Here is a 426,248-nt window from a genome sequence, read left to right as displayed (position 1 = left end):
GTTTAATAAAAAGAAGGACTAGGGGAGACATGATAGCAGCCTTCCGATATCTCAGGGGCTGCCACAAAGAAGAGGGAGTCGGGCTGTTCTCCAAAGCACCTGAGGGTAGAACAAGAAGCAATAGGTGGAAACTTTATTTTTTTTATTATTTTTTTTTATTTATTTATTTATTTTGTAACAACAATATATGTAACTATCATACAGAAAGGTTATATAGTATATAAAAGTATAAGCATATATATATATATAGGAAGAAGAAAAGAAAAACAATAGGACAGGAACGGTAGGCACGTTTGTGCGCTTATGCACGCCCCTTATGGTCCTCTTAGGAATGGGGTGAGGTCAATAGTAGAAAGTTTTTGGTTAAAGCTTTTAGGATTATGAGAAGAGACCACAGAGTCAGGTAAAGTATTCCAAGCACTGATGATTCCGTTACAGAAGTCATATTTTCTGCAATCTAGATTAAAGCGGTTGACATTAAGTTTAAATCTATTGGTTGCCCTTTGTATTATTGCAATTAAAGCTGAAGTAGTCTTTGACAGGAAGGACATTACAATAGATGATTCTATGAGTTAAACTTAGGTCTTGTCGAAGGCGACGGAGTTCCAAGTTTTCCAAGCCCAGGATTTCAAGTCTAGTGGGATAAGGTATTTTGTTGTTTACAGAGGAATGGAGAACTCTTCTTGTAAAATATTTCTGGACACATTCAATTGTATTGATGTCAGAGATATGGTGAGGGTTCCAAACAGGTGAGCTGTATTCTAGAATTAGTCTAGCAAATGTTTTATATGCTCTGGTTAGTAGTGTAGTGTTTTTGGAAAAGAAGCTACGCAAGATTAGGTTTACAACTCTTAGAGACTTTTTTGCTATGTATTTGCAGTGGGCTTTGGCACTGAGATCATTTGACATGAAAACTCCAAGGTCTTTAACGGGATGGGGGTCATCTGTGAGGTAATGTCCATCAAGCGAGTACTTAGTGTTTGGGTTCTTTTTAACTGATCAAGGAAAGAAGCAACTTAGAACTAAGGAGAAATTTCCTGACAGTTAGAAGAATTAATAAGTGGAATGACTTGCCTGCAGAAGTTGTGAATGCTCCAACACTGGAAATTTTTAAGAAAATGTTGGATAACCATCTGACTGAGATGGGGTAGGGTTTCCTGCCTGGGCAGGGGGTTGGACTAGAAGGCCTCCAAGGTCCCTTCCAACTCTGTTGTTGTTATTATTATTATTAGTTGAAGTCCACAAGTCTTAAAGTTGCCAAGGTTGGAGACCCCTGATCTAGAGTAGGGGTCTCCAACCTTGGCAACTTTAGGCCTGGCAGACTTTAAGTGCAAGAATTCCACAGCCAGCTTTGCTGGCTGTGGAATTCTGGGAGTTGAAGTCCGCCAGGCTTCAAGTTGCCAAGGTTGGAGACCCCTGATCTAAAGCGCTGGCAGCATGGTTGGATCGATTTAGATTAGGGAAGACCAGCAGAAACCCACCCAGTCCCTGGGCAGTAGTGGATCTCGACAAGATCCGGAAAGAGGTCATTCCCAGGCGAAGGATGCGTCCAACGGTAGAATTCTGCTTGGGAGGGGCCTTCAATGCGCCCCTTAGAGCAGGGGTCTCCAACCTTGGCAACTTTAAGCCTGGCAGACTTTAAGTGCTAGAATTCCACAGCCAGCTTTGGCTTTGCTGGCTGTGGAATTCTGGGAGTTGAAGTCCGCCAGGCTTCAAGTTGCCAAGGTTGGAGACCCCTGATCTAAAGCGCTGGCAGCATGGTTGGATCGATTTAGATTAGGGAAGACCAGCAGAAACCCACCCAGTCCCTGGGCAGTAGTGGATCTCGACAAGATCCGGAAAGAGGTCATTCCCAGGCGAAGGATGCGTCCAACGGTAGAATTCTGCTTGGGAGGGGCCTTCAATGCGCCCCTTAGAGCAGGGGTCTCCAACCTTGGCAACTTTAAGCCTGGTGGACTTCAACTCCCAGAATTTCCCCAGCCAGCTTTGCTGGCTGTGGAATTCTGGGAGTTGAAGTCCTCCAGGCTTAAAGTTGCCAAGGTTGGAGACCCCTGCCTTAGAGTACTTCCCCTTGTCCCACTCATCCTCTGCCGAGAATGGTAGCAGATGGGTTGACAGATCTGAGGAGCTCTTGGATTACCTTGAAAATCCTCTGCCCTGAAGGGAATTCAGGGTTGATCTTTTGCGGTGTTGGAACTTAAGATTGAGTCGGTACAGGTAGCCCTCGACTTACAATGGTTCACTTAGTGACCAAAGTTACGTCCTCACTGAAAAAAAGTGACTTATGATCATTGTTCACACTTGTTTCAGCATCCCCCTATGATCACGTGGTTTACCGTACATTTGGATACTTGACAACTTAACAGGTTTATGATTAGTTGCAGTGTCCTGGGGTCATGTGATCCCCTTTTATGACCCTCTGACAGACAAAGTCAATGGGGGAACCACATTCACTTAACGTTTGTGTTACCCATTTAACAACGGCAGAGATTCACGTAAACAAATGTGGCAAGAAGAGTCCTAAAATGGGGCAAAACTCACTTAAGAAATTTCTCACTTAGCAACAGAAATTTTGGGCTCAATTGTGGTCGTAAGTTGAGGACTACCTGTATTGTTTATGACAGCGGTCACCAACTGATGATCCGTGGACCACTGGTGGTCCATGAGAAAATTTTGGAGGTCCCCAGAAAAATTATTTGCATTTTTTATATTGCACTAAATCAAGGGTCCTCAAATTATGGCCCCTGGGTTGGATACATGCAATAGATGTTTGTGTTGCTGCAAAGAATCTACCTCTTCGGGGTCTTTTTGTGTGGGTCAGAGGGGGGCAGAAATTCTGACTTGGGGTCTGCTTCAGCCTCCTGGTGTGGGGCTTTGGGCAAAGGCTGGGGAGAAAAGGCGCTGATGGCGAAGAGCCTCATAGCCTGGAACTGGCTGACCATCTCAGCCCGCTGAGCCTCCAGGCGCCAGTACCTGGCCTTGCACTCCCGCAGGTCTTCCCTCTGCTTTTAGAAACTGGTTCTAAACTATGTTTTAATTACTGCTCTCCTGAACAGAAGTCAAATCATGGAATGATAAAATGAACAATTATCAATTATTATTATAATAATAATATCAAAATATCAAAATATCAAACAATTATTATGCTCTCTACATGGGGCTCCCCTTGAAGGGCATCCGGAGACTGCAGTTAGTTCAGAATGCGGCTGCGCGGGTTATAGAGGGAGCCCCTCGTGGCTCCCGTATGACACCTATCCTGCGCAGGCTGCACTGGCTACCTGTGGCCTTCCTGGTGCGCTTCAAGGTTTTGGTAACCACCTTTAAAGCGCTCCATGGCATAGGGCCGGGTTACTTACGGGACCGCCTACTGCTACCGAATGCCTCTCACCGACCCGTGCGCTCTCACAGAGAGGGACTCCTCAGGGTGCCGTCAGCTAGGCAGTGCCGTCTAGCGACGCCCAGGGGAAGGGCCTTCTCTGTGGGGGCTCCCACCCTCTGGAAACGAACTCCCCCCAGGACTTCGTCAACTTCCGGACCTCCGAACCTTCCATCGCGAGCTTAAAACACATTTATTCATCTGTGCAGGACTGGACTAGATTTTAAATTTATAGGGGTTTTAAACTGGTTTTAATATTTATATTATTTTTAATAATTTGGCTTTTAGAATAAGTTTTTTAATGGTTATTTTAATTTGTACATAAATGTTTTTTATTTGCCTGTGAACCGCCCTGAGTCCTTCGGGAGATAGGGCGGTATACAAATACGAATAAATAAATAAATAAATAAATATCATCTTGGGTTGTCAACAAACATGCATTATTTACTTGTTTGTTTTTATTTTAGAGACTGCCAATCTCCTTCATAGAATGACTTTCTATCCCATCTTTTATTATTTTTATGCATAGCTCAAAGCTTTTCTTTTGCCAGTGAGTTGTAGAGGAAATGAATATACTTTTTTTAACTTTAAAGTAAATAAACAAATGCAAGCTTGAGTTATGCCCTGCTCTTCATCATCTGCAAGAAACCACTAGGGAAGTTTATCCACAGGCATAGAATGAACTATCATCAGTGCGCTAATAATATCTAGATTTACATTTTCATGCCAATCCAATCTAGTGACATTGGGAAAACCTTGATTTAGTATCTGGAAGTTATGAGGAAGTGGATGGGAAGTAAAAGCCCAATTTAAATCCTGGAATGTTGAAGGTGCCATTTTTCCAGAAACAATCTGGTTTTTTTACCGATTCCAGCTATGATGCTGTCTGGAAAGAACAGAGTCATGACTTGGGAGATGTTTGTGGTTTCTCCTTGAGAATCAGTTGGAGCTGTAGTGGGGCAAATGTTACCTAGCTTTGGTTGGTAGACCAGGAATTCCTGCATACTATAACTCTTTATGTGTGTCACTTCTAGAATAAACTAATAGTAGAACAATGCTACTTGATGTGGGTGAAGGAGGAGAGTGCAAAAGTTGCTTGAAACTCAACATTAAGAAAACTAAAATCATGGCATCCGGCCCTTTCAATTCCTGGCAGATAGATGGTGAAGAAATGGAGGTAGTGACAGATTTTATTTTCCTGGGCTCCAAGATCACCACAGATGGGGACTGCAGCCAAGAAATTAAAAGATGCTTGCTCCTGGGGAGGAAAGCTATGGCAAATCTAGACAGCGTACTAAAAAGCAGAGACATCACCCTGCCAACAAAAGTCCGCATAGTCAAGGCTATGGTTTTCCCAGTTGCAATGTATGGCTGCGGAAGTTGGACCATGAGAAAGGCCAAGCGCCAAAGAATTGAGGCCTTTGAACTCTGGTGCTGGAGAAGACTCCTGCGAGACCCTTGAACTGCAAGGCAAACAAACAAGTCAGTCCTAGAGGAGATCAACCCTGACTGCTCTTTAGAAGGCCAGATCCTGAAGATGAAACTGAAATACTTTGGCCACCTAATGAGAAAGAAGGACTCACTGGAGAAGAGCCTAATACTGGGAAAGACTGAGGGCAAAAGAAGAAGGGGACGACAGAGAACGAGGTGGCTGGACGGAGTCACTGAAGCAGTAGGCATGAGCTTAAATGGACTCCAGAGGATGGTAGAGGACAGGAAGGCCTGGAGGAATGTTGTCCATGGGGTTGCGATGGGTCGGATATGACTTCGCAACTAACAACAACAAGAACAATGCTACACATTAGCAGTACCCCATATATGTTCTAAGGCAGGGGTATCAAACTCAATTTCATTGAGGGCCGCATCAGGGCTGTGGTTGACCTCGGAGGGCCAGGCAGAGGTGGCCAACTGGATGGGTGTGCCCAGCTTGATGCCACTCACTGGGTGTAGCTGACTGGATGGGTGTGGTCGACTGGATGGGCGTGGCCAGCTTGATGCCATTCCCCAAACTGCTGGCATGTTTCCTCTTCGCATTGGGTAGGCCGGGCTGAAGGCACGCTGGCCCAGTGTTTCGTCTTTGCATTGGGTAAACCAGGCCAAAGCAATGGGGGCCAGTCCCTTATGTTTTCCAAGATGGCCCTGCGCAGGGGTGAAATCCAGCAGGTTCTGGCAGGTTCTGGAGAACTGGTAGCGGAAATTTTGAGTAGTTTGAAGAACCGGCAAATGCTATCTCTGGCTGGCCCCAGAATGGGGTGGGAATGGAGATTTTGCAGTATCCTTCCCCTACCAAGCCACACTCACAGAACCTGCGGGCCGGATCTGATCCCATCACATGTCGGATTCGGCCTGTGGGTCTTGTGTTTGACACCCCTGTTCTAAGGGAATCTGTATTTAAGTGAAGGTACCTTTTCTTTTCCCACATTAGCTGTTGTGTTTGGTGCTTACTCAGACTAGTCATTATGCATCCACTACCTTGAATAAATAGGGTTAATTTCTCTCAGGATATAATCTACAGAATATACAAATACAGTGCTTATAGTTAAAATAATATAGACCTTATGTGGTACTAAATTTTTGTTCAATTTTTTATTTTTAAAATACTGTACTGTCAAAAATATTGTGGACTAATTCTTGACCATTTATTCAAAATTTCCATTTCTGAACAATTATGCGGGAATACCAACACGACAGAGATTGAATACCCACTTAATATAATTAATCTTCAATAGTAATAAATATGTAAATTTCCACAGACAAATGGAATAGTCAGGAAGCACTTACAGTATTTTCAGTTTCAACTATCATTTCAATTACAGTGTGATTCCCTAAAACATCATTTCTACTGATAAGTTCTAAATTTTCTATAAAGCAACGTTTTAAACAAGTTCACAATTTTGCTGTTTGAATTGCCTGCAAATCTATAGAGTCTGACACTTCTACAGCTGATCCACAAACCAACCAAGTTTTTACAGTGTTTTGCTACAATAATCTACATTGGATTAATGTTAACTTTGGAATCACGTCTTAATTAACAGTTACAGGTCTTGAGAATAAAACCCCAATATTATCATCGAAGGACTTGGATCACAGTATACTTTTGTGTTACTTTAGTGTGCTTTGGATGCATTTCCTGTCAAAAGAGTCCAAAGGTACACAATTAACTCAAATCCCTCTGGTCCCAGTCCGAATTGTAACAACGGGAGGACAAACTCACATTCTTGCAAGAGTGGATGTGAGAGAGTTCATGCAGACACTTGTGGGTAGGCACAGATGGAATGATAACTACAGGGGAAACTGAGTTGTTATATCTTAAGAGGAACGCTACATTCACAGTAGACAGGATGGGGCACAGCTAAGTCTTCTATCTTATGCCTAAATGTGTATGTATGAAACATAGCAAATTTAAATACAGTATGCCTGCATTTTAAGTTGCTTTGCTTACTTTAAAAGCTGCTGCTAACTTTCCACTGAAGTTAATAAAACATTGATATTCTGGTGTCAGATACAATCCGAAATCTAAGGCATATACAATAGATTTTCTAATTAACACATGCTCCTTAATTTTAATATCAAATTATATATACATATAGACAACTTAAAGAGCATATCAGTAAAAAGGCAGTACATTTTAGTCTCTGGCTTGAAAAAATAAACCTCACGTTTAACTTTCCAAATTACATAAAATCATTAACTTACAGAATGCAAGTTTTATAATTGTATATTGTTTTTATAATGACATTCTTGAAATACGGGGAAATCTTTAAAATGTACATGATGTTGTCCTACATGAAATTGAGATTTCAAGTGTCAAAATAATATTCACCAAGAAAAACGAATCCTTAATAGTTGCAGATAATTCTACTGGAATTTTTGCAATAGATACTGTAGTATATATGGCATTTTACACTATTAAACCATGCTGACAGCATGAAAAAAAATAAGAGTACAGGGTTGAGAGGACAATACTTCTGAGTCATTATTTATGTAACAGCTAATGAAGTAGTAGACCATGCATGAAAAAGGAAATGCTACATAACTTTTAAGTTTAAAAATGCATTTTTCACAGATTACTAAATGCAGCATTGCAATTAAAAAAACTTAATTTCAAATTACGAAGATCAAGTCATTACTGATTGAACAAAACTGGTCTTAAGGTAATATCCAAAAGAAAGGAAATGAGGCACTGGATTTAACAAATTTTGGAGCAAAATAAAAACAGTCATCATAAAATACGATAAAAATGAATGCTGTCATTTTCTTGCTGACTTTCTGCTGCTATCTTTTAAGATGCCAACCTTTCCCTAGGTTTCAACCTGAAGCATTGGAGATGGCTGAAGGAACATAGGAACCAATCAATTTAATTGCATTAAAAGATGATAGATAGATCAATAGATATATTTCAGTTCCTCTTATAATGAACCACAGGCATCATGTTGATCGATTGTTGTTGTATCTCGTTCAGAATTATTTGTCACTGGATTGGTTCCACATAATTTGCAGGATACAGCCCAATTTGACCATTGTCCAGACGACCTTTGCACCATCCTTGTTCGTCTTCATCTTCTATTTTAGTTAGTTCTTCTCCTATGGGAGAGAAAAAAGTACTCTGATAACCCATCTATACCAGAACGTCAATAAATGTTCCCTTTCTAAAGCAGTTATGGTCTTCATTATTTCTACTAGTAAATTATAAGAACATTACACTGATTCCTTACTTTCCCCAAACTCTATTCAAGAACCGGATTAACAAGTTGAAAAAACAAACAAACAAACACAAATTATAATTGTCTTATTAACCACAATGGTTTAATGGCAGAAAGCAAAGAGGAACTAAAAAGCCTCTTAATGCAGGTGAAGGAGGAGAATGCAAAAGTTGGCTTGAAACTCAACATTAAGAAAACTAAAATCATGGCATCTGGCCCTCTCAATTCCTGACAGATAGATGGAGAAGAAATGGAGGTAGTGACAGATTTTATTTTCCTAGGCTCCAAGATCACTGCAGATGGGGACTGCAGCCAAGAAATTAAAAGATGCCTGCTCCTGGGGAGGAAAGCTATGGCAAATCTAGACAGCGTACTAAAAAGCAGAGACATCACCCTGCCAACAAAAGTCCGCATAGTCAAGGCTATGGTTTTCCCAGTTGCAATGTATGGCTGCGGAAGTTGGACCATGAGAAAGGCCAAGCGCCAAAGAATTGAGACCTTTGAACTCTGGTGCTGGAGAAGACTCCTGCGAGTCCCTTGAACTGCAAGGTGATCAAATCGGTCAGTCCTAGAAGAGATCAACCCTGACTGCTCTTTAGAAGGCCAGATCCTGAAGATGAAACTGAAATACAATGATTTACAATAGAGTCATTCATGAGCTGATATTTAAAACCTCATCCTCTACTTTTTTAATCGGCTTTTTAAATCTAAATCTTCCTTATTAGAAGGAATCAAGATGGATTTTGGGTAGGGTTAGGGGGTTGTGCCTTTGAGCCATTATTGACCCCTGGCAATTGCCTCGATAAATCTCTACAGTTTTCTTGACAAGATTTTCAGTGGTGGTTTGCCCTGGCCTTTTTCATACGATAAGAGTGACTGGCCCAAAGTCACCCAGCTGGCTTCATGCCTAAGACAGGACTAGAACTCACGATCTCCTGGTTTCTTGTCTGGTGTCTTAAACCAGCGGTCCCCAAGCTTTCCAGCTTGGCGGCCCAGGGAGGGGGGTCGTATGAGTGGTAGGTGCACATGTGTGTGCACAGCTCCATTTGTGTGAACGGCGAGCGCTTGCCCATCTCTTCCGCAGCCTGATTTCGAATAAGTCGTGGCCCAGAGGTTGGAGATCCCTGTCTTAAACTACTATACCAAACTGGTTCTACCAGCCAATATTAACACTATTTTTATAATATTCTCTTATTATTGAATATGGATTGGAAGTGCTTTATGCTCATCAAAGTAAGTACAAGCAGGAAACCTTTTTGATTACTTAAAAAAACATACTCCCCCAAAAAAAGTTTTTTCCCACATGTCACCACTCTGCTAAACAACTAATTCCCACAACACTGCTAAATTATTTACTAAGACTGTATTATTCTTATTCTTCTCATCCTTCCTATTACCTATCTCCTCCCACTTATGACTCTAACCTTGTTGCTTGTATCACTACAATTTATATTGTTTTATTTCTTTCCTAGTATGATTTGATTGGTTATTTAGTAACCTATGACTATCAGTAAGTATTGTATCTTATGATTCTTGATGAATGTATTTTTTTTATGTACACTGAGAGCATATGCACCAAAGACAAATTCCTTGTGTGTCCAATCACACTTGGCCAATAAAGAATTCTATTCTATTCTAAACAGAACTATATTGTTCCTCTACTGTTGTTTTTTCAAGAGGCAACTGGACTTTCTGGTTCTTCTTTGAAGACATTTTGCTTCTCGTCTAAGAAGCTTCTTCAATTCTGACTGGATGATGGGGAAATGGAAGAATGCAAATGAGCAGCTGTCTTCAAGGAATATAAATCCTTCCACTTCCCATCATCCAGTCAGAGGGAATTAAATTGGGAATTACCTCTACAGCTATTATTTAAAAACGGTAACTGAAATTTTTATATTGAAAAGTGAGACTAAGCTGAAGTGCCCTTGGAGGCAATGCTGTGGCATTTGCAGACCGAGATTGAGATGTTTATGTGATTTAGACTAAGTTTGGTTTAAGAGGAAGCTGTTAATAGCATACTGGGTCATAAGAGAGATCTAACATCTTCATTATTCTGTTTTTGCTCCACCTGGAAAAAAAGTTAGTCGAGTGCCATCTTTTTCCAAAACAAAACTATGAGAACAGTGAGCTATCACCATATTATGTCTTATAGCACATTTCCAGAATGTGCAGAATCTGTCTGTGAACAAGCATTTAACTCTTTTTAATTATCAAAGAGAACAAATAAATGGGCTCTTCGATTTTTGAAATATCCTTTCTTTCCCCCCCTCCCAAAAAAAAGAAATTGGATTTCCTATCCCACTTTCGTTGGAAAGAGAAAAATTCAGTGAAGAAAAATGGACAGGTGCCTGACAAAGCAAATAGTAGATATTTTACCTTCCCATGTAATAAACAAATGCCTGATTTGAAAGAGAATTAATCAGTAGGTAGTCTTAATTTTAAAGTAATTAGTTCATTATTTTATGTTAGTAAGACAATCAAAAGCTTTTAAAAAGACAAGGGCAAATTACTCCTGAAATTCTTGCCAAGAAAATTTCAGGATCTAGTCCAGGAAGCCCCCAGGAGTCAGGGCTGGCTCAAAGCCAATAGTAATAGTGGTAATAGTAATTATTCATATTTATTTTTTTACAAACGGTATTGCCATATTACTTTTTACAGCCACAATAATTATTACATGACAAATGTATACATTGCTATTTTGCGCATGTAAACTTCTTACAAATGCGTACATTTTAATCGGAAGAGGGGTTAATTTCTCTTTCAATTTTTAAAAGAACTTCAAAAATTCCAAAATGCAAACAGAGAAGCACCTGCCACACAACACCCCCAAACTTAACAACTGTCGATAAGAAAGACATAGAAAAATTCTGGATAGCGGACCTTGCAGTACCTGAAGAAAGCAGAGTAGGAGAGAAAGTATTGGAAAAGATAACAAAATACAAATGACCTGGAAATAGATCTACTGTGGCAAAAGAAAGCAAAGATAGTACCAATTGATACCTTGGGCACGATTTTAAAACATCTAGAGATGCATTTGAACGTCATCAATATTGACAAAAAAATCCCCATCAGTCTCTTGCAAAAGTCGGCTTTACCTGGAGCAATTTACACCCTGCAACGATACTTTTAACACCATCAAACAACACTGCCTATTCCAGGTTATTGAGAAGGATTCTATAGGTGAATAAAAATGCCAAATTTAGTTTAAATATTTGGCTTACTGTGCAACCAGCCTTCATAACAATGCTACTACCGTATATACTCGAGTATAAGCCGATCCGAATATAAGCCGAGGCACCTAATTTTACCACAAAAAACTGGGAAAAACTATTGACTCGAGTATAAGCCGAGGGTGGGAAATGAGGCAGCTACTGGTCAATGTAAAAAATAAAGATAGAGCCAAGTAAAATAACATGAATATTTATTTGAACGAAAAACAATAAAAGTGCAAAAGGGGGAAGGAGGATTCCCAGCTTTAGAAAATTTAGAACTACGCCGCCTTTGGTATGACCTGAGCATAGCTCATAAAATTATCTGCTACAATGTACTTCCTATCAATGACTACTTCAGCTTCAACCACAACAATACACGAGAACACAATAGATTCAAACTTAAAGTGAACCTCTCAATCTAGATTGCAGAAAATGTGACTTCAGTAACAGAGTTGTTAATGCCTGGAATGTGCTACCTGACTCTGGTCTCTTCCCAAAATCCCCAAAGCCTTAACCAAAGACTATCTAGTATTGACCTCACCCCATTCCTAAGAGGTCTGTAAGGCGTGCATAAGAGCACCAGCGTGCCTACCGTCCCTGTCCTAATGTTCCCTTTAGTTGTATTCCTTTTATGTATTCAATTCATGCTTATATTTATATAATTATTTAATATGTATTTGACAAAATAAAATGAATGAATGAATGAATAGAATAGAATAGAATAGAATTTTTATTGGCTAAGTGTGATTGGACACACAAGGAATGAATGAATGAATGAATGAGTGAGTGAGTTACTTCAACAACATTGTCTCACAGAAATTGACAATACAACTGCAAGCATGAAAATGAGTCCTCCTTTAGCTTCCAAGGGACCAGGGTGCCTCTGAAGGTCAGTGCTCTAAGCACTAAGAACCCAGCACAAATCTAAGCCTGTATGCACACCAATAGTGAAAATACCCTGCACAGTGTCTCTTGGCAGAGAAGGTTAATTTTCATAGACGTTGGGGTGGCTCTTTTTTTTTTTTTTGGCAGGGCAATAAGGGTCTCTAATATCATTAAACCCAAGTGTGAGGAAAAAGACAGCAGCTAAAATGTTAAGGCCAGTTGTGTGACCTTCTCCAATACAGTTGGCCTGGCTGTTTGCCAAAACTTAAAACACCCTTCCATCCCCCTCCTGCTAAAGCTTCTTTCTTAAAACAATTGTGGTCTTTGCCTTCATGTCGCTCACCCTTTCACCTGCCAGGTTCCTAGCCCTCCACCCTTGACCCACTGCTGTGTTTGCTTAGCATTGTGCCAATCGACTTTAGAAGTCTGTGTGTGTGTGTGTGTGTGTGTGAGAGAGAGAGAGAGAGAGAGAGAGGGAGGGAGGGAGTGCAAAAGGGGGAAGGAGGATTCCCAGCTCTAAACAAAGGGAAATCCCGGAATGCCAGCGCGAAAGGCGGTGCTCGCGTTCCTCCTCCCTTGCTCAAAAGCCCCAATAACCTTCACCAGCAAGGCAGACCCCCACGGGAAGGAAGGGGACGGGCTGACTCACCGAGCATCTGGCTGAAGAGCAGCTGCTCCAGGTCGCCCAGCACGGTGACTACTAGCTCGGGATCGACCTTCAGGAAAGCCTTCTCCTCCGTCGGGGCCCCCTTCCCGGCCGCTTGAGTGGCCGTTTGGGGCGGCCGTTTGGGGCAGCGCCGCCGAAGAGAAGGAAGGGGACTAGGGCACACAGGCGCGCACACACACGCCCAGCTTCTGAAGCACGGAGGGAGAAGAATGAAAGAAGGGGAGGAACGGCCCCTCCTTTCTCTCTCTCTCTCTCTTCCAGCGCCGCCGAAGAGAAGGGGACTAGGGCACACAGGCGCGCACACACACGCCCAGCTTCTGAAGCACGGAGGAAGAAGAAAGAATGAAAGAAGGGGAGGAACGGCCCCTCCTTTCTCTCTCTCTCTCTCTTCCAACGGGAAAACGCTCTTTCGCTTGCGGGGGAGAGGAGGGAGGGAGGGAGGGAGGTTGGCTTATTCAACCCTTCCCGGCTAGCCATCCAGCCCTTCCCAGGAGAAGGCGAGGAGTTTTGGGCGAGCGACCTTTTTGCTAGAAAGCGGCAGCGGCTGCCCGACACCACCAGTTGGGGCGGGAGCCGGGTGAGCCGCAGTAACTCCCGCCAGGCTATGCATTGGCGGGAAGCCCTGGCGGTGCAGTCCTTCTCGGCTGAGGAGGAGGGTTTCCCCGACAGCGAGCTCGCCGCGCCACCCCAAAGGCCAGAAGAAAGGTCATTCCATCGAGTAATGGGCGGGCTCCTTCCTCTCCGCCTTACCCATGCTGTGCGAGCCGGCTGGGCTGCAATCCCGCCGCCGCTCCTTCCTCAGCCTCCCGGGCTCGCTCTAGCAGCCGCCAAGCTCAGGCCGGACTCGGCAGCTCCCCATCAGCACTCGCACGGCGCGATTCGGGCAGGAGGTCGGGCTCGCTCCGTGGCGGTGGCGGTGGCGGCGGCGCCACCGCCACAGAGCGAGCCCGACTCCTCCTGCCCGAATCGCGCCGTGCGAGTGCTGATGGGGAGCTGCCGAGTCCGGCCTGAGCTTGGCGGCTGCTAGAGCGCGAGGCCCGGGAGGCTGAGGAAGGAGCGGCGGCGGTGTTGCAGCCCAGCCGGGCTCGCACAGGATGGGTAAGGCGGAGAGGAAGGAGCCTTCGCCCATTACTCGATGGAATGACCTTTCTTCTGGCCTTTGGGTGGCTCGCGCGGCGAGCTCGCGGTTGGGGAAACCTCCTCTGAGTCCTTTGAGAGAAGGGCGGTATAGAAATTTGAACAATAAATAAATAAATAAATAAATAATAAAGAAATGCCTGATTTGAAAGAGAATTAATCAGTAGGTAGTTTTAATTTTAAAGTAATTAGTTCATTATTTTATGTTAGTAAGACAATCAAAAGCCTTTAAAAAGACAAGGGCAAATTACTCCTGAAATTCTTGCCAAGAAAATTTCAGGATCTAGTCCAGGCAGCCCCCAGGAGTCAGGACTGGCTCAAAGCCAATAGTAATAGTGGTAATAGTAATTATTCATATTTATTTTTTTACAAACGGTATTGCCATATTACTTTTTACAGCCACAATAATTATTACATGACAAATGTATACATTGCTATTTTGCGCATGTAAACTTCTTACAAATGCGTACATTTTAATCGGAAGAGGGGTTAATTTCTCTCTCAATTTTTAAAAGAACTTCAAAAATTCCAAAATGCTAACAGACAAGCACCTGCCACGTAACACTCCCAAACTTAGCAACTGTTGATAAGAAAGACAGAAAAATTCTGGATAGCAGACCTTGCAGTACCTGAAGAAAGCAGAGTAGGAGAGAAAATATTGGAAAAGATAACAAAATACAAATGACCTGGAAATAGATCTACTGTGGCAAAAGAAAGCAAAGATAGTACCAATTGATACCTTGGGCACGATTTTAAAACATGTAGAGATGCATTTGAATGTCATCAATATTGACAAAAAAAATCCCCATCAGTCTCTTGCAAAAGTCGGCTTTACCTGGAGCAATTTACACCCTGCAATGATACTTTTAACACCATCAAACAACACTGCCTATTCCAGGTTGTTGAGAAGGATTCTATAGGTGAATAAAAATGCCAAATTTAGTTTAAATATTTGGCTTACTGTGCAACCAGCCATCATAACAATGCTACTATATTTATTTTTACAGATACAGGAATTCCCATATGGCATCCGCACATTCGTACTTTGTACCTGCGAACTTGCTACAAATTTGAGTGGGAAGGCTAATTTCTCTCTACCAGCTGGTTTCTAAAAAGCTGTTGTGGTCCACCAACAGCCTGAGGACCTGGCAGCGGAGTTGGACAGTGAGGAGGCTGGGGAGGACAATGGGCCAGTCCTGGAGTCAGGGGAAGGCCCGGACGAGGGCTCTGCATCGGAGGCAGAGCTGGGGTCAGGGCCATCTGGGAGCAATGCGCGGATTCCGGAGCCTCCAGAGGCGGACAGCAGAGAGGCAGGGAAACAGGAGATGCCTGTTCCTAGTGCACGCATGCAAAGAGCTGCCAGAAGGCAAGAGCAGCTGAAGCAAAAAGGACAAATCAGGAGTACGGCTAGAAGATGCTTGGCCACTCCCATAAGGCTTAAAAGAGCAGCAATGAGCCGTTGGGTTCTTTGTAGAAAAGCAACGTTGATTCCAGTGCTTCTTGTCAGCATCTCTTGAACTTTGTGGAGTTTTTGCCAAGAAAAGCCTTTGGCAGGTTTCCAAAGACATCAAAGTTTGGTGATAAGGCCGAAGAATTTGTTTTGGACTAAGCTGAGAATTAATTTATTAAAATCTCTGTTTTAATAAAATAAGTTTGTTCCGGACTGAATTGTGTTTGATAATCACTACTTGGGCCTCAGTCACAACAAATGCACCACAAACATTCTGAAATGCTGACATATCATAGACCTGAAGTTTCTTGCATTTCCTATGGTAGAAAAATATGTACTATGACCAGACAGGACCTACCAGTCTTAAAGCTCAATTCATCATGCTCTTGGCCTTCATAATCGTAGAGGGCTCGTACTCTCACTTCCACTATAGGGGAAACATCTTCATCAAATGGATTAGATTCTCCTTGGGCATCACTGGATGAAAACGGATTGTTGGTTTCGTCATCAGACCATTCAGTCCCCAAACTCTGGTTTTTCTCGTAGCTGCTAACACTAAACACAAAGAATACATTATTGTAGCTTGATTTAGCTGAACTATTGGGCAAGAGCTGTAAATATGCCACTATTGCAGCCAACAAGGGCTCCTATTTAATCATGAGATGTTTTGTTATGTCGAACAACCAGAGAAAAGTCAGTATTAACAGTGCACTGAGAAGCATATAGAGTATGTGTATAAGCTATTAACCAGCAGTTCAACATCAACACTAGAAAGATAATTTGTTTAAGGAAAAAGGTTATGTGATAAAGAGAGATTCCTAAAGGAACACATCCGAATGAATACAGCCAGTGGTAAAATTCCAGCAATGGTTTCAAAGCACACTACCAAAGATACCATGTCTGTGGAATCAGTGAAGAAAAACCAATCCGAAAATAAAACAGGAATAGAGTGTTGGTAGGTTAGTCAAGTCTGGAGAAGCATGGAACCTCTGAGCAAGGACTTCATGCACACAATGGCTTTGAAGAAACCCAGAGTTGGAAACCCTGGATAGAGAAGTGTAAGCAAGAAAAAAACGAGAACAGTTCTTTCACCAACTTTTTGATTTTATTGTCCTCCTTTTCACTGACAGTACTTCCAGAATCTTCTTCGTCTTCAAAGGGATTGTAACTTGACTGTACTGACTGCACTGTGTTACTCGGGACACTAAGGTTGCTATTTGGGAGAAAAAAAGGGTTAAGGTGACCCTATCATTTCAGGGAGCCAACATATATAAAACAGGTAATAGAAGAAATATAAGCTCGTTTATTTCTTGTATTTTATTTTTTTTAAAAAAACCTTTAAAGAGAAAAGCTAAAACTTCCAAGTTAGCACGTCTCCATCTTCCTTCTAAGATGGACGTTTTTAATTCATTTCTCCTCAGAAACAGTTTTTCTCAGTTACAATAGTTTATCGAATCCAACTGGAAGACAGTGAACAATGAACTGTAGTATCTAATATAAAAATAAATCTGGTAAGCAATAAAAATGGAGAGATGCTTCGGAGTTTGTGGGTGTATCAGCAACCCAAAAAGGCCCATTCCTCGGGCCTTATCATTTATAATGTAAATGGAGCCAACTGCTTGGCGAATTTCATGCCAAGAAGGACTGTTACTAAACTTAGCATTACGATAATACCTTTTGGCTCTTTTGAAAAGAAGTATTTGGAAGCATTTAAAAGTGGCCTCATAATGCAGTACTGATTTTGCAAAGCTCCTATTGATTTAACAGATCTTAACTCCCCAAGGAAGCAGCAGTGAATCTCCAAGGAAGCATGAAGTGAAGAGAGAAAAGCACTTGGCAGTTCAACACCTATCATAATATAATTAGAATCATAAGGCTGGAAGGAACCTTGGATGTCTTCGAGTCCAGTCCTTGGATGTCTTAGCCAACCTTGGCAACTTTTAAACCTGGAGGACTTCAACTCCCAAAATTGCTCAGCCAGCTTCGCTGGAACTCTGGGAGTTGAAGTCCACAAGTCTTAAAGTTGCCAAGTTTGGAGACCACTGGAATAGTCTGTTCTGCCTAAGGCAAAAGACCTTATACCAATGGTGAAATCCCCCCGGTTATATCCGGTTCACCGAAGCGGTAGCACCGGTGGCGGGAGGCTCCGCCTACCTGCTGGGACATCGTTACATCCCGGCTTTTTACCATCTGCGCATGCGCAGAAGGTTCTGCGCATGTGCAGAAGAGGCCCGTGCGCTCCCGTTCCTGAACTGGTAGTGAAGGTAAGTGGATTTCACTGCTGCCTTATACCATTCTGGACAAACAGCTGTCCAATCTTTTCTTGAAAACCTCCAGCGATGGAGCAGCCACAACTCCAGGAGGCAATGCCATTGGTTAATTGCTGTCCCTCCTTAGTTGCAGGTAGGAGCTCTCTTTAACGAGCTTCCAACCTTTGATTCTTATCATAAGAGAATAAAATGAAATTGAAGAAACCAGACTTAAATAAGACTTTTATACGAAAGGAACACTGCTTGTTACTGTAAATACGTTGTTCATATATCAGGATATTTTTCAACGCACTTGAATCTATGCTGATGTACTGAAGGACAGCACAAAATCGCAAGTCATTCGAGAGCACGAACAAAACTTTGAGGCCCTGTATTGTACAAGGCATTTATATCGGAAGCACATTGTAATGAAAGTTACGCAATCACTTAAACCATGAGCCACAAATTAATTGGAAAAAAACATATTCACCAGACATGTTGGTAAATTGTGCTTAGCCAGCCCCCTAAACCCTAACATGTTAAGTGGGGATACTCCTGGCGCCATTTCTATATATTGGCAATATCTGGAATAATATCAGGAGTTACAGAAATTTCTGTGGTTGCACATGGCTTAGGACCCGGGTACTTACGGGACCGCCTGCTGTTACCTTGTGCCTCCCACCGACCCGTACGCTCACACAGAGAGGGCCTTCTCAGGGTGCCGTCCGCCAAGCAATGTCGGCTGGCGGCCCCCAGGGGAAGGGCCTTCTCTGTTGGAGCTCCTACGCTCTGGAATGAACTTCCCCCCGGTTTACGTCAATTGCCTGATCTTCGGACCTTTCGGCGTGAGCTGAAAACGCACCTATTTATTCAAGCAGGACTGGATTGAAATTTTATTGGGGTATTTATGTTTTAAGATTTTAAATGGTTTTAAAATTTCGGCCACATTATAATATTTCTTTTTAACTTCTTTTAATGTTTATATATTGAATTTTTACTTGGCTGTACACCGCCCTGAGTCCTCCGGGAGAAGGGCGGTATAAAAATCGAAATAAATAAATAAATAAATAAATATGACAGCAGGACAGCCTCTCATAGAAAAGCGATTTAGGACACATGGTCCCATTCCCAAGCACAAGAGATGGCAATTGTTTCTTAATATTAATGCAGTACAGGTAGTCCTCCACTTACGACCACAACCGAGCCCCAAATTTCTGTTGTTAAGCGAGACAATTTGTTGAGTTTTGCCCCATTTTTATGACCTTTCTTGCCATAGTTGTTAAGTGAATCACTGCACTTGTGAAGTTAGGAACATGGTTGTTAAGTGAATGTGGCTTCCCCAAACAACCACTTCCCCTTCGCTTGTCAGAAGGCGATCACATGACCCTGGGACACTGCAACCGTCATAAATATGAACCAGCTGCCAAACATCTGAATTTTGATCACGTGACATGGAGAGGCTGCAATGGTTGTAGGTGTGAAAAACAGTGATAAGTCATTTTTTTCCCCCATGCCATTGTAACTTTCAACAGTCACTAAACGAATTGTTGTAAGTCAAGGACTACTTGCATTAATTACTCAGTTGTATTTATTAATATACATCAGCATCAGTGGTGAAATCTGAACCGGTTTACTACTTACGCTGGCTGTGCATGCGTGCTGTGCACCAAACACGCGCTTCGCGCACACATGCATACCACGCACCACGGGGGGGGGGGAAGTGATCAGCTGTGGCACGCAATCTTTTTTTTTACTTTTAAAAGCATTTTTTTACAACCTATTCTGCCAAATAGGTTATAAAAATGCTTTTAAAAGTAAAAAAAAAAGGCTCTGACAATCATGCGGCTCAGCTGTGATCGTCAGGGCCTTTTTTTTACCTTTTAAAAGCATTTTTTACAACCTATTCTGCCAAATAGGTTATAAAAAATGCTTTTAAAAGTAAAAAAAAAGGCTCTGACAATCATGCGGCTCAGCTGTGATCGTCAGGGCCTTTTTTTTACCTTTTAAAAGCATTTTTTACAACCTATTCCTACCATTCGGGCAGAAAAAGCGAGCGAGCCAGAACGAAGAGGCAAGCAGGCAACCAGGTGATTGGGTGGGCATGGGTGGGGGGGGGCAGGGATTTTTGCTACCGGTTCTCCGAACCCCCCCACCGCCATCGCTATCATTGGCCGATCCGGTCTGTACCGGGAGCATTTCAACCTTGCTATGCATTGACTAATAGTCCTTTCGAATTCATGAAGCTAGATAATTGAAAGTGACTCTATTACTTGTTTATGAAATGTTAATAAAAGAAAACCAAAAACACCTTGAAAAAGGACACACACAGACACCCAATTAGGAGCTGGGAAAGAATTCTTGCAAAGGTCTTTCTTGGCAGCATAGCTTTCTACACACTAAACCCCCTTTCAGGGAAAGTAAAACTAGTGTAGTGCTCTAGTACAACAGTTCGTTTTGTGACTGTTCAAAGTTACAATGGCACTAAAAATGTGACTTATGACTGTTCTTCATACTTAGGCTTGCAGCATCCTCATGATCACGTAAGCAAAATTCAGATTCTTGGCTCATGTTTATGACGGCTGTAGTATCTCGGGGTGATACAATCAAGTTTTGTGACCGTCTGACAAGCAAAGCCAATGGGGAAGCCGGATTCACTTAACAACCAAGTTACTACCTTATCAACTGCAGTGATTCACTCAACAACTGTGGCAAGAAAAGTCATAAAACGGGGCAAAGCTCACTTAACAAATGTCTCACTTAACAGAAATGTTGGACGTCGTTGTAAGTCAAGGATTAGCTGAATGGTCAGTGCTGCTGAGCAGTATTTTTTGTCTAGGGCAGGGGGGTCAAACTCAATTTCATTGAGGGCTGCATCAGGGTTGTGTTTGACCTCAGGGGGCTGGGGTGGGCGTGGTCGGGGTAGGCGTGGCCAGCTTGATGTCACTCATGTCAGGGGCGCCTGTGCTGGCCCGAGTGCTCTGCCAGCGAAAACGGGCTCCCAATCTCCGTTTTCAGCTAGGACGGCCTCCTGCAACACTCTGCCAGTGAAAATGGAGCTCGGGAGAGCCGCCTGCGAGCGCCAAGCTCCGTTTTCACTGGCAGAGAGTTGCAGGAGGCCATCCCAGCCAAAAATGGAGATTGGGAGCCCGTTTTCGCTGGCAGAGGCACCACAGGCTGATCCTTCACTCTTTCCAGGACAACCCCGCAGACTGGATCTAAGCACCACACAGGCCGGATCTGGCCCCCTGGGCCTTGAGTTTGACACCCCTGGTCTAGGGGCTTGCAGTTTGTATATGCATTGCCCAGGGGCCACAGGCAGGTTAATGATAGAGCACCATAAAGGAGGGGGAATGTTATAATTTGGGGGCGAAGGTGAAATTTTAAAATGTTATGATGTCCACAACATTTGGGACTACATTTCACTTTTTAAAAACCCTTATTCTTCCAGGGTCATCAGAGTTATGTTAATCTGGTAACTCTGTTGTTACCCCCTCCCAACCACCATTGTAATTTTAAAAGTGTTTAAATTGGGACTTAAATTGGGAATTCCCAAAATTCCCAAACTGGCTTTACAGTACTGTAAAGGGACTTTACACCCTCTTTCATTATTTATTATTTTATTTTATATTATATTTTATTTTATATTATTTTATATTATTATTTTATTTTATATTCTTTTATTTTATTTATTTGTTTTGCTTGGGCATAGTGGTACTATGATGGCCCTTGAATTTCCCTTACAGAAGTCTATCATTTTACACAAATGAACATAATGTTAGAAGAAATAATAATGACTTAATTTAGAAGACTCAAGCAAGCCAAAAAAAATTGAATCTGGGGCTACAAAGCTTGGGATAAAAGCTCTGTTGGGCAAGATATAGAAACCATTTTCCTTTGTTACAGTTAGACCCAATTACAGCTGTTGTCTCTTTTGTGCATTCTTGGCTACACATCTTGCTTTGACTATTACCATCAAGTTTAACACAAGGATGTCCATGTAATCTTAATTGAGATTATTTCTCTTTTTTCCTTGAGATAGTGGAACTTAAAACCCACCTTCTTCCAACTGTTCTAGTTTTGAAATATTCCAAATATTTGCACACACCCCGATTTGAAACTTGAGTAAATAAAATTTTAAAAATTATCTTACCTGCTATTTTTTTGCGGCGACTGCTGATCCCCTGTTTGGTTAATACTGGTCAAAGTCACACCATCTGTTGCCTTTTTTTTCTCCCTTCTACTTAGAGAACGGTTCAAATCAGCAGACCAGTCCTATTGCAAAGAACCACAAAAATGTTTGAAGAAATTTGCTATCACAGAACATCAGCCACCATGGCTTGGAGGTCAACATTATATCTAAACACAACATGGTAAAATCTACAAAGCTGGGACAAAATCCCTTCTTAGTTCTAGTCCTGCTTTTAACTAAAGATGAATGTCCTCTATTGCAAGAGAGATCCTAAAGAGAAGCAACTTATTAACATTACAATGCAACAAAACAACTTTGAAATATTTCGCTTGGGTCAAAATTACATCCACCCAGTAGGAAAGATCCTGTTTGCTAGGATTATCACAGACGAAAGATGTAACTCTTTAAGCCAGGAGTCAGCAACCTGTGGCTCTGGAGCCGCATGTGGCTCTTTCACCCCTCTGCTGTGGCTCCATATCACTCAAAATATATGACACAACCGCCAATGTGTGACACCCGCTGGCACGTGATTTACTGAGCTTTTCAACCCTTGGTAGGCCAACCATGGATAAATCCAAGAAAAGAAAAGTTTCAGAAGAAAACAGAATGTTTAATGCAACAACATATGCTAATTTTGTGGCCACTCAAGAAATAGTCGGGCAAGGGAAGGGTTTTGTGGCTCCCGGTGTTTTCTTTTCTGTGGGAAAGGGTCCAAACGGCTCTTTGAGTGTTTAAGGTTGCAGAGCCCTGCTTTAAGCAGTAGTTCAATTTAAGTATGCATCTGAATTGTACCTATTTTCAGTTTCCAAATTTCTAGCCTACTGAAATTCATGGTTTGTCAATTGAGACACATTATATTAAGGATCCATGTCTATGGTTTAGAACAGGGGTGTCAAACTCAAGGTCTACGGGCCGGATCTGGCCCATGGGGTGCTTAAATCTGGCCTGCGGAACCAGCCTGGAAATAGCAATGGACCCCATAGTGTCTTTGGCAGCCAAAACGGGTTGTGGGGGGGCACACACCGCCCCTCTGTGCCCCATTTTCAGCCTGGATGGCCTCCTGTAGCACTTTGCCAGCCAAAACGGAGCATGAGCAGCAATGCCACGCCCTGTTTTGGCCAGCAGAGTTCTGCAGGAGGCTATCCAGGCCAAAAATGGGGCATGGCACGGTTGTACACGACCCCACCCCAAAAAACCCTGTTTTGGCTAGCAAAATGCTGCTGGAGGCTATCCAGGCTGAAAATGGGGCATGGTGCGGTTGCGGATACCTCCCCCCCTGTGCCGTTTTGGCCAGCAAAGTGCTGCAGGAGGCCGGCCGTCCTATCTCTCCCCCCGGCCAGCCCGCAGAGGGGAACTACAATGCTGTTTCGGGCCTCGAAGTAATCGAGTTTGACACCCCTAGTTTAAAATAACAAATGAAAGCACTAGTATGACCCAATGCTGTTCTACATTTCTTTCATATTACCTTAACCTCCGTCCTGTAGTTCAAATTTTCTCATACAAATCATGAAAGAAATAGTATTCCCTTAACACACCTGGTATGCACTGAATCATATAAGCAGAACCAAGGACTCAAGGTTCAAAATGATCTCTGGCATTTAGTATAATTTAATTTAGGCATATGCAATGTTTTATCTATACATTCTTTGACATGTCTGTATCACAGCTTCTTCTTCAAAGAGCTTTTTCAAAGGATACTGGCAGAAGAATAAGTTCCCATCTGTTTCCTTTAGGGGGCACATGGCTGATTTTGGTCCTTAATATCTTAATCATAATCCAATCTTATGACTTGGAAAGCCTGCGTCTAAACTTAAGTAAGTAACTGTATGTGAAACAAACCATAACAGAAGGAAGTTGGAAAAGTATACCTAGAATGCAATATGATGCAATGGGTTTTGATGATGATTTATGAAGTTTAAATAAGAAAATTAAAATATTGTTCTACATAAAGTTAACACTTACTTCATCCTTGTTGCATGAAAAGCAAATAAAATGATCGTTAGGAAAAATGATGTTTTATTGTAACTCATTTTAAGACTTTTATATGTTTGTTTTTACAAAAGCGTGCTGTTTATGTCATTTGAAATAAAAGGCAAAATGCAAAGATTAAAAAGTACAACGCATGAGATTAAACACTTGTAACAAATGCAATAGTACATTAATACTTCACAATTAGATGAAACACCAAACACATTTATTTGTTTACAATGTACAGTATCATATGTCTACTAATTAGAATTAAAAATTAGCGCTATATGCTGGATTTTACCATTAATGAACAATGAACAATTATACCCAATTTCTTTTGCATATTATTTTACCAATATCCTCTGCTCAGGTGTGTCTCCTCAATCAAATTCTAGATCATTTCATAGCTTTGCTATAACATCCATATAATTTAAGGCTGCAGTCTAATTTTATTGATGTCACTAGGAAAAACGCTATATTTATCTGTCAAAATGCTCCAGAATTTAAGATAATCTTCTCACCTCCAAAAGCAGCATTAGACAAACAAACCTTCAAATATACACAAATATCTTGTTCTGTATACCCTGGGTGATTTTTTCTGCTCCCCAAAATAAACACGTGCCTATAGTATATACTGTAACCGTGATGGTGAACCGATGGCATGCGTGCCAGAGGTGGCACGCAGAGCCCTCTGTATGGGCATGTGTGCCATCGCCAGATGCTCTTCTGGTTTCCAGCACGTGCATGCGCGCTGGCCAACTGGTCTTTGCGGGCGCTGGAGCGCCAGAAACCCAAAGACCAGCTGGCTGATGTGCATGTGCACGCTGGCCAACTGTCTTCGGGTTTCCGGTGCTCCGGCACTCATGAAGACCAACTGGCCAGCATGCATGCATTCACCGGAAACCCAAAGACCAGGTGGCTGGCACGCACATGCACATCAGCCAGCTGGTCTTGCGGGCGCTGGGCGCCAGAAACCCAAAGACCAGCTGGCTGATGTGCATGTGCACGCTGGCCAACTGTCTTCGGGTTTCCGGTGCTCCGGCACTCATGAAGACCAACTGGCCAGCATGCATGCATTCACCGGAAACCCAAAGACCAGGTGGCTGGCACGCACATGCACATCAGCCAGCTGGTCTTTGGGTTTCTGGCGCTCCAGCATGCGCGAAGACCAGCCGGCCAGTGTGCATGCACGTGCTGGAAACCAGAAGAGCAGCTGGCGATGACACGCATTCCAGTTTGGGCACTCAGTGCCGAAAAGATTCGCCATCACTGCTATATAAAATAGTACCAGTGGTGGGATGCTGCCGGTTTAACAACCGGTTCAGTGATCATGTGTGCACACTTGACGTACGCTGTGCGCATGTTTTTTTTTTGTTTTTTTTTTTTGTTTACATTTATACCCCGCCCTTCTCCGAAGACTCAGGGCGGCTTACAGTGTATAAGGCAATAGTCTCATTCTATTTGTATATTTTTACAAAGTCAACTTATTGCCCCCCCAACAATCTGGGTCCTCATTTTACCTACCTTATAAAGGATGGAAGGCTGAGTCAACCTTGGGCCGGGCTCGAACCTGCAGTAATTGCAGGCTACTGTGTTCTTAATAACAGGCTTTACCAGCGTGAGCTAAACCGGCCCCAGTTTTACAAATACAAACCTTTTGTGTTACCACTTGGGAGTAACACAGCTGAGCACAGCAATCCGCTCTGCCGCACCAATCAGCTGAGAAGGTAAAGGTAAGTAAAGTGCAGGGGTGGGTTAACCTGATAGTCGGAACTACTGGTTCACCCGAACCGGTTGAATCCCACCCCTGAATAGTACGTATAAAGTATCATTCATATCAACTTTAAATCCCGGGAACTTCAAGGCTAAATTTTGTTTTAAGTATTTATGTATTTTAGATTTGTTGAGGCCACTCAATTCCAAAAAGAATCTGGGCCCGTTACTGTACATTGTATCTACTATAGATGTGTAATCCTCTGCTTATGATGCCAATAGGAACAGGAATCGCTGTCACTAAGCAACAATGTCATAAAATGCAACACCACGTGATTGAGTTGCTCACAGCGATGATCTTTTCCAATTCTATGATTCTGTCTCCACTGCCGCCTGCTGTGGTATTTTCTTGATTTCCAAACCCATATACCATGAAGTTTCATAAAAGTCTCCCATCCTAGAATTGATCAGGACCAATCCTGTTTATATTTTCAAGATCAATCAAAGTACATTAACCAACACTTTAATTAAAAGCCGCCTCCCTATTTTGCTTCCTGGATTTGTGGTACGGGGAAGAATATGTATTCACCCTTCATGTCTATGGAAATTCTCAGTCATGGTTGTCCCAAAGGTGCTTTTTCAAGAGGAGACTGGACTTTCTGTTTTTTCTTTGAAGATGTTTTTCTTCTCATCCAAGAAGCTTCTCAGAGCTGAAGCAATTTCTTGGAGTAGAAGCGAAACGTCTTCAAAGAAAACCCAGAAAGTCCAGTTGCCTGTTGAAAAAACACCTTTGGGATATTCTCCCTTCAGCTAGGCCACTGATGGTTAACCTTTTTGGTGCCGAGTGCCCAAAGCGTGGGCGTAAGCACGTGCATGTGAACCCCCAAAATGCAATGCGCCCCACCCCCACTCCCCCCGTGCCGTTTTGGGCATGGAAAGTGTCCTGCATCAACCTGCACCCCGGGCCTGCTATGCAAGTGTGTGCATGTCCCCTGCATGCACCTCGCCCCCACGCATGCGCGGCAGAGACCCAAAGAGCAGCTGGCCGGCAGGAGGTGCTCACATGCGTGATGGAGCTAGGTTGGGGCGACAGCTACCGTGTCCGTAGAGAGGGAGCTCACAGAGCTAGGCACACCTATGCTATTCTTCTAAGAACCAAAGAAAGACATTTCTTCTCTTATAAGCTTTACAAGAGAAGCTTCAAGCAACGGCAAGAAGGACCACAAGCCTTTACCTCAAACTGGGGCCAGTTCATAGACATGCCAGGTCCATGATTAGCTCTGAACCATCGTAGATCTTCAACAGCATCCGCGGCTTTAACGCTTTGCTCCATCTCACGATAAATATTTTTATAGCTGCAAGAAGAGCATTTTCACAAATCATTACAGATCCAATTGGAAGAACAGGGCAATCCTTAGTTTGCCTAAGGGTCATTTTAGAATATTTCCTATCTACGAATAAGGAAATCTCCCTATTTTTTTCTAATACCAAATAAATTCAATTTATATGAGAAGAAAAATTGAACAAACATGCCAAGCCAAAAATAAAATACATCCAATTAAAATGTTGTTGGACACATCAGAAAAAAAGTACATTATTGGTTCAATTTATGTAGCAAATTTACAATTTTAAAGTTTACCAAAGCACACAGGTTATTCATAAGTATCGACAATATGATTATGCAAATTTATACAGCCACTGACAAGAGAGGTACCCAAAGGAATCTGGTTCAGCAGCCCTTTTTCAATTGTTGTCTTTCAGTTACTTTGTGACCTCAGCTGAGCTGTCACATTCAAAACAGAAAGCTACACAGAACTTCTCTTTCAAGTAGACCTCACAATGACATTCACGGAAATTAGATATATAGAATACACTACTCCTGATTCTCAAAACTCAATTGTCTATGTCAGTGTCGGCGAACCTGTGGCACGCGGAACCATGCTGTGAAGAATGTGCGGCCTCGCTGGCTCCTATTCCGCGTTCCTGTGATCACACTGGCACCGGTCAGCTGGCCATCGCGCACGCGGGAGTGGCGGAACCCGGAAGAGTGGCGTTCCGTCACACATGCGCAGACCGGCACCCAACCTTCCAGGTTGACATTGCGCACATATGTGATGGTCAGCCATTCGTTGGGCGTGCTTCCATGCCGGTATCCGGGTGTTTGGGTGACGGCTCGTGCATGCATGATGGACTGCCACTCTTCCAGGTATTGGCACGAGCGAAGGCCAGCTGGGCCGCGCATTCCTCGCAGCATGGTTTCGCGTGCCACTTCCGGCATGCAGGCCGGCGCGCGGGGACGTCAAAGGTTCGCCATCACTGGTCTATGTGTTGCTAAAGGGTATCCGATGTTATATATGCCTTACAAGGTATGAACGTAAAGAAATCCATTTTGTGACAGGCTGGACTAATCCATGTTTTACATGATTAGAGTATTGCTCTCTCCTATGTGAAAGTTAGAGTAATTGATCATCTCCAGGTTCTTGTTACTGGGACCAAGGAAAAGCCTTTTCAGTTTTTGTTTCGCATATTTTTTTTAACCTTTTACCCAGGGGTGAAATGTAAAATTTGTTACTACCAGTTCTGTGGGTGTGGCTTGGTGGGGGGTAATGTGACTGGGTGGGCGTGGCCAGCTTTTTTTTTTTTACTTTTAAAAGCATTTTTTCTACAACCTCTTCGGCCAAAGAGGTTGTAGAAAAAATGCTTTTAAAGAGTTCTGACGATCCCAGCTGAGTTGCCTGATTGCCAGAACCCTTTAAAAGCATTTTAAACCCTTTAAAAGCAGGGGTGGGCTGCTGGGGATTCGCAGGGGTTCAGGAGAACCTCTAGCTAAGATTCTGTGCAGTTAGGAGAACCTCCAAATCCCACTCCTGCTTGGTCCCGCCCACCCCACCCAGGAGTCCCCACACAGCCTGTTTTGGATGCAGGCAAGTGCAGGGCACACACCGAGGCTCTGGGAGGGGGAAAAACGGGCCTACCGGAAGTTTGGGAAGGCCAGAAATGGGCCTCTGGAGCCTGGGGAAGCTGTTTTCATCCTCCCGGAGGCTCGAGGAAAACATCCGGAGCCTGGGGAGGGCAAAAACGCCACCTCCCTGTGGTGCAGGAGGCCAACTAGGCCACACCCATCCGGCAACAGGGCAGAGAACCCCTTGCTAAAATTTTTGAAGCCCACCCCGGCTAAGCAGGGCCCTTGATCTCATTTTAGAAGCCAGGCAGTTTGGTAGAACAGCATAAGGTGGTCCAGCAAAACTACACTTTGGGGCTTTAAAAACAAAAGTACCGCCCAGAAGCACAGCAGGTACCAAATATACAGTGTGTTCTTGACAAGTACTGTAAATGTGCAGCTGGATTTTGGTGGGGGAAACTGATGCTTCAAAACCATTTTTTTAAAAAAAGAATGCTACTTCTATCGTGCAGCGCCCTGCACTTTTAATTCTTACCTTGAAACAGTAGACAAGTCAAGATGTTTCTGAACTTCTAGCAACACTTCTCGGAAGAAACGCAGACGTTTTTCCTCAAACTGCTGACACTGTTCAAAAACCTGCTCCATGTTTTCCATATACTGAGGGGTAGCGCTGTCCAGCTCTTTAAGAGACTTTTCATACTTTTCTTTTGTCTTTAAAAGTTAAGGGTATCAAGTTATCAATAGGAATATATAATTTCCCAGTGGCTATATAATTTGGACAACGGTATTTTCCTTATTCAAATCATGCTGCTCTCTCTCTCTCCTTTAGAGAGGGACCACTTGAAGTCATTCGGAAATAAAGAATAATTTGTGGCTGTTAGAAAATTAGTCCTCGCTTAACAGCAGCAGCAGTTTATTTTATTTATTATTTTTTATTTTGATTTATATACCGCCCTTCTCCCGAAGGACTCAGGTAAGTAAAAAACAAAAATACAAACATTAAAAACATTTTTAAAAACTAAATTCAATTTTGGCTAAGAGAGACTAAAACTCTAATAAAAAACCCCATTAAAACTATTAGGCCAGCCCTGCACGATGAAACAAAAATGTCTTCAGCTCGCGGCGAAAGGTCCGGAGGTCAGGGAGTTGACGTAACCCTGGAGGCAACTCGTTCCAGAGGGCAGGAGCCCCCACCGAGAAGGCCCTCCCCCTGGGGATCGCCAGTCGACATTGTCTGACTGACGGCACCCTGAGGAGACCCTCCCTTTGGGAGCGCATTGGTCATTGGGAGGTAATTGGTAGCAGCAGGCAGTCTCGTAAATAACCCGGTCCTATGCCATGGAGTGCTTTAAAGGTGGTAACCAACACCTTGAATTGCACCCGGAAGACCACCGGCAGCCAGTGCAGCTTGCGCAGGAGAGGTGTTACATGAGAGCCTCGAGTTGCTCCCTCTACCACCCGCGCAGCCGTATTCTGGACCAGTTGGAGCCTCCGGGTGCTCTTCAAGGGGAGCCCCATGTAAAGAGCGTTGCAGTAGTCCAGGCAGACTGGACTGGAATTTCCATCACTTAAGCTACACGGTCATAAAGGGCAGCATCACATAACTGCATCACTCAGCAACGGCAATCCTGGCCGTTCCTATTGCTGTTATTAAATGAGGATTGCACGTCGTTAAGTTAGGACGTCATATGACCATGACTGGTGATTGGCTTCCAACAAGGAAAGTCAATGGGGAAGTCAACGGGAAGTTGCTAGTCCTGTGTGGCTCACAAGCAGGACAAGTTAGGCGAGTGCTATGGAAAGCAGGCAGGAGAGTGGGTGCCGGGGCACCATGCAAATGGGTGAGGGGGGGCAATGTGGTGTAAGCGGGCAGGGGGGAATTACTGCGAAGCGCAAGAGGCTGCACAAGTGGCTGCTTTGGTGTGAGAATAGCTGGCAGGTGGCTGCAGTGGAGTTTGGGAGGACGTTGTCATGGTTCTATCGGAGCCTGGTTCGGAGGAGGAGGAGTTGGAACTGGGACCATCCAACAGGGACGGCATGTCTCTCTTGACATGTTTGGAGAGGCCAGGGGCTGAGGATGATGCTGTCCCAGGCCCCTCAGGCACCTGGGATGCTACAATCATGTGTGAGCCAGTTGCTAAGTAGCTATATCACAATCAGATGACCGTGGTCGTATTGGGATCACCAGAACAAGGTTGTAAGTACCCCTTGTTCAGCGCTGCTTGTTCAGGGCTGTCACAACTTTGAATGGTTGCTGACAAATCAGTCATTAACTGAGGACTACCCGTAAGTTAAACAGTGCTCTAACTAGAGTAGAGGAAATACTAAGGTTGGCTTTTGATCTTGTTCAGCTGCAGTGATTCACTTAACAAATGTGGCAAGAAAGTTCGTGAAATGGGGCAAAATTCACTTAACAAATATTTCACTTAGCAACAAAAAAATTTGGGCTAAATTGTGGTCGTAAATCAAGGACTACCTGTATATAACACTTCACTGCATCTCCAAGTTGTGACAAGTTTGCAATCTGTTTGCAACAATTCATGCTTCATACTGTTCAGTTTAAATCATCTACTGTTCTCTCTCTTCTCACATGTCCGTGCAAACACCCATCAAGTATATGGTAACCGAACATCCAACAGCATTAAGATAAATAAAATACGGTCCTTTTTCTTTCCCTGGGATTCATTCCTCTTTATTGATTAGGCACGTTTACTATAAAAGGCTTACAAATTCAGCGTGACAGAAGTAACATATAGAAGTTTTCATTACAAGCAAAGATTGTGATGCTTTCAAGAATTCATACGATTTACCTTAAGCACATCCTGTTTACTTTTATCAATTTTGTCTTGCAATTTTTTTAGTTGTTCGGGATTCAGCGCTGGGTCCGCTTTGCTATTGGCCTCTCTGGATATGGCAATTTTTTCTTCCTTGCATGCTGTATGATGTGCTTTCTTAGAAGCTTCCACCTATGGAGGATGTGTTTTAACAAATGTAAAATCACAACACCCCCACCCATAGCAAGTTTCAAGATTAATACCGTTTACAATTAGAGGAAATGTATCTTGAAAAAGATTACAGTGTTTTAGAATTTGTTGATCATAAAGTCATAACCTTGAGAAAATGATGCTTATAATGAAGCTAGCTGGATACCCATGCTTTGCTACGAAACTATGTGATGGGGCTTGATAAGTTGACACTTAAAGCTTGAAAATTAATGAGTAGTTACGATCGGCTTCTCCTGTCCCCTTCTCTCCCTCAGCCTTGCCCCACAGAAGCCTCTCCTATCCTATCAACTTCTCTCCCTCAGCCTTGCCCCACAGAAGCCTCCCCATCCTATCCCCTGCTTGCTGCTGTGAAAGTAAAACTGAAACTGAAACTCCTCTCCTCTGCTTGTGTTTTGCATTTGGAACAGATTTCTTTTCAGGCGGGGAAGGGGAGTAGAACTCCTTAGCATCAGAGCCTGTTAATCATAATATAGGAAATACTAATGCTCTGATGGTCATTTCGAAAAATCCTTTCTTAGTGAGCACTTAGAAGCCAAGAGTGGCAAATTTCAAGTTTGTTGGCCTTTATGGTTCTGGAGATTTTCTGATGATGCGTGAGTGGTATTTCGCTTTTATATATATAGATTTAGAAGTAACGAAATCTCTGCCCGACTCAGATCACTTCTTCTCACTCGGAAGCAATGCTTTTCAGGCAATCTGTGCAAGACCCTCTCTATACACACACACACAAACACACACAGAGATTTACTATACTGGTATCTTAAAGAAGACACTGTACAGCAGGGATGTCAAACTCGATTTCATTGAGGGTCGCATCAGGGCTGTGTTGGACCTCAGGGGACTGGGGTGAGTGTGACCAGGGTGGGCGTGGCCACCTTGACATCACTTGTGTTGGGGACGCCTGTGGTGACCTGAATGTTCTGCCAGAGAAAACAGGCTCCCAAGCTCTGTTTTCGGCTGGGATGGCCTCCTGCAACCCCTCTGCCAGCGAAAACGGAATTCAGGAGGGCCCTACTGAGCTCTGTTTTCGCTGGCAGAGGTACCGCCGTCTGGTCCTTCACTGTTTCCAGGGCGGCCCTGTGGGCCAGATCTAAGCACCCCGTGGGCCATTTGACATCCCTGCTGTAGAGGAAAAATTTCTATGGAATAAGTAGCATTACTGACTTTATGTTGACATATACATTCAAAGCTTCCTTGGTTTATTAATCCTGATTTTATTAGTACGTTGTATGGTAAGATGCCACGTTTTATCTATGGAGATTCTCAGTCGTCCAGGTCTCAAAGGTACTTTTTGTTTTTCTTTCAAAAGGCAACTGGACTGGTTTTTTTGAGGAAGAAGATGTTTCGCTATTTCTTTAAATAAATAGTTCCTGTCCAAAAGCAGACCAACGGCTTCTACGCTGGAATGAATTCAGTCCCGCTTGTTTGAGTAGAAAGCAAACAAACCATACTGGGAGGCCACCCAGGCAGCCCAAAAGCAGAAAAACAAGGACACCGTTGATTAAGGTGACTGGGAAACACAGTTTTAGATTACTCACCTCTTTTAGCTTTTTAGCCCATGGTTTCTGAGCCTTCCTAAACCCGTCTTCCGCTTCCTTCGTTTCCTTAAATCCACCTATCATTTGCTTGTGAAAGGAGTCCTTCTGCCAGTTCTTTATCTTTTCGAAATCCTCGTTCATTAGAGCACTTTTTACTTCTAGATGTAATTCGCTGACTTTTTCCGCTTCAGACATAAACGCATGCCAAGCCCTTTCAACGGTCCCATACTGTGGCCCTGAATGCAATGGAAAAAATGATATCTCTGCAAAATGTACACACACACACACACACATTAGAAAAACATGTTACTGTTCTTACTATCCCCAAATTACCTTAAGTTGGGCAGGACAGGGAATGGCCAAATGATTAAGGGTTTTGTTCTTTCGGCAGAAAAAGGGTGGGGAAGTAGTGGCACAAAGGATCTAAGTCCCACTGTAACATCATTGCAAAAAAGGCATTAAGAGTTGTAAATCTTATTTTACGAAGTTTTCTCTCTGGTAACACTATACTCCAAACTAGGGCATATAAAACCTTTGCAAGACCTATACTTGAATACTGCTCACCTGCCTGGAACCCTCACTGTATTTCAGACATCAATACATTAGGGAGGGTCCAGAGATATTTTACTAGAAGAGTACTCAAATCGTCTGCTCGAAATAAAATTCCCTATACCACCGGGCTTGAAATTTTAGGTCTAGAGAGCCTCAAACTACTTTGTCCTATGCTTAGTTCATAAGATTATTTATCAAAATGTTCTACCTGTAAATGAGTACTTTAATTTCAACCATAATAACACAAGGGCTATTAATAGATTTAAACTCAATGTAATTCGCTCTAATCTTAATTGTAGGAAATATGACTTCTGCAATAGAGTGGTAAATTTCTGGAACAATCTACCTGATCCTGTTGTTAGTCTCTCTAATCCCCATACCTTTTAACGTAAACTGTCTATCATGGGCCTTTCATGTTTCTTAAGAAGTCCCTAAGGGGGCGTGCGTAAGCGCACCACCATGCCTGTCCTACTGTTCCCAATTATATGTAATCATTCTGTATGTTTATGGCTATGTTTTGCCTATTTATACCCTTTAATTTTTTTTTCATGTGTCCATGTCTATGTTTATACTGTTACTTGTTTCCTTGTAGTTTTTGACAAATAATAAATAAATAAACAATGTACCAAATTATATAATGATTATATAATCACATTGACCAATTGTAAATATCCTAATCTCAAAGGGAGATATTGCTGTGCAGTTTTAGGTATCTTAGATGTATCCGAATCCATTTCCTTCTGGCTTCCATATGTAACTTGTTTTGTTTGCATTGATTGGTGAACCCAGAAAGATTAGGACCATATGCAGGATTCAGAAGACTAGTTTGTCTTCTCAATGTACTGGGCTGATGACATATTGCAACCGTACTATGTTTATCATAAAATTCTGGGCTAGATCGGACAGCAAAATATGGAAGTCTCAATATGCTCAAGATAACTCTCTCTCTCAGAGAATTTACTAGACAGAAAGTGGCCAAACACCAAACAGTAGTTCAGTTCACAGAACACGTTAACTATGTTTCGTGGAACAAATAATAAATTAGAAGCAAAGCACTAGACTAGAGAGTCAGCCACACTCCGCCAGGAATTATCCAAAACCAAAGACAAGATACAGAAGAGGAAAGAAACAATATAATCCTCAAAATCAACTGTAACCATTGCAACCAATTCTACACAGGACAAATATCACGTCAACTAAAACCCAGGACCCATGAAAACCGGCTAGCAGTCAAACGCCAAAGCAATCCCAAATCCTCAATCTCTACCCACACTGACATCGAACAACAGCAGTTTGATTGGAGCAACACAAAAATCATCGGCCACACTACCCCCCGCCACGCTCTTGAGTTCATCGAAGCCTGGCATGCCACAAGCAATTCCATCAATAGACACATCGACCTACAACCAGCCTACTAACCCCTCAGAATCCAAATAACCGCACAGCCAATCAGAGATAGCACCAACCCTCAACCATACCATACAATTCCCCACAAACCAGGGGTGAAATGCTCCCAGTTCGGACCAGATCAGGTGATCCGGTAGCGATGGCAGCGGGTGGTTCGGAGAACCAGTAGGAAACCCCCCCCACCCATGCCCACCCAATCGCCCGGTCGCCTGCTTCCCCGCTTGCCACTTCTTTTTAAAAATGCTTTTAAAAGGTAAAAAAAAAGGCTCTGACAATCACAGCTAAGACGCGCGATCATCAGAGCCTTTTTTTTTTACTTTTAAAAGCATTTTTTACAACCTATTTGGCCGACTAGGTTGTTAAAAAAATGCTTTTAAAAGGTGAAAAAAAAAGGCTCTGACGATCCCAGCTGAGCCACGCAATCATTAGAGCCTTTTTCTTACTTTTATTTTTATTTTTATTTTTTTTATTCAAAAAGTTTTACCAAAAAAAAAATCCCCCCCCTTTCCCCCCAACCCCCTCCCTTCACTAATACCCCCCCCCTGACTTCCCGGAACAAGCACAAGGTATAGTTAAAAATAAAACAAACATATGCTAAGAAAATTTTTCCCCAAAACTATTATACCAATTTTCCCCTCTAGCTCTGACTTCCTCCTAACATAACCAAAATCCTTCAGAAAATTAAAAAAAAATAAAAATTAACAATTATTATTATTATTATTATTATTATTATTATTATTATTATTATTATTATTATTATTTATCATATTTATCATAATTAACAGTAATAAAATATATAAATCAATAGAACAAATTAATCCTAAAGTATTTAAAACCAACTAAAGCATAAAAATCCAATCCAATTCAAAAAATATCTCCCTTATAGCTTCTATAACCATATAATTTCCCCCCCGGGTCTTTCTTACATAAGATCTTTTGAGAATATTCTATTTAAAATTCAGTGCAACACATTATAAAATTTCAATACATAAAATTATAATATCTATTCAACTTTAGTCCTTCCTCATCAAAATCCAGTATAGATCCAAATATCTAGTCTTTTATGATAGATATAAAACATATAATCAACCCATTTCTTCCAGATCTTCTTCACAAATTGTCTTTCCGGGACACTAATATTTTTGTCTGTTAATATTTCAAAAAAACCTTGTTTCAAGGATAATACTTTTGTCTCTTGCCATTTTTTTTTGATGCATTAATCTCTGTCTTTCCTTCATTACTCCTTTTGAAAAGTCAGTCACAATATTTCCTAGTAGTTCCTTATGTCCAGGAATCCACAAATTACTGCCGTATATTCCATCAGTCCAAAAAGAGAACTCTTGGAAAACATTAACCCTGTGAGTTTTTTCGGTTCGGGAGCCAGCCTCCTGTAGCACAAATTCAGGCATTTCATCCAAACTATTTAAAGAAAACTTCTTTACATCAACTTGTTTATTCACAATCATATCTTCATATTTATCCACTTTTGTTTGTATCTCCTCCATTCCATTTTCCAAGTGATTGCACTGGTTAATTTCCTCCAAGCTCTCATCCATTTTTTTACTTTTAAAAGCATTCTTTTTAGAACCTATTTGGCCGAATAGGTTGTAAAAAAAATGCTTTTAAAAGGTGAAAAAAAAAGGCCCTGACGATCCCAGCTGAGCCACGCAATCATTAGAGCCTTTTTCTTACTTTTATTTTTATTTTTATTTTTTTTATTCAAAAAGTTTTACCAAAAAAAATCCCCCTTTCCCCCAACCCCTCCCTTCACTAATACCTCCCTCCCCTGACTTCCCGGAACAAGCACAAGGTATAGTTAAAAATAAAACAAACATATGCTAAGAAAATTTTTCCCCAAAACTATTATACCAATTTTCCCCTCTAGCTCTGACTTCCTCCTAACATAACCAAAATCCTTCAGAAAATAAAAATAAAAAATAAAAAAATTAACAATTATTATTATTATTATTATTATTATTATTATTATTATTATTATTATTATTATTATTATTATTTATCATATTTATCATAATTAACAGTAATAAAATATATAAATCAATAGAACAAATTAATCCTAAAGTATTTAAAACCAACTAAAGCATAAAAATCCAATCCAATTCAAAAAATATCTCCCTTATAGCTTCTATAACCATATAATTTCCCCCCCGGGTCTTTCTTACATAAGATCTTTTGAGAATATTCTATTTAAAATTCAGTGCAACACATTATAAAATTTCAATACAGAAAATTACAATATCTATTCAACTTTAGTCCTTCCTCATCAAAATCCAGTATAGATCCAAATATCTAGTCTTTTATGATAGATATAAAACATATAATCAACCCATTTCTTCCAGATCTTCCTCACAAATTGTCTTTCCGGGACACTAATATTTTTGTCTGTTAATATTTCAAAAAAACCTTGTTTCAAGGATAATACTTTTGTCTCTTGCCATTTTTTTTGATGCATTAATCTCTGTCTTTCCTTCATTACTCCTTTTGAAAAGTCAGTCACAATATTTCCTAGTAGTTCCTTATGTCCAGGAATCCACAAATTACTGCCGTATATTCCATCAGTCCAAAAAGAGAACTCTTGGAAAACATTAACCCTGTGAGTTTTTTCGGTTCGGGAGACAGCCTCCTGTAGCACAAATTCAGGCATTTCATCCAAACTATTTAAAGAAAACTTCTTTACATCAACTTGTTTATTCACGATCATATCTTCATATTTATCCACTTTTGTTTGTATCTCCTCCATTCCATTTTCCAAGTGATTGCACTGGTTAATTTCCTCCAAGCTCTCATCCATTTTTTTACTTTTAAAAGCATTCTTTTTAGAACCTATTTGGCCGAATAGGTTGTAAAAAAAATGCTTTTAAAAGTAAAAAAAAAAAAGATCGTGTACCACAGCTGATCACATATCCCCACGCACTGTTCTACTGACCTCATGCCTCCATGCATTTGGTGCATGGATGCGCACTGCGCATGCACACGTGCAGCATGCATGCGCAGCCAGTGAACCGGTAGTAAACCGGTTCAGATTTCACCACTGCCGCCAACCAGTAGTTCACCTTCCAATGACCCTGACCTGATGTTACCTCCCTATCACAAGACTCTCACTGATGACTCACAGCTGACCCATCACAAGACTCTCACTTGACACACCCACACCTGAAGCCCTTATAAACAGAAGAACACTGACACTGACACCCCCTAAACTCCGCTGAAGATGTTACATAGCCTGGTAATGAAACGTTCAGAAACCAACCCACAAGCTCGGAGAATGAACCTTCACCCTCATCCTACACCCGAGCTATTGCAAATCTTGAACTGTTTTTCCTTTTTAGGATTCCCAACCAAGAAATCCTTTCTAGTCTTGCTCTTAATTTGTTGAAAACAGCACTCTTAAGGTTTGAAATACTAGCCTGGTTGATTCAGTTACCTGTAGTTGCATTATGGTGAATTCAAGTATGACATGAGCGCTCTTCCCCAATGTCCTGTAACTTCTACTCCATTAACAGAATTTGTGTGTGTGTGTGTGTGTGTGTGTGTGTGTGTGTGTGTGAGTGAGTGGTGGGTTTTAAATTTTTTTACTACCGGTTCTGTGGGTGTGGCTTGGTGGGCGTTGTATGGCTTGGTGGGCGTGGCTGGGGAAGGATAGTATAAAATCTCCATTCCCTCCCGACTCCAGGAGAAGATTACTACAAAATTCCCATTTCCTCCAGATCAGCTGGGACTCGGGAGGCAGAGAATAGATGGGGTGGGGCCAGCCAGAGGTGGTATTTACTGGTTCTCCAAATGACTCAAAATTTCTGCTACCGGTTCTCCAGAACTAGTCAGGACCTGCTGAAACCCACCTCTGTTGTGTGTGTGTGTAAGCTATTAAACAGTGGAACATTTTGGCTCCCACAATTGTAGGTGCTTGCATAGCTAGAAGTCTTCAAGAAAAGACTGGACAACCATTTGTTCAAGGTTTCCTGTCTTGGGCAAGGGGTTGGACTAAAAGACCTCTAAGGTCCCTTCCAATGTCCTTCCCAACACTATGATTCTACGTGATAGAAATGGAAATAATAAGAGTGAAAAACTAGGCTATTTGAAGAATCAGTGATGAATGGCAAGGGTGGGTGAAAACTTGGGTGAAAACTGGCAGGAAAGGAATTATTGTGTTGTTAACAAATTAGACTGAAAGGGGACCAGTTGAAAAAAGTAAGAGATCTTGTTAGGAGGTACAGTAGTAAAAAAAAATACTAAATAAAGAAACTGCTAAATATTCACCCAAAAGAATTGAATCAAGGTATCTTCTGTGCAATCCCAAATATGAGAACCGTCCAGGCACATACCTGGCTCAATACAGCAAACTGAAATCAATGCAAAAGTAAATGCTCTACAATATGTAAAGTCTGTTGTGTCTGTTTTCTGTTATACAGAAAAAAACTGTATTTCTTAACATAATTAAAAAGACAGTTATTTGGCATAAATATATATTCCAATGATGGTTTTTCCAAAGTATTATCAAGATATTATTTGTATTCCTTTGTCATTTATTACCTCCACAAATGGAATACAAAGTTCTAAAATGATCCATGCAGGATTAAGGATTAAAATGATTAAGCAGCCCTTCGCAAAACTTTACACTTTTATTCAATTTTTTTAAAGCCTTCATACAAATCAGCTTCGAGATCATTTGATAAAAATTATAACTATATTTCTTGAAGCTTGACTCCTGCAAAGGTCACTGATGTATCCAGGAAGATTTTTTTTGGAAATGGAAATGGTTTGCCTACACCTTCTTTTGGGATGGGTTTTCCACTTCTGAGTCAACTCTAAGTCCTAGTATTTCTTTTTATATCTTTCTTTTTATATATCAGATGACCTCTCCACCTCCTGCCTTGAATGCGGCTGAACCTTATCTAGTCTGGCCCAGGTGTAAACTGCAAGTCTGAGAAGATTCCTGTAAAATATAAATAAGCAATAAAATAGCTACTTGAACTCTTCCCATTTGATCTAGTTGTTCACACCTGACAAATATCAACAACATAACTACAGTCTACATAATTAGGTAGAGCAGGTTGCCCTGACAAAAAAATATTTCCCCCGGTATAGCCAACAAAGGGAGGAGACCCTGTGGCTTAGAGGTTAATACATCTACCTAATATGCAAGTAGCCCAGGTTCGAATCCCAGAAGGGTATGGCTAGCTGATGAGAGCTAAATAGCTTGAAATAGATCTATACTAGTCTCCCTTTATTTCTTTGTCTGTAAAACATAAATTTAGCCATTTTGATCTAAGAGGAAAGTGTTCTTGTGGTCTTTCAACCTTACTAGAAATGTTCCAAAGCAGAAACAAACTGTTTAAAATTTAAAATACCCCCAGTTTGATAAAACAGTGTTGGAACACTTATTTCTGTAGTCAAAACAGGTCCAAAACATATGGATAAGTATGATCATGTTTACCTTTTTCTACAAGTTGTCGCCATCGTTTTGCCCATTCGGTTAACTGTTGAGCATAAACCTTCTCTATTCTTGCACGCTCATGAATACAGTTCATAAGATCACCACAAAGTCTATATCCATCATCGATGCGCCTCACTGTCCGCTTGTAATTTCCAACCTATCAAAAGGAGAAAACATTTACAAATACATCTTGCAATGTCAAAACTACTTCCCAATTTGGTGAAGACCGACTGAACATATTAAGCTGGAATCAAATTGTCTACATTTCCTTTAATATACATTATTGAACTTCCAGTAACAAAACAAAATTTGTAGGCTTGATTAGCAGTTTCTGATTATCTGAATACCTGCTTTGAATGCAGTCAAATAAAGCCCATTTCTGATCTAAAATGCTATCCAATGTTAGTCAGTTTGGTCTAGTGGGTTAAGGCATCAGGCTAGAAACCCAGGAGACTTGTGAAGTCAAATAGCAATAGACTTATATACCAAATCACAGTGCTTTACAGCCCTGTCTAAGTGGTTTAGAGAGTCAGCCTATTGCCCTCAACAATCTGGGTCCTCATATTACCCACTTTGGAAGGATGGAAAGCTGAGTCAACCTTGAGCCTGGTGAGATTTGAACTGCCAAATGCAGGCAGCCGGTAGGCAGCAGAAGTAGCCTGCAGTACTGCACTCTAACCACTGCGCCACTGTGGCTCATCCTGCCTTAGGCATGAAAGTCGGTGAGGAAAAGCTGGCAGGGTGACTTTGGGCCATTCACTTGCAGCCCAACTCTACTTGAGCTGTAAAACACTCTTTTTGAAGTAGTTGTAATTTCAATTGATCATTAAATGATTGGTCATAAGTCAGGGACTATCTGCAGCAGCAGTTAATTTTTTTATCGCATTTCTGATAAGACTCACACACCCATCATGGAATTTGTCTTATAGACTCCTGTGAGTCCCTTGATCGCAGGGCGATCAGTCCCTTGATCGTAAGGCGATCAAACCGGTCAGTCCTAGAGGAGATCAACCCTGACTGCTCTTTAGAAGGCCAGATCCTGAAGATGAAGCTCAGATGCTTTGGCCACCTAATGAGAAGGAAGGACTCACTGGAGAAGAGCCTAATGCTGGGAACGATTGAGGGCAAAAGAAGAAAGGGACGACAGAGAATGAGGTGGCTGGATGGAGTCACTGAAGTAGTTGGCGTGAGCTTAAATGGTCTCCAGGGGATGGTAGAGGACAGGAAGGCCTGGAGGAACATTGTCCATGGGGTAGTGACAGGTCAGACACGACTTCAGGACTAACAACAACAAGAGCTGTGTTCCTGTTTCAAGTTCAAAACCCTGAAAACATTTTGAGCTCATAATGTTTTACACAACCCACCAGTCAACATTCTGTTTCAAACACATTTAAACAAAATTATAATTACCTCCCAAAAGCTATCACTAAAAACCTCAACAGAATCCTCATAGGAGCCAGACATCTCAAGCCACCTTGTCTCAATCCAGTGTCCGGAAATCCTGGTTCTTCAAATTCTGCAAATTAAATAACAAAACGTGGTTTAAAACGAAACACATTTTCTCTCTCTTAAAAAGAAATACAATTTGCTGTCTCTTTTATTCTGCCAAACATGGCCTTATAAAATCCTGGTGATGGCTAACACCAGTAAAATATTAAAGGCAACTGTACATTTAACGCTAAACCTGAAAATCAAATGTCAAAGTCATGTTGTATCAGTATAGTAGAGCTCTTGATGAGATCTTACAGTCCAGCAGCTCAATTTGGCTAGTCAGAAAACTACGGTAAAAGTGATTTTTTTTCAGCTAGAGCCCTTTTGATCTCTCTGAATGGCATCAGCTATGGCAAACTCTGGGCACAACTGCCATTTTCCTGAATATTTTTTCAATGGACATGAACTGTAACACTCTGTCTGCCCCAAGAATCCACTCCATCAGTTTCATTCTTGAGAAATGGTGAGAGACTAATTGAAACAACAATTATGTCTCAGAAAACTGCAGAGGAATCAGAGCCGCAATGTGTACGTGTTTCTTCCACTACATAAAATTGCACTCTTGAGATCTGCTGATACATACAAATGTCTACTTAGCTTCCAAATTAACATAAAGCTGACTAATCACTCCAGAGCTTCAGCAGGATAAAAAAAAAAAAAGCTAAATCTCGAAGTTTAACTTGCAAAATAAACAATCAAAGAGTCACTTTTTTGACTCTTCGTACTTATTTCTCCCTTGAAATACAGCTTTTGTTGATCCCAATAGCCAAGATTCATCAGAAATTTCTGGCCCATTCCAACCTTCATACTATGAAGCAGCGGCTGCTGATAAAAATAGGATCGCCAGCATGATGCGTCCGATGTCAGATATGGCACAAGAAGAAGTCCCTGTATGATTCCAGACAAATTGGCAAGGGGTTGAACTAAATGATCTCCCAAGTCCCATCCAACTCTGTTATCTTGCAGAGGGAGACCTCGACTTACAACATTTGTTGTACATTTAGTGACCGCTTAAAGTTACTAAAAAAAGGGGGGGGAGATGAAGGATCAATGTAAAGGAATGATTGAAGATATGTAATTAAGAAATAGAAATAATCTGAAATGAAATCGGGGCTGCTCAGCTGCCATTTCAGAAGGGAATGGAAAGGGAGAGGAGAGAGTGAAGGAAGAAAGTAGGTAGGAAAGAGAGAGGTAGAAAAGGGGGAAAGGAGAGGAAGAAGAAAGGGGAAAGAGAGAGGGTTAGAAAGGGTGGAAGAGAAGAGTAGGGAAGGAGGAGAGGATGTAGAAAAGCGAAGGAGAGGAAGGGTGAAGAAAGTAGAAGAAAGTAGAGAAGGGAGGAGGAAAGGTTTGTTAAGGAAGGAAGTGGTAGCTGGGCAGGTCCGAATAAGTAACAAATGAAAGTTAATGACTAACTTTGAATAAGAGACTGTATATTGAATAGGTTGTTGGAAAATGGAAATAAAACTTTTTTACTAAAAAAAAAGTCTTATGACCATTTTTTAAAGTTATGACTGTTGCAGCATCCCCATGATCGCATGATCAAAATTTGGACGCTTGGAGGTGGAAGGTTGTATTAATTGATTGTAAGATACAAATGGAATAAGATGAAGACAACGTTAATAGCTAAAATATATGAGGGGAGGTTTGAGAAATATGCTCAATAAATGAGAAAATCGGGGTTGTCTGGACACCAGAAATATTGAAATGAGAATAAATAGAGCAATGGAGAGCGATAAGAAGGAGAGAGATGGAAAGGGAGAAGGAGGGAGAGAGAAAGAAAAAAGGGAAGAGAGAGGAGGAAAGGTTTGTTAAGGAAGGAAGTGGTAGCTGGGCAGGTCCGAATAAGTAACAAATGAAAGTTAATGACTAACTTTGAATAAGAGACTGTATATTGAATAGGTTGTTGGAAAATGGAAATAAAACTTTTTTACTAAAAAAAAAAAAGTCTTATGACCATTTTTTAAAATTATGACTGTTGCAGCATCCCCATGATCGCGTGATCAAAATTTGGATGCTTGGAGGTGGAAGGTTGTATTAATTGATTGTAAGATACAAATGGAATAAGATGAAGACAACGTTAATAGCTAAAATATATGAGGGGAGGTTTGAGAAATATGCTCAATAAATGAGAAAATCGGGGTTGTCTGGACACCAGAAATATTGAAATGAGAATAAATAGAGCAATGGAGAGCGATAAGAAGGAGAGAGATGGAAAGGGAGAAGGAGGGAGAGAGAAAGAAAAAAGGGAAGAGAGGAGGAAAGGTAGAGGAAGTAAGAGTAGGAGAGAAGGTTAGATAGGGAGGAAGGAGGGGGAAGGGGAGAAAGGAAGGGAAGTAGAGAAGGAGTAGGAGAGGAGAGAAGAAAGTAGGTAGGAAAGAGAGAGGTAGAAAGGGGAAAGGAGAGGAAGAAGAAAGGGGAAAGAGAGGGTTAGAAAGGGTGGAAGAGAAGAGTAGGGAAGGAGGAGAGGATGTAGAAAAGCGAAGGAGAGGAAGGGTGAAGAAAGTAGAAGAAAGTAGAGAAGGGAGGAGGAAAGGTTTGTTAAGGAAGGAAGTGGTAGCTGGGCAGGTCCGAATAAGTAACAAATGAAAGTTAATGACTAACTTTGAATAAGAGACTGTATATTGAATAGGTTGTTGGAAAATGGAAATAAAACTTTTTTACTAAAAAAAAAAAAGTCTTATGACCATTTTTTAAAATTATGACTGTTGCAGCATCCCCATGATCGCGTGATCAAAATTTGGATGCTTGGAGGTGGAAGGTTGTATTAATTGATTGTAAGATACAAATGGAATAAGATGAAGACAACGTTAATAGCTAAAATATATGAGGGGAGGTTTGAGAAATATGCTTAATAAATGAGAAAATCGCGGTTGTCTGGACACCAGAAATATTGAAATGAAAATAAATACAGCAATGGAGAGCGATAAGGAGAGAGATGGAAAGGGAGAAGGAGGGAGAGAGAAAGAAAAAAGGGAAGAGAGGAGGAAAGGTAGAGGAAATAAGAGTAGGAGAGAAGGTTAGATAGGGAGGAAGTAGGGAGAAGGAAGAGAAAGGAAGGGGAAGGAGAGAAGGAGTAGGAGAGGAGAGAAGAAAGGAGGGAGGATGAAAGGAGGGAGGAAGAGGAGTGAGAAGGAGAAGAAAGGATTGCTGTGAAAAGGAAAAGATGAAATGGAAGAAAGGCAACTCCGAATATATTAGGATAAAAATTGAAACAGTTAAAAAAAAAGAATGAAAGAGAATGAATACTAATCAAAATGGAGAAATTAGAACTTGAGGGCGAAAGAAGATATGACTTAAGTGAAATGAGCAAGGAAATATTAGGATATGAATCAAAATTATGAAAAAAGAATATTCTGCCAAAAATTGTAACTAAGTAAAATATATTTGAATGTATTGAATTGTATAAGATATGATATGGCCAATATTCTGTTCATAAATCATGTATGTGTGTAGGGGAGGAAATTAAAAAAATCAATAAAAAACTTGTGTTTTTTTTTAAAAAAAATGGCTGCTTGGCAACGGACTCACATTTATGACCGTTGCAGTGTCTCAGGGGTCATGTGATCACCTTTTCCAACCTTCTGACAAGCAAAGTCAATGGGGAAGCCAAATTCACTTAACAACTATGTTGTTAACTGAACTGCAGGGATTCACTTAACAAGTATGACACGAAAGGTTGTAAAATGAGGCAAAATTCACTTAACAACTGTCTCACTTAGCAACAGAAATTTTGGGTTCCATTGTGGTTATAAGTTGAGGACTACCTGGATTCTGTATCTTTGGTTATAGAACAAGACCTGGGCCTCTGGTGGCTCAACAGACTAAGCAGTCTGTTATTAACACAGCTGTTTGCAATTACTGCAAGTTCAAGTCCCACCAGGCCCAAAGTTGACTCAGCCTTCCATCCTTTATAAGGTAGGTAAAATGAGGACCCAGATTGTTGGGGGCAATAAAAGTTGACTTTGTATATAATATACAAATGGATGAAGACTATTGCTTAACACAATGTAGCCGCCCTGAGTCTTTGGAGAAGGGAGGGATATAAATTCAAAAATAAAATTCAAAATAAGACAGCCTGGTAGATATTAATTGCAAAGTCATTGGGTAATGAAATACTGTACTGAAGCTGTTCAGTAGGATAGGTCCACCCAATGATATGCTAACAGATCAGGCTTCAAATTTCTACTCTGCATTGCTGAAGCACTTTGATATCGTACAGGAAAGGTAGACCAAGAACGATGCAGATCCAGAGAATTTCACTTCATTTTCATGCCAAGGAAAAATATGCAAGATCTGAAGTCATATACAAAAGAAGATGAAGGTGATATGAGACAAATAAAATCAGCAATATGATATTAAGGCCCAGAATAAATCAATCCATTATTTAAATAAGATGGAAGTGGCAAAGATAAAATTGAAAATTGCAAACAAAATGGCTGACAACAATAAATGGAAGAATCCAAAAGATTGTGAGAGTTTTTATCCTGTATGTATTTAAACATATCTTAAAATCCATCATCTTGTATTGAAAATTATCTTTGTACAAATCATTTAAAGCTTTTCGATTCACTTGTACATCAATGATAAAAACATACATATTTTTCAAACCGAGAAGTCAAAGCATTTCTATTAATAAACCACTTTCTCATGGAGTAAGAATAAATTAATACTAAAACCTGTTCCTAGCACTAATGCTATGCAATGACAAAATAAAAATAAGCATATTTAGGAAAATATTATGAAGTCATGGCAACACTATTCCACAACAATTTCTGCTTGTGGAAGGCAGATTTTTAACAAGCAGATAATGAAGCATCAACATTAAACTAGTAATGAGTCACTTCAGTTTGTTCAAACATGGTAACTGATTAAAAGAAAAATTGTATTTTAACCAGGATTTAATTTCAGGATTTCACTTCATGTTTTCTCACAGCAAAATACAATGTATTTCATTTGTGAGACAATAAAAAAGGTGATATTAAAGAGTACAAACAATGCCAAGATTTTAAAAGTACCATTTCTACAAAGTAAAATGGACAAGACTGAGATCCAGCTTTTAAGCTAAACTATTTTATTTTTTAAAATGTGCATCATTGCAAATACAAATCAGATTACTTTTACGAATTACTCATTTAGTAACTGCTCTGAATATTAAAGAATAGTTCTGAAGAAATGAATCAAGTAACAATTACAATAGGTGGAGCAGTTCATGTAGTTTTGTTAACTATGCAGAAATAGTTTGCTATAGTTTCTGAAATGTCTTTGCAACTTCCCAATTCATCCTTTACAGTTGGGATTTTCTGCTCACAGGTTTTCTGATCTGTGGAAACACAGTTCAGGTTCCAAAGATCCAAGATCTATTACCACAGCCAACCAAATACTGGTAGTTCAGTGATGGCGAACCTTTTTGGCACAGAATGCCGAAAAGGTTTTGCGGAAACGTTGCACATACGCACAAGCTCTTCAGGGCCGTGCTCTGGAAAAGCCGAACCTCTGGGTTCTAGCGCGAATGGGAGTCCAACAATCATCTGGCCGGCGTACATGTGTTGTTTTCGGCACTGCCGCACGCATGAAGGAATTGCGTTCTGGAAAAGCCAAACTTCTGGGTTCTGGCGCGCATGCGCACCCGACAATCAGTTGGCTGGTGCGCACGTGCACACTGGTTTTTAGAACTGCCACGCGCGCAAAGGACAGGTGATCGTCATGCGCGCAGAAACCTGGAAGACAAATAGGCAAGGCCGTGCATCCCAGGCGACGTGGTTTTGCATGCCACTTTGTGCATGCGTGCCATAGGTTCGCCATCACGGCGGTAGTTCCTTTCCATGACTTGAGGAGAGCAAAGTCCTCCCGCAAGATGCAGAATATGGATCTGAGATCCCAGAGTTCTCTATTCCTGCACCCCGCTGTCACCCAACACAATGGAGCTGAACTTCTCCATCGGAATGCAGGAGTAGAATTCAGATCTCAAAGATCTGTTTGTCTCGAGAAATAGTGGATGCTCCATCACTGGAGACTTTTAAGAAGAGATCGGACAGCCACTTGTCTGGAACGGTATAGGCCTCCTGCTTGAGCCGGGGATTGGACTTTGAAGACCTCCAAGGTCCCTTCCAATTCTGTTATTTCTACCAATGCCAGATACATTATTGTGATGATTCTAATAAGTTTTATCCATGCCTCACTGTTTCAACAGTGGAAATTGAGGACCTGTATACTGCACGAATCAAGAAGAGGGCCATGAAAATATTTACAGATCCCTCATATCCAGGACATAAACTGTTTCAACTCCTACCCTCAAAACGATGCTATAGAGCACTGCACACCAGAACAACTAGACACAAGAACAGTTTTTTCCCCGAAGGCCATCACTCTGCTAAACAAATAATTCCCTCAACACTGTCAAACTGTTTACTAAATCTGCACTACTATTAATCTTCTCATCGTTCCCATCACCAATCTCTTTCCACTTATGACTGTATGACTGTAACTTTGTTGCTGGTAACCCTTATGATTTATATTGATATACTGACCATCATTTGTGTTGTAAATGTTGTACCTTGATGAAGGTATCTTTTCTTTTATGTACACTGAGAGCATATGCACCAAGACAAATTCCTTGTGTGTCCAATCACACTTGGCCAATAAAAAATTCTATTCTATTCTATTCTATTCTATTCACATTCTCCCCCAACTCTCATCCAACTGGGGTCAAAGGAGACAAGCCCAATTCCCCAATGCCATAGATCAAGGGTGTCTAAACTTGGCAACTGGCGGAGGAATTCTGGGAGTTGAAGTCCGCAAGTCTTAAAGTTGCCAAGTGTGGACACGCCTGCCATAGATGAACAAAACATGAGCTTTTAAAATAGCTACATATTTTGGTTACTTGAATAATCAAAAGTACTTTAAGATGATTACTGGCCAAATGAGCCTCAGATATCTGTTGGCCTGCTGTCTCTCATGGCTAGCAACTTACCCCAGGGGTCTCCAATCTTGGCAACTTTAAGGCTGGAGGACTTCAACTCCCAGAATCCCCCAGCCAGCAAAACTGGGAGTTGAAGTCCGCCAGGCTTAAAGTTGCCGAGATTGGAGACCCTTGACTTACCCGATTTGTGTCCTGCATTCAATTTGTACATAAGGCCCCCTCCTCCTATTTTCTCCACAACAACTCTGTGAGTTGGGGTGGTTAAGGGAGTGGGTTCTAAAAAGGGCAGATACCATAAAGAAACCATTTGAAATGTATAACAAATTATTAATACTCCCATTGAAAACCAAGCATCCACATCCTGGGAAATAGTATTGTTGTTTTTAATTGGAAGTAATTCAGAGGTTGTCCTTGACTTACAACCAACATTTCTGTTGCTAAGTGAGGCAGCCGTGAAGTGAGTTTTGTCCCATTTTACGGCTAGTTTTGCCACAGTCATTAAGTGAATCACTGCGCTTGTGAAGTGAATTCATGCAGTCATTAAGAAAATGCCTTCCGTCATTGACTTTGCTTGTCAGAAACTGGCTGAGGTGGTTACAAATGGTGATCACATGACCCTAGGACGACCCCAGCTATCCTAAATACTTACCAGGCGCCAAGCGCCTGAATCTTGATCATATGATTGTGGAAATGTTGCAAGTGTCATAAGTGAAAAAACTGGTTATATCAGTTTTTTCAGTGATGTTGAAAATTTGAATAGCAATAGCACTTAAACTTATATATCATTCACAGTGCTTTTACAGCCCTCTCTAAGCGGTTTACAGAGTCAGCAAATTGCCCCCCAACAATCTGGATCCTCATTTTTACCCATCTCGGAAGGATGGAAGGCTGAGTCAACTTTGAGCCTGGTGGGATTTGAACTGCCAAATCGCAGGCAGCCAGCAGAAATAGCCTGCAGTACTGCATTCTAACCACTGCACCACCACGGCTCTTGTCACTAAATGAATGGTTATGTTATAAATCAAGGACTACCTCTATTGCCTCCAATTTAAAAAAAATCTATTGTCCAAGATGTGGATGCTTGGTTTTCAATGGGAGTATTAATAATTGGTTATACATTTCAAATGGTTTCTTTTTGGTACAATATTTCACTTATGCAAATGATTCGAAACTATTCTCTTTGCATATTTGGTAATATCTTGTTGACGCCTTAAAATCCCAGTGGCTCAGATGAAGTCATTCTTTCTGCAGCACACATTTTTTTCCTCCCCTTTAACTATTTTTAGTGCTTATGTACTTTACTGGGTATCTTAACCTCCCTTTTCTAAATATTTTTAGTGAAATATTTCTAGAAATAGTATCCTTAGTCTTTGATCAAAGGTTATTGCATTTGCTTGTTTCCTCTTTCTTTCAAAAAATAAAATATAACCACTTTGGAAAGATGGTTCAAATCTCGGGCCACTGTTTTTCGTAGAGATTTGATTTTTTTTTAAAAATGAACATTAAAAATATCATTTATCTGGCTTATAGTCTATTGGGAACTCCAAGAAATTAGAGCAGATTGTTTCCACTCATTAACAATTGATTAGATTTAAAATTATGTGAGCAAATAATTTTAGGTAATTAAAAGAAATATTTCACTAAAACAAATATCCTACAGCAATGCCTAGAGAAAACAAAGTAAGCACTATCTCAAGGTTATGCAAACATTCCAAAAACTTTTTTGTAGATCCAAAGGCTTTAATCCATTGGAATTAAGAGAAATGACTCACTGATCAAATATATCTTACATATGCCAAGGACATTTCTCCTCCTCAGGTATGAAATATTCATAACTGTGTGGTTACAAGCTTCTCCACTGCTTGTTAGAAGCCAGTTGCGAAAATGGCAATCAGGTCACCACAGGACGCGGCAACAGTCATAAACACTCATTGATTGGAAGAGCCGGAGTGTTGTGTCTTGCCCGCTCTCACAGCAGCCGGGGCCTTCTTATCTGCTCCCGAACACGGAGGAATGTATGCCTCCCGGCCCCAGTCCTGGCTCCATGCCCAGACAAGCTGAAGAGGAGGGGGCACCTCCCGGTCCCAGCCCTGGCTCCATGCCGAAGCAGGCTGCAGAGGAGGGAGCACCCCCCGCCCCCAGCCCTGGCTCCATGCCCAGGCAAACGGAGCAGCTAGACCCCGACCCCTCCTCCACAGCATGTGAGCCTGAGGAAAGTTTATTTCCAACAGCTGCTGATTGGAGTGACCCTCGCATCAGAAGACTGGATAGGCGGAGGCAACAGAAGGAAGGGAGGGGCAGGCCTTAATGAGTGCTGAGTCATGGAGCCACACCCCATGGCCTATATAAAGGATCTGCTTTCTGGCAGTCTCTGAGTCAGGCAAAGTCGAACTTATCTTGCTGAAGTCACTTTCTGGTCTCCTGCCTGCTCTGAGGACTTTGCTAGGACTTTGGGCAGAGCTGCAGAGGCAAGCCTGATTCGGATTTCCCTGACCCGGCTGTCAGCGGAGGAGTGGGACACGACACGGAGAGTCACCGATATGACCACGGGAACGCTGCCGTTGTAAATGTGAGGACTGGTCACAAATTTACACCTAAATAAGCACACACGTAACGGACACAGCAGAAATATATAAACTGGTAATCCCCAACTTACAATCATTCGTTTAGTGACCAGTCAAATTTACAACAGCACTGAAAAAAGTGACTTACAAGCTTACTTACAATGGCACTTATGATCACTGCAGCATCTCTACAAGTCACAGGATAAAAATTTGGGCACTTGGCAACTGGCATGCGTGTGCGTGTGTGTGTGTGTGTGTGTGTGTGTGTATTTATATATTTATATTTGTGGGACGCGATGGCTCAGGGGCTAAGACGCTGAGCTTGTTGATCGAAAGGTCGGCAGCTCAGCGGTTCGAATCCCTAGTGCTGCCGTGTAACGGGGTGAGTTCCTGTTCCTTGTCCCAGATTCTGCCAACCTAGCAGTTTGAAAGCACGTAAAAAATGCAAGTAGAAAAAATAGGGACCACCTTTGGTGGGAAGGGAACATCGTTCCGTGAGCCTTTGGCGTTGAGTCATGCCAGCCACATGAACACGGAGACGTCTTTGGACAGTGCTGGCTCTTTGGCTTTCAAACGGAGCTGAGCACTGCCCCCTAGAGTCAGGAACAACTAGCACATATGTGTGAGGGGAACCTTTACCTTTACCTTTTTATATTTGTGGACTTACGACCAAAATATATTAATGAATTTTGCCTCATTTTTACAATCTTTCTTGCCAGTGTTGCTAAGTGAACCCCTGCAGCTAGTAAGTTAGTCATCGGGCTGTTAAGTGAACCTGGTTTCCTCATTGACTTTGTTTGTCAGAAGGTCGCAAAAGTGGATCCCATGACTGTGGGACACAACAACAGTCATAAATATGAATTGATTGCCAAGCATTTGAATTTTGGTCATGTGACCATGGGGATGCTGCAAAAGTTGTATCTGTTGAAAAACGGTCATAAGTCACTTTTTTCAGTGCTGTTGTAACTTTGAACGGTCACTAAATGAACTGTTGTAAGTCAAGGAGTACCTGTACTCTCTTGAACCCCTTTTTGTAGACTGGAACCACATTAGCTGTTTTCCAGTTCATTGCTACTTCCTGAATGCTACAAAACATTCAGTGGCTCCAAAATTACAACTGCCAGCACCTTCAGAATCCTAGGACAGGGGTCTGCAAACTTGGCTCTTTTAAGACTTGTGGACTTTAATTCCCACTTTGGGAGTTGAAGTCCACAAGTCTTAAAAGAGCCAAGTTTGCAGACCCCTGCCCTAGGAAGTAAACCATCTGGGTCAGGTGATTTGTACTCATCCATGTTGGATACGTATTCGCTTACTAATTCCTTGCCTACTTTGACTTGCCTATTTTTTTCTATCCCTCTCGGTGCTTCTTAGGTTGGGTTGTTGTTTTTTTCCCCCCTTTTCAATAAAAACAGGTGCAAAGGAGGAATTAAGCAGTTCTGCTTCCTCCCTGCTGCCTGTCACCTTCTGGCCATCTGCTCCCGTTAGCAAATTGACTACTTCCTTGACTTATTGAAAGAAGCTTGTATTATATTTTTGCCACTACTTGCTAGTTTTAGCTCATTCTGAGCCTTAGCTTTCCTGACTCCCTCCTTGCAGATTTGGGCTATTTGTGGATATTCTGTTTTCGTTCGGGACCCCTCTTATATCTATATAGCTACATAGCTATATCTCTATGAGGGCCCCAGAAATAAATAAACACACACACATTTGACCCTTTTATCACTTAATTTGCCAGATAACTCTTTGTGTAAGCATGCCAGTCTCATGTGGTCTTTTGTTTTTTCTTTCTTTGTGTGGTATTGCTTTTGCTTTGACCTTCATTATCTCATTTTTTTAGAGGGTTTTCAACTGTTTTTTTTCTTTTAGGATATCCATCCATGACTCCTTCCTAGACTCTTTCTCAGCTTGTTCAAGTCAGCTCCCTTAAAGTCTAAAACACTACTCTAACTTGGTTTAGTTACCTGTGGTTGCGTTACGATGAATTCAAGTATGACAGGCTGCTCTTCCCCAGAACAAATTCTCCCTCAACCACTTCGGCCCTGTCAGTAGGATTAAACTCAGGATGGCAGTCCTTCTTGTTCCCTCCTCTCCTTTTTGTATGACAAAGTTGTCAGTTAGGCATGTCAGGAACCTGTCTGGTCTCCCACTCCATGGGAGTTTGATGTCATGGTAATTAAAGTCCACCATTATTACACTGGTGTCTTCCCTGCACAGCTTAGCTGATTAACCAAGAGTTCATCCATTTCCTCTGATTAGTTGGGTAGTCTATAGTACACACCAAGGGTGGACTGCTAGGGGTTCGCAGGGGTTCAGGAGACCCTCTAGCTAAGATTCTGTGCAGTTCAAAGAAGCCCCAAATCCCACTCCTGGGTGGCCCCACCCACCCCACCCTGCCCCTCCCAGGAGTCCCCACACGGCTCATTTTGGATGCAGGTAAGTGCAGGGCACACACAGAGGCTTGGGGAGGGTGAAAAACGGGCCTATCGGAAGTTCGGGAAGGCTGGAAATGGGCCCGTTTCTGGCCTCCAGAGGACCTCTGGAGCTTGGGAAGGGCGTTTTCGCCCTTCTGGAGCCTTGAGGGAAGCCCGGGGAGAGCAAACCCCCTCCGCTGTGGTGCAGGAGTCCAACTAGGCCACAGCCACCATGGCCATGCCTACCCAGCAACTGGGCAGAGATCCCCTTGCTAAAAATGTTGAAGCCCATCCCTGGTGCAGCCCTATAGAAAAGTCATTTCTTTTTCCTCTAGTCTTTACCCAAACATTGTCAAGGAGGCTTTCATCCCTAGTACAGGTAAGCCTTTCACTCACGACTACAATTGAGAGCCCAACATTTCTGTTGCTGAGTGAGGTATTTGTTAAGTGAATTTTCCCTCATTTTATGACCTTTCTTGCCACAGTTGCTAAATGAATCACTGCAGTTGACACGGTTGTTCAGTGAAAGGTGGCTTCTCCATTGACTTGGCTTGTCAGAAGAGCGCAAAAGATGATCACATGACCCCAGGACACTGCAACCGTCATAAATACGAACCAGTTTTGCCAACCGTCTGAATTTTGTTCATGTGACCAGGGGGAGGCTGCCACGGTGGTGTGAAAAACAATCATAAGTCACTTTTTTCAGTGCCATTGTAACTTTGAACGGTCACTAAACAAACTGTTTTAAATCGAGGACTACCTGTATTGTGTATTTCTTGTAGTAATTCTTTTTTTTTTTTCATGTTTTATTTATTTTATTTATAACATTCAACTTCCATCAAACAGTGTGTGGTCTGGGTACAGTTATTTTTAAACAATCATAATCCACATATTTGTCGTAGTATTCATCACAATATTATTAATAATAGAATAATAGAATAACAATAATACTTAACATCATCTTCTTTAACAACTCTCAAACAACTAAAAAAAGGAAATTAACTTTTCCTCTTTTTATATCTCCTCCTTTCTAACTTCTGTTTTGCTTGTCTAGCCATTGATAAAATACATCCCATATCAAAAAATACTCAGTTTCAGTAGAAATTCTTTACATACAACACAATCTGGCCCTCTTTCGTTGGATCTGTTTCTTTATATCCTTTTAATTATCTGTTCCAGCCATGGGTCCCATCCCAGCAAGTTTCAGTAATAGCTACTATATCATATCTGCTCTCATATACTGTAAGATATAGAGACTTACCTTAGTTGCTTTGTCCAAAACAGCTGCATAATTCAGAACTCATGTACTAAAACCACTAATGCAATGGGCCATTGATCAAGAAACATAGCCAAAGCAAGAGACTAACTATGTCTACCTTCCGAATATGCTAATTTAATGTGGATGAGGGACAATGAATTTCAATTGAACCCTGGCATGACGGAGTGATTTTGGGTGCACGGAGCCTCAGAATCTGAGTGTCTGTCATTCTTAGTTCTGGATGGGGTTGTACTACCCAATTCGCAACCGAGGGGTTCTCTGGACTCGCATCTCCTGCTTAAAGAGCAGGTGGTGGACAAGAATAGGAGAGCTTTTACACACGCTCCGGTTTGTGCACCAGCTGTGACCTTTCCTGGATTGGTAGTCCCAGAGCTCAGTTACTCAAGCCTAGATATCTCTAGTTCTCCCTACTGCAATGCACTCTACATGGGACTACCTTTGAGATCCATTTGGAAGCTTCAGGTGGTGCAGTTGGTTCTGTCCTGTTTATGCTCTTTTCGTTTCTTCCTTTTTATTCTTGCAAGCTGCCTAGAGTAGCCTTGCAGCGAGATAGACGGCAAATACATTTAATAAACAAACAAACACATACATACATACACAAACCAACAAGCAAACGTGTTGTAATTTGGCTCACTGAATTATGAGCAAGGCAATTTTCTATATTCTGTCTCCGGTAAATACTCATATTTATGAAAAGTAAACAAAAATAACAGTAATTTAGTGATAATTTATATTCTCCAAAGTCTGAGCATTTAAAAATCAGCAGTTTTTATTAGCCCAACATCCCGCTAAGTAACCAGCCAGCCAGCATTCTATTTCAGTGGTTAGATCCCTCAGTGGGGAGATACAAATATAAAAGTATGTCAGCGGCACTAAATTTGGAAAACACAGCCTGATCACCATCTCAAAGATATAATCTCAAGTGATGCTGTGAAAAAAACTTACTGAAATACACAGGGGATTAGTCAAAACTAAATTAGAAAATACAAACAGAGTCAATTCACTTTATTATATTTTGTTGCAAGCTCCACTTATTTATATGTGTGTATGTGTGTGCGCGTACGTGCAATCTTGATTTACAACATTCTTACAATCAATATTTTTCCATCCTGCCTTCATTTTATTCATATTCTGTGTCTGGAAGTTTGGCTTAGGTTGAGTGACTGGTAAATCCATACTGGCTACCAGCCCATTTTATTTCTAGGAAGTCCAATTAAGTTAATTTGAATGCTAATCATTATGTTAATGTAATTTAAGGCTATGAATTATTAGTTTATTAGTGATATAGTTAAGGCACACTTAATATTTAGATGGTACAGATTTTTATTTCACTGTTTTAATTTCATGTTATTGATACATTCTTAGGTTGCATAATTTTTCAGATTAAACAAAACTCTGCTACACATTGTTTCCATACAACTTTGTCTCCTTACAACAGTTCTCCTGCTTGAGCAGGGGGCTGGACTGGAGGACCTCCAAGGTCCCTTCCAGCTCATTCATTCTAGTCTATTCTAACATTTTAACTATCATTGTTTTCACAAAGACTATGGCAGAATTATTGCGGGAAGTACAAGAATAGTTGGAGATATGTTTTAACGTAACTAAACATTAAGGTCATAGGCTCTAAATCTCAAAGATACAGGAAATGCTAACCTGCCTTTCCAGTTGGACTGCAAACTGTTCTTACACAAGCTTAAGGTATTTTCCTAGACATTCTCTAGTTCATAGAGTGGCACTAATGTCAGTCTTTCTGAGGAACATAATAAACTTGCTTGATTTTCTTCTGAGAATGGAATAAACCTTTTTAATAATATTGATCTTAAAGCAAGATTTTATAACTGCCAACGGTAACTGCTTATATCCAAGTAGAGCAGAATATCATGCAAAACACTTGGTAAATTAGTTACCCATGCTTAAAAATTCCACAGTCTGTCAAACCATTGAACTGTAATGTATCCCTGGACTTTCAACCCAATTATGAAATGGCATTGCATCACACATTAAGATACTACTGTTATGACCCAGGTCGCCTCCAAGGCAGAGGCAGGAATCAATAGAGTCCTTTATTGCTTTGATTAACGGCCACAACAAAAAATCCTACAATCGGGGTGAAATGCTTCTGGTTCAGACCGGATCGTCCGATCCAGTAGCGATGACAGCGGGGGGTTCGGAGAACCGGTAGCAAAAATCCCTGCCTCCCCCCATGCCCAGCTGACCCGCGCGATCATCAGAGGTTTTTTTTTTTACTTTTAAAAGCATTTTTTCTTTGGCCAAAAAAATGCTTTTAAAAGTAAAAAAAAAGCCTCTGATGATCGTGCGGCTCAGCTGGGATCATCAGAGGAGCCTTTTAAAAGCATTTTTTCCTTTTAAAAGCATTTTTTGGCTGAAGAGGTTGTAGAAAAAATGCTTTTAAAGGTTTTAAAAAAAAAGTTGGACATGCCCACCAAGCCACGCCCACAGAACCGGTAGTAACAAATTTTACATTTCACCACTGCCTACAACAGCTGGTAAGGCTCCACCCCACACTAACCTGAAGGCAGCCACCCTCAGTCCCCAAAACAAAAGCCAGTAAACAATAAAGAAAGTCCAAAGAGAAGGTGCAAGCTCACGGGGCAAGGTCCAGAGTCAAGGTGCAAAGGGCAAGGAAGGTCCACAAGGCCAAAGGCAAGCCATAGGCAGGAGCCACAAGTCAAAGGCGGGGAAGTGTTCCTAACAAAGACAACTCCCCCCAGCTGATCCTTAAGTCAACCCACACCAGCTGTTCCTTATGAAGAGGTGCAGGGTGACCTCCCAGAAGGACTAGCCTTGCAGTCCTTCTCTGGGCTTGCCTAAGCTCCGCTCTTCGTGCCCTTGGATCACGTGGAGGAGGCAGCTGTTCCTCATCAGAGGGGATCTGCTGACTATCAGCACCACTGCCTGTCAGCAGCCGATCCTCCTCTGTGTGAGGGCAGGCAGCTCTCTGTCCAGTTGACCACCTCCCCCAATGCCTGAGGGGGCCTGGGCAATGGTGGGATTCAGCCAGTTCGCACCACTTCGGGAGACCCGGTTGTTAACTTTCTGAGCAGTTTGGCAAACTGGCTATTGGAAGAAATCATTAGGGCAGAGAACCGGTTGTTAAATTACTTGAATCCACCACTGGGCCTGGGACAGTATTGTCCTCAGATGCCTGGCCTCTCCAAGCATTCCAAGGGAGACATGCCATCCCCATCGGATAGTCCCAGTCCCGGTTCCAACTCCCAACTCCGATGATGTCATGGCAACTACAGTGTTTTAAAGCAGGGGTCTTCAACCTTGGCAACTTGAAGACTTGTGGACTCCAACTCCCAGAATTCTGGGAGTTGAAATCCACAAGTCTTCAAGTTGCCAAGGTTAGAGACCCCTGTTTTAAAGAATGTTACCAAAAGCTAATCGGTACATAATTTCTAAATATGCTAATACTCGGATGTATGGAAGTCTGTCATTCTGTTAACCCCAGGAAACACCAAGTCACAAAATGAAGAACCAACTTGAGCCTTTCTGCCAAGTTTGACACTTTGGATGAAACTGGTAGGAAGTTGGCAGATATCAGTAACTCAGTAAGAACCATCAGAAATTCCCTCGGGATATGGGAATCCTTTACTTTTACACACACACACACACAAATCCCCCAAACTTGGACACATCACCCAAGGTCAACACCAAGGTACATAAAGAGGATGAAACTGGACAAATGCGACTGCCATTCAAGTAAAAATGTCTTTCAGGGTATCAGAGATCACACCAATTAATAAATTAAAGATCCCTTCCTTTGAAAGCCACTTCCAGCCTCAAAGTTTAACAGGAAGCCACTTGATATCGTAAAACCCACAAGCTCAGCATGGAGATCCTTGACTGTCAACACCTCTTTTTGGCCATCCAGTTAATTACAGTTTTCAATGATTTCTAACTGGCAACCTCTGTTGCTCGGAGGAACAAAAAAAGACATAAAGGTTAGCACCTGAGAAATGTAACTTGGGTAGCCAGTTTTCGATCCCTATTGTGTCCATTATGCTGTTGAAATAAACTTTGCTCCAAATAATCTATGGAGGACTTTGGTCTAGATTCGAACTCAGGATTTTCTTCTAACACTGGCCTATCTTTCCAGAGGTCCTTATCAATGCACTGTTTGAAATCCTACCATTTTGTGCAATGTCTTTAGAAAGAACATGGTGTGTGCAATAATAATACATAACATGCCTGGCCTTCCTCCTGAGCATAGTTTCCCAATACATTCATGACTGGGATTTCCTGTAAAAAAATTCAGTGTTCTGATTACACAAGAGGAGGATAAGAAATGTGGTGCAAATATGGTGATATATATATATATTTCCAGTGCAAAATGAAAATGTAAAGGCAGCATCACTAAATTTAGACTATGCAATGTCATTCACTATACGTCTCCTTGTCTTTCCGTCCTTGCAAATACTGTAGCTCCAATCATATCTATATATTAATAAAACTACCATCTATCTCTTCCTCTCATCAGTTGGATCATGTCTTTCTAGATCTATCATCTTTCAACATACTGCTTTGTATGTATCTATGTACGTATCTATGTACCTTATTTTTCAGACTATAAGACGCTACGGACTATAAGACGCACAGTAACTTTAGAGGAGAAAGTTAGACAAGAAAAAAAAATCTGCCTGTGCCTCCACTGCCTGTTCGCTGCTGCCGTGGCCCGTTCACCACCGCCTGTTTGCTGCCGCCGTAGCCCGTTCGCCACCGCCGTGGCCCATTCACTGCCACCCATTCACCACCGCCACCTACAACAGCTGATGGCCAATTCGCCACCTACAACAGCAGATCGGCACCACACCAACCCCCCTCCCCCACACCACAATATTCACTGTATAAGATGCACAGACATTTCCACTCACTTTTGAGGGGGGGGGGTGTTGTATTGTCCGAAAAATATGGTACGTATGTACGTACTGTATGTATGTAATTTGCTCACTGATGCTCTTCATTTAATCAATCTATCAACCTACTTTCTCCTCAAAATGAAAATTATTGGATACTTGTGACATTTTGCTTGTGTTACCTTGTTCATGAAATTCGTTTCCCAGAGATAGTTTAGATTGGGTTTTTTGTAAATTTTAAGGCTCGATCAAAAGCTTATAATAATCAATAATGTTCGAAGACATTATTATTGTCCTTTGCTTTTGCTGTACATTTATTCATAGGTCATACAGTTTTCTTTTCGGGCTAAACATAAATATTATGAAAAGCACAGAAAAGGAGCAAAAACCGTAAGCTAAAGAAATTAAAGACATGAGATAAGAAAAAGTAAAGGAAATACAACTAAATCTAAATCTCTCCATCCAAAGTTTGCATGCAAAAGCAAACACAAGAAAAAGTTCAATAGTACAATAAATATAATTTAAAAACTGCAAGAAAATTTTGCTACAATTAATAATTAATAGCATAAGGGAGGAATCAGACTTCTAAGAGCTACAGTTAGCAATATTTTTTGTGTGACTTTCTTAGACGTTTCTGAAGAATGGTCATCCAAAAAGAAGGGTCACCATGGCCATTAAAGTCACTAACAATTACACCTCTTTATACATCGTAAAACTGTTCTCTTTTCCACCAAGTTGCTTCATAGATCAACTTTTTTTCTTTTAAACTTCTCATCAATTCCATCCAATTGCTACTTCTCATTTCTCCACCTATTCACTCATGTCATCCTCATCCAGTTCTCTTTATTCATTTGACAATTAATTGTCAAACTGTCAGTTGTGATTTGACAGGGAAGATATCAAAAGTGATGGATAACACTTGCCTTTTAGGCTCAACCTTCAACCATAAGCGAAAAAGCAATCAAGAAATATGCCCAAGCCAGCACTGGATAGAACACCCATAAAAAGCCCTTGGAAAAGTTATTCAAATGCTGTGGTCATGACTGCACCAAAATCATGCGAGCTGCAGATATTATGGAAGCGAAAGTTGGACTTTGGCCAGCCAAGGAAACAAACCGATGGCTTATCGAACAAATCTACCCAGAGTTTTCACTCAAGGGACAAATCATCACGGTCAAATTATCCTACTTTGGACACACATCCTGCAAAGCCCAACTCTCTGGAAAAGATCAAAGGAAAGAAGAGGATAACCAGTAGCAAGGTGGGTAGACTCTGGGAGGCCTGAAAGAACAGGTTAGGGAAGCTACCTCATCAAGAAGATCTATTTATGGAGTTGCCAGGAGTCGAAAATGACTTCATGGCATCTACAAAAATCTCTTTATATGAAAGAAGAAGAAAAAACTCCACAGCATATTTCCTTGACACTGGTTGACTCACCAGTATTTGTATTTAATCCTCAACCATTCAGGGAATTTTTGCGCAGATTCATCTTGTACAACAACTGTGTCTTTTCGGGGATCAGCAGACCATTCTCTCAATAATTCATGCCTTAGCTATCTCTTATTTGGACTAACGCAATGGCCTTTAAATAGACTGCCCTTAAATACAGCATTAACTAGGCCAGAATGAAGCCATGCAAATGTTACACTGGCAGTCTTCAATATATTTATTAGATGGCTCTACTTCGTTAACTACTTACCAGCTGGTTTTTGGAGCAACTCAAAGTACTACTGATCATCTATATAAGCCATTCAAGACCCAGCCCTAGATATTTAGGGATTGCTCATCTCCAATCGTTTCTGTCTACCCTATAAGATCAGGTAGTGTTGGTGTGCTGTGGGTTCTATAAACAAAAGTGTCATTCTTTTTTTTTTTAAATTGGCTGCATAATCTCGTTTGTTTTTATTCATTCATTCAACTCAGCACGCAAGACTAAAATTTGCTGCAAAGGGAATAAAAATTCATAACAGTCAATGGGATATTGGAATCCTTGCCAGTCTCAGCCCATTGAAAGCACTCATGTCTGCTGTGGACTTTGCCTTCAGGATGAGCAGGAAGTGAAAACATCTGAGGAAAGAGTTAAAACAGACCCAGTTTGCCTCCAAGAATGAAGCATGCCTCTTCCCGACGTTCATCTGGGTCAGAAATACACTAATCTTCCATATCTCTCTTGGCGATGTTGAAATATTAAATTAAACAAAACTGTCCTTATGAGAGCTTAGGGACATGTCTTATCTATTGCTGAACCTGTTCTCTGGTATTCCCTCCAGTCTGTTTCTCTTTGACCCAGCTGACCTTCAAGAAAACTGTAAAAGCCTGGTTATTCCAAGAGGTCTATGATGATTTGTAATATCATTATGATTTTTTCAGTGTCTGCATTCCTTACTGTAATGCTATTATATTACAGTACTTATTCCTCTATGGTTTGTTACCTTTGCTTCAGATTAGACCGCTTCTACACAAAAGTCAAATTTTGTTTCTCTAGCTCACACACCGAAAAGGGGCAATATATTGGATATTCTGATCAAAAGTAATTTAGGAAAAAGCTGGTACACCGAACTGTGGTCAAAACAGCACAGAAGCCCATGCAAGATTCTATGCAAGAGAGATCCAAACAGTATGAGGCGATGTAAGGTTCACAAGTTACACTTAAATAGAACATAATGTAAATCAATGTTGTTTTAGCCGAATTTGAGAAGAGATCCAACTGCCATAAACAACAGTAGGTAAATAAACAATGCCTTAAACCAGATCATTGTGCTCAATTCAGAAATGACTGCAGGCAGAAGCATCATTATCTGGGAGGGAGGGAACAGAAACTGGATTTAATAGAATCTCAAAACAGCGTAACTGATTATTTCATAAGAGTTACATTTCTATTTCCAATTTGATCCATTTGCTGCTGTTCAAGCAGGATCTTCAACTTATCAAGATTAAGCCTCCGTTTATTCATTCATATTTAGTCCTTCACTGAGTTCATTTAACACTTCGTAATAATATATGCTAGAATTACAACTTGGTTTAGATATAAAAAGCATGAAGGACCACAGAACTTTCAGGATCCCAAATAACACTCCCTATAGATAGCACTGCAAGAAGTTGTCTCCACACTCCACGTTAGTCAAATCTCCCAGATGGATCCCATGGTTGATGGCATGAAATATAGAGCGTTTAATAGGAACTCACTCCCTTTACCATTCTTAGTAACCATAACAAGAATTGGAAGACAGATAGTCCCTGTGTTAATATAAAATGAACGATTACGGTCAGCAAAATCAAGATAGCTTACTGCTGCTCTGTTTCTTCATATGTCTATTCTTTTACTATGAATAATATCATACATTTTTTTTCTTTTCCATGGTTTGGCTCTCATCAAAACAAGGGTGTTTTTCCACCAAATATCTAAACATTACTTCATATCCTGAACCTGTAGGATTTATTTTGGATCTAGGAGGTGTTTCTTTTCAGATTGTCAATGTGTCTCATTCCACATATATAATTACTACTTTATTTATCTCCACATCTACAACTTTGGCTGGATTTTTTTTTTCCTATTCAAGCATTCTCAGACTACCTGGAACAAGTCTCTGCAGTTTTCTTGGAAAGGCTCTTCAGAAGCGGTTTGCCATTTCCTCCTTCCTAGGGTTGAGACAAAGTGACTGGCTCAAAGACACCCAGGTGGGTTTGTGCCTAAGGCAAGACTACAACTCACAATCTCCTGGTTTCTAGCATGGTGCATTCATAATTAAAAGCCAAATAAGGTTTAGAAGGAAAAAATTAAGATAGGCCAACTAAAGAATCTCTTCGTTAACTAAATGCCAATCCAGATTGATAGATTCAGTGTAAGCACATTATTCTAATGTTGAAACTATTAAATTATATTCTAACTTACAAGTTGCATGCATGCAGCGTCTGGTTTGTTAACATTTGGTGTGTCATGAGAACCTAGATAATTTTATAATTCAATGAACCATGGTTAAGGTAACCAGAAATGTGAGTAAAGAACAAGCAGTGAGCAAGTGCTTCAATTCCAGAGCAACAATCATACAACAAAGTAGGGCATTTGTCCAATATATTCCAGGTAAGAAGGAAAATGTTATGAAATCAATGAATACTAATTTGTAATCCTTTCTAACCAAGCCAGACTACAGGTAGCCCTCAACGTACAATAATGTATACAACGTACATAATTGAGCCCAAAATTTATGTTGCCAAGTGAGAAATTTGTTAAGTCAGTTTTGCCCTATTTTATAACTTTGCCTGCCACATTTGTTAAGTGAATCTTAAATCAGTAACACGGTTGTTAAATGAATCTGGTTTCCCCATTGATTTTGCTTGCCAGAAGATCACTAAAGGGGATCATATCATCCTGGGACACTGCAACTGTTATGTGATGGTCAGCTGTCAGGCATCCAAATGTAAATCACATGACCATGGGGATGCTGCAACGGTCATAGGTGTGAAAAATGGTCATCGGTCACTTTTTGTCAGTGCTGTTTGTAACTTTGACCGGTCCACCAAATGGTCTGCTGTAAGTTAAGGACTACCTATCCTGTCAATCTTTATTATTACGGTTCTCATTAGTTTTTAAAGGAGACTTGTCCATTTGTCTCTTAGATGCCAGGAAACTCCTGGTGTTTAGCTTTCTCATTTTCATCCTTTATTACCACTGATCTTCTCCCGAAGGAATTTTCTCCCTCATTTTAAACCGCTCGGTGACTCAAAGTCATTCAGGCAATTTTGCATGGCTGAAGGTGCAGCCCTATACATACACACAGCCCTACATATACAGCCCTATACACACACACACACACACACATGCATACCCAAGTTCGACCCGTTCCCACAAAAGGAAGGATGGGTCAGCCACCAACCCCACTCCTCCTGGCGGAGGGTGGGCTTTTGAACTCCACCCGCCAGGCAAGCTGGATCCTCGATCCGCCTTCCCCAGCCCTTGGGCGAGGCTCATTGGCCGATGACCTTGAACCAATCGACTTCTTCTTCGACCTACTCAGAGGGCACTAATTCCTTCACCGGAGGAGGAAGAGGGGGGGGAAAGGAGACCAAAAGGTGATCACAGAAGGCTTGCGAGTAGGAAGAGTCCACTTCCCACCCCTTTCGGAGGACTGGCAGCCTCCACCACCACCCCAGATCCCACCCACCCCCACAACCCCCGGGATCCATCCCACTAGCCTGCGACCCATCTTTCCCTATAGGCTGAATGGGGGGGAAAAAACTCTCAAGAGGAAACCGATCTCCCTTTTTCGCTTACTTGCTGGTGTCCTCCAGGATCTCGAACTTCTTCCTCGGTGCCCGGCTCCCAGCGGCGAAGAGGAAGCTCCGTCCGCCTCAGCCCTTTCGCCTCCAAGGCGGCTTCCCCGGGGCAGCTCGAATGGCCAAGTGACTCCGATCCCAACCCCCGCCCCCCCCCTCCCTCCCTCCTCCCCGTCACTTGCCTCAGTTGGGAGAGGCGAAGAACTCCTTTCACGGCCTCCGCCATTCGCGTCCGGGCTCTCATTGGCCGCCTCAAAGAAGCGCCCGCTCCCGATTGGATAGCCGCAAAAACTGCAGGATATCCGCATCCGCCCCGCTTTTCTTCGCTTCTGTTTTTTTTTTTTTTTAAACGAAGGGACCCGTCCCGTTGCTTTTCCTCGCCACCAATCGGCTTCAACTTCCTACTTCTACGGAGGAGAGCTAGGGCGCGTGCGCGTAGCGAATCTAAGGAAACCCGAGGCTGATCACCTTCGGCTAGGCTTGCGCGTCGCGTTGATCTTGGTTGGGAATGGAAGAGCCTTCAAAGGAGGTTCTCGGTGCTCTCTGAACTTGGTGGTTGCACGCTATACACCCTCTCTTCCTTCTTTTGCTGAGGCGTCATGCAAGTAGAAAAAATAATATTGTTACATGCAAAGTCTGCAATAGGAAGAAATCTCGCCATTTGTCTTATTGCTCTAGACGGGGGTCTCCAACCTTGACAACTTTAAGCCTGGAGGACGGCTGGGGCATTCTGGGAGTTGAAGTCCTCCAGGCTTAAAGTTGCCAAGGTTGGAGACCCCTGATCTACAGCGATTTTCATCTAATTGGATCCCTTTTCTAATCTTGTAACGATCCCGCCTCCTCTGTTTAGCCAATGAGAGTCGTGATTTTTTTTTACCAGCTGCTAATCGATGTTAAATTTCTAGATTATTTTTTTCCTTTTTCAAGAGATCGCGCAATTTTGCAGCATCGAGCATGGCTGTGACTTGATTTTTTTTTTATTCTCCTCCACCCTTAACTTTCATTCAAGTAGGAAAAACGACGAAAATTTATAATCGGCTCACAAGAAATTGGACTAGTCTCAATAACAACAGCCGGCCAATCAAACTCTCTGAAATCAATCCATGACTCAGAAGTATCCGTTCATACAGATCCGCCGGGAACTGAAAACTTATTTATTTATACAAGCGGGACTGGCCTGATTTTTAAATTTTAAATTTAAATTTTAAACTTTTAATGGTAATTTTATTGGGTATTTTTATGGTCAATCGACGGTTTTAATTTGGCCTTTTATTGAATAAGTTTTTTAATTGTTATTTTAATATGTATATTAATTGTTTTAAATGGAGGCTGTACACCGCCCTGAGTCCTTCGGGAGAAGGGCGGTATAAAGTTTGATAAATAAATAAAAATAAATAAATAAATAAATACTAAATTCCATCACATAAAAAGGTATTTAAAGGCAAGTGTTCTGACAGACGAGCACAATTCAAAGCGCACGGACGATGTCTGCTTGAATGGTGACGAAATGTTTGCAACCAAATAGAATAGAAGAATAGAACTTTTTATTGGCCAAGTGTGATTGGACACACAAGGAATTTGTCTTGGTGCATATGCTCTCAGTGTACATAAAATGGCTCGGAACTCGAACCAACAGCCCACCAATGCATAGATTTGAACCTCGGCCGTTGGGACTAGCAGACTTAACCGGGACTTGGTCAAGCAGCAGGACCAGTTCTAATTAGATGAGAGGCTTCCGGGAATTTCAGGACTATAATCTTGGCTGAGAAAATGAAAAGAAAAATCCAGAAAGAAGGCAAACGTAAACCAGTCTCATCTTGTTGCTGAATTACCAGGAGTCACATTTTAAAGCTTGTAGGCTCTAGCATCTCCACATCTGGATCATCAAAACCATTCCAGAAAGCTACAGAAAAGCCAAGTGAGCACATTTCACCATAAAATGAAACATTCTACCCAGGCTTACATTTCAGGAGGCACGCCTATCCAGAAAGCAAGAAAAAGAAGCTAGAATGATACTGATAATTCCCTAACCAATTGCACACTTTCCTAAATTTTATTCACAGTCAAACAAGGTTTGGTTACCTTCTGAGTGGATTACTGGAATACACTGTATAGGGGGGCCCTTAAAGAACATCCAGACTCTCTTGTTAATTAGCTATTTGTTAAAGTCAGCTCTCTTAAAAGTCTAAAACACTAGTCTGACTAGTTATCTGTGGTTGCATTATGGTGAATTCAAGTATGACATGGTCACTTTTCCCCAAAGTTCCTGTAACTTCTCCCTCAACCATTTCATCCCTATCAATAAGTCCAGTATAACTGTCTGTCTTGTTCCCTCCTCTATCTTATATATAACAAAGTTGTCAGCCATGTCAGGAACTTGCAGGATCCAGTCTGGGTCAGCCCATCCTCAGGGAATTCAAGTACCCTGATGATGGGTTCCAGCAGAAGTCCTAAAACCTGGAAGTCCTGTGGTGAGTGACCCAGATTGGATCCTGAAACATTATCCTGGGCCATGTATATGTGCCTTCATTCATATCAGGAACTTTTTTGATCTCACTTTCCCTGCAGAGTTAAAGTCAGAGTAGTTTAAGTCCCCCATAACAACAATGGTGTGTTTCCTGCACACCTCAGCTAACTGATTAGCAAAGAGCTCATCTATTTCCTCTGACTGGATTCCAGTAAGAGGTCAGTTCCTGAGAGACAAATATGATACTTCTAAGTAAAAGTAATAGTGTGGCTAAAATTCATGTTTTAAGAGGCACAATATTTATTTGTCAAATCTACTGCAATATGTCAGCATTTCAGTGTACCTGCCAGATTAGCCATTGAAGAATTATTTTTAAAATTCAACTCTAGTCTTTAGCCCAGAGGTCTTCAAACTTGGCAGCTTTAAGACTTGTGGACTTCAACTCCCAGAATTCTCCAGCCAGCATAGTCCACAAGTCTTAAAGCTGCCAAGTTTGAAGACTTCTGCAGTTTAGCCAGTAGAAGCAGTGCAACAAATTTTGGAAAAAGAGGTGTGTGTTTGAGGCCTATACACAGATCTGTATGTGATATATACTATCACAATTAACTTCTCAGCATTCCTAGTAGAAAGTTTAAGATACCTTTTCACCCAAGCTTGTTATTTTTTTTATATTTAATTTTGAAGAGAACAACAGCATGCCTTATAAAGAAATAGAATTTCTAATATATTAATATTAGTTTGGAATAAATACTTAGGCGTTGAACAGTTTGTTTAGAATTCTAGAACAATTCAGAAAAAAAAATACTAAACTTTGAATATTTCTGTTGCAGTGCTTGAGATAGCAGTTATTACTTCAAAGAAAGTAGTTTGAGTTGGAAATGAGTTGTTTTATTAAAATGCTATTTTGTTTGCATTAATTCATTGCTTTTTCTACTATAATATGCATCATAATAATCTTGCATAATACTAAGTATGGAGTAAAATTACAGTAGATCTAATGATCAACTTGAAATGTTAGCACATGCCTCTATCCTCTCATCTTTGAGCAACGTTCTTTTCTCTGGACTAGTATCAAACAAATAAAATAAAAAAAAAACAAAATAAATTAAAATAAAAGATATCCACACAGAATTTCCCCAAAAAATAAATAAGTCAATTTATTCTACTACTTCCAAGTAAGGATCCCTGTTTTTCCAGGATCTCTGGCTCGGTTTCCCTTAAATCCAACAGACTGTCCAGAGCGACTTCGCAAATCACGATCTGACATTTCACTTTGTGCCATCTCTTCATCATATCTAAGAGAAGAGAGATAAACATCAGAGACTGATTTGTACTGAAAGGGTGGATTTTTTTTTCTCGAGTTGAATTGCAACAGCGGTTGGATGAAGAAATTGTAGGCATGAGTGTTCCACCATTTAAAAGGCAGGAGAAAACCCCTCAGTACAGAACACCGGATGAGGAAAAACAGCTTGTTCTTTTATTTTCTTTATGTAAAGTACGTAAAGTTTAAATGTATCCACTTGAGGATATTTCAAAAATAATTCATATAATATAATCAATAAACTCTAAATTTTGGGGAAAACACCGGCTCCTATTCACAATATTAAGTGATAATCTATGTACATGCCTGCAACTCTTTAGTTAGGTAGACCTTGACCTACAACCATTTGTTTAGTGACTATTCGGAGTTATAACAGCACTGAAAAAAGTGACTTATGACCATTTTTCATACTTATAATCATTGCAGCATCCCATGGCCACGTGATCAACATTGGGGTGATTGACAACTGGCATATATTTATGACAGTTGAACTCTTCTGGGATCATGTGATCACCATTTGTAATCTTCCCAGCTGGCTTCCAACAAGCAAAGTCAATGAAGGAAGCCAAAATTGACTGACCAACTGCAGTGATTCCTTAACAATTGGGAAAAGGTTTAAGTGAGACACTACCACCTTGCTTAGCAATAAAAAATTTGGTTGCTGTCATAAGTGGAGGACTAGCTATGCACTCAAATACACACAAACACACACATCCAAGCAAAATTATTTCCTTTCTTAAAAGTGCCTTGGCCTTGGTGCACAAAATACTATTCTCTGCAGTTATGCCCTTATGCACTTCCATCATTAAAAACGAAGAATATCATGGTACTTCCCATAACTATTTTTCCTCCAGCAAAATGGATTCAGTATGCATTCTAATAGCAAGGCAGCAATGGTTAAGAGCTCATGAATTATACTTTTCTTCACTTACAATTAATGTGGATTCATTGTGAAACCTTCACAGAGTAAGATCTTGGCTCAACGGAACTCTAGCCAGTCCATTTGTATCTCTATTCTTAAATACTTACAAAATTTCATAATTCCCAAGAGCTTCTTTGGGGGGCGGTTTATTCCATTTACAATCAGGAATTTCTCCATTGGGCACAGCAATATTAAGCGTGTCATTTATCAGATTGTACTTGAGTATGCGGTCATTTGCAGTACTGGAAGTAAGAGATGGAGAAGCATTAACCTATGGAGAATGCAGGAAAGAAAACAGATAATTCATGGTCACCATTTGGTAAATAAATAACAGCTTATGAAACAAACTCGCACCAAAATTTATATGTTAGATAAAATAGGGAGTAATCTGGTGGCACTTTTTTTCTGATCAACTGATCTGCAGCTTATCAAATCTTCTACCTTCTAATAAAACCTGTTAGTTGGGGAAAGTGCTACCAGGCTCCTTCTGATTTTTTTGTTACCGTGCACTAATATGCCTCTCTTCCTATTAAGTTTACAGTAATTTGGATTTCTATACTGAACTTGGAATTTGGAATAAATAGCCTCTTCCAACCTTTGGATTCTAAGTGTGCAAAGTTCTATCAGTTGTAATTCAGTAATTTAACACCTTCCATACGGATTCAGTAAGGCCAATTACATGAAGCACATAGAAAAGATTCTGAATTAATTAAGAAAACATTAAATTGCAAGAGTAGAAATTGCTTGGGAAGTTATTTTTTATGATTTATGTTTCTCAAATAAGTACAAAAGTGTTGGAATTTTCTTTACAGTTTTTGGGTTTGGTTTGTTTTGATTTTGCTTTCTATGCCTTTCTAAATTGTCTTTCAACAATAAAAAAAATTCCTTTTTCTACAGTTGTAAAAAACAGCACTTTAAAGACACTGTAAGTTTATTTACCTCAATAAGCCATGGCTTTAGCTTGTCATCAATAATGATGTCATATCCGTAGCATTCAAAGCAATGTTTATCATTGTTCATCACAGGCTGTAAGTAAATGAATGATGAAAGTAAACATGAGAAGAAGGATGTGCGATCAGATCATCTTCATACTGTATTGAAGACTACATAATGTATTCAAGACATTTCAAATATAATCTGAATATTTACAAAGAAGTTGTGCAAGTTTATCACTCATACTATAGGTAACAGTATAAATCCTTAACTATAAAAAGGAAGAATATGAAGTCAAACAAAAGATTCACAATTTGTTTGTGAATAAATAAATAAAATGAAGGCCTACAATTCCAGAAGGCAGGCTTAATATTTTTGCAGTTGTGAAATTCCTCCGTTTTTGCTCTTAGTAGAATACTCTTGATTGAATGTCTTTATCTTTTCCTTATTTAAATATTCTCAGGAAGGCTATCAAGTTTTATGTAACATTTTATTTTGAAGGCTAATATACTTGTCACTCCTAAGTATATTGGTAGCTTTCTCCCATAATCTAATGATACGATGGTCTAGATTCAATAAAGCATTCACCTTGAGCTATTTTTCTTAGAATTTGTATTTGCAGCTGTACATCCTTTTGTACATATTTTTCTAGATTTTATTTTTGTTTATAAAGATCAGTGGAATGCATACCATACAAAAATTATCTTGTATGTATTTATCTGAGTATATTTGTGCATATATAAATATATACAATATTTCTATCATCTAGACCAGTGATGGCTAACATTCACGTGCCAAGAGGGGGGGTGGGGAAGGTCACGCGCGTGTATGTCCACAGCCGTAATTCTATGTGCCCCACCCCACGCATGCAAACCCCTCCTGCTCCTCCCCTCGGCTCCTAGCACACAATGGCCCGATAGGCCCCTTTTTCTCTCTCACCTGGCTCCAGAGCCTCTCTATAGTCTGGGGAGGGCAAAAATGGCCTCCCCCCCCCAAAGCCCTTCGGAGGCCAGAAACGGCCACATCCCAGTTGGACAGAAAAGGACTTTTTTGCTGTCCTAAGCCTTCAGAGACTCCTAGAGAGGCTCTGGAGCCAGGTGAGACAGAAAAATGGGCCTTCCCCACCCACCCCCAGGCCCTCCAGAGGCAGAAAACAGCCTATTTCCCTACTTCTGGTGGGCCAAGAAGGCCCGAAAAGCAGCTGGTGTGCGCCAGAGTTGAACTCGCATGCCCACTGATATGGCTATGTGTGCCACCTGTGGCACGCGTGCCATAGGTTCACCATCACAGATCTAGACTATGAATTTTACATTCTATTTTTAAATTTTACATTCTATTTTTAAAGACCAGTACATGTAAGGGAGGAGGAGGAAATATTTTTGGGTTTTTTTACTGGTTTTAAGTATGTATAGTGCTTTTATATCACACAGCTCCTCTTATGTTTGACATTCCACATGCCAGAATAGCAGAAAATGTAAAATGGTGGATCACAAAATATAAGGAATAAAAAATATGTCAAACGTTTACTATGAAACTTCTTCAACTTTCAGTAACAAAGATACCTTGTATAAGTAACTATTGGAAAGAATCTGAAGGGTCTTTTGTATTACTTAACTTTCCTTCATCATAAACTTGTGCTTTACTCACCGCAACTGCTTTCAATGATTGTACAATTATCCAATGTATTTCATCAAACAGCTTGTTTGTGACATCTTTCCCTCGAGTGCTTTCTAGATACAAACGCAAATTATTGACAGTCCATTTGCCACCATGGATGTGGTTGTAATCATCCTATAAAGGTACATCAAATTACCATTTTTACTTTCAAAAGACTTTTCAAAACCAGGCATCTTCATTAATCTGATAATTTGGATTTTGCGCAAAAAACAATCAACAAAAAAAGTATAGGCTGTACGTAGACTTTAATACATTTTTATCCTGTCAGGACACATCCTAAAGCCTTTTAATATTAATTTAAGGACAAAATTGAGAAATTCCATGCCTCATAAACAGAATAATTAAAAGATGATTTCAATCTAGGTGGGTTAAAAAAATTATGTTGTAGGAGGGCAAAGGTCTATGTCAACTGTACATTGGCTAGTTGTTTCAAAAAAAGAGCCTTATAGTTGGAAAATGGATTGTGAGTTAAAATGTACAATAAAAAGCTAAAATAGAATATATTTCAAATAAAAGGAAGACAAAGGAATAGCCAGTAATAAAATAATAATGAGAATACAAAAATGTTTCATCTTTATGATGATAATTTTGGCATTTAGAAATCTGTTTTCTATGTGTGTTCAGGCTGCAGTTGGAAGCAGCTGACTAAGGGATGAAGCATTTTGTAGTTTAGGGTTCATATGATAGATTTAATCCTTCATATTCTAGAACAGGGGTCTCCAACCTTGGTCACTTTAAGACTTGTGGACTTCAACTCCCAGAATTCTGGAAGTTGAAGTCCACAAGTCTTAAAGTGACCAAGGTTGGAGACCCCTGTTCTAGAATATCGCTTTATGGTTTTTGTATTCTTGTGAGTGGCCTAAAGTCCCAGGAGGCAGCTGCATATAAATTATTACAAATAGATAAATATAAATAGAATATTTTTTTATTGTCCAAATGTAATTGGACACACAATGAATTTGTCTCCAGTGCCTCAAGATTTTACTGCCGACAGCAGTCTCGGTGAAATGCTCTTTAGTAGTTTTGATGCTTTTTAATATTTTCTGTAACTCATTGCAAATTACATACACAAAGGATGAGATTCTGAATAAATAAATATATTTAGAACTATAAGTAAGCAACTTTATTTTTGTTACACATTTTAATTAATTCCAAATAATTTAGATCTACATTATAAAAGGATCTTACCCCATGTTTCTGAATGGCAACGTTTGTAAGATGGACAAACATGTTATCCAATTCGCTTGTACTTGGGGTATATTTTACTGTGCAAAATCGGCAAAACCCAAGTTTATACCTTAAATGTAAAGAAAAGATACTATCTTATAATTTTAATATTCTTAAAGAGACAGCTTCTTTGACAGCAGTTACTATGATCTTTCTTTTTTATTCTATTTAATACAATTCTGTAACACGTTTAGCTTCATGTAACTGATTTTCTATCCAAAGGAGAGGTTACTTTTGTCCTGACCAATCAACTTTTTTACTTTGATCTCTTTCTGAGTACCTTGTTAATATTTTAATCTTTACTCTATTGTTTCCTATTGTGTTGTTGTTGTTTTGATTTATCAATTGCCTGACAGATGTTATTATTTTAGAGTCCAATTCCAATTCAATAAGTAGTGAACCAAATATGGTTCAACACATGAAATGGAAATTTGGTGAGATTTGTTAGAATTTAAATAGAAAATGAACATAGAAAAGAACAATGGAAATTAAAAGCCTTTGATTTGCCCCACCATACTATTCCCCTTTCAGCAACCTCCATCTCCTGAATAAACATACGATCCTAACACTTATCCTAGCACCTCACTGGCTCCATCAAAAATCCTCAAGATAAAGAAAGACACCAAACCCCCTCATAATAATCGACATCTAGGAAGGATCTTCCTTTCCTGGACTTCACACATCCTCAGGTCAATATCACATCTAAACATACACCTCACAATCAAAGCCTAGGGAAACCTCAATCCGCATAGCCAAATATCAAAGCCCACTTGTCATAATATGTACCTCTAATAGGCTATCTTCAACCATTGTAAATGGTTGGATTAATAAACTATACTACTTCTAGCAGCTGCCACTTGTGCTCATTCGTAACCCAGCTCAGGAAAAGGAAAAGCTTCTCTAACATGTTCAGCAAGAAAACAATAGAAAGAGAAGACTTGTACTGTATTTTATGCACCCACTCCTGCCCCAAAATTCAGATGTTGATGTGGTAGACAGGACCTTGGTTAAAATAACTGGAGGAACAAGTAAACCAATGCTGCTGTTTCTATCTAATATTATATGGAATATTATATAGAATATCTAATATTATATCTAATATCTAATATTATATATAAAACATATGAAGAACGGTTGCAGGAACTCGGTATGTCTAGTTTAATGAAAAGGACTAGGGGAGACATGATAGCAGTGTTCCAATATCTCAGGGGTTGCCACAAAGAAGAGGGAGTCGGGCTGTTCTCCAAAGCACCTGAGAGAAGAACAAGAAGCAATGGGTGGAAACTGATCAAGGAAAGAAGCAACTTAGAACTAAGGAGAAATTTCCTGACAGAACAATTAATCAGTGGAACAACTTGCCTGCAGAAGTTATGAATGTTCCAACACTGGAAATTTTTAAGAAAATGTTGGATAACCATTTGTCTGAAATGGTGTAGGGTCTCCTGCCTGGGCAGGGGGTTGGACTAGAAGGCCTCCAAGGTCCCTTCCAACTCTGTTATTATTATTATATCAGCCAGGGAGAAGAGGTGGGTGGGATCACACTTGATCTTTCTAAGAGGTATGAAAATGCAACAGAGGATGGTGTTGGACCCGAGGAGATACAGGAAAGAATGGGTCTTATAATGATCGTTCCATGGGATAAGAGAACTGACAAAATAACTTCTCTCCTTATTCCTTGACAAGAAAAGTCATAATAAGGAAAGACAAATCTCTCTTCTCTTTATTTCTTCTCAGAGGCAGAAGCAACACTGGAGAGAAGCAGCGGAGAACGACTCCTTTGGTATCATTTTTCCCAAGAGGACCCAATACTGGCATTGAAGGAATTGTCTTCCATCCTGCCTCTCTCCTCCCCATGATTCAGGGGTGGGGATTCAGCCGGCTTGGGCAAACCGGTTGTTATGATTTTCGGCAGTTCAGAGAACCGGTAAAATTGACCACCGCCTACCCCACCCTGCCCTATATATTATCTTCCCTTTGCCACGTGGTCCAGCATTCAACATGGCTGGTGCTTCTCTGTGCTGCACGCTTTCTAGGTGGGACTTAGAGGAAAGCGGCAGCTTACAGCTGCTAAACTGAACAAGAGACACTCTCTCCCAGCAAGAGCAGCAGCGGAGAGAAACAGCCGCTACCCCGGAGAGCAGAGGCGGAGCGGAGCAGGCCCTGAAAGGCTGCTCAGTTGACCCTCGCCGCATATGCACACCCTCACATTTTCGGCGAACTGGTGGTTAAGTGGATTGAATCCCACCGCTGCCATGATTCCTGCGCAAATAAAACTTCTACTTTGTTGCCAGGGCAGATTAAATGTTGGAAGTGTGATTTCCGAATTGAATAATGGTATTGAGCACTGCCATGTGAAAGAATCCTGAACCGGTGGTTTCCTGTGGCTGCATTTTTTTGTAAATGTAATTTTAAACTATAGTTTCAAAATAAAAGAAATTAATAATTTCACTTTATTGTGCATTGGTCAAACCCCATCTGCCATATCTTTGAGATACTACATTGCTGGAGATGATTAGATTAGGAGACTATAAAAAGAAATCGAAGCAGGGTTTAGAGGAAAAGGTTAAAGGGGATAAGATAGAACTTTTCAAATAGCGAAAAGAATGCTGCCCAGAAAGTCAAGATTATTCCCCATTGCTCCAGAGTGCTGAACATGGGAGTATCAGACTTTAATCACAATATAGGAAGTCACGTTACAGTTGAATCTTGGGGTGTCTGAGCTGAAGCAGCAGTTGATCAGGCAAAAGGTGATGGATCTCTTTATTAGCGTGTTTAAGCATAAGCTAAACAGACATCTATCCTGAATGGCTGGATTCTTTCAATACTGGTCTTGCTGGCTTAAATGTCTACTTTCATCTCTATAGTTCTGTAATTCCCCCCCACCTCCTTTCCCAGCAGCAAACAGAACAAAATAGAGGAAAAAAATGAACTTACATATAGCACCTCAAAGGACGATATGTAGATACTAATACATACAAACGTAGATCAAATTTCTTCCCACCAATCAGAAGTGGATTACTGATATACAGGGAAATCACGTATGCTTCTTTCGTGGACTGAGATACAAACCTAAAGATATTTATATTTCATTATTTCAATTTATTAAATTAGTTTTCTTCTTTTAAAAGTCATCAAGGCAAAGCCATGTACACCAGGATGGAAAGTTTTCTTTTTCTGCCAGAGCCATGATGTTTTTCAGCCTCAGGCAAAATCGTACGTAAGCATCCATATGTACGTTTTACTGCTAGCTTGCTGCCTTTACTGCATTGTAAAGTGCTTCCTTCTTTCTCAAGATAGCATGGAAATGCAGCACACAGGCAACATGGGGAATGAACCATCTGTTGTGGTCCGCCAGCAGCCCACAGAGATAGCAATGGAGTTGGACAGTGAGGAGGCTGGGGAGGACCATGGGCTAGACCTGGACTCTGGGGAAGACCCAGACGAGGGCTCTGTGTCAGAGGCAGAGATGGGGTCAAGGCCATCTGGGAGCGATGCGACGACTCCAGGGCCTCCAGAGGCAGATAGCGGAGAGACAGAGAAACAGGAGGAGCCTGTTTCTACTGCACACATGCAAAGGACTACCAGAAGGCAAGAGCAGCTAAAGCAAAAAGGACGACAAGGGAGTATGGCCAGGAGATGATTGGCCCCTCCCATAAGGCTTAAAAGAGCAACAACGGCTCTTGGACCTTTTGTAGGAAAGCAACGTTGCTACATTTGTTTCTAGCCGGCCTCACTTGTGGAGTTTTGCCAAGAAAAGCCTTTGGCAGGCTGCCAAAGAGGACAAAGGTTTGTAATAAGGCCGAAGGACTTTTTCTGAAGGATTTGTTTTGGAATTAATTTGGACTAAGCTGAGAATGAAGTAATTCTCAGCTGTTCTAATAAAATATGTTTGTTTAGGACTGATTGCGTCTGGTAATAACTACTTGGGCCTAGGTCCCAACGCCATCATTTCAACCATCACCATCTCCCTTCCAATCTCACTAAAAAGGAAATTTTCTTTTCCTTTCAGGAAAGGAAAGGATGCTGCAAAAAATAATTGATTTCTTTCATTACTGAATCTTTGGATATTTAATGATAGTTTTGTTATATTTTCTCTTTTTTTATTATAAAAATTAGATTTGTTTAATCTGTTGTGAGATTGGACTGCCTCCCGTGAAAAGACTGGAATTCTGTAGCCATCTGTCCCTAAACTATATTGCCAGGAGATTGCATTACAGAAAGAATGACTTCCCTCTCTTCATTTTCACCTTTTAATTAACAGAAAGGCAAAACAAGATATGCACACCCTATTTCTTTCATATACTGGGATATGAGGTAGAAAGCCAGGTACGGTGCCCCTGGGACTAACAGGCTCCTGATCGAAAACAGGAGGCAGGGCCATGGTGTGAAAACTCAGAAGGTTTTGGGAAACTAGGTTTTGAGATCTCCAGTATTCTACACTAAATCTTTCCGCTATGATTGTGTATTACAAATTTCATATCAATACGTTTCTCAATCAATGTATTTGTTGTGGCCACAAAACTTCCTAAATATGTCCTAAATAGCAAGCAGTTTCAAGTGCCATGACTACAAAGAACTGCCCTTCAAGCATGAGAGTATTTATTTGCATCTGGCAAAAGGAGATACATTTAATATTCTTCCCATTTGTATTAATTTAATGTTTACTAAACAAATTTCCTATTTCCTTTGCAGAAAGTCTTTCTTTTTTTATAACCAAGTCTTTACTACAAACTAATTAAATTAAGACAAACTCAATGCCACAATGTAAGTGTAAAGTGTAAATTTATTTTAGGCTTAACGTATAAAAGGCTTAATGTTTCTGATGAAGGCTAAATCAGGAATAGCACTTGATTAAATCCAAATAATATCGTATTTGAATCAAATATTTGATATTTGATATGATATCAAATATGATATCAAATATCAAACGAGACACAATGTCAAATAAAAAGATTTTTTTCCCTAAGAAACTTACGTAGATGTTTTGCTGTCTCGAGACCATTTTTTAATTTGGGAAAGCTTATTGATGAGAAAAATTCCTTTCCCTTGAGCTTTTCCACAAGGTTTCATAATCCATGTACTGGAAGGGTTTTTTCGGAATTCTTCAACAAATAAATTATAATCAGCCGGAAGCATAAAGGTGACAGGTACAAAGTCTAAAAGGGATACAAGACAGTTTAAAATAGCATATTAAATCAAATAGACAAACAGACAGATGGTAGCGGATGAGCCCTCTCTTCAATTATTTACCCATTTCATTCTTTCTAATTTAAGATAGGATCAAAATGAGCATTGGAGCTCTCTCTAACTTTCCATTTTAAAATAAAAAGAAGTGGAGGTCACTCAGTTTAATTCCGTTAACAAATTAGATGAAATGTTATACGAGAATCACTTTTTTAAATCTTAAAGGCCTCATGTGAATCTAAGAATATGCCTAAAATTTTCCATGTTTTGTCTTTTAATTCTATCTGAGAAATTGTAATGAACAGTTATTACCGTTTTTGCCTTTCTTAATTTATAGAATTCAAAGCACGAAAATATTATTCAGTCAGATTCTACGACCCTGTGCGATAAACAGAACAATCCTAGGAATATGTGGTACTAAATTAATTGATTAATTAATTGGTTGTCACTGAGTTGGGTGTGATTGACGGAATTTATATACTATAGTTACTCATCTCACTTGCATGTCACTCTTGGTGGGAGACAGTTAAACTAAAAGTTAAGCAAATTGTAATTTATCTTGTTAAAACAATTTAAAAACCATGATAACAAAAAGACAGAGAAGAAAGAGCACAATCAGTTTATACCAACCATTTAATGGGATCCACCCTTCCATGAGATCCCAGGGCCTGATGGCAAGACCAAGTGCTTACCCTCTCAAATACTGCAAAAAAAAAATTCTTTTTCTTTCTTTCTTTCTTTCTTTTTCTTTCTTTTTTTCTTTCTTTCTTTCTTTCTTTCTTTTCTTTTTTTCTTTCTTTCTCTTTTTTTCTTTCTTTCCTTTCCTTTCCTTCCTTCCTTTCTTTCTTTCCCTTTCTTTCTATCCATCCATCCATCCATCCTTTACATATGGAACTTGAAATTCCACTCAGTTCAGAGAAGGTTTATTGGAGCAATCTTAATGGAATTTAAAGAATTTAGAACGACTTGGGAACATTATAAGAAATCTGCTAAGGGAGAAAGGGAAAAAGCTGCTTGGAGGGGTCTTGGAAAGGAGATTGCATAGATGCAGATACATGAGATGTATTTTTTGCAATACTGTAATGGTATAGCACAGTGAAGGGACGCGATGGCTTAGTGACTAAGACCCTGAGCTTGTTGATCAAAAGGTCGGCAGTTCAGCGGTTCGAATCCCTAGTGCCGTGTAACGGGGTAAGCTCCCTTTACTTGTCCCAGCTTCTGCCAACCTAGCAGTTTGAAAGCACGTAAAAAATGCAAGTAGAAAAATAGGGACCACCTTTGGTGGGAAAGTAACAGCGTTCCGTGCGCCTTTGGCGTTGAGTCATGCCGGCCACATGACCACGGAGACGTCTTCAGACAGCGCTGGCTCTTCAGCTTTGAAACGGAGATGAGCACCGCCCCCTAGAGTCGGGAACGACTACCACATATGTGCGAGGGGAACCTTTACCTTTACCTTTTATAGCACAGTGATGGTCAACCTTTTCGACACCAAGTGCCAAAACTTGAGCACACGTGCACGCGCCAGAGTGCCCGAATATGTGCACATGCGTGCAGCAACCAGCTGCACTTCCGGGTTCCAGCACGCGCCTCGGACAGGTGCTGTCTTCTGGGTTTCAGCCTCCGGCGCACATTCCAGTTTCAGCACTCAGTTGTTTTCGGAACCTGGAAGAGCAGCTGGCAACGGTGCATGGCCAGGAGATGATTGGCCCTCCCATAAGGCTTAAAAGAGCAACAACGGCTCTTGGACCTTTGTAGGAAAGCAACGTTGCTACATTTGTTTCTAGCCGGCCTCACTTGTGGAGTTTTGCCAAGAAAAGCCTTTGGCAGGGTGCCAAAGAAGACAAAGGTTTGTGATAAGGTCGAAGGACTTTTTCTGAAGGACTTTGTTTTGGAATTAATTTGGACTAAGCTGGGAATGAAGTAATTCTCAGCTGTTCTAATAAAATATTGTTTGTTTAGGACTGATTGCGTCTGGTAATAACTACTTGGGCCTAGGTCCCAACGCCATCATTTCAACCATCACCATCTCCCTTCCAATCTCACTAAAAAGGAAATTTTCTTTTCCTTTCAGGAAAGGAAAGGATGCTGCAAAAAATAATTGATTTCTTTCATTACTGAATCTTTGGCTATTTAATGATAGTTTTGTTATATTTTCTCTTTTTTTATTATAAAAATTAGATTTGTTTAATCTGTTGTGAGATTGGACTGCCTCCCGTGAAAAGACTGGAATTCTGTAGCCATCTGTCCCTAAACTATATTGCCAGGAGATTGCATTACAGAAAGAATGACTTCCCTCTCTTCATTTTCACCTTTTAATTAACAGAAAGGCAAACAAGATATGCACACCCTATTTCTTTCATATCCTGGGATATGAGGTAGAAAGCCAGGTACGGTGCCCCTGGGACTAACAGGCTCCTGATCGAAAACAGGAGGCAGGGCCATGGTGTGAAAACTCAGAAGGTTTTGAGAAACTAGGTTTTGAGATCTCCAGTATTCTACACTAAATATTTCCGCTATGATTGTATATTACAAATTTCATATCAATACGTTTCTCAATCAATGTATTTGTTGTGGCCACAAAACTTCCTAAATATGTCCTAAATAGCAAGCAGTTTCAAGTGCCATGACTACAAAGAACTGCCCTTCAAGCATGAGAGTATTTATTTGCATCTGGCAAAAGGAGATACATTTAATATTCTTCCCATTTGTATTAATTTAATGTTTACTAAACAAATTTCCTATTTCCTTTGCAGAAAGTCTTCCTTTTTTTATAACCAAGTCTTTACTACAAACTAATTAAATTAAGACAAACTCAATGCCACAATGTAAGTGTAAAGTGTAAATTTATTTTAGGCTTAACGTATAAAAGGCTTAATGTTTCTGATGAAGGCTAAATCAGGAATAGCACTTGATTAAATCCAAATAATATCGTATTTGAATCAAATATTTGATATTTTATATGATATCAAATATGATATCAAATATCAAACGAGATATAATGTCAAACAAAAAGATTTTTTTCCCTAAGAAACTTACGTAGATGTTTTGCTGTCTCGAGACCATTTTTTAATTTGGGAAAGCTTATTGATGAGAAAAATTCCTTTCCCTTGAGCTTTTCCACAAGGTTTCATAATCCATGTACTGGAAGGGTTTTTTCGGAATTCTTCAACAAATAAATTATAATCAGCCGGAAGCATAAAGGTGACAGGTACAAAGTCTAAAAGGGATACAAGACAGTTTAAAATAGCATATTAAATCAAATAAACAGACAGACAGATGGTAGCGGATGAGCCCTCTCTTCAATTATTTACCCATTTCATTCTTTCTAATTTAAGATAGGATCAAAATGAGCATTAGAGCTCTCTCTAACTTTCCATTTTAAAATAAAAGAAGACAATAGCAAGCCATTGTAGCATATCCAGTGTCAGCAGAAGCTGGGCACAAAACTGAAGATACTTGACTTTTTTAATTTATATGAAAAAAGATTATAGACAAGCATAAAAAGTTTCAAGGATATTGCTATACTCCGTACTTTCATCTTATTATGCTATTGCTTAGATAATCATTAGTTTGAAGCAGAGAGAAATACAGGGGTGCTATTCACCAGGTTCTGACAGATTCTGGAGAACCGGTAGCGGAAATTTTGAATAGTTCGGTGAACCGGCAAATACCACCTCTGGCTGGCCCCAGAGTGGGGTTGGAATGGAGATTTTGCAATATCCTTCCCCCAAGAGTGGGGAGGAAATGGAGATTTTGCAGTATCCTTCCCCTGCCACGCCCATGAAGCCATACCACACCACACCCATCAAGCCACACCCACAAAACCAATAGTAAAAATGTTTTGACTTCCATCACTGGAGAAATGAGTACTGTAAACCAGGGGTCCACATCCCCTGGTCCATGGATCGGCACCGGTCCATGGCATGTCAGAAACCAGTCCATGCAAACTAGCGAAGCCCCATCCACAGGATACAGGCAACCATGTTCCCTCCACTGCTGAAAAAACTATTTACTGAACTGGTCCCTGGTCCCCAAAAAGTTGGGGGCCACTGCTATAAACCACATAAAGCAATGATACTGACCTTCCTGCTCTATATCTTGGTTATAGAGCCATGTCACTCTCCCCACTTTTTCTATGGCCTTAAGCTACCCGCCAGTTTCTGCCAATTCCCAGCACCCTATACCCTGGGCACCAGTGAAATCCAGCAGACGCAATGCCATCCCTGAAGTAAAGATGCAGCCTTTGCATACCTGGTACTCAAAGTTATACACAAATAACTCTAATTACCTAAATCAACTCACCTAAATAAAGGTATTTTCCATTTTCATCCTTCTCTGCAAGAGGACTACCTTCTTTTTCCAGTTCTTTTCTGTACCTTTTAATATTTTTCACCATTAAGTCCTTCCGGGTTAGTTCGTAATGGTTAGGAAAATGATTGACAATCTGGTCATCAGAGAGACGATAACCAGTTTCTACACTGAAAATATTCCGAATAGTTTGTACGCTCATCCTGTAAAGACAAGGTTATTATTCAGGATGCTTCCAAACACTGATTCAGATTAGTTATGACCACAGGGGAGCCCTGGCTATTGGAACTTTGAATCGGACTCGTAAGTAGTCCTGGGGAGGTCCGTCATAACTTCAAACAGTTGCTAAGCGACTAGTCATAAGTCAAGGACTCTCTGCATTAATCAATCACCTTTAAGAGTTGTGTACTTAATACTCCATATTATATGTAAAAAAATGTTGCTTACCAGTAGAAGTTCCAGTCTTCATTTTCAGACACTGGGATCCACCCTCGCTTTTCAAAATTGTTTATTAATACAGATTTCTCTATGTCAGTCACCCACTTTACTTTTCCTGCCATTATCCTAAAAAAAGCCATCAATACACCCCGATCAATATCTAAAAACCACATACAACAGGCACTCTAAATACCACAGAGAGAACAGCACACACTCTGCTAGAGGGAAATTCCCTGAAGATGGGCTCCAGCATGAGTCCGAAAGCTCAAAAGACAAAACCTCTGGTCCTGGTGAGCAACGCAGATTGGATCCTGCAACATTTTCCTGGGACACGGATATTCGCTTTCATTCGTAGAAATCTCTCCATTGAACAGAGACTAAAGGCTTTTTGAAACTAATAGCACTTCACTATTTATTTATTTATTTTATTTTATTTTTCAAATTTATATACCGCCCTATCTCCCTAAGGACTCAGGGCGGTTCACAGGCAGTTAAAATACATATAAATACAGATTAAAAAACAATTAAAAAACTTATTCTATTGCCCCAAATTTAAAATAGTATAAATAATAAAAACCCCTTAAAACCCATAACTTTAAAATCTAATCCAGTCCCGCGCAGATAAATAAGTGTGTTTTAAGCTCGCGACGAAAGGTTCGGAGGTCCGGAAGTTGGCGAAGTCCTGGAGGGAGTTCGTTCCAGAGGGTGGGAGCCCCCACAGAGAAGGCCCTTCCCCTGGGTGTCGCCAGACGGCACTGCCTAGCTGACGGCACCCTGAGGAGTCCCTCTCTGTGAGAGCGCACGGGTCGGTGAGAGGTATTTGGTAGCAGTAGCCGGTCCCGTAAATAGCCCGGCCCTATGCCATGGAGCGCTTTAAAGATTGTCACCAGCACCTTGAAGCGCACCCGCACTCACTTTCTACATAATTGGAGATAATTAACTTTCTCTGGGTATATCCCTATTGTAGTACAGCCAAGCTAATAGATATAAAGCATAAACCTGTAGGCATGGAAGGTATTATTCACTTCAGTAATTATCAGGTTACAAAAAATATTCTGCATAATCTATCTATATTAAAAAGGATGTATGTATGTATGTATATTTGTTCCAGCATAACTCTGGAACGGCTCAAGCAATTTCAACCATACTTGGTACAGAAATGACTCAGTCTCTGGAAACAAATACTGGGGGAGGGACGGACAGACCCTTGGTGTGTGTGTGTGTGTGACTGTGTGTGTGTGTTGTAGCATAACTCTGGAATGCCTGGGCCGTTAAAAAGAGCAAGTGCAGTGTCCTACAGCAGCAGTTGTTTGTGATATCAGTTCTTTCGCAGCTTCCTCTGGAAAGCCAGCCATGACGTTCACCCTCCAGTAGACCAATGGGGAAGTGCCTGGACCAAAGGGGAAGCATGCGCTCCCATTTGCAAACCGGTAGCAAAGGTAAGTGAATACCACCCCTGATGTGAACCCCTCTTGTTACACACACACACACTGATTAACCATAATGCTCACCTGGATAAGCCACACTTGGAAAAAGTGAATTAGGCAAAAAAACTTTCAAAATCTTTCAGAGCTCCTGGAGTATGGGGAAATTACCGGAGGACTGGAAAAGAGCTGATGTGGTTCCACTCTTCAGAAAGGGGGGGGAAATGGATCAAGAAACTATATACCAATCAGGCTAACATCATTATCTGGGAATATCCTGGAAAAGATAATCAAGCAACAGATCTGCTTACAAACTAGTAAAGCCATTACTAGAAGCCAGTATGGGTTTGTGAAAAACAGATCATGCCAGACAAACCTTATAGCCTTCTGTGACAAAGTGACTAAATTAGTGAGTCAGGGAAATGCAGTGGACACAGTTTACTTAGACTTAGTAAGGCATTTGACAAAGTAGACTACAGCATACTTCTTGGTAAGATAGAACAATGTGGGTTAGACACTGATGGATTTGCAGTTGGCTGATCAGCCACACTTACTGTGTAGACTTCAATGGAACTACATCTATATGGAGGGAAGTATGCAGTGAGGTACCTCAAGGTTGTCTGGGGCCCAGTATTCTTCATGATCTAGATGAGGAGAAAGAAGGGAAGTCATCGGTTTTGCAGATGGCACCAAGCTGGGGAGATTGTTAACACTTTGGAAGATAGACTCAAGATTCAGAAGGATCTTGACAGACTTGAACACTGGGCCCTATCCAACACAATGCAATTCAGTGGTGAGGAAAGCAAGGTCTTGCACTTAGGCAAAAGAAAAACAAATGCACAGAATTCAATTACTAAGAATAGTAATTGTGAGAGGAATCTAGAGCGCCACTTAAGTGGTGCTGAAGGAGCCAAAAAGTCAATGCAGTCTGCATCAACAGAAGGATAATAGCAAGATCATGAGAAATGATAGCGCTCTTTTATAATACTTTAGTGAGACTACACTTTGAATACTGCATCAAGTTACAAAAAAGATGCTGAGACGCTACAAAGAGTGCAGAGAAGAACAACAAAGACGATGAAGAGTCTAGAAGCTAAACCATACAATGAATGGTTGCAGAAACTAGGTACGTCTAGTCTAACGAAGAGAAGATCTACAGGTGACATAGCTGTCTTCTAATCCTTGAGGGTCTCCCAGAGGGAAGAGGGAGTCAATGTATTCTACAAAGCACCTGAGAGCAGGACAAGCAGTAACAGGTTGAAGATTGCTAAAGAGAGAGTCAATTTCTTATCAGTGAGAATAATTAATCAGTGGGACTGCTGTCCATCAGAAGTTGTGATACTCCAATGCTGCCTGATTTTAAGAAGATACTGGGCAGCCATTTGTCTGGAATGGAATAGGATCTCCTGTCTGAGCAGAGGATTGGACTAGGAGACCTGCAAAGTCCCTTCCCACCTAGTGCAGAGAAGAGCAACAAAGATGATTAGGGGACTGGAGGCTAAAACATATCAAGAACTGTTCATGCAAAAGTATGTCTAGTTTAATGCAAACAAGGACTATGGGAGACACGATAGCAGTGTTCCAATATCTCAGGGGCTGCCACAAAGAAAGAGGGAGTCAAGCTATTCTCCAAAGCACCTCAGGATAGGACAAGAAGCAATGGGTGGAAAGCGATCAAGGAGAGACCTGGAACTAAGGAGAAATTTCCTGACAGAACAATTAACCAATGGGACAACTTGCCTCCAGAAGTTGTGAATATTCCAACTATGGACGTTTTCAAGAAGAGACTGGAGAACCATTTGTCTGAAATGGTATTCTATTTCTATTCTATTTATTATCCCATTCTATTTCAAATGGCAAAGGGTTTTCCCGCCTGAGCAGGGGGTTGGACTAGAAAACCTCCAAGGTCCCTTCCAACTCTGTTATTCTGTATTGTCATTCTGTATCTGTAAGAAGCCAGAACTGGAAGAGAAGGAGACCTAAGTGATGGGACCTCTTTTAAATCACCCCATGGCTTTCAGCAGACAGCAGAGCACCCCTTCCTCAGTAAGAACTCCAAGAAAGGCTCATAGATATTTATTACATTACATTAATTATATTATATATGTATACGTATATATATATATATATATATAAAATTATGTATAGATGTAGATGTATATATATAATTTTGTGTGTGTGTGTGTGTGTGTGTGTGTGTGTGTGTGTGTGTGTGTGTAGATGTATATATATGTCTTGGCATATTCGGGTCTTTTCCCATGTAAGGTTGAGAGTATCTTGGCGACGTTTCGATAAGGTCTCACTTGTCATCTTCAGGCTGGTGCTTTCGGCTTCGTGAGCAAAGCGTGGTCGGAGCTGTCGTCTCTCTATAAATACTGGTGGGGAAGTGTCCTTCCTCTCTATTTATAGAGAGACGGAAGCTCCGACCATGCTTTGCTCGCACAAGCACAAAGCCGTAAGCATGATGATGATGAGTGAGGTCTTGTCGAAACGTCGTCAAGATACTCTCAACCTTACATGGGAAAAGACCCGAATACGCCAAGACCTACATACCTATACCCGTGAAAACCCACAAAAACAGATGTATATATGCAGATAGATATAGATAGATATAAAATATATATCTTATATATGCGTATATGCATTACATATACTAATGCATTATATATATACTGCTCAAAAAAATAAAGGGAACACCTACACAACACAATGCACTGTATTTAATAAGAATATTTCATTCCTTCAGATCTAGGATGTCTTACAGTATACAGTAAAGGGAACACAAAAATACTGTAAGACATCCTAGATCTGAAGGAATGAAATATTCGTATTAAATACAGTACATTGTATTGTGTAGGTGTTCCCTTTATTTTTTTGAGCAGTGTGTGTGTGTGTGTGTGTGTGTGTGTGTGTGTATGCAGGTTTTGGTATGTTCGGGTCTTTTCCCGTGTAAGATTGGAAGTATTTAGGCAACGTTTCGATGAGATCTCACTCATCATCTTCAGGCTTTGGCTTTGTTCTTATGTGAGCAAATATATATATATATATTTGGCTTTGTTCTTATGTGAGCAAATATATATATATATATATATATATATATATATATGTCTTTGGTTATTCGGGTTTTCTCCCGCATAAAATTGGAAGTGTCTTGGTGACATTTCAACGAAGTCTCATTCGTCATCTTCAGGCTTCAGCTTCGTGCTTCTGGGAACCCCCACTAGCAGTTAAAAGGAAGAAACCCCCACTAGCAGTTAAAAGGAAGAAACAGCTGCGATCACACATTGCTCCCAGAAGCACGAAGCTGAAGCCTGAAGATGACGAATGAGACTTCGTCGAAACGTCGCCAAAACACTTCCAATTTTACACGGGAGAAAACCCGAACAACCAAAGACCTATATATATATATATATATATATATATATATATATATATATATATATGTATGCGCATTAGTATATATAATGCATTAGTATATATAATGCATATACGCCCCTTTCTTGGGATTCCCACTGAGGAAGGGGTGCTCTGCTGTCTGCAAAAAGCCATGTGGTAAATATATATATATATATACATACACACATATATTTTACAAAGGATTTGCTTTTATTGGATAACCTAAGTCCTGTTACGCCTTCTATCGTTTTGAGATAAAACTAGGGCAGGGGGTCTCCAACCTTGGTCCCTTTAAGACTTGTGGACTTCAACTCCCAGAGTTCCTCAGCCAGCTTTGCTGGCTGAGGGACTCTGGGAGTTGAAGTCCACAAGTCTTAAAGGAACCAAGGTTGGAGACCCCTGAACTAGGGAAATCCTCCGCATCCGCGCTCCGAGTCGGCCTCCTGCCCTCCCACCCACCCCAAAAAAAACCGACTTCGGGAAACGGGCTGGTGCTCACCGTCCCTAACGGAGACGCGACGCCGCGGTCTTTATCTTGGCGGTCTCGCCTCCTGCCGGCTTGGGCAGCGCTTCCGCAACGTTACCGGACAACCTGGACGCCGCGCGCCTTCCGGCTTCTGGGGGCGCCCCCTGCCGGTCCGAGCGGGAGGATGCAAGAAACGGCCCTCTATTGGAGGCTCTGCGAGTCGCCCGTTTCTCCTTCGATGCAAAATAAGGCAAAGTTTAAGCCTCCTCGTACAAATTGTATGGGAGATCCGACCAAATACATGATCCATCCGATCCAATACAAGTAATACTTTTTATTATCATAATTTGTATTAAGCTTTTTAAATTTTTTTACCAAAACTATAAAATACAAGCGAAAATATGATAGTAGTGGAAGAGTGAAGAAGAGTGAAAAGGGGAAGAGAAATCTAAGGTAAAAGGGAGAAAGGTCAGGGGGACATTAACTTCTTCACTGCAATAGAATAAAAATATAACATTATAGCCTCCACATTTACTTTTGCATATTTAAAATTTATTACCTATTTCTATAACAACAAACTAGTCAGCAAATCAATATTTCATTTTTTTTTAAGCTCAAGTGCAAAATCTAGAATAGTGTCCAAATAGAAACAAAGTTTGATGTATTCTTTTCTTCGATGTCAAGCGATTAATTTAGCCAGCTCTGCTAGTTCCATCAGTTTTTTAGCCATTTTTCCATGATGGGAAATAATGTATCTTTCCAGTTTTGTCCATAGAGCACTCTGGTTACTGGTTACTGTCAACATGTAATAACAAGAAAATTCCCATTCCCCCCGCCCCCAAGTTCCTTGTCCATTAAATCTGAAAGAAAAGTATCTTGTTTGATGTTTATATTCACTTTGAGAATCTTTTGTATTAAAATATGAATCTTACCCCAGTAGTTGTTTGCTTTGTCTTAAGTCTACCAAAGATGGTTAAAAAAAAAAGTTTATAGTAAGATTTCCAACACACATTTCCAACACCTTTACACATCTTTGACAATTTGTTGTTGTTAGTTGCGAAGTCGTGCCCGACCCATCGTGACCACATAGACCATGTTCCTCCAGGCATTCCTGTCCTCTACCATCCTCTGGAGTCCATTTGAACTCATGTTTACTGCTTCAGTGACTCCATCCAGCCACCTCATTCTCTGTCATCCCCTTCTTCTTTTGCCCTCCATCTTTCCCAGCATTAGGTTCTTCTCCAGTGAGTTTTATTTTATTTATTATTTATTTGATTTTTATACCGCCCTTCTCCCGAAGGACTCAGGGCGGTGTACAGGCAGAATAAAACCAACAGAGAACAATATACAATATACAAAGTTAAAATATCTATTAAAAACTTATTAAATGAGCCTGAAAAATTTAAGAAATTTACCATAAAACCAAAAACCCCATTAAAATTGCTAAAAATTTGAGTTTAAAATTCCATTCAAGCCAGCCCCGCGCGAATAAAGAGATATGTTTTCAGTTCGCGACGGAATGTCCGAAGGAATGACAATTTATCAGGTGTTAAATATCAATGGTAAATCATTTCATAAAATGTTTCTTTTGGATTATAATTAACTGTAAATCTCAAACCTTCCATCCACATGTTTCCCATTGTTCAAGCATTATATTATACCCAAAGTTCTCTGCTTGTTGAATCATGCATTTGCACATGTTCATTTTCCAAATTCAATTTCAGTAGCAATTTATAAATCTTTGTACAATGTATCCATCGTTACCACACAAATATGGTTTCAAATTCATTTTTTACAAAATCAAACCCATTTTTGTCTAGTTTAAATCTTTCTTTTAATTGTAAATATGAAAGTACCTAAAGTAATATACTTAAGAGAAAACCTCTTCTTTGTTCCTTAGAGGCCTTAGGCTTGCTTCCAACCCTGTTGGGTCCCATCCAGAGGTGGGCTTCAGCAGGTTCTGGCCAGTTCTGAAGAACTGGTAGCGGAAATTCTGAGTAGTTTGGAGAACCGGCAGTAAAAATTCTGACTGGTCCCGCTCCCATCTATTCTCTGCCTCCCAAGTACCAGCTGATCGGGAGGGAATGAAGATTTTATGTATCCTTCCCCTGCCACGCCCACCAAGCCATGCCACACCCACCAAGCCACACCCACCAAGCCATGCCACACCCACAGAACCAGTAGTAAAAAAAATTGAAACCCACCACTGGCCCCACCCTCTCTTCCCGCATCACCAATCGGTCACTTAACTTTTAAGTGTAGATATCATTCTGGAAGCTACAGGGATCCCTTTGGGGAAGGAGAGCAGGCTGCTCCATTTCTGGATCTCCTTGCAGGCCATGTGGCTCAGTCCTGGAAGCACGTGCTATTTGGGGAGTGGCTGCCCCGGTATTATCTTCGCTTTGCAAATTGAACTTTGCACATGTAATAAAATATTTAAAATGAAAATCAGAAAATGGGGAAATGTAAAGTTATCACGGCTGGAAAGAATTACAGCCATTGAAACTGTACTCCTCCCTCAGTTATTATTTTTATTTCACGCTTTGCCAGTTCATTTAATTTCATTAATCTTTTGATGACAACAAAAATATTTACTGATTTTATACTTTCTGGGGAAAGATTGAGGCTTTGTAAAAATAGTGTTCTATTTAAAAATAAAAGGGGTTAGAATTCCAAACTTATCTTTTTATTATGAGGCTTTCCAGTTACAGAATGCCATCTGGTTATTAGCAGAGGTGGAAACCAGCATCCAAATTGAAATGGAAGCCACAGAAAACGTTACTGAGATAATAATGTCAACTTATTTTGCAGGTTAATGGTATTATTTAAAATTAAAGCAACTCCCCAGCCTTGGAAAAATCCTCTGTAAAAAATTATCTTTTTTATTTGATGCCCCAGACAGGTGGTTTTTTTAAAGAAATAACAGTGGGGTTTACTCTTTATTATTTATTTAGTTTTCACTTTATATACAGGATGGAACAAGCTACAATTGCTTGTAAATTATGAATTACTGTATGGGTGAACCATCTGTTGTTTAGGGTTAGAGTCACTTTTTAGGGTGCTTTTTGTATGTCACATATCAAAAGGGATGCGGTGGCTAAGACGCTGAGCTTATTGATCGAAAGGTCGGCAGTTCAGCGGTTCGAATTCCTAGTGCCATATAATGGGGTGAGCTCCTGTTACTTGTCCCAGCTTCTGCCAACCTAGTAGTTCGAAAGCACTTTAAAAATGCAAGTAGAAAAACAGGAAACACCTTTGGTGGGAAGGTAACAGCATTTCCTGTGCCTTTGGCATTTAATTATGCCGGCCACATGACCACGGAGACGTCTTTGGACAGCACTGGCTCTTCAGCTTTGAAACAGAGATGAGAACTGCCCCCTAGAGTCAGGAACGACTAGCACATATGTGCAAGGGGAACCTTTACCTTTACCTATGTCACACTTTCCCTGTTTGTAATCTGGAGAAGAAACAGTTGATCCCAAACACAAACTTAGACTTCTGATTAACAGCCTTTATTAGAAAGAAGGTTAAGATTACAGTACAAGAACTCCAGTGAATGATCTGAAATGAAAAAACAACAGCAACAATATATCGTTGGAAGTTAAGAAGTTCATTTCCAAACTAGGCTACAATAAACAGCAGTGACATTTGTGGAAGGATCAGGAACCTGTTTATAGCAGAACCCAAATCAGTAGGCTGACGTGATGACATTGGAACATTCCTTGCCACTCCCATAGATTTCGATTTCGAAAGTTTGAGCCAATCATTAACCACGAGGGTGTGAGGCATTAGCCTACATAGCATACACTACTCCCCTCACCTGTTATATGTTTTATGAGCATACCTCATGTGCCATTGCCCTCCCCTCTTACCTGTAGCTAACCACAGTTGCTGCAGACCCAGCACCTGCACTAGACCACAATGCCTAGGTCTCTAATCTTTCTTTTCACACACGTTTTGTGACATGCTCATTTATCCATGACAACTTGCTCTTCCCAGCAAAATACCCACACTGCTTGTTACAACTTGCTAACATCTTACCACTTCTTGCTGTTGTTGTTAGTTGCGAAGTCGTGTCCGACCCATCGCGACCCCATGGACAACATTCCTCCAGGCCTTCCTGTCCCCTACCATCCTCTGGAGTCCATTTAAGCTCACGCCTACTGCTTCAGTGACTCCATCCAGCCACCTCGTTCTCTGTCGTCCCCTTCTTCTTTTGCCCTCAATCTTTCCCAGCATTAGGCTCTTCTCCAGTGAGTCCTTCTTTCTCATTCTTACCACTTCTTAGGCTATTTTATTTTATAATGTTATATTGTAACAAGCTAATAGTTTTATTTGTTTACAATAAACTGTTTTGGCCAAACCTGTCTGCTTCCATGTGCTTTTGGAGGACAAAGGATAGATCCGTGTGTGTGTGTGTGAGAGAGAGAGAGAGAGACAGAGACAGAGACGGAAGCTGGAACACTATTTTTTTCAATTTATCTTGTCAATCATGTATAAGATAACAGGTAAAAGTATAAACATCATTTGGATACATGAAAAGAGTAAGTAAAAAAGGAATATTAGGACAGGGACGGTAGGCACGCAGGTGCACTTATGCACACTATATACACCATCTCTTCCTTCTGTCGCTGAGGCGTCACACAAGTAGAAAAATGAATATTGTTTACATGCAAAGTCTGCAATTTGAAGAAATCTCGCCATTTGTCTTGCTGGCACTAAGAGAACAATGAAGTTATATTTTACAAGAAGAGTTCTGCACTCCTCTGAATACAACAAAATACCTTATGCCACCAGACTTGAAATCCTGGGTTTAGAAAATTTAGAACTATGCCGCCTTCGACATGACCTGAGTTTAACTCATAGAATCATCTATTACAAAGTCCTTCCTGTCGAAGACTACTTCAGCTTCAATTGCAACAATACACGAGCACACAATAGATTTAAGCTTAATGTTAACCGCTCCAATCTTGACTGCAGAAAGTATGACTTCAGTAATAGAATTGTTAATGCTTGGAATACACTACCTGACTCTTTGGTCTCTTCCCAAAATCCCCAAAGCTTCAACCAAAAACTATCTACCATTGACCTCACCCTATTCCTAAGAGGTCTGTAAGGGGCATGCCTTCCATTGAGGACCTGTATACTGCACGAATCAAGAAGAGGGCCGTGAAAATATTTACAAACTCCTCGCAACCTGGACATAAACTGTTTCAACTCCTACCCTCAAAACGACGCTATAGAGCACTGCACACCAGAACAACTAGACACAAGAACAGTTTTTTCCCGAAGGCCATCACTCTGCTAAACAAATAATTCCATCAACACTGTCAAACTATTTACTGAATCTGCACTACTATTAATCTTCTCATCGTTCCCATCACCAATCTCTTTCCATTTATGACTGTATGACTATAACTTATTGCTGGCAATCCTTATGATTTATATTGATATATTGACCATCAATTGTGTTGTAAATGTTGTACCTTGATGAAGGTATCTTTTCTTTTATGTACACTGAGAGCATATGCACCAAGACAAATTCCTTGTGTGTCCAATCACACTTGGCCAATAAAAATTCTATTCTATTCTATTCATAAGAGCACCAGCGTGCCTACCGTTCCTGTCCTATTGTTTCCTTTTGTTATATCCAATTAATATAGTTATTACATACTCATACTCATATATGCTTATATATTGTATAGTGATTTCATACTTATACTGTGTGACAAAATAAATAAATAAAATAAATAAATAAATAAATAAATAAATAAATAAAAGTTATTGCTCTAGGACAGGGGTCTCCAACCTTGGCCACTTTAAGCCTGGCGGACTTCAACTCCCAGAAAGCCCCAGCCAGCAAAGCTGGCTGGGGCATTCTGGGAGTTGAAGTCCTCCAGGCTTAAAGTGGCCAAGGTTGCTCTAGGAAGCATTTTCTTTTATCCAACGCTAGATGATCTGCCAAAGAAACATGGAGGTTTCATAGCCAGCAAGCGAAGAAGAGCCTGGGTTCAGGCGGGCGTGGAGGAGGGGACACCTAGCTTTGTTTTGGGGCCGCCGCTTTCCGGAGCGGAGCCCGGGCGGGGTAGGAGGAGGGCAGGGCCAACGGGGGCGAGGCGGGGGCCTGGCTAAGCGACGTTGGCGGTCAATCCCTCCTCGCTTTTCTATCGGCGAAAATGCGATTTAAGCGATGTTTGTCGCCTGCTTCCGTCCCCGGCCTCTCCCAGTCCCCGTTGACTTCTGGCGCGGCTGCAGGACAGCTGGCGCTCGGCGGCCTGGAGGGGAAGGGAGGGGAGCGGAGGCCGAGGTGAGGCGCGCGGCTGCCGGTTGGGTGGGGTGGGGGTGGCGGGGGCGGGCAGTCTCGGCGGGGCGCAGAGAGGGTCGTAGGGGGGCTGAAAACGGAGCACCGGAGTACTTGCCCAGCTCTTGAGGATTCTTTTCAAAGTTTTCCTTCATTCCTTCTTTCTCTCTCCTTCCTTCTTTCCTTCCTTCCCTCTCTCTCTCTCTCCTTCCTTCTTTCTTTCTTTCCTTCCTTTCTTCTTTCTTTCTCTATCTCTCTCTCCTTCCTTCTTTCTTTCTCTCTCCTTCTTTCTTCCTTTCCTTCCTTCCTTCCCTCTCTCTCTTTCCTTCCTTCCTTCCTTCTTTCTTTTCTTTCTCTCTCTCTCCTTCCTTCCTTCTTTCTCTCTCTCCTTCCTTCTTTCTTCCTTTCTTTCCTTTTCTTTCTTTCCCCCTCTCCTTCCTTCTTTCCTTCCTACTTTCTTTCTCTCTCCTTCCTTCTTTCTTCTTTTCCTTTCCTTCCTTCTTTCTCTCTCTCTCTCTCCTTCCTTCTTTCTTTCTTTTCTTCCTTCCTTTCTTCCTCTTTCTCTCTCTCCTTCCTTCTTTCTTTCTCCTTCTTTCTTCCTTTCCTTCCTTCCTTCCCTCTCTCTCTTTCCTTCCTTCCTTCCTTCTTTCTTTTCTTTCTCTCTCTCTCCTTCCTTCCTTCTTTATCTCTCTCCTTCCTTTTTTCTTCCTTTCATTCCTTTTCTTTCTTTCCCCCTCTCCTTTCTTCTTTCCTTCCTCCTTACTTTCTCTCTCTCCTTCCTTCTTTCTTCTTTCCTTCTTTCCTTCCTTCTTTCTCTCTCTCTCTCTCCTTCCTTCCTTCCTTCTTTCTTTTCTTTCTCTCTCTCTCCTTCCTTCCTTCTTTCTCTCTCTCCTTCCTTCTTCCTACTTTCCTTCTCTCTCTCCTTCCTTCTTTTTTCTTTTCCTTCTTTCCTTCCTTCCTTCTTTCTTTCTCTCACTCTCTCTCCTTCCTTCCTTTTCTTTCTTTCTTTCTTTCTTCCTCTTTCTCTCTCTCCTTCCTTCCTTCCTTCCTTCCTCACGTCTGAAGAATTGCAACCCTTGCAATTTCATGCAGGTCGTGAAGAGCCTCCGTCCTAACGATGGGCGAGAACTCTCTGGGTTCTGAAAACTTTGCGCGTATAAGATGACCAAGTGCAGGAGTATAAATATTGTAAAATATTAACCTAGGGATCTTTGGCATCGACTTGACTCATTCTTTTGAGGGAAGAAAACCTTTAGTTAGGAAAAGCTGACCCTTTTTAAAAAAAAAAAAATTAAAAAGACCTTTTTTTTTAATGCAATTGCTGGGCGAACCAAAGTGTTTCAGGCTGTTTGACAGGTGCCATCTTAAAACATCGCATTCCTCTTTTCCTCCAGCAAAGAAGGGAATGCTTTTTATAGGATGTCTGCTGTGACAGGTGCGTGCTTGCGTCCCGCAAAAGCAGAGGAAGGAAAACAACCTTCTTCCAACAGAGATTTCTTGTAGAGTTAAATAGATTAATACTGAGACAGTTCTTTGCTGAGGTTGCTGCCAGTGAAAGGGAAAAGGCAGAGGGACTCCATTTTGAGATCATTTGACCCGTCAGGTGCCAAACAGTGCAATCTGCCCTGGGAATCATTGAGGAGGGCTGCCCTGTTTATATTGCACCTGTTGATGGAAAACAGGAAGAAAAATAGCTGCGGTCATGTGAAAAACACCTATGAATTATACCTCCAACACTAAGGCTCATCTAATTTCACTTGACTTTGCAGTATGTTTTCCAGTCAAAGGGGGTAAATCATGCCCTCTCTTTTACTGCTATCTTTTTTGTTTGTTTGTCTGTTACCTGAGAGATTGGCAACGTGACTTTTAAATATAAATCCTGCTAGCTTAAATGTATTTTTTTTCCCACTGAAAACTGAATTGCAAAGCATTGCACAATTTTCAAAAGCAAATTTTGTATGCTTTTGCATTCCTTTTTTAAAAATGTTTGGAAATTTAGAAATCAGTATAATCAGAACTGCTCAGTTTGCATCCTCTCTGCCTCATAAACTAAAGACCTTAAAGTAAGTTATATGTTCTAAAGTTCCAGTCAGACCAACCACCTCAAAGAATATCCTTTGGAGAGATTAAAGGACACAAATTGCCAGTTTGTTTGTTTGTTTTTTGGCTTGGCATTGTTTGTATTCCCATTTGAATTTTCTTCCTTGGGTTGCTTGTGTTCGCTTTTCAGTCTGAAATGCAACTATCTAATATTAAATATTCAATATTATATTAAACTAATTTAATATTAATATTGAGGGGAGGTTTATTTTCAATCGTGGATTGTAGATCAAGGAAAAGTGGACCTTTCAGATCTTTTTCAGCATGAGAAATAGAGAGCCATTATCTGTTCTTTGTCTTTTAGAAGAACTTCTTAAAGGTTTTGAAAGGTGAGTGAATGCCAAAGGAGACTCCTTTGTTGGGCAGTGTGTGTGGTATGAATGCAAAATGAGACTCGCTTGCTGGGGAGGGGTGGAAATAAAATACTCCTTGAGGGTTGGCTTCTCTGGCCGGCTCTGACACACACACACACACACACACACACACACACACACACACACACACACACACACACTAGCCCTTGTTTGCTAGGGCACAGTCAGGGGTGAAATGCTCCTGGTTCAGACCAGATCAGCCGATCCGGTAGCAACGGCGGCGGGTGGTTTGGAGAACCGGTAGTAAAAATCCCTGCCCCCACCCCCTGCCCATGCCCACCCAATGCCCGGTTTGCTGCTGCTTTTAAAAACCAGCAAATGCTCAGTCTTACATATTGGAAAAAAGAACCCTAACATCAAGTACAAACTTGATGGACATTATCTAACTGATGACCCCCACCCTGTCAAAGATCTTGGAGTTCTCATATCAAATGACCTTAATGCCAAAGCCCACTGCAACTACATAGCGAAAAAGGCCCTAAGAGTTGTAAACCTAATTTTACGCAGCTTCTTTTCCAAAACCTCTACACTACTAACTAGAGCATACAAAACATTTGCCAGACCTATTCTTGAATACAGCTCATCCGTCTGGAACCCATACCACATCTCTGACATAAATACAATAGAAAGAGTCCAGAAATATTTTACTAGAAGAGTTCTTCACTCCTCCGAAAACAACAAAATACCTTATACCAACAGACTTGAAATCCTGGGATTAGAAAACTTACAACTCCGTCGACTTTGACATGACCTGTGTTTAACACACAAAATCATCTATTGCAATATCCTTCCTATAAATATCCTTCCTACTTCAGCTTCAATCGCAATATTACAAGAGCAAAAAATAGATTCAAGCTAAATGTCAACCGCTTCAAACTTGATTGCAGAAAATATGACTTCTGTAACAGAGTTGTTAATGCTTGGAACTCATTACCTGACTCCATAGTCTCTACTCAAAATCCCAAAAACTTCAACCAAAAACTGTCTACTATTGACCTCACCCCATTCCTAAAAGGACTATAAGGGGCGTGCATAAGAGCACAAAAGTGCCTACCGTTCCTGTCCTATTGTTCCCTTCATCTTATCAAATTGATATAGTTGATGCATATATTTTTTTTACATATATGTATATATTTTCTTCAAAATATGTTGTTTTATCTATGACAATTGTTTGTGTATACTGTTGTGACAAAAAGAAATAAAAAATGCATTTAAAAGGTAAAAAAAGGCTCTGACGATCACAGCTCATCATCAGAGCCTTTTTTTTACTTTTAAAAGCATTTTTTTACAACCTATTCGGCCAAATAGGTTGTAAAAAAATGCTTTTAAAAGTAAAAAAAAAAAGATAGTGTGCCACAGCTGATCACCCCCCTGCGCGCTGTTCTACCTGCCCCATGCCTCCTTTTGGTGTGCACTGAGCGCGCGCGCACACCTTGCATTTGGTGCGTGGTGCGTACTGTGCATGCATGCGCACAGAATGCATGCGCATGTCGTGTCCCACTCCTCCGCTGACGGCCGGGTCAGGGAAATCCGAATCAGACGTGCCTCTGCAGCTCTGCCAAAGTCCTAGCAAAGTCCTCAGGGCAGGCAGGAGACCAGAAAGTGACTTCAGCAAGATATGTTTAGACTTTGCCTGACTCAGAGAATGCCAGAAAGCAGATCCTTTATATAGGCCATGGGGTGTGGCTCCATGACTCAGCACTTATCCAGGCCTTCCCCTCCCTTCCTTCTGTTGCCTCCGCCTATCAAGTCTTCTGACGCGAGGGTCACTCCAGTCGGCAGCTGTTGGTAATAGACCTCCCTCAGGCTCACATGCTGTGGAGGAGGGGGAGAGGTCTAGTTGCTCCGTTTGCCTGGGCATGGAGCCAGAGCTGGGGGCTGGAGGTATTTCTTCCTCTTCAGCCTGTCTGGGCATGGAGCCAGGGCTGGGGCCGGGAGGCATACTAGAACATTCCTCTGTGTTCGGAAGCAGATAAGACCCCGGCTGAGGTGAGATTGGACGAGACACAACAGCGCAGCCAGCGAACCAGTAGTAAACCGGTTCAGATTTCACCACTGCGCACAGTCCAAACAGTCCCTCCCCACTGCCAGCCAGCCTCACCACCGACCCCTGGAAACTCCCCCCTCTAAAATCCCAGGTAAACCCTGGAGCAAAGCAAACCTTCCAGCCTGCCTTCTCTGCCTGCCAGCTTGGGAGGGTCTTCCCAAGCTGGCCACTGGAGAAGCAACCAAAGCAGCAGCAGCCACCGGGATGATGTGTAAAGGATACAACAGGGCCAGGTGCAATTAAGGCAGCCAGCCAGGACCCTTGCAAGCTCAAGCAGGCAGGCAGGCAGGCAGAGATCTGTCTGGCTCAGCTGGCAGGCCCCACCTGCCTGGCGACCCCACCTGCCACCGAGTCAAGCCTTGGGACCCCGAAGACTGCAGCTGGAGCCATATCTAGGTCGCTGCATGCCTCGCCATCCTCCACCATTGCTGCCAGCCAGGTGAGTTGGGGGGCTGCTGGCTTCCATCTCCCCTCCTGCCTTTGTTCACCTGCCCGCAACCTTGCTGGCTCGCCCAGGCTTGTTGAAGCTGGGTGAGAGCAACCAGGCACTGAAAACTGGGGGTGGGGGGATGTGGCAGAGGACTAGCCAGGATTTGGGGGTCCTAGAGAGAGGGATCTCTTAATGATCCGAAGCCAAGCACTTTCTAAACTCTTCCACCCTTCAGAACTCCAGTTGCAGCAACCGGCAGAGGCAGCCTCAGAAAGCCGTCACCCCATCTGCCCTTCTGCTGTCCCAAGTCTTTCACTTGCTTCAGGTACTCCCCCTCTTTCCAGACACCCCCACTGCTGCAACCGGAGTTCCAAAGGGTGAAAGAGCTTCAGTGGGGACAATTACACCGACTGCTGTGCGTCTTCTCACTCCCGGCCCGCCCATGCCTGCCTGCCACAGATGCCCGCAGCCCCCTGCCTGAGACCCGTTTCTTGGTGAAGAGCACAGAGTCCTCCCATCCCAATTCTGCACAACTTTTTCCCCCTCCCCATGCCCCCACCCCATCCCCACACTGGATGAGGGGCCTGAGAAATTTTCCAGCAAGGTGAAGAAAGTCCCTCATTCACCCCCATTTGTTTTTCTGTTCTTAGTTGCGAAGTCATGTCCGACCCATCGCGACCCCATGGACAATGTTCCTCCAGCTCTTCCTGTCCTCTGCCAACCTCTGGAGTCCATTTAAGCTCACACCTACTGCTTCAGTGACTCCAGCCACCTCATTCTCTGTCGTCCAGTTTCTTCTTTTGCCCTCAATCTTTTCCAGCATTAGGCTCTTCTCCAGTGACTCCTTCCTTCTCATTAGGTGGCCAAAGTATTTGAGTTTCCTCTTCAGAATCTAGTTCTTCTAAAGAGCAGTCCTGGTTGATCTCCTCTAGGACTGACTTGTTTGTTCACCTTGCAGTCCAAGGGACTCGCAGGAGTCTTCTCCAGCATCAGAGTTCAAAGGCCTCAATTCTTTGCGCTCAGCCTTCCTTATGGTCCAGCTTTCACAGCCATACATTGCAACTGGGAAGGCCATAGCACTTTTGTTGGCAGGGTGATGTCTCTGCTTTTTAGTAAGCTATCTAGATTTGCCATAGATTTCCTCACCAGGAGCAACCTCTACTGTATATTCATCAGGGATATGATTTAGTTCATACCTGAGTGGCCTAGTGCTTTTCCCTACTTTCTTCAATTTAAGTCTAAATTTTGCAACGAGAAGCTCATGATCTGAACCACAGTCAGCTCCTGTCTTTTGTCATCCCAAATGCCGGAGAAGGAATTCAAGCACTTCAGGAAGCCGAGCGGGTGGGACTGCCTCTCATGGGAAGGCAGAGGCCAATGTCCAGATTGGCTAATTGTCCTGCACTGCGAAATGGCTGGGGACAAGCGTCCCTCCGCAAATCACCCGGGGGACAAGGGGGCAGGGGAGGAATGTGGGGAAACTGGTGCCAGGGGAGGGACAGCCAAGGATGGGGTGGCAGGTTGAAGTGGGTACAACCATGTGGCTGTGACCGATTGTTCCATTCCCTCTATCAGAGGGGTCACCAACCTTGACAAGTTTAAGACTTGTGGACTTCAACTCCCAGAATTCCTCAGCCAGCTTTGCTGGCTGAGGTATTCTGGGAGTTGAAGTCCACAAGTCTTAAAGTTGCCAAGGTTGGAGACCCCCGCTCTATCAGGAGGTTTCACAAGTATTAAAAGGGGAAATGAGTCTCCCAAGTGGTTTTTGAGGCTCATGTTCCATTTTAATACTTTCCACACACAAATATTTTTTTTGCCCCATTCAGTTGGCAAAGGTAGTCTGAAGACTATCAAAAAAGATTTGAATGGCGCACATGGCCAGGCTCCACATTTTAATGCCTCTTCTTTATCCGATAGCCAGGACGATTTGCATTGCAAAAATTAGGAGTAGGAGAAAAAAAAAAACCTAGGAGAATGGGCTAAGTTGGAAAGGCATAAATGTTCATTGCAGGGGGAAAATGTGTTTTAAGGTTAAATTCAATCTTTGTTAGGAATTGTTTGAAATATAAACAATGACTCAAGGTCACTGACTTTGGCGTTGTCACAGGAAATAACACACGGAGGGATGAGAAGAGAAGCTGGGAAACATTCTGGGAAATAAGCAACAGAAAGTAGTTTTTTTTATTGTTACGATTGAGAAAATAATGGATTTCTTCCAATATGGAGCAAGTTTAGTATTTTCAAAGGTACGACAATATCATTTTAAAATATTGTTTACACCTCAGGGGACTATATACATATTTCTTCAGTAGCATGTTTTCTTATTTAAATTCTGGTCTCTGCTAGTAAAAACTTGCAGAGTGCAAAAAAATTAGGCCCAGTACCTAATACTGTATGTATCCTGCAGAATAAGTAGACAAAATCCTGAACCTTAAAAAAAAAACTTGGCTGGGGAAAGCAATAGTAATAACACTTAAGGCTTATATACCGCTTCATAGTGCTTTTACAGCCCTCTCTAAGCGGTTTACAGAGTCAGCATATTGCCCCCAACAATCTGGCTCCTCATTTTACTCACCTCGGAAGGATGGAAGGCTGAGTCAGCCTTGAGCCTAGTGGGATTTGAACTGCCAAATTGCAGGCAGCCAGCAGTCAACAGAAATAGCCTGCAGTACTGCACTCTAACCTCTGTGCCACCGAGGCTCCACCGATGCTTGATTTTAAGGGGCAAAATGGGTGCTGGTATCTTACAAAACTCCGGAAACTTACAAAATGATCTTGTCCTTCCTTGATTTGGATTGCAACATTTCATGGGCCACGTAATCCTTGGGGTGGCCAAGAACATTGTACATCTCTGAAAAAAAACTTTCTAATTTTATTTTACAGATATACACTGACTCATGTCCTCGTGTATGAAATTTTACAAGACATCTCTTTGGTGCACTATTTTTATGTAGTGTATATTCTATCTGGGTATATTTCTTTCAAATATATTAATACTAGAATGAACTGCATTACTGATTACATAATTATTAGGAATCAGATATATGTAGAACAATATGTGGATATTATTCTTCAAAACCCTCTACAGAACACTGAATTATTGGATCACTGCACTTTATATAACTATTTATACAGTAAAGTATGAATGAGACATGTATGGTACAATTGTATTTTGGCTACATCTAGACTCTTTTCAGGGAACACGGTGGCTCAGTGGTTAAGACGCTGAGCTTGTCGATCAGAAGGTTGGCAGTTCAGCGGTTTGAATCCTTAGCGCCGCATAACAGAGTGAGCTCCCTGTTGCTTCTGCCAACCTAGCAGTTCGAAAGCACATAAAGAATGCAAGTAGAAAAATAGGGACCACCTTTGGTGGGAAGGTAAAAGAGCTCCTTGCACCTTCCTCATTGAGTCATGCTGGCCACATGACCACGGAGACATCTTCGGACAGCGCTGGCTCTTCGGTTTAGAAACGGAGATGAGCATCGCCCAGGGATGGGTTCTACTTACCTTTCCTACCGGTTCGCAACGGGACTGTGCATGCGCAGACGCTTCCTGTTCTTGCAAACCGATCCAAACTGGGGACAACCCACCACTGGCACTGCCCCCTAGAGTCGGGAACGACTAGCATGCACGTGTGGGGGAAACTTTACCTTAGACTCTTTTCAGTAGGGCAACTTTAACCATAGACTCAAATCTTTTTAAAGACAACAATAAGTTTTTTTATAATTTGTTTCTCATATTAACAAGAATAAAATTATGTTACATTTTGATATTGGCCTGATGGTTTTGTCACAACTATGTATAATAATTATTAAATAGTAATAGGTCCAGATCCCCTCATGAACAAAACATACTGAACTTTAGGCCAAGGCTGGTTATTATTGGCCTCAAGCCTTGCTAGTTCTGTTGACATGATGTCCAAATCAGAGAATGAAGCCATTAAAAACCAACCACAAAACCTGCCTTGTTTTTTTGGCTCCCTTGACTGGGGGAAGCCAGGATCATGTGTCCAGACAGTATGCCAAGCTTGGTTACCTGTGGCAGATTCAGTAGTTTGCTTTACCTGTGAGATAGCTTTTTGGCTTTTAATATGTGTGAATGTAGTGATTACATGACTATACCCTTTTGGTATTTTATTTATTGCTGCTTGAAATGCGATAAAATTGTAGAAGATTTTTGCTCTTGAACCTTACTGTTTTCACCCCACATTATGAAATATTCCATCATCTTGGGCCACCAACCTAACTCGTCACAAAAGCAAGAGGAAAAGAATATTTAAGTGAAGCCAGTCCCTCACTGTGTTGTCGCTATATTTTATTATTTTACTTTATGAACTAGCTTTACTTTACTTTATATTTGTTTAATTACTTACATTTGTTTCACAAGAAACTTTATATTTGTTTCATAAGAAATAAGGGGAGGTATTTATAACATGAAAGATGAGGTGTAATTTCTTCTGGAATTTTGTTCTGTTATTACATGTTTACATGCTTCATTCCTGAACAGTGTGCATGTGTTATTCTTTCCTGTTTATAGAACTGTTTTACAGTTCTATAGTTAGTGTATATCCTTTTACTATGATAGGTTTATTATTCTTTTGAAATAGTTAAATACATTTATGTAAAAGGGTTTCATGCCAAATTCGTGTTCCTCTGGAATTATCGTGCAAAGCAGACTTTTTAATGAGAGTGGTATCTTTATTTTTTTAATCTAAAAAACTTGAATGTGAACACTACCTATGTTTTGTAAAGTACTCTTGTCTATTTTTGTGTGTGTTATACACAGACACGGCACACACACACACAACACAAACACAAACTTTATGGAATTAATTGCCTGTTTGTCATCTTCAGTGATGCTTCTCAATCTAATTGGAGCCCTGGATACTTTGAATGAGTGGATACTCATTCAAATACTATTATTAATAATAAGTATAAATTAATATTTATATCTAAATATTTCTTTGCATAATTCTCAGTATATTATGTATATTATGCAAGAGGGAAGAGGCCTAAGGTCATGATTTATATTGGTGATGTAAACATATGCCAACTTTTTGTTATTAAACTATGGCTATGACAAAACAGTAGTTGCATTGGACAAAATTTTGCTTTACTTTTAAATACTGAATAAAAACATAATGATTATATCCACTTTCCTTGGATCACAGATGTATACAGGTAGTCCTCAACTTACGACCACAACTGAGCCCAAAATTTATGTTGCTAAGTGAGAAATTTGTTCAGTGAGTTTTGCCTCACCACATTTGTTAAGTGAATCACTGCAGTTCTTACATTAGTAACACAGTTATTAAGTGAATCTGGTATCCCTATTGAACCTTCCTTGTCAGAAGGTCGCAAAATGGGATCACATGACCCTGGAACACTGCAGTTGTCATAAATGTGAGTCAGCTGTCAAGCATCTGAATGTAAATCACATGACCATGGGAATGCTTTAAACCAGGGGTGTCCAAACTTGGTCCCTTTAAGACTTGTGGACTTCAACTCCCAGAGTTCCTCAGCCAGCTTTGCTGGCTGAGGGACTCTGGGAGTTGAAGTCCACAAGTCTTAAAGGGACCAAGTTTGGACACCCCTGTTTTAAACTGTCCCAAGTGTGAAAAATGGTCATAAATCACTTTTTTTCTGTGCCATTGTAACATTGAACGTTCACTAAGCGAACTGTTGTAAGTCAAAGACCACCTGTAATTAGAAAGAGAAATTAGTCCAATAGAAAGAGAGGCTTGAGCATGCTTAAAAGTTCATCTACTTTTATTTTCCTGTGTAAGCACGCTGTATTTGGCATTGTGTAGTGTAGATCAAACCAGGAGGAAAATATTGTACGTGTTTTGCACCATTGTTTTACACTCCCCACACTAGGGTTCTTGTGAAATTTCTCCCATTATTCATTCCCCAGCTTAAAAAGATAAAGCCCTCCTTGCGTGAAACTTGGTATTTTTCAACTATTCAGCAACACCATAGGATTTTTAGTAGTTTCCGATCCAAATTTTAATAAAGCCCAGACTTGCTTTATTTTTTAAAGAACAACCCAGATCAGTCTAGGAGTGCCACCTTCCCATCCTCCCCACCCCACACACCCCTAGCCTTTGTTTTGCTTGGTATTTAGGGTTCAGCCATGGCAAATGTTATTTGTGATAATTGAAAGAGAGAAACAAATTTTGTTTTTAATTTACATTTATATCCCGCCCTTCTCCGAAGACTCAGGGCGGCTTACAGTGTGTAAGGCAATAGTCTCATTCTATTTGTATATTTACAAAGTCAACTTATTGCCCCCCCAACAATCTGGGTCCTCATTTTACCTACCTTATAAAGGATGGAAGGCTGAGTCAACCTTGGGCCTGGTGGGGCTTGAACCTGCAGTAATTGCAGGCTGCTGTGTTTTAATAACAGGCTTCTTACAGCCTGAGCCACCACGGCCCTTTAATGAAGAACATTTAATGAAGAACATGTTCTGGTGTTACTGAGATCATTGTCTAAGTCTGTGATGGCGGACCTATGGCACACGTGCCACAGGTGGCACACAGAGCCATCTCTACGGGCACACCAGCCATCACCCAGCCCAGCTCCACAGGTGCCTCTCTGTGACAGAAATGGAGGAAAAAGCCTAGGCGCGTTGGGAGAAACTCCGGAGATTAGGGAAGGCAGGAATGGAGGAGAAAGCCTGGGCACGTGGGGTGGGTGGGTGAAGAAACTGTGGAGATTGCAAGTGTCATCATCCCCCCGCACCCCATTTTGGGCCTGAAAAGCCTCCTGCACCAATCTGGAAGCCAAAACGGGGGCTGGGGTGCATGCGCGGGCGGGCCCATGCATAGGGAACATGCGTACATGCGCGGTGGCAGGGGCGGGGCACATGCACAGGGGGAACTTGCATTGCATTTTGGGGATTGGGGCACGCGCGTGTGTATTCGCGCTCACTTGCACTTTGGGCACTCGGCACCAAAAATCACTGGTCTAAGTCAAGTTTAGGGGATCCTCTTCAATCAAAAACTAATTTCTCAAAATAAGGTGGCCAATCTAGGATATGCAGAACATTTGGATAGTGTTGTAATTTTAAAAACAGATTTCCATTCAACTAGATAAGTAATCTATTAGTTTTGCCAACAATATGGAATGCATCTCAAATAAGTATTTGTATAACCTGTTATTCACGGTTAGCCATTGTGTTAACAAACTACATTAGTAACCAAAAGAAAATGGATTAAGGAGGGGCTGTATTGAACAGAAAGATGCTAAAGCAAAGAGGAAAAGATGCTTGCCTTAAATCTGTAGAATACCTACTTAGTAAATATTTCCCACTGTGAATCTTAGCAACGAAAATTAATGAGCACTTGTTGTTTTCTTCCCTATTTCTACTACAGAGGGTTTACTCTGTAGTAGAAACAAGAATATAGTTGGAATAGGAATAGGAATAGGAATAGGAATAGGAATAGAATAGAATAGAATAGAATAGAATAGAATAGAATAGAATAGAATAGAATAGAATAGAATAGAATAGAATAGAAGGAAGAAGAAGGATAGGATAGGATAGGATAGGATAGGATAGGATAGGATAGGATAGGATAGGATAGGATAGGATAGGAACTTTGGAGTCTTCTAGTCCAGGGGTCTCCAACCTTGGTCCCTTTAAGACTTGTGGACTTCAACTCCCAGAGTTCCTCAGCCAGTCTTAAAGGGACCAAGGTTGGAGACCCCTGTTCTAGTCGAACCTTCTCCTCAGGCAGCAAACCCTATACCTGTGATGGCGAACCTTTTCCAGACTGAGTGCCCAAAGCACAAGCACGTGTGTGTAAATGTGCGTGCACACACGTGAACCCCCAAAATGCAATGTGCGTGTGGCCTCCCTGCATGTACCCCTCCCTCTGCATGCTTGCGCGTCACCCCTGCACAAGCCCTGCCCCCTGCACATGCACGGCAGAACAACCAGCTGGCCAGTGGGAGGCATACATGCATGCGTAGCGCAGTTGAACCGGGGCGACGGCTCACGTGCCCACAGAGAGGGCGCTGTGTGCCACTTCTGGTTCGCCATCACGGCCCTATACCATTTCAGAGAAGATGAACATACTTACTTTGATTTTCTTGTGTTTTCTTCAGGCAGGTATAACTATGGCTCAGACAGGACAGATCTCTGGACACCTATTTCTCTCCACCTTTGAAGACATTAATGCAGTTCTGGAAGAGGAGCCGCCCAAAAGATCTGTGTTCATAATGGACTTTGCAGAGCAAGTGTTGGAAATGAATATCAGGTATTGCATATTTTGGGTGACTAGGCATCCCAGTTTTGTAAGGCATCCTAGACGTTGGACAAAACAGTACAAAGCAGAACCCTATCCTAGTTTCTAGGCGCCTAGGTCAGCTGGCTGGTAGCAGCAGGGTGAGTAGTAGGAAGTTATTGTCGTGGGCAGCCACAGCACAGAAACGGCTTCTGTGTTTGCTGCTCAATGTTCCTATGTCAGCATAGGGCTGGAAGAAACCTCAGAGATCTTCTAGTCCAGTGGTCTCCAACCTTGGCAAATTTAAGCCTGGAGGACTGGGCCGCGGTGTGGCTCAGGCTGTAAGAAGCCTGTTATTAAAACACAGCTGCCTGCAATTACTGCAGGTTCTAGTCCCACCAGGCCCAAGGTTGACTCAGCCTTCCATCCTTTATAAGGTAGGTAAAATGAGGACCCAGATTGTTGGGGGGGCAATAAGTTGACTTTGTAAATATACAAATAGAATGAGACTATTGCCTTACACACTGTAAGCCGCCCTGAGTCTTCGGAGAAGGGCGGGATATAAATGTAAATAAAAACAAACAAACAAACAAAAACCTCCCAGAATTCCCCAGCCAGTTTTGCTTTGCTGGAGAATTCTGGGAGTTGAAGTCCACCAGGCTTAAAGTTGCCAAGGTTGGAGACCCCTGTTCTATTTCAACACCTGCATAAGGCAGGAGCCTAACCCCATTCCAGGAAAATACTTGTCCGGTCTATTTGAAAACCTCCAGTGATAGAGAAAACTCGACTCCAGAGGCAGCCTATCCCATTGATTATGCTATCAGATCTTTGGTTGATGATTGTAACAGAATTTAAAATGAAATACACCACTGCAGCTTGATGGGTCTGCAAACTGATCCTTGGATTTCCTCAACAGGAAATATCCCACCACCATCATACATTAGCTCAAATTGGTTTTGGGGCATTTGACCTTTATATACATATATTCATTTTTTTTAGATCTATAATCCAAGTTGGTCACCAGCTTGCAGTAATTGGAGATGAGTGTAACAGGAGATACAGTGGAAAAGTGGAGGATCCATTATTTCAACTTGCTAAAGGGTAATTTTCAATATTCTAATTATTATATGCTTAGGACTACAACTAAAGTATGAATGGGAGATTATTTTTGAACGATCTCTTAACTTTTTTAAAAAAACAATCTTGCAATTTCAAACAACAGAGACCTTGACGCATAAAAAATTATTTAATTATCATAAATATCTAGTTGCCTATCTCACATGAAAGTGATGGTTTTGGTAAGATAAAGGAAGAATAATTTGCTTACCTTAGATGGCCTGAGGCCCCAAATAGCGTTCCCTTTTAAAGTTGTGGCTAGCACTGCTGAATCTTGACACATTTTGATCATGATGCCACAAGTGCATGTCTGTATTATTCTGTGAAAAGTAGGATATCTAATTGAGAGACTGCTTACATCCTATTACACATTTGTCTAGTCTAGACTAGACTAGACTAGAATTTTTTAATTGGCCAAATGTGATTGGACACACAAGGAATTTGTCTTGGTGCATATGCTCTCAGTGTACATTAAAAAAAAGATACCTTCATCAAGGTACAAGGTAATGTGCTGACACACAGTTAAAAATTTAATAAATGATAGAGCAACTGAGATAAACCATAATTAACAGCATCTCAATAAACAATAAACTAAGAAGGCAAACGTAACCATTTTTGCCTCGTATAGTATTTCTCTGAAGATTTAAAATCTGGTATTTTGTTTTTAATCATGTGTTTTGGGCTGTAATATATTTCAGTATTAAAAAGCTGGCACAAATAACAAAAAGAAAGTACAGGATTGAAAAAAGGGGCCTGTGCTTAGTTCCTTTTTTTTTTTTAATCTATTTTTATTTTATTCAAAGTAAAGTTAAAATACAAAAATTAAAAAACAAAACAAAAAAAATCCACAAAACAATCAAGACATTAAAAAAAGTTCATTGAAAAGAACAGAAAACCAACACATATACACATACCTCATCTCAAGTTATTGTGTTCTCTTTGCTGACAATGTCAAACTATTTAATACCACTAATAATACTTCTACCCTTCAAGAAGACCTCAACTTAATTTCCGATTGGTCTAAAACTTGGCAACTCCAAATCTCAACCAGCAAATGCTCAGTCTTACATATTGGAAAAAAGAACCCTAACATCAAGTACAAACTTGATGGACATTACCTAACTGACGACCCCCACCCTGTCAAAGATCTTGGAGTTCTCATATCAAATGACCTTAATGCCAAAGCCCACTGCAACTACATAGCGAAAAAGGCCCTAAGAGTTATAAACCTAATTTTACGCAGCTTCTTTTCCAAAAACTCTACACTACTAACTAGAGCATACAAAACATTTGCCAGACCTATTCTTGAATACTGCTCATCCGTCTGGAACCCATACCACATCTCTGACATAAATACAATAGAAAGAGTCCAGAAATATTTTACTAGAAGAGTTCTTCACTCCTCCGAAAACAACAAAATACCCTATACCAACAGACTTGAAATCCTGGGATTAGAAAACTTACAACTCTGTTGACTTCGACATGACCTATGTTTAACACATAAAATCATCTATTGCAATATTCTTCCTATAAAAGACTACTTCAGCTTAAATCGCAATATTACAAGAGCAAAAAATAGATTCAAGCTAAATGTCAACCGCTTCAAACTTGATTGCAGAAAATATGACTTCTGTAACAGAGTTGTTAATGCTTGGAACTCATTACCTGACTCCATAGTCTCTACTCAAAATCCCAAAAACTTCAACCAAAAACTGTCTACTATTGACCTCACCCCATTCCTGAGAGGACTATAAGGGGTGTGCATAAGAGCACAAAAGTGCCTACCGTTCCTGTCCTATTGTTCCCTTCATCATATCAAATTGATATAGTTGATGCATATTTTTTTTTACATATATGTATATATTTTCTTCAAAATATGTTGTTTTATCTATGACAATTGTTCGTGTATACTGTTGTGACAAAAAGAAATAAAAAAAAAATATTACCCCCTCTACTTGAATAGTGATTACTACAATATTGGTTCCCATCCCTTTTCCCCCTTTCCCTAAATTTTTAAACTGGCAAATATGTTTGTAAATCATTGTCCTGTCTTCTATGTTAATGACAAAATAGTTAACAGGAAGAACAATCATAATAACAAAGACAAGATTAAACTTTCAAAAACCCTTTAACAAACTTATTATTATCAATTCATAGAAAATTTAACACAGCATCTTACCTATCCCAAATCATCCCAAGAATTAAAAGTAATTTGTCCTTGATCAAATATCCGTGTTTGTTTCTTAATGCCATCTCTTATCAATTTGTATCTAATTAAATATAATAAATCCAGTTGGTTTATCTTCCCAACAAAGTCCAAATAGAAGTGGCTTCCAGTTAAGTGTAACAAATCCATTCTCCAATCTCCTTCAGTCCTTTTAGGAAAAAAACAAATTGTCACTTCTCCATTCAGACAAGATATCTAGTATTGTAAAAGAAGGCAGGCTCAAACTACAAAGAGATGAATGTGATTAGCTCAGTTAGTTCTCTGTGCAGTCCATATCTCTTTGGTCTGCAACTTACAAATCAGATTCCTTTTGTGAATCTAATTTATCCAAAGCTGAATGCCTCTGAATATTTTCCATGGTCGTTATCATCTCATCAAACTTTTTTTTAAAAAAAATATTTCAGCTAAAGATTGCATGTTGCCAAAAAGTCTTTTTGATATCACAATAATTGTGAGTGTGAAAAAGAGTCATAACTGCACTTTTTTCAGTGCAGTTATAACTTCGTTCACTAAATGAATGGTTGTAAGTTGAGAACTACCTGTACCTACAGAATGAAATGGACATTGACTCCTGCTAAATGTATAGGGATAGCCATGTGGTGTTATCAGCAGAAATGTAGATGTATTTGCCATTATCTTCTTCCAGGAATATTTATTTCCCAATCCAGCCTACAACTTGGATGTTTTTTGGTGCTCTCTCCTCCAAATATTAGCTTTTCCCAAAATAATTCAAAGTCAGTTAATGTACGGGAGGCATCCAAATTAGGCCCGGATATGCCAGTTTTGTACCTTAATAAAAATGAAGAGTGCAGTGTCTTCTTTTAATGAAAAATAGATTGGTGCATTTGGAACAGATTTCTTCCCGCTGGCTTTGACAGGACTCAACTACTTAAGAAGAGAGAATTTGCTGACTTCATAATAACATAGAGCACTACTCATGATGATGGATGTTTTATTGGTTGAGAATGTCAGTTTTGGCTTTGAAATGTCCGAAACCTAAATCAATAAATCTTGACTGGTAAGAAACTGGGAATCTATTTCTGAAGTCAGTTGGAGAGTAGAAACCTGTCTACTTTTTATTACTATCCAAAGGTATCTGTGGAGAAGGTCAACTAAATCAATCTGGTAGGCTCAATTGGAATGATCAAGGAACTGCTCCATTTTACATGTGTACAATGCAAGCAAATCATGTTGCAAAGGACCTAGCTATGACCCCAGATGTTTGTTTTAGTAAAACCTATTTATTGCTTGCTTATTGCTTATAAGAACCATTAGATTTTAATCATTAATGTTTTGTTTCCTTTTAAATAGAATAATGGCCTGTGTTTTCCAGACTCGGTTTTGGGGCAAAAATGTCATGAAAACTGTTGGGAGTTCTTTGGACAAGAGCTGGAGAAAGAAGATTATTGACTATGTCTGGGTAAATTTCATTTATTATTGCAGTCAGAATTATACTGTTAAACTGTGAGGCAACTAAATTAGCAAAAGAGTTTTTGTTTCTTACAATGCAATGCTGTTTCTATTCTGTTCCTCACTGCTTGGTGCGGAAAGACATGAAGACATGAATAGGTGCAAACCCCTCCCATATTCTGGCTGATAACACACTGCCTTCCAGTTGGTGGTAGATAAGAGGTAGATAAGATAATAAATTGGATAATCTATACATTACTAAAATGTCTGTAACTTTTAAATGAGTAAAATTGTGCATCCTAGGACAAAATGTTTTGGACCAAGGTACTTCAAATCAGTGGTGAAATCCAATTTTTTTTACTACCGGTTCCGTGGGCGTGGCTTGGTGGGTGTGGTGTGGCTTGGTGGGCATGGCAGGGGAAGGATACTGCAAAATCCCCATTCCCTCCCCACTCCTGGGGGAAGGATATTGCAAAATCTCCATTCCCACCCCACTCTGGGACTAGCCAGAGGTGGTATTTGCCAGTTCTCCGAACTGCTCAAAATTTCCGCTACCACTTCTCCAGAGCCTGTCAGAATCTGCTGGATTTCACCCCTGCTTCAAATGTGCGAACTTACAGAGCATACCCAAAATCTGGGACACATAACTCCCATAGAATTTAAATTTAAATTTTAAAAAATATTTATGACATAAAATTATCATAAAACATTTATGGCATAATATATCTTAAAACATTTCCTGTGGTCAACTCCTGATGTTTGACTTTCAAGACAGATACATCTTTTGAGTACAAGTAGTCCTTGACTTACAACCACAATTGAGCCCAAAATTTATATTGCTGAGAAATTTGTTAAGTGAGTTTTGCCCCATTTTGCGACTTTTATTGCCATATTTGCTAACTGAATCACTGCAGTTGTTAAATTAGTAACCAGTTCATTAAGTGAATCTAGTTTCCCCATTGACTTTGTTTGTCAAATGGTTGCAAAAGGGAATCATGTAATCCCGGGACATTGCAACCGTCATAAATATGAGTCAGTTGTCACGTGGCCACAGGGGGTGCTGCAACCGTCATAAGTGTGAAAAATGGTCAGAAGCCCTTTTTTTCAGTGCCATTGTAACTTCAAATGGTCACTAAATGAAAGGTTGTAAGTCAAGGAGTACCTGTATCTCCCTGAATTTTAAAGAACTTTTGAAATAGATTAGGAATTCAGCCATTGTTGAATATATATTGAGGTATCTGGTAAGAAAATATCTTTGAAATGGTGACCCAAGGTGTCATGGGTTATCTAGTAATAAAATAGTTGGGAGGTATAAATACTTAAAAGCCAAATTAAAGTTTTATACCCCCATCATTATTTAAAAAGCTAGACTGATTTAGAAGGCTTTGTGACCTGAGGCAAGAACCTTCTGTTGTGACCCAGGCCCAAGTAGGTAGTAGGAAACTCAGTCAGTTTAAAAACAAACTTTATTAGAACAGCTGAGAATTAACTCATTCTCCGCATTGTCCAAACTAAATCAAAGCAAATTCTTCATAACACAATTCTTCTGTCTTATCACCAACGTTGGTCTAATTAGGCAAACTGCCAAAGGCTTTTTTTGGCAAAAGTTCAAAAGCAGAAGACGCCGACAAGAATTAAATGCAGCAAGACAAGCTATCAATGTTGTTTTCCGGCAAAGAGCCCAAACGCCGTTGCTGGTCTTTTAAGCCTTATGGGAGGGGCCAATCATCTCTTGGCCCTATTCCCGAGTTGTCCTCTTTGCTTGAGCTGCTCTTGCCTTCTGGCAGCTCTTCTCATGCGTGCATTAGGAACAGGCTCCTCCTGTTCCTCTGCCTCACTACTGTCAGCCTCTGGAGGCTCTGGAGTCTGCACATCACTCCCCGATGGCCCTGGCCCCACCTCTGATTCTGATGCAGAGCCCTCATCCAGGCCTTCCCCAGCCTCCAGGACTGGCCCATGTTCTTCCTCAGCCTCATCGCTGTCTGACTCCGTTGCCAGCTCCGCAGGCTGCTGGCGGACCACAACATCTTCCTGCTTTTGTATACTCATAAAAAATTATTTTTTTTCTTCCAACATGGTCTTCCACTAAAACTCATAAAACAGAATATGATGTACCGATTATCGCTCCCCTTTCCTTTGTAGCTTTTAACAACTCTTAATCAGATTCTTTATTCTCCCCACAAACAGCTTGTTTGGATTCCCCTCAACTGTGTATTCCAGAAATGGGGGCCGGCCCTCCTGATGGCAGCGTTCACCTGGTGGCTGCATGAGCTGCAGAACTGACACTGAATTTCCATAGATGGTCATTGCTGGACTTTGACCAACCTGCAACTCACCCTGGAGGTGGCATTGACTTCGTTTGCATTTTTAAAGTTGCCTATGAAAAGCTTTTTTCTATTTAAAGTGTAGGGTAGTGCTGGGTCACTGCTATTTTTCATAGTTTTAAAAATAGAATTATTAATATGGGTTTGTTGCTGGGTAACTACCTGAATTTGCCTTAATATATGCCTGTAGGGCTAATTCATATCTGTCTTTTATACGTGTATAAGTTGTCTACTCCATGGAGAGATTTTATGTATTAGAAAAATGATAGAAGGAATGCTGGGCATCCTTTTAAATTATACTTGCAGTATGAAACACCTAAAGCTATTTGTAATCTTACTAACTGAAAAATAAAACTAAAGTTTCATTTATAATTCTTAGATGCATTGGCTGTTTTCTGTCTCTTTTGTGGTCTAAGCAATATTGCAGAAAGGGAATTTTCATCATTGAGCTGTTTTCAACCAGGAATACAGTGATATATATATTTTTGTTGTTATAGTCAGAGATCAATGCTGCATCACTCCAAGAAGAAATGCTTGTTTCCATGATACTTGGATATAAAGTCCACAAATAGTTCAAAATTATGACTCCAAACCAAGGCGAACATAGCAGATAAAACCATGTTTAACTGGGCTTCATTCAGAAAGTACAAGTGGCTGGCATACTATATGTGTAAACACTGATCAAACATGTTTATTTAAATGTGTGAAGAATAACACATCGATTGATAGATCTGCCCTTTTGATATAATCTTATGTATCAAAATATATATATCTTATTTTCTCTTGGCTGCATTTTCCTCAGCCTGACATAAAGTGTTTGAGTGATGTAATCTGAACAACTAGATTATTTATTGCCTGACATCATTAAAAGATAATGGCCCTGATATGTACACATGAGCATTTATTCTGTTCCAGTAGGGCTTCTGATCAAATAGGTTTCCATGTTATTGAAATCATCATAAAAATAGAAACATACTAACAGCAGGGAAAATATCCAACCAATGAACGATGGCGATAGCTTCATTCAAGTTGGCTGTAGAAAGAGCTTAAGACAGGGGTGGGCTGCTGGGGGTTCGCAGGGGTTCGGGAGAACCTCTAGCTAAAATTCTGTGCAGTTTGGAGAACCCCCAAATCCCACTCCTGGCTGGTCCTGCCTGCCCCTCCCCTCCTGAGTCCCCATGAGGCCCATTTTGGATGTAGGTAAGTGCAGGGCATGCGCAGAGGCTCAGGGAGGGCAAAAAGCCCCCCCCCCCCGCCATGATGCAGGAGGCCGATTAGCAGTGGTGGGTTGCTACCGGTTTGCTCCGGATTGGCTGAACTGGTAGCAACGGCAGGCTCTGCCCACCCAGACAGCTCTGCGCATGCACAGAAGTGTTGCGCGCACACGAGCGTGCCTGCGAGCAAACTGGTAGCAAACAAAATTGAAACCCACTACCAACTAGGCCACACCCACCATTGCCACACCCACCGGGCAGAGAACCCCTTGCTAAAATTTTTGAAGCCCACCCCTGGCTTAAGAACATTGTTGCTGATGTACCCTGGAAAACTGACAAGCTAAAGAATACCCCAAAGAAATCATTATGTGCTTCATCGATTATAGAAAGATCTTTTTATTGTGTCAATCTGTGGAATATGCTCAGAAAAATGGGAATGCCAGAATACATGCTCATTATCCTCATGAACTATACAGGTCAGGAAGCCACACTACAGACAGAACCTTGTGAAACTAGTTCTGGATTGGCAAAGGAGTGCAACCAGACTATCCTACATACCGGTGTTGTCATACATACACTTGCATTGTCCTCAGGTGGAAGAAAAGGCTCCATTAGGTCAAGCACACTGCAAATGTAGTTTTATATTATTCGCTTGTGTCACCAGGACAACTAAGGTGAAGGGGATTAGGCCTGTTAGATAGGTACATACCAAATACATGTAAGGCACTCACAGGCAAATACGTTAATTTGACGAAAGGCTCAAAAATACAATGGAGAATACTTTCGTTCCAGGCATGACAATAAACCTGTGCAAAGAGGTTATGCAGGCAGCAAATTACTTCCCATTTCTTGCAAGAATCGCTACGTTTCTTCATTTGTTTCATCTTCAGAAACATCAATATTACTATAATATTTTGAAGCCTTTAAATTGCAACTTCTTAGAATTGCACCTAACTGTTTTCCAGGTCCCACTTCATATGTATAAGGAAACTTTTTCCCTTTATTCCTTTCATAGATTGTGTGCATTATTTGTTCCCATTTCACTGGCGAAACCAATTGTTCCACTAAACAATGCCGAATCTTTTCCGGCTGCCTGTATTTCTTGCTATCCACATTTGAATAGACAGGGATGAGGGGTTGTTGGAAGCTGATTGATTCAAGAGCTTCGGATAAAGGTTGCATTGCTGATTTCATCAGTCGGGTATGAAAAGCACCACTCACAGGTAGCATTTTAACACGTGCAAATGAGAACTTCCTTGAATTTTTCAGTAAAAATTCCAGAGCCTAAGATTAAAAAAAGAAAAAAAGAATTATTTCACTCACCTGGAACTGCTTTAGTATACTTCACTTTTTAAAGAATTCTGAATAAACATCTGCATGCTGATGAAACGTGATCCAAGGAAAAACAACAACAAAAGATGTTTTAGAAGCATGCAACTGATCAATAGTAGTACAAGCACTACAAATTAAGCCAGAAATATGGAAGTCTTAACTTACATTCACCATCAGAACAAAAAAACATGTTGCAGGCTGCCTTTTGGATACTTTGTGATGCATGATGTCATGAGACTGCATCTCCTATTGCTGGCAATTCTAACAGTCCTGATTGTCAGTGAAACCCTAGGACCACAAAGGCTGACCGCAACTGAGCGCCTCACATCACCAAGTCTTGGGAAGAGGCAGCAGGCAAGCAGGGCAGTGCTGCAGGCAGGTAAGTGGGTACCATCGCTTGGAAGTCTGGAATGCTGGTTGGCTGAACAGGAGCCGTGGCAGCACAGCGGTTAGAATGCAGTATTGCAGGCTACTTCTGTTGACTGCCGGCTGCCTGCAATTTGGCAGTTCGAATCTCACCAGGCTCAAGGTTGACTCAGCCTTCCATCCTTCCGACGTCAGTAAAATGAGGACCCAGATTGTTGGGGGCAATATGCTGACTCTGAAAACAGCTTAGAGGGCTATAAAGCACTGTGAAGCGGTATATAAGTCTAAGTGCTATTGCCATTGATGCAGGGAGATGGTGCAGAGAAATTTGTTAAGTGAGTTTGGCCCCATTTTACGACTTATCTTGCCACATTTGTTAAGTGTATCACTGCAGTTGTTAAATTAGTAACACGGTTGTTAATGAATCTTGCTTCCCCATTGACTTTGATTGTCAGAAGGTCACAAAAGGTGATCACATGGCCCTCGGGCACTGCAACTGTCCTAAATATGAACTACTTGCCAAGCATCCAAATGTAAATCACATGACCATGGGGACACTGCGATGGTCATAAGTGTGAACAATAGTCATAAGTCACCTTTTTCAGTGCTCTCGTAACCGAACAATCACTGTGAACTGTAGTAAGTCGAGGACTACCTGCATATATATATTATATTAGTTGCAGTAATTATTATTGCAATTAGTAATTAATGCAATTAGAGCATCTCAGGCTGGGGAAGATGACTTGTTCTCCCGGTTATCTTTACACCATCAACTACAATTGTTTTAATAGTACCTGTAAGTGTCCTGCAATGACTCTGCTGTCTGGAAACAAGTAGTTTGAAACTTCACATACAGGATCTTCTATGCCCAAAGTCTTGCAGTATTCACGAGCTTCCAAACAAGCAGTTTTATAATCTGAATCTCTTCGGCCAATAACAGAGAGCATCCCGCTTGGTGTGACTTCAGAGGCCTCTTGCATGGCTTCAGCCCGTGTCTTGACAGCATACAGGGCTACGGAAAAGAAAAAATATCTCTATAGATATTTGAGATTGTTGCTACAGAGCAAAAATGGCTGTAGGAGTAGCAAACCTAAAATACATTTACACAGTCACAACTACTACAAGGACCCGCTACTGTGGTCATTGGGAGAGAAAAGCAGATGATATAATCTTATGTTATTTCTTCTATATTGTATTGATCGTTATGTAATGATTTCACAAAAATGTATGTAATATATTATGAATTTAAATAGTGATGTTTTTTACAGCATCAGTATGAAACAACACTCTATATATCTGGTAAATAGAACAGGGTATTTAAAAATGGGTAAGTAGTTTTTAAAATTGACATCAATATGTTTTTAAAAATTGCATCTTTATACGATAGTGAAAAAACATCTTAATAACAACGTAGTGGTTCTTATAAAGGAAAGTGCTGGAAATTACCAACTTTCAAATCTCTGGGGAATCCTTTTCATGTCACATTTGGCTACCACAGAATTCTCATGCAGAAGATATGGGATTACAGTTGCCTACACTGTAACATCTGTACAGCTCTATTAAGGCTCAGTATACTTTACGTATTTCCACATGAGCCAAATGTTCTGTATTTGAAACAGATACAACTTTTTGTAATGTATATTATGTCAAGGTTCCAGAAAAACCTCTTCTGCATAAAAAAAACTCAGAAGCCATTGTTTTCCAGAGTTCTTTACTAGCATGAGGAAACTGGCACACGATGAGTGAAATTCCAAAACTGAATTTCCGGATTCTTTTCCCAGTTATACAAACCCCAAGAGTCCCACTCCCCTGACCCCTTTGATGGTCACATGGTCCCATGTTCTTCCAGTTCATTCGAATATCTTCTTGCCACTCTTCCTGCAGATGTGAACACCATCCGACCTTGACCGCTTGAAGAATGTTGCCATACCCCTCAACCCCCCTTCCTCCCCTCAGGGGAAAAATGTGGCAGCGTCTGGAACCCTAAAGTCTAGTATGGTTTCCAGGCCTGACATATTGCTAATTCACCCTTTGGCACATCACCTCAAAGTCAGCCACCAAGTGTTCAAGCCCAGTGTCTATGGAGATTCTCTATCATCCAAGTCATCGCTGTCCCAAAAGTGTTTTTTCCAAAAGGCAACAGAACATTCTTGGGTTTGGGGGGGGGGGGGGGTTGGAAAACATTTCACTTTTCATCCAAGAAGTTCAGAACAGAACACATTTTCAAGGACAAACAACAAGAAAGTACAGTTGCCTTTTGCGGGATAAAGTATCTTTGGGATACACAAGTGCAGCGTAAGTTGGAGGGTTCCAAGTCATGCTTTCTTCTTTGGGAAGAAAGATCCAAGGAAACTAAATATAATTAAAGGAAAATCAATAATCAATCTATCAGAGTAGAGCTGGAAGGGACCTTGGAGGTCTTCTAGTCCAACCCCCTTGCTCAAGCAGGAGACCCTATACCCGAGATGGCAAACCTATGGCACGCGGGCCAGAAGTGGCACACAGAGCCATCTCTCCGGGCACGCCAGCCGTCACCCATTGCTTTTCTGGGTTCCGGCATGCACACGCGCGCTGGCTAGCTGGTCTTCGCATGCTGGGTAGCGCTGGAAACCGGAAGACCAGCTCCCTGGCGCGCATGCATGCGCCGGGAAGCTGAGCTTCCAGTTTCCGTTGCATGCATGCGTGTCGGCCACCTGGTCTTCGCACGCGCATGTGCGCCTGAAACCGGAAGACCAGGTGACCGGTGCACGCATGCGCGCAGAGTAACTGCTTTTCTGGTTTCTGGTGCTCCCGCACGCACGGACTCCTGTTTCGGCACTCAGTGCCAAAAAGATTCGCCAACACTGCCCTATATCATTTCAGACAAGTGACTGTCGAGTCTCTTCTTTAAAAATCTCCAGGGAGGAAGCACCCACAACTTCTGTAGGCAAGTTGTTCCACTGTTCAATATAAGTAAAGGGTCTCCCATCCCAAAATCATAGTAAGTAAGGAATGTAAAGAATCTTAAAGACCACCTAATCAAACTCCCTAACACAGGAAATAAGTTTTGTTCACATTTCTATCGATGCCATATTTCCCTCACATACTTTCACTTTGGTTATCAATTGCTGCAGCTGTGCAAAGCATTTCAAAGATATTTTGCAAAAAAAAAAAAAAAATGTTGGCGCAACCAAAGGATCTTTCTTCAAAACACTGAGGAAGTTGTTCTGCAAGGATACTGACCCTGTTTCATCTGGTAGCCCCAACATAAATGTTGCCTGAATACCCTTATTGCACATAGAGACCACTTAAGAAAACCAAATCATGGTAAAGGAAGTTGAAATTATGATTTGAAATAATGTCGGCCTGCATAAGTTATAGTTTTCTATTCACCCAGTTAGGATTTGACAAATAAACACAGGAATTAAAAGAAGGCCTTGCAGGCATAACTTCTGACTGAGCAAAACAGACAGTGAAAGAAATGTATCTTTACTTCAAAATGCAACTGAATTTCGGAGACGAATAAAGCCAAGCAATGAGAAGACATGAAGCAGAAGATGAATAGGTTTACTGTTTAAAAGCTTACACCATGGATTACCGTAGACCATAATTAAGTAGAATATCCAGCCTGAATTACTTTTTACAACAAACCTGCACAAAATATTTCACTTGATTCTTTAAATTTAAAATTTCACAAGAACTGCTTTTGAAGATCAGTGTTTTAAATATATTAACAAATATATATTCAATTTTTTTTAAAAAACTGCACAACTGTACTGAAAATGAGTGCATATATAACATATTTCAAGTATACCAAATGTAAGCAAAGTTCCATGTGTAAGGTCTATGAACTATAATTCCTGTGCTTCAAAGAGGCACTTCTACATCTGCTTCTTTTATCGAAACAAACTCTGCAATAAGTTTCCCATTTGAACAAAAGTAATTATAAGCAACAAAATACTTCAACAAAAGTAATCATAATCTTATTTAACTTTAGTAAATAAGAAATTCCATTTTGAAGTTCTCGGAAAAAGTAAACTCAGGATTGTTGTATTTCATCAATTTGTAAAATGAACAAACAGAAATACGTGAATCAACAAATATATCACAGATATATTAAACAATAGATGTGTAACCTGGCAAGAATATGGGAGTTCCAATACCCTCTTGATACTGTTGCCTAAGGGTATAATGTATACTATTGTTACCACCTCCCTCATTCTGCCACCTCTTTTTATTTTTGCTAATCAATAATTTTTTTAGTCGCATATTTTTGTATTTTAGGAGAATTATAATGAATTTTTTTATTCCTCATGAGGAATTTTTATTCCTAATGTGCATTCCTTTAATGCACATATTTTTTTAGGCTTGTGTAGCTCTAAGTTGAACAAACATTGTTATAACAAGGAAAAATAAAACATTTCTGTATATTGATACTTGCTTTATACCTTCTGCGTAATCTATGGCTCCTGCAAAAACAAGGGCAGCATATTCTCCAATGCTGAATCCAGCAGCAGCAACACAGCTCTCAACAACCTGTAAAAAAAATTTTTTAAATCACTTTTGAAAATATGTTCAGAAGTACACTGATGACATCATGTAATTTGTAAGGAAACATCTGCAAGAAAAGTTCAAGCTCAGAGAGCACCTAGGATCTCATGTATTCTGAAAACTAAACTGTATAATTTCTAAAAAATTCTAAACTGAAAAGAATCAAGCTGATTTGTAACTATCAAGATTGCATAATCTTAAAACACTAAGGAATGAGCTTTGCTATTATAAAGAGAATGTTCAGCTCTGAACTCAAAAGATTCTCAGATTGAATATTGTCTCACTTAAGCACTGCCTAGTAAAATATGTGATTGGGGCTAGTATTTTCTTTTCTAAAATTGCAGATTTATACATTTTACAAACCGGCAGGTGAATAAATAAACCCAGATAAACCCAAATAATCACAGCTCTTCTGCAAGCGGTTTAAATCTGTTTATCGTATACAGATATTTAACAATTATAATTGAGAGTTTCAACTTTCACCGATCAACAGAGTTGTAAAAGTGTGACTTTCCCAGAGTCACAGCAGCCTCCCAAAGCCATGTAATTATCAATCTCCTGCCAACTTCCTTGTTTACATTTCCCCACAAACATTTTACATTCCACCCTCAATCACAAATGGGCAAGCATAATCACGTGACTCTGGATACTGCATTGTAATTGCAAACTGTTTTGCAACTGCCTGAGTTACAACCACATGATCCTGGGGACGTTGCGGTAGTTACAACTACACGGACCCATCCTAAGCGCTCCTTATTCAAGGCTGTGGAAACTGAATGGTCGCTGAGCAAGCGGTGCAAAAAACTACCTGTAAGTCTCTCAAGCTTTTATGTTGCAATTTTTAAGAAATCAGGGTGGTGCCATATAGTTTTGAAAGGTTTTTAAAATCCTGGTTTCTTTTGGCACCTGTTAAAAGATGGTGAAAGAATAAATATATTCCAGCAACGTGAGTTAAGTTTCTCAGGCTGACCTTTACATAATATGTTAGTCTGTTTCCAGAGGGAACACTTATTTTATTTTATTTTTATTTATTTTGTCGAGGACATACTAGATAATATATATAAGTATAAGCTTGAATTGAATACATAAAGTGAATACAATTAAAGGGAACATTAGGACAGGAACGGTAGGTACGCTGGTGCTCTTATGGTGCCCTTACAGACCTCTTAGGAATGGGGCGAGTCTTAGGTTAAAGTTTTGGGGATTTTGGGATGAGACCACAGAGTCTGATAGTGCATTCCAGGCATTAACAACTCTATTACTAAAGTCATATTTTCTGCAATTGAGTTTGGTTTTCTGCAATTGAGGGAGACCTTGCTGAGGTCTCTTTCAACCACTTCACCTGGCTTATTTTCCAAATGCTGCAGCTTCTCTCTTGGATGGCAATGTTCGACTTTAGGCTTTTAAAAAAAAAACAAAAAATTTTTTTGATCGATATTCCCCAGTCAAACAGCTCGGATCCAAGTTAAGTCTCATCTGCCTCTTCGGAGTTTACCAGTTCAGCCCCAGAAAGAAATTAAGCCGTTTCACACCCTTTTGCAAGGGAGGCTCCCGATTTTAGGCGGGACCATAAATGTGGCAACAAGAGATTATTATAAGGTGCCAAAGGCTTCATTGTACCTCCCACAGGAAAAAATTCATTTGGATCCCCTACTTTTACGGGATAACCGCTGCAGGGGTGGATTTTGGGAGAACAACGCTCTTTGAATCCCGCAATACGTCATTTTTTTTTAAAAAAAAAACTCCATCGAACAGCTCCAAATCCTAAAACTGGAAAGGGAACTCAGAGGTCATCCAGTCCAGCCCGCACAGAGAGCCTTCCTCACCCAGGGCTGCTGATGGTGCAGCTTCTCCACGGCCGCCAAAGAACAGACGAAGACGGCGGGCTGGCTGTGCACGGTGCGGTCCAGCCGGGCGCTGGGGCCGTCCTGGCAGAGGCTCCACAGGTCGTATCCGAGCACGGCCTCGGCCACGCGGAAAAGCTCCCGCACGTTGGGATACCGCAGCAGCCCTCGTCCCATTCCCACGAACTGGCTGCCCTGGCCGGGGAAAAGCAGAACGGAGGTTTCCTCGGGGGCGGCGCGCTGCGCCTTCCGCGTCTTCTCGTCCACTTCGACGGTGGCGTTTTCCAAGAGCTCCTGCACGCCGGCAACCCCTCCGCCTCCTCCGGGCAGCGGAGTGAATGGCACCCGGCCGAGCCAGAGGCGCGGAGCCAGCCGCACCGCCATGCTGGTCCCGCGCAAGCGGATCGCGACAAGGCCCGGCGGTTGCTACGGCAACCCTTGCTTTCCTAGACTAGGCCCCGTTTAAAAAATAAAAAAACGTCCGTTAAAAAAAAAAGATTAATGAAAAAGGTTCCCGCTTTGCCGGGAACCGAGGTTCCGCGGCTCCACCCAAAAAGCGTGACGTCACTCCCGGCGCAAGCGCAGTGTCGACGCCTCCTGGCGAAGCTTCTAGGCCTGGGGGTGGGGGTGGGGAGGCCTTAGGATGGGGCAACTCTCCACAGCCAATTCGCCACAGGATAACTCGCTGCCCTGGACAATTCAACTGAATTATTTTTTAAAAAAATTTTTTTTAAAATATTTTAATTTTTGCCATTCACATTTTATTTAGTCCAGGGGTCTCCAACCTTGGTCCCTTTAAGACTTGTGGACTTCAACTCCCAGAGTTCCCAGAGCTGAGGGACTCTGGGAGTTGAAGTCCACAAGTCTTAAAGGGACCAGGGTTGGAGACCCCTGCATTGGATTATTGTTGGGGACCATCTGCTGACTCTGTAAACCGCTTGGAGAGGGCTGTAAAAGCACTATGAAGCAGTATATAAGCCTAACTGCTTTCGCTATTGCTATTTTCTTGGATATTAGTGTAACTCTTCTCCATCAGCAAGTTGTCCCATGCAGGGGTGGGTTCTATTTACCTTTACTACAGGTTTACAATGGGATCATATGCACGTGCTTGCTTTGCTTGTGTGCGGGCCAAACGTCTGCGCATGCACAGATCGTCTATGATGATATCTGGGTCAGTGGGCAGAGCCGCCCACCAGTTTTACTACCGGTTCTTGTGAACCGGTCCAAACCAGGGGGCAACCCACCACTGATCCCCTGGTGTCTTGTCTTGTAGCACTGGAGTCTCCAACATGAGTGGGTTCTACTTACTTTTACTACCGGTTCGCAACGGGATCGCGCGCACTTCTGCTCAGATTGACCATAATGATGTCTGGGTGTGTGGGCGGAGCCTCCAGTCGATTTTACTACCGGTTCACAAGAACCGGACCGAACCGGGGGCAACCCACCATTGGTCTCAAACCTTGGCAACTTTATGACTTATGGACTTCAACTGCCAGAATTCCTCAGCCAGCTTTGCTGGCTGGGAAATTCTGGGAGTTGAAGTCCGCCAGGCTTAAAGTTGCCAAGGTTGAGGACCCCTGCTGTAGCGAGTTGGCTGTGTCATGTTGGCCATGATGGTTTGGCTGTGACAAGTTGATTTTAGCGAGTTGTCATAGACTCCCCAGGAGGATGTGGGAAGAATAGGTTGCTCTGAGGCGCTGAAGGACTTGCACAATTATTTGTGGGCATGGGGCATCTTGCTTGACTTTTCATTCTTTGCCCCTGATTTCTTTCTCTCGGATCCTGGCATGTGGCAAAGCCAACTCAAGGCAACGCAAATTTGACTTGCTGGAGTTTGAGCGATGGGATAATTCTGCCTTTCAGGAGTAATAATTCTCCGTTCCTTCTTCTGTCTCCTCTTGTGCTTCAAACTTCTTCCATTGGCCTTGATAACATAAAAGACAGCATGTGTATGACCAGCTATTGAAGTAAACTGAGTCAGAGAGGAGCAAAGTGATGGTAGCAGGATTGGTGGGAGGCCCAAAAGACATTTGTTAAGTGAGCGTTGCCCCATTTTACAACCTTTCTTGCCACAGTTGTTAAGTGAATCACTGCAGTTGTTAAGTTAGCAAATTAAGGGTGTTAAGTGAATCTGGCTTCCCCATTGACTTTGCTTGTTGCAAAAGGGGATATCGCATGACTTTGGGACACAGCAATGGTCATAAGTGTGAACCAAGTTGCCAAGCATCTGAATTTTGATCACGTGATCATGGGGATGCTACAAAGGTTGTGAAAAATGGTCATACCTGGCTACCTGTGGCCTTCCGGGTGCGCTTCAAGGTGTTGGTGACCACCTTTAAAGCGCTCCATGGCATAGGGCCGGGCTATTTACGGGACCGCCTTCTGCTACCGAATACCTCTCACCGACCCGTGCGCTCTCACAGAGAGGGACTCCTCAGGGTGCCGTCAGCTAGGCAGTGCCGTCTGGCGACGCCCAGGGGAAGGGCCTTCTCTGTGGGGGCTCCCGCCCTCTGGAACGAGCTCCCCCCAGGACTTCGCCAACTCTCGGACCTTAGAACCTTCCGTCGTGAGCTTAAAACACACTTATTTAGGTGCGCAGGACTGGACTAGGTTTTTTAGATTTTTAAATTTTTGAAATTTTAAATTTTATATTGATTTTAATTGGTTTTGGTAATCAGGCTGGTTAGAATAAGTTTTTTATTTGTGTTTTAATCTGTATTTATATGTCCTTTTTATATGCCTGTTAACCACCCTGAGTCCCTCGGGAGATAGGGCGGTATACAAATGTGATCAATAAAATAAATAAATAAGTTAACTTTTTCCAGTGACATAACTTTGAACAGTCACTAAATGAATTGTTGTAAGTTGAGTACTATCGGTACTAAACTCCTGCTTCCTCTTTTCCTCCACAAAAGCAACCTGTGAGGTAGATTGAGTGTCAGCGTTCCAGAAAACTCCTCCTGCAGAAAAGACTCCAAAACCAACATCTTTCAAAGTTCTTTTACTAGCATAGGTGAACTGGCACAGTTGGATGAAAACCAAAACTGGGGATTCCGGTTCATCCCTCAGTAATACAAACCCCATTAGCTGGTGGTGGGGCTGGCTCAGTGGTGAAATGCACTTACCTTCACTACTGGTTCGGAAATGTGAGCGTGCGCACCTCTTCTGCACATGTGCAGAGCCTCCTGCACATGCGCAGAAGGTCAGAAATGGGACATAATGACGTCCTGGTAGGTGGACAGAGCCTCCCGCCATCGGCCCTACCAATTTGCGCGATCCGGATAGATCTGGCTGGATTTCACCGCTGGTTTGGCTGTAAGCCATTCAGCTGAATTTTATGACTAAGCATAAAGAATGCAACCTTTGGATAAGCAACCAAGGAAAGATTGGCTCCTCCCTTGAAGCAAATAGAAACTTGTACTTTGGACACACATGCAAGCAGTTGATATATTAGAAAACTGCCTACGTTTGGCAAGTTGAGGAAGATGGAAGCCTGTGGATTTGTTGAACCAGAGAAATCACTGGAATGCTCTTGGAAGAGCTGCAGACTGGCGAAGAACAAGCCAAGATAGTAACCATTCGTCCATTTAATCAACTTGAGTGCAAGTTGATGGAATTGAAGTGGAAAAAAAAATCTATCAAGTGAAACTTGATCATACAACCATGTTGTTTCCAAGAAAGCTGTTTGATGTGGTTCAGTTTCCTAATCTAGCCTACAGCTCTGGGAGTTCCGGACAAGCTGATCAAGCTGTAGCCAGATTTCATGGGCACAGCTTTGCAAAAGACTCTCATTAAGCTCAGATCAACCTTGAAAGCGTGTCTCTATATTTTTCCAGGTAGCAATGCAGAAGATCTAAAGTCATTCATATGGCCTTCTGAGTTGTTTTATTTTTAAAACTAAAAAAAAAACATACAGGTTTCTATAGTCACAAAGCAATTTGATATGCAAGTGTTAAGAGACAAGTGGAATAAAGAATTAGAGGTTTCTATACTGTACTGTGTAGACAATGGGAGAGAGTGTTTTAACTTCTTTAGTTAGAATCCCAGTTGATCTTAATTTATGACTTATAAATTACAGCAAATATTTAGTGACTTATGGCTTACCTAGTAATATTTAGAACGCACTTCATTAGATTTGATTAAAAATAATGCAATAATGGCAGCACCGCCCCAGTGCAAGGGTGTAGCTTCTAGCGACCGGCCCCTGTATATATGTGGGGCATTCCAAACCACACCCCAATTTTTCCGAACTGCTTGTAGGAGAGGCATTCATTTCCTTCGGCCGTGACTTGGAGGAGCGTGGCAGCTATGCCAGGTAAGCTATTTTCCTCCTGGTGGAAGATGGGGGTGTGCCTGCCCACGTTTCTCAATCAAAAAAGACTTCAAAAGTTTGGCCAACTAAAAAGAAGCGGGAGAAAGTCTCCTTTCAATCTGCCCAAGGATCCTGGAATCCTCCAGTTGCTCGTTCAATTGTTTCCTAGGGGCTGTGTGTCCACATTTGCTGTGTATTTTAGGAAGTGCTTACACATACCTGTAACTCTCCAGGGCCCAGAAAAGGTACTCTTTATCTGTATTATGTGCCCAGGTGGTGATTAGCTGAGAAATACTCTAGATTAGCCGTTTAAGATGGTCACATAAAAAGCAATGGGGATGAAGAAAAAGGACCCCTTTATCAGTGGGGTTTTTGGGGAGACGAACCTAACTTCTTTTAGGGAAGTTCAGTGCTTCCAGGCACTGAAACCCACGAAAGGTAGTTTTGCCTAGCCAGCTGTCAAGCTCTTCTTGACAGACAAATAGCAACAGACCTATATATGTCATAACCATGTGTCTCATAGAGGCTTCTACAACCAGCTTTATTAGAAAATAAGCGACTACAATAGGGGGCAGAAATTGCAGGCTGAATACTTTCCACTAGAACCTTAAATAAACTTCCTAAACAGAGCTTATTTCGTTCTCTTGGTTTGGAAAGTAGAGAAGTGTGCAGAGATTCTGAATTTGCAGTGTGTCGTGTCCCACTCCTCCTCTGACGACCAGGTCGGGGAAGTCTGTATCAAGCATGGCCACAAAGCTTCTGCAGCTTTGCCAAAGTTCTGTCAGAGTTCTCAGGGCAGGCAGGAGTCCAAGATGTGACTTCAGCAATCCAAATTAAACTTTGCCTGACTCAAAGAATGCCAGAAAGCAGATCCTTTATATAGGCCATGGGGTGTGGCTCCATGACTCAGCACTTATCCAGGCCTGCCCCTCCCTTCCTTTTGCTGACATCGCCTCTCCATTCTCCGGAAGCGTGGATCCCTCCACCCTCCAGTTGCCGGCAATTCCAGCTCATGACTGGCTTCATACTCCTCATGTTGGGGGAGGGGTTTATTTGCTCAGTTTGTCCAGGCATGGTGCCAGGACTGGGGGCTGAAGGCATGCCAGGCCATTCGTCTTGTTCGGTCTGTCCGGGCATGGTGCCAGGACTGGGGGCTGGAGGCATGCCAGGCCGTTCGTCTTCATTATCCATCTCTGGCTGAGATAACAGGAGATGAGAGGGGCACAGCTGCGGAGAGGGGGGTGAGCGAGGCACAACACAGTGTTTTCCAAAGGCCCGTGTTTTTTTCCTGGGTATCGAGAAGACCATAACCTCAGCCTTAGCTGTTCTAAATACACTAAGGAAGGTGATACCTGCCTGGTGCTGGGATGGGAGATCACCACTCCAAGGGCTAAACCGAGAAGTTGAAAAAACTTCAGAAGGCAGGCACTGGCAAATCTTTTCTTTATGGTTCCAAGAAAGCTCCAGGAGCATGTCCATGAAATCACTGAAAAGGTTGACTCAAGATAGTCTTTAAAAGACTGAATACTGTATGTTGTTAATTAGTATCTAGATGGGAGACCACTAGGAAAAAAGATAATGACATATAATTTCCATCAGTACGTGAACAAGACTAGGTAAATTACAAGGAAAGCAACGTAGGAGATTTTATACATATGCTAACCGATCTCCAACTGGAAATTGGCAGATTGGCAAACATTCTAAACACTTTTACTAATGTATTGATTAATCCCCTGGATTTGCTACCTGTTGTGCCTCGCCCGCCCCCTTCTCCGCAGCCAGGCCCCTCTCATCTCCTGTTACCTCAGCCAGGGACTGATAGTGCAGATGAACAGCCTGGCATGCCTCCAGTCTCCAGTCCTGGCACCATGCCCGGACAGACGGAGCAAGATGAATGGCCTGGCATGACTCCAGCCCCCAGTCCTGGCACCATGCCCAGACAGACCGAGCAAATAAACCCCTCCCTCACAGCATGTGAACATGAGGAGCAGGAAGCCAGTCACGAGCTGGAATTGCCGGCAGCTGGAGGGTGGAGGGATCCACACTTCTGGAGAATGGAGAGGCGATGTCAACAAAAGGAAGGGAGGGGAAGACCTGGATAAGTGCTGAGTCATGGAGCCACACCCCATGGCCTATATAAAGGATCTGCTTTCTGGCATTCTTTGAGTCAGGCAAAGTCTAATCTGGATTGCTGAAGTCATATCTTGGACTCCTGCCTGCCCTGAGAACTCTGACAGAACTTTGGCAAAGCTGCAGAGGCTTTGTGGCCACGCTTGATACAGACTTCCCCAACCCGGCCGTCAGAGGAGGAGTGGGACACGACACTACCTAGACAGAAGCAAAGAGCTGGATTGTTCTGTTCTCTCTTTCTTTTTTTCCTTTTTTCTTTTCAAGCAATTTATTATAAATCTCTTGCTTTCTCTGGATGGGTTAAAATAGAACGCTTGTGTATGGTTGACTTAAAGTAATGTTAAGGTTTTAATTGTTCAAAAAGTCAAATCTTTGGGAATTATTTAAAAATTTCCATAGGGCCCATTCAGTCAGAAAGTCAGTAGTCTAGGTTATCCAGAGAAAGCAGTGGCTTTTCATGAGGCTGCCTCTGCCTGGCTTAGGGAGTAGAAATTGGCTTGCTGAATTTCAGGCACTGGCCAAAGACCAGACTTCTTAACATAACTGAAATGTAATGTTGAAATTCCCACACTGCCAGGAAACTTTTAAAAATTAAATAATTACCATGGCTGATCAATTTGTATTGAGGTTGGTAGAAAAATCTAGGATTACATTTAATACAGGCTTAAATGAGTTGTGAAGCACAATGGGCAGCAATGTACTATGGAGACATTTTGACAAGCAGTTAATCTTCTGCATCAAGTTGTCTCATCCCGATTTTTACCTCTGCACCAGTGTTTGTAATGCATAAAATCACCAGAGATATAAAGAGGAAAGTCAATGCTTTCTGCAAGTCACTCAGAAAAAAATGGTAACATTGTAATGAGAAGTAAGAGTAGTAGTCATTTTGCTTGTTTAGTTTGTTTGCTACTGAGAGCTACAAATTAATAGACAACAGACACTTTTATTTTGAAAAATAATAGGCAGGATCAGATCCTTTAAAACAGGGGTCTCCAACCTTGGTCACTTTAAGACTTGTTTTGGCATTAGGGATTCGAAACCGCTGAACTGCCGACCTTTCGATTGACAAGCTCAGCATCTTAGTCACTGAACCACCACGTCTCTTAGGAGTAAGGGATATACCTCTTTAAAGAAAAGCAAAATATGGCTCTTCACTCCAGCCTTTAATGAAACTTCCTCAAGGGGAGCTGGGGCCTTAATAAAAATAATACGTTAGGCACACCCTGGTTGTCAGAAACTTTTTCTAACAACTAGAACACAAATCGCCCAGGTGCAACTGCAACAGTTCCAGATACCTCAAGGCAACCCTGAGCATTTATTCCTGTCAAGGACTGGGCTCACCTAGCATATTCAATCATTTTCTTTTTCAGGAAGCTATTATCGTGAGCTCAGCAAAGTACTAGAATATAAACCGGCTTCTAACTACAGGGTCAGTTCTTAGACAACAAGACAGCATTTTTGCCATTGCCTTCTCCTGGGATGTTTTTTTCAACTTCCTGGTCTAACCTAGAACCTGGTGATTTTCCTACTTTTTTGAGACCAGCCAGGTTACTTTACACCAGAGTTCCCCAACCTTTCCGGGTTGGCAGCCTGGAGCGGGGAGAAGGAGGGGACAGTTTTGTGGGAGAGGCAGGCGCGTGTGCACGCAAGAACACCCATTGCTCACGCAAGTGGGTCCATGAGTGCCCATGATGCTCACACAAGTGAGGCCCCAAGCGCCCACAACACTCACGTGAGTGGAGCCGTGAGTTCCTGTATGCTCCCATGAGTTGGGCTATGTGCCCAGTTGTGAATAGGCCTTGGCCCAGTAGTGGGCCATGGCCCACAGGTTGGGGACGGGACTCTTGCTGCACACAACTCTTGAAGTAAAATGAATCCATGCCTGCTTTGGTTTGGGCTATTCAGTGCAAAGATGCAATTTGTATAATTTTACAAGTTTGAGCGATTGGTCTACTGTAGGAGGGGAATACAATAATGTCTTTAAAAAGCCATTTTAAAGATGTAAATAAATTAAATGCATAGATTATTAGAAAGCTTTATTTCTTATATATATATTTATACACACATAAATATGAGAAGAAAAAGAGGACAAGGAGCCTTTTTTTCTCCGCTAGTTGTTGCCAGCTGTAAGAGGTGGTACTCAGAGGTGGGTTTCAGCAGGTTCTGACCAGTTCTGGAGAACCGGTAGCGGAAATTTTGAATAATTCAGAGAACCGGTAGCGGAAATTTTGAATAATTCAGAGAACCGGTAGCGGAAATTCTGACTGGCCCTGGCTCCATCTATTCTCTGCCTCCTGAGTCTCAGCTGATCGGGAGAAAATGGGGAAAACTAATTTCCCAATTTTTCTGCCCATTCGACTCTTTATAAAGGTAAAGTCCATATTTTACTCCCTGAATTGTTGAATTATGGAACACGAAAGGCAGCAATTGGAGGTATGATCCAAGCTAACGAAAGCCGAAAGTAACTGGTAGACTCCTGTACCGAAATTCCTTTTCATTAAAACAGATCAAAATCTGCAGGTATCCAAGGACTTGTCTTATTCTGTAACTATTTCAATCAAATTTTTTTAAATGGTAAAAGGGGTTTAACAAACTATCTTACCAGCTTTCTAGTAAGACCACAACATAAAGGATTTGTGCTGGTGCTGAATAACCATCTACTCAAATCCATGCTCCGGAAAAGGATAAAGCTACAATGCATCTTGGTTCTTCTGCTCAACCCTAATTGAGAATTACATCTTTGCATCCCATTCAGCCATTGGCAAATAGGCCATTAAACAGTTTTCACTTCATATGTTGTTGTTGTTGTTGTTGTTGTTAGTTGGGAAGTCATGTTCGACCCTTCGCGACCCCTTGGACAACGTTCCTCCAGGCCTTCCTGTCCTCTACCATCCTCTGGAGTCCATTTAAGCTCACACCTACTGCTTCAGTGACTCCATCCAGCCACCTCATTCTCTGTCGTCCCGTTCTTCTTTTGCCCTCAACCGTTCCCAGCATTAGGCTCTTCTCCAGTGAGTCCTTCCTTCTCATTAGGTGTCCAGAGTATTTGAGTTTCCTCTTTAGGATCTGGCCTTCTAAAGAGCAGTCAGGGTTGATCTCCTCTAGGTTTGATCACCTTGCAGTCCAAGGGACTTGCAGAAATCTTCTCCAGCGGCAGAGTTCAAAGGCTTCAATTCTTTAGCACTCAGCCTTTCTTATGGTCTAACTTTCACAGTCATACAATGCAACAGGGAACACCTAAGGTAACACCTTAGCCTTGACTATACGCACCTTTGTTGGCAGAGTGCTGTCTCTGCTTTTTAGTATGCTTTGCATAGCTTTCCTCCCCAGGAGCAAACATCTTTTAATTTCTTGGCTGCAATCCCTGTCTGCGGTGATCTTACTTCATAGAGCTAATAATTAATTAAACCCTGCATTAATCCAAATTTTAAAAGAAAAAATGGCCCCTGCCTTGGAACTACTGGGAACATTTACAATAAGAATAGCATACTCATGGAAAAACACATAATCATGGGAAACTGTCTATCGCATGTAGTCTGCAAAATATGTGCCATGTATGTATTCATACCCATAGAAGACGCTAATTATATATGTAACAAATGCAAACTAATATCAAGAGACTATGAGCAACTAGGTATGAATGCCACAGAGATGGGAGCACAGGTAGTGTTTTTATTTGTACTCCCAACAAAAAGAAGGCAATTAATGAGGGAACCCAGAGCATTTGAAGTAAACCACTGGCTTAGGAGTTGGTGCCAACTAGATAATTTTGGATTCCTATAGTCTACAATACCTGCCTCAGGGTCTTCTGGTAGGGGATGGACTACACCTCACAAGAACTGGGAGGAATGTTTTTGGAAATCAGCTGGCTCAGTTTATCCTTAGGGCTTCAAAGTACAACTGGACTGGAAGGGAGATCAATTTTTTGGACCTAAGCCGATACAGGGTCAGTCAAAAAGGACTCGGTTGCCTATAAAATAATGCTCAAGAGTATGAGGAAGAAACAGCGAACTTGAATCCTAGTACACAAAGGCAAGTGGTTGCTCTTACAGAAACTTGGTAGGATTAAACCCATGTCTGGAATGTACAGTACACCTAGAAGGATTTAAAATGTTCAAAAGAAACACACCTAACGAGGAGGTGGAGTTGCATTATACGTAAGCAATAACTACACCTCTACAGAAATGCTCCCCCTGCAAAAAAGCTGTAAGGGTGAAAACCTTATGAAATGTGTTCAGGTTAATATAAAAGGAAAAGGAATGACATTGCTATAGGTCAGGGGTCTGCAAATCTGGCTCTTTTAAGACTTGTGGACTTCAACTGCCAGAGTTCCTCAGCCAGCAAAGCTGTTCTGTTCTGTTCTGTTGTTCTGTTCTGTTCTGTTCTGCTTTGACGATGCGACTTTGACACCCCTGCTCTAGACATCCTGCTGGCCCAGGGCTTAGGCAATGATGCTTTTGTTAAAACAGATTCTAAGTCTTCCTTAAATGTGCTGTTTTCCTGGCTTTTTTGAAACTGTACATTTTGCAAAATCAATTTTCATTCAATTTTCTATGTGCCTTCATTTCAGGAGCCATAATGGAAGTGGTTTCATCTTGGATCCCAGCTACCGGCTTCACCATCTTGCCTAATGTAGGGGGGTTTTTATTGGCCTCGATAGTCAAGAGGGAAATGAAGTGGTATAAATCTTTGAAACTGCCACCCTGGCGTCCACCAAACTGGGTGTTTGGACCTGTGTGGGGAATTTTATATACGACAATGGGGTAAGCATTTTCTTTGTTTGGTCAATTGCAGGCCAATTTGTCTGTGATGGTGAATCTCTCAAAATTCTGTCCATGTAGTTAACTTGAGATCAGCCCAGGGAGTAAAAGTAGATGGCTTTTAACTGATATTGAGGTCAGTTGAAGCTGCTGCTATTCATTTAATTACTCAATTAAACAAATTTGTAGGTCAGCCTAGTAGATACTCTAGGACAGGGGTCTCCAATCTTGGCAACTTTAAGACTTGTGGACTTCAGCTCCCAGAATTCCTCAGCCAGCTTTGCTGGTTGAGGAATTCTGGGAGTTGAAGTCCAAAAGTCTTAAAGTTGCCAAGGTTGGAGACACCTGTCCTGAAGACTCACCAAGGGCTAAATTAACACTCAAGGAGAAAACAAGTAATTACAATATTAAATTCTCACATTGGGGAAGTGTGGCATCCTGAATAGTTTGGAGTCAGATAATTGTCAATAATTTTTCCGCCCATGTGTTTTAATTGTGTTTTAATTATTCTATTTATTTATTTGCCAAGCATATATAAGATTACAGATATAAGTATAAACATGATTATGAACACATGAAATACATGGATATGAATAAAAAGGGAACATTAGGACAGGGATGGTAGGCACGCTGGTGCGCTTATGCACGCCCTTAACAGACCTCTTAGGAATGGGGTGAGGTCGACAGTAGACAATCTTAATAGACAAATTCCTTGTGTGTCCAATCACACTTGGCCAATAAAAATTCTATTCTATTCTATTCTATTCTTAAGGTTAAAGTTATGGGGGTTTGGGGAAGAAACCGCAGAGTCAGGTGGTGCATTCCAGGTGTTGACCACTCTGTTGCTGAAGTCATATTTTCTGCAATCGAGTTTGGAGCGGTTTATCTTGAGTCTGTATCTATTATTTGCTCGTGTATTGTTGTGGTTGAAGCTGAAGTAGTCATTGACAGGTAGGACATGGTAGCAGATGATTTTATGTTCTATGCTTAGGTCAAACCGAAGGCGGCGTAGCGAGCAGAGGAGTGGAGGACTCTTCTCGTGAAATGTTTTCTTGCCCAGATGCTCAGGAGACCCAAATGACAGTTTATTTGGGTCACAGGATGCCTCATCCCAAGGACTCACTTTGAACTTCTTTTCAGTGCCAGGCATTTTGGTTTTTGTTTCCCTTTAAGTTCTTTGCATCATTATTGCTTTCTGTTGCCCCTTCTGATGTTAATTTTCAAATTTTAAGGATTGTTACTATGTTTTGTTTCATTTTTCCCCCCCACACTTTATTTTTGGGTAAGCCCTGTCACAGGTCCTTCCTTAAACACACATGCAAATTATTTCCTTACTGTATTTCCTTACCCTTTGAGATAAACTCAGGGGTAGGCTTCAAAAATTTTAGCAAGGGGTTCTCTGCCCTGTTGTTGGGTGGGTATGGCCTAATCGACCTCCTGCACCATGGCAGGGGGAGGCGTTTTTCCTCGAGCCTCCGGGAAGGTGAAAACGGCCTTCCCAGGCTCTCTGGAGGCCAGAAACGGGCCCATTTCCGGCCTTCCCGAAATTCCAGTAGGCCCGTCTTTCGCCCTCCCTGAGCCTCCATGTGCACCCTGCACTTACCTGCATCCAAAATGGTCCGTGTGGGGACTCCTGGGAGGGGCAGGGTGGGGTGGCTGGGGCCAGCAGGGCCAGCCAGGAGTGGGATTTGGGAGTTCTCCGAACTGCACAAAATTTTAGCTAGAGGTTCTCCCGAACCGCTGCGAACCCCCAGCAGCCCACCCCTGGTTACAATCCAACTTTTGCTGATTTAATGGATATATCCAAGCTGCTTGCTTGGAAGTTTTGTGGCAGTCTAGTCTAAAGTCCTGGGATTTCCTGCTATAGACTAGACTAGACTAGACTAGACTAGAATAGAATAGAATTTTTTATTGGCCAAAGACACACAAGGAATTTGTCTTGGTGCATATGCTCTCAGTGTACACAAAAGAAAAGATATGTTCATCAAGAATGCTAAGATACAACACTTAATGATAGTCATAGGGTACAAATAAGCAATCAGGAAACAATCAATATCAATATAAATCATAAGGATTGTAATCTCCCATTCAAGTATTAACCAACAACCCCTGAAGGCTAGGAGTTTCAAGAAGGATTTTTTTGTCAATCCTATCTGAAAACCTTAGGGTTTGAAATTGGAACGGAGGAAATATTTCTTCATTTCTTAAAGTGGTTGCTTCTGTCTTAGAATGATCTTTCAGCACCATCTGAAGGGAAAAAAACCAGAAATAGTGTCATCTAAAAGAGAATTAATTGCATTCTTTTTTAGATAGGATATCTCCCTTTACTGTATTTGTAGATTAATTTGTAATCTTTGCATCAAGGCCACATTTTAGGGGACATCCTTCCCGGTTCAAAAGGCTCTTTCTATTTTTCAGTTTCTATATTTAGCTGAAATCGTAGATAATGCGCTTCTCACCCTACCCAAATTAAATCCTGGTTCAGCTGAGAGCATCTCAAAAATCTTAAATGGGCTAGTTTTATTTAATATTGGAGGGAAAACTACTAACTAGATGGGAAATTGTGGGAAATGAGTTTCGTATGGCTGCCTGGACAGGTTTCTACAAGGACCAGTTGAGTTTGATTTGAGGATGGCCTTTGTTCTTAGCTGAACTTGAAAAAATAATCATGGTCGGGCTTAATTAGTGGTTAACCGGAAAATCAAAGAAATCCCAGGGCTTAGACTCCATGGAGAGCCCCAGGAAAATGCCATGTCCTTGATTAACTTGATTATTATGCAAATTGCAAGACTACTGTATATGCAGGAACAAAATTGAGTTTGAAGATTGTGATGCTGGAGAAGAAATATGATACCAGTATTTTTCTAATGAGTTGTAGACAAAAAATGAAAATATCTCTTTGACATATATGCCAAATGATTTCAGTATTGTAAATGCACAGATTTAAACTGCAAGTTTGTTGTTGGTCTTAAAAAATCCCCATGGCTGGTTTATTTTCTGACTGTATCTTCTATCCTTATAGATATGGATCTTACTTAGTATGGAGGGACTTGGGAGGTTTCAATGAAAGGTCCTTTGCTCCGCTGGGACTGTATGTGGGGCAGTTAGCCTTAAACTGGTCATGGACTCCTACCTTCTTTGGACAACACAAAATAGGACTGGTAAGTTATATATGCACACTGTACATGTCATTGGCCATAGGAACCTTGAGCTGTGCGGGGGTGTTTTCAGGACAATACAACAATAATTTATGTGCCACAATATGTCCTATTTATTGCAGAGCTTGGGAAAACCGAGTTTCCTTTTATAAATAAAGAAACAAACAAACCTACCTACCTACCTTCTGGACCATCACTCAATTTTTTTCAAACGCTACTAATAATGCCAAATATGTTCTGTATACTAAGGAATGGTTATGGCAGTGATGGCGAAACTTTTCAGCACTGAGTGCCCAAACTGGAATGTGCACGCATGCCAGAGCCCCAAAAACTTGAAGACCAGCTGGCTGGTGCATATTTTTTTTTAATTTGAATTTATATCCCGCCCTTCTCCAAAGACTCAGGGAGGCTTACAATGTGTTAAGCAATAGTCTTCATCCATTTGTATATTATATACAAAGTCAACTTTATTGCCCCCAACAATCTGGGTCCTCATTTTACCTACCTTATAAAGGATGGAAGGCTGAGTCAACCTTGGGCCTGGTGGGACTTGGACTTGCAGTAATTGCAAGCAGCTGTGTTAATAACAGACAGACTTAGTCTGTTGAGCCACCAGAGGCCCTTGAGCCACCAGAGGCCCTTATGTGGCCTTTAGAGGCCCTTATATGCGTGCACCGGCCACCTGGTCGTCTGATTTCCAGCACACGCATGTGCACAGGCCAATCATCTTCACATGCACAAAGCCCTTGAAACCTGAAGACCAGCTGGCTGCTGCGCATGTGTTTCTGGCGCACAGATGCGCACCAGCCAGCTGGTCTTTGGATTTCTGGGGCTCAGGCACACGCCAAGATCAGCTGGCCAGTGTGCATGCATGCACCAGAAACCAAAATAGCAGCTGGCCAAGGCATGCATGCCCACAGAGAGGATTCTGAGTGCCACCTTTGGCACACGTGCCATAGGTTCACCATCAGGGGTTATGGAAAACCCATCTTTTAAAATACATTGTCTTGTCTACCATAGTCATGCCTAAATAATCTTTAGGCTTCCCGAAAGTTACAGTCAGCCAACCAGGTAGATTCAACATTCATGCAACATGCAGGTATGATTTTTTTTTTTAAAAATGTCTTCTCCTGTTTTTCTTAGGGAAACCTGGCTCAACAGTAACTCTGAGAGGGATCTAGAATAGAATAGGAGAGTTGGAAGGGACCTTGGAGGTCTTCTAGTCCAACCCCCTGCTTAGGCAGGAAACCCTATATCATTTCAGACAAATGGTTATCCAACATCTTCTTAAACACTTCTAGTGTTGGAGCATTGACAAATTCTGGAGGCAAGTTCTTCCACTGATTAATTGTTTAACTGTCAGGAAATTTCTCCTTAGTTCTAAGTTGCTTCTGTCCTTGATTAGTTTCCACCCATTGCTTCTTGTTCTACCCTCAGGGGCTTTGGAGAATAGCTTGACTCCCTCTTCTTTGTGGCAACCCCTGAGATATTGGAACACTACTATCCTGTCCTTCATTAAACTAGACATACCAAGTTCCTGCAACCATTCTTCATGTTTTAGCCTCCAGTCCCCTAACCATCTTTGTTGCTCTTCTCTGCACTCTTTCTAGAGTCTCAACATCTTGGGAGTTCTAATGGATAATCACTTTAAAATGAGCCAACTGTGTGCAACAGCAGCCAAAAAAGCCAACACAATCCTAGACTGCATCAAAAGAGAAATAGTATCCAGAGTACATGAAGTACCAATTTGCAAAGTCATAGTAAAACCATACCCCGTTTCCCCCAAAATAAGACATCCCCTGATAATAAGCCCAATCTGGCTTTTGAGTGCATGGCAATAAGGTCAAGCGCTTACTTCAGGGTTCAAAAAAAAATATAAGACAGGGTCTTATTTTCAGGGAAACACGGTACTTGGAACACCGCATCCAGTTTTGGAAACCACAATATAAAAAAGATGTTGAGATACTGGAAAAGAGTGCAGAGAAGAGCAACAAGGATGACTGTTCAATCCTTCGGTTGCTTCCAGGTGGCTTTCAATTTTACACCCTCTTGCCTCATTGACACACCTTTTGTGAGTCTCCAGGAGTTCAAAGCAGCATAGCCAGCACTGCCTCTTCCATTCTTTCCCACAACCATTCTGGGATTGAGGTGAGAGAGAATGAATGAGTGACTAACGTCCTCAAGCAGCCTCTCTGGCCTCCCAAATTCCTCCCCATCACCTCCCACTGGCCCTTTACTTGAATTGGCTACTGCAGTGATTCCCAAAGTGTGAGCCGCGGCTCCCCAGGGAGCCGCGCTATCGTCATGGGGGCGCCGCGGAATATCTGCGCCCGCTGGGTCTGGCGCTGATGCGCCATTTCTGGGGCGTCTGGTGCGCATGCGCAGTTGCAGGTCGGATTTCCGGGGGAGCCGCGGGCGAAAAAGATTGGGAACCTCTGGGCTACTGTCTCAGCTCCCCTTGTCCCAGCAATGTTCAACCATTGTGGGAGCCTGTAGTGATCACTGTAACGCTACTTGCTAGGAGAGAATGGTGACAAGACAAATAATAGCACTGTTCTTTCTTGCTTTTAATTCACGGCATCTTTATTTTTCTGTTTCAGGCGCTGGTCGTTCTATTTCTCACTACAGGAGCAGCAACGGCTACAACGGTGGCTTGGTATCATGTGAACAAAACTGCAGCATGGTTGCAGTATCCATACATAGCTTGGTTATCATTTGCCTTTCTGCTCAATTACCGCATCTGGAGGGATAATCGCAATAAGAAAAACTAGGGAAATTTTTTTTTTTTTTTTAAGAGTACAATTAAAGTTCCACCTTCATTAATTGCCATTATAATGCCACTATCCCATTGTTGCCTTAGTAAATCATGTTAATAGAGATTCGGGAAATAAAAAAGGGGAAACTGAGTCTGTGTCTGTGTCTCTAATCAAGCTGATATTAAGTCCACAGAGGGTTTTATACAAGCAGGAGGCGACACCCATGGCACTTTGGAGGTGTTCACTCCCCTTGGCACAGGCTGGCTGGCACAGGCAAGAGCAACTGCCATTGGCTTATTTATTGCACGATTCATAGCTAGATTTAAGGTAAAGGTAAAGGTTCCTCTCGCACATATATGCTAGTCGTTCCCGACTCTAGCGGGCGGTGCTCATCTCCGTTTCAAAGCCAAAGAGCCAGCGCTGTCCGTAGACTTCTCCATGGTCACGTGGCCGGCATGACTCAACGCCAAAGGTGCACTGAACGCTGTTACCTTCCCACCAAAGGTGGTCCCTATTTTTCTACTTGCGTTTTTTATGTGCTTTCGAACTGCTAGGTTGGCAGAAGCTGGGAAAAGTAACGGGAGCTCACCCCATTACACGGCACTAAGGATTCGAACCGCTGAACTGCCGACCTTTCGATCAACAAGCTCAGTGTGTTAGCCACTGAGCCACAATGTCCCATTTAGATTTAGGGGTCCTGTAAAATGGAAGAAGATGAAGTGCCAGGAATCGGGGAGATCATGTGTGGGGAGGGATCCTTGGACCTATTACAGAGTTTGATGCTTGAGCCTTTGGTGTTGCAGCAAGATGAGACTTGCCTACGGAAACCAATTCTTCTGTCAGTCAGACCACACACGATGACTAAACATTTCACCTCAACATTTTTTTAAGTGTCATGGCTTGTTGCTCTGTCATAACAGCCTGGGGTGGGGGGGAGGTCACCAGGGGCATCAGAAAAGCAAGATAGCCACAATCAAGTGATCAAAGCCCCATCCATAAGTGTCAGCACAGAAGCACTCTGCCTCCGCATGGCCCGTTTTTGGCCGGCAGAGTGCTTCTGGAGGCCGGGGAGGCTGAAAACAGGCCATGTGAGAGCCTCACGAGGCCTTCGCATGCCCCGTTTTGACCATCAGGGTGCTGCAGGAGGCATCCATCCTGTCTCCCCCTCCCGCCGCGGCGGAGAACTACAATGCTGATCTGGCCATCAAAGAAATCCAGTTTGACACCTTTGGGCTAGTAGGTACCTAGAGACATCTGGCCGGCATTGGTGTCTGTAGAAAAGATAGAGCAGGTGACCTGTGGAAGGATTCCAAAAGAGGCCTGTCATCACCTTGGGAATTCTAATGGCTTTGTGACTCTATCCATCCTGGCTGAACTGTCATTAACTGCCAGTCGTCAGTTATTAGAGTGAAGATGTCTTTCAAGATGCAAGTAGGTCTTTAGAAGGACTGCTGAACTCTGGGGAACTTTCCGTCTTTTTGTAGCCAGCTTCTCAGGAGGGTATTCCAAGGACAAAAGTGCCCATTTGGCTTCTTAGGAAAGGGAAACAAGGAGATGTAGTTCAGAAAACCTCCAACTCCTTTCCATCTTTTAATTGTTGATTGATCATTTTTAATCGCATGGGATTGCACACTTCTTTTAACTTGCCATGAATTAGGTTTGTCTCAGTCTTCTCAATTGTGGGGGAAGGTGTGGTGCGGAGGCTGGGGTGAAATGTTCCCGGTTTGGACCGGATCACCTGATCCAGTAGTGATGGCGACGGATGGTTCGGAGAACCGGTAGCAAAAATCCCTCCCCCCCCATGCCCAGCTGAGCTGCGCAATCATCAGAGGTGTTTTTTTTTTAACTTTTAAAAGCATTTTTTCTTAGGCCGAAAAACTGCTTTTAAAAGTAAAAAAAAAAGCTTCTGATGACCAGGCAACTCAGCTGGGATCGTCAGAGGCTTTTAAAAGCATTTTTTCTACAACCTCTTTGAGGTTGTAGAAAAATGCTTTAAAAGGCTCCTCTGATGATCCCAGCTGAGTTGCCTGGTCATCAGAGGCTTTTTTTTTTCTTTTAAAGGGAAAAATGCTTTTAAAAGAAAAGAAAAGCTTCTGACGATCAGGCAACTCAGCTGGGATCGTCAGAGGAGCCTTTTAAAAGCATTTTTTAACAACCTCTTCAGCCGAAGAGGTTGTAGAAAAAATGGTTTTTAAAAGTAAAAAAAAAAGTTGGCCACACCCACCCAATCACATTACCCCCTCACCAAGCCACGCCCACAGAACCGGTAGCAACAAATTTTACATTTCACCACTGATACATACATACATACATACATACATACATAATATTTCAGGCTAAGTGGTGGGTTTCAAAATTTTTTACTACCGGTTCTGTGGGCATGGCTTGGTGAGCGTGGGAGGGGAAGGATACTGTAAAATCTCCATTCCCACCCCACTCTAGGGGAAGGATACTGCAAAATCCCCATTCCCTCCCGATCAGGGAGCTGGGACTCTAGAGGCAGAGAATAGATGGGGGCGGAGCCAGTCAGAGGTGGTATTTACCAGTTCGTCAAACTACTTAAAATTTCCACTACCGGTTCTCCAGAACTGGTCAGAATCTGCTGAAACCCACCTCTGATCAGGCTCCAAAAAAGCTCATGGAGCATTATGGTTAGAAAACCATTTGCCCTGGGATGGGGGAACTAAGTGGAGTAAGACAGAGCAGGAATGTCTTCAGGACTTGGGCTCCTTCAAAGAGATTTATACAGAAGGAATTTCTCTCTTTGCCCAAATGTTCTCTTTGGCCCAGTGACAGAGCAGAGGCCAAGACTTTTCTGAATCACTACTTTCACCTTTCCTACTGAAACTCCTCTGACTGCCCTGCCTTCCCTTGAGGTTTCTGCCTTCCATAGTTGCCTTTTGAGAAACCTCTCGATTCTTTGCCAGATATCGGCAAATTTAGACTTCAGTTTGCCCAAGATTCTAAAACAAACCAGAGGTGGGATTCACTTACCTTCCCTACAGGTTCGCAAATGTGAGTGTGCGTGCATGAGCATGGCCTTCTGCCAGGGGTGAAGTGCTCCCAGTTCGGACCGGATCGCCATGCATTTATTTAATATTTCAAAATATTTAAAAAGTGATTGGCATGGTAACTGAGCTATGGTTTGAATCTTTCATCCTAATGGAAACAGCCCAAAGAAACATCTGTGATACAAAGAACCACCTTTGGCTTTCCCTACCCTCATCTTTATCTTGAAATTAAAATGTTGGATGTGACATAAAAGTCAAACTATTTATACTTTGCTGATAATTGTTTATTTAAAAAATTGAAATATCACTGGTCATAGGAGCCAGCTGAAGCTTTTGAAATGATTGTTCCACATTATTATTATTATTATTTAAGCAAACCATCTTAAAGGGAGTAGGTGAGAACATAATTCTGTTGGATAAAATAACAGCTTCAATGACGTCAAATGCAGTATATCAAGAAAGTAAAGCAGGCTGAAAAACACTATACAGATATACTTCCACAGAAAAAAAATAAAAATGCTAATTATAGCAAAAAAAATGAAATCGGTTGGCTACTAAATCTCAGTGATCTTTAATATATATAAAAGCATACCTTCTTTGACAAGTTCAGCAGACTGATGCGAATCTGTTCAAAAGCAAACTACTTCTTGCATGTAAATTGCGCATGTATTCCATATGACACAAGGGGCATTTTGCTCTGACAGACGCTATAGGAGAAATATTTGCACAAAGCAGCTCATAGAACTGAAATATACCATTCTTCAATATCAACTTATGCTATGTGGACCTAAACAATAGAAGTCACATGGCAGTTGTTGGGCTCATCCAAAAAGAGAGTACAGAAAACATCGTTGAAGAATGATGGATGGTATTTGCACGCTCTCTCACAATCAGGGTTGAAATTCACCTCTAGAATCTGGGGCTGCATACGTTGCTTCCCTAGAAGACAAAAATACCAGGTGAACTATAAAAAAAAAAAAAGGGAAATGCAAGCAGAAACTGCTAATAGGAAACGGCCCGGTTGCCAGAAGATGAAGGTTTCCTCTGCAATTCACTGAGGAAGAAGGCCCCCAATTGATTTTCCTCCAGGCCCTCCTCTTATCTCAACACTGCAGAAGGAATCAGTGGCGGGTTTCAAATTTTTTTTACTACCAGTTCTGTGGTGTGGCTTGGTGGGCGTATCATGGCTTGATGGGCGTGGCTTGGTGGGCGTGACAGGGGAAGAATACTGCAAAATCCCCATTTCCTCCCAATCAGCTGGGACTTGGGAGGCAGAGAAATAGATGGGGGCGGGACCAGTCAGAATTTTTACTACCGGTTCTCCAAACTACTCAAAATTTCCGCTACCGGTTCTCCAGAACTGGTCAGAACCTGCTGAAATCCACCTCTGGAAGGAATCCTTTCCCCTCCGTTCCACTTTTCCTGGGACAGAAAATGCCTGTCTCTAAATTGCAATAGCTCACAGGTGTCAAACTCGCCGCGTCACGTTGCCGTCATATGAAGTTTCATGACATTTTTCCCATTCGTGGAGCTGGGGTGGGTGTGGCCTGTGCGTGATACATCCAGGTAATTGTGGCCTGCCAGCAGAGCTGGCAACAGAGTTGGACAGTGAGGAGGTTGGGGAGGAACATGGTCCTCCGGGCCGCCAGTTTGGTACCCCTGCAATAGCCCTAATATTTAACACCACAGTGGCTACTTCAGTGATTCATGTTACAGGTAGTCCTCCATTTACAACAGTTCGTTTAGTGACCGTTCAAAGTTACAGCAGTACTGAAAAATGTGACTTATAACCATTTTTCACAGTGATGGCCTTTGCAGCATCCCCATGGTCATGTGATCAAAATTCAAACGCTTGGCAACTGGTTGGTATTGATGACAGTGGCTGTGTCCCAAGGTCACATGATCACCTTTTGTGACTTTCTGACAAGCAAAGTCAATGGAGAAGCCAGATGCATTTAACAAGTGGGTTAAGAACTTATCAACTGGAGTGATTCACTTAACAACTGTGGCAAGCAAGGGGGTAACCCTCACTTAACAAATGTCTCGTTTAAGAACAGCAACTTTGGGCTCAATTGTGGTTGTAAGTCAAGGACTACCTGTATAGGAAGGCTAGTTAAGAAGTAGGAATTTCTCTGGGATCTTAGAAAATAGCTGCTAGAAGTGCTTTAAGCTTGAAATAACAATCCAGGGCTCAAATTTGAAGCACTTCAATGAAAACACTATTTCCGCATGCAATCTTTTACCCATATATTAAACTTTGTCAGGTTAATGAAGTTTTAAACCTGACCAGCTGTTGTAAGGTTGTAAATCAAGATGATGAACTGAGGAGGAGTCAGAAGGGTTATTGCCACTTTAAGAAGCTGTCTATATAAGGGAGGCCGTGAGAGGGCGTCTGTCTCTCCTCATGTATCACTTTCCTCCTTGTGTTCTATCTGCATTGTAGTTCTCTGTGTAGAGTTGAAGAAGATCGATTATTTGCCTGATTATGTGCCTACCACGTGTATGTCTGTATATAGAAGTCTTGTATATAAACCACTGTTTGTAATGACAAAACCTCTGTGTCCTGTACTTTGCTTCTGGGTTGTGTCAAAATATTAGTGACGCTGTGCACACACTGACAAACTTTTAGCTCAGTTTAAAGAAATTCTATTCCAAAAATGTCACACTTTATGAACAAAAGGAAAAAAAGATTGAGAAAAACTGCCTCTTTTAAAATTAATTTCTTAAGCAACGTGATGCCATGTTAAAAGCAACCTTTTGGCGGAGGGGGCAAAAAAACCACAGGCTACTGAATCACATTAAAAAAAAAACCAATCACAAAAGGATTTTGTCTCTGTCCGTCCTTTCCCCCCCTCCCCCCCCAATCTGCTGCAACAATAGTATACCACCTACTAATAACGGGGATAAAACTCCCCTCAGTTGGTTGGGATTCTATTCCAGCTTTATTTTTATATGAGACTTTGATGACTTTCAGAATAGTCCCCAAACCATCTGTGAGTAAAATCAAACAGGCGCTAAGACTCACCGTTACCAGATGATTCCCATTTCAACATCAGGTCAATGGCATAGATCGCTCGTGAAGACGGATAATCACAGATGCCAAGGGGGGCCGGTTTGGCACAAACTGCTCGGAATAACTCAACAAATGCCTTAAAGATGTCTTCCTAAGGACAACAAGAAATGCAGATGTCGATGCATCTGGGCACTTTTTCATTTTTTTAAAATCAAGAGCTGTTAAAACATGACTTGAGAAAGGATAGGTGTCTGTGCATTTGCTTTCGCAAAAGGGCAAGTTACCAACTTGCCTCCAGGAGTTGCAAATGCCCCAACACTGGAAGTTTTTAAGGAGATTGGATAACCATATGGTATAGGATTTCCTGCCTGAGCAGGGGACTGGACTAGAAGACCTCCAAGGTCCCTTCCAACTCTGTTATTCTATTCTATTCTAACATCCTTGAGATGAACTTCTCCTACAAGATTTCCAGAGAGCTCCAACCAGCAAGACTTCTGCCCATTCAAAGTGGGGATTAGGAGAGATGAAACCCAAAACTTCTGCTAATGCTGAAGTAGAGGGTATTTGAAGCAAGAAACAGCCTATCCTATGGGTTTTTTTTTAATATGTGCACCATTAACCTCCTCTTCTCCCCCACTCCCTCCCCAATTTATTAATAAAACTGTTAGATTAAAAAGATAGTTTTCTTTAAAACAGCACAGACTCTGTAGGGTAGCAATAATATCTCCACTTGGGAAGCCATCAAATAAATGAGATCCTGTAAATATGGCGTAAAACGTAATGTGTATTATCACTCCAACTATACAAACCAAAAAAGGGATCTATTCTGGGCAATATAGGTGGTCCTTGTTTAATTGTCCATTCGTTCAACAACTATTCAAACTTATGATGATGCTGAATAAGTACTGTATTTTTCAGACTGTAAGACACACCAGAGTACAAGACGCGCCTTAGTTTTTGGGGAGGAAAATAAGAAAAAAGCTGATTGGGGGTAGATCGGCCTCCCGGAATACTCCCAATCAGCTGTTCCCAGTGGTGAACTTTAGCAACAGGTTTGTTGGTTGTGAGCTCTGCGCCTTAGTTTTTTTTCAGCCTCTGAAACCTCCATTTGAAAGGCTTTTTTTCAGTCTCTGAAACCTCCATTTGAGAAGCTTTTTTTCAGCCTCTGAAACCTCCGTTTGAGAGGCTTTTTTTCGGCCTCTGAAACCTCTGTTTCAGAGGCTGGGCAGGGCTACATTCAGACTATAAGACGCACCCAGATTTTCACCCTCTTTTGGGGGGGGGGAAAGGTGCGTCTTATACTCAGAAAAATATGGTAGTACCCATAGCCCTTGACTTATGACCGTTCATTTAGCAACCCTTTGAAGTTCTGACTTGCGCTTGTGAGCACCACAGGGTCCCATAGTCACACAATCACGATTCAGGCGCTTGGCAACCGGCATGTATTTGAGACAGCTGCAGCATCACAGGATCACATAAACACCTTCCAGCTGACTTTTGACAATTGATTTTTTTTTTGAAGACTATGTTTTTCTTTTTGCAGTTTTAAGGTATTTTTTATTTTATTTTTTTTATTTTTATTTTTCAAATTTATATACCGCCCTATCTCCCTAAGGACTCAGGGTGGTTCACAGGCAGTTAAAATACATATAAATACAGATTAAAAAACAATTAAAACAATTAATTATTCTATTGCCCCAAATTTAAAATAGTATAAATAATAAAAACCCCTTAAAACCCATAACTTTAAAATCTAATCCAGTCCCGCGCAGATAAATAAGTGTGTTTTAAGCTCGCGACGAAAGGTTCGGAGGTCCGGAAGTTGGCGAAGTCCTGGAGGGAGTTCGTTCCAGAGGGTGGGAGCCCCCACAGAGAAGGCCCTTCCCCTGGGTGTCGCCAGACGGCACGGCCTAGCTGACGGCACCCTGAGGAGTCCCTCTCTGTGAGAGCGCACGGGTCGGTGAGAGGTATTTGGTAGCAGTAGGCGGTCCCGTAAGTAGCCCGGCCCTATGCCATGGAGCGCTTTAAAGATTGTCACCAGCATCTTGAAGCGCACCCGGAAGGCCACAGGTAGCCAGTGCAGTCTGCGCAGGATAGGTGTAACACGGGAGCCACGAGGGGCTCCCTCTATCACCCGCGCAGCTGCATTCTGAACTAACTGGAGCCTCCGGATGCCCCTCAAGGGGAGCCCCATGTAGAGAGCATTGGTCTTATTTTTTAGACTTTTTTCTAATTTTGTAGCCTTGGGATCCTTCTTTCTTTAAATTATAAATAATTTAAAATATAACATTTGATATTAATTTTTAAAAAGATATTTTCAATACTGTGCATCATTTGGGTCCCTTCTTTTAAAATTAGACTTTTGCTCCCTCTCTTGTGGTTAAAGTTGAAATAATAATTAAAAGTTAATTTTTGCTTATTTTTTAATTACTTTTAAAATTCTTAATTGTTAATTTTTTAAAATTCCAATTAGATTTTAAGTGATTTATAACAGCAAATGGAAGCAAGATGAGGAAAAAAAATAAATCAAGAGTAACTTACTTCAACAGTTTTCCAAGAATATTCTGAGTACTGCTTCTCAAAAAGTGGAATAAATTCATTATAATGGATCTGCAAATCAAAAACGATTTGATTATATATTTTCTCCCTTGCTTTTATTTTAACTTTCTGAGGTAGAATTTCTTCTTTCCCCACTGGTTGTTTTATAAAAATCTGAAAGACCTTCAAAGTACAGCTAGCGTTTCAAGGAATGACTCTCATGGATGATTTTGAAATACTTACCCAATTATAAATTTTGTCGGATTATCCAAAGATTAAGGAAAAGAAATTCAGCTTGGTTAATCAGCCTTTTTTTCATCATAGTATTTGGCTGCCTCATTACAGACTAACTGCATTTTGCCTCAAACAAGTTTTTCTTGGAACATACTTATTTAGCATATTCATTCAAACATCAATCCATATTGTTGTGTTATGAGAAACAATACAAACTACAACTCCTGGAATGATATTTTTTAAAGCTTTGGTAGGTATTTTACACATTTGTATCTTCTAAGAAACAAGGGCAGCACTATGGATATTTCTGGACAATCATTTAAAGTTAGATGTGCTTATCTTCCAAAGGGTTACCCACAAGCAGTCCTGACTGATCCAGTCCTACGGCCTCAACCTTCAACCTAACATGCATCCTGATATACTAACGTTATCACAGTTTGAAGGCAACTTCTCATTTTCCTTTATCATTTACTTACTTGCTTTAAAGATATCTCAGGGTCATAATTCATAACAGTAAAATGCTTCTCATAATCGTCTAAATCATCAAGTGAAAATGGCCTTAAAGAGGGGAAAAAACCAGACAGGGACACAAAGTTAGTTTATGAAATTCAGAAATCCCACAAGCTTAATACCACTGTAGAAGATGATGATTACCTATTTGAGAACCGGAGCCAAAACACATCGTAAACATACAGTTTGAGTGGGTTAACTGATCTCAGCAGCACGATATATCGAACATCAAATTTAACCAGTCCCACATCTTCAAGATGAAACAAAACCGGATTTTCAATATATTTAGACACTACCTAAAAGAGCAGAAATTGTTTCAAAAAGATAGAAATAAATTTTGCTTAGAACACAGGCAATCTTGGGCATGCAAGGTAGCTTATAATTCTGAACCAACTCTTCAAAACAAGGTAGCGACTACAGATTCTAAAGAAATTTAAAACCTGCCATTTTGAAAGATGAGAAACTTGAAACTCTTTAAATAGGTAAGCTGTGTCAACTTCCCAGAATAATAAAAAACCCAGTAGAATTTAGGAACATAAAGAGAAAAAATGAATGGCATCTACATAATACTGGTAGTCCTTGACTTACAACCATTCATTTAGTGACTGTTCACACTTATGTCCATTGCAGCATCCCCTTGGCCACATAATCAAACATTTATTCAGGATGGTTGCAGGGTTCTAGGGTCAGAAGGTCCCCTTTTGCGACCTTCTGACAAGCAAAATCAAGGGGGAAGCCAGATTCAATTAACAACCCTGTTACTAACTTACCAACTGCAGTGATTCACTTAACAATTGTGGCACGAAAGGTTGTAAAATGGGGGACAAAACTCATTTAACAACTGTCTTGCTTAGCAACAGACATTTTGGGTTCAATTTTGGTCATAAGTCATATGTACTAAAACTCTTTCCTGTAATCTTTACCTGGGTAAAGTGAAGCACCTTAGGGCAAAACATTTTCAACCAAGGTACCTCAGATGGGCCAAGTTACAAAATGCACCCAACATCTGGTACCCATGACTTCTGTGTGGAATTTTGCAAATTTTACAAAATGTATTATGACATAAGCATTATCAGTTTATGACATAATACAAAATGTCACAATAGATCTCCCCCCCCCCTTTTTTTTTGAAAAAAATATATGAAAAAACAATTGCTATCAATCTGTTTTCCATTGAGGACCTGTATACTGCATAAGTCAAAGAGGGCTGTGAAAGTATCTACAGACCCCTCACATCCTGGACTAACTGGAGCCTCCGAGTGCACTTCAGGGGTAGCCCCATGTAGAGAGCATTGCAATAATCTAGACGAGAAGTGACGAGAGCATGAGTCATTGTGCATAAGGCATCCCGGTCAAGAAAGGGGCGCAACTGGCGAACCAGGCTCTCCTGGTAAAAGGCTCTCCTGGAGACGGCCGCCAACTGATCTTCAAACGACAGCCGTCCATCCAGGAGAACGCCCAAGTTGCGCACCCTTTCTGTTGGGGCCAATGACTGGCCCCCAACAGTCAGCCGCGGTTGCAGCCGACTGTACCGGGGTGCCGGCATCCACAGCCACTCTGTCTTGGATGGATTGAGTCTGAGTCTGTTTCTCCCCATCCAGACCCGTACGGCTTCCAGGCACCGGGACAGCACTTCGACAGCTTCGTTGGGGTGGCCTGGGGTGGAAAAGTACAGCTGAGTATCATCAGCATACAGCTGGTAACTCACCCCAAAGCCACTGATGACCTCGCACAACGGCTTCATATAGATGTTGAACAGGAGAGGCAAGAGAATCGACCCCTGAGGCACCCCACAAGTAAGGCGCCTCGCGGTCGATCTCTGCCCTCCTGTCAACACCGTCTGCGACCGGTCAGAGAGATAGGAGGAGAGCCACCGATAAACGGTGCCTCCCACTCCCAGACTCTCCAACCGGTGCAGCAGGATACCATGGTCGATGGTATCGAAAGCCGCTGAGAGATCTAATAGGACCAGGGCAGAGGAACAACCCCTATCCCTGGCCCTCCAGAGGTCATCCACCAACGCGACCAAAGCTGTCTCCGTGCTATATCCGGATCGGAAGCCGGACTGGAACGGGTCTAGATAGACAGCTTCATCCAGGTACTGGGGAAGCTGCCATGCCACCACACTCTCTACAACCTTCGCCACAAAGCGAAGGTTGGAGACTGGACAATAATTACCCAAAATAGCTGGGTCCAGGGAAAGCTTCTTGAGGAGGGGCCTCACCACCGCCTCTTTCAAGGCAGTGGGAAAGACCCCTTCCAACAAAGAAGCATTTATAATTCCCCGGAGCCAGCCTCATGTCACCTCCTGAGTGGCCAGCACCAGCCAGGAGGGACACGGGTCCAGTAAACATGTAGTGGCATGTAACCTCCCCAGTAACCTATCCACGTCCTCGAGAGCCACAGAATCAAACTCATCCCACACAATATCAACAAGACGCGTCTCAGTCATCTCACCTGGATCATCGCAATTTTGGTCCAGACTATCCCGAAGCTGAGCGATTTTATCGTATAGATAACCACTAAACTCCTCGGCACGTCCCTGCAAGGGGTCATCCCGCCCCCCCTGATGTAGGAGGGAGCGGGTCACCCGAAACAGGGCGGCCGGGCGGTTATCTGCCGACGCAATGAGGGTGGAAACGTAATAATGCTTCGCCACCCTCAGTGCCACTAGGTAGGTTTTCGAAAAAGACCTAACTAGTGTCCGATCAGCCTTGGAACGGCTGGACCTCCATGTACTCTCTAGGCATCTTCTCCGGCGTTTCATCTCTCTCAGCTCCTCAGAAAACCAAGGAGCCAATTGAGATCTGCGCCGGGTCAGAGGCCGCAAAGGCAAGACACGGTCCAAAGCCCCAGCCGCGGCCTGTTCCCAGGCCGCAACTAGTTCTTCAGTCGTGCCGTGGGCCAGATCCTCAGGAAACGGCCCAAGCTCCGTCAGGAACCTCTCGGGGTCCATCAGGCGCCTGGGACGGAACCAACACATTGGTTCCGTCTCCCTGCGGTTGTTGTATCTTGTCCGCTCTCACCGCAGCCGGGGCCTTCTTATCTGCTCCCGAACACGGAGGAATGTATGCCTCCCGGCCCCAGTTCTGTCTCCATGCCCAGACAAGCTGCAGAGGAGGGGGCACCTCCCGGTCCCAGCCCTGGCTCCATGCCCAAGCAGGCTGCAGAGGAGGGAGCATCCCCCGGCCCCAGCCCTGGCTCCATGCCCAGGCAAACGGAGCAGCTAGACCCCTCCCCCTCCTCCACAGCAGGTGAGCCTGAGGAAAGTTTACTTCCAACAACAGCTGATTGGAGTGACCCTCGCATCAGAAGATTGGATAGGCGGAGGCAACAGAAGGAAGGGAGGGGCAGGCCTTAATGAGTGCTGAGTCATGGAGCCACACCCCATGGCCTATATAAAGGATCTGCTTTCTGGCAGTCTCTGAGTCAGGCAAAGTCGAACTTATCTTGCTGAAGTCACTTACTGGTCTCCTGCCTGCTCTGAGGACTTTGCTAGGACTTTGGGCAGAGCTGCAGAGGCAAGCCTGATTCGGATTTCCCTGACCCAGCCGTCAGCGGAGGAATGGGACACGACAGCGATGGTGAGCGGCGATCTGAACTTATCCTCAACTTATGACCACAACTGAGTCCAAAACTTCTGTTGAAGCAAGGCAGTAGTTAAGGGAGGTGTGCCCTATTTTACAATCTTTTTTGCCACACTTGTTAAGCAAATCCAACTTCCCCATTGTCTTTGCTTGTTGCCAGGAAGGTTACAAATTAGGATCACATGACCCTGGGATGCTGCAACTGTCATAAATACATGCCAGTTGCCAAGTGCTTGAATTTTAATCACGTGACCATGGAGATGTTGCAACTGTTGTAAGCGTGAAAAACGATAAGTGACTTTTTCAGTGCCATTGTAACTTCAAATAGCCTCTAACCAAATGGTTGTAAGCCGAGGACTTCAGTAATTTACCAGCCCCAAAAGGAAGGAGTGAAGGAAAAAGAAAGCTTGATTTGCTTCAGATTTTTCCAATAAAAGAGCAACCATTTTTTTTTTGCAAAACGTTTTTTGTTCTGACCTTAGGGATGCTTTCTCTCTGTCTGATGATGTTGTTAAGGTTCTTGGTGATGTGAGTGTCCAGACTTCTAGCCAGATTCCATGGTTTGCAGATCCAATGATTGTCTTTTCCTCTAGATTAGAATCCACAAATGAAAGGGCATTGTGTTTAAGTTTGAAGGTAAGCGTCTTTTCAGCGTCAGATCAACTTTTTATCATGGTGTCACAAGTTTAATGTTTGTTTTATTTAATTCCAATCCTTTGATTAAGAAACCCAAATTATTTCTGACTTCCGGTTGCAACCTCGGCAAGAACAGCTGGAAAATAGCGGGCTCTGCTGAACCCTGCGAAAATCCAGCTGGTAACCGCTGTGGGGGAGACCCTTCAGGGTCACAGCCGTCTTGTAGGGATGGTGAAGGAAGGAGAGGCGCTTTGCTGACCACAAGGAATCCGCAAATTCCTCGTTAAGTCCAAAGCAGTTCTTCCTGAACAGCAGCAGACACTGCCACTATTGCCGGCAGTCATGAAGCTGGGACAATTGGGAACCAAGATTGTGCAGGAGCGGTGTATGGACAGAACATTGAAATTGGGTGAGATATTTACCAACTTTTACTTTAATGACTTGCAATAACAAAAAAAGAAACCCAAATTATTCCTGTAGATATACATGTGGAAAATCAGCATGGCAAATGGATTTAGGTGTTGGATCACGGCTGGGGAGACAGGATCAAATTGAACCTCAGCCATGGGATTTCACAAGGTGACTTTGAATTAGTCACTCTCTAGGTCCAATCTACCATATTGGAATGGGGAAAGCTCTTTTGAGCTCCTGAATAAAAGACACAGTATAAATCTAAATACGTACTTATAAATGCATACATACAAATCTAAATAAATGCACTAGTTACCAGTGAGCTAGTAATCATCATAATTATAAGGTAAAGTGTCTATAACAGAAACATCTCTTTGCTATTTGAATGCTTTCACATGAACTGGAATCCTACTCATGTGGAAGCTTCAAGCTGTTTATGCCAACTCATTATTCTGCTTTGCCCATGAACTCCCATCAATTTATAGTAATATCAGCATACCTGACCTAAAGGGAGAGGCCCACTCTTGCTAGTCACATGTTCAACTGAAGATATGTGAAGAGAGCTATTGTCTAATACAAACTAACAGAGCCTTAGTCAATAAGAAATTTGAGTTCAAGTAAGTTTTGTGATGGATTTGTTTTCTCTGTAGGCAACAATTAGGTTGATGTGTGTGTGTATGTAGGTAGGCAGGCAAGCAGGCAGGGAGACAGGGAGGTAGATAAAATATATATTTAGTGGTGAGATCCTGCTGGTTTAACAACCAGCAGGTGATTGTGTATTTCCTTCTGCGTAGGCATGCAGCCTTGACAAAACTAAACTTCCATGTTACTTCTGGGGACTAATACAGGTGTGGCAATCCGCTCTGTTGCGCGAATCAGCTGTGAGGATAAAGGTAAGTAAAGCGTGCAGGGGCAGGCCCACCTGATCGTCGGAGAAAATCGGTTCACTCCAGCTAATCGTCAGAGCTATTAGTATGCCCGAATTGGTCCGAACTGGCTGAATCCCACCCATCTATATCTAATTTTCTGTCCCTTTCTCTCCATGTTATAAACTAGAAAACTTCAGAGGCATCACACAGAATGAGGCATTATTCTGCTTCCCATCTCTAGGAAAAATGAATACTCCTGGAGGTGTCATAAAGACCCCTTTTATTTCTCTCCATCTGGCATCTGCAAAGTAAGAATGAACACTAACATTAGGGAAGATGAAAATGCATAGCTGCCCTGTACCTGTTTTCACGCTGCTGAAAGAAACTGATGAACTGTGGCAGTTCTGTACAAAGATTAAAAGTATGAGGTAGCCATTTTGGCCCTTCTGAATCCCCAACTCTTCTTGAAATGGAGGCCAGGCAGTCCTTCACGGTGAGAAGATTTTCACACGGAAACTGATTCACCATCACATGAGGTTTTTCTTCACTTAGTTTTCTGAAAGAGCAGGAAAGCATTTAGCACAGGGGACGCCTAAGTCAAATATATAGATACTGAATAGGTTAAAAATAATTGTTACTTGCAGGGAAATAGCTGTGTAACCTGTAATCTTTGAAGTGGGAGAAGATGTAGAGAATATCAGCTTCTTGTTCCAAGTCCGTAAACTCAAAACGGGGGTGACTCAGGTTTTGACGCACCTGCTGGAGATCGGTGTAAACTCTAACAGAAAGATTGGGGAAGTGAACATAGATTATGCAATTCAGAAATTGTAACACACCTGACGCTCCTGAGAAATATTTCTATTCTACTGTGGAGAGTAATTTGTACGTCAACCCTTCTGAGTTGCTATCTAAACCATGTAATATTAAGCAGTTGGGCAGACATATGGGAAATTTCCCCTCCCCCCCCAATAATTTATTTCAGGCAATTCAAGTTAATAAGCAGTTCAAAATCGGCTTGAAAACTGGAAGACAATACAAGTCATCAAAGAGTCATGTAAGAGTATCACCTCTCGTGTTAGCATTTTATTTTTCACATTTTTGAACTGCTCATCTCCCTCAAACAGGGATTCTGGGAAGTACCGTGTTTCCCTGAAAGTAAGACGCTGTCTTATATTTTTTTGAACCCCGAAATAAGCGCTTGGCCTTATTTTCGGGTGCATGGAGCAAGACAGGCCTCCTCTTGCTTTTCTTACCTGATTTCCAGCTCTGTCTCCCTAACCCTAACCAGAGGAAATGGCGGGGACCATCTGCGCATGCATTTAAATATTTTCGAGGAGGGCTTATTTGGGGGGGGGGGCTTATTTTAGCACATGCACTCAAAAGCCCGATTGGGCTTATTAGCAGGAGATGTCTTGTTTTGAGGGAAACAGGGTATGTACAATAAAATGTTAAAATATAAAACAGTATCTATAAAAGCTAAAAATTATAAGGAGACAAGGGTGATGAAAGACTATTAAAATTAGTGAAAGGGCAAAGGGAAGACATTCAGGGCTAAAGGAAAGCTGCTGAGAGATCAAGAAGAGCAAGAATTGATGCACCACCTCTATTCCGCTCTTGCCAGAGTTCATCCAAGAGTGTGACCAATACTGAAAAGGATCCAGATAATCTATTTCCCTCCAAGATTCTCTGAAGTTGCAATGCAACTGCCTTCTCAAACACCTTTCCTAAAAAGGGGAGGTGGGAGACTGGACAAAATTGTTTAGAATGGTAGGGTTCAGTGACAGCTTCTTGAGGACTGGACACACCAAAGCCTTTTTCTTTTGATTACTTTCACAGTAATATATTTTCTATTTATTTCCATCATCTTTTCTTTGTGTATTCCTATACAAATTCATTGTTGCAAAAAGTTTAAGAGTAACACTCTTCACTTCTGCTTCTCTGTATCTTGTTGAAATTGCCCATTCCGTACGAAAAAGGATTAATTAGAATCTACATCTTAGATCACCAAATTAGACAAAATGGAATCTATCATTCTTTGAAAAAGCTCTTTGAAATGTTTAAACATAACCACGGCGGTTAGATGCTTATCTAGAAGGCAAAAACATTTGGAAATACATACTGGAAGATTTTGTTCTTTTCATAAATGGGACGCTTTATTGAAGTAGGCAGTTTTTCTTTGTTTTCAGTTAGTATAGCCTAAAATGCAAACAAATATAGAACCCCATCAGTTTTAATTTCACGTTACCCATTGCAAGCAATCACTTCTGAACTTCAACATGAACGAACTGTTCACTTTGTAGCCTACTGGGCAAAAAAGGGTGATGTGGTCAGGAAAGGAGCTGGCTACAATTAAAGCTACCCAACAAATAACCAAAGAATATGGGCTTTTGAGTAAAAAAACATTGTCTATGGAGTCCACACTACATTTACCATGCTTGTTAAGAACTATTTTCAGTATCCAACACCACACCATCCTGAACAGGACTTATATCCAGGGAAATGGGTCTATCTCCTCAACTAGGTAATTTATGAAGATGTTGAAGGTGATTGGACCCAATACTGAACTTGGAGATATCCTGCTGCATTCTTCCCTCCATGTAGATTAAGGTTTATATGCAGAGTGTGGTTAGGGTTAGGGTTAGGGTTAACAAACTCATGCTGTTGTTTAGTATTCACTTTGTTCATTTCGAGGTGTTCACAAATATGTAACTGGTGTTATAATTATTAAGAGTCCTGTAGAGAGTTTATTTTGATCTTTTTGCCCCAGTTTGATTGCTGTTGCTATGAGGAGAAAATTCACAAATGTATCCTAGTGGCTGCAAGGGAGAATTATACCCTCAAGCTTCCCTGACTCTCCTTCTTCTTCTTCTCCTTCCTTCCTTCCTTCCTTCCCTCCCTCCCTCCCTCCCTCGTATCACTACTGCTCTTGCATTGCCAGGTTCCCTCAGGTCTTCACTGTCCCTAGAAAGGACATTTCATTATTTCCTCAGAACAATGTTCCTTGGTTTGGGAATCACAGTAATCAAATGAGCTCTAGTAAGCCAGCTCATTAAAGCAGCTGTATCTTTCGCTCCTAGATTTTTGTGGAAGTCTGAAAAAAGACACAATTCCTTTAAAGTGATGCTGGTATTAAATATACAGTTGAATTATTTTTTAAATCATCCACAATGCTATTCAATATGATGTTTATGAATATGTATGTTTGTGTGTGTGTTTGTGTATGCGTGCGAGCACACCCACACCCACTGTGCCTTCAAGTCAGTGTTGATTCCTGATAACTGCCTGGGCTAGTCTCTGCAGTTTTCTTTGACTAGATTTTCAGCAATAGCTTGAAATATCTCCTTTTTTTGTTAATTAAAAGAATGGAATGTCTGAAACCACAAAAAAATGTCTGTATCTTACCTCCAGATGAAAAGTCACTAGAATGAAGCTCTGGTAAGTCTATAGGTAAATTAGATGAATTATTGACTATCTTTTCTTATTAAAAAAAATTATACCCGATAGTGATCATCTGAGGGTTCAGTGATAAAACAGCTGATATTGAGCAGTTCACTGGATCTCCATGGCAGCAGCCGACATTTTCTAATTAAACCATCAGTTTCCCCATAGGCGTAATCCCGGGTTACTTCTTCTGCAAAGAAAAGAATGGAAAGAATTCAAAACTCTGCAGTGAACATAGAAGTAGACAAAAGAGCAGAGTTCTGGGATTCTCCTCAAAACCTGGCTGATAGAATAAGGCACCTATTTGAGGTTGCATAAGACTGAATATCAAAATTTGTTGTAAATTCCAGAACTGAACTGAACACAAAATCCTTTGCTGCCAAAATGCATTCCTGCTGATACATTCTGCATTTCAACAATGTAATTTTGGGGATGGAGGTGAAGGAGAAGGCGATATGTTGCTATTGCCTCCTTTTGAACAATTAAGACTTAAAATCACCCCCAAATCTACCAGCAGAGCAAAATCTTATCACCTTTAACTTGGTTTAGTGGGGGATATTCTTTTCAGAGAAAGGAGTTAGCCACCTTCTGGAAGTAGGTAAACTGAGATCTTCTAGAGCAGAGCTGTCAACTCGCGGCCCACAGGCCAGATGCGTCATGTGCTGACCACGCCTGGTTTAGTGAAGTGGGAAAAAGGTTGCAATATGTCACGTGACGCTGCTGTGACACCGCAAGTTTGACACCTCTATTCTACAGTATGTTTGGGATTTGATGCCAGGATTTTTTTGAGTTTTGTGTATTTTTAAGGAAGTATATGGGGCTGGATTGGGACTATAAACACATGCATACAAATATGGTCTCCACTTTCCTTCCAATAGAGATTTCAATGACAAAAGCAGTGCTTTGAAGGAAGGCCATAAAATGCACCCCCTATCCAGTTTTCAAAGAATCAATATTGAATTGACAAGCCGTTGATATACTGAACATTTATCCTATTTCAAAAGCAGAATGGGAACCCAGATATACTTACCACCATTCTCAAGGTCTCTTAAGGGCCAGAGAATAGTAAAAGCAATTTGTTGTGGCATGTAAAACAAAGGTGCTGTTGCAAAAGTGGGCTCGTCTGAATGCTGGATACGGGATCCAAATTCATCCATAATGTACCAAACTGGGACTTTCTCCTCAGCTGTCTGTTTAAAAAAAAAAAAAAAAAAAGCAAGGATGCATCAATAAGAAGTTACTTTAATATACCATGGCAACACAATGTACTTCTATTACATTTCATTTTTTTAAATATTTCCTTTCCTAATCATCTCAATGATTTTTAAAATTACAACCAAATCTCAAGATAAATGTGATTTCTGATCACTTCATGAACATATAGCACTAGCACTTAGACTTCTATTCCACTTCACAGTGCTTTGCAGCCCTCTCTAAGTGATTTACAGAGTCAGCATATTACCCCCAACAATCTGGGTCCTCATTTTATTCACCTCGGAAGGATGGAAGGTGAGCCAACCTTGAGCCTGGTGAGATTCGATCTGTCGAATTTCAGGCAGCTGGCAGTCAGCAGAAATGGCCTGTAGAACTACATTCTAATCACTGCACCACCACGGCTCAATATACTTGTACTTTTCTTGGCAAGAATATGGGGGAAAAAATGTTACTGCCTTTTTTAGAATGTTTTGGCTTTCCAATATAGCTTTGAAATCCCTTGAAGGTTTCCCATTCACACTAATCACTCTGACCTTATTTAGTTTTCAAGTTCAGACAGGTTGCCCAAGTCTACCTGCTGAGATTGCTCTTTGTATCCTTGTAAACAGGACCTCCAGCTGAACAGTGGAGGCACTGTGTTGCTAAAGTTCTCTTCCTACCTGGATGATTGATTTCAGAAAGAAATTCTGGGTGACCCTTTGGCATTTAATGCTATGAAATCCCAGTTTTCTGATTTACTTTTCTTGTTATTTAACATTACACAAATATATCCAGTGAAAGTCACACAGGTAATTAGAATCATAGACTCATAGGGCTGGCAACTAGAGCACACTGCTGGATCAGATTTCAGATACCCAACACACTTCCTCCTATCTCTTGAAAAATATTTAACACCTGCCTCTGAAGGAAGCTGTTTTGTTAGATTTGTATTCTTTAAATTGGGTTGGAAAGCTACTACTATTCAGTACTGATTAGGCTGTCTGGTAATCATGGGGATCAAATCCAATTCTATTGGAGGACAGTAGGTTGGGAAAGGCAGCCCTAAAATCCTGAAGCTGAAAGTTCATGTTCTGCAGATACCTCTTCTTACGAGATGATATGTCCCTGTTCAGCATGCTTTCATAAGATAATTGACTTAAAACACCAAAGCTAGAAATCTTTAGCAGCTTCACTCCCTCTCTTATGACCATACCCCACATGAAAGCTGATAGGTCTGGTTGTATTTCCACATTTCTTCTAACACTTGATTGACGACTGCCTCATCTGGAACCTCTCCATGGAAGTCTATTCCCATCAAGTTGGCCATTCTGTGAAGCAGGCCAGGAACCTGCATCAGCTGTTGGCGGGCATGTTCCACACGGTACGTCCAGGCATGATCAATAAGAAAAATGCTTGGAAGACAAAGATAAGTTAAACATAAAGCTCACAGAACATAAACTTCTGCAGCGATATAAGTCTAAAAGCAAAGCAAAAGATGATGAAGCTTATTTTTATTCTTTTTCCACTTCAGACTACAAGTAGTCCTTGACTTACGATCACGATTGAGCCCAACATTTCTATTGCTAAGTGAGACAGTTGTTAAGTGAGTTTTGCCTCATTTGATGATTATTCTTGCCACAGTTGTTAAGTAAATCACTGCAGTGGTTAAATTAGTAACATGGTTGTTAAGAGAAGCTGGTTTCTCCACTGACTTAGCTTGTCAGAAGGTTGCAAAAGGGGATCACATGAGCCTGGGACACTGCAACCATCATAAATATGAACCAGGTGTATCTGAACTTTGATCATGTGAACATGGGGATGCTGAAACAGTTGTAAGTGTGAAAAACAGTCATAAGTCACAGTTTTCAGTGCCGTTGTAATTTCGAACGGTCACTCCGTAAAATGTAGTAAGCCAAAGACTATCTGTATTCCCCACATACCTTATATATAATTTTATTGAAGTTAAATGCAAATGAAGCAAGACAATAGGGAAATGGGGGAGGGAAAAAAAGAGGGGGGGAAGTGTGAGGTAAGGGAAAAAAGAAGAAAAAAAACCCATTAATTTGCAACTGTCTTCAGTGCAGTAGAATAAAAATACAGCCTTTTTACTTTCACATATTTAGTATATGCTAGCCATTTCTATAATAACAAATTTATCTAATCAGTAAATCCCCAAATCAGATTTTCAATTTATTCCTATTTTGAGCACAAAGTCTAAAAGCGCTTCCCAATAGAAGCAGTTTCAAGTAGGGAAGTATTTCCTATTTTTGACTTTTTATGAAATAAGGTTGCTTCCCTCTGCACAACGCTGCAAGAATATGGTTCTTTCTCTCCGTTTCCACTGGAAAATTTACCATAGCAGATGTAAACTTTCCAAACTCCCCAAGCCTCATCTTTTTTTATTCTACATACCATAAATTATGTCCTGTTGCTTCCGTGCATTTGGCTTTCAACCACCAATAGTCAAAAGGACTCCTAGCCCACAAAACTCAGCCCTTCAGATGCTGCCCTCCTTCAAATTCTTTCTCTGAAAACTTTTGACATAACATCCATTTTGTTACTAAAACTACATACCCGTAACTGAAATGACACTTTCCCTGCTGATCCATGCTTCGTTTTTGTTTAAAAATATGAATAATAGCAATAGCACTGAGATTTATATACCGCTTTACAGTGCTTTACACCCCACTCTAAGTGGTTTACAGAGTCAGCCTATTGCCCCCAACAATTTGGGTCCTCATTTTACCCACCTCGGAAGGATGGAAGGCTGAGTCAACCTTGAGCCTGGTGAGATTCGAACTGCCAAATTGCAGGCAGCCGGTGATCAGCAGAAGTAGCCTGCATGACTTCACTATAACCACTGTGCCACTATGGCTCATTACTAATGATCATTATCCTTTTTTATATATAATCCATAATTACCTTTTTATGTATTTATTTACTTTTATTGATATTTAAAATAATTACTAGTGCACCTAAAATTCAGAGGACCTTATTGCAGGTTACAAAAAAACAACAACCACCCCAAAATAAAATTAAAGCCAAGTAAATAAATAACTAACAAAATGCAGTAAGAACAAATATACTATATCAGCACCAATTTGGTCTCTCCAAGAAGAGTATTGGGATCATTTGGTGCAATGACAGAGAAGATCCTGTCCCACACCCCACACATCCTGGATCTCTCACAACTGTGGAAAACTGAGACACCTACCTAATTTCCCAAACTTAACAGTGGGGGGAAATGCTCTTTTAAGAATCAATAACTGGCATTAAACCATTAAAAGCCTTGAGCATCAAGTGTTAAAAACTTCTGAAGTTTAACTTCAAGCAAAATATTCTGTTACAAGTCACATTTGAAAACACATCTGCAAAATGATGGGACAGCTGAAAGCACTCAGCTTGTACATGATGCTCCCAGCATTCATGTTGCTAAAAGTTTGCAGCAAAATGGAAATTTGTGTGTGATATTCAAAGGGGGAATCACGAAGACATACCTCCTGAGATGATGTTATGCGGGGGGTGGGGGGGGGGTCAAAACTCATGGCGTCACGGTGTTCTCAAGTGACGTATCGGGAGTTTTTCCCCCTTCACTAAACCAAATGTGGCCAGTGTGGGAAGCATCCGGCCCACAGGCCAGGAGTTTGACAGTCCTGATGTTAAGGATGTGAATTAGAACTGGCTTGCCCCTGGCCCTCTCCTTCCCCCATTTAACTGGGAAACTAACTAGAATTCCAATCCTGCAGATACTTTATAAGCATGACAAAATTTAAAAGTATTTTCAAGCAATAACTCACCTATCACAATTTGATACCTGAAGGCCATTTTCATTTGTGATTATCACTTTGTAGCAAAGTTCATTGCCAGGATTGGATTTCCTTTTCAGTTCCTCCTCTGTTTCTTCATTACCTCTTGGTTCATCTGCTTCCTCCACCTGCATTATCCCAAAATATTCACCAGCATCGAAGACCTAGAATCATAACCAAAGATATTGACAACTGAAGAGGAAACAGTACAAATCAATATGGTTAAATATCCTTTTAAAGCATTAGAGCAGGTAGGAACACCAACCAAACTTGGCTAATCTCAGAAAAGCTAAGCAATATCTGACCTAGCTAGCACTTGAGGGGGATATTCATTAGGAAATACCAGGTTGTAGAATACAAGTGGATATCAAAATATCTTCTTACAAGATGACAATGGCAAACCACCTCTGCCTTGCTGTTAAGGAGCTAGGTGGCATATGTTTTTTAAAAAAGTAATAACAACAATAATAGAAACTAGGCTGTTGGTTTGAGCTTCAAGCTTGGCAATCTGGCTGCAAATGTTTCGTCACCATTCGAGGAGACATCGTCAGTGTGTTTTGAATTGTGCTCGTCTGCCAGAACACTGGTCTTTAAATACCTTTTTATGAGATGCAAATTATTTATTATTATTTATGTATTTATTTATATTTCTAGACTGCCCTTCTCCCGAAGGACTCAGGGCAGTTTACAGCCATATAAAAAACAATATTACAAACATTAAAATAATTTAAAATGAAATATTTAAATTTAGGCTAACTCCAGTTAAAACCCATTTAAAATTCCCAATTAAAACTATCAGGCCAGTCCTGCGCGATGAAACAGCCATATTTTCAGCTCGCGTCGAAAAGTCCGGAGATCAGGGAGTTGGCGAATACCAGGTGGTAATTCGTTCCAGAGGGTTGGATCCCCCACAGAGAAGGCCCTCCCCCTGGGGGTCGCCAGTCGACATTGTCTAGCCGACGGCACCCCAAGGAGGCCCACTCTGTGGGAGCACACTGGTCACTGGGAGGTCGTCGGTCGCAGTAGGCGGTCCCGTAAATAACCAGGTCAATATTCATTAATCTGAATATTGTTTGTTCGGATATTTCTGAGTCATAAAAATTAAGTTTTATTTTGTTGGATAGGGTCCAATGTTCAAATCTGTCAAGATCCATCTGGATCTTAAGCCTATCTTCTGGAGTATTGGCTATTCCAGTTTAGTGTCATCTGCAAATCTGATGAGTTCCACTTTTATTCCCACATCTAGATCGTTTATGAAGACGCAGAAGAATACTGGGCCTAAAAGGGAACCACAGGATACCCCACTGCTTCTTTCCTTCCATGTAAATGTAGTTCCATTGAGGACTATACGCCGAGTGCAATTTGTCAGCCAGTTACAAATCCATCTGGTGGTGGTGTTGTCTACCTTTTTTTTTTATTTTTGAAAAAAGCATCTAAGACACTTGCATGACTGCAGAAATAAAAGTGGTAATGATTGAACTTTGGTTCAATCTATGACTCACTATGAGTATCTAATTGCTCCACTTCCCACAAAATCAATGAGACAATATAGATTTTGGATAGAAAAATAGCTCAGTCTCACAAAAGCATTCCATGAAGTTATGGCAATATCAAGTTTCAGCTCAGTGAAAATCTTTGTTAAAAGATTTAACTGTTTGGCCATGGCTTCCAGGGTGTTTTTAAATGCCTGTTTTGCTTTCTTTATTCTACTCTTCCTCCCACCCAATCCAGCACAGCCAGAATTACAGGTAATTCTCAACTTATGACCACAATTCAGCCCAAAATTTCTATTGCTAAGCAAGACAATTTAGTGAGTTTTGCCCCATTTTATGACCTCTCTTATCACTGTTGTTAAGTGAATCACTGCAGTTGTTCAGTTGGTAACACAGTTATTAATTGAATCTGGCTGCCCCATTGATTTTGCTTATTAGAACATCGTAGAAGTTCACATGACTCTGGGACATTATAACTGACATAAATACATGCCAGTTTCCAAGCATCTGAATTTTGATCATGTGACCATGGAGATGTTGCAATGATCATGTGAATAAGTCATAAGTCACTTTTTTATAGTATCATTATAACTTCAGTTGGCCACTAAAGGAATGGTTGTAAGTCAAGGACTTCCTGTACTTTAAAATACCACAACAGCATTTGCCTGGGATTCATTAAAGCAGCTACATCTTTTTCTAGGGGATCAGAGCTGGGGAAGTTTCTGCTGTAGCTGTTCAGTCTTGGAAAGAGACATGGTTGTTTTACTGAGTCTAAGTTTGTACTCTGAATTGAATTCACTGCTCTACCTAGTCCTCTTGTGGGCAACTGTGGCACAATAAAGAAATCGTACTTTAGTTCTGCCTTAAATTTGGTCGATTAGAGAAATTATTAGTGCTAACAGAAACATCCTTGGCATCGGTGAGTTACACTGGACAGGCAGTGGTCTGTACAAATCATTTATTTATTTATTTAATCATATTTGTATACCGCCCTATCTCCCAAGGGACTCCCAAGGGAAATCAGACAATTTCATGGTTTATTTTTCTGGAAATGATATCATCAGCCAAAAAGGAGTTGCGTTCTGCATAAGCAAATAAGTAGCTAAATGTGTTGAGAATCACAGAATATACAGCGATCACATACTTATCCATATTCAAAGCAAGCCATTGAACATCACCATACTACAAATCTACGCTACCCACTGTAGACTCGAATGATTATGAAATTAAAACTTGTTTACAGTGACCTTCAATTTGCTCTCAAGCAAATATCAAAAAAGGATCTTGATATATTATGGGTGAGTTCAGTGCAAAGGTAGGCCAAGGAGAATTTGCAAGAATAGTAGGCAAGTTTGGGCTTGGTGAATGGAATGAAGTTAGCAATTGTCTATTGCAATTTTGCCAGGAAAAACATCTCAGCATAATGAATACATGGCTTATGTAACACAAGCAAATTTTATGCACATGGACAGCACCAAATACACAACATTGAAACCAGACAGACTTCATTTTATGCCAACAATGCTGGAAAGATTCAGTTGCATCCATTAAGGCACTTCCTGGTTCTGACTGTAGCTTGGACCATCAGCTATTCATGGCTAAACTGATGCTTAAACTGTGCAAGGTGAAAAAAGGAAATATCTCCCCAAAATTCAATGTGAACAACATCTAATCTATGTGTGCCATAGAACTTAAGAACAGGCTTGAGCTACTGAATTTAGAAGGGAAAGACCCAAACAAACAGTGGTGAGAGATCCAAGGTAAGAAACATCATGGAAATTGCTGGAAAGTATGTGTCATACTAAAAACCAAGCAGAATAAACAAGTGGCTATCTGATGACGCCATCAAAATAGTTGATAAGCGAAAGGTGACCGAAGCCAAAGGTAGTAAGGATAAAGTTAAAAAGCTGAATGCAATTTTCCAATGTGAAGCCAAGAAAGACAAAAATAGGCAATGGGAAGAACAGCGTCAACATCTGGAAGAAGCTAATAGGAAGAGACATAGCACTAAGGTCATGACATCCAGCTTTTCAGCCCGGCAATAATCTGTTACAAACCACAATGGGAATGGATTAAGTGACCAGCAGAAGTTGAAGAAATGGTGAGAAGAATATACGAAAGGACTCTATAGCAGATTGGCTTATCATCAAGATGATGATGATGACAGCCCAAGTAATAAAGAACCAAACATCTTAAAAGAAGAAGTATACTAGGGCATGGAGAAATTGCTGAACTAACTGGAAAGCCCCGGGTATTGATGGAATATCTGTGGAATTACTAAGACCAGTGCCAGGTAACAACATCATCACCCTATGCCAAGATGCATGCATTACATGTCAATGGCCTCGGGACTGGAAAAGATTTGTTTTTATCCCATTAGTAAAGAAAGGCAATGACAAAGAGTGCTCCAACTATTGTACAATTGCATTGATTTCTCATGCAAGCAAGATTCTGTTAAAGCAGAGGCTACGGAATGTCCTTCATCAAGAGTCAGCCGATGTACAAGCTGGCTTTAGATAAGGGCATGATACTTGAGATCGCATTGCCAATATTAGATGGATTATGGAAAAAGCTTGCGAATACCAAAAAAATCTTTATATGTGCTTTATCAATTACAGTAAAACTTTTGACTGTGTAGAACACAATGAGCTATGGGCAGCTTTGCATGATCTTGGTGTCCCAACTCACCTCATCATGTCACTGTTCACTGATCAGGAAGCAATAATGACACAGACTGGTTCAGAATCAGTAAGGGAGTTAGGCAGGGATGTATTTTATCACCTTTTTTGTTCAATCTATATGCTGAAGTGGTCATGTGGAAATTAGATCTGGAACTGCCTGGTGTTAGAGTGAAGATTGGGGGAACAACCATAAGTAATTAGAGGTATACAGATGATATAACACTACTGGCTGAAAATAAGAAAGACCTGGAAAAAACAATCTGGAAAATCAAGGACGAAGGTGAAAAAGTAGGACTGTGTCTTAACAAGAGGAAAACAAAGGTAATGAAAAGAGCTGCAGATGGACATGAAACATTTAAAATCAACAAAGAAGAAATTGAATTAGTTCAAGAATTTAACTTCCTTGGATCCAAAATTGTTCACGATGGCAGTTCTACTCCTAAAATCAAATGCAGCAAAACCTTAGGCTGCTCTGCAATGGTTAACATGAGTAAGATCTGGAAAAGCAAAGATATTGATTTAAATATAAAAAGCAGGCAAGTTAGAGCAACAGTCTTCCCTATAATGATGTATGGTTGAAGAGTTGGACACTACAAATGTCTGATTGAAGAACTGATGCCTTTGAACTGTGAAGTTGGGGTAAATTATTGTGTATGCCAAGGACAGCCAGAGTAACTAACAGAGGAGTGTTAGGGGGCGTGCATAGGCGCACCAGCGTGCCTACTGTCCCTTTCCTACTGTTCCCAATTATATGTAATTATTCTAAGTGTTTATGGCTATAAATGGCCAATTTATATCCTTTTTTTTTGTGCCAAAAATTTTCATGTGTCCATGTCTGTGTGTACTCTGTTACTTGTTTTTTTTTTGTATTTGTTGACAAATAAAATAAATAATAAATAAATAAATCGTTATAAAAAAACAGACACATCACACGAAGCTTAATCCATAAGATAATGTCGGATTTTACTTTGGCAATGTCATGCCTGCAAATTCATTGGAGAAGGCAAACGGTGCTAGAAATGGTTAGTGGACAAAGAAGAAAAGGCAAGAAAAAGAACTCGCTGGCTTGATAATATCAAATCTGATACAAAGTTGAACATACAATTGGAAAAAAAGCTGTGGGTCAATCGCCAAGGAAAGCTAAACCAGGGGTCTCCAACCTTGGTCCCTTTAAGACTTGTGGCCTTCAACTTGCCTATAAAGTCACCAAGAGTCAGATACCATTAATAGAATAGAAATAGGAACAGAATGTAGAACAGAACAGAGAATAGAATAGAATAGAATAGAATAGAATAGAATAGAATAGAATAGAATAGAATAGAATAGAATAGAATAGAATAGAATAGAATAGAATTTTTATTGGCCAAGTGTGATTGGGCACACAAGGAATTTGTCTTGGTGCATATGCTCTCAGTGTACATAAATGTAAATGTTGTACCTTGATGAACGTATCTTTTCTTTTATGTACACTGAGAGCATATGCACCAAGACAAATTCCTTGTGTGTCCAATCACACTTGGCCAATAAAAAATTCTATTCTAAAAGAAAAGATATGTTCATCAAGAATCATAAGTCTGTCCAATGATTATTTGTTCCCTTAAGATTATCATCTTAATGATAGTCATAGGGAACAAATAAGCAATCAGGAAACAATAATAGGGCCGGGATAGCTCAGGCTGTTAAGAAGCCTGTTATTAGAACACAGTAGCCTGCAATTACTGCAGGTTCGAGCCCGGCCCAAGGTTGACTCAGCCTTCCATCCTTTATAAGGTAGGTAAAATGAGGACCCAGATTGTTGGGGGGGCAATAAGTTGACTTTGTAAAAAAATATACAAATAGAATGAGACTATTGCCTTATACATTGTAAGCCGCCCTGAGTCTTTGGAGAAGGGCGGGATATAAATGTAAACAAAATAAATAAATAAATAAAAATCAATATCTAATATAAATCGCAAGGATACAAGCAACAAAGTTACATTACATGCAGTCATCAGTGGGAAGAAATGGGTGATGGGAACCGTGACAAGACTAATAGTAATGCAGCCGTAGTGAATAGAAAGGGAATTATTTGTTTAGCTATTAAATGGTTTAAAAACAACCACCACCACCACTGTACACAAAACGGATCTGATTTTTTTTTGTTTTTAAATCTCCGAGTCATCCTTTTTTTTCCTTGAGCCGACCTGTTGCCCGAGCAACTAACTATCCACCCATATCCACCTGAGCTAAGCAGCCTCAGCCAGTAAGTAGCCAGAAGGGCAGGATTTCCTTCATCCGTTGCGCCGCAAAGGTCGGAGACATTGTGTTAAAAAAAGAAAAAGAGTCCAAACAAAAACACTTGGGATTCTCCCACTCCGGGGACTTTTTTTTTTCTTTTCGTTCTTTTTATGAGAGTCGCCAAGGAAAGCTAAACCAGGCGCCTCCAACCTTGGTCCCTTTAAGACTTGTGGACTTCAACTCCCAGAGTCCCTCAGCCAGCAAAGCTGGCTGAGGAACTCTGGGAGTTGAAGTCCACAAGTCTTAAAGGGACCAAGGTTGGAGATCCCCTGAGGTAAACCTCCCCACGACTCAAATCCCCTGAGGAGAAAAAGAAGGGGAAGCGGAGCCAACGTTATGAAGGAGGCGAAAAGGGCAGCTTCCTCCCCACCCCACCCCTCCAACTTCCAGAGCGATGGCAGCGAAAAGACCCCTTTTCCCCCCCTCTTCCCGCCGGATTCCCCTCCTTGGCCCCGTCGGAGACCCCATATATACCCAGCGCGCCTTTCCTCGGAGGGCCTCCCGAGATTTTTTCAGGGCCCCCGAAGGTTCGTTCGCCTCCCCGGGGGAAGCGTTCCTCGGGCGGCACCCACCTCGTTTTCCAGCTTTCGCCACAGGCTGGGCCAGTAGCGCTGAGGCACCGCGGAGGCGCTGAGCGCGGGCCCGTGCAGAGCCACGAAGGCCACATAGGCGTCGTTCTCGCCCGCCGCCATGCCGGCCTCTTCGCCTGCTGCTTTCTCCTCAGTCCCTGGCGGCGGCCCAGGCGGGAGGGCGGAGCCTTAAAGGAGAAGCCCGGGCTTGCCGTGGAGGCGGTGTGGTTGTGGATTTCACTGGGAGCCTCTCGCAGCAGCCCTTTTTCGGGGACCTGCGACGCCTCCGCACTCCTGTCTGTCCCCGATGCAATAACAGAATAAGGGAGTTGGAAGGGACCTTGTAGGTCATCTAGTCCAGGAATCTCCAACCTTGGCAAGTTTAAGCCTGGTGGACTTCAACTCCCAGAATCCCCAGCCAGCAAAGCTGGCTGGGGGATTCTGGGAGTTGAAGTCCACCAGGCTTAAACTTGCCAAGGTTGGCGATCCCTGATCTAGTCCAGTGGTGAAATCTAAATGTCTTTCCTACCGGTTCTGTGGGCGTGGCTTGGTGGTGAGATCATGTGACTGTGTGGGCGTGGCTATGTGACAGGGATCAAAAGACAAAGTCACTCACAATGTCCTGCTGGAGCAGGGTTGGACTAGATGACCTCTAGGTCCCTTCCAGCCCTGGATTATCCTCTGAAGCTGCGCCTAGTGCCAGGTTTGTAGTCCTTCCTTCCTCTCCTTTTTCCTCCCTCCCCCCTCCCTCTCAATCTCTCTCTCTCTCAAACGAACCCCTCACCCACCCCCATTTTTTGCCTAGAGACTTCAGCTTTTTTAACCTTTAAAAAAAATGCTTTTAAATGTAAAACAAAAAGCCTCTGATGATCAGGCTAGGATCGTCAGAGCCTTGTTTTAACCCTTTAAAAGCATTTTTTTACAACACTCTTTGGCCGAAGTGGTTTCACTTTGCTTGCTCACTCGCGCGCCTTCCACGCATGCTCCCGGCCTCGGAAACGTGCCTAAATACCACGACTTGGAGCCAGGATGGGTGGGCAGGCCCACCCGCAATCACCGCTACCGGTTTGTCCGGATCGGTGCGAACCGGCTGAATATCACTTCTTATCTAACCAGCAGGAATGGGCAAATTCCCCCAGGAGGAATCCAACAAATTCACTATGAGAAAGAGCAAATATATATGTATGGTAAAGGTAAAGGTTCCCCTCGCACATATGTGCTAGTTGTTCCCAACTCTAGGGGGCGGTGTTTATCTCTGTTTCAAAGCCGAAGAGCCAGCGCTGTCCGAAGACGTCTCCATGGTCATGAGGCCAGCATGACTTAATGCCAAAGGTGCACGGAATGCTGTTACCTTCCCACCAAAGGTGGTCTCTATATTTCTACTTGCATTTTTTACGTGCTTTCAAATTGCTAGGTTGACAGAAGCTGAGACAAGTAACAGGAGCTCACCTTGTTACATGGCACTAGGGATTCGAGCCGCTGAACTGCCGACCTTTCGATCGACAAACTCAGTGTCTTAGCTACCGAGCCACCACATCCCTTAATATATGTGGCAACCAGTAATGTTTTGCTGTTACTCTCAATTAACTGGCTCCCTGAAGGACTAGAAGACCTCCAAGGTCCCTTCTGTTTCTGTATCTGAACCAGTTGTGCCTCAATGTTTGGTGGAAAGTGATTTGTGTTTATTTTCCAGGGTGTGAGTTGAGTGTGCGACCTGTGAGGCAAACCTGGCACTGCATGGAATAGGTCAATCTTTTGTATTTGGTAGAATTTGGAATTTACCTTGTGCATAAACAAGAGCAGAATACGTAAAAGTAATCCACCGTATTACATTCATCATAGGCTTTGATTGTAGGAAAGCCATATTAGTGGCAAAAAAATAATAATCAGGAGTCTAATAGATTTTTCAATTAGCAAATTTTATTAAACAGCAAACCCTTCATGAGATGCACTCTAGCCATGCCAGACACATACACACATACACACACACACATATATCTCAGAACAATTCACAATTCACTATTCTGTTGCAGAAAAATCAACAATGTGGAGGCCAATCTGATGTCAAATTGGGAAGCTATTCTATAGAGTGGCCATTAAAATGCAATGACTCCCGTGATGAGATGCAAAAACTTTATTACCGGTTCTGTGGACGTGGGTTGGTGGGCGTGGCATGGCTTGGTGGGCATGGCAGGGGAAGAGTACTGTAAAATCTCCATTCCCACCCCATTCCAGGGGATAGTTACTGCAAAATCCCCATTTCCTCGCGATCAGTTTGGGACTCAGGAGCAGAGAATAGATGGGGGTGAGGCCAGTCAGAGGTGGTATTTACCAGTTCTCTGAACTACTCAAAATTTCCACTACCAGTTCTCCAGAACTGGTCAGAACCTGCTGAAACCCACCTCTGAAATTTTGAGTAGTTCAGAGAACTGGTAAATACCACCTCTGACTGGCCTCACCCCCATCTATTCTCTGCTCCCGAGTCCCAAACTGATCGCGAGGAAATGGGGACTGAAAAAAATTGACTTCTGACCATATTTCACACTTACGACTGCTGCAATATCCTCATGGTCACTTGATCAAAATTTGGGCAACTGACATGTATTTATGACAATTGTATTGTGTAGTTGTATTACTCCCCTGGATGCTTCCCCAAATACCTGTCCAGATGTTAGCTTGGAGGAGGATGAACCAGTTCCGGGCACATCAGGAGGGTGGGGTTGGTCAATGGCTCCAAGCAGCTGTCTGAGAGGGATTTGGCTGAAGCACAGCTGTAGCAGGACAGCCCTGAGCCTTCCGGTGGGGAAAGTACACAACTGTAGCCAGTCAGTGATGAGGAAGAGGAACTGCCTTCTGCACCTGATCCAATAACATGTAGGGCAGTGAGAAGGCAGGCACAGAGAAGGTCAGCCAGATTGCTTGTAAGGAGGCAGCCTCACCCCTCTTGATGGGCTGCACCAAAACCTGGCTATTTAGCACAGCGGACAGATGGAGACGATGCTGGAAACGTGTTCATTTCCTTGCTGTGTGTACTTGCCTTGAACTTCAGATTGTGTCTCTTCAGGTGTTGCCTTTGCTTTGCCTTTGCCTTGAGAACTTCCTTTTGCCTACTGGGCTGGCCTTTGCCTTGAGGACTAGTGTTGGCTTCATTTGAGTAGCTTTAGAACTCATTGGGGTTGAGCTGGTGCTAGCACAGGGAATTGCTGGGGAATACCAATTCAGGCTTGGAAGCCTTAATAAAGACTCCTTACACCTGTGGTATGTGTGTGTGCGCATGAGTGGGACAACACCCACTGTCCCAGGATCATGTGATCACCATTGGGTAACCTTCCCAAATGGCTTCTGACAAGCAAAGTCGATGGGGGAATCACTTAACTGAAGCTATTCACTTAACTGTGGCAAAAAGGTTGTAAATTGGGGCAAAGCTCACTTAACAACTGCCTTGCTTAAGAAAAGAAGTTTTGGACTCAGTTGAGTCCTTCTAGAAAATGGTTCCTTTAATCAGTTTTTTTCCCCCACTCCGTTGGCAGATAGCTGGTTTTGCTGCCAAAACTTGTCCAATTGCTGCCTGCATTTTAGGAGGTGCTGATTTCGGCTTTTAACTTGCACATTACAGTTTTTCTTTTTGTTTTTCATCCTTGATGAAAAAGTTAATTGCCTGGCTGAGTGTGGTTAAGATTGACATCGATGGATTATAATTAAGGACTTTTATTGTTTAAAACGCGAGAGGAAACTTTGATTTAACCGTAACAAGCAGCTGGGCAAAACTTCAACCTTTTGCCTTAGTGTAATAGGGACTTCAGTCATTTTAATTACTCATTGAAAATTTTGTATATAATGTATTAATTTCAAAGAACTCTATGTATTTTATTTTTTTCTGTATATATTCCTACCTTTTGTTCTTTAAATCAAGGAGTAGTATTTTTTTTTTAAAAAAAATCCTTCTCTTTTCTCATTGTGGGAATTGCTATCTAGCTTATTTTAAAGTGGTTGTTTGAGAGTTCAATCCTAGGTAGTAGCAGCAGATATTTCTCTCGCAGGGTGTAAAGAAAAAAAAAACTACTGTGAACTCCATGTGGTGTCAGGAAGAGCATCCAGCTAGTAAATGTTCAGTTCTATTCAGTCGCCCCCAACTCTACTCTGAATTAATGGAGTAGAGAATTGTAAAAAGGGAGTTTATATAACGTAAGAAGAAGTTCTATTGTTTGGGAACACACTGAAATCCTTTTGGCCTTGAGCATTGCCCAGTGACTGTTTCATCTTGTATACTAAATACCTGGTCATATAGACATTGAAGCCTACTGAGAATCAAAAAATTTGAAATGAATATTTTTAATATTTTATATTAAGTAAAATTTAAGAGTTATCCAGTGGTAAGATGAGTGGCCAATACATTTAATAAATAAAAAATAAAATAAAAATATATTAAATAAAATGGCCCCAGAGAAAAAAGGAGGCAAAAAGAGAATGAGAGGACTTTATTGTTCAACTTTTTATGAAGAATTTTGAGCAGAAAATGCTCCTGAATTTACAAACAAATTTACAAATTTACAAAAAAAAAGTAAATTAATTTGTCAAGAATTGACTAGTAAATTGTCTGATAATTTGATTCAATGGCTAAAAACCTAAATGAAAAATTGGATCAAAAGTTGGAAGAATTTGCAACAGAGTTAAACCAACTGAAAAAAAGGATGTTAAGAATATTCATATAAGAGCAGACAAGTCAGATATGCAAATGGGAGCAATCAATTTATTATTAATGGATTGTAAGGAGAAAGTTTTATTTGAGAATTAGGGGCTTGCCAGAAAGTGTGAAAAAAAGGTATTAATATCAAAGATATAATTATAACATTAATCACAAAATGGATGAAAAATGATACTTTGGATTTTCCTAGAGAAGTTGAGAAAACGTATAGAGTAAGTTCAATGTGTGCAATTAGAAGCCAACTGCCAAGAGAATTTTTTGATCCAATTTGTAAGAAAATCTACTAAAGAACAAGCATTTTAAACAGAGAATGAGGTGTCTCTGCTGAGAGAAATTCTAATTACAATTCTTACAAAATATTGGCAAATCTCTTACAGCAGAAATAACACTGTCTTTCGTTGGGATAAACTAGAAGGGAGTTATCTGAACTTTTCAAAACCAACGTTAGACTAAATTCTACACAACATTTTGTGGAGAGATATGGATCTACAGCATTTTTCAAAATATCCAAATTTAGAAGACCAATTTCTGAAAGAACCACAGAAGGACAATGGCAAAAGAAGTTGGATATAGGTTCAGGACATGCCACAGAGATGGGAATCATAGTTGGAGCATTGGAAAGTTTGTTGTTATAAACAGGATGGAATGTAACTTAGAATGTAAAGGGGGAAAATTCCCCAGAAAAAAGCAAAAAACAAAACAAAACAACCCACCCCTTTCCATTATTTAGAAAAAAATTGAATCAAGATATAATATCTTTGCAAGAAAAGAGGCAAAAAAGTATTTAGACAACAAAACATTGGGTTTGGAATATATTTCTGCCAATCACAAAAAGATGATTAATGTTGTAGTTTTATACATCATTCCTCAATTACAACTACATCCTTTATAAGGTAGGTAAAATGAGGACCCAGATTGTTGGGGGGGCAATAAGTTGACTTTGTAAAAATATACAAATAGAATGAGACTATTGCCTTATACACTGTAAGCCGCCCTGAGTCTTCGGAGAAGGGCGGGATATAAACAAAAAAAAAACCTATTACTAGCTGATGGACAAGGCCAAAATATGTAATTGTTCAAATTGAACTACAAGGAATAAAATTCATAGTTATTGCTGTATATAACCCACATCAAGAAAAGGCTAAATTTTTTGAACAGTTATTTTCTTTTTCTTACAACATTGGTGCATTCTTGGAGATTGGAATGGGGTAGCAACCCTATAATTAGACATATTTGTCCTTAAAGGGGTAAAAATAATGCAAGAAAAACTACCCCAAATATTTTTTGAGTTGACAGACTCTCTAGTCTAGGTATACTTAATGTATGGAGGTACAAAAATGGACTCGCAAAAGACTATACCGGGGTCTGCAAACTTGGCTCTTTTAAGACTTGTGGACTTTAACTCGCAGAGTTCCTCAGCCAGCCACAAGTCTTAAAAGAGCCAAGTTTGCAGACCCCTGGACTATACCATTTTCCCCCGAAAGACAAATCTGTGACTGATATGGACTACCAAAAATTTGGTTCAAAAGGTAATTGAAACAAATAGTCTTCCAAAATCTTTTTCAGATCACAATCCAGTGACAGTGCATTCTAAATTCAGATTGCAGTCTTTTAAGTGGAGGTTAAATGAATCCATATTGCAAAGACCACAAATTGTCAAAGAATGTAAAAAAATATTTCAAGATGGTTTTAATAATATGAGCAAGGGACCCAACTTGACCACAGTTTCGGATGCCTATAAAACTATGATAAGAGGTTATTTCATACAATATGATACATGGATTAAGAAGAAACCAGCTGGAAAAATCCAAAATGTTTTAGATGAGATTAAAGTGAAGGGGGGAAAAACCAAAAATCATTGGAAGACCAAAACATATTTAATCAATTAAAATTATTGCAACAACAAATTTCTATGTTAACAATTTCAGACATGAAAAAGAAATTGATATATACAAAGCAGATTTTTTTAGACATGCAAATAAACCAGGGAGATGGCTGTACAAATTAAGAAAACAAACTGAAAAGCAAATAACTAAAATTTGTGAAGGAAATAAGACTCACATGGATAATAAAAATATCCAAAGACTTTTGGGGACTTAATTTATAGGAGGAGCAAGAAGTTTCATTGGAACAAATGAATGACTATGTACAAAATTTACCCAAATTATTGGAAGAACAAAAGAAAATTATGAACAGTCTAGTAACAACCTTTGAAATAACAGAAGCAATTTAAACAGCTAAGATATGTAAAGCACCGGGACCAGATGGTTTACTGAGTGGATTTTATAAAATGTTTGAAGATCAATTATTATTTTCAATGAAAGATTTAATGAATTCTATTTTACAAGGGCAGTCTATGCTTGATTCATGGAAAGAAGCCAACATTGCTCTTATACTCAAGGAAGGACAGGACTTAACTCTTAACATATATTATAGTCTTCTTAATGACTGCAAACTTTTTACATCCATCCTAGCTGAAAGACTAAAAAAGTTTTACAAGACGATGTCCATGAATCATCAGTGTGATTTATTACCTAAAAGACAACTAAAGGACAATGTGAGAATCGTCCAGGATATAATTGAATATTTACAACAATGAATGACAAATAGGCTGTACATTTTTTTTTAGACACAGAGAAAGCTTTTGATAACCTGAATTGGGATTTTATGTTTAAAGTAGTTGAGAATATGGACTTCAGACTGAGTTTTATACAAAGATTGAAATCTATTTATACACCACAGAAGGATGAGATTATGGTTAATGGAGAATTGATGGAACCATGTGAGATTCAGAAAGGGAAAGACAGGGAAGATCAAAGAAAACTGGAAAACAAAACTGGACTTAAGACTGTAAAAAAGGCAAAATACCTTGGTGTAACAGTAATAAAAATTCTACATTGTATAAAGCTAACTATGTTAAAATGTGGAATGAGATAAAACTGGATTTTCACAGATGGGAAAAACTAGATTTGTTACTAATGGGAAGAATTTCTGTTATTAAAATGACTGTTTTACCGAAAATGTTTTTTGATTCAATTTTAGGATCTGCCTTTTAAACAATGGCAGGAGGATATTTCCAAATCCTCTCAAGATGGCTGCTGCATGGTAAGGGCTTCTTTCCCCCCTTACTGTCAATCTGCTGATTTCGCTGCCAAAGCTGACTTCGTCTACCTTAAAAGGCTGACATTTTTTTCCCCTCACTGTTTTGGATAGCGCTGGTATTGATGGAAAAGTATAGTGCAATTCTTCTGATCCTGATGTCACTACAGCATTGATTCTCCTGTCTTTAAATCAAAAGAGGAAATAGTTTCTCTATTAAAATGAACAGATTAATCCAGAGGATCCCTATTTTGCTGAGATTTCATGAAAAAAATATCCAGATACGTTCTTTCTGAGAGAAACACAAGTCAGTCAGTTTGCTGTTGTGTTCAATGATTCCATTATGCAATCTGGAGACTAGGCATGTCTCCACTTGTGTAGTAATTGGAAGTTGGATTTGGTTCTATCTTGACTTTAAAGATTTCAATCCAAAGATTGTCCATTCACACTGTATATATTGTTCAGTAATCTGGTGTGAAAGTCGGTTGTACACTGTAGAAGTAGCGTCAACTTGCTATGGAACCATGACTCCTGGATCACCTGATCCCTTATCATACTTTCAGTGGCATTCTCCTTGCCAAATTGGTTGGAATTAGCCACCAATGCAATAAATGATATACCCTGATAGCACCATTCAGCACCATTAGCAAGTAGAACTGGGACTAGAGTTAGGCAATTATTTCACTATTTCAGAATAGAGCCATGGTGGCACAATGTTTATTTATTTATTTATTTATTTATTAATCAAACTTATATACCGCACCATCTCCCGTAGGACTCAGGGCGGTTCACAGGCATGAGTCCTACGGGAGATGGTGCGGTATATAAGTTTAGAATGCAGTACTGCAGGGCTAACTCATGGCTCACTCCAAGAGTTTAATTCTGAGCGGCTCAAGGTTAACTCAGCCTTCCATCCTTCTGAGGTGGGTAAAATGAGGACCCAGATTCTTGCGGGCAATATGCTGACTCTGTAAACCACTTAGGGAGGGCTGCAAAAGCACTATGAAGCAGTATATAAGTCTAAGTGCTAGTGCTAGTGCTATTTTCCATTGGTGGAAGAGGGCTTTGCAAAACATTCTAAGGGACATTATTTGTATTTTTATCATTCATTAGTATTCTTATCCTCAGAATTCACTTAGGTTCGCATGAAATTAAAAAGATGTACAGATGTTCATTCGAAGTCATTCAAATTGGAATAACAGTTGTTTTTTTTATCACACTTGAGTTGAGATTTTCTCCAGACAGTATTTGCATTTGATCTTTACTTGGCATTAGAGCACTATTTAGGCTATTCTGCCACATTTGCTACATTATTAGGTTGAGCGACTATCAACTTAACCTACCACCCAGGAGTCTTGAGAGAATAAAGTTAGAAGTTCTTCAAGGGGGATGACATGCAGATGATGAGAAATAAAATGTTATATGTGGTCAATATTGCAAAAAACAACAACAAACACCACTGGAAAGTTTTTTTGGGAACAAATAACTTACCGAGGTTAAAGTTTTCCTCAAGTATGCTTAGCTTCTTTAGGTAACTTCATGGATATATTTACAAATTCTCATGGCAACACTTGTTTTAGAACATTTCTTAATTTCTCAGTCCGCAGCCTAGGACAGTGTTGGTGAACTGAAACGGAGCGCGCGTGCGTGGTGGAGCACCAGAAACCGGAAGAGCAGCTCCCAGCACGCATGTGCAGGAGTGCCAGAAACTGGAACAGCAGTTCTCCAGAGTGTATGGATGCGCCAGGAAGCTGAGCTTCCGGTTTCTGGTGTGCGCATGCATGCTGGTCACCTTGTTTTCCAGTTTCTGGCATGCATGCGTGCATGAAGACCAGCTGGCTGGTGCACATGCATGCGCCAGAAACCAGAAGCTCTGCTTCCCGGCGTGCGTGGGCGCCAGGGAGCTGCTCTTCTGGTTTCCGGCGCTCCTGTGCACGTGAAGACCAGCTGGCTGGCGCCGGAACCCGGAAGAGCAACGGGCAATGCCCAGAGAGATGGCTTTGTGTGCCACTTCTGGCACACTTGCCGTAGATTCGCCATCACAGGCCTAAGATTTTCTATTGATCTCCCAGTTACAAAGAAATCCAACCCTTCTTAGTTTTTAGTTAAGTTCATCTAGATACTTCCGGGTAGCTAGGATAATTTAAAACGCTGACTGATTTTTAAAAAGATTTTATGAATTTGTCAGAAGAAGTAATCTTTAATCTAACAGGGAACAACAACACTGCTGTGTATTATGAGGCCAAGAACAAAAAAGCAGTGAATCTATGTAGCTGTGATAATACTAGAAAATGGACAATAGTTTTTTTCCTTTGCTTCTGTATATTATTTATCTTTTAAAGCAGAATGCTATTTGCAATAAATTACTTTGTTTTCTGTTAGGAGTAGTTTCTCAGCACTCCTAAATCTATGTCAGAGCAGGGCCGTCTTAACAGCATTATGGGCCCTGGGCAAAGCAGTGTATTGAGGCCCCTACGACAGCTACTCACAGGAATAAAAATGTAAGTGGTTGATAAAATTAAACATATATTTGCATGTTAGTATTAATTAAAATGCAGTAAAATGTAATAAATATGTTGCTGTATTTATATGATACAAGGTGCATTGAAGGGTTAACTAGTATGGGCCCCCTATGCTCGTGGGGCTCATGGACAAATGCCCATCAGTCCCACGCGTTAAGACAGCCCTGTGTCGGAGTGCTGTGAAAAGTTCAAAATTTTACTGGTTTACATACAGACGAGTAGTTCTGTTCTTCCTGCCAATTTTTGCCTGCTGATTTATTACCGAAAACGTTTTGGTTACAACATCTAGTAGGATGGAAGAAAGTAAGACTACTTTTATGGCTAATTTAATCATTCTCCTAATTTTATGGACATGGAAGAGAATTTGGGATCTTTAATTCTTGCCGATTTTCTTCCCTGATCAAATCATGTTAAAACTCCCTGCCAGTTCTTGGAGTTTTCCATGTCAACAGCAGCAGATATTGAAGTCAGCTTTGATGCCAAGAAAGTAGAATAGAATAATATATTTCCTCCTCCAAAACTCAGGGATTCATAATAGAAGCAATTATGAGAAGCAGATCAAATTGAGCAAGGATTATAAACCGTCAATCAAGGTACGCACACATGAAAGGATAAAATAATTTATCTTTCCCAAGGTGTAAAAAAACCTAGTCTTTCGCAGAGTAAAAGAGGGAGGGAGGGAAGGAGGAAGGGGGAGAGAGAGAGGGAGAAAGGGTGGGGGGAGAACATGAACCCCTCTCCCCAAGCATCTGAGCTGTGGTTTATTCCTCTGAAAAACATTATTATATGAATGATATTTCTGTTGCCTTGGTATTCAAACAGATGCTTGTTAGATGTTGTTCATATTTAGATATTCCATCAAGAGCAAGAAAACTAGCTACTAGTCGTCCGTCCTCCCCCCAAGACTCTTCCTTCTTGGTATAAAATTTAGCAGAGAAACCAATTCTGTGTCTAATCCAACCATTGCATTCCATTTTCAAAATAGACTTTTTAAAAAAGGTTATATCGGGAGCAAGAAATCTATAGATTGTAGGGTTATTCTTGCCTAACCCATTAAACAAAAAGTTAAGGCAACTATATTTTATCCCCACCTTCTTTTTGGTTTATAAAAAAAAGTCTCCATAAAACCACCAAAAGGAAAACCATGAAGTTTAGATTCCCCTTCCCAAAATTTCACATATAAAGTTCAAGTGCAATTCAAAATCCGAGTATCCTTTATACTACATACTTTTTTTCTATCAATAATTCTTCTTTGCAGGTAGTTTCTTCAAAAAAAGGCGAACATGTTTCTTCTTTACGTGGTAGATATACAAGGTTCCTTTTCTAAAACAAACAGTTCTCTATAATAAACTGAAAATAGAGTCCTGTTTCTCTGGAATTCCAAGTTACTTTGTTTTGAGGTGGAAAAAAAAAATCCCATCCAATATTGGAGATAATAAAACAATAGTTATTCTTCAATATACAATTTAAGATAAAGATGGGCGGGACATCTTAAAACCAGGAAAATGTTTCTACAGTCAAACCCAATACAATATTTGACAGGAAGGCGAAAGAACCAAAAATAAAACAAAAACTCCTGAAAAAAAAAGCACTAGAAGCTATTTGTATGGTCGTAGAAATCTGGAAACCTTTGATCGCAATAGCTTTATAAACGATCTTGGAAACATCTCCTTCGATTCTTGTGCTGTGTACTTGAAATAGTTTTGAGGATGTGCCAACACATCAAAAAGGGCTTTAATCAATTTCTTGTCCTGTGGAAGACAGTAGAAGCAAAAGCACATCATTTGGCAACGGCTCTCCTGCCCTCCCATTTGGCCTTCCTACCTTGCCTCCCTCACTGGGTAAGATTTCCTTCAGTGGTGGGTTTCAAATTTTTTTACTACCGGTTCTGTGGGTGTGGCTTGGTGGGCGTGGCATGGCTTGGCAGGTGTGGCTTGGTAGGCGTGACGGGAAGGGTACTGTAAAATCTCCATTCCCTCCCCAATCCAGGGGAAGGATACTGCAAAATCCCCATTTCCTCCCAATCAGCTGGGACTCGGGAGGCAGAATATAGACGGAGGGTGGGGCCAGTCAGAATTTTTACTACCAGTTCTCTGAACTACTCAAAATTTCTGCTACCGGTTCTCCAGAACTGGTCAGAACCTGCTGAAACCCACTTCTGATTTCCTTCCCCTTAGAATGGCGTTCTGGTTTTCAGCCTCCCAATTTTAAGAAGCACTCTGCAACGTCTTAAATAAAGACTAAGTGTAGAAAGCTTACTTTTAAAATTTCTTGATGATTTTCTGAAGCATATAAACGTCCATCACGAACAATGTCTTCTATTAACTGCTGATAATCCTCTGAAAAGTGAACGGCAAAAGGACCAAATCAGTGTTGTTTTTTTCTGACAACAACATCCAGGCAGATTAGCCACACGTTTTGAAGTGATCCTGAATTTAAACACTCTCTTTTTGTTTATTTAAATGCATTTTATTTATTTATTACATTTACATACCGCCTACCTCCCTCTCACTATCTTGGGATCAAGATGTAGTCCAGTGGCCTTTTAGGACAACATCCCAGGAACTACAGGATATGTAGATAGAAGATCTTAGAAGAGAAACTGATAGAAATCCCTTTTTATTTCTGATCTCAAAGAATCTTGGGACGTTTCCAGTGGTGGGATTCAAATAATTTAAGAACCGGTTCTCTGCCCTAATGACCAGCTGGGTGGGCGTGGCCAGGGGGTATGACAGGCAGCACTTGGCCTCCTGCACCCCCTCAGGAGCAAAAACAGGTTGTGGGGGGGATGTATCTCCGGACCTCATTTTGGGCCCATTAGGCCTCCATGCAGCCTCCTGGGAGCAAAAACGGGTCATGGGGGGGGATGTACCACCTGTGCCCCGTTTTGGGCCTAGGATGTTTCCCTACACTAACCTGGGAGTCAAAATGGAGTGCGTGGGGACTCCTGGAAGGGACAGGGTGGGGTAGGGTGGGGCCAGCCAGCAATTTAACTACCGGTTTCGCCCAAACCGGGCTGAACCGGCTAAATCCCACCACTGGATGTTTCTCAAAGATGTCTCCTGTAGGGCTCGCATTCTGTGAATTATTTTTAGATTTTTATACAATTTTTTTTAATCCCAGCTAGATTTCACGCCTAAGGGAAGCCAGTCTTCTGGTTTCTAGACCAGAGCCTAAACTACCCTATCAAACTGATTCTGTAAATGCTGAATGGAGGTTTTAAACAGCTTGAGGTTAATTTCCTTCATTCCTCACAAAAACTAACAAAAACAATCCGTCTCGCCGCTACCCCAAAAGGCCAGATATAGATATCTCTGTTCTTATTTCAGACCAAGAAACAACAACAACAACAACAACTAGACCAATTGTATAATTGATGCTCAAAAGAAATAATAGGTTATTTTCTCTTTGGATTATTATGATTTTTTCTGTGAGAATGTAAAGATGACAGGGAATAGAGGGAGGAATGGTGGATGGATAGACAGGTTGTTGACAGACACTGTGCACAGATTGTGTACAAAATCAAATTTATAGATTAAATCTATTTGACCAAAAAAAAAAACTTTTTCCATTTTTTGTTAATATACAGTAGCTAGTGCTATATTTATTAAAGTTTAACCCATTTGAGATTGTCATCAATTAGGATTTGCAAATCAGCTTCAAATGTTGATTGCAAATTGATATAAATTAATATTCTGTTTAACCAAATTCTGTGGATGCTATATTGTGAAGAAGACAAAAACGAAGAGAGAATTCCAAAGACTTCTTGAAGTTTGGAGTACGTTGAAGAGGAAAGGAAATTTTTATATTTCTCCTAAATGCATATAACAAATAAGTGTGACTGCATTTAATTAAAAAAAAACTGAGTTAGTAGAAAGGCATTTCCTTTCTAGGTAGAAATAAGATAGGTCTCTCTTGAGTTTTAAGCATGGATAAACATTTCATACAACAAATGGTTTGTAAAACTGTGTGATCATCCTTCATCAGTAAAACAACAAGGGAAAGGGAGCCAAATAAGCTTTTAGCTATTTAAAAAAATACTTTCTGAGTATTTTCTGGGTATTTAAGTAAAATAACTTGTAAATACTAATTATATATTCCTCTATGGAAAATCATTACCAATACTGATTCTAAAAATACTGAAGGAAAAGGAAAGACCAGGAAATTTTATAACCCTTCTTCTCTATTAACATAATTTATTTTGGGTTATTTGCGCATTCACCTACTGTATATTAGAACAATACTGGCATAAATATTACCGTCGTATGTTACGTAGGGAACTTGAAATCCTTTGCCACTGTTTCCTTCATTTGATTTGAACTGAATCCACAATTTCCGTGACCGGGAGGTGAATGCTATGGGTCTCTCATAGGTTTGGCAGGTTTCATAGGTAGTAATTGATGTAGGTGAAGCTTAAAAATAAAGAAGTAAACATACAGATTTTTGAAAAAATAAAATTTGATTTTCCAAGATACACGAAGGGCTACATTTAGCATTCTCTCTAGTCCAGGGCTGTCAAACTCGATTTCATTGAGGGCCGCATCAGGGTTGTGTTTGACCTTGGGGAGGCGGGGTGGGCGTGGCCAGGTTGGGTGTGGCCAGCTCAATGTCACTCCTGTTGGGGTCGCCTGTCGTGGCTGCCGCGCTCTGCCAGCGAAAACAGGCTCCTGAGCTCCGTTTTTGGCTGCCACGGCCTCCTGCAACCTTCTGCCAGTAAAAATGGTGCTCGGGAGGGCCGCACTGTTTTTGCTGGCAGAAGTACCGCAGGCAAGTCCTTCACTGTTTCCAGGGCAGGATAGATCTAAGTACCCTGCAGGCTGGATCCGGCCCCTGGGCCTTAAGTTTGACATCGCTGCTCTAGTCCAAGATCTCTATATAGTCTCTATGTAGTCTCTATGTAGTCTTTCAGAGAGAAGCATTTCCTAATTATCCAGAGGCCATGATTTTCTGAGGACTAAACACTGAATCTTTCTTATGTAAAGCCTGTATTTTTCAAACTATATCCCATTATGTTGCAGCTGATCTAATTAAACTAACTTTCATTGGCAAAAGTTCGGGAATCATGTTTAGACTCATGATTATGCTGGTCCAGGGGTCTCCAACCTTGGCAACTTTAAGACTGGCGGACCTCAACTCCCAGAATTCCCCAGCCAGCAAAGCTAGTCTATACTCTGAGTAATGCTAAATAATTTCATTTAATATTGTTTGGAGGTAGAAATAAACTGGACAGTAGAAAGCAAAAAAAAAAAAGATCCAGAAGTGATTATTATATACAGGGTGCAATTCTGCAGAGAACGTGGTCGTTATCCAAGACCAGCCATTTAGACACTATTGAAAGCGTTATATAGAAAATGTGTCGAAATCTTTGTCAGGTATTGAATTTAGAGTCAGTTCTCCTTGCAGATGTAGATTCTAAATGATAAGAGCTAAGTCAACACCATTGATGTTTATTTATTACATAAATAAACATCACTTCTGAATCAGATAAATTATTCAGTGACAGTTTTCTGAGATGTCATTCTTTTGGCTTTTCTTGGGACAAAGCTTACCACTTTTCCTCATTACTAAAACATCACCACACTCATCTTCAATTGGGAGAAAGATCTCTGGGACTACAATGAGGATCCGTCTCTTTGGAGGTGGGCTTATATTCCAAGTGCATTCAACATTGGCTGGGTAATCTCCTGGATAGTTGGGGGATTCGATGTACCCTGTATAGTCTCCAAGTTCTCCACCACATTGTTGATCTACAGAGAGAGAGTGGGGGGAGAGGGAGAGAGGGGGAGAGGGAGGGAGAGAGACCGGGAGAGAGAAAGAGATGAAGTCAGACTGAGCTGACCTACTCATGTTTTACTTCTCTGTTCCTGCAACAAGGATTCTCTTCATATACTCATTGGTCTTACCTTTAAGAAGCTATAGAACAGTAAATCATTTTGCAAATTAAAAAAATTGCTTCATGAATATTATTTTGGATGATTTTCCTCTGGGGTCTTGATCTAACTATAAATCTGATTGTGCTACGCTCTGTAAGTCTGGAGTGAATATCTGCCTTTGGCTGTGCCTTGAAATGGGTGGGAGGGGAAACATTGTTCCTCTTTGCAATTCCTTAAGTTCCTAGGGAAGACACAGATGGTTCTAAGAAGGATGCTTAGGGGCTATATTTATGCTCTCCAAAGCAGGGGTCCCCAACCTGGGAAACTTTAAGACTTGCGGACTTCAACTGTTGCTAAAATTCACCTCTGGAATAGCTGATTGGGGGTATTCCGGGAGGCCGATCCACCTGCCAATCAGTTTTTTTCTTATTTTCCTCCCCAAAAACTAAGGTGCGTCTTATACTCCAAAAAAATACGGTAATTTAGTAACCGGCTCATAGGGCATTCAAGGCAATATTCCAAGTATGCTGATCATAGGGAAAACTTACTTTTACAGTGTGTAACGTTAGTGGAACCATCAAAATCTGTGCTTGTATTTCCAGGGCAAGTGATGCAATAATTCTGGCCAAATTCAGGCTGGTAGGTTCCTACAGGACACCTGATACATCTGTGGGTTGTAGAGTTGTAGTAATGGCCAGGAGAACAATGAACTGTTTAGAAGAGAGGCAGGTTGTTTTATAATGTATGCCAGATAAAAGGAACAGAGAGGAAAAAATGAAACACATCAGGCTGGCAATAGGCAACAAGTCTTATCCAAGATGCATTTGCTACTTCTTAAGTCAAATAAAATACCTGCTCTATTCCAAATCAACCCAGAATCCTTACTGAAGGCATAAATGACCAGTCTTAAATTATCATACTTTGGATGCATTATGCAAAGACCCAGTTCTTTGGAAAAAGCTCTGATGATGGAAGGAAATGTTGTGGTCCTTCAGCAGCCTACAGAGCTGGCAATGGAGTTGGACAGTGATGAGGCTGAAGTGAGGCCAGGGCCATTGGGAAGTGAGGTGCGGACTCCAGAGCCTCCAGAGCCTGATAGTAGTGAGGCAGAGGAACAGGAGGAGCCTGTTCCTAGTGCACGCATGAGAAGAGCTGCCAGAAGACAAGAGCAGCTAAAGCAAAGAGGACAACTCAGGAGTAGGGCCAACAGATGATTGGCCCCTCCCATAAGACTTAAAACAGACCAGCACCGGTGTTTCAGCTTTGCCGGAAAACAACATTGTAGCTGCGTCTTCTGTTTCGTCCTCTGCTTCATCTATATCTTTGTTTTTGTGGCTTCTGGACGTTTGCCAGGAAGGGCCTTTGGCAGTTTGCCTAATTGGACTAAGGTTTGTGAGATAACTGAGGAATTTGTGTTGGGAGGCATTTGTTTTACTTTGAGTTGAACGACGCTGGGAATGAAGTAATTCCCAGCTGTTGGAATAAAGTTTGTTTTTCCATGGACTAAGTTTATTACCACTTACTTGGGTCTGGTTCACAACAGGAAATAGAAGGAAGAGGATGACCAGCAGCAAGGGGGGATGGACTCCTTAGTGTGAGACTTGGAAGAAGAGGTTAGGGCAGTGATGGCTAACCTTTTTGTCGTTGTGTGCAGAAAGCACGCGTGACAATGGACACATATGCCTGCACCCATAATGCAATGTGCATGTGCCCCCCGCCCCCCCATGCATGTGTGTGTGACTCCCCCCCGCCCTGTTATGGGCCTAGTAGGCCTCCCCGCAGCTTCCTGGGACTAAAAACGGGCCATGGGAGGCCTGCTAGGCCCAAAAGGAGACATAGGGGGGCGGGGACCCCTCTGTGGCCCATTTTTGGTCCCAGGAGGCTGCAGGGAGCCCTGGTAGGCCCAAAACAGGCCACGGGGGAGTGCGCTACATCCCCCTGCGCTCCTCCCACCCCCAGTGCATGCACAAGTGATCTCCTGCCCCGGGCATGTGCGGGCGACCCCCCCCCCAGCATGCACACACATCTCCTGCATGCGCGGCAGAAACTTGAAAATCAGCTGGCCGGTGGGAGGCGTGTGCATGTGGGGGGAGGAGCTGTGCTGGGCAACAAGAGGGCTTTGCATGCCACCTATCGCACGCATGCCATAGGTTCGCCATCATGGGGTTAGCGATACACCATCATGGAGAAGATCTATTTGTGTGGTTGCTACAAGTTGAAAAAGAGTTGATGAAACATAACCAGCCCGCCATTTTATGGTATTCTTATATTTTATTTTGAGCTGCCCTAATAATACATGGAAGGACAGAACATAAACTTACCTTTAGTTTCACAGTCTTGAAATGAAACTGCGCCCTCGTATTTTGTCCCCAGCCCTCCTCCACAGGGGAAACAGAGAGTCCTTCCTGGTTCAGACTGGTAAGTGCCAAGCGGACACAGTCTGCAAGGTTTAAAACCATCAAAAGAAAACTGCCCAGGAGAACACTGCCCTAGAAAGGGAATAAATCTACGGTTTACACATAAACATAGCTAAGGCACAATCCCAAAGGTGCTTTTTCCAAGAGGCAACTGGACTTTCTGGTTTTTTTTCCTTTGAAGACGTTTCGCTTCTCATCCAAGCAGCTTCTCAGAACTGAAGAAGTTTCTTGGATGAGAAGCGAAACATCGTCAAAGAAAAGCCAGAAAGTCTAATTGCCTCTTGAAAAAGCACTTTTGGGACAACCATGACCTGGATGACTGAGACTTCGTAGATAGCTAAGGCACAGCTTACTAGTTATCTCAGTGTCTGTGGCATTTGCTCTTTGGGATAAATCCTGTAGGATTTATTTATTTTTATTTTGCTTTTTTCTGCTAGAAAACAACAAAGGACTTTGGAAGTTGCAATCATGTAACTGTCAGACACTACAACTGGTTGTAAATGTGAGCCAGTTACCAAGCTCCCGAAATGTGGATGCATGACTGTGTGAATGATTGTACATGCACACAGCAGTCATAACTTTGAGGAAGGGTGGTCAGTAGGTACGAAATCTGTTGTAACTCAAATGGTAAGCGATCAGATGTAGGTTGAGGACTATCGTATAAGATATACTCTAGGACATTCAGAGTAACCTGATTGATGCTTCACATGAACCGATTATGCAGGATCTAAGCATATCCCAGGAAACATTTAGCAGGCACAACAGACAAGTCAACACAAAACTAAATAAATAAATAAATAAATAAAATAAAACAATGATTTACAGCTCAGGTCACAATTTCAGATTTCTCCTTTTTCCTATTTTCAATTAACTTTTCACCCCAGTTTCTGAATGAAATTTGTGAAATGAAATGTTACAGCTGTCCTATCTTTGAGGAGGGTCATAATGCAGCTGTGAAATCTGTTGCAACCTCAAATGGTTGGTAAGCGATCAGATGTAGCTTGAGGACAACTGTATAAAATGTATTCTAGGACAGGAGTGTCAATCTCGTGATGACACTCATCAAGTGACGCATCGCAACTTTTTTCCCCTTCGCTAAAACGGGGGTGGGCGTGGCCAGCACGTGATGCATCCGGCCCGTGGGCCGTGAGTTTGACACCCCTGTTCTAGGAGATTCAGAGGAACCTGATTGGTGCTTCACATGAACTGATTACGCAAGATCTAAGCATATCCCAGAAAGCATTTGGCAGGCACAACAAACAAGTCAATACAAAACAATGATTTACAGCTCAGTGTTGTGGTCTGTCAGCAGCCTACAGAGCTGGCAACGGAGTCGGACAGCGATGAGGCTGAGGTGAGGCCAGGGCCATCGGGGAGTGAGGTGCGGACTCCAGAGCCTCCAGAGCCTGATAGCAGTGAGGCAGAGAAACAGGAGGAGCTTGTTCCTAATGCACGCATGAGAAGAGCTGCCAGAAGGCAACAGCAGCTCAAGCAAAAAGGGCAACTCGGGAGTAGGGCCAAGAGATGATTGGCCCCTCCCATAAGGCTTAAAACAGACCACCACCAGCAGTTGAGCTTTGCCGGAAAACAACGTTGGTAGCTTTGTCTTCTGCTTCGTCTTCTGCTTCGTCTACGTCTTGCCTTTATTTTTGTGACTTCTGAACGTTTGCCAAGAAAGGCCTTTGTCAGTTTGCCTAATTGGGCCGAGGTTTGTGATAGAACTGAGGAATTTGTGTTGGGAGGCATTTGTTTTAATTTGAGTTGAACGACGCTGGGAATGAAGTAATTCTCAGCTGTTCGAATAAAGTTTGTTTGTTTTTTCACGGACAGAGTTTCCTACTACCTACTTGGGCCTGGGTCACAACACTCAGGTCACAACCTCAGATTTCTCCTTTTTCCTATTTTTAATTAACTTTCCACTCCAGTTTCTGAATGAAATTTGTGAAACAAAATGCTACTTGCCTCCACATTCTAACACACTTCGTGCACCTGCAATGCCTTGCCCATCATGCCCTGGACAAGGTTCACAGGAGAGCTGACCTTCTGTGTCTTGATATGTCCCTGGTGAACAAGGGATGCATTGATTCTGTTCTCCAATATAATAGGTGCCAATGCTGCAGGTAACTGGGAAAATAAAAATCAATTCTATGTTTATTACTGTTTCATTATCATAGTGTCTTCATATCGATCACTGGCAACCATCCCTTTAAACTGATCACACCATTGTTCAGCTTTACAGTAGATAACATCTTGCAATCTTTGAGTAATACTTTAAATCCCCACATATTAAGAACACATTTTTACGTAAAACAAGCTCTGAAAAGTGTACATATTGTAGACCAGGGATGTCAAACTCGATTTCATTGAGTGTTGTGGTCCACCAGCAGCCTGCGAAGGGGGCAGTGGATTTAGACAGTGAGGAGACTGGGGAGGACAATGGACCAGTCCTGGAGTCAGGGGAAGGCCCGGACAAGGGCTCTGCGTCGGAGGCAGAGATGGGGCCAGGGCCATCTGGGAGCAATGCACGGACTCCGGAGCCTCCAGAGGTGGACAGCAGAGAGGCAGAGGAACAGGAGGAACCTGTTCCTAGTGCATGCATGCGAAGAGCTGCCAGAAGACAACAGCAGCTAAGCAAAAAGGGCGACTCGGGAGTAAAGGCAGGAGATGATTGGCTCCTCCCATAAGACTTAAAAGAGCAGCAATGGCTCTCGTGCTCTTTGTAGGAAAGCAATGTTGCTACAATTGTTTCTAGTCGGTGACTCTTGTTTCTGAATTTCGTGGGGCTTTGCCCAGAAAAGCCTTTGGCAAAGTGCCAAAGAAGACAAAGGTTTGTGATAAGGCCGAAGGACTTTTTCTGAAGGATTTCTTTTGGAATTAATTTGGACTAAGCTGAGAATAAAGTAATTCTCAGCTGTTCTAATAAAATATGTCTGTTTAGAACTGATTGTGTCTGGTAATAACAACTTGGGCCTAGGTCACAACATTGAGGGCCGCATCAGGGTTGTGTTTGACCTTGGTGGGCCAGGGTGGACGTAGCCGGGGTGGCTGTAGCTAGCACATCATCACTCGTGCCAGGGCCTCTGTGGTGGCCCGGGTACTCTGCCAGTGAAAACGGGCTCCCGAGCTCAGTTTTCAGCTGCGATGGCTTCCTGCAACCCTCTGCCAGTGAAAACTGAGCTCAGGAGGGCCACCCGCAGCTCTCGTGGGCTCTGTTTCCAGCTGCAACAGCCTCCGCCAGTGAAAACGGAGCTCACAAGGGCTGCGGGCGGCCCTCCGAGCTCCGTTTTCACTGACAGTGGCACCACTGGCTGGTCCTTGCTGTTTCCAGGGCAGCCCCGTGGGCCAGATTTAAGCAACCTGTGGGCCAGATCTGGCCCCTGGGCCTTGAGTTTGACACTCCTGCCGATACCCCTGTTGTAGACAATATCAGGCTTCTAATTCGTTCAGTTTAGGAAAAAAATATTAATCAGAACTGCAATAGAAACATCTGTAAAATCCTCTCATGAGAAAACAATTTTTCTGGGCATGTGAAGTAAAGCATTCTATTCGAATCTTACCACATTTTCCATCTTGCTGCACTTGCCCAGTACTGCAGGAATGTCCTTCGCTGACAATTTTAGCTGCCTTTTGAGCCACTTCGTACTCTGTCCCAGAAAACTGAATGTAAAATTGCTGCTTGTTAATAGATTTTCTCAAGGTTTTGATAGCAGTTTGTAGTTTCTGTTCCATCCTTTTTCTCAAACAGTCAACATTGCAAGTGTCTGAAAGGGAGAAATAGAAATGTTAGAATCAATTGAGAGCTGAATTAGAACACCGTTTTCAGAGTCGCCTTGCTACCTTTCTGGGTTCTCTTAAGTTGCCTGGAGTAAAACATATTTCTGAAGTCACTCACCCCTCCAAGAAAAGGAAGGCACTCATATCAATAATTGAATTAATCTATCTCAATTCATAAAGGATGTCTTAGACAATGTTGCCGGCTACACCTGTAATACCTGAATCAGTATGTTGAAATTCCATAGCGTTAGAAACTTTGCTTGTGATTCGCTTACTTATTACCATGAAGAAAAGAGCAAACCTCTCCTTACGAAATTATACAATCATCAGGAATCTCTTTATGGATTCAGTAGATTCAAAATCTCACATGCTGTTTCTAGACCTGTAGATGCCCCTCCTGTAGCCTGGCTGCCTTTGTTCTTGGTCAGCACTCAATTCCTTAACTTCAATCTCTTCCTTCTGTATAATCTTATAAAGTTTAGGGTTTGGTATATGTTTGCTTTTGTTTTTCTTTGAGACTATTTGTTATACGCAGAAGAATCTGATGACTACCAGTTATTTTTAGACACAATTCTTTTAGGCAGTACTCACACAAATATACATACCAGAGGTAGGTTTCAGCAGGTTCTGACCAGTTCTGGAGAACCGGTAGCGGAAATTTTGAGTAGTTCGGAGAACAGTTGTAAAAATTCTGACTGGCCCCGCCCCCATCTATTCTCTGTCTCCCAAGTACGAGCTGATTGGGAGGAAATGGGGATTTTGCAGTAACCTTTTCCCCGAATGGGTGGGAATGGAGATTTTACAGTATCCTTTCCCTGCCATCCCCACCAAGCCATGCCACACCCACCAAGCCACACCCACAGAACCGGTAGTAAAAAAAATTGAAACCCACCACTGATACATACTCACATCACTGGTGGGTTTCAATTTTTTTTACTATCGGTGCTGTGGGCGTGGCTTGGTCAGTGGGGCATGGCTTGATGGGCGTGACAGGGGAAGGATACTATAAAATCTCTATTCCCTTCCCAATTCAGGGAAGGTTACTGCAAAATCCCCATTTCCTCCCGATCAAAACCGTCAGATAATTATTTCTGCAGACAGATTCCCAATAGCAGAAACTTCTAGGAATATGAGTCAAGTTTAACCTTGACCGCAATATGGAGTTTTGATTTCCCCTCCAAAAAATGAATAGTGAGAATTGAGAAAAGTTATATTTGGTGGTGGATATCAAGTACTATAAAGGAAACACATTGGAAGAGCTTCTGAGATATAAATTTGTGGAATATTTGTCATCAATATTGTATTTGTATCCCTCGCATTAATAAATATAGGATGCTAATTAATCAATATCTAATGATATAGATGATGAATAATTTTTGGACTGGGCAATGCAATGGAAATAAGTCTTTATAAATGCATGATGGTGGTATTAGTTCTAATCATCAAAACAGGCTCAAAGAAATAACACAAACATATTTCACTAACCTGAGACTTCTTCAGACTTCATCTCCATTTCAAACTCAGCCGTGATATGGGATACTTCTTTTGATGGAGATTTTCGCCCACGGCGTTTTTTCTTAGAGGAATCACATTTGAGATTTACAAAAGTTATGTGGCAATTGTCTGCACAGGGGAACTGACCTCCTTTGCACAACAGAAACAACACGGAAAAAATTAAGCTGTGTAGTAGCATTATTTCGGTGGTATCGGATGCATTAGCTTTAGTATGGATGGTATAATAAGAATATCTCCATGATATTTTATGAATCAGGGTTAGAAAAACCCTCCAAAACCATTTATTGAAATGTATCAATACCTTTCAGAAAACCGTACCATTCATTGCTTTTATTATTAAAATAAAATATTTAGTTATGCTCATGTCTTAGCTTTTTTTTAAAAAGAGAGGTATGTTGTAAAACTATGACCACAAGTAGAGTCAAATGACTGTTCCAGCCATTGCAAAGGATTCCTCCAAATGATGAACATCCTGAAGAGGCAGCAGATACCAAATTATAGTAGAACAATTCATAAAATAATAATACAATAAAAATATAATAATAATAATAATAATAATAATAATAATAATAATAATAATAATAATAATAATAATAAATTTAAAAAACAATAAAAAACAATAAAATTCATCCATGGATGGATGAAAACGTGCTGTTTATTCAGATTCCAAACTCTGTGCCCATTCAAATGTTGCTGAAATACAATCCTAACCAACCTAGTTGTAATCTAGTAACAGAGGACAGGGCCTCAAATTCCGCACCCCAGGGGTGAAATGCTCCTGGTTTCGACCGGATCGGCCGAACCGGTAGCAATGGCGGCTGGTGGTTCAGAGAACCAGTAGCAAAAATCCCTGCCCGCCCCGCCCCATGCCCAGCTGAGCCGCGTGATCATCAGAGCCGATCAGAAATAAGCAAGTTGCCAGTTACAAGATACTGCAGACAGTCGATTTTATACTATAATGTCCTAACGGTTCCTTTAGTAATATCAAGAGATACTAACACATGGCTTAATTAGACTGAGCTCCCATTTATTTACTACCAGGACAAAAGGCTTTTCAAAATTATAGCCCTCCATTTTTTCCCCTAATATAGCTTCCTCTTTTTTTAGAAATCTGATATATGAACAATCCACTTAGTGCCTAATTTTCTTCTCTTTCGTTCATTTCCCACTCCCTCAATTTCATTTCCATTTTTCTTTGCATATTGTGAGCTTTTTTCCCCTTCGCAATTGGAACACAGGCCTTCCATTGAGGACCTGTATACTGCACGAATCAAGAAAAGGGCCGTGAAAATATTTGCAGATCCTCGCATCCTGAACATAAACTGTTTCAACTCCTACCCTCAAAACGACGCTATAGAGCACTGCACACCAGAACAACTAGACACAAGAATAGCTTTTTCCCGAAGGCCATCACTCTGCTAAACAAATAATTCCCTCAACACTGTCAGACTATTTACTGAATCTGCACTACTATTAATCGTTTCATAGTTCCCATCACCAATCTCTTTCCACTTATGACTGTATGACTATAACTTGTTGCTGGCAATCCTTATGATTTATATTGATATATTGATCATCAATTGTGTTGTAAATGTTGTACCTTGATGAACGTATCTTTTCTTTTATGTACACTGAGAGCATATGCACCAAGACAAATTCCTTGTGTGTCCAATCACACTTGGCCAATAAAAATTCTATTCTATTCTATTCTATTCTATTCTATTCTATTCTATTCTATTCTATTCTATTCTATTCTATTCTATTCTATTCTATTCTATTTAGGATTAATCTCAGTTGGTTAACTTGTCCCTTTTGGATTATGTCCAGGTAGTCCTTGACTTACATCCACAATTGGGACCAGAATTTTTGTTGTTAAGCAAGGTGGTTGTTAAGTAAGTTGTGCCCAATTTTATGGCCATGGTTATTAAGTGAATCACTGCAGTTAAGTGAATCACAGAGTTTTTAAACTAATCCGCTTCCCTGATTGACTATGCTTGTCAGAAGCCACCTGGGGAGGTCACCACTGCAATTAAATGACCTGGGGCACTGCAACCATTCTAAATATACTAGTTGCCAAGTACCTGAATTTTGATGACATGATTATGGGGATGCTGCAGGGGTCATAGGTGTAAGGACCTGTCATGGTGGACTTCTCATACGTCACTGCTTGCAACCAGACAATGGAAAATAGGGAGGGGGAGGGGAATAATTCCGGCGTGGAATTCAGCCGATTTGGACCCGTTTGGGTGAACCGGATGCTAATTTTACATCTGGTTCACTAGACTTGGTAGTTGCAGGGACTGGCTGGCCCTTCCCACCCTCCCCCACCCCTCCCAGGAGTCTCCATGCAGCCCATTTTGCATGCCAGGTAAGTGCAACACCCACAAGGATAATCTGGGAAAAACAGGCCCTATGGAAGTTCCAGAAGTCCAGAAACAGGCACGTTTCCAGCCTCCGGAGAGCCTCCAGTGCCTGGGGAAGGTTGTTTTCTCTCTCCCAGCGGCTCAAGGAAAGCTTCTGGGGTTTGGGGAGAGCAAAAATGCCCCTCCCCGCCGTGGTACAGGAGGCTGAGTAGGCCACACCCACTATGGCCACACCCACCCAGGAACCGGGCAGAGAACTGGTTGTTAAAATTTTTGAATCCCACTCTTGGAGTAATTGCAATGTATGGGGAGCTGGGAGGGAATTGAGGAATTCAAGAACAACGTCTATGTCCTGAGAGAATTTCTACCACTTCAAGGTCAAATGCTGGGAAACCTCCAAAGGTGCAGATTGTTCCCAAAACAAACTGACTGTATATGATTGGTGGGCAATGGGTGGCCCAGGGGAAAAAGGGGGACTTTACTAAGCTGCTGTTTTGAGCAAAAACTTCAGAACTGGCTTTGCTTCATCTGTACCTATGTGGAATTGTCAGTAAAGTTATACTCTTGAAAAAACAATGCCCTAGGAGTTTCTTTTGCTGCCTGTGCCAACAGGACAATTGACAGGACCAGAAAAAAAGTCACTTTTTTCAGTCCTGTTGTAATTTAGAACAGTTGCTAAATAAATATTGTAAGTTGAGGACTAAAGGTAAAGGTAAAGGTTCCCCTCGCACATACGTGCTAGTCGTTGCCGACTCTAGGGGGCGGTGCTCATCTCCGTTTCAAAGCCGAAGAGCCAGCGCTGTCCGAAGACGTCTCTGTGGTCATGTGGCCGGCATGACTCTACGCCAAAGGCGCACGGAACGCTGTTAACTTCCCACCAAGGTGGTCCCTATTTTTTCTACTTGCATTTTTACTTGCTTTCGAAACTGCTAGGTTGGCAGAAGCTGGGACAAGTAACGGGAGCTCACCCCGTTACACGGCAGCACCAGGGATTCGAACTGCTGAGCTGCAGACATTTCGATCGACAAGCTCAACATCCTAGCCCCTTGAGCCACCACGTCCCTTAGTTGAGGACTACCTATTGTTTATTTCTATTACTGCATCACTAGCAATGCAATTAAAAGAAAACAATTAGGGCAGTTCCCACAACTTGTAAAACAGAAAAGCAAAATTCCAAAAGTTAATTTACACCGAACTGAGAAAAAATGTAGTGTTTCACTAGGTTTTTTTTTTAAATGATTAAGATTAATGATTAGTCTCTTGTACCTAGAAGAGTTTGCTGCTTTCCAACTTCCTTAATCTTCTCTTTGTTGCGAGGCCTTAAGTGACACTTGGCATCTTTAATTTTAAAGCGAGCCTTCTGTTTGATGGGTGGCATTAAGATGTCTGAAGAAAGAAAAGAAATGATAATCTATTCTGTATTTTTAAGAAACTAAAAGATAGCCCTGGAGAGTTTTGTAAATAAATGAGAGAAAGGTTAAACAATAATTTTACATAATTGTTTTTAATGCTGGTATTCTGAGTAGCATAAAATTTGATGAAACCAAACATCACGCGTTTCATACTAGCGTGTTTTTTTTTTACTGAGTTAGGTTAATGAAACAAAAACCATGATGAGTTGGTGACAGGAATTCTGGAAGTTGGGTAGATCAGAAAAATGTTCTTTTTTGGAAAGCAATCAAAGGCTTGTTTATTTACTTATTTACGATGTTTATAACTTTATACCCTAATCCCAGTGGAATCCAGGCAGAAGATAGCAGTGCCCCAAATAAGATGCATAGTCAAAGAACCCCAAAGTACCACATAGATGAAGAATGCCATGTCTCAGGACCCCAAGGGGCTGAGGTTCAGCAAAGCAATACAACCTGGGTTTGCTTTTGGAATATCGACAATGTAGGTGCTACATGTACCTTCAAGGAGGAGATAAAGTGGGAACTGCCTCTGGGCTGTTATATAGCCCATATCACATAAACTTCATGGGGGAGGAGTTTTCAACAGGCCCTTTTTAAAGGACTGGATTAGATGGGCAGATGTCCTAGCACTGATTTCTGTAGGGCTTCAACAGTAATGAGCAGAAGTCTATTGGCAACCAATCCAAAATAGGTGTTATTCCACAATAGTGATATTGTCTTGCCAGTAGGTTTTCATGACTCTGTTTAGTACTAATTGTAGTTTCGGGGGCATCTCTGAAAACAGTCCTATGTAAGAAAAGTTGCAACAGTCAGATCAGATGATCAGGCACGAGTCAGTAGTGGGTTTCAAATCCCGGCGCTACCAGTTTGCTATCAAACTGAAAAGTTGCAACAGTCAGATCAGATGATCAGGCAAGAGTCAGTAGTGGGTTTCAAATCCCGGCGCTACCAGTTCGCTATCAAACTGATTTGTAGAAAGTTGCTCGTATTTGTTCTGGGCTGGATGACAGTTGGGTAAAGTCCATGAAATCTACAAATCTACAAACTGCTCAGGGTCACGCAAGTGTGATGGGGGGTATATACCATATGTTTTGCTCCATAAGATTCACTCCCATTTTTGGCCTCCGCGCATCCCATTTTTGGCCTCCGCATGTCCCATTTTCGCCTCAGCGCATCCCATTTTTGGCCTCCACGCATCCCGTTTTCAGCCTCCTTTCTGGAGGCCGAAAACAGGGTGCATGGAGGCTGAAAACAAAGTGCACAGAGGTTGAAAATGGGATGCCGAAACGGCTGGAGGGTGGGGCCTGGTGGGTGGGTGGGGCTTCGGCAATATTTGCTCCATAAGATGCACGGACATTTCCGCCCACTTCTGGGAGACAAAAAAGTGCATCTTACGGAGCAAAAAATACGGTACATTTGTTAAATAAATACATTTTATCTGGTACATCTATAGGCAGGATTCTATCCACCTTTCCACCAAAGGGTTTGAATGATTCTCAGCAAGGCCACTGGGTTAGGACCTGCCATTGTGGTTAGGGTGGAAAAGAATGGTTCCTTCACTGTGCAAGGCTAAACAGTATCAGGGCTCACTTGTGCCCGTGTCTGATTTGTCACCATTGCTGCTCTAAATGTCTTTTCTTTCAGTTCCCAGGAACTTAGGAGTTTCTGGATTGGTGGCAGTACAAAGGCCTTGCGGGAGCAATCTTGTCAAGGGCTCTGGTCACCTGCAAATCCTACAGATTGACCGGGCGCAAGTTGATGAAATTGTTGTGGAAGCCCCCTGGTGCTTTTAGGGTAGGGCAGTGCTTCAAGCTGAAAGGAAAACCATTGCTTTGGCATATCCTGGGATGCACCTGGGGGCAACCCACATTTTTGCACTGAATTTCACTGCAGGCACTCTCATCATCTTGAGAAAATGTACAGCTGCTGTAAGGAGTTCATGCAAGGTGACCAACCCTCGCCCTCTAGAGCTTTTCTCTTCCTCTTCAGATTTGAAGTACTACACAGGTATATTACTTTGTATTTCCTTAAAGAAGCTTCCCTTTAAAATCGTACATTCAGAAGATGGAATAGGGTCCTTCACCAAAATTATTAGGATGCAGGTGTTAAAATAACTATGTCAACACATGGCAAAGAATGTTCTTACCCATACAACCTGGAAGTGTACTGTTGCGTTTTTGTTGTGACTTGCCCTGTTGTACTGGCACGCCACAGCTTACTGAATAGCTATTTTCTGAGTCTGAACAAAATGAAAAGAGAAATATGTATCTCAGTATCCTCCTTTCCCTTCCACTGATTTATAGAAATATTGTTAAAACCTATTCATGTTAATTAAAGTAGTTGGGTACAAAGCTGGTTTGATATCCAGATGTACCTAATCAGTTCTGTCACATGTTTAGCTGATCAAGATAATCACAAAGAAATGAGCCATCTATATCTGTAAATAACTTTCCCCCAACCCCATGCATACGCACGCAACTACCCCATGCTCCCCCACATCCTGTTTTGGGCCTAGTAGGCCTCCCTGCAGCCTCGGGGGTGGGGGGGGAAACAGGCCACGGGGGAGCCATGCTGTACCCCAACATCCTGTTTTGGGGCTAGTAGGCCTCCCTGCACTTATAACCCATAATGCAATGCACACACTCACCCCTTGCATGCCCCGCCCAACTGCGGATGCGTGCATGACCCCCCCCTGCACTTTCCCCCCCGCACATACGTGCACGTCTCGTGCATGCATGCGAGTCTCCCAGATGTGTCCTGTCCCTGCGCATGTGTCCCGCCCCTGCGAATTTGTGGCAGAGACTCGAAAATCAGATGGCCGGCAAGAGGCACACGCGCATGTGCAGTGGAGCTGAGCTGGGGGTTCTGCATGCTACCTGTGGCACACATGCCATAGGTTCGCCATCATGGTTATCGACATTTCTGTGTAATTTATTTTATGGACCAGGGGAGAAATGTTTTTAGATACCAACCTGGAACGAAAAGGGCGTTGGATGGACAGAATAAGAAACAGTTCTCGATTCCTCCTGATTTGCTACAGAGCAGCTGAGCTTTGGGAACTGGATTGGCACCGGGCAAACATTTCACCATCTCTGAGGAAGAAAAAAGCAGGAAGGAAGTGACTAATTCAGAAGACTGAAGGATGGATCTTGCGATCAAATTCACTTTGCTTCCCAATGGGGTGAACAGAACAAGCATGTGAGCCAGGCTGAAAGAAACTGAATATGTCCCATGAGCATAGCCCAAAATGTAAATTAAAAAAAATCCAAGGGTCTAGTTCACGGGTGTCAAACTCACAGCGTCACGTTGATGTCACATGACGTATCACAATGTGTTTTGCCTTCGCGGAGCTGGGGTGGGCGTGGCCTGCACGTGATGCATCTGGCCCGCGGGCCGCCAGTTTGACACCCCTGGCTCTACTTCATGGGATTCCTTTTAAATAAGTTTCTAAGAAGTAACTACATAGCCAGAATGAAAAGTAAGCGCACTTTGACACTGCTACTAGTTGCAGCTTTTCCTGAAGAAGCATACCCCAGTATCCCTCATCCTTTTCACCTATGGGTTAGATTGCTTCAATTTCCTATATAGCATAGCGTAGCATAGCATAGCATAGCATAGCATAGCATAGCATAGCATAGCATAGCATAGCATAGCATAGCATAGCATAGCATAGCATAGCATAGCATAGCACAGCACAGCATAGCAGAGTTGGAAGGGACTTTGGAGGTCTTCTAGCCCAACCCCCTGCTCAGGCAGGAAGCCCTATATCATTTCAGACAAAGGGTTGTCCAATCTCTTCTTAAAAACTTCCAGTGTTGGAGCATTCACAACTTCTGGAGGCAAGTTGTTCCACTGGTTAATCGTTCTAACTATCAGGAAATTTCTCCTTAGTTCCAAGTTGCTTCTCTCCTTGATTAGTTTCCACCCGTTGCTTCTTGTTCTGCCCTCAGGTGCTTTGGAGAATAGCTTGACTCCCTCTTCTTCGTGGCAGCCCTTGAGATATTGGAACATATGCTAACATGTCACCTCTAGTCCTTCTTTTCATTAATCTAGACATACTCAATTCCAGTAAATACAATGTCAACTCGCAAAGCATCCTTGCCCTGCTCTAGAGTTGCCACAGACCAGGAGGGGATGGGAAACTGGCGAAACTGCACAGCAGCCAAAACCAGATGCATGACTAAATGCCGAAGGCGCATGGAGCGCGGTTACCTTCCCACCAAAGGTGGTCCCTATTTTTCTACTTGCATTTTTTTTACATGCTTTCGAACTGCTAGGTTGGCAGAAGCTGGGACAAGTAATGGAATCTCACTCCATTATAAGGCACTAGGGATTCAAACCGCTACGCTTAGCATCTTAGTCACTGAGCCACCACATCCTTATTCAGTTTATAACATTTGATTAATACAAAAAGTGAAAGAATGGAAAACGTCTATTACATTGTGTTACTTACCAACACAATCTTTTTTATTCCAGTGTAGTTTTCTCCCAGGTGGACATAAACATTCGTAAGTTCCCACAGTATTAAGGCATCCATAATCACAGCTTCCATTGTTGATGCTACATTCATCTACATCTAAAATATATATTTAAATTAAATAGCACTGCCTTGTAAGGGTTTCTTTTCATTTGCTTGAACAATATTTAAGAAGTACTACATTGTATTTTAATATTTAACAATACTAAATGCAATATTTCATATCAATGTTCACTGTTTCTAACAAAAAAACCCAATCAAAATCTCCTCGAGTAGTATTTGGGGAGCAGACAACCTGGAAATCCTGGAAAGAGTATAGACTAGACTGTTGTTTTTCAACTTTGGCAGCTTGAAAAATGGGTGGACTTCAACTCCCAGAACTCGCAGGAAGGAATGCTGGTTGGGGAATCCTGGGAGTTGAAGTCCACATATCTTCAAAGCTGCCAAGTTTGAGCAACATCACAGTACTAGGCTGTAAAGTAAAAAACAACCCAAAACCCCCCAAAAACCTCACCATAGAAAATTCCCAAGCACTTCTATATTGTTGTCAAGAAAATTGCAAAGATACTGGAGACAAAATGGAGGTTGGAGGCTGATTGGGAAGAGGGTTCATTTATTTATTGATGAAGCAGAACCATCAAGCACATTTGATTCTGGGCAGCTGACCACATGGAATTGCAAGTGAGGGGTTTTTATACCTTTTCTTGTGCTTTGCACTTGAGCTTCCTGTTCTCTTTCCACAAATAATGTGAGGCATATTGGCTTCCCCATTTTTATTCCTTTTCTAGGTTCCTCTGCCGACTAATTTTGGGGACTAGTTGAGTTGAAGTTTTGTTAGGGCATGAGTTACGTAATCTGTTGAGAATACTATCCTGTTCATAGTTATTTATTCACAGAATAGAAATACTTCTGGAGAAAAGATTGGATTTTGCTGGGACAAAGAAAATTATTATGCAGATAGCAAACAATTCTGAAACGTATTCTTAATAAAATAAAAATAGAATAAATAGAATAATAGAGTTGGAAGGGACCTTGGAGGTCTTCTAGTCCAACCCCCTGCTTAGGCAGGAAACCCTACACCACTTCAGACAATGGCTATCCAACATCTTCTTAAAAACTTCCAGTGTTGGGTCATTCATAACTTCAAAATTTAGTAAATGCCATCTAGTTTGCATTTACTATTCACAACAAATAGTAAATGCAAACTAGATTGACAATTACCGGAGTTATGCAGGACTTTTCCTTTGAAGAGAAAAAGTATTTTGGAGCGTTTGGAGGTTTGCAGATAGCAATTCTACTTACTATAACCAAAAGCATATTTTCCTGGGATTGTGGTAGCCACACAATCAGAGCCGTTTAAGGAGTTGCACTGCTCTTCACAACACCCTTTTTCCTCTGTATCTGAATCACAGCTACAATCACTTTAACAGCCATTTACATGAAAATGATCTTTTTAATGAACAATTGACCAACCAGAGGTGGGATTCTACCAGTTTGGACCAGTTCGGGCGAACTGGTAGCTCCAACGATCAGGTGGGAGCGAACCGGTTTGTTCTGACGATCAGCTGGGCTTGCCCGCCCACCCTGCACTTTCCTTACCTTTTCCTTCGCAGCTGATTAGCGCAGCAGAGCGGATTACCGCACCTCAGCTGTTTTAATTCCCTAGCACTAACGTGGAAGGTGATTTTTTATTCAACTGTGCACATGTGTGCAGTGACTGTCTGGCGTGCGTGTGCACGAAGTGTGCAATCACCAAACCGGTTGTTAAACCGGAAGGATGCCACCACTGGGACTAACCATTAAAATGTGGAATAAGTAATGCGAAGAAATCTACAAATATGGATAACATTCCCCCGTTTTTGCAATTAGATTTTCTTTTGTCTTCATGTTTTTAAGATTCTTTGCCTACTTCAAAATCTGCCCTGTTATTAATGCCATTTTGACAAGATTGCTTTATCAGAAAATTCCATGCAAAAAGAATAAAAAAGAGTCAATCTTCCAACCTCCACAATGTGTCATTCCGTATAACGTATAACCGTTGTGACATAAGCATTCAAAACTTCCAGGATAGTTGATGCAGGTATGGTCGCACGTCCTTTCAAATGAGCATTCATCTATATCTTGATTTGAAAAAAGGGAGAGAGGAAATAGTGTAAGAAACTGTAAATTCAACCAACACACATATTGAAAATATCCATGTTTCTTAATAGCCTGTCATAAATCATGGTTAACAGCTATCAAGCTATGAACAAAACATACAGGCTTTGATTTTCTATGTGTCTTCCATGTGGAACAAATTGTCCACATGCAATGGCATACATTTCTGTATTTTCTTTCCCAGAGATTATTTCCATTAAAACGTCACTTAAGGCAGCTGCTGAGTAAATAGAAAGAGGACCAAACTGGTGTTTAAAATATGAGTTGAAATGTCATATTTAGCTGTAGTGTTCATTTTGACCACAGAGAGTCACCACTGAATCTCTATTTTGTATCACACCAGAAATAAATTTTGCAATCTGGGATTTCAGTTTCAGTAAAGGTATTTTTTGATGATTTAACAAGAAAATAACCCTCCCTAATAGTTATACTTTTAAAAAATCATGATGCTTATAGTACTCTAAGTACTCAAAATGTTTCACACCCATTCTCATTCCTGAGATACTTAAAGCAACAGATAACTTGGATATATTACTATGCGCAGTTCCCTTTTGGGGAAGATTCCATAGTCATTTTGGGAAGTACTTTTCAATTTGCGTTGAAACGTTCCGAGCAAAGAAAGTGCCGTTTGAGAATATGAAAAAGAAATCTTTGATTCCGATGTGAAGTTTATAAAAAATAGATGAAGGCATGGACGAGCAACCTAAGGACGGTGGTGGCTCATAGCTTCCAAACCTCTATTTTGTAACCCTCAGATTGAAGAAAATGAGGGGGAGGGAAATGATTTCTTGACACTTTTTTTTCTCATCATGCTGAAATGTGTTAATCTTTAGATAACTTTCCTTAAATGTAGTGAGGAAAAAAAAAGAGAAGACCCTGGCTTTAACCACCTGTGCTAATCACCCCAACCAGACTTGAATCACTGGCTAACTACCTATATCATCTTCTACCCTCCCAAATGTCAGGTGCATTGAAAGATAGCCTGATACTAATAATCATTTAATCCCTACTTAAACAGAATGGCCAAAACATATGAAAAGAACTAGTTACTAACGGTTTCTTTGAGAAGCCATCTGTAAATATATACATGTGCAGAGGTGGGTTTCATATAATTTTACCACTGGTTTGCCACGCACTAAAAATGTGAGCGCGAAGCGGCTTGCATGCATGTGCTCTGCTTAGAAAACGTGGCTAAATAGGATGGTATAGCACCAGGGCGGGTGGGCGGGGCAGGCCCATCCGCAGGTCGCCACTACCGGTTCACCCCGAACTGGTCCAAACGGGTTGAATACCACCACTGTATATATGGAATCTATGCCTATATGAATCCCCATTCAGATGACAGTTTTTTTTTTCTTTCTAATGATATTTTTCCAAATTCTATGGTGGCTTATTTGAAGTCAGAGCCACTCCAGAGTGAACTGTCAAGATTTAACTTCATCCTTCCTACCCCATCCAATTCCTATATCTCTGCTGGACCATGGGAAGCCAAATGGAGTTCCTAGAGAGGCTCATTTTTAAAAAATATTTTTTTTAATTTTTTTTAAAACAAACATAAAACAAACAGTACATTTTTTCTGAATAGAGTATTGACCGAGTCAAAATTTATACAGTTTATAACGTAAGTATTTCCCAAATATAATTTATATATTTCAATTTCTGCCATAATATTCTTTTTTCTACTTTTTTATTTTTCATCTCTACTTAATATTTAATATATAATCAAGCAACTTCCTGGGAGGTTGGAGGAAACTCTTCAATCTGGTGGCAGTGGCAGCGGCCTTTACGACCATCATGAAGCTGGGGCAACTGGAATAAGATTTGTGCAGGAGCAGTGTTTTGGACGGAGTATTGGTACCGGGTGAGAGGCTCATTTTTGTGGGGCTACCCTAGGACATTTTTCTCATTTTAAAGGTCAGCCCTTTCTCAGTCACAACACAGTTGATGGGAGGGATTAATGTGAGTCTAAAACAAGGGCATTTTGGGATTAAAATTATACCCCCCCCCCAAAAAAAAACCCAATTGTCTTGTTTCTTTGGTTTTGGTGTTCACATAGTATGCTCTTGTGTACTTATATTCTTATGAACCTGAGAATATTAAAGAAGAATGACTTAAAAACAATCAGAACCATTTTATCCTTCTTTCCTAGGTAATCCTGGCTTTATTTCCTTTTCTTTTAGGCTTTTAGGCTTTTAGGCTTTTAGGCTTTAGATGCCTACAACTTTATAAACTCTTTTCTTTGAGTTTTAGTAAAACCAGCTGCTAGGTTGTGGTTAAGCCTCCACATTTTCTGCAATCTTTCTCTCTAGACTCCCCAGTCTGTTGTGGAATTCAGCACTTTGTATAGAAAAGAAGAAGGTATTTCCCTACCTTAAGTCTATAGAAAAAAAAAACATTACGAGATAAAGAAAGAACTCTAGAATTTATCCAGGACTCATTCTCTTCATCAACGTCTGATACCAGCAACAAGGTTCATAGGTGGGAGGAGATGGGTGATAGGAACGATGAGAAGATTAATAGTAATGCAGACTTAGTAAGTAGTTTGACAGTGTTGGGGGAATTATTTATTTAGCAGAGCAATGACATTCGGGAAAAAACTGTTCTTGTGTCCAGTTGTTCTGGTGTGCAATGCTCTATAGTGTCATTTTGAGGGTAGGAGTTGAAATAGTTTATGTCCAGGATTTGATGGTCTGTAAATATTTTCACAGCCCTCTTTTTGACTTGTGCAGTATACAGGTCCTCAATGGAAGGCAGGTTGGTAGTAATTGTTTTTCTGCAGAGTATTATCCTCTGAATTCTGTGTCTGTCTTGTTGGTTGCAGAACCAAATCAGACATTTATACAGATGCAAATGACAGACTCAATAATTCCTCTGTAGAAGTGTGTCAGCATCTCTTTGGGCAGTTTGAGCTTTCTGAGTTGGTGCAGAAAGAACATTCTAGAACCCTGCTGTCAAGCTATCTTTTCTTATGTTTGCTGTCATGGAGATCAAATCCATTTCAGTCATCTCTGAATACAGCTAACCAAAGGCGGGATGTGTGTGTGGGGAAAAGCTTAAATATCAGATCAACCTTGAAAGGAAGAAATATAATTCCAAAGTCGTCTTATTGTTAGAACAAAATTATTGAGACATATCAAAATATTCATTTCTTCCAAAGGGTTTTTTTGGGGAGCAGAAGATTTATTTATTTATTTATTTAATCAAATTTATATACCGCCCTATCTCCCGAAGGACTTTGGGAGACCTAAGACCAGGAATAGTATTAGTAAATAAGCATGGCTAGACTAGATCAGTGGCAGATGGGTGGAAAAAAATGCAAATATTCCAAGTAGATTACACTTTCTAAAGTATTTAATGATTTAGACAAATCATCCTGCTGTCAACCCTGAAGCTGTCCTGACCGAAGCCATTTTGTCTGCTTCAGTGTTGCCATACTGGAGCTGAGGGTCAGGGAGGGGGGATTTGAGATAGAGCAGGGGTAGTCAACCTTTTTATACCTACAGCCCACTTTTGTATCTCTTTTAGTAGTAAAATTTTCTAACTGTCCACCGGTTCCACAGTAATGCGCCATGTATCATCGTCTGCGCATGCCTCTCGCGCATCGTGGATTGAATTGGGGAGGCGCCGGCTACTAGCTCTGCTTGTCTGTTACAGCTGGGTGGTGTGGGGGGAGATGCGCGAGCTATTCTCGGACGAGGCTCTTGTTTGCGGTCGCACTATAGCGCCATTTAATTTCACTTACGTAACACGAACTAAACTTATGCACGGGCGATACAAATAGTATATTTTCAGAAATTTAAATTGTCACGGGAAATTTTATGAAAACCCAATGAAAATGTTTTTAAATAATGCTATGAAATTTTTTAAAAAGTCAATTAAATTAAAAAAAAAGAAAAGTACTTCAGTATCGGACAAAACCCCTACCGCCCACCATGGAAGCTGGAACGCCCACTAGTGGGCGGTAGGGACCAGGTTGACTACCACTGAGATAGAGGGATGTTTGTAGCCAAAATAAAATACTTTCTCCTGGGAACCAAGGACGTTCTCACACCTGGCTGGAAGAAGGCAGAGTGATGCCACCCGGTTGTTGCACTACACGATGATTGGACCATGTGACTGATTGTTTTGAGAAAGTAGAAAAACTTTCACTTTTAATGAGGTGAAAGCACAGGACTCTTTCAGAGTCGGTTTTCACCAGATATGTGCCAATATGATATTTCCAATAAAAGTAATCTTTGAGGAATTCAAGTGCCTCGGAGTCTTGCTTGCAATGGATTTATTACTTGGCACCCTGACACCTGCTATGTCTATGAAATTAGTTTGTTTTCCAATGTATGCAAAGTTAGTTCTGTTTTATAGGTTACCTTGGGAGACTTTGATGTTGAGAAGTGGCATACTTTTAAATAAATAGCCCTCTATATTTAAGGAGCAATCCCAGGAGGGCTACACCAGATCTATGCCCCGTGTGCTTTGAGTCTGGAAGCAGAGTGCTATAAAGGTATGACCTGAGCACTAACTCATAAAATCATCTGCTACAATGTCCTTCCTGTCGAAGACTACTTCAGCTTCAACCAAAACAATACACGAGCACACAATAGATTCAAACTTAAAGTGAACCGCTCCAATCTTGATTGTAGAAAATGTGACTTCAGTAACAGAGTTGTTAATGCCTGGAATGCACTACCTGACTCTGTGGTCTCATCCCAAAATCCCCAAAACTTTAACCAAAGACTGTCTACTGTTGACCTCACCCCATTCCTAAGAGGTCTGTAAGGGGCGTGCATAAGAGCACCAGCGCGCCTACCATTCCTGTCCTAAGGTTCCCTTTGGTTGTATTCAATTTGTGTGGTTAGTTCATGCTTATACTTATATATATTGTTGTGTTTGACAAAATAAATAAATAAAAAATAAAAAAAAAATCAAGAAAGGTATTTTCCATTAAATAGAATGAAAATAAACAGTGGCACTTCACAGGAAATAACATATGTTGTATTTTAAGAAAAAGTTAATTAAAACTTTCTAATTCTAATTGGGGTGATTAAAAAGCCAAAAAGAACTTGGCACAGGTCTTTCATTAACACTGAAAAAAATGTTTTTCCTTCTAGTTATCTGAAAGACAAAAACCTTGTTAAAAAGCCTTATAAACTAAGTCTTGATGAGTAACCGCAATTCACTCTTGCTTCTTCTACTGAAAACAAACATAGCACATTTTTCCAGTAAGGGAAGAAAGGAAATATGGTGATTTATATTCTACTGATTGCTTGATCTCTATCAGCCTTCCCTCTTTCCTCCTTCCCTCTCTCCCTCATCAATTATCCTTCTGGAAATCATGACAAGACGAAATCCATAAATTGCAGTTTTGATCAGTCAACGCTAAGCATATATCCCACAGCGAGAATAACATTTGTTATTCATCAACATAGCATATTGTAATAATGACAATCTATGCAGAGATTTCTAGAGCTTTCTTGGCCTTTTTCCAGCAAAACTCTAAGGGCCAGATGAGGGCACTTCAGGGGTGAAATCCAGCAAGTTCTGACAGGTTCTGGAGAACCGATAGCAGAAATTTTGAGCAGTTCAGAGAACTGGCAAATACCACCTCTGGCTGGCCCCAGAGTGGGCTGGGGATGGAGATTTCGCAATATCCTTCCTCTTGGAATTGGGTGGGAATGGAGATTTTGCAGCATCCTTCCCCTGACACGCCCACCAAACCACACCACACCCACTAAGCTACAGAACTGGTAGTAAAAAAAATGGATTTCACCACTGAGGCACTTCCAAAAAAGGGGCGTGAGCTCAGAATGGGCTCTTTTCCTATGCATTGCTCCCCTCTGGAGTCTTAGCAGGATGAACTGCCTGTTCTTAGATATAGCGAACATGATAAAAATCTTCCTTGACACTTTCCTATTTTAGGCATGAAAGCCCTTTTGGAAAGGAGAGAAATATTTTCTGCATGAAGAGATATTTCAAACAAATCAGACAAATAAAATCATTGGTCACTTTTCACAGGCGTCTCTGTATTTTAAAATAGGAGCATCTTGGGCCTATTGATTCTTGTTGTTTTCTCTTTTATCACACATATTTAGCCTCCAGAACTTCCCCACGATATCTTTTAAGTTTATACCTATAAAGATTAAAAAAACAATTAAAAACTACCATCTTTAGCTCTGTACACATAAATATTATTCACCTGATGAAAGGAGGAGCCTTTCAGTTGCCAGTGTCACCTCCTCATCTATAGTATTTTCATTTCTTGACTAATCCCTCAACCCCCTATACAGTAGTGGCCAAAATTGTGGAAACCTTTTGGGAAGAGTGTATTTTCTAAAACTAGCTACCGTGTTTCCCCAAAAATAAGACCCTGTCTTATATTTTTTTGAACTTTGAAATAAATGCTTGGCCTTATTTTCAGGGAGGTCTTATTATTTTGGGGCACATGGAGCAAGACGGGGCTCCTCTTGTCGTCTTAACTGATTTCCAGCTCTGTCTCCCTAACCCTAACCAGAGGAAATGGCAGGGACCGGCTGCACATGAGAGGGCTTATTTTTGAGGGAGGTCTTATTTTGGGGGGGAGATCTTATTTTCAGGGGCGGGTTTATTTTGGGGAGGGAGGGCTTATTTGGGGGGTAGGGCTTATTTTTGGGGAAACACGGTACTAACACCACTTTTTTGGGGAGTAGTACCATAAAATTATATATCAAAGGAAAGAGAATTTAATCAAGACTGTAATGCAATAACTTTTATGAAGGATTTGCTATTAGAATAGCAGTTACAGTATAAAGAAGAAAAGTGAAACACGTAGAAAAAACAAGATATACAAAAATTATCACCATAAAAAATGAGATATACAAAAATGATCACCATGTTAGTTCATACTTTGTTGGGTAACCTTTAGCATGAATTACTGGTCCTCATTTACAGCTATTTGCAGTATCCATGGCCACGTGACCATAATATACAATGTTTTTGCTGGAAACCTGTTTCTGGCAAAAAATGCCCCATAACACACAATGGGTTTGCTTAATGACTGTGGTGTTCGCTTAACAACCACCGCAAAAATAGATTTTTGTGATGACTTGTTTAATGACCATCATGATTTACAACCATAATTGTGGGTTCACTCATGGTCATGTCGAGGACTATCTATAATCTCCCTTCTGCTCATCTTTTCGGTAAAGAAAACAACTCCAGATGCTATGTCAATCAATCCTTGTCAGCATCATCCAGTAATGGCAACCAAATACAACTATTTTCTTCTTTTAACCCTGGTCAAATAAACCAATTTTAAACCTTTCCTGACTTTTTAGAATTCTTCTGTAAGCCCTTAAAAAAATCCTAGAACTAATTTTCTCATCATATGAGTTGCAAAGGGGAAATCCTTCAGAACTTTAGCAAGTTTCTTTCATAACAATAAGTAAAATATACATCCATGGAGATTCTTCAGTCATCCAGGTCATGATTGTCCCAAAGGTGCTTGTTTTTTTTCTTTTTAAGAGGTAACTGGACTTTCTGGGTTTTCTTTGAAGACATTTCACTTCTCATCCAAGAAGCTTCTTCAGCTCTGACTGGATGGTGGGGAATGGAAGGATTTATGCTCCTTGCAGGCAGCTGGTCATTTGCATTCTTTTAGCGAGTCATTGAGGCCACCTGGAGGTTTATCTGTGCCGTCAAGAAGGCTCCACACCCATTTGCACTACGCAGGTGACCCTGATGACATAGATAAATCTCCAGGTGGCCTCAGCGCCTCTCTAAATGAATGCAAATGATCAGCTATCTGCAAGCAGTATAAATCCTTCCATTCCCCACTTTCCAGACAGAGCTGAAGAAGCTTCCTGGATGAGAAGTGAACTATCTTCAAAAAAAAAAAAAAATCCCAGAAAGTCCAATTGCCTCTTAAAAAAAGCACCTTTTGGACAAGTAAAATTTATCCTTTTGTTTGTAATTTCTAAAAAATGTCCTTCCATTTTCTTTTTCCTCTGGCTCTAGTGTCTAGCCTTCAAGGTCTCCTTAGTTAAACAAAAAACAAAAAAACAACCAGGGACTTTTTGATGGGCACTCATTGCGCTCACTATGTAAGAAGAAAGGAATTAAGATTTAATTTAAGCAATTACCTTGGCAGGTCCGTTCATCCGTTAGTAATTTGTAGCCCTTTTGGCAGCTACATTCAAAGCTTCCCACTGTGTTCCTGCAGAAGTGATCACAGCCACCGTTGTTCATCAGACATTCATCTATATCTGTCAGAAACAGCAGGTGAAGAAACCAGAATAAGAGATCAGCTTTGCATTTCTAAGAGAAATTACCTAGGAATATTACATATCACCCTAAATTTTGGGGGAACAGGAAAATTTCATTTGAGTGAAGATTCCCATATCTGCCCAGAGTTGAAGGGGAAAAAAACTTTTTAACAGACCGGAAGATTTGTGCAAAAAAGCCAAACAAACAGCTCAACATAAACTTTTCACTAATGGTGCAAGTTAGATGGAAGATATAATGAGGAAAGCAAAGGAAGAGCAAATAAAGAGCAGTTGTGCAATCACATTCCTCTTATACAAAGATTGCTTCAGCCTATACTGTGTGTTCATGTGTTTTACAGAGTTAAAACTCTTCAGTTAATAGATATTTGAACTTTCTATCAATATCTTCCAATTCAAGAAGTTTCTGCCCCTTTAGCATTCTACAAAAACTTCTTTAGCTACTTGGAAGCTTTTTCTCTCACCTTTTCCATGATTTAATCTTGATTCTTTCATGTCTGTCCACTGTTCTATCCAAACTATGCACCTATGCACAAAAAAGGGCCGTAATAGCTCAGGCTGTTAGAAGCCTGTTATTAGAACACAGCAGCCTGCAATTACTGCAGGTTCAAGCCCGGCCCGAGGTTGACTCAGCCTTCCATCCTTTATAAGGTAGGTAAAATGAGGACCCAGATTGTTGGGGGGGCAATAAGTTGACTTTGTAAAAAATATACAAATAGAATGAGACTATTGCCTTACACACTGTAAGCCGCCCTGAGTCTTCGGAGAAGGGCGGGATATAAATGTAAATTAAAAAAAAAAACAAAACCTTTTCTTGCTTGTCCCTTCTCTTTAACCTTTGCACAGGCTTTGGTCATGCCCAAATTCCTTGCCCTTCTGCCATCCATCCCACTTAATTTAATTTGCAAAGGAAGGCTCCTGGTTCATTTCTTTTTCCAAGCGTATACTTCATTGAGAACAAAGCGGTTACAGATTAGAGCAGACAGAATCTGTTGGCTTGGCACGGAAAAACTTCCCTTTTCCCCTCGTCAGTTATCAGTCAATGTCCAATTAAAAGTTCTCAGGTTGTTTTGGAACCTTGCAGTTGGCGCCTTTCCCATCTCCACATTCCTTTTGCCGACCTTGTGCTTGACTGGTGCTCCTCATAGACAGGGCCGGCTCTGATTCAAACCCACCCACACCTAACTGCCCCCATTTCAATCTCTCCCCCTCCTGCCGTTGCTGATGTCAGGCTGGCAAGACGCCATGCGAAAGCAAGCAGCACAATGACATCGATGACACTTTCCCTTCAAAGATCTCTTGGGCTGTGTACCTTCATGTTTTGCTGGACTAGGCATTTTGACTCTTCTAAAGTTTTCCTGCTTTGTCCTCCCTCTGTCCCTTCTATCTTACCTGCTTGTTCTGAAGTGTCCAGTGGATACTGTTTTTTTTAATCATCTTTTTAACGTTTCCACAAGAATATTTCCAGTAGTGGTGTTGTTGTGACCCAGGTTCCTGGACCCGGACTCCTGGACGCGGATGATTCAGAAAGTGAGGGAGAAGACCTGGCAAGCCCTGCTTCTCTTGAGCCCTTTCCCTCCCTGGCACCCACTCAAAGGGAGGAGGAGGGGCCGGCAAGACCTGATTCTCTGGAGCCTTCTTCTGATTTGGCAACGCCCCAAGAACAGTTTTGGAGTGATGCAAGGTTACGTTGGGATAAAGCCAAGTCATAATTGTCATGCAGTGACATCTGCAGAGACTATAAATAGGAGGCGGAACTTCCTGGTTTTTTGTCTTGGACAAAGCAATGAATTTGCGCGGGCAAACTGTATCAATGGAGGGAAGAATATATTCGTGAGTAATTCTGGCCTTATCTATAATTTCCTCGTTATCTCCAGAAACTTGGCAGGCCCGTGGGTAGACGTGGCCAGGACATCTATATATGTAAATAAAAGGAGAAAAGAAGGCCTCTGACTGACTCTTTGCTGGGAGTATTGGGGGGAGGGAAACAGAACAGGTGTGTTCCCTCTGTCAAAGGGTAAACTGCAACTCCTTAGAGCTGTGATCGTGAACCTATGGCATATATGCCAGAAGTGGGACGCCAGCCATTGCCTGTTGCTTTTCCAGGCTAGCTGGTGTTCACTTGCACGGGAGTGCTGGAAACTGGAAGAACATCTCCTTGGTGCGCATGTGCGTGCCACGAAGCTGAGCTTCTGGTTCCTGGTGCGCAGATGCATGCCAGCCAGCTGGTCTTCATGTGCGCATGCATGTCAGAAACCAGAAAACCAGGTGACCGGCACGCATGCTCACGCTGGAAACCGGAAGCTCAGCTTCCTGGTACTCCCATACGTGCTGTGGAACTGCTCTTCCGGATTCTGGCATCCCTGTGCATGCGTGCCAGGGAGCTGCTCTTCTGGTTTCTTGTTCTCCGCCCCATGCGCTCCCGAAAAGGTTCACCAACACTGCCTTAGAAAAAAGAAATCCCCACCTTCTGTCTGAACAGTGTCTTGATGCTGAGCTCTGGGCGAGATTATTGGTTTTAAAATGTACTAAGGAAGCATGTCCATCTAGCCAAATGTGTAATTATTATAATGTTTTGCATTTTCCATACATCATTAACCAAATTACTTGGGATTCTGGTTTAAAGAGGTGAATTGCTGTTTGTTTTTAAATGATTCAGCGGTTATGTTCCTTCTGCGCTAGTATCAGTGCTGCTATATTGAAAGCAATCAAATAGATTATCTGAGATGGATGCATTATATGAATCGCACTTGGGGGGATGGCATGATCCTCAAATAGTAGGAACTGGAAGAGTCAGCCTAAAATTTCAGTAAATCCCCGTCAACTTCTTTATTCTTCTTTTCACTTAACAAGCAGCATTTTAAAACAGAAGAAATTGTTTATTGTACAGTGTCCGAAATAAACTGAAGCATACCAAAACCTAGAATCTAGTTGGTTCAGTTAATTATAAACTGATTACATTTTTATAGCTAGCACTGAACCCAGTGATTGATCTCATTCGAGACAATGATGAATCCGCATACAGACGAGAGGTTGAATGATTAGCCTCGTGGTGCAACCGGAACAATCTGGAACTGAACACACTCAAAACTGTAGAAATGGTGGTGGACTTTAGGAGAAACCCTCCCATACTACCACCTCATACAATAGTAGACAACACAGTATCAACAGTAGAGACCTTCAAAATTCTAGCTTCTACCATATTGCAAGATTTAAAATGGACAGCTAACATCAAAAACGTCATCAAAAAAGCACAACAAAGAATGTTCTTTCTGCGCCAACTCAAAAAGCTCAAACTGTCCAAGGAGCTGCTGATCCAGTTTTACAGAGGAATTATTGAGTCTGTCATTTGCACCTCTATAACTGTTTGGTTTGGTTCTGCAACCCAACAAGACAGACACAGACTTCAGAGGATCATTAGAACTGCGGAAAAAACAATTGCTACTAACCTGCTTTTCATTGAGAACCTGTATACTGCACAAGTCAAAAAGAGGGCTGGGAAAATATTTACAGACCCCTCGTACCCTGGACATAAACTGTTTCAACTCCTACCCTCAAAACGACGCTATAGAGCAGGGGTCTCCAACCTTGGTCCCTTTAAGACTTGGGGACTTCAACTCCCAGAGTCCCTCAGCCACCAAAGCTAGCTGGGGAACTCTGGGAGTTGAAGTCCCCAAGTCTTAAAGGGACCAAGGTTGGAGACCCCTGTTATAGAGCACTGCACTCCAGGAAATTACAGACCAAACAGTCTGACATTAATACCTGAGAAGATTTTGGAAAAGATAATCAAGCAACAAACCTGAGAACACCTAGAGACAAAGTTATAACCAGAAGCCAACATGGTTTTGTCAAAAACAGATCATGCCAAATAAATCTTATTTCATTCTTTGACAAAGTGACTAAATTAGTGGATCGGTGAAATGCTGTGGATGTAGTATACTTATAGTTCAGCAAAGCGTTGGATAAGGTAGACCACAACCTACTTCTTGGACAAGCAAGAAAAATGCGGGATAAACGGCATCACCACCACCAGATGGGTTTGTAATTGGCTGACAAATGGTACTTAATGTGTAGTCCTCAATGGAACTACATCTACAGGGATGGAAATAAGCACTGGGGTACCCCAGGGTTCTGGTACTCTTCAATATCTTCATAAACAATCTAGATGAGAGAATACAAGGAGAAGTCATAAAATTTGCAGATGACACTAAGCTGGCATGAATAGCCAACATCCAAGAACAGAATCTCAAGATCCAAAAAAATCTTGACATTCTTGAATACTAGGCCCTATCTAACAAAATGGAATTCAACGTAGATAAAGGTAAAGTTTTACACTTAGGCAAGAAAAATCAACAGTATAGGTACAGACTAGGTGAAACTTGGCTTAATGCCAGTAGCTGTGAGAGGGATTTTGGAGTGCTACTGTACAATCACTTAAATATGAGCCAACAGTATGCAGTAGCCGCCAAAAAAGCCAATGCAATCCTAGGCTGCATTAATAGAGGGATAGAATCAAGATCACATGAAGTTCTACCGTAATACCACTTTACAAAGCCTTAGTAAGACTACACTTGGAATCAGGGGTGGTATTCACTTACCTTCGCTACCGGTTCGCAAATCTGAGCATGCATGTGCGCAGAGCCTTTGGCGCATGCACAGAGTGTCAAAAACATGGATAAATGGGACATGATTACGTCCGGGAGGGTGGGCAGAGCCTCCGCAGCCATTGCTGCCAGTTTGCCCAAACCGGATATAATTGGCTGAATACCACCACTGCTTGGAATACTGCATCCAGTTCTGGTCACCACCATATAAAAAAAATGTTAAGAGTCTGGAGTGCAGAGAAGAGCAAAACAATGATTAGCCTTGGCTGAAGGCTAAGACATATGAAGAACAGTTGCAGCAGCTGGGTATGTCTAGTCTAGTAAGAGAAGGACTAGGGGAGACATGATAGCAGTGTTCCAATATTTGAGGAGTTCCTACAAAGATTAATAGTCAACCTATTTTCCAAAGCAGAAGGCAAAACAGGAAACAATGAATGGACACTAAGCAAGGAGAGAAGCAATCTAGAACTAAGGAGATATTTCCTAATGGTGAGAGCAATCAATAAATGGAATGACTTGCTTTCAGAAGTTGTATGTGCTCCAACACTGGAGTTTCAAAAACAGACTGGACAGCCATTTGTCTGAAGTGGTACAGGGTCTCTTGCTCGAGCAGGGGACTAGAAGACTTCTAACTCTGTTATTCTATGTTCTAGATTCTAAGACAGGAAGCGAGACAAACAGTGACCTGCCTCTCAGTGACTATGATGGGAAACAGAGCATCACTTTCTATCCACAAACACAGAACTAGCAGCAGGGGTGAAATGCTACCGGTTTGCACTGGTTCGGTGCAATAAAAGCTACTGGTTCGGGCGAACCGGTAATAAAAAAAACCCCTACCGGTTCATGTGGACCGGTATTTCTGACGATCAGCTGTGCCGTGCAGCACAGTTGTCATCCTGCCACCCCCCGCTGTTCTACTTACCTTCAAACGGCTCCTTTTTCTGCCTGAAGTGTGCATTTTGTGTACACTGTGCATGTGTGTGCGCGGCGTGCATTTGGCATGCACTGTGCATGCGCACGCAGCATGCATTTGGTGCACACTGTGCATGCGCACACATGCATGCATGTATTTTGCACGCACTCTGCGTTCATGCATGCACAGCGTGCATTTGGCACACACTGCGCATGCGCATGGGCAGCACGCATTTGGCACACAGCGTAACCAGTGGCAACCCACGGAGGATTTCACCACTGACTAGCAGAGTGACTTGAGAAGGAGTCTAAAGTGAATCAAGTAGGAAGTACCCTTCTGTTGATTAGATATTAATGTCCTGTCTTACTATACCATGGTATTAAGTTTATGAACTTGTGGAGACCCAGATATAAGCTACTGTGCCTTTCAGTCCCTTCAGGAAGCTATGGAAATTTCATGGAAATGATCCAGTGGAACTCACTGGATGACTTTGGAACACTCCCTCTCTTTTAGACCAATTAATTTGATGAGGTTTTTTTTTCTGAGGAATCCAAATAAGCAGGCATGAATTTCAAGGAGGAAAAGCTAGGTATAAATCTAGCAATCAATCAATCGATCAATCAATCAAAACTTCCCAAAGGGTGCAATCTTAGGTTACAAAGTACAGTGTCTCTTTCTTTCTTGTTTTAAAAATACTTTAGCCAAACAAGAGTAAATAAGCTGAAGATGGGCTCCAACATGAGTCCAAAAGCTCAGAAGAGTAAACCTCTGGTCCTGGTGACTGACCAAGATTCGTCATAAATAAGCTATGTACATTTTGGAGAAATAAGTTTGGAGTTTTGAAAACCTGATTCCCTGTAAAATGACTGAGCTGAATATATATGCCGTTGAGCATAAAGGGCTGAGAAGAAGAAGCAAATTTTAAAATACAAACTTGCTGTCACATGCAGATTTAGATGTCACCATTTTCCTCTGGGACCCAAATCCCTTTTTAACACTATCCAACCATGTAATCAATTTTTAAAGGGTCTTCTATTCTGCCAAGAAATTAATCTTCTTACAAGACAAATGTATATGACCTCTTTTTTAAAAAATACAGAGAGATTTATAAGAAAAGAGAGAGAAAAAGAAATATGCCCAAAGGAATATGTATCTATGTATGTATGTGTGTGTGTGTGTGTGTGTGTGTGTGTACACACACCAGTTTAGTCCATGCTTTTGAAGATAAAATGTTTTCCCTTAATATTTGAGAAAAAATTCATATTTATTGCAAGATGATATTTAGCACAACTCATTAATATACTGTCAAGCAGTATAAAAAGGCAAACGGTATAATTGCTGAGCCCCAAGATTAATATTGTTTTAGTTGTCTGATGCCATCTAAACCCATGATTGTAAACGGTAAAGTCAAAAGACTTCCTTACTTGGGGTTCGCATCCAGTCATTTTCTTGGCATGTTCGCCATTGTTAGTTTATTTTTTATGATCACCACAAGAAACAAACAAAAAACATGCCAACGGGGGGAAAAGAGACACACAGTTGTATCTCTCTGTCTCTTTCACTCTCTCACACAGCAGCATTATGGGAAAGCAGCTTCCATGGTCTGCATTTCTGCAGGATGGTATGCAAAACGGGGTGGGCTGCTGGGGATTCGTAGGGGTTCGGGAGAATTTCTGGCTAAGATTTTTGTGCAGTTTGGAGAACCCCCAAATCCCACTCCTGGCTGGCCCTGCCCAACCTGCCCCGCCTTTCCCAGGAGTACCCACATTTTGGATGCAGGTAAGTAAAGGGCAGGGGGACGCGGTAGCTCAGGGGCTAGGACTTTGAGCTTGCCGATCGAAAGGTCGGCAGCTCAATGGTTCGAATCCCTAGTGCTGTCGTGTAATGGGGTGAGCTCCCGTTATTTGTCCCAGCTTCTGCCAATCTAGCTCTTTCGAAAGCACATAAAAATGCAAGTAGAAAAAATAGGGACCACCTTTGGTGGGAAGGTAACAGCGTTCCGTGCGCCTTTGGTGTTGAGTCATGCCGGCCACATGACCACGGAGACGTCTTCGGACAGCACTGGCTCTTCAGCTTTGAAACGGAGATGAGCACTGCCCCCTAGAGTCGGCAACGACTAGCACGTATGTGCAAGGGGAACCTTTACCTTTACGTTAAGTACAGGGCATGCGCAGAGGCTCGAGGAGGGTGAAAAACAGGCCTACCAGAAGTTGGGAAGGCAGGAAATGGGCCTGTTTCTGGACTCCAGAGGGTCTCCAGAGCCTGGGGAGGCCATTTTTGCCCTCCCGGAGGCTCGAGGAAAGCCTCCAGAGCCCAGGGAGTGCAAAAACGCCCCCCACACCATGGTGCAGGAGGCCGACTAGGCCACGCCCACTATGGCCACGCCCACCCAGTAACTGAGCAGAGAACCTGTTGCTAAAATTTTTGAAGCCCACCCCTGTATGCAAAACATCTTGAACAACACTGTGGAGAGCAACTGTGTTCGGATGAGGAAGTTTTATGACTGAGAAAGAAGGCTGGTCCACTTGCAAACCAAAATAAAGGATCAAAATGGCACAAGGGAAGGCCGGGAACAAATTCAGTTTCCTTTATGTTGCCTTTTTTTCTTTCTTTCAAAATACTGGAAGTAAGCACAATTGTCTTGTGCAAGAGAGGCAAGTTGTCATAACATTACACCCATGCCCCTGCAAATTGGTGTGGAGCCTTCTTGGAACTGTTGAAAAGACTGTGTTGTCCTTTTTGTCTATCTCCAATCTACAAGACAGTCCTTTCAACAGTTCCAAGAAGGCTCCACACTCAGATGACCCTGATGACACAGGTGACCTTAACAACTCTCTAAAAGAAAGAAAATGTCCAGCTGTCTGCAAGGAATATAAATCCTTCCATTTCCCACCATCCAGTCAGAGCTGAAGAAGCTTGCTGGATGAGAAGCGAAACTTCTCAAAGAAAAAACAGAAAATCCAGTTGCCTCTTGAAAAAAAGCACCTTTGGGACTCCTTCTACTGACCTTTTTTTCCAAATTTTATTTTTCTACATTCTTTCATTCTTTTGCTGTTATATATAAGGACATAGAATCAGGAGAGGACTGCTGGGGGTTCGCAGGGGTTCAGGAGAACCTCTAGCTAAGATTCTGTGCAGCTCAGAGAAATCCCACTCCTGGCTGGCCCCGCCCTGCCCACCCTGCCCATCCCCTCCAGGTGTCCCCACTCGGCCCATTTTGGATGCAGGTAATTGCAGGGCGCGCACGGAGGCTTGGGGAGGGCGGAAAACAGGCTTATTGGAAGTTTGGGAAGGCCGGAAACGGGCCTGAAATGGGCCCATTTCTGGCCTCCAGAGGGCCTCTGGAGCCTGGGGAGGCTCTTTTCGTCCTCCCGGAGGCTCAAGAAAAGCCTCCAGAGCCTAGGGAGGGCAAAAACATCCTCCACCATGGTGCAGGAGGCCAACGCCATTCCCACCATGGCCACACCCACCCAGCAACTGGGCAGAGAATCCCTTGCTAAAATTTTTGAAGCCCATCCCTGCATAGAATCATCTTTACAACTACCTTGTAAAGTTGAGTCTCTATACCTACCTTTTCTTCAGTCCCAGCTCTTTCACACATGCACACAGAGTCAATGCATTCAAGAATTTGAAAATATAAGTGGCATTTGTTGTTGCTGTTGTTGCATCTGAAAGCACAATGGTAAGTAGGCAGTGTATTATGGAGCTAGGTGACCATGAAAATGAGACAGAAAGAACAAGAACTGTTTGCTTAAAATAGCATTCAGTTAAGCAATCTCTCCATCCCTCCCTGGTTAAATAATACAAGAGAAAATTAAGAAGAGCTCGTATATAGTAAAATGTATCCTTTGAAAGAAGTTGTACAAAATTCACTGAGATGTCGAAATAAGTATGTATTCTATCAATAAATTTTTATTTCAAATTTGCAATTGTTATTAAAGTATTAAACAGGAATATATATTACGGGTAGTCCTTGTTTAATGACCGGTCACTTAACAACCTTTCAAAGTTACGATGGTCGTCAAAAAAGATTAAAAACCATTTGAAGTTATGAGGGACTTCAAAAAAGCTAGTTACTTCAAGTGCACTAAGGTTTGCATTTATGACCAGATGCATGTCCTGTGGTCATGTGGCTGTGATTTGAGATAAAAAAAACACCCATTGGATATGCTGGATTTGCTTAACAACCATGGGTTTGCTTTGTAAAAACAGTCACAAAATTAAGTCAGGTCCTATGGTGACTCGCTTAATGCTCACGAGTTACAACCAAACATGCAGGCTTAATTGGGGTCATGTTCCAATGCCAACTATAACCCTGAAAAAATTAATTATGTCCTGTTTTAATAACAGTAAACTCTAAATATTATTGAAATTATCAATTATTGAAACATTATTGAAAGTCATTGAGTTCTAAAGTTCAAATTTCTTGTTCTGCATATTAAACTTACAGGATTGAGGAAGAATTCTCAAGAAGGAGTAAAAAAAATATCATCCCCTAACCCAGTGGTAGTCAACCTGGTTCCTACCGCCCACTAGTGGGCGTTCCAGCTTTCATGGTGGGCAGTAGGGGTTTTGTCCGATACTGAAGCACTTTCCTTTTTTTTTGATTTAATTGACTTTTTTTAAAAAAATCATAGCATTATTTAAAAATATTTTCATTAGGTTTTCATAAAATTCCCCGTGACAATTTAAATTTCTGAAAATATACTATTTGTATCGCCCGTGCATAAGTTTGGTTCACGTTACGTAAATGAAACTAAATGGCGCTATAGTGCGACCGCAAACAAAAGAGCCTCATCCCAGAATAGCTCGCGCATCTCCCCTCACACCACCCAGCTGTAACAGACAAGCAGAGCTGGTAGCTGGCGCCCCTCCTTCAACCTACTTTATAAATCACCATTACTGTGTAACCGGTGGGCGGTTAGAAAATTTTACTACTAACAAAGATACAAAAGTGGGCAGTAGATATAAAAAGGTTGATTACCCCTGCCCTAACCATTGAAATGTCCAAACTAAGTCTTGGTTCAAAAAATAATCTGTTGAGATTATTGCGATTCATTAGAAAAGCAAAAAAAATAAAAAAATAAAATCTGGATTGAAATATGCTCTTAGCAGCTAAGAATAAAAAGAAATGAATTACAGATACTTTGCTTATCTCAATAAAGTTTTAACCCTAAAATATTAATTCGTGTGGATGGAAGTAGTTTGGATTCCCAGGAGGGAAGGCTTGCATGTCAGAGAACAAAGAGGCAACAAAGCTTAGATAGCTTGATAAGGAGAAGGATTTGTTTGTTAGCAATTTTCAGGGTATATCTATGGTGAGGCAAATAGTTTTGCAAAATTTCTTTCTAGAGGTGAGGAACAATAAAGGACATTGCTCAGAAATAATTTCACATACCTTTCTTGGTTCCTGACAGGGGTGATGTTCACTTACTTCCCCTACCAGTTCACCAATGTGAGCGCATGCATGCGCACTCGCTTTGCGCCCCATCCAGCATGCACCCAGCCTTCCGTGCAAGCGCTTTGCTGACATGCGTGATTTCTGTGCATGCGCCCGGCCTCAAAAACGTGCCTAAATAGGATGGTATAGAGCCAGGGTAGGTGGGCGGGCCTACCCACAATTTCTGCTACCGGTTCGGGATAACCGGTCCAAACCAGCTGAATACCTGGAGCATGACAATTAGGAAACTTAAGGATTTGCATTGCTTTCTTCCTTTCCTAGTTCAATTTTTTTCTGAAAGACATAGGAGGCGGCTTAGGCTCTAATGTCAACTCACTCTGAGCTCCATTCTTTTCCATTCTTATATCCTCTTAAAAGATATCCTGCTTTGATAACTATATAAGTTGTGTCCAATGTAGTTCATGCTAAGCAGAGTTTAAGAATGGATTCAGCACCTAGCATGAAAATTACACAAAAGTCAAGACTATGTAGATCATGGCTCTTGCGCTGGAAGTCCAAGTGTCTAAAGAAGTTAGAAAAATTATAAATACTGGATAAATCCATTGATTCTGAATCCTTTCTTGCTCCTATTCTCCCTTTGTCCTCCTCTTTTCAACAATATGCTACTGTTCTTCTCTTTTCAATAATATGCAGGATCATGAATTTACCTTCCTGCAGCACCAACACAAAACAAGACCATCTCTTCAAGACACAATATCTGTAGGTATTCTAGAATACATTCTAGAAGACAGCTCGCCAGTTTGGAACCCTCACCACATCTCTGACATCAATACAATTGAACGTGTCCAGAAATATTTTACAAGAAGAGTTCTCCATTCCTCTGAAAACAATAAAATACCCTATCCCACCAGACTTGAAATCCTAGGCTTAGAAAACTTGGAACTCCGTCGCCTTCGACAAGACCTAAGCTTAACTCACAGAATCATCTATTGTAATGTCCTTCCTGTTAAAGACTACTTCAGCTTTAATTGCAATAATACTAGAGCAACTAATAGATTTAAACTTAATGTCAACCGCTTTAATCTAGATTGCAGAAAATATGACTTCTGCAACAGAATCATCAGTGCTTGGAATACTTTACCTGACTCTGTGGTCTCTTCCCATAATCCTAAAAGTTTTATCCAAAAACTTTCTACTATTGACCTCACCCCATTCCTAAGAGGACCATAAGGGGCGTGCATAAGCGCACAAACGTGCCTACCGTTCCTGTCCTATTGTTTTTCTTTTCTTCTTCCTATATATATATGCTTATACCTCCTTATATTTACCCATATATGTGTTTATTTACTATATAATCTTTTTGTATGATACCTACATATATTGTTGTGTCAAAAATAAATAAATAAATAAATAAATAGGTACTACAAGCGATGAATTTAACTACTCAGCAAAAGATATACCAGTGTTTACCATTGGTGAACATAGTGTAAGCCGCCCTGAGTCTTCGGAGAAGGGCGGGATATAAATGTAAATAAAAAAATAAAATCTGGATTGAAATATGCTCTTAGCAGCTAAGAATAAAAAGAAATGAATTACAGATACTTTGCTTATCTCAATAAAGTTTTAACCCTAAAATATTAATTCGTGTGGATGGAAGTAGTTTGGATTCCCAGGAGGGAAGGCTTGCATGTCAGAGAACAAAGAGGCAACAAAGCTTAGATAGCTTGATAAGGAGAAGGATTTGTTTGTTAGCAATTTTCAGGGTATATCTATGGTGAGGCAAATAGTTTTGCAAAATTTCTTTCTAGAGGTGAGGAACAATAAAGGACATTGCTCAGAAATAATTTCACATACCTTTCTTGGTTCCTGACAGGGGTGATGTTCACTTACTTCCCCTACCAGTTCACCAATGTGAGCGCATGCATGCGCACTCGCTTTGCGCCCCATCCAGCATGCACCCAGCCTTCCGTGCAAGCGCTTTGCTGACATGCGTGATTTCTGTGCATGCGCCCGGCCTCAAAACGTGCCTAAATAGGATGGTATAGAGCCAGGGTAGGTGGGCGGGCCTACCCACAATTTCTGCTACCGGTTCGGGATAACCGGTCCAAACCAGCTGAATACCTGGAGCATGACAATTAGGAAACTTAAGGATTTGCATTGCTTTCTTCCTTTCCTAGTTCAATTTTTTTCTGAAAGACATAGGAGGCGGCTTAGGCTCTAATGTCAACTCACTCTGAGCTCCATTCTTTTCCATTCTTATATCCTCTTAAAAGATATCCTGCTTTGATAACTATATAAGTTGTGTCCAATGTAGTTCATGCTAAGCAGAGTTTAAGAATGGATTCAGCACCTAGCATGAAAATTACACAAAAGTCAAGACTATGTAGATCATGGCTCTTGCGCTGGAAGTCCAAGTGTCTAAAGAAGTTAGAAAAATTATAAATACTGGATAAATCCATTGATTCTGAATCCTTTCTTGCTCCTATTCTCCCTTTGTCCTCCTCTTTTCAACAATATGCTACTGTTCTTCTCTTTTCAATAATATGCAGGATCATGAATTTACCTTCCTGCAGCACCAACACAAAACAAGACCATCTCTTCAAGACACAATATCTGTAGGTATTCTAGAATACATTCTAGAAGACAGCTCGCCAGTTTGGAACCCTCACCACATCTCTGACATCAATACAATTGAACGTGTCCAGAAATATTTTACAAGAAGAGTTCTCCATTCCTCTGAAAACAATAAAATACCCTATCCCACCAGACTTGAAATCCTAGGCTTAGAAAACTTGGAACTCCGTCGCCTTCGACAAGACCTAAGCTTAACTCACAGAATCATCTATTGTAATGTCCTTCCTGTTAAAGACTACTTCAGCTTTAATTGCAATAATACTAGAGCAACTAATAGATTTAAACTTAATGTCAACCGCTTTAATCTAGATTGCAGAAAATATGACTTCTGCAACAGAATCATCAGTGCTTGGAATACTTTACCTGATTCTGTGGTCTCTTCCCATAATCCTAAAAGTTTTATCCAAAAACTTTCTACTATTGACCTCACCCCATTCCTAAGAGGACCATAAGAGGCGTGCATAAGCGCACAAACGTGCCTACCGTTCCTGTCCTATTGTTTTTCTTTTCTTCTTCCTATATATATGCTTATACCTCCTTATATTTACCCATATATGTGTTTATTTACTATATAATCTTTTTGTATGATACCTACATATATTGTTGTGACAAAATAAATAAATAAATAAATAAATAGGTACTACAAGCGATGAATTTAACTACTCAGCAAAAGATATACCAGTGTTTACCATTGGTGAACATAGTGTAAGCCGCCCTGAGTCTTCGGAGAAGGGCGGGATATAAATGTAAATAAAAAAATATATATGTTAATGGATTCCTGTTACTGGTGAGTTTGTAAACAGACTCATAGGAATAATTAACCTGTTTGAGCTAAAAGTAAAATAGACATAAAAGTCCATTCTTGCATGTTGGCTGTGATTAGCCTTATACTGTATTGAAAAATGATACTACACACACTTAAGCAAACCTAAAGCTCAGTGAAATTAGTGCCAAGCTATTGGTTTAGAGCAAGTGTTCCAGTGGTGGGATTCAAATTTTTTTACTACTGGTTCTGTGGGTGTGGCTTGGTGGGCATGGCATGGCTTGGTGGGCGGAGCAGGGGCATGATACTGTAAAATCTCCATTCCCACCTTACTCCAGGAGAAGGTTACTACAAAATCCCCATTCCCGATCAGCTGGGACTCTGGAGGCAAAGAATAGATGGGGGCGGGGCCAGTCAGAGGTGGTATTTACCGGTTCTCCAAACTACTCAAAATTTCCGCTACCGGTTCTCCAGAACTGACCTGCTGAAACCCACCTCTGAAGTGTTCATAACTATAGATAGATGGGATTTCTTTACATGGGCCACAGGGAAGACAAAGACTAAGAAGAGGCAGACCCTGCATGATCCTGGTATAGGAGAAAGCAGCAAGGATGGGGTATTCTTTTATAATCGCATTAACACAAAAATAACACTGGAAGTTTTTAAGAACAGATTAGATAACCATTTGTCTGAAATGGTACAGGGCCCTCATGGCAAACCTATGGCATGCATGTCCAAAGTGGCACATGGAGCCATGGAGCCTGGCACGTGCGGTGTCACCCGTTCTTCTTCCGGGTTTCTGGGGCACATGCGTGCGCGACGATCAGCTGGCCTTTGAGCATGTGCGCCAGCCAGCTGATCGGTGCGCAGCAGTAACTGGAAGACTTGCACATGCATGCACCGGAAACTGGAAGTACCTTATCCAGCGCACGCATGCCCACTGGGCAGCTCTTCTTCCTGGTTGCAGCCCTGATGAGCGTGTGAGCGTGAAATGCTCCCTTTTTGGCGCTTGCTGCCCCCCCCCCACGCCCGTGCTCCTATTTTGGCACTCTGTGCCGAAAAGGTTCGCCATCACTGGGATAGGGTTTGCTGCCTGAGCAGAGGGTTGGACTAGAAGATCTACAAGGTCACCTTCCAGCTCTGTTATTATGTATTCTATTCTGTAATATAGATAACAAATTGAATTCTGAAAGCAACTCTAAAACATCCAAATTAGATTCATCTCTTACTTCTGAGGTCCCATCACTTCTGAAACTTCAAAGCAGATCTCGATCTAAATATTAGTTTCAAGATGAGTAACAATATTGTGTGGGAATGGTATGTACAGCTCCATGAGGCATAGGGTGAAAGGTAGAATAGAAAGCTATTGTTTTTGATTTGGATCAATTTAAATTCCAGTGTTGGAAGCGAGGGGAAATTTTCATTTTCCACTGGTTTTACTTGACATTTTGCAAAACATATTCTGTAATCTATTTGGCTTTTGCAGTTCACTAGGGATTATACTGAAGTCTGAGACAGATTAAAACACAACTGTTTGCTATTCTGCCAATCTTGCTTCTTGTTTTTAGGCCTAAAAAGATTTCCAATTTGGATAAGTTTTCATCCTCCACTGAAATGAGAAGGCTGCCTGGTTATCCTGGGAAATCCAGCATAATTGAAGCAGAATCCAATTCCAGTGATAACTCTAAAGGGAAAAACAGGAAACCTCATTTATTATTTAAAGAAAAGGGAGGGGCAGATGTATTTTATTCACACTTTTCAACATTGAGGAATATTAAAGACCTGAAGCTGAATTATTAAAATACCACAATCTGCACAAAACATTTCTTACTGGAGAAAGTTGATAAACAAAAAATTAATTTTAGATAAAGCTGTGTGCACTAATCAAATATTTATTTGGATATAATGCCACCACTTTCATATAAACTCCCTACTCCTTATAAGTTCATATAGAACTTTGGACAAAAGTATCAAAATGATCACCTGTATGGAAAAATACAATAGAGGGGAAAACTGCCCCCACAATCCAACCCCAAAATTTCAATTTATACTGTTGTGAGAAGAAAACTGTTTGGTAGGGCTCTAAATACTCATTGTCTCCTTGGTTTTTTTGGAATCTTACTAAAGCTCAATTAAATGAATCTTATAACTAAAAGAATTATAGTTTCCTCTGTCTGATGTTAGACTGAATGCGAGACATTATTATTATGGATTATTTATTTATTTATTTATTTGCATTTATATCCCATCCTTCTCCGAAGACTCAGGGCGGCTTACACTATGTCAAGCAATTATGGACCACCACAACAAATAGGCAACCCATTCAAGGTCGAAACTGGCTAAATAAGCTAGCCCAAGCATTAATCATCACAACTATGCATGGCCACATTGAACATTGACCATGTTATTGGATGCATCCATGAGCTTGCAAAGATATTGAAGCAAACCTAAGGCAGATATTGTGTGCATATAGGAGACACCATGAAAAGGCCAAAAGTACTGCAACATTGGCGAAGCGAAAACTCATCTATCACGGTACATCCAAAGACAAAGATGTAGTTATCATCGTAGGTGTTAATTTTATGAAACAACATTTCTTAAGTGCATTGACACTCTGATCGTCTTCACCATATCTTCACCATCTTCACCAGCAGTGAAGATCTAGTGAAGACCAACACTTTCCATTACTTAGGATCCCATTTATAAAGTGATGGCAGCATTAATGACGAAGTGCACACAAGAGTGAACAAAGCATGGCTACAATGGAAGGAGATCAACTGGAGTGCTCTGTGATCGATGCATGGCAATCTATCTAAAATTGAAAGTGTATAAAACAATGGTACACCCAGTAGCTGGCCAAGTCCTACAAGCATGTCCTATACCATTGCCTCCATTGCCTTCTACTTTAACACAGATGGCAAGTACTTGCCTAGAAGGCTGAAACAATGCTTAGAATGGCAAGACACAACAAATGGAGGCATGAAAATTGCCTCCAGTTGGTCTTGGATGCTGCATTTAATTGTGCAAGATGGCATTTGTTGACCTCTGCACCTGCAGGAATAATGCTAAGAAGAAGATGATGATGCGGACAACAACGACAACAATGACTGGGATCCTCAGTCCCAAATGTAAGGCCAAACTACCTGTGATGCTAAAAGCATCATTCATGATTAGGGTAGTATAAGCTTTCTATATCCATCCTGAAGCATACCCTAATATTATTTTCCATCGGAATTGTGGCTATCCAGACTTTGGATCAGCTTAGATGATCTAGAAGGACAGCAAAGAATGTTCTTTCTGTGCCAACTCAGAAAGCTCAAACTGCCCAAGGAGCTGCTGATTCAGTTCTACAGAGGAATTATTGAGTCTGTCATTTGCACCTCTATAACTGTCTGGTTCAGTTCTGCAACCCAACAAGAAAAACACAGACTTCAGAGGATAATTAGAACTGCAGAAAAAATAATTGCTACCAACCTGCCTTCCATTGAGGACCTGTATACTGCACGAATCAAGAAGAGGGCCGTGAAAATATTTACAGACTCCTCGCATCCTGGACATAAACTGTTTCAACTCCTACCCTCAAAACGACGCTATAGAGCACTGCACACCAGAACAACTAGACACAAGAACAGTTTTTTCCCGAAGGCCATCACTCTGCTAAACAAATAATTCCATCAACACTGTCAAACTATTTACTGAATCTGCACTACTATTAATCTTCTCATAGTTCCCATCACCAATCTCTTTCCATTTATGACTGTATGACTATAACTTGTTGCTGGCAATCCTTATGATTTATATTGATATATTGACCATCAATTGTGTTGTAAATGTTGTACCTTGATGAAGGTATCTTTTCTTTTATGTACACTGAGAGCATATGCACCAAGACAAATTCCTTGTGTGTCCAATCACACTTGGCCAATAAAAAAATTCTATTCTAAATTCTATTCTATTCTAGAAAGCTCTAGACATTTTGGACCACCAATTCAAGGATTCCCAGTTACGCATTTCTGCTGACGGTGGCTGATAATAGCTATAAATTAAACTCCTAAAGAGCCACCAGATTGTCTGTTCCTTGATGGAAAAGCGTTCTCTTACTCTAAGATATTAATATTACTTTTAAGAGTAATATTACTCTTAAAAGTTCTGATGTTACTAACAGTTCTATCTGAGTGACATACAGAACTGAGTTATTTTATTATATTTTAAATATATTAGAAGTCTTGCATGTGAAGGCAGCATAAATATTTTGTCAATAATACTAAAGGGGAGGGAGGAAGATATAAGAAATTAAAGGAAAAACACAGACTGTCTGGAAAAAAATTGTATTAAAAAATCTGGCTGTCAAAAGAAGGAAAGAAAGAAAGGATGCTAGCTTCAATTGTACTGCATCTCAACTTCTTTAAACCTTGCTAGTGGATACTCATGAGAGTAATCATAACAATTTATGCAATCAAACCTCTTCAATATCATTCAATAGGACATGGAAGCTACTCTTCCACTGCCTCAGGTTCTGTCATTCCTGACAAGAACTCAAAGAAAGCCAAACCATATACTCCTTGAATTCCTCTGTTTCATAATGATCAGCTAAAGCCCTGGGTATCTCTTCTCACAACTGTCTCCAGCAACTAACATATGGGATAGATTACAAGAAGTGACACACAGAACTACCAAGGTTTATAGCCACAAAACAAAACCTAACTACTATCGAATTTTGTGGCCACAAATCCTATAGTTTATGAGGAAATGTCCAGGGAAATCTTTATGTATCTTCCAAAATTTTCAGCAGACAATTTCACTTCATTACTCCAAAACTGCAGGAAAAAAATATTTTATTCACTTTCTTAATGCAATGGATAATTTTAAGATAACAACTGTATTATTACGGTGTCTTCCTATACGTCTATTTTCACCCATCTGTGACATCTCAGCTTTACCTCAACTTTAACATTTTTTTAGATGCTGACATTACAAGAATATTTGGAACCCAGATAGGAGATGTCCACAAAATGCAAAAATTGGTGGACCTTCAATTGTATGGTTGTGACTGCCATCTTAACATTTTTGACCATATCCTGTAGACATTTCTGATCCCAAATGTACCTTGAGGTTTCTGGCGTAATCACTACAGATAATTCTCAACTTACAACAGTTCATTTGAAGACTGGAATAGATTTTTAAATAAAAGACTATACAGTTGGTCTAGGATTATAATAATTAAAAGATAATTAAAAGAACTTTGGCTGAAGGAAGCTGTAGTTGCTGCTGAATTGTACATATATACAGTAGATCTTCTCATTATTCACACAAAATTGCAAGTCAGTGAAATTAGTTAAAAGTTCAATTTTAGGCATACTTATTCACATAGCTTTACTTCTGTCACATTATCCTTAATTCCCAAAAGTGGCTGTCTATTTTTCAGAGATGAATGGGAAACAGATTTTAAAGGTAAATTATTCTTAGAACTTCCTTTTAGCAATAGCAACAGCACTTAGACTTATATAAAAAGGTAAAGGTTCCCCTCGCATGTATGTGCTAGTCGTTCCCAACTCTAGGGGGTGGTGATCATCTCCGTTTCAAAGCCGAAGAGCCAGTGCTGTCCGAATACGTTTCCGTGGTCATGTGACTGGCATGACTAAATGCCAATGGCGCACAGAACTCTGTTACCCTCCCACCAAAGGTGTTCTCTATTTTTCTACTTGCATTTTTTACATGCTTTCAAACTGCTAGGTTGGCAGAAGCTGGGACAAGTAACGGGCACTCACCCCATTACGCGGCACTAGGGATTCGAACCGCTGAACTGCCGACCTTTCGATCGAAAAGCTCAGAGTCTTAGCCAACTGAGCCAGACTTATAACTACAATAGTGATATTAAGTCATATTAAGTCCACATACATGTAACTACGGCATCATTTCATGCTGTAAATACCCAATGAAACATTCCTATTTAAACCTCCTGAATGAAAAAAAGTTTTTAAAAGAGAATAAATTCAAACTTTTGAAACATGAGATCCAAGATGAAATGTTGTATTTTCCTCTTTTTCTTAGTTTGTTATCTATCACACACACACACACACACACACACACACACACACACACACACGAGAATGGGAAATATCTGAAGGATGCTGGAAAAATGTTTCCATGTATGCTGAGATAAGGTAGTAGGCTGGATCCAAAGTTAGCTATCAATTTAGCAGCCTAATTGAAACCAATAAGACTTCTTGTAATGCACTCTTAATGTAATGAAGCCTAGCTCTAGCCCTCCGTAGATCAGCTAAAAGGCAATTGTGGTGCTGTGAAAGCCGTGTATAACAAAATAAAGGAACAGTAGCAGTGTTAGTAGCTGTTTCTGTTGCTCCCCTCTGGGAGGAGGTTTCAAAGTATTTCTAGCAGATCTACCAGATCCTGTAACAGCTTTGTTCCCTAGGCCTTCCGTCTGGGAAACTCCCAAGATCTGTTTTTCTCGCCATGTGCATGTATTCATCTGAACTGGACTGTGCTGTTTCTCCTATGTCATATATGTGGGTATATGGATAATTTTTTATTCATTCATTCATTTATTTATTTATTTATCTTGTCATGTTTATGTAGTGCATGCTAGAGGCGGACGGTGACCCTTTGAGAGCTGTATGCAACGAAATTTCGTTTTAAGGCATGCCGATTAGTGAACATTCAAAGTGGCAATAAAGTCACTTCTAAGTCTATAACAACACAGTCAGACTTTTAAGAGTATAAAACGCCACGAGTTTGATTATAATTATGTGCATTTAAGCTCCAGGTACCGAAGCTGGTAAAGGGAAGTGATGCATCGCAAAGCAAACAGAAGCTAACCTTTGCATGTTTTCCCATCAGGCTGCAAGGTAAATCCAACTGGGCAACTGCAGCGTACTCCTGTGGCTGTATCTTTGCAAGTCCGGTCACAGCCTCCGTTATTAACAGCACATGTTTCTGAGAAATAAAGAGACAGAAAAAAAGGAGAAGAGGGAGGGAGAGAAAATAAATACATAAAAAACACATTGTAGTCTCCTATGTGATCTGCATACCATAACTTATAAAACAAAATCTATTCTTAAGCATACGCCGTTATATTTCAGCCCAAGGCCAGCCAAGTGACCGAGAACACTCTAGGAAAAGTCATATAAAATCAATTTTTGTTCCAAGAGACTTCTACATAGATTGGAAGGTACTTCTTAACCAATGTAACCAGGGGTGAAATGCTCCCGGTTTGGACTGGATCACACAGTCCGGTAGCAATGGGGGCGGGTAGTTCGGAGAACCTGTAGCAAAAATCCCTGCCCCCCCTCCGCCGCCTATGCCTCGCTGTTCCTCTTCTCTATCCCTGAAGCTCTCGGGGGTGATATAGCTGCGAACAGCCTTGAATGACTGTGGCGGCACTTCAAAGGGCAGCACTACAACTGATCAGTGCTGTAGGTGGCTAGTAGACCAGTGCCTCTATTTTTAAAGAAGGTAGACCGGTGCCTCTCAAAAAAAGGCAATTGGTAGACCGGTGCCTCTATTTTTAAAGAAGGTAGACCGGTGCCTCCCAAAAAAAGGCAATTGGTAGACCGGTGCCTCTATTTTTAAAGAAGGTAGACCGGTGCCTCCCAAAAAAAGGCAATTGGTAGACCGGTGCCTCTATTTTTAAAGAAGGTAGACTGGTGTGCTCCCAAGTTTTGTATACTTTATTATTTTTATTATTTATTATTATTGGCCATGCCCATTCAGTCACCTGACCACCAAGCCACGCCCACAGAACCAGTAGGGAAATTTTTTTAGATTTCACCCCTGAATGTAACTCAGGTATTTATTACAGAGGTTTTAAACTTTTCCTAGCTTCAGTCCCAAAACGTATTAAAATTCAAATCTGGATTGGTTTCTAATCTGATCTGGGAAATAAACGGCACAAAATTCAGTGTGGCTGATTCGCAAAGGATTTTGCCAAGATTGCAGCGTTTACTAGGGAGCCTCACATTAATTAATGGATTTTTTCCCCCCCAAGTGAACTAATGAAAAACAACTTAACATCAACCATTTTTATATGAAACCCCTTTAATGAATATCATGATTTTAAAGATATATTTTGGAAGAATATCATTTCAAAAAAACAACAACAAATGCCTCCCATGTTGTTAAGTCCCTGAGATTTCAGCAGCCCTTCCTTTCAAGTAATGAAATAATAGATTTAAACTTAATGTGAACCGCTCCAATCTTGATTGTAGAAAATATGACTTCAGTAACAGAGTTGTTAATCCCTGGAATGCACTACCTCGCTCTGTGGTCTCTTCCCAAAATCCTCAAAGCTTTAACCAAAGACTATCTACTATTGATCTCACCCCATTCCTAAGAGGTCTGCATAAGAGCACCAGCGTGCCAACCATTCCTGTCCTAATGTTCCCTATCCAATTCGTATGGTTATTTCATGCTTATACTTATATATACTGTTGTTTTTGACAAATAAATAAATAAATAAAATAAAAATGTCTTGGATGCCCTGTGCTTATGAACTGCTCGCCAGTGATCACTTCTTAATACTCATTTTGGAGGAAGAGCTGCGCTCGATGAACTGCTGAATTTGCAAAATAAAGGAGCTCAGAAAAGAAAACAGAGCGCTGGATTCCCAACTGGCATTTTAAATCTTCTCCCTCGTTGAAAGAGTTAATAGAAGATGGACTACATACATCACTTTGACAGGAATCTACAAGTCCAATCGGTTCCTACTGAAGTACAAGGGGAAAAAGGCATCTGGGTTTTGTCCACTTAAAGCTTTTTTTGCAAATTGAAAGAGGTTTTGGAGTGGGTGGGGAGGGCATGATTGAGGTCACTGAACCCATTCCAAGCTGTGTCATTGAAATTTCCCAGGGCTTGTAGAATGTCAAATGGTAGATGGGCAAACACTGGGAAGAGGAGGCTGAAACAGTTTTTTGTAACTTTTACAATAATGGGAAATGGTTATTAGGTACCACTTCAGCAAGAGGAGGAGGTGTATGCAACTTTATTACAAACAAACTCACAGGATGGAATCCGGTTTTTGTGAGTTAAATCATAAAAACAATAACAACAACAACAACAGGAAACTGCATTACCTTTATCTCTGTAGACCAGAGAAGTAGCTATATGAATTTGACCATGGTTTTATGCAATGGTTATTTCATGCCCCTGGAATTCTATAAAGGTAAAGGTAAAAAGGTTCCCCTCGCACATATGTGCTAGTCGTTCCCGACTCTAGGGGCGGTGCCCATCTCCGTTTCAAAGCCGAAGAGCCAGCGCTGTCTGAAGACGTCTCCGTGGTCATGTGGCCGGCATGACTAAATGCCAAAGGCGCACAGAATGCTTTTACCTTCCCACCAAAGGCGGCCCCTATTTTTCTACTTGCATTTTTTATGTGCTTTCGAACTGCTAGGTTGGCAGAAGCTGGGACAAGTAACGGGAGCTCACCCCATTGGGTGGCACTAAGGATTCGAACTGCTGAACTGCCGACCTTTTGATCGACAAGCTCAGTGTCTTAGCCACTGAGTCACCATGTCCCCGTCTATATTCTATATTATGTTCTATATTATGTTATAAATTATATATTATATATTATATATCTATATCTATATCTATATCTATATCTATAGCTATATCTATCTATCTATCTATCTATCTATCTATCTATCTATCTATCTATCTATCTATCTATCTATCTATCTATCTATCTATCTAATCTATCTATTATATGAGTTCTATATTATGGCCCTAATACAGTTTGTCTTCTCTATCTGAATTCACATTTCTGCCATACTGCTATACATTGTGTATTATTGTCAGAGTGGGGAAAGCCGCAGCTTTACACACAGCTGGTGTAAACAAACTTTCAAGCTGTAAGTAGGTGCAATTTATCACCTTCTTCCTATATTGAGTTATATTAACTACCTGCTTATGTTTAGGCAATCTCATTGGAGAATTTGCCTTGGTTCAAGTTGCAGAGTTATGACTAAACTATACATTAAACTGAATGTCATCAAAGTCAATAAGTAATTTATTTTAAGGAAAGACAGCTTCAGAACAGTCGATTTGGAAGAGAAAATGGAGATTATGGGAAGAAATATTTCATACATACTCTGCTTTTTTGTTAAAGACTCTGCCCCTTAAAATTTCAGATCAGTATTTATCTTGTTCATTTTATATTTTTAATGTCCTGAAAGGTTATTTCATGAAGATCTTCTTTCATTTAATTGCTACAGCAACTACTATGTCTGTTTCATCAGGCTGAGAGAGAAGGACTAGTCTAAAATTATCCAATGAGTGTGATGGCTGAAGATGAACTTGAATGTAGACCATCAGCCTAAATCATATAGTGTATTGACCTTTAATTATGCCATGCCAAAAAAAAAAATACATTTTGGTATCTATTGAGGAACACCTGAACCCATCCAAGGCTCAATACAGGAAAGATTGTAATATGGTGATGATGGCAGTGATTTAATGCTTACTAATGGAGATGAAATGATAGGAGTTGAAGTTGCAGGAACTTTTGGGGAACAGTATCATATTGGAATTCATGATAATGCAGACACAAACAATAGAACAAAGTCAAACTAGTGTCTTAGAAATTTAAAGAGCTGATTTTAACAAACCCAGAGAGTGCTTGTGAAGGATTCCATGGATGAAAATCTGAAAGGGAAAAACAACTCAAGAAGCTAGGGAAACTTGGAAAAATGAAATTATAAAAGCCCAGTCAAGCACAATACCACTAAGAAAGAGAAATAAGACATCCCAGACAAAATCAGCATAGTTGTATAAGGAACTCTCTGATAAACTGAAAGACAAAAAGGACAAGTACAAAAATGTCAGAAATAATAGTGGGCCAAAAGAACACCAGCAAATAGCTGAACTCTGCAAAGATGAAGTCAGGAAAGATACTGAGAATGAACTAAGACTTACAAAAAATGTCAGAAATATGGCTTCTGGTGGCTCCGCTCTCTCCGAAGGACGCCCTAAGGGCGCCCGCGCTGGGATTCTGTAAAAGCCGGCGAAATCAACGGCTGAAAGTACCTTTCCCGGTAAGGGGAAGGGAAAGAGCAGAAAAAGGAAAGGTAGAGCTCTCTCTAGAGGCCCCGTTTGGGGAACTCGAAAGGGAAAGTTCCCTGGAATTCCTTTGGCAAAGCTCCAGCTCCAGCCCCAGCGTGTTTCTGCTTTAAGCAGACAGAGAAGAGAGCGACCACTTCTGCTTCAATTGATTGTTATGGATATTTATAAGCAGACGGAATAAAACACAGGAGATCAGTCATTTAAATTGCAAGTATTAAATCTGACTTCTATTTTTTCTTTAAAAAAAAATTTTTTTTTCTCTCATCTACAATCAACACAATGAAATAAAATGGCGTTTACTTGTTGAGAAAGTGAAACTGAATGGAGATTTTATCTTATTGTACTGGACTGTGGATTGTTGGATTATTTTAGTTTGTTTAAGTATTTTATAAGGGGATTTTCAGTAAGAATTTTGCCATGAAGGTTTTTTCAGAAGAATGGATTCGTGACTTTATACAGGATTATACAGAAAGAATGTATTTAATTACTCAACAATACGAATTGGAAAAAATGGCGTTTTGGATGAGAGTTTGGAGAAATTAACCAAAGTAATCAGGACTTGGAATATGGAATGGATATAAAGAAGCCTTTTTTAAAAAGTTTGGATGAAAAGCCTGAATTTGTGCTACAGGAGGCTGTCTCCGAAATGGAAAAATTCACAGGGTTAATGCTTTCCAAGAGTTCTCTTTTCGGATTGAGGAATATACGGCAGTAACTCGTGGATTCTTGGACATAAGGAACTATTAGGAAATATTGTGACTGACTTTTCAAAAGGAGTAATGAAGGAAAGACAGAGACTAATGCATCAAAAATGGCAAGAGACAAAAGTATCATTTTGAAAGAATTTTTTTGAAATATTAACAGAAAAAGATTTTAGCGTTTTTGAAAGACAATACGTAAGGAAGATTTGGAAGAAATGGGTTGATTATATGTTTTATAACCATCATAAAAGACTAGATATTTGGATTTATACTGGATTTTGACGAGGAAGGACTAAAGTTGAATAGATATTGTAATTTCCCTGTATTGAAATTTTATAATCTGTTGTATTGAATTTTAAATAGAATATTCTCGAAAGATCTTATGTAAGAAAGACTTGGGGGGGAAATTATATGGTTATAGAAGCTATAAGGGAGATATTCCCTGAACTGGATTGGATTTTTATGCTTTAGCTGGTTTTAAATATTTTAGGATTAATTTGTTCTACTGATCTATATATTTTATTACTGTTTATTGTTAATTTTTTGAAGGATTTTGGTTATGTAAGGAGGAAGTCAGAGCTAGAGAGGGAGAATTGGTATAATAGTTTTGGGAAATTATTATTTTTTTTTAGCATATGTTTGTTTTATTTTTAACTATACCTTGTGTTTGTTCCGGGAAGCCGGGGGGGGAGGGGGGAGGGGGTTTGTGAAGGGAGAGGGGTTGGGGGGAAAGGGGGAAAAAAATTTTTTTGTAAAACTTTTTGAATAAAAAAAATAAAATGTCAGAAATAATAATAATAAAAGTTTCTTTTAATATGTAGGAGAAAAAAAGAAAAAGGTCAAGGAAACAATTGGTCTAATAATGGGAGAAGATGGTAAGAAGGAAAAAGTGGAACTGCTTAATTCATTCTTTGCATCTGTCTTTACACAAAAGAAAAAAAAAAGTCCAATTTAATAAAAAATAGTACTGTAAAAGATAGATTAGGAATAGAAGTCAAAATAGGGAACAAAATGGTGACACCTATCCATGACTGGAAAAGAATACAAAATACGAAATAACAGATTTGGGGGCAGTGGTGGGATTCAGCCAGTTCTGTTCAATTTGGGTGAACCGGTAATGGCGACTACAGGAGGCTCCGTCACCCGCCTAGACATAATGCACAAGCAACTGCGCATGCGTGGAATGCTGTGCGCATGCACAGAGGTGACACGTGCGCTCACATTTGCGAACCAGTAGGGAAGGTAAATGAATCCCACCTCTGGCTGGAAGGGATCTTGGGGGTCTTCTAGTTCGATCCCCTGTTCAAACAGGACCTTTTGGCAAAATAGGATGAAGTCTGTTTCAGCTGAGCTCAGCTCTTGGGGATTTACACGGACACATGGAAATGGTTTATAATTGCGCTCCCTCCCTCCCTCCCTCCCTCCCTCCCTCTCTCTCTCTCTCTCTCTCTCTCTCTCAGATTTACCAATCTAACAGAGTTAGAATTTTCTGGAGGTATTTTTCTAGCTTTTATTTGGCCATCCAAGGCAAGAGTGGTTAGTTTTTTAAATTTCAATTCTGACACTTATTTTCATTACTGTCTGGTCAATAACAGCAAACCAGAAAATATTCTATCATCAAAACCTGGCAGTTTTGAGAATTAATTTCAATGGGAGTCATGAGTGCAATACTATAAATCTCCTAGTTCCAGTACCTTGCTGGATTCTACAAAACATAGATCGTCAAGTATCTTCAAGTATAATACATGGTTGATATCATATGTATTTATATTTGAATGTACATTCAAATATAAATACATATGATATCAGCTGTGTATTCTTATGTGTTTATTTATTAAATTTAAGTACTACACATCTCACTCTTTATTCTTATATAGAATTATTTTAACCCGATCCCCATAGAACAATTTCCTTTGAAATCTCAATTTTGGGTTAATACCCAGTCGCAAAGAGACATACCAAAACAAAGTGTATTTTGAAAACTGTGAAGAAACTTTACAATATCATAGGAATGGTTAAGGTATGGTCCTGCTGTAGGAATAGCCATAGGATTTGATCTGGCCACAATAGCCTCATTTTAAATCTAGTCCACCAATTCAATTATATAAAAAAAGAAAATAAACAATAAGAAATAATTAATAGAAGAATGTTTCCCATATCAATACTTCATGATCTTGCTTTGATGTGTAATATATAATTCAAATACTTTAAAATTTGGATGTCATTAAAAGGTAAAGGTAAAGGGTCCCCTCGCACAAATGTGCTAGTCGTTCCCAACTCTAGTGGGCGGTGCTCATCTCCGTTTCAAAGCCGAAGAGCCAGCGCTGTCAGAAGACCTCTCCGTGGTCATGTGGCCGGCATGACTAAACACCAAAGGTGCATGGAACACTGTTACCTTCCCACAAAGATGGTTCCTATTTTTCTACTTGCATTTTTTATGTACTTTTGAACTGCTAGGTTGGCAGAAGCTGGGACAAGCCATTAGTCAATTTTTATATTCTGTATAAAAATATATATTTTATATTCTAGTTTTCCATTGTTAGAGGACCAGGAAAGATGATGGCTGGAGAATAAGATACTTTTGGAAACAAAAACAGAAACCCACTACACCAGATTTTGTTCCATTTCTAATGGAACATTCTTATTACATCTTTGCTAAAGAGTGTAGCTAATTTATCAGCAGCTAAATTTAAAATAAGACTTTAATTATGCCATTTTAATTACACTTGTGGTGGCATACCTTTAATCCCATCATCTCCAGCCAAAACAGATTATTTGTTCATGGGTGGCCTCTACTGAGATAAACAAAAGACACCCAGTGCCACTTAAGTGTTTATTAGAATTTGGGCAGGCAATAATGGCAACAACAAACCAATCTTTTGAGAATGAGGACAGTGCCGTATTTGTTGCCAAAATCAATTAATACTAAGTGCAAGAGATGGTATTACTGTTGTAAATGGTTTAGTACTGCTTTGTTGTAAAGTTGAGATTTACAGAAAGAAGGATTCTGTGGGTCACAGCCCCTGCAGATTTCTTGACAAGGTCCGAGGCAGGTGTTTTCAAATTTCCAGCTTAGTTTGTACAATAGTCCTGAATTTGTAAAATAATTTTTCACTTGAAGCTTGATTTAATTGCATAGAAATAATACCTAGTATCTAAATCAGGAGTGTCAAATTCAAGGCCTGTGGGCCGGATCTGGCCCGCAGGGTGCTTAGATTTGGCCCGCGGGGCCGCCCTGGAAACATCGAAGGACTGACCTGCGGTCCCTCTGCCAGCGAAAACAGAGCTCAGGAGGGTGGTGCACAGCTTAAAATGGAGCTTATGAGGGAGACAGGCGGCTCTCCTGAGCTCCATTTTCACTGACAGAGGGTTGCAGGAGGCCCTCACAGCAGAAAATGGACTTTGGGAGTCCGTTTCCACTGATAGAGTGCTCGGGCCACCATAGGTGCCCCCGATACAAATGACATCAAGCTGGCCATGCCCTCCCCGGTGAAACACAACCCTGATGCGGTCCTCAATGAAATTGAGTTTGACACCCCTGATCTAAATGAAGTCACTTTACTAAATGGAGATAGTGTTGGTCATGCTTGTCAATGACCTTTGGTCAACTTAAGATGGGCGTGATGTATCCACCCTTGTGCTCCTTGATTCCTCAGTGACTTCTGGTACCATTAACCATGGTATCCTTCTGTGAAGGCTGTGGGAGTAAAGACTAAGAGCTGTGGTGGCGCAGTGGTTAGAATGCAGTACTGCAGGCTACTTCTGCTGCCTGCTGACTGCCTGCAGTTTGGCAGTTTGATTCTCACCGGCTCAAGGTTGACTCAGCACATTCCATCCTTCCGAGGTTGGTAAAATGAGGACCCAGATTGTTGGGGACAACATGCTGACTCTGTAAACCCCTTAGAGAGGGCTGTAAAAGCATTATGAAGCAGTATATAAGTGTCGTGTCCCACTCCCACTCCGATGCACGAGCCAAGGAATTCCGTAACAGACTTGGCAACGAAGCCTTTGCAGCTTGCCAAGTTCCTTTGAGGTTTATTAGGGCAGGCAGGAGTCCAAGTTTTGACTTCAGCAATAGGGTCCGGTATCAGCAAACTAGCTAAGACTTTGCTTGACTCAAGGTTGGAATGCCAAAAGCAGGTCCTTTATATAGGCTGTGGGGTGTGGCTCCATGACTCAGCATTTATCCAGGCCTACCCCACCCCTCCTTCTGCTGGTGTCCCTCTCAGATCTCTGGAAGCGAGGGTCCTCCCACTCTGAATTGTCTTCAGCTGTATCTGCTGTCAGTAATTCCAGCACCTGGCTGGCTTCCTCTGATGGCTGAGCCAAAGGAACACACGCCGTATGAGTGAGGTTCATCGAGCTTGTCCGTTCACTCCTGGAATTCTCTCTGGGCATGGGGCCAGAGCCGGGGGCTGGAGGCATGACAGGACGTTCATCTTCATTATCAGACTTGGAGTCTGATAAAAGGCCCGGTTGGAGATGGGAGGGGCCCGGCTGAGGAGAGGAGGGAGGATGAGTCACAACAGTAAGTCAATGTGCTACTGCTACTGTGTTGCAGTGGTTTGCCTCCTTCCTTAGCATTGTTTTGAGATGATGTTCTCAGAAGAGTAGCGATTGCATCCATGGCCCCTCACGAGCAGGGCTTGAAGTTCTACATAAAAGTACTGGGTTAGATTATCCATCAGTATAGAGTTTGGCAACTTTGGACTGTGCATGTGAAGCTGTCAATGTACTGACTTGAGGCTGTTTCACTCTGGATGGGGGAGAAACAGGCTTTGGCTTAATTTTGATAAGGCAGATTAACTGCATGTGTTTGGGACTCCTTGGCTGAGGGGGTTCTCACTGTTGGTCTTGGCTACCCTCAATTTGAGATTGGTGCCCAATTTGGGCCTTCCTGGATTCGCAGTTACTGCTCAATAAGCAGGTGGCACCTCTGACCAGGAGGGCCTTCATCTTTGCAATGCTTTCTACATGAGGTTGCCCTTAAAAACCATCCAGAAACTACAGAAAGTACAAAACGGAGTAGCCTAACCAGGAACAAGCACTTCTCTCTATACATGAGAAGCTATTATTTATAGCACTTCTCACTATCAATGTTACCGACTGCTACACACGCTGCGTTGGTTGCCAATCACTTTCTAGGTGCAATTCAAGGTGTTGTCCTCACCTTTAGAGTATAGGGACTGGTTATTGGAGGGACTGTTTTCAGTTACGTCTGTCTTCCCAATATACTTGGGGCAGAATGAGTATGTTCCACACCCACTGAATTAAATATTATCTTATGTGTCTTAGCCACAGCTCTTGCTTTCTGGAAAAGCATCCTTGACATACATGGTTCACACTCTCCCAGGGTTTGAGAAGGTCTTTAATACATGGCTCTGTTCCCAAACTTGATTTGGATGTTTGTGGATCCTCTATTGTATTGTTTTGACTTTTATGACTGTTTTCCTGTCCAGCTATTATGTTGTTTTTTTAAAAAAAAATTAACTGTGTAATGTATTTGAATTTTAGGAGGGAAATTTGGGCGGGAAAAAGCACATTGCTGATTGGCTGATGCCTCAGCCAAAATACTATTTAAAGAGGGGTTTTTGCCTGTTGGCTTTTTGCTGGGATCACAATAAACCAAAGAGCTGTTGTCACTTGTATCGTCTCCTGCCTCTTCATTGCCCGAAGTTAACATTGGCGACGAAGGTGGGATATTGAAGGCAGTGAGACTAGGAAAAGAGCTGAAGGAGCAACGTAATTTCAAACCCAGCCAGTCATCCAGAGCGGATACATAGCGATGTCTAGCTATACGCCGCCAGCGCCATTCGACCCAGCCAAGGAGAAATGGGGGTCGTACATGGCTCGTTTCGAGTGTTTCCTTGAAGCTAACGAACTGCAAGGAATATCGGATAATCGGAAGCGCGCTTACTTCCTGAGCCACTGTGGGCCAGAAGTCTTCGATACCGCTGAATCGCTGTCGGAACCAACGCCGGTACAGTCGGTGCCATGGCAAACGCTACAGACGACGCTACGAGCACACTACGCGCCGGTGCCATTGAAGTTTGTACAACAGTTCGAGTTGAGGCAAAGAGTTCAGCGAGAGGGTGAATCAATAAGCGTGTACATGGCCGCATTAAGGAAAGCCGCAAACCATTGTGAGTATAGAGACTTGGAGGACTCTTTATTAGAACAACTCATTTGTGGGGTCAGGGACATCCGACTACAGAGGCGGCTGCTGTCGAAAAGCAACCTAACCCTGGCGATAGCCCTGGATGAGGCCAGGACACACGAGATGTCCACCAAAGCGGCGGAAACCTTACAAAAGCTGAACACGCCAAATGCTGCGGCGAAAGCAACGCCAGTTCACAGTGAAGAAATCCAGGCCGAATTGGACAGTGAAGAAGAGGGAGAGGTTTTCCACACCGGGAGGCCGGGGAGAGGCGACCGGGATGAGTGCGTGAGTTGCGGAGGCCAACACCAATGACAGAATTGCAGGTTCAAAGACGCAATTTGTCGGCGGTGTGAAAAGAAAGGACACATAGCTCAGGCCTGCCAAGCCCCTCAACCTTCCCGGCCAAAATTCAAACCGGCCAATCAACAGGGCGCCGGATCCGCGAAGCGGCCAGGGATTGGTCAGTTCAAAAAAGGCACGAAGTTGAATCAGACCACTGTGAGAGTGGGCCACGCATCGACACGGCTAGAAAAGAAAATATTCACCAAGACATACATCGAAGGAGTGCAGTGTAAAATGGAGATGGATACCGGCTCATCAGTCACGATTATGTCTTGGGACACAATCGCAAGGGACTTGTCAGACGTCGCGAAACGCCAGCTGCAACCCCAAAAGCTGAGAGTGCAAGACTACCAGGGGAACCGAATCCCTGTTCGAGGAGTCACGTCCATCAGAGTGAAATATGGACAATTCAAGAAAACCCTGCCGATCACCATCGTAGATGGAAACTTGCCCAGTTTGCTAGGTCTGGACTGGTTCAGAGCCTTGGGCATGGAAGTAACCGGGGTTCACAGAAGCGGAGTCAACCTGAAGGATGAATTGTTGAGAGAATTCGAGGACGTTTTCCAAGACTGCCTGGGCAAGTACGTGGGGACCCCCATTTCATTCAATTTGGACCCCCAGGTGGCTCCCATTAGATTAAAAGCTAGGAGGGTCCCGTTCGCCCTCAAACCCAAGATTGACAGGGAACTAGACAAATTAGGAAGCCAGGGAATACTAGTCCCCGTCGACCATGCAAAATGGGAGACACCAATAGTGACCCCAGTCAAACCGGATGGATCAGTCCGTATTTGCACTGACTATAAGGCAACGCTTAACAAAGCATTGCAAAAGAGTGCTTACCCCGTTCCCGTAGTGCAACATTTGTTGCACTCGTTAGGACAGGGACAGGTTTTTGCCAAACTCGATCTGGCTCAAGCCTACCAACAATTACCAGTTGACGACGAAACAGCCGAAGTGCAGACGATTGTCACACATCAGGGCGCTTTTAAATGCACTCGACTTCAGTTCGGAGTTAGTGTAGCCCCCGGGTTATTCCAAAACCTAATGGAACGACTCCTACAAGGTCTACAAGGAGTAGTTCCATATTTCGACGATGTACTGGTATCAGCAGAAAACTTGGAAGAATTAGGGGTCAAATTGCGGAAGGTTTTGGGCATTTTCAGGTCTGCGGGGCTTAAGGTTAAACTCAACAAATGCCAGATAGGAGTTGAATCTGTAGAATTGTTGGGTTACCGGATAGATAAGGAAGGCATCCACCCAACTGAGAGCAAAGTGCGAGCCATTAGAAAGGCTCTAACCCCAAAAAACAAAACAGAATTACAAGCATTTTTGGGGCTTGTAAACTTCTATGCGGTATTTTTAAAAAATAAGGCAACGGTAGCCGAACCGCTACATAAACTGCTAGCAAAAAAATCTGTTTGGACTTGGGGCAGGGTTGAGGCTAAGGCATTTGAAGGCGTTAAGAATCTCTTGTCCAGCGATAGCCTTCTAATTCAGTACAATGGGACGTTGCCACTAGTACTAGTTTGTGATGCATCACCCTACGGGGTAGGGGCTGTCCTCAGCCACAGGTTACCGAACGGTTCAAAAGCCCCTATCACATATTTTTCCCGCACGATGTCCGCAGCGGAAAGGAACTATAGCCAACTAGACCGGGAAGCCCTGGCTATAGTTTCTGGGGTTAAAAAATTCCACGAGTACCTGTTTGGGCGGCAATTTGAAATAGTCACAGACCACAGACCTTTATTGGGACTCTTGGCGGGGGACCGTCCAACACCGGTTGCATTATCACCCAGGCTGACCCGTTGGACTATTTTCCTGGCAGCATATTCGTACAAACTGTCTCACCGACCGGGCAAGGATTTGGGACATGCGGACGCTTTAAGTAGATGCCCGTTGCCAGAGTCTATTGAAGACCCGACCCCAGGGACGCCCGTCTTGTTAATTGACTCTTTGGACTCTGGCTCAGTTACATCTACGGAAGTGACTAGGGCATCTTACAAAGACATTGTTGTAAGAACTGTGATCGGTTGTATGCAGAGGGGATGGCCCACTGCACCGGGGGATCGTTTCAAAGAATTTACAAAAAAGCGTTCGGAACTGTCGGTACAAGGGGGTTGTCTGTTATGGGGGGATAGAGTGGTTATTCCGGAGAAATTACGAGGGCATGTGTTGGAACTATTGCATGTGGGCCACCCGGGGATTGTAAGGATGAAAAGCCTAGCGAGAAGTTACATGTGGTGGCCACAAATGGATAAAGACATTAGTGACCGGGTAGGGAAATGCCAAGCATGTCAAGAATCAAGGCCACTACCCCCAACAGTCCCCATAAGGGATTGGGAGAAACCCCAGGGTCCTTGGTTTAGGATCCATATAGATTTTGCCGGGCCATTCCATGGGCAGACCTTCTTAATTGTGGTAGATGCCTACTCGAAGTGGTTAGAAATTTTACTCATGAAAACCACAACAGAGGAAGCTGTAATTATTATTATTATTATTTATTATTATTATTTATTCGATTTTTATACTGCCCTTCTCCTGAAGGACTCAGGGCAGTGTACAGCCAAAAGTAAAAACAGACAATACAATATACAATTAAAATACAAATTAAAAAACTTATTTTATAATTGGCCTAAAAAAACTTTAAAATATATAAAACTAAAACCCCTTAAAATTAATAATAGAAAATTTAAAATCAATAAAATTTAAGCCAGCCCCGCACGAATGAAAAGTTGTGTCTTCAGTTCGCGGCGTAAGGTCCGAAGGTCAGGTATTTGGCATAAACCCGGGGGAAGCTCGTTCCAGAGTGTGGGAGCCCCCACAGAGAAGGACCTTCCCCTGGGGGCCGCCAGTCGACATTGCTTGGCAGACGGCACCCTGAGAAGTCCCTCTCTGTGAGAGCGTATGGGTCGGTGGGAGGCATGCGGTAACAGCAGGCGGTCCCGTAAGTAATCACAGTATTGAGACATCTATTTGTGACACACGGGTTGCCCGACACTCTAGTGTCCGATAATGGCCCACAATTCATGGCCACCCAGTTTGAGGGGTACTTGGCAGAAGAGGGCATCCGACATGTCCTCTCGGCGCCTTTCCACCCGGCGACGAACGGACTTGCATAATGTTTCGTACGCAGTGCCAAGGAAGCGCTATCTAGAATTAGCCCAGGAGATTGGCAATCCAAAATTGATACCTTCCTGGCAGTCCAACATAGAACTCCCTGTGTGACCACCGGCCGCAGCCCATCGGAGTTATTAATGGGTAGAAGACTCCGGTGCCCCCTAGATCGGTTAAACCCAACATACTCCCCTGATGGGTACCAAAGCACAAAGGGAAGAACTAGAACAATGACAACAGGTGACCCGGTATGGGCACATAACTATAGTGAGGGCCCAGCATGGCTAAAGGGAACAATTGTAGGAGTGACGGGCCCAAAGTCATACATAGTGGACATGGGAGATGGCCGAGTGTGGAGACGCCACATAGATCAATTACGAAAAAGAATACAAAACAATCCAGAAACCAAACAGCCAGACCCTGACTACCCAATATTTGAACCAACAGCTAACTCAACCCCGACGCGATCGGAGGACTTAGCTGAGTCTGAAGGAGTCCAGCAATGCCAACCGGCTCCTCCAGAGGACAACAGGGACGACTCTGCCAATAATCCAGGGCCGGATGGCCCAGAGGAGGAGCTGGGAGGAACAAACAGTCCCTCCGACTAGCTCGACTCACTCCCAGGGAATGAATTGCGCAGGTCAGAAAGAGTTAGGAGACGCCCTGTCTACCTGCGTGACTACGTGGAAAAATAACATGCAAATGTTATGCAAAAAACTATGTAAATATGGTACAATGTGTTCTGGGAAGGGAGGAGTGTAATGTATTTGAATTTTAGGAGGGAAATTTGGGCGGGAAAATGCACGTTGCTGATTGGCTGATGCCTCAGCCAAAATACTATTTAAAGAGGGGTTTTTGCCTGTTGGCTTTTTGCTGGGATCACAATAAACCAAAGAGCTGTTGTCACTTGTATCGTCTCCTGCCTCTTCATTGCCCGAACTTAACAAACTGTACAATTGTTATATTCTAAGCTATCCAGAGAAGTAGTTGGTTTCACTTATATTTGCTACCGGTTTGGAACTGTGAGTGCGAGTGCTCGCACGCTTTGCTGGCATGCGACACTTCTGTGCATGCGCAGAGCGTCCGTGATGATGTCCGGGCAGGTGGGTGGGTGGAGCCTGCCGCCGTCGCTGCTACCAGCTCAAGTGAACCAGTAGAAACCCACCAGTAGTCCAGAATCTTTTGGATTGGGCTGCTATACTAAATATAATAAAGAGTAATAGTGTTTATAATTATAATCATCATCACAATCTATTGCTGCTACTTGAATGAATACATTGCTGGAAAATCACTATTTAAATTGAATTTCTGTATTCATGCATACATTTTCTTCCAATCATTCCAAACAGCTATGAAGAGTATACAAATAATTTAAGCCCTAGATATTTTAATATTTTCATTTTTCATTTCATTTATTCACGATGATAAAAGCTGTTTAGAAAATAATGCTTGCACTGGATTCGATTTTAATTTAAATACACAGTAAAAATATGGAAACATACTGCATCTATCATAGACTCTGAAGTGACTATCAATTAACCACCATAAATTGAAAAATTGAGAGGAATTTAGAAATTTTCCTATTTAGAAAATCTAATGTATAACATTAATCAAGATCCTGTATATATGTTCTTAGATATTAATCTTCTTGAGCTGAGTTTCTTCCAGGTAAATAAAAAAAAGGCAGCTAAATTTAACCAAAATATTAATATGTTAGTTTCCAAAAATTTTCATCTGTTTTAGATGAATAAAGAAACAGAAATGAAGGAGAAAATTATAGAAAAGCATATGGAATTTGATCTCTCTCTCTCTCTCTCTCTCTCTCTTTCTCTCTCCCTCTCTCTGTGTAAAAAAGTTAAAAAAATTGCTGCATATAATGTGGGGAGTTTTGATCATGATACTGGTTGCTATGTTGACTTTTAGCTATCAGATCATATATAATGAAGGTAATGTGTCAGTTGAAATATCTCAACTATATTATTTTTGAATGATGGGCCAGGTTTATACAACTATCTTGGAACTCTTAATATTCCCACCCTGTATGTTTAGATAGAAGGTTGGTATTCTAAATGAATTGTAACTTTCTGCGTAATAGAGATGCACAGGTTAAGGCAACAAGCTCATGGGAAATTGGAAATCCATGTGAACAACACATTCTTCTTACTTAGGATAATTGTTCATAGGTAAAATGACTAATATGACTAAATATGACTACAGTTCTAATTAAATGCTATGTAAAAGGAAGGGATAATCCCACAAGAGCAATAAATAATTATTGTTACTGCATTTACCAGCTTTAAATACTTCAAATAAAAAAGTAGAAAAAACAGCAGCTATTGTATTTGGCTATATTCATATAGTACCTTGATTATAAAAAAAAATAACATGACAGCTTATCAACAACAGTAGGCAAGGAGATTTTTCCAATAATTTCAAAATTACTTCAAGGAAACATATATTATTCTATGACCAAAGTATAATGAAAACTTGTTTTAAAGACTCACATAAAAGGGATCAATTATTTTACAACATCACTGCTTTAACCTAAAGCTCAAGAGTTGTGTCAATATGCGTTTTATATGCATCATATCATAATGTCATAGTGCATCAACATGTATCAAATATATATTTGGTAAGTTTGTAGTCATAGAATGACACAAGTCATATGTGAAAAATGAGCATGTGCCAGGTAAGTAACTGAGCGGCCAATGTTTTCTCCTCTGTAGCAAATACTTTCAACATTTAACATGACAAGGTTATAAACAGACTGCGTATACAGAGAAAGTAGAAAAATAAAATTATTATTTTTTTCCAATGAAAACTCAAGATTCTTAACCAATTAGGAACCTCAGCAGAGAGACGAACAAATTAAGTACAAAAATAACTGAAGGCCCCTCATTCCCCACAGAGAAAGACAAAGTTGGGAGCACATCAAAGGAAGTGGAAGAAAAGTGTTACCCATAAGTAGCCGCCGTTTCACCCGCTTGTCCACATCAGCTACTGACGTGGCATTGAACTCAGAGCTCTCAATTGCAGCCTCATCCTTCTCTAAAACAAAGGAAGGGACAAACATGGAGCACTTGGTTAATGAGAAGCCCAGTTTTCCACTGTGGAAGACAGTCTTTTGGCTTTGGGCAACTAAAGCATGAAAACATGAAAACCCCATTGAGAAATGTGATTTAAATCCCAGACACAAACCAAAGTGCATTGGAGGGAGGTGCTAGAATTGGTTAGAAGGGGGTGAAAACAAAGTCATTCACCAGCCAACACTTAAGGAACTGATCTCCCACTAATAAAAACACATACACAAGAAAGGATGCCCAGGACAGATGTTAATTTAGAAATGTAATTTTAACAACATTTAAAGTAAACATATTGTTAAAAAAAAAGAGGAAACAAAAGGTAAGCATGACATGTTGACAAGTGCAAGTTTTTGAACATAGAACAGAGCTACAAGAATCCGGTGATGGGTGGGCATGGAAATGTGCTCATGTTGATTTATTTTTTAATAAAAATAAAAATAAATAGAACACAAGAAATAAAAAACGCATGCATTTTAAAAAAATAAAATGTAAAATAAAAGAAACACAAACTTAAAAATGAAACAAATTGGGCAGTGCTGGTTGCCTGCTTGTCTAATGGAACACAACTAGCTAAACATTCAGTGCTACAAAAAAGATGTCATAGGAAGAGACTAATAATTTTTGAAGCATGCGATACAGCAGAGGGCGGTGTTAGTGATATGGCATCTTGCAGGTAATTTCTGACGTTTGGTATATGAAAAGCTCCAATTCAGCGTTACAGCAAATTAAGGTAGTATTTCAAAATACACCCCAAACGATCCATTTGCAGGGATGAGAAGAGATGATATGAGTAAAGAGGTTAAATCATATGGAAAGCAGTGGTGGCGGGATTAAAATTATATAAAATGGAGACTACATTTCAAAGAAAAAAACAAAACAAAACACAAGGGAACTTGTACATGCAGCAGACATAAAATAAAAGAATAAGCCAAAGAAACAAAAACAAAATGGATTAGACCAGGGGTGTCAAACTCAAGACCCGGGGGCCAGATCCGGCACGCGGGGTGCTTAGATCTGGCCTGCAGGGCCACCCTGGAAACAGCGAAGGACCGGCCTGCGGTGCCTCTGCCAGCGAAAATGGAGTTCGGGAGCTCTGCCACATCCCTGAGCTCCATTTTCACTGGCAGAGGGCTGCAGGAGGCGATTGTGGCTGAAAACGGAGGTTGCGAGGGCCGCACACAGCCCTCCCGAGCTCCGTTTTCACGGCAAAAGGCTGCAGGAGGCTGTTGCAGCCAAAAACGGAGCTTGGGAGCCTGTTTTTGATGGCAGAGTACTTGGCCCACCACAGGCGCCCCCACATGAGTGACCTCAAGCTGGCTACACCCCCTCTGGCCACCCCGCCACCCCAAGGTCAAACATAACCCTGATGCGGCCCTCAATGAAATTGAGTTTGACACCCCTGGATTAGACAAACAGGATAACTTCGGCGCCTTTGCAAATATTTGCATCCGTGCAGTGATGCCAGAATTGCAGACATCACTGAAGAGAGTAAAGAGAAAGGAGAAACAAGGAGCAAAAGGAATCACACGAAGGGGAAGAAGCTGGCAGGGTTTATCTGTGGAAATGCTAAATGGTTCTGTTGTTCTAGGAAGAAATCAAGTTCTAGATGGGATCAGGCTGCAATAGAGGCTTTGGTTTGACGTTTTCTTTTCCTTTTTTTTTTTTTTGAGTTTTTGTTTTTCCAGAAATAATTTATTAACTTCAGATATCATACAAGACAGGCAATCAGGAACCATCACCAGAAAGCAGGAATAAAATGAAAAACAAAACAAAAAATTTGAAAAAAAAATCTAAGAGAAAACTCTACTCAGAAAGTGGAAAAGAAGGTGTAAAAAATGCACACACAAGCAGCAATATGCGACTTACATCAGAACAAATAGTGTAACGTGACGTCATATTACATAGCAACATTGCGAAAATGGAAGGAGAAAGTATAGTGTTCAGTGATTCAGCAGTATGTCAAACCAAACAAAAATCATTAAAAGATACAGGATAGAAATTTAAGTATGGTTTGTTTGTTCTCTCACTTCACCCTCACTTACATCAATATTAAGATGATTCTTAATTATTCAAAAGTAGAATTATGGAGAATCCCCAAATATCCTAAACCTAGCATTGCAGCTACATTTTACTTAGAATCTTAATCTGTCCACTTTTTAAAATGAAATCTATTCATTTCACCTAAGCTAATAGTTGTGAACTAAACCAGAGGTCTCCAACCTTGGCCACTTTAAGACTTGTGGACTTCAACTCCCAGAATTCTGAGAGTTGAAGTCCACAAGTCTTAAAGTGACCAAGGATGGAGACCCCTGAACTAAATCCAGGCTGAGGTATTTCAATGTTGGGACCAAAACCTCTGCTTTACATAATCAAAGTTCGTCAAAGACGAGTTGTTTACTTGGCTTTAATAGTCTTGGCCTTAATAGTCTTCAACGTATGTACTGACTTCATGGAATTAGACAATTTTTTTTACAGATGACAATTTATTTTTCTATAGATATAAGCTAACTTTGGCTAATGCATCCATATTTAAAGAAGAGAATTCTGTATTAATGGTACGCTTTGCACTATCAGCTCTGTACTCATGAAAACTGAGCTTCTATTTTATTCAATGTTTCATTGTAAAATTTAATTAGGGATTATTATTGGACTTTCTGGCTTTTATATGCAGATTCCATTTAAAAATTAAGTAAAAATGCCATCATCTGTTATCTATCAGAATTATTTAAAGCTTACATCAGACACTGCTGAATTGGAGAAAAATCTAGGTGTGGAATTCTGTCAGAAATAGGTAACTCACTCCTTAAAAACAGCTGGGATTTGGCCAGACACTCATTTTTGTTTAAAGTGACAAATCCTTAATCAGTTAATCCATCATTATACTATTTATTTGCTGGCTTACATGACATTCACAATCCAATCTTATCAAATAACATTAAGATTCCTTAACATATCTTTTCTACAACGGAGAACACAATTATAGAAAGGTACTTACCAATGCATGTTCGGCCATCTGAATGCAGTGCGTATTTCTGATGACAACCGCACACAGGACCACTATCGGTGTCATCACACGTGTGTTGGCAGCCTCCATTTCCATAGTTACAGGTTACTAGTTATTTCCCCAAAAATATGTACATACATATATATGAATAAAGCAACAATAAAGCCAATTAGTTCTTTTTGTGCTCCAGACACAAAAAATGATTTACAACTTAAAAAAACAATGGACATGACATTGATTGATAAATGTCTCCCCAAACTTCCTTGCTAAAGAGCAACAGTTTTAAGAAGTTATTAGTCCCAAAGAAATGTCACTCCAAGTAAAGGCATTAAGGAATGTACTTCAGTCCTTTTTTTTTTTTAAATGAGGGGCTTCCACTTGTTCCAAAATTTATTTACACCCCTGTAAGGAACAGTCCACAAGGCTAGAAGCGGGTGATCTAATTGTTTAATTTTGCTAAGACACAGACTATATATTTGATCAATATGGAGAAAGGTCCTTGAACAAAAAAGGCTGCATATAGTAAGAAAAGTAAGCTAATGCCTTGAGATTGGGGTGGTACAGAACAGGGGTCTCCAACCTTGGCAACTTTAAGCCTTGTGGACTTCAACTCCCAGAATTCTGGGAGTTGAAGTCCACAAGTCTTAAAGTTGTCAAGGTTAGAGACCCCTGGTACAGAAGATTTGCAAGTAAAAAACGGCTCTTAAAACCATGTTTTTAACTAGACACACTGATTGCAAAACCGCCTCCCCTAAGCAATAATTTAGGTAAGAAAGTATTACACTAAAGTAAATGCTAAATAAGAAAGTAATGAACTAAAAGGTGCAACAATATACACTGTAAGCCGCCCTGAGTCTTCGGAGAAGGGCGGGGTATAAATGTAAACAAAAAAAAAACAAAACGCCAAAAATAACTTTCTTCCAATATGTAAGGAGCAAGAAGAAAGTAAAGGAAACAATAGGTTCATTAATGGCTTCTGATGGCAAGGAGGTGTCAGGCAGCAGGGAGAAATCAGAACTGTTCTTTGAATCTGTCTTTACACAAAAAGGAAAAAAAAACTCTCAACTTGTCAAAAACATCAGTGTGGACAGAACAGTAATGCAGACTAAATAGGCACAGAATTGATAACAGAACACCTATCCGCTTTGGACAAATTCAAATCTCTGGGATCAGATGATTACATTCCAGGATATTGAAGGAACTGGCAGATGTGGTCTCAGAACCACCAAACGAAATTTCTCAGAACCCCTGAAGCATGAGGAAACTGCCAGAAGACTGGAAAAAGAGCTGATGTGGTTCCAATCTTCAGAAAAGATTTAAAAAAAAGAGAATCCAGGAAACTACAGACCTATCAGCTTGATCTGAATACGTGGGAAAATCCCGAAAAAGCTAATCATCCATCTTTTGTCTCCTGTTTTTCCTGCTTCCCTTAACTTTAGAACTGTAAGTGTAGTTAAGAGTTTTGTGCTATCCATTATCTACTCACAGTACATTCCCCAAATTCATGTAGAAAAATTCATTTTTAATGTACATCAGTGTGCCCATAATAAAAAATGACAAGAAATATCTTCTCTTTCTCTTTCTCTTTCTCTTATCTCATCTCATCTCATCTCATCATCTTATCTTATCTTATCCTTATTTCTGAGGTCATTGAAATGTACTTCCTAATCATGTATGGGTTCATGGACTAATAAAAATTTAGAAGGCTGTAATGTAACAGCCAGCTCAAATTTAGCCATCTTGAATAAAAAGACTCTGCCTCATCAGATTATAAGGAAACTGGAAAAGGTAATCAAGCATTTGTGAATATTTACAAATGAACAAGGCCATTACTGGATGACAGCATGGATTTGTTAAAAACAAATACTCCATATAAACTTAATTGTCCTCTTTGAAAAAGTGACTAAATCAGTGGATCAGGAAAATGCTGTGGAGAATCATAGAATCATCTATTGCAATGTCCTTCCTGTTGAAGACTACTTCAGCTTCAATCATAACAATACAAGACCAAACAATAGATTTAAACTCAATGTTAACCGTTTCAATCTTGATTGCAGAAAATATGACTTCTGTAACAGAGTTATTAGTGCTTGGAACACACTACCTGACTCTGTGGTCTCTTCTCAAAATCCCCAAAGCTTTAACCAAAAACTCTCTACTGTTGACCTCACCCCATTCCTAAGAGGTCTATAAGGGGCGAGCATAAGAGCACAAACGTGCCTACCGTTCCTGTCCTATTGTTTCCTTTCATTATATCCAATTAATATAGCTATTACATACTTATGCTCATATATATGCTTATATATTATATAGTTATTTTCATGCTTATGCTTATATATACTGTTGTGACAAATAAAAATAAATAAAAATAAATATAGTCTACTGGTTCTTCACTAAGGCATTTGACAAAGGAGACCATAACCTACTTCTTGATAAGGTAGAACAAGGTGGAATAGACTGTACCATTATTAGATGGATTCGCCCTCAGCATGTAGTCCTAAATGGAACTACATCTACATGGAGTGAAGCATACAGTGGGGTACCTCAAAGTCTTGGGTTCGGTGATCCGCAACGTCTTGCAAATTTGATAAGTTCCCCTTCTACTTCTCATTTAAATCGTTTATGAAGATATAGAAGAGTATTGGACCTAAGACAAAACACTGGGGTTCTCCACTGCTTACTTCCCTCCATGTAGACATAGTTCTAGTTCCATTAATGACTAGACATTGAATGTGGTTTGTATTTGTAAACCAGTTACAAATCCATCTGGTGATGCTGTTGTCCTACATTTTTCTAGCTTACCAAAAAAGTAGGTTGTGGTCTACTTTGTTAAATGCCTTACTGAAATCCATGTATTGCTGGTCCATTGATTTGGTCACTGTATCGAAGAATGAAATATTTGTTGGGCATTATATCTTTTTGACAAACCCATGTTGGCTTTGCAGATCTGTTGCTTGATTATCTTTTCCAGGATTTTTCCAGATATTGATATAGGCTGATTGGTCTGTAATTTTCTGGATTACAGGAAATTTCCTGGATCCCCTTTTTTGAGTGCATGAACCACATCAGCTCTTTCCCAGTCTTCTGGCAGTGCCCTGGTGCCAGGATCTTTGAAAGTTATGGTTCAATGGTTCCAAGATCATGTCTGCCAGTTCGTTCAGAACTCCGGGAGGTAATCCATCAGGTCCTGGTGATTTGAATTCGTCTAGGGTGGACAGGAGTTCTCTTACCATTTTCTTGCCTACTTTAATTTGAATTCCTAGACTGTCTTTTATGTTCTGTTTTCGGTAGGCTTTTTTCTTTTTGTATGAAGACAGATGCAAAGAAAGAATTAAGCAGCTCTGCTTTCTTCCTGCTGCCTATCACTTCCTTGCCATTTTCTCCCATTAGTGGACTAATTATTTCTTTGACTTTTTAATTTTTTTTTAATATGTTGAATTAACCTTTTTAAAATTACTTTTGACATTTATTGCAAATCTTACTTCATTCTGAGCCTTAGCTTTCCTAACTTCATCTTTGTAGATCCGGGCTAAATGCTGATATTCTGCCTTATTTATGTATCCTTCTTTTAATTTTTTATATTTATTCTTTTTTTCTTTCAATTTACCAGAGAGTTCTTTGCGCAACCATATAGGTTTCTTCTTGGATTTCTTATTTTTCTTTTTCAATGGTATTGTGCTGTTTTCAAATTTCCTATGCTTCTTGAGTTGTTTTCCTCTATATCCCCTATAAGATTTTCACCCATGGAATCCTTCCCAAGCTCTCTCTAAGTTAGTTCTTTTAAGGTCTAAGGCACTGGTTTGATTATGTTCTATTGCTTTTGTCTGCATTATGTTGAATTTCAGAGTGACATGTCACTCTTACCCAAAAGTTCCCATAACTTCAACCTCTTCTATCATTTCATCTCTATTAGTAAGGAATAAGTCCAATAGTTCATCTATTTCTTCTGCTTGTTTGGGTGGCCTGTAGTATACACTTACGGCAATGTCATTCTTTTTTTTAATGTTATCTTTTTTTTAAAATTTGAATTTCTATCCCACCCTTCTCCGAAGACTCGGAGCAGCTTACACTGTGTTAAGCAATAGTCTTCATCCATTTGTATATTATATACAAAGTCAACTTTATTGCCCCCAACAATCTGGGTCCTCATTTTACCTACCTTATAAAGGATGGAAGGCTGAGTCAACCTTGGGCCTGGTGGGACTTGAACTTGCAGTAATTGCAAGCAGCTGTGTTAATAACAGACAGACTTAGTCTGCTGAGCCACCAGAGGCCCATCTTAACCAATATGCTTTCTGAGAAGCTTTCATCCTTGGTTTTATGCAATTCTGTAGAGATCTAGTGATCTCTTACATATAGTGCAATTCTACCTCCTCTTTTGTTAGGTCTTTTTCTTTTGAAAAAGAAGTTTATACCTTCCATTAGTACATCCCAGTCGTGAGTTTCATCCCATCAAGTTTCAGTAATGGCAACTATATCATACTTTCCCTCATACTATTACTTCAGGTTCGCCCTGTTTGTTCCCCAAACTTTCAGTGTTGATGTATAGGCATCTGGTTCCTTTATGGCTGATCCTGAGTATGCTTCCTACATCTCCTACTTTGCCATCTGAGGTTTTCTTCTTTCCCATCACTCTGTAACTTATTTGATTGTAGTTTATGTTTGGGATTAGGTCCTAAAAATCCTCTCCCCTCTCAGTTTTAATTTAAAGCCCTTTGCTGAGCCAATCATTTTTCAAATACATTCTTCTCGGCTCTTGTAAGGTGCAGTCCATCCCTTGCCAGAAGCCCTTCTTGTAGATAATGCAAACTGTGATCTAGAAATCCCAAGTTCTTTTGGTGGCACCAATCCTTGAGTCAGTGGCTCGTTTCTAAAATCCTTTGTTCCCTCATTGGATGTTGACCTTTTGTTGGAAGTACAGATGGGAATACTACTTGTGCTCGTAACTCCTTAACTTTCTTGCTGAGCTGCTCTTGGTATCTTGATATTGTTTTAGATTCGTTGTTTGTCAGGGTAATGATGATTTAATAGCTGACCAGTTGTTGTAATGCTGTAATACTGTAATGCTGTAATGATGATGCAATGGTAGTAATGAGTCAGCATGGTTATTTGACTATTACCACTTTAAGAGACTGTATTATAAGAGAGGCCCTGTTGGGGCCTCCATGCTGTAAATGCCATTTGCCTGTTTGTTCAAGGCCTGTCTCAAAGTACCTGTATGTATATATGTTTTTGTGGATAAAACCACTATATGTAAATACAAACCTATTTACTGTATTTGCTCCTGGGTTGTCTTACCTAGTCACACTGTGCGCACACTGACATTGTTGTGTCATTCATACCCACATGAAGGAGAAGAAAGACAATAATTTGTGGATTTGATTTATTTTAGTGAGGTTCTCAGCCAAATCTTTGAATTTTGCTCCTGGGAGAAAACATACCTCCTTAGATTGATTGCCCAGAATCCTGGCTGATTCTGTTCTCCTCAGAATTGAGTCTCCTATCACCAACATTTGCCTTTTTTTTCCCTGGGGAAGTCTGAGCTATTTTTCTTCCTATCATAGGAGGACTTGATGCTGTCCCTTCTCCAGGTGTCTGCATGCTTCCTTCCAGGGGAGGGTATGAAACAGTGGTGTATTCAGCCAGTTCTATCCGGTTCGGGTGAACTAGTAGCAGCAGCGGCAGGAGGCTCCGCCCACCCATCTGGATGCAATCACGCCCCATTTTTGATGCTCTGCACATGCGCGGAAGGTTACTTTTGCGAACCGGTAGTAAAGGTAAGTGAATACCATCCCTGCTATGAAATCAGTTCCTCACCTCCATTGGGGCTGGACTAGGCTTAACTAGACAGCAAGGGCATTGCTCTTGGCTGTTTTTTTTTTCAATTCTATGAGTGATATGTTTCCATCAGTCTATCTCTATAGGTTCATGTATAGGTGCACTCAAAAATGTCCAGGTTTGTTTTTTTTTACTTAATTTAAAGAGGAATTAATCCTCTGCTAGCCATACCATGTTTCCCTAAGTGTAAAATATATATACAATTGTTTTTGTAAAATATATTAGCTTTCAATTATGATTCTTTTAAAATGTATTCATAAACTCTATGCTAAGCATATTTGCATGCAAATTTTATTTTGCTACGTGTGCAGCAAAATTTACTTTGGTTCATTTTACAGGCATTTTATTCCTAGTTTCAATATTTTGTTCTAAAGCAGACTCCCAGAAGTCCATAAATCAACCCCTTATTCCCTTGCCCCCACCTCACCAAAAAGGGGAAAAAAAAGAGAAGATCTTGTCCCTTCCCTTTTTTGGAAATTTGTTTGATGAATGAGCTGCTAAGGGGAAGCAGAACTGATTCCATCACTATAAAGTGCTTTCTGATGCCATGAAGTTAATTTTTCTCCCCTGAGTGGTAATTTCTACACTAGTAGTTTATAGTATGTTCTAGAGTTATCCAACTGTTCTGTCAAAATAAAATAATTTTGGGGAAACTATGAAGTTGCTGTGAACAAGGAAACAATTATATATTATAATTATATATTATATATTATAATTATATTATATATATATTATATACAATTATATATTATAATTATATAATTAATGCTTATATATATGCTTATATATTATATAGTTACTTTCATGCTTATGCTTATATATACTGTTGTGACAAAATAAATAAATAAATAAATAAATACATTGAAATGTATCAAGCTGTCCTGTCTCTGCATTATTTTTTCCCTGGCATTTCTATTTTCAACTGTGTTACATCTGTCTGTCTGTCTGTCTGTCTGTCTGTCTGTCTGTCTGTCTATCTCTCTATCTCTCTATCTCTCTATCTCTATCTACTTATCTACCTATCTATCTATCTATCTATCTATCTATCTATCTATCTATCTATCTATCTATCTATCTATCTACCTACCTACCTATCTATTATCTATCTATCTATCTATCATCTATCTATCTATCTATCTATCTATCTATCTATCTATCTATCTATCTATCTATCTATCTATCTGTCTGTCTGTCTGTCTGTCATCTATCATCTATCTATATCTTTCTATCATCGATCTATCATCTATCTATCATCTCTTTCTCTCTCTCTCTCTCTCTCTCTCTCTCCATCTATCATCTATCTATCATCTTTCTCTCTCTCTCTATCACCTATTTATCACCTATTTATCTATCTATCTATCTATCTATCTATCTATCTATCTATCTATCTATCTATCTATCTATCTATCTATCTATCTATCTATCTATCTATCTATCTATCTATCTATCTATCTATCTATCTATCTATCTATCTATCTATCTATCTCATATATATATATATATATATTTGTTTTCTGAGGTTTTCACGGGTGTTTGTATATAGGTCTTTGGTTGTTTGGGTTTTCTCCCGTGTAAAATTGGAAGTGTCTTGGCGACGTTTCGACGAAGTCTCATTCGTCATCTTCAGGCTTCAGCTTCGTGCTTCTGGGAGCAATGTGTGATCGCAGCTGTTTCTTCCTTTTAACTGCTAGTGGGGGTTTGAACTGATTGGGTGGGAACTTGGCTGTGCTCTGATTGGATGGGGGTTTTTCTGTGCTCTGATTGGCTGGGGGTGTGTCATGTGTTGGTGGGGGCTTGGTTGTGCTCAGTCTAGTCTGTGCTGCAGGGGGATTTGAGCTGGTGAGCTGCATAGCTGTTGTTTGGCTTTGTGGTCGTGCTACATCTTCATAGTGGGTGTCAGTCTGCTGCATGAATGGATTGGAGGGGTTTGAAATGGCTAATGTTGCAGCTGCGGTCTGGCTTCTGGTCCTTGGTCATGCTTCATGATCAGTGTGGGTTTGGGTGTGCTTTCTGGGTGGATGTGCGGTGGTGACATCCTGTGTGGACCTTGTGAGTGTGGGTCTGGTGTCATTCCTCGTGTTAGGGACTCGTTTGTCAATAAGGGCGGGTTTCCAAATGGCTGGTAGGCGGGAGGTGTCATCTCGTTTGTTCATGCTGTGTGGGCGTTTTCTATCTCAATGGCTTCTCTGATTATTCTGTTGTTAAAGTGTTCAGTTTTGGCGATAGTTCTGGTCTTTTAAAGTCAATATCATGTCCTGTGACTTTAAAGTGTTGGACCAGGGAAGAAGTTAGTTCCTCTTTTTGAATGAGTTCTTGTGTTCTTCAATCGTGCACTTATTCTTCTGTTGGTTTGTCCAATGTATGTGGTGGGGCAGGCGGTGCATGGGATTTCATATACTCCTTGATTTTCTAACTCAATTTTGTCTTTGGGGTTTCTTAGGATGGTGGATATTTTTCTGTTTGTGCAGAATGCTGTCTTGATGTTGTGTTTGTGGAGGATCTTGCTGATTCTGTCTGTGGTGCCTTTTATATATGGGAGGAGGGCTGTGCCGTTTTCTTGTTCTCTGTCTTGGATTTTAGTGGGGGGTTCTTTTTGGATTAGCTTGGTAATCTTATTTGTTTGGAATCCATTGGATGTTAGTACGTTAGTGAGAGTGTCTAGTTCGGATTTTAGGTGTTGTTCATCAGCTAAGCATTTTGTTCTGGAGATGAGTGTCTTGGCTACGGAGTTGATCTGTGCTGGGTGGTGGTGTGAGAGTGCGTGGAGATAGCGGTTTGTGTGTGTTTTCTTCTGGTAGATGGTGTGTCCTAGGGAGCCATTGGGTTTTTTGTAGACTAAGACATCCAGGAAGGGAAGTTGGTTATTAACTTCTGTTTCCATGGTGAACTGTATTTTGGGGTGTAGGCTATTGAGGTGTGTGAGGAAGTTGTCAAGTTTTTCTTTCCCGTGTGGCCAGATTATGAAGGTGTCGTCTACATATCTGAGCCAGAGTTTGGGTTTGTGATCAGATTTTTCTAGTGCTTGGGTTTCAACCCTAGGACACACCATCTACCAGAAGAAAACACACACAAACCGCTATCTGCACGCACTCTCACACCACCACCCAGCACAGATCAACTCCGTAGCCAAGACACTCATCTCCAGAACAAAATGCTTAGCTGATGAACAACACCTAAAATCCAATTTTACACAGGAGAAAACCCGAACAACCAAAGACCTATATATATATATATATATATATATATATATATATATATATATATATATATATATATATATATATATATATATATGTATATATATATATATGTATATATATATGTATATATATATATATGACAAAATTTCCATCTATCAATTGCAAAAGGCCACACTTCTTGGATCTGAACATATACTAACTACACCAATACATTATGACATCCTAGGTTTTTGGGAAGAACTTAATGCATATGAAGGCTCACACCAGCTAAAAAATTGTCAGCTCTAACTTCTCATTGTTGGAAACAGATAACGATAATTAAACTGGCTCAGGAGGCATGAAATGCAACAGAGAAAATATTAACTAGAGTTGGATATTCTAATTTTCAACTACCAGTTTAACTTCACAGAAATGGTTGGAAAATTAATCTGTTAAACCTTCTAAATGATTCAATTTCTCTTGCTTTTTACAGGAAAAAAAAGCCCCTTCAGCAAAAAGCTCTAGTCAATGAAATCATACCGTTTTCCCGATTTTAGATAACAACAGCACTATGGAAAATAAAGCATATTGGACAAATGAAATTTAGCAATACATCTACCTACATTTGCAATCCTTCTGGTTTTTGGCAAGTTCAAATCCAGGCCTACATTCACAGGCAACCCCACCTTTGGGTGTCTCCCGGCAGATATGTTCACACCCATGATCTTTGTTCATGCAGTTCATACCCTCTGGGAAAAAAAGAGAAAAAAAATGAAGATGTTCTAAGAAATATCTGAACAATAATAAATTCTCAGCAGTCGTAAGGATTTTCTGTCTCCTTTCATATAATATAGAAAATGTTTCCCCGAAAATAAGACCCAACCAGAAAATAAGCTCTCATCTTATTCAGAGCACACAAGACCCACCATCACACCAAGGTAGTGCCTCCCTGGGGGTCAAGATATTATTATTATATTTTGCCTTATTATATAAAATACTTTATATAAAACTGAAGGTAGCAAACATACCTAATGCTCCTGCCTTCTATTTTTCCCACAACAAAAATCCTGCAAGGTGGGTTGGGTTGAATTATTAGACCAATAACGCCCAACTGGATTTCATGCTTAAGGAAGGTGAGAACTCAAGTCTTCTGGTTTCCAGGACAGCACTTATTCACAACATCAGACTGGCTCTCAGGAATGTTCATTAAGTTACAGTGAATATGGTTTTTAAAAAAACTTTTTATCATAACATTTAAATGTTGAAGTATTAAAATGCAATATAACTTAATCTCGGTAATGGAAGAGTGTATTAAAACAATAATCAGTGAATATTTATTCAGTGAATATAAATATTTAGTGATGTCCTTGTGGGGGGCGTGCATAAGCGCACCACCGTGCCTACCGTCCCTGTCCTACTGTCCCCATTTATTTGTACTCATTTCCTATGTTCACGTCCATGTTTATACTAATTTCCTATGTCTATATCCAAGTTTATACTTATACCTGTTACCTTGTACATGTTTGACAAATAAATAAATACTACTAAATACTAAAAAAAAAAAAATTGGACAGGTCTCATTCGAAGCCAAAGAGGTCACACCCATAAAAAAAATATGGTAAGATGTAAATTACAGAAACTCATACTGGCTTAATCATCACCTGGGTCAACAAGGACTGTACCAGGTGTTGGAGTTCCTGGACATCTGAAAGATGGGACTATTGGCTCACCAACCAGGACTACTGGCTCATCAACTAGGACTATTGGCTCACCAACCAGGACTATTGGCTCACCAACCAGGACTATTGGCTCACCAACCAGGCCAACAGCTGCAGAACTATTGGACGGAAAGATGTTTATCCATTGCAAATATACAGTGATTGAAAACAAAGAAATAATGATCAAATCCAACAAGAAGAGGATATTTGAGATGAATGCACCAGTTCTGGAAGGAACAGCAATATCTAGAATCAGAAATAACAGAACCGAGGTTAGCAGATCAAAGTTGATTTAATATGAAATAGAATATTCATGGAAGCAGAACTGGAAGAATTGCAAAGGTCTACCCTGACCAAAGAAATGAAAGCATTGCCAGAAATAACTCAGACTATAATATAAGGGCAAACTAGGGGGAGTTGGCAATAGAGGAAACCAAAAGATATAGAATTGTTTTATTTGGAACCAGGCACACTCTCCTCTGTCTGAGAAAGAACAAAGCCCTCTAATTAAATAAATAGAAAAATTGAAAGAAAGAATAAATGAGCATTCAGAACAGGACAAAAATCATAAAATAAGGTTGCCAGCATTGAAGCTTCTCCGAAGAAACAGCTAGCACAAGCATTATTAGAAGCTAGTACAGCAGCATCAAATATATGCACTATCTCACTACATGAAACAAACCAACTAATGTACAAAACAACTGCAGTTATAATCGTATAATTGGGATGCAAATCAAAAAAGAGAAATAAAAAAAAAGAGAGAGAGAGAGAGAGAAAAAAGCTAAACACTACACCACTGAAATTGAAGATCAGGCTAGAAAGTTAGATTAGAAAACTGAAATTAGATGCAAATAAGTTAGAACAGATGAAAGAAAAGAAATTTTGGGCAAAGATATTTGTTGTCGTCGTTAGTTGCGAAGTCATGTCCGACCATCACAACCCCATGGACAACGTTCCTCCAGGCCTTTCTGTCCTCTACCATCCTATGGAGTCCATTTAAGCTCACGCCGACTGCTTCGGTGACTCCATCCAGCCACCTCGTTCTCTGTCGTCCCCTTCTTCTTTTGCCCTCAATCTTTCCCAGAATTAGGCTCTTCTCCAGTGAGTCCTTCCTTCTCATTAGGTGGCCAGAGTATTTGAGCTTCATCTTCAGGACCTGGCCTTCTAAAGAGCAGTCAGGGTTGATCTCCCCTAGGAGTGATCGGTTGATTGCCTTGCTGTCCAAGGGACTCATAGGAGTCTTCTCCAGCACCAGAGTTCAAAGGCTCAATTCTTTGGCGCTCAGCCTTTCTTATGGTCCAACTTTCACAGCTATACATTGCAACTGGGAAAGTCATAGCACTTTTTTTGGCAGGGTGATGTCTCTGCTTTTTAGTAAGCTATCTAGATTTGCCATAGCTTTCCTCCCCAGGAGCAACCTCTACTGTATATTCATCAGGGATATGATTTAGATCATACCGGAGTGGCCTAGTGCTTTTTCCTACTTTCTTCAATTTAAGTCTAAATTTTGCAACGAGAAGGTCATGATCGGAGCCACAGTCAGCTCCTGGTCTTGTTTTACTGAGGTCAGTAATGAGCTTCTCCATCTTTGGCTGCAGAGCACATAGTCAATCTGATTTCTGTGTTGACCGTCTGGTGATGTCTATGTGTAAAGTCTTCTCTTGGGTTGTTGGAAAAGAGTATTTGCTATAACCATCATATTCTCTTGACAAAATTCTATCAGCCTGTGCCCTGCTACATTTTGTACTCCAAGGCCAAACTTGCCTGATATTCCAGTTATCTTTTGACTTCTTACTTTAGCATTCCAATCTCCCATAATGATAAGGACAACATTTTTTGGTGTTAATTCTATAAGGTGCTGTAGGGCTTCATAGAACCGGTCAATTTCATCCTCTTTTTCCAGGGCAATTTTTTTTTATTTTTCCATAAAAATTCCCACAATTTGACCAGTGTACAATACAATCACTTATCCAACAATCAATCCTATACTCAAATTATACTCAATCAGGGCTGCTCGACCGCCACTCCCTCCCTTAATCCTTTCTACCCTTCTCATCCTTCTTCAACTTTCCCCACCATCCTTCTCCTCGCTTTCCTACTTCCCCGCCTCTTTCCCACTTCTCACTACCATCTTTTCTAACCCTCTATCTTCTCCTCCTATCCTTTCTTCTCCCTCCCTTCTTTCCTACCTACCTACCTGCCTACCTACTTTCTTCCTTCTTTACTCCTCTTTCCTTACCCTTTCCCTTCGGGAGCGGTTACCGAGCAGTCCCGACTTTACACCATTCCAACTTGTTTAATTCTACCATTATTCCTGTACAATGGCAATCAATCAATTTATAAGCTTCCCCTTCCCCCCCCCCCCGAGACTTCCCAGAACAGAATACAGGGTATTGTAACTAACAAACATAATCTAAAATATAACATAAAACATATTCCATTTCACACCATCACACCATCACACTATCAATTCCCTTCTTTCTTAAACTCTAATTCCTAACTTCACTCAAAAACTAATTGATATTTTTTAATCTGATACTTATTTTGAATATAATCAATCCACTTTCTCCATTCCAAAATATATTTTTCTTGTGTACAGTCTTTCAAGTAGGCAGAAATTTTTGCCATTTCTGCTAAATTTGATACTTTACTAATCCATTCTCCAATTATAGGTAAGTCTTCTTTCTTCCAATATTGTGCAATCAATAGTCTTGCAGCAGTTATTAAATTCAAAATCAGTTTTGTCTCTATAACAGTACAATCTGGAATTATTCCTAATAAAAAAAACTGTGGAACAAACTTGATCTTCTTTTTCAAAATGTTCTGCGTAATCCACCATATTTTAATCCAAAAGGCTTTAACTTTTTTGCAAGTCCACCATATATGATAATAGGTAGCATCCTCACAATCACATCTCCAACATTTTGCTTTCACATTTGGATACATACATGAAAGTTTCATCCTCTTCAGCACCAGTGGTTGGGGCATAGACTTGGACTACTGTGATATTGAATGGTTTGCCTTGGATTTGAACCGAGATCATTCTGTCATTTTGGGGATTGCATCCCAGTATCGCTTTTCCTATTCTTTCATTGTCCTATTCTTTTATCTTTACCTAAAGATATAGGATAACTCAAAGAAATAAATACAAGAACATAGCTTGGTTAAAGAAGATGGATACAAATAAAAAAGAAGCTGAAATCAAGAAACTCATAACAGCTGAAATGATATAAAAAAGGGCAAAGAAGATCAAGAATTGATCAGCATCAAGTGAAGATGAATTGCATAGTTTTTGGTTGAAACATCTGACTAGTCTGTATCCACTTGTCAAGTAGTTAATAACATACTGCAAGGGGGTGAAACTGAAGAGTGCCTAACATCTAGCAAAACCTACCTGAAATACCTTATCCCACCAGACTTGAAATCCTAGGCTTAGAAAACTTGGAACTCCGTTGCCTTCGACAAGACCTAAGCTTAACTCACAGAATCATCTATTGTAATGTCCTTCCTGTTAAAGACTACTTCAGCTTTAATTGCAATAATACTAGAGCAACCAATAGATTTAAACTTAATGTCAACCGCTTTAATCTAGATTGCAGAAAATATGACTTCTGTAAGTGCTTGGAATACTTTACCTGACTCTGTGGTCTCTTTCCATAATCCTAAAAGCTTTAACCAAAAACTTTCAACTATGGACCTCACCCCATTCCTAAGAGGACCATAAGGGGTGTGCATAAGCGCACAAACGTGCCTACCGTTCCTGTCCTATTGTTTTTCTTTTCTTCTTCCTATATATATGCCTATACCTCCTTATATTTACTCATATATGTGTTTATTTACTATATAATCTTTTTGTATGATACCTACATATATTGTTGTGACAAATAAATAAATAATAATAAAAAAATAATGCAAAAGGGGCCGCAACAAGCAACCACAGGCCAATTATCTACTTACCAACAACTTTCAAATTATTAACTGGTGTGGTAGCTGTGTCAGGGTTCCAAGTAATACACCCATAGCAAACAGAACTCTGAGGCAAGCAGGTTCCTCAAAGACCAAGTTTATTGGATATATCATATTGGCACAGACCGGTGAAAACTGACTCTAAAGGTTCCCATGGTTTTCACCTAATTAAAAGTAAAAGTTTTCTCCTCTTTCCCAAACAATAAGCCACATGGTCCAATCAAGGTGCTGTCCGGTTGCTTGGAAACATCACTCCTGCTCTTTTCAGCCACCTGTGGGAATGTCCTTGATTCTCAGGGGTTCTTTTTTGTTTTGGCTACAAAACACAAGCTTTCTTTATTTCCCCCCCCCCCCCATCCCTCAGCACCATTGTGAACAACACTGAAGCCACCAAGATGGCCTCGGTCAGGCCAGTTTCAGAGTTGACAAGCTGATGCAGTTCCGCAGCATCTTGTTGAAAATAACCTCTTTCCACCTGAGCAGAAAGGAAACAGTCCAAGCAGCAGGGGAACAGAAGATCAATTCTTAATTGACAAGGCAATTCTGGAAAACTGCAAGAGAAGGAAGACCGATTTGAATGTGGCATGGATTGATTACAGGAAGGCATTCTCTGCTACACGATTGGATAATCAAGTGCCTAGAAATAAAAGGAGTCAGTAGAAACATCAGAAGCCTTGTGCAAAAATCGATGGCACAATGGAAGATACAGTTCCAGGTCAATGGTGAGATTAATATCAAGAGCAGAATCTTCCAAAGAGATTCCTTATTGCCACTACCGTTTGTCGTTGCGCTGATTCCTCTGTCAACAATACTGAATAATTCAGGCCATGGCTATCAAACATCCAAACAACAACAACAACAACAACAACAAAACAAACAAACAAACAAACAAACAAAAAACCCTGCCAAGCTATCCCACCTCCTTTGCATGGATAATCTGAAGCTGTATAGAAAAACGCCATCTAAAATAGAATCGCTGTTCAACATTGTGTTTATAGCCAAGATACTGCAATGGAATGTGGACTGGGCAAATGTTTGACGCTTGCCATCAAATGGGGGAAAAATAGAGACAGGTGGTGGAATCAAGATGCCCTATGGAAATAACATCAAAAATCTGGATGAAGATGAACACCTATAAACACCTGAGCATCCCACAAGCTGACAGTCGCGGCTAGGATAGCTTTTGCACAACTTCACGTTGCGGGATCAGGATTCCCTGCATTCATTCAGTCTCTCTTTATCTCACAGCTGGACCACTGTAATGCATGCTACATGGGGTTACCCTTGGAGAGCATTCGGGAGCTACAGCTGGTACAGTGGGCGGCAGCGAGTGTAGTTTTGGGGACCCCAAGAATGGCCCCCTCTAACACCACCGCTCCAAAAACTGCATTGGTTGCCAGTCTGCTTCCGGGTGCAATTCAAGGTGTTGGTGATCACCTTTTAAGCCTTTCATGGCATATGTCCAGGTTACTTGAGGGACCATTTCATCCACTGGGATTGGCCTGTACCACTTGTGCCAGCAGAGAAGCCATTCTTCTGATCCTGTTAGCCTGACTATTGAAGCTGGCGGGGTTCAGGAGGAAGGCCTTCTCTGCTGTTGCTCCTGCCCTCTGGAACATCTTGCCAGCCTCCCGCCCCGTGTGAGGTTGGCCCCAACCAGTAGTGGATTTCAAAAATTTTTACTACCGGTTCTGTGGGTGTGGCTTGGTGGGCGTGGTATGGCTTGGTGGGCATGACAGGGGAAGGATACTATAAAATCCCTGTTCCCTCCCCACTCCAGGGGAAGGTTACTGCAAAATCCCCATTTCCTTCTGATCAGCTGGGGCTTTGGAAGCAGAGAATAGACGAGGGTGGGGCCAGTCAGAATTTTTACTACCAGTTCTCTGAACTACTCAAAATTTCCGCTACCGGTTCTCCAGAACTGGTCAGAACCTGCTGAGACCCACCTCTGGCCCCAACCCTATCTTTTCATAAGTGCCTAAAGATGTGGCTGTGCTAGTTGGCTTAGGGCCCCAGTGAGGAAACAGTGTAATGGGGGTGGTATAACTCAAATATCAGATCCCAGATCACCTCCGCTCCACCCCTGCCCTCCCCGTGCGTCCTTGGTTTCAATGTCTTTTAATTTTTTAACTATATATTTAACTGTAAGCCTCCCAGAGTTACCCTATGGTAAGATGAGCAGCCAATACATTTTATAAATAAATAAATAAATATCAAGCATACTGAACTCAAGAAAAAGTTAGAAATGAATGCATCAAGAGAGTGTAGAAGTCTTAATGTATAAACTTAGTGGAGGAAATACCACAGTGATGGGTTACTATTGGTTCGCTCCGGATCGGACGAACCTATAGTAGCGGTGGTGGGAGGCTCCACCCATCCATCCCGGACATCTGTGTATGCGCAGAAGTGTTGCGCGCATGCCCACGAGCGAACCGGTAGTGGCCAAAATTGAAACCCACTACTGAAATACCATCAAGGCAATCAACACCTGGGCAATTCTAGTCATTAGGTACACAACTGGAATAGCAGACTGGGCTCATGCAGAACTAAAGGCCCTGGGTAGGAAGACCAGAAAAATAATGAAACGAATCATTCCCTCATCTGTGCAGTGATGTTGACAGACCTACTTAAGAAGGAAAATAAGTGGATGTGGAATGTTGCAAGTACATCAGATGGTTGAAGAAGAAAAAAGGGCATTGGAAGAATATCTGAAGAACAGTGAAGAAGATGCACTGAAGCTAGTACACCAGGAAGGCCTACTGAGTATTGGAGAGACCAAACTGGCCTACAAGAAAGACGGAATGAGACAAACAAAGGAGAAGCAAAAAAAGACCCAAACAAAGCATTACATGGCCAGTCAATTAAAAAAATAGCTGGGAAAGCAGTAAGTAACAAGACCTGGCAATGGCAATAAGCACAAGAAAGTTGAAGCAAGAGACTGAGGGGCTCATTCTGGCTGTGTAAGATCAAGTCTTAAGAACAAATGCATGCAAAGCCAGAACTGAGAAGACAGCAGCAGATAGCAAATGCCACCTCTGTAAAGAAGCTAAAGAATTGAATACAATTGAATACAATTGAACGTATCCAGAAATATTTTACAAGAAGAGTTTTTCACTCCTCCATAACCAAGAAAATACCTTATCCCACCAGACTTGAAATCCTAGGTTTATAAAACTTGGAACTCCGTCGCCTTCGACAGGACCTGGGTTTAACTCATAGAAACATCTACTGTAATGTCCTTCCTGTTAAAGACTACTTCAGCTTTAATTGCAATAATACAAGAGCAAACAATAGATTTAAACATAATGTTAACCACTTCAATCTTGATTGCAGAAAATATGACTTCTGTAACAGAATCATCAGTGCTTGGAACACTTTACCTGACTCTGTGGTCTCTTCTCATAACCCCAAAAGCTTTAACCAAAAACTGTCTACTGTTGACCTCACCCCATTCCTAAAAAAACCATAAGGGGCATGCACAAGAGCACAAATGTGCCTACCGTTCCTGTCCTATTGTTTTTTCATATATATATATATATATATATATATATATATATATATATATATATGCTTATACTTCCTTGTTTCTCCTCATATATATGTTTATATATTATATAATCTTTTTGTGTGATGCTTGTGTATATTGTTATGACAAAATTAAAGAAAGAAAGAAAGAAAGAAAGAAAGAAGCAGCTAACCGAGTGAGCTACTGCAAGAAGATCACACAGACTGACTGCCAACAACAGGATGACAAAGCAGCAACAATGGTGCACTGGAAGATCTGCAAGAAATACCATTTGTTTGCAAGCAAGAGATAGTGGGACCATAAGACCGAGAAAGTAATAGAAAACGAAGAAGCTAAAGTGCTCTGGGATTTTAGAATTCAAATGAAGAGGCACCTGCCACTTAACGATTGTCAATACGGACAAAAAAAAAATCGGGATAGTGGATGTGGCAGTACCTGAAGACAGCAGAATATAAGAGAAGGAATTTGAGAAGATAACAAAATACAAAGACCTGCAAATAGAAATAGAACAACTGTGGCAAAAGAAAGCAAAGGTTGTACCAATAGTCATAGATGCCTTGGGTTTGGGATGCCAATCCCAAAACAACTGGAGCACCATATGAACACCATCGACAAACTCACTATCAGTCAATTGCAAAAGGCAGCTTTTTTTAGAACAGTTTGCATCCTGAAACAATATCTATAACACCATCAAACATCCCCATTGTCCTATCCCAGGTCCTTGGAAAGAACTCGATAGGCGGACAAAAATGCCAAGTCCAACAGATCACCATAATTCATATTCCTTGGAGATATGGAAATGCTTCTGTTGGATTTATAAATTCTGATATATTTCGTGCCAAAATTTCCATATGAGTCTGGAGGTGGAAAGAAGGTTTGAAGTTCTGTGTAAGTTTTATCTTCCACTCATAATGGATGTGCTTAGGATGGATTTTCCATCTCAGGAAATTTTCAGTAGGTTTGGCTATTTTTCCCCATTCCAAGAACAGCAAGATTAATAGTCGTTTAGGGAAGTTGATAAAATCTATATACAAATGTATATCATTTGGTATTTGCTTGAAATGGGCTGATTGCTCTACTCAATCTCTATCCCAGCAGTTCTCAATCTGTGGGTCGCGACCCCGTTGGGGGTCGAATGACGATTTGCCAGGGGTCGCCTAAGACCATCAGAAATATGGGAAGTATACTTGCGAGTCAAAGAATCGCGCTCCAATGGTTGACTCCACAAGCCAGCTGCAGGCTCTTCAAATTGCTAGCCAAATTCGGCTTCAGGCGCGATGAATTAAAAAAGAGAGAAATCTTTGCTCTGATGTCTCCCTCTCAAGCCAGCTGCAATCACTCCCAATCGCTAGCCTAATCTGGCTTCAGGCGCGATAAACTTAATAGGGGAGGAGTCTCCGCTTTAATGCCTCCATCCTCAAGGCAATCGCAAGCAGTTCAGATTGCTAGCCAATACGGCTTCAGGCGCGATAAATTCAAAACGAAAATAATTTTACGGTTGGGGTCGCCACATCGTGGGGAATTGTATTAAAGGGGTCGCAGCACTATAAAGGTTGAGAACCACTGCTCTATCCCAATAGAACAGGGGTGTCAAACTCGATTTCATTGAGTGACGAATCAGGATTGTGTTTGACCTTGGGGGGGCATGGCTGGGGGGGGGGGCGTAGCCAGCTTAACATCACTCTTCCCGGGGGAGCCTGTGGTGGCCTGAGTGCTCTGCCAGCAAAAATGGTCTCCTGAGCTCTGTTTTTGGCTGCAACGGCCTCCTGCAACCCTCTGCCAGAGAAAATACACATGGCCCTCCTGAGCTCCGTTCTCACTGGCAAAGGCACTGCAGGCCGGTCCTTCACTGTTTCCAGGGTGGCCCCGTGGGCCAGATCTAAGCACCCTCCAGGCCGAATCCTGCCCGCAGGCCATGAGTTTGACACCCCTGCAATAAAACAACAACCATATATTCTTGAATTGCCGGGCATCCCTAAGAGACAAAGCCATTTGTTTAGCTTCCCCCTTCAAATGTTTCTTTCAAGGGAAATATACATAAAAAGCCCAACTCATCCCATACTAAAAGAAGGAAAGAGAAGTAAAAGAGCATATATTTGTCAAACATATTCCGTAACGTTTTCTCTCACTCTCTATCCCCCCCACCACTTAACTCATAACAGGTAGCAGAAGATAAGCATCCTGACCAAATTTGGGTGAACTACAGGCTAGACTGGAAAAGAAAACACAAAAGAAGATAATGAAAACAGTTTATGTGCACACTGTTGCGTGGACTTGTACTGTGGCAGTATATGGAGATATCCAAGTAGTCACCAAAAGTTAAGCTCAGCTTGATGGAGGCTTTACTTTTTTATTTGGAACATAAATCCAACATACATACACATTTTCTCTGAGACAGGCACATCCAGAGATGGTATTCAGCCGGTTCGGACAAGTTAGCCCGGTAGCGGAAATCGCGGGTGGGGGTGTGGGCAGTGATGGGATTCAAATAATTTAACAACCGGTTCTCTGTCCTAATGACCAACTGGGTAGGCATGGCTCGGTGGTCATGTGACCATGTGGGCATGGCCAACTCAACGTCACTCATGTCGATGGGCGCTTCACCTTAGCTGTTACAATGTACTAAGGGTTAACTAGCGAGGCAGTTTCTGTAAGCAGGGCCATATAGATTAGGCTAGAAACAACACCAGACTGTTTCCTTCCAGCCTTCCTTACAGGATTAGCCCTGTAAAGTGGAAAAAAACCAAAATAAGATTTCTTGCAGCAACCGGTTCTCCGAACTGTTTAGAAAGCTAGCAACCGGTTCTCCAGAATAGGTGCGAACCGGCTAAATCCCACTACTGGGTGTGGGCCCACCACCCACCCTCCCTGTCTCTATGCCATCCTATTTAGGGATGTTTTTTAGGCCAGGCGCATGCGCAGAATGCGCGCACACCAGCAAAGTGCATTCACGGGAGGCCTGGCGCATGCGTGGATGGGGCACGCTCATATTTGTGAACTGGTAGGGAAAGTAAGTAAATACCACCCCTGGGCATATCCTGTGGGATCCCAATTTCTAAGCTACTCCTAAATATTGTACATGCAAAATCAGACTACAAAGTGCAGAATGGCAGAAAAGAAAAAATATATATTTAATTTGAGCTCTGATAGTTAAATGAGGCTACCTCAGTCACATGTGTTTCCCTATCAATATTGTTATTCCTAATAAAGCCAAGCATTCTCAGAAATCTGGTTCGACGTGAATCTCAATATAACGTAAAATAATTGGAGCAATTTATAAAATAACTGGAGCAATTTATACCTGAAGGTTTGAAAGCCAGAAAATGAATCGGAACGAAGTTTACTGTTTCAATTTTGCCTCTTACCCCAAGGAGTAAATAATTTACCCTAAAAATGTGAGACACCCACAAAAATAGGAATGGCCTTTAAGGAATGAGTAAATGCTGCATAGTTAGGTTGCAAAATATATGTGTAGGGGCTAGACCTGTGCTTAATTGAACAAATAACATTTCACTGAGGTAAACATTCTGTCTTCTAAATCAGGGGTCTCCAACCTTGGTCCCATTAAGAGTTGTGGGCTTAGCTATCTGAGGAACTCTGGGAGTTGAAGTCCACAAGTCTTAAAGGGACCAAGGTTGGAGATCCCTGTTCTAAATAACTTACATTATGCAAATATTCATCCCCCTCCTCAGCCCCATAGTTTCTCTTACTTGCTGTTTCTTCTGTTCTTGGATGAATCCCAATTGTCTAATTTGGGATTGCACCAGGGGAATGATGTGATAATACCATGTTTACCTAAAAATAAGACCCTGTTGATTCAGTTCTACAGAGGAATTATTGAGTCTGTCATTTGCACCTCTATAACTGTCTGGTTTGGTTCTGCAACTCAACAAGAAAGACACAGACTTCAGAGGATAATTAGAACTGCAGAAAAAATAATTGCTACCAACCTGCCTTCCATTGAGGACCTGTATACTGCACGAATCAAGAAGAGGGCTGTGGAAATATTTACAGATCCCTCACATCCTGGACATAAACTGTTTCAACTCCTACCCTCAAAACGACGCTATAGAGCACTGCACACCAGAACTACTAGACACAAGAATAGTTTTTTCCCAAAGGCCATCACTCTGCTAAACAAATAATTCCCTCAACACTGTCAAACTATTTACTAAATCTGCACTACTATTAATCTTCTCATCATTCCCATCACCAATCTCTTTCCACTTATGACTGTATGACTGTAACTTTGTTGCTGGCAATCCTTATGATTTATATTGATATATTGACCATCAATTGTGTTGTAAATGTTGTACCTTGATGAAGGTATCTTTTCTTTTATGTACACTGAGAGCATATGCACCAAGACAAATTCCTTGTGTGTCCAATCACACTTGGCCAATAAAAATTCTATTCTATTCTATTCTATTCTATTCTATTCTATTCTATTCTATTCTATTCTATTCTATATATTTTTTGAACCCAGAAATAAGCGCTTGGCCTTATTTTCAGGGAGGTGGAGCAAGACATCTTACCTGATTTCCAGCTCTGTCTCCCTAATCCTAACGAGAAGAAATGGCGGGGTGCATGTGTTTAAATATTTTTGGGGAGGGCTTATTTTTTTGGGGGTGGGTAGTTTAGCGCATGGGCTCAAAAGTGAGATTGGGCTTATTATCAGGGAATGTCTTATTTTCGGAAAAACAGGGTACTTTAGCATTTGGGAAGAGGACAAAAGCAGCTAAAAACTATAAAAAGACATGAGTGAAATGTTTTGCGAAGGAGTGGGGGATGTTCCCCATCCTGAGTCCTCTCCTATCTGGGCTACCCCTAACTAAGCTGATCACTAGATGATAGTAAAGAGATGCAGAATTTGAATTCACTGCTGCCCGGGGTGAAATCTACTTACCTTCCTTACCGGTTCGGAAGGGCACGCGCCGCGCACATGCGTCACATGCACATCACATGCACGCGCACACCCTCTGCACATGTGCGAAACCTTTCTGCGCATGCGCAGAGGGTACAAAACACATTACTTCCTGGTTAAAACCTGATTAAAAGTAACGACAGGTGGGCTGGTGGGCGGAGCCTTGCACCGCGATTGCTACCGGTTCTCCGAACCACCAGCCAAGATTGCTACCAGATCGGGCGATCCGGTCTGAACCGGGAGCATTTCACCCCTGCTGCTGCCATCTCATAATCCTCCACTCTGCAGCCCAGACAATAATCTATGCCTACCTGCTGTCATTTTGCAATGCATGAAATTTCGTTTCTACTCAACATAGGATTATATAGAGATACTTCGAAACTGCTCGTATTATTTATTTACGTAGCTTTTATTTCGTATTGTGATTGTCAAAAATCTTTTTTGCTCCCTGATTCTGACAAACATCTGCTGCATCCCATCCCCCCCTATTTTACTGGAGACTCTAACACAGTGATGGCAAAACTATGACACGCCAGCCATCGCCCGTTGCTCTTCTGGGTTCTGGCATGCATATGCCATGAACTGGGTTCTGGCATGCGGCAGTACCAGAAACCAGAAGAGCAGCTCCCTGGTGCGCATGTGCATGCTGGGAAGCTGAACTTCTTGTTTTTGGCATGCAAATGGATGCCAGCCAGCTGGTCTTTGTGCACATGTGCGCCAGAAACCGGAAGACCAGGTAACCGGTGCGCATGTTGCTCAGCTGCTCTTCCATTTTCTGCTTTTCTAGTTTCCGGCACTCCCCCGTGCGTGTGGGTGGGCGCTCCCTGGTTTTTTGTTTTTTTTTGGTTTTTTTATTTAGAAAGATTTTATTGGTGTTAAAAACAAACAAAAACAATGGACATTGCTCTACGTCTCCGGTTTCTAACATTTACGTCAAGTTCAAGTTACTATATCATATATTCCTCAGTCTATATACAAATTTACACATCTCCTAGTTCCTTATATATCAAGTATATACTATATTACTACTACCCCTACAACTATATACATATTTAATAAACCTATTATACCCTCACAAGTACAATATACGTTGATATATACATTTCCAGACATTCATTATCTCTTGTTTTTGGCATTCTTCCTCCTATCAAGGCAGTCGTAGAATTTACTCCAGATCTCATAGTACTTTGATTCGCTTTTGTCTTTGAGTTCTAAAGTAAGTCTGCCCATCTCTGCACAGTTGTAGATTTTGCTTATTACCTCTTCTGAGGGTATTTCTTTACACTCTCCTTTTTGTTTTGTTTTTTGTTTTTTTTTAATTTTTATTATTTTTTATTGCTTTTTTCTAACAAACAAAAAAGAAAATACATTATTGCACCCTTGTGCTATACATAAAAAAGGAAGATTTGGGTCTTCGGATATGTCCTCATGATTGCCAAAATCCACGTTCTCGAGGTACAGGTACTGAAGCGTCCAATTTTCCAAGCGCATAATCCACGAATGGTTTCCAAGTCTTCCAGAAAATATCTTCTTTATACACACCACTTCTAATTTTAATATCACATGTCATTTTATCATTTAAGGCTAATTTCCACATTTCAAAATTCCACTCTTCTATTCTAAAAATCACATCTAATTTCCAATATCTAGCTATTATAATTCTACCTATTATAATCATAATTCTAATCAATTCTTTTTCATATTTTGTTAATTCTATTTCCTTAATTACCAACAATAATATAGTTTCCACTCTCAATATTATTACTTTCCCCATCATTTCAAATATCATTTTCTCCAATTGTTGCCAAAACTTTTTAACCTTATCACATTTATACCACATATGTTCATAAGTCCCCAATTCCATCTCACATCTCCAACATTTTTACTAATTTTTTATCCATTTGTGACAATCTTACTGGAGTCAAATACCATTTCAAACACCTTTATAATTATGCTCTTTAATCCTTATAGATAAAGTTCTCATAATTCTACTATTCCAATTCACATTCCAATCTGACTCTGGTATTTCAATATTAAGATCTTTTTCCCAATTTGTCCTCATCACTCTTTGTAATTTTTCATCAGAGTTTATAATCTTATAAACCCTACTAACGAGTCCCTTTAGCCCAATTTCATCTTTCATAATCCGAGATACTAAATATTCAAATTCAGTTTCACATCTATTTATCGAATAGTTTTCCCTTAATTTTTTTGTCCATTTTTCTATCTGTATTTTTTCAAACCAACTTAACCCTAATTTTTCAATAATTTCTTTATTCCTCCTTTCATTTTCCATAACTTTTATCCAATCTCTAATAATTTCTATATTTTCCTCTTTAATCACTTCATTACGTTTTATATTGTTTTTAATCGGCCAATTTCCAATTGTCTTCCCCAAAAAGATTATATCCGGAATTAAAATTTTAACAAATTTATTCCACATTTTACTTAATCCCTTTAACCAATAACTTCTAATTACACATTTTAAGTTTGCTTTATCTAAAAACCACCTTGATCCAAATTTCTCTATATCCCTTAACTCTAAGTCTCTCCAATAGTTATCTTCACCTTTAAATATTTTTACCACTATCCGGATACCATACGCACAGTAATAATTAAATAATTTGGGGATTCCTAATCCACCTTCTTTTTTATTTTGATACCACATTTTCTTCATTAATCTAGGTCTTTTCCCACCATTACAAAATTTGTCCAATTTTTTCTGATATCCTTCAATATCTTTCTCTGTCAAATTTAGCGGTAGCATCTCGAATAAAAAGTTAAACTTGGGCGCTCCCTGTTTGGCATGTAGTGTTGAAAAGGTTTGCCAACACTGCTCTAACATATTGAATCTGGAGCTTTATGTGTGGAAAGTATTGTATATTATTACAGAGTCCATAAAAATTGCAAAAAGACTGACTTAACTATCAGACTGATATACCAAAGAGTATGTGCTTTTTAAAACAAAAATGACGAAAGTCCCATCATGAACGCAACTATTGTTTTGTTTTGTTTTGTTTTTCTTGTCCTGCTGTGCAGTCTTTGCTAGCCAGCTACTTATGAAATTTGGTTTTGATCTCACAAAGCTATTTAGCACCTCGGCTTGAATTTGTTTTCACAGGTCTCTGTGTGTGTGTGTACTAACTTACAGAATTGATGAGATCATAGGTCAAGTTAAAGGTGACAAAACTTCAATTTAAGGAAAAGCCGGGATGCACAACTGAGGGTGGTGGCGGGATGGGTGGGGGAGAGGGAGCTTGTGAATGTTGAAAAATATTTGCTACCTCACTGAACTAGGACAAAGTTATTTCTTCTTCGTAACTTTTCATCAGAGTTTATAATCTTATAAACCCTACTAACGAGTCCCTTTAGCCCAATTTCATCTTTCATAATCCGAGATACTAAATATTCAAATTCAGTTTCACATCTATTTATCGAATAGTTTTCCCTTAATTTTTTTGTCCATTTTTCTATCTGTATTTTTTCAAACCAACTTAACCCTAATTTTTCAGTAATTTCTTTATTCCTCCTTTCATTTTCCAAAACTTTTATCCAATCTCTAATAGTTTCTATATTTTCCTCTTTAATCACTTCATTACGTCTTATATTGTTTTTAATCGGCCAATTTCCAATTGTCTTCCCCAAAAAGATTATATCCGGAATTAAAATTTTAACAAATTTATTCCACATTTTACTTAATCCCTTTAACCAATAACTTCTAATTACACATTTTAAGTTTGCTTTATCTAAAAACCACCTTGATCCAAATTTCTCTATATCCCTTAACTCTTAAGTCCCTCCAATAGTTATCTTCACCTTTAAATATTTTTACCACTATCCGGATACCATACGCACAGTAATAATTAAATAATTTGGGGATTCCTAATCCACCTTCTTTTTTATTTTGATACCACATTTTCTTCATTAATCTAGGTCTTTTCCCACCATTACAAAATTTGTCCAATTTTTTCTGATATCCTTCAATATCTTTCTCTGTCAAATTTAGCGGTAGCATCTCGAATAAAAAGTTAAACTTGGGCGCTCCCTGTTTGGCATGTAGTGTTGAAAAGGTTTGCCAACACTGCTCTAACATATTGAATCTGGAGCTTTATGTGTGGAAAGTATTGTATATTATTACAGAGTCCATAAAAATTGCAAAAAGACTGACTTAACTATCAGACTGATATACCAAAGAGTATGTGCTTTTTAAAACAAAAATGACGAAAGTCCCATCATGAACGCAACTATTGTTTTGTTTTGTTTTGTTTTTCTTGTCCTGCTGTGCAGTCTTTGCTAGCCAGCTACTTATGAAATTTGGTTTTGATCTCACAAAGCTATTTAGCACCTCGGCTTGAATTTGTTTTCACAGGTCTCTGTGTGTGTGTGTACTAACTTACAGAATTGATGAGATCATAGGTCAAGTTAAAGGTGACAAAACTTCAATTTAAGGAAAAGCCGGGATGCACAACTGAGGGTGGTGGCGGGATGGGTGGGGGAGAGGGAGCTTGTGAATGTTGAAAAATATTTGCTACCTCACTGAACTAGGACAAAGTTATTTCTTCTTCGTAACTTTAGATACACGTTTTAAAAATGATGCAAAGTTATTTCTTCTTCGTAACCTTAGATACACGTTTTGAAAATGATGCAAAGTTATTTCTTCTTCGTAACTTTAGATACACATTTTGAAAATGATGCAAAGTTATTTCTTCTTCGTAACTTTAGATACACGTTTTAAAAATGATGCAAAGTTATTTCTTCTTCGTAACTTTAGATACACGTTTTGAAAATGATGCAAAGTTATTTCTTCTTCGTAACTTTAGATACACGTTATAAAAATGATGCGTAGGGCAATCATCTCACCAAATATTTGGGCGCCAGAATGACAGTCTCCACTGTGTGTCATATCCATTTCCACAGAATTTGCAAAGAACGATTCCATTTTATTTGTGGCTCTTTATCCTTTAGTAAAGTTGAGAAAAAGTATCCCAATTTGTTATCTGATAACAAATTACAAGCAGAAAAAGGTATGTTCTTCCAATTATCATACACTGCCAAATAAATCTATGATTGAAAATCAAGATGTGATCACGGCTGAGAAATTATTTGTAACGATTGCTAAGAAAGCTTCCGTGGCAGAGGTTCCCTTTTCTGGGTGTAATCTTTTTTTGGCATGTAGGAATTCTAGCTCCTTCTGATGGGCTTGCTGCACATCAGAACGCCAATCTTGACTAGTATTTGGTCTGCTCAGAGAGAGTCTCATCCATTCCCCCAGGAATATCTAAGGGAATATCTAAGTTGCTAGACTATTTTAGTATTCTTCAGTTCATATATCCACATGTTGCAGGCAAACTATCCAGCTTGATCCTTATTATTGTCCAATCATTATTTGGTTCTGAAAAGTAGGTAAAGGTAAAGGTTCCTCTCGCACATATGTGCTAGTCGTTCCCGACTCTAGGGGGCGGTGCTCATCTCCGTTTCAAAGCCAAAGAGCCAGCGGTGTCTGAAGATGTCTCCATGGTCATGTGGCCGGCATGACTAAATACCAAAGGTGCACGGAATGCTGTTACCTTCCCACCAAAGTTGGTCCCTATTTTTCTAGTTGCATTTTTTACGTGCTTTTGAACTGCTAGGTTGGCAGAAGCTGGGATAAGTAATGGGAGCTCATCCCATTACTAGAGATTCGAACCGCTGAACTGCCAACCTTTCAATCAACAAGCTCAGGGTCTTAGCCACTGCATCACCGTGTACCTGACAAGTAACAACCCACTAAATAATCGGTTCTAGCCAAAAGGGATGAAATTCTAGGGCTATCACTTGCTCCAGTACCTTTCCCAATCAAGATTAGTGACTCTTCAATAATTAGACAAAATATTGAGGTAACAGCACCTGAGTGATCTCATCCTGTTTGTTCATTCAGGGGACTTCCTTGTTTTACCAAGGAATTCTAAGGAATTTGCTGAGCATTTGGAGGATGCAGTCACTCAGGATTTTCAAGGTTGAATATTATTTGAACAAGTCTTGCTGAGAGATTTCCGTACTGAAATTTCCAGAACAAAGATTCTCATGTCCTATTTCTAATAGCTTTTTTATATTCCTGGGGGATCACTATCTGTTCTAGCTGGTCCTTGGTATAGAGCAGATTTTGACAATAAAGGCTATTTTATCTTATCTGAATCGCCACAAGGTTGGGCCCTCCTGCCCGCCCCTGCACTATACCTACTGTATTTGTTCATTTTTAGTCCAGCTGATAGGCGCGGCAGAGCGGATTGCGGTGCCTCAGCTGTTCTGAATTTCAATGTGCTTGCGCCAAGCGCCAAGCCCGCAAAAAGCACTTGCGCAAAAAGAACTGGTGGTAAGACCAGTTGAAACCCACCACTGTGGTGATCCCATAACTCTGGCACACTGCAACTGTCATAAATACATGCCAGTTATACCAAGCAGCCAAATTTTGATCATGTGACTATGGGGATGCTGCAATGGTCATAAGTGTGAAAACGGGTCATAAGTCATTTTTTTCAATACCACTGTAACTTCACTAAATGAATGGCTGCAAGTCAAGATCTATCTCCACCTCTCTTTTAATGGAATCTCCAGATGAAACAAGGCAAGAATATTATACAGTCCTGTGAAATCAGGATAACTCCATCTCATAGGATTGAAGATGGTAACCAAATATAAGAAATCTATATAACTATAATATAACTATACATACTGGCAGGTTTCTGAAAGCTCTAAATAGGCTGGTATTCTCTAAGAAAGTGTTCATAAAATGAACCTTTTTTATTACATACTGAAGGCCAAGCTATAGTCTTGCTTCATGACAACTATATTCTAAACAGGAAGATTATAATTTTAAAAACATGTAATTAGAGAACGGGAATGGAAGATTATTACCTCAATTTGAATGAAGTGTCCGGACATAAGGGTTTAAATTAAGATTTGGGGGATTTATTGTGGCATGAAAAAGAACCTTTGTGGTTCAGGCAAATACTGTGCAGACCATAACACACATAGTTGGACTTTAAACATTTTAATAAATAGCGTTAAGGGTTTCTTTTTAAATTAGAAAGAGCCACTGAATAAACAAAAAAAATAAGTTCCTCAAACAAAGCAAAGAAACTGGAGAGGATAATTATAGGTGTTATTAGATCATTACTGCCTACTAAATTTTCCAGTTCCAGACTTTTTATAAAATGCAACTTCAAGGTTTCCATTTGGTTTAGTACAAATATCCAGCTCTGAATGTTCCACAATTCTTCCTGGAAAATGTTTACTTGTTATTCTTACAGTTGGAAAATATTTTCTGCAAAAGTCAGCATAAGTTCATCCAGTTCTGTTTCCCGACTCTAAAATTCTTTTGTCTGTCTTTTTCCAGAAGATTGAGAGGCATCTGCTAGGCCCACTTTTCTCAGGATCGCTCCAAAATACAACTAAAAACCAGGTGTGGGCTTCAAAAATTTTAGCAAGGAGTTCTCTGTCCGGTTGCTGGGTGGGGTGGCCATGGTGGGCGTGGCCTAGTCAGCCTCCTGCACCATGTTGCGGGGGGGGGGCGCGTTTTTGCCCTCCCTGGGCTCTGGAGGATTTCCTCGAGCCTCCGGGAGGGCGAAAATGGCCTCCCCAGGCTCCGGGGGCCCTCTGGAGGCCTCTAGTAGGCCCATTTTTCCCCCTCCCTGAGCCTCTGCGTGTGTCCTGCACATACCTGCATCCAAAATGGGCTGTGTGGGGACTCCTGGGAGGGGAGGGGTGCACGGGACCAGCTAGGAGTAGGATTTGGGGGTTCTTCGAACTGCACAGAATCTTAGCTAGAGGTTCTCCCGAATCCCTGCGACCCCCCAGCAGCCCACCCCTGACTAAAACATACTGAGAACTCAGGACTCTCAAGGCTGCAACTGGCTGCATGGCTGGATTTGTCGATGGAGTTGAACTTGCCAGGAGAGGAGACAAATCCTGGAACCAGGGTTTTTCAGTAACAATATGATACAGGCCTGCACATGAACATACGTGCACTCACGCATGTATAAGCAGAGTTTTCCTTAAGTTTGTGAATCCAGTCTTCTTTTTCATTCCAGACGTTCTTCCATTGTATGTTCACCACTATTTTTTTCCTGTCCGTGTCCAATCCTTGTTTTCTATCCCATAATTAGTGTCTGTCATTTATACTTTATTCTAGAAAACTGCCGTGTTTTTTTTTTATTTGCATTTATATCCCGCCTGTTAGATTCGGGCAATAACGAGGCAGGAGACCAGGATAGTGACAACAGCTCTTTACTATATGGTGAACCCAGCAGCCCGTGCTGGGAAAAACCTCTCTTTAAATACAGTTTAGCCGGAGGCTTCAACCAATCAGCAACGTGCTATTTTCCCGCCAAAACTTTTAAAGATACATTACACTCCTTCCCTCCCAGAAAACACTTTACCACTATTTACATAAAATTACCATGTTATTTTTCAACGTAATCACGCAAGTAGACTGGGCGTCTCCTGACTCTTTCGGATCTGCGCAACTCATTCTCTGGGAGTGAGTCGAGCTGACCAGAGGGACTGTTTGTTCCTCTCAGCTCCTCCTCTAGGCCATCCGGCCCTGGATTATTTGCCGAGTCGTCCCTGTTGTTTTCCGGAGGAACCGGTTGGCGTCGCTGGACCTCCTGGAACTCAGATAAGTCTCGCGTTTGCCTCGGGTTTGAGTCAGTTGTGGATTCATTCGTTGGGTAGTCAGGGCCTGTTTCGTCTGTTTCTAATTTCCCGGTTATGCGTTTCCTTATCTGGTCTATGTGGCGCTTCCATACCCGGCCATCCTCAATCTCTACTAGATATGATTTTGGTCCTGTTATCTCTAGGATTTTCCCTGTTACCCAGGTCGGACCCTCGCTGTAGTTGTGTGCCCACACTAGGTCGCCTACTGCCATCCCTCTTGTTTTACCCTGTGCCCCTTTGTAACCGTCTGGTGTGTAGTTTGGGTTTAAGCGGTTCAGTGGGCACCTGAGCTTCCGACCCATTAATAACTCTGCCGGGCTTCTGCCAGTTGTGACACAGGGGGTTCTGTGTTGGATGGCCAGGAAGGTATCGATTTTTGTTTGCCAGTCGCCTGGCTTGATTCTGGACAATGCTTCTTTTGCGCTCCGAACGGAACGTTCTGCAAGGCCATTTGTCGCAGGGTGGAAAGGCGCCGAGAGGACATGCCGGATGCCCTCTTCTGCCAAGTACCCCTCAAACTGGGTTGCCGTGAATTGTGGGCCGTTGTCGGAGACTAACGTGTCGGGCAACCCGTGGGTTACAAATAGGTGCCGTAGGACTGAAATCACGGCATCGGCTGTCATGGATCTCATGAGAATGATTTCCAGCCATTTGGAGTAGGCATCGACTACTACCAGAAAGGTTTGGCCGTGGAAGGGGCCGGCAAAATCGATATGGATCCTAGACCAGGGGCCCTGGGGTCTCTCCCATTCCCGAATAGGGGCCGTTGGGGGTAGCGGTCTGGACTCCTGGCAGGCCTGGCATTTCCCTACCCTTTCAGCAATTTCCGAGTCCATTAAGGGCCACCACACATAGCTTCTCGCTAGACCCTTCATTCTCACGATCCCTGGGTGACCTTCGTGAAGGAGATCCAATACCTTTTTCCTCAATTTCTCCGGGATCACCACTCGATCCCCCCATAGCAGGCACCCCCCTTGAGCTGAGAGTTCCCCACGTTTTTTTACAAACTCTTTACGCCGCCCGCGAGCGGCCAACCTCTTGTACCCAACCCATTACAGTTCTTATTGTAATGTCCTTATCTGACCGAGCCACCTCTTTGGATGTGACTGGGCCAGAGTCCAAAGAGTCAATTAGCAGAACTGGTATCCCCAGAGTGGGGTCTTCGATAGTCTCTGGTAACGGGCATCTGCTCAGGGCGTCTGCATGCCCTAATTCCTTTCCTGGCCGGTGTAGTAATTTGTAAGAATACGCTGCCAGGAAGATAGTCCATCGGGTCAGTCTGGGCGAAAGTGCCACGGGCGTTGGGCGGTCACCTGCCAACAGACCTAGCAAAGGTCTATGGTCCGTGATGATTTCAAAATCACGACCAAATACATATTCATGGAATTTCTTTACTCCGGAGACTATAGCCAAGGCTTCCTTATCAAGCTGGCTATAATTCCTTTCAGTTGATGACATGGTTCGGGAGTAATATGCAATAGGGGCTTCTGTGCCATTTGGTAACCTGTGGCTGAGTACAGCCCCCACCCCATAGGGAGATGCATCGCAGCTTAACACTAATGGCAGCATGCCATTGTATTGGATAAGGAGGCTATCACTCGATAGGAGATTCTTTACCCCTTCGAATGCCCTAGCTTCCGCCTTTCCCCAAGACCATGCAGCCGTCTTTGCTAGTAATTTATGCAGCGGCTCGGCTACTGTTGCCTTATTCCTTAAGAATACGGCGTAGAAGTTGACCAGACCTAAGAATGCCTGTAACTCCGTTTTGTTCTTTGGCACCGGGGCCTTCCTGATGGCCCGTACCTTGCTCTCAGTGGGGTGAATCCCTTCCCTGTCTATCCGGTAGCCCAGGAATTCCACAGACTCAACCCTGATCTGGCATTTGTTCAGTTTGACTGTGAGACCGGCAGACCGGAAAATGCCCAAAACTTTTCGCAGCCTTGCCCCTAATTCCTCTAGATTCTCAGCGGATACCAGTACATCGTCAAAGTATGGTACCACCCCTGGTAGGCCCTGCAATAGCCGCTCCATTAGGTTCTGGAATAACCCCGGAGCCACACTAACCCCAAACTGTAACCGGGTACACTTAAAAGCCCCTCTGTGAGTTACAATTGTCTGCGCTTCAGCTGTGCTGCTATCTACGGGCAGCTGTTGATAGGCTTGGGCCAAGTCTAGCTTGGCAAAAACTTGCCCTTGCCCTATTGAGTGCAGTAAGTGTTGTACCACCGGGACGGGGTAAGCACTCTTTTGCAACGCTTTGTTAAGCGTTGCCTTATAGTCAGCGCAAATCCGGACCGACCCGTCCGGTTTGACTGGGGTGACTATAGGGGTCTCCCATTTAGCATGGTCAACTGGCACTAGAATTCCCTGGTTTACTAGCTTGTCCAGTTCCCGGTCAATCCTGGGCTTTAGGGCGAACGGGACCCTCCTAGCCTTTAGACGGATAGGGGCAACTTGGGGGTCTAAGTTAAAAGAGATAGGGGTCCCCGTGTACTTGCCCAGGCAGTCTCTGAAAACGTCCCCAAATTCTTTCACGAGTGCGTCTTTGAGGTCGATCTCGTTTCTGAAGATTCCAGTCACTCCCATGCCCAATGCTCGGAACCAGTCCAGTCCCAACAAGCTTGGCAGGGTCCCATCGACTATGGTGATGGGCAGAGTTTTCTTGTATGGTCCATACTTGACGTGGACGGACGTTACCCCTCGAACAGGGATGCGATTTCCTTGGTAGTCTTGTACCTTTAATTTCTGTGGTTGCAGTTTGCGCTTTGCGATGGCGGGTAAGGCTTTCACGAGAGTGTCCCAGGACATGATCGTGATCGATGAGCCAGTGTCCACCTCCAATCGGCACGGCACCCCCTCAATCTTTGGCTTCGTAAAGATTTTTTTTTCTAGGCGTGTTGCTGCGTGACCCACTCTCACGACAGTCTGATTCAACTTCGCGCCTTTTTTGAATTGGCCAATCGCGGGCTGCTTCGCCGTTCCCGCGCTCTGATTGGCCGGTTTGAATTTTTGGCGGGAAGGTTGGGGTGCTCGACAGACCTGTGCTAGGTGCCCCTTCCTTTCGCACCGCCGACAAGTGGCATCCTTAAACCTGCATTGTTGTCGTTGGTGTTGCCCTCCGCAACTCGCGCAGTCGCCCCGGTTTTCTTTCTCCGGCCTTCCGGTGTGGAAGACTCCTTCCTCCTCCTCACCGTCCGATTCGGCCTGGACTTCTTCATTGTGGACCGGGGTTGATTTCGCACCAGCCGTTGGTGCGAGCGGCTTTTGTAGGGTTTCCGCCGCTTGGGTAGACATCTCGTGAGCCCTGGCTTCGTCCAAGGCGTTTGCCAGCGTTAGGTTGCTTTTGGACAGCAGCCGCCTCCACAAACGGATGTCCCTGACCCCACGGATGAGTTGCTCCAGCAATGCCTCATCCAAGTCTCGGTACTCGCAATGTTTTGAGGCTTTCCTCAGGGCGGCCATGTATGCGCTGATGGACTCGCCCTCTTGCTGTCTGCGCTCCCCGAATTCGAACCGTTGCACGTACTTGGACGGCGTTGGTGCATAATGGGCTTTCAAGAGGGTCTGCAGAGTTTGCCACGGTACCGACTGTACCGGCGTTGGCTCCGCCAGGGATTCTGCGGTGTCGAAGACTTCTGGACCGCAGTGGCTCAGGAAATACGCACGTTTCCTGTTGTCTGAAACTCCTTGGAGTTCATTCGCCTCGAGGAAACACTCGAAACGAGCCATGTATGACCCCCATTTTTCCTTAGCTGGGTCGAATGGCGTTGGCGGTGTGTAGCCGGACATCGCTGCTTTCCGCCCCTTGTTTGCTGGGTTCGCGTCTTCCTGGTGAGTTCGGCTCTTTTCCTGGCGCTCTTAGCCTCGAGATCCCATCCTCGTCGCCAGTGTTAGATTCGGGCAATAACGAGGCAGGAGACCAGGATAGTGACAACAGCTCTTTACTATATGGTGAACCCAGCAGCCCGTGCTGGGAAAAACCTCTCTTTAAATACAGTTTAGCCGGAGGCTTCAACCAATCAGCAACGTGCTATTTTCCCGCCAAAACTTTTAAAGATACATTACACCGCCCTTCTCCGAAGCTTCAGGGCGGCTTACACTATGTTAGCAATAGTCTTCATCCTATTTGTATATTTATATACAAAGTCAACTTATTGCTCCCAACAATCTGGGTCCTCATTTTACCTACCTTATAAAGGATGGAAGGCTGAGTCAACCTTGGGCCTGGTGGGGCTTGAACCTGCAGTAATTGCAAGCAGCTGCTGTTAATAACAGACTGTCTTACCAGTCTGAGCCACAGAGGCCCTTTCTTAGTCACTCTGGTCCCTGAGTTTCTTCCATTCCCAAGAGTTTTTTTCTGATGGTTGGACCGCCAGGGGGCTGCAGGAGAATCAAGAAACTCAAAATGGTAGCCACAACCATGAAATCAACCCCTCCCCCCTTTTAACACCCTGGCCATAAAGCTGAAGATTGGGGATTGGGCTGTCTCTTTTCTGGTGCTGCATCTTTGCCTCCTGAAGCTGTTGGTACCCTGAGTCTTTGAGGATTCATGGTAGCCAGTGCCCTTGGCCTCTCATGCTGTATTTTATTTTATCTAAAGAACCGGACAGAACCAGGAGCAACCCACCACTGTTGGTGTTCAAGTTAACAAAACTACAGCCAATTCTATTTGCAAGTAGTTGTTTTGCAGTACAGAATCATTGTTGTTAAACAAATCTGTTTCCTAACACATGGTAATACTCCTCATTTTTTGCATTTGGACTTGCAGAGACCAGATTAAAAGACTTTGGGGCTGTTGTCCTCAGCTTAAGAGACTTCACCTTGTGTGACACTTGCCACGATTTAATTTCAGACCCTGCATTAAAATGGAAAGCCAATATTTTCTGAAGTGTGTGTGTGTGGGAGAGAATAGCAATAGCAATAGCACTTAGACTTATATACCGCTTTACAATGCTTTACAGCCCTCGCTAAGCGGTTTACAGAGTCAGCATTTTTTTAAATTTGAATTTATATCCCGCCCTTCTCCGAAGACTCAGGGCGGCTTACATTGTGTTAAGCAATAGTCTCATCCATTTGTATATTATATACAAAGTCAACTTTTATTGCCCCCAACAATCTGGCTCCTCATTTTACCTACCTTATAAAGGATGGAAGGCTGAGTCAACCTTGGGCCTGGTGGGACTTGTACTTGCAGTAATTGCAAGCAGCTGTGTTAATAACAGACAGACTTAGTCTGCTGAGTCAACCTTGAGCTTGGTGAGATTTCGAACTGCCAAATTGCAGTCAGCCGGCAGTCAGCAGAAGTAGCTTGCAGTACTGCACTCTAACCACTGTGCCACTGCGGCTCTCCCAATTAGAATGCTAATTGTTAAGCAGCTCATCTGTCAAACAAGTGCTGAGAGTTTGGTCAGATTCTGTAAACTATCTCTTACGAGCCATATTTAACAATGTCCTATCCATATGTCAGCACATCTCCTGTATTATAGCATTACTATTGTATTTACTGTAGCAATACTATGTTGGACATGCCAAATTTCTTCCTTGCTATCGCCAGATCATCGCCTATCATTTTTAAAATAAGAAAACAGGTTTTACTAAACCAGTGGTTATTCTGGATCAGATTTATAGCCCCATGAGGTTTATTTATTTATTTTATTTCTTAAATTTATATGCCACCCATCTCACTATTGAAGAGACTCTGGGAGGCTTACCAAATGATCAAACGATAGCTATGAGAACAATTAAAATGAACATTAGGGTTAATGGATTAAACAGAAACTAAAAACCGAGAGGACTGGAGGCATCTCTCTTAATCCCATCAGCCACCCCCAACGTAGAGCACCCCCATCGTGGGCCCAGGCCAGCTGGTAGAACCAGGTTTTAAGGTTCTTCCAGAAGGCGAAAAGGTTGCTCTGCCAGGGAAAACTCTAGCCTTAGAAAGCAATCCTGCTTCCTCTATTACCCCCGCCCCAGTGGTGGGTTGCTACCAGTTCGGGTGAACTGGTAGCAGCGGCAGCGGGAGACTCCACCCACCTGCCCGGATGCTTCTGCACAGAAGTGTTGCATGAGCGAGCGAGCGAACTGGTAGCGATGGGATTTGCAACCCATTACTGCCCCACTCCCACCCCAGGACAATTAGATTGCCTGCTCTGAGTAGAGTTTCACATACCACCCCTTTTGTACCCCTTAACCCCTCCATAAGTCAAATATGTCTTTTCCTGGAATGCCATTCAGGCAAAAAAAAAAAAGGACGTACCCACGTGTACCTTAAATCATGGTTTTCTTTTGGTCTCCGGATTGCCATATAGCACGAAAAGGCTATGATGAGTCACAGGACTATAGGAGTTCCTCATTTTTTTGGCAAAAGTTTTCGGTGTGGGAGTTTAATTTACTGGGCACCACCGTGACTGTATTTAAATGATTTAATGCAAAGGGTCCACCAGGAGAAATCTGTGCTCCTTTTTACCACATATTCAAACACTGGTACAAAGGAATACTTTTAACAGTGCAAGCCCTTGTATTTCTAAAGCTCTTTTCTAAAAGACTTCCTTGCGTAGGTTCTACATAAACCTTGCATAGTAGTACTTTGATTTTACATGAACTGTCTGTTGGGTTTGCAAATAATACAATAGTAGACATTGAAAAATAACATTTATAACATTCTGAGCAAATATTTATGCTAATGGAGGTTAAAGATCTGGCCATCTTGAAAACGATATTTCTCTGTTTATCCAATTGAATGTCAAATCTGAAGCTTCCCCTCACTGGCTTGGCAACATTTTAAACTTGACCTAAAGGCACCTTCTATAGAAGGAAGAAATAATATATTCCTTATATGAATGGAACTCTGATCCTCTTTGAATCTAAGCTTCCACAGAAGCTACATGGAGCAGTTACAGTATATAGCAGTAATGGTGAACTTTTTCGGCACTGAGTAGTGAAAAGGTCATGCAGAAACATCACGTGCATATGCGCTCTCCTCAGGGCTGCGCTCCAGAAAAGCCAAACTTCTGGGTCCTAGCACGCATGCATGTCTGACGATCAGCTGGCCGGCAGGCATGCAAAGGGATTGCACAGGCTGGTTTTTGGTACTGCCATACATTCAAAGCCAGGAAAGCTAAACTTCTGGGTTCTGGCGCGCATGCCCACCCAACAATCAGCTGGCCGGTGCGCATGCACACACCAGTTTTCAGCACTGCCACATGCGTGAAGGACAGCTGAGCGTTGCGTGCGCATGCCTGCCAGAAATCCAGAAGACAAACAAGCAAGGCCGTGCATGCCAGGAGACATGGCTTCCATGCCACTTTGGCCACCACGTGCCACAGTTTCGCCATACCCTGCGGTTGGTGAAGTGGTACCTGACCCAAGACTGTCATTTCATAAAGATTAGACAAGACCCAGCAGAAGAGGTTGGTGTCCCTGTTAGGACTACAATTCCCAGAGCACTCAGCTAAGAAGACAGCTTGGGATCCTAGGCGTTCATCTGAAGAGCATTGAGTTATGAAAGAATAAACAGGGGAACATAGTTCTGTGGTTACTTATTTTGGTCTACTGGTCTTTTTTTACACGAGGAAAAGATAAAATGCGGCTAGTTCTGGACAACACTCCTTTTCCTGAAATCAGAACTACATGTGGCCTACACACTCAAGGATGCCTCACAAAGAAATCTTCCTCTATGCTATCTTGGATTGTTTTGATAACAAAATGGATGGAGTTTCCACTGCCTTCTCCTAGGAGGGTTTTTCAACCACCGTACAACTTCCAGGGATTTCTGGGTGGTCTCCCATCCAACTACAAATCAGTTCTGACCCAGTTTCCTCTATAGGATTAACCATGGTCCGCTAGGTGGGTGAGCTTTTGGGTTGTATGCAGCTTTGAAAGTAATCTAGGGGTGCCTAATATCAATAAGAGAAGTGGCCTAAATCCGCTTGTTTATTGATGTGAGTGGATCAATTTGGAACCTTTTTTTAAAAAATATAATGATTTTTGTCCTCTCTGCAAACAAAAACATCTGACTGTATTAATCAGCTTTTGAATAACTGCCCTACAAATCTAAGTGGTTTAAGTTTCCCAAAAGAAAGATTGGGAAACACATCGTGTAGTTATCCCCCTTTTTAAAAAGTCATTTCTGTTCCTGAGCTCCTGCAGGTGCGAATTCTGCTTTTGCAAGAACATGCGTGAAGAGCTGGGGAAGGACTGGCGAGGTGAAGTGAGCCTCAGTGTTCGTAGTTACCGCCTAGGGATACTCACCAGGATCTGTTTGTTCGAAACTTATTTCACCTTGCTTTTGGGTCTCAAACACTTCCTGAACAGCTTGCAAAAATCAACTTTGGCAGGTCTTCAGGATTCGATGGAAGAAGAAAATCGTTGTTCGGGATTGTGAGAAGCAAATAGCTGGACACATGTCTTGCCTGTTTGCAACTTTTAGCATGGCAGACCAAGGACAAAAGCTGGGGTGGGCTGCTGAGGGTTCGCAGGGGGAGAACCTCTAGCTAAGATTCTGTGCAGTTCAGAGAGCCCCCAAATCCCACTCCTGGCTGGCCCCACCCACCCCGCCCTGTCCTGCCCTGCGGCCCATTTTGGATGCAGGTAAGTGCAGGGCGCGCATGGAGGTTTGGGGAGGGCGAAAAACGGGTCCACCGGAAGTTCAGGAAGGGCCGCCGGAGCCTGGGGAGCCCATTTCTGCCCTCCTGGAGGCTCAAGGAAAGCCTCCAGAGCCCAGGGAGGGCAAAAATGCCCCCCCACCCCCCGGTGCAGGAGGATGACTAGGCCACACCCACCATGGCCACACCCAACCAGCAGAGAACCCCTTGCTAAAATTTTTGAAGCCCACCCCTGGACAAAAGCAACAACTTCTGTACTTATTGGCCACTCTTATTCTCACATGACCATGGGACCTGGTTCACCCAACAAGGTCAGATTGTTATTCCAAATATGCATCAACAACAGGTTTTTCCTTTTAACAGGCTCTCCACTCACAGGACCATGTTCCTAGGATGGGAAGAACCATAAATCTTGCCCAGGCATGTCTCTTCTTTTGGGTGAAAAAGAGCTGAGAAACTGATTATTTTATCAACAGATGATAATTCTTCACATGCAGGGGATCAGTAATACTGCTAATAACTGTATTTTTTTTAAAAAGATCAGGATCAGTGGTAGGTTTCAAATTTTTTTACTACCAGTTCTGTGGGTGTGGCTTGATGGTTGTGGCATGGCTTGGTGGTTGTGGCTTGGTGGGCATGGCAGGGGAAGGATACTGTAAAATCTCCATTCCCACCCCACTCCAAGAAAAGGTTACTGCAAAAATCCCCATTTCCTCCCGATCAGCTGGGACATGGGAGGCAGAGAATAGATGGGAGTAAGGCCAGTCAGAAAAATTTTAATTTTCTGAACTACTCAAAATTTCTGCTACTGGTTCTCCAGAACTGGTCAGAACCTGCTGAAACTCACCTCTGATCTGGATATCATTAAATATGGATATTTCCAGAGACTACAGAAAGAAAATGAGGTTGAATTTTTCCTTCATTTTCTTCCAACCACGTTGCTTCGAAGCCTAGTTTGTTCTGGCCACCCACCACCTAGGAAATTACCAAAGTGTGCACTCTTTGGTATTTAACAGACACAATTGGGCATGAGAACAACAGTGAGGAATAATAACTTAATAAACAAAGCAACACCATTATTGCTAATTAACCTATATTCTCATCTTTACATAATTCCATGTCCCGTCCCGTCCCAGCGAGAAAAAGCAAGATTGTTTGCAAAGCAAACTGCAGGGGAGGGTAATGCTAATGAAATGGAAACCACCACCACAACCACACCTTGAATAAACCAATTGGGAAAAGTAGACTTTCATATCTAGCTGAAAAATATTTGTAAGTCATTTAACCTAAAAAGAAGCAAAGCTCTGTATAACATTTAACCCGTGTCTCTGAAGGAAAGGAAAGCATATTTCAAATTACCTGGTATTTATTTTTCAGATGTATTGGATATTGTTATCTGTCACTGTATTATAATTCTTTTCTGGTTTGTTTGTTTTTTAAAAAAAGAAAGAAAGATAGAGTCTAATCTTGGCAGTCATTATTATTTTTCTAATTGTTCACTTGCTTTCACAGGAAAATTGTGTTAATTATTCTTGCAAATTCTTGTTTGTTATTAGTGGAAAAGGCCTGGCTTAGGTCCAGACTGGTTTTTCGGTAGAATAGAAGTTATAGCTTCTCTTTACTAAGGGAAGCGTACCAAGTTAGTTCTAGGAGGAGAGACCACTAGGAAATTCCCAGCCTTGAGACCAGATTGGGAACTAGCAAACATATTCAGCAGAGACAAATTCCTTGTGTGTCCAATCACACAAGGCCGATAAAGAATTCTATGTTCTAAAGCAAAAACTAGGTCTGAAATGTTCATTTCAAGATCTCAGAGTCTACTTTCAGGCTTTTTATGCTATTGCCTGAAGTTTGCTGAAAACAGAAACCTGTTGATAAGCCTAATAGGTTCCAAGCATGTGGAATGGGGAGAGTTAAAAGGGAGACTGATAATAAAAACAGATGGAGCTTTGATCACATTCTCATGGTTTCCATCTTACCTTTTTTTGATCAAGCCCTACAGAGACCCCTGCCTGGAAAGTTGTCCGTCACATCTCCCTCCCTCGTAAAAAAGAATAACAGAATAATAACAGACTAGCAGAGTTGGAAGGGACCTTGGACATCATCTAGCCCAACCCCCTGCTGAAGCAAGAGACCCTATACCACTTCAGACAAATGGTTGTCCAGTCTCTTCTCAAAAAATCTCCAGTGATGGAGCACCCACAACTTCAGGAGGCAACCCGTTAAGCTGATTAATTGTTTTCGCTGTCAAGGGAATAAAGTGTTACTAATTCAACGGCAACAATTCCCTTAACAAAGGTGGCAAGAAAGTTCATGAAATGGGACAAAACTCAACAGCTTAACAACTGTCTTGCTCGGCAGCGGAAATTTTGCGCTCCCTTGTGGCCATAAGGCGAGGACCACCTGCAGAAGAACATTCAGCGAAGACTTCAACAGCAGGGGATCTACCCATCCAGAATAGATTCCCAGCAGCAGTACAAGTTGTCGAATTTTTGCTTGGTGACTGAATCGTATAGGCCAACCATTTCATATTCTTGTCAAGAAAACCACAGGAGTAAAACTTTACCAGAAGGAAACTTTGGGCACCACAGTTTCCTTCTAGTGAAGTTTAAGTTAAGTTAAGTTAGGATTACTAAATTAAAATGCAAAATCTCCTTGAATAGAAAAAAACAAATGAGAAAAACAAAACTCTGCAGTTTTGCAAAAATTTAAACTCTTGTAGGAAGAAGAAAAGGAACACAAGAATAAAACTGCCTTGAATTAGACTGCGTGTGATCATGACTGTTATCTAGTGTGTGCAGAGTAATTAATAAATTCTTTGATCTATTAAATCTATCTTTGTCCAGCTGCAGGACTGCCTATAATTGACCTAAACTGCCAGCCCATCCCTTCCTAAAACAGAAGTTTTAATCCCTCCTTTCCAGTAACACCAAGCAATTTGTTAGGCAGATTTGGCAGCAGAAGTAGAAAACAGTGTTGGCATACTGTGAGCCAGCTCCTGCGGTGACATATTCATCAACTAAGTGTTAATTATATATCTTTCCACAGTGTAAAATAAAGAGACTTCTCTATTTCTAGACGCTCTGTGTTCTATGTTTAGACTACTTAGGAAGGAAAAATACTGATTCATCCCTCTATTTGTATTAGGTCACCTTTGTAAAATTTCATTATTGAAAGTATGCAAACTTTAAATATTTGGCATTAAACCTACTATGAAAAAACAACAGCCAACAAATGAAGATTGGAGACGCAGACGCCAAAATATATAGAGTAAGTGGACATTTATTTATCAGAATTGAAAGTATACACAGAACAAAATGGGCACAGAATATTCAGGAACCAATAATGTTGGAAACATGGGAGAAAATTTGGGTTAGAAATGTTAAGTTTACACAAGCACAGAATTTAAGGGAAAATTTTTATAAGATGTTTTATAGATGGCATTTAGATCCCAAAAAATTATCATGTATGTATCCTAATATCCAAGCGAAATGTTGGAGGTGTGATTGTGATGATGCTACATATTTTCATATTTGGTGGACTTGCAAGAAAATTAAGGTCTTTTGGATAAGAATTTGGTGGATTATTCAAAATGTACTGAAGAAGAAGATAAAGTTCCTGCCACAATTTTTCCTTTTGGGAATTATAATGGATTGTACAGGGATTGAGACTAAACTGATTTTGAACTTAATAACAGCAGCAAGACTGTTGATTGGACAATACTGGAAGAAGAAGAGATACCTACAATAGAAGAATGGATATTGAAAGTTATTAATTTGGCTGAGATGGCTAAAATCCCAGCGTGTTTAAAAGACAATCCGCAGGAAAGATATTTAATTGAATGGAAAAAATGGATTGATTATCTACAAAACAGATATCAGATTAAGAAATATCAGATTGCCTTTGAATAATTAGAAAGTTATTTTATGTAATGGGGAGGGGGTTGGGAGACGAAAAGCTTTGGATGTGGTTATTTGGATTGGACTTTACCTTGTGATTGTCCCGGGAAGCCGGGGGTGGGGAGGGGGGTGTTTTGTTTTGTTTTTTTTTTTGGGAGGGAGGGGGAAAAAAGGGGGAAAATGTTTTTGTTTTTTTTAAAACTCTTTCAATAAAAAAAAAAAAAAAGAAAGTATACACAGAACATAATATTATAACAAATGTTATTCTCTCTCTCTCTCTCTCTTTCTCTCTGTCTCTCACACACACACCACAAAGAAATGCTTTATTTTTTATATGATTAAACTATTCTTTTGCCACCATTTCTGAAGTTAACTAAGTTTCAGGTTTCAATTATTACAGGATTGTTGCTGCTATGACTATTACTATATGCTTAATGTTTATGGTATGTTTAGTATCAATTTCCTTGCCTTATTTTTCATTTATCTCTATATTTATTTTTGTTGAAACATTTCATTTGTATTTTAATGAGTCTCTGACTGTAAAAGGAGATAGAAGTTTAAGAAAACCTTGAAAATTGACTTAATGAAATGGAACAAATATGATGTATAGTTTCCCTTGGACTTCCAATAATATTCTTTCTTTCCCTCAGTTACCTTCCATTTTTCGTAATGAGCACTACCATAGGAGAAGCTACATAAGAATGTTTTATAAAATCATGCAATCAAAGGCATGGAAGGAACTTTGGAGATGTCCTAGAAAAACATTAAAAAAAAAACATTAACCAATTTCTGCTCTGGAATTTTACCAAAACCAAAAAAGGGGTATAATTCCAGTATTCTAAATTAATAAAGTATTATATGGCATCATAAGCATCTGTTATATTTCCATACATACAGAAAACAGTTTAATATCAAATGTGTGGGGGGGCAGAGGAAAGGGAAAAGATATAAAATAAATATAATTCTAGCTCTGCAGCATCAGGGGATGATGAGGATGATAAGACTCACATAAAGGGATCTTATCTAACTCTAAGTACGTTAGATCCTTCAAAGTAATCAAGATTAGTATAGAGCAGAATTTCTCAGTCTCATCAACTTTAAGAAGAAGAACTCCCAGAATTTTCTATTCAGTATGCTAGCTGGGGAATTCTGGGCATTGAAGTCCCCGTGTGTGAAAGTTGGTGAGGTTGAGAAACATTGATGTAGAGCAGGGGTATCAAACCCATGGCCCATGGGCCGGATCCAGCCCATGGGGTGCTTAGATCTGGCCCACGGGGCCACCTTGGAAACAGTGAAGGACGGCTGTTGGTGCCTCTGCCAGTGAAAACGGAGATTGGGAGGGCTGTGCACATCCAAAAATGAGCTCATGAGGAAGATGGGCGGCCCTCCCTAGCTCCGTTTTTGCTGGCAGAAGGTTGCAGAAGGCCATCGCAGCCAAAAAATGGAACTTGGGAGCCTGTTTTCACTGGCAAAGCGCTTGGGCCTGGACCTACTGGACCTACCAATACTGTAGGAATCAAAACCGTAGGACAGGGGTCTGCAAACTTGGTTCTTTTAAGACTTGTGGACTTCAACTCCCAGAGTTCCTCAACCAGCAAAGCTGGCTGAGGAACTCTGGGAGTTGAAGTCCACAAGTCTTAAAAGAACCAAGTTTGCAGACCCCTGCCCTAGGACATCAGAAGGAAACAGGCTTTAAAACTATTCAAAGTACTGGCTTGTATTCATAATTTCTAGACGAAAAGGAAGACTGAAAGATCTGAAGAAAGCAACAAAATAAGCTTGCTTTGTCCCACTCTGCACAAAGCTTTTGAAAGCTCAAAAGCAAGTGTTGGTAACCAAATGTAGTGTTCGTTTTGTTTTAACTTTTATTATTGGTGTTTTTTCCCCCACCTTGTTAGCTGCCTTGAGTACTTGAGCAGAAAAATGGAACAAGGTAAATGATTGATTTTAGTTTCTGGAATGTTCTACCAAGCCTGTTTTTCAAGATTCCATCATGATCTTTCTTCATTATAGACGGAGACCTTTACAACATAAGTTAAAAGCTTCAAGAACAATCCAAACATGTAACAGTTTAATACATAGTAGACTTCTGTTAACAAATCTGGATATGATGTCAAAGCCTCTCATTAGAGTTCTTCAAGCAAGCCCACTAAGACGATTAGTTTTCCACAGATGCCTCTTAAATTATGTTGTTTTCAAAATCTGTAATGGATGTTTTACTTTTCAGTATATATTTTGGGAACATTGTCAGCTTTATTCACAGCCTTAACGTAGACAGCTTCTGACATTTATTTTGTGAGTTTCTCTTAGAAGACAGTATAAAAATACACCATCGAGCATTGAGAAAACCGGAAATTGCATCAAGGATATTAAGTGTTTTTGACTTTTTCAAAAAGAAAAAAAACTGACATTTTTAGAAAATGAAATCTCCCTTGATAGTAGAATGGAAGACAAATAACTGGAGAAGATCACAAAGTATCAAGATCTGAAAATTGGAATCCAAAAATTATGGGATAAACAGGCCATGGTGGTCTAAATGGATATTAGTCCACTGGTACCATGATGAAAAAAAATTTGGACAGTGCTTAAAAAATCTGTCAACATTTCTATCTGTCAATTGAAAAATGCCATATTGTTTGGCTCTTGACATTCTGGCTTCTTTGGAAGATCTTGATGAGTATTAAGGACAGCACCAATTAAAGAATTGGCAGCTGTGATTTCACATTGTTGTGAAGAGGTAATAGTAATAATTATCCAATTTCTGCTTTGAGATTTATAGTTGCAAACATTTCTGCTTTGAGACTTAGAGTTGAAACATTCAGTCTAAAAAAGACTGAAAAGAAGCAGCAGCAAATGAAGTGGAGGTATTCACAAGGGGTGGTCAAAAAAGTCAAGATGTGTTTATATACTATATAATCTTTTGTATGATACCTACATATATTGTTGTGACAAAATAAAATAAATAAATAAAAATAAAGATGACAGGCAAAACAATGTGATCAGAGCTCTGCATTATGTTTTGCATTTTATTCTCCACAACCGTTGAGTTAATACAGATTAAAAACAGAATATTTCATTTGTTTTGCAGATCAATCACGGAAACTTCTGGTCACACAATCTACTTAACCAGATCACCTGAACACCCAGCACATGCCACTCAACATGTTGAGACAGGGTATCCCTTGTTAACCAAAACACCAAGGTAGCAGGTGTAAAGCCAGACTTTTTCATTATTATATGGAAGTATAACATGGAAGCTTGGGCAATGAGCTTGATTCAATATTCAGCAGGATGAGTGAATGTTGCCAAAGGGTGTGAAGGACATAAAAGAGATGTTACTACTTAAAAAAAAGCACATATCGAACATGTGTACTAGAAGTTAGATACAAGAGGGGGAAGACTTATTATTTTGAAGAAATGGCTCTGACAGATATCCAAACAGATTTAGGATGTTTTGTCATATGTTTGACTCAAGATACTTGAGGGGAGACTGCCAGGGATGGGCTGCTGGGGGTTCGCAGGGGTTCGGGAGAACCTCTAGCTAAGATTCTGTGCAGTTTGGAGAACCCCCAAACCCCACTCCTGGCTGGCCCCACCCAACCCGCCCTGCCCCTCCCAGGAGTTCTCTCACAGCCCGTTTTGGATGCAGGTAAGTGCAGGGCGTGCACAGAGGCTCGGGGAGGGTGGAAACCGGGCTTACCGGAAGTTTGGCAAGGGCCTGAGGGCCTCCGGAGCCTGGGGAGGCTGTTTTTGCCCTCCCGGAGGCTCGAGGAAAGCCTCCCCACCGGCCGTGGTGCGCAAGGCCAACTAGGCCACACCCACCATGGCCAAGCCCACCTAGCAACTGGGCAGAGAACCCCTTGCTAAAAATTTTGAAGCCCACCCCTGGAGACTGCCATAGTGTAATAGAAGAGGAACTTGCTAAATTGGAATGGAAATATAGTATACATTTTTGATGCATAAAACTGAAAGAAGTTTTTACAGAGGAAAAGTTTTTTCATAAATTCAAAATGATTAGCATTTCACTAAAGCCCACCAGTTAGAACATCACTCTCTAGTCATCCTTCTCTAGTCCTTCTCTAGTCATACTTTCTTAAAGATGGTTCAAGACATAAAATATCCTTTCCCTTGCCAGGACCAGACTGACAACAACCTACCTGCGTCCATTACATTATTCTCAGTGACTCCAACATAATTTACTTTTAAATTGTATGGTAAAGGTAAAGGAGCCCCTGCAGATTTTATTCCACCAGTCATTACTGGTTATAGGAGGCGGTACCCATCTGCATTTCAAGGCCATTGAGCCCATGCTGTCCAAAGACATTTCTGTGCTCATGATGTCAAGGAGCATTGTTACTTCCCACCAAAATGGTAATTTATCTACTCACAGTTGTATGCTTTCGAATTGCTAGTTTGGCAGGAGTTAGGGTAAGGATGGGAGCTCACCCCATCGCATGGCACTTAGGTCTAAAAGGTGGACTGCTGGCTTTTCAGTCAACAAGCCTAGTATTTTAACCACTGAGCCACTGTGCCACCTTTAAAATATTTGATTAATAGGGAAATATACTAAACTTTCTTCCAGGTTAACAAACCAGAACATTTTATAGGATTTCTTCTGCATATATGTGTAGTATTATATCCTACACCAGTAACACTGTACAATGAAAATTCACATCTGTGCATCTTACTTTATTTTTTATTTAAGAATTAAATTGAATCGTGCCTGGCTAGTAATCATTAAGGTTTATGTGTTTTCCATCTCTAGATGACCAGGAGATGGCAGGCTTTTCTTTCTAAATTATACAACTGTCAGTCATAGTTTTAATCTGCTGCTGATGGTACATGGATGTAGGCCATGAAATTCATAAATATCAACACCTTTAATATGCAAAACAATGGCTTGTTTCAAAAAAGGTTATGGGGGCCAATGATTTTTCATTTCATAGGGAAAAAAAATCAGAAACTACAATTTGTATCAGGAGTTTACATAGCGATGGGAGCATGTGTAAGTTTATATCAAATAAACCATAAACGCTAAACCCATTAACATTTATTTTTTGTTTATTTGTATCTCACTGTTATTATGTTTATTAAAAAAAACTCAAGGCAGCAAACACACGCAATATTCCTTCCTCTTCCTCTTTTTTCCTAGAACAATAACCCTGTGAGGTGGGCCGGCCTGAGAGAGTGACTGCCCCCAAATCACCCAGTCGACTTTCATGCCTTAAGTGGGACTAGCACTCACACCCTCTGGGTTCCAATCTGGTACCTTCACCTCTAGATCAGGGCTCTCCAACCTTGGCAACTTTAAGACTTGTGGACTTCAACTCCCAGAATTCCTCAGCCGAATTCTGGGAGTTGAAGTCTACAAGTCTTAAAGTTGCTACGGTTGGAGACCCTTGATCCAGATATATATTTCTTTGATTCTAGTAATAGGTTCATGATTTCCTATTTTTTGAACAAGGCTACAGTTTAACATGGCCGTTTTAATAGTAGGTCACTCTTTTTGACTCCCAAAATATCCCGTTTTCCAGAACCAAGCTTCAACAAGTTTTACGATTACTGTGAGATAGCTTTATTCTTTATTATTTTTATACCATTTTTATGCCATTCCAATTGATGCTTTCTCCTCAGTCAATACAACAGTTGTCAAAATACGATGACAACGTACATAAAGTGACATAAAACCAATCACTGCAAAAGTCAATACACTTAAATATAATTGATATTAAAAGTGTGGAAAAACAAATCTTCAACATTTACTACCAAGCCCCAAAAGGAGCCCTAAAATTTTAGGGAGATTAAAAATATAAGTAACACTAGGAAATGGTTATACAGAAGGTCTTTTCGCCATCTATCCAATTTCACTTTGTTTCTGGTAGTATTTTTTAGCTCCAGCTGGAAATGTATGGAATGAAGTAACAAACCATCCCAACCCTGAGCCATTTAGTCTATGTGAATTGAAACTGATAATTTCAATAGAAACCAAAGCCAGCAGTTGTTAAGCTTCACATAAATGGATAAGAGCATGGGGGAAACAGTGCAGGTATTTGGCCGGTTCGGACCGGTTCGGACGAACCGGTAGCATTGACTGTGGGTGCTGCCCACCCGCCCTGGCATAATATCATCCTATTTAGCCATGTTTTTGAGGCCGGGCACATGCGCGGAAGGCATGCGGGCGAGCAAAGTGCATGCACGGAAGGCTGGGTGCATGCGCAAAAGGCACGTGTGAGAGCAAAGCGCATGTGCAGAAGGCCAGGTGTACACACGGAAGGCACGCATGCATGCAAAGCAAGCACGAGCGTGAGCGTGCGGGGCAAACTGTTGGTAAGGGGGAAACCTGACTTGGCAATTGTAAATATGAAAAGAGTTTGCATGTTACAATAGATCTGAAGCTGGATATGAACTAGCTGTATGATATACAGTAACTGTGTAAAAGACAAATGCAATTTTGGAATTTATTAACATAAGCATTGAGTCTAAATAATGGGAAGTTATAAACCAGTCTATTCTGCCACAGTCAGGCCCCACTTGGAATTGTGGTTGCGGTTCTGGGCTTGGCAAGGTACAAAGGACATCAACAAACTGAAATGAGTTTAGAGAAGAGCTGTCAAGATGGTGAAGGCCAGGAATGAAAATCCACATTTATGAAGTGAGGAGCATTAAAGGAACTGGATATATTTAACTAGCAGAGGAGAAGACTGGGATATGGTAGTAATCATGAGATATTGTCAGTCCTGGAAAGTAGATCAGACTAAGAAATATATATTGTGTAGATCTAAATGGCGTTGAAGGATAGATGGAAGATCCACTATCAAAGCAACAATCAGATAAATCAAATCAAGTGTACTACAGTCAAAGACCAGAGCAAATAAAAACACTCAATGAATATCCAGTTAAAAATCTGGTTGTAAAGCTAGTTGTATTAGAACAGCTGCAGCTAACAAAATCTTGCAAATTTGAAGGTGCTTCCCTTTCTCCTCTATTATCTTCATGTGAAGGGGGAGGCTGCTTGAGTGGTTTTCCCAAACTACTTTCTTGGTCTGGGTTCAAGTTTCATTTATCTGATTTTTCAAATCAAATCATTATTATTTTATTCTAGGATTTTTAACTGGATATTCATTGAGTGTTTTTATTTGCTCTGGTCTCTGGTCTTTGACTGTAGTACACTTGATTCAATTGATCTGATTGTTGCTTTGATAGTGGATCTTCCATCTATCCTTCAAGGCCATTCTCTATAACCACTGCAGAAATCGGAAGATTTGTCTGGAAAGAACACCATGAATTGATTCTCTGACTCTGCACAGGGCAGCTCCAAAACCAGCTGGTAGAAACTACAGGGAATTAGAATTGGGTAAGATCAGGATGTCAAACTAGATTTCATTGAGGGCCGCATCAGGGTTGTGTTTTATCTCGGAGGGCTGGGGTGGACGTGGCCAGGAAGGGAATGGTCAGCTTGATTTCACTTGTGTCAGGGGCGCCTGTGGTGGTCCAAGTGCTCTGCCAATGCTCCATTTTCACTAGCAGAGGCACCGCGGGCTGGTTGCATGAAGCCATCCCAGCCGGAAATGGTGATTGGGAGCCCATTTTTGCTAGCAGAGGCACCGCACGCTGGTCCTTCACTGTTTCCAGGGCAGCCCCGTGGGCCAGATCTACCCACCCCGCGGGCCTTGAGTTTGACACCCGTAGGCTAGATGTTAGAAATAATCTCCAGATGGTAAAAACTGTCAACCGGAAGAATGGGCTGCTTTAAGATGAGGTATATGCTCCCACTCAGAGGCTAGACAAGTCATTTGCCCAAGATGCTCTTGCAGATCCTTTCCTAAACAAGGGATTGACTAGATAACCCCTGAGGTTATTCCAATTCCATATTATTTCTTACACATTTATTTGTTTAGCTTTAAATTCATGTTTTTAAAATGTTGGTTTAGTTTTAGACTCCCAGGTGGATTTAAATGTTATTGTTTTATTGAACTAAATTTTCATTTTGTTTGCTGGAAAAACTGTTCTGAGATCCAGTTTAGATAAAGGAATGAATTACATAAATATTAAATACACCAATTTCCACCCCGCTTTAAATAGGCAACCAAAAATTATATATACTTTTTGTATAGGAAAAATCTGATTAGTGCTGCTGCCTATCTGTGGAAGATGAAAGGCACAATTCAAAGGAGGGAAAGAAATATTAGCAGTCATGCTTATTCAGATGTCGAGTGGTGCTAGTTTACATTTGCAAATAATTTCTGAGGGAAATATTTCTGTTTGTATTTTATTCTTGGCTATTATATTGCAAGACATTCAGACAAAGAAGACGGGTCCATAACAGCACATTTTCAAGCATTTATTTAAAAAGAAAATATCAGCACCTTCCCAATCAAGGTAACTATAAAAATAGCAACCATGAGATTATTAAGCTCTCTGAAAATTTCCTGGAGACTATGGAAAGCTGACAATCATAGTTAATTGGCACAATGCCTGCAGACAGGTGAGGACAGATTTCACATTTACATGCAATGAATATGCATTTGTGTTATGCATCTTTACCCTGACAACGATTTGTTGCAAGGGAATGGGATGAAAAGAGTGTGGTATAATTTGTTTTTCAACTATGTGAAGACACTGAGAGGCTTCATCCATCAGCACAGGAGGGGTGATGTATCTTCAGAATGTGGATGATTCCTAGCTATAAGGTAAAGGTTCCCCTCGCACATACGTGCTAATTGTTCCCGACTCTAGAGGGCAGTGCTCATCTCCGTTTCAAAGCCGAAGAGCCAGCGCTGTCCGAAGACATCTCAATGCTCATGTGGCTGGCATGACTCAACACCAAAGGCACACGGAACGCTGTTACCTTCCCACCAAAGGTGGTTCCTATTTTTCTACTTGCATTTTTTATGTGCGTTCGAACTGCTAGGTTGGCAGTTTTTGACTACAACTGGAATTGCAGTAGAGGGGGGAAAAACAGGTTCAGGCTCAATGGATGCAAGATGGAGCAAATGTTGATCCAGAAGCCAGACAAGTTCAGGACTCTTCCAACGTTGGCTCTGGATATGGTTGACTTCCCCTAAAAGAGCAGGTTTTTAATTTTGGAAAATTCCTGGCTGACAGATACTGTTGGAAGAGCAGGGAGAGGCTGTAACCTTGGAAGGCTTTTGCCCAGCTTTAGCTGGTACATCAGTCTTACCTGGCGCGTAGGATAGTGGCCACTATCACGATATCCTTGGACTACTGCCATTGAACAGAATAGAGCTGGAAGGTACCTTAGAGGTCTTCTATCTCAGCAGTCACCAACTGGTGGTCCGTGGACCACTGGTGGTCCATGACAAAATTTTGGTGGTCCGCAGAATAATTATTTGCATTTTTAATATTGCATTAAATCAGGGGTCCTCAAACTACGACTCCTGGGACAGATATGCGCAATGAATGTCTGTGTTGCTACAGAACGTCACCCCCTTTGGGGTCTTTTTGTGTAGGTCAGAGGGGGGGGGAGAAATTCCAACTTGGGGTCTGCTTCAGCCTCTTGATGTGGAGCTTTGAGCGAAGGCTGGAGGGAAGTTCCGCTGGTGGTGAAGAGCCAGAGGGCCTCATTCCAGTGGGACTGCCTCATGGCCTGGAACTGGCTGACCATCTCAGCCTGCTGAGCCTCCAGGTGCCGGTACCTGGCCTTGCACTCCTGCATGTCTTCCCTCTGCTTGGAAAGCTTATGCTCGTAGTCCTCAGTTGAGGTGCTTCTGCTGAGCCTCCTTCTCGGTCAGATCCAATTTGAACTGAGCTGTTTTGCCAACTCTTTCTCATGGTAGCTCCAACAACTGCTTCCTTTTGAGTCCCTCAAGAGCCCGGGCAGCCAGGCGAGGAGTGGCTGGGAGGGAAGTGGTGAGTAGAGTCCGGCAAGGGGCCCCTCAATGTAAATGACATCGAGTTGGCCATGCCCACCATCACACCCCCACCTAGCCACGCCCACCCAGCCGGTCATTAGGCAGATCATATTAGCGGTCCGCGGATTTAAAAGTATGAATTAGTGGTCCCTGAGGTCTGAAAGGTTGGAGACCCATGTTCTATCTAGTGCAATCCCCTCCTCAAGCAGGAGATCCTATACTATTTCAGACAAGTGGCTGTCCAATCTCTTCTTAAAAATCTCCAGTGATGAACCACCCACAAGCAAGCTATTCCACTGGTTAATTGTCCTCACTGTTAGGAAGTTTGCCATCTTCTCTCTTTAGAGGACCAACTGTTTCCTTGATATTTTTTTACTCGTTATTAATATTTTGAAATAAACTTTTAAAATTATCTTTGACTTTTGTTTCAAGTCTTTATTCATGCTAAGTCTTTGCTTTCTTGACTTCATCTTTGCAGTGCTTCTTTAATTATTCATTTTGTCTCATGTCCACTTGTTAAGGAACTCCTAGATGTTACACACACACACACACACACACACACACACACACACACACACACACACACATTTATGAAGTTTTTTTTTCTGTCAAAGCACCTGGTCTACTCCAATATAGGCCAATATGGCTCAAATGATTATTCTCTTCCGAAGTGTTGCCAAGAAAATATATGGATGTGTCCAGGAAGTCACTAGGAGTTGAGCTTCACTCATGATAACCTTGATATTTTCCTGGTACGCTGTTTCCCTGAAAATGCGACCTACCCTGAAAGTAAGTCCTACCTTGATTTTTACATGTGCGCCCAATACAAGCCCTACCCCCCCACACAAATAAGCTCTAATTAAAATCCCCCCCACTCCAGAGTGCAGTGGTAAAAAGTAAGCTAGGGTGGGGATGGGGTGGTGGAGGAGCTGCTATACTACTTACCTTTGGACAGTTGTAGCCAGGCCTCGCACATCCCGATATCTGCCTTGCCGGCCCATTTCTTCTGCAGCCGGCAAGGTTGGCAAGGCTTTCCTGAAGGCCTCTGTAGCCGATAACAAAGCTCCGGATCAATCCAGAGCTCTATTATTGGCTAGAGAGGCCTTCAGGAAAGCCTTACCGGCTGCAGAAGTTCCTGAAGGCCTCTGACAGCATAAAGGAGGCCAAGGGTGATGCGCGCAAGTGAGGTTAGTCAGTAGATGACATAAAAAAATAATAATAAGACAGGGTCTTATTTTCGGCAAAATACGGTAGATGTTCCTTTCTATGTTAGGCCACATCATCTCTTAGAACTAAAGTCACCAAAAGAGTTTAAGACTTCTTCGGAATGTGCAAGAAAGGTCCTTCTGATAATGAGTATGAGAGACATTTTATGTGTGGAACAGTGTTGGGTTTCAAAAATTTTTACTGTGGGCATAGCTTGGGGGGCACGGCAAGGGAAGGATACTGTAAAATATCCATTCCCTCTCCACTCCAGGGGAAGGATACTGCAAAATCCCCATTTCCTCCCGATCAGCTGAGACTTGAGAGGCAGAGAATAGATGGGGGCAGGGCCAGTCAGAATTTTTACTACTGGTTCTCCGAACTACTCAAAATTTTCGCTACCGGTTCTCCAGAACTGGTCAGAACCTGCTGAAACCCACCTCTGGTGTGGAAGTGTGTGCGCCTTGGAGTCCTGGTGACCTTTCGAACATATCCCTATAATTTTCAGGAGCAGTTTACCCTTGCCTTCTTCCTAAGGCTGAGAGAGACAGTGACTCGCCAAAGCTAGATAGTTGGTTTGATCCCTAAGGCAAGAGTAGTATACAGGGTCTCCTAGTTTGTAGTCTGGTGTTTTTAACCCCGACATTAAACTGGCTCTCATGAGAGGAATGGCAACATTATATTAATTCCAGCTAAATGATTCTTAGCTGATGGATGATATCATCAACATCTATAAGGAACAGAGAGACTTGACAGCCTCATGATAGACTGTTAGACAATATGTGAACAGCAAAACGCTTGTCAGAGACAAGAATGCAGAACATATCTGGCTAAAGGAAGCCTGATATTCTTACATAAAAAGAAAAAAAAGAAAAAAAAAGACATTGACTCAGTACATCTGTCAGTTTTTACAAAGTTCTTTGAAATCACAAGTTGTTCACAGTTTTCACCAACAAGGTACAAAAGAAAAATCCACGGTAAAAAGAGTGTCACTCATCAAATAAGGTGAAAGCATTCTAGTTAGGCCTACGGGCATAAATGCCTATGCAGATTAACTCTCAGCCATGTGGTCTGTCCGTCATAAAAATCCTTCCAACTCAAGGCCATCTATGAATAATCCCTATAGTTATTTCCTTGCTGATTGTTGTGGTCCGCCAGCAGCCTGCAGACCTGGCAGCGCAGTCGGACAGTGAGGAGTCTGGGGAGAATGATGGGCCAGTCAGGGGAAGGCCCGGACAAGGGCTCTGCATTGGAGGCAGAGATGAGGCCAGGGCAGTGGTGGGATTCAGGTAATTTAACAACCGGTTCTCTGCCCTAATGATTTCTTCCAATAACCAGTTTGCCAAACTGCTCAGAAAGTTAACAACCGGTTCTCCCGAAGTGGTGCGAACTGGCTGAATTCCACCACTGGGCCAGGGCCATCTGGGAGTGATGCGTGGACTCTGGAGCCTCCAGAGGCAGACAGCAGAGAGGCAGAGTAACAGGAGGAGCCTGTTCCTAGTGCACGCATGAGAAGGATTGCCAGAAGGCAAAAGCAGCTGAAGCAAAAAGGATGACTTGGGAGTAAGGCCAGAAGATGATTGGCCATAAGGCTTAAAAGAGCAGCAACAAGTCGTTGGGTTCTTTGTGGAAAAGCAACATTGATTCCAGTGCTTCTTGTCAGCATCTCTTGAACTTTATGGGGGTTTTGCCGAGAAAAGACTTTGGCAGGTTGCCAAAGACATCAAAGGTTGGTGATAAAAGGCAGAAGGACTGTTTATGAAGAATTTGTTTTGGACTAAACTGAGAATGAATTAATTCTCAGCTGTTTTAATAAAATAAGTTTGTTCAGGACTGAATTGTGTTTGGTAATCACTACTTGGGCCTCGGTCAGAACACTGATAGAAGCCAAGTCATTCTTCACATTATATGGATTATTAAATAGTAGTGCAAATCCTTGGGCATTATTTATCATTTCCAGTATTTGTTCAGGATTGACTGGCGAAATGCTCAACTACACAATCATGCCTATATCACAGATATACAGTTTCTGACATTAGAAGAGGGCAGCTTTCAAAAATGGAAAAAATAAAAGTCACTTGGGAAACAGCTTTTACATTTTCCATTGAAGATGCAGATGAAGCTAATTTTTCCTTGATTTTGGTGGGAACAAAGCTTCAGGAGGAAAGTTGTTCTGCCAACTTGTTTGCCAAGATAACTTCTGGTTCTCCATTTACTCCATCCTTCCGAGGTCGGTAAAATGAAGACCCAGATTGTTGTGGAGCAATATGCTGACTCTGTAAACTGCTTAGAGAGGGCTGTAAAGCACTGTGAAGCGGTATATAAATCTAAGTGCTACTCAGGGGTGAGCTTCAACAATTTTAGCAAAGCGTTCTCTGCCCTGTTGTCAGGTGGGAGTGGCCATGGTGAGCATGGCCTAGTTGGCCTCTTGCACCTCGATACAGGGGCCGTTTTTGCCCTCCCCGAGCTCCAGAAGCTTTCCTCGGGCCTCCAGGAGGGTGAAAACAGCTTCCCCAGGCTCCGGAGGCCCTCTGGCCCATTTCTGGTCTTCCCAAACTTCCAGTAGGCCCATTTTTTGCCCTCCCCAAGCCTCCATGCGCGCCCTGCACTTACTTGCATCCGAAACGAGATGTGTGGGGACTCCTGGGAGGGGCAGGGCGCGGTGAGCAGGGCCAGCCAGGAGTGGAATTTGGGGGTTCTCCAACTGCACAGAATCTTAGCTAGAGGTTCTCCTGAACCCCTGCGAACCCCCAGCAGCCCACCCCTGGTGCTATTGCTATTGCTACTGCCCCTGCATTCACCTTGTATCATAGCTGGGAGATGCAGGGCCAGCATCTGATTTTTCAGTAGTACCAGTATCAGGGTTGCATTGTTGCTATCCTGCCAGAATCCTAAATTTGGCCCTCTTCTAAATATGATGAAGGGCTCAGCTGGTCTCTGACGACTAGTTGCACCACTTCATCCAAGTACCAATCTTGCTGCCAGTATTTTGGGAAGAGGGAGGGAGGTTGGCTTCCTTTTCAAATTATTAGATAATACTTGAATCATAAAAAAATCTTTTTACACTGTTGCTAAATAGGAATTAATAAACAGTTGCTTAACAGAGAGATGGGTGGCACATACATTTAATAAAACAAATCTATATATATATATATAAATGAAATACCACTCATGCATCATCATGAAATCACCAGAACCGTAAAGCCTACAAACTTGAAATTTGGCATGTATGTTCCTCTTGGCTTCTAGGTGCTCGCTAAGAAAGGATTTTTCAAAATGACCATCAGATCATTAGTATTTCTTATATTATTATTAACATGCTCTGATGCTAAGGAGTTAGACGTTCTACTCCCTCTTCCCACCTGAAAAGAACTCTGTTCCAACTGCCACTTGGGCAAGAGCATGGACATGGCCACTTTTGCATTGGTACAAATAGAAATAAAGCAATTGTGCAATTAAGTTTGTGATAAATACAGACTAAAAAAGCCCAAGCTTCACTTCCTTAATTCTATGATGTTTACACATTTACTGTTTACTCATTTTTAGTTTTAATTTTCTCATTTTGCTTGTTTTTTCCTCTTATAAATATTCCTCAAACTCTCTCTTCACATGTATGTATAAAGAAAAGCACAGCTCTAGAAATTCTGAACAGCGCAGGTTTTTCTTTGTGATGGTGTTCTGGAAGATACAAATTATTTACTATAGGGTAGATCCACAACTCTTCTAATCAAGAGACAGTTCTTTGCCTGTACTCTACTTGGTCTTTGGGAGCCCAGACGATGTCAGTTCATCAAAACAAGACAGAAGACATGAGTCCAGAAAGAGAACAGTATTAGACAATCAAAAGGAGAGAGAGATAAATTGCTATGGGGTCAACAGAAAGAAGCATGGTCAACTGAGAGTTACACATAAGTTAAGGAGAAACAGCCTTCCAGCTGGGTCAAAGGGTGAATTTATTTTCAAGTGACTCATCCCCCTGGAATTGCCAAGAAACACAGGAACAAGGCGCTTAGGACTATGAAAGCATGCGGAAGAAGCCCATGAAAGTGAAAGCTAACCCAAAAATCTCCTCAGCATTTGAAGGGGCAGAGATAGAAATGGAAGCAGAGACTGTGCATTCTTTCTATTAACTCAGTCTACCAAGTTAACAGAAAACACTGACAACTCTGTCAACAGGTCAGTGGGATTACAGGAAACTTTATAGGGCAGTGATGGCGAACCTTTTCGGCACCTTTTCGGCACTGTGGGCGTGTGCTTTGTGCGTATGCGTGTGCTCATCTGGATTGCAGCCCGGAAGAGGAGCTGCCCAGGGCGCATGTGCATGCCCAAAAATAAACTTCTAGTTCCTGGCGTGCACATGCATGCTGGCTAGCTAGTCTTTGGGGTTTCTGGTGCGCAATCAGCTGGCCGGCACGCATGATGATGCAGGAAAATGGAAGACCACCTCTTCCAGTTTCCGGCACTGCCGCATGCACGAAGGCCATCTTATCATCGGGCACACATGCACGCCAGAAACCCAGAAAAGGAACGGGTGACGCTGCACGTGCCAAGTGACATGGCTCCGCATGCCACTTTGGGCACGTGTGCAGGGGTGAAATCCAACAGGTTCTGGAGAACTAGTAGCGGAAATTTTGAGCAGTTCGGAGAACTGGCAAATACCACATCTGGCTGGCCCCAAAGATTTTGCAATATCCTTCCCTCAGGAGTGGGGATGGAATGGGGATTTTGCAGTATCCTTCCCCCAGGAGTGGGGTGGGAATGGAGATTTTGCAATATCCTTCCCAGAAGCACGAAGCTGAAGCCTGAAGATGATGAATGAGACTTTGTCGAAACGTCACCAAGACACTTCCAATTTTACGCGGGAGAAAACCCGAATAACCAAAGACCTACATATCTATATATATATAAATATATACTTACATCCATACATACGTACGTATGTATGTAAGTATATATTCTGTACCGCTGAAATACCTGTCCAAATGTTCAATGGTTGAAGGAAATGACAGCAAATTGTAAATTGTCCATACAAATTCTGTAAAGCTTTAGAAGCTGAAAGGGGTTGCAGATCACGCAATTATGCTGACAATTACAGCAGGATTGAAGGATAGCTTGGAAACAGCTGTCAAGATGGCTTCAGGGATTCTCATTTTTTTTCTCACTGTCAGAACTGTCAAACTTGCATCAAACTTTGTGAATTTTATACATTCTTGCAATTAGATAAGCAAGCCAAATTCCTTCGTTTCCTTTAACTCGTTCCCGCTGTAAGAATGTTGCTTGTAAACTACTTCGAACTCTATGTGTAATAAAACACACTATATTACTGTATCATTCTATAGAGCTTGCTAGGATTTTCTCCATTGTTCTATTAGAACCATAGCTCATTTGTACATGATCTGAGGTTTGCAATTGAGTGAAGGGAGAGTAACTGAGAACCTGGCTAGGTGGCTAGTGGCTAAGACGCTGAGCTTGTCGATCAGAAAGGTCGGCAATTTGGTGGTTTGAATCCCTAGTATAGGCCTCCTGTGTGAGCAGGGGGGTTGGACTAGATGACCTCCACGGTCCCTTCCAAATCTGTTACCGTTGTTATTAATATTTGCCAAAGATTTTATCTTATTCATGTCATTTTAAATAGAGTATGGAGAATTTTAGCATGATCATTACGTAGTTGCTGAATATGCAACAAAACTGCAAATGATTTTAGTGCATGCAAATGTAAACTGGTGCACAAGGAAATATAACTTTATAGTTGATTGCCTGAATCCCATTGGGCTCTCTACTACAGTGTTTACTACAGTTCTGCAATCTTGCTGGAATATCCCACCTATGGTGGCTTCCTTGCCTCCCTCTGGTGCGTAACACTATCAGTTTCTTTTCTCAAGTCACTTGCTCTGATCACACAAACCTTTTATGAGCACAGCGTTCTAGAATCTTGACTATTTAGCAAATGCTTGTTTTTTGTTTTCTTGATGGCTATTTTAAGGCAACTTGGAGGATAGCTGAGACATCAGTTTAGCCTTTGATCAAAGTCTACATATTCTTAGAGTAAAGACCCACATACTGGGTAATCTGGCCTGTGCTGGAACCAGCTTCAAGGCATTGTTCTTTCTCACTGCTTTCCAGATTTCTGATGTATTCCAGTGATATTTGGCTTCTAGTATGATGTAGATCGGAGTGTCAAACTCAAGGCCCAGGGGCCAGATGTGGCCTGTTGGGTGCTTAGAACTGGGCCCGCAGGGCCGGCCTGGAAACAGCAAAGGACTAGCCTGCGGTGCCTCTGCCAGCGAAAACGGAGGGCTGCAGGAGGCCATTGTGGCTGAAAACGGGGCACGGGGACGGGGGCGGCACGCAGCCCTCTTAAGCTACATTTTTGCTGGTAGAGGGCTAGCAAAACAAACTAAAAGCAAAACAAAAGGAGAAACGTTTCCCCTTGTGCATTTGGGCAGGCAAAAAGGGACCGGAAAGGAGAAAGGGAAAGAGGAAAGGTAAGGAAAAAGAAGGGAACATGGGAAGAGAACAAGGAAGGAAAAATAAGGAAAGAGGGGAAGGAAGAAGAAAGGAGAATGAAGAGGGAAGGAAAAAGAAGGAAGGAAGGAAGGAAGGAAGGAAGGAAGGAAGGAAGGAAGGAAGGAAGGAAGGAAGGAAGGAAGGAGATTATAATGAGAGTGAGGGAGGGTCTCAGGGAAGTCCTTCCTTAGCACTTGGCCACCACAGTTGCCTCCAACATGAGTGATGTTGAGTTGCCCACCCCAGCCATGTCTTCTGGCCCTCCGAGGTCAAACACAACCCTGAATGAAATCGAGTTTGACACCCCTGATGTAGATTCTGTCAAAACACATACTAGCTTTTTATCCAGCTTTTCCCCCCTCACTATATAGGTGGTAACTTTTATACTAACTTATATTTTCAGTATACACATAAATCCCTGTACCTGTATTTCTTCTTTTCCATCATGAAGGTGGAAAATAAAACTTTGTAGTGTTTTTTTTCCAGATGAAAATATCCTATTTCTATGGAAATAGGAATGGATTTTCCCTGTGATTATAATTACATGAATTCTAAGTATTATTAACCTTGACCTGATCAGGACTAACAGAGATTGAAGTCAGTTGCATTGGGTGGCCTCTAATTCTAGGATTAAGAGAAATGGAGAAATTGCCATTATTTCTTTACCTTTGTATGCTGGATAGAGAATTCTGAGAATTGAAGTCCACACTTCTTAAAGATACCAAGATGTTACAGGTTTTTTTACACATCTTCAAGGGATTTTTACATCACAGGATTTTTATATTACAGGAACTAGAGGAAAAGCTATATTGGGCCTAATTCTTACCAACAGAGAAGAAGTGATAGAGGGGGTTGAAGTTGCCAAAACATTAGGAAAGAATGGAATTGGAATTCAATATAATGTAAACAAAAACAGTAGAACACAATCAAATCAGTATCTTAGACTTTAAAAGGCTGATTTTAACAAATTTACAGACAGCTTGGGAAGGAATCCATGGATGAAAATCTTAAAGGGAAAAACAACTCAAGAAGCTTGTGAAACTCTGAAAGATATCATTACAAAAGCCCAGTCCCGCTTAATATAACTTAAAAAGAAAAACAAGAAATCCAAGAAGAAACCAGCATGTATACACCTAGAACTCTTTGATAAAGTGAAAGACAAAAAGGATAAGTACAAAAAATACCAACTAAAAGTACTAACCAGAGCATACAAAACATTTGCTAGACCAATTCTTGAATACACCTCATCTGTCTGGAACCCACACTGCATATCGGACATTAATACAGTTAAGCACATCCAGAAATATTTCACAAGAAGAGTCCTCCACTCTTCTGCTTGCAAGAAAATACCTTATGCCACCAGATTTGATATTCTGAGTTTAGAAAATTTAGAACTACGCCGCCTTCGGTATGACCTGAGCTCATAAAATCATCTGCTACAATCTCCTTCCCGTCAATGACTACTTCAGCTTCAACCACAACAATACACGAGCACACAATAGTTCAAACTTAAAGTGAACCACTCCAATCTCAATTGCAGAAAATATGACTCCAGTAACAGAGTTGTTAATGCCTGGAATGCACTACCAGACTCCGTGGTCTCATCCCAAAATCCCCAAAACTTTAACCCAAGACTGTCTACTGTTGACCTCACCCCATTCCTAAGAGGTCTGTAAGGGGCGTGCATAAGAGCACCAGCGTGCCTACCATCCCTGTCCTAATGTTCCCTTTAGTTGTATTCATTTTATGTATTCAATTCATGCTTATACTTATATATATTATTTAATATGTATTTGACAAAATAAATAAATAAATAAAATAAAAAAATAACTAAGACAAAATACCAACAAATAGCCCGAACTTGCAAATCTGAAGTCAGGAAAACAGTAGCGAACAAGTTACAAACAGTAGTGAATATGCGTAAAGGACCAGAGCTTTGATCCTGCTGCCATAACTATTATCTTACCTTTGCTGACGTCCATCCACAAGTTTGATATGCTGAAGCATTCAATTTACACAAAGACTTCCCCTAACATATGTCTACCCTGACAACTCTTTTATTTTATTTTTATTTATTTATTTATTTTGTCACATAAGCATCACACACAAAAAATTATATAGTATATAAACATATATATGAAGAAATATAAGGAGGTATAAGCATATATATATATAAGAAGAAGAAAAAAGAAAAAAAACAATAGGACAGGAACGGTAGGCACATTTGTGCTCTTATGCACGCTCCTTATGGTCCTCTTAGGAATGGGGTGAGGTCAACAGTAGAAAGTTTTTGGTTAAAGCTTTTGGGATTATGGGAAGAGACCACAGAGTCAGGTAATGTGTTCCAAGCACTGATAACTGTTACAGAAGTCATATTTTCTGCAATCTAGATTAAAGCGGTTGACATTAAGTTTAAATCTATTGGTTGCTCTTGTATTATTGCAGTTAAAGCTGAAGTAGTCATTAACAGGAAGGACATTACAATAGATGATTCTATGTGTTAAACTTAGGTCTTGTCGAAGGCGACGAAGTTCTAATTAATAATAATTAATAATAATAATTTTCTTATTAATCTCCTGGGCCATTCAACTCTTCAAATAGCATTATGACTCTTGTTTATTATTTAGCATGAATACTTGCTCTGGAAGGATGGTGCATACACACATCCAAGTTGTGTTTATTTCTCTGGACTGGCAGCCTATTCTTGACTTTGCCTTATTAAGGTTTAGGCGGCCAAATATTACTGCCACCACCCCATCTTGAAAATAATCACCCAGATGCAAAACAGATTAGCATTTGAATGGGATACTTCCAAAAAAGTCCTAGACTGGGAAGCCAAAAAAGGGGAAAAAAATATATCCAGAAAATGAAAATGATGAACAATTACAAAACGGTTGGCAAGCAGGCTACAAGTTGAGCTTGTCTTCATTCTTTATCTTTTCATTATTAGCAGCCTAACATGTGAAAGATATATTAATGTCAGATATCTTTTATAAGTGAAGCACTTATATGATACATCGAAAGCTCTATTAATTTTTTAAAAATAATTTGTTTGTTGATGACAAATGCAATTAAAGATTTTAGAAACTTCAACTAAATTCAGGTTGAATGCTTTAAATTACAATTCACACATTCTCTCTCACATACACAGTTATATGGTTAGTTTTTTTCTTACAGAGGTTAAAGCTCAAATTCTTTTTAACTATTTAATTGTGATGTGCCTCAAGGAACTATGATACAGTGTTAGCTTCAGGGATTGGTGTCATTTGACTCCATGTGTTTTCCTCGAAGCAGAGATACCATTTAATCAGATTAAATGTTTTTGACAGAACTGACAGCAAACCCCAGAAAGCCAAATGATTTAAATGCCACAGAAATGTTATTTGCTTAAGCAGTAACTTCCAAAAAATGTGCACATTAAATATCACTTTAAGGTATTCAAACGTTTTAAGGTAATAAACAATAGAAAATTGTTTTATACAGCAGGACTTTCCTTCTGCTTTGTTCCTTGAAAGTTATCCATTTGCTTCAAATTTTAAAATGGGACAAATAATCTCCAATAAAGACAAAATTGTATTATTACAGTGTCGGAATGGTGAATAACCAATAGCACAACTAATTATCCATTTAAATTGCTAACATCAGTTAACTGTTTCACTCAACAGTTTCACACTTTCAGGTACTCAACCAAATTTGGAAGATATTTACAAACTACAGATCAAAATTCAAATGGACACATCCTTATTGGAGGATGACAACTCTAACTTAAACATACAATAAGCTACTTTTTAATTTTGAAAATGACAAACCTTTTTCAAAAGAATGTATGTTTTTATACAAAAGACAAAATTGCATCAAGTCATTCTGCCATGTATGACTACCCTTTAATTCAGCCTTCCATCCTTTCGAGGTCGGTAAAATGAGAACCCAGATTGTTGGCGGCAATATGCTCTGTAAACCGCTTAGAGAGGGCTGCAAAAGCACTATGAAGCAGTATATACGTAAGTCTAAGTCAGTGGTTCTCAACCTTTATAGTGCTGTGACCCCTTTAATACAATTCCCCACGATGTGGTGACCCCAATTGTAAAATGCGCCTCAGCAGCCACAGAAGGGGGAAAAAAGCGGCAAACTGTTTTTTTGAATTTATCGCGCCTGAAGCCATATTGGCTAGCGATCTGAACTGCTTGCGATTGCCTTGAGGACGGAGGCATTAAAGCGGAGACTTCTCCCGTATTAAGTTTATCGCGCTTGAAGCCGAATTCGGCTAGCAATTTGAAGAGCCTGCAGCTGGCTTGTGGAGTCAACCATTGGAGCACAATTCTTTGACTCGCAAGTATACTTCCCATATTTCAGATGGTCTTAAGCAACCCCTGACAAATCGCCATTCAACCCCCAACGGGGTCGCGACCCACAGGTTGAGAACCGCTGGTCTAAGTGCTATTGCTATATAAATCATGGTTGTCTAACCTTTTGGCTTGCCTGGGCTGCACTGAGTAAAGAATCATGTCTTGGGCCGCATATAAAAAATCTAATATAGTTAATGTGTATAAACTTCCATTATTGTTTTTATTTACTTTATTCATTAAAAATGAAACTCAGTCAACTGAACATTCAAAAATACATCACAAATAGCATTGACTGGTGGTAATGGTTGATACAGGTTGCTGCCAGCGTCCTAGGTATCAATCAAGTACCTTCTTAAGATGTACGATGTTCCAAGTAGTGCAGTTTTTTTGCAGTTCTGCTGGTGTTATTGCAGGAAGCTGCAATTTCTTGATGTATCTTATAAAATTCTTCGACATGGCACCAAGTGCTCCAATGACAATGGATTACATGTTTCATCCATAGCCGTGCAGTTTCGATGGCCAGGTCGCAATATTTCATTATTTTTTCTAGTTCTTTTTTTTTTATTGTTTTGTTGTTGTTGTTGTTGTCATCACAAAATGATGTTTATTTATTTATTTATTTATTTATTTGATTTCTATACCGCCCTTCTCCCGAAGGACTCAGGGCGGTGTACAGGCAAAAATAAAACAGACAGTACAATATATAATTTAAAATGCAATTAAAAAACTTATTTTAAAATTGGCCTGAAAATTAAAATATACAGTGAGCTAAAACCCCATTTAAGATTAGTTAATAAGAATTTTAAAAATTTGATAAAATTCAATTTAAGACAGCCCCGCGTGAATAAAAAGATGCGTCTTCAGTTCGCGACGGAATGTCTGAAGGTCAGGTATTTGGCGTAAACCCGGGGGAAGTTCGTTCCAGAGTGTGGGAGCCCCCACAGAGAAGGACCTTCCCCTGGGGGCCGCCAGCCGACATTGCTTGGCGGACGGCACCCTGAGAAGTCCCTCTCTGTGAGAGCGTACGGGTCGGTGGGAGGCATGTGGTAACAGCAGGCGGTCCCGTAAGTACCCAGGCCCTAAGCCATGGAGCGCTTTAAAGGTCGTAACCAGCACCTTAAAGCGCACTCGAAAGGCCACAGGCAGCCAGTGCAGTCTGCGCAGGAGCGGTGTTATATGGGAGCTACGCGGAGCTCCCTCTATCACCCGCGCAGCTGCATTCTGGACTAACTGAAGCCTCCGAGTGCACTTCAAGGGGAGCCCCATGTAGAGAGCATTACAATAATCCAAGCGAGAGGTAACGAGCGATGAGTGACCGTGCACAAGGCATCCCGATCAAGGAAGGGGCGCAACTGCCGAACCAGGCGAACCTGGTGGAAGGCCCCCCTGGAGACGGCCGTCAAATGATCTTCAAACGACAGCCGTTCATCCAGGAGGACACCTAAGTTGCGCACCCTATCCTTTGGGGCCAATAACTCGCCTCCAACAGTCAGCCGCGGCTGCAGCTGACTGAATCGGGGTGCCGGCATCCACAGCCACTCCGTCTTGGAGGGGTTAAGCTTGAGCCTGTTTCTCCCCATCCAGACCCGTACGGCTTCCATGCACCGGGACAGCACTTCAACAGCTTCATTGGGGTGGCCTGGGGTGGAGAAGTACAGCTGGGTGTCATCAGCGTACAGCTGGTATCTCACCCCAAAGCCACTGATGATCTCACCCAACGGCTTCATATAGATGTTGAACAGAAGGGCGAGAATCGACCCCTGCGGCACCCCACAAGTGAGGTCCCTCACGGTCGACCTCTGCCCCCCTGTCAACACCGTCTGCGACCGGTCAGAGAGATAGGAGGAGAACCACCGATATACGGTGCCTCCCACTCCCAATCCCTCCACCGGGGCAGCAGGATACCATGGTCGATGGTATCAAAAGCCGCTGAGAGGTCTAATAGGACCAGGGCAGAGGAATAACCCCGGTCCCTGGCCCTCCAGAGATCATCCACCAATGCGACCAAAGCTGTCTCCGTGCTGTACCCGGGTCGGAAGCCGGACTGGAACGGGTCTAGATAGACGGCTTCATCCAGGTATTGGGGTAGCTGTCGCGCCACAGCACTCTCTACAACCTTCGCAACAAAGCGAAGGTTGGAGACTGGACGATAATTACCCAAAATAGCTGGGTCCAGGGAGGGCTTCTTGAGGAGGGGTCTCACCACCGCCTCTTTCAAGGCGGCAGGGAAAACCCCTTCCAACAAAGAAGCGTTGATAATCTCCTGGAGCCAGCCTCGTGTCACCTCCTGAGTGGCCAGTACCAGCCAGGAAGGACACGGGTCCAGTAAACATGTAGTGGCGTGAAGCCTCCCCAACAGCCTGTCCACGTCCTCGGGAGCCACAGGGTCAAACTCATCCCAAATGGACTCAACAAGGCGTGTCTCCTCTCCCTCGCCTGGATCATCCCAATTTCGGTCCAGACCATCCCGGAGCTGAGCGATTTTATCGTATAGATAACCACTAAACTCCTCAGCATGTCCTGCAACGGGTCATCCGCACCTCCTGATGAAGGAGGAGCGGGTCACCAAACAGGGCGGCGGGCGGTTATCTGCCGACGCAATGAGGGTGGAGGTATATGGCGCCTCGCCTCCTCATTGCCACTAGGTAGGTCCTAGAATAGGACCTAACTAGTGTCCGATCAGCTTCGGAACGGCTGGACCTCCAGGTGCTCTCTAGACGTCTTCTCCGGCGTTTCATCTCCCTCAGCCCCTCGGAGAACCAAGGGGCCAAGCGAGATCTGCGCCAGGTCAGAGGTCGCAAAGGCACGACACGGTCCAAGGCCCCAGCCGCGGCCCGCTCCCAGGCCGCAACTAGTTCCTCAGTCGTGCCGTGGGCCAGATCCTCAGGGAATGGCCCAAGCTCCGTCAGGAACCTCTCGGGGTCCATCAGGCGCCTGGGACGGAACCACCATATAGGTTCCGTCTCCCTGCGATGGTGGATGGCGGTTCGGAAGTCTAGTCGAAGGAGGAAATGATCGGACCATGACATCGGTTCGGTTACTAAATCATCTAATTCCAAATCATTTAACCACTGTCCAGAGATATAAATCAGGTCCAGTATGCCTCCCCCCATGTGCGTGGGGCCATCATTTACCCGAATCAGGTCCAAGGCCGTCATGGAAGCCTGGAACTCCCGAGCTGCAGTCGATAACAAGCCAACCGATGGCAAGTTGAAATCCCCCATGACTATAAGTCTGGGGGTCTCAACCGCCACGGAGGCAAGTACCTCCAACAGCTCGGGCAGGGCTGTGGTCACGCAGCAAGGTACGCGATCAACAAGCCCAACTGATTCCTATAGCCCCACCTCACATAGAGGGATTCACAACCGGCAATCTGAGGAACAGTGGCCTCCCTCGGCTCTAGATCTTCCTTAATGACAACCGCCACCCCCCACCCCTACCTTGGGCCCTCGGCTGAAGAAATGCTCGAAAACCTGGAGGGCACAGCTCAACGAGGGGAACCCCCCCCTCCGGACCCAACCAGGTCTCCGTAATGCCCATAAGGTCCGCGGACTCCCCCTGAATAAGATCACAAATCAGGGGGGCTTTATTAGCCACGGACCGGGCATTACATAACATCAACCGAAGATCCAGGCTCTGAGGATCATGGCCGCCTGAGGAACGGGTAGGGATCGAGGGGCCGGAGCACGTGATCGCCGTCAAACATCGAGCACGTGCTCCCAACACTCGATACACCCCCCCCTCCGCCATATCTGCCTCTCCCACTTACCGTACAGATTGAACAACCCTTTAGTCTTGGAACAGAACCCTCCCCCCCGCCTTCGGACCAGATGTAATAATGTCGCGAACAAGCACAGGGGCTGGATCCCTCCCCGACGGGTTCTCTCCCCTACCCGTCGAATACCTCCCCCCCTCCCAACCCTTAAAATCCCCATTAAAACTCCCCTTAAAAAATCTCTTAAAACAGCTAATTAAAAAGCCCCTAAGCCTCCTATTTTTAGCATGCCACCTCTCGGGGCTCCAAAGCCCGTCCTCAAGAACATCCTCATGTTGTTGTTGTTGTTATCACAAAATGTTGTTATCATCATCATCATCATCATCATCATCATCATCATCATCATCATCATCATTATCATCTTCTTGTGGGTTGAATATGCCTATTATAAATTAAGCTCACCATATAAAAATTACTGCAGATGTACTTCATTAAAGAACAGTATACCACGATGGACATCTTCAACTGAGCCATCCATATTTTTACTAGACAAATGTCTTACAATATCCCTTTTACTCCATAGTCTCGAAGTCTCCAACATCCTAACTGCTTTTTTTACAATGTGCACAATAAAATAATTACTCTGGCTTATTTAAATATTAAATTCATACGCTGCCCATTTCGCGATTCAAGAGATGAATGATATCCAGATCCCTTTCATGATTACTTTTGCTAAGCTAGATCTCCCTCATCCCCCATAACTGATTATCAATGCTGATTCCATTTTCTGAAGTGCTTAAATGATTGTCTCTCAACCCAGAGGTGGGTTTCAGCAGGTTCTAACCAGTTCTGGAGAACCAGTAGAGGAAATTTTGAGTAGTTCGGAGAACCGGTAGTAAAAATTCTGACTGGCCCTGCCCACATCTATTCTCTGCCTCCCCAGTACTAGCTGATCGGGAGCGAATGGAGATTTTACAGTATCCTTCCTCTGCCATGCCCATCAAACCACACCCACCAAGCCATGCCAAGCCCACCAAGCCACACCCACAGAACTGGTGATAAAAAAATTTGAAACCCACCACTGTCTCAACCTCACCTGGTTAGTAATTCTTGGAGTTGAAGTCCCCATATCTGAAAGTGGCCGGAGTTGAGAAACTGGCTTAAAATTTCTTCCCGCTCTCGAGTGAGCAGACGGACTACATTTTGTGTCTCTTCACTTACAAAATGCTCATCTTTTATCTAGTAACAGTGTGGATTATATTATAGTTTCCTTGAATTATTATTAATAATTACAGGCAATTATTAAATTACCTCACTGTTGCAGATTTAATGGAAGTTACTGCATTTTGACTGCAAAGATGTCTTTGATCACTAGAATTACATTTCCTAGAAACTGTAAAAATCCTGCCATTTTCATGAGTTTACAATTGTAGTCTCATTTCCTGCCAGTATTTATTTCAAAAAATGCAGTCACGCACAAGAGTCTTATACAGATTTTTGTGCATTTCTATAAATATATATATTACTGCCTGGAGGGGCAGCCTACCAAGTTGATGATTAGCCATTATGTTAAGGGTTATTTTCAGAAGAATATTGCAGTCCTATTTTTTGTTAACTTACAATTACACTCCTTACAAGCCTGGTAGAAATTCACAGGCATAATAGTTATCATCAACTTTCCCCTTTGATCATAATCATGACTTGGTTCAAATTATTGTTATATTCAGAATATATTTTTATCTGGTGCAGTTTGAATGCAAGCTGTACTTATTTTTTTTGCCATCCCTTATTATTTCATTGCCATCATTTTGTTGTTTGCTAATTGGTACCTTTCATAAGCCTGGAGGTTCAAAGCTTCAATCATTTGGACCTCCCACACTTGCATCTCTATGTTCTTAAAGTCCATTACATCCACCACATCAATTTTCCTATAAGCCAGTTCTCGCAACCTGTTTCAAGCATCCACAATTGAAGCATGATCTCACAGACAGCTGAGATTGCCCCACATTTGACCCGATACTCCTTTGCTGTTTGCTAAATTAATAGCTGAGGTATTAAAGTGTGAGGTGCTTCTTCATAAATTCTCAGACATAATTCATCTACTCCATCTACTCCATACTCTTTCAGAGTATCATTGTATGGAACCAAAGGCTCCACCGTGCAAGTAGGGCTACTGGTGAGCGCATTAAAACTAGGAAATATTCAGTCTCCAAAGTTTTCCTCATCAGTGAAGCAACTAAGTTATCCATCTGTTTGAAAGAATAGGTACCTCTTCCAGCTAGGAACTTCAGGCTAAGCTTATTGAATGCTTTAGAAGCCACAAGGGTAGGAAACGGAGGGATTAAAAAACTCCAAAGGAAGTATGAAAGATTACCGTATTTTCAGAGTATAAGACACACCGGAGTATAAGACGCACCTTAATTTTTGGGGAGCCAAATAAGAAAAAAGCTGATTGGCAGGTGGACCTGCCTCCCAAAATACCCCCAATGAGCTGTTCCCAGAGGTGAATTTTAGCAACAGGTTCCTTGGTTGTGAGCTCTGTGCCTTGCTTTTTTTTTTTTGCTTTTTTTTCTGCCTCTGAAACTTCTGAAACTCCATTTCCGAAAAAACTTTTATTTCTGCCTCTGAAAGCCTCCGAAACAGCTTCAGAAAAAAAGCCTCTGAAGCTCTATTTGGGGGCTTTTTTTCTGAAGCTCCGTTTCTGATGCTTTTTTCAGCCTCTGAAACCTCAATTTGAGAAGCTGGGCGGGGCTACATTCGGCGTATAAGATGCACCCAGATTTTCACCCTCTTTTTTTGGGGGGGGGAAGGTGCATCTTATACTCCAAAAAATATGATAATCATATGAACAACGTATTTGAAGGCAGAACAATGTATTTCTCAATTCACCAAGTTGAGATGTTATTACATATATCACCAGTACTATTCTATATATTATCAGTACTATTCGTACAGTTTGGAATGTAGAAGCTTGTGAGTTGTGAAACAATTTTGTGGTACATGAAATCCCAATCAATTCAATTCACAGTCTGGGAGTGGTAAAAACAGTTCAAGTCCTAACCAAGAATTAATAGCTGTTAAGGTAATTTGTCTAAGTATATAGGCAGTGGTATGAATATATAGGTAATTCTGAGTAAAGTGGTGTTGCCTTTTGCAAAGTCAGGATACTCAGATCTAATAAGTTCAAAATTTCCATGTATCTAGACAGCCCTTTGGGTATTGCTCCAAGGACTCCTATTATTATTAGTACAACCATTGATTTCTTCCTCGACAATTGCTCAACTTCAATTTACAAATCACGACAATTTGTTATTTTTTCTAGCTGTTTTGCCTCAATTTGTGCATCACCCAGTATTGTAATATCAATGAACCAGACTTTTTTCCCCCCACAATAGTGATGTCAGGTGTGTTGTGGGCCAGATGTCTATCTGTTTGGATTCGAAAGTCCCACGGGATTGTGACTTGTTCTGTTTCAAGAATAGAATAGAATAGAATAGAATAGAATAGAATAGAATAGAATAGAATAGAATTTTTTATTGGCCAAGTGAGATTGGACACACAAGGAATTTGTCTTGGTGCATATGCTCTCAGTGTACATATAAGAAAAGATACCTTCATCAAGAATCACAAGGTACAACACTTAATGATAGTCATAGGGTACAAATAAGCAATCAGGAAACAATCAATATCAATATAAATCTTAAGGATAGCAGCAACAAGGTTACAGTCATACAGTCATAAATGGGAGGAGATGGGTGATGGGAACGATGAGAAGATTAATAGTAATGCAGACTTAGTGAATAGTTTGACAGTGTTGAGGGAATTATTTGTTTAGCAGAGATGGTGTTCAGGAAAAAACTGTCTAGTTGTTCTGGTGTGCAGTGCTCTATAGCATAGTTTTGAGGGTAGGAGTTGAAACAATTTATGTCCATGATGTGAATGGTCTGTAAACATTTTCACAGCCATCTTTTTGACTCATGCAGTATACAGGTCCTGGAAGGCAGGTTGGTAATAATTTTTTTTTTGCAGTTCTAATTATCCTCTGAAGTCTGTGTCTGTTTTGTTGGGTTGCATAACCAAACCAGACAGTTATAGAGGTGCATTGATGACACACTCAAAATTCCTCTGTAGGACTGGATCAGCAGCTCCTTGGGCAGTTTGAGCTTTCGGAGTTGGCACAGAAAGAACATTCTTTGTTGTGCTTTTTTGATGACGTTTTTGATGTTGGATGTCCATTTTAGGTCGTGAGATATGGTAGAACCTAGAAATTTGAAGGTCTCTGCTGTTGATACTGTGTTGTCTGGTATTGTATGAGGTGGTAGTATGGGAGGGTTTCTCCTAAAGTCCACCACTATTTCTACAGTTTTGAGTGTGTTCAGTTCCAGATTGCTCTGGTCGCACAACGAGGCTAGTTGTTCAACCTCCTGTCTGATGCAGATTCATCATTGTCTCAAATGAGACCAATCACTGTTGTGTCATCTGTGAACTTCAGTAATTTAACAGATGGATCGTTTGAGATGCAGTCTTTAGTATATAGAGAGAAGTAGAGAGACCTTGTGGGGCTGCTGTGCTAATTGTAAAGGTATCTGACGTGATTCTGCTTAGCTTCACCTGCTGCTTCCTCTCTGTTAGAAAGCTTATGATCCATTTACAAGTTTGTTCAGGTATCGCTAGCTGGTTTAGCTTGGTTAGAATGATGGTGTTGAATGCTGAACTAAACTCTACAAACAGGACCCTTGCGTAGGTCTTGGAGATTCAAGATGGAGCCATATTAACAGCATCATCTATTGATCTATTTGCTCGGTATGCAAATTGCAGGGGATTTAACCCTGGATCCGTGATGTTTTTCAAGGGAGACAGCACTTTAGCCTTTCAAATTTAGTCAATTTGATGTTCCCAGTAATTTTTGCTGCATTTGAACCCAAACCTCTGGCCAAGCTTTTAATGTATGACTTTGGCAACGCAATCATGACATTGTAGATCAGTGGTGTCAAACTCATGGTGTCACGGGAGCATCACATGACATATCAGGACTTTCCCCCCTTTGCTAAACCAGGCATGGGAGTGGCCAGCATGTGACACATCTGGCCCATGGGCCGGGAGTTTGACAGCCTGTTGTAGAGAATCAGTCTGTAAGATTTTGCTGCAGCAACTGATAAGGTGATCCACAGATTCATCTTTCTCATTGGATAAGCGACATTTGCTGTTGTTGCTAACAAGTTCAATTTTTGCTTTCATGGAATTAGTCTACAAGGATTGTTCTTGGGCAGCCAAAATGAAGCCATTAATATTGTTGTTGTTATTAATTTAATCTTCAATTTGATTCACGGTCTGGGATTGTTAAAAACTTAACAGTTCAAAATCTACAAATAGTAGAGGTGATAGTGAATCTCCTTGAAATATTCCTCTCTTGGTATTAACTCTCCCTAGACCTGCAACTGTGTCTTCCATTATTACCATCAATCTTTGCACAAGGGTTCTGATGTTTCTACTGGCTCCTGTTATTTCTAGGCACTTGATTATCCAACCATGTAGCAGAGAGTGGAAGGCCTTTTTGTAGTCAATCCATGCGACATTCAGGTTGTTTTGTGACCCAAGTTCCCGGACTCGGACTCCTGGAGGATGATGATTCAGAAAGTGAGGAAGAACTGGTAAGGCCTGCTTTCCCTGGGCCCTCTCCCTCCCTGGCACCCACCCAGGAGGAGGAGGGGCCGGTAAGGCCTGATTCCCCCGGGCCTTCTTCTGATTTGGCAACGCCCCAAGAACAATCTTGGCTTGATGCAAGACTGCGCAGATGTGACTGGCACGCGCAGCAGAGGAGGTGTTGGGACAAAGTCAAAGAATGATGAGTCACGGATGAGTCACAGGGGCTATAAAGCAGGAGGCGGAACTTCCTGGCTTTTTGTCTTGGACAAAGTAGTGAATTTGCGTGGGCAAATTGTTTCAATGGAGGAAAGAATATATTCGTAAGTAACTCTGGCCTTATCTATAATTTCCTAGTTATCTCCAGAGACTTGGCAGGCGCGTGGGTATACATGGGCAGAACAACTCTGTGCCAGAGGAATCCAGCCTAATCCAGCCATTTATGTAAATGAATTTGAAAAGGAGGCCTTTGACTGACTCTTTGTTGGGAGCATTGGGAGAGGGAAACAGAACAGGTTGGTCTTCCTTCTCTTGCAGTTTTCCAAAATCATCTTGTCAATGAGGAGCAGAAGAATCCAGCACAGCTAAACAATTGTTTTCATTTGGAAACCAGGCAGAGGAGACTCTGCCTCAGAAAGAACAAAGCCCTCTTCATTCCCTCCCCACTCCTGGGGGAAGGATACTGCAAAATCTCCATTCCCATCCCACTCCAAGGGAAGGATACTGCAAAATCTCCATTCCCACCCCAATCTGGGGCCAGCCAGAGGTGGTTTTTGCCGGTTCTCCGAACTACTCAAAATTTCTGCTACCGGTTCTCCAGAACCTGTCAGAACCTGCTGGATTTCACCCCTGCGTCTGGGGCAGTATAGCTTTCTGAAATTTACGTCTCATCATATTTTTTATGAGACACTTTTTGTCTGACTCCTCTGATGAGACCTATCCAGTATGGTTGAGCTCTCATCTTTCTCAGAGCACATAAGCCCTATGACCATATCAAGATAGTGTATCATCATCATCATCTTCATCATCATCATCATCATCATGTTATTTATTTGTATCTCACCTTTATTATATTTACAACTAATTCAAGGCAGCAAACATATCCAACATACTTTCCTCCTCCTATTTTTCCCACAATAACAACCCTGAACATATCTTTTCTTTTATGTACACTGAAAGCGTATGCACCAAGACAAATTCTTTGTGTGTCCAATCACACTTGGCCAATAAAGAATTCTATTTTATTCTATTCTCTGAGATGGGTTGGGCTGAGAAACAATGCCTGGCCCAAAGTCACCCAGCTGGCTTCCATAGTTAAGGTGGGATTTGTATTCACAATTTCCCACTTTCTAGTCTGGTGCTTTAATCTGTAGACAAAATTGGCTCTTTTTTGAGCAAAAGTGTTGGCCCAAATCCAGAAAAACCGTATATAACAGGGGTGAAATGTTCCCAGTTCGGACTGTATCGCGCGATCCAGTAGCGATGGGGGCGGATAGTTCGGAGAACCGGTAGCAAAATCCCTGCCCCCCCCCACGGCCCATGCCTCGCTGTTCCTCTTCTCTGTCCCTGAAGCTCTCGGTGGTGATATAGCTGCAAACAGCCTTAAATGACTGCCGCGGCTCTTCAAAGGGCCGCACTACAGCTGATCAGCGCTGTAGGCAGCTAGTAGATTGGTGCCTCTATTTTTAAAGAAGGTAGACTGGTATGCTCCCAAGGTTTGTATACTTTATTATTTTTATTATTTATTGCTATTGGCCATGCCCATTCAGTCACCTGACCACCAAGCCATGCCCACCAATTAAGCCACGCCCACAGAACCTGTAGGGAAAATTTTTATTTTTAGATTTTAAATTTTTAGATTTCATCCCGGTATATAACTATCCTGGTGTTATCTTTTAGCAATTTAGGACCAGCTTTCTTTCTAACTACCTACCTCTCCCCCTTTTCATTGAGAAATTATTAAATTTTAAATTTTTAGATTTCACCCCGGTATATAACTATCCTGGTGTTATCTTTTAGCAATTTAGGACCAGCTTTCTTTCTAACTACCTACCTCTCCCCCTTTTCATTGAGAAATTATTAAATCAGAGATATATGTCTTGGAAATCAGATTTACAATCCAGATGGAAGATAGTTAATAAATTAAAACTAAAGTCTTCCAGACCAGCCATACAAATGCACAAAAGATGATACTGAAATTTCCTGGTGTCTGGACCAGGCTACTTTAACGTTTGAGACTTTCGACATATTTCAAAGATACTTTATCCAAGATTTAGTTAAATTCTCAAAATGATATATAGAAGGCAAAAGAAACAAAGTGCTCAACGAATTTCATGGTTTTGTTTTCGCCATTTCATGGCAGTGTGATGAAACTAATGTTTTATAGGGGGAGGAAGCAAAATCAATGTAATATGTCACAATTCTGTTAAAACTCATTGTGAAATGCCCAATGTGCTCATTTAATTTCACATCAACAAATAATATAAAATGTCTGCTAATGTTTGGTATGGATTCACCTTTTTCTCAGACACAATTATAATGGAAAATAGTGAAAATCGCTATTTGGCATGTGGAAATCACTTTGTTTGAAGACTTTAAATCAAGCACATTCAAATTCTGCAATACCATAACTATCTGATACAATAAAATAATTGTGCAACCTCCCTGTATGAATTAAATTAATGAACTCATTGGGATTTGGGTCGGTCAATAAGTATATGACAAACCAAAAGATATATAACTCTGATAGATTTTCCTGATAAGTTTACTTTTACCAGCACTATTAGTAGTTTGGACATCTTACAATTTTCTCTCACTGCTCAACCTAAATTTCTATTTTGAAAGAAAGGGTAGGACAGGGGTGTCAAACTGACGGCCCACGGGCTGGATGTGTCACGCGTAGGCAGAGGTGGGTTTCAGCAGGTTCTGACCAGTTCTGGAGAACCGGTAGCGGAAATTCTGAGTAGTTCGGAGAACCAGTAGCAAAAATTCTGACTGGCCCCGCCCCCATCTATTCTCTGCCTCCCAGTACCAACTGATCGGGAGGGAATGGGGATTTTGCAGTATCCTTCCCCTGCCACGCCCACCAAGCCATGCCCACCAAGCCATGCCACACCCACCAAGCCACACCCACAGAACTGGTAGTAAAAAAAATTGAAACCCACCACACACGTAGGCCATGCCACCCCAGTTCCGTGAAGGAGAAAAAATTACGAAACATCATGTGATGGCAATGTGATGCCGTGAGTTTGACATTCATGGGCTAGAAATATAAATTAATGGATAAGAATACTGAAATGTCACAAGCTGTTAAGTATAATTACTCTGAGTCAAGAGATATACTAATATACACCATGTGAGAAGTGCCCAGTTGGCTAGAAACCAGCTCTTGATCCCAATGTTGCTGCAATTATAGTGGGTTACCCACAGGTTTCATAACATTTGTGCTTATCTTCCCACTGCAGGTGTACTTAGGCAAAATGCCAGTCAGCTTTGGCAATGGTCTCACTTTGCTGCGTATACCTGGTTAGCTTTAAATAAATGCTGCAACCCTTCTAAGTTGTTCCCAACAGATTTCCAAAAGTGTGAAAACCCAGATTTTAAAATACACCGAGAAATTTTCCATCAGTCTTCAAATGACATTGATACTGTATGTCTTATGATTAATTCATATTCTTTAGGAACTGGAGACTTACCATTGGAACGATGGATACAGGTGTGTTGGTTATCGCTTAGGAAAAACCCTTCTTTACATTGGCATTCATAGCTTCCCATAGTATTGACACAAATCTGTTGGCAGCCACCATTGTTATCCAAGCATTCATCAACATCTAGAGACATAAATTTTAATATAAGCTGTTAGTACTCAGAATACAATAAGAAGCCACAAATTCTTCATTCCAATTCAGGCAGAATAGAATAGAATAGAATAGAATAGAATAGAATAGAATAGAATAGAATGGAATGGAATGGAATGGAATGGAATGGAATGAAATGAAATGGAATGGAATGGAATAGAGGAAGAGGAAGAGGAAGAGGAAGAGGAAGAGGAAGAGGAGAGGAGAGGAGAGAAGAGAAGAGAAGAGAAGAGAAGAGAAGAGAAGAGAAGAGAATAGGAGAACAAAACAGAACAGAATAATCTTTATTGAACAAGTGTGATTGGACACACAAGGAATTTGTCTTTGGTACATAAGCTCTCAGTGTACATAAAAAGAAAAGATACATTCATCAAGAATCATAAGGACTATTAATGATAGTCATACAGCACAAATAAGCAATCAAATCATATTAGGAAACAGTCAAATATATGGTCTCATCAATCATCATTTAAGAAATTATAATTTATTGGGTTAAGCATCAATTTTGTGCCCATGTGCTCCTTTCCTTTCCTTCACATTTCACAGTGCAAAACTCACAGCCACAAATTATAGATTGGCTGATCTAACAAAGTTAAGCAAAGTTGGAGGGAACTTTGAGATATTGGAACACTGCTATCATGTCTCCCCTAGTCCTTTTCATTAAACTAGGCATACCGAGTTCCTGCAACTGTTCTTCCTATGTTTTAGTCTCCAATCCCCTAATCATCTTTGTTGCTCTTCTTTGCACTCTTTCTAGAGTCTCAACATCTTTTTTTACATTGTGGCAGCCAAAACTGAATGCAGTACTCCAGGTGTGGCCTTACCAAGGCATTATAAAGTGGTATTAAAACTTCACGTGATCTTGATTCTATCCCTCTGTTTATGTGGCCTAGAACTGTGTTGGCTTTTTGGCAGCTGCTGCACACTGCTGGCTCATATTTAAATGGTTGTCCACTAGGACTCCAAGATCCCTCTCACAGTTACTACTATTGAGTATATGCCTTGGAATATCTTTCTGAAAGGAACTTTCCTTTGTGCCTTAAAAACAATACCTAACTGCTTATCAAATGTCAAGAGCGTTGCATTTGCTCAGATGCAATTTGTAATGTATTACTGTAAGTTTTGGCGGGAGTTTTAGGCGGGAAATATCTCGTTTCTGATTGGATGCAGCCTCAGGCTGAAGTGTATATAAGGAGAGGTTTTTCTCCAGAGTTTTGCTGGGTCACACTATATTAAAGAGCTGTTGTCACTAACCTGGTCTCCTGCCTCGTCAATACCCAAACCTAACATTGGCGACGAGGATGGGATCTTGAGGCAGAGCACCAGAACAGAGCTGAACTCACTACGAGAATCAAACCCAGCAAGGTGACGGCGAATGCAGCGATGACCGGCTACACGCCACCCACTCCGTTTGACCCTGCCCAGGAGACATGGGGAATATATATGACCCGTTTCGAAAGTTTCCTGGAGGCAAACGAGCTACAGGGAGTCTCCGACAACCGCAAACGGGCTTACTTCATAAGCCACTGTGGGTCAGCAGTCATCGCCGTCGCAGAAGCTCTAGCGGAGCCAACACCGCTACACTCCGTATCATGGCAGACCCTTCAGACCCTCCTGAAGAATCACTACGCACCAGCCCCGTCCAAATACGTTCGACGGTATGAGTTTGGGGAGCGCAGGCAACAAGAAGGCGAGGCTATCAGCGACTACATGGCAGCCCTGAGACAAGCCTCCAAGCATTGCGAGTACCGCGATCTGGACGAAGAGCTGCTGGAACAACTTATACGGGGGGTCAGAGACATCCGTTTGAGGAGACGGTTGCTAGCCAAGAGCAACCTGACATTGGCAAACGCTCTGGACGAAGCCAGAGCCCATGAGATGTCCAACCATGCAGCAGACACCTTACAAAAGCGACTCACGCCGATGGCGGGCGCAAAGCCGAGCACAGTCCACCACGAAGAAACCTATCGTGAGTCAACCAGCGAAGAGGAGGAAGAAGTCCACTACACCGGAAAATCGACAAGGAAGACCCGGAGGAATGCGGAAGTTGCGGGGCGACATCAGCGCCAAAGATGTAAGTTCAGGGCGCCATTTGCCGGCGGTGTGAAAGGAAGGGGCACCTGGCTCAAGTCTGCCGAGCACCCCAACCTTCCCGCCGAAAATTCAAATCGGCCAATCAGAGCGGCTCTGAGTCAGAGATGCAAACCCCACATTCCCGCCGAAATTTCAAACCAGCCAATCAGAGCGAGATCGGCGAGGCGACCAGCGATTGGCCAGGAAAGAAAGAGCGAAGTCAAACCGAATGACTGTTACCATAGACCACGCAGCTACCCGCATCGAAGAAAAGATCTTCACAAACCCGACAATTGAAGGCGTACCGTGCCGACTGGAAGTAGACACAGGATCAGCTATCACAATCATGTCCTGGGACACTTTTGTGAAAGCCTTGCCGCACATCGCAAAGCGCAAGCTACAGAAACAACGGCTCCGGGTGCAGGATTACCAGGGCAACCGCATCCCTGTTCGAGTGACAACGACCGTCGAGGTCAAGTACGGGACATACGAAAAGACCCTGCCCATCACGTTAGTCGAGGGAACCTTGCCAAGCTTGCTGGGGCTAGACTGGTTCCGGGCGTTGGGAATGGGGGTGACTGGCGTCCACCGGAGCGGATGCAACCTGCAAAACGCCCTACTGGAGGAATTCGCAGACGATTCGAGGACCGTTTAGGCAAGTACAAGGGACCCCTATCTCCTTCAATTTAGACCCCAAATAGCTCCCATTAGGTTAAAGGCAAGGAGGGTCCCTTTTGCACTCAAACCTAAAATCGACAAAGAGTTAGATAAATTAGTCAGCCAGGGGATACTAGTGCCAGTTGACCATGCCAAATGGGAGACGCCAATCGTCACCCCTATAAAACCAGACGGGTCCATAAGAATTTGCGCTGATTACAAGGCTACCTTGAACAAAGCATTGCAAAAGAGCGCCTACCCAGTTCCAGTAGTGCAACACTTATTGCACTCACTAGGGCACGGACAAGTTTTCGCCAAATTAGACTTGGCACAAGCGTACCAACAGCTACCCGTAGATGCTAGCACAGCTGAGGCCCAGACCATTGTAACGCACCGGGGTGCCTTTAAGTGCACCCGTTACAGTTCGGGTGAGTGTGGCCCGGGCTATTCAAAATTTGATGGGCGGCTCCTACAAGGGTTCCGGGAGTCGTACCCTATTTTGATGATGTGTTGGTATCAGGGGAAGATTTAAGAGAACTGGGAAAGCGATTAAGGAAAGTTTTGGCCATTTTTAGGTCGGCAGGATTAAAAGTCAAAGCAAGCAAGTGTCAGATAGGGGTCGAATCTGTTGAATTTTTGGGCTATAGAATAGACAAAAAGGATTCACCCCACTGAGAGCAAAGTCAAGGCGATAAAGAGAGCCCCAGCACCCAAAAACAAGACAGAACTCCAGGCTTTCCTGGGTCTGGTAAACTTTACGCCGTGTTTTTAAAAGACAAGGCAACCGTTGCTGAACCGCTGCATAAATTGCTTGGAAAAAACACTGCTTGGTCGTGGGGGAAGTCAGAGAATAGGGCATTTGAGGCAGTAAAAAGTTTGCTATCAAGCGATAGCCTGTTAATACAATACAACAACAGACTGCCGTTAGTATTGGTTTGTGATGCGTCCCCCTATGGAGTAGGAGCGGTACTTAGCCACAGACTCCCAAACGGCACTGAAGCCCCTATAGCGTTCTATTCACGAACGATGTCCCGGCTGAGAGGAATTACAGCCAGCTAGATAGGAGGCTCTCGCAATAGTGTCAGGGGTGAAAAAATTTCACGAATACGTTTTTGGGCGAGATTTCGAAATTGTCACTGATCACAGACCGCTATTGGGGTTACTGGCTGGCGACCGCCCAACGCCAGTAGCACTCTCACCTAGACTGACCAGATGGACTATTTTCTTGACCGCATACTCCTACAAGCTGCAGCATCGGCCTGGAAAGGAGCTGGGGCATGCGGACGCATTGAGCAGATGCCCATTGCCAGGGAAATCGAGGACCCCACCCGGGCACACCGTTCTACTAATTGACTCTTTGGACTCGGGGCCAGTCACATCGCAGGAAGTGGCTCGGCCTCCTACCGGGACGTTGTTTTAAGGACTGTAATCAGTTGGGTTCAAGGGATGGCCCGCTGCGGCGAACGTTTCAAGGAATTTGTAAAGAAAAAAGGGGAATTGTCCGTACAAGGGGGGTGCCTGCTCTGGGGGGATAGGGTGGTAGTCCCAGAGAAACTGAGGAAAAAAGTTCTGGAACTCCTGCATGAGGGTCACCCAGGAATTGTGAGGATGAAGGGTTTGGCTAGGAGCTATGTCTGGTGGCCCCTAATGGACAGGGAAATCAGTGACAGGGTTGGCCGATGCCAAGTATGTCAGGAATCCAGACCACTACCACCCACGGCCCCAGTTTTGGAGTGGGAGAAACCCCAAGGCCCTTGGTCCCGCATACACATTGATTTTGCCGGCCCCTTCCACGGCCAAACATTTCTAATTGTGGTGGATGCATTCTCCAAATGGCTGGAGATCATCCTAATGAAATCCACAACCGCGGGAGCTGTCATCTCAGCACTAAAACACCTTTTCGCCACGCGACGGGCTACCGGACACCCTCGTGTCCGATAACGCCCACAGTTCACCGCAGCATTATTTGAAGGGTACCTGGCTGAAGAGGGCATCCGACATGCCCTCTCAGCGCCGTTCCACCCTGCGTCGAGCGGCCTTGCTGAACGCTTTGTCCGAGTGCGAAAGAAGCGCTATCACGAAGCGGCCCGGCGATTGGCAGGCACAAATCGACGCATTCTAACCGTCCAACACAGGACCCCTGTGTGGCCACCGGCCGCAGCCCAGCCGAGCTATTAATGGGCGGAAGCTACGGTGCCCGCTAGACCAGCTACACCGAACTACGACAGGACGGGTTCAAAACAAAACCAGATAGAATCCGAGAGTTAAACATAGGAGACTCGGTGTGGGCACATAATTACAGCGACGGCCCTAACTGGAAGAGGGGATAGTCATAGACAAACGGGCCCCAAATCTTATCTAGTGGAACTAGACGATGGCAGAATCTGGAGGCGCCACATAGATCAATTAAGAAACAGATTGAGCGATAAGGCAGAATTAGGCGAGAACAGCCCTGACTATGATTTAATTAACCCCACAGCTGACCGGCGCCAAGAACAAACAGAAAGCGTAAGCAAAGAACCAAACAGAGACTTATCTGAGTCAGGCGAGGTCCAGCGACACCCTCCGGTCCCTCTAGAGGACAGCAGGTCCGAGCCGGCGAATAATCCAGGGCCGGATGGCGGGAGGAGGAGCTCAGAGGAACGAAAAGTCCCTCCGGCAAGCTCGACTCAACTCCAGAAAGTGAACTGCGCAGGTCCGGGAGAGTCAGGAGACGCCCCACGTACCTGCAGGACTACGTAGAGAAGTAATATGCAAATATTGGCAAAGTGCCTTCTGGGAGGGAAGGAGTGTAATGTATTACTGTAAGTTTTGGCGGGAGTTTTAGGCGGGAAATATCTCGTTTCTGATTGGATGCAGCCTCAGGCTGAAGTGTATATAAGGAGAGGTTTTTCTCCAGAGTTTTGCTGGGTCACACTATATTAAAGAGCTGTTGTCACTAACCTGGTCTCCTGCCTCGTCAATACCCAAACTTAACACAATTATCTGCCATCAATGTCATCATGTCATTGGGTGCTCACTTTTCCCAATGCTAGCTTCCAGGATTTCAAATTTGAGTGATTTAAAGCTCAGTTAATGGGGCTATTTGTTGAAGCAAATTGTTTTCAGAATCATTCAAAGCCTGGCTAAAAAGTATAAGCATGGTTGCAGCACTTTAGTAATCAATACACACATGGAAGTATACTTTTAAAGGTATTGAAACAGTTCTATGCAATAAAAAAAATCTTTAATCCTTCTGCAGAATAAAGGCGCAGCCCTGGCTACTTTGCTTACCTTATTCCTAGTGTTTGTTTTTTAAAGAACAATATTGGTTACTCTACATACTTAAAAAGAAAATTAATACAAAATGGTTCATGGCAGAGATGGTATTCAGCAGGTTCTGACCACTTCTGGAGAACCGGTAGTGGAAATTTTGAGTAGTTCGGAGAACCGGTAAATACCACCTCTGACTGGCCCCACCCCCCACTCTGCCTCCCAAGTCCCAGCTGATCTGGAGGAAATGGGCATTTTGCAGTAACCTTCCCCTGGAGTGGGGAGGGAATGAAGATTTTACAGTATCCTTCCCCTGCCACGCCCACCCAGCTACGTCCATAGATTCCCACCACTGGTTCATGGGGAGTCATATGATAGAATTAAACACCTTCCCTATCCACTTTGTCAAGTCATAGTGTTGTGGTCTACCAGCTGCCTGAGGAGCTGGCAGCAGAGTCGGGCAGTGAGGAGGCTGGGGAGGACAATAGGCCAGTCCAGGAGTCAGGGAAAGGCCCAGACAAGGGCTCTGCGTTGGAGGCAGAGATGGGGCCAGAGCCATCTGGGAGCAATGTGTGGACTCCGGAGCCTCCAGAGGCGTACAGCAGAGAGGCAGAGGAACAGGAGGAGCCTGTTTCTAGTGCATGCATGAGAAGAGCTGCCAGAAGACAAGAGCAGCTAAAGCAAAAAGGATGACTCGGGAGTAAGGCCAGGAGATAATTGGCCCCTCCCATAAGGCTTAAAAGAGCAGGATGGCTCTTGGGCTCTTTGTAGGAATGCAATGTTGCTCCAATTGTTTCTAGATGGCATCTCTTGTTTCTGACATTCGTAGGGCTTTGCCAATTAAGCTGAGAATGAATTAATTCTCAGCTGTTCTAATAAAATGTTTGTTTTGGACCGATTGCGTCTGGTAATAACTACTTGGGCCTAGATCACAAGAATAAGGAATCCAAAGCTGGACAAGTAACTTGAATCAGAAACATCAATACCACAGGGCAAAATTAAGTTAAAAAAATGAGACAGCAATGATATATTTCAAATCACCTCAAAGTCGGAAAGAAATAATAGCCTGCCTAACAAAAAGATACACATGAGATATACAACAGTTCTCATGAGAAACTAGGAAGTCATTTTTTTCCTTCTATATTTCCAACAATTTGCTCTCACTTGGAAGTGGAATGTAAAGGACTTCCAAGCTGATCATAAACTTTGAACTAATTTACATGGTTGAGGCTTGCATTTTAGACATTGATTTATTATGTGTCAGTTGGTGTTGATTCGTAGTACTATGTAGTTAGAGCCTTTCGGGATTGAGCTATCCCCGGAGTGGTCCTTCAGGTCCTCCAATGGACCCATCACCATTGTGAATCCATTCATCTTGCAGCTGGTTGTCCTCATATAGTATATTTCATATTTACAACATGCAAGTTGTACACATTCTACAAAAACATGGTATTTTCGTATATATGCACCAAAGACAAATTCCTTGTGTGTCCAATCACACTTGGCTAATAAAGAATTCTATTCTATTCTATTCTATTCTATTCTATTCTATTCTGCTCTGCTCTGCTCACTTTACTCTACTCTCATGTGTATGACTTGCATAAATATAAAAATTTGAGCCTGCTCATTTGAGCTTTGAGTAAATATTTAGGATTGATTTCTACTAAAAACCATTTGTTTGTTTTCTTCTTCATGATAAGCTCAAGCTCTTCTCTACCACCAATATGTCGTATTCTTTCCATCTTTCACCATTTTTTAAAACCAACTTGAATGTCTGGCATTTCCCTTTCCTTGTAAATGTTCTAATCTTTGTTGAAAGATCTTAAGCATTTGTGCTAACATGTAAACTTAAGGATATTGTGCAACAGTTTTCACCTACTCCTTGGTATGTAGACTGACCTCTTCCAAGCTATTGGCCATGGTGCTGTTTTCCAGATTTGCTGGCACAGTTTTACAAAGCTATGCTTGACTATGTTTGCTTTAAAAATTAGAACCTTTCTTCTGTTGCTTGCCATATTACTGAAGAAAGTCTAGTCAATTGCAGTGATCATGGCCATGACATTATATTTTAATTGAAGTCTTCCAGCTCCTTGTATCTGTAATATAATCAGTTCTATTTACTCTGTCTGATGAGATGTTGTTTTTTGATTGTCTGAAAAATGAAGAATGAAGAAATCATTCCATTGGCAGGAATGGATATGCCATTTTTGTGCTTCATTTCTATTTCTTAGGCCATACAATTCAATTATATTTTGCATATACTTGATTGCCCGACAAGCTTCCATCCATTCCTTCTTGTCTTGCCCTCAGGTGCTTTGAAAAATAAAATTATGTCCCAGGTGTGAAATCTAAAAATTTTCCCTACTGGTTTGTGGGTGTGGCTTTGTGGGTGTGGCTTGGTGGTCATGTGACTGGGTGGGCGTGGCCAACTCCATGACACTCACATCCAGAGGTGCCTCCTTGCCTCCTGCATTCCTTGTCACACCCAGCCTCAACATATCTATAGTTCTGTAAAAATGTTGTTCACCTTTTTTTCAACTTTTAGAATAGAATAGAATAGAATAGAATAGAATAGAATAGAATAGAATAGAATAGAATAGAATAGAATAGAATAGAATAGAATAGAATTTTTTATTGGCCAAGTATGATTGGACACACAAGGAATTTATCTTCGTGCATATGCTCTCAGTGTACATAAAAGAAAAGATACCTTCATCAAGGTACAACATTTACAACACAAATGATGGTCAATATATCAATATAAATCATAAGGATTACCAGCAACAAAGTTACAGTCATACAGTCATAAGTGGAAAGAGATTGGTGATGGGAACGATGAGAAGATTGATAGTAGTGCAGATTTAGTAAATAGTTTGACAGTGTTGAAGGAATTATTTGTTTAGCAGAGTGATGGCCTTCGGGAAAAAACTTTATTTATTTATTTTTATTTGTTTATTTATTTTGTTACAACAATATACGTAACTATCATACAGAAAGGTTATATAGTATATAAAGGTAGAAGCATATATATTTTTATATATATATATATATATATATATATATATATATATATATATATATATATATATATATATATATATATATATATATATAGGTCTTTGGTTGTTCGGGTTTTCTCCCGTGTAAAATTGGAAGTGTCTTGGCGACGTTTCGACGAAGTCTCATTCGTCATCTTCAGGCTTCAGCTTCGTGCTTCTGGGAGCAATGTGCGATCGCAGCTGTTTCTTCCTTTTAACTGCTAGTGGGGGTTTGAACTGATTGGGTGGGAGCTTGGCTGTGCTCTGATTGGATGGGGGTTTTTCTGTGCTCTGATTGGCTGGGGTGTGTCCTGTGTTGGTGGGGGCTTGGTTGTGCTCAGTCTAGTCTGTGCTGCAGGGGGATTTGAGCTGATGAGCTGCATAGCTGTTGTTTGGCTTTGTGGTCGTGCTACATCTTCATAGTGGGTGTCAGTCTGCTGCATGAATGGATTGGAGGGGTTTGAAATGGCTAATGTTGCAGCTGCGGTCTGGCTTCTGGTCCTTGGTCGTGCTTCATGATCAGTGTGGGTTTGGGTCTGCTTTCTGGGTGGATGTGCGGTGGTGACATCCTGTGTGGACCTTGTGAGTGTGGGTCTGGTGTCATTCCTCGTGTTAGGGACTCGTTTGTCAATAAGGGCGGGTTTCCAAATGGCTGGTAGGCGGGAGGTGTCATCTCGTTTGTTCATGCTGTGTGGGCGTTTTTCTATCTCAATGGCTTCTCTGATTATTCTGTTGTTAAAGTGTTCAGTTTTGGCGATAGTTCTGGTCTTTTTAAAGTCAATATCATGTCCTGTGACTTTAAAGTGTTGGACCAGGGAAGAAGTTGGTTCCTCTTTTTTGAATGAGTTCTTGTGTTCTTCAATGCGTGCACTTATTCTTCTGTTGGTTTGTCCAATGTATGTGGTGGGGCAGGCGGTGCATGGGATTTCATATATATATATAGGATTTCATATATATATATAGGAAGAAGAAAAGAAAAACAATAGGACAGGAACGGTAGGCACGTTTGTGCGCTTATGCACGCCCCTTATGGTCCTCTTAGGAATGGGGTGAGGTCAATAGTAGAAAGTTTTTGGTTAAAGCTTTTAGGATTATGAGAAGAGACCACAGAGTCAGGTAAAGTATTCCAAGCAGTGATGATTCTGTTACAGAAGTCATGTTTTCTGCAATCTAGATGAAAGCGGTTGACATTAAGTTTAAATCTATTGGTTGCTCTTGTATTATTGCAATTAAAGCTGAAGTAGTCTTTGACAGAAGGACATTACAATAGAGGATTCTATGAGTTAAACTTAGGTCTTGTCGAAGGCGACGGAGTTCCAAGTTTTCTAAGCCCAGGATTTCAAGTCTAGTGGGATAAGGTATTTTGTTGTTTACAGAGGAATGGAGAACTCTTCTTGTAAAATATTTCTGGACACATTCAATTGTATTGATGTCAGAGATATGGTGAGGGTTCCAAACAGGTGAGCTGTATTCTAGAATTGGTCTAGCAAATGTTTTATATGCTCTGGTTAGTAGTGTGGTGTTTTTGGAAAAGAAGCTACACAAGATTAGGTTTACAACTCTTAGAGCTTTTTTTGCTATGTATTTGCAGTGGGCTTTGGCACTGAGATCATTTGACATGAAAACTCCAAGGTCTTTAACGGGATGGGGGTCATCTGTGAGGTAATGTCCACCAAGCGAGTACTTAGTGTTTGGGTTCTTTTTTCCTATATGTAAGACTGAGCATTTGCTGGTTGAGATTTGGAGTTGCCAAGTTTTAGACCGAGCAGTTAGATGATCAAGGTCTTTTTGAATGATAGATGTATTATCAGTGGTGTTAAATAGTTTGACATCGTCAGCAAAGAGAACACAATTACTTGAGATATGGTCACAAAGATCATTAATGTATAGTATGAAGAGTGTTGGTCCAAGGACGCTGCCTTGAGGAACGGCACTCTTGACAGGAACAGGATTTGATAGAGCATTGCCAATTTTGACCACTTGTCTGTTAGACAGAAAAGCAGATATCCATTTGTGAAGGGGTCCTGAAATGCCGTAGGATTTTAGTTTTAGAAGTTTATCGTGTACTACAGAGTCAAAAGCTTTGCAGAAGTCTATGTAGATTGCATCTATTGTTTTGCCTTGATCGAGATTTGTAGTCCATATGTTTTTACAGTGGAGAAGTTGTAAGTTGCATGATAATTTTTTCCTGAAACCAAATTGTTTATTGGAGAGTAGGTTGTTTGCTTCTAAGTGTGAGGTAATGGATTGGTTGATGATTGATTCCATGACTTTGCAGGTGACGCAGCATAGAGAGATTGGTCTGTAATTTTCTGTTCTTGTGTCTAGTTGTTCTGGTGTGCAGTGCTCTATAGCATCGTTTTGAGGGTAGGAGTTGAAACAGTTTATGTCCAGGATGTGAGGGATCTGTAAATATTTTCACGGCCATCTTCTTGATTCGTGCAGTATACAGGTCCTCAATGGAAGGCAGGTTGGTAGCAATTATTTTTTCTGCAGTTCTAATTATCCTCTGAAGTCTGTGTCTTTCTTGTTGGGTTGCAGAACCGAACCAGACAGTTATAGAGGTGCAAATGACAGACTCAATAATTCCTCTGTAGAACTGAATCAGCAGCTCCTTGGGCAGTTTGAGCTTACTGAATTGGCGCAGAAAGAACATTCTTTGCTGTCCTTTTTTGATGATGTTTTTGATGTTAGCTGTCCATTTTAAATCTTGTGATATGATAGAACCTAGAAATTTAAAGGTTTCTACTGTTGATACTGTGTTGTCTAGTATTGTGAGAGGTGGAAGTATGGAAGGGTTTCTCCTAAAGTCTCCCACCATTTCTACAGTTTTGAGTGTGTTCAGTTCCAGATTGTTTTGGTCGCACCACAAGGCTAGTCGTTCGACTTCTCGTCTATATGCTTTATTATCTATATTATTTATATTATATATTATTTATTATTTATTATAAGGTAGGTAAAATGAGGACCCAGATTGTTGGGGGGCAATAAGTTGACTTTGTATATAGTATACAAATGGATGAAGACTATTGCTTGACATAGTGTAAGCCGCCCTGAGTCTTCGGAGAAGGGCGGGATATAAATGCAAAAAAAAATAAAAAATTATCTACATACTATACTATATACTATAGATGTACTTTCATGGACCACTGAAAGGAGGAAATGGCTCACATGCTTTGCCCAAGAGTGTGATAGGCAACAGGCTTTTAAGGGCATGCCAGAAAGAAGGGGGGGGGGCAATGTATTTTCCAAAGCACCAGAAGGCAAAACAAGAAGCAATGGATGGAAACTGAAGAAACAGAGAAGCAACTTAAAACTAAGAAAAAACTTCCTGACAGTGAGAACAATTAACCAGTGGAACTGCTTCACTAGAAAGAACTTTCTTTTGCTCCAGAAGAAAATCAGAATAAAGAACTGGAAAAGCCTTCACAGGAAGAGGCTTTTTTGTTCTGCTGTGGAAGAAAAATAGAAGACAGAGAAATCTTCCCTGGAAGAGGCTCTCTGCTTTTGCTCAGGAGGAAACAAAAGGCAGTTTCTTTTGAGGCAGTTTTTCAATTCAGGCAAGGTGGTTTGCAGCTTCACAACATTGTAAGGAGGTGATAATTGCTTTTCCCTGAATGCCCAGACATCTCATTAAAGCTAGTATATTCATTTCCCTGCTTGTGAGGAGGGGTGGGAGGGAGGAAAAAAAGCCTTTCCCTTTACTATTCTAGCTGGGGGCAAATGAGACTAAGACTCATTTGCTGTTTCTTAGCTCAGCTGAGGTGGCAATCGCTCTGCCACGTGAATCAGCTGAAGTAATAAACAACAGAATATAGGAGAGGTGAGAGGAGGGGGAGGGCAGGTGGGCGGGGCCAATCAAAATTTTCCTTAAGGATTCTCCAAACCAGTCAAAATTTTCCCTACCCATATGGCAGAACCAGTCTGAACTGGTAGCATTTCACCCCTGTGATGTCTTCTTCCTTGTGACAGTCCTTCAAGTATTGGAAGGACTATCAATACTATCATGTATATCAATACTATCATGTCTCCCCAAATCTTTCTCTTCATTAGCTAAAGATACCTAGTTCCCTTAGCTGTTCATCACAGGATTTAGCCTCTTATCATCTTTGTTGCTCTTTTCTGCACTCTTTCTTGGCCCTCAGCATCTTTTTTTGCTTCAGGGTAATCAGAACTGGATACAGTATTCCAAATGTGATCTCACTCATGCAGAACAGAGTGGTACCCTCACTTCCCATGATCTTGCTACCCCTCAGTTAATGCAGCCTAGAACTGTTTTGGGTTTTTTGGCAGCTGTAGCACACTGCTGACTCATACTTAAACCCCCCCCTTGTCATATGTATCTGATATTCAAGGAGCACGATAGGGCTGGGAAGTGGCTCAACAGGCTAATGCAGCCTGTTATTAACACACAGCTGCCTGCAATTACAATTACTGCAGGCTCTAGTCCCACCAGGCCCAAGGTTGACTCAGCCTTCCATCCTTTATAAGGTAGGTAAAATGAGGACCCAGATTGTTGGGGGGGCAATACAAGTAGACTTTGTATATAATATACAAATGGATGAGACTATTGCCTTACACAATGTAAGCCGCCCTGAGTCTTCGGAGAAGGGCGGGATATAAATTCAAATTTTTTTTAAAAAGGTCCAGAAGCATCTTCAAATTGTTCCAGCTCGTATTGCTTTAGAGCAGGAATCAGCAACCTGCAGCTCTTGAGCCGCATGTGGCTCTTTCACCCCTCTGCTGCGGCTCCCTGTCACTCAAAATATGCATCACAACTGCCAATGTGCGACACCCACCGGCATGTGATTTATTAAGCATTTCAACCCCCGGTAAGCCAACCATACAAGAAAAGAAAAGTTTCAGAAGACAGAACGTTTAGTTCAACAACGTATACTAATTTTGTGGCTGCTCAAGAAATAGTCAGGCACGGGAAGTGTTTTGTCTCCTCTTTTCTGTGGGAAATGGGTCGAATTGGCTCTTTGAGTGTTTAAGGTTGGAGACCCCTGCTTTAGAGGGAACATCCTTGTTCTGAAGTGTCTATCTACACAACTGAATTAAGGGACACTTTGTAGGACCAGATGTCACCATTCTGAGAACACTTCAGGATTATGACAATCTTCTTGTGATCAGTTGTAAAAAAGAAGAAAGCTAAACATCATCACCACAGTGATGGACTATGGCTTATATGACCAAAAATATGACCAAACAAGAGACCTGAGAAATCTCAAGGGCCGATAGTTTGGTGGAGAATAATGTTCCCCTTCCTCATCACCAGAATTTTGGAACTACATGTAATTTATAGTGGTGCATTCCCAAGTCATTCATTACTCAGATTCATCCAAAGTTTTATGGCAATGAATGAACATCATTGGTGCATCTAATAGAAGCAATCAGGATTCTATCTCTTTCTCCAATTTCAAAGAAAGCTATTGACCAATGCTCTCAGCACAACTTCTTTTCCAAATCTAGCCTGGATTAAGTAATACATTTCATTCAATAAAGCCCAGAGTTCAAGCCCCTTACAAAAGCTCTCAAACAAAAAAGGGAATATCCTCATCACTTCAGAGCAGGCAGATTTATTGCAATGGGAAAGGGCTTAGGTTACATTATCTTGGAAACTGGATATGTTGGCATTGGTGAGTATGTTAAGTCAAGCTCTCCCTGTTGCCTTTGATCCTTTCTTACTGAATCTTGGTTTAATGGAGAGTCTCTGTTTGTTTAAAACCACAAAAAGTCCATCTATTCTTATTCTGTGATACTTGGAGAAATGTCCGTTTTCATTCCCAAACTTATAAAATTCCATCACGATAAGGCAGAATTGCCACTTTTTATTCTATGACATTCTTTAGAAAAAAATTGTTGGGCAACAATTGGTCCTTATCTAGTGTGGAAAGTACTTTTTTCCCTCTAAAGGTATTTTTTATTCATAAGTACCTTGTTTCCCCAAAAATAAGACCCAACCGGAAAATAAGTCCTAGCGTGATTTTTCAGGATGCTTGTAATATAAGCCCTACCCTCAAAATAAACTCCAGTTAAGATTGTCAGCCAGATGGATGCATTTAGTACCATATTTCCCCCCAAATAAGACCTAAGCAGAAAATAAGCCCTGCATGACCTGGATGACTGAGAATCTCTACAGACTTTTAGCTATCCAATTTGGGATGAACACCCTTTGAATGGTGTGGGGGTAGGAATGGATTTCCAGAGGAAAAAATGCAGATTGTTGTGTCTGCGCCCCCGAGCCGTGCCCCCCGCCAGAAGGTGACTTGGAAAGTGAGGGGGAAGGGCCATCAGGACTTACCTCTGGAGCACCAGCTTCCCTGGCTCTGCTCCAGAGGCAGCCCAGGTGGAGGAGATAACGAGGCCTCCGTCCCCTGACTCTTCCCCCCCAGGCCACGCCTCCAGACCCGGCTAATGGCAATCAGGCCTGGCTGGACCCTAGGTTTCGTAGGCAGGAGAGGCGGGAACAACAGAAGCAGGGGTGGGGCAGGCCTAGGAAATGCTGAGTCACGGAGCCACACCCCACAGAGTATAAAAGCAGTCCTGGCTGCTCTTCTGCTCCGTGATGAGCAAAAATTGAGCTGAACTCTTTGACTCGGAGAAATGAGCTGAACATTCGGCCTGGAATGCTAACTTCCTGGTTGCCTGGCAACCCCAAGATAAAACGGAGACTTTGGCAGGCAGCTGCAGATTCCCTGCCAGGACTGATAGCAGCCATGAACTCAATTACTGGCTCGTTTAGCCAGCTTGCGTGGCTGAGGCCAGGAGGGGACTGAACACAGATTACAGGAACCAGGAACACTACTCAGGTGACCCTGAGGACACAGATAAACCTCCAAGTGCTTCAATGACCCTCAAAAAGGATGCAAATGACCAGCTTTCCACAAGGAATATAAATCCTTCCATTCCCCACTATCCTGTTAGAGCTGAAGAAGCTTCTTGGATGAGAAGCAAAATGTCTTCAAAGAAAAAACAAGAAAGTCCAGTTGCCTCCTGAAAAAGCATATTTGGGACAACCATGACCTGGATGACCGAGAATCTCTACAGACATCTAATTTGAAAGGACACTTCTACTCATTGACCACTTTCATTCCAGTAAATCAAGATTAGAAGCATGCCGTATCATTTGTGTGGAGCCATATATTAATGCTGGTAGGATTTGTTGGCTTTGAGGACAATCATAAATTTGACCTGAACTTTTGCAAGAATTCAATATTATCTAGAAGAACAACTCAGATTACTCGACAGAGAGGAAATGGTGCATTAGGAGATCCCAGTTTTTCTTCTTCCTTGGTAAAGACTTCCTCGATTCAACCTTAGCTTCAGGTGGACATTTAATTTTCTCAGCAACAATATGAAAGTGGTTCAAGCAGTGTTCTCTTCCTGATTGTCTTTTTAATTTCCAGATCTAGTCCTGGGATTTTCTTGTTTTTTCCCATCAAATATTGATCAAGTATTATCTTGCTTGGTTATTTTCATTTAAATCTACCAAAAGTTGATTAAATGCTGCTATACAGGCTATGAACTGAAGCAAGGAAAAGGCGGTTTACTGCATTTCCCCCCCAGTCCTATTATGAAAACCCAAAGAAGTGAGCCTTGAGTTGCAGAAGACCTGACAGTTTCTGGAGAACCAGTAGCAGAAATTTTGAGTAGTTCAGAGAACCGGCAAATGCCACCTCTGGCTGGCTCCTGAGTGGGGGGGAGGATGGAGATTTTGCAATATCCTTCCCCCTGGACTGTGGTGGGAATGGAGATTTTGTAGTATCCTTCCCCTGCCACAGCCACTATGTCACTCCCACAGAACCGGTAGTAAAAAAATTTGCATTTCACCACTGAAATATACCATCCTCGATTCTAAGTAAGAATGCACAACTGGTCTATAAACAAATTTGCTTGTATTCTCAGCTCTCCCCTTGAGGAATAGGTGGCCTAAGGGGATTTTGCATGATTACTGTTTTGCACATCAGTTACAATATTACCTGGTCTGGGAGACTAGCCTACTTCAGTCCACTAACGTCTTGGTCACCTCTCACTTGGATATCTGCAATGTGTTTTACACATGATTGCTTGAAGACCACTTGAAAAACCTTCAGCTACTCCAGAATGCAGTGGCCTGAGTAATGATGGGTCATACGTCTCTACTATGAGAGTTGCATGACTACAAGTTACTTTTGGGATGGATTTAAGGCACTGCGTTGTCACTTTAAAAAACCCATTGAATTTGGTTATCTTTGGGATTGTCAACTTCTCCTGGTTTCTGCCCTTCCATTAAGGTCTTTAAGAGAATGTCATTTGCAGCAGTGATGGGTTTCCAATTTTTTTACTACCGGTTCGGTGGGTGTGGCTTGGTGGGTGTGGCATGGCTTGGTGGGCGTGGCAGGGGAAGGATACTGTAAAATCTCCATTCCCTCCCCAATCCAGGGGAAGGTTACTGCAAAATCCCCATTTCCTCCTGATCAGCTGGGACTTGGGAGGCAGAGAATAGATGGGGGCGGGGCCAGTCAGAATTTTTACTACCGGTTCTCCAAACTACTCAAAATTTTCACTACCGGTTCTCCAGAACTGGTCAGAACCTGCTGAAACTCACCTCTGATCTGCAGGGAGCCCAAAGATGAGACTCTTCATTAAACAGCTGCTTTCTTTGGAATGGCATTCCTGCTCACCCACTTCCCACCCCCACTGTCAACTCTGAAGCGAACCTGGTTGAAGGCACCTTGTGCTGTTCTCATAGTTGCCACCAAGCCCAAGAGGGAGAAGGGAGAGGATGGGGAAGTAGATAGTCCGGCTACAGTCAAAATAAAAAGTTTTCCCATGAGAACCAAGGTCATTGAAACAGGTGGCTGTGGAAAGAGGCCTTCCATTTTCATTGGACAATGTGACCAGTGACACCTGGGAGGGGGGGGAGTCTTACTCTTTTAATTAGGTGAAAACTGCGGGAACCAGAGGTTGTATTCAGCTGGTTCGGACCGGTTCGCCTGAACTGGTAGCAGAAATCGCGGGTAGGCCCGCCCCTCTGCCCCACCACCCCAGCTCTATGCCATCCTATTTAGGCATGTTTTTGAGGCCAGGTGCATGCGCGGAAGCACGTGTGCCAGCAAAGTACATGTGCAGAAGGCCAGGCGCATGCATGGATGGTGCGCGTGCACTCACATTTGCAAACCGGAAATGTGAGTGAAAATAAGTGAATACCACTCCTGACGGGAACTGTCAAAGTTGGCTTTCACCGGCTGTGCCATTATGATGTATTCAATAAACATGTTCTTTGAGGACTCTATCTGCCTCAGAGTTATGCTTTCAATGGGTGCATTACTCAGAACGCTGACATCCACCTCTCTGAAGTTGGACAGGTTCCTTCCTGGTTAACCATCTGGAAAATGATTGAGACCTGGCTATTCCCAAAGGCTTGGAGTGGGGAATTTAGGGATGAAGTAGGCCTCTTGCTTTAGTACAGTATGCTTGTTTATTCCTTTGGTGCAAAGTTTATTGCAATTTCAATTTGGGGTTGTCGTCTTTTTGGTTTGTTTCTAATTTCTGTTGTTTTTAGCACTTTTACTGGATGGAGTTTTGTAAGCATCTCTAGGTTAGAGTGCCCTAGCAAATAAGTAAATAAATGAATATTTTCTATGTATACGAATACGAAAGTACTGTAAATAAAGTTCCAAACTGTATTTCACTTGTAAGTAACTTATAAGTAACTCAAGGAACGCCACATAATGAATACATTTTCTCTTGCGTAATTGTTTGTGCTTTGCGCACAACATTTACCAACAGGTACCAACTGTACGCTGATGACACGCAGCTGTACTTTTCCACCCCAGGCCACCCCAACGAAGCTATCGAAGTGCTGTCCCGGTGTTTGGAAGCCGTACGGGTCTGGATGGGGAGAAACAGGCTCAAGCTCAATCCCTCCAAGACGGAGTGGCTGTGGATGCCGGCACCCTGGTACAGTCAGCTGCAGATGCGGCTGTCTGTTGGGGGCGAGTCATTGGCCCTGATGGAAAGAGTGCGCAACTTGGGCGTGCTTCTGGATGGCCGGTTGTCCTTTGAAGACCATTTGACGACCGTCTCCAGGAGAGTTTTTTATCAGGTTCGCCTGATCCGCCAGTTGCGTCCCTTTCTGGACTGGGATGCCCTATGCACGGTCACTCATGCTCTCGTTACCTCTCGCTTGGACTATTGCAATGCTCTCTACATGGGGCTCCCCTTGAAGAGCACCCGGAGACTCCAGTTACTCCAGAATGCGGCTGCGCGGGTTATTGAGGGAGCAGTTTGGAGCTCCCATGTAACACCTATCCTGCGCAGACTGCATTGGCTACCTGTTGTCTTCCGGGTGCGCTTCACGGTATTGGTTACTACCTTTAAAGGGCTCCATGGCTTAGGACCGGGATACTTACGGGACCGTCTACTGCCGTCCTCTATCTCCCAACGACCGGTGCGTTCTCACAGAGAGGGACTCCTTAGGGTGCCGTCAGCCAAACAATGTCGACTGGCGGCCCCCAGGGGGAGGGCCTTCTCTGTGGGGGCTCCTACCCTGTGGAACGAACTTCCCCCTGGACTTCGACAACTATCTGATCTTAGGACCTTTTGCCGCGAACTTAAAACCTATTTATTCCGCCTTGCTGGACTGGCTTGATTTTTAAAATTTTTAATCTGATTTTATGGGTTTTAAATTTTTGTCAATTTTATAGGGTGTTATTGTATTTTAAATTTGGCCATTTGAATAAGTTTTTTAAGGGTTGTTCTTAGTATTGTATGTATTGTTTCTTTTGTATTTTATTTTGGCTGTTCACCGCCCTGAGTCCTTCGGGAGAAGGGCGGTATACAAATTAAATTATTATTATTATTATTATTATTATTATTATTATTATTATTATTATTATTATTATTATTATTATTATTATTATTATTATTATTATTATTATTATTATTATACGTTTATTGAGAGCGTCCTGCGGAATGTGAAAACTGCCCTTCTACCATCCCACTCTAGGGAAAGTTATAGCTTTATGCAGAAGTGGTATTCAGCTGGTTTGGACCAGTTCAAGCGAACTAATAGCAGAAATCGCGGGCGGGCCCACCTGTCCCGGCTCTATGCCATCCTATTTAGGCATGTTTTTGAGGTCAGGCGTATGCCCGGAAGGCATGTGCGTGAGCAAAGCACATGCACAGGAGGCATGTGCACGAGCAAAGTGCATGCGTGGAAGGACGCGCGCGCTCACATTCGTGAACTGGTAGGGAAAATAAGTGAATACCACTCCTGGCTTTATGGCATCCTTCGCAGCTTTCCACTACAGAAAACACAGGTCCATGGACGAACTCTTTGGGAAGTCTTTCTCCCTTTAAAAGACGTCTCATGACAATTGAACCTTTGGAGGTACCTACAGCCCGTGGTAAAAGGGTCAGTGAAAGATCTGTAACAGCTTGGGACCTGTAGCGAGTTGCTTCTTCCAGGAACAGATGACCACTAAGTAAGGATTTCTCTGCTGTACTTAATGCTTGCAGTATGCCGCAGGAAATGTCAGCACATCTGCAGTAAAGATTTCAATAGAAAGTGTCTTTCACGGCCAGGGCAATTCAATGTAGCCATTTCTACTTGCTAATCCCCCAAACTAGTTTTAAATCATCTGGATGATGATTTGACTACTGTCCACTTCAGAACACGGGTAAGAAAGGGGCTAATTATTTTGTGCTTGACTTTGAAGTTGCCAATTGGAGAATGCAAGGATCGAATTCAATCCATTCTCTGCTTCAAACTACTGCAGGCGCTGGAGCAGCAGAAACAAAACACCACCGTAACCACCCTTCTGTACAAAATACATAAATACATTCCATGTCTTCAAAATACCTCCGGACCATTTGTTTCTATCTGCAACAAACCAACCACCCAACCGACAAACCTGAGCAATTATTAAAAAGGAGGTGCCAACCGATGATTGCTCTATTACATTTAATAATAACTTGGAGGTTATGTGGGTGAAAGGATAGCATGCCATTAATTGTGCAGCCAGGAAGGTATGCTGTTTAAAATGCTCTGACTTGTTGAATGGAGGTACATTCTGACCAATGCCTACCAGTAGCCACTATGAACAGGATGCTAAAAGTTGCCCGTGTAGAATGATACAATAAAACCACCCCACATAAAAGTTAAAGAAGAGAAATGGTATTCACAACATAGTGGTGGGTGGGTGTGGTGGGGAGTAGAATCCAAGACTCAGCAAGATAATTTGCAGCTGGCCGGTTCTCTTCTCCAAAAAAGGAGAAACTGATCTCTCAGTGTTACCCCTTGTCCCCTTCACCTCAATCACTGTGTACCCAGAACCAAACAAACATCTGCAAAGAGTTAAAACAGATTATGTGCAACCCCTGCTCTTTCTATAGCTGCTGACAAGGGGACGCCTGAAGCCATCATGTCACCATTCCCATTTAAAGACCCATGAATTCAATGCTAAAACAGCTAAGGTAGACGAAGCAAGAACTTCTGCCAATGGAAAAACAGACTGCTCACAGCTTTACAGAAGTGGCCCCCAATTTTTTGAGCGCCAGAGATTGGTTCCGTGGAGAGAGGTTTTTCCGTGGACCGGAGGGGGCGTGGTTTCATACGCTGCCTGCATCCTGTGGATGGGGCTTCCCTTGTCTGCGTGGCCCAGTTTCTGGCATGCCATGGCCCACTGCCGGTCCACAGACCAGGAATTGGGGACCCTTGCTCTATAGAATTACAACTGGAATGGAAAGGCTTCATTTTGTGGGTCATTTCACATGCACTTAGGCTGAGGTAGAAATGAAAAAGTATGAGAATCACAAATTCTGAAATTGTGCCTATACTGCATGTGGTAGTGGTCTAAATACTAAAATACAGAATGAGCACCAGTTGGGAACAGAGTATTAAATAGAAGGAAAATCAAGCAAGAAACCAATTTCATCATTTCCTCACAAATATTTTGTGTTTATATAGCACACAAAGCCTTCTACAATTTGTTTAGCCTCAGTTAACAGTAATCAGGACTTTAATGTAGGGGGGAAAAACTTAGTTGAGCTGTTGAGTAATATAGAGACAACAAATATCAGGAACAGAGAAATACATCTGGAGTTCTTATGACCCACATGTTGTAACCAGCTGTCCAAAGAGAGGAAAACAAAGCTAAACATCCAGAATAGAAGAAAAGGAAGCATTGCTTTCTTTAATCAGGGCAGTGATTGTGTAATCTTAAATCAATTAATGCTACAACTTGTTGACATTTCACATCTGGCAGTTTCTGAAATGATTTTTTTTTCCACAAGTGTAAATCTAATTTTTCTTGATGTTTGGAGAAAGGGAAATAAGTAAGGCTTTCTGACCCCATTTGAAAAATACTGTTTTCCTTTCATTATAAAATGTATTATCCTTGAATGATGAATGTTTCATTTTTCACCAAACTTTTTTGTGGTTAAATTTGAAATCATTTCTAAAATCTATTACAATGGCAAAGGAAGTTCTTACGTTTGAAGATTTTCCAAACTAGCTCTTCCTACGAAGGCTGACTATTAGACCTTTCTTTTAGTTGAATAGCATCTTTTTCAGATCTTGTGTTGCTTCCCCAAACAAGATCACCTCTAGGCATTCAGACTTTGATCCCAGAATCTGATTCAAGAACTCAGGATCCTGAAGTCAACACATCTTCTGGCTTGATTTTTTTGAACCACATCTCTGTGGGAGCTCCTGCTGCCAAGCCACGGCATCAGGAGTGGGATTCTACAGGTTCGGCCTGGTTTGAGTGAACTGGTAGCTCTGACGATCAGCCTACCTACCACCTACCCCTGCACTTTACTTATCTTTATCTTCAGAGCTGATTAGCGCGGCAGAGCAGATTGCCACATGCCTCAGCTGTTTTAATTTCCTAGCACTAAGGCAGAAGGTGATCTTTTTCATTGAACTGCGCACGCGCAATCACTAAACCGGTTGTTAAACCAATTGTTAAACCAGAAGGATCCCACCACTGCATGGCATGGTCCCCTCTCTCCACTGAATGACTGACTTTCTTTTATTTCCCTCAAGCTTGGCCAAGCCTGGTTCATTTTTCGGGTCCCTCGTCCATTCATAATGAATGGCCTAACTCGATGAATGTATGGTTGCTTTAAGGGAGCAGTCAGTCCTTACTTCATGAATGATTGTCTACACTTCTGAATAATCATTAAGGTAGAAACTTGCAATTTGTTTGTAATTCAGTTTAGATAATCTTAAACTAAGTAGGGTCAGGACCTAGTTTGGATGAGAGCTCTCTTGGGAGAGTAAGTTGATATGTATTGTATATAGTTGTCAGTTGAAGTTCTCAGTCTGGTCCTCTGTTGGAGCAGGAAAATACTCTCTCCTGATTGGCTGTGGGCTGATCAGCTTCCCTATAAAAGGAGCTGTGTCACCCAAGGAGCAACAGTTGCCTCATAGACAGTATTGAATAAAGAGCTGTTAGAAATCACTCTGGCCTCACCTCCATTCTTCACCCAGAATATAACATAAGGAATGAAAGTTAGGCTGACAAGTCAGAAGAACATTCTAAAAGAAAAAGATGGCCAACCTCTCCCAAATAGTGATTGAGAAAATCCTGTGGACACTAATCAGGGCATAATCAGAAGTCAAGCCTTTTAAAAATGGCACTTTTTCTTCTACTGGTATGTTTTTGAAGAATAGGATGGAAACACCCATTGGTACTAGTAAAACAAATTTACTGCTGTTCTGCCTTGATTCTCTGCAAGTTTACTCCGCTCGGAAATCAGTCTCTGTGGATTATTTTTCCCCAAGCAAATCTGCCTGGAGCTTTTTAAGAAAATTTTTCCCTTATCCATAGAAAAACATAGAATAACAGAGTTGGAAGGGACATTGGCGGTCATCTAGTCCAACCCCCTGCTCGAGCAGGAAAGTCTGTACATTTCAGACAAATGGCTGTCCCATCTCTTCATATATATATATATATATATATATATATATATATATATATTCTGAGGTTTTCGCGGGTGTTTGTATGTAGGTCTTTGGTTATTTGGGTTTTCTCCCGCGTAAAATTGGAAGTGTCTTGGCGACGTTTCGATGAAGTCTCATTCGTCATCTTCAGGCTTCAGCTTCGTGCTTCTGGGAGCAATGTGTGACTGCAGCTGTTTCTTCCTTTTTAACTGCTAGTGGGGGTTTGAACTGATTGGGTGGGAGCTTGGCTGTGCTCTGATTGGATGGGGGTTTTTTTGTGCTGTGATTGGCTGGGGGGGTGTTCTGTTTGGGTGGGGGCTTGGTAGTGCTCAGATTAGTCTGAGTTGCAAGGGGATTTGAGCTGGTGAGCTGCATTGCTGTTGTTTGGCTTCGTGTTAGTGGTCATGCTACATCTTCATAGTGGGTGTCAGTCAATTTTACGCGGGAGAAAACCCGAATAACCAAAGACCTACACACACACACACACACACACACACACACACACACACACACAGGTTTATTTGTTTTGTTTATATCATTTTCCATCTCCATCAAACAGTGTGTGATCTGGGTACAGTTATTTGAACAGTCATAGTCCACATATTGGTTATTATATTCATCACAATAATATTAATAACACTATGTAATAGTATAATAGCAATAATACATAACTTCATCATCTTTAAATTCTCTCCACATTAACATTTCCTCTTTTATTTCTCCTCCTTTCTAAGTTCTGTTTCTATTGTCTAACCATTGATAAAATACACCCCACATCAAAAAATATTCAGCCTCTTCTTTATCCTTAATAAAAATAAGAATAAGAATAATATTCTTAAGAATAATTAATAATTAATTATATTCAGTCTCTTTTTGAAAGTCTCCACAACTTCTGAAGGCAAACTGGTTGATCTTTAAATTTCCATTAGGAAATTTCTCCTTAGTTCTAGGTTGCTTCTCTCTTTCTATTCATTGCTTCTTGTCTTGCCTTCTGGTGCTTTGGAAAATAGTTTGCCCCCCTCATCTTTGTGGCAGCCCCTCAAATACTGGAACATTGCTATCATATTTCCCCTCGTCTTTCTTTTCACTAAATTAAGCTAGACATACCCAATTCCTGCAACCGTTCTTCATATGCTTTAGCCTCCAGCCCCCTAATCATTTTTGTTGTTCTTCTTTATAGTCCTTCTACGTCTTTTTTATATTGTGGTGACATTTGGATTTTGAGCCTATCTGCCCAGGAACAGAAAATTTATTTCACTTACTGGTTTCAAATTAAGGCCTTGAGGACTCTTCATTTCTCAAAGTTAAATATTAATCCTGTGTTGCCTGAATTGAATATCAACTAATAATCTTCAGAAGGAACTTGTGCTGTTTCAAGCAATTACAATGTTAAAACGGATTCTTTTTAACCAGATGAGAATCTCACCATGGTTTGAAAAACCCCATAGTGTCATTTCGTATCATATTTGTGAAATTGTTCAGTAAAAACGTCAAATAAAAAATGTCTTTCCCCAAGGGCAGACATGGACTATATCCAATATAAATGTATAGCCAAGGAATCTCAACCAAAGAAGGTAAAATAAAACTGATTCCATCTGAATAGAAAGAAAAAAAGCTCAACTAAATAAGAAACCATAGTGAGCAATAAATCAACTTCATATCCACAAATTCAAATGGAAATGACATTTCTGTTTTTTCTGGTTACAAACATTATTATCCTTCTGCAGTTGCCTTTGCAACATCACTATACACAGTTTTCCTAACAGGAAAATTGTATTGCAGAGTATTATTCTAATGAGAAAATTATTTACGAAAGAATGGGCAAAATGTTGGATCATTCGAACCTGCCAAAATATTTGTAGATTTTGCTTATGATATTCCTGGTGGTTTGTTTTTTTTAACAATATGAGTCTTTATAAATAAACAGAAATAGCATAGAAAAGGTGAAGAAGGATACACATTTCTATTTTACTCGTCCTTTTAATGAATGAGACAGATCTACCACATACAGAAATTTAAATACTTAAATCCTTTTTAAAAAACCACCTTAAAAATACTCAAAAGGAACTTTCTCATTAAAATCTTCTCCTCATGTAAGATTTTATAGCAGGCTAATTTTTAAGTTGATAGTTCTGTATGGCCTGTGAATGATGTTATAAATATCCAACTGGCCCTTGGCAGAAAAAAAGGTTCCCCACCCCTGACCTAAAGTAGAATAGAATATAATAACACAGTTGGAAGGGACCTTGGAGGTCTTCTAGTCCAACCCCCTGCTCAGGCAGGAAACCCTATAACCATTTCAGACAAAGGGTTGCGCAGCCTTTTCTTAAAAACTTCCAGTATTGGAGCATTCACAACTTCTGCAGGCAAGTTGTTCCACTGATTAATTGTTCTAACTGTCAGGAAATTTCTCCTCAGTTCTAAATTGCTTCTCTCCTTGATTCGTTTCCACCCATTGCTTCTTGTCCTGCCCTCAGATGCTTTGGAGAATAGCTTGACTCCCTCTTCTTTGTGGCAACCCCTGAGATATTGGAACACTGCTATCATAGTTTAAAGCCTGAAATAAGATCATGATGATTATCAGAGGAATTAAATAGTTTTGTGCTTCCTTGGAGGAATGAGTAGTAGATAACAGATAAGAAATTATATCATATGACCATCAGGTTTCTGCACTATAATGACTCACCAAGACAATTGTGTCCATCTTCAGCCAACATGAAGCCATCATAACACATACACCTGTAGTTCCCTGGAATATTGATGCATTCATGTACACAGCCGCCATTGTAGAAGTCATTTTCACATTCATCAATATCTGAAAACAAGAAAAAAGAAGGAAAAAAACCTAGTGCCAGGTATATAATACCAAATTTAACAGAAATCAGTGTTGATTAATATTGTAAAATTAATGCTAAAATACTTTTATAAAGTTTTATGTTTTATTCTGTATTTTGATATGTCCATGGGTCTAATCAACAATAAAGACAATTAACGCTAAAATGCTATAATTTCCATTTATAAGGATGCATACAAATTCATTTCTTAATCTAACCAGAAATGTCATTATTATGTGGGATCTCAATAAATGCTTGTTTTGTACTCAAGATCCTATATATTTTGTAATACCCCCACTGAGCTGTCTGCAGGGTACACACAAGATGCATTAAAAAATATAGATGGGGCTTTTATCACGCCATTCTGGCTGCCATTTTGATTTTATTAACGATATCCAGTGGACATGCCTATATCGTCAGCTGTGAAGAACTTACTTGAAGCTTCCTAGATATTCAATCTAGCACAGGGGTGTCAAACTCAAGGCCTGCAGGCCAGATCTGGCTTGCGGGGTGCTTAGATCTGGCCTGCGGGGTCCTCCTGGAAAGAGTGAAGGACCTGCCCATGGTGCCTTTGCCAGAGAAAATGAAGCTCAGGAGGGCCCCTGATACAAGTGACGTCAAGCTGGCCATGCTCTCTGGCCATGCCTCCCCATCCACCAATATCAAACACAACCCTGATGCGGCCCGCAATGAAATTGTGTTTGACACCCCTGCTCTAGCACAACTAGTAAGGAATTTTTGTTCTAAACTGATGATTGTCCTCCTGCCAAATGAAAATGCACTCTCTTAATGCACCTTCTCAAACTCAGACTTGTTCCCTTTTGCCTACCCTTCCCATAACTTAATAAAAACTCTGCTCTGCACTTCTCATGGTTACTACTAGGTGGAAGTTGATTATGGACAGTGTTGTTGATATTCTTCCATGCAATGACAATTGTAAATGTTCCCATTTAGCCAATTCTGTCACAATCTGCTGTTTGAGTACCATAATTGTTCTCTTTCAATGTGCTACATCTTGCAGTCAAATATATCCCCAAGTATTTAACTTTATTTGTGAGATGCATCTCTGAGCATTCTGCCAGCTCAATTTTTTGCTTCGTTAACATATTTTTGTCAATATTTTCATTTTGTCCTTATTAATTTTCAACCCTGCCACTTTTCCAGATTCACCTATTTTTTTTATCAAGCAAGTTATAGATTCTAATGGGTCTTCAATAATAAAGACCAGATTATGGACAGTGTTCATGTTTTTTCCCTGGGTGCCCCCAATGCATCTCCCATAATTATTGTAAACATGGAAGGGTGGGACGGGTACACTTCACTATTGCCATTCAGACTCCTGGTTTGTTGGTCTGTCCTTTTTGGAGGAAAAGGGAAATGTGTTTAAAACAGATGGGCTACCGCCACTCATTGTAGTAGGAATGTACTGTATTAAGAACTGGCTTGTGAAGTATACAGTATATTTTAGAATCAGACATATTTTGTTGCAATAGAGCAGGGGTGTCAAACTTGATTTCATTGATGGCCGCATCAGGGTTGTTCTTGACCTCGGGGAGGCGGGACGACAGCAGTGTGTGTGGCCAGCTTGACATCAGTCATGTCAGGGGCACCTGTGGTGGACCAAGCATTCTGCCAGTGAAAACAGAGCTCCATTTTCCCTGGTAGAGAGTTGCAGGAGGCTGTCATAGCTGAAAATGGAGCTTGGGTGGGCCACACGTGGCCCTCTCGAGCTGTTTTCGCTGGCAGAGGCACCATGGGCCAATCCTTTGCTATTTCCAGGGTGGCCCCCATGGATCAGATCTAAGCACCCCATGGGCCCGATCCAGCCTGGAGGCCTTGAGTTTGACACCCCTGCAGTAGAGCCTTTCTCCCAGTGAAGCGAAGTAGCTGTGAATGGTTCTCATGCAGAGATAGCCAGAAGAGATTTCAAGCTTATGGAAAAAATATATGGCTGCTTTCATGGTTAAGCGAAATATGCCCCTTAAATGCTCTCACACATCATTGCAAGGCCCTTCTTTCAGAGGATTTCCACAGCTATAATAAATGACAAAGAGTCCTAAACATTTTTCCCAACCTCCTTGTGAAACTCATTCCCAACACAGACTCCTCTGTCTTCGTCACGAAGTGAAAATCTGCAGTGAAAAGTTATAGAACAATTGCTTTGCGTGGACCCTCCAAGTTTAAAAAACAATTGCTTCCAACCTGCCTCCCATTGAGAACCTGTATACTGCATGAATCAAAAAGAGGGCTGTGAAAATATTTACAGATCCCTCACATCCTGGACATAAACAGTTTCAACTCCTACCCTCAAATAACTACGCTATAGAGCACTGCACACCAGAACAACTAGACACAAGGACAGTTTTTTCCCGAAGGCCATCACTCTGCTAAACAAATAATTCCCTCAACACTGTCAAACTAGTTTGTAAGTCTGCATTACTATTAATCTTCTCATCGTCCCACTTCTGGCTGGCCCCGCCCACCCTGTTCCACCCCTCCCAGGAGTCCCTACATGGCCCATTTTGAATACAGATAAATGCAGGGTATGCGTGGAGGCTCGGAGAGGGCGAAAAACAGGCCTACCGGAAGTTCGGGCCCATTTCTGGCCTCCAGAGGGCCTCCGGAGCCTGGGGAGGCCTTTTTCACCTTCTTGGAGGCTCAAGAAAAGCCTCCAAAGCCCAGGGGGGGCAAAAACACCCTCCCGCACCATGGTGTAGGAGTCAAACTAGGCCATGCCCTCCATGGCCATGCCCACCCAGCAACCGGGCAGAGAACCCCTTGCTAAAATTTTTGAATCCCACCCCTGCCAATATGCATATCTTCTTATGTTACTATTACAGACATGGGGCCCTTTCTTTATGAAATCATGGGAAGTTGCTGATTTTTTGCAAAAAAAGAAAAGTTCCAAGCCCTCATGAATTCTTAAAACTGCTGCAATGTATTTCTGTCGTATGCTTGACAAAAGGAAAACAATGTGTATAGTAGGTCGTGTGTGTGTGTGTGTGTGTGTGTGTGTGTGTGTGTGTGTGTGTGAAAGAGAGATGATTCGAATTGTGAATTGGGCATGCCTGAGGTCTCCCGCCCCTGCACTAAATGATGCTTTTATGGTAATGGTCAAAATTATCCGCAAGAAAAATAATGAACAATCTTAAACTGCAGTCTAGACGCTCCTATCCTGAGTATTGCTTAATGACAGCCTTTCATCCAACATGAGCTGTATTTGGCTAGAATGTATGTTTTTCTTTCATGCCATGCTCCTTTTACAATTGGATCTGGAACTAATTTGAGAAACATAAATTGCAATTGACTTTCATTAATTTATGTTCTTGAACCTCTGTAGAAATGTAGCCATCAGGAAGCCGTCTGCCTGCATAAATCTCAGCTATCCAATTCCAAAACATTGCACTTGGGGAAATCAGGCAGCAGCAGAGTTTGAGCACTCAAAAGGCCTGAAATGTAATATTTTGATTGCTGATGTGTCAGTAGTTAGTTACAGCGGAAATATTTCTTCAGCATCTGAAATGAGCAGGTAGGCTTGCACAGATGTTGAAGAAACACAAATGAAATTAAACGATATGGCAACAAAGAAGTATAGAAGATGAAACTAATAGGCAGTGAATGCTAATGGTCGTTCCCCTCCAAGGGGGTGTCATTATCTTGTATATTCACTTCTTCCTGGGCTGCTGGGCTAAGTCCCCAGCTGATCACCACTTTGAAGGTGAAAGTTTGTTCTCTGGGCTGGTGGGTTGTTTTCCGTTTATTAGGTCTTGTAGGTCTTGTAATCCTCAAGTAATAAACGGAAACTAACCCATTAGCTTGGAGAACAAACCTACACCCAGGGGTGGGCTGCTGGGGGTTCGGGAGAACCTGTAGCTAAGATTCTGTGCAGTTCAGAGAACCCCCAAATCCCACTCCTGGCTGGCCCTGTCCACCCCACCCTTCCTCTCCCAAGAGTCCCCACGGGGCCCGTTTTGGATGCAGGTAAGTGCAGAGCGTGTATGGAGGCTCGGGGAGGGCGAAAAAAGGGCCTACTGAAGTTTGACAAGGCTGGAAACAGGCCTGTTTCCAGCCTCCAGAGGGCCTTCGGAACCTGGGGAGGCCATTTTCGCTGTCCCAGAGGCTTGAGGAAAGCCTCGGGAGCCCAGGGAGGGCAAAACGCCCCCCCCATGGTGTAGGAGGCAGGCTAGGCCATGCCTACCATAGCCGCGCCCACCCAACAACCGGGCAGAGAACCCCTTGCTAAATTTTTTGAAGCCCACCCCTGCCTACACCCGAGCTACAGATATTCGCCACTATAACAGATCACCATTTTCTTTCAGTTGACCTAACAATGACCCATGGAGACCATGAGGTCCAGTGCATCTCCTGACCACCATGTTTTCTTCATTTCTTCTGCCATCAAACCTATATTTCATCCATATAGCAGGCAACCTTTTGGTTTCTACCCAGGTAAGATACTTCACTTTTCTTCTCACCCTCACCTTTGAATTAAACAAAAGAGAAGTTATAAGGAAGGAATGTTGCTACTTTTTCGTGAAGATTTTTTTAGCAGCTTCATTCTCCAAAGTTTCTAAGGGGATTCTAAGAACAATAAGAACAGCCCGTTCCCTCTTGCTTTGATAATTGTAGCATCAGAGCAACAATGGTACCCTATGAGTAAAGAAAAAGAAAATAAAGAATCTGTTTTACTGTCAAGGGAGATAGTTTAGAAATGCACCTGTGCAAACATCTGGAAAAATTGAGTATGGTTGGTCAACCAGTTATGAATGCATCAGATGCTGCTGATGCTGTTTATCCCACATCTTTCTATCTTACCAAGAAATAGTCTATGGCCGTGATTGCGAACCTATGGCAAGCATGTCTGAAGTGGCACACGGAGCCATGTCGCCTGGCAGATGTGGCATCGCCCATTCCTCTTCCGGTTTTCTGGTGTGCATGCATGCATGATGATCAGCTGGTCTTCATGCCTGTGGCAGTGCTGGAAACTGGAAGAGCTGGTCTTCCATTTTCCTATGTGATCATGCGCGCCAGCAAGCTGATCTTCGTGGTGCATACACACCAAAAACCTGGAAAACTAGTTGGCCAGTGCGCATGCACGCGCTGGAAACTGGAAATTCCTTTTCAGGCATGCGCATGCACCCTGGGCAGCTCATCTTCCTGGCTGCAGCCCTTTGACTCAGTTCCGAAAAGGTTTGCCATCACTGGGCTATGGTCTACTTTGTCAAATGCCTTACTGAAGTCTAAGTATGCTACTGTATATTCACAGTATTGTCCTGACCCATTAATTTAGTTGCTTTGTCAAAGAATGCAATAAAGTTTGTCTGGCATGATCTATTTTTGACAAACTTATATTGGCTTCTAGTAATAGTTTAGCTTATTTCTAGGTGTTTACAGATCCATTGCTTGATTCTCTTTTCCATGATCTTCTCAGATATGGATGTCAGGCTGATTGGTCTGTAGTTTCCTGAATCCATTTTTGCCCCTTTATGAAAATTGAAACCACATTAGCTCCATAGTCCTTTGATAGTTTTCTGATGCTCCAGGATCTTTGAAAGATGTGATAGTGTTTTTGCCAGCTATTTAAATAACCATGGATAATATTGGTCCTGATAATCTGAACTCATCTAGAGTCTATAGGTGTTGCCTTACCATTTTCTTTCCTATTTTGACTAGTCTGTCTTTTGTGGTTCTGCCTTTAGTAGGTTGGGTTATTTCCTCCCGCTTTCCCATAAGGCAGGTGCAAAGACTGTATTAAACAATTCTACTTTCTTTTTATCACCAGTCACCTCTTTGCCATTTTCTTCTATTAGTGGACTTATTGTTTCCTTGACTTTTTTCTTGATTTTTACATGTTGAAAATTATTATTGTTGACATTTGTTACAAGTTTTAGCTCATTGTAAGCCTTAGCTTTTCTGACTTCTTCTTTGTAGATTCGGGTTATTTGTTGGTATTCTGCTTTAGTTGTGTGTGTGTCTCTTTCCATTTTTTTTATACTTGTCCTTTTTATCTCTCAGTTTGTCAAGAGAGTTCTTTATGCAACCATGCTGGTTTTGTCTGGGGTCTCTAATTTTTCTTCTCAGTGGTATTACGCTAGACTGCGCTTTTATAATTTTATTTTTCAGAGTTTCCCAAGCTTCTTGTTTTCTCCTTTAAGATTACCATCCATGGAATCCTTCCCATGGTCTGTCTAAACCTGTTGAAATGATCTCTCTTAAACTCGAAGACACTCATTTAACTTTGTTCTATTACCTCCACCTACGTTATACTGAATTCTATGAACTCTTAAGATTTTAAGATTTAGATATTGCTCTAGGAATTCTTAAGATTCTCATTCCTGTCTTATTTTTTGTCAGGAGTGAGGACTGGGGAGAGGAACTATACAAGGATCCTTTTACATTTGTTATCACTATCAAAACAAGCTCCCACCTATCAAAGGTATGTAGCCCATGTGGCTCACACCTGATTCTTAAAATAAGGTGAATATGGAAAGGAAGTTCATACTTAAAAAGATTTGTGTAGTTCCTGAACTTTTCCAAACAGATATAAGATGGCATAAACTTCACCCTTCCCTCTTGAGTTCTATATTTGAAGACATGAGGTGACATAACAATACTGACCACAAATAATAGTGATGGCCTCTAATACGTCCAGACAAAAATAATGAATCTAAGCCTTTTCCATAGGCTGGGGACTAAGAAATATTTCTGGCTTTATTTTTATTTATTTATTTATTAATTAAATTTTTATACCGCCCTTCTCCCGAAGGACTCAGGGCGGTGTACAGCCAGAGTAAAAACAAAGATGTATACAATTTAAAACAACATTTAAAAAGAGCAAATTTTAAAGGCTGATTATTAAAATTTAAGTTAAAAAGTTAAAAATATTAAGAAACCCAATTAAAATACATCACTAATTATGCCAGTCCCGCTTTAATGAATAAATATGTTTTGAGCTCACGACGGAAGGTCCGAAGATCAGGCACTTGACGAGGCCGGGGAAGTTCGTTCCAGAGCGTCACTGCCCCACAGAGAAGGCCCTACTCCTGGGGCCGCCAGCCGACACTGTTTGGCGGACGGCACCCTGAGGAGACCCTCTCTGTGCGGCGACGGGTCGGTGGGAGGCAAAGGGTAACAGCAGGCGGTCTCGTAAGTACCCGGGTCCTAAGCCATGGAGCGCTTTAAAGATAGTTACCAAAATCTTGAAGCGCACCGAAAGACCACAGGGAGCCAGTGCAAGCTACGGAGCAGCGATGTCACGTGGGAGGCACGGCTCCCGTTACTACTCGCGCAGCCGCATTCTGGACTAACTGCAGCCTCCGGGTGCACCTCAAGGGCAGCCCCATGTAGAGAGCATTGCAATAATCCAGCCTAGACGTAACCAGAGCGTGAGTGACCGTGCATAAGGCATCCCGGTCAAGGAAGGGACGCAACTGGCGAACCAGGCGAACCTGGTAAAAGGCCCTCCTGGCGACGGCCGCCAGGTGTTCATCAAAAGACAGCCGTCCATCCAGGAGGACGCCCAAGTTGCGAACCACCTCCTTTGGGGCCACTAACTCGCCCCCAACAGTCAGCTGCGGATGCAGCTGACTGTACCGGGATGCCGGCATCCACAGCCACTCCGTCTTGGAGGGATTGAGCTTGAGTCTGTTTCTCCCCATCCAGACCCGCATAGCTTCCAGGCACCGGGACAGCACTTGACCGCTTCGCTGGGGTGGTCCGGGTGGAGAAGTACAGCTGAGTATCACCAGCGTACAGATGATAACTCCCCCCGAAACCACTGATGACCTCACCCAGCGGCTTCATATAGATGTTGAACAGGGTAGGCGAGAGAATTGACCCCTGAGGCACCCCACAAGTGAGGCGCCTCGAGGACGACCTCTGCCCCCCTGTCAACACCGTCTGCGACCGGTCAGAGAGATAGGAGGAGAACCACCGATAAACGGTGTCCCCCACTCCCAATCCTCCAACCGCACACCAGGATACCATGGTCGATGGTATCAAAAGCCGCTGAGAGATCTAATAGGACCAAGGCAGAGGAGCAACCCCTGTCCCTGGCCCTCCAGAGGTCATCCACCAACGCGACCAAAGCCATCTCCGTGCTATAACCGGGTCGGAAGCCGGACTGGAACGGGTCCAGATAGACAGTTTCCTCCAGGTGCCGGGGGGGCTGCCATGCAACCATTTCTACAACCTTCGCCACAAAGCGAAGGTTGAGACTGGACGACATCACCAAAATAGCTGGGTCCAGGAAGGCTTCTTGAGGAGAGGTCTCACCACCGCCTCCTTCAAGGCGGCGGGGAAAACCCCTTCCATCAAAGAAGCATTTATAATCCCCTGGAGCCAGCCTCGTGTCACTTCCTGAGCAGCCAGCACTAACCAGGAAGGGCACGGGTCCAGTAAACATGTAGTTGCATGTAACCTCCCCAGCAACCTGTCCATGTCCTCGGGAGCCACAGAATCGAACTCATCCCAAATAACCTCAACAAGACGTGTCTCTGTCGTCTCAGCTGGATCATCGCAATCTTGGTCCAAACTATCCCGAAGCTGAACGATTTTATCTTATAGATAACCATTAAACTCCTCAGCTCGTCCCTGTAAGGGGTCATCCCGTCCCTCTTGATGGAGGAGGGAACGGGCTTTATGTGGGTGGGTGGGTGGGGGGTGGAGGTGAGGGAATGGAATTCCAGATTTTCTGTATGATTTAAAAATCTACAATTATTTATTTTTGGATGAAACGATTAAATGCTACTTTTTCCCAAAGGAAAAACTGTAATTTAGACATCTGCCTATTATACCTACTCCAGCATATATTTCCTTAAGGGAGCAGGGGTGTCAAACTCGCGGCCCACAGGCCGGATGAGTCACGCGCTGGCCACGCCCATCCCCAGTTTAGCAAAGGGGAGGAAAGTCACGATACGGCACGTGACAACAATGTGACGCTGTGAGTTTGACACCCCTGCAATAGAGCGTGTGAGCATGTGAGAATGTGTGCGCGTCAGGGGTGATATTCACTTACTTCGCTACCAGTTCGCAAAAGTGAGCACGGGCGCCTTTCGTGCATCTGCAGAGCATCAAAAACAGGACATGATGACCTCTGTGCAGGTGGGCAGAGCCTCCCGCAGCCGCCAGTACCAGTTCGTGCGAACCAGATAGAACCGGCTGAATACCACCACTGGTGCACATATTTGTTCATTCATTATTTAGGATTAAATGATGACACTCATCATCACATATTGCTAATCACATATGGTTGATTGAATGCCAATCATAGAAAAAGATATTTGCATGATAATACTATTCATCTGATTCAGTGGTGGGTTTCAAATTTTTTTACTACCGGTTCTGTGGGTGTGGCTTGGTGGGCGTAGCATGGCTTGGTGGGCATGACAGTGGAAGGATACTGTAAAATCTCCATTCCCTCCCCAATCCAGGGGAAAGTTATTGCAAAATCCCCATTTCCTCCTGATCAGTTGAGACTTGGGAGGCAGAGAATAGATGGGGGAGGGGCCAGTCAGAATTTTTACTACCGGTTCTCCGAACTACTCAAAATTTCCGCTACCGGTTTTCCAGAACTGGTCAGAACCTGCTGAAACCCACCTCTGATCCGATTCCCAGCGAAGAAAATAAAGTACTATTTTTCTAGCTTCTCTTGACTGAGACTTGTGTGTAAATCAAGAGATGTATCCGTTAAGGTGAAGGCGTTTTGCCTGTAAGCGTTATAGGCTTGTAATTGACATGGCTTTTGAAAGCCCTACAAAAATCAATTAAAAACACGCCGCATGCCTCTTCGTTTTATTGTTTTCTAGTTGTCATGATATTTTCAAGATGTGAAGGCCTGAGGAAACTGTAAAAAAAAAAAAAATTTAAAGACTGAAGGATTGTTTGTGGAGACAAGGTCAAGGGTGATCAATGGGAATGGAAAAGCTAAAGAAAGAAAGCCTGATGTTTATTAGGGAGAAAGAAAAACCAGAAGTGGAACAGCTTTGAAAATAGCCCATGAGGAGTAGAAGGAGAAGTTGTTAATTAACATTCTAGGACTCGGGTATCTGTTATTAGTCAACCATCAGTCTACACAGTTGTAAATACTTACATTTTTTTTTCTAACTATGGCAGAAAGTGGGGGATATTTCTTTCTGCCTTCTATCTGTTCATATGACCGGCCTGGTTAGCCTTAGTTATCCATTTACCCCAAAGGATAAAATGTGTCTCTCTGATCATATGCAAGGACTGAGCAACTGAGCAGACGATTCCACATCTATCTTGCAGTGTAGTTAAAAATGGGGAAAAAAATAATATACGCTCACAAACACACTGACAAAGATAATTGTCAAAGTTAGTGACAATGATGTTTATTGTAAGGAATGGTTTTTGTTGCCCGCCTAGTGATCACAGTGGCCAAGGTTGCATATAATCATACAACCCCTCAGGACTGGTTACAGCAATAAAGAAACAGTAAAAGTTTACTGTAATGTCAACAGAAGAAAAAAAAACACACCAGGAATAATTCAGAAAGAGATTCAAAACGAGGGGAAAGAAATGTACTTATATTATCAAAGCTTGGAGTCATTGACCACACCAAGGGCATTTGCAAGGCATGGCAAAAAAAGTCAACTATTGCAGCCATAATGGTGCAATTGTGTGTGTGTGTGTTTGTGTGTTGTGCAATGGGCTTCATTAACCTGTGCAGAAATCTTATCTTTGGCCAAACAGATCAAAACAGGAAAAGGCCGTGGTGATGACTTTATCTCTCTTGAACTCTAATGCAGTTATTTACATGGCTGGACCTTCACCTTAAATTCTCTTTTCACTTATATTAATACTATAGCACTGTGATGGCGGACCTATGGCATGCGTGCCCAAAGTGGCATGTGGAGCCATGTCACCTGGCACGCCAGCCGTTGCCCCAGCCCAGCTCCACCTTGCATGAGCGTGCGCCTCCCGCCAGCCAGCTGGTTTTCAGGTCTCTGCCACACATAGGCGGGGGGTGGGGCGCATGCGGTGGGGCACATGCACGCATGTGCAGCGGGCAAAGAGCAAGCACATGGATGCTCACATTGCATTTGGGGGGTTCGCATGCGCCCCCCCCGCACCTCATTTTGGGCCTGGAAGGCCTCCTGCACCAACCTGGAAGACAAAATAGGGTGTGGGTGGGGCACATGGGTGGGGAGGCCCAGGGTGCATGCGTGAAGGGGTGGGACACATGAGTGGGGATGCGCGCACATGTGTGGGGGTAGGGCTCATGCACACGGGGGGTGCTCATATTGCATTTTGGGGGTCTGGGCACGCACACGTGCGCTTTGGACACTCAGCACCAAAAAGGTTAACTATAGCAAATTCTCTATGGGAATTGGGACTAGAAATTATTTTTTTAAAAGGGATATATCTATCAATCTATTAGTGTACTTAATATCATCAGCAGAATGTATAGTTCACCATGGATTGAAGAGAAACACTGCTTGATTGGGTTGAGGCAGAACATATCCTGGCAGATGAGTAGGTTGGCTTTAAGGAAGGATCCTCCCATATAGACCATATAAACACCCAATGTAAAAGTCTTAAAGGGACAGTGACACCCCTGCACTTAATCACTAGTCTAACTACAATTAAAGTAAAAGTCTGTAGAGATTCTCAGTCATCCAGGTCATGGTTGTCCCAAAAGTGCTTTTTCAGGAGGCAACTGGGCTTTCTTGTTTATCATTGAAGACGTTTCACTTCTCATCCAAGAAGCTTCTTCAGCTCTGATAGGATAGTGGGGAATGGAAGGATTTATATTCCTTGCGGACAGCTGTAAATTTGCATCCTTTAAGAGCAGGGCTGTCAAACTCCTGGCCCGCCGGCTGAATGCGTCACATGCTGGCCACACCCTGTTTAGCGAAGGGGGAAAAGTCTCAATATGACACATGACACTGCTGTGATGATGGGAGTTTGATACCCCTGTTTTAGAGGGTCGTTGAAGCACTTGGATCTTTATCTGTGTCCTCGGGGTCACCTGAGTAGATTCTCTAGTGCAGGGGTCGGCAACCTTAAACACTCAAAGAGCCACAAAGGTCCTAACCAGAAGCCCCCATTCAATTCTAGAGCCAACTGGAAGTCCGGTTCCCCCCACCATAGAGACTCCTCCTAGCGCGGCGTCTTTTTTCCTCTGACTGTCCTAACCAAAACCCCTATCAATTGTGGAGCCGACCAGCAAGAGGGAGCCACAGCAGAGAGATGAAAGAGCCACATGCGGCTCCAGAGCTACGGGTTGCTGACCCCTGCTCTAGTGAGACTCTCTACAGACTGTTAGCTATACAATTTGGGATGAACACCCTTTGAATGGTGTGGGAGTAGGAGTGGATTTCCAGGGGGAAAAAATGCAGATTACAGGAACCAGGAGTACTACTCAGGTGACTGAGGACACAGACAAATTAAAAGGTATAAAGGACTCCATCTCCAAACTCTTGTTTTCATAGCATTTCTAAAAACTAAAATTCCACCACCAGAATACAGTGCGATCCCACATGAATGGGTTTCTTTATAATTTTAATTAATTGCAACAGTGGTGGGTTTCAATTTTTTTTACTACCGGTTCTGTGGGCATGACTTGGTAGGCGTGGCAGGGGAAGGATACTGTAAAGTCTCCATTCCCACCCCACTCTAGGGGAAGGTTACTGTAAAATCCCCATTTCCTCCCGATCAGCTGGGACTTGGGTGGCAGAGAATAGATGGGAGCGGGGCCAGTCAGAATTCTTACTACCGGTTCTCTGAACTACTCAAAATTTCCACTACTGGTTCTTCCGAACTGGTCAGAACCTGCTGAAACCCACCTCTGAACTGCAATACTTCTACATAATGAGCGGTTATATAGAGACTATGTTATTGTCTAAAGGTATTTTATTTTAAACAAGCCATTTTAAAATGGGTTTTCATTTGTGTGTTTTTTCTTATTGTGGGCTATTTTTAATTTTAAAGGAAAGCTTTTAATTAAGTTTAAAACAGCTTAATTCAAGCAATAATTTGGTTCTTTGGTTAGTAAACCTCTATTAAGATATAAAGCAATTAAGATTAAATGGTTTTAGGGACAACATTTTCTCCTCAAATAATATAATGGAAGGGAAGGATATATCAGAGACAAATTCAGGTCAGGAGATGCGTGTTTTAGACAAGTTTATATTCTTCTTAATAGTATGGTTGTATTTAATTTTTTTTAAATCAAAGACTAGCATATTTGTAAACCAGATATTCTACAGAATATCTGTTTGGAAAAGATGTAAAGGTACTTACTTATTTACATACTAAAGGTAAGTATTGAACTGTGTTTGTCCTTCTCTGAAATCAAAACCTGCATTTTTACAACATAATGTAATGCTGCAGGCATAAGAGCAAAACAGAAGAAAGAGAACCAAAGCAACTGGATTGATAGCATCCAGTGATAATGAAGAAAATCAGGAAGTTCAAAAAAGCTGGTGTTTTTTTTTACTTTACTGATTATAGAAATGCTTTTGATTATGGAGGCCGCAACAAGCTGTGGCTAGCCTCAAAAACACGCACTGGGTTGTCTTATCTGCCTATTAAAATTTTACTATCATCATAAGGAAGCCATCATTAGAACTGGATATGGAATAACTAAATAGTTCAAGGTTTGGAAAGGGGTATGTGTAGATTGTATACTGTCAACTTATAGGCTGAATATATAGTGAGAAATACTTGCCTAAAAGAAAAAGAAATTGGAATTAAAACTGCTAGGGGGAAACATCACAACAACTGCTTGATGCTGGAAAGGAGGGGAGATTTAAAACTTCATTTTTGAAGGTGAAAGAAGAGATGGGGAAAGTCAGACTGATGCTTAATATTATAACACCAGAGGTGGTGTTCAGACCGGTTCGGGTGAATTGGTAGGTCCGACAATCAGCTGGCCCCGCCCCCACCCTATCCTGTCCTTTATTTCCTGCTTTCTAGCTCATCTCAATCATGCAGCACAGCTGATTGTTCTATCCCCACTGTTCCCCACTGTTCTATTTATCGTTGCTGACATGGAAGGTAAGCAGTTGAGCTTCTAAATGCTCCATTTTCAGCGCGAAGCGCGCGCTCACAGAACCGGTTGTTAAAAATTTGAATCCCACCACTGACATACACAACATACAACATCACTGCTGTGATAATGTCAAGAAGCAACACTAGCCAATATATATGGGATCAGCTCAGGGGTGAAATGCTACCGGTTCAGACCGGATCGCCTGATCCGATAGCGATGGCGGCAGGTGGTTCAGAGAACCAGCAGCAAAAATCCCTGCCCCCTCCTTTTCCCCCGCATGCCCAGCTGAGCCGCGCAATCATCAGAGGTTTTTTTTTTTACTTTTAAAAGCATTTTTTCTTCAGCCGAAAAAATGCTTTTAAAAGTAAAAAAAAAAGAAGCCTCCGATGATCACGCAGCTCAGCTGAGATTGTCAGAACCCTTTCAAAGCATTTTTTCTACAAGCTCTTTGGCCGAAGAGGTTGTAGAAAAAATGCTTTTAAAAGTAAAAAAAAAAAAAAGTTGGCCATGCCCACCCAGTCACATTACCCCCCCCCCAAGCTACGCCCACAGAATCAGAAGTAAAAAAATTTGCATTTCACCCTGGATCAGATGAAACTGAAGTGCTAACAGTCATTATCTTCCTAGGCCTTACGAGTACCCTCACAAACAATATAAAAAAAGAACCATTTGCTCCTTGGGAGGAAGACTACGACAAAACCAAATTAAACATTAAAGTGCAGAGTCATACAAGGATATACACTATCAAGGCCCTGCTTTCCCCAATTCTAACGTATGGCTGGCAAAGAATCAGAAATTCTGAACAAAGAAAACTAGATGCCTTGGAACTGGGATGCCGGAGATGAGGGTTGAGATTGCCTTGGATTGCAAGAAGAATAAATAATTCAATGCGGAACGAAATAAAATCAGACTGTTTACTGGAAGCATTAATATTGAAGCAAAACCTTCAATATTTTTAGATTCGTGATGCAAAAGCAAAATCGTTAAAGAGAAAAAGCTGAACCTTGGAAAAAAAATCAAAGGCCGTGAAAAGAGTCTAGTAGAAAACAAAGGAGCTAGATCCATGATGGCGAATGTGCCTGAGGTGGCATGCAAAGCAGTGGTGGGTTTCAAAATTTTTTACTACCAGTTCTGTGGGCATGACTTGGTGGGCGTGGCAGGGGAAGGATACTGTAAAGTCTCCATTCCCACCCCACTCCAGGGGAAGGTTACTGTAAAATCCCCATTTCCTCCCGATCAGCTGGGACTTGGGTGGCAGAGAATAGATGGGAGCGGGGCCAGTCAGAATTCTTACTACCGGTTCTCTGAACTACTCAAAATGACCACTACTGGTTCTTCAGAACTGGTCAGAACCTGCTGAAACCCACCTCTGATGCAAAGCCCTCTCTGTGGGCACATGCGCTGTGTCACCAGTTGCTCTTCTGGTTTCTGGAGCGTGCATGCACCCCCGCCTACTGGTCTTTGGGTTTCCGGCGCTCCAGTGCACACTTGTGTGTGCACATTCCAGTTTCGGCACGTGGTGCCGAAAAATGCCCACCAGTTTGGGCACTCAGTGCCCAGTTTGGGCACTTGGTGCCATCACTGAGCTAGGTAATGGCATAGCAGGGGCTTATAAAAACTTTCTTAGAGACAGAAAGTGATGGTGACTTGATAATTATAACAACAACAACAACAACACCATTTCAGACAAATGGTTATCCAACATTTTCTTAAACATTTCCAGTGTTGGAGCATTCACAACTTCTGGAGGCAAGTTGTTCCACTTATTGATTGTTCTAACTGTCAGGAAATTTCTCCTTAGTTCTAAGCTGCTTCTCTCCTTGATTAGTTTCCACCCATTGCTTCTTTTTCTACCTTCAGGTGCTTTGGAGAATAGTTTGACTCCCTCTTCTTTGTGGCAACCCCTGAGATATTGGAACACTGCTATCATGTCTCCGCTAGTCCTTCTTTTCATTAAACTAGACATACCGAGTTCTTGCAACCGTTCTTCATATGTTTTATCCTCCAGTCCCCTAATCATCTTTGTTGCTCTTCTCTGCACTCTTTCTAGAGTCTCAATATCTTTTTTTACATTGTGGCAGCCAAAACTGAATGCAGTACTCCAGGTGTGGCCTTACCAAGGCACTATAAAGTGGTATTAACACTTCACGTGATCTTGATTCTATCCCTCTGTGTTATGTATTAATGCTGTACCTTTAAATACTTGAGCGGGAAATCAGCACGTTGCTGATTGGTCAAAACCTCCAACAGAACTATATAAAAGGAGAGGGTTTTCGCCCAGCCTGTTGCTGGGTTCACCCTATATTAAAGAGCTGTTGTCACTACACTGGTCTCCAGCCTCGTTACTTCCGAACTTAACATTGGCGGCGAGGTGGGATCTCGAGGCTAAGGAGAACCAGAACCGAGCTGAAGCACGATAGTTCCGAACCCAGCAAACTCAGGGCAGAAACGCGGAAATGGCAAACACGCCACCCGCACCGTACAACCCGGTCAAGGAGAAATGGGGAACGTATATGACCCGTTTCGAAAGCTTTCTAGAAGCCAACGAACTACAGGGGATCCCGGATAACCGCAAACGGGCTTACTTCTTAAGCCATTGTGGGCCGGAGGTCATCGAGATTGCGGAAGCCCTGGCAGAGCCAACGCCGATACAATCGGTATCGTGGCCGACTCTGCAGACTTTGCTGAAGAACCATTTCGCACGACGCCAAATACGCAGCGGTTTGAATTGGAGAACGAGACAGATGGAGGCGAATCCATCGGTGACTACATGGCCGCTTTAAGAGGCGCCCAAGGACTGCGGATACCGAGACCTGGGCGAGGTGCTACTCGAGCAACTCGTCCGAGGTCAAGGACATCCGTCTACGGCGACGGCTGCTAGCCAAGAGCAACCTGACACTAGCCAACGCTCTGGACGAAGCCAGAGCACACGAAATGTCTACTAAAGCAGCAGAGACCCTGCAAAAGCCTCTTCAATCCAAGGCGAGCTCAAAGCCAACGCCAGTACACCAGGAGGAGATTCAGTCCGAATCCGGCGGTGAGGCGAGGATGAGGAAGGGTCTGCCGGACTGAGAAACGCGACTTTGAGGACCGTGGCGAGTGCGGAAGCTGCGGAGGGCAGCATCAGCGCCAACGCTGCAGGTTTAAAGGCGCAACATGCCGGTGTGTGGGAAGAAAGGGCACTTAGCTCAGGTCTGCAGAGCGGCCCAACCTTCCCGCGGAAAATTCAAATCGGCCAATCAAAACGCGGAACCGGAAAGGCGGCCCGCGATTGGTTCAAACAAGAAAGGCGCGAAGTCTAACCAAACGACTGTCATTATAGGCCGCGCCTCAACCAAAGTGGAAAGAAGATTTTCACAAAGCCCAAGATCGAGGAGTAAGGTGCAGGCTTGAAGTAGACACGGATCAGCGATCACCATCATGTCCTGGGACACTCTGGCGAAGTCGCTGCCGTCCGTCGCGGCGCCACCTGCAAGCACAACGGCTACGAGTGCACGACTACCAGGGAATCGCATCCCTGTTCGAGGACCACCTCCGTCCGAGTCGAGTATGGTCCATAAAAGACCCTGCCCATCACGATCGTCGAAGGAACTCTGCCCAGTCTGTTGGGACTAGACTGGTTTCGTGCCCTGGGCATGGGAGTGACTGGCATCTACAAGTGACTGTAACCTGAAAGACATTCTCTTTAACGAGTTCAAGATGTCTTCAAGGACTGCCTGGGCAAGTACAAGGGACCCCTATTTCCTTCAACTTAGACCCCAGGTAGCCCCCATTAGGCTTAAGGCGAGGAGAGTCCTTTGCCCTAAAACCAAAAATTGATAAGGAGCTGGATAAGCTCATTAATCAGGGATTTTGGTGCCAGTCGATCACGCAGTGGGAGACGCCAATCGTCACCCCATAAAACCGGACGGGTCAATTAGAATTTGCGCTGACTACAAGGCGACGCTTAACAAAGCCTTACAGAAAAGCGCTTACCGGTTCCGTGGTGCAACACTTATTGCACTCTTTGGGGCAAGGCAAGTCTTTGCAAAGTTAGACTTGGCCCAAGCCTACCAACAACTGCCAGTAGACGCCCGCACAGCCAAGCCCAAACGACAGACGCACAGGGTGCCTTCAAGTGCACCCGATTACAATTTGGGGTCAGTGTGGCACCAGGGCTGTTCAAAACCTGATGGAGCGACTACTGCAGGGGCTCCCAGGGTAGTTCCTACTTGATGATGTCCTAATTTCAGGGAAAACATGGAGGAACTGGGGAGCGGTTAAGAAAGGTCTTGAGCATTTTCCGGACAGCCGGGTTAAAAGTCAAGACAAACAAATGCCAGATCGGGTCGAATCGTCGATTTCTTGGGCTACGGATAGACAAGAAAGGAATTCACCCTACTGAGAGCAAGGTTAAGGCAATTAGAAAGGCTCCAGCGCCCAAAAACAAAGCAGAGCTGCAGGCATTCCTAGGATTGGTTAATTTTCGCGGTCTTTTAAAGAACAAAGCAACCGTTCTTGAACCGCTGCATAGGCTCTTAGGAAAAATACTGTTTGGTCTTGGGGAAAGTCAGAAAATAGGGCTTTTGAAGCAGTAAAGAACCTGCTCTCAAGTGATAGCCTGCTCATCCAATATCACGACTCATTACCCTAGTGTTGGTTTGCGCCTCCTTATGGGGTGGGGCTGTACTCAGCCATAGACTTCCAAAGCGGCACAGAAGCCCCTATAGCGTTCTACTCTAGAGCGATGTCCTCCCCAGAGAGGAACTACAGCCAATTAGACAAAGAAGCACTAGCCATTGTATCAGGGTCAAAAATTCCACGAGTATGTCTTTGGGCGGAATTTGAAATCGTGACTGACCACAGACCGCTACTAGGATACTGGCTGGCGATCGCCAACGCCTGTGGCACTTTCACGCTTGACCCGATGGACTATATTCTTAGCCGCTTATTCATACAAGCTGCAACATCGACCAGGAAAAGAAGTGGGGCATGCAGACGATTGCCGATGCCCATTACCTGGGGCGATCAAGACCCCACCCAGGGACACCCATCCTACTTATTGACTCTTTGACTCTGGCCCAGTCACATCTAAGGAAGTGGCTCGGGCATCATACCGACATTGTGTTAAGGACTGTACTCGGTTGGGTACAGAGAGGGTGGCCGCGCCGGGCGAAAGGTTCAAGAATTTGTTAAAAACGAGATGAGCTCTCAGCTCAAGGGGTGTCTGTTATGGGGTGATCGTGTAATAATTCCTGAAAGTTAAGGGGAAAGGTATTGGACCTCCTCCACGAGGTCACCCAGGATCGTAAGGATGAAGGGTTAGCTAGAAGCTATGTATGGTGGCCACTTATGGACGCAGAGATTGCTGAGAGGGTAGGGAAATGTCAGGCTTGCCAAGAATCCAGACCTCTACCCCCAACGGCCCCAGTCAGAGAATGGGAAAAGCCCCAAGGGCCCTGGTCAAGAATCCACATTGATTTTGCTGGCCCTTTTCACGCCAAACATTCCTAAGGAGCTGGATAAGCTCATTAATCAAGGATCTTGGTGCCAGTCGATCACGCAAGTGGGAGGCGTAATCGTCACCCCATAAAACCGGACGGGTCAATTAGAATTTCGCTGACTACAAGGCGGCTTAACAAAGCCTTACAGAAAAGCGCTTACCGGTTCCGTGGTGCAACACTTATTGCACTCTTTGGGGCAAGGGCAAGTCTTTGCAAAGTTAGACTTGGCCCAAGCCTACCAACAACTGCCAGTAGGCGCCCGCACAGCGAAGCCCAAGCGATTGTGGCGCACAGGGGCCTTCAAGTGCACCCGATTGCAATTTGGGGTCAGTGTGGCACCAGGGCTGTTCAAAACCTGATGGAGCGACTACTGCAGGGGCTCCCAGGGTAGTTCCTTACTTCGATGATGTCCTAATTTCAGGGGAAAACATGGAGGAACTGGGGGAGCGGTTAAGAAAGGTCTTGAGCATTTTCCGGACAGCCGGGTTAAAAGTCAAGACAAACAAATGCCAGATCGGGGTCGAATCTGTCGACTTCTTGGGCTACCGGATAGACAAGAAAGGAATTCACCCTACTGAGAGCAAGGTTAAGGCAATTAGAAAGGCTCCAGCGCCCAAAAACAAAGCAGAGCTGCAGGCATTCCTAGGATTGGTTAATTTTTACGCGGTCTTTTTAAAGAACAAAGCAACCGTTGCGGAACCGCTGCATAGGCTCTTAGGAAAAAATACTGTTTGGTCTTGGGGAAAGTCAGAAAATAGGGCTTTTGAAGCAGTAAAGAACCTGCTCTCAAGTGATAGCCTGCTCATCCAATATCACGACTCATTACCCCTAGTGTTGGTTTGCGACGCCTCCCCTTATGGGGTGGGGGCTGTACTCAGCCATAGACTTCCAAACGGCACAGAAGCCCCCATAGCGTTCTATTCGAGAACGATGTCCTCCCCAGAGAGGAACTACAGCCAGTTAGACAAAGAAGCACTAGCCATTGTGTCAGGGGTCAAAAAATTCCACGAGTATGTGTTTGGGCGGAATTTTGAAATCGTGACTGACCACCGACCGCTACTAGGGATACTGGCTGGCGACCGCCCAACGCCTGTGGCACTTTCGCCACGCTTGACCCGATGGACTATATTCTTAGCCGCTTATTCGTACAAGCTGCAGCATCGACCAGGAAAAGAAGTGGGGCATGCAGACGCATTAAGCCGATGCCCACTACCAGGGGCGACCGAAGACCCCACGCCGGGGACGCCCGTCCTACTTATTGACTCTTTGGACTCTGGCCCAGTCACATCTAAGGAAGTGGCTCGGGCATCATACCGGGACATTGTGTTAAGGACTGTACTCGGTTGGGTACAGAGAGGGTGGCCCGCTGCGCCGGGCGAAAGGTTCAAAGAATTTGTTAAAAAACGAGATGAGCTCTCGGCTCAAGGGGGGTGCCTGTTATGGGGTGATCGTGTAATAATTCCTGATAAGTTAAGGGGAAAGGTATTGGACCTCCTCCACGAGGGTCACCCAGGGATCGTCAGGATGAAGGGGTTAGCCAGAAGCTATGTATGGTGGCCACTCATGGACGCAGAGATTGCTGAAAGGGTAGGGAAATGTCAGGCTTGCCAAGAATCCAGACCTCTACCCCCAACGGCCCCAGTCAGAGAATGGGAAAAGCCCCAAGGGCCCTGGTCAAGAATCCACATTGATTTTGCTGGCCCTTTTCACGGCCAAACATTCCTAGTGGTGGTGGATGCATTTTCTAAATGGTTGGAGGTCATACTCATGAAATCCACCACGTCAAGCAGTAATCGCAACCCTCGCCACCTATTCGCAACTCACGGGTTGCGGACACTCTGGTGTCCGACAATGGGCCCCAATTCACGGCAGCCCAGTTTGAAGAATACCTGGCAGAGGAAGGCATCCGACATGCCCTCTCTGCGCCTTTCCACCCTCGTCGAATGGCCTTGCAGGCGTTCCGTCCGGGCGCTAAGGAGGCATTGTCCAGGCTAAAGCCAGGTGACTGGCAAACAAAAATAGACTTTTTCCTAGCAATCCAGCACAGAACCCCAAGCACGGCCACCGGGAAAAGCCCAGCCGAATTGCTAATGGGACGGAAACTCCGGTGCCCACTGGACCGTTTGAATCCCCATTACACACCAGAGGGGTACAAAGGAAAACTAGAAAAAACCAGGGAAATGAGCATAGGCGACCGGTGTGGGCCGAAACTATGGGGACGGCCCTAGTTGGCTCACAGGACAAATAATTAAAGTAACTGGCCCCAAATCATACGTGGTAGAGCTGCCCGACAACAGAGTGTGGAGGCGCCACATAGATCAGTTAAGGAAACGAATAACCGACCAAACTGAACCAAATGAAACATATCATGATCAATACCAATTTGATTCCACAGCCAACAATGACCCGGGGGAGGCGCAAGACTTAGCTGAGGTCCCTGAGTTCCAGCGACGCCATCAGGTTCCCGAGGGAAGCGGCAGGGAAATTGAAAGTAATCCAAGGCGGATGGCCAAGAAAAGAGTCGGCCAATAATCCGGAGCCCGTTGGCCCAGAGAAAGTGCTGGGAGGAGAAAACAGCCCCTCCGACCAGCTCAAAACACCACCCAGAACTGAACCGCGCAGGTCAGAAAGGACTAGGAGACGCCCAGGTTATTTGCGTGACTACGTCGAAAAATAACATGTAAATATTTATGTAAATATAGGCAAAGTGTTTTCTGGGAGGGGAGGAGTGTTATGTATTAATGCTGTACCTTTAAATACTTGAGCGGGAAATCAGCACGTTGCTGATTGGTCAAAACCTCCAACAGAACTATATAAAAGGAGAGGGTTTTCGCCCAGCCTGTTGCTGGGTTCACCCTATATTAAAGAGCTGTTGTCACTACCCTGGTCTCCAGCCTCGTTACTTCCCGAACTTAACACTCTGTTTATGCAGCCCAGAACTGTGTTGGCTTTTTTGGCAGCTGCTGCACACTGCTGCCTCATATCTAAATGGTTCTCCACTAGGACTCCAACTATCAGATTACGAAGAATTACAAGGAACTGAGTGATTTAATGACAAAAGAGCAATGGAGAATAGCATTCTTTACATATCCTTGGCTTTTAAAACTTATAATTTTTAAGAGTGGCTCTTAAAGATTAAAGTTATAGCTGATCTTTAGGAACATAAGAAAATAGGCATGATTTTGTGATTTCTGGTTAATCAGACAAACTAGGAAGAAAAATTGACAAACTAGGAAGAAAAATTGGGACCCATCTGTGTAACAGAGCTTCCATCGCTAAATCACTCTGTTTGATGGAAATCTCACTAATGTTTCATAGCTCTTCCATTCAGCCATTGTTGTGCTAAGTACACCCACAAGGACAGGCTTTAACACACCTCAGTGAGGTTTGGGGAATACTGGAAAGCAACATTTTTGTGAGCCCCTAGAAATGAACAGGGAGATTAGTAGAAACCAGCATGGGTTTGTTAAAAGCAGGTCATGCGAAAGAAACCTCACTGCCTTCTTTGATAAAGTGACTAAATTAGTGGATTGAGGATATAGTTTAGTTTGGACTTCAGTACGGCATTAGATAAAATAGATCACAGCTTACTTTTTGGTAAGATACAACAAATCCAGATGGATTTGCAGTTGGTTAACCAACAACATTCAGTATGTAGTATTCACACCTACATGGAGGAAAGCGTGCAGTTGGGTACCTCAAGGTCTTGGGCCCCATACTCTTCAATATCTTCATAAATGACCGAGATGAGGGCATTAAAAGGACACTCATCAAATTTGCAGATCACACAATGCGGGGGAGAATTGGCAACTCTTTGGAAGATAGACTCAAGGTTCAGAAGGATCTTGACAGACTTGAACATTGGGCTCTATCCAATAAGATGCAGTTCAGTGATGACAAAAATAAGGCCCTGTACTTAGACAGGAAAAATCAAACGCACAGCCACTTAATAGGCAGCACCTGGCTCAACAGTAGTAACTTCCAGTGAAGGAGTGACCACGATTTCTCAAGGCAAGTTGTTCCATTGGTTTATTGACTTCACTGTTAGTAAGTTTCTCTTTAATTCCAGGTTGCTTCTCTCCTTGATTAGTTTCCAATCATTGTTTCTTGTCCTGCCCTCTGGTGCTTTGTAGAATAAATTGACCCCATCTTCTTTGTGGCAGCTCCTCAAATACTGGAATACTAAATGACTAGGTATGTGTAGCCTAATGAAAAGAAGGCTTAGGGGTGACATGATAACCATCTTCAAATACTCGAAGGCCTGTCATAGGGAAGAGAGGGTCGATTTATTCTCCAAAGCACCTGAGGGCAGGACAAGAAGCAATGGGTGGAAGCTAGACAGAGATAGATTCAATCTGGAACTAAGGAGAAACTTACTAACAGTGAGAATAATTAGCTTGCCTGCCAGAGTTGTGGGAGCTACGTCGCTGGTTGTTTTCAAGAAAAGATTGGGCAACCAGTTGTTAGTGCCTTGTGCAGGGGTTGGATTAGAAGACCTCCAAGGTGTGTTCCAGTCCTATGATTCTATAAATCTATGAGTCCAATATTTATTTATTTATGGTCAATGACCAGAGAAGTTAGCTACGACACTGAAACAACCAATTAAAAGTAGTTTGAAATTCAACAGCAATAAAACCATTGCATAGATCTGTCAATTAATATATACAGATATAAGAAGACAGCAAAACACAATGAAATAAAACAAAGCAAAATAAAATGGATGAAACAGAAAGAAAATTGGAATTAAGAAAAAAAGGGAAAAAAGAAAACAATGCAAATTAGCGCCTATGATTTTTTCCCCCAGTGTGGTTTTCATTCCACAAAATTTTATGAAGGAGTTTTACATTTTAGCTCCTTTTGCGAACAATGCCTCACAGAGAATAAACTGTCAGACTCTTGTTCAAAATCTAAGTGAAGATTTCAACGGGATTTAATTTAAGATTTCTCCCTAAAAAGATCCAATATAAAAAACAAACAAAAAATAATCAAAGAAATTAATATTGCAGATACAACTATGATGATGCCCACAGTCAACTCAAGGCAAATCACAGTTTTTGCCTCTTGAGAAATGAAAGAAAGGATGGTACCAAGCATATTTCTAGGGATGCAGCTAAGAAAGCAACTGAGCCATGATGACAAACTTATGGCATGCATGCCACAGGTGGCACGCAGAGTCCTCTCTGCAGGCACACATGCCATCGCCCCAGCTCACCTCCGCTGCACATGCACGCGCACCTCCTGCCAGCCAGCTTGTTTTTGACTCTCTGCTGCACATGCACAAGGGGCGGGGCACATGGGGGAGAAGTGTGTGCATGCGCGGGGGCGGGGGAGCATGCAGGGGGTCACATGCGTGTGTGGGGGGTGTTCTGTCTCCTTCCCCACTTCAGATTAAGAGCTAGCCTTCAGCCAGTGGATTCACGGCTCTGATCAGTCCTGGCAGAGAAATCGCAGCTGCCTGCCAAACTTCAAACAAATGACTCACAGAGTAAGACTTTCAGCTCTCTTTGAAACGGTTCAGCTAATTTTTGCTTCCCGTGGAGTAAGAGCAGTCCCATATATCCTGTGCCCCACCCTTCCCTTTGATGACGCCGCCTCTCTAATCTTCTGAAGGTCAATCCAAGCTTGATTAGTGGAGCTGAAGGCGTAGCCTGAGGAAGGGAGGAATCAGGGGATGACGGCCTCATTACATCCTCCGACTGGTCTGGTAGTGACTCCTGGAGCCAGGCCAAAGCAAACGGTGCTCCTGAGGTAAGCCTTACCAGCCCTTCCCCCTCACTCTCAGAGTCACTTTCGGGCATGGGGACAGGTTCGGGGGCTGGAGTCACAACAGGTACACGTAGAGGTCGCAAGTGCATGCATGGGGTGGGGCAGGCGAGGGGTCGCACACACATGCATGGAGGGGGCGGGACAGGCGAAGGAGTTGCACGCGCATTGCATTATGGGTGTTTTCGGCACTTGGCACCCAAAATGTTAGCCATCACTGACCTAACCCATTCCTTTCTTTCTTGCCAGTGTAGGGGATATTGTTCGTTTGGAATTGTTTTGTTTGTAAGCAACTTTTCTTATTTACAAAATGTTACCAGGTCAGCTTTTGATGCTGCTTTCCTTCATTCTGCTCACTTTCAGTGCTCTTTAATTACAAATTCTACTCTGAAACACATCAGGAATAAAATGTCCTATTTGGAAACAACTGGCAGCTGCTTTATTTTCCTTCTGGGGTTTTCACAGCTGCCTTCAGCCTTGGATTTTAAACACTAGAAGCTGCTGGAGATGGAAGGGGAAATAAGAGTTGCACACTCTAGGTTACAAGCTCCCAGCCCAGCTGCACTTTCCTAGAATAAAACCCTATTAAAACATCCCAGAATGTGGCCAGAATCTGTTGAGAACGGCCAGATTTGCTGTCTTCAGGATCAGTTGGCAGCCCAGAAGCTGAGCAAAGACAGGTCACAGATGCTTGCTTCACATCCAGGAAAAGCTGAGCTCGGAGACATGTCTGAACTATGAAATTAGTTGTCATAAAGAAAACACTGTTTTCACTGCTCCAGAATCAACTTTTCTCCTGACAAACAATAATTATGCCTTGCTTGGTTTTAATGTTGTTAGAAAGAAGAAACTAAGCTCTGGTAAAAGTCAAAGCTTACTTCTAAAGATCGTACGTCACTTCTGGGAATCTCCTATTTTAACTTTAGATTAAAAACTACATTCTTTGCATCATTTATGTGACTGTGATGAGAGAGAGGTGGTATTCAGCCGGTTCAGAACTGGTATTTAGCTGGTTCGCACCAGTTTAGGCGAACCGGTAACGGAGATAGCAGGTGGGCCCGCCCACCTGCCCCAGCTCCAAGTCGAGCTATTTAGGCACGTTTTCGAGGCTGGGCGCATGAGCGAGCAAAGCACATGCACGGACAGCGCATGTGGGGTGAACCGATGGTAAACATAAGTGAAACCCACCCCTGGATAGAGTGATGTCTCATGCCAATAGGACTAATATTCCCCAATCTGAGACCTACTAGGTCTGTGGTGAAATGTAAAATTTGTTACTACCGGTTGTGTGGGCATGGCTTGGTGGGGGAAAATGTGACTGGGTGGGCATGGCCAACTTTTTTTTTTTTTACTTTTAAAAGTATTTTTTCTACAACCTCTTCGGCCAACTCAGGCAACTCAGCTGGGATCGTCAGAGCTTTTTAAAAGCATTTTTACAACCTCTTTGGCCGAAGAGGTTGTAGAAAAAAATGCTTTTAAAAGGCTTTGACAATCCCAGCTGAGCCGCATGATCATCAGAGGCTTTTTTTTTTACTTCTAAAAGCATTTTTTTGGCCAAAGAAAAAATGCTTTTAAAAGTAAAAAAAAAAAAAAAACCTCCGATGATTGCGCGGCTCAGCTGGGCATGTGGGGGGGGGGGGAGGAATTTTTGCTACCGGTTCTCTGAACCACCCACCACCATCGCTACCAGATCAAGCGACCCGGTCCAAACCGGGAGCATTTTACCCCTGCACTAGGTGTGGTTTTATAATATGGAGTAAATATGAATCTGTGTATCATGCCTAGATAGCTCAGGATTATGCCTTGAAGTCTTATTTACATTTTGAGGACATGAGACAGGCAATACTGTATTTAGAGCGCAAATTTAGACCACCGTATTTAGTTTTTCAGTCTGGTTTCAAGTACCGTGCATTCATGGACAATCATTTGTCTTAATGCACATAATTAATACTATTTGGAAAAAATAATTGGACATATTTACTACTGATGACTTGAGTAAAGCCACCCTTTACTCAGGCACCATAGGAAGCCTGGGCAATGCCAAAGTGTGGCCTCTGTCCATAGTGGTTATCAGGAAATTGTTATTTGCCTAACTAGTTGGCCAGGCAATATATAAACTAACTATGTATGTTTTTAGAAAGGCATGATATTGCTTTAAGGCTATGCTGCATCATACAAGCATCCTGATTGGTTGAGCTCTGTAGCCAATGTATAAAAGGACTACTAAATTATGGTTTGTTGGGGGAATTTACAGAGATGCTACAGCATTGTAACCTGATGACATGCTGCAACTGTATATTTGAGCTTTATGATTGTTGCTTGATCATGGCTAGTTACTGATTCTTCAAGACACTGACTGTTGTGAATTGAACTGTGTTTAACCGAACTGAAAGAAGACCTTGTTTGTTGTGCAAGTCTACGTTGGTAAGAAGATTGACTGACTGGCTTTATATGTGTATGACCTGGATTGCTTTTGGACTATGACTTTGCCTTTTCCCTAAAAGTAAAGAAATATCAAACCCCAGTTTGTCTGCAAGTGACTGTTATTGTATACAACCAGTCTCAGTCGTTTTCATGCGTAGGGTACTCTGCTCAACAGTCCACAACCTTGGTTGTGGACCCAGATTACCCTTAACAGTGGTGATAATGATGGCTGTGAACCAGTAGCAGATGTCAGAGCACTTCACCACTGAGGTGAGGGGATACTCTCCTACCAAATTTTTGAAGATATATTTTAGGTAGAGAAAATTCTCCTTCCAAGAAAATTATATGGCTGTATGATTTTTTTTTTAAATCATTACATAATATCTATTGCATGACACTACAACGAAAGGCCTTCTGCATGGTTAGAGTTTTAGGAAATAAGCAACAAATAAAAAACTAATTTGGAGCAAACCAATTTAAAGCAGATGGAAAAATTTATTTACAGAAAGTTTCTTTCACGGCTATGTCAATTCCTCTTAGGCACAGTTTGTTAAAAAAAAAAAGTCCTCTGTTTTTAGGAACGTAACCACAATTTACAAGAATCTGCATTGTGAAATAGGCTATGAAATGGAAATCAATTAATAATGCTGTACAGTTTGAGTCTTGTTATTTTTGTACATTCCACCTCCTAACCGACAGCTTCTTCTCGTGTGGAAGAGATACTTCTTTTAAGCTGTGGTCAATTTGCCTTTCACATTGTTTTCTTAACTCTTCAGCATACATCTTCATTAAAAAGAGCGGACTGACGTATCCCAACATTCAAAAGAATTTGTGGGCTTCATAAACCAAAATAGATTTTGTGAGAACCTGATTTAAGAGCTGTTTTTAGTCTAAGGCTGTATGTTGTTTGGCTACTTTGCTGGTTAATGCCCAATAGTTTAATAATAAACCCATGATCATCTGTCTTGGATAAACAATTTAATCTATAGATACCACAAAACCTGAAGAGAGAAAAGGATAGAACGAGTCTCTCCAAGTTTTGTCCAGAGTGTTACAACTTTGAGGATGGTTGGGCTATTAGCATTGGAAAGTTTACTGCCTATTTAATATCTCTAGAATTAGTTACAACTCAGCATTTAATGGCCTGTCTTAATTGATACATGCTTTAGTCATCTCCTTCAACATATTTTGAACTTATTTTACTATTACTTAGTTTAGTTAGTTTACTTTATTGATTAGCCCATGGGCCATGTCAAAAAGCAGAGTTCCAAACACAAATTATTACTAAAATCCAATAAAAATAATTTACAATGGAACTGGAATAAAATACAATTTAAAATGAAATGGGAATTAAATACAATTTAAAATGAGATTGGAATAAAATACAATAATTTAATATATGGGTAAATATGATAAAATTATATTTCAGTGTCACCCCTATAATCTACCCCAATTAGTCCCATATATGACAACCTCAGCCAAACCATTTTTTATCAAGTGCTGTTGCTGTATTAAATGTTGTTTTCAAATTCTAGCTGCACATGAGGTAGGTTGTTTTGATATGGGGTTCCCAATGGATCATTTGTTTACTATATAAACCAGTGATGGCTAACCTTTTTGCCGTCGCATGCCAAAAGCGAGGGAAGTGCGGGGGGGTGGGTGTTTCGCACCAGTGCTTGCCCACACCCATAATTCAGTGCGCCCTGCCCCCCCCCGTGCATGCACGCGATCCCCCTGTGCTTCCCCTGCTTTTGGCACGTGATGGCCTGGTGGCCCCGGTAGGCCTGTTTTTCGCCCTCCCAGGCTCCAGAGGCTTTCTTGGAGCCTGGTGGGGGGTGAAAACAGCCTTCACCACCCTCCAGAGGCCCTCTGGAGGCCAGAAACAGCCCGTTTCCTGACTTCCAGCTGGACAGTGCGCACATGCGTGCTGGAACTGAGCTAGGGCAACACTCACATGCCCACAGATATGGCTCCGCGTGCCACAGGTTCGCCATCATGGATATAGACTGAGGTTCCTGGCTATATTACTATTAGGAAAACAGAGAGTGAGAGAAGACAATTCTTTTGTCATTAAGAGAGAAATAACTAGCAAGGTTAATTATACAGCGCCTTAAACCTTTACAGGTTTATGGACTTAGATACCCATGGACTGGACTCTTAGCTGTAAACTAGGAACGTTACTGAAACCTTGCCCATGGAATATCCCACAGAACTAAAGTGGCCCCTTGAAGTTAAAGGTGAAATTAGACTGAGAGAATACAATCTCAGAACCATAATCTCCGAAGGAGCTGTGAGATTTGTTACTTCTTGGAATAAGCAAGTTTTTTCGTTTAACAAGGACATTGCTTTTTCCTATATAAAAATGGTTATCCTCCGTTTAAATGAAATTATTCAGATCCTACAGTTGAATAAGCACTGGCCATAGTGAGCAGACATTGAGTTGATTCGATGATTAGACAAATAGATTTCCACTTCGGGGATATCTGTTTATGTAATATAGCATTTTTGTTAAATATGGATGGGAAATTTTATAACTATTTACAGATCCATTATGTAAGGAGGACCATCTCAGATTTTTATACATCTTTATAAGATGTATGTGGAATTTTTTTTAATGTTTAATGTTAGATGAATTTGATATTTGGGTTCTCTCTCTCTCTTTTTTTGGTACACTTTTTTGTTGTTGTTGTTGTTGTATGTTTGTTAGTTTTTTTCTTTTTCTTTGTTTTGTATTTTATTTTTGAAGATAAAGAATATTTAAAAAAGAAAAAAAAGTATTGGCCAATGGCAAGCTTTTTATTTTTGGTTAAGATCTAGAGTACATAATAGTGACTAAACTCTAGAAATTCTGGAGTTGAAGTTGATGAAAATTCTCCCTGGTTTAAGAGGAGGTCTGGTTTAAAGACTCTTGATCACTATAGGATCTACTAGATAGGATGGGTGCATCCTTGGTGGATCTGCTGGATCTCAGAGGTTGGAGGTTTAATCCTGAAATGAATAGGAAAATCCCACTGCGCATTGAAGAGAATGTATTATAACACAATGGTTGTGCCTCTAAATCCATCTGAGATATAGATGAGAATATGAGCTATCTTTTCATAATTAATGCACAGCTAACCTATCACATGTGGACATGTAGAATTCTTGGCATCTTACTATCATTCAGGTCTCCAAGGTTCAATTTTAGGTTCCTTTTCTTGCCTATCCACTAGAAGGCACTAAGTAAAGGGGAAAGTATGCACATTGCATTTTGTAACATGGGTTCTTACTTTAATTCCTCAAGAAGTTTTTATTATATGTGAGCAATGGATATTGGGAGAGAAAGAAAGTTATGCATTGAATAAGCTTAGATAGCAGACAGGTTTGAAATTAAAGAGAGATCAGCATCAAATGTACGAATATACTTTTAAGATATAGAAAAACGTCGATGTAGCTAGCTGGGGTGTGGATGCGTGAAAAGTTAAGATTGTGGCTACAACTGAATAACTGGAATTTCCATCTTGCCTTTTTTTTTTTTTACTTTTGCGATCTATATTAGCCGTACAAACCAGCACTGAGGATTCTGCCTTAAATTGCTACAGATGTAGTTAGATTTTTCCAGAAGGTAGAATTAATTCCTTGGATCACATGGGCACGGGAGAAGAAAGGGCTTTTCTCCTTGTCTCTCTGTTTGCAAAGCAGGAAAGTTGACTTCCTTGGCGATTGAAGCTTTCCAAGTTTTGAGACATGGAAACCATGACATTAGAACAAATCCGAGCCAAATATAAAAATAAAAGACAAACCACAAAAATGTTTTACAGGCACACAAACAAGTCATGACCAAACAGTTTCAGTGCCCTTCGAGAATATGAAATTTCACTGTTTTGTTTTTTAATTATTTAAAATAAATAATATTCCCGTCTTCAACCTTTTTAATGGACTGACTTTATATTGTGCCAAATATCTCAAATACAATTTGCCCTGCAATTCGAAAAGCATTTAGAAAAAAACACTGACTTCATTTATGACTGAAGAAACCCACATGTTTTATTTATAAAGGACTGTGTTGGTTTTGGTGTCAGCATTCACTAAATGCAAAGATATCTGCGTCCAAATATGAATGTGGAGAAGTAAAGTAATATATACACAATCCAAATTATGATGCATGCAATGTCTTTGCGTAGGGATATTTTTAGTACAAGTGGAACAAAAGTGGGACATCCAGTTTAGCATCTGGGGATGTTACCTTTAAAACTGCCAAATATGAGCAGAAGTATTGATTCCAAAATTGAAAACAATTCCAGAAATAGCTCTAATGCCAGACCTAGTCAGAGAAAGCAAGATAAGCTCTCTTTGTCCAAGATCCAAAATAATATGACCTCCACCAAAACATTTTGTGTGCCTTTCTACCAGTCTGACTAATTTCTGCCATTAAAAATAGATGTTAAAGACAATCATAATTGTCTTTTTTTCAAAAGGGAAAATGTATGAGCAAATAAAAGGGACCACCCAGGGGATCCCCAATATCAGGAGTCATTTACAGAAACTATCCTGTGCAAACTAGAATGCCATGCATTTCAAAACAACACACATAAATTTTGATGCCATTACATGTCATTATCAAAAGAAATGCACTGAAAGACTGTCACATGCTACTGAACTCCATTTTCCCAGACATACGCTTCACAATGGAGGAAGAAACGGCTAGACAATTATCATTTTTAGATATGCTTGTCAACAGGCAGGAAGATGGAACCTTAGAAGTTTATCATAAGGCCACCAACACTCCACGCATTCTTAGGTTCAACAGTAACCATCCACAGTCATACAAAAACAGCTGCATCAGAACACTATATGGCAGAGTGAGAACCCACTGTGAAACCCAGGTTTTTTTTACTACGGGTTCTATGGGCGTGGCTTTGTGGGCATGACAGGGGAAGGATACTGCAAAATCTCCATTTTCATAACATAACATAACATAACATAACATAACATAACATAGCATAGCATAGCATAGCATAGCATAGCATAGCATAGCATAGCATAGCATAGCATAGCATAGCATAGCATAGCATAGCATAACATAACATAACATAACATAACATTGGGAGTCCCTTGGGAGATAGGGCGGTATAAAAATATGATTAAATAAATAAATAAATAAACATAACAACAGAGTTGGAAGGGACCTTGGAGGTCTTCTAGTCCAACCCCCTGCCCAGGCAGGAAACCCTACACCATTTCAGACAAATGGCTATCCAACATTTTCTTTAAAAATTCCAGTAATTTTTAAGAAAATATTGGATAGCCATTTGTCTGAAATGGTGTAGCGTTTCCTGCCTGGGCAGGGGGTTGGACTAGAACCCACTTTTCACCCCACTCCAGAGGAAGGATACTGCAAAATCCCTTATTTCCTCCCCACTCTTGGGGGAAGGATATTGCAAAATCTCCACTCCCACCCCACTCTAGGACCAGAGGTGGTATTTGCCGGTTCTCTGAACTACTCAAAATTTTCACTACCGATTCTCCAGAACTTGTCAGAACCTGCTGGATTTCACCCCTGCCAGAAACATTTATTACAATATTCCTGGGGAAAATGCAAAGGAGACAAAACAAAAAAGAAGGTAAAAGACCAACTCTAGGGCACCCCTTGCCATACATCAAAAACATTTCAGAAGCAGTAGAACATGGCTTCCATGATCTGCAAGTGGGCATTGTACACTTCCCAGAGGCTACCTTACGAGGACAAATTATGCATTGTATAGATCATTTGGAGGTGGGAGATACTTCCAATGTAATCTACTGGATCCTCTGCATGGATTGTCCCTGTGACTATGTAGGTCAAATGGAGAAGAAGTGAACCACCAGATTGCAGGAACACAAATGAGAGATCAGACGAGGAGACCCGAACTCATTGCAATGTACAAGGAGACACATTTAATTTCATAGCTAGTAAGATCATTGGCTATGCAGGTACAAAGATAGCCAGGAAAACGATTGAAGGCTGAGAAACGGGGCCCTTCCCTGAAGATGTGTTCCAGCATGAGTCTGAAAGCTGAGAAGATAAATCTCTGGTCCTGGTGGCCAACCCAAATTCAATCGCACATCATTATCCTGGGAAACATATATTTGCCTTCCTTTGTGACAATCATAATTCATTAATTAATTGTTACATTTCCTGTAAAGACAACGCATATTAGTGGGTCTTAATATTATCCTCTTTTGGGAAATTACTACCCAGGCTGGAAAGAGGGGTCAAGTGGGGTATTAGCCTCAAGTTGTTGTGTAGCTGCAAGAGGAGTCAAGATTCATGAAACCTTATCTAGTTTTTTCCAGGAGACAGGCAGTTTCTTGTACTATAGGTAGAAGTCAGTAAAGTTCTTACTTTAGTTATTTCTGAGTGGATTTGGTTACTTTCACCTGACATCTTCATAACAACAACCCAAAACAAACAATCCAAAAGTCTTTCGAATAACATTTTATCCTGGATCTTCCCAGTGTAGCAACAGGCATTCTTAACACTATTTTCAAGGCCTCATTAAAAGGAATTCTGATTAGCCAGATTTATACCTTTGCTTAAATGGAAGAAGACTCAAATTATAGAAGGGAGAAGTATACAGGCACACACACAAAAAGATAAAAGTTCAATCAAGCTGAACTCCTGTTGACTTCCCAACAGAGTCAGCCATTTGGGGAGTTACTGGAGGAATTCATATAGCTGCTAACCATGCCTGATTCTGCTTAGCATTTGGGGCATCACCCCAAGTCAGCCTTTCCAAAGCATTCTATAGCACTGAGAGTCTTCCATGTTGGAAGAGTATCCGTGTGACAGAAACTGAGTTTCTAACTGTGTAACCATTTCCGAGCACTTTCCGTCGAGTGGAAATGTGTACTGAATTCTCCAGGAAGATGGGAGTGGATATTGGGAAACACTGGAGGAACAACTGGAATATCTCCTCCACTGTTTGTTGAGTGTGGTGATTAAAAAAAAAGTCAAGATGGCAGCCACAATGGCATTGTTGAGGCACCTCCTGTCTTTTGAATATGCGTCGTACATTTCAAAAGTAGCAGAGCCTCAAGTGCATTGTTGTGGTTGCCATCACTTGACTTTCTTGGATAAGAAAGTCTTGCATACACTCCTGTTTTCCCCCTGTGGATTGTAGGGCTTCCCATCTTCCAGATTCGGCAACTGTCTCAGGCTGGCTTCAATTGCAGCTAAATCTATGCTGCAGGGGTGGACTTCAAAAATTTTAGCAAAGGGTTCTCTGCCTGGTTGCTGGGTGGGCGTGGCCATGGTGGACATGGCCTAATTGGCCTCCTGCACCATGGGGGGAGGGGGGTGTTTTTGCCCTCCCTGGACTCCGGAGGCTTTCTTTGAGCCTCCGGGAGGGCGAAAACAGCCTCCCCAGGCTCCAGAGGCCCTTTGGAAGCTGGAAATGGGCCCGTTTCTGGCTTCCTGAACTTCTGGTAGGCCCGTTTTTCACCCTCCCCGAGCCTCCGGACGCACCCTACACTTACCCACAGGCCGTGTGGGGACTCCTGGGAGGGGAATGGCAGGGTGGGCGGGGCTAGCCAGGAGTGGGATTTGGGGGTTCTCCAAACTGCACAGAATCTTAGCTAGAGGTTCTCCCGAACCCCTGTGAACCCCAAGCAGCCCACCCCTGACAGTGGGGTAGGCTGAAAAAAAAAGGGAACAGGATAGCTCTCAAATCTGGAAACCACTGGGGCAGCTGTTTCCTGAAGTGAAGGACAAGATGGACACGGCTCTTGCCAATTATGATTATCAAGTTTTTCTTATCATTGTTATTTCTATGAATAAGGGTATGTTCAGCGTGAGCTTAAATAGTCTCCGAGGGATGGTAGAGGACAGGTAGGCCTGGAGGAAAGTTGTCCATGGGGTCGCAATGGGTGGGACATGACTTCGCAACTAACAACAACAACTCATAGCAGTGATATATAACTATTAGCAATACAGTACTATTATGAAGAATAATCTGTATTTTTCGTTAGCCTGGTATTCAGGCAAGTTCCTTTATAAAGTATAAAAACAAAATCACAGGAGGTTGTGATACAAAATGCAAGTTAAGTAAGAACTTTAAAAACAAATGAATCAAAGCATCTATACCAGGGGTGTCAAACTGAGAGTGAAGTCCACACATCTGAAGCTGCCAAGGTTGAGAAACACTGTGCTTGTTGTGATCCAGGCCCAAGTAGGTAGTAATAAACTCAGTCAGTTTAAAAACAAACAAACTTTATTAGAACAGCTGAGAATTAACTCATTCTCAGCGTAGTCCAAACTAAATAAAAGCAAATTCTTCAGTCTTATCACCAACCTTGATCTAATTAGGCAAACTGCCAAAGGCTTTTCTTGATAAAAGTTCAAAAGCAGAAGACGCCAACAAGAAATAAATGTAGCAAGACAAGGCTATCAATGTTGTTTTCCAGCAAAGTTCAGAAACAGGAGACAAGAAACAATTGTAGCAACGTTGCTTTCCTACAAAGAACCCAAGAGCCGTTGCTGCTCTTTTAAGCCTTATGGGAGGGGCCAATCATCTCTTGGTCCTACTCCCGAGTCATCCTCTTTGCTTGAGCTGCTTTTGCCTTCTGACAGCTCTTCTCACACGTGCATTAGGAACAGGCTCCTCTTGTTCCTCTGCCTTACTATTGTCAGCTTCTGGAGGCTCTGAAGTCCACACATCACTCCCTGATGGCCCTGACCACACCTCTGCCTCCGATATCAAGCCCTCATCCAAGTCTTTCCCAGCCTCCAGGAGTGGCCCATCCTCTTCCTCAACCTCATTGCTATCTGACTCCGTTGCCAGCTCCGCAGGCTGCTGATGGACCACAACACTAAATATATTTGTGAACATTGTCTGTCTGTCTGTCTGACTGACTCTCTCTCCCTACCTACCAGAATTACATTTCATCTGTTTGTTCAGGAAAGTACTCAACGTTTGTTTAGCAACACTTAAGAAAGCAAAACAGAACAAAACAGAAGCAGAATATAACAAGTTAATAATATCAAACAAGAAGCAAACATAAAAAATAAGTAGTCAATACTAAATGAAATATGATGACGATTGTGTGGCGTTTCCTTGAAAAGGAAAAGGCAGGAAAGGTAGAAGGCCAGAGAAACTTTTGAAAACCTGTTGTGAGAATCATCGACACCAGCAGAGTATCAAAGAAGGATGCCCTTTATAAAAGCATTTTTAAAAAATATAGATAATAAAAATAAATTATAAAAATAAATAAAAAGTATAAAAAGAATTTTTGCCCTGGCAAAGATCAGATTCTTTGGAATTTCCCAACCTCGTTTTATGTATGTGGCCAATGGAAGAGGACTTTTTCTTTCTAATTTTCTTCCTTTTTGACAGGCATATTGTGTGCACATGAGTAGATGTGTGTGCCTGTGTACTTTTAGAATATCAGCTAATAAAGTAATCAAATAGTAGTAATTAATTAGAAAACAATTGGTTGCAAACCTGACATGTTTGATGCCTCTTCCTATTTTGTAACACACATGCCCAGGGATGGGCTTCAAAATTTTTAGCAAGGGGTTCTTTGCCCGGTTGCTGAGTGGGCGTGCCCATGATGGGGATGGCCTAGTCGGCCTCCTGTACCACAGTGGGGGGGGGGCATTTTTGCCCTCCCCAGGCTCCAGAGGCTTTCCTCGAGCCTCCGGGAAGGCAAAAACAACCTCCCCAGGCTCTGGAGGCCCTCTGGATGCTGGAAACAGCCCTCCAGAACTTCCAGAACTTATGTTAGGCCCGTTTTTCGCCTTCCCCGAGTCTCCAGGCACGCCCTGCACTTACCTGCATCCAAAACAGGCCGTGTGGGGATTTCTGGGAGGGGAGGGGTGGGCGGGGCCAGCCAGGAGTGGGATTTGGGGGTTCTCCAAACTGCACAGAATCTTAGCTAGAGGTTCTTCTGAACCCCTGAGAACCCCCAGCAGCCCACCCCTGCACATGCCCACAACAAAGGGGTCAAGAAGGACATTCTTGTCCACCTTAACAACTAGAAAGGAAACCTCCACTTGGAGGTTTCAGAAAATCAACCCCAGGAGTCCTCCTGAAAATGGTGCGTGAGGTGATTTTTTTTTTTCTCCTTCCAACAAACAGCTGATTTTGTCACCAAGGCCAGTTCTTTGGCAGTTTGCTCTCTGGATTTGAATGGCAGCAACTAGGAATGACATAAGATGACCTTTGGATGACTGTGCACGAGCCTGGGAATAAAAATCTTGACAATTGTCATTTTTGGTAAGAGCAATGGGAGCTTTAGGTCTCTACCTTTTCCTGTCAACGTTTTGTTTTTAGGCACACCTTGATTTTAACATCACGTTTTGAATTTTCCTTTTGTTTTTTGTTTACATCTTTAACTGTCAATCATCTGGTTGAATTCTGGCTTATGTTATACCCTTGCTAGATTATAAATCTGAATTTTTACCTCTTTTGCCACACAGCAGTCGATGGTGTAAAAAGTTTCCCCTTGCCAATGAAAGTGATTGTAAATCAGATCACTTTAATTCATTTACAGTCAGATCAGATTTCTACTGTAAGGATTTTGTATTTTATTTTTTAAGGGAGCTGCATTGCTTTTGAGTATATTCCTGGTATTTTTCTTTCTTCTTAAAGAAAGAGGAGCTAATCTTTTTTTTTTCTCTCCTCAATTTCTATTGTTGAAAATATTAACCTATTTTTTCCTGTAGTCATTTTATTATAGAATATCTACTTTTTTTTGTCCCTAAGAGGAATTACCTACATGTTTTCATTATGAAAGTCCAGCCATAAAAGAGATTTAGACTCTACTGAAGAAGAAAACAACAATAAATTAAGGATTTTGAACATTATATATCATATCTGTTTTATAACGCACACAAAAAGAGATACAAAAGAAAGACAGAGCTAAATTAACATAAATCTCAAAACCTTCTTGGAAGCCTTTTCAGTTTAAAAGCTCTAAATGAAAATTTAGATAAAAGGTTTAATGAACTGACAACAGTTATAAATCAACCTAAGGACAATGCTCAGATACAGGTAACAGCATCTAAATCAGACTTGCAATTGGATGGATTGTTCAATTTGTTGCTGACAGAATTGAAGGAGAAGGAGCTTTGTTTGAGAATTGCAGGCTCATTGGAGAAAACAGAAAGGGGCGCGAATTTAAAAGGCTTAGAAATGATAGAATGGATCAGTGGTGAACTGGACTTTCTTAAGAAAACTGATGGAACTATGGAATAGACTTACTATATTCAACCAGAAGACAACTGCCAAGTGATGCTGTGTTTCAACTTGTAGGAAGATTCTTTGAATGAAAAAAGTCTGTGGAGATATTTACAACTGAGGTCTATGATTTGGGGGATGAAATGCAATTTTATGGAAATATCCTACTTATAATTCTAAGGAATATTTTCATTATTAAGAATCAGCTGAGGATATTTGATCCTAGATGGATCAGATATAATGACTGCAGTGGGCTATGTTAGTTTAGAAACTGTTGTGTAAATAAATTTAAAGAAATGTGTGAAAATAAATTTACATAATGCCCTTTCAAAAGATTACACCCATTTCTGACACCAGCCTATTTAATTAGACATTAATATATTAATATATCTATGTCTAATTAAATAGGTTGGTGTCAGAAATGGGTGTAATCTTTTGAAAGGGCATTATGTAAATTTATTCCTGTTCTATCAAGTAGGAGTTTCACAAGAGGGTGTCAAAAAGCTATGCTCACACAATTGAAGGCTTATCTATCTTTTTACATGCGTGAATACACATAACATTCGTTAAGTATCTTCTCAGCCTGAAATTTTAGGCCATGTGAAATATCTGAGCAAATCTGTTTGATCTATAGTCCTGTCTACACATTGCTTACATTTTGTATTTTTTTTTTGTATACATTTTAAAACAATACACAAAGTGAATGAAATTGACCATCACCTACTAAACCATTGGATAAAATGACTCTCTGAAAGAGCTTAGCTCTCCAAAGGATAGCAAAAAGATATGTGCAAAGAAATTAAAGTTATAATTCCAAAAATTTAAGATCCCCCAAGGTCTCTATGAATCTATGTCTAAATCCTCCTGTGAGAAGGTTTTCTGTATTGGATAATAAACAGATGATAACAGAGGGCTTTGAAAGTTGACTACAGGAAAGCAGAGAGAGAAAAAAAATAACACCATACAACAAATTTCAATTTAGTTTTTGTTCTTTGGTACAAAGTATGTTACCCTAATCCTTTAAGCCTAAAAAAAATAGAAACTAGCTATTGTTTCACAAAACCTTTACTTCTGTGGTCAGGACAATGGTATTTTGAAATTGAGCTCTTTTCAAGAACATTCTCAATTCATATGCAATGCTGAGTAGAATTCCAGAATATTCTGGAACCATGGGAACTTACCAGAAGTTTCTAGAATGGGCCAGAATTTTCTAGAACTTTCTGAAATCTTTTAGAGCTTTCTAGTATGTTCTAGGACTATTCAGTAATATCCATATAAGTATAAAAGTATAGGTGCCTTAAACCAACATTTTGTGGTCTAATTGCTGAGTAAGAGAATAGTGAATAGCAATATTTGATTTAGATGGCATCCAGCAGATGCATTTTGCTATGTGTGTGGACAATTTATCAAGACAAGAGTGAAAAAGTACTCTGACAGACATCTGTCTATTAAGATGTGCAAGGCCTGCAAAGCATACTTCAGCATGCCTGCCTGGGATTAAGACAAGCCCTGGACACTCATTTCACATGTGAACACTGCAACAACACTCTTGAAGGTAAGGTGAACAATTGCTACTTGCTAGATGAAATTTCAGTGATTTATCACAGTTTAAAAGAATTGCAATTAAGGAAATTTTCACTCTTTTCAGTGTTCTAGGAAAATACAGATCACAATATATATTGTATGGTATGCCCCATAGTAATATCTTGCACAATATTAGATAATGTATGAAATATCATTTTCAAAATTTGTATAATTCTGCTATGTTTATAGGTTGGTGCAAGGAAGAAAAGAGTCACGAAGTTTGCTATCCTAAGAATTTGGTGGGAACCAACTGACTATTCAAGCAACTGCTACTTCTGCATGCTGGACTCTTCTAAACATTGAACTGGCTAGAGTGCGCCTCCCATCATACATCCAGACATTACTTCATCTATCGCCCTGGTACCACATTGCCCTGAGCTCCTTGCTCCCACCTCTCTGGAGATGGAGCCGCAGCCATTTTGCACGAACCAACTCGCCGCAGGACAATTCACCACGGCCAATTTGCAGCGATAAAGAATTTGCCTTATTTGTCGTTGCGTCATACTGCAAATTCCTTAGTGCTCTTTGAGTTTGATCGTTTGCTTGCTGATGTTTCTTTACCCAACTAGGTAACATCATCAGTGCTGAGTGTGGGGTTTGTTCCTGTTTATATGCAATAGCCTGCCTCCTAGTGCTGGTGGGGATATGATTTTCTCCTTAGTAGCTCCTTAATTAGTCAGCTTGATCGTTTGTCTGGTGTTGATCCCTACTTATCCGGGTGTTGTTACTGAAGAGCATGTGTTCTGGCCATTTTGTTTCCAAGTTAAACTTATGTTTATGGTCAAGTAAGATACAGTGATCAGGGACAAAAAAAAATGGCAGATTTTGCTAAACAAAATATACATGTCTTCTATAGAAATATAAATTCTTTCTTATAAATATTTTTGAGCTCTAAATGAAAAGATTTTTTAAAATCACCTCACATGGTTAGTTTAAGAATAGGAAGCAAGAGTAAGAGTAAAATACAAACCAACACTGAAGGAATGTAAGAAACCTAGTTCTCTGAAGATCAGAGGTGGGTTTCAGCAGGTTCTGACCAGTTCTGGAGAACCGGTAGCAGAAAATTTGAGTAGTTCGGAGAACCAGTAAATACCACCTCTGACTGGTCCCGCCCCCATCTATTCTCTGCCTCCCGAGTCCCAACTGATCGGGAGGAAATGTGGATTTTGCAGTATCCTTCCCCTGGAGTGGGGAGGGAATGAAGATTTTATAGTATCCTTCCCCTGCCACGCCCACCAAGCCATGCCATGCCATGCCACGCCCACCAAGCCACGCCCACAGAACCAGTAGTAAAAAATTTTTTTAATCCTACCACTGTTAGTGGGATATGTTTAGGGACCAGGGCTTTTAACTTGTTCATATGTGCTCAGAGCTTATAAAAACCCAGTGTACAGTATGCAAATTTGCTAGAGAAATCAATTTATTATTTTATTCTTACACAATATATATACTCCACTTTGCCCCAAATTGAGAGAAATGGTCAGTTCAAAAATGTGAATAAGCAAATAAAACATAAAGTAAATGAAGTTATTTAAAAAGAGTTCACAAAGTTTGGTAGCATCTTTTCTAATCCACTTTATTACATTTTAATGCAATTAATCATTTCCTTATTTACAAGGGGTCCTTGTAGTACAATCAAGTGGTTCAGAGTTCAGAGTAACTAAAATGATTAAGGGCCTGGAGACAAAAACATATGAAGAGTGGTTGCAAGAATTAGCTATGCCCAGTCTAGAGAAAAGAAAGATTAGGGGTGACATAATAGTAGTATTCCAGTATTTGAGGGGCTACCACAAAGAAAAGGGGGTCAACTTATTTTCCAAAGCACCAGAAGGCAAGACAAGGAACAATGGATGGAAATTACTCAGGCACAGAAGCAACCTGGAATTAAGGAGAGACTTCCTAACAGTGAGGACAATTAACCAGTGGAACAGCTTGCCTTCAAAAGTTATGGGTGCTTCATCACTATAGGTTTTTAAAAAGTCTGGACAGCTACCTGTCTGAAATGATATAGGGGTTAGATTAGAAGACCACCGAGGTCCCTTCCAGCTCTATTCTGATTGAAGAGTTATGACAACATTGGACAGAGGAGACATAAGTCTAGTTCACAAAGTGGTGGCCATCGAGTGAAGCATCCCTGCCATCACATAATCGCAATTCAGGCACCTGGCACCTGGCTTGCAATTACAATGGTTGTAGCAGTGGTGGGTTGCTACCGGTTCGCCCCGAATCGGGCGAATTGGTAGTGGCGGCAGTGGGAGGCTCCGCCCACCCACCCGGACGTCTCTGTGCATGCGCAGAAGTGTTGCGTGCACACATGAGCGCGTGCATGCCCACAAGCGAACCGATAGCGGCTGAATTTGAAACACACTACTGGGTTGTAGTATCCCATAGTTACATGATCCCCCAGTTTCCCCCAAGCAATCAACGGGAAAACCAGCAGGAGTCACTCCCGCTGCCTTTTTTGCCTACCTGCCCCACTGCATCTACTCATAGCCTGTGCTCCATAGCGCCTCCTGCTCACAACTCTCAACCCTCCGGTCTGCTTGGCTGGGACTCTTCCCACTTAGCAACATGCATGGTCTTGGGGTTATAACAATAGCTGGGACTGCTCGGATTGTTGCTGCTAACTGATGCAGGCATGCAATGTTGTGCTTTATGACCGCATCAGTTAGCAATGGAAATTCCATTGCAACCCAAGGAACATTTGTAATTGTTTTAAAAAGCATAGGTTTTCGTGAGTTTCCCCTTCTGACTCTTGGATACCGTGGCTCTTCTACAATGTCTGCAGAACCTTTGCTATCACTGGCAGACCGAGAGGGCACCAGGAAAAACAGATATACTTCCATTTGCAGCCCATTTCAAATTCAGTTTCAAAACAGGGCAAGACATGTATAGAAAAGGCACCTAATCCACAGACTTCTTTCCCTTTCACTATTTTGAGGTTCAAATGCCCCCAAACACAGCCCAAAATACAACAGAGAGAGAGAGAGAGAGAGAGAGAGAGAGAGAGAGAGAGAGAGAGAGAGAGAGAGAGAGAGAGACTACAGCAGGTCCCCAGGAAGTCACGCTTAAATAAAAGAGAATCCGCTTGTGGCTCAACAGGCTAATGCAGTCTGTTATTAACAGCAGCTGCCTGCAATTACTGCAGGTTCGAGTCCCACCAGGCCCAAGGTTGACTCAGCCTTCCATCCTTTATAAGGTAGGTAAAATGACGACCCAGATTGTTGGGGGGGCAATACAAGTTGACTTTGTATATAATATACAAATGGATGAGACTATTGCCTTACACAATGTAAGCCGCCCTGAGTCTTTGGAGAAGGGCGGGATATAATTCAAATAAAAAAAAAATCTCTAAATTTAGCTTCCTGCATTAAAGCAAGCGCTGTTTTCCAGAAGTAGCTCAAAGAAAGTGGGCAGTACAGTTTGAGCGTTCAACAATGATCAGGAGCAGTAGGGCATTCTTCCTAATAAACTGCCACAAACTGAGATTAACCAGAGGTTAGCTAGCTTCAGCCAGCATCATTTATTTCAGAGGAGATATATAGGCCAAAGTAGAAGAGCCGCTAATCTTACCTTCACACTGTTTTCCTTCTCCCTTATAACCTGGCTTGCAAATGCATTTGAATGATTTAGGTGTGTTCTGACAAATTGCATCAATGTGGCAGTCATCTGTCCCTTCTGTACATTCATCAGCATCTGTGCAACAAAACATTTTTTTTTTAAAGAAAGGAAAACATAGCAAGTGATTTCATGACAACCTGGAGCAGAACTAGTGAAACCACTCAACCGAGCAAGGATCATCTCAGGCAAAATCAAATCTAACCTAATCATTGCCGTAGATCTTGAGCCACCGTGGGGCAGTGGTTAGAGTGTGGTACTGCAGGCTACTTCTGCTTCCTGCCTGCTGCCTGAAATTTGACAGTTCAAATCTCACCAGGTTTAAGATTGACTCAGCCTTCCATCTTTCCAAGGTGGGTAAAATGAGGACCCAAATTGTTGGGGACAATGGGCTCTGTTAACTGCTTAGAGAGGGCTGTAAAGCACTGTGAAGCAGTATACAAGTCTAAGTCCTATTGCTATCTTCCATAGCTACGACACAAAACTCCTTGATTTAGGAAAGACATCCCAAATATGTTCCTCAACTAGATATCTCAATCCATCTCCCAGAGTGATACAGACAGACAGAAACAAAGGTGTGATTAAAAAAAAAAGTCCATATGATGGCACAATGCAACCCAACACAAGACAGAGCTTTAATCACACTGTCATCGCCACTTCTTTGTTGTTAGTTGCGAAGTTGTGTCTGACCCATTGCGACCCCATGGACAACATTCCTCCAGGCCTTCCTGTCCTCTACCATCCTCTGGAGTCCATTTAAGCTCACGTGGACTGCTTCAGTGACTCCATCCAGCCACCTCGTTCTCTGTCGTCCCCTTCTTCTTTTGCCCTCAATCTTTCCCAACATTAGGATCTTCTCCAGTGAGTCCTTCCTTCTCTTTGCCACTTCTAGATACCCCAAAGAGAAGATAGTTTTCTGGCAGCCATTATTTAACTTCCTCCCAGATGTTACTTCATCATCGGCCTAACTTACAGCCTTTGGATTTCTTAGAGCAGGGGTCCCCAACTGCTTGGCCTATGGACCGGCATTTGTCTGCGGCAACCCAGAAATCAGGCTGCGCAAACAAGCGAAGCCCCATTCATGGAATGCAGGCAGCATGTGAAACCACACCCCCTCAGGTCCGAGGAAAAATCTCTCTCCACAGAACCAGTCCCTGCCCTGGTGCCCAAAAGGCTGGGGTTTGCTATCTTAAGAGGTCTCCCATGTTCAATTGTGCCCAACTCTACCTTAGTTTGTTCAATGTCAGCCAAGCTTCATCACATAAACTTTGCCCTTTGTTCCCAATCAAGAGACACGGACATCTTCTGCCTTTTTCATAGTTTTGGCCTTTAGAAATGATGCCAAGTGTGAGATAATTATGAGCCACGGTGGCGCAGTGGTTAGAGTGGAGTACTGCAGGCTGCTTCTGCTGCCTGCCGGCTGCCTGCAATTTGGCAGATTGAATCTGACCAGACTCAAGGTTGACTCATCCTTCCATCCTTCCGAGATGGGTAAAATGAGGACCCAAAATGTTGGGGGAAATATTGTAAACTGCTTAGAGAGGGCTGTAAAGCACTGTAAAGCGGTATATAAGTTTAAGCGCTATTGCTATTTCTCAAACAGGATATTTTGAGAGACGCCAATGCAGTAAGCGGCATCTAATGTCATCCTCTTTCAGCAAAGTTTATATTTGAAGGTAAGCATCCCAACCACAAAAGGGTCAATGTGGTGTAGTGGTTCAAATGCTGGATAATGATTAGGGAAACCCAGGTTAAAATCCTCCCTTTGACACAGAAACTCATGGGGGACTTTGGGCCAGTCACTCTCTCTGATAACAGCTGACCCACCAAGAAAATTGCAGTTTCCTGAGCTGGAAATAAATACAACTATAAGGGAAGGCTTTGACTCTTAGCACCTAGCTAATTTTTTTTTTTCTGATTTCAAAACGTTTATGACATGAAAGCATGAAAAGGTTTGATGATATTCGCCTTTCCCCCAGGTCTCCGCTTTTTCTTTTCCTGTGGGGAAGAAGAAAAATTGTTTGAAATACTCATAATTTGTTTTCCTATTCTTGTTTTGGAATGATGACAGCAGTGAGCATTTATGCTGCATTTCCACAATGGGGAGCGTAAAGTGTGGACAGCATAAAAATGAGACCCTCCCCTTTCATCACTACAGGGAAAACATTATTTTCCTGACTGTAGTATGTGGAGAGACATTGGACAATCCACACACACACACCCCAAAAAAAAAAGACAAGAAAGGAAAGAAAGGAAAATAGCTGGGGTGAAATTTCTTCATCAGGCTCAGATGTGTCACTGAAATATATCACTTCAAGAGGATTGCATCTAGATAGTACTTGGATGGAGTGCCATCTGGAAATCCTGGGTGGTGGCAGTGGAGGGATCCTGCTGGTTTAACAACCTGCTCAGCGCATGTTTCGTGTTTAAACAAAACAAAACTTCTGCTTTTCTTCTGGGGGAGTAACACAGGTGAGGCCTGGCAATCCACTCTGCCGCGCGAATCAGCTGAGAGTATATAGGTAAGTAAAACGCGCAGGGGCGGGCAGGCCCATCTGATCGTCGGAGCGAACCAGTTTTCTTCCAGCTGATCGTCGGAACAACTGGTAGGCCCGAACTGGTGCGAACCGGTACAAACTGGCTGAATCCCACCCCTGGGTGGTGGGATAGACCAGGAAGTTTTAAAAAATCTTCCGGAAAAGATGCCAATCACTGTCACATTCCTCCCAGGAAAATATATGAGATGAATCCTGGAAGTCTACAGTATAATGACTTTACATTTACTCATAGCAGGTGGCAGCAATATACACAGAGATATCTTGATAGCGCTGTATGAAAGACACTTTTAATAGCTTCAAGCTGTGTGCATTAGTGCCCTCCAAAAGAGCCACGGTTCTTAACCTAGGTGGCAACTCACAGCAGACATATTTGTGACCGCGTGAAAATCCTATTTTCTAGCCAGATGGTCAAAAGAGCCTGTGAAAAAGAACCTGCGGTGTCCCCGTCTTCCCTGGGTTTCTAAATGGATGCAGATTTAAGGAGCGGAGATCATTCAGCTGTATTGCCAGGGGTTACATAAGACCAGATTTCTGCAGAGCGACAATCACAGAAACTTTATGCTCTGCAAGAAATAACCAGAGCATAAATAAATAAATTAACCTGGTTCTTTCACTACAGGGATTGCAGTTAAAGAACAATGCTGCTTTTCGGCTACTTGTCACATTTTAGGCAGTTTTATACACTTTATTCCTTTCTGTTGTTGTTGTTGTTGGAAGGTATTTCCCCAATAAGATCTACTTTTCTAAGAGGGCTGTTTGAGCTTCTTGCTCTTTTATTATTCAATCCCAAAGCGGATAGCATGCTAATGTGATTCTCCTACATTCCTTGCCCTTCCTAACATGTAAAGTTCCTTTTAATTACAAAAACAAAACAAAACCCGAACTTAGCTGTCAGTGGAGCTTATACTTTTGAAATCACTGTTAGGCTCAAGACAGACCCTGATGGATTTTGCCTTCACCCATTCCAGATTCACATTTTAAGGACAAGACTTCAAATGATGCACTCAAAATCCCAAAGCCATCGAATTTCATGAAAGGGAGATGTTTCATGGACATGCAGAAAGTCAAGAGGGAAGTAGTGACCCTGAAACTCTGCTCCTGTTTTGCAGGCAACACTGACCGGGGGCGGGGGGGCGGGCGAGGGGGGGACTTTAAGGCAAACTACCCCCCCCCCCACCAAAGAAAGATATAGCAGAAAAAAATCTCCACTTCCTCTCCTTCCATGTTCTTAGTAAGGTGACCAATCATCCTCCTTTAGGGAGGACAGTCCTTCATTTGTAAGTTCTGTCCTCTCTCAAAAAGTGTCTTTCTACATGTCCTCCTTTTCGATATTTGAACACTAATCTGTAAATCTCTGTATTCGATCAATGCCGATCCGACCCGTTGTGTGTGATGTGACATATTTGCATTTGACATGACAATTCGTCAAGGCTCGGTATAGTGCGGCGAGACGCGATTATGAGACGCATGTGGTCCGCACAGGAGAATTGTTTTGAGAGAGTGCGCCGTACGCAAGTGGCTTTGCTTACTTCTTACCGAAACACAACATGGCACACACGCACGCATTAGACTCACTTCTTTTTCAGTGAATATTCAATCATATACAGGTGAGCACAATAATTCACATTTTATTAATTCATTATCTATTTAATAATTTCCAAATACGTATAATTTTATTTACAAGTTTATTCGCTTATGTTATTGTTTCAGTTTTAATAATCAATTGATGGCATAATTACAATATAAATATAAAATGCTATTGTTATAAATGTTTTTTATTATGCATTTATCATATTATAGTGTAGTCTGTATTATTGTTGCAATGAATAAAATGTTTCTTTTATTTACGATATTTTTTTCTTCAATTTATTTGTGTCCTCTGTTTTATTGTAAAAAAGTTGGTTACCTTATTCTTAGCAAATATAAACTTATATTATATAGCAAAAAAAAAAAATCATTTGAGAGAAATATGGGGCTGTTGTCATACATGATATTTCTGCCATATCTCTTTTGTCTCTAGACAGTATCATTTCCAAAAGAACTACAAGTCTTTTCCAAAGAATTGTGGTATCATTCACAATGAAACTCTATGCTGATAAATCTGATAACTTTAAAAGAACAATGGGAATGCTGGTATTGTTATAATAAAGACCAGAATGAAAAATACAGAAGTGATGCCCAGAATAAACTAACATTTTTCCTCCCTGCTGGAAAAAAATCACGGTAAACCATAATAATGCCATTTCAGCTTATCATGTTCTGCAAACTCAGGACTCAGCTATAAATGTAATAACTTGGCTTGTGCAACCCCACCCAGTGTTCATGAAAAAGGTACTAAACAAATCATGTTTAAGTCCGATTTGTGAGCTCAGTCACTGAAATCAGTTCTTTCTCTAAACAATTATCAATCAATCAGAATAGAACTGGAAGGAACCTTGGAACTCATCTAGTCTAACCCCTTGATCAAGCAGGGGACCCTATACTACGGGTGTCAAATGCAAGGCCCGCAGGCCAGATGTGACCCGCGATGTGGTGGGATCTGGCCCGTGGGGTCGGCCTGGAAAATGAAAGGGGCCAGCCCCCCCATCTACCCAATGCAAAGAAGAAACATCGGGATAGCGTGACTTTGGCCCAATCTACTGAAGTGCAAAGAGGAAACATGCCACCAGTTTGGGGAGTAGCGTAAGCTGGCCACGCCCATCAAGTGGTGAAATCTAATTTTTTTTACTACCGGTTCTGTGGGCGTGGCTTAGTGGCATGGTGTGGCTTGGAGGGCGTGGCTTGGAGGGCATGGCTTGGGCATGGCAGGGAAAGGATACTGCAAAATCCCCATTCCCACCCCACTCCAAGGGAAGGATACTACAAAATCCCCATTCCCACCCTGCCCCTGGGGGAAGGATACTGCAAAATCTTCATTCCCACCCCATTCTGGGGCCAGCCAAAGGTGGTATTTGCCAGTTCTCCAAACTACTCAAAGTTTTCGCTACCTGTTCTCCAGAACCTTCTGGATTTCACCCTTGCGCCCACCCAGTTGGTCATACCGAGTCGGCCACCCCCGCCTGTCTTCCAGAGGTCAACCACAGCACTGATGCGACCCTCAATGAAATTGAGTTTGACACCCCTGCCCAGTACCATTTCAGACAAGTAGCTACCCAGTCTCTTCTTAAAACCCTCCAGTGATGAAGCACCCTACAACTTCTGTAGGCAAGCTGTTCCACTGGTTAATTGTCCTCACTGTTTGGAAGTTTCTCATTAATTCCAAGTTGCTTATTCCTTGATTAGTTTCCCCCCCATTGTTTCTTGTCCTGCCCTCTGGTGTAAGGAAAATAACTACAATGTTATCTTACTGGCACTGGAATTGCTGATGGGCTTTTGCAGCCCTTCTATTTGAGGTTGTTTAAGGTTAAATGTGAGTGTGGGGGTGATCCTTGAATCTTCTATCTTTAATCAAAGAAACTCACTTTTCCCTTTGTTTCTATGGATAATGAGAAATGTTTGATTTGTGGCTTCCATACAATTTTTTTTTTTAATTCTCAGGTGGTTTAATAGTGTATTAGGTCAGGCTTATTTTCCGAAGCTATACTAGAGAAGTTATTTGTTTGTTTATATTGAATTTAGTGATTACCATCTCATTCACACAGCAAGAATCTCTTCATTGCTTCATCCTTCAAATGTTTGTCTTTCGTTTCCCCACCAAGTCTTTCAAGATGTCAGTTTTTAACCATTAGGCTACTAAAATCATTTTGCTTTGCATTAAGATCCATCTGCCAGATTAAAAGGAATGAATAACCAACTAACTAATGTTGTTTATTTAGTTAGTTTGTTAGTTTGTTTAATGTTGTTAGTTTAAGCTCCAAGCTTGACGATTTGGTTGCAAACATTTTATCCCTTTTTGAAGAGACAACTTCAGTGCACTTTGAATTGTGCTTGTCTGGGAGAAGACTGGCCTTTAAATACCTTCTGGTCTCGGTCTGATTTTGGGTTGTATGATTGGCTGGCTATAATTGCTGAGTCATAATCCTTGGTTTTAAGTACCGCCTGTATGATGTAAATTAGTGCTGCTGTTGTTGTTAAAATAGAATAGAATAAGAGTTGGAAGGGACCTTGGTGGTCTTCTAGTCGAACCCCCTGCTCAGGAAGAAAACCCAACACAATACAAGATAAATGGTTATCCAACATCTTCTTAAAAACTAGTGTTGGAGCATTCACAACTTCTGGAGGCAAGTTGTCCCACTTACTAATTGTTCTAACTGTCAGAAAATTTCTCCTTAATTCTAAATTGCTTCTTTCCTTGGATTAGTTTCACCCATTGCTTCTTGTCCTACCCTCAGGTGCTTTGGAGAATTGCTTGACTCCCTCTTCTTTGGGGCAGCCCCTGAGATGTTGGAACACTGCTATCATGTCTCCCCTAGTCCTTTTCATTACACTAGACATACCCAGTTACTGCAACCATTCTTCCTATGTTTTAGCCCAGGGGTCTGCAAACTTGGCTCTTTTAAGACTTGTGGACTTCAACTCCCAGAGTTCCTCAGCCAGCTTTGCTGAGGACCTCTGGGAGTTGAAGTCCACAAGTCTTAAAAGAGCCAAGTCTGCAGACCCCTGTTTTAGCCTTAGTTGTTTGGATATCTTCCGATGATGTCATGGTCTGGTTTCATCATCAGAAGACATCTGAACAACAACACCAGCACTAATTTACATCACACAGACGGTACTTAAAACCAAGGACTATGACTCAGCAACTATAGCCAGCCCACCACACAACCCGAAATCAGACCAGGGACTCAGAAAGTTATTTAAAGGCCAGTGTTCTGACAGATGAGCGCAATCCAAAGCGCACTGAAGATGTCTCCTTGAATGGGGATGAAACATTGGCAACCAAATCAATAAGCTCAGAGCTCAAACCAACAACATAACTACCAACCTGAGTTACTAATATTGGGTATTAATAATATTAATTTATTATTAGTAAATTAGTAAATATTAATTAGTAAATTAGTAAATACTAATTAGTAAATTAGTAAATACTAATTTACTAATTTACTATTAGTAGATTAATACTATTTATTAATTAGTAAATAAATAAATAAATTTATTAATTAGTAAATTAATAATAAATAATTTATTTAAATAATGTTAGCCCTGGTACAACTATTCAAAATGACAAATGTCAAGCCTTGTTTACACCGTGCAACATAATGGAGCAGTGTTATGTAAGACTTTGGATTTTATTCCAAAACCATACTTCAGAGTGAGCAGGGATATGAGTTTCCCAAGCCCATAAGACAGCTTTCAGGAAAAACACAGCAATTTTAAAGAACTGCAGACAAGGCTGCATCTGCATGTCTACATACTGCAAAGTGTGTCTTTTTAATATAATTCAAAGGACTGTATTTCTCTATAGTATATTATGCCTTGTTTGGGGACTAGAAAATGTTTTAAAAATCAAGGAAGAGTCCCTTGAGTCAAATTAACCTTTTAGTAATTTCATGGGCATATCTGTGTAGTTTATTAACAAAACATTTCAACACTAAAAAGCACAATTGCTTTTTAACTAATAACCCCTTCTGAATATTTTTCACCATTAGGTGTTAAAAACAGATGGATAATTTTACATTAACCTTACATTAGCGCTTACTTTCAACAGGAAAAATAATTGCTCATGTTGAAAACAAAAACACTTTATTTTAAAAAGCCCACATTGTGTAGAAAAAATAATGAAGTAAGGCCAACATATTCAATATCCAATAAAGAACTAAAAGAAAATTCATCAATTTTCTTTTTAGGTTTGTAACATTGATTTTTGAAAAGGAAAAAAAAGCAACCCTTGTTCAGAAAAAGCCAATCACTGCTAGAAGCATCTGGTCTTCTGGAAGGGCATTTTCCAGGGGAATCAGTTTGGGGTTTAGGGAAGAAAGTGGCAAATACCTATTGATCGTGTCCAAAATGTCAATTGGCTAATTTTGCCTCCCAGCCAGAAGAGCCTTAAGCCATTTTGTTTTAAAACTTAATACCAGCAGCCCATCTGGGACTCATAGAAACCATGAATAATAATACGTCTAGCAACTGGCTAACAAAAAGTAGGAGTTTGATTAATGCTATTTATGGACTCGGCAAGGGAGAGAAAGTAGGGGGGGGGAAATGCAACACACCTGCACCATCCTTGGGTAGATTTATTTCATGCCACTTAAATGTAAAGACCTCAGGAAAATATGTCCCAGAATGAAAACCACTTTGATTGTTAGCTTGAAAGCCTCACGCTCAATGTTTCAGAAATGTTCCAATGTGGGGGAAAAAAGGCTCCATCAAGCATTAAGGAAGAGAGGGTGAGCAGCTGTGAAGAGGCAGCAATAATAACCAGATATTGTTGCTGCACCTCAGAGAATTTTGCAAAGGGAAAGATATGAGGTATGGGGAGGAGGGGGAACAGTTATTTCAGTAAACTATCTTGAGAACCTTAGATTATTAGCACAGACATATAAAGAGACAGACAATATTTTGCTTTGCCCAAATCGGTTGGGAGAATAGTTTGTCCTCCTCTATCAAAACGTTTATGTGTGTGGAGGGGGTGGGATGTGAAATAGCACCAGTTCTTTCCTTTTTTAAATTTATTTTACTTGCTTCCACAAAGAGGAGTAAATTTGCTTGGGGATTTGAAGGAGAGAGAGGGAGGGAGAGGGAGGGAGGGGTCACTCTAGTCCATCCTCAGGTAGGAGATCCACAATAAGTCTCAACTGCTTAAATTTCATACTTTTGACTCAGAAAGGCCTCTGTTCCCATCACGAATAGCAGAAGTGACAGCTGGACCCAAGGTTAGGGTGAAAATACCCAAGATGGTAGCTTGCAACACTGCCAATTGAAGCTTTGCCCATTTTGTGGCATGTGGAGATTTTATCATACCGTTGTCACTGCCATCTTGACTTTTGGATCACTTTCTGCACACCTTTGCTGAAGCCTTCCTTAACGGACCATTTCACAACAACCAAAGGACATCTGCATGTCACATGTGGAATTGCCCAGTGACATGCCAACCCACTCTACTCATTTCTAGGGAAATTACCTACTTTTCTTAAGGCTAAGAGACAAATACAATTGTGTTGGTTTTTGCCAACCTTCTGATAGCCGAAATACTTGATGAATCTCCCCAAAGTAAATTCAAAAGCACTTTTCAGTACCATATCTGGAAAAAGTTTACTACTCAGAACATGGAAGTATAAGTATTACTAAAAGATGGAGTAGACCCATCTCGGTTAAGCTATCTTGGAAGTCAGAAAATCGAGGTTTTCTCACTTTGGTGCAGAAGAGGGTGGGAAATTTTCTCTCTTCAGCAGGGACTCATTGAACAAAAGTCAAGTCCAACCCAATGGAGCAAGCAGAAGCCAAGCCTCTTTCGTGGTAGAGAAGCAGCTTTCAATAATGTTATTGCTTTCATTAAGAGTTTCAAAGTCACCATCCAGGGATATAATTCACTAGAAAGGCTGGCTTGTCTTTTCCAATCACTTTGCACATATTTCTACATCAAAATAAACGGATTAAAAACCTCACACGGGTGGACAGATCTCTCAAGGTGCACAATATTTTGGCTGGGAAAGGAAGGGCGTTGCCTCCCCAGCCCAAACCCAGATATGCAGGCTGAACCAACGATCAGCATCCTCTGAAATGAGGAGGCAAGAGAATCAAATCTCTCATCGTCATCGGCGGCGTCGCACATCCCGTTTCACCGTTAACTGCCAGACTCCAAATCAAAGAGGTAACTTTATATCTTTAAAGCCTACAATATCTTTAAAAAGTAAGAAGGAAATCCCGGGAAAGTTGGATTAAAAAGGGAAGCTGGCTGGGGAACCAGAACGCACACCGAAGTGAATACACTCTGTAATTAATGGTTTGTATTGATGCGGGGTAACTCCTGTACTTTTCTGTCTAGACAGGTCGCCCTAAACACCATTTCATCCTAAGGGTCGCCCCCCCCCCTCTTTCTCTCTCGTCTTGCAGAAGACGTCTGAAAATGAACTTTTTTCCCCAGGCTTTTCGGGGACAAGCGACCACAAATCCCGAGAAAACCAACCCAAGGAAGGCTGGATGTAACTTTTGCAGCCCTTTCCTTCCCCTCCCCGGAAAACTCAACCCCGATCTCCCTTTGGTGGCATCCAGAGAGAGAGAGAGAGAGAGCCGGGATCAGAAAGGCTCTGGCGCTCGGGAAGGGAAGAAGGGGAGAGAGGGCGAGCAGGAAAGCGAGCTCCGGACCAGCTTGCTTGCTCTTACCTGGCACCCCGTTGCCGCCGGCAAACCTGTCAAGGTGGAGGATCGCCAGAGTCAGACACAAGCGCCGCGCAAAGTCACCGCCAGCCCCCATAGCTCCGGATCAGGATTCCGCGCAAGCAACCTGCGGGCTTTTTTTTTTTTCCTCCCCCCCCTCCCCTTCTTTTCCCCCTCCGCTTAAAAGAAGACGCGCTCCGGGCTGGCAGAGGGCAGCAGCAGCCGCCGCCACAGACAACTGACGCGCTGACAGCATCCCGCTGATTCGCAGATGGGACAGCCCGGTGGGCGGGACCGGAGGGGCGGAATGCCAATCGCTCCTCGCACGGAGGAGGGGAGGGGAGGGGAGGGGAGTAAGAGGGGGCGAGGGGAGGGGCGGACGGCCGCTGTCTGGGTCTCTCCTCTCCTCTCCCTCGGTGCGGAGGGCCGAGGAATTGCGACGGGACGGGACGGGACGCTTCGCGCGACCCGGGTGGTGGGTGGAGAAGAAGGGAGACCTGCAGCCTTGAGGGCTTTAGTCGCAAGAGAGATGCATCCCGCTGGTTGGAGTGGCGGGTGTGTGTGTGGGGGGGGGGTGAGGTGAGGGTTGGGGGGGGGGAGGTAGATGAAAATCCTTTGCATGCCACAAACTGAGAGAGGGTCAAACAATTAACTCTTTCAGTTTAAGACAAGCTGGACTTCACCGTTAGGTCAGGAGGAAGGTGTGTCCCCACCCTCCCACTTCAGGTTTAAGAGAAATAATGCCAGTCCCCCCACCTTCAAGAAAGTGGGGAGGAGGAGAAGTCCTACCGTCCTCATTTATTCGTATCCTCTATTCATAATCATGTTTATACTTGTATCTGTTTGGCAAATCAATACATCCTAAACCGGGGGTCTCCAACCTTAGTAACTTTAAGACTTGTGGACTTGTGGATTTCAACTCCTAGCTTTGCTGGCTGAGGGATTCTGGGAGTTGAAGTTCACAAGTCTTAAAGTTTCCAAGGTTGAAGACCCCTGTCCTAAACAATAGTCAATAATATAAGTTCTGAAGGCAGCATGAAACTTCCCCTGCCGGCCATGGCTCAGGGAGGACTAGCCTCAGGCAAGGTCCCTTTCGTCCTGTTAGTCTGGTGGCAAGGGATGTGGGGGAGGGGGAGGATTTGGGGAGGGGGGGGAAGAGGTCATAAAAGTCAGCATGGCGGCTGTGACCATGCAGTTGGAGCTGCACCCACCCCATACCCAGGCTTTTAGGAGACGGTGGGGCGTTTGTCTCTCCTCCCTGGACAATACAAATGGGAACATTGTTGTTGTTAGTTGCGAAGTCGTCTCCGACCCATCCCGACCCCATGGACAACATTCCTCCAGGCCTTCCTGTCCTCTACCATCTTCTGGAATCCATTTAAGCTCACACGGACTGCTTCATTCACACGGACCATCATTTGTGTTGTAAATGTTGTACCTTGATGAAGGTATCTTTTCTTTTATGTACACTGAGAGCAAATGCACCAAGATAAATTCCTTGTGTGTCCAATCACACTTGGCCAATAAAATTCTATTCTATTCTATTCTATTCTATTCTATTCTATTCTATTCTATTCTATTCTATTCAGTGACTCCATCCAGCCACCTCGTTCTCTGTTATCCCCTTCTTTTACCCTCCATCTTTCCCAGCATTAGGCTCTTCTCCAGTGAGTCCTTCCTTCTCATTAGGTGGCCAAAGTATATGAGTTTCCTCTTCAGGATCTAGTCCTTCTAAAGAGCAGTCAGGGTTGATCTCCTCTAGGACTGAACCGTTCGATCGCCTTGCAGTCCAAGGGACTCCAGCGCCATTGTTCATTCAGCATATGAATATTCACCATATTCACTATATGGGAGCATAGTAAGGAGTAACCCAGTTCCTGGGTTGGGAGAGCAACCCATTCCTGCCAACTGAGGTTTGCCCAAGGCTTGTTCAGTAGCCCTTTTTATGTGTGTGATTTTTGACATCAAGAAAAGATGCTTTTCCTGGCACAGAAAATACCTCCCACTCACCCCACCACCCATCCCTTGCAACCAGAATAACAGGATGAAAGGGACCTTGCCCAAGTGCGGCTGAAGGACCAAAAATGGGCACCCTTGTTTGGGAAAGGCTTTGGGGGGGGGGGGTTGTAGAAAGTCTTCCATAAAGGACAAGAGCATTTTTCCTAATCAAACACGCCGAGCTCCCATCCTCTCCTGACTCCATACATGCCTGCCTGCCTTGTTCTTTTGAAGCGGATTCCCACAATCAGACCATGTTTCATTTCCCTTGGTTTCGTAGGCTAAATGTCACCTCGAGGACTCCTTTTCAGATCCAGTTGGTCTCTTTCTACAGGATTTAGAGTGGGACCACTCCTGTGTTCAGGGCTCTTCAACTTCTGCCGACCCCCCCCCCCAACTTCTTTCCCGTAGGTTTCAGTGACAGCCTGATTTGTACAAAAAAAAAAAATGCTGCTTACAGGCTAAAGGCAGAGGGGCTTTGAAGCCGCACAGTCCAGAAACTCAACAGCAAATCTCCTTGACAACAGTAAGAGGGATTCCCCCTTCCCCCCTCATGGCCCAGACTGAAAGAAAACTTTTTCTATTCTTTTTTTTTTGCTTTGCCTTCAGGCTCATCTAAGCTGGAGCTGCTGCCTTTTCCACTTGCTTTGGGTCATTACCATTAATACCAGCCACTAGATTTCCATAACATTTGGAGAGAGCTAAAAAGAAGGCGGGGTAGGGGGGCATATTTTAAATTTCCTGCCAGGTTAACAAGCTATTCTTATTAATTTTAATGAGGATATCTCAAATTGCCAAGTTTCGTTGAACATCGATCGATAAAATAATTCCTAGTAAAGGAGAGAGACTTCAAACAAGCACTTATCTTTTAAATAGCTAAAGAGGTGCAAATGCTACCAAAATGGTCAGGCATTCTGTTGCTTTTCATTCTCCCCACCCCCTCCTTTTTTTTTTTTTTTTTGGCACTTTCTACACTGGAATATATACCTAGATTATTTTTAGAAATAAGGTGGGAATTTTTTTTTTTAAATAGAAGCTGGGACAGGCAGAATACAATAGAATAAAATGACCCTCTGATACACAGATGCCTTGAAAAAAAGCATTTTAAGAGTACTTGTATTAAATTGATGATTTCCAATATTTTAGAAACGTACGGCATATACTCCATATTTTTCATTGCTTGTCTTAATTTTTATTTCTGTCTATAACTCAAGACAGTTTTCCAAATGCTTCAACCTCTCCTTGTTAATACAAGAATAGATTTTTGTTTTATTTCTTTTCAAATGTTTCCTATCCTGCATTATTCTCTACATTGGTGCAAAAATGCACAAAGAAGCACTTGTGAGTTTATGACTGATTTACCACTCTGAAAATGTTCAACCAAGTCCCCCTGGGAAAATTCCCTAATACCTTAGAGCTCCATCTAGTGAATTTCAAGGCATAAGCAAGAAGTTCATGGTTTCAAAATATATGTTTAATTTATTTATTTATTATTTTGATTTATATACCGCCCTTCTCCCGAAGGACTCAGGAATCTATTATCTATTAATTATCTATCTAATTAGCAGATGTCAAAATGCAGTCTGGTTAAGAATTGGGGGTTATGATAATCAAGTTGGACTATGCTATAGAGAAAGGCGATGTCGGACTTTCCCAGTTCAACTAACCTGAACCATGATGGTACTTGAAAGTGCTGGTGTTTAGTGCCAAATCAATTAATGGCCAAATGATCACCTAGGATCCGATTATGAATCGGTACATATGCTGATCTGGTTTGTAGTATGGAGACTGATAAATTGTTTAGTAAAAGTGACTTATCTTATGAGTGGCCAGAATCTGAAAATAACATTTAAAACAGCACAGTACTTAAGCTAAATGGTTTGGTTGAGATCGGCGTAGGTGGGACTGATTGGGGTAGATTGTGATACCGAAATATAATTTTATCATATTTTATTTATCTACATATTAAATTATTGTATTTTATTCCATTTTCATTTTAAACTGTATTTTATTCCAATTTCATTATTAAATCGTATTTTATTCCAATTTCATTTTCAATTGTATTTTATCCAATTCCATTTTCACTTGTTTTTATCAGATTTGAGCAATAATTTGTGTCTGGAATTCTGAACTTTGATATGGCCCAAGGGCTAATCAATAAAGTAAAGAAAAGTAAAGTTTAGTAAAAGTGTTTATATATCACTTTCAGGGGTATCCAAAGAGAGGGGCTAAAGAATTCAAAGTGATGGCCGCAACCATGTGATAGAAGCGGTGGTGGGATTCAAACTTTTTTACTACTGGTTCTGTGGGTGTGGTTTGGTGGGCGTGGCAGGTGAAGGTTACTGCAAAATCCCCATTGCCTCCCAATCAGCTGGGACTCGGGAGGCAGAGAATAGATGGGGGCGGGGCCAGTCAGAATTTTTACTACCGGTTTTCTGAAGTACTCAAAATTTCCACTACCGGTTCTCCAGAACTGGTCAGAACCTGCTGAATGCCACCTCTGGATAAAAGCTCTTCACATAGAAAACCCAGGCTTCAATTGCAATTCAATTCAAAAATTGTTTTTATTTGGCTGTTCACCGCCCTGAGTCCTTCGGGAGAAGGGCGGTATACAAATTATATTATTATTATTATTATTATTATTATTATTATTATTATTGTTGTTGTTGTTGTTGTTGTTGTTGTTGTTGTTGTTGCAAGCGTATGACCATCACCCTGTTTATTACTTGGGATGGAATGCAGATCTGTATTATTTAATGCCTTATGTATCTCACCAGTTTAATTGTATGAATCTAAATGTAGGTGCTCAGGATAAAGTAGGAATCATGTTGGTCCAATCTTCTGTTTATTTAGTTTCTCTTCCTGCACTAGCTAGGTTGATCTCAAGAGATGAAAATCTTGATCTTCTAATCTGTGTATATACAGTATATGCTGAGACTATCCTGCTTGAACTGCCTTCAATAATAAGAATGGGAACCAACTTGGTGTGGTGGTTAAAGGCACCAAACTAGAAAGCAGGAAGCTATGAGTTATAGTCCTACTTCAGGCAAGAAACCAGGTGGGTGACTTTGGGCCAGTCCTTTTGTGTCAGTTCGAGGAAAAAGATAGTGGCAAGACACTTCTGAAAAAAACTTACTAAGAAAAATGTGTGGACCAGTGGTGAAATTCAAATTTTTTTGCTACCGGTTCTGTGAGCATGGCTTGGTAGGCATGGTGTGGCTTGGTGGGCGTGGCTTGGTGGGTTTGGCAGGGGAAGGATACTGCAAAATCTCCATTCCCACCCCACTCCAGGGGAAGGATACTGCAAAATCCCCATTTCCTCCTGATCAGTTGGGACTTAGGACGCAGAGAATAGATAGGGGTGGGGCCAGCCACAGGCGGTATTTGACGGTCCTCCGAACTACTCAAAATTTCCGCTACCGGTTCTCCAGAACCTGTCAGAACCTGCTGGATTTCACCCCTGCTCTGGACCTGTCAATGAACAGTGGATCTATTTTATTTGAATTTATTTTACTAATCTAATAGAATATATTCTTGGTTTTCTGTGTTGCGTGTGATGTAGCTGTGAAAGAATGTTTCATACTTTTATTTATATCAATATATCAGAGCTTATTAGGATTTAAAATTACAGATCAGCGGAGCTCAGTAAAAATGGAGAGTAACCAATTTAATCCCAATAGTTTTATTTTAGTTGTTTCCTATCGCAAAAAATGTTCTTTGGCAGGTGATATTTTTGAAACCCTGCTGGGCTTCTATTGTATGGAAGTGGCTTAGGAGTTTGAATGTAGTCGGCCTTGAATGTTTTCGTGACCCTCCAGAGCAGAGGTCTCCAACCTTGGCAACTTTAAGACTTGTGGACTTCAACTCCCAGAGTTCCTCAGCCGGCAAAGCCAGCAAAGCTGGCTGAGGAACTCTGGGAATTGAAGTCCACAAAGTTGCCACGGTTGGAGACCCCGCTCCAGAGATTAATGCATTAGGGACATAATTATAGCAGGATGGGTGGAAGTGTAAGACAAATCTGTCCCAAAGAGAGGCCTACGCCATGGAGATGAATTGTTTTTTTAAAAAAACTTTTCTCTCTCATAGCTGAATTTGAATAAAGTCATCCAGTGCAGCTTTTCTGGGTAGTCAAAGGCTATTATTACATTCCATCATACAAAAGAAATATGCAAAGAAACAGATAACCTATTGTAAGAATTTTCAAAAAGGGTTGTATCTGTTTCAGATTCATTACCATAGTTGATTTAAGTCTAGTGGGTGTAACTTTGTTTGTCTGCTTATCCAGTTGTAGTGGATACTTTCTAAGGCAGCGATGGTTAACCTTTTTGCCATCACGTGCCAGGGGGGGGGGGGGGCGGAGGGGTTGCACGCATGTGTGCCCACACCCATAATTCTATGCATCCTGCCCCCGTGCATGCACGCACGACACCCCCCCCGCTCTCCCCCCCGCTTCTGGCATGTGATGGCCCAGTAGACCTATTTTCTCTCTATTGGCTCCAGAGCCTCTCTATGAGTTTGGGGAGGGTGAAAACAGCCCTCCCCACCCCCTGGAGGCCCTCCGGAGGCCAGATACGGCCCATTTGCCAACTTCCGGTTGGACCAGAAGTAACGTTTTTTACTGTCCCCAGCCTCCAGAGACTTCTTGAGAGGCTTGTTTCATTCTTTGCGGAATATATTTTTCTTCAATAATGCTTCCCATAATTCCAATTGACCAATTTATTAGAGTTGCCTTGTTTGTTCTGTTGAGCAAGTTGCAGTATATTTCTTATTTCGCTAAATCTCTCCTAATTTTTCTGTGGATTCACTTTATTATCTATCAGTCTGAAGTTTCAGATTTGTCGTGAACTACGTTCCCTGCATGACTGTGTTCCTGATTTATCTATGTGAAGCAGTGGTGAAATTCAATTTTTTTTACTACCAGTTCTGGTGGGCGTGGTGTGGCTTGATGGGTGTGGCTTGATGGGTGTGGCAGGGGAAGGATACTGCAAAATCCCTATTCCCTCCCCACTCTAGGGGAAGGATATTGCAAAATCTCCATTCCCACTCCACTCTGGGGCCAGCCAGAGGTGGTATTTGCCAGTTCTCCGAACTACTCAAAATTTCCGCTACCGGTTCTCCAGAACCTGTCAGAACCTGCTGGATTTCACCCCTGATGTGAAGGGTGAGGATCCTGGGTAGCTACTGGGTAGTTACTATAGCTTATACCTCTTCAAGCTGTGATTGCAAAATGACCAAGCACATTGCTTTAAGTTTAGCATCATTGATTTTTGTCAGAGTTGTATTAGGGCAATGGAAATACCTTCTTCAGTATAAATGAATTTTCATGTAAAGTAAATAGGATCTACTTTTTATTCATCTACATTCCAACTGTGAAGAAATCTGGAGCAAGTTTTAAAGGACTTTTAATCAGACATGTGAGAAAATAATAATTTTTATTTGGAAACGTTTAGATTACATCCCCATTCTATTCTTTTCACCTAAATAAGGTGCATGCATAGAAGAAATAAGGCTCAGGGCTTGTAAGAACAAGTTAACAGACCATAGATCCATTTGAAGTGTTAAATTATATACTGGGGCTACAGTAAGCACGCAGTGAAATACAGTTAGTCTTAAGTTTCATAGACTGCTCATTGGCATGGAAACTATAAGTAGTTATCTATTTTGACATTTCAGCAGTTTTACAGTCTGCTCTATTTTATTGAACTTCCTCGCAACTACCATCAGAGTTATAAAATAAATTTGTGACAAATTTTTAAAGGACTAGATTTGAAAGATCTTTTCTATCTATGGCATAGCTGATACCCTGAAGTCTTATCAGTGACTGCCTTCTTTTAAGCAAATACCCACATTTTATCAATAAGGTATGTTTCTGATGCTGCATTTGAAAAGAGTTTACATTGGGGATTATTATTATTTTTTTTACTTTTAAAGCCTGCAACAAGGGTATTGGTGTAAGGACCGTGTCACTCAGTGATGCAGCCAGGTTGAAGGAAATTATTCTGAGCAAAATATATGTCCTAGGTTCCTTTCTCCATTCCTCAGTATTCTATTCTCTTTCAATTTAATGTTACTCTCCCAACCATCCATTCCAGTCCACCCTTGATGCTATGTTATTTTCTCATCCACTAAGTTTTCTTTCTTTCTTTCTTTCATTTTTTGTATGCTTAGCCTTTCATAACACATCCAGTGTACATGAACCCTCTGACACCAAACTTCTCTTAAAAGCTATTGATATTTATTGGTGTTTAGCAACCAATTATTTGTTATTATGCAAATTATTTTTCAGATTTTTAAGAAAATCGGTGCAAATGCCCAAATGCCCTATGAAAATCAGGGAATTACTAAAGATTTATATCCATTAACTAATTCCTATTTATTATGAAGGATAAAAAATGGGCAATTAGGAGTGAAATTTGTAATATTCATTTTATTTAAAGTAAATACACCGCATTCCGTGAAATGAATGGTCCAAATCAGAAACCAGGTCGATGTTGATAATGA

At 41.7% G+C, this 426,248-nt stretch overlaps 6 protein-coding genes and 2 long non-coding RNA genes across 13 annotated transcripts; 3 read left to right on the top strand and 5 right to left on the bottom strand.

Annotated features, from left to right (window-relative positions):
- Nucleotides 1–5,943: 5,943 nt before the first annotated feature.
- PACSIN2 (protein kinase C and casein kinase substrate in neurons 2) lies at nt 5,944–65,544 on the bottom strand. 4 transcript variants are annotated; one of them, XM_058189989.1, is made up of 11 exons: nt 65,406–65,544; nt 41,816–41,921; nt 40,406–40,562; nt 32,995–33,230; nt 31,262–31,417; nt 28,987–29,162; nt 26,784–26,904; nt 21,830–21,951; nt 16,527–16,643; nt 15,789–15,985; nt 5,944–7,960 (listed from the first exon to the last, which is right to left on the bottom strand). In XM_058189989.1, exons 2-11 carry the CDS (start codon nt 41,867–41,869, stop codon nt 7,848–7,850), a joined length of 1,449 nt encoding a protein of 482 aa, XP_058045972.1. In that variant the 5' UTR covers nt 41,870–41,921; nt 65,406–65,544; the 3' UTR covers nt 5,944–7,847. The 4 variants fall into 4 exon arrangements, with proteins under 4 accessions (XP_058045972.1, XP_058045971.1, XP_058045973.1 ...); XM_058189988.1 differs by lacking the exon at nt 65,406–65,544 and adding an exon at nt 65,222–65,365; XM_058189990.1 differs by lacking the exons at nt 16,527–16,643; nt 65,406–65,544 and adding an exon at nt 65,222–65,365.
- A 99-nt stretch (nt 65,545–65,643) lies between these two features.
- On the top strand, nt 65,644–76,218 carry LOC131201782 (uncharacterized). The gene is made up of 2 exons (XR_009156001.1): nt 65,644–67,141; nt 75,505–76,218. It is a non-coding gene; the product is annotated as an uncharacterized LOC131201782 (long non-coding RNA).
- On the bottom strand, nt 68,594–89,219 carry TTLL1 (TTL family tubulin polyglutamylase complex subunit L1). Its single transcript, XM_058189993.1, has 12 exons — nt 89,020–89,219; nt 85,679–85,768; nt 85,212–85,401; nt 83,710–83,826; nt 83,257–83,465; nt 81,991–82,171; nt 76,705–76,839; nt 73,732–73,840; nt 72,514–72,657; nt 70,873–70,959; nt 70,041–70,204; nt 68,594–68,985 (listed from the first exon to the last, which is right to left on the bottom strand). Exons 4-12 carry the CDS (start codon nt 83,820–83,822, stop codon nt 68,856–68,858), a joined length of 1,272 nt encoding a protein of 423 aa, XP_058045976.1. The 5' UTR covers nt 83,823–83,826; nt 85,212–85,401; nt 85,679–85,768; nt 89,020–89,219; the 3' UTR covers nt 68,594–68,855.
- A 27,917-nt stretch (nt 89,220–117,136) lies between these two features.
- Nucleotides 117,137–125,429, bottom strand: MCAT (malonyl-CoA-acyl carrier protein transacylase). The gene is made up of 4 exons (XM_058191898.1): nt 124,811–125,429; nt 122,882–122,969; nt 119,249–119,466; nt 117,137–118,040 (listed from the first exon to the last, which is right to left on the bottom strand). Exons 1-4 carry the CDS (start codon nt 125,210–125,212, stop codon nt 117,618–117,620), a joined length of 1,131 nt encoding a protein of 376 aa, XP_058047881.1. The 5' UTR covers nt 125,213–125,429; the 3' UTR covers nt 117,137–117,617.
- TSPO (translocator protein) lies at nt 123,637–142,094 on the top strand. Of its 2 annotated transcripts, none has more exons than XM_058191900.1 (4): nt 123,637–123,794; nt 135,841–136,033; nt 139,053–139,191; nt 141,789–142,094. In XM_058191900.1, the coding sequence occupies exons 2-4, from the start codon at nt 135,849–135,851 to the stop codon at nt 141,957–141,959; spliced, it is 495 nt and encodes a 164-aa protein (XP_058047883.1). In that variant the 5' UTR covers nt 123,637–123,794; nt 135,841–135,848; the 3' UTR covers nt 141,960–142,094. The 2 variants fall into 2 exon arrangements, with proteins under 2 accessions (XP_058047883.1, XP_058047882.1); XM_058191899.1 differs by lacking the exon at nt 123,637–123,794 and adding an exon at nt 129,014–129,143.
- Nucleotides 142,095–145,217: 3,123 nt separating this feature from the next.
- TTLL12 (tubulin tyrosine ligase like 12) lies at nt 145,218–172,503 on the bottom strand. 2 transcript variants are annotated; one of them, XM_058191896.1, is made up of 14 exons: nt 172,218–172,503; nt 165,186–165,358; nt 162,602–162,800; nt 161,225–161,384; nt 160,251–160,384; nt 158,873–158,949; nt 157,415–157,531; nt 157,115–157,309; nt 155,315–155,426; nt 151,395–151,546; nt 151,217–151,298; nt 150,510–150,578; nt 147,981–148,119; nt 145,218–145,894 (listed from the first exon to the last, which is right to left on the bottom strand). In XM_058191896.1, exons 1-14 carry the CDS (start codon nt 172,335–172,337, stop codon nt 145,743–145,745), a joined length of 1,881 nt encoding a protein of 626 aa, XP_058047879.1. In that variant the 5' UTR covers nt 172,338–172,503; the 3' UTR covers nt 145,218–145,742. The 2 variants fall into 2 exon arrangements, with proteins under 2 accessions (XP_058047879.1, XP_058047880.1); XM_058191897.1 differs by lacking the exon at nt 172,218–172,503 and adding an exon at nt 163,801–163,922 and having other exon boundaries at nt 165,186–165,323.
- Nucleotides 172,504–172,615: 112 nt separating this feature from the next.
- On the top strand, nt 172,616–182,756 carry LOC131202704 (uncharacterized). Its single transcript, XR_009156203.1, has 3 exons — nt 172,616–172,917; nt 179,962–180,024; nt 182,401–182,756. It is a non-coding gene; the product is annotated as an uncharacterized LOC131202704 (long non-coding RNA).
- On the bottom strand, nt 182,748–417,881 carry SCUBE1 (signal peptide, CUB domain and EGF like domain containing 1). The gene is made up of 23 exons (XM_058191895.1): nt 417,756–417,881; nt 406,894–407,016; nt 362,707–362,835; nt 335,904–336,038; nt 266,216–266,341; nt 256,567–256,683; nt 253,447–253,536; nt 235,933–236,049; nt 214,640–214,762; nt 206,375–206,491; nt 204,348–204,470; nt 202,867–202,986; nt 202,041–202,133; nt 199,749–199,868; nt 196,090–196,248; nt 194,388–194,591; nt 192,793–192,954; nt 190,735–190,902; nt 188,962–189,123; nt 188,090–188,287; nt 186,800–186,952; nt 184,800–184,879; nt 182,748–184,291 (listed from the first exon to the last, which is right to left on the bottom strand). The coding sequence occupies exons 1-23, from the start codon at nt 417,844–417,846 to the stop codon at nt 184,139–184,141; spliced, it is 3,063 nt and encodes a 1,020-aa protein (XP_058047878.1). The 5' UTR covers nt 417,847–417,881; the 3' UTR covers nt 182,748–184,138.
- Between the last annotated feature and the right edge of the window lie 8,367 nt (nt 417,882–426,248).

The sequence above is a fragment of the Ahaetulla prasina genome, chromosome 7 (assembly GCF_028640845.1).
Source record: "Ahaetulla prasina isolate Xishuangbanna chromosome 7, ASM2864084v1, whole genome shotgun sequence".
In the NCBI taxonomy this organism is placed as follows: Eukaryota; Metazoa; Chordata; class Lepidosauria; order Squamata; family Colubridae; genus Ahaetulla; species Ahaetulla prasina.
This window is presented reverse-complemented; position numbering and strand designations above follow the sequence as displayed.

Bases quoted from the DNA above. Each gene is read 5' to 3' on its own strand.
- PACSIN2 (XM_058189989.1), bottom strand. From the start codon at position 41,869: ATGTCTGGCTCCTATGAGGATTCTGTTGAGGTTTTTAGTGATAGCTTT. The intron at 16,644-21,829 runs GTAAGATAATTT...TCTCCCAAATAG, and splicing joins TCGCCGCAAAAAAATAGCAG to CAACCTTAGTGTCCCGAGTA. The intron at 15,986-16,526 runs GTTGGTGAAAGA...CTTTGTGTTTAG, and splicing joins GAGGACAATAAAATCAAAAA to TGTTAGCAGCTACGAGAAAA.
- TTLL1 (XM_058189993.1), bottom strand. From the start codon at position 83,822: ATGGCAGGAAAAGTAAAGTGGGTGACTGACATAGAGAAATCTGTATTA. The intron at 82,172-83,256 runs GTGAGTTGATTT...TATCCCTTTTAG, and splicing joins TGGAAAATACCTTTATTTAG to ACTTTGTACCTGTCACCTTT. The intron at 70,960-72,513 runs GTGAGTAAAGCA...ATTTACTTACAG, and splicing joins AATCATTGAAAGCAGTTGCG to CCTGTGATGAACAATGATAA.
- MCAT (XM_058191898.1), bottom strand. From the start codon at position 125,212: ATGGCGGTGCGGCTGGCTCCGCGCCTCTGGCTCGGCCGGGTGCCATTC. The intron at 122,970-124,810 runs GTGAGGAAGGCT...TTTTTTTTACAG, and splicing joins TGCACCATCAGCAGCCCTGG to GTTGTTGAGAGCTGTGTTGC. The intron at 119,467-122,881 runs GTATAAAGCAAG...TCTTTTCCGTAG, and splicing joins AGCCATAGATTACGCAGAAG to CCCTGTATGCTGTCAAGACA.
- TSPO (XM_058191899.1), top strand. The intron at 136,034-139,052 runs GTAAGCATTTTC...CTATCCTTATAG, and splicing joins ATTTTATATACGACAATGGG to ATATGGATCTTACTTAGTAT. The intron at 139,192-141,788 runs GTAAGTTATATA...TTTCTGTTTCAG, and splicing joins GACAACACAAAATAGGACTG to GCGCTGGTCGTTCTATTTCT.
- TTLL12 (XM_058191896.1), bottom strand. From the start codon at position 172,337: ATGGCGGCGGGCGAGAACGACGCCTATGTGGCCTTCGTGGCTCTGCAC. The intron at 160,385-161,224 runs GTAAGTATATCT...TTTTCTTTGCAG, and splicing joins AAGAGACCTTGAGAATGGTG to AAGAAGTAACCCGGGATTAC. The intron at 151,299-151,394 runs GTAATCATCATC...CCCCTCTTTAAG, and splicing joins TGGCTCCGGTTCTCAAATAG to GCCATTTTCACTTGATGATT.
- SCUBE1 (XM_058191895.1), bottom strand. From the start codon at position 417,846: ATGGGGGCTGGCGGTGACTTTGCGCGGCGCTTGTGTCTGACTCTGGCG. The intron at 204,471-206,374 runs GTTGGAAGATTG...TATATATTTTAG, and splicing joins CGGAATGACACATTGTGGAG to ATGTAGATGAATGTAGCATC. The intron at 188,288-188,961 runs GTAAGTTTTCCC...CTCTCTCTGTAG, and splicing joins TAACGTTACACACTGTAAAA to ATCAACAATGTGGTGGAGAA.